The sequence below is a fragment of the Alligator mississippiensis genome, chromosome 14 (genome assembly GCF_030867095.1).
Source record: "Alligator mississippiensis isolate rAllMis1 chromosome 14, rAllMis1, whole genome shotgun sequence".
Taxonomy (NCBI): Eukaryota; Metazoa; Chordata; order Crocodylia; family Alligatoridae; genus Alligator; species Alligator mississippiensis.
Window position 1 is genome coordinate 30,625,823 of NC_081837.1, and position 537,067 is coordinate 31,162,889.

The window sequence follows — 537,067 nt, forward strand, 5'->3', positions numbered from 1 at the left end:
TGCTATTGGTACCCTCTGGCTAGATTCATTCTTAGCCAGGAACATCTCTATGTGCTGCCATCACACTTCCTGGTTGAAGTGCTGACATGCCCTGAGCATCTTATGCTACAGATAAAGTCAGAAAGAAGATCTTATGGTCTCTTTTGACCTTCAGCTTTAGGAATCCATGAATCTTAAGCACTTCAATGGGATCTTTCATATGCTTTAAGTCAGGCCTGTTGTTAAGAGCTCTGCTTGGTCAGAAGCTTTGTGAATAGAAAATGGCCAAAGAACCTGTTTGCTAACACTCTCTAGGCTGAAAGCTATGCAGGAAAGGAATTAATTCATACAAACAATAAATACAGAGAGAACAAAAGCTGTACAGGGAATGGTTAGTAACAGTGAAAGATGACTGCATATGGGGATGGGTGAGAGTTGTGTATGGGGATGGGATTGATCATTGTTACAATACACTGTCAGGCACATACTCTACTTGCCCACATGCTTCAGGTAGAGTTGAAAAAGCAATTGAATTGATGGCTTTTCTAGCACCCTGTTACAAACTGTTTGGTCCTAGGTTCTTTTTTTTTGAAGGAAATTAAATGAGCAGCTTAGCTAAGGTTTGGCACTAACCCATTTATTGCTTTGTGAACTAATGGGGAAACGAGGGGCAGTCACCAGTTTGCAATAAAAAGGAGCTAATATTACACATACAAAACAGCAAGGGATTTTATGGCTGGTTTCAATTAAAATTAGCACACGGTGCCTGTCTCCTGGGGCGTGTCACACCCCAGACACCAGGCACGTTTGTAATGGCTTAGGCCCTGTTCTGGGGAAATAAGGCTGATGCTGACTGTGCTAAATGAGCCCAGTGCCTCCGTGACCCTCCCCCAGGGAGGCAAGGACATGGCCTCCTGATGTGCCACTGGCCTCTGCCTGGCTGTGCAAGTGGTGCTCATACACTGCATGCAGCCTTAGGGGTTATACTACCTTGTGCACCACGTGTAACCCCACAAACACACCTCAGTCGCCCTGCTTTGAGCCACTGCTGCCCTGGGAGAAACATGGTCCTCTCCACGTGTAGGAGACCCAGTGGATGGCTGAACTCTCCTTCCACCACGATGGTTATTGATGGTTCTGAGGGACGGCATCCTGAGCAGCAGTGGCTGCAGCTCCATCTCGGTGTCAGGCCTGATCCACAAAGGAGTGCCATGCCTGGAGAACTACAGCCATTGCCCGGAACAAGGCAGCACTCCTATCCGTCATTGTTCAGAGCAGCTTAGACCTCAAGGAGAGATTAATAAGGGATCCCCTGAGCTCCCAGCTCACGTCTCCCATCCAGAACCTTGCTTTGTGTGCTCTGCATGGCCGGGATGCCTTCGGTAGGTTTCTTGTAGTGCTCACCTCCAGGCAGGGGCAGGAGGGCATTGAGGTGGTGGGGTTAATTAGGATCAGCCACAGGGGGCCTCAGTCACAGCAGCAAACTTCATGGTTTGGGCTGGGAATCAGTCACACAGGAGAGACTTGGGAAAGGCCAAACTACGTATCTGCTATGCTCACCTGGCCTCCCATAGGGTAGGATCTGAGTGACTCAGCCTCCACTAGAGGTTTACTCTCACACAACCATGGGAGATGCAGCATCCCTTCTGCACAGAGGAGCACAGAGAGGAAGTCTCTGCTTCACATCCTGTGGAGAGGCTGCAGCAGGGCCACAAAGGAAACTGGGGTAGGTGAGTGGTAGTTGACTTGATGCTCCACCCAGCTAGAGGCCTTCTCTCTCCAGCTTCAACCTCATGCACCAGACTCTTCATGGTGCTACAGACAAAGGGACACATCTATATCTGGAGCCACCAGGGTAACTTTGCTGCAGTCAATGCAGCCACATCAGTTTACATCAACTCAGCATCTAGCCTCATGGGTTTTTAACCCAGGCTCCAGCTGGTGCTGGATCAGCTGCTGCAAGGCCCTTCCCTTGACTGCATGCCATGGCAGAGCTCTCAGGCCACCAAACACAGCTGTGAACATATCTGGTGTGATCTGGTCACAGACTGTCTCTCATCTGAGCTGGTCACAGTGTCTTTCCTCTCTGTTTAGAGACTCCAGTGCAAACACCCATGACTACTGCTTCACAGGGCTTGTGCCTCAGAGCCAATCCCACTCCTGCTGAGGCAGCAGCAGGACACAGATGGGAACCGGGTCATAACTCCAAGCCTTTGCAAAATGCCTCTTGCAGTGATCATGGGTCAGTGAGAGTGTGGGAAATGTGACTGCTGCTGCTGCCAAGATGCTGACTTGATCCTATCATCCCAAGGCCAGGCAGCAACCCCTTCCAGCACTGCTGGAAGCCTGAATATACTGGGGATAAATGCTGCTAACTGGATTTGTCACCCCGATCACATCTGGAGATGTGCCCTCTGCTGGGCAGTGACCCTTCCAGCTGCTTCTTATGTTGCGCCTGGGTCAGCTGTCCAGTCATCCCAGCTCACTGAGATTCAGGGGTGCACAGAGGGCTCTCACATGGCTTTGAGCTCACTAGAGTGATACACTGTGTGGGATCTTCTACTTCTCAGGTGCTGCCAGCACCCCACCCACAGCTGCACCCAGGGCACAGCTAAGAGAGAAAGAGACTGGTCCGTCAGAGTGAGGGGATATCTGTAGAACTGGTCAGATGATGACAACAGAGAGAGAAAGCAGATTAAGAGACCCAGGGAAATGGCTGGAAGATGTTGCAATGCCACTGCCTCTGCATGCAGTTGTGAGGTTTCTGTCCAGGCAGGACCACTCGCCATCAGTGCTTCCACCCAGGTCCAGGTCTGGCCCTGGGGACTGCAGCTCACAGGTTCCTTCCAGTGACAACCAGGTGAGGGAGTGCCTGTGGTGTGAGTGGTGCCTCCTGGTGGTGTCTCTCAGGCCAGAGAACTACAGGAGGAGGTGGCGAGGCCCCAAAGCATCCTCTGTCATGAGGAGTTCATCGATTTGATGCTGGAGGAGACCTCTGGGACTGTGAAAGAAGAACTGTCAGATGCAGGGCTAGAGAAGAGAGAGGACATGGACACCAAAGAGAGTGGAAGCTGGAGGCTTGTGACTTCTGACAGCAAGCAGAGATCTTCATCTCCATTTGTAGTGGTTTGTCTGGAGAACAGATACACAGCCCTAGCAGCAGAAAGGGAGGATCACTTTCCATTGGTGGAGGATGACAGGCCAGGCCTCACCAAGGTGGGAAGAACTGAGACAACTGCCACCAAGAAGAAGTGATGGATGGTGATGGTTGGAGACTCCCTTCTGCAGGGGACAGAAGGAGCCATCTGCCGACCTGACCTGTCTTGGGAGGTCTGCTGCTTGCCTGGGGCCTGGATCTGAGATGTTGCGGAGGGACTACCAAGGCTCATCTGGCTGTCTGACTACTGCCCCATGCTGCTCATCCATGTGGGCACCAGTGATACTGTCAGGGGAGACCCTGAGCATATCAAAATGATTATAGATCTCTGGGTGCAAGGGTGAGGGGGACTGGGGCTCAGGTTGTGTTCTTGTCAATCCTTCCAATCAAGGGAAAGGGTCCAGGCAGGAGCAGGTGCATCCTGCAGATCAATACCTGGCTGCGCAAGTGGTGTCTCCAGCAGGGCTTTGGCTTCTTCAACCATGGGATGTTCTTCCAAGAAGAAGGATTGCTGGGAAGAGATGGGATCCACCTGATGAAGAGAGGGAAGAGCACCTTTGCAGACAGGAGCTTTAAATTAGGTTTGCCAGGGAGTGGAGGCCAAAGCCCTGAGGTAAGTGGGGAAGCAGGTGACCTGGAGGAAGACCAAGCAGGAGGGGGCAACAGGGGAGGTGCTCTCATACTTCCTGAGAAATCAGGGCACTCAGCTAGTTACCTCAGGTGCCTGTACACAAATGCACAGAGCCTGGGAAACAAGCAGGAAGAATTAGAAGTCGTTGCACGGGTCATGGCACTATGACACGATTGGAAGAACAGACTTGGTGGGAGCTCGCATGACTGGAGCAGTATCATGGATGGGTACAAACTGTTCAGGAAGGACAGGCAGGGGAGAAGAGGAGGAGTTGCACTTTATGGAAAAGAGCCATACTATTACTCAGGGCTTCAGTATGAAACTGGAGACAGGCCTGTTGAGAGTCTCTGGGTTAGGGTCAGAGGGGAAAATAACAAGGGTGATGTCGTGGTGGTGGTCTGCTATCAACCACCAGACCAGGAGGAAGTGGTGGATGAGGCTTTTTTCAAACAGCTAGTGGAAATTTCCCAATCACAGGCCCTGGTTCTCATGGGGGACTTCATTTTCCTTGACATCTGCTGGGAAGTCAAGACAGCAGTGTGCAGGCAATCCAGGAAGATTTTGGAGAGTGTTGGGCACAACTTCCTGGTGCAAGTATTGGAGAGACCAGCTAGGGGCCATGTTCTTGATCTGCTGCTCACAAACAGGGAAGAATTTGTGGGAAATTTAGTAGTGGATGGCAACTTGGGCAACAGTGACAATGAGATGATTGAGTTCAGGATCCTGAGAAAAGGAAGGATGGAGAGCAGTGGAGTAAGGACCACGGACTTCAGAAATGCAGACTTTGACTCGCTCAGGGAACTCATGGACAGGATCCTCTGGGAAGCCAGAGTGAGGGGGAGAGGAGTCCAGGAATGCTGGTTGTATTTTAAAAAAGCCTTACTGAGAGTGCAGGAACAAACCATCCCCATGTGCAGGAAGACAAGCAAGTATGGCAGAAGACCAGCTTGACTTAGCAGGGAACTCTTCAGCAAATTAAATCACAAAAAGAAGCTTATAAGAAGTGGAAACTTGCACAATTAAACTAGGGAAGCGTACAAGAGCGTTGCTTGGGCATGCAGGGATGAAGTCAGGAAGGCCAAAGTGTAATTAGAGTTGCAGCTAGCAAGGGATGTGAAGGGTAACAAGAAGGGTTTCTACAAGTATGTCAGTATCAAGAGGAGGATCAGGGAAAGTGTGGGTCCCTTACTGAAGAGGGGAGGCAACCTTGTGACAGAGGATGCAGAAAAGGCTGAAGTGCTCAATGACTTTTTTCGCCTCTGTCTTCACAGGCCAGGTCAGCTTCTAGACTACTACGGTGGGCAGCACAGTTTGGGGAGAAGGTGAGCAGCCGTCAGTGGTGAAAGAACAGGTTAGGGATTACTTAGAAAAGCTGGATGTGTACAACTCCATGGGGCACACCCAAGGGTGTTGAGGGAGTTGGCTGATGTGATTGCAGAGCCATTGTCTATCATCTTTGAAAACTCATGGTGATCAGGAGAGGTCCCAAATGATTGGGAGAGGGCAAACACGTGCCCATATTTAAGAAAGGGATAAAGGAGGATCCAGGGAACTACAGATCAGTCAGCCTTGCCTCAGTCCCTGGAAAAATTATGGAGCAGATCCTCAAGGAATCCATTTCTAAGCACTTGGAGAAGGTGATTAGGAACAGTCAGCATTGATTCACCAAGGGCAAGTCACAGCTGACCAGCCTGATTGCCTTCTGTGAGATGACTGGCTCTGTGGCTGTGGAGACACCACTGGATGTAGTATACCTTGATTTTAGCAAGATTTTTGATAAGGTCTCCTACAGCATTCCCCCAGGCAAGCTAAGAAAATACAGGCTGGATAAAAGGACTGTAAGGTGGATAGAAAACTGGCTGGAGCATTGGGCTCAGAGAGGAGTACTAAGCAATGTCTCGATGTCTAGTTGGCAGCCAATATCAAGTGGAGTGCCCCAGGGGTTGGTCCTGGGGCTGGTTTTGTGCAATATCTTCATCAACAACTTGGAAGATGGCATCAAGTGCACCCTCAGCAAGTCTGTAGGTGTCACCAAGCTGGGGGAAGTAGTAGATACACTGGAGGGTAGGGCTAGGATTCAGAGCGACCTTGACAAATTGTAGGATTGGGCCAAAAGGGATCTCATGAGGTTCAACAAGGACAAGTGCAAAGTCCTGCACTTAGGATGGAATAATCCCATGCACCAGCACAGGCTGGGGCTGACTGGCCGGGCAGCAGCTCTGCAGAAAAGGACCCGAGGGTTACAGTGAACAGTAAGCTGAATATGAGCCAACAGCATGCCCTTTTTGCCAAGAAGGCTAACAACATACTGGGCTGTATTGGTAGGTGTGTTGCCAGTAGGTCAAAAGAAGTGATTATTCCCCACTGTTCAGAACTGGTGAGGCCACATCTGGAGTACTGTGTCCAGTTTTGGCCCCCCACTACAGAAAGGATGTGGACAAATTGGAGAGTCCAGTGCAGGGCAACAAAAATGGTAAGAGGGTTGGGGGACATGACATAAGGAAAAACTGAGGGAACTGGGTTTATTTAGTCCAGAGAAGAGAAGACTGGAAGGGGACTTAATAACAGCCTTCAACTACCTGAAGGGTGGTTCCAAAGAGGATGGAGATGGACTGTTCTCAGCAGCAGCAGATGCCAGAACAAGGAGCAATGATCTCAAGTTGCAGCAAGGGAAGTTTAGGTTAGATATTAAGAAGAATTTTTTCACAAGGAGGGTAATAAAACACTGGAAGAGGTTACCCAAAATGGTGGTGGAATTTCTATCATTGAAGCTTTTCAAAACCCGACTAGACAAGTTTTGGTTGGGATGATCTATTTGGGGATAGTCCTGCTTTGAGCAGGGGGTTGGACTAGATGATTTCCTGACATCTCCTCCAACCCTAACTTCCTATGATTCTAACACAATGACTCCCCATGGCCTGAGAGGCTTGGTACTAAGCTTCCTTCCTCTCCGAGCCATAATAACTTTCTCCAGAGCATGTGTTTTGTTAAACATCCCACAAAGCCAAGCCTCACTCTTTGGGTTGAAGGAGCCTGGCCCAGAGGACAGTTCTGGCCTTGAATGCACAGGACGCTCTGGAGGTGGGAAACAAGGAAGAAAACTACCAGAACTTTGAGCCCAGGATGAAGATAGGAAAACCACAGTAGCTCAGGCTGGGCTCCTTCCAGCTCAGTCCCACAGACCTCCCCAGCTCCCTGCAAAATCTCTCAACTTCTTGGTGGGTTCTGGTAAGACCCCAGGGCAAAGCAAACCCTCTCCAGGAGCTCCAGTGTGGGTGACAGGCCAAGTGCTGCTGAATCACATCTGCATTTGGCTCCTTGTGTGCTGTCCTGGCCATGGCCAAGAGGAAAAAAAAAAGGGAAAGAAACAAATCAAGCACTGTATCCTGCCCCTTAAGGCGATAGCCTCTCCCCAGTGGTCCCTTGGTCATCTCAGCCAACATTCAGAGTCATGGTCAAAGCTAGGCCTCAGCCTGGTCCAATAAAATTGCAGCCCAACAAAAAATGGAGTGTAGTGGTTAGAGGACTAGATTGGCATATGGGAGATCAGAGTTCAAATTCTTGCTCTGCTGCAGATGTCTGTGTTACTTTGGATAAGCCCCTTCCTGGGCCTTGGCCTCAGGGCCCACCAGTCTGGACAGTGGGGATGCCAGCACTTCCCTACCCACAGGGGTGCTGCAAGGATCAATGCTCTTAAGATTAGGAGGAGCTCAAATATTATGCAAGCAGGGGGCATGCAAGTGTCCACCAGAGCCAGTGACTTCCTTGATCTCCCACTGCGTACATGTCCCATCACTAGCACAAGGGGCCTTTTGGCACCAGCAATCACAGTAGTGATGGTTTATTCCTGTCCTAGGGCCAAGACTTGGCTACTACAGACCTTCCCTTAGCAAATTGCTTTGCAAGGAGTATAATCCTCTTAGTGAGCAAGGCTGTGCACTGCTCAGCTTCCCTCCCGGCTCCCTGGGCAGTGCATAGTCCTATTATCCAGATACTTTCTGCCCCTGATGCTGTGTGGGCACATCTTCATAGATTCATAGATGTTAGGGTCGGAAGGGACCTCAACAGATCATCGAGTCCCACCCCCTGCATAAGCAGGAAAGAGTGCTGGGTCTAGATGACCCCAGCTAGATACTCATCTAACCTCCTCTTGAAGACCCCCAGGGTAGGGGAGAGCACCACCTTCCTCGGGAGCCCGTTCCAGACCTTGGCCACTCAAACTGTGAAGAAGTTCTTCCTAATGTCCAATCTAAATCTGCTCTCTGCTAGCTTGTGGCCATTGTTTCTTGTAACCCCCAGGGGCGCCTTGGTGAATAAATACTCACCAATTCCCTTCTGTGCCCCTGTGATGAACTTATAGGCAGCCACAAGGTCGCCTCTCAACCTTCTCTTGCAGAGGCTGAAAAGGTCCAGTTTCTCTAGTCTCTCCTCGTAGGGCTTGGTCTGCAAGCCCTTGACCATACGAGTTGCCCTTCTCTGGACCCTCTCCAGGTTATCTGCATCCTTCTTGAAGTGTGGCGCCCAGAATTGCACGCAGTACTCCAACTGCGGTCTGACCAGCGCCTGATAGAGGGGAAGTATCACCTCCCTGGACCTATTCATCATGCATCTGCTGATGCACGATAAAGTGCCATTGGCTTTTCTGATGGCTTCGTCACACTGCCGGCTCATGTTCATCTTGGAGTCCACTAGGACTCCAAGATCCCTTTCCACCTCAGTGCCACCCAGCAGGTCATTCCCTAGGCTGTAGGTGTGCTGGACATTTTTCCTCCCTAGGTGCAGCACTTTGCATTTCTCCTTGTTGAACTGCATCCTGTTGTTTTCTGCCCACTTGTCCAACCTGTCCAGGTCTGCCTGCAGCTGTTCCCTGCCCTCCGGCGTGTCCACCTCTCCCCATAGCTTCCTCAGGTCGCATGTGCATCTGCTGGCCCACAATGAAAGTGTGATTGTGATCATGGTTGCAGCCTTCCTCATAGGTAATCTTTCCTGAGGTTACAGTAAAACCCAAAGCTGTGCTGTGATGTGATAGGCATGCCCCACCCCAACCCCATGATCTGCTGGCCCATGGGCTGCATCCCTAGATAGTGTGAGTGCCATCCACCCTGCTCTGAAGGACCTAGTAAATCACACTTCAGTTTTGCACACCAGGTGTTCCCAAGTTCTCAGCACCTTCCACATGCCCTTGCTCAGGTATACAAGTGGGACTTGATACCTTTTGAAAATCTGTCCCCTCTCTGTGCAAGGGAACTTAGTGAGGCATGGGCCTGACCTGATGCCCTGTCAAATGCGGCAGCCCCAAGCATTCAGAAATCTGGAGTCAGACCTCCCCAGACCACAAGGTGAGGTTTGACATTATGAGACTGAACAGGAACTTGGTCTTGGATTCTTGGTCTTCTGCGTTTGGAGCCTTTAGGGTCATGTGGAGATCACCTCTTCCAGCTCTGTGCAAACCTAGGAGCTGGAAACACCTTCCTCTTTCAAGTGAAGGCAGAGATTCTCACCTGTTCACTGGACTCTAGGAGCTGGAGATTTAGGAAGAACCCCCAATATCGTGGAGATTTACAGGTTGACCGCACTGTGTTAGAGCCTGGGGTTTTGGTACTGCGGTTTAGCAAGGTGGTTGCATGACCAGAATGGGTCCTTTTAGCCTGCAACGTCTGTGAACCGATGAGCACTCTCTTTCAGTTCCGAGATCTGAGGAGGAAGGTCTGGGGAGAAGCAAACAAGGAGGATCTGAGACGTGATAAACAAGGACGGACGCTTGCCTGAGGAGAAAGGACATTTTGTAACTTAGCAGCGTTGGGACACTGTATTAGAACAACATTTCCAGGCTCTTGTGAAAAATTATGGATGCATCTCAGAGCTGGGCTGGTTCCAAATGTGTTAGGTCAGGGAGCCACCTGCTGGTGCAGAGCTGCAGCATGTCTTACCTAGCAAAGACTAAGGACATTGGAGTTCAGATTTGAGGGAAAGGCCCACAAATATGTCCTGGTGCAAACACACACACACACATACATAGCCCCCCCCAATACTAGGCACAAGACATGGCTGCAGAAGGATCAACTGGAGATCTCTTCCTCACACATATGTACAGCACCATGTTGGACACAAAGACAGAGCTGCAGAAGAATAGGTTGGAGATCATACATGTATCCAGCACTGGACACAAGGCGTAGCCACACAGGGGCTACCCGGAGATACTGCAGTCATGTTTGATTTTCTGCAAATGCATTTTCAAGGTTCAAGGCTTGAGTATGAATGATTCATAGGAATAAAAGAGTGAGCCCTGCAGGCCTGCACAGCAAAGCTGGATTTTAACCTTTTGCCAGCGGTGCGGGAAGTGTAGAAGACATTGGGGATGGGAGCATTGATGAGAGGGGGCTGAAGTTAGTACCAGGATGTGAGTGACTGGAACTGGGGGCCAACTGGGGATCAGGGTTACCAGACTGGAGGGTTGTAACAGAGCCAGGGTTGGAGTGGGCAAACAGAAGCCAGGAGCAAGCCGAGTCAGGAGCCAAAGAAGTAGGAGGCAAATGAAGTCCAGGAGTGAGGCAAGAGGGCAAGAACTAAGCAGTCATCAGAAAAGTCTAGGAGCAGGAAGAACCATGTTGGCCACACGATGTGTGTCCTGCTCCCTGGTCTTACTGAGGCAAGGTGGCTGGTCTGATGTCATGTACTGGCCATTTAGGTCCCAGGGAATTGGCAGTGGTGGAGGTCTTAGATGTGCCCCATCCAACTTATGGGACCAGCCATGACAGAGGTACATGGGGGTAGGTTATGGTGTGGGTCAAGCTAGGGCCCTGGGTTTGAGGCTGCAGGCCTGACCCATCAGGGCAAGGGCAGATAGAACATGCCCATCTCGGTCTCTGCAGTGGATAAAATCATCATGGGCTTGCCTCAGAGCAGGATGAACAAAGCCATGGCTGCTCCAAGGGTCTTTCTGAAGCTCAAACAGGAAGCAACAGGTGCTGGCAATGGGTCTGGTTCAGTTAAAGTGAGAGCAAGTGGCTCATGGATAAGCAAGTCAAAACACCAGCATCAAGGTCAGGTGGCAGAGGTGGGTGAGGGGTGTTGTGCCCAGTGTTCCCTGCCAACCTGCATGACTGGAGTAGCTCTGCTGCTTCAAGCGGCCAGTTAGGAGGTGGCGGAAGAAAGAGCCATAGGGAGGCTGAAGTCTGCCTGATGCTGGTGAAAGCACAGCTGAGGAGTGCATCCCTCAGGGACTGGAGATAAGGCAGGATGCTGGTTAGAATGCAGGCTGGGTCACTAAACCTCAGCAGATCCTCCCTTGGAGGGGATCCGATAGCCCGGGGCAGAGGTCAGCAGCCTACAGCCCATGGGCCATAGCTGTTCACCAAGCTATTTCATCCAGCCCAAGAAGCTTAGATATTTGCAGTGCTCTGGCAGCAGGGAGCTTTTATGGTGGGTTGTACACACTGCAGCAGTAACAGCAGGGAGAAGAGGTGATGATGGCTGGCTCAGAAGACCTTGTCTGCCTCAAACCCGGCTGCATTCATTTCAGCCACCACCCCTAGAAGTTTGTTGACCCTTTGCCTAGGGGGAATGGTGACAATTTCCACATTGGGTTTAATACAAGTCTGTGAGCACAGGTCTGTTGGCACGTACGTGTGTGCAGGTACCTGCAAGCAATATAGAAAGGGGTGAAGTCTACAAGGCAGTGACACTTATGGCTAGGCACCCAACACACAGCACTTGGGTCAGGGGCCAGGCACCCAACACCCAGCACTTGCCCATAGCAGCTGCTAAGGTTAACAGGCACAGCTAGTTTTTGCTTTCACACTTTGGGACACCTAGGGTCTGAGGACTGCTCTCGCATCCACCTGATCCATCCTCCTGAGGGCAGTGCGTGGCTAGCACACCGCAGCAGTGATTCCTAGCAGCAATGGGTGGGCTAGGCTCGGTGTGGTGAGCTGGAGGACCCAACCTCTGCTTTCCAGGTGGCAAGGCCCCCTGGAGCTATTCCTCCATAGAGGCCCGGGCCAATGGGGTGCAGAACTCCCGTCCTCCCTTCCTCCAGCAAGTCAGCTCCTCCCTGAGCTCCTGCTGACACAGGCTCAGCCAACTGCTTTTCCCAGGAGGGAGACAAGTTCAGTGCAGTGCTCACAAACAGAGCACTGTCAGATCTCACGAGGCAGAGCAAGTGAGCAAAGCAACTGGGGCTGGGAGACAAAGAGCTGAATTCCCCAGACATCAGAGACAGATCAATTGGAAGGAAGTGCCCAGAATGCCCCTAAATAGTCGTTATAGTCAGAGTATTCAGTCACTGGGAGCACAGGCAGTAGGGCAGGCCAAGCCAATGCCAGATTACCTGCCTGCAGCAGACAAGAGGCTGCTGTATATCACAGCCATAAGCCATTGCTGCTTACAGGGACAATGCAGCGAGAGGAACCCTGGAATCCTGTGTCAGGGGCTGGGGCAGCAGGCAGGTTAAGTTGCCCCCAGCTAGTCCTGGTTACCTGCCTGGGCCTGGCTTCCAGGGGCTTAACTACTCGTAGTTATATGCATGGGAATAAGCAGCAGCCTTTTCAGTTCCCAGCAGGCAGCGCAGTGGGACAGATATGTCTTTGGCTGTCCTTGGCCTTCTGAGGCCTTGCTTTTAGTTTCCCTAATTCCTAACTGTTCATTTCTTTTTTCCTCAGGTCCTGGTTCCTGCCTGTTCCCAGGGTCCTCTGCTTGTTGGTTCCTAATTTCCTACTCCTTGGGTCCATGAGCATCGGGCTGGGAAATGTTGAGGCCACTTAGAATTAATGTGCTAGTGCCTGGCTGGGAGATGGGGAGAGGAAAAAAAAAGCTTTCTGCATGGGGGGCGAGGGAGGGAACAAAAAGAGAGAGTGAGGATGGATGGATGGAGGAGAGGTGGGTTGTGCAATAGGAAAAGTAAAGGCCACTGTTATCCAGTGCAACTAAAACCACACAGCTACACAACACCCCCTCCAAGCCAGCCAGACATTTTGCCTCCTTCAGCACTGGAGTTGTGGGATCAGAGCTGTGGTTCCTTTTGCTCTGGCTCTAAGTGGGATCAAAGAAAACTGACCTTTGTACTACATCAAATGAACTGATTAATATGTTTGGCAAGAAAATGCACAGGTGAGGGGAATGGGAGATCTGACGGGGACTTGACACAGTCCCACAGCAGTGACCGGTGATAAAAGAAGCTGCCTCCTCTTTGAAATCATCTGATGCCTTGTGATTTGACTGACGAGTGTTTAAGTGTACAGGGCAGCAGTGCTTGGTAGTAGAGGGAAGTTACTCAGCAGCATAACATTTAGACATAAGAAAAGAGCTTTTTAGTTTCCCCAGATACACAAATCCATCAGTCGAGGACTGCATCACGATGGGACTGAATGAGATGCAGAGTGCTGCAGAAAGACATCTCCCCAGCATGCTGCAGACTGAAACAAGGCAACAGTCCATCTGCCTGGTGCCTTCAGCATCAGAGAAGAGAGGAATTTCATGTTCCATGCTGCTCAACACCCATGTCCTATGTCAAGCATACAGCCCATGGGAGCTATTGTGGCTGAACGACCCTCCGAACCAGATTTGCCCCACAAGGCTTGTTGCCAAAGTCAAGTGAAGTGAAGGACCGGGGTAGGAGAACAGGGCCTGAAGAGAAGGAGGAAGCTGAATGGCAGCATGCAGGGAGGCCTAGGCACAAGACAGTCATGGGTAGAAAGGGGTAGGAGCAGGGTGACCTTATTTATGTCTCTAGTCACAAAATAGGGCACTCCACTTTGCCCAGGACAGGCACTTCAACCAGGACTGTCCTGTGAAAACAGGCACCATAAGCTCAGCTAAGAGCAGGAGTGTAAAAAGCTGAACTATTACCACTTGGGTTTTCTAAGGCAGGGTTGGAGAAGGCAGAACCAGATTCTGCTTCTCCCCCCAATGTGAGCCTGTGAGAAGTATGGAAACAGGCAAGGAAACAGCAGGGGCAAGGAGGCAATAGCTTGGATCCCCTCTTTCCTGCCAGCTTCTTCCTTTGTGGAAATGCTAGTAGGAAGTCACTTCTCCCTATCGCAGGGCAAGAAAATTGAGGTGCAGGAGGGGGCAGCTCTGGAGAGGGGTGGAGGGATTGGGATAATGAAGTTTATTCACAGATTCATAGATGTTAGGGGATGGAAGGGACCTTACAAGATCATCGGGTCCAGGCCCCCTGCACTTGGTCAGATGACCCCAGCAAGGTGGGTGTCAAGACGCTGTTTGAAGATCACTGGGGTTGGTGATTGTACCACTGGGGGTGGTGGGGTCTGTTCCAGACCTTCAGCACTTGAATTGTAAAGAAGTTTTTCCTTATGTCCAGTCTGAAGTGATCTTCAAGCAGTGTGTGTCCATTGTTTCTTGTCTTCCACTGATGTACACCCCTAATATACTTATAGGCTGCCACCAGGTCCCCTCTAAGTCTTCTCTTCTCCAGGCTAAACAGTCCCAAGTCTAAATGCAGAACGAAATGCAGTACTCCAGCTGCAGTCTCACCAAGACTGAGCAGAGCAGGAGGATGACATCCTTAGTCTTCCTTGAGATGCATCAGTAGATGCATGCTAGTGTTTTATTCACTCTGCCAGCTACAGCATCACATTGGTGGCTCATGTTCATTCTGTGGTCTGTCACAACTCCCAGGTCTTGTTCAGTTGTGGTGCTGGCAAGTGTAGCAATGCTGAGCCTGTAAGTGTGTTGTGGATTATTTCTCCCCAGATGGAGCACTTGACATTTCTCCTTGTTAAACATCATCAGGTTATGATCCGCCCACCTCGCAAGTCTGTCCAGAACAGCCTGTAGCCCTAGCCTGTTCTAGAGCATGACCGCACTCCCCCATAATTTGGTGTTGTCTGAGAACTTTGCCAGTATGCTTTTAATACCCGAATCCAAATAATTGATGAACACGTTGCAAAGCACTGGTCCAAGCAATGAACCCTGAGCAATGCCACTGTTCACCTTCTGCCATATTGACTCAGTTCCGTCTATTAATACTTTCTGGGTCTTACCTCGGAGCTAGTTACCTAGTCACTGGACCATAAAGTAGCTGAGGCTGCATTTTCCCAATTTTACCATGAGGACATCAGGGGAGACGAATTTCAAAAAGGCCTTTGACTTAAAGTATATGACCGGTACCCCAGGGCTCGGTCCTCGGGCCCGCACTGTTTAACATCTTCATCAGCGACTTGGATGAGGGGGTGGAAAGCATGCTGTCCAAGTTTGCTGATGACACTAAGATGTGGGGTGAAGTGGACACACTTGAAGGGAGAGAGAGGCTGCAACTAGATTTAGACAGACTACAAAAGTGGGCAGATGAGAATAGGATGGGGTTTAGTGTAGACAAATGCAGGGTGCTGCACCTTGGGAGAAGGAATCCACAGCATACATGCAGGCTGGGGAGTTCCCTTCTTGAAAGCACAGAGGCGGAAAGGGATCTCGGAGTCATTATTGACTCCAAGATGAACATGAGCCGCCAATGCCAGACCGCAGCCAGCAAGGCCAGCCATACCTTGTCATGCATCCAAAGGTGCATCTCAAGCCAGTCCAGAGAGGCGATACTCCCCCTCTATGCGACTTTATTCAGGCTGCAGTTGGAGTACTGCGTCCAGTACTGGGCGCCGCACTTCAAAAGGGATGTGGCCAGCCTGGAGAGGGTTCAGAGGAGGGCCACCCGCTTGGTGAGAGGGCAGCAGGACAGGCCCTACGAGGAGAGACTGAAGGACCTGAACCTGTTCAGCCTCAGCAAGAGGAGGCTGAGGGGGGACCTGGTGGCTGCCTACAAGCTCATCAGGGGGGATCAACAGCAAATAAGCAGAGCTCTTTTCTCCCTAGCACTATCTGGGGTGATGAGGAACAATGGTCATAAGCTGATGGAGAATAGGTTTAGGTTGGAGATCAGAAGGCAATATTTTACAGTTAGGGTGGCCAAAATCTGGAACCAACTTCCCAGGGAAGTGGTCCTCGCCCCTACCTTGGGCAAAATCAAGAGGAGGTTGGATGATCACCTGTCTGGGGTCTTGTGAACCCAGCATTCATTCCTGCCTGTGACAGGGGGTCAGGCTAGATGATCTGTTCAGGTCCTTCCTGACCCTAGCTACTATGAAACCATGACATCAACCTCATTTCCCTTATCCAGGTGGCAAGTTACCTGATCGTAGAAGGAAGTGAGGTTGGTCGGTCATGACCTGCCCACAACGAAGCCACAGTGGCTGTCCATTGGAATACTGCCTTCAGTTAGCCTATCAATAACGGTTTCTTTGATCATTTTTTCCAGGATTTTACCAAGGAGTGAGGTCAAACTGATTGGCGTATAATTCCCTGGGTCCTCCTTTCTTGAAGATAGGCACCATATTGGCCCCCTTCCAGTCTTCTGGGACCCCTCCTGAGTCCCACAAGTCTTCAAATAGCTTTGCCATAGGTCATGAGATGATGTCGGCCAATTCTTTCAGCACTCTTGGGTGTAGTTCATCTGGTTCTGCTGGCTTGTAGATATCCAGCCTCTCTAGATGTTCCCCCACAAGATCTTCGCCAACTATGGGAGGGTGATCACCCTCACCTTGATCATCTTGTATCCTGTCAAGCAGGCTAATACCCTTGGACTGGTGGAATAACAACACAAAGTATTTGTTTAGGAGTTCAGTTTTCTCCTGAGTGTCCCATTTCATTCATCAGGGGCCCTATGCTTCCCTTATTTTTTTTTCTGACTTCCTACATATCTAAAGGAGGATTTTTTGTTGCCCTTGATTCCAGTTGCCAATTTGTATTCAGTTTCTGCCTTTGCTTTCCTAATCTGTTCCCTACAGGTGTGAGCTATTGCCGAGTACTCTTCTTTGGTGGTAATTTCTGCACTTGTATCCCTTATAAGTTCCTTTTCAATATCAGGAGGTCCATGACTTCCCTATTGAGCCAAGGGGGTCTCCCAGTCCTTTTGCTGCCTTTCTTATGAAAAGGAATGGACTTCCTTTGTACTCCTAGGATCACTTCCCTGAGGAATGACCACTCTTCTTGTACTCCTCCATTGGACCATGGTCCTGCAGAGCCTCGCCAACCAATCTCCTAAGCTTGTGGAAATCAGCTTTTCTAAAAATCAAGGATTTCTACCCTACTGACTGATTTCCCTGTCTTATGGTGGATGGAGAAAGTCATCATCTCATGGTCATTGTCACCTAGTTCCCCTTTGATCCTCAGGTTGCTCACTAGATGGCCACTTCGCCCAGAATCAAGTCTAGGAGTGCTTTACTCCTGCTCAGCCCATATACTTTGAGTCAGATAAAGCTCTTCAATGCAAGTGAGGAAGTTCTTAAATAAGTTATGCTTGGAACTGAATAATGGGCAAATGGAGATGGGGCATTTGCTGAAGCCTCACAAGAGTTTCCCAATTTGGGCGCAGATGGAAGAAGGAACTGGAAAAGTGTGTGGGGGGGGGGGCTGCGGGGCAAGAGGATGCTCCAGAAGGCAAGAGAAGAGAACTGCAGGGAGTGGAGAGGGAATGTTTGTCACTGGGAGTTTCTGGGAAGAAGCAGCAAAGAGCAGGAGTGATAGTCTAACTGGGAACAGGGCATTTCCGGGGCAATCCAAGGGAACAATGGGAGGAGACGGAGAAGAAAGCTAGGAGGATGGGATAAACAAGAGGAACTTCCCCAAAACACTGGGGAAGTAAACTGAAGCAATCACTTTAGATTAAATCTCAAGAAAAGTCTCCTTACTGGGTAGGCTGAGAGGCAGTGGAGCAGGCAGCCCAGGGTAGCTGTAGAACACCCTTCACTAGAGGTTTCCAAGTAGAGGCGGGATGAATATTTGACATGGATGAGTTAGGAAGAGCACATCTTGTATCCAGGAAGAGGTTAGACAAGATGACCCTTGAGGTCCCTACCAAACCTTGAATTCTGTTAGTGAAGTAGGTTTAATCTCCATTGATTTGGTTATGGCAGGATGACAAGGACTGCAGCTCTAGCAACATGTCTGGCAAGCATAGTGCAAAGAAGCTGCCAGTGTCAGTGGTCACTGACTACAGACAGGTTAGGAGCAGATGTCTAAGGGCTTGGGAATAGGTGGCTTTGACTCTATTGAGGGACTGGCAAATTGTTATTGCAAGAAACCTATTTGAAAATACTGGAAAATTCTGTGTGGCAGCATTATGGCCCACAGACCAGATCACATGAGAACACAAATAGAGTAGTTTTATTATTTTTTTCTTATAAGATGCCAAAACCTATTATGGAGTTTCCCAACTCATGAAGATTATCTGCCCAGCGAGGGCAATGGGGATAAATTTTGTTAAAAAAAGGAATAGCATCTAGAATTGTGATTATGTACTGGAGCGAGAAGAACAACTGACCAGATGAATCTATTAGAAGAGCTGAACCCTTATCTAGTTACAGCTAAAGTCTTGATTTTTGGATGTAACTTTAATTTTAAATGGAAGAAAAAGGCAAAGAGGCTAAAATATTGCAGCAGCCAGCCAGCCAGGCATGCTTGGAAGATGAAACAGCAGCCCCCAGGGCAGGAGGCAAAATTTAGGAAAGAATGGGCACATCTACATGTTGCCTATGTCACCATAGCGACGTGCTATGGCAACGTAGCAATTGGCAGCAACTTCGCTGTAGTGGTGCACTCTCTTGTTTTAGCACGATGCTCTGGCAAAGCAGCAGTGAAAACTTACCATGTGCCATGCACTAAAGCAAGGCTCAGTAACAACATCACCGTAGGGTGATGTATAGACGCGCCCAATATAACCTTCCTTAGAGCAGGCTGGGGAGCAAGGCTAGATCAGTACATGAAAGGGAGGGGCATCTTGTAGGTTCAAGTCCCTTTCCAGTTGGAGTTACTTTGATTGTGACATTAGAAACTATTTTGGGTCCAGCACTCAGGAAATTAAATCCCAAATTGTTAGAGGGAAGGAATGAGACCAAGCAGGCAATGGGATTTCTGACAGATCTTACACATCCTGAAATGACAGCAGATGCGTGTCCCACTCAGGAAACAAAAGGGGACAGGATATTAAGGCTTTCTTTTTAGCTTGATCAAGTCTGCTGAGGGGGGAATGGGGGGGGCAGGAAAGAGGCAATGCAATCAGCTGCAAAACTGGAGGCAAGTGCTGGCTAGTTTGTATGCAAGAGTAAATGGGAGAAATTAAACCTTTGTTTTCCACAGAGAGAAATTAAAGGCAGTAGTTTATCATAGTGTACTCCCTGGAGAAAGGAAGATGGGGTGAGAGTTAAAGTATCTGGGTCCAAGAAAGGCAGGAGGTTGGCTGTGGAATAGGGAGGCCAATATGGTGGTACCTTTAGGTAATGGGAAACATAGGTGCCAAGTGGCCCAAGGGCCCTGGCCCCCCTTGGGAAGAGGCAGTCCCAAAATGAGAACATCATGTCCTGGTCCCAGGCTGTGCGACTCCAGGACAGAATTTGTTCTGGATTCCCAGTACCATGCAAGGATCTGGGTTTTCCATTCAGAGGAAAGATGCGGGAAACGGCTGGTTTCCCCTTGCAGGCTGGCAGAGTTCCAGCCTGTAAGGGGCTGCGGGGAGCAGGACACGGGGGTGGGGGCTCCCACATGCATGTGCACATGCACATGGCCTGGAATACAGCCCCAGGCAGAGGTGGATGGCAGCTCCTCCAGCTGCTTGCAGGTAAATCTATGGGGTGGGGAAGATCAAGGCTCCCATGGTAATGGAGGGAGTGGGGCAAGGGCTGGGCCTGGGTGTACTTCCCAGCCAAGGCAGTGCATCAGGACTGGGGTGGGGAGTGGAACAGAGCCACAGGTGCCTCATCCAGGGGATGGTGTGGGGGGACAGCTCCTTGCTACTGTAAGCTTTCCTGGGGAGAGGGGTATGGGGGAGCACATGCCCCCCAGATTTGTTCATGGATTGGGGTGGATGTGGGCTGTCCACTGCGAGTTCAGGGCTCCCTGCTCTGCTGCTCTCCCCCCAGGAGCCCCACACTGGCTGCACCACCTTGGCAAGGTGCCCCCTGCCTTCTCAGCAGCAACAAGGGTGGCAGTGCAGAGTTGTGTCTCCTGCTGCTGCCAGCCGGGCACCTTGCCATGGCAGCAGGGTGGGGAACCCCAAGCCAGCAATCGGCAGTTTGCATCTGGCCCTGTCCCCCATGAGCTCTGCTCAACTCTGCTCCAAGCTGTGCTGTGGGGGTCGGTGGGGGGGCCTTAATCTTAGGCCCCTTCAGTAAAAGCAAGTCAGTGCCTATGGTAGGAAGAGAAAAACATTGGAGTCTCTCATGTCTCTCAACATGGGAGAAGAGTCTTAAAAACAAACTGTGAAGATCTGTGCAGCTATTTCAAGCATACACAGACCTTTTTACAAATCACAGGGAGAATGAGACAAAAGAGTTGGAGGGAGAGATAGGAGAAAGATAGATTGGTTTAGTATAATGTTATCAGAGAGAGGTAGCCAGTAGTGTTAGTCTGAAGTCAGGCCAAAGGCAAGGTAGACATGCACCTTATGGACTAACTGAATCAGAGATGCATAAGCTTTCATGAGCCACAGCTCACTTCATGAGATGCTACCATTGTTAAACTTGCCTGTGGTGACTTCAAAGCAAAAGGAGTTGATGGCACCTGTTACGGTCAGAGGTGGAAGAGCCAACAGCATCTCCAGAGGGGTATCCCCCTAACAGCTTTCCAACAGACCTGTACCAGGCCTTCCCTTGTAGTGTTTACTGAGATCTTAGCAGCCTTGTTCAATCAGATGTTAAGTCTAGGAAAGGCACTGGGGTCTTAATCAAGGGGCTATTAATAGCGACAGCCAAAATGAGATTTCACAAGAGCCTTGGGGTGGAGTTTGACCCAGAATTGACCAGACAGAGGGTGTGGGAAAAGACTGAGACCAAGGTCAAACAGACTGGGACTATGGAAAATGTGTCACCTGTCAATTGGGGGGGAGGGGGGTATAGGCACATGGCAGTCATGAGTGGTGTTGCTACCAATGCTTCTGTACACTGCACTGGGTCTTCCTTCCCTCAGAGCAAGTCATCCATAGCATCTAAAGAGCCACGTGCGTCTTCTTCTGGGGCTCTAGATGGGAGAAGGTTGTGAGGACCACACTGTACAAGACTAAATTAACTGGGGCCAAGGAATCCCAGATGTCCTGCTGTTACTCTGGGCCAAATACATTAGCTAGATCTGCAAATTATGGCTGGGGCAGAATCCAAAGCATCCTGCTCTGTAAGATACTTTGCAGGGCATCTGCTGTGACACTGGCAGGTGTAGACATCACCCAACTCAAGCTCATGGCTCATGGAGATGCCACATTTTCAGGTGCTTCCTAAAATGCTTCCAGATTAAATATGACCTGTGTTGGCACTAGATTTATGACCCAGATGCCTTACTCCGGGCTAACCCAAACCCTCAGACTGACCACAGCTTCTCCATTTGATAATAGGCAAATTTTTATTGATACAGTAATAGCAGATAAGAATAATGCAGCAAGGCAAACAATTCTATATCTGTCAGTCAGGGGCAGTTTTAGGAGGAGGTTGGGGGGGGGGAAAAAAACTATGGACACCCAAAAATTCATTTTAGCTACCCCTCCTAGCACTGTTGCCACCTGCCCACTTGTCTGCCCCATGTAGGTGAGCCTGCAAAGGTGCAGTGCTTCTGGTAGGAGCAGCAGCAGCCTCTTCCTGGTGTGTGTGGGGAGGGGGGCTAGGCCAGGGCTGGGCAGCAGTAGCAGCACTGGGAGGGGTGGTTATGTGGGGCAGCTAAGGAAAATTTTGGGGTGACTATAGCCCTCTCAAGCCCCCCCCCCCCAGCACCGGTCAGGACCAGCCCTATCACTGGGAACAGGCTGGCACCGTCCCTGCTACCAGTCTTAGAGCTGTCACAGAGGGAAGGTACATCAGGCCAGTATGTGACCTTTACCCTGAAGTTCTTTCTTGAATGTTCAATGTCAGCAGTCTGGAGGTCAAGGGCTGAGACCCCCTTCCCACAGGTGGGAAATGGACAGAGGGCATACCACCAGCTTATGGTGGTCTCGTATTCCCTTCTTGGGGACTCTTTGCTGCTCTGAAATCCCTCCTTTTGTATCTTTTCACCTCTGATGACTCTTCATTTCTGGGCATCATTGATTGGTCTTCCTGTAGTCATCTTACTGCCCATGTTCTATCCTGTCAGCATATTTCTTTGTTTCCCAAACCCATCACTTGCACACATCTTAATTTTGTCATTTACTGGTGTCTTAATGTGGTCTGTCCACCAAAACTGGAAATCCCAGGGACTCTACAGTTGGGCACTATGACCTAATGCCACCTTATTTCATGTTATGGTACATGTCTTCAGTTTACCAGCCTGTGTGTCTGCTGGCTTCAGACACAGTGGGCCTTGAAGGAAACTTTATCACAAACAGGCTTTTAGAAGCCAATTAAGCCTTGCCATTTCCTTGAAACATTGTTCCAATGCAGGGGTAGGCAATGTTTTTTGGCCGGAGTGCTGAAACCCCCCGCACAATGTCTACCTTGGAAGGTGCTGGAGTGCCAGCATGCCAGAAAAACAAAATGAGGGTGGGGTGTACATGGCAGAATGCACTGCATATTAGTATACTTCGTAATCATAAATGTTGCCTTTGTTGTTGTGTATTCCTTTTTTGTTGAGCATGTTGCAATGAGAGAGGGAGAGAGAGAGAAAAGAGACAAATAGGAGAAAGAGGAGAGAGAGAAAGAAATAGGAGAGTAGAGGCAGAACCAGACACACACATGCAGAACCACGTGCACAAACAGAGAACCAGAACACACCCAGAACTGACACATGCACACAAACATCCAGAACCAGGCAGAGGTGTGCACACACGGACACACAGAACCAGACAGAGGCAGACAAACACTGAACCAGATGCGCAGGAGCATGGAGCCAGGCTCCTGGGCCACTGGACAAAATCCAACCCAATGATGCCCTGGTCCTGTTAGAGCCTCTGTGCTTCCCTGGGGAGCCAGCCCCTGGGCTGCAGTGCAGTTGGCTGAGGCCCTGGCCCAGAGCCAGCCCATCACCTCAACCACCCACCGACCCAGCACAGCTAAGCCCACAAAAAGGTGCAGTGCTCCTGGCAAGAGGCAGTGCCAGCCTCATCTTGGTGGTAGGCTGGGACAGGGCTGGGCTCAGAGCAGGTGGGAGTCAGGCAGGCTCCCACCTGAAACATAAAAGCTATGCACCCTAATCTGTAACCAATATACACAAACATGTAGGCATGTTCACATCATGTGTTGCGAGCATGTTGGCATTTAGGAAACCTCCTGGAATAGATTCAAGCAAAGCTGGCAACTCAAGTTTTGACTAGTTCGTCTCCTGCTTCAGGAACGCCCTGTGGAAACCCAGGAACCCGCTCATAAACAGACACACAAATCCTTCAGTTGAGGACTGCATCATAATGGGACTGAGTAAGATGCAGGTGTACTACATAAAAAGGTGGCTGAAGATGACAGGGAGGAAATTGTGAAGATCATATGAAAGAGAAAGGACTGGAACGGACTCTTCAAAGGTGGGACCACCACTGGAGCAATGATAGAAGTGATGACAATTATAATGACGAATGAAAGGACTAGGGAAATGGGCAGGGAATTGGGAAGTGATGGAGGGAGGGCACTAAAGTGGTCCTTCACACGATTGTGACAGTTAAAGAAAATGGTGATGGGCATGTGGATGCATGGCTGTGTGGGAGCAGAGGTGTGTGGTGCAGTTATTGTAACAGGAATGATAATGGTACAACTGTAGAGGTGTGGTTTGGACTGTTGAGTGAACCATACCATACCAGTCACAAAGTGAATTTATAGAGGTCTAGATGTGTGTGTATGTGCAATATATATAACAGTCAGACAGTTCACCAGGCACCATGCACCAACCAAGCACCCTCTCAACTTCAGTTCGCTTGACCCACAAGGTCCCTGGTTCTAGCAGGGTCTTCACCCCAGTTCCTGGGCCCCTGGCCCTACCTCTGCTCCAGCCCTTACCTGGTCCAAACCCTTTCATGGCTCTAGTTGGGCTTCACCTGATTTTTAGGCATGGAGGGGCTCCCCCCACCAGGACTTAAACTCCAAAGGTAAACAACAGGAACACATAGCACTTACTTTTCTGATATTCAGCTGAGCTCCTCTCTCTAACAAGGTCAGGGCCAGTGAGAGCCTCTCTAGCCCTAGAATCAGGCTTACATGGACCCTTCTCTTTCCTCTTCTAGGCAGGTGACCTGGCCCTCTGGCAACAGGACCCAGATGCTGCTACTCATCTGAATCAGCAGCCTCACATGCCCCTGTTTGTAGGCTGAGCCTTGTGGCCCCTTTTCCTGGGCTGCTTGCAGGTGCTGCTCCTTTGTAGCTAGGCTCCCTGCAAGTTGCACTGGCTCTCTTCCAGTTCTGGGGTTGCTCATCTACCTAATTATGGGCAGCTGGCATCTTGCAGCTTTTTTTCCCTGTAAGCTGCACTCCTCCAGCCTGCTTCCTGCCCCTACTTTTACTTCTTTCCAGTAGCAGGCGTAGGGATCTCCCACCACAGGTGTGTCTCCCTTCCTTAGATCTCTCTTAACAACCCTTGAAGCAGGAGGACAGTGTCATCCTTTGCCCCCTGATTTACCTGTGGCAGGCTAGGATGCTTTGGTGTCTTTGGGCATTATGCCTGGAGTTGTGCTGACAGAGTTGATTGTGTAACAGAGATAGGTTAGGCAAGGATGGCTTGGATAGGGGTAATCCTGATTCAAACTGGGGGTTGGACTAGATGACCCCTGGAGGTCCCTTCCAGCCCTTCTTCTCTATGATTTTGTGAAATCAATAGGATTTAGGCCTCAGAATCTTAACTAAATCTTTGTAACTCCTCACCCACCCATCCTTCATTTCAGCTGGTGCTGCTAAGAGCTGATTCCTCTGGAGAAACTAGCCCCATGTTTTCACTAATGGGAGGTTAATCTGCCTGACTTCCTGAGGGCTGTGCACATGGGGGTTTCTTCGCTAGGACTCCTGCTTTCAGGCTGTGGCTGTGCCACATTTCAGTTTGCTATCTTCTCCTTCTGGGGCCCTTACCACCCCATGTCAGAAAGAGCAGAGATTGATTTCTGTATCAACATGCATCCCCCAGAGGGTCAAATACAGTTAAGAAGCCAAAATCAGTATTTAGCTTGGGGTCGATGAAATATTGCTGATACCAGAAAGCCAGCAGAGTTCATTCCTTAACGAGCTCACTGACAATTTCCTGCGTGAACATTATGGGTGGTGTTCAGCCAGCTCCAACATAGGGCATATAATGCTACGCACATTCCTAGTCACATGCCGCTGCACTTCAGTCCCATCTTGGTGCACAAGCCTCTCTGGACCTGATGTTCTCAGTACAGGGCCAGAAAAACTACCATTTGTGACCTGTGCAGCAAATCAGGAGGCCCTTGTTTGCCTTGAGATCTTATTAGTTAACTGTCCCAGACAGCCTGATTGATGTAAAGGCCTGTAAGTGAACAGATCCAACCAATTCATTGTGTTACTTTTCAGTCGTGTGACATACAAAGGTTGTGTCTGATACCATGTGTGAAGGAAATGATTTCCTGTCTTCTCCAAGGACTGGCATGTTTCGTGACTATTTGCTAAAGCCTTGACAGCCTCAGAGAAAAGGGGATATGGACACATCCCAGGATACTGCTGCTGATGGTAGAGTCCCAGGGCTAACCAAGCATGGTCTAAGACACGCAGAGGATCTCTAGGGATTACTCCATATTACGCTGAAGCACCATTTCACACAGGAGCCAGGTGACCAGCTAAACAGGTGTAGAATCACACCACAAGGAATTAACAGAATTTGTGTAGAGACACCTTGTCTCCGCTCAGTCCTGTGTAAGCAGATAGCAAGGCTGGTGGGTGGGGATGATTTTGTGACAAAACACTACGATTTACTCCAGACCCACGGCCACACTAACTTCCTGCTTGTCTGTGGGATGACAGCCTAGATAACACAGGCAAAATGAATACCTTCCATTAGCCCTAGCAGTACTAGGGCTTACAAAAGCAACCTAGCCATCAAGATACTAGCAACCTGCACATGTAGCACATGGCTATGACCTCTCACATGTTCATGATGAGCCCAGTGGGTCATACACAGCTCAGCTGGAAAAGGCAATGATGAACAAAAATGCAGGGAAATGACTAACATAAAAATGGGGTGTTGCTGGATATTACCAGAAAGCATCCTTTAACCATACAGATACAAGAAATACATAAGGCCCCCTCCATAGTCATGACATTGCTAGGCCTTAGTCGTGTAGTTATGTTGTTTAGTTAATATAATGCAACAACCCCTTTGCCTATTCAACTGCTACCCACTAGGGCTGTGTGAAATTTCGCCAGCCGTTTCGTTTTGACACTGTTTCGACCAATTTTGAGGTCGAAACAGCAAAATTGAAACAAAACAAAAGCCCTCGAAACAAAACGAGGCTGGTATAAACGTTTCAAAAGTTGAAACGTTTTGACCACAGGCTGGGGATGGGAAGTCAGCCCACCTGGGCTGACTTCCCATCCCCAGCACAAGATCCAGTAGGGGCAGCCAGGCAGCCCAGCTGGGCTGCTTTCCCGACCCCCGTGCTAGATCACCTTGCTGTTTCAAAGGAACAGAATGGAACAGCTGTTTCGGCTCAAAATGAAATGCGAGACAAAACACTGTTATATCGAACCTTCGAAACTCAAGGCAAAATGGAACAGTGCCGTTTTGCACAGCCCTACTACCCACCTCTAGCTGGCATGTTGTAGCTACTTAAACTATGACAGCAACAGTTGGACTAGAAAACCCAGAACTGCTTGTGCTGAACATAACAGTCCCTTCCTCCTCTGCTAAGTAAAATGGCTTTTGAGTGGTGGCATCACAGGGCCTAGCTAGAATGATTTGATTTTCTTTTTCTGGAAAAAGGGCTTTGAAAGTTATAGAAAAACATTCCAAAAGTTCACTTGGGTTCACAAATTTGCATTTTCCCTTGACCAAAAGCTTATGGAAATTTTGTTGAGAGAGAGATGGGTGCGATTTTCACTTCTGAAGGCAAATATTTTAACCAAAAACTGATCACATATATTTTAAAATTAAAAGTTTTCAAAAGCAAACAATTCCATTTGTTTTCATTAAAAGATTTAAAATAGCGAAAAAATGACACCCACAAAAATATGGTTGTTTTTTTTTAGAAATTTCATGCAAAAAAAATAAATTGGCATTTTTCTCTCAGCACTATCTAGCTACCAGCAGACATCCCAAAATGAAATAGATATCCTGTGCCATGATGTGTCCTGGCACAGCTGATCTGCTTCGCTGGGCGAAGCAGGCGTCACCTCATTGTCCTGCAGGGTTGGGCTCAGTACATGCATGTCCTGTGAATTCCCTGCAGGGTGTGCAGGATTGGGATCCTGAAACCCTGGGAGTGGCTGGGGTGCCCGTGGTGGCTGGAGAGCATGAATTACTCTGGGCTGCCCATGCTCTCCTGCCTTAAAAGAAACAGCCGTCCACCACAAAACAGTGGCACAAAGTAATACTACTTTTGTTGTGGCCACAAATTTGGGCGCTTGCGGTGCAACAAAAGACACGGATGTCTGTTTGCTTTCATTTTGTGCCACCATAATACATTTTTATGGTGGCACAGAGGCCATGTCTGTTTGTAGCTGCCATGACACAGAGCTGGACAGATGGGTCTATACCCTGTAGAGGGATGTGTGCACACACATATACACACATGACCATGTGTATGCACACTGTTACAGCACAAAATTAATTAGCAAGCAAGTCAGAAGTCAGAGCTGCTTTTTTGATTAACACGTGGTCGGAGGCGCTTGACGGCAGCTCCAGGCTTTCCAGAACACACAGGACCAACAAACAAACAGTACAGGAGATAACTTTATTGAAATTCCAACGGTGTTAGACAGACGACCCTCAGAGACATGCCGTTTGGTGCGGGCAGCTTGGACAACCAGAGATGAGTTGGTGCAGGGTTGTACTTTACCTGGTGCCTACTATTGTTATTATTATTAAAACCTTTTTCTGGCTTCTGTTTTATGCTTTTTATTATTTTTAAACATAAGTAAAAATGATTCATCTTGGAAAGAGTCCAGATCACGTTCATTTCCCATGATTGTTCCCGCAGCTATGTACAATGTCTGATTCATGGTTTTGTTTTGTCTACATCAGGTATAAAATGGAGCAAGTTTACAAAGAATCTTTTTGAGAAGAAAGGGAGGAAGCAAAGAAAGACAGGAGAGAGCAGTAGAAATTGGGACCAAAATCTCAAGAGAAATTTAAAAAGTGCTATAAAACCCCTCAGAAGGAATACCATGCAGTTAAGAAACACAGAACCCAGTCAGTTACACAGCTCATCTAAAACAGGAATTCATCCATTTCAGCTTTCATTTAATAAAAAAAAGTGGTTTGCATTTAATAGAAAAAAGCTAAAATCATCAGGTTTGGGCCACCAGTCAGCAGTAGCTAATGGGCCAAAGAGAGGTGAGACTTTGGAAGGAATCCCAGATCCAGCCCCTGACCTGGTGTCCCCAAGCCAAGGCCCTTGGTGGGGAGCACAAGAAAGGGTCAATCAACATCTTTGGCAGGGGTGGTGGGGAGGGGATGTTGGGTTTGCCAATGGTTGGATGAGTTAGTGCAATTGTCAGCTTTCCACCAGCCTCGCTCTGGCATTCTGTGGTTTCGTAGCACCAGGACTCCTCAAGGAGCCACAAGGATACAGGCAGCTTCTCCCTTTGGATTTCTCATGAACGGATGGGTGAGATTCCCACAATCCCCAGGTTTTTTTGCACAGCAGGGGTTGAAATTAGGATAGTTCCAAAGCCTCACCTGGCCTAGTTCTCTTTCCCTGCCCAGCCCTTCTTGGCAACCATGGGCAAAGCTCCAGCAGTGCCCACATGCACCTACTTATCCTGGCTGAAGAGCTAGCTAGGAAAATATCACTAGTACTGTGGCCTCCCCAACCCAGAGCCTCTCCTCACTGAGGCCTATCATATACAGTGGCAAGATGTGTCCACTTCCCTCTCATTCAGCCCTACGTATATCAGCAGTGTCTCCCTCCAGTCCGATCCCTACTCTCATCCCCAGGCACAAAGCAGAAGTATTTTCACGGACCTAGGAAAGTAGGGTCAGACAGGACATCCTGGGTCATTAAGTCCAGGCCCCTCGGGCACAGGCTTGTATAATCCTGCAGTGTGTCGTAGAATCTGGATTCCCCTCTCACTCGTCCCAGTGTAAATCAGGAGAATCCACTGAAGTCACTGGGGCTGCACTGGTCAAACAGGTGTGAAGGGGCCCGCACTCACACCCATGCTAAGGCCCAGAAGCTCTGCTCTGCCGGTGCTTGTTGCCCTGTCACATTTTGCCCCTTGGAGAGTTTGCTCAGGTTAGTCCCCTGAGCCATGGGAAGTGATGTTTGCTCTCCTTTGCAGTGGCCAGATGGGGCTTGAGCCAGGACAGCACCTCAGAATAGCAGGCCCATGGTGGCTGACCTTCATCTAGGGCTGATAGGAACCACAGCTGGGTTTCTTTTCCCTGGTGAGCTCTCAGGGGTAGGGGCTCTCACTAGCCAAGGTTGGGTCGGTAAACTGGAGCCAACCAGGGCTGGCAAACTGGAGCCAAGGGGACATGACTGCAATGTAGAGTGGGGCAAACCCTGTGTCAGAACAACTTGGGGAGACTCCATGGAGCAGCACAGCTGTGTCCCAGCTGGGCATCTGGCTTAGAGATATGCTGTGGGGAGAGGTGACGTCCTGCAGAACTGTAATAATAGTGCTCCAAGGTTCTCCCAGAAATGCCATGGCCCTACGGAGACCTCATGCCCAATACACCAGGCTGCTTAGCACCAATGAATCGATCAGCTGTGCACTGGCATGAACAAGCTCACATCTGTAAAGGTGAATAAGGACTGGGCCCAAACTGCAGGGCTCACCTCCCATCTCTTGCACCCGGTCACACATAGTGCCAGTGCCCTTGACATCTGGGTAAGAGGGAGGGAAACCAGACCCAGGGCAGTAACACCAGATGTGTGCCTGGGGGAGGGATGGGGCAGGATACAGCCCACAGAGTCCATTCCACTGCTCCGTTCACCTTGCTGTTCTCCAGCCCAGTTCAGTCAGAGTCTCCTTGCACTTGGTGCTTTGCCACCTACCGTGGCCAACCAGGTCTTGTCCATTCAGTGACAGTTAATTAAGACAACTGAGCTCTCAGATGAGCAAAGGATGAAGAGCAGAAATGAGTCCTTTGGGAAGTTCTCACTAGGTGACTAATGTCTGGGGAGATGGGGGTGAAAGCAGGCTCCTTGTGGGGAGGGGTCTTAATTGCAACCTTGGACAAAAGCATTATTCCTTGGGTTTGTGGTGCCAGTTACATAATGCTTTTTCCTGGCCAGTTTCACCTGGTTTCTTTGCTTCAGATCTCTGAGCCTTTTGACCCAGTCCAAAGCCATTTTCCAGGCAGGCAGGCAGGCAAGCAGGCAGGCAGAGCCCCTAAACTGGGAAGGATTTATCACATCTCCTGGGCCCAAAGCATAGGGTGCCTACAGGAAATGCAAAGTCTCAGCCCTTGAGCGGACAGCCCAGGCCTGCAGTGTCTGAAAGTGCCCGGGCAGCTCTCCCCAGTAGCATGCCAGTGTGAAGCCAAAGAGGGACAAAGGGAGCTGGGCTGAGGCAATGGGGAATCCAGCCTTCCCTTGCCATAGGGCAAGAGGATCTAGGACTCCAGGTGCCTCTAGAGTCTCAGCCCTGGTTAGTTCAGCATGGCCAAGTAGGTATCTTGGATCATTTGGCTGGTCCCATGAAACTGGAGTGTCCCCTCCCCTCACAAATGGCCTCCCTGTAACATCTCAGGGTGATGCCCTGAGGAGGGGTGGAAAGGGCAGGGGTGTGCCCAGCTGGAGGTCTGAATGGAAGGCAGATGGTGGAGAGGGCATGGGGCAGGGCTTGAGTCTGGGAGGTTTTGATTCTGCCCCAACTTCCTGCCCATCCTTTGTGCCTGGGTTACAGAAACAAAGCCGCTGCTCCAAGGGCACTTGGGCAGGGCACTGAATTGGAAGGAAGCCACTGCTGATGTAAGGGAGGATGGTTAAGGGAGACTAAGAGCATTTGATGCCCAGATCCAGTTCAATGGGAGTCAGGTGATTCATGCTCTTACCTACCCTTTAAACTCCCAGCCTTGGTTTCTTAGCAGTGGGAGCTTTGCCCCCTGAGCCATCTAGCTTGGGGAGCAACAGTCTTAGCATCTAGCCACTGTGACCCTGCCTCCCCCTTCCCTGTGCTGCCCCATTCGTCCCAGGGCCACTTTGCCATGTGGCTGGGCTGTGCTCCATGGAGGATGTGGGCTTCCCCCTGCCTGCAGCACTGGCAGTACCAGTGGAGCAGGCTTGGAACAAATGAGGAGCAGCCCATGCAAGAGGGTGAGAGGGGATGGAGGGGTGTTACCGTGTCCTGGCTGGGCAGGGTGTCTGTCCCCCTCCCCTTGCTACTGACCTATAGCAACTGCTGGGCAGGTGTCTCTTACAATCAGGAAAATAAGTCAGCACAGCACAGTTACTCACATACAGTACAAAAAGGGACAGACACTGGGGCTGGGCCCCGTCCAACTCACTCCGTCATTCGGTTACAGATCTATTTACAGCATGTCCTTAGCCTACAGAGAACAGAAGAAAAGGCAAACCAGAAACGCCAGCGTCCAGTCCAGCGCGGGGAAAGCCCTGTGCAAATCACCTGGGTCGTCTGGAGCCAGGAGCTCAGCGGGGATGGGGATACAAAGCAAACCAATAAAAGACAGGGCAGCAGGGAGCAGGGCTGGCCCTGAGGCAAGTGTGGATGGGGAAGTTGCCTCCAGTGTACATGGCAGGGTCCCTACCTGATGGTTTGGCTGGTTTAATGCATTTCTCCTTGGCCCTGGGTCTCCAGGAGCAGAAATACCACCCGCTAGGGTTTGGATGGCAGTCCCTCCGTACCTGTGCACCTCAGTTCCAGAGGCTGGTCTAGGCCCATCTTAGGTTTGGGTTTGGGAAACCATTCTTGGCCTTGAGTGCCTGGTCACTCCAGCCCAGGCAGAGCCATCAAGAACAGCCAGTAGAGCTGTGTATGGGTCAGGAAGCCCCAGCACACAGGATGCACGAAAATGCCAGATAGCGACATGTGATGCCTCCCTGCCAGACCTGCCTTCTGGGCTGCAGGGGGACAGGGCTAGAGTGCTTGCGCCCAAGTGAGTGCTGCGCTGGGACATGCACATGAAGCTCATTAGCATGGACCTCCAGCACGGTGCCAGCTGGGCTGCCCAGCACTGCACATTTACATGCTTTCTCTCTACTGCCAGGATGGGAGATGCTGGATTGTGGATTCTCTACATAGTCACCATCACCAGTGCCTGGCTAGTTAGATCCCCCATGAGGAGCTTGATCTGCTTTGTTGTGGCTCCTACCCCAACCCCATGGTGTTCTGGCCCCTGACCACGTGGAATGGAGCAAACCCCAGGGCTACTTTTCTCCCTGAAGCTCAAGGGGTGCCATAGCACCAGCAGCTGCCCTGGGTCAAAAAGGGTGGTGCTACCAAAGCTAATTCCAGTCATCTACAGTATCCAGCAGCAGCAGCCCCCAGCTGGTCACGGTGTAACCCTCCTTCTCCATACATCTTCCTGACAGCCCATCGCATCCTGCACCACTGCTACTCAGACAGGCTGGGCTGTCCAGGTGCTGGTAAATCAGATCACTCCTGTAAAATCCCACGTGGATTTGACAGAGCTGTGAGCCTGGGGTGGACATGAGAAGACTGGAACCCCTTCCCCTTTGTCTGAACCCTTCCTTCCCCCAGTAGCACTATAAGGTGCCAGGAACTGGGTAGGACCTCATCCACCAGGAGCTGGGACTGAAAACGCATGGGCTGACCCATAGGACAGGTCAATGCTACGTGAGTGTGCCGTGCTCCTGACCTGACTTCCTCCCCAAGCTCCATCAGTGCTCCCAGCTCCAGTCTGCAGACTGCCATGTTCCCCATTCCTGAAAAGCCTCAAGTCTTCATTTCTGCCCCCAGCTTTGCTCATGCCCTTAATCCCAGCCCACAGCCTGCTTCAATTCCAGTCCTGGGCTTTCCCCTGGCCACAGTGCTGCCTTCAGCCCCAACCCACAGCTTCCTGCGATCCCAGGCCAGGGCTCCTCGCGCACAGCTCTGCCAGTGTCCCCAAGTCCTCCACTTCAGGCCTCCGGCTCCACACTCCTCATCCCCACTCTGGCAGCCCAAGTTCCTGTTCTGCTCTGGGACACTAGAGGCTTTGACTCTTGTGCTTGGTGTCAGGGATAGCCTGTTTTATAGCCACACAGTGGGACATGCACAACCTAGTGCTGTATACATGTCCCAAGGAGTGACAACTGCATTAGCAATGACATCTGGTGATGATAGTGCTGCCAGACACATGCTATTTATCATGTCTGTACAGAAGATTTGATGCTTGCACACTATATGACAGACAATGGTCAATGTGGCTATATTGCGCAGTAATGCACAAAGAGCCACGTGAATTGGAAAGAAAATTTCAGCATCTGAGCAGCTTTCCACCTTTGGGTGCCTTAAACTGTGTGGGCTCAGGCCTGTTCCACACACAACTGTGCTTCTACAGGTGAATATGTCACAGCAGACAACAATGACACCAAGGTGGAGTTTGACCAATGCAGTAATGGTGTCAGGGGTACTGATGAGTGTAATGGTTGTAACATTCACCATTTACGGCAATATGATCATATCTGAGGGATGAGAACAGCCCTGACGCTTGCATAGACTGAAATATTTGCAGTGCATGATACAGTGATATTGAGGTTCCAGTAGGATGTGTCTGTTTTTCAAATCTGCCACACTAATGTGGAGGGGGAGAGTAACGCAAGCTAGAAATTAAGGCCTAAAATTTCAGGTTGAAAAGTGACAGGTCCTCAACACCTTTAAAGCCCAGACCCCTGAAATAGCATCTGCCTTCCCTAATCTGTTTGCACATGCGCCTGGGACCACAGCACAGTTAAGCTGAAGCAGAGCAGTTCCACTTGGCAGAGGGTCCTGGGGGGTCAGTTTGCCATCTTGGAGCTGCCTCTGCTCAGCTCAGCATGCTGCAGAGGGGCGAGCTGAGGCATGCGGTGCTTCAGTGCGGGAGCTACCTGCATCTACATGTACATACTATCCTATGGCAGAGTTAATTAGTTTATTTCAGCCTAATAGCACAGCAGATATAGATGCTGACATTTTACTATGGAGTTAATTAGTCAGCTCTGCAGTAAACATCTTGTGTAGACGTACCCACTGAGCGTAAGTACTGGGAAAAGGGACTTGACCTTGCAGCTGGGCTGGCCCCAACTTTTCCAGAAAAATGCCCAGTTTTTCTTAGGTTGTAAATTATTCTAGGCAGAGCTTGCATCTCTATCTGCCTTTGTCTAGCACCCAGCTTCCAGGAGCCCGAATCCGAGCAGAGGCTGCAGGCACTGCCAAAATAATAGTACCACGAAGAGGACTGAGAGGAGAGCAGCTCCCATGAGAACGGGGCAAGGGGGATTCACATTCTGAGGGAGTATTATGAGAACTAAATAGTAATACCTTTGCTTAGAAAGATGGAGGCCATTCTACTTGCAAATACTGGGATGGCATCAACGCCAGGGAGTTTGGACTGGGCCACTGGAGGCTTGGCAAAGGCAGATCTTTCAACAGTGAGCTCTGCTAGTGTGTGGTCTAGGGAAGGGCAGACAGAGTCTTCACTAGAGACAGTTGAGACCCATAATACATTGCCCACAGAACAGGACCTGCAGATGGGACCATATGGATGTTCCCCATCTCTGTTCAAACTGGCTCTAGACATGTCATTAAGAGCCTCTGGTATAATCTCTCCATTGTCAATGCTTCATTCCTGCTGTCAGGTCCTCAGTTGGCATGACTGGCCACAGTAAGTCCAATACAGTGGTGTTGTGCCAATGGCTTTCCCCTGAGATCCAAGCCCATCATCTCAATGGATCTGACTGAGGCAAATGGTATCCAAAAATAGTTAGAGCTAAATCCAGAGTCAATCACCTGGGGTTCACTTGCATTAAACCAGCCAATGACCCTTCTTCCCCAGTCACACCTACCCCCCTGCCCAGTGGCATAGGCAGAGTCCAGTGTTGGCTACATCGCTGAGACGTAGGTATTTATGGTTACACACGCGCACACGCACACAGAGAAATGAGCACCGCAAAGTTGCACGTGTCACCAATGGGGATGTCTTGACAGGGACAGGACTGAGCTGCGTGCCTGCCATTGAGAGGTATCATGAACACACTGGAGCGGGAAACCCACCCCAGCACAGCAGCTGTGGGTGGGATATTGCACCGGGCCAGATTCTCCTTACAACAAAAGGCCTCTGGTATTAGCTGTAAGGGCTCTGATAGCAGCAGGGACAGAGACTTCTGTGCCCAGGCCCTGGTCAGAACTGGCAGCCTCTGAGTGACAGAGAAGCAAGAATGCCATGTCCTGCATGCTGAGATAGCACTCGGTAGAGAAAGGCAGGATGGGCTTTGTGGCATTATCTCCAAGCAACAGCCAATAAGAAAGATGGAAACACCTCCTTCCTGAGCACTGGAGTAGTGAAGGAGCCAGGGATCTTGGGGACACGTTGACCTCGCAGATGCCTCTTGCTCTGGGGAGAGCCAGGTTCCAGCCCAACTCCCCAGTGCAGTGTACTAGCTTGTGCAATGAGTGTCTCCCAGCAGATTTCTCCTTCACTCCCCAGTGCAGAGCTGGCCATTGTCAGCCAGGAGCTTCCTGCTGTGATGTTGGAGGACATGGACCCCAGGGTGGTGTGCATGGACAGGTGCCTCAGGAGTCCCTGTAACAGCAGACAGTGCCTATTCTCCTAAGCCCGACCCCTTAACCACTCTGCTCTATTGCCAAAGTGGAATTGGTTTCAGCATTAGTGTCATTTCTACTTAACAGGCTTCAAGATGGAAAGCTATGGTCAGAGCTACTGCCGTTCCTTGCACCTGTCCAGGCTTCCCTACCAGATGCTCTTCGCCTCCTCCTTCAGTGTGGCAGTAAGGTCTGTGAGCTGAGAGTCAGAGCTGCAGGCCCCATGGAGCTGCAGGTATTAAGACAGGCTAAACCTTGCAGGTCTGGCTGTGGATGGCACAAGGGGAACGAGTTCTATCTACATGATGCTGTGGGTGTCCGTGATCCCTCAAGGGATCATCCCGTTTCCAGCTCTCTCCCCATGAAGTGTGACCTAGGCTCTGGGCTCCTACAGGCCCTGTAACCAGACTAAGCCAATTTGGTAATGAAGGGTCATGAGAGCCAGATCACAGACAGCAGCAACATCAGAACCTAGCAGAACATGGCCAGGGTGGCTGAGAAGAGGCAAGGAACGTGCTCCTGTGACCAGGAACCATGCAGCCCCAAGGGGCGTTCAGCAGCCATGTGCTTAGGGAAGATGGCGAGGCTTGGTCTACCCTACACCACTCTTTGGGCAAAAGGAGTTCCCAGGAGGTGACCAAGTCCAACCTGGACCCAGCCCAGCACTCCATTGGGGATGGGCAGGGGGCACAGACACTGTTCAGCTTCCAGGAGAGAAGCACCAGCCGCTGGCTGAGCTCCTCATTCAATGGGACATGAGTGAGTGACAGCAGGCACAGGATAAGCTCAACAGAGAAGAGATAAAAATGCACCGCATGCTCCCTGGGGCATGCTCATGTCAACTCTTGTTCACTGCTAACGGGCTTGGGATTGGGCCTCGTGCACACCCCCACTATTCCACATGGTATGGCCACAGACAATATGCACCAGGTTGCTGGGCTGGCCCTGTGAGCAGTGCTGCACCCTCACACCTGCTCCATGCGACGGAGGTATTAAGGCAACTTTGCAGCACCATGACTGCTCCCCTCTTTTCACAACAAGCTCTTGTTTGTACAGATGCATAATTTCATTTCAAGGTCTTTTCTCAGTCTAGCAGCTTGCAGGGAGAGCAGCACAGACTCCATCCACTGGGCAAAGCAGGACAGCTTCTTTGGTAGGGTTCCCACTCCCTATCAGTTTCTGGGCTGGAGAATGCAAGGTCTGTTTGTGGCTTTCTCAGGTAAGTCCTGAGCTGAGGAACAGAGCTGGGGCAGCAGCAGACGCTGCTCTACTTGTGGGCCCATTAGCTAGTGATCCCTTATCTAGATCAGTGGTTCTCAACCTTTTTTCTACCAGGACCCATTTGTAAACATTGATGGCCAGTCCCAACCCAGTGCCCCTCACTCCCAACCCACTGCCCCCAGGCCCCAGCCCCCCAGTGCCTGGGGCAGGAGGTGGGTGTGTGGGGCAGTGCAGCACAGGCTGGTCTGGGTGTTGGGCACCACTGTCTTTGCTACTCTCCCTACCTCAGCCAGCCTAGGATGGGCATGGAGAACAGAAGCCATCAGACATACTAGGTTAGCAGGTGGTCATCAACATGCTTGGCCTCTCACTTGGTCTTTGAGATACCAGGAATGCTGATGCACTGGTGACCAACAACGGAGCAATGGTGATGGTGTCTCCTAGTCCCCCTCATCCAGCCCCTGCCCACAGGAACCTTGTGCTTTAGAGGAGTGATGTGAAGCCTGGTAGGGAGAGAGGCACCTGCCTGGCCTGTTGTGCTTCCCTGTGTTTGCTGTGCTGCCCATCAAAGCCAAGGTAGGTCTCATGCAAGCTGTAAGAACCCATGAGGTGGGTTCAGTGACTGGAGATTGTCCAGTGAGCACCAGTTTTGTTACAGAGGTGACTGCGATGGAGGAGCCAACAGCTATGGAAACAAATGGTTTAAAAGGAACAAAACCAAAGCAACAGACATGATGAAAGGCTAACGCCTCAGGCCACAGCCTCAGGGGCATGGGGCAGAGGCGGGGAGAAAAAAACCAGAACCAAAGAGGGACAAAGGGAGACCTTAACTTGGCCAAAATAAAAGGCAGGGGGTAGGGGGGATTAAAGAACCAAAGCAGGGTTTATTGGGATGTCCTGGTTGAAATGGCGGCCATGCAGATTAAATATGGAACGCACAGAGACGGAGCGGAGAGTCCTCTTCCTTGCAGGCCTTCACATGTGCTGCACCGGGCCGGGCGGCTGGTGGGAGACATGTTGGGAGCTGGTGGCAGCACCTTTGCCTGTCGGGTCTCTCTGCCAGGCGACTTGGACACGTTCACCAGGACTTTGTTCTTCAATTTGCTCCCCCCCACCCCGTTTCTGTTTGTTTTATTATAAAAAAACAGATCTCTTGTTCTGCAACCACATGCTCCTCCCTGCCCCTGGGCCACCCCAGGCGGGGGCCCCACCATGCAGGGTCCTTCTTGCAGAAGAGGTTGCCTGGTGCTGGGGGGGTCTGGTCTGACTGCATCCTTCCCTCCCCACCCCCAAAGACCAGGAGTTTGCAATAGAGACAGAAAAACCAAGAAAAGAAACCAGGATTCGCCTACCACCAGAGTCAGGATGGGAGGCAGGAGCCTTGCGCTCTCCCGGGGTGAGCCCAGCTGCCCCAGTGCCTAAGGGGAAGTCCCCGAGTGCTGCTTCCCCTCTGCTGTCCAGCCCCGGGTTGCACGTTCCAGGGATACCAAAGGAAAAGAAAAACAACCCCGTGGGAGCAGTGGCTGCCAACAGCAACGCCCTCCCCTTCCCAGTCCGGCACGGCCCAGGGGCCTCACAGAGTCGACTGCAGGTTGGGATCCACCATGGTCTCTCGGTCTGGAGACTCGATGTAGTTGGCTGCTTCCTGGAGCTTCAGCAGCATGGCCATCTGTGCAGGGGAGAGGGCACAGATTGGTGAGGGGCTCTGATGGCAGGAGATGCCCAGTGCCCCTCACTCCTGACCCAGAGCCCCCAGCTAGACCCATCCTGCCCCCGATCCCCAGCCCTGCCAAGGTCCTGCTCTCCTGACATGTAGGCAGGCCCAAATTCAGGATCCTCCCCAGCCCCATGAAGAAGCCACACAAAGCTGTTCCAAGCTAGGCCCCAAATCATGAGACCCCCCTAGATGAGTAGCTATGTTGGGATTTCCTGGGCCTAACAGATTCCAGCAGCATTGCAGACAGGAAGCAACAGGGCATGTGCCTTTGTGGCTTCAGTGTGCCACAGCTGCAAACCCAAAGGCGCTGACTCCTCCAAAGTGTTTGCTCTGTGCCTTTGAAACCCAACTCTTGTCCAGCCTCGCTGCCAGGAGCCAAGAGAGACTAGCATCCCAACATCACCAGCATTGAGCCAGTGTTGCTGCATGAGCTGAGAGGGAGGGACTTCTGTCCCAAGTGTTTAAAATTCTTTGCCTCAAATGAGTACTGAGGAAACTAAACAACTGGGCAGAAGCTGCCTGGATTAGTCTCTGAGTCTGTGGCCCTGGGTCCTCCCAGGAGACCTCCAGCCATGCCAGGTTGGCAATTCTTCATAATGAAATATGACAGAAAGAAAATAGCCTGTCAGCTCAGAGCCATTCCAGGCTGGCCTTGTCCATCCCAGAGATTCAGACCTTTCTCATTTATGCCTCTTCCACCTTGGGAAACAGACCTGTGAGGAGGGCTCTTTCATGAGGATCATCTGAGGCCCATAGTGGCTCCCTGACCTTTCCGGTGGCAGCAGGATCACCAGCTGGCTGCCCTCAAAGCTAAGGGTGCCATGGAAGCCAGGACATGGGCTGATCTGCTGCTCAATGCAACAGCCCAGCCTCCTGCCACTTTGTGGTCACTTCAATCCCTGCTCTTTGCCAGACCTATCCATCACTGTACAAGATTGCTCTACCTTTCTTCCTTGGTGAGCCTTTCTGGTTGGTTTCCCTTCACCAGAACTAGGGAGACTGTGAGCAAGGCTTGCATATGCATGTGTGCATACATCGTAGATGATGTGCCAAGAGATCTGTGCACACAGGGCCAGTCCAGCCAGCCACTGGGTTAGCACTAGACTCTGCTTGCTCTCTGGCTTGTAGGGTTTCCAATCTATTTCCAGGCCCATGGAAGATGAGCAAAGGGATTCAGCACTTGGATGGTACAATTTTCACAGCATATGAAAAGAAGAAGTCAAAGTGGTGCTGACCCCTGGCCATCTTACCAGAGCTGAGCTGTCAGCTGGCCAGCACATGATGGGGTGCAATTAAACTGCCCCTCCATCATTGATGTGGTTTCAAGGACTTGAGCCCACTGGGTCACTCCTTGGAGGGCATTTGTGCCACTGTGTGCAGACACCTGGGAAGGACAGACTACGCTCCCCACCACCCTGCCAGTACCTCTGGCAGCCCAGACCTCTCTCCATAACTCCCGTGAGTGCCCTGGCCCACGCTGCACACATGAAGTGAGGCCTGGGCAAAGCAGGGATTTCTGGGTTCATTAGGAAGTTTGAAATTTAAAAAAATGTTTAAAAGAAACCCAGAAATGGCTTCCACAGCTCCAAAGGCAGAACAAAAAATAAATCTCCAGTTGATAGAAATGTTTTGTTCACAGAAAGTTGAAATAGCTGATTTTGATTCTGAGTTTAATTTTTCTTTTCGTTCTTAAACATGAAATTGAAGGACATGTTGATGTGTGAAGTCATCAGAGCGCTGAGCATTGAGAACACCAGAGCTGTCTGCCTCACATTTGCTATAATTCTTTGCCGAATGTTTTCCAACCAAAAATTTAGAAAAACCAGCACATCCAGGGCATGTTTCTGTGTTGCCAAACCTGTGCTTTTTACTGAGAAAATGTTGGGGTGGAAAATTTTGCCCAGACCTTCTCTCCAGTTTCACAGCAACCCACCTCCCTGTCTCTGGCTCCCTCCCCTCCACAGTCTCACAAGTCCTGGCCCCCCACACACTCATGCTTCCCCCTGAGAGTGGACCATACCAAGGGGTCAGAGTCCAAGGAGCTGGGCGTGGTGTCTTTGACGGACCGCTCCTCTGGGGGGGAGACTGTGCTGTGGGGCCCGATGGTGGGAGGGGGCAGGTGGTACAGCTTCGACTGGTCCTGCTGCGCTGATGGCCAGGGCAGGGTGTCCCGGACCCACTCCACAGGGTCCTCCCAGGCTGCCTTTTGGCCATGGACCTAAAGAAGGAGACAGAGAGAGGGTGAAGAGCAGGTTCTCCCCTGCTGGTGGTGCTCTGGGTTCAATATTCATGGTACTCTGGACCTGTGGGACCAATGCCTGGGCTAGGGCAGGAAAGAAGGGGACACCATCTAACACCCAGCTCTGCTAGCGTCCCTCAAGCCCAGCTCATGGCTTCCCACTATCCCAGCCCTGCTCCTGCCTGCCCCCATGCCTCTGCCCATGCTCCTCAATCCCAGCACATAGCTCCATGCTCTCTCAGCCCTAGGCTCCTCATTCACCCCAGCTTTGCTGCGGGCTTCCACTGCCTCCCTTCCCAGACTGCTTTGCTGCTGATCAGGCTGTCTGGATGCCCTTGCCTAGGAGGCAGTGTTGGCTTTGCAGACATGAGAACTGCTCTGATCAGATATCCCCCCACCAGACAACGTATGAACTGGGCTGCAACATGTTGCTCTGTTTAGCCCATGCTGGGCAAGAGGAGGTTCTGGTTAGTGTTGGGGTGGGGGTACCTTGAGCCCGTCTTTTGCCCCCTCCTGCAGGTAGGGGATGATAGAGTTATTCCATAGGTCGATAAACCAGGTCCGGAAATCTTCAATCCCAATGGGGCAGGACAGGAAGAAGCAGGGGCCTGCAGAAGGGGATGGACAAGGACAAGCCTGTGAGCAGGGCAGAGGTATGGATCCACTAGGTCCATGCAGCTCACCAGGAATAGCAGGCACTTCCCCACCCCGCTGGTATACTCCAGCTGCCTTCAGTTTTCTCAGAGGAGCCAGCTCAGCAGCAAAAGGATGATGGGTCCCACCACAGCCTTGACTTGCCCCAGCAGGAATACCAGCTTGGTAAATCTGTTTCCCTCAGAGGCACTGACTGGCCTCACTTGTAGTCTTGGTCCCAGCTGCAGCCAGGGCCAGCACAGCTGCAGGGCTGTTTTTTCCTGATTCTTGCTGGTCTCTGAGCAAGAAGGCTGAGCACCCTGGCCAGTCTGTCCCTATAGAGGCCACTGCTTCACACAGCAGTGTGGGTCACAGGAGTTGTTGGGGAGGGAATGAGGAGACACTAGTTGCCAGCACTGCAGGCAGGAAGCTCCCCAAGAGCACAGGCAGGGTTTTCCACACCCAGGCCATGTCAACACAGGCTCCCCAGCTTGGGAGTGCAGCTGAGAAGCACATCGCACCCCTTTGCTCTTGCTTGCTTGGCATGCAGCCTGGAAATCAGACCCTCTTCCCAATGCAGCTAGCTGGGAGCAGCCCTGGGTGCCACCCAAGAGCCATGTGTGAGCCACAGAGCCTGAGCTGTACACCCAGGGTGCCTCTAAAGGCTGTGCTGCTCATTTCTGGGTGTGCTGAGTCGGGGGGAGGGTGAGCTGTGCTCCGCAGCGGCCCCAGACTCAGCAGGGAACCAGAGCAGACAGGGCTCCATGGCTTTGCTAACCCTAGGGGGAACTCCTGGGAAATGCAGCCATGTCAGGTGCGGCACTGCAGTGGGGAAGCAGCTGCTGGGGAACGGGACACAGCATGTGGCAGCACAACTTCCACTTGGAGCTGTGCAATACTTGGGACATGGCATCTGTGCAAACCTGCCCAGATGCTGAGGCTGTCTCCCTGGCCCAGCATTCAGAGTGAGCTGGCTGCCCCTGGCTGTGCTAAAGGCTTCCCAAGGCTTATGGCTACAACAAACCCTCTACCTACCGATCAGAAATACTTCAGCCTATGACTGATGGTAACAGTGGTTTTCAGCCAGTTTCCATGGAGAATGCTACATACAACTTCGTGACCAGTTACGGGCTCTGACCAAGCAGAGCTGGTGCTAGGAGTGGTAGTGGAGCTCCTCCTCCAGGAAAAGAGTTAAAAGCTCCTACTGGAGCAGAGCTGGCATCATCCCCACCAGCAGGACAGCGATGCCCTCATCCAACCCAGGGGAATTCTTTGCGGGCTGGGACTCCCAGAGGCTCTGCCACCTCTGAGCTGCAGGACTTTAGGCTGAATCCAAGGAGTGCAAGGGGCTGCTTTGCCCTTCATACTGAGGGGGCTGCCAAGGAGTTTATCAGGCCTCAGACAGGACAGAGCATTTAGTTCTGGCTCCTCCCCTTTTGGAGGGGGAGGCAGGGACCAGCACCAAGGCAGCTGCCTGCAGGGACAGACCCTGGATGAGCCCCCCAGGTAGCTGCGTGCCCTGCTGCACCATACCAATGAGGAAGTCCGAGGTGCTGTGCTTCTCCAGGAAGGTATGCAGGTGATACCAGAGCTTGGGCACCCAGTCCAGCACACGCAGCAGCTCCTCCTTGTTGGCGTTGATGTCTGTGTCTGACTCGAGCAGCTTCCGACGCAAGTAACGCACCAAGAAGCCGTTGGCCGGTTCCACGTTGTTTGAGAAGGTCAGCATCCTGGGGGAGGGCAGAGCTCAGGGCTGTACCTCCAGGCAGGAGTCACAACCCTCTTCCCCAACACCCTGCTCATGCTGCCGGCTCCCCTGTGTATCCCCCGTCAGGCACTCAGCCTAGGCACTACCCCCAGCTGCCCTGGCACCACCACAGCTCCCCATGGCAGGAGCCTCAGCACCCCCTGCATTCCTCTAGCATCAGTCTCAGCATCTGCTGCACCCTATCCCCCAGGGCATCACCCACTGGGTTCCTTCATTAATGACACCCCCAGTTCAGGCTCTATGGGCTTCTGACCTGAGATGTCCTCCACATGCCCACTCCTCTAGTGCTTGCTGTTCCCCTCAGGGGTCAACAGGGTTTTTCCTTCTGGATCAGCAAGAGGAGGTCTAGATCCTCTTCCCAATTCAGCTCCCTCCTCACACTCCCCTACACACGTTCCTCACTGCTGGCCAAGAGTGTGAAAGGGAGTTCAATTCCTGGCAACAGGGAGGGAAAACTCCCACCGCCATGTCTGGGCAGTGCTGATGGGGTGACCCACAGTCTGTGATGCTCTGCTGGGGGAGCTAGTCAAGATGGACCACAGCAGGACAGCCTGGAGGCCCACATTATCTGTACCTGAAGCTGAGGTGGAGGCCATGGTTTGGGGTCATCTTGACAGGCTGGTTGGTTGTCCCAATGATGTAGGGGCTAGGAGAGAGACACAGAGGTTGCCATTGAGACTCAGTGCTCTCTGCAGCTGGCAGTGCTCCCCAGCCTCACTCATGGGGCCACAGGGATGCTTCTGAATTCAGATCCCAGGTCCAGGGCAGAGGGAGGAGGTGGGGGCATGGCTGGCCCCTGCCTTGTGGGTTAATGTCATCAGGGGGTTGCCATGAGAAGGGGCAGTCTCTCCAGGCAAGAGAAAAATGGCCTGCTGCCTCTCTGCAAGTGTAGAGTGGAGGGATCTAGCAGGCAACTCCCAGGCCAGACAAGTGTGGGCAAGTGGAGCAGGCCCCCATGAAACTTGGGAGGGGAATGCTGGGAACTGGGCTCATCTCCATGGTCCCATGTTTGTGTCCTTTTCCCTGGCTGGGGACTGGACTGTCAGGGTTTGACCTGGGGCTTCCTCCCATGAAGACTCTAGGGGCACCACAGCCCCTTTTCTAGGAGATGACTCCAACCTCATCAAGCCTCATTGCTGGCCCTGTGAGAAGGGCAGGCTCAGAGAAGGGCCTGCCCAATGGGCCAACTTAACTGGTAGCTCTGGGAGTCCAGTGCCAGGAGCAAGCCCACCCCTGCTGCTTGGGCAGCCGAGGAAGCCCCCACAGCCTGGGGCAGCCTGCACAACGTGGGCATAGCACTTAGTGGCAGGGGTGGTCCAAGACCCAGAGAGGTGTCCAGGGGGAGCTGCAGCCATGGAACATGCATGCCCCCACTGGGCAGTGGTGCTGCCAAGCACACTGAGATCCTGAAGCGCTCATGCTTAGGCCCCAGCCTGGCCCCTCCACCTGCTCCCTGCTCTCCTGCCAGCAGCCCCAGGTATCGCACTCCCTTCCTGGCCTCTCTGTATCAGAAGGGAGAACGTGGGATGGGAGGGCCCTGTGAAAATTGCAGGTTCAGTCCATTCCCATCCGGGGCTGATGTAATCCTGCAGCCATGCTGGTGAGTGCAGGTAGCCTACCTTCTCTGTGACCACATGGCACTTTACCCTTTGGGCTGCTTGGGGGGCAACAGTCCCTTCTCCCAGAGCCCTTGCACATCTTGACCTTTGAAGCAATGATGCAGGGGCCCAAAGGGAGTTTTGCAGCTGAGCCCTGAAGCAACTGGGGCTGGGCTCTTGTTACAGCATACCAGGGATGGTCAGGGTGTGTCCGCCCCCAAGGAGCAGCACCCAACACTTGCACCTGCTGGAGAGGATCCTGGTGCTGGGCAGAGGCCACTGGGAACTCTTGTGAGGCACAGGCAATGACTGGCAATGGGTCCAAGGCTTAGATTCCTTGGGTGTTGCATGGCCATGATGCAGGGGCGGGGCTCTCTCACCATTTGTGGTACTTGCAGGTGAGTGCCCCATTCACTAGTTCACTGATGGATCCAGCCTCGCTGAGGTCATCGAGGAGGATGACCAGTGGCACATCCCCAATCCCTGTCTCTCGGTCGATTTGATTGGCCAGGTTGGAGAGATACAGCTGTAGATCCTGAAATGAAACAGTGTGGGTAAGTGGAGAGTAAGTGCCCATCACAGCAGGGGGACAGGAGTTTCAGGACAGAGCTCCATGTATAGGGAGGCCAGGCCTGGGTTGGCACAGGACTGCAGGTTAGCACTGTGGGGCCCAGTAGAGTTGTGTTTATGAGGGTACCACAGGGTTGGGGGAGCAGGGAACTGTGGGTTGGAATGAGAGGCAACAGCAGTGGGTGATGGGGCTCAGACCCCAGAGCTAGAGCAGCAGTGGGGGAGAGCATAGGGCTGGGCTAGCAGGGGTGGGTGTGTAGGATGAGGACTCCAGCAGGCCCCCACCTTGCAGGACTGCTGGTGCATGTTGAAGGTGCTGACAATGCCCTCGGTGACCTCCCGGGCTGAGCGCTCCACCAGGTACTCGGCCAGCCGGTTGGTCAGGTAGGTCTTGCCCGTGCCACTGGGCCCCGAGAGGATGAGGCGCCGATGCTTGAGCAGAAGGCTGATGTAGTGCTGCATCATGGGTTTGGGGATGAGTGTCTCAAACACCAGGCTGTCCACACACTTCTCCTTCAGGCCTGTTGGGGCCAGCAGGCAATGTCAGTGCCCTGGGCCTCAGCCCTCCCTGTGCTTCCCCCTGCAGCCTAGCCAGGGCCCTCCCACTCTCCAGCACTGAGGCCCCACCCCAGGTCCTCTCTTGTCCTGGTTCCCTTTCAGCCCCCCATGAACCAAAACCTTTCCTTGCAGGGCTGCAGCCACCCCCTCTCAGAACAGGGAGGCTGATCCTGAAGTACCTCTCCCACAGGCTGAAACCCAACCTCCCTACAAGGAGAGCTTCTGGGCCTGGCCAGCCTGGCATCACCTCATTCCTGTATCAGGGGCTGGTCCTGGGGGAAGGCAAGTTGCATGCAGAAAAGGAGGTGGGTCTCCCTTACCCAGCCCAGCAACCCAGTGAGCCCCAGGCCCAGAACTACCCTGCAGTACTTCTGCTCTCCCCTAGACCCAAGCTGGGCATTATCCCTGGACTCTGCTGGGAGAGAAGTGGCCAGCACACCCCAAATCCTGGCCAGGTGCCCTGGGAGTGCTGTACTGGCCTTTGAGCGTCACAGCAATGCTGGTCACACCACGTCGACAGGGAGGCAGCTCTGGGGGCTCCATGTCCAGGACCCGCTTCACATGGCTGATGCTGTAGCTGTGCACAGACTCAGTGCTGAGCCCCAGGGTGGAGGCAGGGTCCATCTTGGTGATGTACTCCTGTGTGGAGGTGAAGGAGTCACTACTCAGCTTCCTTAGGGTCCTTACCACTCAGCCCAGCCTGGCCCCTCGGACTGATGGCAGCCGGGCTCTAGGTCAGTCCCCAAGGGCAGGTACTTCCAACAGCATGGGGAGACCCAACTGCGACAAGTGGGAGTCTCCTGTGGGCCTGGGTGACCTGCTTGTCCTTAGCTCCTGCTCCCAGGGGGCAATGGTGAGGGGCAAGGCACATGGCTGCCCTGCCAGCGACTTGCACTAGTCCCGTCTTCCACTGTCAGGGAAGGAAACCTATGATGAGCTGCTTGGGCACCAGAGTCCATGGCTTAGGCAGGTACATGTGGCTGGGCTCAGGCAGACTCTGGGAGAACATCTGCTACCATCTGTTGAGAACAGGCACCAGACTGGATGTTGTTTTCTGGCCTGGGTGACACAGGCACCCAAACTGGACAGGCAGAACCACCCTTCTAGTCTCGACATACAGGAATCCTCACATAGACAAAGTCTTTCTCCCAGGTGAGCACTTACCCTCTGGCCCCCAACTGGGCACCACCTCCATCTTTTCTCCACCCACCTATCCCAGTACCATGGCCTGGGCACTGGCCTTTCCTCCACCCACTAAGCACCAACTTCTCTCTTTTTCTGTCTGTCTGGCCACCCTTCCCTCCATCCCACAGTCATTCAGTGAGGTCTGACTCTGATCCTCCACCCCACTCCAAGCCTGTGGAGAGAAGTCCACAGCAAGACCAGGAGTCTGGTCTGGCAGAGCTTGGATTCTGAAGGGTTCGGTTCCAACCCACCCTGCAGAGACGAGGCTAGGTGAAGTACCAGGGGGTGTATAGGGAGTGGCTGTGTGGCACTGCTGAAGTAAAAGCCACAGGCCACAGCTTGTCTTATGTTTACCAGGGACTGCAAAGCCCCCGGGCACAACTGACCCAGGTTCCACAAATTACCCTGCGTACCTTAAAGACTTGGCAGACGGCCTCATCCAACACCTTCCAGTCGACCTTCCCGCTCACCTTGCTGCAGCCCAGGAAGAATTCCTGCTGTTTCAGGTCCTGGAAGCCAAAAGACAAGGAGTGAGTGTGGTCTGGAAACCCCCATGCCCAGCCCCCACAGCAGCCACAGGGCTGCCCTCTGCCCCATGACCAGGCCCGGGACTTACTCTTGCTGCATCTTACCCCCTTGATGATGTGCTGGGGTGGCATCCGCACCACAATGCGCAGTGTCATCTCATCCTTCTGGGTGCAGGCGCTGACAGCGTCCATCGGTGACAGGTCTGGAAGGGAGCAGCAGTTATGCAGAGGCATGCCATTCAGCCCTACCCTGCCCCAGCCCAAGCCCCAGCACTGAATCTGGCCATGCAGCTGGGTGGCTACCAAGGCCTTTATCCAGAGCCTGCTGTGGCCATCTCTGACATGTTCTGACCCCTGCTGCCTCTCAGCCCTGCTTCCTGGCTGCCAGCAGTCTGTTAGGGTAGATCCTTGGAGCTGAGCCCAAAGCAGGAGGTCCCAGCTTCCCTGGGGCTGCCTGAAGTCAAGATGTTCTATCCCACAGGCCCTTTTCTTGACCTCAAATCCTGTTTGGTTGATTCCTCCTCCTCCCACCCCCTGCAGCCTTGCAGGCACAAGAGATCAGTGCCAGCTCTTTGCCACAATGGGCAGGGGGGTAGAGCACTTGGAGCCAGGCTCTATCTTGGAAAGAGCTTCTACCCCATCAACAGGGCAGAGGCCCCTTCCCGAAGCACCAGCTCTGCTCTCTCCTGGTACCTGTATCTGCCAAGCTGGGGCTGAAGGAGTGACCAAGGGTGAGGCCCAAGGAGCGCTGCGGGGATGAGGAGGCCGACATACTTGTGACATGTCCTGGGATGGAGCCTGGCACCGATGAGGGCCCTGGAGCCACCTTGAGCCGGTCGTTTTCAGCCTTCAGGAGATCCACCTCCAGCTGTGGAGAGAGCAGGGTTGAGAGACCAGAGATGGGCAGCCCAAAGGGGTCTTTTCTGCGAGCCAAGGGCTGGGGCCAGGCAGCAGAACCCGCTGCCCTGGAGCCTCTCACACCCACAGTGCCCCAGCACCCTCCTGGCTTCCTGAACACAGGGACAGCAGCTCCTGGCTGAGCTTGCAGGGGTCCAGCTTCCTGCCTATCACTTTGTGATGTAAAGGCACATCTGCATGCTCTGCTGTGCTGCTGGCAGAGCCCAGCCACAATGATCATTGGGGCACAAGGGCCAGGCCCTACCCTCAAACTGCACCCACAACTTATTCTGCCCCTTCACACCCAGGGGACAATGCCCAGCCCTCTGCACCCATGTAACCTGCTGTGGATATGTCTAACCAGGGAGGGGGCTGGAAATGGCAAGTGTGGCAGACAGTCCCCAGGAATGGCCATGAATCAGTGAGCTGGGCCTATGTGGCACTGGGCCCTAGGGGCTCTCCTGGGTGGTGCCAGCACTTCTGGGGGACCATGCCTCACCTGCATGTTGTGCATGGTCTCACGGAGCTGCTCTAGCTGGTGCGCAGAGTTCAGAGCCTCCAGCCGGATATCTGTCAGCTTCATCTCCTTCTCCCACAGCTCAGAGCGCAGCTCTGACACCTCCTTCTTCTCTGGCTCCCCCTCCACGTGAGGCTGGAAGAGCCTGTATTGGGGAGATGCCCAGAGAGGCCTGGTCAGAACAAGACAGGGGATAACCACAGTGGGGGCTCTGAGGTCCCACATCCTTTACACTGCCATCCACAGTGCCAATGTGACACCACAGAGCTCCCCACTTCCTGAGGAGGGAAGGATCCTGGGGGCAGCTGCCTGGTACCCCTGGCTCTGCACTGTTTGTTCCCTGGGCTGGCTCTGAAGATGGGCAACCCCAATTTCCACCCAGCAGCTGCGGAAGATCTGAGCAGTGCTCTGCCCTCTCATTGCAGCCAGCCTGCATTCTGACACGCTGATTCAGGCAAAGTGAAGGAGCCAGGGGTCTTCTGGTGAGAGAGGACAGGGCTTGGCACAGACTGGGGTAAGTCAGGTGTACCTGGCAAGTCTCGAAGCCAGGTCCCTAGGTGGGTTAAAGGGCCACAGTTGCCATGCACAAGTTATGTGCACCTGCAAACCCAACCCCGGGGCGAAGGCTGTGCTTACTCGGCAGTGTCGATGCCCACAGATGATGAGGTGGAGGACTTGATAGAGGGTGAGGCTGTCTCTGTGGAGCCATGCTGCAGCTTTGGAGAGGATGGGGCTGAGGAGTCGGGGGTGGCTATCTCCTCGATGTCAGAGTAGGACGAGGCAGACTTTGGGCCCTTCTTGATGCTGAAGGCCTTGTTGAATGAGCTCCTTAGCTGCAGAAGACAAGGGAGATGCCAGGAAGAGTTAAAACCAAATCACCCCAGCTCAGGCACCAGACAAACACCCTTTCACTTGCCCCAGGGTCCAGCCACACATCATGTCTCAGGTCTGCAGCTCAACTGGGGTGAGACAGCTCCTGTCCTGGCTACTCCTAGGCTTCCCTGTTAAGGAATCCAGGGGCACACCTAGGTGTACAGGGGTTCGGCAGTGCAGACAACCGTGGGTGCGTTCCAGGTGCACCCATGCCAGCCTAGCATTGCTCAGTGCCCAAATCATCATGGTGTTACCCACAGGGGTCTGGCACCCTTGCACTTGGCACCAGTTTTGCTCCCAGCAGAAGAATATGAGCAGGAGTTCATGGCATCTCAGCTCACTGACACCATGACTGGAGTCTCCTGGATGTCCACACACAACTACTCAGCCACCCAGGAGTCCTGTGCAAGGAAGCAGGGCTGCTCAGGCAGCACTGGTGCTTGAGGTCCAGGCCCTGGGGTACAGCCAGCTCTGTTGCGATTCTACTGGCATCTGGCAGGTCACCCCAGGGGCTGAACATGGCCTGATGTAATGTGCCCTCATTTGAGAAGAGGGGACTGCAATGTAAGGGCACACAGCAATTTGACCCTGCCTCCAGGGCCCTTGCCTTGCTGTCAGAGAGGAGGACAAGGCAGAACAGCAGCCTGAGAGCTCTCGGTTCTGGTGAGATCTCTCTCCTGTGTGGCAGCAGCTTCAGCTCCCTGCCTGCCCTGCCTGGGAGGTGGGCACAGTGTCATGCCTGCTCTGATGGATCTCCTGTCAGGGGAGGCAGTGCTAGGAAGCATGCTGGCTCAGTTTGAAATGGCTGTGGCCAGTTGGTCTAGGTCAGTGGCTCTGTAGCCTAGCTGGTGGTGCAGCTGGATCACGCCATCACACAGTTTGTCAGAGGCACATTTCATTTTAAGAGGGATGAGGTGGGCTGTCTTGTTCTGTCAAGCCCACCTAGCCAGCCTATGGCAACTAATCCATTTGCAGGGCAGGAAGAGTGCCTCGCTGGGGCACTGTCTAAGCCATTCTTCCAGGCCAGGTGCAGCTGGTGGGGGGCTGGCCCAAGGAAAGTACTGTGAGGCTGAATCCTGCGCTAGTTTATGGTGGCTGAAGGCCCATGTGGTGCTAAAGAACAGCCCCTGTGTATTGTTGTGTGCTGAAGCCACTACCTCACAGGAAATCAGTGACCCAGGCCCTGGCATTATGTCCTGGACTGAGCATGCAACATGCATGCACGCACGCACACATAAGGGGGATGGATGGGGCAGGACACAAGACACTGGCCAACAGGCACGGGGGCTGAGGGAGGGCAGGTGCTATGATGGGCAGAGATGACACTGAGAGTGGGGGATGTCACCTGCCTCACTTGTTGGGCCACTCTGGCCCTGTTCACAGTGCTCCTGCCCAGTAGTTTTCATGCCATAGGGCAGAGGACTACCAATGAGCATGGGATATCAAACCTGCCTAGTAGGTCACTGAGGGCATTGCCTGATGTTACATCACAATAATGTGTTTCCTTCTGCTTTCCCACAGCTGGCAACATCCAGCTGCCTCTGATCAATCAGGCCTTGCCTTGAGCTTTGGTGCATTTGTGGAGAGATACAAACAATACCGCACATCACTACAAACTAAGAGGTGGATTAATAACTTTGAACTCAGCTAATAAGGAGGCTATTGCTTGGCTTTGCGGATTTGCATTTGCTGAATAAATAAATAAGGCGCTTTAGACTTGAATTTGTTCCTTCTGGACTCATGACCGAATGGCCACAAAGAGGACAGAAGCAGGCCCATGAGGCTGGGTACTAATCCCACTTGTCATCAAGCCCGCAAGGATGTCTAGGCCTGGAAGGCAGAGCTGATTTGAGAAGTGGGGAGGGGGAAGGCAAGTTGCCCCCCACAGAATGCTGCCTTTTCAGTGCAATATGAAAAGTTGAAACATCAGATTGTGCAAAGAGGCTGTGAGGCCTCCTGGGAGCCGCAGCTCAAGCACTTCAGGCTTCTGCTCTCTGTGAGCAGGATTCCCCAGGCAGATGCCATCCCCCAAGATGTACCACTCCTCTCATGAGGGAAAGGAAGGCTGGACACTTGCAGTCATGTGGCTGTGGGGCATCCTGGAGGCTTCAACTTTAGTAGTGTTTAATATTAAAATATACCTGCTCCTAATTCATCTTGCAGGAACAGGGAAAGCCCTGGAAGGACTGAACATGCAACATGCTCCCTTCGTGAGAAAGGACACATGCCCTCCCTGCTGGCGCCAGGCCCCTTGCTAACCTGGGCATTTGGATTTTATCTTCCCTTCAAGCCTGAGTGTGCTGCCTCCAGGGAATCTGGGCTTTGAGGCCTTTGAGAGCTTTTTACATCACCTAAAAATGGTCCCAGACCTTTGAGAGCACTTTCAACGGGAGGCAGAAGCACACAGCACTGCTTGAGATCAACACTCTTCTCTACAGAGCAAGGGCATAGGCGCAGAGAGGGCGGCATGGCTGTCATGCAGTCAGGGTGGGAGCCACCTTGCTCTAAGCAAGGTTTCCCACGTTGCTCTAAGCATGAGAGGATCTCACAGTACTGCCTGTGAAATCTAGTGAAAATGAAGTTTCTTACCAGTAACTGTTCTCCAAGCTGTACTACTACCCATTCTTTGAGCTGTGCTATCAACATGCACATTCACGTGTGGGTGTGTCTGATATCCCTGGGCTCTGACCAGAGATGTTTGCTTTGGCAGTAATAGGAGAACAGGAGACCATGGTTGAGCTCTACATCTCCTTGTGCCCCCCATGCCAAGGGGACAAAAGGAAGCATGTGCATCTTGTTCTTCAGCATCCCCTCAACTACAGAGTCCTTTATAAAGCTGATGATGAGGAAGAGGAGAAGGAGGGTGGGAATCTAGTGTGTATGTAGACAACATGTTTCAAAGAACTTGAGTTACTGACAAGCAACTTCATTTGCTCCTTCAACAAACTGTCCACATGCACATTTTCACTGGTCAGTGACTCCAGAGCAGTGCTCACGTACCTGGAGGTGGGTCTTCAGTTCTCTCTAGGAAAAGAGCGAGGAACAGCTGTTCTCCAAAGAGCAGTATCTTCCCTACGAGCTTCTGCAATGGCTCGGTGAAGGTATGAACAGAACTCCAGTGGCTGCCCTGAAGGTACCACCTATAAAAACACTGCCCAGGGATGCTGTGGAAGTACCCTGGGCTCCGGCAGAGCCTTATTGACCTTGATATGGCAGGTCCACTTTGGTGCTCTCTTAGTATAGTTTTATACAGCCCAAGATCCAAGTTGACAACCTCTGGTTGATACTGCTGTGCCTTGGATCTCTCAGTAACATATACTAAGAGCAACAGAAACTCTTTGAATAGGTGGTCCTTTGGAGGTAGGAAGTGAAAACTCCCATCATTCAGTGACTGCAGGGATTCCTCTGCTTGTGAGTAATGGGGCTTCAGGAAGAAGGTTGGCAAGTTAATTTGCTATCCCTAGTGACAGACCCTGGGGACCTTGGGCAGGAATTCTGGGTGCATCTTTAAGGTCCTCTTATTTGGGAAGAAGGTGGTTTAGGGGGATTTGCCATGAAGGCGGAGTCTCACCCACCCTCCCTACTGATATGACTGTTACCAGAAAGACTCTCCTCATGGAAAGACATAGGAGTGAATGCAACGCCCAGCACTGTGAGAACCAAACTCAGGTCTCGGAGCAGAGCTGGATCCCTCACTTGGGAAAGACTCCAGACAGGCCCCAATGGATTCTGAAGTCTATAAATGAGGCAATACTTGCCAATCATGGCAGGTGAAAGGCCAAGGTAACTGTCACAAATGTCAGGGAGGAAGAGCTATTTGGAACCCCCTGCATGGGACTCTGTATGTGCCTTCTTGGTAGTGGGGCAGCAAGATGCAGGGGTTTGGTGTATGGTCTTGTCTGGTAAGGCCAATCTTGTGGGCCTTGTTTGGAGCAGTAAGTCTATCCAGCAGTACGACTTCTCCCTCTGGGGAAATCTTCAGGGTGTTTGCAACATTTTGCGAGTTCTGGAAATTCTCACTGTCCTCTGTGGGTCACAACACTGGCTGAACCAAGGTTTTAGCTGAGAGGAGGGCTTGCTTTTTTGCAGTGAAGACTGACTGTTTATGGTATCTTAGGGAGAAACAGAAGAGCTCCCAGTACGGCTATGGATGATGAATGTCCCTCTGGCAGTTGGAAATCCCAAGTCCAGACAGATTATGCAGGCATCTGCAGGCTACCGTGCTGAAATGTGAGGAGTCTGCACACTGCTCTGGGTGTTGTTTTTCTTTCACAAGTGTCAAAAGGACGGTGGCAGGGAGGTGGGGGTAAACTGATGCCAAGGAAGATTCTGACTGGCACTCCAAAAAGAGGAGGGCCAGTGCTAAGCCTGGCAAGAGTGGCCCTTGAGTCTGGTGCTGGAGAGAGTGACAGCATGGAAATGCACATGAAGCTAGGTCAGGCTGGATGCAGGCTGGTATGGCACGAGAACAATACTGCGCACAGAGCTGGTAGGGCGACCTGTGAATTCTTGGGTTCAAGTGCTGCCAGTATCTCTGGTGAGTGCATTGGCCTCTCAGCGGGCAAGGACACACAGGAATTCCTTCTCTCAACCAGCCCTGAGTGGGACTGCTCCCTTTGTCTCATCCATCCAGATCCATGGGCATCAGTGCTGGATGGCAGTAACATGGAGCTTCTACCATCATGAGCATCTGAGGCTGAAGGGAAAGAAAGTGGTTCTGGGGTCAGAGCTCCCAGGTCTTTACATGCCTCACCCATCACCTGTCCAAAGTAAGAAGTCTTGGAAGTCTTATCTCCCTCACGAGATGAGGGAGATAAGACCCTCATATACATATATACCAATATACATCAACCCTTGATGAGGGTTGATGTATATTGCTCACTTTATGTCAGTGAGCAATATACATCAACCCTCATCAAGACAGAATCCAAGGTTGAGGAAGTAGAAGGATTGTGGGTTAGGCTACATGGGGGGCAAGGAGAAAGGGATTTGGTGGTAGGGGTCTGCTACAGACCCCCACACCAAGGGGAAGAAATAGATGCGGGGCTCCTGAGGCAACTCTCGGAGACCATAAAAGCTAAAGAGGCGGTAGTCATGGGGGACCTAAACTACCCAGACATCTGCTGGGAGACGCAGACAGCAAGGTCCCATCGCTCACGCAGGTTTCTAACCTGTATACAGGACCTCCACCTGACACAGGAGGTGCATGGTCCCACTAGGGGGAATGCCATACTGGATCTGGTATTGGCAACAGGAGATGACATGATAGGGGACCTCCAGATCGGTAGCCATTTGGGAGACGGGGATCACCTTATAATAGAATTCAACATAAGATGGCGAGTGGGTAAGGTAACTAGTAGGGTGAAAGTGCTAGACTTTAGGAAAGCTGATCTCAATGCACTCAGGCGATTAGTCAAGGACGCACTGCAGAGTAGGAGTTTTGAAGGGATGGGAGACCAAGAAGGGTGGCTGTGCCTAAAGGAAACGATCCTTCGGGCACAAAGCAAGACAATCCCCGAGCGAGGCAAAAGAGGGAAAGGGGCCAGGAGGCTTCCATTGCTGACCAGAGAAATCCAGGGCAGCCTAAGGGCCAAAAGGGGAGCACATAAAAAGTGGAAACAGGGTGAGATCACTAAAGATGAATATACCTCCTCTGCTCGTGCTTGTAGGGAGGCAGTTAGGCGGGCCAAAGCTACCATGGAGCTGAGGATGGCAACCCAAGTAAAAGACAACAAGAAATTGTTTTTTAGATATATTGGGAGTAAAAGGAAGGCCCAGGGAGGAATAGGACCACTGCTAAATGGGCAGAAACAATTGGTGACAGACAGGGGGGACAAGGCTGAACTTCTCAACGAGTTCTTTGCCTCAGTGTTCCTAAGTGAGGGGCACGACAAGTCTCTCACTGGGGATGTAGAGAGGCAGCAGCAAGGCGCCAGACTTCCATACGTAGATCCTGAGGTGGTGCAGAGTCACTTGGAAGAACTGGATGCCTTTAAATCGGCAGGCCCGGATGGGCTCCATCCGAGGGTGCTGAAGGCACTGGCCGACATCATTGCAGAGCCACTGGCGGGAATATTTGAACGCTCGTGGCACACGGGCCAAGTCCCGGAGGACTGGAAAAGGGCTAACGTGGTCCCTATTTTCAAAACAGGGAGGAAGGAAGACCCGGGCAACTATAGGCCAGTCAGTCTCACCTCCATCCTTGGTAAAGTCTTTGAAAAAATTATCAAGGCTCACATTTGTGAGAGCCCGGCAGGGCAAATTATGCTGAGGGGAAACCAGCATGGGTTTGTGGCGGGCAGATCATGCCTGACCAACCTAGTCTCTTTCTATGACCAGGTTACGAAATGCCTGGACACAGGAGGAGGGGTGGATGTCGTATACTTAGACTTCAGGAAGGCCTTCGATACGGTATCCCACCCCATACTGGCGAACAAGTTAAGAGGCTGTGATGTGGATGACTGCACAGTCCGGTGGGTGGCGAATTGGCTAGAGGGTCGCACCCAAAGAGTCGTGGTAGATGGGTCGGTCTCAACCTGGAAGGGTGTGGGCAGTGGGGTCCCGCAGGGCTCGGTCCTCGGACCGATACTCTTTAATGTCTTCATCAGCGACTTGGATGAGGGAGTCAAATGTATTCTGTCCAAGTTTGCAGATGACACAAAGCTATGGGGAGAAGTGGACACGCCGGAGGGCAGGGAACAGCTGCAGGCAGACCTGGACAGGTTGGACAAGTGGGCAGAAAACAACAGGATGCAGTTCAACAAGGAGAAATGCAAAGTGCTGCACCTAGGGAGGAAAAATGTCCAGCACACCTACAGCCTAGGGAATGACCTGCTGGGTGGCACAGAGGTGGAAAGGGATCTTGGAGTCCTAGTGGACTCCAAGATGAACATGAGCCGGCAGTGTGACGAAGCCATCAGAAAAGCCAATGGCACGTTATTGTGCATCAGCAGATGCATGACGAACAGGTCCAAGGAGGTGATACTTCCCCTCTATCGGGCACTGATCAGACCGCAGTTGGAGTACTGCGTGCAATTCTGGGCGCCACACTTCAAAAAGGATGCGGATAACCTGGAGAGGGTCCAGAGAAGGGCAACTCGTATGGTCAAGGGCCTGCAGACCAAGCCCTACGAGGAGAGACTAGAGAAACTGGACCTTTTCAGCCTCCGCAAGAGAAGGTTGAGAGGCGACCTTGTGGCTGCCTATAAGTTCATCACGGGGGCACAGAAGGGAATTGGTGAGTATTTATTCACCAAGGCGCCCCCGGGGGTTACAAGAAACAATGGCCACAAGCTAACAGAGAGCAGATTTAGATTGGACATTAGGAAGAACTTCTTCACAGTTTGAGTGGCCAAGGTCTGGAACGGGCTCCCAAGGGAGGTGGTGCTCTCCCCTACCCTGGGGGTCTTCAAGAGGAGGTTAGATGAGTATCTAGCTGGGGTCATCTAGACCCAGCACTCTTTCCTGCTTATGCAGGGGGTCGGACTCGATGATCTATTGAGGTCCCTTCCGACCCTAACATCTATGAATCTATGAATCTATGAGAAGCCTTTGCCTGAAGACTACATGTCTTTGGCAATATAAAGAGGAGGAAATTTTTCTCTCTTAGCCTCTGCTGGGATATTTGCCTCTAGATCTTGATTGAAACCTTATGGCATTGAAGCAGCTAGCCTGCTTCCAGGGCCAAGGGATGTGTAGTGCTGAGCTAAGGCCCTGGACCAGACACTGAACCAAGTGTCTTGCCAGAGGAATACAGCTGAAGCTTATTTTCTGTCTTTTCTGGTCCTTGGCTTGAAGAATTGGCAGACAGAACTGCTGGGGATACAGGCCTCCCATGGACAGAAGTGGTATTGGCTGTTGGATCCTGGGATCAGACCATCACATGAAGGGCAAGGCCAGAAGCTGAAGGAGTTGGCAGTTCTGAGCAAGGCTGTTGATCCAAGAAAAAAATACCTCCTTACCTCCACTGCAGGAGTGCAATAAAGGGATAGAAAGGAGAAAGTGGTACATTTGACCCAAGGTGAATGGGTGAATGAACAAGAAGTATCAGTGAAGCCACAAAATACTGGCATTGTCTCAAAAAGTAAGAGAGAGGGCTCTCGTACTGGGCATTGGGGCCATGCCACAGGCAAAGGACTGCAGGCTCTGCCTGGAAGAAAATAACTCTCAAACATTCTAGCTGGGGGTGGCAAAGGTGTTAGAAGAGCACAAGAAAGGAGAGAAGGGAAAATTACAGGGTTGATGTGCTACCCGAGGCTCAAAACTATATGGAAGAAGAAGTTCCATCTCTAGCCAGGTGGTTCAGAGGAACTGAGGAACAGGGAGTGGGTGCCATCCACTATATGCTTAGTGAAGGATGCAGGAGCAGGTGGGATGAAGGCACACTTTACAGGTCCTGCTAAGGCAAACTGTTCCAGTCAGGGCACAGGGCAAGGAACACACCCACCAGTGAGAATATGTGTGTATACAGTCGCTCAAACGAGAATGAAGAGCTTACTGAGCTTCCTTCCTCTGAACTGCTCTGTGTGCACTGTGGTTTCAGGGTGGGAAGGCCAGTCGTCTGGAAGCAACAGCTGATGGTCAGAGTACCAGCATAGCCAGCACCAGCCCAGTCTGCAGTCCTAAGGGTCATAACACTCAGGCTCCAGTGGGCTTGGCCAGCCCTTTTGGGCATCACTCTTTTTGGCAAAAGAGGAGCACTGGAAAATGGCCTGTGTTACTAGACACCCCACCTGACAAGTGTATGACTGGACCACTCAGCCTGAGCTGCAGCGCAGCCCAGGCCAGAACACTTCAGGTAGAGATGTCTGCATGAAACCTCTTGCACTGGAACATCTCTCTGATATGATCTTTGAACACCAGCCATCTGGAGGAAGATGTGTCAGCGACCAGAACCTGGGCACTCCGAGCAGCGCTGGTCATTTCTGACAATGCAGGCCCTGGTGCCTCACTCCCCTTGGTGAGAGCCTGATAGAGTTGAGTGCCGAAAAGTTGGCTTTAATGCTAGCCAGACCATAAGGAAGCAGTGCCCTGGCACCAGCGCAGCAGGTGGCCCAGATGGTACCACGGATGGACCATGCTCCAAGGGAGGTTAGCACCAGTGTAATGGATGGGATGATTAGTTCTGTACGTGCTGTCCCACAGGAAATGGAGTGATTGTCATGGACAGGGGAGCATAACACGGGAGACGGGGAGGGAGCAGTATACGACTTACCTCATATACCTGGAAAAAAAAGGTTGAGGTCAGCATTGGGGGAGGAAAAAAAACAGAGCAAGACTTAATCACATGTTCAGCTCTGAGACCTGCCTGCACTGAGCTGCTGGGGACCTGGGTCAGTGCTTGGCTAGGAAGTCTCCTCAGCTTGGCCTGCAGCTGCCCCTCAGCCTGAGCTGGGACCTTGTCTGGGCTGGGAATGGAGGGCGACCATCCCATTGAGCCCTAGAGTGCTAGTGCAAGGGTGGGGCCATCAGACTAGTCCCTACTCTGTCTGGCTAGGGCTAATGCTTGTGGTGGGGAAGATGGTGGAGGCCCATTCACGAATGGTACTGGGTTGGAGAGCTCCTAGAGAGGGCTGGAGAAGGCTAAGCTCCACACCTGGCCAGTGAATTCGGCTTCTGCCAGAAGCCAATACCAGAACAGCTCTGCCAAAGGAACTCCTCATGTATGCTCCCACAGGGCAGACAGCATTTCCAGGAATCCCAGAGTAACTGCCTTGTGGGAGATGTGCTAAGGGTACTGCCCCAAGCTGCATGGGCATCATCTGCTGCAAGAGCACAGCAGTACCCCTGGCCAGGTCCTGCCTGGATTTCCCCATGCTTTCATTCCAGGCCCCACCCAACCTACCCAGCTCTTCTTCTTCTTCTTCTTGGCATCAGCGTCCTTCCCACTGCCGATGCTGGAGTGGCTGGTGATGCTGTTGAGGCTGGAGATGCTGTCTGAGGAGTTCTGCCTCTTGATGCGTAGCTCTGGGGTCCCAGGGAGGAAAACGGGAGAGACTCAGAACCTCCTCATTATAAGCAGCCCGATGTATCAGTTCTCATGCCCTGTGCCCACATCCCTCCTATCTCCTGCTCACCCCCAGTGCCAAGAATGCAAGAGCTTTGTTTTCTGGAGCCCCACCCTCTGCAGCAGCCCTCCTGGAAATGTCTGTACTCTTCTCTCACCTCACCTAGTACTCTGAGGCTCCCATCCTGTTGTAGAGGTTGTCTTCCCTAAATCTGTGGCTTTGGAGACCCTTTGGCACCATCTGACAGTCCTTTAGCCTCATAGGGGGCCTTTCTATTGGTATGACTCTGAACCAATGGCAGTGAACAACTCTCCGCTCACTCCAGGCTCTGTGCAGATTTTGGATGTAAGCATCACACCAGATCAGCACCAAACATGTGTGCTAACGCTGAAAACACCTGCGCCCTTGGAATGACTGTGACTCTGCAGCATGAGGCTGCAGCAAAGTGCTGGCAGCTTCAGCAGACTGCAGTGGTGACACAGTCCCACACTGACAAGGTTTGAACCTGGATTTTCAGGTGGTGGCCTGGGCAGTGAATTTATGTTAATCCTCTGAGTGCCTGCCTGGGATGAACAGGCTGCTGTTGCTACAGCACTGGGCAAGCTGAGATTGGGCAAGGGAGCTGTTTTCACTGTAGGGAATGGCAGACTCTGGAGGGGTCTCTCTCAACCCCAGCCACTGTTGTTCTATTCAGTTAGAGTCCACACTGCATGTCCTCCAAGCCTTGGAAAAGACACTCGGGCAGATCGCATCATGCACAGACCCCCGTGAGAGCAACACAGGCTGCATGGGCTGCAGAGGGCAGCGGAGAGGCAGGGCTGAGCAGGAGCTGGCTCATGGTGGTCCTGGCTGGGCTGGCTTTCACAGAGTTATTTGCTTGGCAGAGAGCACTCCACCATCCTCTACCCTGGAGAAGCTGTAAGCATTGCCCTGAAAGGGTGCCTTCATCCTCTCAGCACGTCCCAAGGATCCCCCTACTCCCCTTCCTGTAAGGAATACATTAAAGGCCTTTGCATAAATGCCTCCATTAAAGGGATTGAAACAAACTTTGGGAAACCTCATAAAGAGACAGGCTTGCAAGGCCGAGTCCATGTTTTTGCTGATGTAAACAAGAAAGAACTGACTTAAGTGTTTGACCATAGTAACACAAAGCAAGCAATTGAAACCCATTACCATAAGGAATAGCACTCACTGTCAGAAACCTAACTAATACCATCTGAGACCACCCTAGTTAAACAGTTGTTAAGTATTTATCATAAATTTTTCACTTAGCTAGGGAGGTGGTCTTCATGATGAACCCCTTTCATTAACATATACCCAGTCAGGCTGTAGATAGATGCAAGTCATTAATGTTTGTGTATCTATGACTGTAAACCTGGGGAGAAGAGGTGAATCAGGGACCTGAGCTGCTGGAAAAACTGAACAAGAGCTGAGTTCCTGGTGTCTGGCCTACACCCATCCTCCCAGGCGTGAGTACGTTTTTGTATTTCCATTGCCTTATCTGAATGCTAGTTACAGTTATGTTTAGCTTTCCAATAAAATGACTCTCTTGAGAAGAGACAGGTGTGCTTTCTCTTTATTCCACGACCTGTCCACCAAAGTAAGCTTTCTTTGTCCCAATTTGGAGATAGAGGACTTTCCTTCACTTTCCAGACCAGGGAAAGAGGTGTGTCCTACCCAGGCAAGGACCCCAGGGACTCTGGATGACATGCCTGTGCTGGTCCCTGGGCACTAGAAACATGGCCCACTGCCACACCTCACCTTTGGGTGTGACATCAGTCCCACTCAGAGCTCCCTGGATTACAGCTTGGGCCTCTGAGTTCTTCTTCTTCAGGAAGTCAATGGTCTCTCGCAGGTCCAGCAGCTCTGTGTCCTGAGGAGAAGCCGGGAGGATATGTCTGTGCCCCTCAGTAGGGGCACCCACCCCACCTACACTCACACCCCAGTGCCCTAGCATGTGCTACCCCCCTGCCACTGCAAATGCCCACTGCTGTGAGATGAGGACTACTGGTTTCCAGGGTCTTGGTAGCCATAGGTCTCTGGGGATGCCCAGAAGGACAAGACTTCCAGTACTGGCCAGAAGACCTCTCCAGTATTCCCTTGGTACCATGCCCCACTAGCTTGCTACAGATTGGTGAAGAGGAGGGGAAGGGCAGGCTCAGCAGCATGAGGATCTGAGGGGGGGTGGCTCTGCAGGACCCAGCCTAGGCTCAGACACCATTGTGGAAGGAGGCAGCTGCCTCTGCAGCCCAGGTCACTTCCCCAGAACAGGTTCCCACTGCTTGGTGCCCGCACTCTGCTCCAGCACCCACAGCCGGCTGTAGTGGACAGGCTTAGCCACCCAGTTGAGATCCTTCAGCTCTACTGGGGAGCTGAGACCTGTGGTCTGGCTCAACGAGGCTCCTAACTGGCATGGTCTTGGCACCACCAGCCCCTGCACTCTTCCTTTCTGTGCGCACCTTCTCCTCCGCGGTCTCAGCCAGATGTCGCAGGCGGGATGTCATGTTCACCAGGCTCTGCTCAAAAGCTGCCACCAGGTTAGCCTGGAAGGCAAGGAGAGGTGACTCAGTGCCCAGGGACTGAGGAGCTCAGCTCATTGAGCCCAGTGCCAGGCAGGTCCAGGAGTCTGCCAGCTTACATGGGGGTGGTATCTCCAGGCTGGGCTGGTTGCTTGGAGCAGTGGCTGCTAGGCTGCAAGTGTCCTGCAGTGGGGAGGGCTGTGTCCCATCCCCCAGGCCACCCAGCAGGCTGAGGGATAGAGCCTTGTAGCAAAGGTACCATGACCAGGGTTAGCACCCAGGGAAGGGGCCTGGAAAAGGCAAGCAGGATAGAGTGTATGGCTCTTAGTGGCCCTGGGGGGAGGGATTCCTAAGGCTACATATGGCTGGGTAGCTCCAAAGCCATTCTGGGTACGGGGCCCAGATTGTGTTGACATAGGACAGATAGAGCCAAGCTGCAGATGAGAGCAGCCACTGCTGGAGGTCAAGGGCCACACACTGGGTCAAGTCACTCACTGAGGGGGCAGGACAGCCCCCATGCCACTGCTTCCTGCTGGTCACTGCTGGGCACCAAGAGGTGACTAGCAAGTGTTTTTGTGCTGCTCAGTGCCCAGGGTTTTGCTCCTGCTGTCAAGAGCAAACAGACTGGACAGCTCAGTGCAGACACTACGCTGCACACTGGAGCAGGCAGGGGGAGTATGCTGGCTGGGAGCTGATGGTCCGATTGGGATGGAAGGGACAGACTGAGATGTGGACAGACCCCAGGACAGGCTGAGGCATGTGGACTGGAACTGCTTCTGATGTCGCAGGACTCACGTTGGCTGACAGCTGAGATGTCAAGGTGGCTACCTTCTCCTGAGACGACTCCAGCTCCCGGCGCAGCTTGCGGATTTGCTACAGGAGAGAGCAGGAGGGAAGGGTCAGGTGGGGACAGGTGGGCAGCCCCTGCAGGGCCAGGAGCAGCTGGCAGTGCAGGAGGAGGAGTGGGGGGCTCTCCGTACCTCGGACTGCATCCTTTCCTCAGCCTGGCAGAGCGCGGCGCAGCAGGAAGAGACAGAGGCAAGCAGTTAGGAAGGAGGGGAGATGAGGCATGGGCAGGCTGAGGTTGGGGGCAGAGACATGCACAGCACTCACCCCAGCTCCAATGCCCTGTGCACCCGGCCCCCAAGAGCCTCCCCTGCTGTTGAAGTGCTGCTCCCCCCGGGCACATGCACCAGACAGGATAAAGCCCCACAACCCAGACATGCACAGAGTAGGCACATCCTGGCTCAGCCAGGCAGGAGCACAGGGGCAGCTCTTACTGAGGAGTAAGTGGAGGAAGCGCTGGACGCCAGGGACAGCACGGATCCATGAACTGCAAGAGAACACACACACCTGAGTCAAGGCACGTCTCCCCCAGGCCCTTGCAAAGGGCAGGATGCGGCAGATACAGGCTGGCTGCCAGGGCAGGGTCTATGGGGGTACGGCAGGGGAAGCATGGGCAGGTAGATCTCTGGTGGGTAGAGTGCGTGGCAGAGCCCTGAAGACCGCATCTGGCTCCTGTGTAGCTGCCTACATCTGGCAGCTGCCCTGGGAGGTGATGCAGCCTGCCTCTGGTATTGCCCAGTCACAAGCTTGGAGAGCCAAAGGGATGATCCAGAGCACAGCCTGCCCCCAGGACTTGAGTATCATTGCACCCATTTGGCAGATGGGGAAACAGAGGCACAGCACATGGGAAGGAATGGCTGCAGGTAGCTCAGAGCTGGAGGCAAAGCTGAAGACAGTCCCTGGGGCTTGGCACCTACACTGTGCCCTCTGTGCAGCTCCACTTCCCTGCAGACCAAGCCCACAGACATCTGTGCCCCTGTCCACCCAAACTCCCCGTCCTGGGCCCAGTGCCTTGCCCTGCCTGTTGCAGTCTGCCAGCGCCTGCTGTCAGCCTGGACTCAGAACCGCAGGCCAGCCTCGGTTCTTGGCTCTGAATCAGCTTCTCTGCTCCCTCTCCTCCCTGACTCCTCTTCAGAAGGACCGCAGAGACTGAGCTCTCAGAGAGGGCTGGAGCCGACAGATTTTCAGCAGGAGGCTGTGAACACAGGTGGGGCCCAGGGCCTTGCTCTCTCAGTCTGTGGCCTGGTCAGCCTGTCTCCTACTGGTGCCCACAGGGATCCCCCTCACTCATCCTGAAGCCCCTGTGGTGGAAAGGATCTGCCTGGCCGTATTAGCCCATTCTTGTCACAGCCCTCGTCCATGGTAGGAGGCCTGTGAATGGAACACACTGGGGTTGGGATGAGAAGCACCCGCCTGCCATTGCTGCTGCCACCGGGATGAGCAGGGCCATGGAGGGGAGGGCAGGGAGTCGTGCAACCTCTCACTGCACCAGGGCATTGGGGCGGAGAAGCCTGTCCCCATGGCTGGAGCAGGATTGCGGCAGAATCTCACCATCGTCCACAGGGTCCCGGAAGGAGCCCGAGCGGATCATCCCCTTGGGTCTGTCTGCCAGGGAGAGGGTGCTGCCCATTTGGGAGGTGCTGTACAGCTCGAAGGTGGAGTCGTGGGTGGGGATGCTGTTGGAGCGGGTGATCCGCGGAGTGGTGGCAGCGGTGGGACTCACTGGAAGGAGAAGGCGGGTGGGGGGAGGAGAGGCGGGGTCAGAAACGTGCTGGTTCCCATGAGCCTTGCCTAGGGGAGCTGAGTGGCAGGAAGCATGGGGTGGGGAGGAGCCAGAGCTCAGCCGGAGCCAGGGAGACAGGGAGGGGGAAGGAAGGAAGCTACACATAGGATGTCACTGGGCTGGAGACTCAGCTTGGCCAAGTCATCAGGAATCTAGTGAAGCTGCTCAGGCTGCACTGACTGCACCTGCCCCTCCCCCAGTGCTGGCCCACTGGTTGTAGTGGACAGCGCCTCCTGGAAACAACAGATTAATGCTCAAAGCTACCTGTCCTGGTGTAAATCAGGAGTAACTCTGCAGGGCTCAATTCCACTCTCCACCCCCATGTATGACAGGAGTAAACCGCCTAGGCCTGGCCTGCACACTTGTGTCAATCTGGACCAGTTCTACCCACATGCCCATGGAGCAACGGGGTGGAGTCCTGGGCCCAGGCTTGCTGAGCGTGCAACAACCCAGGCTCATGCGCCTGCTGACAGCTTGCCTGTGCTGGCTCTGCCCAGAGCTGCTGAATGGAGCCTACACCAAAGCCAGGTTTGCCCGGCAAGACACCCAAGGGCCCATGAGCCTCCAGGCAACATGGGGTTAATGTTGTAACTTGCTGCAGGGGCTGGAAGCTGCTTTAAGGGTCAGACTCCTGCTCCCCCTGTGAGCAGCACTGACCTGTGCTTCTCCAGGGCTATTTGTCCAGGGGCTGCCCAGACAGGGAGCCGCAGGCAATAATGCAACCAACCATCCTACATTCTTTGGGACAGTCTCAAACTTAGAAGCTGTGTCTTGGGGTCTCCAAGGACTTTCTGAAACAGGACTTTGTCCCAAATTTGAAAACCCAGCCGCAGGCAGATTTTTGCTGCGTGCAGAGGGGGCGCAGCTGGACACTTCCCAAATCCATGTGAGCAGGGCTGTCCGGCTTCTGGTTTGGGAGGCAGCCGTAGGATAGCTGTGCCCATGTGGTGCTAGGCCCAGGCTTATTGTATCTGAATAGGGCAATGAGACTTCCAGTGCAGGAGGTGGCTGTGTCTCAGCACAGCTCTCCAGCCTGCCTGCTGCATGGTGCCCTGACCCCAGCAGGAACCAGAACAAACCAGTCTTGGCTGCAGAGATCTCTGGCCTGACCCAACACTGGGGAGGGTGAGGAGAAGGAGACTGACCGATATTGGTGAGAGGGCCTTTCCCGACCAGCGAAATGGAGGGGGCAGGAGGCGAGGGCAGGTCTGACTGGTTGTCCGATTCCGGGAGCCCTCCAATGCTGTGTGAGTGTCGCCTTTCCTTGGCTTCCTCTTGGGATGGGATCTGGTACCTGGTGGAGCCAAGGGAGAGATCAGCCATGGTAAACTATCCACTCATGTCCCGGGGCAGTGCTCCCTCCACTCAGCCGCAAGGCTCTGCATGGGACCTGGAGATTGGAGCAGGCTTCTGGCCGCAGCATGAAGGATACTGAGATACTGACTCCAGCACCAGGACACAGGGCATGTGGGAAGCTGGCTGCAGGGCTGCTGCGGCAGCTGCACCTCTGGAGGTCCCACCCAGCTACTCTGGGTGTCAATGGGAGCTGGTGCCCTGCTGCTACAGGCAAAACATCCTCCATTTGCTCTGATCATCCTGGGCAACCAAGCTGCGAGTCCCCTGTTTGTGACAGAGGCTGGAGGCCAGAAGGTTGGTCCCAACAGCCAAAGATGGGGAGGCTGGTGGGATTCATTTCCCTGGTCTTCCCCTGACGCCCTATGTGACCTTGGGCAATTCACTTAGCCCCTAGGCCTCAGCCCTTCATCAGGGAAGCAGTTAGTTCTTCCCCCTTTATGCCTGCCAGGGTGTTGTACAGTTGCCTGGGGAGAGCTTTTACCCCAGCCCTTTCTTGGGCAGTATTTTCTGGTCTTGGTCTGTACTTGGAGAGCAAAAGCAATATGAGTCACTGTTGGCTCTGTGGGCTGTTTATGCCCATCTGAGGGCAGACAGGAACAGTCCTAGGGACATGTCCACCTAGGGACACATCAGCAGCCCATCTGGGGGCCAAGGGTTGCACTACAGGGCTCATCCAGTGCACAGGTACAGGACATGGGGAGAAGGCACTAAGTCAGCCCCCAGGGGCAGAGCTGGACCTTGCCCGTACCATTCTCCTGGGGATGCAGAATAACCTGACTGGAAGCCCTGGGAGGGGTGGGAGGGCAATCTACTCTGAGAGAGATACAGGGCTGATGTACTGTGCCTCCCAGCAGTGAGGGAAGGAGGCTCTGGCAACATGGCCCTGACCTCTCCAGCTCTGGGATCATGGCCCCTGCATCCCCACAGTTGCCCAGTCCCTTTAGGAGGTGCCTGTGCCTGCCCATCCTTTGGCCATACCTGTCCAGATGTGCAATCCTGGGGCTCCCACTCCAGCTCAGCTCACTGCTTTCCTCCTCTGCGCTCGTGGGTGGGGCCATGGCTGGGGCAGGGGTGGTGGTGCTGCCCCCGGAGAAGGCACTGGGCAGGCTCATCGGCATCTGCAGGGACTCCATGCTGCGGTGCAAGCCAGAGAGTTTGGGGTACATCCTGCCCTCCTTGGGGACAGCAAAACCACTCATGAACTCCAGGCCCTGGGAGAAGCTGGCCGAATTGATATTGAGGATGGGGGCAGGGCTGGGGGTGAAGCAAGGTGCAAGGTGCCCGGCTGCTGGGTGCAGGTCCTGCAGCTTGCTGGCATGAGGCTGGTGCAGGTCGCTGGAGGAGGGCAGGTCCAGGCTGTTGGAGTTGACCTTGTCCAAGTTGGCTAGAGAAGGGGGCTTCACGTAGCTCTTGGCAGCTGCCCTGTGGGGACACAAAATTGCATGAAATTGGCCCCCAAGGCCAACCCGCACGCCACCTGAGCTGTTCAAGGGCTCTTGTGAGCTAAGCAGCCCAGAGCAGTGCCTGGCCTGGTTGAGGGCTCCCTGCCCTAGGCAGTGGGGCAATGCAGGGAGTATCCCTGGCTCCTACCTGAGAGGGGTGGGTGGTAGCTCAGCCACCTTGGTGGCAGGCGAGTGGCCAGCCTGGGCTTTGGGGGTGCTCTCAGGGGAGCCAATACTCTTCAGGGAGACACACTCTGAATCTAGTGCAACAGCCTTGGCTTTGGCCTTTTCCTTCTCTCGGTCCGTCTGGTTCACCGGGGCTGGTGTGCTCCGGCCTGTGCCGATCTTGGAGGGCTCCTTCAGGCGTGACACTGAGATGCCTCCTTGCTTGGTGCTGAGGAGGCTGGGGTCAATGCTGCTGCTTACAGGCCGGTTCCCACCACGCCCGCCCGTCACGCTCATGGAGCTGGACTTGGCTGGCCGTGGCAGGCTTCGGTACTGGATGTTGGAGCGGGCCCCAGGGGCCAGGAAGCCAGGCTCGCCAGCATTGGAGACATCCAGGCTGGTTTTCCTCCCATTGACTGGCTTGACAGGGATGCCAGAGCTCTTCTGGATCTTGCCGAGTGTGGCTGAGCCCCCAGCCTGCATCACTGTAGCAGTGCCGGTGGTGGGAGCTGGCTTCTTGTAGCCGAAGGAGCCAGCAGTGGAGGGGCGGGTAAGACCTGAGGGAGGCTTCTTGGCATCTCCAATGCGGTCCCGACCAGCATCAGAGGAAGAGCGCTGCAGGCCCGTGTTCTTCACAGACAGTTTGCTCTTGTCCGTGGCTTTGCCCTCAGGTTTGCCTGCAAGAGCCAAGAAAGGGGAATAAAGTGCTGGGAGCCAGAGAGTGTCCCAGCCTCACAGGCCAGTGGGGGCTGGACCTCTGGGCACAGAACAGGCTCACTTGCCCCAGAGGCTCTGCTGTATCTGGGGAGCTCTGGTCTGCCAAAAGCCTGACACCCTCAGGAAGGGCCAGGGCCTGTGCTCCACGCAACAAGGATGACTGACACCTCTGGCCCCTTTGCAGCACTTCTCCGCTGCAGATCCCCCAAAGTGGTAAAGGAGGATCAGATCAGATGGGAACCTGAGGTACAGGGAGGCAGAGAACCTGCCCTCAGTCACCCAGCAAATACAGGCAGGTGCCAAGAGCCAGGCCCAGATCTTGTGAAGGCTTTGGCTAGGAGGCCCTGCTGGAGCTGGATACACCATGGGAATCGGGGCCAGGCTTCTGAGCAGAAAAAGTTCAAAACACCATGGGCCCTTAGCCCTGCAGCTGAGCTGGAGAAGTGTGTGGCCAGACCAGGAGTAGGGTGGGGGTTTGCAAGCAGCTCTCATACAAGAGCTGACATGGGCCCAGCTCTGTTCTGTGGTTCATGCCAGCTCCCACCTGAAGTTTGTGATCATAGGTGGGACCGTGCTGGTGGCTTCCTGCATGGACAATTCCCCACTGGGTACCAGACCTTGGAAGGATGAGCAGCAGGGGATACAGGAGGCTTTGCTATGCTCTACCATAGCAGGAAGTCATCACGACTTGACCCCCCCTCCAACCCCTGGTATCACTGTCACTGAAGAAATCAGAGGGCTGGGTGCTGCACCCATTACTGCCCACTTCCAGGGCTGTACCTGTGAGGCATGCATGCCCCACACAGCCTGCCTCTGTTAGGGTCTTGCCCAGTCACCTCCCCCCTCCCCTGCGCCAGGACCCAAACCCCAGCTCTGAGCGAAGAGCATCAGGACCTGGGCAAAACAGCAGCTGCTGTGCCCATCCCTGTGTCCGCCACCAGGGGGAGCCCTGCGCTCACGGACAAGGTCCATTCTCTTGCACAGTGCCAGACCCTGCCTGCTGCTGCTGCTGGTGATGCCAACACCCCCTGCGGGTCCTCAGGGTCGTGCTGGGTGGTTAGAAGCCCTCCAGACATCAGAAGCAAAAAAAGGCAGGGGCAGGACATCCCCCACCCCCGGGGAGCCACCCATAGCTTCTTCGACAGCCGCTCCGCCTCTCACCTGCCACTTTGAGAGTGCTCTGAGCTGTGTGGGTGATGGGGGAGGTCACTGCCACTGGGGGAGTCTTGCCCTTTTTCAGGGACCCTGGTGGGCCCAAGCTGACAGGCTTCTTCAGCTCGCCCCCCTTGGCTGGGACCTCGTCGCAGCTCTCCGAGCGCTCCCGCCGCCACTTGGAGGATCCGTGCTCCATCTTGAGGCTCCCGCTGTCGTAGTCTAGCTTCTTGTGGCCCTTGTCGTCGGTGTCGCCGTACCAGCCCAGTCCGCTCTCTGCCAGTGACCGCTTCTCCGAGTCCGTGCGCAGCTGTGGGGACACACAGGGGTGACTGGATGCTCCCCCCCTTCCTCCCTGAGGAAGCTACCAGCCCTTGACATGGTAGCAGTAGCCTGGGAGGACACATGTGCCTGTCCCTTTAGCCCACGGGACTGTCCCTTGGCAGCACTGCCAGGGGATGGTGTAAAGGGCAGGGATGTCTGGTCTCAGTGCCCAGTGTCAGCCTGACTCGCTGTGTGTCCTTGGGCAGCCACTGATCTGTACCATGCCTCATCTGTAATGTGGGAGGAGGTGACGTATCCTAGATCACCCAGGAAGTCCTTGGCACAGCCAGGAACAGAACCCAAGTGCCTTAACCACCAACCTCCTGCACAACCTGGACTGGACCAGGTACAGCACAGCTTTTTGCACACACGGGCTGGCCTGAAAGCTTCACTGGAAAGTAGACCAGACTCCTCCTCAGCAGGTGGGGTGCCAGAGGTTCTAGGCTGACCAGCACCTGGTGGGGATCAGCAGACACCAGACGTCCCAGCCCCTGCTGCTCCCACACGTGATGAGGCCCCCTCAGTCAGCTCGGTCCCACCCAGCTCATGCCAGCTCCCATGCAACCAGCCCGCTCCCCTTTCATCAGGCCATGGGCTACACCTTCCAGGGCTGCCAGCGCTGCCTCCTTTGCAAGCCCTGAACAATCCTGTGTGTGTGTGCATGTGAAGCAAGCACATACCGCTATGGCAGAGTTCCTCCGGGACCCTGTGGGGGTGGACGGGAGGGAGTTGAGCGAGGAGCTGGCATTGAACTCTTCCGAGCTAAGGTTGTCAGAGGCATCGCTGAGGCCGCTGCTGATGGAGCTGCTCTCATCCCAGCTGGAAGGAGAGGAGGAGGAGAGAGGGAGTCAGACCTCAAGCACTGTCAGGCCACAAACACAAACACAAACACACACACACACACACGCAGGTACGCATCTGGCTGGGATCAGCACTGTAGACTCTCTCCCTCAAGAGCTCCCCCCCGAGAGCATGCAATGATCTTGCAATCAATGGGCATTTCCCTTAGGAAGAGGATGAAATCCCAACTTGGGTCCTGGCTTGCAAATCACTCCAGCCCCTGGCAGTTCCTGCCTGGCTGGCACCCAATAGCATAACCTGTGGAGGGTGAGTGGTACACCGACCCTGGGAGCCCACTTGGAGGGGATACCAGAGCGGCAGTTTCCCAGAGAGTCTACAGTATTGCAGTAGAAGCAGCCCTGTGCCGCAGCTGGGCAGCCCACACCATGCCAGCAGTAGCCAGGGACTTTGAGTCCCGGGTACAGGCAACACTGACTGCTTTTGTCCTTCGGCATCCCCCCTCCCTCCAGTGTTTTGCTCAGGTCACAAAACGTACCAGTTGCACCACTGCTGGCAGCCAAGGGAACCTAGAGCCTAATTCTCGGGCCAGGCCAAATCTGGAGGCATGCCCTGCACCTCAGGTCCAGCTCTCTTAACAGAGCAGAGGAAGCAAAGAGCAAGCTGTTGGAGTTCACTGGCCGCACCTGGCTGGCTGATCCAAGGCCCAGAGCTGCCTGCTGCTTCTTAGGAAGAGCAGCCAACCCTCCGTTGCTCTGCAAATGCACATCCTCCCAGGGGGCCATGCACTCCAGCAGGAATCTGCCCCTTCCTGCGCAGGTCCCAGGGGTTTCGGGGTGGATGGGAGGCGGAGGGGGGGCATGTTCTTAGCAAGGTGTTGCCTCTGCAGGCCTGATGGGCTTTAAACCTGGCTGCAGCTCCAGAAGGCCCTGGCTGGCAGGAGGATGCCTAAGCTCTGGGAGGTTCCCATGTAAGGGCTTCGGAGCCAGGGGTGGATGCCCACATGGGGAGGAGCCTGATCCTGCAGGGGAGGGTGACTTGGAGCATTGTGGGGCAGTGCTGAGCCCTGACCCCACTGTATCATAGGACTAGGCTCCAAACACACTCATCCAGAGGACAGCAAATGCTTGCCAGCTGCTCAAGGATTAGCACTGGTTGCTGCAGCCTTGGACAACTGGGAAGGGGCTTTAGGCATTTGAGGCCAAAGAGACGCTCAGGTCTCAAGCAGTGTGGGGCTTGGGTGTGGGAGAATAGACCCACTCTACTGGGGGTTCAAGACAGATGGGAGGCATCCCCCAGGCCCTGGGGGCTGGGACAGCATGTGGATCCCTGTGGTGGGGCCAGCAACTCTTTCTAGCAGCAATGAATCTAAGCATGCTGGGTCAAACACAGTGCGGGTGACAGGGTCAAACTGGAGTAATTCCTCTGACACCATGCCACTTACCCGCTGCCAGCAACACTACCCCTGAAAGAGGGAAAGAGGAAGGTGTAGGTGTGAGTGTAGGGGCAGGATTTCAGTGCGGACTTTATATTTCAGACTGTGGGTTCCTCTCTCCCCGTGCACACCACACACACAGACACACACTGGCTGGATGGAGCCAGGACAATTAGCCCTCACCTCCCTCTGCCCAGCAGGTCAGGTCTGAGCTGCCCCCAGCTGGGGAAGACTTATACCCCCTGGGGAAAGGAGCTGGCTCCAGCAGTGAGCCTGTCACTGCAGCCTACCCATAGGCTCCCCGCACCCGGGAGTTCAGCTGCATGGCTGTTTGCATTGCTCAGAGCACACCCTTCCCAGAGCCGCACGAGACCACAGAGTCCAAGAACCCCCGCAGATGCCAGCCATGGCCACAAAGCCAAGCAGTAACAATGTCCCAGCCGAAGTGCATGGCCCCATTTGACATGGTGCTCCAGGCTACGTGGCAACAGCCAGGTCTGGACCAGAGGGGCACTGACAACTCCAGCTTTCCCGAGCTGATCTTAAAGCTCTTGACAGGCAGGATCCTCATTCCCACCCTACAGAAGGGCAAACTGGGAAGGGGCGATTTGTCCCAGCTCACTCACTGGGCCTGAACTAAGGCCAGGGGCAGAACCAGGTCTGCTGACACCCAGTCTAGTGAGCTGTCCATTAGCCACATTGTCCTTCTCACTGGAATTAGACCCAGGAGTCCTGGCTACCAGTGCACTAGGTCATACTACCCTTAGGTCTCCTCATAAGACTAAAGGGAGGGGAATGGTTACCAGTGATCCCAGCACTGCAGAAAGCTGTTTGCCTGTAGTCAGCCCTGAACCCTGCAGTAACGTGGCAGACACGCAGAGCCCAGCTGATGCAGGAGCAGAGTGGGTGTGGAACGGCCGAACAGCCAAACGGCCAACCCCGAACCCTTGCGACCCTTGCCTCTGTGGGGCTAAATCTTGAAGCAAGGCCCCTATCTGCAGTATTGCACATGGGGTAGTTGCCCACCTGTACAAAACAGTGCCCCCTGGTCCGTTGAAGTACTCAGGTTCTGCTCCGGTGCTTCAGAAGAAGTCCAGTTTCCCCAGGATGGCTGGAGGAGGAGCTGGGAAACTAGCCTGAAGCACTGCTCCCCCTGACTCCCCTGGCTGCAGGCCAGTACAAGATCTGGGCCATTAGGAACTGGGCCTGGACCACAGTGGCGAGGCAGGCAGCATGTGCACGACAGATGCACTGGGGCTGGACGCTTCCAGGATGAGCTGCTTGATTCCCAGGCCTGCTCAGAACGGTGGAAGGAAGCCCATCTCAGCTGACCCCAGCCATGCCTGAGCTGGGTGGAGGGGAGGGGAGCCTCCACAACAAGAGGGCATCTTCCACTGCAGCTGCCCACTCCCCCGGGGCCCTTGTTCCTCCCTCATGGCCCCCCTGTGTGCACAGGCCTGACCACAACCCAATGTCCCTGTCTCTTTATCAACCCCTCCCACGGCAGCCCTGCCCCACGTTGGTTTGACCTCTACACTGAACCCTGCAAGCTTGGCCCTAGGGCCCGTTCTGGCAGTGCCCGTACTCCCACCTCCGCTGTGTCGAGGATGCAGTGGGGGCACATGCTGCCCTGGGAACTCCCTCCGTCCTCGTTCTGACCATCAGCTTCTGTGAGGTCAGGCCCAACCCTGATGCGTCTCAAGACAACCAGAGCCCTGCTCACACCAGGAAGGGCTCAAGAGGCCAGGCTGCACCAGGGTGGCACTGAGGGGATTGGGAAGTTAGCCCTTCTAGCAAGTCTGCTTGGGACGGCTGTGCTCACATGGAGTGTGCTGAGCTCATTTCCCGGTGCAGAGGCTGAATGAACATGGGGGCCACCGGGGAATTTCCTTTATGCCTGATTTTGCAACAGAGCAGGACTTTGCAGAGCCAGGGCAGGGCAGGGGCAGGCTGGAACACATAAGCCACCCCACCCAGCTCAGCACCAGCTGCCCCAACTCCCCACTACACTCATACTCTTGCTGCAGCCCAGTGCTCTTTCCTGATTGCTGCTTGCCAGCTCCACTGTACTCTGCACAAACAATGGCAGCACTGTTTGGGGCCTCCTGGCCTGTCACCCATGGACAACACTTAGTCTTCTCATCCTTTGGGGCTGCACTAGCTTAGACACCAGCATGAGCAGCCTCTCCTCAAACACGCACATGTGCACACTTGCCTGGGAACATGCGTACACATGGGACATGAGCATACGCTGGCTGTGCATGGGGATCTTCAGCAATCAAAGGCTGAGGCACTGTCCTGCTGTATTCAAACATGCTGCACTGGAAGGGGCCCAGGCACCTTGCCTTCTCAGAGTCCCACAACTGGCACATGGCAGAAAATGTGCCTCACTGCTGCACAGAGGAGTCTGTGGATGGGTACCCTCATTCAGTATCCTCTGGACTGCTTGCTGAAGCCCAGGCCCAGCCACTGATCAGCCTGGCAGGCCCTGAGCAGAGCAGTGAGCAGCAGCAGGGAGTGGATGACAGCATGCGAGGGTAGGGCAGAACAGCCATGCTACATGTACCTGCTTGGCTGGCCACTGATGCTCTGTGCTAGAGGCTGTCTGGCCAGCGGTGCTGAGCTCAAGGGCGCTGAGCTCTGCAGAATCCAACCAGCTGTGGCCTGTGGGTGGCCAAGCTCCTTGGAAGTGCAGCTCCAAGTAGGAAAGGTCTGTAAAAGACAGGTGCCCCCTCAATGTCCCTGACCCTGAAGTTTCCCCCAGCTTCAAATGCTGACTGGCCTGGAAGACCTTCTGCATGCCAGCTGGCTCCCCTGAATGTAGGTCTCAAGCCCACCTGCTTCTGCAGAGCAGCCATGGGGCCTGAGGGAGCCCTAGCTCTACCCGGGCTGTATGTGGCTGGAAGCCACAGCGAACCCAGTGCTGTATTCCTGCCTGGCAGTTCCCTCCTGAGGGCCAGGCTCTTTGCTGGCCTGGCTGGGCTGGGCAGGAGGCAGGTAGTAGGTTGGGGTGTATGTCAGCAGCCCTCCCCCCCCCCCCCCCCCCCCTTGCAGGCTCAGCAGACCATGTGCAATCCCATCTCCAAGGCTGTCACTCAGCCCTCAGCCGGAGAAGGGAGAAGCAGGGCTTACTCGGGTGGCAGCTGTGTCTACCCCGAAGGCCCATCTTGCCCTCAATAGGGGAGCCATGTGCCTGAGGGGTTTCGCCGCAGACAAGCAGAGCCCCCTTTCCGGTCACTGGCTCAGTAGGTCAATGCAGCCCCCACAGGCCTAAGCCTAGGCAGGGTCTGGGGGCAGAGGAAGGGAGAGGGCAAGGAGCAGTGTGAGAGGCGGGAGGAGACACAGTATGCTCCATACCCAGTGCTCCAGCAGTCTGAGTCTGGATACAGCAGCCTTCCCTGCCAGAGCCCCCCAAACCTATGTGGGCCCAAGGAGCTCGGCTCACAGCCCTAGGCCAGCACTGGACTCTAGTCATCATGCACCCGCAAGAGGCAGCATGATGCCATTATTTATCCCTTTGTACGGATGGAGACAGAAACAAGGAGACTTGCTCATGATCACGCAGGGAGTCAGTGGCAAAGGCCAGAACTGACTCCAGGCTGCTCAGTGGCATTCTGGTGCCTGAGGCCCTGAGAGAGCCCTTCACTCAGGCAAGTCTCATCCCCGTTTCAGAGCAGAGACTCAAGGTCACCCATTAAATCAGCATCAGGGCTGGGAACAGATCCCAGGCTTCCTAGTGCCCTGTGCTGCACTGCTGCCCCCTCCCCCAGCCACTTCATTGCAGTCCTGGGGGATCCCCAAAGCAGGACATGGCACGAAGAGGGCCTGCTGGGGATCACTGCGGTTCTCAGGCTCTCTGCTGCCTCCTTTCCTGACACTGAGCAGCCAGGCATGCCTGCCTGCCGCTGGCTGAGTGCAGACCCAGGTACACCAGCCTGAGCATGGCCAGCAGCTCATGCAAGCCATGGGAGTCAGACTGCACCAGAGGCAGGTCCTCATGCAAAGGCTATTGAGGGAACTGAAACAGGACCAGTGATTTGTATATAGGCAAGAGATGGAGAGCGGGTGAGCCTAGGGGCCTCTGGCTAGTGTGTGTAGGGTTTGAGGGGGAAGAAGCAGCAGAAGCAATCTGATGTCTCTGTCCAGTTTTGCTCAGTGCGAGAGGACAGCAGGTACCAGCCACATTCCTCCACACAGGACAGTGTGACACTCCCTGACCATGGGGAAGTGCCCAGCTCTGCCTTCAGCCCCCTCTAGCAGGCCAGCCCCAGCCCCAAGTGTCGGGCAGCAGCTCCCAGTGGCTTGGGCTCCCCATGTTGCTTCCCTTGGCTGATAGGAGGACTAGTCCTCAGCACCCCTGCACCCCCATCATGAGTACCAGCTCTTGTGAGTGGCAGCAGTCTAGGGCAGAGGTGTCAAACATATGGCCTGTGGGCTGGGTCTGTGGAGCCATATGCTCCAGCCTTGAGTTGCTGGACTGACTCCATATTGCAGCCCTGGTGCCACCCTGCACACAACACAGGCTCTGTCCAGAGTGCACCCTGCATACAATGCCCTTTTGGGACCCACCATGCACATTGACTCCAGGGCCAGTGGAGATCAACCCATGCCAGAGGCAGCACACAAGGTGGGTCTGGTGAGGTGCTGCCAGTCCAGCCCTTTATGCCACGCGCAGCACATGCTAGCTCTGGGGCTCACTGTGCACACAGCATGGGGAAAGGGGGGCTGGTATGGGACTTACACTACCCACAGTACATGGGCTAGACCCAGTGCTGCACAGCACAGGGAGTCTGGGGTACAGGCTGTTTGCAGTACTTCAGCCCAGCCCCCTGTGCTGCTCGCAGTGCTGGACCCAGCCCCCGCACCGTGGGCAGTGCATGCCCTGTGCTGTCCCCACATACTGCATGCACAGCAAGGCACAGCAGGGCCCTCTATGCACAGCAAGGCTGCATGCTGAGTGCAGTATACAGGCTGGACCTGATGCCCTGGGTGCTGCACAGTGGCTCAGTCCCAGTCCAGTCCACAGACAGGCCCAGCAACCCTCATGCAGCCTCATGCATCTACATGTGCAATTAATGTGACTGAATGTATTTTAGCCCAAATTGAGCAGGTGTAAACTAATCCTGATGCCGTCTACACGTGCATTGAAGTGAAATAATTTACTACACTGCTGGATACCATTTGTATCTGATAGGAATATTTGGTAGCGCAGTAAATTAGTCTACTGCACCCTAATTGCTGTGCATATGTAGATGGTGACGCTTAACTGTACAGCAACATTTGCGATCCATCTGACTGTGTAGGCGACTGTGGCATTGATGCCTACACAGTCAGATGGATCGCAAATTGGCTGAGGGGCCGCCCCCAGAGAGTGGTGGTGGATGGGTCATATTTGACCTGGAGGGATGTGGGCAGTGGGGTCCTGCAGGGCTCGGTCCTCGGGCCCGCACTGTTCAATTTTTTTATTAGTGGTTTGGACGAGGGGGTGAAAAGCACCTTGTTCAAATTCGCAGATGACACCAAGATTTGGGGCGAGGCAGGCACGCTAGAAGAGAGGGACAGGATACAACTGGACCTGAACAGGTTACAGGGGTGGGTGAATGAGAATAGGATGGGATTCAATACTGATAAGTGCAGGGTGCTGCACCTGGGCAGTAAGAACCAGCAGCATACCTACAGGCTGGGGAACTCCCTTTTCGAAAGCACAGTGGCTGAAAGGGATCTTGGAGCTGCTATCGATTCCAAAATGAACATGGGCCGCCAATGTGAGGGCATGGTCAGTAAGGCTAACTACACCTTGTCATGCATCCACAGATGTATCACGAGCAGGTCCAAGGAGGTGATCCTCCCCCTCTACGTGACATTGGTCAGGCCGCAGTTGGAGTACTGCGTCCAGTTCTGGGCGCCGCACTTCAGGAGGGATGTGGACAGCATGGAGAGGGTCCAGAGGAGGGCCACTCGCATGATCCAAGGACAGCAGGGCAGACCCTATGAGGAGAGGCTACGGGACCTAAACCTGTTAGCCTTCACAAGAGAAGGCTGAGAGGGGACCTGGTGGTGGCCATCTATAAACTTACCAGGGAGGACCAGCAGGCAATGGGAGAGACCCTGTTCCCCCGAGCACCTCCTGGAGTAACAACAAATAATGACCATAAGTTGATTGAGAGTAGGTTCAGGCTGGACATTAGAAGGCACTACTTCACAGTCAGGGCAGCTAGGATCTGGAACCAACTTCCAAGGGAAGTGGTGCTGGCTCCTACCTTGGGGGTCTTTAAGAGGAGGCTCGATAATTACCTAGCTGGGGCCATATGACCCCAGCATTCACTCCTGCCCAGGGCAGGGGGTCGGACTTGATGATCTACTTAGGTCCCTTCCGACCCTACATCTATGAATCTATGAAATTAGTCTACTGTGCAGTAAAGTGTCTCGTGTAGACGCCCACTGTCTAGGGCCTAAGATCCCGCCTGCAGCAGTTCTGGGTCCATCCAGCAGAGGGCAGCTGTGCTCACGTTTGCCCCCTCATTAGGGCAGCAGGGAGGCTCAGGTGACCTCCCCCAGCTCCTCCAAGCTGAGCACCACCAGCCCTGTCAGTGTTTGCACAGGCACCTGCCAAGGCCTCCCAGGAGCTACGTAGCTGAACCGTGGCTGATGCCTTCTCCTGCCCAGTCATAGGGGGCCATGATACCCAGGGTGAAAACTAGGGCCCTGCCTGTGATCAACAAGAGCTCCTGGAGAAGTGGTTGCAGTCCTGCTAGCATAAGGCAGGGCATGATGCTGCCTGCAGGCTAAGTCTGCTCCCAAATCCCCCCAGCACCTACATACCTTGGAGGCTCTAGCCTAGGTGACAGCATGGGAGTGGAGAGCACGCTGGTGGAAGGGGCTCCACCAGTGAGCCCTCAGTGTCAGCAGTGCTTATAATGAAGGAGCAGCCGCTGCCCAAGGGGAAAGCCATCCATGGGTCTATGGAGTAGTCCCCACTGCTGGCTAGGCTAAATGGCTGGAAGGCTCTTCAAGGTCATTCGGCCCTCCCAAGGATAACAGTAACTCTGAGACACAGCACACTCATCTCCTGCCGGGCCAGCGCCGAGAGAATGTGTCCTCATGCCCAGTGCTGGCGGGTGGATGAAAAGAGGGACTGTGAGGCGGCCAGGGCGGCTGAACACTGCGCTGTTTGTGTCAGCGCCGGCAGCCGCTGCAGCACGTGGAGCGGGAAAGGCCCCAACACTAACAAGGCGGCTTGGAGCCCAGCAAGGGCCCTCCTGCGTGCTCGGCGGGTCAGGAGGAAGGAGAGACGGACGGATGGGGCGGGAGGGGAAGGGAGATGAGAGGTGGGTGGACAGAACAAGGAGCGCAGTGTCGCCCTACCCAGAACCCTGCCAGCCGCTGGAAACAGGAAGACGGGGCAGGCTGCAACCTCTGGGCCTGATCCTGCAAGGTGCTGGGAAACCCACAGCTCCCTCCAGCCTTCGGGGAAGTAGGGTGTGCTCTGCACTTGGTAGGATCAAGCCCTTTCTGCCCTGTTCATGCTGGTGCCAAGTTACACTGTGCTATATCCCCCTCTAGCGGGTGCTCTGCCAAAGCCCACTGCAGCCCCCAGGGACAAGGCAGCTCCTTGGGGGGCAGAGGTGGATCTGAAGGTCTTGGGCCAAACTGCTGCTGAGCCAAAAGCAGGTCAGTGCCAGCCCATACTCCCTGGGGACAGGAGCGCCAGGCCATGACACATCAGAGCAGGCTTCCCGCAGTGGGACTCCGGACTCCAGACCGCAGCCTCTGTATTGCATCCCACACACATGGGGCAAGAATCAGAAGCCAGTGCACCTCCTCCCTGCAGATCATGCTCAGACACTCACTGAGGCTGCTACCGCTGCGCACAGCACTGCTGCAGTGCTGGGGTTTCCAGTCACTGTTTCAGCAGCCTGGTGCTCGCTAGTGCTCTCTACAGCAAGTGCACAGTACTAGCCCTCAAAAGCAATCCCAACAGCAGTGTGCAGGGCCCAGTGCACATCCCCTTCTCGTACAGCTTAGTGCACAGAAGCCAGCCTGGGTGAATTAGACCTGCAACAAAGGACAAGCACTCTGAGGCCATGCACCTGAGCACCCCTAAGGCCTGCAGTGGAGAGGTAAAAGAGGTCTCTTAGCCAGACTCCAACCTCACAGTGCTGAGCAGGGGGTTCATATGTCTCTGAGTGGCCAGAGAGCCACCAGAGCCTTTGTGCCCCCTGTGGGGAGCTGCACAGGGCATGGCTGTGGCTACGTGTGCCCAGAGCACCCAGGAGGTCTCCCCTGAAGCCATGGCTCCTACCACTTTGCTGTCCCCTATGGGCAAGATGCTGCCCCCTTCTCTGCCAGCTCCATCCCATCACCTGTGAACTTTCCCGCAGGCGGCATCATACCCCAGTGCTCTTCCCTCGTGGGTCCCCTACGCTGGCATTCCTGTACACTGCTCTCCATGTCTCAGTCTCGGGGGGGGGGGGGGGCTCTCCCCATGGCTCTTGCCTCTAGGTATAGCGCACTCGCCACCTGTAACCCCATCAGACCCAGCCCTGCCTGGGCTCCTGTCCCAGCTGCTGCAAGGGCCATTTGCTAGAAGAGGTGATGACCCTACTTCTTCCCAGAGACTGGAGCCATGCGCAGCATGTGCCATGTCAGCACAAGGGGCTGCACTTCATTAAGGGCTGCAGGAGTTTCACTTGGCCCCTGGCCACTAATAGCTGAGGTTTGGGTTTAAACTGGGGCTAAACCTTTGCTTTGATGCCTCTGAACACAGTAAGGTGAAGGGGGACTGGTCACAGTGCCGAGCAGCAAGTGTTAGTCGGAGGCCGTGCAGGATGTTTGCGATGCTCCATGGGGAGGGATGCTGGCGGGCAGGAGGGGGTGGCGAGGCGCTGGAGTTCAGGAGGGGAAGCAAGAGCTCCAGAGCCACAGATGTAGGGACCACGTGCTCCGAACTGCAAAACCGACATTCCTCTCCAAGTTAAAGCACTCGGTATGGGACCCTCCCCCCACACTCCCCTGCTCCCAGCCTCCCCCTTAGCCTCAGAGCCACTCCAGCGAGGGGGAGGCAGCTGTCTGCCTCATTACATGTCTGTGGTTTGGAAGAGCTCCGCTCCGGGCGAGCTGGCCTGGTCTGGTCAGCAAGTCAGCAGCAGAGAAGATGAACCCTATGGAAAGAAGGGTTTGTGGCAAAGGGGAAGCTGCATTTCTGAGCAATGACTGCCAAGGATTAATTGGTAGGGGCAGGAAGAAACTGGTGGAGAAACACTGGAGTCACAGGGGGACCAGACTGAGTGGCCTGCAAATGACAGTGAACACCAAGGGCCTTGGGGTGCTCTCCACAGGCCTTTGGCTTTGGGGAGCAGGGTAATGGTGATCCGAGTCTTCCCCATCAGTTGCCTTCTACCAGCAAGATTCCCAGTGTGAGCAATACCTAGACGCTGCACAGCCCCTGGACTGAAGCAGGGCATGAGAGGCGCCAGGTTTGGGGCAGCCCCTTTGCACTAGTGGAAAGGCCTGCCCCACCCAGGACATGGCCCAGGGCAGGGGTGGTACGTGCACACAGAGGAACCGGGGAGGCTTTTGGGTTAGGGTGTCTCTCCCCTGCAGGCCCCAGGATAGTGGGGATGCAACCTGGAGCAGGAATTCCCCTTCCACACTGAACACATGGCCAGCAGGAGTGGGCCAGATGGTGGAACGGCCCATTCACCACGATTTCTGCAAACAGAGTCAGCACAATTGCTTGGTTGTGATTGGTGACCGCTTTACTCTCCTCATGCATTCCCGCCAGGGAGCTGTGAAGATATCTGGGCACTCTGACAGCGTCACAAATCTGAGCCCAAATGACCCATGACAAGAGCCTGCTCTACACTACGGAGCCATGGCAGCCTCCCTGCAGTAAGGAAAAGATTACTCCCCCTCACTGACAGGGCTGGGCTTGGCAGATGCCTTTTGTAGAAGTCTTGTCAGCTTAGCTGTAAAGCGGTAAAATGACGGTGACAGAAAACCCATCTGGCACCTACAGTGCATTTCCATAGGGAGGGCTCTGCCTATGCAGCTGCAGTGACAGCCGCCCTGTAAAGTAGACAAGGCCCTTGCTCATGCCGGGACCTGGGAGATCTGGGTTTTATTCCTGACTCTGCCACTTGCCTGCTTGTTGTCCTTGAGCCAGTCACTCCCTCTCCCTGTGCCCATCAGTAACTGGGTGGTAATGCTCTCACTCTCCTTCGAGATGTACTAGTCAGAAGTGGGGCTAGGTGGTTTTAGTTCTACAGGAGCAGCACGCCTTGTCTCTCTAGCTACAACTGCGTAGCACCAACCCTGCTCTATGATTGAGGCTCCTGGGTGTCACTGCATTACAAGTAGTTAATACCAGCAACAGATACTGTTCCATGAAGTAAAGCTCATCACCCACCCCAGAGTGGTTTTCTCTGAAAAAATCATCGGGCTGGCAGCAGGGGTAGCCCTTCTCCTGTCTAGCTAGTGAAGAACATCCACCTGCTGCCACGTGCTCATTTCCCCATTGACTTACAGGGGACCGATGCAAGGATCGGGGGGAACTGGGTTTGCCTTTTTGCTTCTGCATGGTGGCTTCAAAACTGAGGTCTTGTCTGCCTTGAAATAATTTATGATGAGAAGAAAGCTAGTGATATTATGACCTTACAGAAGCCGTAAGTGATGATAGGTGAGCTCCTTCCTATAAGGGCAGGGCATTTTAGTTGGAGGGTAGGCAACTCTTCAGCTGAAATCCTTTCCGTACCTGAAGCCAGTGGCAACTGCACTGACTTCAGCAGGGTTGAGATTCTCATCTTGAGGTTTTTGCTTTCTCTTGTCATTAAGTAACTACAACAGCTAAAGAGCCCGAGGGCCATCGCTGAGAGGAACAGCGCAAAGTTACAGGAACACGTAGGCCAACTGCCCAGGCTGAGACACAGCTAAGGAACATTATAAAGGGAGTCAGTCACAGCTGAAGACTGGAAAGTGAGAGCCTCCATTACGTATGCCTGGAGGGTGCCCAAGCATGTCCAGGGCATACCAGTATGGATATGCTTTTCAGACCTCCTTTATACATCATTTACAAATTAAAAAACCAATCAGTGCCAGCTCACTAGAATTAGGATTAATGGAATGGAAAAAAAAAGAGTGAAACCAAAGGCTAGAGAAGAAGGAAGGTGCCCAGTAGGGAGGTCCCAGGGCACAGCATCTGCAGGCAGGAACTAAAACCTCCTCCGGGCAGGAGCTTAAAGCTGGAATTGGGAATGACCTGGTAAGGGCTGCTTTCTAGGCACCACAGAATAAGCACAGAGGCCTCAACAGACATACTGAACAGCTGGGATAGGCTTGTTAGGTGGGGAGGGAGCAGTGGGGCTGGTGGCCATCCTCCGTCTGAGTAGCAGGGAGCCCTTCCCCTGGCCTCACATGACGTCCCCTCCACCCCCAGGTTTCCTAGCTTTTCGCTTTGTGGGGAGACATCCGCTCCGTTTTGTGTGATGTAATCAGGACAATAATGTTCCGTGCACTAAGTGAATCCAGACGGCTGGGGGTTAGAGCCTCTTCTGCAGACCCCGAGCTGTCTCTCGGCTCAGCCTCAAATCTTCTCGGCACCAAGGCACCGCAGACTGGACGGGCAGCTCCAAGGGTCTGAGAAGCAACCCCCGCCCTCAAAGGGCCTCAAGGGCCATGGCTCATGGTGGGAGGGCAGACACTATGTGGGACTGATCAGGAGTAACGGGTGAGGCTTGGGCTGAGCCAAACAGCACACCCCTCCCATCACAGCAGAGGAGGCAATGCTGCGCAGGAAAAAACCAACCAACCCTGAGGGACAATGAGAAGTACTTGGGAGGAGGTCACCAGGCCACTCGCCTGTCCTGCTGCCCTGGAACCAAGGGCACTGGAGAGTGGAGGGTGATGGGCCAAGCAGGGGCATGCCACCCACTGGGGCAGCACCGGGCTGCAGAGTGGGGCACCACTGGGCCCCAGCTAGCAGGCCAAGTTGTCCACAAATCAGGACCTTGCCCTTCCCATAAACCAACCCCAACAGGGTCTTCCTCTGACGGCTCACCAAGTGCTCTCTGCTGGAGCTGCTGTTCTTACTGTGGGCCCGAGCACCTGGTTCAGTTGGCAGGTTTTCTCCTGGCAAGGCAAAGTGCCCAGGGTCCCTCCTCCTGTGGCTACTGACGCCATCCGCCTGCCCTGCTGCTGAATGCAGTCTCCAGCAGCACAAGCTTCGCAGCTCAGCAAGCACTGGGACCCCCTGCCCAGCATGGCCTATGGGGGCAGAGGAGCTGCAGCTGCAGCAGCGCCCTGAACAGAGCCCAGGCTGCGATCTCGCTCTGGGGCAGAGGGGAGGCCCGTTTCCGAGTCCTGTTCCCTCCTCTCACTGCATTAGTTGTCAGGGTGGAGACACAGAGGAAAAACACTCCTCAGGCATGGCTTCATTATGGCTAATTAGGACCAATCATGCAGGAGGCGCTAGCTGGGCTGGTTGCCATGCTCTGGGCTTTCTTCTGTTATAGCCCCTTGCCCCCCAGTGGCTCTTCTTACAGGGACAGGACAGAAGTCCTCCAGAGAACAGAGTGGAGGCCGCTGTCCCCTTCCAGGGGCTGGGGGCTCCAGAGATCGCACTGCTCCCTGTGGGATCAGGCAATGTGTTGGGGGGAACCCAGCTAGGGCAGCAGAGCAGACAGACTGTGTGTCCCTGCACAGTTTAAACCTCACCGCTAGACAGAGTGCTGCTGTGCTGGGCACGCTTTCCTCCTCCTACACCTCATCCCAGGACTTCAGGTCCTAGTCCTAGAAACCTGTCTGAATCTTGCTGGGTAAAGCTGCTCCACACCCCCCAGCCTGTGCACACGGTCCTCCCAGTGTAGCCTGAGAAGCCTGTATTGCAGCTGCCTGCAGCTGGCTGGCATCAGGAAGGTCCCTGGCATGGCAGGCAGAGGGCTGTGGATGAAGCCATTAGGACTGAACCCAGGACTCCCTTCAGCAGGCCACAGGGTGGAGGTGAGGGGCTGGCTCAGGTTGCTGATGCGCCAGGCCCTGCGGCTCTGCTGTAACATGCAGGTCTGTCAGATAGCTCCTACAATGCAGCTCTTACCATCTGGTGCCCGACTAAGGGGAACGTATTACAGGCTGGCTGGGCTGCACCGGCCTGGCCATGCCCTGGGGTGAGGGGCATGTGATAGACATATGTGAGGGGCTGGGGCACCTGAGGAAAATGCAATGTTTCAATGATCCTCCCCTACAAGACAGTTAAACTGGGGAGGGAGAAGGGGTAGACAAATAATGTTAATGGAGAAATGAAAGATAGCTACAATAGCCGGAGCCAATGCTGTCATGCCTGGACCGCCCCCGCTTCCCCAACCTGTCCCCAGCACATCCTCTTACTCTGGTCCTGTTCTCACCAACATACAGCTGTTGATACCCTTCAGTCCTGATCTCCAGCCCCCCTGGGGGGCCCGGGCTCCCCACATACAGCTCTGCTGGTGCCCTCAGTTTTGGTTTACAGCCCCATATATGCATAAATGCCTGCACACTTCTACTGGCATCTGCAGGCACAATCCTCCACATCCACCAGTGTCTACAGGAGCTGCACATCACCCGTGTGCAAAACCACCCCCTCAGTCTGCGTGCACACAGGCTGACACCTCCACATGACCCAGAGGGGCTATCCTAGAGCACACCAGCCTTTGTCCTGCCCAGAGCACACGCACATTTCTGACAGTAGCAAGCCAGCGCCGAGCCAGGCAGAGGCCCCGTGGGGATGCAGCAGTCGGGATCAGAAACACGCTTCATGGGAGGAAAAATGCAAATCCCAACCATGCAGTCAAAGCGCTTAAAGAGTGAATTGATAAACGAGGCCATGCTTTGTGCCACTGCCAGCACCTCCACCCGGGGGGACTTGGCAGGGATCAAAGGAGTGAAAGAACCCAGTATATAGAGTTTGGCTGGGCAGCAGGCAGGGGCAGGGGACAGGGGACAGTGCCTGCCTGGGCAGATCTGCAGGGTGGGGAGAGCCGGAGCCCAAGGGCCGTCGTGGAGAGGAACAGCATGAAGTTACAGGAACATGCAGACTGACTGACCAGGCTGAGGGACAGGCTGCAGAAGCAAAGCCAGTAACAGAGCTTGGAGCCCTGGCATAATATTATGCCCCAACTCATCCATCCAGCCTTTGGAAGCCCAACCCCAGCATCTGCCTTTGCAACCCAAGCCCCTGGCATCTGATTCCCCGAACCCCTACCCCCACCATATCCCTGTCTGCTGGCACCTGGTCCCTGTGCTCCAATTCCCATCAGCACCTGCCTCGTATGTCCCACCCACATCACACCTCAGCCCTAGGCCCCCTCCTTTTAAAGCCACCCAGGACAACCACAAAGTGCTACAGCCCGCACCCAACTGCCAGGGCATTGGCTCCCTCCCATCAGCTGGCACCCTATGAATTTCAGGTGAAGCTTGAGAGAGAAGCTGAATACCACAGGGAGAAAACAGAACAGAAGCTGGATGTCCACACACCAAGGCAGCATTGGCATAGTCATGGAGCTACAAACTCTGGCACGGAGGCTGTACTCTCACTGGATGCGTCTACACACAAAAGGAAGTACTAAATAAATGTGCAGTAGTCTGCCCTACTGCGCATTAGCATTATTGCATGCTTTTCTGTGACAGTTAATGCACAGTAGACTAATACTACTGGGCGTCAGCATAATAAGACAGGTTTTGCGGTGATGCTGTAATATGCAGTCAATCAGTCTACTGAACACTAAGCGTCTCATGTAGATGCGCCCACTGTGTAGCTGCCTGGCTAGAATGGCATTGCCCAGGCATACACATAACTTGGCTGAGTCCCAAAACTTTATTACAGAAAAAAAGATCCAAAACAAGTGAGTGTTTGATCCAGAAAGAACATCCCCTGATGGCTTTATCCATAAAGCCTGGGAGAGAACATTTGCCTAGGGAATGGGAGGCCCAGGTTGTAGCCCTCCAAGGGGGTTTGAACCTGTATTGCCCGCTTCCTAGCAAAGGCCGTGGGCTAAACATCTCTCTCCAGCCCAATCTTGAAAATGGCCCCCTAGATGGCTGAGGTGAAAGATCTATGGGGCAGGAAGAGAAAAGCAAGGTAGAGGGAGTATGGCTCAGTGAGATTGATGGTGCCCTGGAAGGAAGCTAGGTGTGAGTTCCAATCTGGGCTCTCTATCCCCCCAGGGACAATAATGCAGAGGTATAGAGCTGGCCTTGCCCATCTATGGAGGCTGAGATGACACCACCAAAGCCAGACCTGTTCTGTATGGTTTCAGCTGTGTGGCTCCTAACCGACCTGGTAAGAGAGGGGCTTCCTTTGGGGAGGTGGGACATCAGGAAGACAGGAGGGAGCGTGGTGGACTCCTATCCATCCTAAAGTTGAACAAGAGCTGGCAGGATGATCCTGGCAGGAGGCTCCTGAAGAACAGGGACCTAGAAGCTGATTGGGATTGCTAGGGCACAAAGCCAATGGCTGCCCTCTCAGTACCCTTGGCACTAACTCTGGTGAGGCTTCTTATTCTGGATTGACCCCTGTGAAGCATGGAGAAGGACTTGGCCTGCCCTGCACTGTTAGGATTACCTTGACTGCATGGCCCTGCACTCCTTGCTGCAAGTCTCCCACCCCTGTCAGTAGCTCCAGCCTTAGAGAAGCCTGCACAGAGCACTCCTTGGCATGGTGGTGGTGGGTGATGGCAGTGCCCTGAACAGGAAGGCTTTGGGATTATATTGAAGGCTGGACCCCAGCAGAGACAAGGTTCAGACCTGTGGGGACATCAAGATCTTTTGATGAAGCAGCTATAAACTCCTTCCAGTGTGTGGGGTCCACCCATCGTTAGTAAACACCGCAGTCCCCAGCTGTTCTCAGCTCTTCTATCCTGCCAGCAGAATCAGCCCAGCTGCAAGGAAGGACACAAACAAAAACTCTGTGGGACCCAAGACAGGGAACTGAAAGTGGGAAGAGGCAGCCCCAGGAAACAGCAGCGTTCACATGCAGTGTCCCTAATGGGCAGCCATGATGGAGGGGATGGGCAATCTATAAGGATGTGTCTAGTGCAGGGGTGGGCAAAACGTGGCCTGGGGGCTGGATGTGGCTTGCCAGGCCATTTTATCCAGCCCATGGGGCCCCTAAAAATGTAGAAAATTCATATTTATCTGCCCCTGGCTGCCTAACATGCGGCCCTCAATGGCTTGCCAAAACTCAGTAAGTGGCCCTCTGCCCAAAATAATTGCCCACCCCTGATCTAGTGGCCTTAGCAGAGCAGTGGAAGTCAGGGCACCAGGGTTCACTTTTGTCAGCCTTGGGTCGGCGTCTCCCTCTGGGAACAACAGCTCCCCTCCAAGGGGCTCAGATAGTCTCCAAAAGCCCTGGGATGAAAGGTGCTTGGAAAATGAAAGGCCTTATAACAGACATGCACTATCCTGACATCCCAGGACCCTGTTCAAAGGCAGGCAGGAGCACTGCATACAGCGCATGCAGTGAATAGGACCATTAAGTTCATGGTGATGCCAAGGAGATCCTGTCATGAGCACTGTCCCAGGACAAGAGACCGTAGCCCACCACAAGACTATCCTGGCTCTCTCCCACCACTCCTCTGAACCACAGTTTAGTTAACTGAGCAGAGCAGGCAAATATGTACGTGCTGAAACACCCTAGTAGCTCCTCCAGCATTTCACTGCAGCCCCCCAAGGGTTTTAAAAGGACCCTTTCAGATGGAGCCTGTGCTACAACAACCAGGGGCTTAGCCTCCATCTGCCAAAGCCCACCTTAGGTAGGAGCCTACCACAGCCACCAGCTACTCCTGTAGCCCAGGTAGCAGCAGCTCAGCTCTGTAGTGCTGAAGGCTGCCCAGATCCAGCCTCAAGGGCAAGGTGTTGCTGTACAAGGCTGCAGCAGGACTTGGTTGCATATGATCTCCTCTTCAGAGGAGTGAGCTTTCTTAGCACAGGGACCAGTATCTGTGCTGAGTGGCTGCTATTCAAACACTGTCAGAAGGGCATGGTTCAATGGTGAGCAGAGGCAGACTGTATATGTGGGAGATTTTTGGCTTTGGCTCCCCCTTGGCCTTACAAGGCACCACTTCAGAGAGACGTGGTGCTAAGCACTGTTATTCTCACTTCCCAAGCAGGCTGGTCTTATCAATGGATGCTGCTGCTGACAGTGCCAGGATCCCTCCTCAACCATTACTGCAGTGCCAGAGCCCCTCACCCTGCCACTCCAACCTTGTCCTCGCTACCAGTGTGAGATCCTTCTGCTACTTCTCCATGGAGAACTACCTCCAGCTATGAAAAGTGTTCATAATGGCTGTGACATGCCAGCAATTGCCCCACAGTAAATGCAAACCTCTAAGCAAGTAGCAGGCCCCCCCAGAAGCAGGCTAGAATCCCCCTCTGCCCCTGGCCTTCCCCTCCTGGGTTTCCCCATTAGCAGGGTGGCTGGGCAACCCCAAGGAGTGCCCTACTCATCTGTACCTAACCACAGTCCCATGGACTGGTGGACAGGCAGCACCTTTTGGGGGAAATCCTGCAGGGGAGGGGCGCTCAATATGGTTAACTCCATAGGGAGAGCCCTCACAGTCACTTCCCAAGCAACTGAAGACAGGAACTGAGACTTGAGCTTGTACACTGAAGTAGTGAGGGAAGTGCTCCAACATGGGAGAAAAGGGAAGATCGGGAGGCAGAAATCCCCTCCCCTGTTCCCCTGGGCAGGCAATACCCAGCGTGGGCTCCCCCACCCAATGCCGGCAGACTCCTGCTCTGACCTGCAACCGCAGCCACTCCATGCACAACCCAGCCTGTGTCCCAGTCCTCCCTCTGTCTCACCCTAGTCCTGAGGTCCATACACAACTTTGTTGGGATCCCTCAAGCCTGACCTGAAGCCCCCATCTACTATCCTAATCTAGCCCAGCTCTGGGTGCCGCAGACACAGATCTGCTAGCATCTCTCATCTGATACATCCCCTGCTGCCCAGAGCTCCACACATTGCTGTACTGGGAGCTCTAGCGGAGAAGATGGCACCTTGCCAATTTGGAAAACATGTCGTTTTGGCAAAAAGAATGCCAACCAGTAGCACTTCTCTCCTCTCAGGGCCATCCCACAATAAGTCCAGGGGCCCAGTCCTGCACTGGGCATTAGGATGGGCCCAAACACCCCAAGGTGTGGCCAATTGCACCCTCAAACCCTTTTTCCCCTTTTCCCTTGACTTTTCAGACTGGAGTCCAGGGTCTCCCAATAAGCAGGAACAGGGCCAGGCTGCTGAAGAGGCCCCTGGTAGTGCACCAAAGCTGCATGGGGGAAGCACAGAAACAAAATCCATCTTAGAGCGCATGAGGATGAAAGCAGAACCAGCTGCACAGCTTGCAGCCAAGGCTGCATTTGTAGGACATGGTTAAGGGGTAGAGGCAAAAGCAGGGATGGGCAAAATGCAGCCTGAGGGCCGGATGCAGACCGCCAGGCCATTCTATCTGGCCTGCAGGGGCCCTAAAAATTCAGAAAATTAATATTAATCTGTCCTGGACTCTCTGTCATGGGCTAATCTGTCATGCAGCCCTTGATGGCTTGCCAAAACTCAGTAAGCGGCCCTCTGCCCAAAATAATTGCTTGCCCCTGGGCTAAAGCCTAGTCTTGCAGGGTCTATAGATTAGGTGAGGGGGCCACTGGCAGAGTAGCGTGAGGGGTAAACAGGGCTGGGAGAGGAGAAAGTTGTAGGTTAAGACCGGGGCACCAGCAGAACTGTGTGTATGAGGAGCCAAGGGCAAGAACAGCAGAGATTCTAGATCAGGACTGAGGAGCAGGGACAGATGTGCTTCCAAGGAGTCCACGGCTGAAGTGCCAGGGGACTCTGGAGCAGATATGAGGAACATTAGCAGGGCAAGCGATTGAGTGTAAGACCCCAACCTGCCCGACTGCAGAGCTGTCCCTGTGCCATTGCCCAGAAAGGCCCCATCCCAAGGAACAGTTTGGCTGTGCTGCAGCTGCTGCCTCCAAATCAATGAATTTGTAGAAGCACTCGGATGCATGCCAGGCAGAGCAGCTGGTGAGCTGGGAATCCCCAGGGAGTGCTGCTGGAGGGCACAGCTCCCTCCAGAGCAAGAGAAGCACAGTTGCACCCCTCTACCTCGAGCTAGGACAATACCCATGGAGGAAGAAAAAACAAGGTGGGGGTGGCGGAAGGGGAGGAAATATAGGGGAATCTAACTTTGCCCATGGGTGCCTGTGGCAAGGCACGAGTCAGCTGGGACTTCAGGACTGTGAGGGATGTTCAGTGAGGCTGGGCATTGTAGGAATCGCTGCACACATGCTGGAGAACGAGTGCTGCATAGTGGGTAGATCAAGGATGCTCCCCTCCCCGCACATGCTGACACCACACTGGCCAGGAAACTTCTCTTCTCAGCTCTGCGATGCAGTCTTGGGCCAGTCACTTTGTTTTTATAGCCCTGTCTCCCCAAAGCAAGATAAGATAACAATACTGAAACCCTGGAAAGCAGCTCAGGACAGACAGCACATGCTAGACAAGTGACTCATCACTGTTTATTATTATTAGGCACACAACCCAGTCCTGACCCCCAGGGCAACCCACATGAGCACAGCCTGCAGGCTTCTGTCCCCCTCTAGCGAGTAGGAAGAATCTATTACTGCTCCCAGCTAAAGGAGCTTCTGTAGCACACGCAGTGGTGGCTCAGCTATTTAGTACTTAAAGTCTGGGCTCAAACTCTTTTGCGGCCCTGACATTGAGGAAAGAAGGGCAGGTCCCCTGAGCCCAGCCCTTGTCCTAGAAAAGTCAGTAGCCAGACTGGAGGCAGCATTCCCTCTAAGCTGCGTGGCACGCGCAGCCACACTCATGCTACACTGCTAACTTAGAGGGAACACCAACTCTAGAGGAGGTTGTAAAGAGAAATATAGGCAACACACTGGGCCCCTGGTCTTGGCCAGTTACAGGAAAGGTTGGTTTTTTTTTTTAAATTGTGTCTGGGGCACAATTAGTCAAATTCGTTCTGAATTCCATTCGCTGAGCACAGCTCCACCATTCTGGTCCACATGGTGCTACCAGCAGGAGGTATCTTACCTCCAGACTCTTCAGACTGGGGCTTCAGATACTCTCAAATCCATGGCAGGCATCCTATGTGCAAGCCCCAGGCCTGGAGATCTTGAGGTTCAAACGCCCTCAAGTATTGCTTGCCCTTAGCCAAAAAGCCAACGGAACAAGCTAGAGAGAAGTCCCGCATCTGTGTAAAAATAGGGTGTAGCCAAGATCCTCCCATCGGGATGATGCAGTAGACTCTCATAGGGGTGCCTGCCTGCAGTGCAATGAAGAAATCTTCACCCTTAACTACACAGCCATTCAAGGTCAGGAAGAAGGGTATCTCCCTTTCCAGGTATAGCAAAACTACAGGACCGATGCTACCTTCCACCTGGTGGTGATCATGGGCATGTCCCCTGCTAGGTACATACAGGAACAACCTTCAGACACATCTCTGCCTCAAGGAACAAGTGGGGCTGGTGACTGCTGGGGAAAGCAGACCTTGACCCTGGTTTTTGGGAAAGGGCATCCTGAGCCTCAACTGGATAGCCGGGCTGTCCAACTTCCAAGCCATACACTTCATGGATGACACGGACGTGGGCCACGTGCTGCAAGGGCCAAAGCACTGGTCCCTGAGCTGTGCAGACCCCCTGCTCACTGCAGACACCTCTACATGCACTGTGTGGCCCTGGACTCAGCCTCTGCTGCCTGGACTGTGTAGCACTGTCTCACCCCCCAGCGGGGCAGGAATAGGCAGTCGGAGGTGGGAGGGGGAGCTGAGAGCAACAAGGGGAGCAACAGCCCAGGAGGACCCGGGGGCTGCAACTCAACGTCTCATTAGCAGCACGCGGCCACAGGCTGCCAGTTGGACAGCCCTGCCCTTGCTGTTCTCCACCTCACCAGCAACCCAACCCTGCGCTGCCTGGGCCTCCTGCGATGAACCTAGCTGTGCCGGCAGCACGCTGTGCCAGAAATACACAGCAGCTCGAATACAAGAGCCACAAGCCCTGGAGAGCCGGCACAGACTCGCCTGGCAGGAGGGGCTGTTTGTTGCTTACCTCAGCCCCCCGGAGGGGGATGGCACGGCTCTCTCAGCAGCCCAGACCCGTCCCAGCTGCAGACCTGCCTCTGCGCACCCCTTTCCTCTGACTCGCGCGTGCCAGTATTGCCTCTGGCCAGGGACTCGCCGAGTGCACCCTGGCCAGAGCTGGACCCATATCTCTTGGGCAAAGGGCTGGGACTCCTCTTCAAGCTAAAGACCTGGGTCTGGCCAGACTTCCTCTTTGCTCATGTGCAGAGTCGGTGGCTGGTGTCTTTTCCCCCCAACTTCCTCATGCAGGCGCCTGCTTCCCCTTCTCAGCTGGGTCCCGAGCAGACCATCTAGCCGGCTGCTAGACAAGCAGGGAAGGCAGGGCGGATCTGCACCTTGCAGACTAACCAAGGTTTACGTCTCCCGGAGAAACCAGAGCTAGGCAACCTCGGCTGCTGGCTTCAGAGGCTCTCCCCATGCCAGGCACCATTTCCAGGCCCTTCCCGGGCTCCTGGGGGATCCGGCACTGCTGCAGGGGAGGCGGTGCCCGCTCCGGAGGGCAGGGCTGTGGGGGCTCCGCGCCCCCCCGCCCGGGACTAGCAGCGGGTCCCGAGGCGGAGCGGGAAGAGCGCGGCCGAAGGAGCAGCACAAAGCCGCGTCCGGCCCCGCTCCGTGCGGCACCCGCCGCCAGCGCCCGCGGCTCCCCCGCTTTGTTCCGCCCGCGGCGCCCCGCTCCCGCTCCCGCTCCCGCACCCCGGCGCGGCCCTACCTGCGGGCGAAGTGCGCGGGGCGGAGCGGGCGGGCGCGCGGCAGCGGCGCGTGCAGCATGGTGCCCGCCCGGCGGGGACACGGCGGCGGCGGCGGCCGCGGCTCGGCGGAGCTCAGCACATGAAGGGGGGCGGCCCCGGTCCGGCCCGGCCCCCTGTCAGCTGCCTTCAAAGCCACCGCCCCCCGGCCGGGACCTGCCTCCAGCACCGCGCAGGGATCGCAGACAAAGGCTGCGGCTCGGCTCGGCTCTGCTCGGCCCCCCCTGCCCGCCCGCGCGCTGCACCTCCCCGGGCCGCCTTTGTTCAGCACGGGGCAAGGGGCACGGCACCACGGGGTACGGGGCACGGAGACAGCCGACAACCCAAACCAGCCCAACCCCGCAAGGCCCCTCCCTCCCTCCGGCTTTTAAATCAAAGCGGCCCAGTGCATTGGCTGCGGGGCGGGGCGCGGAGCGGGCGGGGCGGGGCGGGGCGGCCTGGACCCGGGTCTGCCCTGCCCGGCGCTTTGGGAAGGGCAATGCCCAGCGCTTGGGCACCTGCCGTCCCTGGAGCCTCCCGGCCCCAGAGCCCGTGGGGCTGCCCCAGCGCACAGACACTCTGCCCATGAAGACGCAGTGCGAGCCCCAGGCTGTAGTGGGGGGTAAAACCTGCGCCCCATGCTGGCCAGGCTTCAGTCTGATCATCACAGCCAGGTTAGGTCTCCCCACCTATGCTGGCTGCTTCACACGTGGGGTACATGGGAATCCTGAGGGCCTCGATTTCCTGAAATGCATAAAACCATCCACATGTCCATCATCTCAGCCCCCACACAGCAAAAATAAAAGTCCGCACCTATGGCACCAAGGCTGCAGGACTCTGAACAGTGCTGTACACAGAGGCTCTTCTCTGCTGTTTGGTGTTTATACCCTTAGGCAAGCACTGGCCGTGCTGTAGCAACACGTGCGTTGGTGTTTCTAAACTAGAGTTGCCTTGAACTGCATTGGAAACTGGTGGCTTCCAGCCCCCCCAGCCCAGGACAATCCCTTCAAGAGCATGGGACAAAGCTGTGCAGTGATTATGAGCCAGAAGAAGCAACCAGAGAAATCAAAGAGGGAGAAATCACTGCCAGTCCCCACAGACAAAGGGAGAATTGGGGGCACAGACTGTGACAGGGGTTGAACAGTACAAAGCTGCAAGCGCCTGAGCTCTAGGGGAGCCAGGTTCCTCCACTAGCTTTGCCTGGCTATCTATAATAAAAAGAAAGGCCTGACTCAGCTGTTCCATCGGTATCCATGAAAAGCCTCCCTCAAGCAAAAAGGGGCCTCTATGCACCTTGATTTCTGTCTTGTCCTATGCAGGCACTCCCCTGGAGCTGTGGCCCATAGGAGATTTTTGTGCTCCACACCAGGACAGCAACGGTTAATTGCACGGTTAGCAAAGCCCTTGCAAGCCTTGCACAAGGGCTCCCCAGGGGCTCAGAAATAAAGTAATTCCTTCCTCATGTTTTCCTCTGCCTCAGCCGCAGTCTCGCAGCTTCCTCCGAAATGAGCAGCAATAAGACTCCCACCCAGGTCTGGGCTTTGTTTATTCCTGGGTCCAGTGAAGCAGTAAAACAGGAAAGACCAGGACAGGGCTCCTACTGTCAGCTTGGAAGAGAGAGCCCCAGCTCCGGCAGGACTCACTTGCCTGCTAGTGTGGGTGGGTGTGTAAGTGTGGGGGATGCATGTGCATGTGTGCATACAAGTGTATGTCACAGGCAAGGGCGTGGCATGCTGGCACACATGCATTCCTGTGTGCATTGAGGATGCATACAAGTGGCCAGGCCTGTAGCTACATGCATATATGTATGTGCTGGGATGTGGGTACGTACACATGGATGTACAAGCCGGTATGTGAGTGCATTCATTGTCACTGCAGATGTCGCTCTGACAGCTCTGAGCACAAGCCTGTGATCCCCTGGTACTGTACACGTAGCAGCAGTGCAAGCTTCCCCCTATGCTGCCCTACAAATGTGCTTCTTTTCTGATTGCGAGAGTCCTCCATGGCTGCCCTGCGCTGAGACTGCTGTAGAGGAGGCCAGTGAGTTCGGAAACCTGGCCTCTTCTTCCCTGTGCTCAGCCCCACTAAGCTGAGCAATGACTTACAGGATGGTAACAGCTTTCGATCTCAGGAACCAGCTGGCACCCTTAGGCAGTGGCTTCCTAGCCCTTCACCCTGTGAGCCATCCAGTCCTCTCAGCACTCAGCTTCTCTGTGTGGGTGTGAGGGAACCGTGCACAGGCTCTGCATCCCCTTGTATGGGAATGCTAATACAATCAATAACCCAGCCTCTGCAGAGGTGGAATATTGCAGATGCCTGACAGTCCTTGTTTTCACTGATCAGACCTGCTTCCTATTGATTCAGCATCCTAGAATCATAGAAAATTAGGGCTGGAAGGGACCTCAGGAGGTCATCAGCATCTTGGTGACAGGCTTTCTCCCGGCATGTATGTCCAATCCTTTCTCTTGGATGGGGCCTTCAACTTCACAATGCAGTCAGCACAGAATGGTGCTGGGGGTTGCTCTTCTAGTGGACACAAGGCTGCTGCATGCTTATACAGGGGCTATAGAGATGCTGGACATTCCCTCCACAGGACATTAATGCAGCCTGCTGCTAGGCAGCATGGACCTAAGTGGGACACAAGCCTGAGACTCAGGAGACCTGGCTTCTTTTCTGGTCTCTGCCACTGCCATGCTGGTTGATGTATGGGGCGCCACTCCCCCGCAATCTCTGCTTTGTCAAGCAAGCATATGCAACAGGTCTTGGGCTTCTGAGGTTTATCCCACAAGCCCATTCTTAATGGCAGATCATTCTCAAGAGCCAGATCATTCACCACAGGCCACATGGAAATCCTGTTTCCTTAATGCGACATGATCCCTCTGAGGATCTCCACTCATCACTCCACACACAGCTCCTGGGACAGTAGGTGCCTCTGTAAATGTGGAGCTTAGAGGTGCTAGAGAACTACAACTTCTGACCCATTTACCCCCAGCCTCCTACTTCCTAGGCTTTTGTTAATTTTTATTGTATCTTATATTTCTATGGTGCCTGCCATGCTAAAGGGCCATACGGAGCTCTCATACATGTAGATCTCCCTAAGTGGTAGCATACAAGGACTTATCTGGTAGCTGTTTTACATGACAGAAGATCCCCAAGTCCTGGGTTCTGGTTCCTTGTAGTGAAATGCAGCTCTCTCTGGGGTGGAGCGCGGAAGATGTTTCACAGTGCATGATAATGTACAAGGATTCAAACAACAGGGTTTGTGCCATTCCTTGTGGAAAGCTGTTTCACAGTGCAATCCTTCTACTAGTACGTGTGCCCCCACTCCTCATATAGGCACTCTACTGAGACATCTCATATGTACAAAGTACTAGATCAGTGAGATGCCTTCCTGTTTGCAGAGATACCACCCAGCTACTGCACATGCTAGATGTGCATGACCTGGAGTCTGTCAGGCATCAACTTCCCAGAGATTACTCTGCAAAAGGACTCCATTCCTCTGCTTGACCCCTGGAACTGCATCATTCTCCTCATGCAATAATATATGGTTCCTTCCAGTCACCTCCCCTCCTGCTGGCAGGCTGCCCCACCACAGCCAGCTCAGTGAAGGTGAAGTGAGGAAAGCTAAAATAAAGACTTAACATTGCCAAGACCTTAATGAGAATGTTTTGGAACTAGGAGGCCAATGTGGAGCATTGGCAGTGTCCTATCTGTGGAAGGGAGTCCCTAGATATCAGCTGGCATGGCTAGCTGCATCCTCCAGTGGTTTGCACTGTGAACTCCTTCAGACAAGCTACAGTGCTGAGTGGGCAGAGGGCCCCATGCTGCCAACCATATCATTTTGTTCTTGGCCTGCACAAGAGTATCAGCATGAGCTAAACTGAGATAGGAACAGACAAACAGAAAAGGGAGACCCTTCCCTGGTAGGATAGAAGGTGCGACTAGACCTCAGTGCCAGTTTGCATGCACAGGAGCCTGACCTTGCTGTCCTTGCTTGTCCCATTTGGTAATGCAGGAGGCTTTTGCAGCACCCCCTGCCACTGCCACACAGCAGAGTTCATGGATTAGCTTATTTGGCCTCCTGGGCAACGCATGCCAGGCCGTGTGGGAGCACATTCATCACAAGGATCTGCGCAAAGATCACAAGGACCTGAACTGGCTCATAGCCCACCGAGCTCTACCAGTGAGGGCCTGGAGACACAGAGGGGAAACACAGTTGGGGAGACTGTCGCCCAACTGCCACGGGGCCACCAAGACGATCGACCATGTCCTCTGGCTCTGCACCTGTGCCAAGGAAGTATGGAAAAGGGTGAAGCAGCTGTGCGAAGTGGTGACCGTCGTCAGCCAGCTAACCAGTGAAGCGGCGCTGTATGGGCACCTCGCCAAACACCAGGGAAGCCCGTTGCCCTGTTTCGACCAGTTTGCGTTCTGCATCAGGAGCGCCTTGTGGAAGGCCAGGAACCTACTGTTGTATGGGCACATGGACGTAGAGGTAGTGGGCTGCATGAGAATGGCTCTGAGCGAACTCCGGACTTACTACCAGAAATTGGTGGCAGAGGACAGAGAAGACGTGGCCAATGTCACCTGGCACAGAGGCATGTGGTTGCATGTGATCATATGATCATCCAACCCCCCACCCCAAGTGGAAAGGGGGACCAAGGCAGTGAAGAAGAGGAAGAGACAAGCAGAACAGAGGGCAGTGACAACAGCAGCGGGTCCTCCAGCAGGAGTGACAATGACGGAGAGGACACTTGAACTGAGTATGTGACCCTACAAGTGGGGCAGGGGTGGAAAGGAAGTGTGGCCTGGTCTGAGGGACCAGGATGGACTTAGTTGTTCTGTGTGTGTTGCATGCGATGCGGATATTGTAACAGGTCCGGGTGACCAGCAGGACATATATTTTTACAAAAAAAAAAATTTGGCCTCTTGAAGACTCAGATCAAGCATAGTAGCTTCTTAACCTGGCAGGGGAAATACCATGTATATGTGTCCAAGAAGGCAGTTTTTCTGAACTGCTTTGCAGGAGAACTGCTCTTCTGACGTGGTTCAGTACTTACCAAGGTGCAGCAGCTTTAAGCCCAGTTTATAGAAATGGGAGTCTCCTCCCTTGCTTGCTCCAAGGGCCTTATGGCTAAGGGCAAGCAAAACTTGGGGGCATCCGAACCCCAGGCCTCCAGGCTTGGGCTTGCAAATAGGATGCCTGCCAAAGGTTTTGGAAACATCTGAAGCCCCAGGTGTGGGTGGAGGATGTTTGCCAGTGGTAGGGCCACTTATGGTTCTGGACTCTTGGATTTGGAATTAGTTTGGGCTAATTTGGCCTCAGATACTAATTATATATACAAAAAAAAATCCCATGACAGCAATAGCTAGTCCCACTGTGAAGGCATACTGTGTCTGGTGCTCCAGAGACAGCACATAAGTGAAAGAGCCAGTTCTCTGGCCAGAGCCCTTTTTACTGGTTCACAAGGTCTCTCACTGCAATGCCAACCAGACCATCCTCCTCACTGGCAGTCCTGGCTGCTCTGTCCCCACCACAGGCAGTGGCACTGAAGGAAATGGATCTGACAACTCCTTTACTGTAGTCCAGGCAAATATGCTGAGCCACTGAAGGGCCCAGCTGGGAGGGAAGAGATAAATGACCCTGAGCATCCAGTCTGAAAAGGCTGCAGCTCACCCCGGAGGAATTCCAGCCACACAATCAATTATTCACTCTGCCCCCGTGCCACTCTACTCCGGTGCAAGGAGCTGAGCCCATTGTCCACTGGCTCCACAAACCCTGCTCCTCCCAGGGCCCTGGCTCACCATGGCCACAGGTTATCGGGGATTCACAGAGAAACAAGATGAGGAGCACTCTGTTCACCTTAATTTGGATTCAAGGGCTGCTCATCAGCTTGCTGAAGACAAGAGGAACACAGCCAGCCCGCCACACATACACCTCCCCACTCCTGCTGTATCAATGTCATGAGAGCTTTCGACCTGTGAATCCTCAGCACATGCTCCCCTCTGGACCTCAGTCTCTCCCCTGCTTTTGTGTACATGAATTCAGGCAGCAACATGCACCCAGTGAGTAACTCAGGGTTTCTCAGAGAGTGGATGGCATGGAGAAGAGTTCAGATGTGGCAATCCAAGGTCTATCTGATGTCCTCAGGCCTATGTCTTCAATGGGCTGAAGTTTCGGTAAGTAATGAGGAGCTAATCTCCTACAGCTCACTATCCTGGCCTCCAAGGGGACAACACGTAACTACGGCCTGTAGGGGCGAAGTGTCACTATCCCTAGAGCTGCCACCTCTCTGCATCACTCAGCTGGGAGGGAAGTGGGTATAGCTGGTTGGGGTGAGCTGCACAAACACCTCTGTGTTATACTCCAGCAATGGGAAAAACAAGCAACAGAGGCAAGAAGAGAGTGTCAGAGCTCACAGGATGGCTCAGCTTAGGGGATGATGTGTATCAGTATTTCAGGACAGGCTACAAGAGAGCGTACAGAGTCCTCACCCAGATTCACAGCAGTGTAACTGGGAGCTGAATGTGGACTCCCAGGCACACATGTGGGCTCCCAGGCACACAAGTCTGTTCACACGCATATCTGTGCACACATGCTCACACACGGACAGATCCTACATTGTAACAGCCTCCCAGTGGCTGAGGCACAGTGCTATTCCCTCCATTACCTAGCTGGGCCTCAGGGAACAGGCACTGTGGATCAATGGGATTGGGGGTGCATTCTTCCATCCAGACTCTCCCCCAGGGACCGGAGTTGCTATCAAGAGCACTGGAACAAATCTCTTGGCTTGACACATTCACTGGCAAGACTGAAGGTAGCCCAACCACACCTGGGGCTTTGCTGGGAAGGAGAAAGGGATTTTAGAAGACAGAGTTTCTTCCCCCAACTTCTGGCATAGATAAAGGGGTCTGAGCTTCCTTGGTGGCTGGAAGCCAGGGTAGATTTCCACAGTCTTGTTGCTGCCAGGCAGGAATGTGACAGCTGGGGGCATATGGCATGTGCACAGTGGATGCCTGTTCTCCTTGGGCCTGGGGCAAGAAGCCTCTGCAGAGAGATTGCCTGACATTTATATGATACTGTGTGCATGTTTGTGCATATACACGTGTACAGAGATACACACATCCAGGCCTAGGAACACTTAAATCCTGCCTGGAAATAAATACAGCTTTGATATACAAGCAGCTCATTCTGGAGCATTATCAAACAGACACCTAGGGCTTATTCCACATGGCATGATCCTTCATGTATTACACAACCCTCCAAACCCTCTCCCCAGCAAAGACCACCGTGAAAGCTACATGGAGATAAGCTTCTATTCATTTCTAGAGCCTCTGAATGTCCCCTGAAAGCATCGCTGCACCTTGGAGGAGCAGTATCTTCCCCCTGATAATCTTAAATTGAGCACCAAAAAACCCAAGAAAAACTGGCGGCCCAAATCAGAGGTTGCTTTCGAAACTGAAGATTAAATCTTTTTGTGTTAATCATCTCATGGGTTGCACTGATAACGCAATTAAAGGGGCATGGCAGGGGGCAAGATTACAAAGTGCGGTGGGGGTGGGGAAGGGGGGTGGAAAGCAGGCAGAACATATGGGAGAGATGTGTCACACAGCAGGGCTGGGGGCCACAACCCAGGTGTCTGGAATCACTTTTCCACATGGCCATGCTGGCTCTCGACTCTGTGCCTTGCTTGCACCCTGTCTGTCCCCATGCAGCAGGAGAAGGCTGAATGCAGGAGCAGCACCTGAAGGGCCCAGCAGTGGGTGCTGGATGCCTCCCTGCAGCAGGCTCTGTGCGTGAGGGGATGCAGGAAGGGAAAGGGTTAAGCAAGTCTTGTTGGATTTAAAAAATGCTGCTGGGCTGGGAAGGGGCTGGAAGAAGGCTGGAGGGGCCCAGTGATTTGCTAGGGAGCTGCTAGCTCAGTGTCTGTGGGTAGGACAGGGTGGGGGAAAGGGGGGCACCAGCACCAGCCCCTGAAGCCCACCAGGACGCTGGCTCCTGCCATTGGATGAGGGACAGCCAATCAAATTCAAATCCCTGGCTCAGCTGGGCAGTGGAAGGCTGAGTTGGGGGCTGGGGCTGGTCCCAGATCCCCCCCACAAGCAGCCCCAGGACATGGGAGGGGGGTGCAGCTTCCTCTGCCCTGGCTTAGCGTGGAGGGCTCGGGTGAAAGCCTTTGACTGCAGCGCTTCAGGGTGAATCTAGATCTACCTCCTGCTTCACAGCCTCGCTGCATGGGGTGGGCCTTGAGCCCCTAAGCCATAAACTGCCCAAAGATGGAGGAGAATCACCATTAGCTGGGGAGAGCATGGGGTGCAAGACACACAGCTGTGCAGCAGTGACTCCATCCTATGGAGAGCACTGTCCACATGCAGATCTGTTTCACTGCAGAACCGTGGTGGTGAGCCTACACATCAAGGCAGACCTCTGTGCATCAATGCCACAGCTCTTGGAGATACCAGGACCCTTTGAGACATGCTGGGAGATGTCTTGGAGAGGACAGATATCTGCTGAAGGAATCACACCCTCCCACCCCCCTCCCTCTGGGCCATGGTGGAATGGGAAAATGACATTGTGCAAAAGGCAAAGCATCCAAATTTTCCCAGGAGACTGCTGCTTACTCCAGCTGAGTGTGACCCCTTTAGGTTGGAAGCCAAGGGCTGCACTGGACCTCAGGCCAGTGGTACCAGTGATAACCCAGGGAGGGACCATTACAGAGACACCCTGAGGTCTCCCTCGGGACAGGGCTGCTTTCTTGGCTGAACTGGGAAAATCTGCTCCCTTTACTCGGTGCATGTGCCCAAACCCAACACCCTGTCTGGACAGCTCTCTTGAAGGGGATGGCTTCTGTGAGGCAGGGGGCAGTGGTAGGAGGTGCATCTTTAAGTGACCTGGGATCTTTCCTCTCTGCCCATTTGTTTTTACCTGTTCCGGTGGGAAAACACTTAGCTCCATAAATGGGTGCTTGTGCGTGGTGGAAGGCCTTCCTGCTGGCTGCTGGGGGAAGGGGACAGGGGGACCTGACTCTTGCTGCTCACTGACCTACCACTTCATTTTCTTCAAGCCCTCAGAGCCAATTAAGGAATCATTTCAGGTCAGTGCTATGGCAGAATCCCACATTTCCTTCTTTTTCTCATGTATTCTCAAGACCCTGGCCTTAGCCAGCATTTCCCCCAGAAGCCTCCTTCGAGTTTGTTGGGGGTTTGTAAGCATTTAATTGATCAAAGGCATCACATCTGCAGTGCAGCCTCCAGGACTTAACAGCTGGTAGTACAGTGACTGCTCCCCCTCTCCCCAGTTTTGGGATAGCCACTCCTTTTCATGTACTGCCTGCCTGGGATGGGGAGGTCTCTGGGCTGTGCATCAGTGCCCTGGCCAGACTGCAGAGAATGACCAGTGCCAACAGCAGCCATGGACCTCAGTGGGCACCAGGCCTTGGCAAACTCCAGGATCAGGGCTGTGACCAATATGCTTGGGGGATGCAAAGAGCAGACTGGTCATCTTCTCCTGTGTGTCAGTTCTGGGACCAAGCAAAGCTCCGGGGATGCCCTCAGCTTGATGCTGAGTTGCTCTGGTATCTCACACTTAGTTCTACCACTGATACGAGGCACCTCTGCTCCTTCAACTGCCCAGACCCAAGCTGCCTGTGCAGGACAGCTTGCCCAAGATTATCGGTTGCTCTTCTGGAGGCCACAGAGCCCTAGAGATGGTCAAGAAGCAGCAGGGGATGGGCGCTATCCCCATGGGTGCAGGCAGTCTGCACAGTGCCCAGCACAACAGCTCTTACCTATTTCCAGACCTCAAAGAGCTTCACAAAGGGCTAGTGTCATGACCCTATGACAGAATGGGAACTGATGCACAGGGGAGGAAAGTCCCTCCTCTGACATCACCCAGTGGGTAGTTGTAGAGGAAGATGCAGGTTCAGGGCTCCTGACTCCCAGGAGAGGCCCAGGGCTCTAGCCACCACGTGTCATAGTTTCATAGTTGGTAGGAGCAGAAGGGACCTGAGCAGATCAAGTCCGACCCCCTGACATGGGCAGGAAAGGATGCTGGGGTCAAACGACCCCAGCTAGGTGGTTGTCTAGCCTCTTTTTGAAGACCCCCATGGTAGGGCCGAGCACCACTTCCCTTGGAAGTTGGCCCCAGCTCCTAGCCGCCGTGACTGTGAAGTAGTGCCTCCTGATATCTAGCTTGAATCTACTCTCTGTTAACTTATGGCTGTTGTTCCTTGTTACTCCCGGTAGTGCTCGGGGGAACAGGGACTCTCCCATTGCCTGCTGGTCCCCCTTGGCAAGCTTATAGGCAGCCATCAGATCCCCTCTCAGCCTTCTCTTGTGGAGGCTGAACAGGTTCAGGTCCCGTAGCCTCTCCTCATAGGGCCTACCCTGCTGCCCCCCTGATCATGTGAGCGGCCCTCCTCTGGACCCTCTCCACATTGTCCACATCCCTCCTGAAGTGCGGCGCCCAGAACTGGATGCAGTACTCCAACTGCGGCCTGACCAGTGTCCCATAGAGGGGGAGGATCACCTCCTTGGACCTGCTCGTGATGCATCTGCGGATGCATAACAAGGTGAGGTTAGCCTTCCTGACCATGTCCCCACATTGGTGGCCCATGTTCATCTTGGAATCAATAGTGACTCCAACATCCTTTTCTGCCTCTGTGCTGACAAGAAGGGAGTTCCCCAACCTGTAGGTATGCTGCTGGTTCTTCCTCCCCAGGTGCAACACTTTGCACTTGTCTGTATTGAAGGGGTGTCAGTCACCCCTTCTGATCCTCTGGGAGTCCTGGAGGCACTTGCAGTCAGCTTTGTTTCTGCCATTCCCCCTCCAAACCCCAGAGGAGTCTGCCCCAGCCTGGCCTGCTCATAGTCCTGATTCCACCCCAATGAATCCTGCCACAAAGGCCTTGGATCCCAGTTGTCCTTGAGGGAATGGCTGATTCCCTCCCCACTCAGTCCTACATCCAGCTGGATGCTGACTAACACCAAGGCCTGGATTCTCACCCCTCCTTGTGCCATTGCCCCCCACACCCTGGCTGGGCTTCATTTCTCATGGACACAAGCTGGTGGGCTAGAGCAAATTGTGTGAACTACACCCAGCTTGGAGCCTGACACCAACATCCAGATGAGCCAGCCCCAGCTGACAATGCATATATATATAAGCATTAGAGGCTTTAACCTCCCCTGCCCCAGAACAAAGTGCTTGCGCACCCAGAACAGCGTTTCAAGAAGCTCCAAACTCCCCCCCCCCCCCGGCACAAGCCTGAACTCTCCAGTGCCTGAGTTAGCTCCTCAGAGCAGCCCAAACTCCTGCCAAGTCATAAACAGCCAGGCTCTGGGAAGGCAGCACCTTCTCCTCCCTGCCTACCCTGCTCCAGCTCTGGGCTGTGGATTGCAGTAATAGCGGGGTCCGATTTCCGAGGGCAAAGCCCAGGCGCAGAGGGGAGGCACAGACAGTCCTGTAATGGGTCTTTCTGATGCTTACCCACTTGTGGCAATGACATCAGTGGCAAATTTGAACCATGTGCCCTGGCTACAATGCCAGGCAGAACTGCTTAGGTCAGCTGGGATCCAGCCCTTGTGCAGAAAGAGACCGATGTGGCTGGGAGACAGCCCAGAGGAGGAGAGGAGGAGCTAGGGCACCCTGCAGAGCTGATCAGCCCTGCCCCAGCACCCTTCACTCGCAGCAGTCAGACCCAAGAGTGAGTTGTGCTTCAGCACTCCGCACCCAGGGCTAACAAAGCATTTTTTCAAAGCTTAATAAATTAACCCCCACAGCACCCTCTTTCTATACCCAGCTACCGATGGAGAAGCTGAGGTATAGAGGTGTGGGAGGGACTTGCCCAAGGCCATGAAGCACACCAGGAGCAGAGCTAGAACTGGAAGACCTGATCCCTGCCCTCACTATTAGACCTTGCATTGCTCCCCATGTACCTCCCCACTCTTGGCCTGGTGGGCGTGTTGCCAGTGGTGTCTATGCTGTCATTCAGATGGATCATGCCACAGAGCAACCTTGCTGCACCCTACAAAGCACTGGCACAGCCTGACAAATGAGATGCTGCTACTTTAGCTCAAGCCACCCTCATGACAACACATTTGGGGGAGCCGTCTCTTGTGGGCACCATGTGCGATCCCCAACCCAGGCCAACCCAAGACAAGCACCCGAATTCTCTGCCACATTCACCGACTTCTCCAGCACCAGTAGGGTGGGGATCCCAGTGAGGCCCTTGGGCAGCGCTTCTAAACGTGGCTGTTGATATGAAGGGAGCTGGGGAGTTTTGTCAGGCCTTCCCCTGAAGCTTAGGGCTGTTACAGAGAGAGGCTAGTTGTGAAATCTAGCTCTCCCCATTCCCTTGGTGTCTGAAGCCAAGTCTTTGTTTCAGACCCTTTAGTGCTTGCAATGGGCCTACTCAGTCCTGAGCTGCCCATAGCAATAGTGGAATTTCCTGCCCATAGGTCTCAAGCTGTTTCACTACATCACTGCCCCCATCTTGCAGTGGGGGGAAAGGAGGCTTGGAGATTTGTAGGGGGTCACAAAGTAACGAAGCCAGGCCAGAATCTAGGAATCGTGGTTCCCAGCACTGTGGTCTACCCCTCCACAAAGCTGTCTCCCCATAGCAGGCTCTAATGTTTAAATTCAGACCTTTAAAGCTACTGCACCCAGAACATTGCTTTCTGTGGGGGCAGCTGTGTGGCTGGGGGGTGTTGCTGTCCTGGCTCTGGGCTGCTCCATGCTCCATGAAAGGGTCCCAAGGGAGCATCTCAGGGCTGCAAGTTTCCATCTGCACGGCAGAGCGCTCCAGCCCCGGCCAGGCCTCTCCTGATTTGCTGAGGAATTGGGCGTTAAAGCCAACGGGGCGGGTTTCCCAAATCACTTCCAGCCGGAGCGCTTGCCCTGGCCGCCCCACTGCCCTCAGTGCTGTTTACACTGGAAGAGGGCTCCCCCGCATAGAGCCACTTCTAGGAACTGTCAGACAGAGGCCCTATGGAGAAGGCACTGACAATGCCGGCATTTAGCAAAGTGCTGGCCACTCCAGCCAGCTGCCTCTTCCCTGGCACTGCCACAGAGAGCAGTTGGACCTTCACGGGCTCCCTGGACATCAGGGCTCCACAGGGCTGACTGGCTCCTGCTGCAGCAGTGCCGGACACAGCTCTGAGTGCCCAGAGGATGGGAGGGAGGAGCAGCAACCTTGGCTGCATCTGAATCTGTCCTGTAGCGGGTGCTGGGCTTGTACCCTCTATGCCATGGCAGCCTCTTTGCAGGGGCAGAGGCAATGTAAGCACCCTGCCCTCTGCCCTGGTTCTACTGGGCGATCATCACCATGGCCAGGACAGACTGCTGGGGCTGGATAGACAGCACGGTCCAGAATGCCCAGAGGGACAGAGGGCCTAGGGGTTGCAAGCAAAGGCTCAGGCCACAGTCTCATGAGCACATGGGCATCCCTTTGCTATTCACAGACCCGCTGTATGGCCTGTATACTGACCCATATCACCCCACCCCACAAACACCACACAGTCCCCATTAAACACTTGACAATCCTGTACACTCCCTGCTGCTCATTCTGCACAGCAACCCACTGTACAACCCCAAACATCATACAGCTCACTTACCAAATACCACACAAACCCCTGCTACACACCTTACACACCAACCCACCAGACATCTGTTCCCACATGTGTCGGTGATACAACCCCATAGCAACTCACAACACAGCCTCCCACACCTTCCCCATGAACACACCTACTGGGCATACCACTCCTAATACACCAACTCTCTGTACAACTCCCAACATTTCCCCACTCCTCACTCCTACACTTCGACCCACTGCAAAACCCCCACAGGTCTCCACACAGGCTTCCCCACTATGCACTGTGCATAACTCTGCACACAACACAACCCACAGATAGTTCCCCCTACCTGTGTGCAATGCAGCCACCCCACCAACCCACTACACATCCCACCCACTCCCCCTGGGACACCATCCCCAACACAGTGAACTACAACATGACCCCTCTAACCTGTGCACCATCCATCAGCCCCACATGCCTCCTTGCCACACACCCCTGCAAAGTCAACCCTGTATACACCCTCTGCACAGCTCCTTGCTACACAACCCTTCATACCTCCCAGCTTCAAAATCCTTTCCCTCCACACCTCTCATATATAACCCCCTCACATCTCACCATTGTCTAGTCCACATACACATCTTGCTGCTAGACATCCCTCCATTTACACATCCTTTAGACATCTTCTGCACAGCTTCTTGCTACACAGCTCTTCATGCCTCTTCAACACATCCCTCCACGTCTCTTCCGTACAACTCCCTTACACCTCCTCACTACGCAACCCACACAAGCTACCTGATAAGCAGTCACACACACTTCCCTGATACAAAACACACCTATGCTACACAACTTATTCCCATTCACCTCCGTGATACACATCCCACATACTCTCCTATGCCCATCCATCAGTCCCCTTCTCTCACACACAAGGGCAGCTTCCACCTGTCCCCATTACACAGACTATACTTCACTGACCTTCCTTACACACACCAATCACCCTACTACACACCGCCTGCTCCCATGCCCCCAGCCCATATGTTCTATTTACTGCAGAGCTCTCTTGCACACCCATGAATCCATGTGCACACTAGACACCTCCATTCATACCCATCCATTGCAAGCTCCCATATATGCAAGCACCCATCCATATATACATGTATCTTTATTAAACCTCCCATCACAACCACCCACCATACAACCATGCTAGCACACACACACACACATGCTTCCCCACTCCTGCCCCTACACAGATACACTAACAAGCAGGTTCCACACATTTGCCCATCCACAACCTCCCCTTACACAGCAGCACATTCAAATGCACACTAACCACCCCCCAACACACACACATCCTGCATCCTCTCTCCTCTCTCCCACAGGCAGCCTAGCAGAACTCCCTGCTGCCCGGTAGCCTTTGGCTTTCCATGGGGCTGAGGGAATCCCTCCAGTGACGGTCCTTGATTTCCTCTCTCCTGGCCAGGCTGACATAAAAGTGACTTGAGAACTGCTCCTTGCCCTCTCACTCCATGAAGGCATCAAGCCATGGGCAACACATGGAGCAAGCAGCACCAGAGCCAGCCCTGGTGTGAAGAGTTGATCCCAAGAGCCTGGATTCCTTTACTCTGACCCAAACAGCTTTCTCCAGTACAGGGGGTGGGGGAAAGGGCCAGCTGGCCCCAGGCCAGCACAGTTGGCCACAGCTGTTCTCCCAGGGACAAATGTATAGAGGGAATATCTCTTTGGCCTTGGGGATCATGGTGGGGAGTGGCTCAGGGCTGCCATGTGACTATGCCCCCCCTGAGCAGCAACGAGCACCTTTAGCTAGGGATCAGAGGTCAGTGGGGACAGCCTTGCCTGTCCAAGTCCTGCTCCTCCCCTCGCTTACACTGGGGGAACTCCAGCAAGATCAGCAGGGTTACTCCAGATTTACATCAGAGAGAGGGGAAGCAGGGCCTGGGAAGTTACTCCTGATCTATGCCAGAGTGAGAGAGAGGGGATCAGACCCCTGCCCAGGAAGAGGAGATAGAGACTGCTCTCATCTGAGAGAAGACATTAAAATCAGGGACAGAATAAGAGAACAGAATGCTTTATAAGGCAACCAGAGTATCACCATCAAACAGAAACCTCTCAGACAACAGCCCAGCTCAGGTCCTAGGTGGGCCCCTGCTAGGACCTGGCTGCTGCTGCTTCCCCCTCCCATAGCAGCCTGGCTGCAGCATGGTGTAGCATGGCACAGTGTGGGCAAACTGAACCATGGCCATAGGTTGCTGGCCCCTGCCATGCACCATTTCCCAGCCTAGCTTTGTTTGCTAAACTCCTGGCCAAACAGTAAGGTCTTACATTGCTACTGAAAGACACCCAGGTTTAGGCTCTAAAGGCACTTCCTGCCTTGATTTGTCCCAGCCTGGCTCTCTGCATCCTATTCCTCCACACCTCACCCGCCCCACAGAGACTCTGTGTAGACAGTGACAGCTCCAGGCAGGCTGTGTGGGGAAGGAAGGGGGCTCCTAGCTAATCCCTGCTGCATATTACAGAGCAGTAAATATTTATACAATAACAAAATATCCCTGGACATCCTTCCTGATGACCTGCAGCCTTTGCAGCTGCGTGGAAAACCGGGCCAGCCCTCGGCACACACATAAGCATGAACATACATGAGCACACACAGACACATGGTCATGTCTTAGTGGCCAAGTCCTCTTCCTTGGGTCCTCTGGGCTTCAGAGCAGTCAGCAAAAGTGGTGATGACCTCAGACTTCCTGTGGGAGGTCCTACGTGGGCTCAGCCCTGATGTGGGGGACTGAGCCTGGCTGGCCAGTGCTGGGCAGTCAGAAGGAGAAGGGATGGTGGGAGCTACTGAGCCAACTGTGCCCCCGACCAGGAGATACTGGGACAAGGTAGGGAGCACTCTCCCCATTGTGCGTAATGGAGCTCAGCCAAGCAGCTGCTCTGACCTTCGGGTTGCATTTTCCTGAAACAAGGCCACTGGGAATAGTGAGCCAGACAGGCTCTGGGCAGGCTGCTGGGATGCGTCAGGCCTGGCCAGCTCAGTGTGGGGTTGCACTTTCACAGTCAAATTTATGAACATACAGGAAGGAGAGGGCCACATCATCCTACCCACCACCCCATCACCTGGCAGCAAAGAAACAAGTGTCTGTCTACGGGTAACAACAGTCCCTACAGATGCCTCCAAATCTTGGCACAGCATGAATATAGCCTTACCTGGAAATACTAGCAGCTGCCATTGCAGGACACTTGGACCTATCATCAAGCACAGAACTTGTCACTGTCCAAAGGTGTGATAAACACTTTCCAGGAAGAAGCAACAAACTGCTTCTGTGTAATGATCATCAGAGATAAGAGAAGCCACTACCCAAGGTTTCTTCCAGGCTGCAGGGCAAGGCTTGCTCATAAGCTAAGCCATGTGGGTTGATGGGTTTACTACAGACAGATGATTTACTAGGGTGAGGGATGGCTTGTGTGTGTGAAAGAGGCAGAATGCCAACAGCCAGGAGAGAAGCAGCTCTGCTACATGTGACTCTATTCAAATACCGGTGTTCCACCTATCCCTAAATCCTTTCTGTCATGCTCTTAGTCCAGGACAGCTTCTGGCCTTACAGGCACACACTCCTTCCGTGGTTGTCTACTGCTTGATCATCATCATACCTGGTAATGTTTCGATGGGAGTTGTCTAGCCTCAGCCAATCTCAAACCACTGGATTGTTCCCAGAGTCCCCAGGCCCCTCCCAGCAATCCTGAGGTTTGCAGACTCCTGGGGAGTTCCCTCAGGCTGATGCCTTTCCTGTTGTCTGTGGTCTCCTGCACCCCATGGTGAGCAGCACTTGCTGGGCCTTGAGGCTAACTGGGGATCTCTGTATTAGCAACACCAACAGGGCAGAATTAATGCCCCCCAGGAATGATCCAGACTGAAGCAGTAGCCACGATGCTGTCTGTGGGTTGGATGGAGCTGGGGGTCACAGGCACCCTCACTGCCATTGGATGTATGGCTAGTCTTCTTCACCTTTGCTGGGACCACTGAGCTGGGCACTGCCCTCTCCATGCCTGCACCTTCTGAGGGAACCCTAGGGCTGCTGCTGTGGTCCCATTTCCCCCTAGCAGGAGAGGATGTAGCCCATGGGCTGGCTGTGATCTGCTAGTGGGGTTCTCCACTGGGGTAATGTAACTTCTATCCAAACAAATCAGGAGGACATCCTAAATACAAGACATACAAGGACTTCTGGCCCATCCATGTACTGGCATATGAGAGCAGGGAACTCGAGTCACAGATGAGCTTTGCTCAGCCTAGAGGGAAGTCAAGTGATGAGCACAGCACTTCCCCACCCATACACCCAGGCCTGCGGGCTAAGTTCTGGAAAGCTGCTCCCGGGACTGTGCAACCTTCCTTCTCTCCACGCCTACACACAACGTGTGCACGTACACACACCAAGGCTTTCCAGGACCCCAGTGCACTGGTGAATCATACAGCACTCCCATGTTTAGTCAGAGCCTGCCAGCAGGCAGTGCCTCACAAACCACAACAGAGGCAGGAGCCAGGAGCTGCTCCTACATGCCATGGCCCTGCCTTCTCCCTACCCTGCCAGCTAGGGTCTCTGTTTGCTGGAGGCACAGGCTCCCTGTCCTCCCTCCTGCCCACTGCTTTGCTGGCTGGGTCCTGGTGGGTGGGCAGACAGCACAAAGACTGCTTACCACCTAGCAGGCTGTGAGGCCCTGAGCTCATACATCCCCCTGGAGCAGGGGTGTGCAAAATGCGGCCCGGGGGCCGGATGAGGCCTGCTAGGCCATTCTATCCAGCCCGCAGGGCCCCTAAAAAATTTAGAAAATTAATATTAATCTGCCCTGGGCTGCCTGTCATGCAGCCCTCGATGGCTTGCTGAAACTCAGTAAGCGGCCCTCTGCCCAAAATAATTGCCCGGCCCAGCTCCATGCTCCACAAGCTTGGGAGCTCCAAGATCAAATCTGGCCTTGCTATGGCCCTGATCACGCACTCACTGGGCAAAAAGGAATACCTCCATCACTCAGCTTTCATTCATGCAGAATGGGTCGTGTGTGCTGCTTCCACAGGGGGTGAATGGAAGGCCAGCTTCTCCTTCCAAGCAGCAGGCAGCTGGGAGGTTACACACTATTCATGTCCCTCCCTGCCCTTGGGGAAGCAGCTCCTAATTGGGGCATGTTTGATCTCAGCAAGGCCCAAGGGTTGCTGTTCTTGCATCAGTAAGTGCACACTCTGGGCACACTTAGGGGTAGGGGCATGGGGGACATGGCCATGACCAGCCGTGTAGTGGGGGTAGCTGCTGTTCCCTTTCCCTTGATCCCTCCCAGCTTCAGTCTCCTACCTCTACTGGCTCACACGGAAACTCCATTGGTGTATATCCTTCATCCCATGCATCCCAAGTCATAAAGGGTCCCCAAACCATGGCTTTGGGAGCACAGGAGGGGCTCTGGGGAACAGGATGGTAGGAGGCCATTCTCCAGCACTTACAAGCATCAATCCAGGGCTCAGGCAGAGCCTCCTTGGGTGTGCAGTGCCCAACTTCCCCATTCAGGGGTGTCCTCCTGACCTAGCTCCTTGGCTGAAGCAGAGCTTCAGTGGTGCCCAGGTCACATACTGGCTGTTCTGCACAGGGCTGGATTCCAACCCTGCACTCATGTGATGGGCAGGACGCAGTGCTACAAGCCACCTTCATGCCCTGGTACTGGGCTTGGCACATGCCTGTCCAGCCTCAGGCACAGTGCAGAACAGCCCTGCCTCCACCCCTGCAATGGCAGGCACTAAGGAGGCTTCTCCCTGTGCCAGGAGGCCGGCGGCATCCCTGTGCAGGGTGTGGAGAGGAGAATTCTTCCCAGAGCAGAAGCGAGGTTGATCTGGCCCGTCTGCCACTGCAGCTGCAGTCTCAAGGGGTCGGAACAGGGCGGAGAAGCCCGGCCAGTCTTTCTTTGCAAGACCAGACACTGATCTAAACTGTTGTGGGGGGCCCTGACCAAACAGGCTGCCTTTCAGGTGCACGAAGGACTTAATTGCTCCACAGGATGCAGGCACAAGAAGCCAAGATGAGCAAACTGTTTGGCGAGACCAGGCTTCGCAGCAGCGGGGGAAGGAAGCTGAGCAAGATGCAGATTCCCAGCCCCTCCGCCCATCTCCAGTAGCAAGCCCAGGGCTGGAAACTGGAGGAGTCTGTGTCAACAGAGCGGAGTGGAGATAGATCAGGGCAAACGGGAATGACTCACAGTAGAAGCCAGTGCCCCAGTTCTGCAAGGGGATGTCAGTCAGCAGCGAGATGTGGGAGTGTCTGTCTGTCCATCCAGCGTGGGCTGGGAATTGCTCCCTGATGGAGGAGGAGCAGCTTGCAGGAGCAGCAACTCCAAGGACTCAGCAGATCCAGCTAGATGGCTGTTTCCCAAACTTCTGATGCCTGAGGCACGTTTTTCTTCAAGATTAAAATGGGTGGCACACTTCACTCATGGCAGAGACTACTCAGAAGGCTACTCGTTTAGTCAGCTCCTGTTGAAAGGAGACACGTGCCAGCAGCGATCTGCCAGCATCCTGACCAACCACATTCTCCGCCTGGGCATTTTTGGCCAGAAGCATGAGCCTGCGAGGAATGGTCCTGTATAGAGCCCAAGCAGTCCTGGAATTGGAGCACCAGGATACGGAGAATGAAAGGAGCTCCCTAAGAGTGACCAGGAGAGGATGAGAGACACATGGATGAAAGGCAGGGAAGCCCCATACTCAAGGCCTGGACAAGAGGATAGGAAAGGGGCTGGAGGCAACACGCCTGAGCGACTATGTGTGAGCAAAAAAGAGGACAACTCACATGACACGAGATCTTTTCCGCTCCCAGCCTCTCTCCATCACTTTTCAAGTCTGTACCTAAGGGCACGTTGTGCTGCTACATCACACTGTGAGGAGGAGCGAGAGCTGGGGAATTCTTCCTGCTGCCTTTCAAGTCAATGGCAGCATAAACCCTGGCTGCGCTGGGAGGAGGATGGGGCCATGCTACCTGGTCTTCACATATCGAGTGCCTGTCAGGAAAGCAGGAGATCTGCAGCCATCACCAAAGCACCACAAACACCTCTGGGGCAGGGAGGAAAGTTAGTTTATAAGCTTTGCAGCACTGAGCCAAACACCAAGTTTCCCTTTGCTGGAAAGAGCGACACAGCACAGTTTGTTTTTTCTTCTGACCTGGGACAAAAATTAACATTTTTTACCATTCACTGACAAATTCCTGAAAAAATTAGTCTCGGAAAAAGGTCCTTTTAGCATCTCAAAATATGTTTCAATGTTCATGTTATTGCATGCTTTTTCAGACATTATTTTTACATTATTTCATGACATTAGGAGGAGGGCACACTATATATAGTTGGACTAGTCTAGTCTAGTCTATTATTTTTAAAATCACTTGAGGCATCTGCTACTTAGCACTGACTGAAACATTCTCTATGCCTTACAGTGAAAGTTTGACACTTCCTAAGCATTTAGACTATTGCGTTATATAGTATTCTGCACTACTCCAAATGACATGAAATAATGCAAAGAGAATAAAAATAATATAAGCATGAAAAAATGCATTAAATAAAATTAAAAGAAAAGAAATACTTACATTCCCAAAAGTCTATTTTTTTCATTTCTGCATAATTTTCCTTAGATAATTTTTGTGGGAATTGATATGATTTAGTCAAAAATTCAGTTTCCTCCAAGCAGCCTGCTCAGAAGACAAAGACTTTTTCCACAGACACTTCCCTGAGCAGCTGTAGCAGTCGGTGCTCACATGGCCTATTACAGGCCCCTTCTCTGGGCAGATGTCTGTGTGCTTCCTCACTGTAGTATGTGAAAACATCACTGGCCATGGTGTGTAGAACTTTTAGCCCCGGACAGATACAGAAGCATCATGTCCCCATTTTAGAGGTGTGTCAGATTGACTCTCCAATGAATCTCTCCAACAGGCTGTACTGGCAGGAACTCCTGTGCAGTGTAGCATCCAGCTGCCAGGGGCTCTAATACCCATCCCCGCCAGCCACATGGGTGACCTACGCAAGGCAGCTGCCCTCCAAAAGCCTCCTAGCAGCACTCAGCAGTGACCTGGAAAGGGCAAACACGTGCGTCTTATCTGCATCATAACCTCATTCAAGCAATAGCTGGAGAAGCTCTCCTGTGTTTAGCACTAGAAATTCATGTTTTACCTACCCTGCTTTCTCTGAAAGACTACAGGTTTCTCTGCAGAGCCAGCAGGGTTAGGTCATCACATATCCAGCCCTGTGAAACCTCATTTGTTGAAAAAAACCCTGTAGATTTCTTTCAACCTGTTAAAAATGCTTTGCATTTGGCTTGCTTGTGTCACTGCCTATTTAGTTCAAAGGCCTGAAAAACACTTGGGAAAGAGGTCCTTTGTGTTAACAAGTCAACACCTTGATCCCTTCAGTTACCCAGGAAGAGCTTTCATCCCACAATCCTTCTTCCTCTTGGAGAAACTCAGAGAAAAATATAGAAGAGCAGACTAGGTGGTCCTGAAACAAGCCCTTGAATAAATGCAACACTTAGCGGCATCGTTATTTTCTTGCTCCTGCCTCTCAAGGCTGCTCAGCCTCTGTTTCCCCTGTTGGGGTTCTGCTCCTTGCCTGGTTTGTCCATGCTTTGTCCCCCAGAAACAGGGCACTCCTGATCTCTGTGGCACCTGCCTCTCTTGATGGCGAACAATCCCAGAATCACAGGACTCAAGAAATCATTGCCCTCCTGCAGCACCCCATTCTGCCACACACAGGGAAAGCCAAACTGCCCTGTACTCTGCAGTGCTGGTCCACAGCCTCAGAGCTCTGTCTCCTGCCACTAGACAGTAGAGCTTGACTCCAGAGCTGTGTGCGCGACTGAGCTGGGTGTACCATGAGCAGAATGAGAAATCAGAAAATGAAGTGTGCCCTTGGTCACACAACGGGCACACTTAGAATCATAGAAAATGAGGGTTGGGAGGGACCTCAGGTCATCTAGTCCAACCCTCTGCTCAAAGCAGGACCATCCCCAACTAGATCATCCCAGCCAAGTCTTTGTCTAACTGGGTCTTAAAAACCTCCAAGGATGGAGATTGCACCACCTCTTTGGGTAACCTGTTCCAGTGTTTTACTACCCTCCTAGTGAGAAAATTCTTTCTAATATCTAACCTAAAATTCCCTTGCTGCTACTTGTGACCATAGCTGCTTGTTCTGTCATCTGCCACCACTGAGAACAACCTAGCTCCATCATCTTCTGATCTCCCCTTCAGGTAGCTGAAGGCTGCTATTAAATCCCCCCTCAGTTTCTCTTCTCCAGACTAAATAAGCGCAGTTCTCTCAGCTTCTCCTCATTAGTCATGTTCCTCAGCTGCCTCACCGTTTTCATTGCCCTCCACTGGACTTCTTTTCTTTGACTCTAAAAAATGAATTAAATGTGGGTAAACTGTAAAATGAAAGTGTCACCATTAAGCGTTCAATCATTTTCCACTTCTTTTAGGTTTTTTTGGCCAAGACCATCCAGCCTGCTCTCCTGGTGTGCTGGTGACAGCAAGTTGTCTCCAATATTTCAACGGGAACTGGCACTTGCAGCTGCAGTGTGCATTGGCAGTTTACCCAAGAGTAAGGACTTTAGGGCCAAAACCTCAGGCTCACAACCATGAACCCCAGCACACTCAGTGTGGGCCCTTCTCCCACTGAGCTATGCAGGGTGAGCTCTGGGCTGCCCGCTGTGTGCGCCGCTTCCAAGTGAATCCTTCTAAATGAGGGTCCTGCCAGTTCTATGTAGACTCAAGGATCTAGGGGTACTGGAGACCCTTCCTGAAGAGCTGAAGGCAAAGGCCTAGTTGGGACTAAAGTGGGAAGAAAATGCTAAATTATGGGCTACACCTAGCTGTAACAGAGCACTCTGTCCACCTCTCTGATGACCCTTCAGACAAGACAACCCCCACAGGATCTCCCCCACACCTCAGTCATGGCCTGCTCACAGACTTGGGCTGCCCCATACACAGGTCCTTGAATCCTCTCCATTCCCCTGAGCACCTACTTTGATTTCAAACCCCCTACCCCCCCATCTCTCCTTCCAGCTCGGCTAGCGCACCTCCTCCCTGGCCAGTCCTGTTCCTCACCCCCAGTTCTATAGCTGCTCCTCTATTCCGACCTGAAACCAGCACTGCTATTTGGGGTCTGCCCAAATGCCCATTTCCTAGGGGTAGATGTTTCCCAGGCAGGTGCTGCAGGGACAGAACAGCAGGCAGACTGGACGCAAGGCATTGCACGAGGATCCCTCCGCACAGCACAATGTGAGGCTTGCTGAAAGCCGTGTCCCTGGTTGTGAGCAAACACAGACCCCACTGCAGCAGCGACCCTCTGAATCCCCTCCTAGAATGCATTCAGTGGTCCACAGGCCCTCTGGGGGTGTCAGGACCCGACACATTGACTTGCCCTAGGGCTGGCAATGTTTCTTTCTGCCTTCCCTTCCCCCTGCTGAAGTGTGAGTGGAGATGCTCACGGTTGAAGGGACAGAGTGACAGTATCAGTGAGGGCAGCTGGGGGAGGCTCTAAGGCAGCCAACACAAACATTTCAGGGTATTCCTGGAGACAGTTCCTCTGGATGCATCAGGTTGCACTAATATCAGCTTGACATGGAGCACAGTGGTTGTACTCCAGCTAAGGCTGGTATAGAGGTCCATGTTTATAGAGACACAGTGAACCACAGGCAGCCATGCCCCTGATCCCACCACTGCCCTCTACGGTTTAGGACATGAGCAGAAGGGAAACCATGGTAGGTCTGTTCTAGCCTGCTTTTTTCCAGGGCAGGGCAGCTTCAGGCTTTGCACCAAAGCCCACCAGGTTGTACCAGGAGAAAGAATATTTGGCATGTAAACAGCACCTGAAGCCAGCACTATCTTTCCACTCTAGGTGGGTATGGCACCTCGTGCTGGTGGGCTGTGTTCTTTGTCTCAGACCCCTAGCCGCTACAGCAATAATAGATAGCTACTTCTCAATATTTCCTTTTATGCAGGTATCTCAAAACATTCGGTTAAATTATCATCCTCCCTGGGAAGCATGCAGATAGGCTCTGTATGCACCACAAGCCATTCCCAGCCATGCGCTGCCGCAGGATGTTTCTAGCATTCACCTCCTTGCAGGTCAGCCATACAGAGGCCTGGAGGAATCATAATGAACCAAACTGCATAGGCAAATGATGCCTCTTGATTGGGTGGAGCTGATTTCTTTGATGAGCAATCATATAGCACATGCAAATCTCTGCTAGCTGACTGGTTCAGAGATTACCCACAGATCTCTCCTTGCCTTTCTAAACTCATCTCTTCCTTTGGAATGTCTTTTCCCAAAGGAAAAGGCATTACCAATGGCAAGGCTGCAGCCTGCATCACGGAGAGATTGCTCTGATGGAACCACCCTGAATGAAGTGCAGCTATAGTCGTCAGGATTCAACTAACCTTGTGATTTATGATTTTGAAAGGTCACTACACTGATGTTGGAGCTTGTGACTCTTAATGTTCCTCTCAAAAGAACCAGTGTCTGCCCTCTGCTCCCATCTAGATGGGGAAACTGCATGATAAAGAGCTGAAAGTCAACAGCATGGCAACAGTAATGTCTTTTTTCTGCTGCAGAAAAGCTGCAGCACCTACATTCAGCTCCCCCCTTTGAACCAATACCTTCCTGAAAGACAACCAGTACAGGAGCTGGGATAGGGCCTATGGGTCCAGACTGCAGGTCCCTTACCCAAACCATTCAACTACCCATCCAGAGACCATGAGACAACTGCTGTGTCACAGCTCTGCCAATTAAGCTGCCAGTGCCTTTCCTTCTGGAGCACTTGTGAGTGCCTGGAGGAGGTGGGGGGATAGTGTGTGTCCCAATCAAAGAGGTCAGGGCTAGGCTGGTCCTGAGGAAGCCCTGTGCTATTTGATGGCTGGGCAGCAGTAGGGATCACCCTGGACTCAGAAGCAAGGATCCAGTCTTTGCTGGAAAATCTGGGAAAGGCAGACACAATACTTGGGTGTGACATGGGTCCTTGACAAGTGGGAAATCCACAGCCTGTTTTGTGCAGGTAAGCAGAGGCCATTGCCAGCTGAGGGGTTCTTCTAGACCCTCTGTACATCCATCGGCTGTGCAGTGGGCCCAGCAGCAGCAGCCTGGCTGTGCTGCCATGGAAACTGCTCTGTGCCTTTCCTGAAGCATCATTCTCTGCTTAAACATCTGCAAAAGACAGGGCTGCTTCCCAGACTTCCCCAGCACTGCCTGCCTGGCCGGGGAACAAGCCCCCCGGACCTGGGTTCCTGGCTCCACAAAGCTCCAATCCCAGGGGCACTTGGATTCAGGTCCCACTGTGCTGGAAGAAGAAAGATATAAATGCCCAGGACAAGTCTCCCCCCTCCAACTGAACGCTGTGCAGCACTTTCGAGACTTGTCTGGAGGCAGGTGAGCCTCTGACCCCTCGGGCCTTGTGCCACAGCCTGCCAGAGCATGGGAGCTCTCCATCCCTGGCGCCTTCTGCTGTGAGGCACACCAACCATCACTGGCACAGCCAGCCAGCTGCCTACCCTGTGGGGGTGCATCCAAGAAAGCAGGGGAAAACCAGGAATGACTGGGAAGAAAAGGACAAGATCCCCTGCAAAAGGTGGTGAGAACTGGTAGCTCATCTCCCCAGACAGGGCTTTAGCTCCTTGCCCAGCACCCACTCACCCCAAGGAGAGGGGCAGTCACAAAGGAGTAGCAGGTCCCAGCCACAGAGTCAGTGTATGCCCGGCCCTACTCTGAGTCTTCTTCCAAATGGATGTGCCCACGAGGGGGTAGGCATGGTTTTTGCACTGTGGTGAGTGGCAGGGGAATCCAGAGCTGATAAAGTCCATCCCCACAATAGCTCCCTGGTGCCCCGTAACCAGGACAGTGGTGAGTGCGGTTAGAGACTTGCTAACAATCTCCTTGCCGCGTGAGTGATAAATGCTCTGAAAGGTCCCCAGGGTGCCTCTGTCTCTCGGCAATCTCAGTTGCCAACACACAGGATACCGCCATGTGTGAGCTGTCCTTGTGAAGCACACTAGGCTGGGCTCTTCATAGGGGCCTGTGAGCATCACTTATAGGCTCTCCAGTTACCCCAAAAGGCACCAGTCTTGTGCAAGCAATATGGCAATGATGCAGACATCCCAGAGCTGCTCAATCCACTATTGCTGATGAGTGGCATTTGCCTGGGAACAACACTACATCACTGAGCTGCATTCTCCCCCAGGTGGGCAGCTTCTGCCCATACAAATCATTAACAACCCTGTGGAGGGTAGGCCCAGCATCGGCACCCCACTGCTGCAACCTTGAGAAGTTTCGGTTCCACATAAGTCCCAGAGTATGTGCGTGCTCACACATGTGCATGCCAACTCACATGTCCACTCCCAGCCAGGGACTTTCTTAGTTCATCATCACTGCTCACAGTAAAAATACGCTCAAGTTGATTTAGGATTACTGACTCTGAAAAGCAAGACACTTCACTGGCTCTTTTGCAAACATCTTCTGAAATACACAAGGCCACAGACTTCCCAGGAGAGTGAAATATATCTTTATGGCCATTCTGCCTCCCTCTGAGTGCATGCCTGCGTGTGCATGCACACATGCACGCACACATACACACCCCCTGTATTCACACAGACACACATGCAGGAAGTATGCACAAACACATGAACAGGCACCATCCATACAATCCCATACAGGCACCAAGCTTCAACAACTCCACAAAACCATGCACACATTCCCTGACACTCATCCACACATACATGCTTCTGCACACTGAGAAACCCTGGGCACTTCCACACCTGCAATCACACACATGGGCATGCATACGATCCTACTGATACACTTCCCTAGCCTATCATACAGAGAGGTGCTAGTGCCAGTACCCATGACCTGAGTTAGTGAGGTTTAAATGGTAGCATTCAGAGCTTGCTCCCATTGCTTGTGGCCAATGCTGCTCTCCAAATAAGGTGCCAAGATGAATTAACCCAGCAAGCACTGGGGCATGCTGTGATCAAAGACAGTGGGAGCACTCATTTAAGGCTTCAGCAAGGGATGTGAGGGGAGGTGTGAGAGATAAGAGTTCATCTGCTTGCCCCTGGTTTAACACTAATAGCTCTGCACCAGCTGTGTCCTACTGCCCCATAAAGCTGCCTCACTACAAAGGGCCTCGCCTCCTAATGCAGGAGCAACCCAGTCTGGGGTAACTAATGGCACCATTTAGAGTGCTCTGCTGCTCCATTACTGCCAGGGGCCTGGCTCGGGCAGCGACGGCATCCTACTGATTCTAGGTCAGAGTATGCTAGTGGGGAATTAAAGGCAGGACTGTGAATCTGACTGTGTTCATGTAACCCCCATGCTTGTGTAGCACAGGCAAGACCTCCCCACCCTACCCCTGAGCAGAGGGAACTCTGTGGACCATGGGAGATGGTATGGGTCCTGGTACAGCCTAGACACTGCTTCTCACCCTGGGGTCTGTGAGGCCATGGCCAGAGGTATGGGGAGCAGAGCAGGCCCTGGGCTCCTTCTCAGTGTTTCAGAGGAGATTTGGTGCCAAGGATGCTTGTGAGTAGCTTTGGGGCCTGCCTGTGGTCACTTGAGGCCACATGGGGAAAGGAACTGGAAAGGAAGCCATTGCTAGGGCAGGGACTGCATGGCATGCAGAAGTATCTGTATCTTAAGTAAAGCAGCTGCTCTGTCAATATTTCATCAAGGATGCAGCCTAGATGGAGTCTGGATTAGCAGCAACAAGGAATATAGTCTCAACCCTCTGAGGAGCCTGCACTCCCAGAACAGGGCTGGCATCACTCAGACTCTGTGCCCTGGAAAGTGAGACAGCAAATATGGGAGGGGACTTTTGTCTTAGGATGCATCGAACCAATTGCAGATCATAAGAACATAAGCAGTGTCCGACTGGGTCAGACAAATGGTCCATCACCCCAGTATCCAGCAAAGGTGGATGCCATAGGTATAGAGGAAGTGCACTGAACTGGATTTCTCTGGAGTGGTCTAGTCCCCATTCAATACCCTCTCTGGAATCCACCATTTGTTGGGTTAGAGAGGAAACACCTCCAAGCATTCTGCTCAATAGCCACTAACAGACCTCTCATTCATTAGTTTATCCACTCCCTCTTTTGAACCTGGACACATTACCTGCTTCTACCACAGCAGGGGCTGGTCAAGAGTGCAAGTGCCCCCATGTTCAATAGCGGAGGCTAATCCGTGGGGGTCACTGTTGTGCTTCCCACTGACAGGTCTTCAAGTGATCACAAAGGCGGTAGGGAAATGGAAGCACAGAGGGCAAGTATTAAAATCCCTGGTATTGAAAAACCTACAAGAGGCCCCCAGAATGGCCAGGACCCCAGGATATGATGCAGCAGAGGTCAGGCTGCCTGCTGGCCACAACGAAGGGAGTGCATCAGAGCAGAGCAAAGCATTGCAGTGGGGAGGGGCTTATGAGCACAAAGATGCCAAGGGCAAACCACCCTCTGCTTGCCCCAGCACTCCCAAAGGCAGCATGCATGCAGGCAGGTCTGACAGCCCTCCCCCCAAACCACAGAGCCAGACCCGCAGCGAGGAGGAGGGGTCGCACGAGCCTCGGCCATGCAGGGCTTCAGGCTGCTTCTCCCTGACAGCTCAGTGTTTGGTAGGAGTAGGAGGAAATTAATCCCCTCTGTCTGGGTGCTTTACATAAAGGAGAGAGCTGGACCCAGAGTCCAACAGCAAAGCAGCATGGAGGGTGGCAACAGCCAGCAATCTGGGACAGGTGGCATCCGCCTTTCCCCATGGAAGTTCATTTCCCTTGGCTGCGAAACCCCCTGGCTGCTCCACGAATCTGCCCCAGCCATCTAAAAACCTTATAGGGTTGCTTGAGCTCCTGTGGGTGACTTGGGACTGAGCTGGCATTCAGCACCTCTTACAGGACTGCTCCCTGGAGCAAAACTGATCCCTGCGCTTCTGTACTATGGCTTCCAGCCTCCCAGCCCCAAGGCTCTGTGTGCACGAAATGCTTGTGCTGCATGGCCCTGTACCAATCAGGCCTCAGCATCTATCCCACCATAGCATCTGCACTCTTTTCCAGAGGCTGACCTTGGCTGCTGATGGGGATAAAGCCAAGTCCCAGTTCAGCTGCTCCTGGCACCCGCCATCCAGGAGCAAAGGAACTGGGAGGAAACTGGGCCTCCCACTATTTTGCAACCAGGAATGACTGCCTGCTCTCTGGACTTGCCAGTGAGCCCACACACAGGACCAATATAGAAAGAACTGGGCCCTTGGTCAGAGAGTTTCTGCTCTAGCACTGTGTAGCAGATCTGAGGGAGGGGGTCTTGAGTAGGGACAAGGTGGGGAGAGCAGATGCAATTTCTGCTTATGTTATTCTTTATTATTTATTCAGGTACCCAAGTCATTGGGTCCTATGGGGTTAGTCCTGATTTACATCAGTTGGGTAAAAACAGAACCAGGCTTAATGGAGTTACCCCTGATTTACTGCAGAGCCTACTGAATAATGGAGCCAGCGCTGATCTGCCCCAGCCCACTAGTAGGCCTGTACTTAGCCCAAGTCACCTGCACAGGCTCCAATTATGCTTCCTAGTGGGAGGGGAGGGTGGTCCAGGAGTCAAGGGCAGACTCCTTCTCTGGAGTGACAGTAATGATAACCCTGTCAGTACTGCAAGTGCCATTTCAATGGAGCCCCCTGAAGACACACAGGCTTTGCTTTTGACTCGGCCTCATCATCAATAATTAGCCAGCAGCTGGTGCAGGGCCTCATGCCTGTGCTCAAAGCATTGAGGGCCACCGCAAGCTGCTGGCCATGTTCCCACTTCCCACTCCCCACACAGCAATCAGGACTGCAGATCAGCAGTCCATTGTGGTCAAAGACACCAGGCTGCAGCCAAGAGCACTCCAAGGGAGAGACACAGCAAGCATCAGATCAGGCTGCCTTGAACTCCCCAGGCCAAGCAGCCAGGTACTTGCTGACATCTAGGTCAGCTGAGGGCAGCCTTTGGCACAAGCACAGAGCAAGACCCAAACTGGAGCTACAACAAGACGATCGCTCCTCTGCCCTCCACCCCAAACAAGGGCAATGGGGCCAGTGAATCCAGTGCTTGAGGTCAACTGGTACTGCAGGAGGGCCCGGCTCAGACACGTGCACGGCAGCCCCCTTGCCAGGGCGGCTCTGCCACCAGTGGCTGCAGCAGTCTGGTGGCATATACCAAAGCAGAGCAGAGCTAGCCACAGCCCCTCCTCTCCCCACAGCCTGCTCCCCTGCTTTTATGCCTCCCATGACACTTGTCTGTCTGAGCCAAAAAGAAAGGGATGAGGGTGTTAAAGGGACTGGGCTCCTCCAGTGGGAGGAGGTTGAAGGTATGTGAGACAAGAGAAACAAAGGGGACTCATGGTCCCATACATGGGGCTGAGTCCCTGCATGACCCCCAGCCATGCGGGCGATCTCCAGACACCGCGAAGAGCTGACGTGACTAGGAGCATCCCGCAGCAGAGCTCACACAGCAGTGAAACAGGCCAAGTACCTCTCCAGGATCTGGGACAAATCAAATACCAGAGTTATTTATTTTCTCATGCACTGAAACAGGAAACCTCCAATGTGTGGAAATCCTGGCCCCTGGCCAGAGTCAGGGGGAGGGAAGGGGACTAGATTTTTGTTGAACAAGAAACCCTGAGGCAGCATCTCGATAGCTCGCTGGGATCAGCATGGGAAGGGCTGCTTTTTAAAATAAAACAACACAAGCCTCAAACCCAAGAACACCCACCCCTCCGTCCCCCTCAGACTGCCACACTCACAGCAGCTTGGCACTGGAAGGCAGCAGGCTTGCGCAGCCTGGGAGCCTGTGTGCAGGGGGTGTGCTTGCAGACAATCTGCTCTTGCCCAGGCCAGGAGCTGAGGGGCCTCCCTCCTACTGGGGATCCTGGAAGAGGCTAAACAATACTGACTGTCCTAACAGCCCCTGGAATCTGAGAGAGCTCTGCTCCTCCCAGGACCGAACCTCCAGCTCCTCCCTGCATCTCCCTTCAGCTGCCCTGCAACATCTCACTTCCCTGCAGCAGGGACTCCGATCGCTTGGCCCTGCTACTTCAACACCCTAGTGCCAGTAACACCTGGATGAGTGTGACCTTCTCCCATGGGATACAACACAATCTGGGGACTCAGGGGTCAGGACTCGCACATCTGCAGACTTCCACTGGGAAGCCACAAGGCAGTACGGGGCTTCCTCTGCTGCCAGAGCATTTTAGGCCCCCAGAGATGCCTTGCCCCATGAAGGAGGCGCAGGGTGTTTTTGCATTTCTAATGATTCCAGGGATACATGGAAAATGCATGACATAATACCTCAGCCCCAGAATTTCCACTCCTCCCCAGCCACAAGGCACAAACAAGGCCAAATGCTCTTGTCGCCGGAAGCACAGAGCTGAGCTGCATCACAGATCCCAGTCCACTGCTGTCCTAGGGAATGAGGCAATGAAGCACTGCAGGATCAGGCCCCATGCTCTCCCTGCCAGGGGACCATGAGCACAACGTGCATGGACTGGCTGGGCAGCAGCAAGAAGGACTTGGGGGCACTTGATGGGAATCACTGGACACCACCCTCTCACACACTTCTGGACACAGCTGGGGGCCGGCAACCCCTTGTTACACAGCATGCTCCTCCTCATCCCTGGGGTGACCCAGCACAGCTGTCACCAGCAGGGCTCCTCCAATACAGCTGATGTTGCCAACAGGGACTAACCATGAAGGAAGGAGGTACCAAAGACGCCTTGGTTGGAGTTCCCGCAGTCCTGGGCCCCTGGCTGTGCAGCTCAGCCCCAGCTGCTTCCCAGGTGTCCATTTATAGCCCTTCCTCACCTGTGGGCATAGGGAAGGGGAGCTCAGGTGGAGTCACCAGAGGCCCGCTAGTCCCCTGCATCTTATCACTCTGATCCCATGCCCAAGGAACTGGCTGGACCTTGCAACCATGTCCTTCTGATTGCCACAGTGCGCCTGCCCATGCCATATGCCTGCTGCACTCTGGGTGGGGCAGCCAATGTATCCCAGAGCATGTCCTTAGAGTTGAAGGGCCAGGCCCTCAGTGGATGTAAATCAAGAGACCTCTACTGCAGTCAGTGGGGCTCTGCTGATTTCTGGGGACATGGCCAGAGCTCTGGACCCTTGTAGGAACAGGCACCAGGCATTCCCATGTGCTCCTTTCTCCCTTTCACCATAGTGGAGGGAGCCAACACAAAGCCAGACTACCAGATGCCTCCCAGCACGCCAATGGCCCTCTGCCCTCTCTCCCCTGTCCTTTGTTACACTGCCCTTCAGGCTCCCACAGCCCCACAGCTTAACAGTGTGGGTTGGGTGTCGGGGCCAGATCTAGAACCATTATAGTTTCTGAAACCAGGATTAAATGTGTTGGTCCCTAAGTGCCCGGCCTGCCAGACAAACATCCCTTTCAGAAAAAACCCCAGCAGCCTGCATTCACCTCAGATGTGCTGCACTTCCAGCAAGACACCAGCAACGTTCCCTCTAAGCTGCGCGGCACGCGTGGCCATGCAGGCACGCTCATGCCATGCTGCCAGGTGCGCCTACGCGGCCGCGCACACCACACAGCTTAGAGGGAACGCTGGGCACCAGGACTGCAAAGGATGCTGACACTTTGCATCTTGATGGCTTTAGAGGCCACCAGATGCTAAACAATACTAGCCACAGACCCCATCATCCATCAGAAATGCACAGGGGAAGGCTACTGAGGTCTTCCATGCATTCACATTACCTCTCTTGGTATAAACATGACCATTTGGCTTAGGTCAGACTAGGGAAAGCTTTTATTTGCTTGCTAAAACCCTGATCAGGCCAGAAATGGCTGACTCCAGACTGCCTGCCTCCAGGTGCTGGCAGCCAGCATTGGTACTCACCCTGTGGTGATGTCATCATCCTCCGTCAGGGTCTTCCCCATCAGGTCGCTGTCGCTCATGTACCCGGACTTCAGATCCACATCGTCAGTGTCCAATGATTCGACAAGCTCCAGCCGGGAGATGTGGCTCAGCTTACTGGGGCTGCGCATGGGCATGGTGTGGGAGTAGTGTGCACGCTCCCCATGCATGTACCAACTGGGAGTGCCCTCTGAGCGGCAGCTCCCACCCACAGAGGGTGCATCTCCAGCCTGCAGGCGAGGGCTGGATTGCCCATAGCGCCAGGACAGTGGGGAGGAGCGGTTGGACAGGCTGGACACACTCCTGGGGTTCGCCTCATCACTGTCATAGCAGGTCATTTCCAGGGAGCTGCAGGGAAGACAGAGGAGAGATTAGGGGCATGTGGCCCAAGGACAGTAAATGCAAGGCAGCAGTCCCAGCCCTGGGTCCCATGTTGCTATCGTTCAGGCACCAGAGGCTGCAGGTGCTCTGCATTTTGAAGATAAGACTGCTTGGCTTTGGGATTTATGGCCCAAGGCCACACAGCAAGTTTGGGGCACAGCCATGATGGTGAATTACTAACCTAGAGGGCTGGGCCACTGTTTTAACCGTAATCCCTTTCTTCCTCCTATCTGACTCCTTCACTTTATTCCCACCACTCCTGCTGCCCCTTCACCGTCCTCATTTGTGTCACCCCCTCCTTCCAGGGGCTCTGTACAGAACAGGAACAGAGCCATGCACTCTGCTCCCAGGCCTATCCCAGGATCTACTGTGCCAAAGAGCAGTGCTGCAGCAGCAGCAGGGACATGGCTCCCAAGGCGGGTCTCCATGCCTTTTCTGTGCACTCAGCGCATTTTGTCCCTGTGACCCTTGCCTGCATTTGCTTACAGGGGAGTCAGACCTGGGGAGCTGCAGGGAAGCATAAGTGTGGGCCTGGAAGAGCATAGCTGCCCCACAGAGAAAGTGGGAGCAGCATCCTGGTCCTACTCACACTCCCATTCCAAGCCCTTCCCTTCACCTTCTGTAAAGTAGCCACTAGATGTGAAATGCAAAGCAGTCATGGAAAGCAGGGGGTTGGGAGATCTGGCTAGAGGCAGAGCAGGGTGGGGCAGGGCTGGGCACAGCAGCCCAGCGGAGATGGTTTTGATCATTGTGTTGAAACACAAGAGCTGTCTTGTTAAGCTGGAATTAAATGTAGGCTTTGGAGCCCTGCATGTCAGGCTCAAAGCCGCCAACAGCTCCTGAGCCATCCGCCAGGGGGCGATTTCTCTGGACATCACACATTTCCCCAGGAAGAGCTTCATGAAACCTGGCATCAGCAAGCTACCCCCACCTGGGGATGCAGAGAGCCACAGCCCAAGCTGGTAACCTGCACGCTCACGTCCCACTGCCTCTGTTTGGGCCTGACCATCCTGATCATGGGGAGACTGTAGGCTTGCAAATGGGCTGCCCCATTGTTACAATACCTGAACCTGGGAGCGTGGCAGAGAGGACAAGGAGGAGAGAGTGCAGCTGGGATGGAGGGCAGCAGAAGGGCTCTGCATGGAGACCCTAAGGCAGGGGTAGCAGAGGCTGCAAGTTGGGACTGTGCTCCAGTCTCACCCTCTCCCATCCCCCTTTTTAGACCCAGGAGTCACCTGGAGGATCCCAGATGCCTCACCCAGACACCTGCAGGCAGGGAATACACACCCAGCATTGACCCAGACATGAGTTTCATTGTCTGCTTTGCTGACTCATCAGAGCACAAAAGGAAATGGACAAAAGGGAGATCATCTCGAAATCCAGAGGCATTCATAAGGCTGGGGTGACCTCAGCCAGGATTTGATATGCACACTCGCTGCGGAGAGTTCCTCTCTGCACACCTCTTCTGTGCATGCAAACCTTGCATGCATTCAGCTCCCCTTTGCTGTGTGCCTGGTTCATCCAGTCTCCATGCCTGTTCCCTGACCTCATGGGTCTGGTGTGGGAGGCATGTGAACGCCTGGAGTGGCTCAGCCTGCTCCCACTGGGTTTCTGTATACTTGGGCCACGATCTCACAAACTCTCTTCCAGCCAGTCCCTTGTAGGTTGGTCTCACTCGCCCAACTGCAAGTGCTGGCATCTTCACAGCCAGTGTGCCATAAGGAATACATGCGCCCAGACCTGCAGGGAGCTGTTGCTCTGGAACTGCAAGCCAAACATTAAGCAAAGCAGACAGGCTGGAGGGGAGCCCTGCCCTTGCTTGCTGGGTCCCCTCCTGCCGTGACTCATCATGGGTGGAGCTCAGCTGGCAGCACTCACCCTTCCGAGTGTGGTCTCCGTGATGTGCAGTAATACTCTGACAATGCTGGACAGGCCCAGCCCCAGGCACCCCTGAGGAGCTAGGGCATGGGAGGGCACTGCCCTGTGCCCAGTAGGCAATAGCGTCACTGTGGCATTCAGATATGCTCTCTCTTCAGGGATTATCTAGGCTGATGCACATGCAAATCACTACAGAAGCCTGGCCAGGGCACTGGCACCTCTCTGTGCCTCTGGGCACCACTGCAGGGTTCTCAGCATTTCCCTGGGGTTTTCACATTTCCTGAGGGCCAGGGTAGGATTGGCAGAGATGCTTAAGGGAGCTGCCCCATGAAAAGAGTAGCCCCTTCGGCAAGCCCAGGGAGACTTCAGGAGCCTGAGCATGTGCCAGCTGCTTGACAGCAGGGTACAGGACACTCCCAAGGCCCTGCAGAAGGTACCTTGGGTGCAGTTCTCCTCTCATCTACACACATTGCACAAGGAAGGCAGGGTCCCCCAGGCAGGCAGGTCTCAGTGAGGGCCTCACACAGCCAGACCAAGCCCTGATCCTGCTCTCAGACAGCCCATGTAGAGCCCAGAGTGCTGCAGTCACATGGACAGGCTGGGATGCCTTGCTCCCCAAGCAGGATGGCACATTCATCACCAGCCACAACATTCAGTAATGGGTGCAGTGAATGCCTGGCAGCACCTAGTGCTGGGAGCCAGGCTTGGAAGGTGCACTGAGACCCACATGTAACCCAGCTCCCTGGCCAAGCACAGGGGAAAGAGAGAAGCTCTGGACATGGTCTTCTCAGGCATCTCCGCATTAATTCCCATGGTTATCAAATGCCAGTGCCAGTGGGCCAAAGCTCTGAGCTGCTCTGGGCACAATTCTGAACAGCTTTTGTGTGTGTAGCACTGAGGAGCCCCAGCCAGGACCTGGAGCCCATGGTGTGAGGGCCTGTGCAGCTCCTGGCTCTGGCCCCAGGGTGTCGACAGCCTAAGACAAGAGACCACGGGTGAGGACACAATGCCATGGCAGGGGGTGGCTGGGAGTTTGAGTCATGCAAGGGCGGGTGTTCCCTGATGTCACCCCAAAACTGCTCCTGGGGAGCACCTGTAATGCAAACCTGTGACAGCAATGTAACACACACATGCAGGGCACATGTCACCTGCCCACTAATGGCAGGTCCACTCATTGGATTACAATCTACTACTGCCAGCATCTAATAGAATTACTCCTTCAGCTGAAGCAGTTGAGATCCCAGCCACAGACCCATGTCCAAACCCTGCTCTTGACCCAGGATGGGGTTGCTGTAGAGGTGAAGGGAGCTCCATGAGAGGACCTAGCTTGATACAGCAGCCCTGGGCAGGGGTCTCTGGCCTATGCTGTGCAGGGGATCAGACTGGGTGGTCGCAGTCCTAATATCTTAGATTGATCTGAACTGCAAGCTTGCCTTCAGTGGCCATCCACCCCCACCCCCAAGTCCCTCAGTGCAGACTGCCACAGACTGCTCTGGGAGGAAAGGGCAGTTCAGCACCTGTCCTGGGAGGCACCGGCTGGCAGCAGATTTAGTGACCTACAGGAAGTGGGATCGATTCACTAGTGCCTGGCAGCAGTGCAGCACCTTCCCCTCAGCTGTCCCACCCTTCCCGAGGCCTGCTTGCTCTCCTCTCCCTGTGTGGCAGAGGGGCCACTGGGGCATGGCCCTGCAGTGGCAGCACTGAGTGACAGATGGTCAGCCCTGTGCTGAGCTGAGCTTGCAGGAGATTTTGGCAGGTAGGTAATCCTCCACCTACCTATCCCTCATACTGCTGCTCTGAGGCTGGGCTGGGTTAGGCTGAGAGCCTGTCAGAGGCCTCCAAGCCATCACGGCAGGAGGCTTGAGCTGAACTCCCACCTGCCAAAATACCTGGGGGGCTGTCCATGTGCTGCAGGGGGTGGGGAGCCTGGCCACTGGCATCCCTGCCCCAGCCAGCCCTTGGCTCCCTGCTCTCTGTGATCCAGCTGTCTGCCTGGCCCAATTATTGGTTTCTCTGGCACTGCCGCTGACTCCATGCACTCATTGCTGGCACTGAGCTCACCCTATCCTTATCCATGCTCTCACCCCTCCCACCCAGTGGGACTGGCCCCCTTGCTGGTGGTGTGCTCTGCCTTGTCCCACCCTCTTAGGCTGGCTGAACACCTCCAAGTGTCTGTGGCTTCCCCCTGAGCAGATCCCCACCCCCAGCACTGAGGCCAGGAGAAGCTGCTGTCACTGCATTAGCTCATCTGGGCCACAGAGCCCGGGAGGGGAAAATGTTACTCAAGACAGACAGGGCTGCCAGCTCCCTGCTCAGAGCAGAGAAGTGAGCGAGGGGCACCTGCTGGAGCTGCTCTGCTCTGCTGCTGCTGCTGCAGGTCTGGAGCTCTGTTTGAGGAGACACTGAGCTCAGCCTGGCAGCTTCAGGCCCTGCTGGCTCCAGGGGAGCCACTCCACAAGGGCCATAGCCTGCTGCTGCCAGGTAGAGTGGGGGTGCCTAGCATCTGGCAGCATGGGAGAGGGGCTGCACACTTCACACTAGGGAAAGTGGTCTAGCCACTCCCAGGAGTTCAGAAGGGCTCTAGGGAGCAGATATGTCTATGGCCAACCCCAGATAGTCCATGGGGGGAGTTATAGCTAGGGAAGCCCCTATTCCCATCCCACACTACCAGCTGGTTTGATAGACCATAGGGGATCAGGAATGCTTTTCCTTCTGGGACAAGGGCAGGGCAGGGAGCCCCTGAACAGCTCACTACTGAAGCAGACCCCGACAGAGGGGTTTGGGAAGGGAGGTGCAGAAGCCACAGGGTCTGATGTGCTGCTGTGACGGCAGCCCCATTGGTATCACAAGGAGAGGATGAGTTAGGTGTCTCTGGGAGCTGTTCTCTCCCCGAAGACAGCTCTGGGCAATGATGGCAGCTGCTGGCCTCTGCTCCCCACTCTCCAAGGAATGGTCCCTGGCAGAGGGGATGGAGCTGAGACCCTACTACACCCAAAGCCAAGACCATGCCTGCGCTCCCGACGGGGCTGCAGCTGTGGGTTGGGCCCAGCAGGCCATGGTGCTTGCTGGGCTGTGCTTGCCTGCCCTGGCAAGTAGGGCAGTACAGACACTCCTGCAGGCCTCCTGTTATGCCAGGGAGCTATTTTGTGCCCTCTGGCACCACCAGGTAGGTGCAGGACCCATAGGGGCCGCGAGTGAGCTTCTGGGGATGCCCCCATGGCTGAGCCTGGGTTCCCACAGGGCAAGCATCAGTGATACTGGTGCTGGAGTAGGGCTGTTCAGTGGAGACCCAAAGCAGGGTCCCCTACTCTAGTGCCCCCCAGGAGGATGTCCTTATCTGCAGCTGTCACTGCTAAGGAGTTGCCTTGCTCCACCTGGCCTGTCACCACCCCCTGGTGGACACCTCCCTCATTGCAGGCTGGCTGCTTGCAGGCACAGAAGGGGCTGCTTCTTCCTCCCTTGTGGCTCTGCAGCACAGGGGGCAGGCAGGACTGCCTCAGTGCTCCTGAGCTCAGCCAGCGGGGCAGCAGCAGTCCAGCAGGCCACAGGCTGTGGCCAGGATTCATCCATGTGAGCAATGCCTGTTCACAGCCCAGCATGGTGGGAGAGGACCTGCCAGGCCTGCAGGTCCACAGGTATGAGTGCAGGGCCTTGCCGACAGTGTTGTCCTGGGATCAGGGCATGGGGTTTGTGCAGGGACAGCTCGATTCTACCCCAGTGCTGCTGCTAGCCTGCTGCATGCCCTTGGCCTAGCCAGTCCCCACCGTGCCTTGGTTGCCCCTTGCACTGCATGCCTGGTTAGGCTGTGAGCTCCTCCAGGCATGGAGCATCTTTGGCCTTGCCTGGATCCATGTTTGCTCTGCTTTAACTAAAAGGGCTTGGAAAGCCTTTCTAGGTGCTGAGGTGATGCTTTATCGACAGCACAAACCTGATGCTGGTCCTGTGGGGATGCTCTGATCTGGGGGCAAAAGCAGTTCTTTGCAGCATAGCTGAGAGCAGCTAGGAACACATTTACGTTAAACTGGAATGCCTGACTCTGATATTGATGCCAGAGTGTCGGCCCAGGGGTTATCTCAGCCAGCTGCATTGAACCCCCCTCATGTCTGCGTGGGGACAGGGCCTCTGGGAGCCTGTTCATGGCCACAGCAGGTTGAGACAAGCAATGCAGCACACCTTCCGCCAGCCAAGGGCCTGCTGCATCTCACCAGGCATCGTGCAGCTGCTCTGACTGGGACCTTTGGGTGCTATTGTGGCTCCTCTTATCATGCAACATGATTCAGACTTTCTTGTGACTGGTGCAAGGGGCAGAGATCAGAGAGAAAGCAAAGCAGGAGAGATTAACTGGACATCTGGGGGGATTAGGAGTGTAGGGGAGGGATGGCATCTTGCTGAGTCAGAGAAGCAGAGCTCGCTGTGCCATGCTGAGAAGCCTCCGAGCCTCAGGGCACAGTCAGTCCCTGAGTATAGAGGGAGCACGGCTGCCCACAAAGGTACAGAGACACCTCCCCTGGCCCCACAGCACAGCCAGCAGAGGATTTGCTTTTGGGGAATAGATGAATCCCATGAGCCTGGCAGGGTGGGGGGAGAAGTGGGGGATGGGCCTCACCTGTGAGACACCTGGGAGCCTCTCAGGCTGGACATGGTCTCCTCCAGGTTCTGCCGAAGGTCCAGCACATTCTGCACCGTTCTCTTCCTCTGGGACTCAGGGTCTGTGAAGAGAGGGAAGGACAGGCTTGAGAGACAACCAGAGGAAGGAGCAGCACAGACCCCTGCTCCCACCTGCCCACATTGGGTAGTCAAATGCCAACTCCCTGTGCTAGCTGCCCATGACAGAGCTTGTTGTGCGACATGCCCAGTCCTCCATCTTGTGCCAACCTTGTGCCTACATGCCCCCTTCCCCATGCCCCGATGTGCCTTCCCCATGTAGCCCCTTCTGTGCACTACTCATCTGGACAGCCCCCTGCTGTTTTGCACTCATGGAAGGACTGGCTCCTTGCTGTGGCTCCTATGGAAGCAGAGGCCCTTGCCATAACCCGTCCCAGCCCTTGCAGACAGGATGCAAGCACAGCCATCCTGTCTTGTGCTGGCCTGTACTGAGTGGAGTTGGTGTGTAGCTCCTTGGGCATCTGGACACACCCTGCCCTGGGCGGGTTGTTGCTAAGGTCCCCAAGGTGGTATGGGTAGGAAAAGCCCAAGGCCAAAACTGGTGAGGCCTGTCTGCCTTCCCACTTCTACCTGGGGATGGGGAAAGCAGAGGGGCAACCCTGGCCTGGGAGCTCTCTAGGCCCAGCAGCCTTTCAGGCCTTGCTGAATGCAAGCTGCTAGTCCCAGGCTGGTGAACATTGCACCAACTCCTACCTTGCTGCCTGCAATAAGAACGTGTCATGTCACTGAACAGACAGCCACCAGCCAGGCTGCAAAGGTCCCTCTTTATGATCACACAGAGCATCCCATCCCGAAGCTGCTGGACACAGACAGACCCTGGTCTGGTGGCAGGGGAGGCTGTGCAGTCTCATGCTGCCCCTAAGGGCCCCACTGAGTCCTGAGGAAGTGCCCACCATCCTCAGTTAACATGTGGTCCAGATCCTGTGTCACAACAGGCCAGGTTGCCCCAGGCTCAGAGCCCAGGTACCCCTTCTGTCCCAAGCAGCTCAGTGCCAGGTTCCCACTGTCACTTGTAGGCTCCCAACCAGGGACACTCAGTATCAGAGCCCGGACCCCTCTCCACTGAACCAGGGGAGTTACTACAGCTGGAGACAGCAATAGCAGGCTACTCTGCACAGGAGACAATCCAGCGGCGTGGGACATGCAGGATGCTGCAGCACCCAGCTATGTCAGTGGCTGTGCAGAGAGAGAGGCAGAAAAGCAGCAAAAACAAATTCCACCCCTGCGGGCAGTGGCATGGGGCTGCACAGCCTGCAGGATGAGGCTCAGAAGCCCCAGCAGGGCCACCCAACTGCTAGGTGCTGCTAGGTCCTAAACTGGGGCCACAAGGGCAATTTCAGCCCTTCCCCACCCAGCTAGCACAGGAGGGGACCTGCACAGCAGGGGTGGCAGGGTGTCACAAGTTCAGCAAGATGGCTTATTTCTTGGTTCTGCTGGAAAAGATGACTGTGGGGGCAGAGCAGGGCGGCCACTGCAGCTCACTGGTGTCCCAGGCTAGGCCCTACCAGAAAGCTCACTGTCTCTCACTTGGCACTGGCACTCACCTGCCCAGGCAGCAGCCTCTATCCTTCCAGAGGTCCAGCTCCCCCTGGCAGAGGGGAGCCACTCGTTCTCTGCCCCACTCCACTCTGACTGCAGCTCTGCTTCAGCAGCAAGCATCACTTAGTGCCACAGCCCTGCCAGTGAGTGCAAGGGGCACCAACTAAGGGAGGGGTCATTGCTGCAGCAGCTGCCAAGGAAATGATGGGGCAGGCAGCCAATGGGTGTGAGCCGTGACAGCTGGTATGCACAGCGGCAGGTACACACAATTCAAGGGATTTGGGAGCCTGCCATTGCATGCAGGAATTCAGAGTGCTGGCACTGTCCGGAGCCCCCCTGCATACCTACAGGAGCAGAGATGCCTGACCAGATCTCTGCTTTGAAGGATCGCAAGGACCAGGCACGTGCTGGTCATGTCCCCCTGCTGTGAACCAGGGGAAACCCTCTGCGGGGTCAGCAAAGCCATCCTGGGTAAATCAGCTGGTTTGCTGCAACAGGGTTTGACACGGTCATCATTAACAGGTCCTGGCAGGGCTGCCACAAGCCTAGAGGAAAGGGTGTTCTTGCTTCAGAACCACCTTGGCTCTAAAGCCAGGATCCAGGGCCTGGCTACACTATGGAATCAGGGCCACATCATCCCATGACAGGTCTATAAAATACTGACATGTGCAATCAAGACCCAGACATCACTGGCCCAGGTGTGCTAAGTGTGTATGTCAGAGCAGTGTTTGGTCCTCACAGGAAAACCCTCTGGGCTGGACTTACCCACAGAGGGGCAGCATGGACAGGGGCTCCCTGAGACCACTGCCAGGAGCTCTATGCCCTTCCCCTCTACTGGACAAGGCAGTCTAGGTCATGCACTTGGCTTTGCATTAGATGCAACAACATCTGTCTTTATTAGGCATCCATATGCCTCAGCTCTGACCTGACTCCAGAGATCAGCTCCAGCAACTGCTCATGCGCAGCACCATTGGGCAGCTGCATACTTTGGGGCCAGCACTGCCCTGGGATCCTTTCCCTAATGAGTCAGGTAACATTAGACCTTGAAGCTGCCTCCCTACAGACTGCTGGGACTTTCCATTCCCCAGGGACATTGCCAGGCCCTCTGTCCTGGGCACAGCCTGGCTGGTCTGCCTGTCCGACAGACCATGGCTGGGCCTGGCCCATCCCTTGCAGGCTCATGCCGCACTCCCAGCTGTGCCCCTCAGCAAGTGCTCAGCACGGGCAGATGTGGCGTCTGCAGTGTGCCTCATTCTCAAAGAAAGCATGTGCCACCCCCAACCCCCAGAGCTTAAACAGCCATGATGCCAGCCCTTTGATCCACAATTTCCAGCCTTTTCAGTTGGGGCTGCTTTTTTCTCATTCAAATGCAGCTACAATTTGTAGGGCGGGGTGGTGGGAGGATATAATTTTGGCTTCTTTTAATGTAATGTGGCAACCAACACTTTTGCAGTTGCCATGGCAGTGCATAGGCGCCGCACGTAAACAGCAGTACCCAGAATGCAATGAAGCAGCTACACTGGGAGGCGGACGGGGTCCCTCACACCCAGTCTCCACTACTAAATAATCCTGGAGATGCCAAGGGAGCAGCAGCACACACAGAGGAATCCATGTGCAACCCACGCCCCTGCAAAAGTACACCAAAAAATATGCATGCACCATTGAAACAAAGCTTGCAGACAGCAACACACCCCCACAAGGAAACACAAAGAGATGCACAAGCAGCCAGCACAAGGCACATGGAGAGGAACACCCAGCCAGCCACATACACGCGTGGAGAGATGCACACACTGCTCCCTTACCAAATCTGCAGAGTGATTCTCACACTGCTGGTACCCAAAACATCCTCCTCACCAAAGAACCCATGGACTGCATTTCTTCCTATGTGACAGTGTCTCATTGAAAGCTGATGTTCAGCTCATATTTCCACCATGGCCTGTAAATCCCATGCTGACTCACTGCTTTTCCCTCTGCCTTCCCACAGGTCTTACAAGCAAGAGTAAGATCTGTGGATCCTAGTTGGTGCCCTGAGTTTGGCTGCACTGAAATGGCTGCTGCTGGGTTTAGCCCAGGCTGCCAGGCAATCCAAAGCTCTTTGGAGGCTGAAATGTCCTTGTCATTAGTTCCCATTCATTGATTTTTGTCTCATTTGCAAGATTTCCCAGCACTGATTTTCTGCTCCCTCCCAGAGCGCTGACAAAGATATTGGCAAGCTGGCTTTTCATTTTCATCAGCCCCGCTAGGTTAACTCACCAAAAAAATGACTTGACACCCTGTGCTGGAATTTAGCAGTGGGAGTTACAGTCCGGGCAGGACTCCAGGCTGTTGCCTGAATTGCTAAAATCCAGCTGAAAGATGTGAACCCATGGTCTGACCAGGCTGGGCGGTAAGATGAAATGCTGCCATGTGCTAAGAGCCTGGTGGAGGCACAGTGGTGGCCTTTAACAGGTGTTCAACTGGGTGAGTTAAAACCTAGTTCAAGCAGGGCTTAAAACAAAGCTAATGATAGGACCTGCCTCCCAGGGTCTGGTCTGTAGCAGCCTAAGAAGGACAGCGCAGAATCCAGTCCCCTGAGCCCTCCCCACTGTGGACCGGGAGCACCAAGCTCCCCGAGCCACCTGGGGTCTACCTTAAACCCTTTCGGATAAGGGGGAAGGTGCGCAAGAAACAGGGACACTTCAGAGGGAAACTGTGGGTACCAGTAGCTGTGTGCATCTATTACAGCCCTGTCAGCCCTCCATAAATACAGTTTAATAATTAACTGGTAATTAAATCCCATGCACTAAGTGTCTGAATAAATCTTAATTATGGCCCATGCATATTTAAGGACCTTAATCAACGGTGCTGCTAGGCAGAAAGGGGTCTGACTCAACCCTGCCCCGCAGACCACTGCCGGGGGAGGTGAGATCTATCACCTGGATCCCTGCTGAGAAAAGGGATAAACAGTGATAAAAAAGCTGCAATTAAGGAGCCTCAGCAGAGCTGTGTGTGTGTGCAGGGGGTCCAGGCCTGGGACAGGAGGGTCAGGGGTTAGGAGAGGAAGGGTTAGCACAGCTGTGTGTAAGTGTGACAGTGGGTCCCTGGGCTGCAGGTCAGGGCAAAGGGGCATTGTCTGAGTGGGATGTGGGGAGCGTTGGCCTGGAGTAGCTGAGGGCTGTGGGGCAGGACTAAGGGGAAGCAGCAGAGCTGGGCAAAGGTGCTTGCATGGCACTTTACAGTATGTGGCCAGATGTACAGAGAAGCACTTCCAGAGGCGAGGGGATGGGAAGCTGCCAGGAGCTGAAGCCATTCCCTGGGGCTGGTGGACAGGATGGTAAAGCCATTAGGAAGGGCGGAGGCCTGAGCCAGCCTGCTCCTGGCACCTCTGGCTGCCAATCCCCTCCCCACCTTGGACAGCCCTGGCCCAGACACATCTGCTGCTCTCTGCATCATGCCACAAGATGGCGCTGGCAGACCTCGCCGGGTATTGCTGCAAGGCCCCCATGGAGCTGTGGAGCAGAACACCTCTGTCCAGTCTGGAGAGGCTTTGGGATCTGGAGCGGGGCTGGTTAGTGCTTCACTGGGAGAGCATCTGCTGTGGCTGCTGTATACAGTTCAGCCCTGCCACCCCGTTCCCCTGCACCTGCAAATCGGGTTATGCCAGGTCCAGGTCCTGTGTGTCACCTGCCCAGCATCTCCTGTTTCTGCACGTGCCTCTTGCAAGCATGCAGTCCTTGCGCTGAGAGTCTTACCTGGCCTGCTGCACAGGGCTCCTGCTCTTCTCAGTGCTTCTTCACCAGCCCCCCTCTGCATGGACCCAGGCTTGGTTCTGGGGCCCTCAGCACAAGCCACCCTGCATCACACTACCCCAGGAAGCCTGAGGGCCATACTGCCAAGAGGTGGCAGAGCCTCCTGACAAAAGGCATGAGCTGACGTTGTGGCAGAAATCCAATCAGAACTCTTGGTAGAGGTGATATCTTTTATTAGACCAAGTGGATATTTGCAAAAAAAGAGTCTTTATTTGCAAGCTTTGAGGCACATGCATCCTCCTTCAGGCATAGGAAAGTGCAAAAATTGTAAGATTTCTCCCAGGTGGAAATGAAAATTCATATTTCACGGGAGAGATGAAAGATGATGTAAAATGTCCTGGTTGGAAAAGTTCATTTTGTGCAAATTAGGCTCAGATAAAAGTTAGAGCAGTCTATTTACTTCAAAGTTGTCTGATGGCAAGCAGGACGTTGAATTATACTTCCTTCTGGTTCTGATGTTTCATATTTCACAGGACGATGGGTGGTGGAAGTCCCTCCTGGGCAAGGAATTTGCATACTCAAAGAGCCCAGAGCTGCCTCAACACAAGATAAATTCCTTGCCCAGGAGAGCCTTCCACCACCCGTCCCCCTGTGAAATACGAAACATCGCACAATACAACATCTTGGTTGTCATCAGACAACTCTGAGGTAAACAGACTGCTCTAACTTTTATCTGAGCCTAATTTGCACAAAATGAACTTTTCCAACCAGGACGTTTTACATCATCTTTCATTTCTCCTGTGAAATATGAATTTTCATTTCTACCTGGGAGAAATCTTACAATCTTTGCACTCTCCCATGCCCGAAGAAGGGTGTGTGCGCCTGAAAGTTTGCAAATAAAGATTTTTTTTTTGCAGATATCTAGTTAGTCTAATAAAAGATATCACCTCTACCAAGACTTCTGATTCCTTTTGCCTGTAGACCAGCACAGCTATAAACTGTATCCCTGGCAGAAATCCGCATACTAAAGGGCCCTTCTGACAAGCTGATCAGCATCCACCCTTGAGAAGATGCTCTGGAAGCTGCTGTAGAGGAGCTGGCATTGAGGGGAGGGCTACAGTGCTCTGCCCCTCAGAGCCAAGCAAGCCCCACCCATGGGAGCAGCCTCGGCTGGCACTGCTTGTACATGACACAAGCAGCAGAAATCCTGGGCTTGTGCTGGGGAGGCTGGGGCCTGCTCCGGGACACGTGGTCCTGCCCTTCCCAGGGTGGGAAGCAGAGCCACTGGGGGCAGCATGCTCCATGCTTTGCACAGGCAGCACTTTTTTTTTTTTTTGCAAAAATATTTATTTCTGTGTGTGTCTCTCTCTATATATATATAACTCCACCTCCAACACTCTGCCAAGTGGCCCCTGTGGTTCACTTGGCAACTCAATGTACACTAAAACCCTGTTACACAGTTTGCACCGTGCAACTGCGTGCCCATCTTTATACCTGTACCCCCAACCACTGCCCTCCTCAGAGGGTCTACTGAAAAAGTCGATGCCAGACCCCTCTCCACCAAATGAGGTCTGCCATTTCTTTCCCGTTGTGCTCTGCATGGGCAGCAAGGAAGGAGGCAGGCGTGAGAGCTGACCTTTCCCAGCCATACCTGGGAAGCTGCTGGAGCCCCAGCCTTTGGGCTCCTGCCAGGCAGAGCGCAGCAGCCAGCCCCACACACCTGGTGGGCCTTTCACCATCCAGCACTCCTTGCTGGCATCTCCCAAATGCCAATCACTCCATGCTCCAGCTAATGACCTAGACCCCCTCCCCCCCTTTATTTAAAGTCGTTTCCATCAGAAACAATGCCCAGGCACTTCGCACTGACACCTCGCAGGCTCCCAGGCAGTGGGTTGCTACAGCAACCACACATGCAGATGAGCAGTGGGAGCTGTGCTGAGCAGGTGTCACCTGCCCTCCTCTGGAAACCCGGCTGCACCCTCATGGGTGAGCTACAGCACCCTGCCCCCAAATCCAGGCAAACCCAGCCTGCCCAGGGTCAAATAACATGCCACAGGCTGGTGTAAATTTAGAGACAAGAGGAACTGTAATAGCCTGACAGACAGACAGAGGTGGGTTTGGTGGGTGTACAGCTTCTGTAAGAGAGACTGTCTTAGTGATGCTCTGAGCTGCAGTGTGCCAGTACCTGATGTGTAGGCTCCTTCAAGTAGCTTGGCCAACACAGCATGGTCCTGATGTTCACTCCTTTACTGCTGCTATCCCAGCCTGGGCTCTCCCTACAAAGCTCCACTGCTGCCCTTTCCTGCCAACCTGCCACCCCCTGCTAATCTAGCCCTGGGCCTTCACAGCTCTCCAAAGCAGTCACCCAGTCCCAGCCTGATCCACAAGTCTGCCAATGCACCTATGTGCCCCCTCCAACTCCCCTGTTCTGGGTGCCTACCCCCACACAGCTCTCCCCATCCTGACCTATGACCCCATTGTTATCTCAGTCCTGGGTTTTTACATGCCCGTGCAGAGGTCTGGCATCACTTCTTATTTCTGACCCACAGCCCCTGCTCCCTGTGCCTTGATGCTTTAACACCTTCCCAAGAAGCACAACCAACAGAGAAAGGCCTTGAACGGGGGAGATGATACAATGACAACACATGGAGGGTCAGGTGGGGGGAGTCCCAAGCCTTTTCTGGCATAACACAAGGCCTCCTCCACAGAAGGCAGGTAGGAGAGCAACCCCTTGAGCTACTAACACTCCTTTTGCAAGCATGGTGGTAACAGAGATCCCTGCTCCTAAAGCACCTCTGAACTGCTGGTGCGGTGGGCAATGTAGTGACAGTCGCCAGCATCTATCCCAGCCATGAGAGGGGTTTGTTCTCATGCTGAAGGACTATCTTACAGATATGTCACAAGCCAGGATGCAGGGCACCTCGGGTCCCTTCCCTGCCCTGACACAAGCCCCTACCCTGAGTGACTCTGGGCAGGGTGCTCAGACTCACTGTAACAGCTCCTCAGCTGCCAAATGGGACCATTTGCCTTCCTTTGCCTGTCAGTGCTCTTCTAGGGGCTGTCTATCACCATGTACTTGTACAGCACCTAGTGCAGTGGGGCCCTGGTCTGGGTTACAAAGAACAATCACACCCCTTTCTGCTGGCTCTTGCTCAGGACTGGGGTCCTCAGGGGCACTGCATTAGCTAGGGAGAGGGGGTGACCCCCGGCTCTGTGGGGGAGGGAAGTCAGGGGGAGTCAGCAGTGCTGTGTGGCTTGGGGATGAGCACTGTGGGTAGGCAGCAGCAGGGACAGTTTTCTCTGATGGAAAACCCGGGTGGGGGGGTCAGTGAGACCTGCCAGGCCGGGTGTGGGAATGGAGGTCGTGTGTGCTGGGCTCTGGTGCTGATTGATTCGGCAAGCCCCATGCTGCCAGTTGCTGCACAGCTGCTCAGAGCCAAGATCCCCAGTGCTCAGGGGCAGTGCTGGGCCAGACTCTGCAGCCCCTGGGGCATGGTGCTGGGATTGGGTTTCACCCCACCTCCTGCTGCAACACATGCTGCTTAGACGCCAGGCCCCCACCCCTGGCAGGGGAGGTGCTGGCTGCTGGGAGACTCCATGCCCTCCCCAGCCCCTCATATAGAAGCCCAGTGGCCAGAGGCAAGGCCTAGCCATGCAAGCAAGAGAAGTCCTGGCTGGCTGACCTGAGGGGCTGTCCAACCCTGACACATTGAGCTCTCTGCCCCTGGGGTCCCGCACATGGGCCCTGGACTCATTTCCTGCTACCAGATGTGTGGGCCCCTCTGCCAGCAGAGCTCTCAGGGCCTGTGTCTAAGAGCACAGTTCTAAGGGTCCAGCAAGGGCATCTGGACTCACTCACAATCCCAACCAGGGCACTCCCCCACCATGGGGCTTCTGCCCAGCTCCCCTGGTGCTGCACACTTCAGCTGTGGGGACACATTTCTGAGGGTCACAGCTGTCACATCATTCAGAGCAGTGGGCATAGAGCTCAGGTCATCCTGCTCCAACCCATGGCCCTGCCAGTGGATCTCAGGGAGAGCCCCTTCCAGCTCTGGCTGTGCCGGCCCTGGATCCAAGTGCCTGGTCCCTGACATTATGGGCACCATTCTAGACTGAATGACCCTGAGCTTGGATTCAGTCAGGACAGCTCCCCAGCCTCCGGCAGGCCTGGAGAGGGGGTCATTTCTCAGGGGTTGCTGCCAGCACGCACCATGCATCCTGCATCAGAAAAGTGCATTATGTACATTCCTGCAGGAAATCCATGAAGTTCACAGGCATCAGCTTCCTCAGCCCAGCTGCTGGTTACTGCAAGCTGCCAAGGAAAGCAGCCTTTCCCAGCAGCTGGTCACTGTGCAATTACTGGCCCCTCTGAGCTGAGGGGCATGGAGCTATATAAATCCCTCCCCACCCCCACAAAGAGCATGGACTGCCTGAGTCACCCAGCTGGGAAAAGGAGGTAGGGGGTGAACTTGTGCAGATCCATTCACTTCCCTTGACCCCTGCCCTTTTGCACTGCTTGGTGATTCTTAGTTAATGCCTCAAAGGCCATTTGCACATGCATGTGAGTGTACGTCTTGTGCTCATCACAGCCCATGGGTAGCAGCAGTGCAAGGCGTCTGTGTGGGTGCACACATAAGATTACCATTTCTGGGGCTCTGAGCCTGGATTCTGAAGAGTACCAGTCTTAGTCTAAATCCCAGAGTTTAGCCTGGGGAAAGGGAGGAATGTTGTTCTGAGCTCACCTCTGCAGGCTGTGTGGTGCTGGGGGTTAGCAGAATGCTCTGGCCTCCTTTCCTTTTCCCTGCTACTATGATACATGGACCTGGGGCCATTTCCTGGGCACGAAGAGGCTTCTGCTTGAATCTGAAAACCCAGCTCAGTCGTGGAGCCAGCTCTGCTGTGGACCAGGCTGACAGCATCACAGCCTGGGATTGTCACCCTTGCCTCTTCCTTTCTGACTTATTCTGCATTTCTGTTAGCGTGGAGGCTCCTTGCCCTGGGAAACACCCCCTGGGCAACTGATAATGGGCTGTCGCTCTCCTGCCTGCCCAGATTTCCATCACATTCCTGCTGACAGCGGAGCATGGCTCTACGAAGCCCTCCCCCAGTCCCGCTCTATGGGACTAGTTCGCAGGGAGAGACAGCACAGCCCCTGCATGATTCATGGGTCTTGGGATGTGGCAGCCAGTCTCTGAGTGCTATGCAGAAAGCCAGGGAGACCTTTGGGCCAGCTGCCAGACCTCCCATGTTCTGGATTATTGGGCTGTTCCACATCCTCCTCTGAATCTCTGTGTTGACATCTACCTGTGCATCCCTAGGTTCACCTCTCTCTCTCTATGGCCCTGGGATTTTTAACTCAGTGACTAGTTATTCTTCTGTTGAAGTGCACTGTTCCTGGATTAAGCTAAGCTCTGGAGGCAGAAAGCATCCGTCACTGTACCAGAGCAGAGTGTGTGGGTTCAGTGGATTTGCTTTTCCCAGTTTGTTTCTTATAAGGAAGGAAATATAAGCAGTGAATGCATATGTTACTGGAATTAGATCCTATGGATAAATAACATGCAAGACATTGAGTCTATCTACATGAGCAATTAAGGTGATGTGATAAACTCCAGAGTACTTTCAGCCAGAGTACACTGCTCCTGGGCACAGAGTCTACATGTGTACCAGGGACAGCAGCACTTTGAGCCAGGGCAGAGCAGGCTCAGGCTTGTAACACACTCAGGAGCTAGACCCCGGGCTTCAGGTGGCAGCGTCAGGTGGCGTAGGGACTGACTGGGGCACAAGGGTACAGAACCTGCGGACCCATGTGGCTAGGTGGCAGGCAGTCCCCAGACTTCAGCACCCCCGTGCCCCAGCCATCCCCTGTCACTGTCTACACATGCATTTGTCCGCCATAAGATAATATTCTCCCCAACAAAGTTAATTAATTTACTGCATCTTAATACTGGCACACATGTAGATGGTAATGCTTTACTGTGAAGCTAATTAGTCAACTCTGCAGTAAAGCACGTGCAGTAAAGTCTACTGAACCACAGGCCAGTGCTAGATTTTATCACTGGACTGCAAGGAAGCCCTGCAGGAGTCTCAGTACTCTGGCATTTTCCTGGTCGCTACCTGCCTACAGTTTTTCCCCAGACTAAGTTTTATCTTGAATGGAAGAATTCTTTATCCATCTCCCAGCGCAAACAAGTAGGTAAGCCTTATAAGCCCCATTTCATGTGTGAGGAAACTAAAGAACCAAGGAGTCCTGACTCCTGCTCTTGCCTGTTGTAGCCGCTGGATTCAATGCTTGTGGAGTTTGGACTACAACCCATGCATGCTCAGTTCTGTAGTCTGACCCTACACAGCAATCCCTCTCCTGCAGTTGATACAGTGTCAAGGATGCCTGTCTGCTGGGCTAGTAGCCACTGTTTTGCTTTGAGGCTGCTAGCAGGAGTGGAAGGGGTTAATGAAAAGAGCCAGTAAGCCCCTGCGCATCCCACAGTACCAGTCCTTTGCTCTGAGCCCCGGTGATGGTATCCTTGCATCCATCATCCATCACATGTGGCAGAACGCTGACACCACTTTGCACCCCCATTCCCAGGCCAGCTGCATCCCTGCTTTCCATCACCATGTCTCACTGCCCCTGTCTGAACTCTCAGCATTGTCATGGAAACGCTACAGTACCTTCACTGAGCACAAGGCAAGGAGGTCACGGCAGCATCAGTGTAACCAAGATGCCGATGGATTGGGGTTAGGCATGAGCAGGGTATTGTTTCCTGAGACAAGAAAATCAAGCAGGAGGCAAGAGATAACTGCAGAGGGACAAGGTGGTTAGAGCACAGACCAACTTCATGGCACCAAGAGCTAGTCCAAGACATAGAGGGAGTTAATGGGAGTCTTTGCATGGCCTTCAGCCACCTTTGGATCAAGCCCCAAATACAGGCACAGAACTGGAGTAATCAGGGGGTAGGGCTCCATCCCACTTCCACCCCTGGGTCCCCACTGCATCCCACTATGAAGCTAAGGTAAGGACTTCAGAATAACAGTTCAAGGAATAACAAGATAAGAAACCCAGCACAACTCAGGACAGCTCATTTCAAAGTGGCATGCTCCTAGCACCATCTACAGCAAGATAGATGCAGGGCCTGCAGGGTGGAATGCAGATATTGGAACGGGTATATGTGCCCATATGGATTCATGGGTGTTCTTGCACATGACTGCTTGTATGCGTTTGTCATGCGTGTGCCTGTGTTTACATCACATGGGTACTCACAGGTGTGAAGACAAGTGGCATACATGAATGTGTGTGCAGTAGGGCTGTGTGAAGCTTCAGGTGGTGATTCAATTCGGAAGAGATTTGGCCCGATTTGGTTGCCAAATCTCGGAATCTGAATCAAATCTGGGGACCAATTAAAAGGTCCGAATCAATTCAAAATTCTCCGAATCTTTGGAAAAGATGGAGCCCTTTGGGATGGAGCCCTTTGGAAAAGATATGGAGAGCTTTGATGATTTGGGCAGTCCCCGGTGACTGCAGCAGGGAGCTGCAGCTGGACTCCGAGCTGGTAAGTACTAGGGGAGGGGGAGGGGGGTCTAGGGGAGGGGGGGAGGGGACCATGGGGGGAGGGCCCTGCCAGCACCCCATGACCCCTCCACTCCCCTGGCCCTGCCACGGCTGCCCCAGGCCGGCCCCAGCTCAGTACTTTAAAAAAAAGCCCTGGTGCTCACCGGGTGCTGCCGGGGGGGTGGGGGGAATCCCTGCTGCTCCCCACTGCCCCACGCTGCATGGGGGGCTCTGCCATGAGCCCCCTGACCCCCCCTTCACTCCCCCAGCCCCACCATGGGTGCCCCAGCTGCCCAGTTCCAGCCCTTTAAGAAAAGAAGACCAAGACAAGCTCCGGGACTCACCGCTCCTGCAGCGGCCTCAGGGCTTTGGGGGGCTCATGCAGAGCCCCCCACGTGGTGTAGGGCAACGGGGGGCAGTGGGGATCATCCCCCACTGGCAGGAGCAGTGAGTTTGGGGTTATTTTTTCCTTAAAGGGCTGGAGCTGGCCCAGGCAGGGAACCCGTGGGGGGGCTGGGGGAGGGAGAGGGGGTCAGGGGGCTCATGGCAGAGCCCCCCATGCAGCATGGGGCAGTGGGGGGTAGCAGGGATTTTCCCCCCACCCAGCAGCACCTGGTGAGCTGGGGCTTTTTTTTTTTAACAAATACCAGGAGCTGGGACAGGCGGGGCAGCCATTGCCAGGCTGGCAGAGTGGGAGGGGGATGGGCCTGCCTGATTCGGAAATTCGGCCAAATCGAATCGGGACAGTGATTCGAATCACCAAATCGAATCGTTGTCCCCTGAATCTGCCAAATCTGAATCTGAAATGAATACTAGCCATTTCACACAGACCTAGTATGCAGCAGTGACACTCAAATGTGCAAGCATGTGGAAGTGTGTATTAGCACACAGGCTCATGAAGGCAATAATAACAACTCCAGATATATGTGTGCACCTATGCATGTATGTACATGTGTACATGCATGCATATGCCTATATGTGTGCAATGGTGGAATCTGATATGTGTGCATGTGCACACGAGTATTTTTGTAAGGGTTCCATTAGTTTGTGTCTTTGTGTGCAAAAGTGCCCCTGCTTGTGCAGATATGCGTGTGGCAGTGACACTGAAATGCTGGCGCTCACATCCTACCTGCCTACACCTGTGCATGCATCTGTGCGGGGGATGCACCTGCGGCTCTCACCTGGCTGAGGGTGTCTCCACGTGTGTTTGTTTTACCCCACTCAGACTGATCAGGCAGTTTCCTGTTCCAGACACAAATCAAGCTTGGCAGTGACTCCCGGTGACCCAGAAAAGCTTTATTGGTGAGCAGGAATTTGCTATGAAAGTCCCTGCTGTATGTCTAAGTCATTACAATGGGGTCCTATTATACAGTAGCAGGGATGATCTTTCCTAGCTAGTGAAATATTTTCTAACCGGTTGCTCAATTCCTTCCAGCGTACCAAAAAATAAATAAATAAAATACTAATAAACTCTGCAATACAAGGCAATAACCCAGGTAATAAAACTCCTCCTGGCCCAGTGGAGAATCCTGACTCCATAAATCCTCGAACAGATACACACATCCCAGTAAACTGCTGGCTCGCCCAGTTATTCCAGCCGCGTTTATGAATGAATCAGAGCCATATTTCAAACTGCCAGGAGCAGGAGGCAGAGTGCTGAGCAGGGCTTTCCCCGATGCACACCCACAAATGCCCCAGAAACACACGGCTGAATCCACGCTGGGAGCTGCTCTGCCAAGTAACTGCTGTGAGGTTTGGCTGCTTGCAGCCTGAGGCTCCCAGTTCTTTCCTCCCCCGTGTTTTACTAATTTCCAGTCTGTTTGCCCAAAGCAGCTTCTGAAATATCTTCCCTCCGCCTGTACCCTCCCTTGGTCCTTGCTGTCTCCAGAGCTGCTGTAATGTCATCCCAATGAAGCCAGCTGGGATGAGCTGGGCCCTCCTCTCGGAAGGGATCTACCCTGCCACCAGCTCTTACTGCAGGGGCCTAATCAGGGCAGGGTGGAGAAGAGGCAATCACAGCCACTTTAAAGGGTAAGGTGTCCTGATTACAAGGCAAAGCACTGGTCTCAGTGGATATCAGAACTGGGAATGGCCACTGTGCAGTGAGCAAGGGCAAGGACATTGCTGGATTTCACTGGAAGAGACTTGGCAGTGGTCCCCCAGATGCTTCTGTCCAAAGCACTGTGGCCTGGTGAGTCTGCAATGCCCTGGGGCCTGGGTCTCCCACCAGTTCCTTGTCACCTGCCCCAAGCCTGAGTGAGCCTGCAGTCCCTTCTCTTCATTGAATCCCAGCAGCTTGCGTGAAGTTTTCAGCCTTTGCTTATCGTCAAGCTGCCCCAGTCCAGCCACTCCCAGCTGTGCTGCTCATTCTCATCTCCTTCTCTGCCCATCACTCCCACGGGACCCACTACTTCTCACCCTGCTCCTCTCAGCTATATCCACATCTGGATTTTGCCCTTTCAGTCTTGCCTTCTGCATCTGCCCCTCCAGCCCCTTACACTGCTGCTGCCTTTCTCCTGCCTGCTTCCCCTAAACTGAACACATCAGAACCACAGGCAGCTACAGGGAGGGGGTGGCGAGGGACAGCTGCCAGCGACCTGTCACTCTTGTCTTTCTGTCACGTAGGGAGGGAGAAGTGGACTGTCCAAGAGCACTGCATGGGGCTTTGAACTGTCACTTGGTGCTGATGAGGGTGTCACTGACCCAGCACCCAGGGCAGCTCCTCAGCAGTGCGAATGAGTGATGTCCCACTATAGTCAGTCTCTAGCTAGCAAGCAAAGAGCCAGCTCGGTGCAAACTGCCAGGCCAGGTCAGTCAGTCTACCTTCTACACAGCACCAATTAAATAAGTTCTCCCAGGACCACTGCATCCCCCAGGTCTGCCAGAAGACACCATTCCCTACTTGTCTGCGCTGGCTCATACTGCCCCACTGGTTTCTGCCTGGCTCATCTGAGCAGGAGCTCTACATGGGGAGCCAGACTCCAGGGAGTGGGATTTATTCTGGGCCTGCCAAACTGTTACAGAGCTGAGTCCTCACCTGTGAGAGCCCCTGAGTAACAGACCTTGTCTGCCGGCAGCTGACTCCTGCACTCAATAATGGAGGAAATCAATGAGAAGGCAACAGGGTTTCTCCAGCAGAATGCTTCTCCAGCAGTGACAGCAGGAGACACAACCCCCCACCATACTGCTTTCTCCTATGGAGAGGGTCAAGCTATAGACATTGGCAAAAGGCAGGTTGTTAATAGGACCTGTGTTTGTGAAGAGGGGTGGGTCTGCACCTCCCACAGGGCTTTATCCAGGGCTCATAAACCAACCCCAGGGCTCAGTGCAGGTGTTTATGTGCTAGGTCATAAACCCACAGGTGATACTGCTTCAGGGACAGCCTCCATACATACCCCCACTCTCCACAAGAACAGAACTCATTATCCAAGGAACATGAGAAGCATGAACAGATAGATCAGCAATGGCCACAGGCAAGCACATGCAGAGGTGAAGCAAGGGGCTGTACGTTCAGAGCCAGACAGCTCACCCACTAGGTCAGAGATTCTCAAACTGGGTGCTGCAGCACCCCAGGGGGCTGTGAGATCCTTTCAATGATGCTGCAGTGTATTGTGCAATATCAGCATTGCTGGGTGCGCAAACACTTAGATGATTCACAAGATAAACCCAGAGATTTCAAATAGGAATCCAGAGTGTCTAAAACATTCCAGCCTGTTGTGGGCTTTCTGAGATCTTTGCAACAGAAGAATTGCTCTAGCATTTTCCAAGGGGTGCCTAGTCTAATAAAGGGTGCCTTGAGTCTAGGGAGGGGTGCCCTAAGTCTCCACAAGTTGAGAACCACTGTTCTATGGCTTGATGCCTGATAGGAAAGTGCAGCTGCTCATACACATGCAGTGCTATACCTGGTAGAAAACCAGTCCTTCCAGACCCCTGCAGGCTTGTAGCTTTGACTTGGAGCATGGAACTGGATTACCAGTGCCCTCACACTGCTAACACAGAGCCTTTCCAATGAGAATGAAATGTCTTTATTGCGCTTCTTGCTGGAACTGATGGAACTGAATCCTACTCTAACGCAAGCTCCTGCCTGACCAAGATGGGGAATGGCAGCAACTTGCAAATATTGTCCCTGTGGTTTAATTAATTCTTCCTTCCCCCTCAACAGCTAAGGAGCAGAATTAATGATCAACAGAGACCATTTAGGGAAATTTTAAATATCCGCCGCATATTTGTTTTAAGGGATGTCCTCAAGTCTCGTTTGGGCTGCACTCATGCTGAAACAAAGTGCAGGCTGTGACCCCATGTTGTCTCTATGTGTAAGTGACCACAGGGTGCACATGGCTTTGAGGAGTTCCTATGATGCTGCATTGGCATGGTCACGTGTCTTGGGCCTCTTCCTGCCCTGCAAGACAGCCTGGCCAGACTCTGAGCTGTCTTGAGATTGCCATGGTGCTCCAGCCAGTGATGGGGTTGCACGAGGGCAGCCCACCCAGTTCTTGGCCAGAAGGCATCTTCCCTCTGCGATACATTCAGTCTTAATGTAAGGCAGACTGGCATGCAGTGTCACCTCCAAACTGCAACCCTCAGATGCTGGTTGGCTCACAGGGCTGAAGATGGGCTGCAAAGCTTTTCAACTCTTGTGTCCTCATATCCAGTGGTGCAGAGGGGACATTGCTGCTCATGTACTTGTGTGATAGGAGTTGGGGGTGTGGGTGGTTTACAGAATGACCTGTGTAGTGCATAGAAATTGGCCAGTATTCCTTTAAATAGGTCGGAAGCCCTCTAGCAGAGCTCACTGTCTTCTATGGCAGAAACCACCAGGAGCTTCCAGAGAAGGAATACAGGAAGGCTGGTAGGCCTGCTCTGTCTGCACATTATCAGCAGGCAGTTAATTTGGATCCTGGGCAGCTTCCACATATTCACAGTGCTCGAGGGAACAAAGGCACAACACCCAGCCACAGACCTACCAAGAGCAGCCCTGGCACAAAGATGCTTCTAAAGGCATTCCCGCATCCCTGCGTTCTCTCATGTTCTGCTGATCTGAGCCCTGCCCCTCCTGAGGCATGGTTCCAAGTAAGGCTCGTGTGCCCACATTGCTGTGCCAGCTGCCAGCCCTAGGACTGGCACCTGGGCAGTCAGGGCCACTCTGCATCTTGGCCACTAGGCCAATGCCTTTCTCCTAGCTGCAGGGTTGAGGCTGAGTCCCATACATACTGCTTCAGACCTAGGTTCTCTGCCTTGGACAGCTACAACAGCAAGCTGGGGTGAAGGCTCCCTGAGTTCATTGCCCCTGGATGGCACGGCAGAGGACACAGACACACTCACCAGGCATGGCAGATTCATTTGCACTTTCTCTGGCTCTAATCTGCCTTGAGTCCCATGAGTCTGCCTGCAACCTCTGCACACGCCTCCAGTCTGCTGTGGGCTGGCCAGTGTATCGCCTTCCTCCTCCCCACACTGTACTGACTTTTGTCTTTCCCCAGCAGCCCCCCTCAGCCAGTCTTGCTTCCCCAGATGGACACAGATGGAGAGGGGAGGGGCTGTTAGCCCTGATGGGGATTTAAAGGGTATTATTGCCACTTGCTAGGTTAACTCTTTGCTACCTGGCTTATCATTAGCTACAGCATTTAAAGCTTATCTACCCTTAGAAATGTGCCCAAAGAGCTATTCTGGATTATTCCAAAACAGCTCATGCAGGTCCTGTATGGGCAGACACAATCCACAATACAGGCATCCGTGTGGGGCTGCACTGTAATAATCACTCTAGAATAGCTCTTTAGGTGAAGTTCCAAGTGCCAACTAGCCCAGCTTAATTTGTCTTTGGGTAATGGTGGTGTTTAGAAACCACAGTGACGTACAGATACTGCAGAAACACCACAGAGTGGATCAACAGATAGATATGTGCATACTTCAGTGGGAGGAGGAGGTAGATAGATAGCAAGTTACAGAGCCCTGCAATGAGGGGCTAAAAGTTACCATTTGGATCAGTCCCTAGATCTTGTGTATTCTGCACTAACACATTCATTAAAGAAAATTGATTAGCTCTGTTAGTCTGAAATGAGGCAGAAGGCAGGGCACTGGCAGCTTACAGACTAACTAAATCAGAAAGGCATGAGGTTTGGTAAGCAACAGCTTGCCTTGTCAAGTGCTATGCCATAGCAACTGATGAAGTATGTTGTTGCTTAAGAAAGCTTATGCCTCTCTGATTTAGTTGCCCTGTAAGGCCACATTCACACATGCAGGCACATGCAGTTTGTGGGGCCACAAACTTCTTTGTGGCACCACAAACTGCGTGCCTCGCATGTTAAACCGTGTGTCATGCTGCTAATTTGCAGTGCTGTGGCAAAATTTGCTACCGGGATTTCCTGGTAGCAAGAAAAAGCCCTGCTAAAAAAAAAGCAAGGCAAAGCACAGGAAAGTAGTGTGCGCCCAAACAAACATGGAGACAGAGGAGCAAGCAGCCCTGGCCCCCTGTCTCTACATGTGTCAGCATGGGACCTCCGCTTTAGAGCCTCTGTGCTGAAACACATGGAGATGGAGGAGCCCTACTCCCCCATTTCCTCTGCCATTCCTTAGCTGGCTAGGGCGCAGGGTGCCTCAGCATGGGGGCTGCCTGCGGGCTTGCCCTGCACCGAGGCACCCTGTGCCCCAGCCAGCCCTCCATGCACCACATGAAGCTTGGCTGGGGAGCTGGGTACAGGCAGTTTGCTCGAAGGGGGACAAATTGTCCCTCAATAAAGCGCACATGCAGTGCCACAAATTTGTGCCGCTATTTGTGCTCCTGTAAGTGCACACCCCTGCTGGTCTGGATGCAGTCTAAGGTGCCAGTCTGCCCTATGTATATTAGAGACAGAGAGCAGGGCCGGGAAACTGTGATCAGAACCCTATTCTGCAAAAGGATCTAAAGTATTTGTCAACTTCAGTCAAATGGGACCTTGGGCATGAGAGTGCAATGACCTGAGAGCAGCTCTCTTAGCTGCCCTGAGGATGAAGTTTACTGTACTTCCCTCCAGTCCACACTAGGTATTCCCTTGCCAATTACTAAACCAAGAGATGCAGCTTATAGAGAGACCCCAGCCAGAAAAAGCAGAACTACTGCTGTCAATACCCTGCTGTTACTTGTGCTGAAGGAAGCAATCCCCACCCCCTTGGCTGGTTAAGAGGAACCAATTGGGCACCTCAGCTGAAAGGTGATTAGATAAATGGGATCATGGTGGGCAGGAGACAGTAGTCAGCCCCAAGGACTAGCAGGGAGACATTTCAGAGTTAACAGGGCCTCTTGTTAAGCAAAGGCAAAAATACAGAACTCAGGACAATCGGCTTCAGTGCCCTCCCCCCTTTCTGGGAATAGAGTGAGTGAAGATGAATGGGGAGGGCACAGAGTTACTCTTTGCTTTATTCATACATGCCCCTTTGACAGTGCTATACTCTGGCTCCAACCTGGCATTGGCTGCAGGGACAGATCCTTTAGCTGCAAACACAAGTCTCCATGAGAACCACAACAGCTGAAACAGCTGAGAATGAAAGGGCTTTCCCCAGGGACCATCTATGTGCCTCCTTGGCAATGGTAATGTCATTGCCAGGGTGGTCTATGGACCAGCCAAGAGGGAGCAGTCTTGTTCGGAGTAACCTCTCAACCTACACAGGACCAAGTGCTCCAGTGTCTGTCATGCTGGAGGTGCTTTAAGTCATGGCTCAGGAGGGCCAAGCTGCAGAATTAGTAGTGGCTGCAGCAGTGACAGGCCGTGACTTTAGCCACATCAGCACTTCCTGGGCAACTGCTGCTACCAAGTCATGTGAATCTTTCATAATAATAGGGAAGAGCTGAGAGACCTGAAACTTGAACCCAATGTGGTTTAAGTGAGCCAAGCTTCTAAAAGGGCTTCAAACTTTCTCAGGCTAGAATGTCTATAAATCTAGTTAATTGGGTTTCTCACACAGAGACTCCTAAGAGACCCTCTTTGAGCTGTACTAGAGAGAGCTTTGTCCCATTTCTGAGAGCCCTTTCAGATTCTCCCACCCTCTCGTCAGAGCATGGCTGGGTCTTCATGGGCTACTACACGCAGCTCAAGACTGCTCCACTGGGGCCCCCAAAATCAGTGGCCACTTTTAAAAATGCTGGCTTTCAGCCAGTCATGTTCCTTCCCTGTGTCTTAGTTTACCCATTTGTGGGAGTGGGCTCAAAGATACATCCCATATGCACTGTGAGGTTACTTCTTTACTGCTTGCAAATCCACTTCAGATACTGAGGTCCTCTGCTACTGCGGAGTGGTAAACCTTGTCCAGCCTCTGACTGTGACATGACCTCGCACCCTGTCAACTTGGGACCCTTATCTACTTTCCACTTCTACAGCCTCAATCATTCTTCCAACCAGCCATGTGTAACACACACACAGAGCAGCACGGGCACACTTATTAAATTGCCCTTCCAAAAACACTCCCCTGTCCCCACTGCTCTATTAGATAGTGAACCGCACCTGATAAATGCTACTTTGGTCACTTAACTCCCTAACTGAAGGTGCCCAGGTGGGATGATGATGAGGAAAATATAAGAACCTCATGGGAGTAGAAATCTGTATGTCACCACAAGATGACATGACCCAGCACAGGACACAAATCTATGTATCCATCCATGCTGACACAGGGGATAGGCGGGTCTAGGTGATGAGTGTATTAAACTGGGAGTCATTGCAACTGGCAGGCAGGAGACATGACCTCTGTTCCCAGCTTGGCCACTGACTTGCTATGTGCGACTTCAGTAAAGTTGTGTCATTGCTCTGTGCCTCAGTTTCCCCCTTGATACTTTCCTTCCCCATAGAGCACTGTGGAGTCCATAGCCCTCTCTAACAGCTAAGTGCCGTCAATCTAACCTACCTACTTTAGGCTGTAATAGAGCCACATCCTTCCCCAAGGTGTACAGGCACATCCTGGGGCAGCACTGCGCAAAGGAACTGCTTTGTTCTAGGACAGGCTATTCCATGAATGACACAACCCTGTATGTATGCATGCATAACTACCCATTGCTCCATATTGATCCTGCACGTTTAAAGGGAAAACTGCAAGTAGAGACTGAGCCACAGGGAAAAAAAAAAGGGCCAGCAGCCAGAGTGTAGAGGTAGTTGCCTTCCAGAGGCTCCCGAGTGCCTGCAGTAATGGTCTTGAGTTCCCAAGTGGCCAGAGTGTGCTGGGTCCTCCTTGCCTGGGTCCCACAGAATACAGAGATTGGATATTGCGGAAACTCAGAATTCCAGATGGCCCTTTTTTTTGGTTTTTGGTCTCGTTTCCAAGACAACAAGACTTGCTGTCATCTGCTAGTTGCCATGGCAATTTCACCTGATCCTGTTTCAGCAGTGCAGTGGAAGATAAAGCCAGACGGATCTCTCTGCTACCATGGAGTTGCTGGCTGCGCACATTCAAAGTTACTGGGAAAGCAGAGATAAATGGGGCTTTATATGATGCGGGCAATGGGCTGACTTGAAGGCTCAGAGAAGTGAACTGCAGGTTCCTGCAGCATACATCAGCCCTTCAATTACCTGCATCATTGCCCTCCAGATATGTGGTGTATCTATGCACAAGCCATGTGATCCATGCTTGCAGGCATCAGGTTATCTGGCCAGGTGGAGGGTACTCCATGCCAGCACTTTGTGCTTTGAGTGCAACCTCTGGAAGGCTGCTTTGCACACAGGCAAGGTCCACAGTTACTGTATGACATGCTGGCCAGAGGAACTCAGTCTGGTTCCTGGGGGGGGTGTGGGAATGTCATCAACATGACCACTGCAATAGGCACTGACTGGCCCCCTTTGGTGTCATGGCCATTTATCATTCGATTTTCATGAATGCCTAACAGCATGAGTGCCCCATTACACTAGGTGTTGAGAAGACAGTGAAGACATCTCTGCTCTGAAGAGCTCACACTCTAAACCGGGGTGGCCAACCTGTGGCAGGGGTGCCACAAGAGACACAGGCAGCCTCTGTGTGTGGCACGTAGCAGACTGGGAAGGGCACAGGCAGCATAATGGCAGATAGGACAGGGAGCAGAAAGCAGAGCATCAGATCAGGCAGGGTACACAGAAAAGGGAGCAGAAAGCAGAGCAGCAGGGTGGGTAAGAAAAAGGGATCAAAGGGACACTTGGGGAGGGTGCAGGGGTAATTGGTGGGAAAGGGATATTGCATGCAAGCAGCTGGCAGCATCTGAATGGCCAGGACTAATGGCAATGGAAAGTAAGTGCTGATCTTTGCCCAACACTGGCCAGGACAGTGCAGTAGAGAGATGCTGGCAATGTCTCCTTTCTCCGCTGTACATAGGGGTGGATCCAGAGGGGGTGCAGTGGTGTATTTGCACCCACCTTTTTCCTGGTCCACCCAAACTTTAAAACCTACTGCTGGGGAGAGGCAGTGCTGAGAGTCAACTGACTTTGTGGCTCATTGTCATCTTCCTGATTCAGGCTAATCTCTATCTACTCCATAAGTGTTAATGACCTTCTGTCCTTTTTAATAGTCCTGATGTTCCACTATTCCAACTTTTTTCTTCTGCAATTTTGCATTCCTGGCAACATCTCTCTTGTATTTCACAGCCCTGCAGACTGTTTTTAGCTCTAGCTAAAAAACCTAACTCAGGCATGGTAATATTAACTCAGGTGTAGAAATGACTAACAGTGAAGTATTGCAGGCACTGTTAAAATGCCAAGGCAGCTAGATTTTGTTTTATGAATCTGAGTAAAATATGTACATTTAACTGGAATGACTACAGGAATAATGCGGCAATATCTTTTGACTATTTTGACTATTTTTGCCTGGTTTATTGTATTTTTAAACATTATATGATGTAGCAAATGAGTGCACACTCCAATACTTATACTTGTTTTTGTTTCGATCTTAAACTGCCTAGCATATTAGTAAAGTATTTACTTTCTCTTTAACTGGAGCAAAATATGTGTTGTGTTATATGTGATGATGTGCCACACCATCTGCATTCCCCTTTTCAAAATCCATGGCTGTACCCACTCCAGGTACAGCCAACTCCACTATCTAGGTATCTCGCTGGCTCTGCTACCATAATATTTGAGCACCTCATATTCCTTACCATGGTTTCCCTCACACACCCATGTGAGGCAGGACTCTCATCCCTATTGCACAGATGGGGAACTGAGGCATGGACAAGTTAAGTAACTTGCCCAAGGTCACATAGGGAACCTGTGAGCAGCATCTGAGCAAGGGCTATTGTTCTAACTACAGGGACAGGCTTCCTCATGATAGGCTGTTGGCTTAGATCAATAAAAGCAATACATTTGATATCCAAAGGATGGCAGGGAGACATCAGGACAGCAGCTGCAGCTTAGACCCATAGAGCCTCCTCATAGGACAATGACACCTCTCTTGAGCTTTCACCACCGTCTCTGGTGTCTAGTCCCCAGGCAAGATTTCAAGTCATTCTCACTCTGATCCAGTAGATACCCAGCCAAGCTCTCCGGGCATTGCTGACTGCCGTATGCAAGCTGAAAAAGAGAGGTCCACTCCACTCACCAACTGAACAGTCCCCAAGGTTTCAGAGTGGTCAGTTATAAGAAACATGGATATTAGGTAGACAGACAGACCTACTAAGAACCCTAAAAACCCACCCATCTTCTACATATGGCTCTCACCATTACTCTGTCCTGGATGCCAGAGTCCCATGACCTAGCCATCTAGGTCAGGCAGAAATGCAGAGTAGGTGGCTTTTTCTGGTATGGTTCTGCTTTGGTATAGGAGAGGAAAGATGATGCAATGAGTGTTACGACGCTGTGCCTCACCAACCCTAGTTCATTCCAAGAGCCTACGGTCAGGCTTTTACCTGAAGTTGGCAAGACATATCACACCCAAAACTCATGGTGCCGCTTCTCAGAGTAGATCCACGTTTCCCTTTGCTGTTCATGAAATGCAAGGTGAACTGAGCTGTTGTGAAAATGAGGGTATTCCCATAGACAGGAGCTAGGCAGGGACACAGGGCCACTGCTAAAGCTGTTTGTGAAGCCAAAGCTCTGCAGAGCTAACCTTTCAAACCTTTTAATGGTTTTTTAAATGATATACACAATTCTGGCTCGAGAGGGATTGTGACAAAGGATACTTGTTTAGAACTAGTTGGTCAGTCATTATGCCACCAACCTTTCAATGCCCTCTTTATTCACAAGGGTTCTCTAAATAGTTTATATGAACACATCTCAATCCATGGAGAGTTTATGCACTTTCCACTTCAGCTGTTCTCTGTCCACAGTTTGTGGTTTGTGATTGTTCCTCCCTGACACATGAGCAAAACCCTGCTTGGTTGGTTGAGATGGCATTTTCAAAAGTGTCTAAATCCCTCACTCCAATGACCCAGTTTGGATGAGAATTCAGCTCCACATTCCCTGCTTCAGCTCTGTTGAAAATCCTACTAACGGCCTTTCTGCATCTTTAGACACCTCAGTGCCTTTGTAAATCTGGACCATGCAGAATAAAGGCCTCTTCTCCTTGTGCATAATTACTGGTGCTAAGATTCACAATACTCTAGGGATTCATAGACATTTCCACTCATGCCAGGCAGGCACCTGAATACTCACAGGTAATTACTAGCATGACCCAAATCATTCCTGAGGACTGAAATCAACGGTACACACAAATAAGGGCTTTTTTACAATCCAGATAGCTCTGTTTGCCAGCATGACTTTGGATTTCCTTTTCTGGTGCACTGTCCTCTTCATTTTGTTTGCACCCTGGGGTTAAAGAATCACTTTAACAGGTTATTTCTTGTGATGGAGCACAGCTATCAACGTATTTAGCTGTGTTGAGAGCTGATCTCCTACTGCTTTCCTGACAGCACAGCGAATAGAAAGAAGCAGAACTGCACTAACAATGCCTGCTTTGTAGTACATCCTCGTAGCTGGAGCAATGTCTGAGCCCAGAGGGAAGGCTGCACCCAAGCTATGTTTCTGTGTGAATCTTTTAGCATGTGTGCTGTCTTCCCTACACTGTCCCCAGGCTGGCTTGGAAGACAAGCACTGACACTTGGGTTCTGCTTTGTGTTTGCTTTGGAAGAAGGAGTTAGAGCACAGAGATTGGACTCAGGAGACTTGGACTCTATTCCCTGCTTTGTCACTGCTTGGCCAAACTTCTTTGCTTTTCTCCATGCCTCTGCTTCTCCTTTGTAACAGGTGGTTAAAGTGACCTCCTGAGCACAGCAATAGGGAAACTGAATTCATGGGTGCTGGTATAGTACTTGGGATCCTCTTTGGATCTGGGGCACTTCTCTGTACATATGCCATACATGTGTACATGAGCAGAATAGGGATTTAGCCAATGAGATTGAGTGGTCCCGCTTTTCAAAGTGCTCCCCACTCCACATGTCATTACTCAAAGGTTTGCCACTCCCCTGGCAGCATGCTTAGTGGGCTGTACCCTTAGGAGGGATGGATATACTTTCCTGAAGCCCTAGATCCCTGACTGCCACTGCCCTCTCTGCAGGTCAGGATTGGGGCACACTGTCAGGCCTGTGAGATGAGGGGCAACAAACAGGTTTCCACAAGATGCACAGAAAGGCAACTTGAGTCAATTAAGGCACCTGATGTTCTGTCCTAGCTTTGTTAGTCAAGAAAGTATGAATCCTTTTGCTTTTGTACTAGCCCCAGATCCCATATGCACTGAACGGGAATAGCTGGAGCAATGGAGAGCCTGCTTTTTTCCATGCCTATTACTACCACCATGCCTCAGCCTAGGCCCCAAGAGATCCCATTTGCAGGAGAGGTAGGTCAGTCTCACAGCTCACTCACTCCTTGTCCTCTCCACTGATAATGCTGTGGGGAGAGGGGGCTAGGATAAATCAACTGAGGCACCTCCCCAAGACTCATTGCATGATGCAGCTCTGCCTTGTATCATCCCCACCAGCCTGGGCTTGAAATATATGAGGAACCTGGTGCACCCATCTTCCACTAGTATGTGGAGCCACTGCCTTCGCCTGCATATGGAAGCAGAGCACAGACCCAGCCTTGGCACCACTTTATACATGTTCCTTTGGTTTTGCCGAGAACTTAGCTCTAAGCAAAAACTGAGTTGTTAAGCAGAGCCAATTTCCCTGCTCCCAGCCAGAATACAGGCATTCTTGGGGAAGCTTTATATTCATACAGAGAAACAAACAACTCACATTTGCTTTTTAACTGTTGGAATTGCACCCACTGGGATGAACTGAACAAGGAGCCTTTTGTCAGGTTTTCCCAGTGACTGAGAGCTTTGTGTAGAGAAATGCGTTGCAAACACAATTATCCGTGGCCTCAGCTGGGCTCTGGGGCTCTGACAGACACTCAGTCCATCACCAAAGCTGTCAGAGATCACGTATGCATTTTCAGTTAGATTGCAAAATGTCTTCCCTTGCCTCTCCCCAATCACACAAAAGGCAGAGTTTTCCTGTACAGAATCCCTTTCATCCCAAAGCACTTTAAAACTGATACTAAGTCATTCACTGAAATGCAGCTGCTTCTGGGGTGGAAAGTGGCAGCTGTTTCAGCAGCCAATTGCAATGCTACTGAATGACTTAAGAGAGGAAATTGAAACTGCAGGGGAACTTAAGGAGGCAGACTTGATTGCTGAGGTTGGATTTTGGCTGGAAACCAGGGTTAACAGCTTGCTTTTTTGTGAAAAGCATCTCTAATGACCATAGTTTTCAAGACTTCAGGTTTACATCTCAAACACTAAGGAAGCTTTTGAAATTGGACCAGGCGGATCCGAACAACACAGGGCCATTTGGCCTGATACCGACTCAAAGGCAGAACTTTCCCTTTCCAGATCACTCAAACTCATCCTAGAGAAGTGCATCTTGGAGATCTCCACTCCAGTTATGAACCATACCCAGCCCTGCTTAGCTGATCACAGCTGACAGCAGCGCTACTCAAGATGGCATAGCTACAGGCACTCTGCTTGCGTAGCTGATGCTTCCAGGAAAGATGGTAACTAATGCCAAATACAATAGCATTGCTTGCAATATGGACACATGTCAATTAGGAGCTGAACCAAGACTGAACAAACTCGTTGCATGGAAGCCACATCAGTCAAAAGCTTGGAGAAAACACTCCTTTTCTTTCTGCATTTCTCTTTGTCGGGGTTCAAGAGACCAGGATCTTCAGCGCTGACATTTGAGGCTGGGTGTTTGGAAGGGTCCAGCTGCCATTGTCGCTGCGTCACTGCCTGGGTTTCAGTAAGGTGTGCTGGCTGCTTTGGGCACCGAGCTCTTCTGGCAAGCCAACCTCATTGTGGGTACCAGCCTCTTGGGTATCTGGCCCTGGCCTCTTTGGGAATTGTGAGTGAAACCACAGTCCCACTGGAGTCAATGGGAGCTTCAGAACTGCCTTCACCAGGCCACAATTTCACCTTGTCTCTAGCAGAACAGTGGCACGTAGCCCTCCAGGATAGCCAGTATGCCCATTTACACCCTAGTCCTGCAGTTGGCTCTATCCAGGGCAGGGGTCTCCCTACATAGAATGAATGGCAAGATAAGGGGCTGCGGGCAGCAAGCTTAGTGGCATGACCCTGCTGGCACTGGGGAATAATCCCCTCTTAGATCAATTCAAGATCTGTTTGTCGATTCTACAGCAGCCACCTCCTGTGGAGAGCGGGGGATACATGAGACTATTTTTATTTCCATCTGGGAGATCTTTTCTCTCCAAAGCTTACTGCAATGATGCTAATTCTTGAGCTGTGTGATTAATTGATGTCAGTCTTGCTTTGGGGCTGATGGCTCCATCTCACCCGGGAGCGCAGACGACCAAGGGAACATGTTTGGACACATGTTGTTAGATCTGCATGGAACTGACATTCTCACAATGCCCACAAAATAAGAGCTATTAATGTCAGAGGCACTGGAAAGGGGCAAGGGAGCCTCTGAGCATGACCTTCACCCTGTGTATGTGCTTCCTGAACCAGCTTCTGTCAGCGTTTGCCCCAGCTGTTGGTGGGATTTATCTCTCTGCTAACAACCTCCTTGTGCAATTGTACCGAGATGGACAGTTATGGATCACAGGGCTGGTGGCACTGAAGGGATCCCATGCATCCAACGTTGCCAGGGCTCTTGCTTTCCTCAGAAGTGTCTCAGAGTAGCAGCCTACATCTTCATAAGAGGCGTACATCAGGACCTGGGAGAAACCTGTTCACCAGAGCTCCCCAAGGGATAACAAGGTCTAACAGCCATAAACTCCAGGAAAGCTGATTTAGACTAGACTGGAGAAAAAAGTTCTTTACAGTGTGTGTATCCAGGGTCTGCAACAAACTCCCCCCCCCCACCCCTTCCAGAGGTGGTACAAGCACCTACTCTGGACTCTTCAAAAAACAGCTGGATTTATTTCTTGCTGGGGTCACTTGATCCCAGCTGACTTCCCGCCTATGGCGAAGGGCTGGACCCAATGATCTCATGAAGTCGCTTCAAGCCCCTAATGTCTATGAAATCTATGAAATCTATGCCAGAAATGAAAGCAGGGGTGACAAGAGCACTGCCAACGTCCCACCACTACAATGTCAAGGAAGTAGTTAGTCAGCATGTGCTGAGAGGATCTTAGGAGGAAGACTGTGCCCTGTGCTATAAGGACAAACCCTATCAGAAGTCTTCCCAATGTGACACAAGGAAAAATTATTTCCTGATCCCCAATTTAGACATCAAACTGATCCTGAACAGACAGCAAGAATCTCTAGACAGGAGTCCCTAGGTTTTCTAAATACCAGCAGGTGTACCAGTGAGTCCAGTTAAAAAAAAAAGGAGAAAAACCAATCTTAGTTGTGGCCAACATTTCAATGCCTCAGAGGAAGGGGGAGGAAATTAAACCCCAGAAGCCCATAGCCTCCTTCCTGACCCCAGTCAGGCAATGCCTTGAAGTATGGGATTTCTATTACTGTGCCACACTGCAAAGGAGTTCCTTCTATATGCCAGCCTGGGGACTGTGATCCCACCATCACACACACTGATTTTTGCGCCAGACCAATGTCTCCATAGATTTACTGAGTGCAGTCTTAAAGTGATTCAGGGTCTTTGCTCCACTGCTCGTCTCAGAAGAACATGTGGGCTCAGAAGAAAGAGAGAGCCGCCATCGCAGAGCAAATGACACCACCCACGATCCAGGTGAATGCAACCCCCTGTCCCCAGACAACCCCGCGCCCCTAGTCATCCCGCTGGCAAACAGCACAGCCCCATGCCCCTCCTCCTCTTTCTCCTGGGAAGTGATACAGGGCAAAGCTGAGGGCAAACCAGCCACCTCTCCACACTAATGCCCAACCAGAGGGAGCAACACAAGCGGGGAATGCCAGCAAACGGACATCAGGGAAAAGTGTCCCAGCGAGCTTAGGACCAGACTTCCAACCCACAGGGCCAGATCTCCTAGTGACAGCAACAAAACCTTCTTTGCCAGTAACTCCCCTGGTTTCCCCAGTCATCCTGGATTGACACTAGCATGAGGAAGAGCTTGGCTTTAGAAGCATATATAGCTCTTGCTGAATGCACAGGGAGTCCTTATACCTTGATCCCATACAGAATTTGGCCCCTACTATGTGCACACTTTATCCACAGTGGATGAACAAAAAAAACTCCAGCCCAAGATGTCCTCAGCACTGTCCTGGGTGATTTTTTTCTGCGAGATTGAAGAGTCTGCAAATGGTGTAGGGGCATGGTCCCTCTCACATGTAGGAGGCTCATGCATACCTCCTTCTCTGTGTGCAAGGGCTGCTCTAGGGAAGTTACAGAGCAGGGTCTGCTGTGCAGCAACCTGGAGTCAAGAGGTGTGTGTGGCCATGCCAGGGACCCTGATGTCCTGCTGGTAAGCCACAGGACAAGAGCAGAGCTGAATCCTGAAATAGGATGGGTTTGGGCATCCCACCCTCTCAGTGTGATGGCTGTATCTCCTTGATCCCAATATCCACAGAGTCCCAACACCAGGCTCCCTGCTAACAGGAGGCCCCTGTCCCCCGATACCAGGTGCCCAGGACTCCACCCCTATGAAGCCTGTTTGCTGACCTTGTGGGTCTGCCCTTCTGTGATACCATCCGAGACATTTTCCTCCTGTCCAGACATATCTTGTGCCCTTGGCTCCAGCCATCAGTCCTCTCCCCAGCTTGATATATGTCACTATTATCTGTGCTAAGCTTGGTTTCTCTTCTGTGAACCTGTCCTCATGATATTCAATTAAATTGCAAGTTTCCAAGCGTGCCCTGTCCTGCCTCTGACAAGTTTCCATTTCCAGGGGCCCTCCATACCACTGCAGCTGTATTTGCAAAACCACAACAGTCTTCCCTAGGGAATTCTCTAGATACAAGTGCTATGGGACCTTGGGTCCACCTGTCTCAGGTTGCAATAAAGCCTTTACTCCCTGCAGAGGTGGTTTTCAAACTGCTTGGGGCTGGATTTGGGTTTATTTTAATGGGATCTAGGTTGCTCCCTGCACCGTCTTCTGCTTCCCACAGGAAGTGTCTATTTGTAGCCTATGGGCTGATTTCCCCAGCTGCCATGAATCCAGTGTGTCCAGGCTAAGCACAGTGGAGTTGCCCCTATTGTCACCTGCTGAAAATGTCGCCCTTTGAGTGCACTGACAACTTACAGTTTTCATGGGCTCCACGCAGCTTGTAAGGGGCTCATTTCTTCTCTGGGGAGGCCATGGGGATGTAGAACCTCCTTTTTGCTGACATGCATCTCCACCCATCCGTCTACAGTGACTCAAAATGCTTTCCCTTCTAACTCTCAAGTGTCTCGGTTGTTGATCTGTTGAATCTATTATTGTGATTTTATTTTAATTGCTGTGCAATGCCTGAAGCACCCTTAGCAGGGGGAAAGGGACGAGAATGAATAAATTGTCTATTATTAGCATTGTCATTTTCCCATTGGGAACAGAGAGGCAACAGCTCAGTTGCATTTTTCAGGAGCGCGTAGTCTTCTGCTTTGACAGTGCATTGCCCCTGTGACTTTTCCCTCACTCCTCCTCCTCTTCACTATCTCACTCTTCAGACACTTGGAATAGGTTTTATTTAGAGCTGTTTAAAATTTTTCCATCAAAACTGTCGTTCAACAGAAATTTGAGGCTTTGACTAGATTCAATATTTTGTGAGAAATGCCTGCTTGCACTTAGTAAATTGCATTTTTTTCACAGAAAAACTGCACACCCCAAACCAGAGATAGGTGTTTGGCTTTTTCACTGCATTGCTCAGGGGAACCGTGGGTTGGCTTCCTCATGTCCAGCTCCTCTTCTGTGGATTGGGCTTTTCAGCAAGATTTCATCTCCCATGACACACCATGGCCAAGCACTCCTATGAGAGGCCAAACTCAGTGGAGTCTCCTTCTCAGAGTCTAGCAAAATAAGAAGCCCCTCTCAGGGTAGATGGATTTCCAGCGTAACACATTAGTGTTATCCAGGTGTAGGAGATCTCCTCGGACAGATGGGAAGAAGATGCAACAATGAAAGGTTGACACAACCACTTGGACCCAAGACCCAGAATCAAGGGATGCCTTTGACCCAGGTTGGCATGTCAGGGGGTCCCAGCTTAAGCAGCTCCACTGATCTCACCAAGAAGGTGGTGGGTCCCTCATATGCTGAGCCAGCTCACAGCAGGCCAGGGTCACCGGTGAAGTGCCAGCTCAGCAGGCTCTCTGTGGGAAGCGCTGCTAGGGCAGCAGGCTGTAAAGCCAGCTGAGACAGGAGTTAACAGTGTCATTTTTTATGCCAATCACTAGCGAAAGCCTCCAGCTCCAGGAAATCTCTGTGCCATGACAAGTCTCTCGTGATGCTGGTCTGGTGATGGGTATTAGGGTCCCACAATGAGAGCAGGGCTTCCAACAGCCTTGTCCCCTCGGCCTGGTACTGGACACCATGCCACAGTCTGCTCCTGCCTGACCTAGCAGGAAAAACACAGGGGAAGGCAGCAGAGCTTCACTTGCATGCTGCTGGCCTGGAAGTTGGAGGGCTCACAGGAACTTCCCACTCACAATTCTGGGACCCAATAGGTCATTTTACAGAGATTGATTTTGCAATGCAATAGGCTTGGCATTTACATACTAGGCAGCCATGATCGGCACACAGTGTAAATGTCACCACTCTGGAAAGGACATAACTGTGGGCAGGCGGCCACTGAACCCACAGAGCTTGGGACTTTGACGGCCAGCAGAATAGGGAGGTCGTGGTGCTGGAAATCTGCAAACTTCCAGCTGTTCCCACAGCCCCTCAGGGAGCTCCATGAGTACTTGGAAGTGGCTGGAGTGAGCCATCTTTCCGCTAAAACCTGTGAGGGGCCTGCAGAGTACTCTCCCCTATAAGCTGCTTCCTCAGTTTCCCTTTAAGTGCCTGACTGGGTCTGCAGCCTCCCATGCTGCTTGTGGTCTCCCCTCCTATAGGATCTGCACGCATGGGGGGGCTGTCAAGGCCAGTATTTTCAAGGGCATGTTCCAAATGCTTGCAAATGTGCATATCATATCCACCAGGCTTTTCTACAATGATCCTACACTGATGTGCACAAGGGGATATTCGCACCTGATTTACATAGGGCATTCTCCAAACACACGGTATGATGAGGATATGAGGCATGTGCCAGCATCTGAGCACATGGCTACTAGGAGAGAGTCTTGTCCCCTCTGCATGCACTGAAGAACCTGCCAGCTGGCTAGAGAGTCAGCGTGCAGGGCACCAGCACAATCAGCAGGCTGAGGCACGTAGGACTCAGTCAGGTCCGATCAGTAAGCGAGCTGTGAAGCACCCCTGAAGAACCCAACTGGGATCAGAGACCCCTTCTGATATGTACTCTACATCCGCTGGGGAGAGATGGACTCTGCTCCAAAGATCTTATGATCTACAGAGACAAGACAAAGAGAAGGATCATTACCCCATTTTACAGATGGGGGGCCCAAGGTACACAGAGGCCCACCTGCCAGCTTACAGTCACATAGGGAGTCTGTAGCAGAAGCAGGGATTGAGGCTGATCTCCTGGCTCCCGCTCCAGTGCTCCCATCACAGAACACCCTCTGTGTACGTGGCATATTCACACTCCCTGTGCTCTTCATCACTGGGCAGCTGAATGAGTTTTGGAGAAAATCCTGCTGGAGCTGTCTGGTCTGTACTGCCAAGGGTAGGAGGGCTCTGATGAATAACCAGTTCAGCTCCATTTGGTGGTATTTAAAAATTAATCTGTGACAGATTTATGAAGGGGTGTGCAATCACATTCATTTCTTGAATGCAATGGCCTAACAGAAGCAAAAGGAGATGCTTTTTAGCCATCATCTCCCCTGTCACTAGCCAATCAGCTGTCTTTTTAAAACAATTATTACAAAAGGCTGGGCACACCTGCCTGAATGGGTTGCTACCACAGTGCGAGTGTGCATCACCACAGCAACAACTTGCATTGTTATAGCACCTTCCACCTGAGGATCTCAAAGAGGCATCATGCCCATCAAGGCAAGAGTTTTTGTGGGTGATATTTTTCATTGGACCAACTGCAAGGTTAGGATAAATTTAGACAACTTTTCAGGTATCACAGTACCTTTCCTTGGGCCTCAGAGAGAGAAGCAGGCATAGCAAAGCTAAATAGCAGATGGAAAAAAGGCTTGCATAAAAGGTAAATAAAATGAGGATATAGGAGAAATTATCAGGTGGTTAACAGACAGAGAGATGTAGTGAAGACCTGATAAGTGGAGAGAGCAAGATAGTTCAGGAGGGTTGTAACCAGCTGTGAGATGCTGAGATTAACAAGTAACAGATAGATTATAATAACCGACCACCAAATCATTGCCTGTGATAAGCCCCTGGTTCTTAGTTCCAATAGGCTAATGAATTTTTGTTCCCAGGCTCATCTTTTGAAAATGTTTTGTAAATCTCCCTTAAGCTCAAGAAGTGTGGGGTCAAACAGCGAATGATTATTCTGTGAAAAGTGTCTCCTACCCATGTTCTGGTGTCTCTGTCCTTTATTGTTTTTCAGTGATCATTCATTCTGGAGCATGGTTTTTGTCTGGTTTCACCCACAGTTACCACCAGGGCCTTTGGTGCACTGGATGAAATATGCCATGTTCTGGGATAGACGTATATGATCATGGATTCTGCTCACTTTATTGTGGAGTTGTGGCAGTAGAGATGAATTGACAGGTCTTGAATTTATTGCTGAGGCAAGGCTGGGTTTCATTAGGTGCCTGTTGATCAGTAGGGAGTTTCTTGTGCTTCTGGGAAAGGTCGGTGGGCTTTCTGAAGCCCAAAAACAGGGTGTGGGGCTGGGGATTGGGAATATTTCTCTCAAGGTCTAGTCCTTTTCAAATATAAACTATAATTACATGGTAACCCTTCCTATCAGTTTTTGTGTTGGATAATAGGTCACAACCAAGGGTGTGCAGTCAGTAGGGTATTCTTCTTGCATTATATACAGTAGGCTGCTGCAGGGTATTTGGGTGGCCCTTGGAAAGATGCAGTTTATTTCTCTGCTTGTGTGTCCTTGCCGGATAAAGGCACTTTTCAGTGTAGGGAGGTGGGTGCTATGAGCATTCTCAGAGCACATGTAGTCGTATCTGATGGCTTGACGGCAGATCGCTGCTTTTGTTTAGTATGTTTGGGATGACTGCTGGCTTTGTGCATGGCCGGCAGAGATATTTTATATAGCGAATCACACCCATTGGACAGATGGCAAAACCGAGGAACCAGGAAGAGAGAGGATTTTCCCAAGGTGATATAGAGACACAGCTGAAAGTAGAGCCCAGGCCCCCCAACTCTTAGCGCTGGGTGTTAGTGACAGGTAGTTAAACAAAAGACACTTTTTTTTTTCTTTTGCAAAATCTCTCTCTCTTTTTCTTTCCCTACCCCCCCCCCCCCCCACACACACATTTTATACTGTTTTGTTCTGGGGTTTGGGGGGTTTTTGGTAACATTCTCCATCAATATTTTGCAATTTAGGAAGTTCTGAGCAGGCCTTTAGCCAGTTGAGAAATACTCAGCCTTCTGTTACTGAACTCTGGTCCCTATGGTGTGTGTGTGCTGGACTTGTGACTGTGATGCTTTGGAATGTGTCTTTGCCTCTGGAGTCTTTCAAGACATCATTATACAGTTGGAAATTATAGAGGGGCCAAGTGCGGAAGCTGGGTTTATAGGAGCACAGGCTGTTCTTCAGTCAAACAGCCCCACATGAGATGCTTGTGCATCTACGGCTGCTAACACACTAACGGCCTTTGAGCAGAACATTTTATTGACACGCTGTGACAGGCCAGTGGCTGTAGACCCCCAGGGCACATCAGCTGAGGGATGGAAACATCAGATTTCCCAAGCATTCAAATGTTAAAAAGGGTAATTGCTACAGAAAAAGTCCCTCCTCCTCCCCCCTCCTCCCAAGCCTAGCTGACCTCAGGGTATTGGGAGAACCATCTAAGTGTGTTAAAAACTTGCTGACTTATATGTTTCCATCTGAATGTCTTGAGACCTCTCTCGGCTGAGGGTGATGACTCCCTTCTCTGTCAAGAAAGCCAAGTTCATAGCTGTACACAAATCACAGCCTTTCTGCCCCCTTCCTGCATTTAGGACATGATCCACTGAGGTCACTGAGAGATCTTCATGTTGCTGAAATTAATGTTAGTTGGATTGGCTTTTATGTAGTAGAACCCCCATTAGGTACTTATACACACGATCTATGCACAACAGCAGATGGCCTTGCAAAGAATCCATCAGGCAATTTTTCTCATCAGTAGGAAACACAGTTGTAATGATTTTGAGATCCACTAATATAACTTGTTCCTGGGGGTTAGTGTTCAAGCAGTGGTGATGCAGAAGGTTCAAATATAAATGAACAACAATTGGAAGCAATACAGTATCTTGGGCAAGAAACTCAGCAAACAGTCATTCAAACAGGAAAGTCATCTGTCTGGCTAGAAATAGACGTTGCCAAATGAAGTGAATCAGTTGCGCTAGGATGTGTCCCGGCACAGCTGATCCACTTCACCAAGCGAAACACGTATCACTCAATGTCCCCTCCACTGATTTTGCAGGACAACAGGTGATGTGGTCCCTGCTTCCGGACAGTGCCCCCGGCAATCTTCAGGGCACATCTCTGGAAGTTGGGAAACCCAGCTTTCCCTGCTTGACGTGTCCCAGAGATCTCAGGGGTGCGTCTCTGGAAGTGGGCACAGCTAGGCAGGTGCTCCCATGGCCTGAGGGGCCCAATTCTGTGCAGGGATTTCTGGAGCATGGAGGCATGAGCCCCTCAAATCTTAAAAATGCCTGCTCAGGGTGGTTGGAGAGTGTAGGCATCTCTAGGCTACCCATACTCTCTTGCAATAAAGCAAACAGATGTTTGCCGCAAAGACGTGGCACAAATTATTACCACTTTTTGGTGCAGCCACACATTTGGGCATTCATCGGGTGACAAAGGTTTATGGCAGCACAGAGATGACAAAAGGTGATGTCTGTTTCCACCCTTTGTGATTACTTTCTAGTAGCAAACACACATAGCCACAGAAAGATTCTCATTATATATAGCAGGAAATACACAAGAAAAGCAGATTCAAAACCAGTATATGTGAGTGCTCACACTAGGATCCTTATTCACACGGAGAACAAAATAATACAATGTAACATACATGCCCAAAACTCATCAAGACAGCCCCAATTCTGAATATGAAATATTTTCAATAAACTGCTTTCAAATGTACTGTTCTGACTAATGAATCCCTTTGAGAACTTTGTATGTGTTTGTAGACAATTCACAAAAAAATCTAAGTTCATTGCAAAATTACTATAAAAGGTTTGCTCTGCTCTAAGGCAAATTATAAGATCTGCTGAAAAATCTCTCTGCCCCATAAATTTTAGGAACACCAGATGTAAAATAGATATAAGAAGCAGTGTTTAACATTCAGCTGACCTGTGGAAATCACCGCTACAGGAAATCAGTCACAACATAAACTTAGCAGGGCAAGACTTATATGACTCATAAGAGCAGCATCTCCCTTACATTGATGATCCTAGTTAAACCCTTTTGCTTCAATGTACAAACCACCACATGAGGATAGAAGTTCCTGTCCCCATGAAATCAGTCAGTACATTATTACTGATTTGTCCTGCAATTGTACTTACAAACCCCCTTGTAAGGAGCACTGTTCCTGCGTGTGAGGGACAGCTCCTAAACAAAGAACCAGCATATTAAACAGACAAAGAATGGGGAAGAGGTTTAGGCACAAAGTGGCTTTGCCCAGGGTCACACTGAGGACCAGAGTCAGAAATACAGAAGCCATGTGTCCAGCATCCCCATCCAGTGCCCTGCGTATTAGACCACATTACTGCCCTTAGTGCTGCTTAACAGCACCAGCTGGAGCTGGCCACTGTCAGACATAGGATAGTGATCTATATGGCCCCTGCCCCATCTGCTCCGGCAGTCCTTGTGTTTCTGCAACCCCTCTCTTCAGATACTAATGCAACGGTAAGTACCTCCCATCACAGGTATGGCTCAGCTTCGGAGTTAAAATAGGCCTTAACCCCAATGATCAGGTGAAAACTGACTCTGGATCCCACTCCATCTTTCCTAAAGTCTAGGGAGATCAGGTCTAGACTCTGAACCATTATGCCAGTAGGGCTGTTTCATGCAGGGCTAGAGAAAGCTCAGAGCTTTCCTGGAGTCTTGGAGGATATTTGGCTCCTGGCTTTGGCATAGGACAAATCTCCATTTTCTATGCCACATGGTGAAACCCTTTCTAATCCCCACCACCGCAAAAATCATATGGGATTTGAGTAGTGTTGAGGTGATGCTGTTTTCAGGGTGGTCCAGGAGATACGTGAAAGGCAAGAATTCTTGTTGGTTTTATCCTTTATTGGACCAACTGTAGGGCTGGTGTAGACATAGGCAAGCTTTCAGGTATCACAACTCCCTTCCTTAGGTCTCAGGGGTTTGACAATACTCATAAATATCTAATTGCTGTGTTGATGTGTCTATTGCAGACAGAAGACACAGATTTTAGTGGCAATCCCAGCTCTTTGGCCCTGCTTCAAAGCCTTTATTTTACTGCTTTGAAGAATTTTTGCATCAGGAATAAGAGAAATGATATTATAGAACAATGCCCTTGCATGCACTGCTAGCTGTAAATTCTGTTAATAAAACAGGGCAAGCCACTTTCAATCAATAGGAGCTTGGCAGCCTTACCTGGAAATGGACTTCACTAATATTTGAAAGCCTAAGTAGCTTTCGCAGTTCACTTCCCCTCCTTCCTTCGTTCTTGCTTTTGCTTTTCTCTTTCTAGGCATTTTGATCCTCCTGATTTCAGAGAAGTGAACCTGGGAGGAGTGGAATGAAGAGCAGAGCCCAAAAGAAGGGGATTTGAGGTAAGTTCATGTGCATTTTGCACGCACACAAGTCAAGGACTTTTCTATATACTGCATCAAAGTACCGCTAATAGCACAGTCTTAGTATCACAAAGTTTGGCCTCATCCAGGACCAAACCACGACGGAGAAGCATGCCAAAGGCCTGGGGAATAATGAGTTCTGCTCTGTATTATCTCAGTGCAAATCCAAAGTAACTCTCCTTATATCAACTGAAGTAGTCTGCAAGTACAGTAGCGTGACAGCACATTTTCTAGAGACAGTCAAAGATAGATTTTTCCCCTCACCCAAACTGAAAGATAGATAGATACTAGAGCTGAATCTGTCTACTCCTGTGTCTTTCTCTATTTGGTCATCTAGAGAGTTTAGTTATCTCCTTCTACACATGTGCTTAATTACTACAGCTAAGAATAATATCAGGGGAATGAACTGGATGACCCAGGAAGTCCTTTTCGGTCATATGCCCATATAAATTTTTCAACCCAAAATTGTTCTGTTGTGCAAAGGGGGTTTTATTAACAATTACATTTTTAATGTGAAAAGGGTATTTTCCACAAAAAAATCCCACTTTTTATGAAATATTATTATTTGACTAAATGTTTCAAATTTTCATGGGAAATTCTGAAACAAAGCAGCAAAATTACACTCCATTTAATTTGAGATTGAAATTTATTTTTTTTAAACTGATTTTTTTTTCTTATTTTCCAACTTTCACTTCTTTTCTGTTTCTGTTGATCCTTTTTCCATTCTATAATATTTAAAATGTTCCAACTTTGGGACAAAAAAATCAGAGAAGCAAAAGGGAAAATAAAACTTTGACAAAGTTGAAAGAACGATAAAAAACCACAAAGGTTCCATCGCAACTTCTGCAAAGTTGGGCAAGTTTTAGAATATGAGAATGGGAAAAATGAGAGAATAATAGAAGAAGAAAGAACCAAATATTTTGAAAAGTTTGGGGCTTTTGAAAATGAATTAAAATAGACATTTTAACACAATTTCAATTCAAATTGAATTTAAGTTTCAAAACACAGCAATATAAAAATGTCTTTTCCCTATGCAATATTTCCTGCAAACATTCTCTAATGGAAATATTTCATTATACATTTTTCTCGTGAAAATGCCAGTTTCTTAGTCACCTCCATGGATCACTCTGGCAAGTCAGTTCCTTTCTGGAATATGAGCACATTTCTGTAACAGTAAAAATCTGTTTTACTTCCTTTTCGTGCATGCCAGATCCGGCCAAGGCACCAGAATGTGGTATAATGGGCTTTGACACCAATTGACAGGTCCATACATTTTAAGGCCAGAAGAAACCATCAAATCCCTGGCCTCACCTCTTGCACAGTACAGCCACAGAATTTCACTTCATTACACTCAAGTTAAGCTCATTAACTTAATTGTTGGCTAAAGCAGATCTTTGACAAAGGCACTCAGCCTTGCTTGACCTGACAACAAGAGATGGAGAATCTAGCACTTTCCCTGGCTCGTTGTAAAATCATCCCAGAGTCCAATGTAGGGCACTTTCTCCTTTGGTTCTGACCACGGATTGTGGCTGTTGTTGAGGGGTGAACTGATAACGTCAGGTGCATCACATAGCAACAACTTTCTTGCTAATGAACAAGGTGCCACAATGTCACAAACTCTCATCATTTTGTGACCCATCTTCCAGGCCTTCCTATACAAGACATAACAAGATGACTTATCTCCCAAAAGAAGGAAGACCAGGCTGACAGAGACATGTCCAGGCATTAGAGGCACTGCACATGCTGTCCTTTGGATGAGAGGACCTACTGCTTGGCCACACGTTAAAGATCGCCAGGCTCCAGTATGCTGTGTGCAAGAGCCGTAAGCATTCACAGTGGCAACATTCCAACATGGACAATTATACTGAGCTGAAAGCAGCATTTCCCACACTGTTGATACTGGGGGCAGACTTTTTTTCTGATTAAAACTGGCAGCACACTTTGCTCTTACACCTGAAAAGATATAATGTGTAAGACTTACTGCAATGGGGCCTCTACTCCATTACTGAAGAGGAGAGACCCAGGGAGCAATCAGCTGGCTGCAGGACTTCTGAAGGCAGCCTCTCCACTTTACTTAAGATCGAAGTGCAGCAGGAGAGACAGTGGGGTAGGAAAGAGGGGAGAACACAGCTGTCCTCAGGGACTGTCTCGCTATGCTTATGCAGCAGTGCCCAACCTTTTGGTCCTGCAGGCTGGATGAATAATGCCAGGTCAGTCTGTGGGCCTGATCCCACCACTGGGGCCAGTGCAGACAAGACTCAATCCCACCATGTGGAGCTTGGAAATTTGGTGGCAGGGGAGCAGGCACCCTCACCACCAAATTCCCAGACCTGTGGGGAGCCCTTGGAGCCCAGAAGACATGGCTTCATGGGCCAGATCTGATATTGATAACGTATCATTTTTTGTGGCATGCTTCTGCTGCTCACAGCACACTAGCATGCTGCAGCTGCACACCTTTTGGAAATCACTGACTTATAGGCTATGCTTGGGGATGGGATGCAGTCGTATGTACATACAGCTTGTAAACAAAACAGTTTCCACTGCAAACGCTTTAGGACTGGATGAAAGGCAATATGTGGAAATGAAAGATGACTATCATTATCTCTGTGGAAACATCATATCACACCAAATATCACTTCCTTCCTTTTTTCCCCCCTTCAAATGTACAAATTCTGGCACCCTGCATCTCCTGGCTTTGCCTCAGCAGGGTGGCTCCAAAATACAGGCGCCTGATTTCTAAAGCTGTTGTCTGGGATGTACTATTGAGCAGCAAAACATGGAAGATTTAGGAGGCAAAATGGAATCTCTTGCACTAAAAATGGAAGCTGGCAACCTAATGCTGACTTGTCTTTGAAACTGTGACTTTATTCCCCACAGAAGGACCTGGAGTCTTAGCAACAAAATAAAATCAACCCTGCTGCTCCCCTACACTTAATGACTGGTAAATTTAGAACAAATTAAAGGAAATGTTGCTTCACACAGTGTCACTGACCTGTGGAATTCACTGCTGCAGGGGGTCACCAAGTGACGATTTGAAAAGCAGCTAGAAAATGTTATGACCACTAACAGTGTTTGCCATTAAACATGTTAAGAGGGGAGCAGAAGGTTGGGCAAGCTGATTTCCACATCCATCTCTGAATCTGAGCTCTGAGCCTGACTCCCTCCCACTCACAGGCTATTATTTTTATTTGCAAATATTCAGACAGCTTCTGACAGAGCAGAAGCATTTCCAAGAGCCCCAAAAGGTTTTGCTCGTTTGGGTACAATTGATTATTTGCCTGGACATTCAGAATGGAAAACCGACTATTTTCTATTCACTATTCCCTGCTTCATAAAAGCTCAATTTGGGAGCAGAAATGATGCCATGTAACTTAGGTCTGTAGGCATACAGCATGAATGATAGAGCATAAACAGCCAAAGAGTACACTTCATTAATTCCCCCGGAACTAACAATTTCTTAACTGAAGCATTTGGCAAAACCCCCCCAAAGCAAATAGCAGGAAATCAAAATGCACTTGTAAATGAGCTACTAAACCCCAAAAGGAACCAGCTCTGTAACAGATATTGTTTGGAACCACGCATGTCAACCTCGAAGTCTGCCATTATATTTGCAGGTGGTACCAAGGATGTGACAAAATGCTGTTTGAGACCACCAGTCGTACAAACAGGGAAGAGCAAAGACCAGCAATTGGCCTAGATGCAATATTCTCTGGAAACAAAATAGTCAGTTCTTGGTGGAATGAACACAGTACTTAATGGCATACAACAACTGTATGTGGAGCTTCAGACAGCCACTGCCCACGCAGCCAAACCAAAGGGGGAAAGAAACTTACAGAACTAGAATTTGGCCAAGACAGTAGGGTTAACACTCTTCCTTGTATGAAAAGTCCTGCGGTCTCTGTTGAGGCCATGAGCCATGGGGAACATGTTTTTACTCTTTGGATAGTAAGGCAAATGTAGTTCTGCTCTCCAACCCAGGAGACTGCTGCCTGCTGTACTGGTTTGGAGCTCACTCCTGGACTGAGCCTGCATGCGCGCTGCTTGTGAGAAACGGCTTGTGAGAAGGCAATTCTTGGTCACTTTACAAGCTCTCTTTATATTGCGCCACCTCACGCACACAGGGCCAGCACTGGCCTCCTGCAGGCAGCTTTCACAGCACCACACATGGCTGCGACACACAAGGATTTTATTGCTTTTTTCAAAGAATAGTCTCTCTCTGAGAAAGGCTCAGCACAGGAACCACCAATTGTGCCCATGTATCCAGATGCTTGGAAAACTGCCCGATCCCTCTACATTCAGGACTCCTCCAAAGCCATTTCTGAGTAAAATAACCTGCACAGGAAGACTCACTGGGACTCTAAGACAGTGGCGCGACTACTTGCAGACCAAGGAACGCTTTTCTTCCAATAGCCAAGGCCTCACTCTCACCTCACTATACTCTAATAAGAGACGAAGACAGGAAACCAAAAGGTTACCAGTAAATGCCAATACAGCAAGATCCAATTAACGCCAAACTTTCCATTTGCAGCTGCATGAATCCCAGTGAGACTCCGGCTCTGGAGCTAGGCTGACTCCTCAAGAATTGGCATGTGACTTTTTTCCAGCTAATGGCAGGTAACAATAAGGATTCTAGGACTCGCTTTCTTTCTTTCTTTCTCTCTGCTGGGGGGTAGGGGGAAGGAAAATAAGGTTGATTATTTCCCTTGAGTCTTGGTTTTTGCCTTTGCTTTGCAAGGTGTGCCAATATCTCTGAGCATTCACGCTGCCAGTTCTGGGAAGGGGGGGGGGGAAGCATTGTCTCCCGTTCATCATAATCCTATTATCTAACCTTTTCTTAATGGAGCTGTCTGGGCTTTCCTCACAAACAGCCAAGACACAAAAACTGAAGCCAAGAAAACCAGCCCCATCTTGCAGACTGTGCTTCACAGTCCATCACTAAGGAAGGACATTCACAACCAAGCCCTGTAAGCAAACAGTTATGGCAGGTTCAGCCTCATCTGAGAGTCCTCCTATTTTTGAACCTCCCTGCACTGGACACGCATGGTAGGAAGTGTTGACCAAGTTCTTCAGCACCGAGGAGGAGACCTCTGCATTGCACCAGGCTGAGATGGGTGGACAGGAGCATGAGGGGACAAGAGGCCTCTCTCCAAGAATGACAGCAGAAGAGACAATGATGACAGACAACAGGTTGCCACCTCAGAGGCATCCGCATGTGGGCTGAGAGTGACTGATCTGAAGCACTCTTGAGCTAGTAACTTTGTTTGCTGTACATCATCACCTATGACTATTAACACCACTGTTGCCCAGTGGCATGAGAGAAGAGGGCTTTCCCCTTTGCAGAGCAAAGAAAATCCTCCTGGGGGAATCTGCTTTGCCCTGCTTGAACTACATGCCAGTCCAATAAACACAGACCACAATCATACTGTTCCAAGGGCAAAGCCAAGGTTCCCAAATAATCTGGACAGATATCCTTTGACCCTATAAAACAGCCTTCAGTAATGTCACTCGCTTTGCCTCCATGACAAAGAAGGGAGAGAACCCTGCAGCTTCCCGACCAGGAATGTCCACAAGAGTTAGCCGCCATCCATCCACTTACATGCCTGGCTAAGCCAGGAAATATAATGCCAGTAAGAAACAAAGTGAATTAAAAATGCCATGACAGTTCCTAATGCTTCCACCTGAAAGGCTCATTTAAAAGGATAGGTTTCCACATTGTGGATCTTGGCGTCTGAACTGCAGACTCCTTCACCTTGATTCACAAAGCAGAATAAATGGGCAAGTGGCCTGCTGTCAGTCCCAGACATGTCACGCTACCAGCTGGGTTGTGAAATGGAGGGGAGGGGGTTGGGGCTGAGATGAAACTCCTAGCCAACTGGAAGAACCTGGGTTGAGACTGGCTGTCCTCCAGCAGCATCCTTGAAAGAAAGTATGGAAAATAGCAGGTCAGAGAGCCTGCCCTTCTCTCAACCGGCACAAGAGTGTTCCTCGGAGAGTATGTTGCAGGATCCAAACAGAACTAAGCATTTCTGCCACTTTCCTAAGATTAAAAGAAGGTCCATACTAAAGAAGTGGCACATCACCACTTAAAATGCACTATGCATCGCCTTAAAATGCACTGTCATAAAGCACTACCATTGTCCTCTCTAGAAAACACTAGGGGATGTCACCTGCTTGCGTTGGAGATTTGAGGGAGCTGTGTCCAAGCCACCATCACTAGCAGTATTCTAGCCAAATGACTCTGAGTTCATCAAAACAGGCTGTAGCAACAAGCGGATTAATGAAAACACTATGATGGAAGTCCTGTTTGCTGGGAGCGAATCTGGCACACAGCCAAAACATACCATGCACCATTATGCAAGGCGTGTGAGAGCATCATGATGTGCACAGACAAAGGGCATATGATTATAAGAACTGCCTAATCAGTGAGTTATTCTCAGCGTTCAGATAGTTGAACACTTACACATCTAAAAATAGCTAGTGATGGATCCATACCTGCACCTTAGCTTTCAGTGTGATCCATGACTGTTATCTGAGTCAGGAAACTCACTCTGCTCAGAGCAGAGATTGAGACCTATGCCTGTACCTGGGGCATGCCAGCCCCATACAATCCCCAAAGAAGGATTTTTCAAAAGTGTTCAGCAGTAACTTAACTTGCCAAGTCAATAGGTGCAGTGTTAGGCCAAAGCTGATGATTTCCGAGATCCATCTGAATGACCTTGTGGGTGCTTTGTGCCTGGCTGCTGTAAGGCTAAGTGGTTGATAGAATACACCAGTAATGCCTGGAATGGTATGCGAAGGACCTTTTGCTGCTTCATTGTAGCATATTGCACTTGCTTATTATCAAATATAGCAATAAGATGATGTTATATCATTGCACAACAGTGCACATTACAACAAGGGAACCAGTGGTAGGTAGGGCTGGAATTTGGAAATATCTTTGGGTGAAAACCTGAGATGCCTTGTAGTTTCGGAGTGTCTAGGTTTGGTACTCTAATCTGGATCCATTAAAAACAAATGCTTGAGCCATAAAATTTGCATCTAAATCCCCGATACGTATCCTTCTGTGAAGGCCGCCAATTCCTAGGGTAACCAGCGCTTGGAAAAGATGTCTTCTTTAAAGGTCAGAAGGGTCTGATCAAAGCCCTGCTTTTCATGCAGGGGTGGGCAAAATGCGGCCCGTGGGCCGGATGTGGCCCACCAGGACAATCTATCTGGCCTGCAGGGCCCCTAAAAAATTTAGAAAATTAATATTAATCTTTCCTGGGCTGCCTGTCATGCAGCCCCTGATGGCTTGCCAAAACTCAGTAAGTGGTCCTCCGCCCAAAATAATTGTCTACCACTGCTCTAGTGACAGGTGCATCTCAGAAAGCAAGGAAGCTCAATTATGAGAAACACCCAGACAACCTGTTAGCTGAATCCCTTGAGATCATGAAACCCTGTCCATCCTGTGAGCATCAGATTACTCGAGATTCCTAAAACTTCTTTAAGGAATTCTGGTGTTTGCTTTTCTTGTCCAAGGTGGAGTCAGGACACATAGAGGCTGCAGCAAAATGGAAATTATGAAGACGTTGGGAGGGGAATCCTCTAAAGTTTTCCAGCTAATGAAAAGTTTGGTTCTGGTTTGGAGCAGGTCACTTCTCTTCACAAGCTAGTTTTTTTTTTCCTAATAAGAATACACCACCACAATACAGAAGTTTCATTAGATGCTGGGACAACTACATGAACCCTGGTGTTCATATTGGATCATGAAGCAATTACCACATGCCACTACTCTAGGTTAGAGGGTGGGACAGAATTGCACAAACCAGCATTTTCAGCACTTTCAGGAGTCATAGTTTCACTGCAGTGGAGCAATTTGAAAGTGAACCTTTAAGCCAGGTACATGCAGCATTTTCTATGACACTGAGCAGGAGACCAGGCTTTTGTTCCTTCAGCCTAATGTGGCCAACCAGCCAACAATCTTAGAAGACTTAAAACCAGCCTTCTGGTTGTAAGGGCTGCTTCACCAGGTGCGGGAATTGAACTAACTAATTGAAGAAGCAGCATTGTTCTGTGATGTCCACAGAGGCAGGAAATTCCACGTTCTGATCCTGGCTTCGTAGTTAATTCCTTCATTAACCTCGGGCAACACCTGCTTACGTGCCTCATTTTCCTGTTCTGTGGAATGGCAGAATCCTACTCACTTGCACTGCTGTGAAGATTGATTAGTGTGCTGGAGGCTACCCCTTTGGCAGGCATGCTACAAATCAGCCCTGCACCCCCCCCCCCCCATACCTCTACCCAATCTGTTGCTCTGCTTTCTGTTCCCTGCTCTGTTTTCTGCTTCCTGCCTCACCTTCTCTTCTGCTGCCTGTCCCCTTCCTGATCTGTTGCATGCTACACACAGAGGCCAGCCATGCCACATGTGGCACTTGTGGTGGATTAGCAAATGTTTGTACAGCAATGCGAAATGTAAGACATGTGTAAGCTGGAAGAAATGCAAGTGTTTAGATCACCCGCCTACAACTCAGGACACCAGGCTTCAATTACTGGCTATGCCACAGACTCTACATGTGAATTTGGGGAGGGGCTTAGGCCAGTTTCTTAAAGGTTTTTAGATGGTTTTACAAAAATGCTTCACACCTACTTTAAACCCTTGAGTACTATGGCGATGACAGACACACATGTACCTAGGGTAGACAAAAAGTGATGTAAGCAGTAAATACTGTTATCGCTGTATGTACTGTGGGGGTAAACAAGGCTTATCATGTACTCCCTGGTGTTTGTGTGCATGTGGCTTTTCTTTAGAACAATGTGTTGGCATTAACAAATGCACCTACATGCTGTGGATCTATCCCTCAATAAATGAACATGCATAGATGTCTGTGCTCTATATATACACAAAGCTCAAATCTTTTCTTGAGTATGTGCGTCTTCCTGTGTCTCTCAGTGGGTGTATGTCGGGCCTATGTGCATCAAAGCATTTGCCCTTATTTGCATGTGCATGTCTGTGCACCATCTCAAAGTAGCCCGCATGCTGCACTGATGTCTTGCAGCTGGAGCTCAAGGCTCTCAAGGAGTTTCTCCCTGTGGGCCACAGCAGTTGCTGGGCTGTGCACTCAGCTGTCATGGCTAAACACCCCATCCTGTGACAATGCTACAAGAAGTTTTTCAATAAGCCAGTGCTCTGAGCTAGCAGGAACTGAACTCTGGCACTTCCTTCCAGTGGGAGATGAGTCTTAGCTCTTTCTCCTGAATTAATACAAAATATATAACTGTCTCAATGGGGCAAGACACAAAAAGATGCCAGAAATGAGAGTGACGACTGAGGGAAACACACTTTGAAAGGAACAGATGAGAAAAGAGAAGAGTAATATGAGGGACTGATCACCGCTGCTCGGCAGTGTCACTCCCACTTTGCCACAAACATATCCACTGTTGCACTGCCTCCTTGCAGCGCTGCAATGCAGCATCCCCTGCTTTCCCATCTCCCCGCTGATCCCCAGCTCAAAGCTGCAATGCAGCATTAGAGGAGTGCCCCGGCTTGTCCCTCAGGCCCTGTGCTCCCCTCCACTGCTCAGCCCCACCCAGGGACACTAGAAGAGCTCCCCAGCTCCACCCATGCTCTGTCCCAGATCAGCCCAGCTCCACACTCCTAGAGCTCACTAGCCTTTCCCCTCCTTATTGGAAGCAATCATTTCACTGCAGTGAGGCACCCCTCCCCAGATTAGTGGCTTTACTCCCTCAGAGGAGGAGGCAGCTCTAAAAAACAGGATGGTGCAGGAGAGCTGAATTTAAATCAGCTCACCCCACGTGCACTGCTCTGGGTGAAGCAACCTGGTGACATGCAAAGGGACCGGCTAGCTTTAGGAGCATTCCCTTTTGGCTCAGTGCAGCCTCCTAAAGAGCCTGTGGCACGTTCTCACCCAGGACTAAAGAGGGGCCTTGGGGAATGATGTGGCTGAGTGACCCTTTGCTGTGGTGACCATCCTGTTGGGAAGTCAGAGGGAACGTGATTCTGGTATGCACAGACACGTGTCACTATTGTACCACCACCATAGATAAATGCCTGCTGTTGCTGTACTGCCACATATACCCCTGCTACTACTGCTGCACCCATGTCACACAAGCCAATCATATACTGTGGTGTATGCTATACCACCACCACACACATGCACAACACTACTGTACCACTGCCGCCTGTACACACTTACCCTTATACCATGACACTCATGCCTAGCATTGGTATATCACCACCACATACATCTGTATTACTCCTGTACCACCGGCACACACGTACCTGACCTTGCTGTGCCAGCATCACACACACATGCCTGCCATCAGTGTACAACCACCAAACACACACAGGACACTACAGATACACACCCCCAACATTACTGTACCATCACCATGCACACACAGCATTGTTGGGACACAACCTAGGGCCTCCTGCTCTAAAATTACTTGAGCTGAAGACAGCTTTCCCCTTGGTGAGTAAATCTGGGGTTTGTATCTTCTGTGTATCTGCTAGGCACTGGAACTCAAGACCTTTTTCCTCCAACAAACTACCCTCATCCCTCACTCTATTGAAGGAGCAGCTCTATCAGACTCCAGATGGAGGCACTTGTCATAGGAAATAGCCATCACTAATGGCTGGCTCCTTTAAAGGTTACACACCTTAAAGGATGTAACATGCAGCATGGCACTGACCTGGAACGAATCCCCCAAGGTAAAGCAGGTACAAATGCCAGCTGAGTACTTCTGCTAGAGGCTGTGATGAGAACAGGGCTGAAAGAGACACAGTGGTAAGTTTTCATGCTGCACCATGAAGTATGAAGCTAACTGGGACATCAAAGGAGTGCTAACTCAACTGCACATGACAGGGGCAATGGTAAGAAAGGGGACACATGCTGGAGGTGATGCTCCTGGCACACTGGCAACATGGCTGTTACATAAAGAAGTGCAAAGCAAAGGCCAGGAGACAAAGAATTGTGAGAAGATGCTGCAAAATGAGCCAGAGGCTCTGCTTAAAGTGCAATGCACAAAGCCAAAAAGTCCTAGAAAGACATGGCGTGTGGGGCAGACGCTGCTGGGGGCACATCTCACAGCCTACGGGTTCTTGGAACTGCATCACCAAGCTCAAAGTTCTGGCTGGGCACCGCTGTTGGGCTGCATCATGCAACAGTGGCCCCAAACTAGCCTCCCTGCTCAGTCTCCCAGGCACTAACTTTCACCCTCAGTGGAAAAGACACTTCAGAATGTCTCTTTTGCTGCTTCCTTTTCTGGGTCACGGTGCTGACAGTGATGGTAGATCTGGCTTAAAAGACTCTAGGGAGCAGATGGCTGAAATGTTTCATTCAAAATATCCTTTCTGGAAATAAATGGGTTTTGATCAAAATGGAATATCCAGGAAAATGTCAGATTGCAATGAAATGTATCTGGTTTCATTGAAACAAAGGAAAGTGCAAAAAATGTCTGGTTTTTGGTAAACAAAATCCAAACATTTTTGTCTGGAAAATGCTCAGGTTTGGGGTTTTCACTTTTTGTGCTGAAGAGTTTTTGAAGTTTGAGCTTTGGTTTGCGCTTTGAGTTTTGAACTTTGATGTTCAGTGTTTGGTTTGCATGTTTTAGAGTGTCTCTTCCCCCATGTGCTGTGATACCTGGGCGGTGGTACTAGACACTTCTCCATGGCTCCCACTAGAATGGAGGACGGGGAAACCTACCAACTTGCATCAGGACTCTTGCCTTTTGCTGCAAGGGGATTCTGAAACCACCTCCTTTGAGGAGGCTGCATCTCAGGAAAGGAGTGGTAACACAGTACTTCCAGGCTCAAGGGGAAGCCCTGACATGACAATGAGATCCTTTTCTTCTCTTTCCCCCTGCCCTATGCCCCAAATTCAGAAGCTCTGCTTCAGATTTTACTGCCAGTAGGAAATAAATTCCCAACCCTAACAATCTTATCACAGACGCTCCATAACGCAGGGGACTTATGAGCAGAATATCATTAACATAATAGTGATATCAGTACGGCAGTGGCATTGCTTTACGAGGCAATAATATGCTCCCTATGTGGCAGAGAGCTACTCAACCTTCGGCCTCCTCGTGTGTGTGCAGTGGGGAGCTGGGTTATTGCCTCGTAAAGCAGCTCTGTAGCCCCATTATCACTTCATGAAACACTTGGCAATATCGAAGGTAAAAGGTGGATGTCCCCATTTGTCACATGGCCACGTGGCTGGTAGGCATGTGAGATGGGCAGCAGGCCAGGAGAGGGGAGAGCACATCACTGTTTTGGGAAGGGGAGCTTGATGTAGGGACACCTCCTCCTCCTCAAGTGGGATCCTCTCAAGGTGGAACTTATCAAGTGCCAGCCAACAGTTTATCTACAGCTGTAAGCAACAGGTTTATATTTAGTGAAGGAATCAGGTATGATGGCACCACCTTGCAAGTCCACCATTTTGTCTAGCAGCCCTTTCCAGACCCTTAGCAGCTTGGCTCCTCCTCACCCCAGCCTCTTGGCTTCCTGCTTGGAAAGCCTGGCTCGTTTTCACTAGCACACGGCTTCTACTCCAGCCCTCAGCAACTGGGCACCCTCTGCCCAGCCAGCCAGCCTACCTAAGGAATGCCAGCGCTCAGATACGCACCAAGCTTGGGAGCTATTGCTGGCTAGAGCACAGCCGGTGGAAACCTGAGATGTACCCATCAGGCACAGAAGTAGACTTTGGTACCTAAGTGCCGTTCTATTCCACCCTGCTTGGGATCTTGGATCTTGAACAGGGTGGCACAGAATCACACTTAGACATCTACATCCACTGATATATCCTATAGGTGGAATAGCATCTGGTCCCAAGGGCTCTCTCCCCTCCTGCATTAGTGAGGAGAGGAAAGTTTCATGCTGAGCTATCATCCACCTGTCTGGGAAGCCTTTTCAGGCAATACAACTTTGAACAGGCAAACATGGAGAATGGCTTTGTAGACAGCCTGCACCTTGGAGGCAGGGTTCTTGGGCTCCTATTCTGACCTCCTGCATGACCCACTCTATGTCTCTGTTTCATCACCTGTGAAACAGAAAACAATACTAGCTGTGCATACTGGGTTCAACTTTGACACCCCATGGAGCAGAGCTGACAGCTCTGGTGGGAACACTGCTGATGAAAGGCCTGCATGAGGACACAGATCTCAACCCACACATGATACAGTGGAAGCCCACCCACTGCTAGAGCGCTACGTGAAGTATAACATGCTTTCCCTGCCGCAGTTGATTGCTGCTGAGACGGGGGTATGTCCCTTTCTAACTCACTGGTGAGGCCAGCATTAGAGAACATAAGAACTACCATTTAGTGGCTCAGACGATAGATCCATCTTGCCCAGTAATCCGTGTCACACAGTGGAAGAGAGTGGATACTGAAAGGGAGAGTGAACTGGGTATGACAGCAGTTTTTTTCCATTGTTCCTCTCTCATTTGCAACTGCCATCATTTAAGGTCTAGAAAGAATGGACTGCAGTTGTACCTGGCCATGGCACAGGGGCATAAGACCAAATGGGAGTTATGCACCTAAATATCCTAAATAATTGGGCACTTGTGCCTTGATCCTATATACCTCCATGTAGCAACCACACCCAGTCCTGCCCATTGTTCTCATGCAAATACCAAAAACTCAGTTGCTCAGTCAATATTTGGGGCAGGCAATACCCCGAGCCATATGCTTGAATGCACAAATCTTTGCACTCGGAATAGAAAAATACCTGTGGACTCGCAGCCTAGGGAGCTCTGGGTAAGTGTTGACTTTTCCATAGCAATTACTGTAAATTCTCGCACATGCTTCCTCTATTAACCACCCCCTGACCCCCATAGAGCACCAATACTTGCAAATGGAGCACATATTCAGACACACACCTTGCACTCTGGCCTCTGCACACTTACACATACACATACAGAGGAAAGCAGCTTCAAGCATTCTAAATTGGGTTCTCCAACCACACTGGGCACATGACCTCCATGCCTTGTCATTCTGTGCCCTAATGTCAGTGCAGCTAGCAAACTCAGTTCCTGTCAAGCTTTGATGAGAAACCTCAGTCTCTAGTTGACATGAAAGATATAATTTTGATGTTGGAAATAGTCTCTGCAGAACATATGTGGTTGCTGTGTCCTAATGACCTTGCCCAACTTGCATAGGTTTGTCCCCACTTTATGGAGATGGCCTAGTTTGGGCAGGCTATATACAAAGACTTTGGTGTCATTCAGTGGATGATACACCATAGCAATGAGATGCTAAGAAGCAGCATTTGGTCACTGCCCTGTATTTTGACCATATACTAATCTAAAGGCTTGTATGTGCTCCTGGCACAAGAAACATGCAGCAGAGATAAGAACTAAGGCAGCAGCAAGTAAAGGCACCTAGGAGTCTTTTTGCAGATGGCTTACATGGAACGCATAGCTTAGAGTGGGTGACCAGACAGAGATCTGAGCACAAGCCAATAGTTCATAGCCAACAAGTTCTGTTAGGACCAGAAGCTAGTATAACCAGCCACCTTCCTGTTCAAGATCAAGTGAGTGGATGGTTCTTATCAAAACCACCCCATACCTGATGTTACCTGACAGTCATGGTAAAAAGTGTGAAAATGGAATGCAGAAGTGGGATTCTCCTTGTATGCAATGAGGTGGTTCCTTAGGCCCTACTGAACAGTGGGGGATCCCACCCTCCCATGTCAGACTCACTCAGGAGCTTCATTCTTCAATGCCCTCAATATTGCCCAATTCAAAAGCTCTAGATACACTCTTTGCCTGGTTTGATTAAACAGGATGCTGTCCAGCTCTGGACTTGTTCCAGGATCCATAGAAATGGCCACTTCTGGGGAAGAGCCAGGCTGGTGGAAGCTATCCAGGACAACACCTGACACTTAATGAGGGTATTGCCAGGATACTGAAATGACTAAAAGGACCAGATTCAAAAGACTGAATGTCCGTGTTCATTCATGGGTCATGTACACCCATTTCAGGTTTGGCCGTTGCTGCATATTGGGAAATAATGCAACAATAATAGTAGCACTTAGCTGATATATTACTTCTCACAATGGTAAATCTCTGCATGCTATCTGTATCCTCTTTGCACAGATGGGCAAAATGAGACAGACAGAAGAGAAAGGATGTACCACCTGTCAAACAGGGCCAGATTTTACTCCCTTTATTTAGGTGCCTCAGCATGATCCTGTTCTACTCTGCCTGAATCTCTGAAAAAAGAAACAAAAAACTGCAGGTGAGCCCCCACACCTAAGTGAGTTCCCTTGCTACTTTTTGTGACTCAATCTTAATGCTGAGATGAAGGAGCGTTACAAAAGTAGGTGCATTACTGTTTTTTTCAGAGACCTGAACAAGCTGGAATAGGATCACCCTTAGGTGTCCAATAGGTGGAATGAGGTCTGGCCCATAGTGTCTCTGCAAAAAAGCCAGAAATGAATCCATATCTCAACTCCCAGCCAGCATCCTAGCTGCTAAGCTAACTCCATTTAAGTTCTCCTCTTGAACGGCCTCAGAAACAATTCTGACTTAAGAGGATTAAAGCTAGATCACAACAAAGTGAAGGGCAATGCTTCCATGGAACTGAGCGAGGACAAGGACTTATTCTACAACAATCTGAAATTAAAGTAAATGTTACTTATTTAATCTGTTCTCTCTTTTCCTGTTAGAGCCTCCATTTCCCTGAGCTATCACACCCATTCAGCATTAGACAGCCAGCTTCCTGGTTACAAGGTGACACCCTTCAGAACCAGCAGAATCAGCAACTTCCCAAGATTTAGGGACTGCTTGCAACAAAAGTGCAGGAAATAATAGAGGGGCTAGTTGGAACATGACACAGCTCCTAGTAGGCAGCTGTCCAGAAGGCATTCCTAGAGCAAGCAGAGTAAAGAGATGCTCCAGCCTCTAGCACACATTTCCATGCTTGGTTGAAAATTTATTTCCATCTTCCAGACAAAGGTTCCATGTGCAGGCTTCATCCCTATGGCACCATGACAGCAGCAGGTCTCCAAGGCTTCATTAACAGTCCAGTGGCTAAAGCACTGGATGGAAAGGCACCTTCAAAACTGCCCATCTTTTCTAAGCTGTGCAAGACCATTCAGATTCCAGCAGTTGCCATCATAAGTCTATCCTGGGTGGTGCAGGGTCCGGTTTCCAATGCTGACCTGATTAAGATGCAAGAATTCCTCTGATGGATGATGAGGAAATCACTTCCTTCCAGAGGAGATGTTTCCTCTTTGGTCCAAGCATATGCCCTGCAGCAGGAGCACAGGGATCCCACAGGCATGTTTATAGCAAGCAGCATCACTGCAGATCCCAGTTTTGTTATCCCTGTAAAGGTCTATACCTTTTGGCATCCTGCTAAGTTCTTTGCTTCAGTGTTAACTTGTGACAGATTGATATCACTGTACACTGTGTACGGTATCACTGTAAACATCACTGTGTACTGGAGGTCATATCTCAAACACACCTTTAGGCTGACATGAAGAACAATGGTAATCACTGTACATTCAGCTGCGGGTGCAGAGCCTGGGGCCTGCAAGTCCATGGAGTGAGGGCAGGGCAGATGTGGCAACCCTGCTGCTTCGACCTCATTTGGTTGGGATTGCTTTTCATCCCTCCCTTCTAGCTGCCTGCCTCCTCACCAACTTCACTGTGCTGGGCTCATACAGTGCACGGATGCATAATCCCATCTCCTAGCCAGGGATGAGACGGGCATGTACCAAATGCCCCCCTTACCACAACTTCAGTGAGCTTATGTTGCAGTGTCCTGCGGTTACAGGGAATCTCTGGTGCATAGAGAGGATTCCCATGGCTTCGCGTAGCATGGAGGACTGCAATACTGAAAGTGGCTTCAGTGAACAAGCATCCCCCATTGCAAGGCCCTTACTTAGAAGCAGCTTCTATACTTGCTTGGTCTCTCCAAGTTCCTCCTGAAGTCCCTACCAGATGGGCTGTGTTCATTTTCTCTCCTCAGTTGTTGTTGTGAAATGCCAAACACCTGCTGTACCCCAGATGCCAAGGGAAGGTCTCAAGACAGAGGCTTGCTGGAGTAGGACAGGAGCAGCACGCTCCTTGGGATGAAGCATGGTGCACACCTGCTGGCCAGCTTGTGGCCACTGCAGACAGCCCTTTGCTGTCTGCCTCTAAGCCTCGACTGTACCTGCCCTTCTGTCACAGCACTCTGGAGGACACTGCAGAGCAGTCTGGCCTTTCTATGTGCAAGTGACAGGGAACAGAGCAGCAGCAGGCTCAGGCCTAGTGTAGGTGAGATGCTTTGGGCTATTGCTGACTAACTGCTGCTGGAGAAAGGTTGGACAGATACTGTGAACAGTACACTGGACTGGGTCCCTCCCAGCTGCTTAATTCCCACCCACAAAGCTGATTCTGCAGTGCCCCACCACCACTCTAATCTACATCCACTTAGACCTGGGGGGACTTCAGAGACATGTCCATCCCAGGGGACGTGGCCACATCTCTAGGCATGTCACCAACTCAAAACACACAAGTTGGAAGGAAGGGCATCAAACTGACAGTATTAAATTGATGCTTCTTTTTAAAAAGAAATAAATTGTGTCTTGGGCCAAATCAGCCAAATCGGTTCTGAATTCTATCAACTGAGCAGAGCTCAATTGTTCAAGTCTGTGTAGTGTTACTGGCAGGTGTCCTCCCTCCCAGACTCTTCAGCCTAAGGCTTCAGATACTCCCAACTCCATGGCAGGCATCCTACGTGCAAGCCCCAAGCCTAGAGACCTAGGAGTTCAGATGCCCCCAAGTCTCACTTGCCCCTAGCCAAAAGGCCAAAGGAGTAAGCTAGAGGGAAAGCCCAAGAGCAATCTCCCATTGCCATAAATTGTGTGACTGAGATCCTTGGTGTTATAGAGGGTAGATACCTGTTTATTGCACTGCAGGCAGATCCCCCTGCAAGAGTCTACATCAAACCCACATCTCTGAAGAACCAGAGATGTACCTGCCAGCTGGACTGGTGGCTCAGCAAAAAGGGAGCTTGGTCCCTAGTCAGCAAGGGCTTTTCTTAAAGGGTGACACAGGCAAATAGAGATCAAACCTAGCAAGCCTGGAGGGAAAGCTCTGATCACAGAGTAGATGGAGCAGTCCCCAGCTGGATTGAGAGAATAAACTTCAGGTTCACCAGTTTGATTTAGAACCAAGAGATGGACCAAAAGCACAAGCTATGGGGGAAAAGAAAGTGATTGGAAACACACCAACATGCCCTGCCCTGCACAATCCTCCACATGCTGCCGCCTGCCCCCTTAAGATGGAGACCACCCATCTCAAAGGCAACCTCCCTGCTCTTTGTCCCAAAGGGCCCTTCCTTTGATCATCTGTGCAGGAGAGGAGAGACCTGAGGGTAACTCCTTGCCCTGCCTCATCAAAACCTCCCCCTGGCTTATAATCAACCCAAATAGAGACTCTGCTGCAGCCTCCAAGGGCCCCTTTAATTCTCATTCAACTTCATTCACTCCTCCCTCTCCTGCCCCATGGAAAACAGTGTCTTGCAGCAAGTCACACCAGTCATCTGATTTCAGACCCAGTAAGCCGAAGTGGGAGGCAGGTTCCAGAGCAAGATCCCTCATGAAACGATTCCTGCTGCTCTACCCTTCTGGGTCCATGTGAAGGAAGAACCAAAGCTATATCAATAGTGTGCCCTGATAACCCCAGGCCCAAGAGACTGCAGTGCAACCTAGATATTCCCAAGCCAGCTCGTAACTAGCTACCTTGGGTACCAGCAGCAAGTTTGCCATGGCAGCACAGGGCTCAGCACTTGCTAAATTTAACCTGCTTCTCTAGTGGGTTTTGCTATGTGCAAAGAGTTCTGCATTGAGGCTACATTGCTGCTGGATAGCTAGTTTAAAGCTAGTGGGGAAATACACACTAGGGCACAATTCTCAAGCAGGGTATTGTGGCACCATGGAGCGCCTTGAGATCCTTTCAAGGGTGTTATGTTATATTAACACTGTTAGGCAGACAAACATGATTCACAAGATAAATCCAGAGACTTCAAATAGGAATCCATAATGTTATAAGCAGTTGGACCTGTTGTGACCTGACTTCTTTGCAACAGAAAAATTGCTCTATTATTTTTCTGTATTGAAAAAACAAGTGAAAAGTAAGAACTGGCATTTTCAGAGGGGTGCCTCAAACCTAAAAAAGAACCACTGATGTACACTATACAACATTGCGCTGTTTTGACTACAGTGCAGGCATAAACTTAATGGAAGTTGAGGAATTTCAGCACCTATTTGGATCATGCTGACAGTGTGGACCTAGTAAAAATCCAGACGGATGTTACATTTTAGAGATAATCCTGCAATTCAGGGGCAAAGTTGGCTCCTGCGTTTGCAGTGGTCCGAGAATAAGACACGTTTAACCCCAAGACTCTGGTCCTTCTGTAAGGCTGGAGGGACCCAGACTACTTTATAAAAAGGGAATGGGCCCAGAGTTTAGCATCTCAGATCACTTTGCTACCTTTGATGAAACCTGGTGCACTGTTGTGCAAAGAACAAACACAGCTGTACTGCATTTACTGACTACACCAGGTGCAAAGATCAAACACATCAGCCTGGCAAGACTTGCACAGGTTTCCAGTGCCATACCACCCCTGTGGGCTAAAATGGTTAGCACAAGTCCTGCAGTGGTTCTTCCAGAGGAACTAAGAAGCAAGCACCTTCCCGCCCCCCTCCCTGCCTGGTCTGAAACTGCAAAGGAGCCAAACTTGCATTTGTACATATAAGAAGTGGGCAATCTCCCATTAGCAACCAGCATGGTCATCTCATTGGTCACCTGAGGTCAGCTTGGAGTCAGTCTGGAAGGAAAACTCTGATCACAAGGTGGATGGGACAGTACCCAACTAGACTGGAAGAACAAGTCTTCAAGAAGCTATGAAGCGCGCCAGTCTGGTTTAGAACGAAGAGACTGACCAAATAAACAAGCTTGGGGGAAAAATCCAATAGAACCTGCAATTCCTCTGACCAGAAGCAGTTGAGAACAGCTGGCAATGATGTCTATCTTCATCCTGCTGACCTAGTTACTTGAGCTCCCTGCCCTGGCCTTCCTGCTCTGGGGAGGAAGCTGGAGATGCTGATTAATGAAGGAAGAACAAGCCCCAATCCAGTTTTCCTCCCCACTGCACCTAGTGCCTTTGCATAGTGTATGTCACTCCTGTTGCACAAAGCTAGGCATGTCAGAGCCCTAGGTCGAGACGATAGGTGGCCTGTGACTCCAGCAAGCTGGTTTCAGTTGTTTTCTTCTTTTATTTTTTTAAATTTTGTGTCTCAGGCTAAATCAGACAAATCAGTTCCAAATTCCATCGACTGAACAGAGCTCAATCATTCAAGTCCACGTGGCGCTACCACCGACAACTATCCTCCCTCTCCGACTCTTCAGCCTGGGCCTTCAGATTCTCCCACATCCTATATGCAAGCCCCAAGCCTTGAAATTCAGATGTCCCCAAGTCTCACTTGCCCGTAGCCAAAAGACAATAGGAGCAAGCTAGAGGGAAAGCCGAGGAGCAATACCCCAGTAGACTCTTGAAGAGGGGGCCTGCCTGCCGTGCAATGGACAGGTCTGCCAAAGACTCCTTGTGTGACCTTGAACCAGTCACTTAGCACCAGATTTCTAATCTGTTAAAGCACCCAAAGATGCAGATAACCACCTGCCATGTTTTCAAAACCTGGACTTAAGCAGAATTACAACTGATTTCACAGTCCCCATCTCTCTGCATATTTAGGTGACTAATTCATGTATCTTTGAAAATCTGGCCTTTAATCTCTGTATCTCAGTTCCCCTCTATAAAATGGGTGATAAGCCCACTCAGCCTTCTAAGGGTGTGGGATGCTAAATTTGGTAGATGCAGAGATGCTAGAGCACTATGTTAATGGAAGCAGAAGGACCTAGGATTGCTCAGTACAATGGCCCATATCATGCATAGACCTGTGCTGCTGTTCTTGTTTTACTGATAAGGCCCAGGGAGTGGAGGTGACATTCTCAAAGTCAGAGGGAGTAGCATGCAACTGTATATAGCAGCCTGTCCTGACTTCCAAACCCATGCCTTATTCACCAGACTACCTGCCTCTCAAGTGGCAGAGGAAGTCCTAGCTGCTTCCCACTGCCACCTCGGCTCCTCCTGGCAGATGGCTCCCTTCCAAGCTGCAACTCCTGGGTTTACACGGAGTAGAGACAGGAATGGATCTGGGCTTTTTGAGCAAAGTCAAAGTCAGGGTCAAGCACCCAGAATGTGAAGAGCATCTTTGAGGATGGCCTGACCTCTCCCACAGACCAGGCTAAAATCAATAATGCATCAGGCAGGGGGAAGAGTCTTTGGATTTTTTGCAGTGCGTTTGTTAAAGGCCAAAGACATGTGTAACATCTGTGTTTAAAGTGAGACCTTGGCTCCCACCCAGCCTTGCCTCCTTCCCTATATAATCTTGTCTTGTCCTAAGCTTAGCAGGGGGGATCAGTATGGAAGAAATAAACAGGAGCCCCTGCGCTTTCCCTGATCTGTAGAACTGAGCCAAACCCTCTGTGTATGATGTTTGTATGTCCATAGAAAAGGGCCAAAATGCTGAGTGAAAACAGGATTCCTTATAAGATCCCCTGCTCCAGTTTGCAGTCCCTGGGTGCTGGTAGCTAAACAGGTTCCAGACTACAAGACCTTATGGCCCCACCCATGTGGCCATAAGGCTGGATTCGTGAGAAGTGAGCTTACCCTCAAGCATGGGATATCATCAGATTGAAGAAAGGGTGCAGTTTAGTGGTCAGAGAAAAGCATGGTTAATTGAAACTTCTGGGATCTATTTCTACTTGCTGTTCTGCATGCAGCCTTGGCTCTGTGCCACATGCTTCCCTGCTGCACAATTAGGAGCCTGACGCTTACCTGTCTTGTGAAGTTTAATGCTTGCCATAGGCTTTGGGCCCCTCAGAAGCAAGGTGTTATAAAAGTGCAAATGTATGGAGAAGAATATGCTGGACCGGGTGGAAATCCATACCCAAACATGCTGAGCATGGTAAAAACACACCATATACGTTTTCTTTAGTATAATTCCAAGCCAGATGCCCAGCTGGGGTAAGTCCATTGAGGCCAAGCAAGCCCAGTGATCTACCCAGCTGCAGACCTGACCAACAGCCTTTCTTTCCGGCTGTTTCTGCTAAGGATATCCTGTGACCTTCCCTCCTTGCTCTAATGCAGGACCAGTGGGGTTACAAGCACAGACCATTCGCCTCCAACATCTGTGCAAGCAGCTCCTTCAAATGCTCCAGGAAACTAAACACACGGGGGCCACTAACACTTTTTTCCGGAGCCAGTCCGTAATCCTGCCTTTTGCAAGGTGACTAGGATGTGGAGCATGGTGTCAGCAGAGCATCTGTGGCCCAGCTGAGCAGGGTGGGGGTGGGGATCGAGTTTCACGCTGCCTTTCATTTGGGTCCGGGGCTGTGCATCTGACAAACCCTCTAAGGCTATGATTTACGTCCTCTCCTGAACTGGGGGACGCAGGCAGCGTGCAGTTTCTCAGCCAAGATGGGGACGTGGAAATCTTTCCAGGGCTGCAAGGAAACGGGATATTCTAAGCGTAGCCTCAAAACGCAAGCCAGCGAAGGAGCCACCCGCCCCTCCCCCAGCCACACGGAGCCCAGCCAAGGCTCTAGTCCTTCGGTATTTCATTCTTTATGAAATATGTGTGTGACCAGCGCGTGCGCTTGGGAGCAGAGGTTTAGCTGGTCTGTCAGGGCTGGGCAATGAGTGCTGGGCATTGCCTGCCTCCCCCTGAGCCGCTTTTCAAATTCGCCTTGCTCCCGAGCTGCACGCTCCAGTGCCCCGCTCCTCCAGCTTGGCCCAAGGCCCTCAGACCTAATCTGTACCCCCAACCTCCGTAGGCCAGCCCAGGGCTCCCCTTCCACAGGTAGGCCAATGTGCTCCCGTCCTGATCCGCAGCCTCCTCTGCTTTTCCACTCCTGGCCCCCAAACAAAGAGCTCTGCCGGTCGGTGCCTTTCGCCCATTGTGCCCCGGGCTCGGCCCATCCCCTCCACTCTGACCCTGCTTTCCTAACCACAGCCGCGGCAACCTACGCAAAGGGCCGTGCCACAGATGGAGGCTGGCAGCGCAGCCCCCGCCCCCGGTTCCCACAGAGCAGCGCCAGCCCATGCCCACGTCCCCTGCGGAGCGCAGCCACCTCTCCCTCCCGCCTGGAGGCTTTGCCCAGGGCTACCACATCCCGGTGGGGGGGAGACTACAGCGGGCAAGCAGCCTGGGAGCGGGTGACACCCATGCCGGGCAGCGGGGCTGGCAGGGGCTCACTGCCCCCTACCACTACAGCACCTGCGCCAGGATGCCCCGGGCGGGGGGACAGAGGCACTCACCCAGCATCTGGCTGAAGAGCAGCTGCTCCAGGTCGCCCAGCACGGTCACCACGAGCTCGGGGTCCACCTTGAGGTAGGGCTTCTCGTCGGGCGCCTTCCCCGCCGCGGGCGCCGCCTTGCCCTGGGCGCGCGCCTTGCTGGACAGGATCTCGTCGTCCGACTTGCTGTCGTCGGCGCCGCCGGCCTCGGGCGCCTTGCTCAGCGGCTTCACCTCAGCGTAGGGCCCGCGCGGGATGCGGCTGGGCTTGCCCGCGCCCGACGGCAGCGGCGCCAGCGGGGGCTTGGCGGCGCCGGGCGCCAGCTTGGGCTGGAAGAGCGAGTGCTCGGAGCGGGACAGGCTGCGGGACATGGCGGGCGCGTCCTTGGCCCGCGGGCCGCCGCCGCCGCGCCCGCCGCCCCGCGCCGCCTTGGCCATGTCGTCGCTCCAGCGCGGCTCGCAGAGCTGCAGCTTCTTCTCGCTGTCGGTCAGGAAGGCCAGGTTGGTGAGCGACTTCTGCTTGCGCAGGTTGGAGCCGGGCGCGGCGCCGCCCGCCTTGAACACGCGCAGCTCGCCGGGCTTGGGCGCGCCGGGCGCCGCGGGCCGCTTGGCCATGCCGGCCCGGGGCTCGGCCCTGCGCCCGCCGCCGCCGCGCGGCTCCTCCTCGCCCAGCTCCACGTCCAGCGGGCTCTTGGCGGCGGTGCCCAGCATCCCGCCCGCGGCGGCACCATGGACAGTCCCGGCGGCTGCGCGCGGGCGGGGACAGAGAGAGAAGAGAGACGCGTGAGCCGCCGCCGCTCTCCGCCCGCCCGCTCGCTTGTCCGTCCGCCCGCCTGCCACAAAAAGGGCCCCGCTCCCGGCGGAGGGAGGGGGGAGAGGAGGGGCGGGGGGCGGCTCCGGCCCGCCCCCGCCTTGCAAAGCGGCTGCGCCGCCGCCGCCCGCAGCCCCCGGGACGCGCCGGCAACGCGGCTCCGCGCCCCCCGCCAGCCGCCGAGGGACCTGCCGCGGGCAGACGCAGCGCCCGGGGCTCCGGCTGCCCCCCTCGGCCTTCCCCGTGTGGGAAGCGGGTTTGGCAGCTCAGCGGGACAACGGGCACCTGGGGGGGGGTGGTACCCAGGAAACCTGCATGCCAGGTTGAAAAAGATAGCACTGGGACTGAGCAGAAGCCGAGCGGTCCCCGAGGGCAGAGGGGCAGGGTGGTCAGTGCGGTTACTCGCAGATGCCGCGGAGAAGCCGAGCTGGCCGGTCCCGAGGAGAAGCGCAGCAGCCCGTGGCAGCGAGGCGGAGGGCAAAGCAGGACCGTCCCCCAGCGCAAAGGAGCCGCGGGTGTTTCCTGCAGAAGCCGGGCAGAAGGCAGAGGCCGAGGCCAGGAACAGGAAGCGGAGGCTGAAGCGGAGGCTTGTTGGAGCACACGCGGTCATGCAGGCCGGAGTCGCTGTGGGGATGGGCTCTGGCCATCCACGCCAACCTCCAGACCGAGCTCGGATAGCGTGAAGCAGGGCTGTTAGCTTTGCACGGACAGACAATGAGTTGGGGCCTTTGCGACATCCAGCTCCTTGCAGCATCTAGTCACGGCAGTGACCTGCTCCGCTCCCCAGGCTCTGTCCTGAGGAGTCGCTGCTCTCTTGGCTTGGCAAGAGACAACCGTTTAGGAAAGAATATCTTACCAGGGGCTGAGAGACCCTCAAGCACTCAGGCCTGGCTATGTGAGGAACTATGGTTCTCTAAGCACTCAGGCCTGGCTATGCTGCTTCAGGGACATGGCATGATTTGTCCTTGCGATGGGTACAGGCATCCTCAGTTCCCATGGAGTGGGTGAGTGGGAATGGAGGGGGCCTACCCCCACAGAAAGGCTCAACATGTTGTTGGCTTCAGCCCACCACAGAGTTTGTGCCTCTTGCAGCGTCTCTCCCTTAATGCTGAGTAGCATTGTGGGTGCCACTGCTTCCTGGTAAATCCCAAATGCAAAGCACTGCACTGTGGGATGAAGCATCAAGGACTGTCTGAGTTGATGCAGCATGCTCATGGCATCTGTCTGTCTAGGTATCGCCATAGTCCCTCCCACATTGCTGCCAAATCTGATGGGGCCTTAGATGTCCCCCTTAGATGGGCCGTGAAGGCAGGCTCAGCTCTCCTGGTGCCACATCTGCCACCTTTCTATTATCAGTTTTGGTCAGGTGTGCAGAGCTAGCTGTTGTGCCATGATCTCTACCCAGCAGGTCTGAGCCCTCTCAAGGTCTACGCACTGAGTCCTTCATGTGTGACTGAAGCCTAGACATGAATGCCACCACTGGAAGAAGCCAGCTCATCAAAGCACAGCATTACCAGATGCTTCCTGGGTACCTTGTATGGCCCAGCAGCCCTCTGACAAGGCAAGCTGCAAAACAACATATCTGTATGGCTCATGGGGAACTGAAGTGTGGACCTCAGGAACAGTATGGATGAGATGATTCTGATATATATGGACCTGAAATGTCTGCTTTGGCCTTGCCGCTTTCTACAGCACAGTGTTTTAACACAAGAACTCTTCAGGGGTATGCAATGGAGAAAGCAGATCTGCCAAGCTCCTGCTTAGCAGAGCAGCATGATGTGCGCTATTTACCTAGAGCCTAGAGCAACAACCAACAGGTGTTCTTTCAGAGTTGGGGCTGGGCTTCCCAACTGGGGAATTTGGGAGCAAAGTTTGTTTACCTCAACCTAGGAAAAGTCAGATGGAGATTCTCCCTAGGGATTCTGCTAAACCAAGGCCAAGCCTGTGACTTCACCCAGCCCCTACTTCAGTCGTAGCTTCCATGCAAACAGCAAATATTCTGTCTCTCTGTGCCCAGAATACACAGAGAGGGCCCAAGCTCCAAGGTGAAGCTGCCCTACAGCAACATTGAAACTAATTCCTATCCTGGCCCATCCCTAGTGTCTTGCATCTGGGAATCTCAAATAATTTTGCAGACATCCCCAAATTATCCTCCCTGTCCCACTGCTGCAGAGCTGAGGAGTGCTATGCCCCTCTGTAGAATGCAAAAGGAGATTAAGCAACTTTCCGTCATTATGGAGTCAGTGGGCATGCCTACATGTGCATTTATGCTGGCTTAAATTTACTGGGCAATAAGCAGGACTAGGCCAGTGTCTATACATGCACATGTTAAAGCGCATTTAGTCCCAAGTCAGTCCACACACACAGTGTTACTGCGCAGTAAGGCATCTACACATGTCTTACAGTGCAGTAACTAATCAGGCATAAATCTGAGACCTGCATGATGCAGGTATCATATTTACACTCAAATTGGCGTAAGTTGCATATTACTGCACAGTATGGGCATGCGCGTGTAGACATGTGCCTGTACTGCGCAATAATTTTGGTTACTACACAGTAAATCTGCACATGTAGAAGTGCTCAGTGAGTTGGGAATAGTACCCAGGGGTTCTGCCTGCTCTAACCACTCGACCACATAATTTGGTGTGCAGTTGGCTGGCCTCATTACTTCACAGGACACACCTAAAATGCCCACATACAGCTGCCAGCACCTTCAGATATATTCTGGGCCAAACATGGAGCTGATCCAAAGTTCCTTGAAGTCAATGGAAAGACTCCAGTTGGCTTAGGTTCGTATCTCTATGACTGGGTTCTGAGAGTTTTAAGTGCAGTGGTGGCACATCTGGGAATGACAGCAAGACTCTGGCATTGTTTCATTGGCTACAGGCTAGGAAAAGAAAGTAGCCACCCTACTTGCAAAATTCTGGCAGCCCTTGCTGCCCCTGGGGACAGAGGGTCTGTGTGAATTGTTCTGAACATCAGTACTTCATCTCTATTATTTCAAGGAAAAAAGAGGGAGTGGGCTCTGGTTATCATCATTTTTTGTTAATTATCCTTCCCTAGGGAGGGGGGAATTAATTCTATCTGGTGACCTCACACAGGATTCCATGGCAACCGACAGAATATATTACATTAGGGCACATTACTATGCTATAGAGATAAGGGGAAGGAGGAGACTTGGAAAGCAGAGAAAGTCCTTCCGACATACTAGAGCTCCTCGGGACATGATCTTTCAGGCCTTTAATGGGCAAAACACCCAGTTACTAGAAGATCAGGCTCTTAGCCACTAAAAATCATAGGAGAGGGGACCCAGGTGACCTCCTGGGAAATCGGTGTTTTCCAAGACGCAGTTTTTCCCAATGACTGGAGCTGCCTGTTCTTCAGCATGGGGTGATCCTATTTACTTATCTCCCTCACCAGTGTGGTGTAAGGGTGAGATAGCTGGCCAAGCAACAGTGCTAGCTTGATGTATGCCTGGGCTTTTCCAGCAGGACTGGTAAACCATCCCAGAGAGATCCCATAAGACGTGTGTGTGTAAGGCAAAGAGGTCAGGCAGAGTTGTCACCCTTGTTGCTGTTTTCTGAGCTGATTCTGCGTCAGGCATCTGGGCTGGCTGCTTGTTTTGCATGAGATTTTCAAAGTTACCTTCAGAGTTTGGGTGCCCAGTTCCCATTCATATTGGGCACCCATATTGCCTACACAGCATAGCACATCCTAGTCCTAATGGATGGCAAATCAGGTGCATTGATCATGCTTAGATATCTGCAGTAACCACTGAATAAAGGGATAGACACGAAGAAATAAATAATCAATGCTAAAATACTGTAAAGAAAGAGCGATAGAGAAGGTTAATGCCAGAAACCTGTCAAGGGGGCTTTCTATTCCTTCTAGGCCAGCCACTAATCCAGCCCTGAAGATTTGAATCCCAGAGTAGGTCTATATTACTACTGTACAGCAGGCTGATTTGCCCCTCCCCAATCCATACAACCTTCTCCATGGCTCAGCAAACAGCAGAGGCAGCATTTTGGGAGGTTTTATGTGCTGGACAGTTGATTACTTTGTCAAACTAGACTGCAGTATAGTTACCAGCACATCATTTGGGAAGGCCATCAATAATTCACACTACACTCCAACAAATAAGGCAAGTCCATGCTGTGATGCTTTTGCCTAACTTTCCTCAGGTTTGCTTGCTCCCATGTCAATACACTAGAACTCAGTAAGCCAGTGGACCTCAGTCATTTGCAATCAGGGTGAAGTGTTCATATTACCAGCTTTATGCATCTCTCTTCTTTTGGGCACCCATTTGGGGCACCCCAAAATTTAGGTTTCTGAAATCAGAGGCTGTGTTTCAAAATTTGGCTGCACAATTAATCCAACAGTCTTTATCTCCTCCTGCCCTTTATGTTTCCTGACATTCAGCAGTAAGAACACCATCAAGACCCATTCTCCAATGAGGTTTATCATAAGGGAACATGCTACAAAAATCAGATGTCTTAACAGGACTTTTACTGTAACTTTGACTGACTTCCATCTCTTTAAATAATCATTTCATCTAGAGAAGCTTCAGACATTCCCTAAACCAACCTCTCCCTCTTCTCCACTCTCTCTTTATATATTCCCTGCACATCCCTTGAGTATCCCACCATCCTCCACTGCAGAGCCAGCTCCTTGCTGCCTTGGCAACGGCCTCCCCAGGATCAGTCAATAAGACAACCCCCCCATATATATATATATATATATATATAGGTATAGGTAGATGGATAGAAAGACAGATGGAAAGAAAGAAAATATCAGAGAGGTCTGGTGCATTTATAAAACCAATTTGCAAAGGGGAATTTTTGTTTGGTCTAATTATTCCTCTAAGAAATAAGGTAAGTGGATACCCCCTCCCCCTTTGAAACCGCCCACTGCATCACCAGCAGCACAGAGCCTGCGAAATACAACGAGCTGGAAGAAATGCCTGTGAATGGTTCATTGAAGAATGGCTTTGTAAACGTGGAATCAACCATCAGACTGGAAGGGGGTGAAAGACGCCAACAGAATATAGCACATAGTGGCTGTGTTCCAGGTGGCGGAAGGGTTTAATGATCTAAGGATCTTCTTCCAGTGACTCTCCTGACGCTCAGATATAACATTTTTCCATGCAGAGGGCATTTGCAGGGAAGCCTGTTCACTGTGCCTCCCGTAAGCCTAAATCCTGTGCTCTCTCTCTCAGGTCTCCTTAGAAATGGGTCATTCCCAGAGCTCAAAGAAAAACTAGAAAGAGGAAAAAATAAGACAGAGGAGAGGGAATGATGCCCAGTGCTTGAACATGCATAATAGACTGCTGGAACCCAATCAAGTCATTAGAGGAGGAAAGATAATGTTGCTGTATTCTTCTTCCCAATTTACAGCAGAGCGGGGGACCAACTGGGGGAGGGGTCAGAGCTTGGCTCTAGGCTCCAGGCAGGATGTGACCTGCTCTAAGGCACTTCTCCCTCTTCCAGGAAAGTGTTGGAAGTAATGTAGTGCATGCCAGTTGGAATCTATGGGAGTGGGGCACCTAGTCTGCTTGGGTTCTTTGACAGGCCCACAAGATTCCTTTCAATGCGTTTAGGTGTCTCAGTGCCTTTGCAAATCTGGAACTAAATCCCTTGTGAAAATAGGATTCATGCTCCCAAGTCACTTAGTGCTCTGGAAAATGTCACCCTTTTGCTCAGGCCAGTATCCAAGTGCAGGACAGGGCCACTGCCAATCCTGATGTCTTTCCTTCCTCTTCAGAGGCAGATGCGTGCTCACACATGGAAGTCCCTCCCAGACAGCCTCCTCCATGATAGAAGCCAGTGGGGTTCATGTGTGCTGTGTCTGTAAGTCAACTGCCTTCGGCCAATTGCCCCCCAGACCCTTTTTGCACTATGCAGAGTGACTAACACCAGTTGGCTACAAGAGCAACTGACCCTGTGAGTGTGAATGAATGCATGTATGCAAGCTGGCAGTGGAGGAAGTGCATCAGTGACAACCACTACCATGCACAGCTCAGGTCAGCTGCACTCACTACCATGATGTGTTTCTGCCATACATACCTCTCCCACCTCCCCCCTTGCCAGTGCCAGCCGTACTCATGCAAACCTTGTGATATGGCTTCAGTTCTCAGAAGCACTGAAAAGCCAAGGGGGAACTGAGCTGTTGGCCATAGGGAATGCCTTGCTGGCCTCTGACCTTTTCAGCACTGTAGGGACTCAGTAGGGCTAGCAAACATACCCCAAGATCTTTGGTGTAGCGGGTAGGGATTGTGGAGGGAATGATCACTCTAGCTCCCATGGGCTGTGGCCCCATGGCAGCACTAAATCAAAATTCGGGGAGGTTCACCAGTGCAGAGATCTTGCCGTGGGAAAGAAACAATCAGCTGTTGCTGTGGGGAGCTGAATCTTTCCTGGGCCTGTTTCTGGCAACGGATCTGAGGGCCTATTTTCACTGTAAGTACCAGAGCTGAGCCTGGCTCCAATGGCATTTGACACAAATCCCAGCTCAGAAGGGCTGCCAGCAATACCTGCTCCATGGGCAGAGATTGATCTATGTTAAGTGCTTGAGGATGGGGATGGACTGATTCTGGGGAGCCAAGCGTCCCAGTGTCCACAGGAGAAGAGTCCCAAATCCATCTGTAGTGCTTGACCTGCCAGGGAGCAGTGGGGAGGATTCCTCCAGGCAAGATGGTGGAATCCACTCCCCTCCCATGTAGCTGCTTGGATAAAGCTCCAGGCCTCCCCATGTCAGAGCTGTACTCCTGGTCCAGCCTCACCACTCGGCTGGGTGGGATAATGTTTCACCCTAGGGACTATGAAGCTGGGAGGATCCCGTTCCCAGCCAGATGCCGTCATTTTCACAGACTCGGTGCATTAAGTACCAGGTTCACACCTGGAAATAGGCTGCAGCTGGCAGAGCTGAGGGTGACCCCGGGTTTCCATTTTCCCAGGCAAGCTAAGGCCTGGGAACAGCTGGCCCCACCTGGCACTACCATTTGCCTTACACAGGCTCCCCACCTCACTCAGCCATAAGGAGCACCAGTCTGGCTCTAGCACACAAGCAGAGGCCTTCCAAGGGTATGCTGCAGCTGAGGAGTAGTCACTTCCCCTATCACCTCTAGCTAAGCAGTGCTGGGGAAGTTCATTTACTAGATGGGAGACATGCATCAGGATGGGAGACACCCTGAAAACTAAAGGTTTGTAGAGCCAAGGATGCTCTGAAAACTCTCTTCAGCAGAGCACTATGGGGCACTCTTCTCTTTGGGGAGCTCCCATTTTGAAAAGACATGACTCTGAGATCATTGCAGCCCTTATACCACAAAGCGTGATCCCAACCTCGCAACCTGATTATAAGTTAGGCAGTCATGTTCCAACAACTTGTTTTTTTCTCTGTGGTTGCAGTAAGATACTCACTCCTAAACTACTGGGACTGCTTTTGTGTGAGCTGTTAACAAATGGCTGTGGTCATTGCCTCATTCAGTGCTCACCTTGCAAACCCTGCATGTCCACAGCAGATCCAGTCCTGAAGTCATCAAGAGCCTTTCTGTTTTTATACTTCCTATTACAACCACACCCTGGGGACCTGGCTGAGGGCCTCTTTGTACCATGCACAGCACAGAGAAAGTGAGACAGTCCTTGTCCCAAACAGCTGATAGGGCACATGGACATGAGAGAGAAAGGTTGGGAGGAGCAACTGAGGAACCCAAAGGCTCTTTCAGATGATGCCTTAAAACCTCTAGCTCTATGAATTCAGACATGACTGGATGAAAATCTCTGCCCAGGGGATGCATCAGGTTAAAGGATTAAAGGATCTCAGTGGTCTTCACCGGCATTAAAACCAAAGAGTTTGTCTTACGTGACTCTTCAAGGTAGTGTAAGAGTGATGTAGCCGTGATGGTCCAGAAATTATACAAGAGGAAAGGATTTCTTAGCACTTGCCAATCACCTCCACTAGGCACTTGCTGTGTTTAGCTTTCTATAATTGGAGATGTAAGGAAGAACATCTTACATTGCAAAGCTTGTCTAACTTTATCCCAACTACAGAGTTGCTCCATAAAAGATATCACCCTAAGGAATCCTAGACTCATGGCTATTCAAGACTCTTTATCACTGTGCAGAAGAACTGACTAAACCATCCCCTCTTGAAGTGTGTGCAGTGAATTGGCTGCATGAAGAAGAAGGTCCTACTCTCTTCAAAGCCAAGGGTAAACGTCTTGCTGTTGTCAACAGTACAGGATTAGGCTCTTGGCCTGTAAAGCACAGTGGGACATCAACTTGGGTTTTAGTAGAGAAATTACAGAATGGGGGAAAGACAGCAATCCTGAGAGTGGTCCAGCTCTCTGTTGCCCTCCTGCCACAGACTGAAACCAGGGCATGGAGGGGCCTAGCCCAAGGTAGCAGAATAAGGCAGTGGCCTCGGCTGTGGCTAAATCAGCATGAGAACTACATTCCCAACACAGGTGCCGAAAGCTGCAGAGGCACAAAGCCCTGTTGTGGAAGGAGCCCTTAGTTCCTCCGGGCCTCAGTTCCCCACCTGTAACGTGGGGATCATGGGGCAAGGCCGGATGGCAAGGCACTTCCATACACTGGTTAGGGGGCCAGCGAAGTGCAAAGTTCACAAAGCCACAGCTGTGCTGTCCTCTAGCTCCCTGTTGGAGAACACAGGACACCCTACCTCCTCTGATGGTTACACCATCATGGTGCCTGAGGCTTGTCTCTCCCAGGGGATGCCCACACAGCTGCTGCAGGTATGGCTGCAGCCTGGAAAGTCTTGACCACACTGGCTTTAACCTTGCTTGGACAGGGAATCTCCACAGGGAAGAGATGTCAGTGTGGGCTGTACAAGCCTGCCAGGAGCCCAGGGTATGCGCTTTGTTCACCAGCCTGTGACAAACTTTGCCCTGCCACAGCTTTGCTGGGACTGACACCTGAGCTAATTGCATCTGCAGACTGCAGTGTAGATGTGCCATATGCAGAGGGGCTAGATCAGCTTCACAGGCCCTACATCAATACAGAATCTATGTGTCTTGAGTTAGCATGGTGCTTCTGAGGAGCTTGTTCTGTGAGGTTCCTCTAGGAAACCCAGCTGGAGCCTGCAATTGGCTTTTCCCACATTGCAACCTCCTCCCATCCTATGATTATGAATTGTTCCTTTGATCCAACCAACTGGTCCAGAAACAGCTGCCCTGTTCATGGGGCCATCTTCCCCCCAAAGGCATTATGCCATCATTGTTCAGCTGATCAGGCCATTTTGCTGACTAGCAGATCAGCATCTGCACATGTCAGATCCTAGTCACATGTGTCTCCCTCTTCTCTGTGCCAACAGTAACTTGAGGAGTAAGAGCACATGGTGCCAGAACTGTGTCAGAACTGTGTCAGTGCACAGTGCTTGCTCCATGTGACAGCAGCCATCATACCCATGGTACTGAGACAGCACCCAGGACCCACAGTGCATCCACACCAGTGCCCAGATCCCAAATGATGCTAAACATTAGCAATTACCCATTCAAACTGCTGGGAGTTGTGGATTTAGTCCCACCAAATCAGGAATCATCCATGCAAGTGTTAAATGCAGCCATCTCTGGGGTGGGAGATAACAGCAGCTTGACAAAGCACGTGAGGACTATGCAATCCTTTCAAGGCAAAAAATTGCCAAGTGACATCATAGGGGGATACAAGGAAGCCAGACTTCCAGGCTGGAATTTAGTTGGGCCACTGGAATTAAAAGAGACTATACAGCCACCCAGTCCTGCTCCTCCCATCACAAGATGAGAGAGAGAAAGGCAGGGGAGAGGGGGACAGAGATCAGTGTGGATTTGTAGGATCTTATTCATCTCAGCTATGAATGCTGAATCTGATAGCTTGCTCTCCCATCCCAGGACTTACTGATACACAGCCAGTGAGAGTTTGGCCTTAGTACCAACTTTAGGATTTGTGATAAAGCCAGATGTAGACAGGGGGGTGAGCTTCTTAGGGCTGGCTTAAGGGAAATGTACCCGCATTGAAACAGGAGTAATTCTCTGTAGTTAATCTCCGACTCAGTGGTGTCTGGGCTGTATCTGCTGAGCGGATCACTACCTCCCCACTCCCTTCCCCAGGGGGTCTGGGCACGCAGGCGAATTATAGTGGAATCCCTTGAATGGGGGCCGTAATCCTTTTACTATGCGTGCGAGGTCCTGTCTTTTCTCTAGCCTCTGGTGTGCATTTGCATTCAGAGGCTGAACACGGCTAATTTGGACTCAGAATAACAACATGACTTCCGTGAGCTGCTCCAAGATGCCCCTCTAGCCAGCCAGTGTGCTGGAGAGAACAGCTGCTCTCTGCTCCAGCCTCTGTGTGTACTGTCCTAGCTGGCTGGAATGTCTGCCTGGCATGGTGAGGGGGAGGTGGAAGAGCACAGCGCTTTTTGGGGCACCTCCCCAGACAGCATAATTTAGAGCAGCCCTTAGGGACTGTTTTTGGTCCTGATTGGTTCCAGGACCAGGGGAATTGAAAGGGGGCTTCCATGTGCCTTCTCCCGTTCTGCGCATCCTTCTTCTCACCCAAGAATCCAACTTTTTGTGCATGGGCAGGAGACCTGACTCTGAGCAGCCATCTCATGGATGGATGCAACATGGTGCTGAGGGGGAAATTTACTTGCCTGCAATGATTGGCTCCATGTGAGTCTTGGTGTAGACTCAGATGTTAGCCAGGGCTGGTAGAGCTGCCCGAGTCCCTGGCCCAGGCCCCTGAGCCTCAGCACACACATACGGTACAGCGCTGATCATCCACTCCACCAGGGAGGAGCACACAAGCCCAGCAGATCCTTTCTCTTTTCTGGGCACCAGCGGAGCTTCTGCTTTTGGTGCAAAGTGCTAGGGGCACTGCCATGGCTCAGGGCAGAACTGGGACCCACCCAGGAAGGCCCTCAGCCCCTGCTGCCTCAAGCCCAGCTTCTCTAAAGCCTTTCATTATGGCTTCCAGAGCTGAGAAGCCCAGCCTGTCCCTTGCCTCCTCTAGCCGGGATGGTTCTTGCTCCTGGAGCATAGGACACTGCTAAGAACAAAGCTTTCAGAGAGCTTTATCTGGGGGCAGCCCTCTATCACCCTATGGGAACCTGGTACGTGGGCCTGTGAAGTGGCCTGCCCAAGGACGCACCCTGCTTCAGCAGGAGTCAGGGATTGATCCCTATTCTCCTGAATCTCAGCTCTGCAGCAGCTCTGCCCTGCTTGGCTTCTAGTGGCAGATTAAGTGAGTGCTGAGATCTCCTCCAAGCCCCCAGGCTGCTCCTCCCAGGGTCAGCTGGTCTTGATATCCTCATTGCATTGGAGCAGGAAGCAGGTTCTGAGACAGACCAGTCAGCAGAGAGGTAAACACCCAGTCCACAGTGCGGGGCAATGAGTGACCACTGTGTAGCCAAGCCAGCGGGTAGCCAGGCACTGTGCTCAGAGTGAAGGGCTGATACTAACCATTGCACAGCACCTTTCTTTCCATTGACTTCCATGGGAATGGAGGGCACCCAGTGACTGCTGAAACTTTAAAACCATCATCTCTGCATTTATAGGGCAAGATTCTTGGGAAACAGCCACATCTGGGGAGGGAGACTGTTGCTCTTGAGTGTTACCTTGTTAATGGCCAGGACACAAACCCAGGGCCAGGGTGTGTACTAGGCCCCTACTATGCGTAGTTGGTGGAGAGCTCACGGCCATACTCCCACAGGTTGTCTATGCTGCAGTGGTTGCAAACTGCAAAACCCATCTAAAAAGCTGGTGGACACCTGGGCCAGTTAGGCCATGCTGAGCTCTGGACTACTGCAGCTACTCCGGCAGTTTCAGAGCGAGCTGGATCAGGGATGTCTGCAGAACTTCAGTACAACAGTATAGACCTATTTGAGGGAAACACCAGGAATCTCCTGGAATAGCCTAGACTCGGTTACACTATCTGATGAATTCGACTGAGGTCAGAGACCCTTTGTTTTCAATACAGAAGCAGTTGGGTAGTCCGGCCAACCACAGGCAGGCAGACAGATACAGAGAGAGCTCTGATAGACTCCTGGTAGAAGAATCAGTACAAATATTCAACACATTCTGGACAGAACACTTCTTACTGACTGACGGGAGGTTTTCTAGCTCTCAGCCACTGCTCTGCTCCTTTACCAAGGGTCAAACAGACACAGTACACCTCAGCAATACTGTGCCTCCAGGGCCAGCTTCCAAATGCTCACCACTAAGTCAGGGAAGATTTCCAGACTTGCGTAGCAGCTCATATCTGAGGCAGCTTCCAGAGTGACACCAATGATCAGATTTTCACTGGAGCTCAGCACCCTGTGCCTTTAGCCCAAATAAAGCCTGATGGTTTATTTCAGTGCCAAAATAGGAGCAATTTACTGACAATTTGTTCCCACGTAGCCTGACTGCCTTCACTCAACTATTTTTATTTGCCCACCACTTGTCCCTGCCAAGCTCTGCACCTAGCCACCCTGTCCCCACATCCCCAAAGAAACAAAAGATCTTCAGCATGCCTGGCTGGGTTGAAGGGGTGTCGCACACTCATCCAATGTTCTCTTTCCATCTAAACCAAGGGAACTCCAGTTCAGAGCCTCTGCTGAGTATTATGATACCACTTTGCCAGGGAGGAAAAGAGGCCTCCCAGCAGGCAAGTCGCAGTCCACTGAGGGTTTCATAGATTCATAGATGTTAAGGTCGGAAGGGACCTCAATAGATCATCGAGTCCGACCCCCTGCATAAGCAGGAAAGAGTGCTGGGTCTAGATGACCCCAGCTAGATACTCATCTAACCTCCTCTTGAAGACCCCCAGGGTAGGGGAGAGCATCACCTCCCTTGGGAGCCCGTTCCAGACCTTGGCCACTCGAACTGTGAAGAAGTTCTTCCTAATGTCCAATCTAAATCTGCTCTCTGTTAGCTTGTGGCCATTGTTTCTTGTAACCCCCGGGGGCGCCTTGGTGAATAAATACTCATCAATTCCCTTCTGTGCCCCCGTGATGAACTTAAAGGCAGCCACAAGGTTGCCTCTCAACCTTCTCTTGCGGAGGCTGAAAAGGTCCAGTTTCTCTAGTCTCTCCTCATAGGGCTTGGTCTGCAGGCCCTTGACCATACGAGTGGCCCTTCTCTGGACCTTCTCCAGGTTATCCGCATCCTTCTTGAAGTGTGGCGCCCAGAATTGCACGCAGTGCTCCAACTGCGGTCTGACCAGCGCCCGATAGAGGGGAAGTATCACCTCCCTGGACCTATTCGTCATGCATCTGCTGATGCACGATAACTTGCCATTGGCTTTTCTGATGGCTTCGTCACACTGCCGGCTCATGTTCATCTTGGAGTCCACTAGGACTCCAAGATCCCTTTCCACCTCTGTGCCACCCAGCAGGTCATTCCCTAGGCTGTAGGTGTGCTGGACATTTTTCCTCCCTAGGTGCAGCACTTTGCATTTCTCCTTGTTGAACTGCATCCTGTTGTTTTCTGCCCACTTGTCCAACCTATCCAGGTCTGCCTGCAGCTGTTCCCTGCCCTCCGGCATGTCCACTTCTCCCCATAGCTTTGTGTCATCTGAAAACTTGGACAGAGTACATTTGACTCCCTCATCCAAGTCACTGATGAAGACATTAAAGAGTATCGGTCCAAGGACCGAGCCCTGCGGGACCCCACTGGCCACACCCTTCCAGGTCGAGACCGACCCATCCACCACGACTCTCTGGGTGCGGCCCTCTAGCCAATTCGCCACCCACCGGACTGTGCAGTCATCCACATCACAGCCTCTTAACTTGTTCACCAGTATGGGGTGGGATACCTTATCGAAGGCCTTCCTGAAGTCTAAGTATACGACATCCACCCCTCCTCCTGTGTCCAGGCGTTTCGTAACCTGGTCATAGAAAGAGACTAGGTTGGTCAGGCACGATCTGCCCACCACAAACCCGTGCTGGTTTCCCCTCAGCATAATCTGCCCTGCCGGGCTCTCACAAATGTGAGCCTTGATAATTTTTTCAAAGACTTTACCAAGGATGGAGGTGAGACTGACTGGCCTATAGTTGCCCGGGTCCTCCTTCCTCCCCTTTTTGAAAATGGGGACCACGTTAGCCCTTTTCCAGTCCTCCGGGACTTGGCCCGTGCGCCACGAGCATTCGAATATTCCTGCCAGTGGCTCTGCAATGATGTCGGCCAGTGCCTTCAGCACCCTCGGATGGAGCCCATCCGGGCCTGCCGACTTAAAGGCATCCAGTTCTTCCAAGTGACTCTGCACCACCTCAGGATCTACGCATGGAAGTCTGGCGCCTTGCTGCTGCCTCTCTACAACCCCAGTGAGAGACTTGTCGTGCCCCTCGCTTAGGAACACTGAGGCAAAGAACTCGTTGAGGAGTTCAGCCTTGTCCCCCCTGTCCGTCACCAATTGTTTCTGCCCATTTAGCAGGGGTCCTATTCCTTCCTGGGCCTTCCTTTTACTCCCAATATATCTAAAAAACAATTTTTTGTTTTTTGTTTCAGGCTAATGCCTTGCACCCAGTGAGAGGCTGGTCACATTGGTTGATCCTTCTCTAGGCATAGCCAAAGTCCAAGGCTGCAGGCTCCTTTGGGAAGGCATGTCTGTACAATGCTCAGCACAATGAGCCCTGACTAGGGTCCTGAAGTGTGTTGCATTAGAGAGAGCTCACAATAATCATGTGGTACCATTGTCCCAGTCTGATACCAGTGATGCCCTTTGCTCAGTGGCAGTACAGTTCCAGGGCCTTACAGGACAGATTCCCACTGGCAAGGAAATCTGGGTATATTTGACGTGTAACTGGCTTTATTCACATATGAATATCAGTTCTGGAGCAGAGGAGGTCAAACAGCTTGCACCTAATCCCTTCTTCCATGAATCTCAGTACAACAGTAGTGGCCAGGCCCCCAGAAACAATCCTGCCTCACTTCTATCCCCACCCCACCCACTTTGGGGTGCCTCCTCCTTGATGCTAGAGCTCCCCTGCTTCTTCCATTAGGAGCTTGACTCTCTGTAGCCCAGCACCTTGCACTTCCTTCACTCCAGTGCAGAGCCACCTTTTAAACCCATTCTGCACTGCCACAAGGCAGGAGGGGGCATGTCTAGAACCTATGCAGGTCCCAATGGTACAGTTGGGCTCACTTCACCCTCCCTGCCAGCCTCCCTGCCCCTAGAGCTCAGGACTCCATAAAAACCACACCAGTGCCTGACTCAGTCCAGAACAAATGTCCAGCTGAACCCAGCTGGGCACCAAGTGTGGCCCATGGGCATCCCATTCACCATGGGCTCACTACCGGCCTCCTGTACCTCGCAGACTGAGTCAGTAGGGGCAGGCAGGCAATGGCTTCTAGTCAGCAACCTCATTTGGAGCTAATTACACAGCATCTCGATCCTTCTTCCTCACTCTGCCCTGCCCACACCTCTGCCAGTGCAAACACTTCACCACCACTGGAGTGATTCCAAATTTGCACCAGGCATCACTGAAGGCAGGATCTGGCCCCATCAGCTACTGGTTAGTTATCATAAAATGCAGCCTGCAAATAGACACTTCATGCCCATTCCGGAGCACCACCCCCATCACAGCCTGTGGCAAGGCTGCTTGCTCGAGGCAGTGTCCCCTCCACTCCCAACCCACAGAGGTGTAAATCCTGGATTGACTTACTCAAGCCTTGGAAGTGGGGTTCAGGCTCCTCTGCAGGGCTGGTCTGTGGGTGCTCCTCTGGGGAGGGCTCGCTTCTTTCCCTGTCCCCCTGTAGCCTGGAAGGCAGAGCAAGGTGTTAAGGTCTGTGGGGCTCAGGGCCAACTCTGCAGGAAGCTGTCATGGGCAGCAGACACCGGGTCCCAAGGTCCGTGGCAGTAACAGTGACTGGGGAAACAACGGGATCTGGGCCCCACAGGCAGATGGGACCTTGCTGAAACCAGCAGCTCCTGGTTGCTGGTGGCGAGGCTGCTTGTTCTGCCTGGGAGGCAGGACACGGCTGTGGAAGCAGAAATGAGATCTTTGGCCCATTCTGTTCTAGCAACATGCCCACCTGGCCCTTCTCAGAGTAGCATCAAGCCCTCAGGCATGGAGGCTCTCTCCAGGCACACCCCTGCTGTACAGTGGGAGGAGGTGCCATGCTGGGAGGAAGCAGCTACCTCTGGCAGGAGGATGTTTTGGTGGCTCTGACCTCCCACAGCACAATCCCCTCCTTTGGGAAGCATCCCCTGGAGTCAGTCTCCACCTGGAACCCTCCAGGCAAGGACTTGTGGTGGATCTGGGGAACACTGCACCCCTTTGGTTACACTGCGTCTCTGTCCCTGCAGGTCCTTGCTGGGCTGGTGGCTGGGAGCAGAAGTGTGTCACCTTGAGAACAGCTATTCAAGGTTTCCTGCCCATCATCCTCACCCGGGTTCAGCAGAAAAGCACCTTTCCCATGGTTGGCCAGCACAGCTCACAGATAGGGGCAGGGAGCGGCCTGTACTGGACAAGCGCTGGACTGGCCAAGGATTGGGGTATTTTATGCACTGGATTCTCATGGCATGGCATTTTAGGGGCTAACAATCTGGGAGCCAGGAGCCAGGGGAGATGCCTGGGGCCTAGACTTGCTGCTTCACTCACTAACCCCAGCTAGGTGCCAGTGTAACTGTCCTCAGTCTAGTTAGGCTACTCCTCCTTGACAGAGGAGGGCAAAAGGGACACTGGGCCTTTTCTTTACAGCAGGGGGAGAGCCCAGGGAGACAGGCCAAAGGAGCTGCTTCTGGGGTGAGCATGTTTGGCCTAAGTCAGCTCAGACCAGATGCAAATCCTGCCTTTCTGCCCCATTGCTACCTCCTGTCAGGGGTGGTGCATGGCTGCTGGCATCACCATCATGGGGCATCATCAAGCTGCCAAAACTCTTCATCCTAATGTCTTGTCTAGGGGATCCCATTATGCCTTGGGAACATCCTGTCCCTTAGTCCAGGTGGATGAAGATGAGTGGGGTCCTCAGTGCACCATGGACACAGGCTCCATGGCTCTGGCCCTGGGGCCACATTGTTAAGCTTGTTTCTTGCATTCATGAAGGCTAGAAACTCTAAATATGCCAGCAGAGTGGCATATGCATTCCCCTGTCCTCGGCTGGACAGAGCCTGTAGCAGGGCCCTTGAGTCCTGGTTCCCTGGTCTGAGAGAGAGGGGCAGCATATAACAGAGCACTGAGCTGTGAAGTCTGCAAGGGACCCAGCTGTTAAATACTCAGTGTTGCTCAATCCCATAGAACAAGCTCTAATACAAAGTCCCCTGGGGATTATTCCAGCTGCCTGTTCTGGGCACTGCTGCCAGCTGCCCCTGGGGCCCCATGGGACCCACCTCTCTGGGAGCTCCTGTGGGACGAAGGTCAGTGCATGGCTCCAGAGAGCTGGGCTGGCAGCCCCACGGCTGTCAGGGGAGAAGGTCCAGGACAGCCATGTTCTCCTTTCTAGCATGTTTCTCCTGGCTGGCAGGGAGGGCCAAGCCAATAGTGCCTTAGGCCCTGAAGGCTACTCCAGACCCATCTTTTTTGAAAACCCTATGGCTGGGATGGGCTGACACTCTGGGGTCTGCTCATGCCACCCACACCAGTGGAAGGACATAGGCCTCAGTGGGGTTGGTGGCTTCCCTCCTGGCTCCTGTGTGGTCCATGGCGGAGGCTCTGCCTGGGGCAAAAGCTATCAGCATAGCACAGAGCCGGGCAATGGCTCAGGGAGCTGATGGCAGTGAACCATTGCGTGCAAGAGTCTGTGGCCTGCTGAAACCCTAGGGCTTGGGCAAAGAAAAACAGGGAAGAACAGCAGGGGCAGGCCCTGCCGCATGCCCAGCATGTGCTGAGTGAGCACAGGGGACTCACCGGTAGTGGAAGGGCGCCACAGTAGCGGTGACAGGGTGACTCTGCTGTGAGGCTGTGGAGAAGCTGATGGCCCCAGAGTGTAATGCTGGCCCCTTATTCTGTGCCAAGCTGCTGTTGTCCAAGGAGCTCACAGGGGGCCTGTCCTCCCTTGCACAGGGCTTGGGCACCCCACTGCCTTTCCAGGTCACTTCTGATGCCCACTGGCCCTTCAGGGGGCAACTCTGCGGCCTCTTAGCACTGAGTGTGTCCTGGGGCCCAGGCAGCCCACTCTCACTGTGCAGGCTGAAGCGGGAGGGGCTCTTCCCTTGCAGCTGAGGTGTCTTGGGCAGTTCAGCAGGGCCACTGGGTCTCCCCAAGCCCTTCTTGGTGTTGTGGCTGCTAGGCACCTCCCCAGCCTTTGAGCTGTCCTTGTCTCTCTCTGTTCCTTGCACTTGCGACTTCCTAGGCACCCCAGAAGCTCTCAGTGTCACCTTCTGCACCCCTGGGGAGCTGCTGCTTGAGGGTGACGTGACCTGGTTGAGGTTAGACTCAGCATCAGGTCCTTTGCACTCGGGTGGCTCTGCCTTGTCAGGGCCAGCCCCTGAGCTCACGGAGGCTTTGGCAGCACTTTTCTGCTTGGGGCCTTTGGAGGCTGGGGTGGTAATGTTGGTTGGTGCCTTTCCTGGCCATGGTGGTGAAGCCCGTGGGGAGGGGGCAGTGCCCAGGCTGCTCTGCCGTGAGGGTAGCCTGGGTGATGCTGCCATGGCATGCAGCTTGCTCTGGGACATGGTGCGAGGCACTGGAATGGCGGAGGCATAGTGGCTTCGGCCGGTCGGGTTCACGTTGGCCGTCCCATTCATCATCGGCGAGGCGGGTTCAAGGGCTAGCGACCTGGAGAGAGGAGAGGAGAGCAGAGCAAGTTAAGTCTGGGCTCAGCAGGGGCAGTGCCTGTTCAGAGGTTTCTGGTTGGAGGGTCCTGCCCCTCCACCCGGCATATTTCCACTCGCCTCCGCTCACCTGGGGGTCAGGAAGGGAGTTTCCCCCATGATCAGATTGGTAAGGACTGTGCAGGTTTTTGCCTTCCTCTGTACTGGGGGGGCATGACCCGCTACCCAGGACCACTTGAGTGTATAACAACAACCTCCTATGGAAGCGGGCATTGGCTGCCGTGGTTCACTTGTGGCAGGTTAGGTGTGTTGTTGCAGGGTTCATGGTAGTTTTACTAAGATGTTAGATTGTAGATTTGTATGGGATGGTTTGGATGAGGATGATCCTGCCTCAGGCAGCGGGTTGGACTGGATGATCTATGGGGGGGTCCCTTCTAGCCCTGCTTCTCTATGATTTCTATGATAGCCCTGGGCTGCTTATGGTGGATGTCAGGGGATAGCAGGGCTCTCCTGACAGCAGGTCCCCCAGACCGAGGTACCAGAGCAAATGCTTTGGGTTATGCCCAGGGGGCTCCTGGTTCTCAGCTCTTGTGGCTTGTGTAAGAGGCTAGCACCCTCCAGCTTACTCCTCTGGAGGGGTTGAGTCCTCATTCAGTCCCTCCTGCCATGGCTATATGTCCCCTGCTCTGCTATCAGCCAGGAGCTAGGGGAGATGCTTGGGGAGCCATGACAGCAGAGGAGCCACGGGGTTGGTATAGATTGCAGCAGATGAGAGACATGGGCAGCACACTCCCTGGAGAGACTCAGGAGACCCAGTCACTGTCCCTCCAGGCAGGGGTATCCCAAGAGGTATCCCAAGAGGGATGTCCATGCTGCCAGCCTGGCAGAGACCCTGGGGGCTGAGGGTGTCTGCTCCGCTCTCACAGTGCTCTCTGGAGCAGTACTCTCCTGAATGTCCATATATTGTCTGATTCAGGCTCCAGCACCTCAGTGCCCTCTGAGCCAGGTAGTAGGCCATTGTCAGCTGGGTCCCCTGCTGCCTCTCTGGCTGGAGCTGCTCTGTCGTGACATAAACGGTCACTGTGGAGGCCTGGAAGTGAGGATGCTTCTCTGGGAGGGGTGACTTATAGGTCCTTGCTCCGACCCCCAACAAACGAAAAGCGCTGAGGGGTTGAGATCCCAACCCTCACTTAGCAGCAGGCCCTTGACCTGGAGAGGGCTCTGAAGAAAACCCAACCTTGCCATCGACCTTCATGGTGACGGGGACACCTGGGCTGGTGCTGCATCTTAATGCTCAGGCCCCCTCCCTGCTACTCTGTTAGTAGCACCCTATGAGTTGGGGAAACAACACCTCAGGCCAGGGGCCAGCACCTTGCTACACAATGGCCATTTCCCTGGTTTCCTGCTTGTCCTCTCCCTGCTTGGTGTGTTGGTTCAAACCCCAGCTGCCCTGCTACTTGAACCACGTCTCAAAGAGATCCCCTCTGCCCCAGTGGCCCCTTCTAGCTGACGGGAAAGGATGAAACGCAGCTGCACCAAGCATGTCCCTGTCTGAGCCCCGGTGGCCTGGAGGAATGTCTTTCATATACCAGAGTGGAAAGGCAGATGAAACGGCTTCAAGAATTCAATTTCCATTAAAAAGCCACCCTGAATCCATATCGCTGACCCCAGCAGTTTAGTCATATTACAGGAAATTGAGGTCAGGCCCTGTGCTGAGGTTCAAAGCAGTAGCGGCTCTGAAGAGCCCTCACGCAAGGCTCTCCCTGTCTGAATGGCACTGTAAACACTCCGCCGAGCTAGGTGAGTGATCTCGGAGCCAGTTCAAACCCACTCTCCCCAGCTGCACAACTTCCTATGGATCCCGCAGCCCTTCCGCCCAGCTCCTCCATCACTGCATCACCTCTTCCTGGGATTTGTTGTCCCTCCTTGCAGTGCCTGGGGACATGGTCTGTGTGACAGACTCTGCATCACACAACAGCATGTTACAGCACGCATGGGCAACCGCAGTACTGTGACTGCTGAGAAAAGCTCAGATGGACACTGGGTCGATCGCAGCAAATAGGGAGGCTCATCTCCCTTTGCAGGCTCTGGAAGGATTGTAGTGAGACCAGATTTGCAAGTCAGAGGGCCAAACCTTGCTTGGTTGCTGTATGGTCAGGGCTGCATGCACATACCCACTCAGGGCAGTTGACTCTGATGGGAATGGTATATGTGATGCCTCCCCAAGGACTGCCTCTACTTTGTGTCTATACAGCCTGGCACAGGGGGATCCTGGGAATTGAACTCCGGGCACTCTGGTCATGCCTGTAATAAATAATGACAGCCATAATAGTGGTGTCCAGGAGTGCTCAGAGATCCCAGGTGAGACAGGATGAGTATCACAAGCCAGTGTCAGGGGCTGGGCCTTTCTCCTGCTATGATTGCCAATATGGTGACACCTGCAGCTGGGCAAGTGGTGCCGCTTTAGCACAACGCTTCAGTGGGGGCCTAATATGTTAAACAGGTGAGTAGACCCATCGGTGTCATGGTGGTTGCTGGGGTGCTTTCACAACAGGCTGGCTCAGGGTCTGGGCCAGGGGTATGCTCCCTGGGGGCTGTGTCTGCTCTTAGCATCAGCTCTGCTCTGGGGTTCAATACCAGTATTCTAACTTCTTAGACTTATTTGCATTTCAGGCTGAATTCACCTAAGGTCATAGCTTCCTGTAATTCACCTAAGGTCACAGCTGGCCTTAAATGCCTGGGTTGTCCAGCCCCTGCGATCTGTATGTGGTGCCCAGGAGGGGAGGTGACTCCCTTGTGACAGGAGCTCCAACTGGGGGGAGAATTATGCAAAACAAGAACTGATCTGCAAACAAACCAATTCAGATTGCCGCTGTCGTCTTAGTGTGAAGAATCCTCAAAGGCCTCCTGAAACCCCTACAGCAGGGGTTTTCAACCATTTTGGGTCAGTGTACCCCCAGTGGCTGGACACAGAGCAGTGTACCCTTGATGGCTGAATGGCGGGTGGGGGCAGGGGGGTTGCAAGTGGCTGGATGCCGAGTGGGGTGGGTAAGCGTGGCTGAATGTGGAGTGGCGGCAGCTGCCAAGTGCAACCTTCCCCCGCATCCAGGCGGGCAGGTGGCACCTGCTCAGGATGGTGCGTGGCAGTGCTGCATCCCCACCCGCGCGTGCATACCCCTAGGGCCTTCTCAAGTGCCTCCAGGGGTACGTGTACCCCTGGTTAACAACCCCTGCCCTACAGGACCAGAATGCAGCTGCCCATTTCCACAGCGGTACTACTCGTGTGGGGCAGGTCTTCAAGAGGTCCTGCCCAGCTGGGAATCAGGCTACTTGTCATGGTGCCTACACAAGAGCTGAGGTCCTGGGAAATTCTGTCCCTGCCACCTGTTTTACCAGTGACCCATCATACGGGCTTTGAGCTCCAGCCACCTGACCCCATGCGATCCAGGCATTGTCCTGAGTGCAGTGTTGGGGGGTTAGGCTCTTGTGGCTAGGTCCCATGTGTTTTACAGATCATGGACCCAGCATGAACTTCCCCAGCTCCTGTCTTCATGTTCATTTAACTGATTTGGACTCCCAGAGAGTGCTGACCTAGGGAATCTTTCCAGCCTAATTATCCAAGAGGAATTCTCCCACCCTAGTTATGCCAGGTGCAGATGCTCCTTTTCCAAAACAGGCTTACCTTTCTCCACAGTCCTTTATATCACTTTCCACTTGACAAACTCTACCCTGCAATCAGGCACTCTCCTGGGATGAGCACCCACAGGGAGCATTACCATCAGACAAGCCCTGAGACTCGCATCAGCTCACACACTCACACCCCACGTGTCAGCTCCACTCTGGGTCCTCTGAGGACAAAGGAATCTAAGGCCTGTCCATGTTCGGGGTGGCTTCATTCATTTGGTTCAGTGGGGCAACAAGTATTGGCACCAGTGGAAGATCCAGCTCCGTTACTGCACCCACAGATTTGTAACTGGTATAAGGCTCTCTCCTTCTAGTCTTCCCCAGCAAACAAGACTGTGTTGTATATACCCAGCAGCTCTTTCACAAGACACCCTTGTGTCCCTACATTGCTGTCTGCCATGCTGAGTAGCTATGGGTATGTCAGTGGCATTCTGGGAGAATCCATACTGCTGTCTAGAGCAACCCCCAGCAAGGGACATGCCCCAAGGACACATGCGTGTGGCAACCCCAGCGGTACAGAGTGGTACATCCTGGTATGTTCTGCTGCAGAGAGAGCGGAGAACAAGGACTCCACAGCCTGGTTACATCTCAAAGCAAAGGGGCCATAAACAAGTCCAAGGAAGAACCTGGGTGGCAGACTAGGCCCCTAACAAGGGCAATGCATAGTGAGAGTCATGGACCCACGAGAGTGTTACACAAGTAAGGGGAACACACTGTGTTTGGAGCCAGCTCATCACTAGCTGATTGTAGCACAGAGGGCCTGCGTAAGCATGAGCAGATAGAAGAGGTCAGAGCAGGTCACTCCCTCCTTAATGATGGTGATGCAGGGGGGACAGCTGGGTCAAGGCAGATGTCCTCCCCCACAGACAAGGCAAGGCCAAGTCAGTCAGTCCATGTGGGAGGGGCAAATGTGAACTGGCTCCACTGTCCCCAGTGGCACAGGGAGTGACAGGAGACGGCTGAGAGCAGAGCAAGGCCTCCCCCTGCCCAGCACTGTGGAGCTGGCCCTGCTACTGGCTGCTGTGCCCAGCTCACTCATGGTGCTGAGGTCAGCTGGGCACTGGGGGGGGAAAGTGCATGATGTGCCCATGTGTAGAGGGGTTGGGAGGCCCTAGGCATTGAGTTTCAAGTTGCTTTTTTGCTCCATATTAATGTGCTGGATCCTGTTAGTAAATGAGCAAAAGCAGAGGACAGGCAGCTTTTCTGACCCATGACGTGGACCTGCCTTGGGGCAGGGATGAACTAGGTAATCTCCCAAGATGCCTTCCAGCCCCACTTCCTAGGATTCTGTGCCCAGTGGGGACTGTGCCCACAGCTGATCCCTTTGCTCAACATCTTTTGAACAGCCACTGCTGCTACTTCACAGGGCTGCCCTTCTCCTTGCTGTGCCCTAGATGGGTTTCACACTGGCTCTGGCAGAGCCCAGCAGAGGGGCAGGATGCATGCTCTCCCTTCTGGCCGGGCAGAGTGGGCAGGATGGGCTTGGAGCTGCGTGTGATGATGCAAGACCCATGCACATACAGGGAGGGGGATGACTCCAGTTGGCTTGGAAGAGTTCAGCTGGGTTTCTGTAAATAAGAAAGGGTCCCGAGAAGAGCCCAAGTGCTTTGTGCTTCTCATGGGCAGGCACCACCCAAACAGCACAGGGACTGCTTCCCTCATAGCAATGCACCTGCTGCTGGGCTGGACCTCCAGCCAGCCCTACATATTCCCCACTTGCCTCTGCTCTGACTTGCTCTGAGGGGCATAAGTGAAAGCAGCTGTGCAATGGTTGTGGAGATCTGGGCTGTATCCACACGGCTTGCTCCCCTCAGGCAGTGTCTGGTGTGCCAACCATAACTAAAGAGGAGAACATCTTTCATCATGGGCTGGCCTGGAGCAGCTGCCCCTGAGTTGCAGAGAGTTTGAGGCCAGAAGGGACCACTGGGAAACCTAATCTGACCTGGTGCATTGCACAGGCCATGATAGCTCTCCCGCTTACCACCATCCTGAACCCAGGGACTTGTGCTGGACTGCAGTTTCAGTTGTTTGGCTGAAGACTCTCCCAGAAAGAGGCATCCACCTTTGTCTGAAGGCATCAAAGCACATCTGCGCCATACGCAGGGGTACCGTTGCAAGATGCACCCTGCCCCCTTGCTCCCACTGCCTCTGAAGGCAGGCAAAGGAGTCACTTTTGTGTCACCTGAAGCAGTTTCAATAAAGATGTCCGGGACAGAGAGCCTGGGAACAGGGCTGGGCCTGCACTCAGCAGCCCTCCATGGCAGCAGCACTGCCGTGTTTTGAGGACGTGCTGTGTGGAGTGGTAGTCAGGGGTGGGAGTGCTTCGTAGCAGTGGTCCAGGTATGGCAGAAAGGAAATGAGAATATATCTCATGAACTGGTGGGTCCATTGCTTCCACTGGTGCAACAGGTCCCAAGTTGGGGGGGGTTGGGGGGGTGGGGAAATGCCCCACAAACAGTACTGGGCCCTCCATTGACAATCAAATGTTACAAGAACAGCTCATGCTGCTCCATAAGAAATGCTGTGGGTCAATCCAAAAAGTCAGGAGTGTCCAAAAGATGCGGAGCCTGCTCCAGGGGCGGTCACTCTACCTGATAGAACGTGCACCTTATTGTAACAGGAATGTGTCTGGCTTCAGCTCTCAGCCAGTGCTTCATGACTTTTGCCAATAGATTAAAGAGCACTTTAGGACCTGATATTTTCTAGTCATGAAGGTCTTTACACACCACAACTACATCTCTGCTCAGCACTATGCTAGACAGATGGAGCTCTGTCAGTCTCCCTAGAAGGTATATTTTCCAGTTCCTGAAACTCTTCTATGACTCCCTCCTGCACTCTACTTTCTCTCTATCCTTTTTAAAACAAGTACACCAAACCTGTATGCAGTATCCCAAGATTATCTCACCAATCTGGCACTCAAGAGTTGAAATCAAGGGCCTACCCCTACCCATAACCCTCCCCCCTCCCCCCCCATTAATACTCCTTCACGACCAAATGACTGCCTCCATCCTATGCGGTAGCTCTACTATGGAGCCCTTTGCCATTCGAACTGGAGTCAAGCAGGGCTGCATGATCACACCAATTCTGTTTTCCACCTTTCTTGTGGTCATCAAGATGCTCACCCATGACCATCTGCCACATGGCATCAGCACTGACTGCAGGCTGGATGGGAACCTTTTCGATCTCTCCCACCTCCGTGCCAAAACCAAAGTTACTTTGGCCTCAATTGTGGAACTTCAGTATGCTGATGATCGTGCTGTTGTTGCAGGTATGGAGGAGGACCTATGAATGGTCCTTAACTGCTGCTTTCAAACATATCAGTGCCTGGGACTGACCCTTAACATCAGAAAAGCAACGGTTCTTCACCAGCCTGCTCCAGGCCAATCAACTCTCCTAGCAAAGGTCTTCATTGACGAGAATACTGAACACTTTGCAGACCTTAGCAGCCATCTTTCAAAGAAGGCCAACATCAACAAGGGGATCCAGTATAAGACCTGTTATGCCAGCTCTGCCTTCAGAAGACTGAATCATTGTGTGTTCAATGATCACAAATCAGGATTCAAACAAAGCTTCTACTATATAAGGCTGTGGTAATCCCAACTTTTCTCTATGGCTGTGAAGCCTGGGAGACCTACAGGGACCACCTGAAAAGCCTGGAATGCCACCACCAGCACTACCTCTGGAAGATCCTTGGCATAAAATGGGAGGATCATGGCACAAATGCCAGTGAACTCACTGATGCTAACACCACCAGCATGGAAGCGTTGATTATTCAACATCAGCTGCAGCGGATAGGGCACTGTGTGTGCACGTCTGATGTACATATACCAAAGCAATTGCTATGCTCCCAACTCAGCCAAGGACAAAGGGCATGCGGGGGCCAGACAAAATGCTACAAGGACACCCTCAAGGTGAACATTAACAAGTATGGCATTGACAACACAAATTGGGAAAAACTAGCCCAGGGCAGGGCTACATGGTGACACCTTGTGACAGAAGGTACATCTTACCCTGGAGACAGAAAAATGACAGAAATGGAAGGAAAGGAAACAAGACTGAGAAATCTGTGGTCAGACCCCACCTTTAACCACCACCTGTGGGGTCTGCCAGACAGTCTGCGGCTCTAGGATTGGCCCATCTTAGCCAGCAGTGGATTCATTTACAACCCTGCACTTGACCTGTCAGTGATCATCCTCAATCATGAGGGATTGCCAACAATGACGATGGCTGATACTTCCAGGGCTCACATCAACCTCATTTGCCATAGCATCATCCTGGGAGCTGCTTCTTGTCATCTCTGACTCCTAGCTCCTTTTCAGACACAGGTTTCTGGCAACAACCTCCCATTTTCCCAAAGGAATAACTTTGACCAGTGGTTGAGGGCCAGGATGACCCAGCTGGGATCAGAGCCATACAGGCAGGAAAGTGGGCACTGGGACCTGACCATCATTGCCCTGCCTTTCCCTGAAGCCTCCTACTGCTGAATGTCACTAAAGCCCCATATCTGGAGGCCAGATCCAATGGCTCTGCACTGCCGCCTCCCAACTTCGGCTGTATTACAGTCCATTGTACCACAAGATCCAGAGAGCTTTGCCCTGGATCTTGTCTGGGTGTAGGCAGCCCTGCAGTATAAATAGATCCTGCTGGGCCCAGTCCTGATTTCTAGTAAGTCCCCTGGCGAGGTCTGCTCCACACTGACGCTGCCTCCTCCAGCATGTGAAGGAGGGGCAGGCTGGCTGTGCTGAGTCTGGGCGTCTATCTCATCTCCCCATCACATATCATTTCCTGGTCTGAGCAGCACAAGGCAGGTCCCCAAGGGCTGAGATAATGCTCTCCCTCTAGCAGGCTGACTGGGAAACTCTCCCCTGCTGAGGAGTCTCTCTTGTTGTGTCTAACTCCAGCCTGGGACACATGTGCAGGGAGCGCTCACTTGCCCTGGGAACCCGCTCGGATTACAAAGCCCGTGGAGTGGCTGGGATGCCTGCCAGCCCGCCTGGCTTACACCGATGCTGCTCAGCCACAAAACCTCTGCTGCCCGCTTCTGGGTTTTCTCCCAGGGATGGTGGGTGGGTGCCAGCAGGCAAGGTGTGCATGTGACTCCTAGGCTGCACATTTGCTTAGGGAGCCATGGTACTGGGGCATCATTCAGCTAGGGCCAGGGTGGCTCAAACCTGCCTCCCTGCCATGTGGACCACTGGGCCGGGAGCAAAACTTCTGTTCCACGCCGGCCTGAAGTAGCAGTTGGCAGCAGAAGCAACTTGGAGCAATGTGGAGCACATGCCCCCCTCCACAGCCTGGCTGCCCCAAGATGTAGCAGCTAATAACCCCTGAACCTGCCAAGCCATCCACACTGCAGCATTGCAGGGCAGGGTGAGAGCCAGTGGGCAGAACTGGCTCCTTAGGGATGGGCCTGGGTTCACAGGGGGCAGCATTGACAGGCCTAAGTGCCATTCTGGAGCCCCCGGAAGGGCGAGACCCCTGTCGCCACGGCCAGGGGGTGCACTGTGTAGTTACATGAGAACAGGATCAGCCCCAAGGAGCTGACACTCAAGAGACAAGACAAAGCAGCCCAGAGGGGGCCGTGACCTGCTTCAGGTAACATTTGCCCCAGCAGCTCTGGCCCAGACTCCAGGGCCCTACATGCTGGACCATGCCTGTGGTGGTATAAGCCAGTGCAGGGGAGTGTGCCAGGCCCCCTGGACAGAAATCGCAGCAGGCCAGCTCTGGGCTCATGCCACACGGGTATGCATGGCCCCTCAAGGGGCAGGACAGGAGCTAAGAGAATTTCTAGGCACAAATTGTGTTGTGCTCAGCCAAGGGCCTGGACTTACAATGCAGCAGCTGTTCTTACACTTGACACCATGAAATTCAGCAATCCTTGCAGATGGAGATCCAGGAGCATTAGCCCCTATCTACCAATGGGGAAACTGAGGCACCGAACAGGGTAGCCACAATAAGTCACACTAAGCTACTCATCCCCTCTTTGCTGAGTTCAGTGGGAGCAGGAGGCAGCGAATGGCAGTGACATCCTGGTAGCCCCATGCCCACCACCCACACATGGTGCACTGGCACAGCACAGAGCTAGCTGCACTGCCTGGAAAGAAGAGATTTATTTCAAAGAAGGCCCCAGTGCTTGAGGGCAGAGGATGAGCCCATGCCTACTGTGTTCCCAAAGCTCCTGCCTCTCCTGTTAGGAGACAGTCGTAAAGCACTAGGAAGTGGGGGGCTGAGGTAGGGTATAGTGCTGCCAGGGCTGGATTAACACATAGACAAATTAGGGAGATGCCTAGGGCCCTAAGTGAAGAAGGGGCTCAGTTGTGCTTATTTTACATGTTATAATTATTGAGTGAAAAAAGTAGTGGGCCATGAGTTTGTTTGCCTAAGGCCCACTAAAGTGTTAATTCTGCCCTGAGTGCAGCCAGCTAGACAGCCCCTCTCTGTCCTCCCCTCCCATGGGCCTGAGACCCCACAGTCGTCCAGCCAATGCTGGGAACCTGAAAGCCTGACACCTCCTTACCACCCAGTGTAAACCAGTGGCACACCAACCTCAATCCCTGCTGTTGCACAGGGCGCTGAGCCATCAGGCACCTCACTGATTTAGTGCCTCCTGCCACACGCAGCAGGCCCTTAGCCTTTCATCTTCCATCCCCCTTCCCAGCCCATTCTGATCATCTATCAGAAGTGCCTAGATGGCAATCACAGCCCTACCTGTCTTCATGCCTGCATGTGAATTTATCATCATCATCACTATTACTAATAATAATGATAATGACAATAATATTAACAATACCTTTTCTTGTAACATATTAAACTGTTTACTTTGTATTAATAAACCTAAAATTACTGAAAATATTGTTCCTTTCTAACATGACTTAAAAGACTTAACATTAGGCTATGACAAACTATAGAACTATGATGCTTTTCTAAGCAATAAAAAAGTTGGAGCACCACTGGTTTAGAGAACTCCTGAGAGCTTGGCCCACTTCTCTCCAGCCTGTTATAGAAGAGCTGGGTACTGGCCTGCAACGGAGCCTACCTCCTTTGTGTCATCTCCCCTGAGAGCTGTGGATAGGAAGTGGCTTTTAGCATCTGCACATGGCTGGTCCACGCGGCAACTTGCAAGAAGCTGGGAGGGGGAGTGCAGGATGCGGAAGGAAGAGTTTGGAGGAGGCCCCAGGAAGTCGGTCTGTGAGCTCCTGGCTGGAATGCTTGCTGCAGTTGCAGCAGCGCTGCACATTGCTCGCGAGCTAAAAGGCCAGTTTCATTTTAGAACCATCGAGTCCTCCCGTATCGTTTCCCGTAAGTCCAGATAGCTTAATCTGTAGAGGTTTAGGTGCTTCATTTGGGGGTCCAAGTTTCTCCCACTAGGTTTTAAACCCTAGAACAGCACTATGAGGCTGTGCTAGCTGGGTTCTCTAGCAGGGCACACCTTTAAAGTCAGGTCGGATGTTTAGCTGAAAGACTGGTGCTAGTGTAGCCAGGGATGCATGCTGGGAAGATGACTTGCGCTGGCCAGGAGGGCAGAGGCACTGGTCCCAGTTGTCTCTCCAGGCTGATGAATGATCCAGCAAGCAATACAGGGAAAGTCCCCTGATTTCCTTTTTTGGCTCCTGACTATTGTTGCATCTCTGGTTGGGAGCTAAGGCAAGAGGGGGAGAGGAAACAATTGGCCACACAGGGCTGCACCGCAAGTTCAGTAGGAGGCATTTCCCATTACTTGTGCACAGTATAAGCCCATTTTCCCAAGCCACAGAGTTGCAGAATGGTTTTGCAAAAGAGACACAAAGCTGGAACAAAGGATTGATGCTGGGGGATGGGGGCAGCCACAGCCTTGCTCTGTGCCTCAGCTTCCCCATTTATAAAATAGAGTGAATCATCCCTGCTTTGCCTGGGTTAGGTGAGGAGACACCTGTGACCACTTCTGAGCAGCTCTGATACTGCAGTGGTGAGCATCAGCATGGAATGAAACAAGGGAAAAGCAGACTGTACTGTGATGGACGGTCATTGTCAGCTTCCCAGGCGGCTGCATCACTAGCCAATGCACTGGTTGCTCTAAGGACTGCAGCCCCTTGCAGCAACATTTCCTGCCTTACCGCTCTCTCCTACAGAGCTGCCTGCACTGCAGCCCCTTCTCTCTGCATTGCAACCTCCATGGCGAGAGCTTCCTGCAGGCCAGCATGTCCTGCATTGCAGCCCCTGGCACTCAGCTCCTGTCAGCCAAACTTCCTGCATTGCAGCCCTAGGCTAAGCGCATGCTGCCTACAGCCAGCAGGCACATTCAAGCGGAGTAGGAGAGGGGGTTTGACTCACCAGAGCCTGGGGCCAGGCAGCCTCCTCTCACACGCTCAGAGCTCCTTGTGTTTCGGATGCACAGGAATGCAAAAGCCAGGAGTGCAAATCCCATTTCTCACCAGATGTTTGCTGAGTAAAACCCCCTCCAGAGCACACGGACTCCAGCGCTGCCTGGCGAGCAATGAAAGCAGGGCAGGGAGTTGGATGCTCTCGGGGCTGCCAAGCTAATTCACCTTGCTAACCCATCCGATGCAGCCCTGCGGGCCTGTCACACTTCTGCTCTCATTTGCAGGTCCTTCAATAGGTCCCTACGAGCCAGGACTGTTTTTAGTTCTCTGCCCTCCTTATCACTATTCCCCCTGCTTCATTCCTTCCCCTCCCGGCCCGTTCTCACAGCTGCTGTCTTGGCTCTCTGCACTGGCTCCATCTGGCAGGGCGGGGAGAGCTAGTTGCTCGGGAGGAAGCCAGTGGGAACGCTCGGAGTCCCTGGCACTCGGAGAACGTTGCTCCAGCTACTTCATTTCCCCAGATGCTCTTGCTTCATGTGGGCAGATCCAGAAAGTTTCCATGGAGGGGGAGCGCTCTAGAAGCATGAGAATGGCACTGACTTACTGCAACTCCATGTTTGTATTGCTTAACTGCCCTGTGCCTCAGTTCCACCCCCTCCTCCATGTATAACAAATCCACGTGCTACAGACACGGACTGTGGTTAAGTCAAAGGTGTGCGCAAAGCCAGGACTATAACCCTGCACCTGCTACAATACCCCAGCCTTCCCCACTTGAGTGACAGGAAATCTCCCTTGGGTGGCAGCAGTATACATTGCTTATCTTGTTGCTGGGGGGCTAGTCAATGAGGGGCCACCCCTGCTATATGAGCTGGAGCACTGCTCAAAGGGATTAGGGGGTGCCCTAGAAGAGTGTTTTAGCAGCAGCACTGAAGGGGAACATGGCATGTGAAGTTTGGGAGGGTCCACAGAGGGCTGGAGCATCTGCCAGGCTGAGCACCAGCCCTGAAAGGCCCTTCTGGTAACAGCTCTAGGTGCAGCCTACATCTTCCGGTCATAGGTGGGAGTGCTCAGGCCAGGAGTGAGGGGGCAGCATGCACAGCCCCCAGCACTGAGATCTGTCCCTGCCATCTCTGTTCCCCCACATGGCAAGGACGCAGGATGGCAGTTGTGGAGCAGTGCAGAGGGGTGGGAAGGGCAGGCCTGCTGCTGCCTCTCAGTGTCAAGCAGCTTTGGGGAACAAGGAAGGTGCCATCTACCTTTAGGTGCTGCCTACATCTTCTCCCACCCAAGTTCCAGGCTGGGAGAGCAACCCCCTGCCCTGCAGCTGCTGGTCCTGTGTGATGCAGACTGGAGGCCAGAGCGATTGTGCACACAGGGTTTCCAAAGGGCTGCACCTTTCCCAGCCCTCTCTACAGGGGCTGTTCTGCACCAAGCGCAGACACTTCCTGGGAAGCCCTACAGGCAGGTCCAGGTGGGTTTTGATTGTACTGGAACCAATTTTCCAGTCTCCCTTTCGACCAGCCCTCCTGGGGGACAGCACTCAATATTGACCTCAATACCCCTTATGCAGCTGTGTTATGACGCCTCACTAGATGGCTGAGCTCAGGGACTCATCCCCCTAGGGTGAGTCTCTGCATAAGCCCTCATGTGCCCCAGAGAGCACCTTGTGCTGGTGCAGCAGAACCACCTCCTTCCCTAGAGACTCAGCAGATGTGAGGGCAGCAGTGGTGCCCAGGGCTGCACAGCCTGCATCACAGGGCCATGGTACATGCTGGCACCAGCTTGGCGTAGCCCAAGGGAGCAGGCAGGATCTTTGGTGATTGTCATTTCACATGGCACCCCACAGGACAGCAGTGCTGCCAGCTACGGCAGGACTCCAGCAGGACAACAGCAGTCTGGCCATGACAGCCCAGCCCCCTTACGAATCTGAGCCCTGCTGCTGGGGATGTCACAATGCTGTACTGTGCGTGGGATCAGCGCAAGCCCACACACACTGTAAGCTCCTTGGTGTCACCCGCTGTTCGCTCAGCAGGGGCCACACTCCCAGCTCTGTCCTGCAGGGACAGCTGCCGCCACAATGGAAAAGAGCCCTTGTTGGGGTGGGTGCCAGCAGCTGCCTCCATTTAGAAGCTAGACTGCCTGTATGTGCTGGGAGCAGCCTGGGCCTTGCAGAGTTCAGGCCTCCTGGCAACCACAATCTCAGTGCCCTGCCCCAGCCCCTGGCTGTTGTGGACAGAGCTGCAGCAGCAGGGTTCAGTGGCTCCTCCATAACGCACACTGGTGCAAACCAAAGCTCTGCCTGGCCTGGATTTCAAAAACGGTACAAGTCGCATGTCTCTGGCCACACCCCTGGCCTGGTACCTCCCTTTCCACATGCACATGCCCATGCACATGCACATGCACCCTGCCCTGATCCCAGCCCTGACTTGAGAACAGCTTCCCCACCAGGCACAACACTTGCTATGCAGAGAAGGGTAAGATGATTGCATCCTGGGCCTTACAAGGCTTGCTAGGTCATAGAGTTGGCACTTCCTGGAAGGCACGTGTCCCTTCTGCCAGGCAAGCCAGCTTCCCTGCTTAGCCCAAGGCAGAACTGAGAGAAGCAGGCAGAACTGCACATCTGTGTAACCTCCACAGCAGGGCATCTTATGTACATAATCCCATGTAGACATCTCCCATCATATGCACAAGGTGCCTGGAAGGGCTAGATTCCTCTTTGGCACCAGCAAGCTCCTGCTCTCCTGCATTTGGTTTCTGCCATTTGAAGCGGGGCCAGCTCTCTGCATCTACCTTAGCTTTGCAATACTAAAGGTCCTTGTAAGGGGGACCCCTACCCCTGTTATTGGAAGAAAGCAGAGCAGGATAGAGTCTGCAAAGCAAACACAGCTTGAAGGGAGCCTTGCTACAAGGGACAGTGGATGCTAGTGGCACAGTTAAATAGGCTACAGGTCCCAGACTGCAAGCAGCAGGCAGCAGGGTGCTGGGCTACTGATTAGGGAGCTAGCAGCACCCGAGCCCTGTTAACAGTCAGCTGGGTCAGGTGACCAGAAGGGGAGAAGAAAGGGGCCATATAAACCTGAGCCTGGGGCTGGAGGCTTAGACCTTCAAAAGGGGAAGGAGCCTTGTAAAGATAAGGGGTTTGCTGTCCTGTAGTCAAGTCTGGGGGGGTTGCTGACTGAAGGGCTAGGTGTGGCTATAAAGGATGGTTGGAGGCCATGGTAGGGTGTCTTGAAAAGGCAGTCCATGCTTTGGCCTCTGCAAGGGGCAGAGACACTGGGAGAAGGGAAGAGGAGCAATTGTGCAGGGGCCCATGGGCTGATAAGCTGATGCAAAGATGGAGCTAGGGAGCCCAGTGGATAGCGAGGAGGGAGGAAGGATCTGTGTATTGAGGTAACCTAGGTCCTATGCTTGCTATGCAGAGCAGTGCTACATGGACTGCATGCTCAGGCCTGGTTTGCAATCCCCCAGCCTGAAATACAGACCCAGGTACCACAGCTTGGGAACTGCACAGACCCTTGGGTGGAAGGGGGCTGTAATCTTCCTCTACAGGCAGCCTAGCAGGGTGTTTCATCTTTCAAGAGCACAGCAGGCCAGAGGAGTACAAATCCCAGGCCATGCCCCATGGTGTCCATGGGCTTTTCATTTTACCAGGCAGCATTCAGCTAAATTAACATGAAATCTGTTTTCAATGGCCCTCATGTGCTAAATCACTTGACCGGCAGGGCTTTCAGAAGGACTCATGCTTACACACTGAGTCATGGAAGAAAGGTCCTATTTATCGGACAAGATCTAAGTGCTCTTGAGCATTGTCAGAGCTGATTTTACTGCCAGCCATGCGCCACAAAGGTCCTTTCAGAGTAATGTTAATGAGGGGCCAGGGGTTCCAATTCAAACACACCTTGACTCACTCGGACCTGGGCTTGGAAATGATTGAGTCTCTTTCCCTTTTCCATATCGGCTGCCTGGGCCTCTGTTTGGGTTCAGGCTGTGACCTGGGCCAGCACCAAGAAGCAACAAGTCAGTTATACCCTCGGCGTCTGGTGCAAGCAGAGGCACTGGCTGTCCTGTCCACTGGAGATCAGGCTGTGGGCAACTAGTGGCCTTTCAGGACAGGAGATTTCCTGCTAACCTCCTTGCACTTGGGAATGGCCAAGCAGTGGGGGAGAACAACCTCCCTGCCTAGAGAGAACCCAGACACCTGGCAGTGGAAAGGACAAATCTGCCAGCTGAGAGCAGGCTTGATGTTGCCCCTGTGGCACCCGGCTACTCTGAGTGATGGCCCCATAATAAATGGCTTGAGAGTGGCTGAGACAGCACTAAGATTCCCCACTCATGGCTGCTGTGTTGACATTGTGCAGCTGAGGGGTGAGATCAGTTATGTAGGGGACTGCAGCAAAGCTAAGACTGGTCCTGTAGTAGCCCAGGTTAAGGGCACAGCACAGTGCCAAGGCACCAAAGTGGATTCAGTCTACCCTGCAGTGATCCAGTAGCTGAGATTTCCCCCATTGTAGCCTGATAAGGGTCCCCCTGGGTGACACAGCTGGGGCCAAGAGCAGATGTGCAAGGGGAAAGATAGTGGGCAGATGCCTGCAGGACAGTGGTGCAGCTTGCTCCTGGCTCAGAGACTGCAAAGGGGACACTGCTGTTCCAGACTGTGGCAGGACTGGGGAAGAGGAGGCAGCCTGGCTAGCTGGGCTCAGGCTGGGAGGCCAAAGGGAAGCTGTTTGGGTGCCACCTTAGACCAGGGGCTGCTCTGGATTCTGAGCACTGTGCCCATTCCCCAGAGCTGCTTGGCACTGAGAGGCAGCAGCACGCCTGCACTTCCCACCTCTCTACATTACTGCAGTGCACTGTTCCACAACTGCCATCCTGTGCCTGTGCCATGTTGGGGAACAGAGATGGCAGAGACAGGTCTCAGTGCTTGGGGCTGCCCCATCCTCTGCTCCTTCGCTCCTGTTCTGAGCATTCCCACCTAGGACCAGATCTACCCCAGACAATGCAGCATGCTTAGTAGTTGACAGTGCCTGGGGGAAGCCCAAAAATTGGTGGTCATACTCTCCCCTGCCACTCCAGGACACAGCACTGTCCCCAAAGCGGGCTGAACCATCTGGGAGGGTCCAAAGTTCTCCTCTCATTTAACCCAACAGCCTTTCCATTTCATGCAACCTGCTAGGCAGGCAGAAAAGCTCAACTTAGGACACTTGTGGAGCTCGAGCACAAAGTTCATCCAGCACTGTGAGTTCACTGACAATCGATCCAGCATCAGCCTCAGCCCCAGCTTGGTGACAGCAGCAAGTCACCGCCTGAGCTCCCAATAGGGACAAGAAGCTTCAGAGGCCCAAGGTGAGGCCCTGCTCTCCAGAGGTGCTGAGCACCTGTGCTCTGCAGACCCACCCATGTTGTTCTTGCTTCATTTTATGCCTCAAAACCACCTGCTGCTTTTGCAAATGCTGGTGCAGGAAAGGAGTTTGGCTCTAGTTGGCCTTAATCTGGCTCCAGACTGGCTCTGTGGCCTTACTCTGCCTTGCCAGTGCCAGGTCAGATGCTGGGCTCTGGCTGGCTGTTTCCTTTCACCAGCACCACTTCAAATGTGAAGACTGGGCTTACTAAAGGCAGCACTGAGATCCATGGCTATTGCCCTCTGTCTCTAAATGTCAGGTTTCAGCCAGGGAAGGGGCCTCTTTGGTACATGCACACAGCTTGCAATCCCATTACCCCTGCAGCAGGGATGGGTAAGTGTGCACTTACACTTAGCAAGCACAGGGGGCTGCACACTGCCTGGGAACGTATGTAGACATGCTTGCAGCTTTGCACAATTCCTAGGAAGAGCAGGGGGAGAGTGGCTGCCCTGGGTGACTAGAGAACTCACCCAGAGGGAAGGAGATCTGGTTTGTAATCCCCCTTCACTCCAAAAGGGCTTGAATCTCTGTCTCTCCAAGTTCTTGGTACAGTGATTGAATGATCACATCACAGGGCAGGCAATACCTGAGCCCTCTACAGTGCTCCTTTTGAGGAGGAACCACTTCAACTTGCATTTACAAGTCCCTGGATAAAGAACAGTGCATCAGGAATCTTCTGCCCCATTGGGAAGGAAGGGTCCAGGGCAAAACCCAGAGCCTGCTCTCATCTAGAGACCAGGCATCTGATTGAACTTCATGGCCTCAGGCTTACTTGTGTCATCTTGGCCTCCAGCTTCTCCCTCTCTTGACTGTCCAGGGGACCAGCTTTAAAAGCAAAGCTGGAGAGAGGCCCCTGGATGATGCCTACTTTGCAGTTGGGTGGTTAGAGCACTGAACAGGGATAACAGGCTCAATTCTTCTCTAGATAAAGGAGGACTAGAACCCAGACCACCTGGTGCCGAGGCCAAATTACTCGACTACCAGGGATAAAAATAAAAGCACCCTCCCACACACACACACACACATCTTTGGTGTCTACCACCCATTACTCATGGCTTTCTGTGCAGCTACATTTTCATCACTTGTATGTCCATTGTGGGTGCATATATGTGCCTACTGCACATGTTCAGTTTTTGTACACATGCCTACATGTCTATATTGCAGGGGTGTTAGAATCTTAAACTGCATGAGTGTCAAAAATGACACCTTCATGACTGGATCCCTGCCACTCAGGTACTCAAAGGGCAACAGAATTCCACCCTGTGAGTCCTCCTAGTGGAAGCAGAATTAGGCTAATGCTGGATTCTCTTGGAAATCCCTGTCCACTCCTGCCCGGTGATTGCTGTAGGTAGGGAACTAGCCAGAATAAGAGCAAACACCCAGCTTGCTGACAGTCCCTTCCCCCAAGCATACACCTATGGGTCCATGTCCCAAGAGGCAATGTGAACAAAGCATGCCCAAAAGAATGTCTTTCTGTAAGACACTGATGCTAGGAGAGGCTGAGTGTCTTGCAGCCTGTTCTGTGGAAGGGCTTACCTCTACCTAGTGCTTTGCTGCATGGTTTATACCGTTTGCAAAAAGCAGCTCCAAGTTTCTGTTTTGCCAGTACTGACACTGATCACATCTCCATTAACAAGGACATATGCCTCCTTCATGCCAAAGACAAAAAGGGAGATGTGCAAGCGAGAAACAGCCACGCTATGCCCATAGGACTTCAGGTGCTTAAGTGCACCTTGGGCCTCTGAACCTCGCCGGTAAACACATGGTATGTATCCAATCAGGAGGGACTGCTGGGAAATGAATAGGCAACAGCTAATAGCAGTGTGCTTACAACTATCAAGAGATAATAGCAGTGCAGTGAGACTCCTTGTATCCTGGAGACCCCAGATGTGTATAGCAAGCCACCTGATGGGCTGGGTCTGACTAGAGAGGGGGGCAGCTCCCATCAATTTCAGATGGGATCTAAGGTCCTCCCCAGCTTTTCAAAACAGCAGTCTTCATGCTGCTTTGCAGGTAGCAGAAGAAAGTGTGCGTGTGCGCATGCAAAAGCTGCCTCCCTGCAGAGAGAAGGTTTGCAGGGAGCTCCTGGCCTCCCGGGTGCTGCCAGAGGCAGTCACTGCTGGTGCTGAATGGACAGCTCCTCTGGGCATTGTCAACATTACAACGGGGCTGAGATCTTCGATTGCCCAAGGGACTTGAGTGCCAAATTCCTGTCCGTTCAGCTCTCAGCCTGCATTTAAGATTAGTCCCACCCCTGTGTCACTGCCAGCACCTGGGACAATGTCATGTGAATGCATTTTTAAAAATTCAGGTCATTTCCCCCCTGAGGCCGGAGCTTGGCTCTAGGTGTTAGCTGTGTTCCCCACTGAGACGGGTTTAGACTGGCCTGCTCCAAGGCAGTTTCATGTTCATTCAGGACAGCCCAAGGAGCCCTAAGGCTGCAGGGAAAGGAAGTGTTAGGACACCTAACACTACAATAGCATGTCCAGGAGTGCTGGTGTTGGGAAAATTGCTCCTTTCTCTTCTCCAAACACCCTCCTACTTTTAGGCAACCTAAACGTACGGGTTTGATACAGTCACTGTCTCCACACAAGCATTCATTGGGAAGTCTGGAGATGCTGATTTTAAAATGCATTATTATTAGCTTGATCCTGCAGACACAATTTAGAGTATTATTGGCACTTGTAAGGGAAGATTCCCAGGAGAAAGATTGGCAAGGCTGGGTCCGTTGTATTCAGTCTTGGTAGATGACACACAGGGAAGTTTTCTCTGGCTGTGACCAAGTAGGACCTGCAGCACAGGTGACATTTTAAGGCTCCATATCTCAGTGGGTGACATTAAGCAAGAGCAACAGAGGTGGGAGTGGGTGCAACTGCTCTGAATCACCAGTATCTATCTTATTTAGAAGCATTAAAACTGGAAATGAGCCCAAAGCAGGTGACACTGGAAACTCCACTGAACACAGTGGGCTGATCCAGGTCCTGCAGCAAGACTCACATTGCCTCTAGCATCAACAGTATGGGGATCACTCTGGACACTCTATTTCCCCCTGCTTTATTATGAAGTCAGCACACAGCACATGCTGCTTTTCAGGGGAACCAAGCTAGCTTGGTTTTGCAGGGCTTAATGTATGCTGCATTAGGTGTTCCTCTCCCTCCCCCACCCTGCAAAGGGAAGGAGCAGAGGAATTGACAGCACTAATCTGAACCATGCTAATAAGAGTAGCTGGCAGGAGCAGGGGGTCTGTGCGCATGGTGGGCAGAGTGTAAGGGCATAGCACAGAGGCAATGACACATGGGCTAGTCACCAAAAGTGGGTCACACTGATGCACAGGGCTACATATTAACAATCTGCATAATTCTCCCCTCCCCTGGGTGGCATCATATTGTCCAGCCAAGGCAACAGTCATGGTGCACAATCCCAGACACAGCTAATGCCTTTGGGATCTGACAAGCCTTGGCCCAACAAACTTATGGCGGGTCTTGGACTTTCCCATGTGACTCTTGGAAGGGGTGAGAATGCCACTGGTGACCTGACTGTGAGAAAGAGGGTCCCTAGTGCCCAAGCAACCACCCTGGAATAGTGGTCCTGAGCACAGAAATATAGCAATAGAAGATGCATATGCTGACCTGTATCACACTGCCCATCCCTGCCCTGAATAACCTCTAGGATCTATCTTTTAGAGGCAATAAAGCAGGTCAGTCCAGATCCACAGAGCTTCATGAATAGATTAATCACACAAGGGAGACTGGGGCTGGCACAATTACCCTGTCCACACTGCATCCTTCACGAATCCCCACTGCGTTGTCCTGGGTTCTGATTTACACTGAACTCAGAGATCATGAAAGAAGCTGTGACCCACCATTACTCAGCACTGGAGCATCTTCAGTGACAGGAGGAGGTACAAAACCAGAGAAAACTCTGGGCTGGGTCCCCCTTCCCCTCCCTCTGTTGTAAATCAGAGGTATTGCCACTGGGCTTCCCTCAAGGCTCACCTACAAGAAGCAGCTCCTGTTCAGGAAGCTCATGGGTGAGTTTACAATTGCACTTGCTGCTCTACACTGATGCCTAGGTAGGCGCTGCTGGCTAGATCCTGTCTCACTGCAAGGGCATTGAGGTGGCCCTTCCTCAACCTGCCTGCATTCATGATTTGGGTGTCTCAGTCAGTAAGCACAGTCCTACTTCACCCTGCACAATGAGCTGAACCTTGCTGAGAAGCCACATCTCTGAGTTTGCCCTTGATATCCAAGCTGGCCCCCTACACATACTCAGAACTGCTCTACAGTGGCCATGCAACTGTCTAACTTCATTGTTGCTCCACTGCAATCCACTTTCATCCAAAGTTTCACAGAATTCCCCTGAAACTTGTAGGCAGTTAGAAACCAGGAGTAGTGACCGCTTGACACAAGCGGATGGTGCTGGTATAGCCCAAGTCCTGGGGATATTGCTGGTATAACCCAGGTCCTGGGGATTTAATGGCTAAGGCATTTGCCCAGGACATGGTGACCCAGATCCTAGCACCACCTGAGCTTGAGAGGACTTCAGCCCAGACCTCCTACAGCCCAGGACCACAGGCAGGGCAGAGCTTAGAGCACCCTCCAACTGGCCTGTTGGAAGTGGGCCACTGGGCAGCCCGTAAGAACAGGAAGAGAACAAGCAAGGAGGGCCTGATGCTATGGCTTGGGAGGAGGGCCTTGCCCTGCCCTGGCAGAGAGGGAATCTTGTGTTCTGGCCCTTTTATGAAGGTGGTTTCTACATTTTCTCCAGAGTTGGGCTCAGTGCTTGATGGGAAGCCACCAGCAAGCGTCTGCCAGCTGAGAGCAGGCTTGATGTTGCCCCTGTGGCACCCGGCTACTCTGAGTGATGGCCCCATAATAAATGGCTTGAGAGTGGCTGAGACAGCATTAAGATTCCCCACTCATGGCTGCTGTGTTGACATTGTGCAGCTGGGGGGTGAGATCAGTTCTGTAGGGGACTGCAGCAAAGCTAAGACTGGTCCTGTAGTAGCCCAGGTTAAGGGCACAACACAGCACCATGGCACCAAAGTGGATTCAGTCTGCCCTGCAGTGATCCAGTAGCTGGGATTTCCCCCATTGTAGCCTGGGAAGGTCCTCCTTGAGTGACACAGCTGGGGCCAAGAGCAAATGTGCAAGGGGAAAGATGGTGGGCAGATGCCTGCAGGACAGTGGTGCAGCTTGCTCCTGGCTCAGAGACTGCAAAGGGGACACTGCTGTTCTGGCCTGTGGCAGGGCTGGGGAAGAGGAGGCAGCCTGGCAAGCTGGGCTCGGGCAGGGAGGCCAAAGGGAGACCAGGGGCTGCTCTGGATCCAGAGCACCTTGCCCATTCCCGAGAGCTGCTTAGCACTAAGAGGCAGGGATAGAGTCCATGCCCTGACTTTTCATCTTCACAGCACATCTAATACATGTGAATGTGTAAGCGTTTGACATAGCAATCTGGGAGAATCCCTGGATGAATGGCTCCCTGTGTATGCAGGGCACTGTACCTGATGACTTTGATCAAGAAACTTCAACCCTGGGTTTCTTGAGTATGAGAAAACAACTATGACACATTCAAAATCACTGACAGCTTTTTGGCTGAAAACAAGTTGATGCTGGACAGTGATGTAAAAAGTGAAATCAAGGAACACTTGCTGGTGCTAAAATCTCAGCTTGCCAGTACATTCTTGAACTGGGCAATGAGAACAAGTGGAGCAGACTGCAACTCTAGGTCCTGTCTAATAGCTGAAGAAGAAGAGCAATTATTTGAGTTATCCTGTGATGGGGGACTGAAACTTGAATTCAAGCAGGAACCTCTTACCCAATACTGGTTGAAAATAAAAAAAACAGTGGCCTGATCTGACAACTTAAAGTCTTCTGGTGCTGTCACCACCATGTACTGAGGTTTTCAGCTTCAGTTTCAATAAAAATGAAATACTGAAACAAATTGGATGCTGAAGGAGATCTAAGACTGAAACTGTCATTTATCTTACCAAACTTTCACATGCTTTCTGCCAAGATGCAAGCTCAGCCATCTCATTAGAACTGACAAAATTGTGAGTTCACAAAATTGTATTACTGTTATTGCTGTTGTTGGTATTTTTTTAACACAACAGTTTGTCAATAATTATCTACTTATGTTCACTATATACCTACAATAGATTTCCAAAGGGGTACGTCCCTGCATTCAAAATTTTTTAGGGGTCCACAAATGAAGAAAGGTTGAAAACTACTGGCCTAGATTCTTTATCCCATAGCTCCTGGGGAAAAACCTTCTCTGGGAACCTCCTGATCAAGACACACCATAGAAGGACACACAGTTCTCATCTGGGTTTCCTGCACGGGTCAGGGCCTCACTATCTCCCACCTCCTGGGCATCAAATGTCACACTGCATGTAATCTCCCTGGTCTTAACCCACCCCTGCTGTAAGTTTATTGACAACAGTGGGTGAATCATAGAAAGAAGGACCAGAAGGGACCTATAAGATCATCAAGTCCAGTCCCCTGCCATGGGCAGGAGGTAATTGGGCTGAAATGGGTATTTGTCCAGTCTCCTCTTAAAGACCGCCAGATATGGCAACTGCACCACCTCTGCTGGAAGTGTGTTCCAGATTCTAGTTACCTGTACAAAAAAGAAGTTTTTCCTTATGTCTAGTTGAAACTTTTCCTTGACTAGCTTGTGTCCATTGGTCTGTGTCTTCCCGGGTGGGGGGCGGGGGGCTGTGCTTTTCTAAAAAGTTGTTCACCTAGGTTCTGGTATTCTTCCTCGACATATTTGTAGGCGGCTATCAAGTTGCCTCGCAACCTTCTTTTGCTCAGGCTGAACAGTCCCAGATCTCAAAGTCTTTCCTCATAGGGCCTGTCTCCCAGGCCCTTGATTAGGTGGGTAGCCCTTCTCTGCACCCTTTCGAGTCGCTGGCACACAAAGGTAAGAAGTCTGGTGACCTCAACTTCCCTCTGCCCACGCCGCTCTCTGTAATGCTGGTATCTCAGTGGAATTGGCCCAGTGAAGGTTGGCATAGATCTGCTGGTGGCCAGATTGCCAGAGCTCAGCTTACAGACAACAAAAGGATGCAGGCATATGGTCCTCATAGCAATGCTGCAAGTGGGACTGCCACCCCTTCTTGGCAAGAGCCCACAGAAGCCCAGACAAGTCCAGGAAAGCTGCAAAGTGGATGGGGGAGGGGGCAGGAGCTGCATATTTATAGAGTGAATCAATAACAATCCACTTTTTTTCTCATTCTAACTCACAAAGGCACCTCTCCAGCCTGTGCACAATGAATCACTGACCCCTCCTCCCCCATTACTGCATTGGGTGACACAAATTGCAGACCCTCACTGGACATTTGGTAAATACCCACTTTGAGCAAATCATCCCCTGGATTCAAAGTTTTCTGCTACCTGGAAGCCGTTCCATGAGGAAGTAGGCACAGATCGCAGTGATTCCACAGGAGGGGATTCCACAGCAACGAGCCTGCATGGGGTGAAATCTGCTTGCCAGGCGGAGAGCGAGGCTGAGGGAGCAGCTCTGCTTGCTGCTCGGGTGCTGTATCACCTGCCGCCTGGAGAGTGAAAGCCAATTTGCCGAGCTAAGCAGGTTTCACATTTGACCCAGATACTCAGCCCCACCTTCTACCTCACTTGGTTCCTTTTCAATTAGCTAAAAAGGGAAGTGATTTAATGCTAATGAAAACAAATTAACAACTGTCCCATGAATCACAGAGTCCTGGGGCTGTGTCAGTGCAGGATGGAACCACGGGAAAGCATGGAGGTAAAAATGACACGTCAGGATGTGATCAAAGCTGGTGCAGGGTCTGGCGGGGGTGCTCTGCCTGCCCAGAGAGCTGCCCTGCTCAGTGCCTGGGCCTAGGATGCCATTGCCCTGCACCTGCTCTGTCATTTATACTGGTGCAAAACTGGTCTACATCAGCAGGAGCAAGGCGATGGGAACCCATCTATGGCCTGGAAACAAGCCCCAGGGGCAGAAATCTGCTTTTGCTAGGACTTGACCCGGAGACCCCAGCTCAAGCCCCTGAGCTCACGGACAGTACTTCTACTAGTGCCCAGTGCCCATGTCCCCAGCTCCCAGTTAGTGTGCTGCTCCCAGCAGCTGGAGCTGATGCCTGCAGTGGACAGACAGGACTCCAGAGCACCTGCTTCCCAGCCTGTTCTCATACCCCCACCAAGTCAGCCAGCAGTCTCCTGCCCATGCCCTCCCATGGCCACTTGTGAAAGGTCGTTGCTCATGAAGCCCAACCCCCCAGAATACGTTCTGTTTCCTCTATGACAGGTTTGGTTTGAATGTTTCTTATGCCAGCACTTCCCCAAGCTGGGTGGGGCAGGCACACCCCTAGAACAGAGCCAGCAACCCGCTGCTGCAGCATGGTCCTATGAACCGAGTGCCCAGTGGGCATGAGCAGAGCAACATAACTGCTCCACTGCCCAGGGAACCTCCCTGAATTGCAAAGCCCTGTCATGCTCAGCACGATGAAGGGCTTGGCTTGCAGAGATAGATTCCAAAGGCCAACTCCAGGCAATTACTGTGCACCAAGCTGTCCATCACATGGGTGCCAAGCCATTGGGGCTCAGCAGTCCTGCTACCTTTGCCAAGAAACCTACAGCCTTCCCTCATCAATTCCCTAGTTCTTAAAGAGACCAAGGCATCAAACTCAGCACCTTCCCTTGCGGCAGCACCAGGATGTAGACTGCAGGAGAGTGCTCAGGCCACACGGTGGCAGGAGCAGCTGATGGTCAAGAAAACGCATGTTTCAGGCCAGGTTCAGTCACTGCCCACACCTCCCCCACGCCCAGCAGAAGCCATGCGGGGGTGAGGGGCCCGAGGCATGAGAACCGGGTGCTGGGTGCATGGCCAGGGGAAACACTTAGTGCGCATTGTAACTCCCCCTGGTTGTAGTGAAAGAAGTTATAATTTAGAGACGCTCCCTTATTTAGAAGACTACAGAAGTTGGGAATAGGGAGATGGTTCCTCACTTAGGTTAGTCTGTTACAGACAGACAGAGGGTCTGCAGAGGGTGCCTACTGCTCCACAATCAAGTTCAGCATTCAGTGCTTTTCATTCACATATGACAGTGTTTAGTGAGCCTGGTGATCATTACCCTTCTTATGAAGTTTATGGAGAAGGGAAGAGTGACAGGGAGCAGAGCATCACGTAAAGCAGCCCTGAAGCTGCTTTAACTTCTGTTCAGGGCCCAGGATACAGGGATTATACAGGTGGGTTGAAGTCCCTTCCTCCCACCCCACTTGCTCCTGACACAGGGACAACTATTGTCAGTCCAGCCCTATGGCTGTCCTCCAGTTAGAGAAATGGCAGCTGCTACAGAGACATTTTTGTTCTTTGTTGCACTCTGGTTTGAATAAAACCCCAGAGAATCCCCTGCACACAGGGAACAGAATCCCCTCGCATTGTCCCTGACAGTCCAGCTTGGACTGAGCTGCTTAGCTCAGCACTACCTGCTGCTCTTTTTGCTGACCAGCCCCGACTCTAAGCTACTTTGGCCCTGCTGGATGCTTAGCTGGTCAGGCTCCAGGCACCAGCAGGTGGATGGATGCCAAGGAACTTGTGCTGCTGCAAACTGCTTTCCTGTAGGCTTTAAAATCTAAGGGCAGGAGTTGTCTCTCATGGACGGAGCAGCCAACACACACTGCTAACCGCTCAGAGTCAAAAGCTTTCTACATCCTGCTCCAGGCATTGTAACGAGCTGAGGCATTCAGGGACACAACCCAAAGGGAACATGCCAGGTGGATCTGGGGACATGCTTGGAGAAGTGGGGTGAGAGAGAGAACCAACGTCCTGTCTGGAGCACATGGGGGTGGAGCCAGCAGGATTATGACAGGGGATGAAACCCAGATCCATGTCTGAAAGGAGCACGGGGCAGTGCAGGCATCAGCATCTGAAGTCACATGAGCTGCAAACCCTGATCTTTCCCATTCCCCCACCCCAGCTGTGCACTCACTGCAGTCCTACTCCTGAGGTAGCTGCACACAAACAGTGCCTTGGAGCCCAGGGACATCACCAATGCCAAGCAACAGTGACTCAGTCCCTCTCCACCCCCCAAATCATGAGATCGGCTTATTAACCATGCAATTGAGCAATGGTCAATGGTGAGTCTGTTAAATCGCCTCCTGGGGCCAAAGCGCTTAGGGATCACGTTCTCCAGCTTTCTCCACAACCACATGGAACAAAACCATACTTATTTTCCCAAGTGAAAGCTCAGATTGTCACCTATCAGCTGACTCCAGGAACTGGGTCTTGAAGGAAAGCATCACACACAATTAGCCCATTTCTGCTCTTGGAAACTCCCTTTGTTGCTCATGTGTCACATATAAGAAGGGCTTGAACGGTTTTATTTAGAAAGCAACTTCCCTTTCTGGTTCACTTGAAGAAGAGACTTTGAGAAGTCCTGAGATTTCTGGGACTCATCCTCCCTGGTTCTGCAGAAGGCCTGCTTTGAGCCCAGAGAAGTGGATCAGGAAGGGACGCTGAGAAGATCCTCTCTCCCCTCTCTTGCACATGCTGCCCTGTAACACTTGTGGATACTAGTAACACAAAACCTGCTCCCAGTTCTGCTGCTGCCCAGCACTATGCCTGTTGAAGTTAATGGGAGCTACATACAGGATGGGAATTTGCATTAGTACAAACACTAGCACAGAGAAATGGCTGGGGGTAGGTCATGGCCAGGGCACACTCTAGGACACACACATGGCCTGGGTGCAGGGCAGGGCATACCCAGAGCACATTTCAACACAAGCACATTGCATGCTGCATCAGTCCCTACCTAGTTCTCCTGTCAGCCATGAGCTCTCGCAGGAAAGGCTGAGAGAGAAAACCTCATCTATTAGTATCAGAGACCAGCTGGTTAAAATGAAACCAGGCCTCCCCAGAACAGGCTAGTGGAGCCCTGGGGGTGCATCACAATGGGAAAGGCAGGTCTGCACCTCAATGCCAGGCCCTTCCTCAGCTCAGCTTCCTACCTCAAGCTTGACAGCAGGGCTGATCTGTGAAGGGAGCGCTTGGCCAGGATCGAGGCTTGGCATTAGGCCTGTATGAAACGGCTAGCATTTGCTTTGGATTTGGCCGATTTGAGGAACAGTGATTCGATTAGGTGATTCGAATCACTGTCCTGAAATGATTCGCCTGAATCTGATTTGGAGATTTGGCTGCTGCCAAATCTCTGAAACTCCAAATCAGGCAGGCCCATCCCCTGCCCACTCTCCCAGCCCAGCAATGGCTGTCCCGCCCGTCCCAGCTCCTGGCACTTCGAAAAAAAAAAAGCCCCAGATCACCAGGTGGTGCCAGGTGGGGGGGCAATCCCCGCTGCCCCCCACTTCCCCACGCTGTGTGGGGGGGCTCTGCATGAGCCCCCTATCCCAGCCCCCCCCATGGCTGCCCCACCTGCCCCAGCTCCAGCCCTTTAAGAAAAAAAGCCCCCAAACCCTGGGCTCACCAGTTCCTGCCCAGTGGGGGGTGATCCCTGCTGCCCCTCACTACATGGGGGGCTCTTCTACGAGCCCCCCGAAGCCCCAAGGCCGCTGCAGGAGCAGTGAGTCCCAGGGTTTTTCTATTTTTTTTTTTAAAGGGCTGGAGCTGTGGCGAGCGGGGCAGCCATGGGGGGGCGGCTCGTGCCCCCCACTTCCCCCCATGCAGTGTAGGGAAGTGGGGGGCAGTGGGGATTGCCCCCCTGCTCAGCACCTGGTGAGTGGGGCTTTTTTTTAAATCACTGGGTGCTGGGGTGGGGTGGGAGGCAGCCATGGTGGGGGGCTGGGGGAGCAGATGCAGGTTGGGGGGGCTAGGGGAGCAGGCAGGGGATGGGGCCTGGCAGGGCCCCCCCATGTTCCCCTCCCCCGCCCCTAGTACTTACCAGATCCAAGTCCAGCTGCAGCTCCCTGCTGCAGCCACCGGGGACTGCCCAAATCAAAGCTGTCCAAATCTTTGCCAAAGATTTGGAGAGCTTTGAATCGATTCGGTCCTTTTTATTGGTCCCCTGATTCAGTTCGGATTCAGAGATTTGGCCACTGAATCGGGCCAAATCTCCTCCAAACCAAATCACTACCCAAAACTACACACTGCCCTACTTGGCATCACCCTACCACTCAGGGAGAGAAAAAATTGGTGTTGATTCAAACCCCCACACCGCAAGGGTCAGGGCTTTGCTTCCGTCTGCAGCTCCAGCCCATTAATATGAGCCTCACATCAAGGCTGAAAAACCAAGCCCTGGCCAGAAACCAAGCCCCAGCTTTCCAGCCCCATGGCCAACCACTCAGGGACAAATCCTCCTTTCTGCTACCCTGCCTTCACCCAGAGTAACCCCAGGGGAGCCAATGTGGTTACACCAGCAGAACGGAGAGCAGGCTCCAGCCCTGCGCTGGGGCTGGCCTAGGCTGTATGCAGAACACAGGCACCCTGGCCTCCCTCCAGCTCCCCCATCACCCCAGGAAGGACGATAAAGAAAGAGCTGTTGTTACACAAGGGACATAAAACTTCTCTAAAAGAAACAGAAGCAAGCAGGACAGAAAGGAGCCTTGAAAAGAGAACAAGCTTCTGATTCAGCCCTGGCTTAGGCTCCGCTGCTCTTAGCAATGCTAAGTACCCTCCAGGCCCCACCCCATGCCCTGCTCCGGGAAGCCCGGGGCTTACATAGGATCCTGGGCACAAGGGGAGTGGACAATGCATTTCCAGGCCGCTCTTCTGCTGCTCTCTTTGAAGGTAGCCTCTGTAAAGGCACTAGGACAAGGGGTCTTGTGTCCTAGTTAAAAGCACAGTCCTGAGACAGAATTGCAGGCCTGGCAAGTAGGTAACTGTTATGACTACGGTGTTAGAGCAAGGTCTACCAGTCCCATTAAGCCTGGCCCCATGTGCTGTCCAGACACCTGATCAGACAACTCCTGCCTCAAAGAGCTGCCACTCTTAGCAGACAAGGCAAAGAGTGGGAAGGGAAACTGAGACCCAGAGGGGGTCAGACTTACACAAGGTCACATCATGGCAGAAGAGGAAGAGAACCCCAGCATCCCGGCTCCTAGCACCATGCATTAATGAATATACAGTGCTCCCTCACTGGGGCTGGAGCGGTGATGGTCCCTCATCTGTCCTAACCACTAGACCATGCTCTCACACAGCCTCCAAAATCCTGGCTCCTCCTGTGTTTATCTCCTACAGACACTGCCCCTGCCAGGACACACGCAGCCCTCCAGCCTACTGGCATCTGACATACAACCTCTGTGCCTAAGGGCACATGGGAAGGGGGAGGCAGGCAGAGCCTGTGGCACTGGCAGTGGAGCAGGGACCCTGTACCCCCTCAGCCGCTCAGCACCCTGAACCACCAGGCTTCCTCCTTGCCAGCGCCTGGTGCCTCTCAGCACAGATACCCTCACACAGGGGGGCAGGAAGTGAACCTGTTGCCTGGCAACACAACACTGCAGGCTTTTGATAGGCTGCTTCAGTCTATGGCTGGTGATAACAGGAGATGCTCTCTGACAAAAAGAGGGGAATGGAGATGGAGGGAGGTGTAATGGCTGGGTGGTGGGGAATGCAAAAAGATATGCATACATTGAGGCACGGAGGATGTGCATAGCCACCCAGATTGCCAGGAGCAAACTGGATCTCCACAGCAGAATACTCAGTGCCCAGCTAAGCTGCACTCTCCAGTCAACCAGCTGTGGAGAGACTAGGATCATTAGGCAGGGAGATGCCAGGACAGTCCTTGCAGAGGGGACTGTCACACTTGCCCTGGGCCCAGCGCCCATTTAGGACTCGGGTCTGGTTTGGTGATTCATGGTGTGTTTGGTATTCGCCTGTAAGACCCCAGTCCCCACCCAGATCCTGTGGAGGTGGCACTGTACAAACCACAGTCTGCGGCTGCAGCAGGGCAGCCTTCCACATGCTGACTGGGTAGAGTGCCAGATGTGGAAGCAAGGGTCATTACAGCGCAAGGATGCATCTGCTAAAAAGGTCAGGAGGCCAGGTAAGAGGCACCTTGACCGGGCAGAACATTCCTCCATTCAGCTGCTGCCCTAAGGTCTGAGAGCTATAGTTACCTGTACTTTAATGACCACTCCCTCACCTAATGACAGTACTTGGAAAAAGCAAAGCTCTCTAAGCCTTATTCTGCATTTTGCTGCTAGGGCTAAAACCCAGGGTATCACCACACTGAGTTCCCTGGGGATGCTTCTGCTTGACTTCCAGCTGTGTGGTGATCCATCTGCTCATTGGCAGGGGCTGTTCCTATCAAACCTGCAGCTCAGTGATATCTCACAGCACAAGTTAACTTTGCTGCCTGGGATGTCTGAGATTGGGTTGGAGTGGAGCCAACAGCATCACCTCTACCAAGTGAGCTAATGGAGCCCTGGCATTATTGGCCCTACGTAGCCTTGCTTCGGCCTACATGATAAGGAGAAAGCTAAAAGGGTACAGTGCTCAAAAAAGATAAATGATAATCAATAAACAACAGTAGCTCTCAGTAATCATAGCACTAATATCCTCTTTGCTGGCTTTTCACCATCATGCAGTGATTTCATAACATACTTAACCCCCTTTAATAAAGCTCCGCTTCACCGCTTGATTTAGTGTACCGATTAAACGCCTTCAGCAGCCTCACTGAATATGCTGGACCACATTGCACAAGCACCAAAGAATTTGCCATGATAACACTGGCTCCGCTTAAGTGGTACTCAGACTAGAATATGGGTGCAGGAACACCCGCAGAGCTTCCCCCTCTACATCAAGATGTTGGGACTGCAGTGTCCTGGAAATACAGGATAGCTGCAGCTCTGCACTGGGGACATTAGCAGTGCTGCTCAGGAAGGTCAGGACATGAACAGCAGAAGGTCTGCAGGGGGGAAATGAGAGCCATTGGCACAGTTGGGGGAACCCAGGGTTGGGATAACAGGGGCTGCAGGCCAGGACTGAGGGGCAAGGCAGAGCTGTGCAGGAACCTGGGCTGCAGGTCAGGACCGAAGAGTGTTGCGTAGCACAGCCTGCACGGCCCCCTGGCAATACATGTTTCTAGCCAGTGATACAGATCCTTCTCCCAGGACTGGGGCCTAGGATGAAGTGATAGTGGGTGTGCCATATAGTCTGTCTTCTCACCGAGGGTGCTTCCCTTCCCCAAAGCTTTCCTTCCCCTGCTTTCACTGCATTACAAATGCCTGAAAATGTGACCTGAGTGCAGGTGACTCACCCAGCAGGCAGCTGGGGTCAGAGCTGGGACAGTCTCAGCTAGTAACTCTGAGAGGGGTGAATTGGCTTGCCCATGCATGAGCGGTGACCTACTAACGTCAGTGCACATGCCAGTGCTATGAACTATTTTACTGCTGTCCCACTACAGCCCTGGGCATGCCAGTAGCAAATACGGAGGGAGAGGTGGTGCAGCTACTGATGGCATGTAGCAGCAGCTAATGAGCACACAAGCACATGGTCCATCAGGGGGAGGTGAAGAAGGCCAGGGTGAACAGGTAAGACTACAAAATCAGCTGTAAGATTTTGAATATGATGGTAATAAATAATAAACAACTCAGCCCGAAAGCACCAGCCACTATGATGATTTCTGTTACCGAAGAGCCTAAGGACTCCAGACAGCATCAACCTCCATGATATCACAGCAAGACATGGTCTCTGCCCCAAAGAGATGTCAGCCCCAAGACCTCAAAATGCCTGAGAAGCAACAACTACTTCAGTCAGTCCATGAGAGCATCTTTGCAGGAATCCCTACACCCACCTCCAAGGGGGGACATGGAAAATGGAAAATACCAGGCCCAAGGTAAAGTGCCGTAGAACATCAGGAGCAGTTAGTCAGAGATGCCAGCTCCTCTAGAAAGCCTGGGGATTGTACCTGACCACAGGACCTTGGTTTTATGATGCATGTAGGCTGTACCAGTTCTCTACAGATCCAAATGGAAAGGAACCAACACCACAAGCCTCCTTGTCAAGGACTGAACTAGCCCACCTCAGCTGACTTACCCAGACACAACCACAGCGCAGGGGCTCCACCCACACCGAGTGTGCCTGCCCTCAGTCCTCACTGCCCCCCAGAAGAGACTAAATCAGGGGCAGGCAATTATTTCGGGCGGAGGGCCGCTTACTGAGTTTTGACAAGCATTGAGGGCCACATGACAGGCAGCCAGGGGCAGATAAATATTAATTTTCTTAATTTTCAGGGGGCCTTGCAGACCGGATAGAACGGCCTGGCGGGCTACATCCGGCCCCTGGGCCACATTTTGCACACCCCTGGACTAAATGCATCTCTCAGAACTAGGCAGACAAGGTTCGCTGAGCAGGTGTACTATCTTTTATTAGACCAACTGAGTAGTTGGAAAAAAGTTCTTGGCAAGCTTTCGGGTACAGTCACCCTTTTTCAGGCATGGGGACTCTCTGCTGTTCTGAGACTCCAAGGAATCAGAGACCCTAAAAGTGTGGCAGGATGTCAGTGAGAAGGTAAATTGGTAGAGATTAGAAAGGCAAAAGGTAAAGCAGAGAGGGGAGGGGGAATAGAGGGGGGGAGAAGAAAACAAAAAAGACCAGTAGTGTTTCCCTTTGGCCTTTCTCCTCCATCCCCTGCTTTTTTCCCCCTCCCTCCCCTGCTTTACCTTTTGTTTTTCCAGTCTTTACCTATTTATTTTCACTGACATCCTCTCTCACTTCATGCTTCTCTCATTTCTGTTTTGCTGATCTCCAACTATTTCCTTTTTCACAGACAGCCTCTTTTCCACCCTGTATTCTATCTCTGTAATGTCTCCCTTTAGCCTTTCCCCCTGCTCTCTTCCTCCTCCCCTCTCTACTTTACCTCTAGTATTTCTAATCTCTCCCTATTTACCTTCTCACTGACATCCTGCCACACTTTTAGCATCTCTCATTCCTTGGAGTCTCAGACCAGCAGAGGCTCCCCATGCCTGAAGAAGGGTGGCTGCACCCAAAACCTGCTAAGAACTTTTCCCCCCACAACTACTCAGTTGGTTTAATAAAAGATAGCACATCTACCCTTGCTTGCCTATGTCGTACCATCAACACAGCTACAACCAAAAACCTCTCTCAGAACTAGGATTTTGTGAGTCTGTTGCAGCAAGAGTTAAGCCTGTAGCTCTGGGGAACTTTGCAATCCTCTACAACCCGACCCTTCTAGATACCAGGGGACAGTACTGAAGGCAGATCCTAGTGGATATAGTGAGGCAGGGACCCAGCTCGTCCTCTGGTGCTACTGCCTCCTAGTCCACTCCCATAGCAGCTTTCCCTTGCTGTAGCACAGGGCTCCTCCCGACTGTAGTAGCAATGCCCGAGCCTCTACAAAACAGAGCCACATGCTTACAGAGCGTGTCACCCACATCCCTCCCTGGCAGCTGCCAGACTCGCATGCTGAGCAAAATACAAGTGCACAGGTAGCTTGGGAGCCGCTCGCAGACATGACAGAAGTGAGCCACCTCCCAGACGCCAGCGAACAGGGCCAGAAGCAGCCCCGCAGGCCCTTCTCGGGCCTCGCCCTGCGGCACAGGGGTCCCGGGAACGCAGACAAGGGGAAGGGTGCAAGCCTGGCTCCTGGGGCCCAGGCGCGGTGGGGCTCAGCGCTGAGGGCAGGGGCATGGGATGGGATGTGAGCCTCTGTCCATCCGCTGCCCTCTCGGCTCTGCCCGTCCCCGCCCCGCAGCTGGGGCTGGCCGGGGGGCGCAGGGCAGGGCAGGGCAGGGTCCGGCCGGGCCGGGCCGGGCCGGGGGCGCTCGCTCACCTCTGCCGGGCCGGGCCGGGCCGCAGCGGCTGCTCGGGGCGGGGGCGGGCCGGGAGTCTCCGTGTCCGCCCCGCCCCCGGGGCCGCCCCGCCCCCGGGCCGGTGTGCTGGGCGCGCGCTGGAGTTTGCACAGCCCGGGGGGCCTTTCCAGAGGTGAAGTGTCCCCTCCCGGCCTGCACGCGCGTGCACACGGGCGCACACGTACACACGCACACATGCACATGTGCACGCACACATACGTGTATATGCGCAGGCGTGCACACGTGCACGCACATACGCGCACATGTGCATGCACACACACAGACATGCACACGTGCACAAACATGCATGTACACACATGCGTGTACACATGTACACATGCACACTTGTGCACACATACACGTGCACACGTGCACATGTGCAGGCACACGTGCACACGCACACATGTGTACACATATGCACGGACACATGCACATGTGCACACATACACACGTGCACATGAACATATGCACACGTGCACACATGTGCACACGTACATGCACACACACATGCAGACATGCACACACATGCAGACGTGCATACACATGCACATGCAAATATGCACACATGTGCCTACACAAAGATGCATGCAAACATGCACACGCAGAGACGCACACATACCCCCACCCCGCCCTGCAATGGGAGGTGGGGAAGCAGGTGCCTAGCAGCAGTCAGGGAGGGGGCCAGCCCCAGAAAAGCCAGTGGGAATGTGACTGTGTCAGGAGCAGCAGACACCCCCCCCCCCCCCGAGCCGGCTCAGGTGGTTTTTTAAGCACATTTAATGTGCCCAGAGGGACGTGCAGTGCCCACAACTGCAGGCCGGCCTGTCTCGACTCCGGGGTCTGAGGCCAGCTCCACCCCTGGCCTGCTGTGTGATCTTGGGCAAGTTACCACCTCTGTGCCTCAGTTTTCCCCATGGTTGAAGTATCACTCAGATGCCCATGGGGAGGCATGGGGTTGCCCCTATTCCAAAAAGCACCAGCTCTTAAGAAAGCTGTGATACTGCTCAGATTTGGGAAGGTCAAGGCAGCTTCAAGTGCACCCCCCTGCCCCCTTGGCATATGTATGCCACCTTGATGGGAAGCAAGGAACTCTGCTACAGCTGTGCCCTGAGCAGGCCAGGTATGTGTGCCAGTGAAGTGCCCCTATGGCAGTGCCAGGGTGAGCTGTGCTGCAGGTAGCACTGACCCGGCTGGGGATGGCAAGCTTTGGAGTGGTGGCTCCTATCAGTGCTGCCTGGCTCTGTGCTGTTTGCCAGCCTCCACGTGCTTGCCTGCAATGCAGCGAGGGCTGTCAGCTGGGACAGCAGCACTGCACCACAGCTTAACCAAGATGGGAAGGGGATGCTGCATCCCTCTGACATGGCCAGGGAGTCACTAGAGGCAGCAACTTGGGGTTAATCAGGACTGCACTAGTCTGCAGGGACATGCTGGGGGGTCAGTGGCAGCTGCCTGTATGCAGTGGCTGGGCTCATGGTGCACCTGAGAGTTAGGGCCTATCTGCCACCACAACGCCAGCAAAGGAGCCTCTTGCAGGCTACTGCAATGCCCAGCTGCTCCTCTGACCACAGGTGGAGACATAGTGTGAGGCAGTGCTGCCGGTCCCATGTGGTCTGCAAGATGCTCTGGTTGCACTCATTCCCCATTTGCTTCCCAGACTGGGTCTGCCCCAGCCCCTTCATCTTGAAGGACTTGGCAGGCTGGGGACTATGATTTGCTCTGCTCATTGTGGGATTTGGCTTGGAAATTAGCATGCACGCCTCTGCCCTACTGCCACGTGCTGTGGCAGGGGAGCTTGCTGTTATGTCTCATCCTAAAGTTGGCTAAGGTGTGGGCGGAGGTGTGGGTGGTCCAGAGAAGCCATCGCCTCCTGCTGAGTCTGCAGCCACTTCCAGCCACTTGGACTGGGCTGGAAGAGACTCCAGCATCACTGGATGCCCAAGCAGCCTTTTGCACTTTTGAGCATTGCAATGCCTGTGGGGGCCCAGCAGGCTTTGGGGGCGGGGGGGAGGGGAGGTTAGGGAGTGAATCTGGTCCCACCTGGCAGGCAGTGGGAAGAACTCCGGTTCTGGCTGGGAAGGAATATCCTCACGTCCCTGCCCTCACACTGCATGTGGCAACCTGGGAAGAGTGGTGGCCAGCCCCTGTACCTGGGCACTACTGATGCACCAGGCTGTGTGCCTCTACTGCAGGCTGGCTTTCAGCAGCCAGATTGTGGGCTGGCTGCCCAGCAGAGAACACTAATCCCTGACATTAATCCCCTGTACAACAGGCTCAGGTCCCATCTCTATCCACCTCCTGCTGCTACCGAGTCCTGCCCTGTCTTTGCCCCTTTCTCCAACACTGTGGATGGGGCTGTAGGATAGAAACACCGAGCTGGGTAACATCAGGCCTGCCTGGGGGCTGCAGAACCGGTACAATCATGGCTTATCCTAATGCACTGGAGAGCCTGGGTCTGGGTATGCCATTGTGGGGGATGTGTATGTGTGGGGAGAGGAGTGTGATTGGAGTGGGGGATGGGTGAGAGGGGGGAGGTTTCAGTGTGCGAGTGCAGTGTGGGTGGGTAAGCAGAGGAGCACACGTACATAGCTAGAGGGTGAGCATGCTGGGGGCAGGCATTGGAAGAGGGGGAGGCAAGCAAGCCCCAGTAGTGGGTGAGGAAATGGCTACAGGATAATGTGGAGCTGCAGCTCCTGGCATCAAGGGACAGGGCTCTGCAGGGTTCTGCCTGCAGGAAGGATCTGCCGATGGTCTGCAAGGAGTACTCTGGGGTTGGAGCATCCCCTCAGCTGGTCACGCAGCCCAGCAGGGCAGGGGCAGCACCACGGCTGGGCACACATAGCGAGAAGGAGGGTCTCTGTGGGGTTCTGGCTATGGGCCCAGTCACTTGGACAGCTGCCAGGTCTAAACAGGGGACAGGAACAGCCCCACAGGCTTAGTGGTGACATCCATTGCCCAGCATCTCTGCCAGAACCACCCCAGGGTCTTCTCCAGCCCTCACTCTGCTGGAGCTCAAGGGAGCAGAGAACCCATGGGCCCATGTCCCCGGGGTGACATGTCAGGGTCCTGGGCTGCTTTTCAGGAGGTGTCTCTGCTGGACAGCTCCCCGGTGGCAGAGCAGCGGCAAGCAGGAGCGCTGACACCATCCCTGCCTCGCTGGCTGGTGACTGGCAGGGGTGCCTGCATGGGCGATGTCCCTCTTCACTGCTTACACCCACGTCCCTCCTACAGGGGCAGATAGCAGCTTTTTAGCTCTGGGAGTAGGGGGCTTTGGCTCTGGAGCAGGGACCAAGCAGTGGGGCAGTGCTTGGGGCACAGCTGGCACTCAGGGCACCGGGGGTCTTCTATTTCTGATGACCATGGGATCACTCCATTCTGTTTGGTGACTCATGTCCCTTTCCAGCCGCATTCCCACGGGAGCACTGCACTAGCACCTGCCTGCAATGTGCTCCCTGTGGGGATCCAGCTCTGCTGCTGAGCAGCTCTGCACCCTGGAGCAAGCTCCTCGCCTCCCTCTCCTGCATACTGTACCTTGATGCTCTACTTGAAGTTGCATAACAGACCAGAATGAGGGGGCAGAGATTTAAATAGGGAGAGATTCAGGGCCAGATACTGAGTGCACTGGAGCAAGTACAAAGACTCTCACCTGTTCCAGTGGGCTGTACGCATACAAGGAAATGAATGGTTGTCAGTGTACCCAGAGAGACTGGCAAATATGTGGGCTGGGACAGGGGAGCCAGGCAGGCTGCAAGGGGAGATGGCATATTGGGTGCCTCTGGTGTGTGTGCAAGTGAGCTCCCAGTGCTAAGGTTTGGATTGGCAGGGGACCGTAAATTCCTAGGTGTCTGAGTCCCATTGGATTTGGATGGGACACAAGTTCCTATATCCTTTGGGCTCCTTAGAAAAGTCCTAAGGAACCCACATCTTCCCTGTAGCCCTTCCCTCCTCCCAGCTGCATGGCTCTTGACAGAGCAGAAGTAGCTCTCCTCTGTAGACTGGGAACCCGAGGTGCTCAGGGAAGGAGTCCACAGCCCCAGCAGAGCTAGGAGTAGAAACCAAGTCTTGAATCCCCCGTTGCTGGTCCAGCCCCAGCACCCTGAGGAGACTCCAGCCATAAGCATGCAGCAGGGAGCATGTCCCATGTGGCAGAGCTGCAAGCATGAAGAGATGCTTTTGGGAGCCGCTGCCCAGTACACTGGCCATGTTTTTCATGGAGTAAGTTTTAGGAAAAACACAAATGAAGGTTTCCAAACATGCCCGGGCAGCAGTTCCATTGCTGAATGGAGGCACAAGGGCAGTTTAGTCCCTCTCCTCTGCTCTAAGGCTGGAGCGAATGGAAACTGTGGTCAATCAGACATCTCCTCACTAGGAACTGCCCCAAGACCCTAATCTCACTCTGGACAGGTCTCCAAGAAGGGGGCGGTTTCATTATTACACACTTGGCTTGGACCCAGAGCAGTGGCTCCCAGGAGACAGACTCCAGCCCCATTCCCAGGATCACGGTGAAGGCAAGCTCAAGCTGGGCTCTAGTGTCTTGGGCAACCCCTCTCCTCCTGCCTGGCACCAGCATAACAGACCTGGCAGCCCTTGCATGGGCTCCCAGGCCAATTTGCATTCTGGCCTTCTAGACCATGTAAAATGTGGTGCTGGAGATGTGGGCTCTATATCCCGCTCTGAAAATGCCTCTCTCTAAGACCCTGGTTCAGTCACTCAGGCCTGTGTTTCTGAAGTGTCTTGTGCTAGGGTACTTCACACAGGATGCTCAACCTGAATCACCCTAGCCCTGATTTTCTGACGTGGTGGGAGTTCATCACCTTCAGAAGCCCCTGTCCCCACCACACCCCTTGCTGAAGCTACCACTGATCCTGCTGTTCCCACTGGTCCCACTGCTGTCCCTGCCACAGTCACCATTGTCCCTGCCATCATCCTGGGCCAGATCCAGGCTGCAGAGGAACCCCATGATCTGGATCCAACCTGAGGCACAGGGTGAGTTTGTCCCCCTACATTACACAGGGTCTGGGTGCCTGGTTTGGGACACATAGGGGTTCAGCGTCATGCCCTAAATGGAGCAGTACCTAAAGCCTGTGAAGGCCTAGGCCTTAGGGCCTAAAATGAATTAAATGGAATAGAAATGAATTAAAGAGGGCTAAAATAAAGGCATCTTCATTCTGATTAAGACTGCCCACGGCAGGGTTCAGTGTGATTTTGCAAGCCCACTCTAAAGCCCTCTCTTTGTTATTTTGAATGAACTGCCCTGCGTCCCACATAGACATGCCCCAAAGCGACAGCCACATCAAGCTCCCATGGACTAAGGGAAGGGTGACTGTGCAGCCTGTCAGGTACCCTGCAACAAAGGCCCTTGTGCCTGTTCTGACTCTGCAGTGCAAGCGAGGAAGCACTGCCCATTTTCATCCCCTGCTATGCTTGATAGACACCAAAAGGAGGAGCATGCTGGTGATCCTACACCCCTTTGGTTTCTTTGGACACTTTCCAGCCAGCCCCACTGCTGAGATATCATGCATACCACTGCACTGCTCAGTTCAACAGGATCTCAGCACATTCCCAGGTGGGATCCCTTTCTTACTCTGTGTGCCTGACCTAAAGCCCATTCAGATCAGTGGAGAAGGTTCTGTTGACTGTGGATCTGGTCCTTGGGCTTTAGTTCAAGTATCAGTCATGCCATTACCCCAGGTCCAAGAGTCACTGCTTAAAAGAGACTCCAGAGGCAGGACATAAACAAATCTGGAAAGCGTAGCTTGCCTGGGTGACATTTGGATAAACTTTTGTTCAGGACAATGTCTCAGAAGTTTACTGAGTCATTTGTTTATCCCCGTGCTCCTGCCATATTGCTTAACCCCAGCATCTGGCCAGGGAATGCTGGCTCAGCCCCACAAAGGAGAAGCAAACACCATTAAGTTATTTGCTTCAGAGCTTTTGAGCAATAGCAGATGTCTGGATTTATGGCCCTGGATTAGGCTCTTCAGGTTCAACAACGTGATTACGGAAATAGACCTCCCAGTCCTACAGCTTCAGACCGTGGAAATGGGAAGGACCAAATGGCTGATATATGCTTTTGGCTTTGGCAGATGTACAGCATGAGAGACAGATGTGGTCTGGACAGCTGTTAAATGCATGATTTCCAAAGACACATGCTTATGCTAGTGGGCGTGTAGGCAGGCACACAGAATGGTAATACACGTGTGGGAAACTCCAGCCACACCCCCTGCATCATTGTAGCACCCCCTTGAATGAATGCCCCGTCATGACTTAGTACCCCATGGTATTAGCTGTTGTTCTTGCCCCAAAGAGTTCGGAACCTACTAGCATTGAACAGATTTCTTTGCCACCTTATACCATGCCATCTTATAGCATGGCTTCTGTTTCTGCTGGGATTCATCTCTGCATGCCAGCTTTACAAGCAGTTTTAGACATCTGATTATTCCAGAAAAAGGCTGGTTAGGAAAGCAGTGTCTTCTTCCCCCCAAAATAGCTCTAGTTCCATCCATCACTACCCGCCTGTAGTGAAATGGTAAGTGGGTAAGTGTGGCACAAGCCCCAGATGCTGTCTAAGAAGAAGGTGCATGAATAGAGATAGGGAGGTGCCTCACCCTCCTGTCCCCCATCCTCCTCTTCAGCACCTCTGGCTCTGGCAGTGGCATGTGCTGCAGGAGTGGCCAGAGGCTCTCCATTGCAGGGGGAGCTGTAAATGAATTGTATTGCCACTGCAACCCAGTGTTTGTCGGCTGCTCCACACGGCAGCTGAAAAAGGAGGGGATGTTCCCCCCTGCAGCAGTGAACCTCAGGCCACAGCTCCTACACTGCTATCATGACTCTACCCTCCCTACTGCTAGAGCCAGAGCAGCGAAGGTGCAGGGTGTGGGGAGGGTAGGACAGGAGGGGAGAAGGAGCAGCACACAATACTGCTCGGGGTGAAGTCCTGGCCAGTTATGCCTCTGCCACCCACTCCAGCAGGTGACCACTCCTTGGGATGCAGGATGGGCAACATTCAGACTTGGACTTGTGTCAAGTGGAAAGTCCAGTATCTCACACTGCAGCAGATTACCAATGAGTTCTGTATTTCACCAGGAAGGAGAAAAGCTGAACCATTCAGTGGGATGCACAATGCTTACTTTGAGCTCTGGAAGCTCCAGAAAAAGCATCCCCCAAGCCATGGCTGTATGACTTGAGGCAGCCCCAGGAAGAGGGATTCAAGCAGGCCCTGCATGCAGTAGCTCCAGAACCAGAAGCACTACAGGTGCACCAATGCTATGCTATGCCCTTGACAATCTCTCCTGAGTGGCAGTCACAACCCAAGTTTAGAGTTTTACACTTTTCTTTCAAGGTTTCCAAAATACTTGGGTGCTAACTTTCATACATCTCTGAGGTCTGCAGAGATGACCCCTGGTTACTAAGGACACATCAGTGCTACATTTCAGCACCTGGTAGTCCCGTACTGGGTATTCTGTGCTTGCTTTTTGCATGCTTCTTCCCAAACTGGAAACAGTGCAGCCCCCTTGGTATACAGAAGACCATTACTCTTAGTTCAGGAGGTAGCGTATATGGAGCAAGCGCAGTACAGCACTGCCTGGCACTGCAACTGATTGACTTAGACACACGTTAGGCAGCTTACTTTCTAGGCAGCAGGAAGGCAGGAATACCTGCACTGTAGCAGGTATTACTGCTCCTGGAACATTTCTGAAATAGTGTGTCTGACATACGTGGCAACCCCAGAACATGGGGTGGCATAAAGGACTTCTTGCTGGTATGAATTGCAACTGCATGGTGGTAAAGCCATGCATACGTGAAGTAGCCACCCCAAAATGGTACCTGTGCACCTTTGCTCCATTGCCAGGCATTCCTCTTTTCTATGGTAATAGCAACATTGAGTGAGGCAAGCTCTGAGCTCAGGAAGCACTGACCACCAGGCTGCTCCTGTAGCTTTAGCACTGCCTCCCAGCCCCACCCTGCTTTGGGTGCATTACAGTCACTGCTGGTCCTTGGGAAGAAGGATGCTCTTGTTTTTAAGGTTCTGGACATGGACTCTAGGAGTGTGAGGTCAGGTCCTGCTTCTGGCTTCCTGTGTGACCTTTGGCAAATCCCCATATCCTTCTGGATCTCAGTTCCAATGTGTAAAATGATGATAAGAGACATCCTCTGTCGGCCTGGGGTATTTGGATTGTCAACAATTGGGGCAGGAACAGTCTCTCACTACAGAGGGGGCCCTTGGGCACCAATCTACAACATATGACTAATCATAATGATTGCTCACTGCATCACAAACAATACACAACAGCATCTGATTTCTCCTACAACCTCAGGCATGCGTATACGAGCCTTGCACTGTTCCCTGGATAGAGGCACTAATCCCATTTTCCTAGCAGTTCCAGACACTGGCTCAAAGCCAAATCCTGGATCCTGTTGGGTGCTTGTGACTCCCCTGGACTCTAATAGCAATGGCAGGTTCTTAGCACCACTAGAAAGTTGGTCCTTAAAGTTTTAGCCTCCAATTCATGAAGATCCAGCTGCAGGCTAGGGAATCTTACAAAGCTAGCTCTCCTGTCTGAGAACTCAAATGATGCTTGACACCCACACGTACAAAGAGGATGATTTTTCCTCTGAACAACAGTTATCATAGCAGTAATGTCCCAGAGAGGTGCATGACCAGAGTTGTATTTACATCTAGTTAATGTCTTCTTGTTTGACAATACCTACTACATGGCAGAGTAGTATTCTGTACTTCCTACATGGTCTATTTTCATGCTGCCTAAATACAGCTAAACCATTACTTTCTCTGAGTATTCAATGTATTTTCTTTTATTACAGTATAATTTAGTGCATTAGAATTTGTGTAATGTGTTTATTGCCAATATCAAATTTAGCAATTTAATTCTAATTGAAGAAGTGCAATTGGAAATAGATTCCCCCCTCAATAATACTTAGCACTTGTATAATTATCAAGTATTAGTATTAATAATGCTGTGCTTATATCATTTCCCATCCAATGATCTTAGTCACATCTGGTTTACCAGTGAACTACTTAGCACTAGCTAGAATTGTATCTGATATTGTTCCAGTTAATCAACTCTCATTACCACGCACAATCATCAGGCTCAGTTATTTTCTCCTTCTTTGAAAAGACCCAAGCTGCACAAATGTCTGTATTTTGGAAAAGAAAGGGAAAGGACATTCATGTTGAATTTTGCAGTGCCCTCCTGGAAGCTGATCCCCACAAGGTCTGGTCTGACCCAAGGCATTGGGGAATGGGACTAGATGACCTCTCAAGGTCTCTTCCAGGCCTACTTCTCTATTCTATGATTGCCCAGCTTACATAAGACATCATTTTTTGGTAGTTTGGAGCCCTGGGAGCAGGATTGTCAAGTCTCAAGAATCTCTTCTGATTTCCCCGCCCAGCCATGCCTCACAACTGGCAGACAGCAGCACCCACCACCAAGCTCCCCTGCTGCCATCAGCACCTTTTTTGTTAAGACTCAGTGCTACCTGAGCACAGCTCAGCTGTGCTGTTCTTCCTCCTCCCCTCCCGTGCTGTCCACTCCCTCCCCAGCCCCATGCTCTTCACTGCTCCCCCCAGCTCTATGCACCCTTCCTTCTCCCTTCCCCAGTCCTTTCTTGTTTCATAACTAACAGTAACTAACAGTGACTAACCTTCCCGAAGGCATTCGCTGCCAGCCCCAAGTCCGCTGACAAGCCTGCAGCAGCCCAGACAGCCCAGACACCCTTGGGGCTGATCTCTCACTGGAATGCACTTTTCTCCGGAGAATGAACGGCTCGGCCCACAGCCTTGCAGCAGCGTGGCCCTGAACTTGGAGGAGTGCCTGGAGGGAGCGTGACAGCATGATGTTGGGAGCTCCAGGCAGACCATGCAGTGCAGTGACCTTGCACAGGAAGCCTCGCATCTGTTATGCAGTGAGGCTGGTGTTGTCTTGGGAAGCAGAAGGCTCTGACCCCTCATGTCAGAGCCATAAATTTGGCCTTGTGGCTGCCTCCCCCATCACAAAACTGCTGAGGTTCTGAAAAGCCAGGAAACTGAGCAAAGAAAGAGCCTGACCAACCCAAACTTCAGGGACCACAGAACAGGAGGGCCAGGGGGAAAGGAAAGTGTATTAATTATTGTTTATCCCTGGGCAGAGGCAGCTTCAGCTGTCAGCCAGCATTCCCTTGAATTTGAAACTACACATCTCAGCAGCCTCCAGCTTGGTCCTGCAAGGCTCTGGGGATTTTCATCGTGGAAGAGCCAGGCATGCGACAGTGAGGACAGGACAGTTGGGAGGAAATTACATAGCAGCCTAAATAGACCTGACTTACAGAGCCGATAAGACCATCCATTGCTTCTGCCATGTCTGAACGCCTTCATGACTCACCATCCCCCCACTCTCAGACTCAAGGCAAGCCCTGGAAGGAGACCTGCACAGGAACCTGGAGCCCGCAGGACAGTGCTGACAGAATCAATTTTTACAAAGTTTCCATAGGTGGGATAGAAAGCTCTGCAGAGCCAGCAGCCTTGTTGGCAGCACTCCTGCAGCTGCCTTTGCCTGGGCAGAGGGGGTAGAGCTCAGTCAGAGTGGTAGGCCTGGTGAGGAGCGAACAGAAGCCATTGCAGCCTGATGGTGCAGTGTGAAAGGAGCAGGGATCCTTCCTGGCATCCCTCCTAGGCTGGTGTCCACATCACATTCTGCATTAGCCAGGACCCTGGATGATGCTCTCAGAAGATTCAGTGAACTATACTTACCCTATAAAACTGGTGGGTCTCCAGGGAGCATTATCTCCATTCTAGAGATAGATTAATGGAGGCAGCGAGGGGCAGTAATGTGGCCAAGATCTCATAGTGAGGTAACAGAAGAACTGGGAAAAGAGTCATGTTTCCTTGGCTTCCACTCTAGTGTCCTATGTCCTGGATCATCTCTGCCCTTGGCAGGCTTGCTAAAGGCTAAGATACCCCTGTACGTAAGTGCAGTGGAAAGTTTACCCGGCCACTGCATGTGCTGCTTCAGCTCTGTGGCCTGTACTCCCCCTTCACCATGGGAATCCTGGAAAATAATACTGAGCCAAAAGGAATCAACCTTACAAATAGAAGGGAAGGATCGTGAGAAATGCTTGGATGCATTAACTTTGTTCTTGGATGTGTTCACAGCACTGACAAGCCCATTATTACATAGATACTGCATCCAATTCTGGTGTCCACACTTTGAAAAAGATGTTGAAGCATTGGAAAGAGTTCAGAGAAGAGCTACAAGAGTGATTTGTGGTCTGGAAAGCAGGCCTTTTAAGGAGAGACTGGAGGATTCAGCCTAAGAGACTGCTAACTTGAGAAGTTGTTTGATCACACTGTACACGACCTTGAATAGACAAAGCACTTTCACTGGGATCATCTGCATTACAGCAGCGTAAGAAAGTAGCAGGCAGTTGACACCTCCCCAAACCAGGGTCATGTTGCCCAATTCAATGGAAAAATCACAGAATCTTTTAAAAATAGGGCTGGAAGAGACCTGGGAAGCCATCTTGTCCAATTCCATGCTCAAGGCAGGAATATCCCTACTTCAACTATCTCTTCTAATTACCTCCAGTCAGAAGAAACTACACTGGTTTGGTCCATCCACATCCATTCTGGTGCAGCCATTTGCTAAAGGCAGACAGGCTTATCAGCTTCACCATGGCCTAGCAGCAAGCAGCAGCTGTAGCCGGTGACTGTGAGCTGCCCTGCCCAGTTCCTATTCGGCTAGAATTTGCATCTGTGCGCAAGACCAATGTAAATTATATGGGCCGTGCATTAGTCTGTTTGGGGCTACAGTAACCATCCAGATGCTACCTGCTGCTCCAGGGATCTTTGATTCAGCAGACAAAGAGGAACAAGATCCAGCAGCTCGAAGCAGAAGCTCAAATTGGAGAGAAGTTGGCTGCTTTTCCTGAGAATGGCAGCTTCTCCCCTAGCTGCCCCAAATGTCCCTCTCAAAGCTGTTCCCTTGCTCAAACCCCGGCCAGAGCAGGCTCAACCAGTGCTTCTTCTTTCCCATGTTTCTCCCCTGTAACCTGGGTCCTGCCTGGACCTCCCCTCCTTTCAGCACGAGGGGAGGGCAGAGTGGTCATCACTCCCTGACAATTGTTTGCAGCCCCCTGGGCTGAGACCCTCTATAGGCCATGGGATCTGAACAGCCTGAACATCTACAGCCAACTGAGCACAGCGACCCAGGCGGTCCCACCTAAACCCCCTTTGCTGCTCAGCACCCTACTCTTTTCTGACCAGAAATTGGGCTTTCAACTGGAAAAACACAGGGCAACCCACTCTGCAGAGGCAGGTGGAGAAGGTTGCTGCATCCCCTCCCTCCATAACACTTGGGCCTGTTTTCCCCATGGAGGTGAGGTTTAAGGCTGGGCTCAAGCCAAAGATAATGCACCAGCCCACCCATGGCAAAGCTAGCTGGAAGGAAATGCTCTCTCAGCCCCTTCCACACTAGGGAATACTCCTAGTTCTAGATGTCCTCATGGGTGGACTCCCTGGGGCGAACAGCCTTGTGTCATATCCCTAGTGATCTCCTGAGAGTCCCAGGCACCTCACAGAAATATCCCCTCTCCCTGAAGAGCACACCAGACTCTCACTCTTCCAGCAGAGCACCCAGGTCCTTTCCTGACCTCTGCTTGCACCACATTGCCTTTATCACCTCTTTGGAGTAAGCAGCCAGCCAGGGCTTCCATCAGTGCTGGCCACATCCCTCCTCTTCATCCTCACTCAAGCCAGCCCAGTAAGACCCATCTCCTTTCTGCATCCCCAGTTGCCCTGTCACATGGTGGGCCCCCAGCATACTTCAGAGCCCTCTTGAATTAGCTGTTACATGGTGCTGCCAGGTGTCTCCAGTACAGCTCCTGGGAAGGCTTTATGGGCAGGACTAAGACCTGGGTGTGGCGTTCTGTGGCTCCCCTGGAGGCAGCTGTGTGAGCTCTACTTTCACCTGAGCAGGGGAGACCAAGGCAGAGATTTTAAGCCTAAGAAATCCGACCAAGGGCTTTGCAACCAGCCCCTGGTTGCACATATGAGACCTGGCTTCCAGAGGCTCCCAGCCACGTATTTTTGGACCCTCTTCCTTTCCTCCGGCCATATTATTCCTCCGTTCTACCTTCACCCTCCCCAGCCTGACCCTAAGGCTCTTGTTTCATGCCACAAATGCCCATAGAAAAACCTTGCCCCAGGGCCCCACAATGCAAAGTTGAGCTCAGCCTGCAGAGGGTGGGTACACAGGGGCGCAAGTGTATTTATTGTACCAGGTTCATGGTTTCTTAATGTGGTTTAAGGTGTGTGATGGAAAGTTTATGCTAGATGATGTGTGTGTGTGTGTGTGTGTGTGTGTGTGTGTGTGTGTGTATATAAAACAATGCCCCCCGCAAAACAAAACACCTCAGTGCTCTGGCCACTCTCCCTTCCTGTGGGCTGCTCGACTACTACCTGGCCTCACTTGTCCTGACATCTATTTAGCGGTAGGAGGCTGCAATCACGTGAGCCCACCTCCCCTATGCGTGTGTCTCTTCTGCGCAGCTGCCTTCCTGAATCTCAATTAAGTGAATTTTGGAAACTTTCACTGAAAGCATCACCTGCTTTTCTGTATTATCTAAGCCCCAGTGATTCTAATGGTAATTGCTTCTGTGGGAGAGATCTTAGGGCAGAGCGGCTGATCTATTCCTCCCAGTTCTCCCTAGAATATACCTCTATGCAAGATAAGGACTAAGCTGAATTCAGGCCTAATCTGTTTCTAACTCTGGGTTGCTTCTCCCATATGACTCCCAACCTTCCCCAGCCTCCCCTTAAGCTCAGTCCCCACGATCTGCCCCAGTGCCTTGAAGGAAACCTGAGTCCCTGACTTCCCAGCACCTTGCCTAGTCAGCTACTGCCAAGCAGAGTGAAAGGGAAGCCAGAAATGAGGCCCTGGCACTGTACACTTGCTTTGCACAGGTGTAAATGGCTGTTCAGCGGGAGGGGTGGCAGGCAGCAGACCTTTCCTTTTAAGTGCCCTTCTGGATCAGGCTGGCCCTAGACACCAGCAGTGCACCGTGCTCTGTCTCATGAATTATGGGAACTGCCTGTTATGCAGAATCAGTGACCATGCCAAGGTATAGATTCTGAACTGTTTTACCCCAGAGCGACTTCCCTGACTACTGGCTTTGATTTATGCCAGAAAGGAGAACCACCACGCCCAATACATCCTGCTTTCTAAGTCAGGACCTCATGGACCTCACCTTTCCAAACGTGTATAATCGTAAGAGATGAGATCCTGAAGTCACATTATTGTGATATTCCTCTTACTTTCTTTACCCTCAGTTCAGATCAGATCTGGCCATTCTCTTCTGAACCATTAGAGATGAAGCTAGGACTGTATTGTGCTGAAGACCTTGCAATCCCATCTTGAAAACAGGTTGCAGAATTCATGCCCCAGCAACACCTAGCTCTACAAGCCCTCTCAACCCAGCCCCATCCATCAGTACCCAAACCCCTGAGCACCAACACCAACTAGCTATATCCCACTCCTACAAATCTTGGTTATCCAGCAGTCTCCAGCAGGCCCAGGACTGGCATTTACAGCAGGTCTCATTTTGAGCTGGTGAAAGAGGAAGGGGGCAGCTACATGCTGTTTTCTATGTTTGTAGCAAAGAAGAGTGACGTATGGCCCAGCCACTGCTTCTGGTCCCTTGCTCAGCTCCTTCATGGCTCCCAGTTTGCTCTCCCCTACAGTCTACACCAGTCATATCTCTTTTTTGCTTTCACTTCAGTTGCTGGGGTCTCTTGTGTGGCCAAGGTTAACTGCCCAGCTGTCTAGAGTACTTAGGTCTCTGGGTTGTCACTATGTCACCCTCCTAATCCCATCGTGGCCATTTGAAGCTCCAAAGAAGCAGCAGACATCAAAGCATTAGAGACCAGTGATTCCACCTGCAAATTAGCCACTTCACTTCAAGAGTCAGACCTTGGACTCTGAGCCTCCGAGTTCAGACATTCCCACAAGGTGGGAAAGCTTGAATCTAAAACGTCAGGGTCACTTTCAGGGACATCCATAAAAAAAGCCCTCCAGCAGCTCAAGAGTTAAATGGCAGCACGTAAGATCACGCGCTTCCCATTTCCACTTCCAGCAGGCTGCGGGCACAGACAATGAACACAGCTGGGGCGCACTCCGCCCGCCCGCCTGCCTCCGTGTAACACAAAACCTGCTGTCTCTTCCCTGGTGAATGAAGCGATCAGGACGATTACTCCCTGCGCTCTGGAAGAATGACGCTATTGAGTGCAGCATGGAAACCTCCAGCACCTCAGGGCATTAGCACAAACAGAGAGGGTATACCAAGTGCTGAATGAACAAGGCACAAGGCACCCGCTGCAGGCTGGCAGGAGTGGCTGGCTGCATTGGGGCCGATGCCTGGGTAGCTGTTGGCTCCAGTGCTGGTCATTAAGCTGGTTACTCAGTAAATCAATATTGTTTTGCTTCTTTGGCACAGCCTTCCCCGCCCCTTCTCCTGCCCTGCATGAGGCCAGCACTCTGTCTGATCCCAGATCCTGCCTCTGGTTGTGGGCAATGCCACAAAACAGCTGAAACCTAAGCAACTGGGCTGTTCTCCTCCTCTCTGTAGGGGACCGAATCAATCACAAACTGGATCCCAGCAGCTCCAAGCAGTGCCAGAGCTCTTGACTTGGTGCTGGTCTGCTGCTGACCATTGGGATGGTGCCCCATCCCAACCCAGGCACCTCCATGCCTGGGACATGGGCGGCCTACCCATCACTGAGAGGCCACAGTCAGCAAACAGCTGCCTTCGTGCCTCTCCCTGGGGGTGGCTCCAGACTGATATTCACAGGGACTGAGCTTGGTCCAGACTCTGTCCCCTTTAGGCCATGCTGCTGCATGCCATGAGTGGGCAGTCAGGGTATGTGGGGCACTGGCATGCCTTCCTGCTCTGCGTCCTGTCCCACATCACTGTGTGGAGGAGCTGGTCTACACGGCACACCTCGATGGGATTGCCTTTGTACCCCAGCTCTGCCTGCCTGCACAGCTCAGGCTCTGCTCCCAACCCCAGTCAGTCCTTATTCCCAAAGCCAGGCTCCTAAACCCATGCCTTTTCATTCCTGGCCCCTCTCACTCCAAACCCCATCTGTTCTCACACTCCTGATTCCACGCAGCCCCCAACTTCTTTGGCTGCCATGGCCCAGGAAAGGCTGATCCTGCTTGTTCCTAACTGGTGCTGTCAGGCACCAATTGATCTATAGTGTATTGCCATGTTTGGCAAACCGTCGGCTATATTCCTCCCTAGGGGAAAAGGGTGTCAAGAGACCTCTGAGATTCAGGCTGCACTGCAGTCAGCTGCAATCCTGTGTCTTCTCTAGTCTGTCCTGCCCCACTTTACAGCTGTGGCACATGGAGTCGTGGCTCCCGTGATACCTTCCTCTGTGGCATGGTGCAAACTGAAGTGCTCTCCAAAGGACACTCAAGCCAGATGCCTGAGGCAAGGCAGGTATGGCGGCCAGATGTTTGGCTCTCAGAGCAGGGGGATGTCTTTAATCAGGCTATCCCTTGGCTGGACTTCAAAGCCACCAGATGCACAGACAGCTCAGACAGAGTCTCGGAGGCTGGCCAGCAAATCGCTGAATGCTGCCAAGCTGCCTCCACTGCACACGGTGTTATTCTTGCTGTCCTGCCACAGAGACACGGGACATGCAGCTCTGTCCAGTCAAAGCTGGTTCTTAGGGGTGAGCAGCCAGGGCAGTTGCTGGGGCCCCAGGCCATGGGGATCCCACTAGGAAATGCTAATGCAAGTCACCAATGTGCAGGTGGAAGAAGGGGAGAGCCCACACCTTAACTTCTTCCTGGGGCCTCCATTGACCTAATGCCAGCTCTGCTGCCAAGGTCTGCTGAGGCCTCTTCTGTTGGAAGGGCACGGTATGGAAACTAGAAGATGGATGAAGAACCTGGGGCAAAAGAAAATGACAGGAAGTCCCAGGCACAGATGGGGGAAGAGGAAAGCCATGAGTCAGGGGAACCCGGCAGTAACTGTGGCCAAGCCAAGCCACCCAGCTCTGCATCACCTGCCTCACATGGCATGGCCAGCTGGTGAATGCCCATAAGGACCCTGTGCTGATGGTATTCACTAGGAACTCCCTCACATGGACTATCCAGTGCATCATTCTGCATCGGGAAGAAGGAGAAAAGCATGGTCAGCCATGTGATGCCTCTGAGAGGGCTGCCATGTCACCCACGCTGAGCAGAAGCACAGTTCCCTACAGGCTTCAGGTTGGTGGGAGGGATGGTACCCTTGACGGACTGGACCACTGTGTCAGGCACAGTAGCAGAGCATATCCATAGCTCAGAAGTGGAAGGCGTGTTTCTAGAAAGGAAGGACCAGGGGTCTCCTTCTGGCTCCCTGAGCAGGTTGCTGTCTGAACCTGCAGAAGGGAGGTCCCTTGGACTCCAAGTGAGCGTGCAGGATACAGAAATGCACACACACACTTAGCAAGAACTGCTCCTGCAAGTCCTGCACAATAAGGAGGGAAGGGTCATGTGAGCTGCTGGGCACCCTGCATGCACAGCCTGCACCCCAAGATCCTCAGCTGCTAGTGCCTGTAAAGGCCTGCACAGCACTTCCCCCCCTCAGTAATACAACTGACCTGGAGCACATTTCCTTGAGATCCCAAAGGCTGGAGACTAGCTCTGCTGCAGGGGAGGACACAGATGCTTAGTGAGGGGAGGAGACTTAGAGCAAATCAGCAGGACACCCAAGCTGAGAACTCGGGTGTCCTGGCCAGGAGTCGGCTGCTTTGGCATGCTGCATGCTCAGCATCCTGCCTTTGCACTAACAGCCGATCCAGCCTGCTAATGGCCTCACACCCAAACATTGATTGTCATTTTCCATCCCTTTAATGTCAGCTCATTCGTTAGAACTCAGTCTTTGAAACGAAGGCTCAATATAACTTTACAATTGACTCTTTGCCTTTGTATTGGGCAGGATGAAAGCCCCTTCTCTCTCATTACTGTTCAGTAGGCGCAGGTGATGGAAACGACAAGTGAGCTGTATATAGCTCACCTTGGCGTCCTTTTCAAACCTTGTTTGACTGTGAGACATGTGAATGTAGGTCTCTCCCTAAGAATAACAACGTGTTATCTGAATGCATGTTAATTATTAACAGAGCAGCTGGAGAGAAAGCACAAGGCTGGCTCCTGGGTGTTTGTTAGGCAGGATTTACATTATTCTCTTCCTCATAGTCCATTATGTTTATGGTGTGTATTTTGTCACTGCTGGCCAAGCGGGTGGCTGTTGTCACTACCCTTATATCACTGGACACTTTAACCCAGTGGTTCTCAACCTTGGTAGACTCAGGGCACTCCTTGTTAAACTCGAGGCCCCATCAGAAAATGCCAGCTCTTTGTTTTCACTCACTTTGTGACTGCAGAAAAACAGTAAAGAAATTCTTCTATTGTAAGGAACTCAGAAAGGCCACAACAGGTCAGAGTATTTTTAAGACTCTGGATTCCTGTTTGAAATCTCTGGGTTTACCTTGTAAATCATGTTTGCTCACCAATCAGTGCTAATATTGAGGGGCACCCCACAACACCCCTGAAAAGATCTCAAGGCGCCCCAGGTATTACAGTACCCTGGTTGAGACCACTGCTGTAAAGCAAACCCCATTCCAGACAGAAAACCAAGGAAGCTGCTTTCCCCAAAGGTGGTGTCCTGGCCTGCAGCAGGGCCAAGCTGCCCTGGAGTATACTTGCTTGCACCTTAAAGCACAGGCAATTGGCTATGTTTAGGGTTGCAGTAGGTGCCTAATGGTGATGGATAATGCAATCATGTTCTAGGCTGGCAAAAGAGTTCTTGTCTGTGTGACATTCTCACTTGGGCCATCAGCAAGGTTGCAACCCCAGGCCTGTCAGAGCAAAGGGCGGGAGTGCCTACCTCTGGCTGAAGAGACACTTTCCTTAGCTGGCAGGCGTGGTAGACTATTAGCTTTGCATGCCTGCCAGCTGCTAGAAAGGGACAAAGGTGCATTGCTGCTGCTCAGTATCATCTCCTTGTTCTCAAGGGCTGGCCAGAGCTATAGTGTTAGTAAGAGCAACTCCCTGCTCCGTTAGGGCTGAAGTGAGTTCCAGGGACAGCAGAGGTGTCCACTGGAACAGACACCTGAATGAAAGGTTCTTAGGAAAGTAGGGCTGGAAGGGACCTCACAAGGTTATCTAGTCCAGCTCCTTGCTCAAGATCATCTGAGATCATCCCTGATTAAGTCATCCCAGTCAAGTGTCTGTTCAGCTTGCTCTTGAAATTTCCTGGGATGGAGATTTCACAACTTCTCTAGATGCTTGTTCCAATGCTTGACCATGCTCATTGTCAGAAAGTTCCTCCTAATCTCCTGCCTAAACTTTAAAGATTTTAATTTAAGATAACATTGCTCATCTTCCTTTGAGTGGAATGGAAAATATGCATGAGAGATGACTGAGAGCCATGGGGGGCCGTCCAGGGTATGATGTCACGTCCTCAATAAGGACCGGAAGGCACCAGGCAGGACCCCCCAGTCCTGCTGACACAACCAGCTTCCTCAGTGTAGGGAAAAGCCACCTGCAGCAGGATGCAGAAATGCTGCTTCCTGCAGCTCCATTGGCTTTGGTTTTCCCAGCTCCCTCAGGCGGGTGGCAGCTGGTATGTCACACACGTTGTTTCTTACCTTCCAAACTCCCCGGTTTCAAGAGCTACTGCACAACTGGCTTTGGGGTGGCATTGCCCAAGGAAAACAAACCCTGGGCTTTGTGCACCTGGCTAAACCACAGCAAAGCTTTCTCGGCAAAGAGCTGCCATGGATTGAAGTGAATCCACCCCACCTGCAGTGAGAGCCAGGCCTTTTTTGCACACTGTGTAAATAACTCTAGCATCACTACCCTCAGCCCTGCCTGTGCACTTCCAAGGCTGCCATTACCCTTCCTTTGCTGCCCGCTGCTGGTGCCCACGAACCACCATGCTGCTTTTCATGGGAAAAGGACTGGCCCCTGCTGCTGACAAACACTTATTACAGGGCCCTGTAAACAGGCTGGCAGCTGCTCTGTGAGACGCAATCTGAACAACTGCCTTGATCTTTTATTGCTGCAGTAAATCTTCCCTTTCCCTTTGATGGGAGGAAGGCGTTTTACCAAATCCGCTAAACATGCTGTAAAATAGATCTTGCATCGACCCCGGTCATCCTGCCAGCAGCTGTCAGAGCCAAGAGGCATGGACAGGACATGCCCAGGACTAGGATCGAGCAAGGAACCTGCATCCTCCCTCAGCGGTTCAGAGGAAGGTGGCTTTTCCCCTCCTACCTCCATATGGAGCAGGGATCAGTCCTCCCCTGTTCTCCTCTTGCTCAGGATCAGGTGCAATCTGCACTGGAGAGGTGGGCACATTCCTGCTTGGCAGAGGCAGGAACTTGTGTCAGCTAAGCAACAGCCCCTTGCTTAAAAGAGCAAGTCCCTAGGGTGACAGGGAGTTGCTGCCTCCTACTGAGCCCCCAGAGTGGACTGTCCATTTCTCCCTGTAAGAAGGACAGTGTTTAGAGTGGGTTGGGAGCCCTGGAAGTCCCCCTAGAAAGTGGCTGGAGAAGCAGGCAGCATCAGCCTTTTACTGGCTTTGGTTCAGTTTGGGTGAAGATCTGGGCTGCTCCTGCTTTGCTCCTAGCCTGTTCACCCACCCTAAGAGGAAAATCCAAGGTAGGGGTCTGTGCCCTCCTGCCACAGACTCAGAACCCAGAGGAGGGATTTTGGTCCCATCCTGGAATAGACCTTGGTGTCTGCATCTCCAACACATCACTGAACCCGAGGGAGAATTCGCAGCCAAGCCTTTGAAACATACTGAGATGTGGCAGCTTCGTGATAAGCTGTCAAGGCCTGTTTCTGAGCTGTGATTACCTGTGGCTGGAAGCCACCATCACCCACACAGAGCTGCACACAGGCTGGCTTCTCCTAGGGCACATTTGAGAATAGATATGTGGGTGCATGCCACCCCCCCACTTCTGTTTCTCCTAGCCTTGACTATGGGGTTGGGTCCAAAGCAGCCCTGCTCCCCACCTTCCCCTGCAGCCTCCCCACCCCTCTGGCCCTGTTGGCTGCAGAACTGCTTATGCAGACAGCTGAGAGGTTTTTTGGAGAGGAATGAGGCTGGGGTTTTTCTCAGCCCTGTCCTAGGAGGCATCTGTGATGCTCTCAGCCCTATGTCTTGCAATCTCAGAACACCCCTTTAACCCAGCAGGATACCAGCACCCTTAGCTCACAGGAGGCAGCAGGTGACCATGCTCCTTGTTTCATCCCTGGGTCACCATGCCAGCCCTTTCAGCTGACAAAGGTCAGGCCTGGCTCCTGCTGCTGTGGGATCCCAAAGCAGAGAGTGTCTACACTTCTCTGTCTGCAGTCACCATGCAGCTACCAAGGAGATGCTCTCTCAGCACTGTCAGGATAATCTACTTGGGACTGGGTTCCTTGTGCCCATATGGCAGAGGAATCAGGCTGCCAGGTCATTCCACAGCACGACTAATTATTTCCAAAGTGCCTGAAAATAGCAGCCGAGTTTCTCAGGGGAAGGGAAGGGGTATGTCACAAAGATTCACTCTGAAGCTAATATACTGGCATGCTTCCCCCACTGACAAACCTAACGTGTCAGCCCACAAGTGCAGCCTTCCAAGGGTTCTTCCTGTGTTTACTATCCCAGCTGGAGCATCAGAGCTGCTGCAATGCATAGTAGGCACAGGCCCATGCGTGCCGAGAGCAGAGCTTTGCCCTACTATCTGCCAGAGATGTCTCTGTTGGCACATCTGTTAGTGAGCTGCAGGAAGAGGGCTGTGCCTCTGGCTTTTCAGGCAAGGCTGTGTATTATACAGTCCCTTTGTCTGCTCCTTGCAGCCTACATTTATTACAATGTCCTGATGTCTAAAACCACCCTTCTTCCTGGAGCAGGAGTGAGGTGTGTGCACGACCTTCCTTGGAAAGGTGTGTGAGAGCTACAGAGACCTCCAGTCCACTGTGGAAGGGGGGCAGGTTTACGTGGCACAAACAAGGAGCAATGCAGCTATCAGAAAAGGCCAATCTGTGCAAATGGAAAAGCTTACGTGTCACAGGCTTTCCATGCAGAGGCCTCCTGGGCTAGGGATATAAGTTATACATAAAACAGTTTAACTGATCGGAAACTGGTTTAAACCCGTACAGAAACTCAGTATGCATAAACCAGTTTCAAAATGGCTGAAATTGGTTTAAGATAAACCTGTAGTATCAGACTTAACTGATTTGGGTCAAACCAGTTTATGAAACTTCTGTCCCAGACCCCTTCCTGGTTCAAATTAAATAATAGTCCCCCAGCGTCCCAGGATGCTTTGTAGCCCTGGGTTGGATTGTGCTGTTTGCTCTAGAGAGCAGGGCTGGTCCCACCCCTCTGCTCCCTAGCTGGAGCAGTGAGAACTGGCTTAAGGGCGGGGGAGCAAGCCCAGCTGGAGATGCAGTCCACTCTATCCCCCCTCCCCCATGGCAAACCCCAGCTGGGGGCTGGGGCCAGGGAGGGGGGTTAAACACACCTTCCCCTGCTCAAACTTACTGCCGGCTGCAACTGTTGGCTACAAATCCCAGAGGCACCTGGAAGCGGGAAGAGGAAGTGATGTGATGAGCAACCCTTCAGAGTCCTGCTGCTGTGATTCTGGACTGCAAATCCCAGACTTGGGGGGGGCAGCAGGAGGAGGAATTGAACACACAGCCAGAGAGCCATGCTCTAGCGCCCTCTGGCTTCTGGCCTGAGCCACTGCAGGCATGTGGCTGCATTTCCCAAAGTAAATGTCTGTTCATTCTGTTTCAATTTAATATGTGCAGTTTAGACTAACTTGCGAAGACTGAATTGATTCAGTCTTGGGCTCTTTGACTGTCTGTACCTAGCCCTAAAGCACTTTATAACACTGGCTATAGAGGAACTGTGCTATTCACCCCCAAGCACAGCCACGCTTGGAGAGAGAGAGAGCACAGCAACAATGCACAACACTTGGGGACAGGAAGTGAGGAACAGATGCCAGGACTGCCAGTCCTATCACAGAAGGAATGGAGGCAGGTGCAAGGTAATTAGCTGGGTGTTTGTAACGTGCCCTTCACTCCTCGTGAGACAAGCTAATCCAGGTGGACGGGTCCAGGCATGCAGGATAATACACCAATCTGCCGCGAAAGTGCCATTGAGTAATCTTTGATAGACATGAGTGAGCACAGGAACTCCTGTGTCACTCCTACCATGCACAGCCCTGCCAGCCACTGAACAAGCTGCCTGTGGCACTGCAGACAAGAGTGCCATTAGCATGCCCTCCAAGAGGTTCCCAAGTACAGCATGATTGAGACAGGAATGCCCAGGACCATGTTTTACAAAGAAAGGTGAAAACTTGGAGAGAAGACAGGAAAAGGGCACAAAAGTGACTGGAGGCCTGGAGAAAAGGCCTGGCAATTAAAGATGGGAGGAACTCACCTTGTTCAGCTTCTTAGGCTGGGAGGTGATGATTACAGTGTATAAGGATCCTCCTGGGGAGAGACCACTGGGCACATAAAGGCTTCTTCATCTCCCAGAGAAAGGCAGAGTATGACCCAAGGCTTGGGGGCTGCTGCCGGACAGATTCACAACAGAAACCAGACACAAACGCTGTGACAAGAAGGGTGAGTAACCCCTGGGTCCAGGTCCCTAGCAAAGCAATGAATCCTCCCTCCTTGGCATCTGCAAATCCAAATGGGAGGCTTTTCCAGAAGATATTTCAGTCAAAATCTGCAGTCAGTGCAGAGCTCCAGGGAGAGAGTGCAGGGACTGTCCTATATAGGAGACCACATACAAGGAGGTCCACAAAACCTTTGAATCTATGCAGATGGCTCCTGCCCAGTCACAGGCTCACCCTGAGCTGGCTCAGTTACTTAATAGGTACCCAGCACAAATTAAAAGTACTCCAGAAATTAAAACAGCCTGAGACCTCGGTTTTGCCCCTGCTCCCTGTGCAGACTCTTCCTTTCCAGAATGGCCGCAGGAAGGAGTTCAGTCCAGGCTGCCCTGTCAGGGCCGTTTACATGTATAGGCGCAATCTGAAAGCCACTCACACACAGTCCGTGGGAGGGGAATCATCTCTGCTCCCTGGAAATGACTCAGCTCCGTTGTGGCCATAGCCTGGGAATGCAGAGGAACAACCCAGGTCAAGAATGCTGGCGCTGACCGAGCCCAGATAGTGCCGACCAGGCAGGGAGCCTGCCCGGCCGCCCACAACTGAGGGGCCCAGCTCCAGAGGAAGCAAAGGGTGAAAGGTCAGATATGTTGCCCCCTGGAAAGCACCGGGAGCCATTTGGTATCTGTGGCAGGGCAGGCTGCATGTCCTGGGCAACAGCTCCGGCTAAAATCAGTGGCCTGGCTGCTCTCCCAAAGGAGAGGTACAATTAGCAAATTACTTCTAATGTGCACCCTCGCAGCACCAGCAAAGCCAGCACTGGGCCTGCGTGCCCCACTCATGTGCCTCTCTGTCTGCCAGTAGCAGTTCCTCTCTCTCACTTCACATCTGCATTCGGACTGTGCCAAGGTATTGCAGGCCTCCTTCTGGCACACACGGTGTTGCCCACCTGACCTGTCCCTCTCCCTAGCTTGTTTCGCCCTTCTGTTCCCCATAACTCGTCTCTCTAAGGTGTAGCCCTGATGATTATTTGCATAATGAGTCGGTGGAGACGTGTATTTACAGTATGTGCACTCAGAACAGCTTGAGCTGAGGAGGATTGGCAAATAAAGATGCTGAGCGGCACGTGGGCTGTCAGCTACTGGGCACGGCTTGGCAAGCTCCCCCTGCCTGTACTCACACGCAAGTCAACGACAACTCAAGGATTCCCAGCCTGAGCCTGATGACAAGGCAGGTTCCCCCTCCACCTTTCCTTTTTCAGGAGTATCCCTGAGCCCTGTGGGGATGTGTTGTTACTTTAAGGGACTTGCCCTACATCACACACACGTGCCTCAACCACTCCACTACATCCCACAAACATCCAGAGCCAGGGAGGCAAAGCGGGTTAGCTCAAGCCAGCTAATGCATTCTCAGTGCAAATCTAAATGCTCCAGAGATGTTTGATCCAGGGTGCATATGTCTGCACCTTGACCCAGAATCAGCACAGGGGACTTCGTTTGGCAGGGCCAGAAGGTGTTAATTAGACCAGGCTGGCCAGCCCCCTCCAGGCTCATAGTCTAGACTAGCCTGCATGTGCTAAGTGGGGAGGTGAGGCCCAGCCATACCCTAGGAAGCCTCCAGCACAGGGCTGAGCTATTTGTGAATTGCACCCTGGGGTTTCCACTTACACTGAAAATAACCTGCTCTCTTAACTATTTGATCAAGCCTGTGAATAAACAGGGGCCCCACAACCCAAACACCCCCTTCCCTGGGGACCACTTTCCCACCACTGATTGCTTTTCCACCTGCCGCTAGCAGGAAAGGGAAGGGCTGGGAGGGTGGGACAATGCTTTCCCAGCTGTCACCTGATAACAGATCCTAATCAAGCCACGGGGACTCCCTAGTGGCCTTGATGAGGGGGATCTCACAGGCTTGCCAACACAAAGGGCCAGATGCTGTCACTTATCCTGCTGCCTTTCCTTTGTCAGGACAGGAGGTGGGAAGCCTGCTCAGGTGCATGGAGTCTGCAGACTTCGTTAGCTGTGGCTTACAGTTACCAGGTCCCAGGCAGGAGCTGGTTCCTGCTGACACAGAAGGAGCACAGGCCCCTGGAGGCAGAAAGCAAAGCCAGGACTACTTCCCTTCTGCCAAGGAGCCCTGGCATCAGTGTACCCTGACAGCTACTCCCAGCCAGGCCCCTTTGCAGCCTGACCTCTCAGGGGTGGGTGGGCAGGGTGTCTCCATAAATGCCTTGCCCAGCCAGCCAGGAGGGCTTCCAGCTCATGATGGGCTCACCAAGGGAAATGGATCAGAGCACTGGGTACATGGAGAGTCGTGGGAGCAGTGAGCTGTGTGGGGATGTCACATCTAGCAATGACAGCCACTCACTCAGCTCTGCTCAGCTGGACCAGCCATACCTGGAGGGTCGAATCTTCTCTCCCAACATCCGGCAGGGTCTTTCTTGGAGTAAGGCACACTGGTTTGAACAAAATATGGACTGGCACAGGCTTCAGTCACAAATTTAGCCCTAGCCCCTGCTCCCACCCACCATCCCCTCCTTTCCACTGTGGTTTAAATTCTTCCTGGCTGCTCTGCCCTAACCCTGCTGCCTTAACATCACCAGCAAGGCACGCACAGGTGCCAGTGGAATCAATGCCAGGCCTTTGTCTGGAAGCTAAGGAGCCCCAAATCTTCCATGCAAAGGACCATACCTGGGGACTTTCCAGCCTGCTCAAGGAAAAAGGAGCTGTCACCTCATCCAAGCCTGGAGACTCCCAGCAGGATTCCTGGAACCTGGAATTCCTGCCTGTGTCCTGCTCACTGGCTACATTTCTGCCTGCGTGTGGCTAGGAGTTAAGGCTGCAAGGGCACAGGACCTGCATCCAGGACCTGCCAGGAAGGAGGGCAGGACATGAAAGCTGGAGACAAATCCTGGGAGGACAGGCCTCACAGAAACAACTCCTACATGTCCTGGGGAGCTGCAAGCCCTGCATCATGGGGGTGGGTTTTGTTCCCAGCTTGCTACCAGTGCCTGTGTCCAGGCACCACAGTGATGGGCTCCAAATAATGCAGGAGAAACCAGCTGGGGGAACAGGTTACAAATTAAACCACTTCACTACTCCGCTGTTGTCTCTTTGTTCAGCAGGGCTGACCCACAATATATGCCTGGCTTTGGGGAGCGCATCCAGGAGCAGACAGGATGTGCTCACTCTGCTGTCCTGGCCAGGGCTGCCCTTTGCACCTCCACAGAAGTGCTGGCAGCTGCAGCCTGGCTCCGAACCCTTCACTACACTGCAAGGGATGCAGAGGACACTGTCCTGCAGCTGGCTCTATCTCTGGCCCAGACAGATCTCTGGCCCCAGGCACTGCAGGCTGCACTGTCACCAGGGGAAGGTGGGTAGAGGAGAGGGGAAGGGCTAGCCTTGGCTTTCAGTGAAGCACCAGCTCCTTCTGCTGACTGAAGGGGGAACTGCTGGGAAATGCAAACAAAGGCTTGGCTGGTTCCGAGCCCACCCTCTTTAATATCATTCCCTAATGAATGCAAATAGAGCGTGGGAGCTGCCATTGCACAGGCAGCTCTGCTGGACTCATTCCCTCCAACGCCCCCGTTGGTGCTGTGCAACCGGCTGCCTCCTGCGGGGGGATGGGAGATGCAGAGCTGGATGAATCAGGGAACAGAAAAATCTGCTGGCAGGGCCCTGGAGAGGTCACTTCTAGCCCAGCCCCCTGCTCGAGCCAGATCATCCCTATCCAAAGTGTCCTAGACAAGAGGTTATCAAACCTGTTGTAAAAACATCAGGAAGAGCCCTCGCACGGCTGCCAGGCACAATGCCCAGAATATCACAAACACCCTAACTTGCCCCAGGAAAGCAGGGGGACGAGGGCACTGCCGATGTCCTGCTGCTGTAAGGGCCCAGGGACCACTGCATTGACCCATAAAGGGAGACATGTCAGGCCTCAGGCGTGTCACCTGTAGATCCCTTTTCAGTGTCAGGCAGCACTTCCCAGCACCTTGGCCCTGAGCACTCTGCCTGGGCACCAGGGGACTCCTCTGGCTATACCTAATGTGCACCCCAGTGAAATGAATGTCAGGCCTCTTGGCTGCAGACAGACAGTAAACCCCAAGCTGCACCCCCTGCCCCAGAGCGTTCCCAGAACGGGTGACTCCATTGTGCTCTGCTCTCGCCTCCCAAGCATGGAGCTGTACTAGGCCTAGGGATAGCCTCCCTGAGAGAAGGGCTGGGAGCCCGGCCTCAGGATGGTTAAAACCAGGAATAGCAAGACCCTAGGAGAGTCTCCAACTCAAAGTCCTGGAGAAGGGCTGGACTGAGAACTTGCCGCTTTCCCATTGCCAATGGCTGCAGGGAGCACCCGAGCATGGCACTGAGAGTTCAGAGTGCCCGGCTGCCAAAAACAGAGCGGCTCCTGTCGGTTCCTGGGATGGGTATCCCCAGCCGGTGCACTCAGCACCCCCACCCTTCCCCAAATCTGGGATACAAGGTTACACTCCTATTTACACTGAGCAGTTCAGGGGGGAGCCTTGATGCCCTACCACTAACACAGGATACATTAGCATTTATGTTCTAGCTTCACTGCTCTCTGCCAGTGGCTTCAGTGGGAGTGGAACTGGTGTACACTGGACTTAGTGGGTGTCTGGATTTATTACCACCCTGGCACCCTGATCAGTCACAAGCAGCATGGTCCTGGACAGGACCATGGGGGAGAAGGGGCAGGCCTGTGCTGTCCATCTCTACCGCACTGGCTGTGGCTCCTGGCCCAGAAAGACCTCACATCACAGCTCAAGTTCCAGATACGATGTGCTTCCCACAGCAGGGAGAGCGGGGACGGAGCGCACCCCAGTGGTCACAATGTGGTCTCAGGCCTAGGAGCAGCCCTGAGAGATTTTAGCCGGCACTGGCCATCACCAGTGAGAGCTGCAGCTGAACAGGGCTTGTCTGACCTGAGGTGCTCTCACATGCTGCTGGTCCTGCTTTTACCTAGCCTTCTGCATAGCTGGGTCCCCGAGCAGGAGGGGGCCTCATGTCCTCTAGCAGTTGCTCCCTACTTCTCCCTTTACAGCTCCATGTGGCCTGACACTCACAGCTCCCAACTGTGGCCGGAAACACCTTTTTCCTGTCCCCTGGGCCGCAGCATGGGCTTCTGAGCAGGAAAAACCCTGTGTATCTGCAGGTTATTTTTAACCGGTCACTCAGTGTGCGGCCTGCTCTGACACACCCAGGCAGGACTTGCTGGCTCAGTTTAAAGCTGCTTTTGTCATGGATGGCTGGCATTTCCCGGCCCAGTTGGGACAGCCCTGCCCCAGCTTGCAGGGCAGCGCCCTCACAGCATGCTGGACAAGGTAAGGTGGGTGCGCAGGGGTACAAATCTGTGATGTCTGCCCGAGCCGGATCTGCTGCCTGTGTCCAACACCTGGACAGCAGCTGGAGTGTTTTCACCCCTGGGTCATGCCTGAGTGTGTAGGGATGTGTGGAAATGGATCAATGTGGGGATGGATCAGTGTGGGGATGGATCAATTTTCAGGCCCTGATTCCTCCTTAGGCCTTTCCATGTGCCATCTGCCTCCTGTCCCCGCTCCTGTCTCTATTCTCTGTCTCCTCCTGCTCTGATCCTGATTCCCCCCTTCCTCTGCCCCACACTCCCTGACACCCTGCCCTGAAAGCAGTTTGCAGAAAGCTGGAGGCTTCCTATGATGGAGCCTCCAGGGCCAGGCTGAGTGGCTTAATGAGGCAGACAGACCTCGGAAGGCAGCTCTTCTTTCAGTGCAATATGATCCTTTGCTTGTTCTGCCCTGCTCTGGCAACATCTGTCCATTTGGGTTCAGTGTCTGGAGGAGCCTGCTGGGTACTGCCAGCCCAGGGGCCTGGGAGCTGCACACCTTAGTGGTCTCCTAAGTCATGTGGCTTGCAGGGGAATGATGATCACATGCTCTCCTGGCTGGGTCATCCTTGAAGGGGCAGGCTGGGGACCAGCCAGGACTGCCCCCTGCACCCAACCAGCAACAAGCAAGCAACCTATCCCTTCAAATCCCAAGGTGGGGAGCTTAGTATTTAGCCTGGTGTGTTCACTGCTGTACCAGCTTCCACCAAGCTGCATGGCAGGCACGGTGCTTCTTTGTCCCAGAACATACAGCCATAATGTTCTTCCCTGCAGAGCTGCTAGGGATTCGGCCAAGGTAACACAGCACTGGGGTCCTGGTTCCCAGGATGAACGTGGCGCTGTGGCCCCTGGTGCTGTGAGAAGCCTCAAAATGCCCTGCACTGCTTACAGTGCAGAAATGCCCCAGTCTCAAGGGCAAGCCACCAGCCAGAAGTTGGAGCGGTCTCCAAGAGGACTGTACAAGCACTTTCCCTAGCCCTGCTGTAGCCGTGGGCTGTGCTTGGCCTGGCCTTTGTAGTCGCTGTGAAGAAACTGGCCACCCACACTTTCAGGCTGTGTCTCCTAGCCATCTCTGCACAGTTCTGAAGCCTCCCAGGCACAGAGATAGCATTGCAAGTGACCGGTGACCAACCTCTGTCTGTCCTCACTCTGGCCTCAGTCATGTCCCCATCTCTGCCCATCCTGCTGGGCTGGTCACCCCTGGGCAGGGACTGCCTGGATCAACCACTGAGATGCCCCATGCGGGCACATATGCTGCCCAACTTCAGTAAGAAAAAAGTATTTTAAGCCATGCAGAACTGACCTGGGGACTCCCTGCCACCAAATACCACTCAGGCCAGGACCCATGTGGATATCACAGGGGAACTGGCCAGTCACACAGGTAATGAGAACAGGGCTTGCCGCAGGTGAGAACCCCCTACTTGAAGGCATGGAGGTTGGAAAAAACTCCCTCTGGGCTGGGAGTTGCACCCTTCTCTGAAGTGTCTGAAGTGGCTACTGTTGCAGCCAGGCCTCATACTGAGCTAGAGAGGCCCCTGGTCTGACCTGGGCAGGCTGCGCCTGTGTTCTGGTTGGACCCAATAGCTAGTACAGTTTACCAAGTGCCACACATCAGAATAAAGGCCAGGCTGGCCCAGAGAGGCCGCTGGCTCAGATGGTACATGTGGCACCAGCATATGGCCCATTGTATTCTAAGACAGCACTGACCACATGGCGCACAGGCAACAGCGTAACTCCTGACCCTTTCACGCACAGGAGATGGAGGGGCTTGTCTGTAGGTGACCTGGTGAGGCTGGGTCTGTGCCAGGAACAGGACCTGTTCTCACCACTGCCAGGCCTAGGCATTGGCTATGTGCCCGGCTTTCCTTCTCCGTGACACACGGTCTAACACCTTCCTGTGGGTCCCCCGGTATGGCAGGACATAACTGACATGTGCCACAGGTCCCAAGCAGCACCGCAGGAGGGCAGTGGCAGCTGCTGAGTAGCCTGGTTAGCCCAGAGCTCTTCCCATCAAGCCTGGGGGCTTTGAGGGTCTCAGATCTTGCCAGGAGGAGCCGTGACACTTGCTCAGCAGGGCAAGTGTCCTGTGGCCCCAGCTGGCACCATGCCCTTAGACATTCACCCAGCTGTGCCCAGCCAGACATCAGGCTCCTGGTTGCTTTCGCCTTGGCTGAGGGAAATCTGGGGCACTTTGTTGCTTATAAGTTATCCCTTTGGCTGCTCTTTCCTTGGCTGTGACTTTGTGCCAGCTGCCTGCCCCCACTCTCTCATGTCTCCTGCAGAGACCCTCTCTTGCTGGCTCCCACCTCTCTAGCAAGGACACTTGAGCCTTCTCTGGGGACCTGTAACTCCTCACCAGCACTAAGGATTTCACCCTAGTAAAGCCTTGCTCAGCCCCAAAGACTATCCCTACTGTCCCCATTTAACAGACAGGGAAACTGAGGCAAAAGAAGAGGGAGAGACTCAATCAGTAGAGAACGGCATACTGCAGCTGTCCTGCTGCCAAGCTCACTGTCACACATACAGCCCTATCTGCACTTCCCCAGGGCAGCCACCTGACAGGCCCTTGCCCCAGGTAGGCAGCTTGTAAACTCAGGTACTTTGTCACCAACACTACAGCTGATTCTACCCACGGCAGGACAGTCATGATCCATAGGTAGTAGCTGAATTTTCTGAGCCACAGAAAGCTGCTCCCCAGCCAGAGAAGCTCAGCACACCCCATCCTAGATTTCCTAGCATTTTCTGCACAGACAGATGAGGAAACTGAAGCACAGTGTGGGATGAAGGCTAGCGGGACCCTGGCCAGAAGGGCTCAGCCAGGGATGCTGCTGTCTGCAAATTGCTCAGGCCTATAGTGGGGACAAGGGAGGGCTGAGCAGCTCCTTACCCACTCAGAGGGCTCTGCGGTCAGCTCTACTCTCATCCCACTCAGTGCATCCAGTTACTCAGCCTGGTGTTCCCATAAATGACTCAGCTCAGCCCAGCACTGAAACCTGAGATGGCCATTCCCACTGCCCCCAGGAGCCTAGGCTGCTGAGTCAGATGACATCATCATCTGACATCATCATCAGGGTGACACACAGAGCACCTGGGATTCCCTGCAGAGGGGGGGTGGGGAACGATCTTTAGCCTCCATATCCAGCTCTACCATGGGGCACTAATACAGGCAAGCCTGGACACAAGCACTGGTGTGTGCAGAGCCCATGAGTGGCCTTTACTGCATCCCACCATCCTCCCAGCTCTCCACCCAGGAGTGGGAGGCACTCAGGAGACCTGGCCCCAGGTCCCAGCTCTGCCCTGGGTGGTACTGGGCAGGTGCTGGGTACTGGGTGGTACTGGGCCCATACTGGGCCCATACTGGGTGGTACTGGGCCCATACTGGGCAGGTACTGGGTACTGGGTGGTACTGGGCCCATACCATGGGATGCAGCCATACATGGGCCAGGCAGCTGGCTGCCCTGCAGAGCCCCTGGCACCCAAAGGGGCTTTACTTTCTACATGACCATGCTGTTTGCAGGAAGGGCGTCAGACAGCACTCATCTGGGCAGCTTACGGCCCTTGCCCATCTGCAGCATCTCTCAGACATGTGGCTTCATCAAACCCACAGCAACCAGTCACTCACACTGGGATTCAGGGGAGAAACAGAACCAAGCAGGAGGAAGTTCCCTTGGGCTGAAATGGGCCATTTCTACACCTGTCATTTTTCAGTTCCAGGTGGCAGGTTGCTTGGAGGCGTCTTGCTGTGCCCAGTGACAGTTCGACTGCACCCCAGCACAGCACAGCTGTTTGAAAAGGCCAAACCAACACAAAACGCTGCAAATGACTTAAGCAATGGTTTGGATGGTCTTTGGGCATTTCCAACTGTTCCATTTCTAATGCAGAGCAAAGACCAATTCTGAAAACCCAAACGCTCCCCTGTTTGACCTGTCCTCTGTTTGGCTCAACAAGGTGCTGCTCTGTGCAGTCACACAAGCCACAGCAGATAGCTTCCCTGGCCCAGGGCTCAGTCATGGTCTCCTTTTCCCTAACCCCAGAACCTCCCACCATGCTCAGGAGGAGCCTGGGGCTTCTCCTACCTTCAGAAAGGCTGCCTTCTTCCCTGCAGTCTCTATTCCAAAGACCACTGGTCCAAATATCAGCAAACCTGAGGGGAGAAGCCCAAAGCCAGAGCAGCAGCAGGTCCTGAAAGGGGTCCATGGGGTGCCAGAAGCTCCCTTTGTTTCCAGCTGCTAAGCGGTGTTAAAAGCAGCTTTCCCCTCCTGCTCCTTCTCTTCCTTGCCATAAGCATTAGCTGTAGCTGCCTGGATGAGCGCAGGGAGGGGGAGGAACAGACTGTACCAGACAGAGGGCAGTGTCCTAGCCAGTAACATCTGGAGCTATGTGATGAGCCAAATGGGGCAGAAGTGGGACTGGTCAAGTGTCTGCGTAGGCAGCAAAGGGCACTGCTGGGGGCTGAGCAGAGCTGGTGCCCTGGGATGGCTCTCAGGAAGCAACCATACTTGCCACCCATGATTTCAGGACACTTGGCAACCCCAAATGAGCACCCAGCCCCTTCCTACCCCCAGCCTCTCTGTGGGGCAGATGGGATAGTGAGGCACAGGCAGGCACGAGCTCATGTTCTCAGAAGCGGCTGCTAATTTTAGGCACCTCTGTTTTTGAGTAGATGAGCCCTTATGGGTGGCGGGATGGACTGGGAGCTGGGGCGTGGGCTCCATGTTGGGAGAGCCGAGTCTGTTCTGGAGGGAGTTGGTGGGAGAGGGGAGGGTCAGTGCCTCTTTGCTCTTCACTTCCTCTTCTTGCTCTCTGTCTTGCTTATTTGGAAAGTTCTCTGGGCAAAGGCTGTCTCACTATCCCTACAGTGCAATGGGCTCTGCTTCCCCATGGGCTCTCACATGGCACTGGTGACCAAATAACTGAATGTTTGAGCTTAGGTGACGAGACCAAGGTCATAGGGAAAAAGGCAGGCTCCAGGAGTCCAGCCTCCTGCGTGCCGCGCTGCCTGCCAGATGGATCAGTGCCAGCCCAGCCCTGCTCTGCTCTGCTCTGCTCCGCTCTGCTCTGGAGCAGGGTCTGGGGCCTGGGAACACGGCTGTTGATTTCAGCTCTTGGGCCCCATGGTGTGAAGAGCCCCCTGCCCTAGTGCTGCGGTGCCCAGCCCGGTTCCCAGTACAGCACTGCCTGTAAGGGCTTACTCCACATCCTGCCACGAGGCTCCAACAATACAGCCCACCGGAAACATGCAACGAGGGGAAACCCACAGCAGGCTGGGCTGTCAAGTAGGTGCAATGGGCCTCAGCACCATGAGAGAGGAGAGAGAGGGAGAAGGCCCCATGGCACCGGGCTGGGAGCTGGGGAAGTTTCTCACTGCTCAGTTCCTGTCTCATGCCTCCTCGATGGCTGCCGATCCGCACGCCATGGACGCAGCACAAGCCACCAACAAGGTCGTGTGCCCTTGCCCCTCCTAGGGAAGGTGATCGACAGGTACCTGGCCAGGGCTGGGAGAGGACAGCTGGGTGGGCACCCATGCTGGTGCCAAAGGCAAGCAAGTCCCGCTCTGCCTTGGGGCACTGGGCTGTCCAGGGGGGGCAGGCTGGCTATGCTAGGGTCAACTGGACACCAGGGCACAGACAGAGCTGGTTTGGGTGGCCCACTGCCCCTCAGGATTTACAGCAGCAGCCAGCCCCCTGCAGGCAGCCCCCTCTGTGACGCATTACCTGGCCATACCTTGCCTCTCAGGAAGGGTGGAATAGCCCAGACCAAGCCTGACAGGGAGGCATCACACACGCACCTCTCTTCCCCGTTACCTCTGGGCATCTGGCCAGACGGCCGGGTTCCCCTGGCTCTGTCAACAGCCCAGCAAGATCCCCCTGCCAGCTTCGCTGAGCCACGAGCCGGGAAACCAAGACACATCGCCCCTGGCTTTAACGGCAGCCAGTGCCGGGGGACTCACCGTGCGACACCCCCGTCACCTCCTCATCCTCACGCAGCCTGAGAGCACGGCTCATCCCGATGGGGCCTGTGGCTCCCTCCGAAAGTTCCTGGTGTGCTCCCCGTCTTGGAGCCGGAGGCCGCGGGAGGAAGCCCGCACTGCTGCTCGCAGCCTCCCGCTCCAGCTGGTGACGGAGGCAACTGCCGGCTTTCACTTCACAATGGGAAAGGCAGCATCCTGAACAAAGTGCCTGTCCCCTGGGACTGTCGGCAGGGAGGGGGGAATCACGTGGGCCGCGCCCCTCAGGCACACGCCAGCTCTTTATGCTGCTGGCGGAGGGGAGGGTGCCAAGGAAGCTGTTGTGACGCCACACACACACACACACACACACACATACACACACGCACACACGCTCGCTGTCTCGCGGACACACTGGCGGACACACGCCGCACGCTGGCTGCCGTGCACACGCACACGCAGGCACAGTCTCCCACGCCCACAGAGGGTTTCTGGGGCTCTCGCAGTGCCAGCTTACCCCCCACGTGGGTGGAGGCCTCCTGCTCTTTGCCAGACGCTCTCACTGCACAGCTATCTGCTAACTCTTTCTTTGCCAGTCCTGACTCCTGAGAGAGCTGTCTCTGCCGAGCCGGTGCTCCAGGATCTGCCTGAAGCAGGCAGGAAATTTCTCCGTTGCTGGCTTCCTTCAGTTAACGGCTACCCCGCCAATTGTCTTTCAGGGCAGGGCGTGTGGCCTCTTTAACTGAGCCAGGGGCTAGAGGAGCTGTGACCTGCTGGACTACATTTCCGTCCCAGGGAGCGTGACCTAGTGCTCAGAGCAGGGCTCTGGCAGTGATGGGGTGGGGGAGGCTGGTGCTTAGGGCAGCGGGGCCAGGAGGTAGGATGGTAGGGAGAACTTCCTGCTGCTGTCACTGATTTACTCAGTGCCCTTGGTTAAGTCCCTTCCGCGTGGGCTGCTGGCTCTGGACATCCAGACTCACGTGTGGGACCCCAAGGCCGCAGGAGATTTGAATGAGGCAATCAGTTTGGAAGTGCTTTCTGAAATTTGCTCCGTCTCCCCTACACGTCACCGAAGCATGTGCAAAACACAGTGTCGCCAACCCTGCCCGTCTGGGCTTTGGCTCCCTCTGCGCTCTCTCCCACACAGCCCCAACCTGGGCAGGGGTGCCGTTGTGCCAGGCACTGGCCAACCTACAGGACGAGATAGTGGCTGCCCTGACAAGCAGGCAGTCTAGGGCAAAACTCAGTGAGGTAGGAGGTACAACTGAGACATGGCAAACTCATCTCATGTGGCACTGTCCAAGGATTTGCTCTGTGGGCAAAGCCCTGAATCCCTGGTAAATGGGGCTACAGTTGAACTGGTGCCTGCAAAGCAGCGGCTGCAAAGCTCAGAGCAGCTAGTCCCTGCCAGCATGAACGTGACACCTTCGGGAACACAGCCTGCTTTCTGGAAAGCTGTTTATTAACTCCAGGCCTGCCCTCCGCCCAGCTGGCACAGGCAGCGCCTGCAGCGCACTCTGCTCTGTTGCGCTCCCCAGCACGCTCGCCAGGCCCACACCCTGGTCTTAAAGGCACAGCTCCTGACAATCCAGATCCAAGGGGGAAAAATGCAGCAGGCTGAGCCCCACAGCTGAACAGGCCACGAAACACCATGCTCTGCAACACAGAAACCTGCCAGTGACGCCCATGCACTTCCTGCCAGCCCCTGTGGGCCAAGCACAATGGGGCCTTACGTGCAATGCGCTGACATCTCTTTGTGCCTGCCTGGGATATTGTAATTGTGGTGGACCCTGTGGCTGATCCATCCCAAGCTCCCCAGGAGTGTTCCTGGCACCGATAGGCACAGGCCTCTGGAGTCTGGTGAAAACTGGAAAACTAGAAAAACCTAGTTTCTGTTATGATCCAGCCCCAGGAGTGCCCCCAGCGGCTCAGGGAGAGGGCTTATGTAGCCACCCCCAGCTGCTGCTCTTGCATATCACAGACAGCATCTCGCTGTGCTGCTCCCCATTCACAGGATGCACAGCTCAGCCCACAGAAGTCCTGAAGTGTGGGACTCTCTGGTGTGAGTGACAGCCAAGAAAGCCAAGCCAGGAGCTCCGTGATGAGGAAATCCCAGAATTCAGGCCCTCCTGCCTCTGCACCAGGGATCATTAAGTTATATGATCACTTGCTAGTTTTGCACAGCTCCCTGTCCCCCATGCACAGGAGAGACTGAATTGAGGCAGTGCTGTGAGGGAGGCTGTAGGGCTCCTCTTCTCCACCCTTATCTTCCTCCTCTTCCCTCCATGCAGGGAGAGACCATCCCATTCCCTGCTCCCAACCCCACCAAGAGGGGCTCCTCTTTGGCTCCCTCCTAGGACCATTGGCTCCTCTTTGGTGCCAGCGAGGGAGTGTGAGCACAGACTGCCCTGAAGCACTGCCAGCCCTTGCCAGCCAGGAAATGCAGGGCTGCCCCTCCACCGAACTTCAACTCATCACGGGTCAGCCTGCAGACAGGTGCGCCCCTGGTCCAGCCTGCACAGCCCTCCTGTACCATCCCTGCTGCTGTTCCCATCTGTAAGGGATCAGTGCTGGTGTCAGATGGTGGTCGGACACACCACTGCCAAGTGTTCCTGCCCTGGGGCAGCTGGCAAGAGGATTTGCCATGTGTGAGATCCCAGGCTTGTTGCTAGGAGAGGGCCACTCAGCCACCGGCCCTAGAACTGCTGAGGCCCGAGGTCTGCTGCGTCCTTTGGTACGTGCTGCCTGTTCAAGGTAGCCCGTGTGCTCTGGTCTCAGCCTCACCTCAGGATACAACCCTGTGGCCTGGCAATCACAGCACTGTATTGCAGAGCAAGGAGCTGACCTTGCTGCACAGGGATCCTTGGGGGAGGAGGGTGATACACGCTCCTAGCACCCAGCCCTGGGGGAATACTCAGCCCCTGTGAGCCCAGCTGGGTGCTGCAGTAGCTCTTAGGAGTCTCCGAGGAGGGGAACTGGCCATCTCCAGGACCAGAATGGACTGAAGGTCTCTTCATTTTGGTCCAGCCCATGCCCACTGCCATGGTACCAGGTATGATGGGCCAAATCCAGTTTCCTTTGCCTGCTGCTTCCTTGCTCTCCCTCCTCCACCAGAGCTCAGCTAATGGGAAGGAAACTGGAGGGCTGCAGGAGTCAGCGCAGGGAGTGTGGTCTGGTCCTCTTTGGCCAGAGGGAGCAGGAAACCTGTTGGAAAGGCTGATCCTGGTGGTAGTGAGCCATGAAGCAGGACATGGGGGGCAGTCAGGGGCTTGGGGAGGGGGCATACACACAGAGTCCTGATCTGGCTTTGCAAACAGGTCTTCTGGCAGAGACCTGGGCACATAGTGTGTTTGGATCCGCTTGTGTGCATGTACATGTACGCCTAGAAGTGTGGCTCTGTTTGAGTGCTTCCATGTACATGTGTGTATGTGTTATGTATATATGCATGGTTTACGTGTGTGCATATTCTGTATATGTGTGCATGTGTGTGCACGTGTGTGCACATGCATATGCACCCACGCATACATAGTCACATGAGTGTGGGCTGCTGTGTCCCTCTGACAATCCCTGTTGCAATCAGCTGAGCTGAGCGGAGGCTGAGTGCTGGGGCCTTGTCCTGCTGAGTCACGCAGTGATGGTGAGTCATGGAAAGAGTACGAGGCCTGAGCAAGCGCTCCTTTGTGCCGAGCTGCAGGCCAAGGCCAGACAGCTCTAGCAGGGAATCTGACAGTGCCCATTGCTTGCTTTTGGGCATTAGCCCCGGTCTCATATCTCCCCAGGGTCCTCTAGCTAAAACAAAGTCCTGCTCTTGGCCAGGCAGCTAATCTGAGGAGATCTGAGCAGAAGTTTCCTCCCTCCTGCTTTCAGGGAGGATTTATGGCTCCGATCGGTGCAGGATAGATCTCAGGATGGGTCTGAGTTTGTTCCCCACTCTGGCAGCAACAGTATTAACACACTGAGATGCACAAAACTGTCCTGCCTTCCCTGACCAGGGGACCTGCTGCACAACGCCTTCCCCAGGGTGCTCTCCCTCCTGAAACCCCTCCTCGGTACCACTGGTCCCCATGTGAGTGAGGTGACAGGCATGAGGAATCCTGGGAGCCAAGGCCAGTGTGACCTCCTGTGTGACCTTATGCATCTTCTCTCTCTCCCAAGGCTTCCAAGGGGTTAGAGGTCAGTGCTGCAACCTGCCCCTATCCAAAAAGGGCCAGCCCTAGGGTCAGTCATTCCCATACCCTTCCCCCACTACTGCTAGTCAGGAATGATACCCTCCACCCTAGTAGGAGCCTTCTGTGGAGCTGATCTCACTGGGCACTTGACAGTGCTGAAAAGGAGAGTTTTCTCCTGCCTTGGCTGGACTCCAAATCACAGCAGTGCGTGGTAATAGGAAAGGGATGCCTGGCATAGAAACCACATTGTTGGGGTGCTGTCCACTGTGTGCCTAGGGGAAGCCACACAGCTGATGATGTATCTGTTGACCTTTGTAGCCCCTGCAGGACCCCTGGCCTGAGGGTCTCCTGCCTTTCTCATAATGGAAAACGTCCCCAGATTCTCTTGGTCCTTGCAAAGGATGTGGTTAAAAGGAGAACAAAAAGCTCAGTGCTGCTTTAAGAAGGCCGTTTCCTCCCGGAAGGCTGACACATGTGGTGGTGCTCTGGGAGGAAGGCTATTCACACTCACATGGGTCCCAGAGCTGCCCTTTCACCCTCCACGCTGAGAACACAAGGGCCCTTTTGTGTAAGAGCACTAGGCATCCATATGGTTCCCTGCTGGCACTGGTCAATATGGGGTTGTTGTGTGACTTGAATGCTGGGAGAGCCACTCGCATGGAGACCTGAGGCTAATCGCATGTCTGCTCCAGTGAGCATGACCATGGCAGGGCCAGTGCTGAGATAGTTAAAAACCTGCTTAGCAGAACCCAGGGCACAAATCTAAGGGCACCCAATTGCCTGGGATGTCCTGGGACACAATTGCAGACTCTCCAATCCAGGATTTACCTGCTGCTTATGTCCATTTAGTCTGGAAAAGATGAGACTGAGGGTGGATCTGATGATAGTCTTCAAATACTTGAACGGCCAGTATAGAGAGGATGGAAATGGGCTTTTCTCAATGCCCATACAGGACAGGATTAAGAGCAATGGCCTCAAGCTGCCCATAGAGGACAGGACTAAGAGCAATGGCCTCAAGCTGCAGCACAGGAAATTTAGTTTGGAGATTGGGAGGAACTTTCTGACTGTGAGTGCGGTCAAGCACTGGAACATGCTACCTAGAGAAATTGTTAAAAATTGGACATTTTCAAAAGTGAGTTAGACAGGTTCTTGGCTGGGATGATTTAGTCAGGGGTGATCCTGTCTTGAGCAGGGAGCTGGACTAGATGACTTAGCGAGGTCCCTTCCAGCACTACTTTCCTAAGATCCTATTGGCTAGAAAAGGCTATGCCAAGGAGTTGCCCAACCTCTAACTTCAGTTGAAATGAGATCAAACAAGCATATATGTTCTGAGTGGGGCAGGGGCTGCTCTGTGCTCAGCAGAATTGGCTTGGAGGGGAGCACCAGGCCTATCCATGATCTGGACCTCAGGCTGGATAGAATGGCCATCTGGGCTGGGTATTGACTGCTTCCCCTCCAGCTCAGATTGCCTCCTGGGGCCACACCACACCACACCATGGGGTCAAGCTAGTCAAAAACAAAGAGAAACATTTCACAAGCAGTCTCAAAACCTTTCAGGAGCTCCTGTATTCTGGGATAGAAACAGCCCCAGAATTGACCTTTGTTTGTTCCATGGTATAATTTTACTGAATTTTTACCAAATCCTTTTTTATTGTCCATTTTCTGAGACTTCGTTTTGAGGTGAAAACATGAAAAATCTGGTAAACAATTTTAATAAAAATGTTAGGAAAACATTGTGGGAAACCCTGGTAAACAGCAGAGGACGAAACCCTATTTTGCATGAAAAATCCAGAGCCACTGCAAGCGTGGATTTTAGCAAATGGGTGGAGGCTTCCTGTGCACTGAGCTGAGACACCTGGGCCAGCCTCATGCCCTAGCACCTTGTGTGGGCATGGCCAATAGCTAAAGAGCTGAAAAGAGGGCTTCTCTGATGGAGTGGGCACTGTGAATGAGTCTGAGTTCTCTACTGCTGGGTCAGGTCCAGCTCAGTGGAGGTTTGGTACTTCCACCTCAGTAGGACTTGCCCATTGCTCATGGGAGCTGGGCAGGGGGAGCAGTTTCCTTAATCTACCCAGAGCACAAAATACCCGATGAAGCTGAATGGGCTCATCAGTGTGTGTAGAAACAGGGGAGCAGCAGATACTTTTTTTTTTCGATTTCATAGACATTAGGGCTGGAAGGGACCTCATGAGATCATCTGATCCAGCCCCCTGCCAGAGGTAGGAAGTCAGCTGGGGTCAGATGGCCCCAGCAAGATAATCATCCAAACGCATTTTGAACGTGTCCAGAGTAGGTGCTTGCACCACTTCTGGGTGGTGGTGGTGGAGTCTATTCCAGACTCTGGAGTCTCAGATAGTAAAGAAATTCTTCCTTATGTTCAGTCTAAAATGGTTTTCCAGCAGTTTGTGACCGTTGGACCTTGTTTTCCCTAGGGGAGCCCTGGGGAACAGATGCTCTCCCAGATCCTGGTGTACACCCCTTATGTACTTATAGGCTGCCACCAAGTCACCCCTGAGCCTACGCTTTTCCAAGCTGAAGAGTCCTGTGCCTCTCAACCTCTCCTCATAAAGCACGCTCTCTTGCCCTCTTATCCTGTGCATGTGTGGCTCTCCTCTGGACTCTCTCAAGCTTCTCCACATGTTTAAAAGTGTGGTGCCCAGAACTGGATGCAATACTCCAGCTGCGGCCTCACCAAGGCCGAATAAAGTGGGGAAATGATATCTTCAGTCTTGTTTGAGATGCATTGGTAGATGTAAGCCAGGGTTTTATTTGCTTTGCCAGCTGTGGCATTGCATTGGTGGTTCATATTCATCTTGCGGTCAATCATGACCCCCAAGACTCTTTTGGACATAGTGCTAGTGAGTGAAACACTGCCGAGCCTATAGGTATAATGTGGGGTTCTCTATGTTGAAGGTCATCAGGTTTATATCTGCCCACCTTGCAAGCCTATCCAGGTTAGCCTGTATCCCCAGTCTATCTTCCAGTGTAACTACGCTTCCCCATAGTTTGGTGTCAGGGTCATAGTTGATGGAGGGTAGGTCGTGCGGGTAGGTCATGCTTGACCAATCTCATTTCCTTCTACGACCAGGTGACCTATCACCCGGACAAGGGAGAGGAGATTGATGTCATATATCTTGACTTCAAAAAAGCCTTCGATCTGGTATCCCATGATCACCTCTTAGCAAAACTGGCCAACTGCGGCCTCTGGTCCACCATGATCTACTGGCTGGGGAATTGGCTCCATGGTCAGACCCAGAGGGTGGTGGTTGACATAAGTCAATCATTGTGGTGCCTTGTGACCAGTGGGGTCCCCCAAGGCTCTGTCCTTGGACTTGTACTGTTCAACATGATTAATGATGTGGACATTGGAGTCAGAAGCGGACTGGCCAAGTTCGCTGATGATACCAAACTCTGGGGTAAAGCATCCACACCTGAGGACAGGAGGGTGATCCAGGCTGACCTTGACAGGCTCAGAAAATGGGCAGATGAGAACCTGATGGTGTTTAACACTGAAAAATGCAAGGTTCTCCTTGGGAGGAAAAACCTGCAGCATCCTTATAGGCTCAGCAGTGCTACGCTGGTTAGCACTACAGATGAAAGAGACTTGGGGGTCATGATTGACCACAAGATGAACATGAGCCTTCATTGTGACGCTGCTGCTAGTAAAGCGAGCAAACGCTGGCTTGCATCCATAGATGCTTCTCAAGTAAATCCCGGGATGTCATTCGCCCCCTGTACTCGGCCTTGGCAAGGCTGCAGCTGGAGTACTGTGTCCAGTTTTGGGCTCCACAATTCAAAAAGGATGTGGAGAAGCTTGAGAGAGTACAGAGGAGAGCCACGTGCATGATCAGGAAAACAGACCTTACGATGACAGGCTGAGAGCTATGGGACTCTTCAGCCTGGAAAAGCGCAGGCTCAGGGGGGATCTGGTGGCCACCTATAAGTTTATCAGGGGTCCTCACCAGGATCTGGGGGAACAATTGTTCACCAGAGCACCCCAAGGGATGACAAGGTTGAATGGTTATAAACTCCAGCAAGACCGTTTCAGGCTGGACATAAGGACATAATTTCTCCTTTCAACAAGGAGAAATGCAAAGTGCTGCACCTAGGGAGGAAAAGTGTCCAGCATACCTACTGCCTAGGAAATGACCTGCTTGGTGGAATGGAAGCAGAAAGGGATCTTGGAGTCCTAGTGGACTCCAAGATGAACATGAGCCGGCAGTGTGACGAAGCCATCAGAAAAGCTAATGGCATTTTATCGTGCATCAGCAGATGCATGACGAATAGGTCCAAGGAGGTGATACTTCCCCTCTATCAGGCGCTGGTCAGACCGCAGATGGAGTACTGCGAGCAGTTCAGGGCGCCACACTTCAAGAGGGATGTGGATAACCTGGAGAGGGTCCAGAGAAGGGCCACTTGTATGGTTAAGGGCTTGCAGGCCAGGCCCTATGAGGAGAGACTGGGGCACCTGGACCTCTTCAGCCTCCTCAAGACAAGGTTGAGAGGTGACCTTGTGGCTGCCTATAAGTTCAGCACGGGGGCACAGAAGGGAATTGGTGAGGTTTTATTCACCAAGGCGCCCCCGGGGGTTACAAGAAACAATGGCCACAAGCTAGCAGAGAGCAAATTTAGACTGGACATTAGGAAGAACTTCTTCACAGTTCGAGTGGCCAAGGTCTGGAACGGGCTCCCAAGGGAGGTGGTGCTCTCCCCTACCCTGGGGGTCTTCAAGAGGAGGTTAGATAAGCATCTAGCTGGGGTCATCTGAACCCAGCACTCTTTCCTGCCTATGCAGGGGGTCAGACTCGATGACCTATTGAGGTCCCTTCCGACCCTAACATCTATGAATCTATAAGGAAGAATTCTTTACTGTCCGAGCACCCAAGGTCTGGAATAGCCTGCTGCCGGAGGTGGTTCAAGCACCCACATTGAACGCCTTCAAGAGAAATTTGGATGCTTATCTTGCTGGGATCCTATGACCCCACCTGACTTCCTGCCCCTTGGGCAGGGGGCTGGACTCAATGATCTTATAGTTTCATAGTAGCTAGGGTCAGGAGGGACCTGAACAGATTATCTAGCCTGACCCCCTGCCACAGGCAGGAATGAATGCTGGGTTCACAAGACCCCAGACAGGTGATCATCCAACCTCCTCTTGAATTTGCCCAAGGTAGGGGCGAGGACCACTTCCCTGGGAAGTTGGTTCCAGATTTTGGCCACCCTAACTGTAAAATATTGTCTTCTGATCTCTAGCCTAAACCTATTCTCCATCAGCTTATTACCATTGCTCCTTGTCACTCCAGGTGGTGCTGGGGAGAAAAGGGCTCTACCTATTTGCTGTTGATCTCCCCTGATGAGTTTGTAGGCAGCCACCAGGTTCCCCCTCAGCCTCCTCTTGCTGAAGCTGAACACGTTCAGGTCCCTCAGTCTCTCCTCATAGGGCCTGTCCTGCTGCCCTCTCACCAAGCGGGTGGCCCTCCTCTAGACCCTCTCCAGGCTGGTCACATCCTTTTTAAAGTGCGGTGCCCAGTACTGGATGCAGTACTCCAACTGCGGCCTGACCAAAGTCGCATAGAGGGGGAGTATCACCTCTCTGGACCGGCTTGAGATGCACCTTTGGATGCATGACAAGGTATGGCTGGCCTTGCTGGCTGCAGTCTGGCATGGGCGGCTCCTGTTCATCTTGGAGTCAATAATGACTCCAAGATCCCTTTTCACCTCTGTGCTTTCAAGAGGGAAACTCCCCAGCCTGTACGTATGCTGTGGATTCCTTCTCCCAAGGTGCAGCACCCTGCATTTATCTATGTTGAACCCCAACCTATTCTTATCTGCCTGCTGTTGTAGTCTGTCTAAATCTAGTTGCAGCCTCTCTCTCCCTTCAAGTGTGTCCACCTCGCCCCACATCTTAGTGTCATCAGCAAACTTGGACAACGTGCTTTCCACTCCCTCGTCCAAGTCGCTGATGAAGATGTTAAACAGTGCGGGTCTGAGGACCAAGCCCTGGGGTACCCCACTGCTCACATCTCGCCAGGTTGAGTATAACCCTTCCACCATTACTCTCTGGGTGGGCCCCATCAGCCAGTTTTTTACCCATCCAACTGTGTAGGCATCAATGCCACAGTCACTTAATTTATTGATGAGGATGGGGTGAGAGACAGTGTCTAGAAAGACTACGTCCACAGTGACACCATCATCCAAGGATTTAGTTACTTGGTCATAAAAGGCAATCAGGTTGGTCTGGCAGGACCTGCCTTTGATGAACCCATGCTGGTTGCCCCTAAGCATGATCTCCCCTGCAGGCCCCCCACAGATGTGCTCCTTGATGATTCTTTCCAAGATCTTCCCGTGCACCAAGGTGAGGCTTACAGGCCTGTAGTTACTTGGGTCCTCCTTCCTACCTTTCTTGAAAATTGGGACTACATTAGCCAGTTTCCAATCCTTCGGCACGTGGCCAGATGACCACGAATGCTCATACAGCTGGGCCAAGGGCTCCGCGATGACCCCTGCCAGCTCCCTCAACACCCTTGGGTGGAGGGCATCTGGACTTGCAGATTTAAAAATCTCCAGCCCTTCCAGAAGATCCCTAACTACATCTGTGCTGACTGAAATCCTGACAGAGCTATCCCCAAGATAGTCCCTACCTCTGGTAGGTGGGATGTCCTGGTCTCTGTTCAAGAAAACAGAGGCAAAGAAACTGTTAAAAATATCAGCTTTCTTGTCTGGCGTAGCCACAAGATTACCGTTTGCATCTTACAGGGCTGGCATCTACATTGGCTGGCGCCCTCTTCTTGCTCCCAAAGTACTTGAAAAAGGACTTTTTGTTGTCCTTAATTCTGGACGCTAGCCTGAGTTGCATCTCTGCCTTGGCCTTCCTAATAGCCCTCCAAGGTCCCTTCCAGCCCTAATGAAAGAAAAAGAAAAAAGAAAGAAATAAAAGAAAAAGGTGTGCCCTCACAAGGTTGTTATTAAATGCTGGCATATGGTCACCCATACCCTCCTAGTCCTGTATCCTGTCAGGCAGGGTGATCCCCTTGGGCTGGTGAAAAACCGACACAAAGTAATCATTGAGATTAGCTTTTTCCTGGGTGTTGGTTTTCTGCCCCATTTGATTCAGCAGGGGTCCAATGTTGCCCTTATTTTTCTTGCAACTTCCTACGTATTTGAAGAAGGACTTTTTATTGCTCTTGATTCCCAGTAATATCCCCTTCACCACGTTCTCCCTGTATTCTAACCCAGAGGGTTTCAAGTCGCCCTCCTTGGGTGCCTATGTCAGCTAGTAGGGAAGTATACTGCTCCTTGGTATAGAGAGATGCACCCCCACCCTTCCTCCCAGCTCAATCCCTCCAGTACAAGGTATAGCCATCTATACCTGTGGTCATGAACACCACGTGCCCCCAGAGACTGGGGGGGCATGGCGACCGCCTGCAAGCAACAGCGGTGGTGTTGGCAGCTCCCGCAGGTGGCCACAGTGGAGTCAGTGGTGGCGACTGCTGCCCGGCATTCGGTGACCACCTACAGACGCTGCCGACAGTGTTGGCAGCAGCCAGCAGCGATCAGGGACTGCCAGCAAACGCTGCTGGTGGTGTTGTGGGGAGCAAGCAGTGACTGTCTGCAGGTGCCACAGTGTCCTTGGCACTTTTTGCACGGGGTGCACCACCAAGCTCAGGGCATGCACGTGCACCTGCGTGTACCCCCTACGCGTCACCAATGACTGCGATCCAGTCAAAGGCGGAGTCTCTTTTCTTGGGCTTGTTCTGATGGCTGTTGGCCTGTCCCCCAGCAATCTTAGTTTAAAGCTCCGTTGAGTAGGTCACCCAAGCTAGTTGAAAAGAGCTTCTTTCCCGTTGGGGTAAGGTGGAGGCTGTCTCTTCCCAGCAGATGCTGCCTGTCTCCCTGGGGTACAGGCTGTGATGGAAGAAGCCGAAAACTTCACAGTGGCACCAACACCTCAATCTTCTGTTTACTTCTTCAACACATCTCTTCCTCCTGTGCCTGTGGCCCATAACTGGGAGGATTGAGGAGAAAACCAGCTGTGCCCCCAACCCTCTCATGCCAGCCCCCAGAGCCCTGTAGTCACCCATGACCTGGCTGGGATTGCTCCGAGCTGTTATTTGTAGCCACATGGATGAAGAACATAGGGTAGTGTTCAGAGGGCTGTATCCGTTTCGGGAACCTCTTAGCTACATCCCAGATATGGGCCCCTGGGAGACAGCAGACCTCATGGGCTAGGGGGTCGGGGCAGCAGATCCCTCTGAAGAGGGAGTATCCCACCACAACCACTCTATGTCTCTTCTTTGCTGGTCGCCTTCCTTCCTCAAGTGCTGCAGCCGGCAACTCAGCTGGTTCTGCTGATGTTGCTGTGAGGGGTTTGTATCTGTTGTGAGGTTCCAAAGAGCTCCATTCCTCTTTGCTTAGACCTAATGTGGGGATCTCAGACTAAAAAAAAAAGGGCAAGAGACCTAAAGTGGAGCAGGCATGTATCTTCAGCCCCACCAGTGCTCTCTGTGTAACAGGAGCTGCACGTGCTTCTCCCCCAGGAGCTCCAAATGCTTTGTGGGCATCTGTGGTTCTGACCTTGTAAGCCCTGGTTGCTCAAGAGGAATCACTACTCTCATTTTACAGATAGAGAAACGGAAGTAGAGAAAGAAGGGACAAACTCTCAGTCCCACAGATGGTCAGTACCAATGCTTGGCGCAGAACTCAGAAGCTTATATGCCCAGCCTGTGCTCTGACCGCCAAACCCACTCCCTTTCTGTAGCCGGAGTGGATATAAGGTTGATAATCATGAACCAGGTGAGAGCTGCGTAGGGTCAGTGCATCAACGTGAAGTGGGGGAACAGGGTTTTCCAAGTAGGAAGGTAAGTTTCCTATGATCCTAATGTAGGACTCCATGCCATTAGCTCATGGTAAGTCCTGGGCCCTCTACCAGCTCCTTCCAAGAAACTGCTCCCTTTATCTCTCTCTGTGGCTCTAAAAAGCAAGCAGGTGCTAGGAGCAAGATGTGGTGCTACACTGACACCTTCTGGCTGCAGCATCCCCCTTGCAGTGAAAATCTGGGAATGGAGAGAAGTGTATTGGAAAACCTGGTGAAGGGTTTATGGTTGCCTGCAGGGCTGGGCTGAAAGCTGCTGCCTGGGGATGGCTTGAAGGAGAGGGGCCTGTGCTCTGGGAATCTCCTGACAAACCTGGGGAGGTGGGGCACGGGGTGAATACTCCTTTCAGCTGGAAGTGGGATCCCTCACCTGGCCCCCTGGTGTAATCACCCACTGAGAAACCAGCCTTGCAATGGAGACTGAGCCTCCTTTTCCTGCCCAGCCTGGCTCCCTGAGTGCTCCTGGGAACAGAGAGGGTGAGAGAGAGTGGGAAAGAACCTGCCCCAGAGAGGCACAGGGGACTGAAGTCCAAGCAGCACAGGGCAGACCCTGAGAGCTGTGCACAGAGGGATTCAGGGGGATGCTCAGGCTATGACTACAGAAGTTCTGGGTGCAGACAACAGGCACCACTGCCCAGCAGCCAGACTTCAAGCACACCTGGGCTCTGCATGGCACCACTCAGTGGCTGGGCTGTTACAGCATGACATGCACCTTGGGTAGGCACTAGCCACTGATAGGACCGCAATGACTAGGTGAGGACTTCGGGGTGTTTCCACATGCCTTCAGCTGGCTGCTGATAGTAGCAGACCCCTTGTTCCACTTGGAAGAGGCATTTCATTTCAGTGGCAAAAAGCGCAGCTCTCCTGGTGCCATTAGCTGCTACAGAGCTTGAAGCATGAATGTGCTTAGCGCTGCCTGGGCTCAAGGCTCAGCCCCCAAGAGTCCCAGACTCACCCTCACCTCACTGCACCTTTAGGGAGACAGCTGGGCAGAATGGGGAGGAGCAAGGTTTCCTTGGTATGTGCCTATACCCCTCCCCAGCTGTTGTGTGCTATGGCATGGGGCAAAGAAGAGAGGTTGCAGAGACTGCTTCTACCATTGCCTCCACTCCAAGATACAATGAGACTGGATGTCTGTCCAGTACAATGGCACTATAGTGTACATATGGTTGTTCGCTGTTGTAGTAAATGAGCAGTTCTGCTACTGCCACTAGCTTTTGTCACACAACCTCTAGACAAGTCAGCACCAGTTGAGCAGATCAGACTGTTCAGGAATGGAATACCCAGGGGGGCTCAGGTCAGGAGACAGGGGCAGCTTCAGAGCAGATGGGACACAGGGATAAAGGCTGGGGGAGCTCTCATCTAGGATTGAGGGGCCCCAGAGGACTGGGCTAGCAGAGTGCTGCAGGTGTGGCAAGAGCTAGTGGGATGATTCACACAAAGGGTGAACGTCTCCCTGGGTCAGGGGGCTCAGCTGGAGCAGGGCTAGGCACTAGCTTTGTTGACACTGCTTGCAGATGAGCTTCTTTCCATGCCTTATTAACCTCTCTGGTCAAGTGCCTTCAACTGCTGGGGAAGTGAGATGGGAACCAAGCTCAGAGCAGCCGGGAGAGAGGCACAAGGACAGATGACTTCCCATCGGGCTCATGTCGGGACATTAATCCACTGGGAAGAATCCTATTAATGCACAAACACTGATTCTAATGGCAGGCACGAACGGAGAGGAGGAATATGAGGAAGCATTTGACTCCCAGTTGATAACTGAAGCTGGTGGAGTGCTGGGGTTCTGGAAAGGGCTGGACACTTTCCCATTGCTCTTTCAGTCCTGCTGCTGGCCTGTCTGTTGGAAGAAAGGTCACGGCCTTGAGCTGCCCAAGGTGACACAGTCCAACTCAGTCTGTTCCATGGAATTGTTTTTAAGTGTTGCAAAACAACCCAACAAACAGAGATAAGGAGCCCAGCAAGACTGAGTGAAGAGACCTGGGCTAAGGAGCAGAGGTATAACTAACAGGTTTTGCACACTGAGAAACCACAACCCTGCACCATAGGGGGCAGGGAGCAACAGGGAATGGGGGGCGAAGGGGCAGGGGAAGCTAATCTTATATTTTCTGAGAGTAAGAGAGCAGGGATGCTGCTACTAATTGGCACTGCAAAGACCCCTGGCAAGGGGCTATTCCAGCACTAAGTCGGTGCTGGGATTGGTGCCCTGCTTGCTCACCCCTTGTTATGCTACTGCTAAGAAGTCTCCAAGCCTCTGAAGCCATGGGCTAGTACGGCAACAACGTGAAAGCCTCTAGAAAAGGAGACAATGTTTAGGTTTAGGACTGGAAATACATTTCAGCTGGTGAATATCAGCAAGAGGGTGCTGCTCCCCCTGCTTGGCCACTGCCTGGGAACAGGAGAGAGCAAGCTTCATCAGTGTGGATGTCACCTTTATTGCTGGATGGGAACCCAGGTCCAGCATGATCCCATTGGCTCTTCTGAACCCTTGTTGGTTCCAGGATAGCTCCCAGGTAACATAACTCACACACTTGCTTTTAGCCCCATAGACACTGCTCCCTCCTGAGGACTCTGTTCTGAGCCACACATGGACAGAGTCCAATAGCTCTCCTAAAGAAATATTCCATATCTGCAACCCCAAAAACAGAAACTGGGCCACCTACTTTCCTCTCCTCCTCTTTGGAGCTTCTCTTCCACTTCTTTCATTCCACCAGTCCCCCTGGTAGGAGAGAAAGCTCTCCTTTATGGGGAGCTTCTTGGTGCTAGATGGCTACAGTCCTTTCAGATCCCTGCTCCTGCCTGTGGCCTGTGCGGTAACAAAATGCACCTGGAACGTAATACACAGGTAAACTTCTTACTTGTGAGCATATTTATAACCCCAATGAGATCCAGTTAAGCAGCTGAAGAAGTATTTGTGGGATCAGGGGTCAGGCCTACATTTTATATAGGCATAAAGCTATAACTGCCCATTACAGGAGTGAAAAGACCCAGTGCTCTCAGGCAAGGCTGCGGCATCCAACTGTGGCTCCAAATGGAGACATTTTATTGCAATGAGACCTAGAACACTACAGTACTAAAAACGTACTAAGTGTGATACAAAAAGGTCAAATACACTTCACAGAGCCAATCTGCAAAATGTTATTTTTACAGCCTCATCTGGAGTGACATGCAACTGTTATCTTCACTTGGAGAGGAGTAACAGACAGTATGAATACACCCAGGGCTCCCTATCAAAGGATTTCATAACCAAGGGGGGGACTGAGAAAAACTGCAGGAAATCACAGCATCATGTTTGCTATTTCTCCAGAGCAACCAATAAAGAGCAGACAGTAGCTACTGGGAGAGGATAATTTAGAACTCATTCATTTAAAACTCTAATTTAGTTTCACCTTGTAGGACTTGGCTTCTATTGAGCTAAGTACGCAGCAGAATTTTTGTGAAACTGATGCTTAGAAAAGGAATACTCGCCCCTATAATTCTGCTTCTCTGAAGATGCCATCTTTTTTTTTTTTGCAAAAATAGTTATTTATATATAACTCCACCTCCAACACTCTGCCAAGTGGCCCCTGTGGTTCACTTGGCAGCTCGAGGCACACTAAAAACCCGTTATACAGTTCACACTGCGTATCCGTGAGCCCACACACCCATCTCCATACCTGTACCTCTACCCACTGCCCTCCTTAGAGGCCTGCTCCTGAAAGTCTATGCTAGACCCCTCTCCACCAGATGAGGTCCGCCAGTTCTTTCCCATCCTCTTGACTTCCTGTAGTGCCAGTCCATTTCACTTAGTCCCATTTTCATACAGTCCTTGACTGTGGGGTCTGAGTGTCTGTTTATGAGCAGATCCCTAGCTTTCCACAGTGCAGATCTGAAGCAGAATATGAACTGCTCAAAGTGAACTGTTGGGGTCCCTTGCTGTCTGGTCAGGTGTCTGTAAAGAAGAACCATTTCCCTAATCAGGTTTCTGAAACCTATCACCACCAGGAGCAGCGCATGGACTTTCTTCCACACCTCTCTGGCATATAGGCAGTCCCAAAAGAGGTGGTCGCTCGCTTCTGCTTGCCAGTGGCAGGTCTGTCTCGGGCAGCTCAATGGACCTCTCTGCCTTGCACTGTTTTTCCTTGCCTGTATGGGGAGTGCCTGGTGGGGCTGCCTCCCAGTTTAGGTCTTCTGCAGGTCCTTGTGGAAAGATTCACTCCCACGCTGCCTGGCAGCTGTCACCAGGGGAGGATAAGGGACAGAGACTGGTGGAGGAGGGGATGCTGGAGGAGATCAACATGACACTCTGCACCTTCCAGAACAGTAAGGCTTGCCCAAAGAGCCTATGTTGCTTTCTGGGACCAGGTTGGCCTGGACTTGCTGGAGGTATATAGGGAGTGCTTGCGAGAGGGCCACCTGGGAGCGGGGATGGAGGAAGGCCTCATAACCCTTTTGTACAAGAAGGGAGAGAGACAGGACTTGAAAAACTGGCACTCAGTTACACTCCTGAACTTTGATTACAAACTAATGGCCAGTCTTGGCCAAGCATTTTAAGTCTGTTATAGGTGCAGTGATCCATGAGGACCAGGTGTGTGCAATGCTAAGGCAACAGATCCCTGTTCCCTGATGCAGCTGCGTGACATGCTACAGTACCAGCAGGAGAGGGGCAGAACGTCACCATGCTGAACCTCAACTTGAAGAAGGCCTATGACTGGGTATCCCATCACTTGAGACTCTGGAAAAGATGGGAACCTCCGCAACCTTTGTTACCTGAATAAAGGCACTGTACACCAACGTGAGCAGCAGTGTCCTGGTGAACAGGTCCCTAACAGCCCTGATTGCAGTAGAACTGAGCGTCAGGCAGGGCTGCCCGCTGACCCCGATCGTGTTTATTTGTGTAATGGAACCACTAGCACAATGACTCGGACAGGACCCCTGATCAGTGGCATGAAGATCCCCAGGAAGAACGGGGAAGAAAAGAAAGTCCTCCTGTACATGGGTGACCTGAACATCATATACAGGGACAGAGGTTCTCTGAAGATGCCATCACACAGTTCTCACTTGGGAGTTTTACAGAGAAGTAGGGCTGGCAGGGATCTGCAGAGGCCACCTAGTCCAACCCCCACATAGTGTACTGCAAGCAGAGTGCCTTGCCTGAGACTTCTTCAGGCAGGCTTTTGCTTCCTAAGCACTCCTCAGGCAACCCACAGCAATAAAAGGAGTTCTTAAACCAACAAAACAAGCAAACAAAATCTTGTCATCCTGTCCTGGACACCGGAAGGGGTCCCCTGTAACTCTGGCCTTCTTACAGCAGCCGCCACCCTGTTCAGTTCACAGCTGTTCCCCCACAGTTGCTGCTTGCAGCTCTGCTTTCAAAAGTTTTTGACTCCCAGGGGGCCACTTAGTAGCCTTCTCACAGCTGCTGCCACTCAGCAGGGCTGGCCGACCCCTCTTAAAGGGACAAGCCACTCTGTTACATGCATCCTAACAAAAGATTGGAAGAGCACCTTCAGCTCAGCGGTCTTAGTCTGAGGACAGAGAGTGTCAACTGGGGGTACATGTACCCCTGGGGGTACTTGAGAAGGCCGTAGGGGGTACGCGCGGGCAGGCAGGGATGGAGCACCACCACGCACGATCCCGCGCTGCTACGCAGGCACTGCCTACCTAGCCGGACGTGGGGAGCAGGGGAAGCTCACACGCGATGGCTGCAGCCACTCCGCATCTGGCCGCACACCACCCTCTTCTCCCCTTCCCCCCCAGCGTCCAGCTGCCAGGGGTACATGGACCCAAAAAGGTTGAAAACCCCAGTTGTACGGAAGCAACAGTAAAGATATAGCATGAGTCTGACACTACAGTTACCACCTTGAGCCATATGTGCGCTGCCCCAGTCTCTCCCGTCACTTTGATGGACTAAGATTGATTTAATCCCTAAAGTGGAGGTTTACCAGGTGCTAGGAATTGAAAAAATATTCCCCTCTGGGGCTTCTTGGATCCTGGCAGATTACGGCTCTGAGGCTATGTTCTTTACACAAGTACCAGGCTAAGGGTGCATAGTGTGGAGAGGCCAGAACATGGTTAACAAGCTTCTGCCAAGTTTCTAAGTTCAAGTTTTTTTGTTTTTGTTTTTCTTTTGTTTGTTTTTTTCCACTTTTTGGGGTTTGTTGTTTGTTTTTTTTAATTTGTATCTGAGGCCATATTAGCCTAAACTAATTCCAAATCCCAGAGTCCAGAACTGTAAGCGCCCCTACTCCTGGCAAACATCCTCCACCCACACCTGGGGCTTCAGATATTTCCAAAACCTTTGGCAGGCATCCTACGTACAGGCCCAAGCCCAGAGGCTTGGGGTCTGGATGCCCCTGAGTTTTTCTTGCTGTTAGCTATAAGGCCCTTGGAGCAAGCAAGGGAGGAGACTTTAAGTCTAGAAACTGGGCTTAAAGCCACTGCACTTTGGCAGGTACCGAACCACACCAGAAGAGCAGTTCTCCTGGGGAGCGGTTCAGGAAAACTGCCTTTTTGGACACAGATACAAGTTTCCCTCACTTTATGCTGTAAATGCATCCCTGGAAAACGGCGCATAACTTGAATTCGCAGAAAGGGGACCCACTTTACAACGTAACAAATAGGGATACGTTCCAAGACCTTGATTGTACTGACCCCCAGACCCATTTCTACTACCTTCACAAGACAATTTTGGTACTCGCCAACAGCAGAGAGGGGTAGGAGATAAGCTATGAGACACTTAGCCATAACGGGCATGACAACCACAGAAACACGTTGCAGACAACGAGCGAGGAGCACAGATTTTTTTTGTGGTAAAAATATATGTCTCTCTCTATCTACACTACTAGTATCACACCACAAAAGGAAAAACCTCTCCCGTTACAAAAACAGCACCCGTACACAGGCCTGCTTGTCCCCTGAACTTGTTACAATATCCGCATTGTGCGCAACACGCACAAAATGGAATAACGGCCGCAAATTGATTGAGAGCAGGTTCAGGCTTGATATCAGGCGGCATTACTTTCTGGTTAGGGCTGCCAGGGTCTGGAACGGGCTCCCAAGGGAGGTGGTGCTCTCCCCTACCCTGGGGGTCTTCAAGAGGAGGTTGGATAGATATCTCTTTGGGGTGATATGATCCTGCCCAGGGCAGGGGGTTGGACTTGATGATCTGTTCAGGTCCCCTCTGACCCTAGAAACTACGCAAACAACTAAGTCCATCCCGGTCCCCCCGACCAGGCCACACTTCCTTCCCGCGCAGCACAGACTCTGTTCTGGCCCGCGCCGCACAAAGCAGCAGCACTTCCCCCACACCCATTGCATCAGGGTGAATTTATCTCGCCTAGGACGAATTTGGGGTCTAAAAAGGGGTCATCCCATAACAGCGAATGGGCACAAACAGACGAGGGAACCCGTGTCCAGAGCGGGAAAGCAGGTGCACGCTATGAAACACACGTGGCATCCTCTCCAGTCCTACTAGCACTGCGAACAAAGCATGCAGCACATCGTAACCTGCCAGGGTAAGACTTGGCGAGTGGTTACATCCCTGAGTCAAGCAGCAGCGGCCCCCCCCAGCCCAGAGCACAGCTCCGCGAGGCTCCCGCCGGCCGCGGGAAGCAGCCCGCCCCGGGTGCGGACAGGGCTGAGGCAGCAGCGCGCATCCCCGCCCCGGCCCGCCGAGCCAATGGCAGCTCCGCGCCTCCTCCCCGCGGCCCGGCCCTTCCCCTTCCTCTTTCCCTTCCCTTCCCCTGGCCGGCTGCGATGGCGATGGAGGAGGCGGCGGCGGCGGCGGGCGGGCGGCGGCTGCAGGACGTGGCGTCCGCCTGCAGCGCCGACAGCTTCGAGCTGCTGCACCTGCACCTGGCGCTGCGCGCCGCCTTCGCGCCGCCGGGCCCGGGCCGCCTGGAGGGCTGCGCCCGGCTGGAGCTGCGCTGCGCGCGGGACGGCGCCGCCGAGGTGGTGCTGGACGCGCACCCCAGCCTGGCCGTGCGCGGCGCGGCGCTGGCGCGGGACGGCCGCCCCGACCTGCAGCCGCTGCGCGTCCAGAGCCGCCCCTTCGCCCGCTACGGCTCCGCGCTGCACCTCGCCCTGCCCGAGCCGCTGCGCGCCGGCGAGCGCCTGGCGCTGGAGGTGTCCTACAGCACGGGCGACGGGCCGGGGGTGAGCGCCCTTGGCCCTCCCCTCCCCTTCCTCCCTCCTCCGCCTCTGCCCTGGCAAATGCTGGCCTTCGGGCAGGAGGTCTGCTAACCCACAGGGCTGCATCCTCAGAGCAGGGAGAAGCAGGAGAGCGGGGTCCTGTCCTGTCCTGTGCTGTGCCCCCTCCTTCTCCCTGCCTCCCATCTGGGCTCAGTTTCCGGTGCTTCAGCAAAACCCGGGGCATCCGAACCCCGTGCCTCCGGACTCGGGCCTGCACGGAGGATGCTTGCCAAAGGATTTGGGAACATCTCAAGCCCTAGGTGCGGGCGGAGGATGTTTGCTGGTAATAGGGCCACTTATTCATAGATTCCACAGACCAGGGGTGGGCAAGATGCCAGTCCATCCGGCCCGCAGGGCCCCTAAAAAAATGTATAAAATTAATATTGATCTGCCCCCGGCTGCCTGTCATGCGGGCTTTGATGGCTTGGCAAAACTCAGTAAGTGGCCCTTCACCCGGAATAATTGCCCGCCCCTGTCATAGATGTTAGGGCTGGAAGGGACCTCGAAGATCATCAAGTCCAGCCCCCTGCCCCCAGGGCGGGAAGTCAGCTAGGGTCAAAGGATCCCAGGGGATCCTTATGGTGCTGGACTTCTGGGTTTGGAGTTAGTTTGGGCTGATTGGGCCTTGGATACAAATTATATTAAAAAAAAATAAATCTCCCTATCTTACCCCTGAGCCTTCCTGTCAGATGAGGCAGCCTCAGCGTGGAGTGTGGGTAGGACTCGGCTGACTGCCTTTCCTGCCCTGTGCAGAAGTCCTAGTTTGTAGCAAAAGGCAGGGATCGGGGACAGGCCCAACTGGCCTGGAACTGAATGGCGTGAGCATCATGTTGCGCCAAGCGGAGCCTGTTACCTTCTTGGTTGGGATCGTTGGAAAGCTTTCTGCTTCCAGCCTTCTTCTGGGGAATTGAGTCTCTGGATATTTCATAAGGACGTTTGAGTCACCATCTTTGCCATGGGCAGAGAAGCAGGTCACTGTTATTATCTGCTTCCAGAAAGCGAGGCCTGCTCGTTGATAATTGCTCTGTTCCTTGCTGTGTTAAGTAATGCAAATCAGTGCTAGACTCCAATCTGTCAAGAGTCAAAATGTAAGCATCTCCTTTGCTTTGCAGAACAAGTCTACTTTGTCAGATCTCTTAGCTCGGCCCCTCCCTGCCCAACACACTCCTGTTTCAGTAGTTAAAGGAAGGTCTTCAAAGTTTTCATGAAAGAAGAGCTAATAATAATTAAGCTGTAGAGCCACCGTAACAGACTAAAGAGGTGGACTATAAAAGCATAGCAGCTGGGCATGGTGATCTGGCTGGAATGAAAGGAATCAGTCCAACCTGTGCTTCTTTGTGGAGGTTCAGTGGTCACTGCTAACTTGGTTGCTTTTTTGGCACATGATGTTTTTATCCCATCAGACCCTAGGTATTGATGTTCTGAGGCAGTCGTCCTGCAAAGTTAGTCCTTTGTGTCCAACCTGGACAAAACCTGAAGGGGTTGCACAGCCCTGAGCCACTGAGCAGTTGGTCTCTGAGGAAACTTAGGCAAGCTTTTGAGATTATTTCCTGCTCTCACCTCACTTGTGCCAGCCTCTTAGATTCAGGCCAAGATTGCGAGCTTGCCTGGGCCAGACTCTGATCTCTGTTCCACAGTCCCATATTGGCACTGTTATTCTAGCTGTATGCTGGAAAACATGGAATCAAAGCCCAGCTCAAAATAACTTCCCTTGCTAGAAGTTGTGCTTGTTTGGTTTGCTGAAGTGTTTGGTGCACCTGCTTTCCCACTCTGGAAATGGTTTGCCAGAATAGATATATAGTCCCACCAACCAACTTGTCCCTTGGCAAACATTTCTAGTGGAGGCATCACATTCCCTCCTGGACAAAATCAGCTGTACCTTGCTGGAATGAGCACATTTAAGCTGGGGTGCTTATCTGCATCAGTCAGTGGTATGCATTTCCTGTCTCTTTTCCCCCATACTCTTGTTATTGCCCTGCTGGGCCAGGGTTGCACTAGGGAAAAGTTTTTCCTGATGAAGTTGTTAGTTACTAGCTGTAAGTGGCACATCCATTAAGGAGTGACCTGTATATAGAGATAGCTGTACTGGAAAGCACTCCTTTGTAGATAAGATACACCCAGGGGAAAGCTTGATCAGATTGGAGTTTATCACCACAGGGAAAATGATATCTGGAAACATAGTAGTAGAGAAATACCAGTGCAGTTGTGCTGCTATAACTCTCCATGTGCACGTTTATTCTAGAATAAAATGGCTTTAAGCTGGTATAATTACTCCTTTTTGGTAATCGCATCATTTGCTTTGAAGACAACTCCCTGAATAGGCCAAGAGCTGAACATAACTGGATGTTCTGTGGCTGGCCACAAGCATGTTTCTTTTTTTGAAGAGGATGTGCTGCATTTTTGTTCACCGTGCTAGTACAATTTGAGAGGATGCCCCGTTTGTTTCATAGTGAGGCCTACCTTGTGGTTTTGGTCGATGCTTCTGACTTCTATCCCTGCTGTCTCGTTTGATTTCACTGACCCTCCTTCTCCTTATGCCTGCTGCTGCAGATATCCTGGCTGGATTCTTTCCAAACAACTCAGAAGGAGAAGCCTTTCCTTTATACTTCTGGCTTTCCTGTGCTCAACAGGTCCTTTTTCCCTGGCTTTCACACTCCAGCCACAAAGAGCAGCTATTCTGCAAGGATCCAGGTAAAGTTTCCCATCCCTCACATAAAGCTGTCTCTTGTTTCTCATCAGGTTTGTTGGCTCACTCCCGAGCAGACAGCAGGGAAGCAGAAGCCCTATATGTACACTCAAGGCCAGGCCGTCCTGAATAGATCCTTTTTCCCTGGCTTTGACACCCCTGCAGTTAAAAGTACATATTCAGCCACAATAAAGGTAAGCGATGCCCTTAGGAAGATATAAGGGCACAAATGAGATCATCTGTATAAACCTCATATAGGGCTAAACATTCACCACAGGTGCGTCAGTCCATAAATGTTCAAGGGAGAGTTGTTCGCAAGCTGTTTGAAGAGAACTAACTTTATTGAAATACATTCTGGGAAGCACTGAAACGTTTGTCTGTCACATCCAGTACCAAGGGCATTGCAAAAGTTCGGTTCTTGCAGAGTTTCCAGAAGGATTGGGGCCAGTATTTCTCAATGTGGGTTTTTCACTGTGTCATGCTGTTCCCACTCTTTCTGTGACAAATAATCCCACTTTTAACTTTGCATCATTCTTGAAGGATGCTCTGCCAAAAATACTCTTCAGTACCACCACCACCAAGACAGGTCATGGACAGTATTTTTGTTTATCTTTTAATGAGAACTAGAGAGAGCCCGGGACGTTTTTATTTTGAAAGGAAAAAAGCATTTTTCTCTTTGATATTTTTTTTAACCTTTTAGAAACCCAAATGTCAAATCTGATGACTTTTGCTTTTGCTGCGTGACCTGTGGGTTGGAATGGATTTGGAGTGTGTAGAGCTGAATTTTGAACAATAATTCAAATTATTGATTGGTAACTGAAACTAAGTTAGCATTAACATACCTCTGTCTTTTTTCCCCTCGTGATAATATGAGTGCCTCTCAGATCCTATAAAATGCAGTGAACTCTTATTAATTTGCATTCCAAGGGGAATGCAAATAATGCCAAGTTATCCTGTAGTGGCAAATTATCAGGAATTGAAAACTGGGGGGAGCTGTTAGGGAACAGGAAAAACAGTGAGTTAAATTATAGTGCAAATTATCCCATAGGCAAATTAACTTGAGTTGACTATAGAGGCATCTTGCTTTCTCCAGGCATTTAGAGAAATAGTTTTGTTGGCTTATAGGGGGTTTTGTGTTTGCATGTGAAGAATTATGAAGTGCCTAGTGCAATCTCTGGACAACTGTGGACTGCTGAACGTGGCCTCACAGACTACTGCAGCTTGGGATCTGCTGCTATAAGGTCTTACACTACTCAAGACCTGACTTTTTAGTGGAAAGAACATCCAAAAAAATGGCCTTTCTGGCTCTTGATTGCAACGTAAAAAATTAAATGGCATAAATTGTGTATTTTTTTTTCAGGCTACATACAAAAGTTGGCTTCATGACAGCAGGCTTGTTGCAGACTCTGCTACCTGTGCTGTTGTCCTGCATTGCTTTTTCTGTGTCCCATCATGAGCCCCTTCAAGCAGAGACTCTCTTGCTTTGTTTCATGAATTTTCAATTATTTGGATGCCCCAGGGCAGCAATTATACAAGTACAAGCCAGTATGGTACATGGCTTGAGTGTACAATTAATGTTCTTTACCATCCCCAGTGAGTACATGTTGCATCCATATCGGGCAACCTGAATGGCCAAAAGTGAAGTTGGCATGGTGGGCCTAGCAGCATGCAGTGTTTCGGTACAAAACCTTGATAGATGAACAGTGCCAGTTGAGGCACCAGTTGGAAGCCATTGGTTTCAATTTCCAGATTGTTAACAAAGTAAAAAACTCAACATACTCATGAAACCTAAGTGATCACTACCAATAGCAGGGACTTTTGCATTTAATGAGAGATCTTGCTTATAAAGAGAGGTGAGAAAAGGAAGGGTGGGTTTGCAATGGAACTATACTACGCACCTTTCCCACTTCTGCCCTAGACTTCTTTTGTAATCTTGGGCACGTCACTTCTGTTACATGAGGATAGGGTTTCTTTCTCTCCCACTTTGTGTTGTCTTCATACTGAGGCCTCTGGGGCAGGAGTCTCTCTGTGCACATACAGCACCTGGCACATTGTGCCCATTCTGAATTGGGACCCTTAAGTACTACTCTTTTATATAGATAGGAACAAATATTCACGTGATGGTGATGCAGACAGTGATGTGAGCACACCACTGTACTTCCAAACAACTCTCTTTATACACTCCTGAGAATATGAGATTATGACTGAAAAGCTCAGCTTTGTCAAAGCTGTGGTTTCTGCAGTGTTTTTGCAGGAGAAAGAGGCCCTTCAGGGTTTTTTTGGCTTTTTTTTAAATAAACGGAAAAATATTGCCTATATTTTCCTGCTTGGATAACTCCAAATCAGCCACCTGGAGCTGTTGTAAACTTGCTGGCACTGACCAGGAAGGAGAGCTTTCTGCAGCTCTTGTCCTCCTGGCAGGATCTGTTGGTGCAGCTGGCTTAGGCCTAGTCTGTACCAAACTGTTTGGCTGGTAGAAGTCCAGTGCTGCTGGCAAAACACCGAATGCATCCACTCCCAGAGCTCCTCTGTGGTGGCAGATATGCCCTTCTCTGGGCAGTTATAGCACTTCTGTGTGGTAGGGTAGGTTTGCTGCTGTCACCGGGCTGTCAAAGACACGTGTAGGCACTCCTGTGCCTTTGGCTGTCACGGTCTCTTCAGCAGCTGGTGCCTCCCCAGGGTGCGCGTCACACTTGGGCAGCTTCACTGCTGAGTGGAGCCACACAGTGCCACCAATGCACATAGATGTGCACGTGCTCTGGATGCTTGGCAGGGGTGGCTGCCGGCTGCTAACAAAACTTCTGTCGTACTGTGATACTGGCCTCTTCCAGAGGAGAGTGGGAGTTAGCTCAGAGCCAAGAAGTGTGAGCTTTTCTTCTTGACAGACTGTTGTTCTGAGTTTTATGGTGGAAGAACCCTGCACAGCATACTTGCTATTCAGGAGGGAGTGTTACTTTGCTCAGTCATAAGGTGAAGCAGTCAGAGCAAGAGAGATGATAGGATCATCTCTAAGAACCTGCTGTGTAGTGTTCGTGTCTTAGCTCCCTTCTTGTTACAATGTCTTGTGACCCTGGCTCTGCAATGGCCAGGGTTAAATTGCATAAAAGCACCAACCTGAGTTTCTGAGGCACAGAACAGCTGCAAGCCCAGTTGCAGCTATTGGGAGCCATGTGTCCTCGGCCCCTCCAGAGGATCAGGATGCTGGTTCTTAGAGCTGTAGTGTGTCCCTGCAGCAGGCTATGATCCAAGTTTCAGGCCTGCATGTTCAGTGAAGAGCCAGGCTACAAAGGGTTATCTCCATGTTAGGTTATTTCCATATTATAACATAGTGGCCTACCAAGGTAAGGCTTGTGACCTGGATAGAACTGAGCACTCTCTAGTTCCTTGCCTTTTTCAGTCTTCTTTGAAATGCTTCACTTTTGACTTTAGTTTGCAGGCAGCTGCTGCTTTTGCCTCTCCCGGTCTGTCAGGAGAAATCTGTGTGCTTTTCGTACGTTGTCAGGCTGTGATGCCTGAGAAACCTCTAGAACAGCAGGGTTGAGTATGGCTCAGAAATACTTGTTGCAGTAAACCATAAGTTAATTGAAATCTAGCTATTAACCTAATCTGTCCCCCAATCTACTGGAGCCTGTTTATGGGTGTCTCTTTTGCCAGGTCCCTGAGGGCTTCACAGCTATGATGAGCGCTACGACCTGGGAGAAGCAGGAGAAAGACAACACATTCATCTTCAAGATGTCCCAGCCAATTCCCTCCTACTTGATTGCTTTGGTTATTGGTGACATTGTTTCTGCTGAAGTTGGTCCAAGGTAAGAGGCTGTGTTCTTTAGTCAGGGGATTTAGGCTTCCAGCTGTGCAGCAAGGGCTATTGTCTTGGTTGTAGTTTATGGGAGAAGGGCTTGCCTGCTCAGAGTATATCACTAGAAACAGAGAAACCTCCCTTAGGCTCTCAGGCTGCATCCAGACATGCAGGGGCATGCACTTGAAGTGGGACAAATTGCTGCAGTGCACTCCCCTGCATGTGCACTTCATTTCAGGACAAACTGTCCTGCAATGGTCAGCTCCTTCAAGCTCTTGGCCAGCTCTTGAGCCAGGGAGAGCTGCAGGCTGGGGCCTGCACCGGTGCTGGCTCCAGCAGTCTTACCTGGTGGCCTGGAGCAGCAGGGGCACAGGTCGGGTGGCACAGAGGTCTGGCTGGCAGCTAGACAATTGCTCTGGATGGCCTGGCCTGTGTATATTAGTGTAATGCAGGCGCAACAAGCCTTTTTTTTTTGGGGGGGGGGGATTGCTACCAGGAAATCCAACAAAAGTTCGGTGGGAGATGTCACAATGCCAGAAACAAAGAACAGTAGTATGTATTTTTACACTTCCTTATGTGTGTATACATGGCTTTCACAATGAAGCTTATTGCATGGTTACAGTGACATTATGGTCTTTCTCCCATGCAAAGGGGCTCTTTGTTGTGAGGTAGAAAGTATTCAAAGTCACATGGAGGCATTGCACCCCTGAGTATTATTGTCTAGTTCCCTGTGTTACTTTGAATACATCCCCCCAAACTAATCTACCCAGAGGGCTCTTCAAACTGTTACTGTTGAATCCTTGACAGGTCACAAGATAGTGCCTACCTGCTTCAGACAAATACACTGCTATTTTTTTTCTTTCCCCAAGTTGTCTTACTTTGTTCATAGATTTATCTCAGTGCCCAGCAGCCATTATAAAGGCAACAAAATGTTAGGGTTTTTTAAGAAGGGAAGTGTAAACAAAATGGGAAGTATCATGATGCCCCTTTATAAATTTATGATGCATCTACACGTTGAATTTTGTCCCCAATTCTGGTCTGCACACCTCAAAAAGGATATAAAAGAACTAGAGAAGGGCCAGAGAAGGACAACAGGGATGATTAGTGGTATGGAAGGGCTTCCATATGAGGAGAGACTAAAGAGATTAGGCCTGTTCAGTTTGGAAAAGTGATGCTTGAGGGGGGACACGATAAGGGTTTACAAAATAGTAAATAAATCCCTGTTTAGTATCTCAAACAATAGCTGGGGTCATTACATGAAATGAGTAGACAGCAAGTTGAATAAAAAATATTTTTTTATGCAGCCTATCATTAAAATGTGGAATTCATTGCCACAAGATGGGGTTTCACCACAAATAGACAGTTTAACCAGCTTCAAAAAGTGATTGGACACATTCTTGGAGGAAGGGTGCATTAGAAGGTTTTGAACGCAGGAGTTAAGGGTACAGTCTCTGAATCAGAACTTCCTAGACCTTAAATGTGCAAGTGGGAGAGGAACAGGGGAAAACCCTGGTCATACCCTGTTCACTCTCCCTTTCAGCATCCACTCTCTGCCACTGTATGAGACTGAAGACTGGGCAAGATGGACCACGGGCCTGGCCTAGTAAATGCCAGTTCTTATTTTCTTATTCATGGATCTTAAGGCCAGAAAGGACAATGAGATCATTTGATCTGACTTCAGACCTTGTTTGCTTGTTACTAAAGATCGAGAGTGCCCACGGGTGATAAATATCACGTTAGCTTCATTGATTGCCTGACTTTTGTTTTTCTTTGGAACGGTGCTGTTATCAACCGGCAGAGGGCTAAGGTAAAAGTCCATTAACAGTTTAAACACTCCAATTCTACATGCTCAGCAAAATGCATTCCCTCCTATAGTAGCAAACTGCTGAGTTGTAATATCTATGGGACTGTGTAGGTGTGCAGCGGAAAGGGGCACTGAGGCCAGCACTCTGGAGAAGATGAATGTTCTCCATGGGTCAGTAGCCTAGCGAGTGATGGGGCAAGGCCTCTTCAGAGGTATGTTTCATTTGGAATTGGAAGCTGTCCTTAATGCACCAGAAGGTGATAGAGGAACCCCCTGTGCATCAGCAAGGTTGGAAGGCACGATGCCAGAGTGCCGAAGGGACTGCAGAGCATAGCTACTCTGAAGCTTGTATGCATATACCTTCATTAACTTTTAACAAGCTAATTTGGTTACTGCTAATAGTGTAGCTGCAGTGACACAGAGCTCAACATGAGCTTCAAAATCCGCAAGCAGTTAACTCTCCCTGAATTCCATGTACCGCGACTGCACTGCTAACAGGGCCCAGCTGGGTAGTTTGAAGCTGGCTTAGATCAGTCTACACAGCCTGTGGTCACTGCATACTCAAGGTCCCAAGCTGCTTAGCACTGATGAAGTTTGCTGTAGGTCTCTAAACAGTGACTGTCACAGAGAGTAAAAAGGTGCTAGCAAGGAATCTCCTCTTTTTCAAAGTGTGTGTGCGGGGGGGAAGAGGACTGGACTCAATGCTCTAGAAGCCCCTTCCTTACACACCTTTTCCGAAGGGTTTTTGGAGACCTTGACATCACATGAAAGGTTTTAAAGGGTCCTTTTGCATTTTTGGAAACTCCCTTCCATGGATCACATGCATTTGGTATGGCTAAAATGTGGAGGATACAATTTGCACAGAGAATTCTAATAGCTGTGCGCCGCGGCAACATGAATCCCATTAAAGGACTAGAGTCAACTTAGAATCATAGAAAATTAGGATTGGAAAGGACCTCAGGAGGTCATCTAGTCCAACCCCCTGCTCAAAGCAGGATCATCCCCAACTAGATCATCCCAGCCAGGGCTTTGTTGAGCTGGACCTTAAAAACCTCCAAGGATGGAGCTTCCACCACCTCTCTGGGTAACCTGTTCCAGTGATTCACCACCCTCCTAGTGAGAGAGTTTTTCCTAATATCTAACTTAAACCTCCCTTGCTGTAACTTGAGACCATTGCTCCTTGTCATCTGTCACCACTGAGAACAATCTAGATGCAAGGAACTTGACCCATCCCTTTTCATGTAAAAGTCATGTGCATAGAACTGGTAACAGGATCTCAGTAGCTGGCACCTTATAAGCATCCCATTTCCTCTTGGTGTTTTGTTACTTCACCTTGTATATCTAGCACCACTTCTGTAGAGTGAGGATCACTGTTTCATTGATCTCTCTGGAAAAGAAGGTGTTTACTAACATGCAAGGGACTGAGCAGAAGGAAGTTTGCACAGTTAAAGGGTATGAAGTGAGGAAGAGGGTGGGCCAGAGCCAGTGCTGGTTTTTAGGTGCCTCTTGACTGGCACTGGCTGTCCTAATGAGTGCACCATGCAGCAGTTCATGACATAGGCAGTGCCTGTCTGTGCTCCAGAGCCCCTGTCACTACAACTCTGCCAGCAGAGCTGGCCACTGGAGACACGGTGATTGCAAAAAAAAATTCTGCCAGTTATCATTTCACCCCCTGTTCCCTGAATGGCATCATCTGCACTGACGGAAGCCCTCTTCTGTCAGCCTAGCTGTGTCTATACCTTGTTCAGCCAGAACAGCTACCTTACATAAGGTGTTGACACTGCTGTGCTAGCAGAATGATGTAGCATGTGCCTGGTCATCACCTTGGCCTTTCAGTCTGAACTGAGCCTCTCCTCATATCTGTTGTGTTCAGGGCTCTTTCTTTGCTCTCCGTAGGAGCCATGTCTGGGCTGAGCCATGTCTGATTGAGGCAGCTAAGAAGGAGTATGACGGCGTGATTGAAGAGTTCCTGGTGGTTGGGGAGAAGCTATTTGGACCATATGTTTGGGGCAGGTAGGCTCACCTGGCCAGAAGTCACCAGGATGCCTTGATATATCTGGGGCTGTTTCCAGTGTCATGTTTGGCCAGCATGCATCAGGGCTGGGGAGGGAGAGTTGTTCAGGGTCTCCCAACAGGAAGGAGATGGCTCCTTACTGACCTCTTAGCATTTCTTTGATAGGTACGACATTCTGTTCATGCCGCCGTCGTTCCCCTTTGGTGGGATGGAGAACCCCTGCATCACCTTCGTGACCCCCTGCCTGTTGGCTGGAGACCGCTCCCTGGTGGATGTCATCATCCACGAAATCTCCCACAGCTGGTTTGGCAACTTGGTCACCAATGCCAACTGGGGGGAGTTCTGGCTGAATGAGGGCTTCACCATGTACGCGCAGAGAAGGATCTCCACTGTGGTGTTTGGTGAGCACCCTGCCCCGACCAAAGGCAGCAATGCTCTGGGCTGCCACTTGATTTTTGTAGGAAGAACCCTGCCCCACAGGGGCCCGCTGACTTCACTACTTCTCAGTGCAGATAGGGGGGTGACTGCACGTGTGACTGCAGAGTTGCATCTGAATTTGCCAGCTCAGTGCTATTCTAGCTCCTACACCCTCTAAAAAGCAATAGAATTGTTTAAGTGCCTTCTTAATGGAGACACGCTAAGAGGAAGGGTGGGCAGAGTGTTAACCTTCTTGTTTTCAGATACTTTTTCCCCTTTTATTCTGTATACTTCTGTATACTTAAAAGTTTCAGTCTCATCTGCCTTTAGGCACCAGAGAATGGACATAGTGACAAAACCCAGACAACCAGGAAGTGAAACCCACTGAGATGGGAACCAACATATTTTTAATTCAGACAGTTTAAAACTGTTGGATTAACGTCACTCAAATGCCATGTGAGCCCCTGGAAGAAAAATTCTCTATAATGAAGCTTCATCTGCTTTTAATCAGGGGCCAGGCATTTGGTGAGTGCATATCTGGAGACCTGCTGCAAGCCAGCTGCCAAAGCCAGGGCAGAGCAGGCTTCGCATTCACTTTTACAGTGTGAACCCTGGCTTATGAATCTGAAATAATTAAGAGTAGCTCTGCACAGACACCCTTGCTCCTACCTTTACAGTCTTCTTTGAAGAAAAGCAGCCGTGCTGCCCGAGGACAAGGCCATAGCCCTGTCAGCTGTGGCTTCATGTGTGAATGGAGCACATGACTTGTAAGCACTTCCCCAAACGCTGGTTTCAGAGCATGCTGCAGCCTTAGTGGGGGAGTTCACCCTATTTGCTGTGTTCTCAGTGTAATGCAATAGGCAGGGTCTGTAGGTCAGCATTTGGGGTTATTTGTTTAGAGATTTTAAATGTTGTTGCAGCCAGGCTGGTCCATGGAATATGCAAGCAGAGTTTGTTTAGTAATGTCTTTTATTGGCCCAGTAGTCTAGTTGGGAGAGATGTCAGACAGCTGTCGGGTACAAAATCCAGACCTGAGGAATGGCTTTTTTGTGCCTGGAAGCTTATCTAGCATCTCTCCCAGCTATAGAATTGATCCAATAAAAGATATTCCCAAATAGTTCTTGCTGCTGGTGGTAATACTAAAGGCAGCCTTGAAGAGGTGAGGAGAGCTGCATTCCCAAGAGAGAGGCTGTGCAGAGCTTGTTCTTGAGTTTTAGCCTCTGAGCCTGAAACAGCAGGGCAGAACTCCCCAAGGGACCAGATTCTGTTCTAGCTACTGGATATTTAAGTGGATTCAGACACTTAAGTGCGATTTTTGTCCCACCCTGCTCAAGTTCTGTAAATTCATGAATGCTTCTCCTTTTTGTGGGTGTAGGTTGTAACTGCTGGTCTAAGGATGTAACACACCATCATCATACATTTAAAATTGAGGCATGTAAAGCAGTGAAGAGGAGGACCCACCACTGTTTGCATTAACAGTTTTTCAGGGACTCAGGCAGTGCTGAATAGAACAACACTTAGGTGCCTGTATCCACTTACATGCCTAATAGATGAAGCAGACTCTGGCTCTTGCTTTACAGCTTCTCTACCTCTTGTGAGTAAGCAAGAGCCATGCCCCTACCATGCTTCATCTCCCTGCATTATTTTTCCTTCCTCTTGCCTCAGAGGTAGCATCATGTCTGCTCTGATACCAGTGATCCCCTTACTTTCCTTGTAGTCTGTGAAGCAGAGATAAGTGATCCCCTTACTTTCCTTGTAGTCTGTGAAGCAGAGATAACTGATAGAGAAAAGTAATAGGATGGTTTGGACTGGATGGCTGCACACTGCATTAGTACCAAGTGCTTGTCTGTTTGTCTTTGCATCAGGTGCTGCCTATACTTGCCTAGAAGCAACAACGGGAAGGGCCTTGCTACGACAGCACATGGATAACACTGGAGAAGATCACCCATTAAACAAGCTTAGAGTGAAGATTGAACCAGGTCTGTGACAGCACTGGGTCTTCCAGTACCTTGACAGCACTGGAGAGGGTGGACATATGGGTGCTGTACTCATGGCTAGTATGTTTAACCCAGATAATAGCTTGGAATCCAATTTTGTCTCAATAGTAATGGTTGAGAACATAGTACATGAGTATGTGTTGGGACTATATTGCTGCCCTGTGAATTGGGTACTGTGTGGGGCTATTGTGCATCAGTATTTTCTAGTCCTCTTGCTGTTGTTTAGCCCAGGGATGCTCCACCCCCAGTTCAGGGAACAAGATCTGAACCATGGAGCCATGTCATCCCTCTCACTTGGCTTCCCAAGGGTTCAGAAATTGTCAGTGGGTGAGCAGTGACAGTGTTAATTCCTGCTCCATGCTGCCAAATTTCCAGACCCATAAGGACCCTGGCAGGCTGGATAGCATGGTGCCATGTGCTAGACTGGGGGAGAGCCTGATTGGTAGAGGGACATGGGGCCAACCCCATGAGGGATCCAGCCTATAGACTGGCCCCACAGCCCTCATCTAGGTCAGATGGCTGAAAGGTTGAGCATCACTGGTTTAGCATGAAAGCCCTAATTAGCGATAATAGTATTTATAGAGAGCTACAGGTGGCATCAAACACTCAGTATCTTTGCCAGCAATTTCAAAGGAACAGGCTGGGCATCGAAGGGTCAGCATTTCAAGTCAGGCAGTTAAATGCAGGTCTGGAGGGCTTTAAAAGTGAGCAGTAATGTTTGGGTGCTGGCACTGCCCTCAGAGATGCCTGAATTTTTGGAGGCATGCGAGCAGAAACCCTCTCTCCAAATGCCCACCTCTGTGTATTTGACTTTATTAGAACGAAGCTTTCTGTAGCCACAAGGACCTTCGTGCTAACTGCCTTGCGGCTGCCAAGTGCTTCATCACAGGCAGCTGCCGACTGTGTCATTAGCAAGCTGAGCTTTAATAACTCCAAGATCAATATTTCATGCACCTGCAAAAGAGCATGCCAGCTTTCACAAAGCAATGAAGTGTCTGCAGGGTCTGAGGTTAGGAAGCTTTGCCATCTTGGAGCTCCAAGTAAAGCAGCAGCGCTTCTTAATGTTTGGAACCAAGATCCCTTTTGTATTTCACTCTGATCATGTGGGTTTAATCTTCTTCTGATTTCTGCTTCCTGTTTTCTTCCCCATGCCCCCTCCATGTTTTTTTAATATAACTATGAGATGCTAAGCCTTATTGTGCACCATGTCAGAGTGCAGTCAGGTTGTACCTCCCAAACAAAGAAATCAGATCTCATAATTTCATAGACGTTAGGTTCAGAAGGGGCCTATTAGATCATCGCGTCTGACTTCTGCAGATTGTAGTTGGATGAAAGACAGTGAATGAGCAGGGGGAAACCACAGTTCACAGCACTGTCTATGTGTCTTCATGTGTCTAACAAAATGATCAGGATTGGAAATAGGGTAGATCAGGATGGTCATTGACCACTGCTGCCTGCTCCTCACTTCTGGCTTTTGGTGTCAAATGCTGGAAGTCACAAAGCAGCTGGGGTCATCAGTTCTTTTGAGCAGTGCTCTGTGTGTTAAAGCTTGCACCTCTGTTGTGTTCTTGAATGCCAGGCGTCGACCCTGATGACACCTACAATGAAACCCCCTACGAGAAGGGATACTGTTTCGTGTCCTACCTGGCGCACCTCGTGGGAGATCAGAGCAAATTTGATACCTTCTTGCAGGTACCACATGCTGGCTGAGTTTCTGTCAGTGGCAGCGCTGTGCAGGGTTGTAGAGCGCCTGGGAGCAGGCCAGCACACTTCCAACATGCTGTTAGCAAGGTTCCCTCTATTGTTGCTGGTGCATGGTGGACAGCATCACAGGCTCTTGGTACTTACAAAGTCTAGAAATGGCACTACACTCCCCCAGACAAAACCTGTTCCTTCTGCCTTGGAGAAGGACCCTCCTGTTACATGGGGATCCCCAAATAGATCATAATTCCTGGCAGTGGACCGCTAGTAACATTCAGGTTACTCCAGCACTCCAAGCAAACTGTGGGTGACATCTCAATGAGTTGTGCAAGCCATGTTTGAAAAAAGCTACAGTGTGAAGTTGCAGGTGCGCAGAGCTAATAGGAGGTGGAGCCCATGGCTAGGAGTGTTCCAGCATTGGTGCGCCATCCCTCTGGGCACACTCTGTATGTGGTGTTGCCCGTGAGCTTCAGCTGGCTGGCTCTGAACATCCAGTGAACACAGGGCCAGGTCAGCAGGCAATGGGGAATTACTGCTAAAGGCACCAGGGCCCAGGCTGTGTGAGTTTGCTTTTCTGCCATGCATCCTCACAACTTACAGACTGCCTTACAGTCCAGGCTTACAGGTCAGTGATTAAGGTGAGGGGATCTTGTTATTGTAATCTTAACTTGGGGCTAGGAGCAGGGGATGAGTCTGCTAGGATTCCAGCTCTGACAGTGACTGCTCTAGGACACATGGCAAGGCCTTTTGGGCTGATTTATTTGTGTCTGTGGAAGTGGGAGAAGAGCCTAGCCCCACCTGGGGATGTAGTGCCCAGGTAGCTGATGCCTGTGCAATGCTCAAGCATCAGTCATGAAGATATAGAGCCAAGGGAAAGATTTTGGAGGCAGAATGGGGTACAGGCAGGAGCCAGTGGCAGAGCATAAAGGGCCAGGAGTAGAGAAGAGCCTGCATATGAAGAAACAGAAGAAGGAGAAACCAAAGATGTTGGTTATCAAGCAGGCTATAGTGCACTGGTCTAGCCGCAGCTCCCTGGCAGAGAACTGTGGGGGTGGACATGACAGCTGACTAGGCCACACTGAGCCTCATATGGGTGCTGCTGCCTGCCTTGGGTCCACTTGCAGGGCCCCTGGAGCCGAAGAAGCTGCAGAGCACACGCACTGCCTGCAGTGGTTGAACGCCCTTATCCCCAGCCAAGTGCCCTGCAGTCACAGCTGCCAGCACATGGGGTGGGGGTTGGGGGAAATACCGGGTTTCCAAGCCAACCAGCTGCAGCAGGATGGGAAGCTGCTGGTGATCTTCACACCTTCCAACCCCACTGCTCCCACCTTGGGTCCAGGGCAAAGACTCCCTTTGTTGAGTATGCCCTGAAGCCCCAACCAAAAGCCGTGCAGTGCAAGCAGAGAGGAGCTGGAACTGACCACACACTGGGAGCAGGGGGACACAGGCTTGGAGGTAAATCCTTGAGTCCCGTGGGCCAAGCCAGCCCTGTGCATGTGAGTCTGCATGCAGTGTCGCTCTGACCACTCTTCCCCACAGGCCTACGTGAACCAGTTCAAGTTCCAGAGCATCATGGCTGATGATGCCCTAAACTTCTTCCTGGAGTACTTCCCAGACCTGAAGAAGAAAGGCGTGGACTCCATCCCAGGTCAGCACTGGCACCCCAGGCTGCAGGGCAGGGAGGGGCATCCTGGCTCATTGAGTTTGCTGATGGGCTCTGTCAAGTCTCGTGTCTCCTGCCCTGTGCAGGGGGGCATTTTTTGCTCCTAGTGCTTCTGTCCAGGCAGACAGCAGCAAACCTCAGAATAGGGCTCACTTGCCGCAGCTTGTTCAGGTCTGCCCTGCTCCAGGGCTTGGCCTTTCCCAACCGGCACAGCAGCACTGGCTGAGCTGGCTAGCCAGCCTCCTTCTCCCAGGATCATTTTTATATAGAATAGTACATTTCTGTGCTCCAGATTACAAAGAAACCTTGGGACTGGGCGTGGAGTGTCACTGAGGTGGAGCTGTCTGCCTGCTTCAGCAGAAGACCAAGTCCTGGGGGGGGGGCAACAGACGTGCCACAAATTATGCCCTGTGCCCTCCCCGAGTACCAGTCTGATCTCCTTCCTCTGCTCCCTGCCCTGCCCTGGTGCTCTGCTTTCTGCTTCCTACCTTATCTTCCGTGGGTGGCCTGTGCCTTCCCTGATCTGCTGTGTACCACACACAGAGGCTATCCATGCTGCTTGTGGCACCCGTGCTGCATGTTGGCCACCCCTGACTTACACATGTAGCCCTGAGAGGTCCTTGTGGTCCCATTTGACTGTGACTGACTGAACTTGACCGACTAAGCTTGGCTCCTAGGCATGTCTCCCTTCCCTTACCACTGATGACATCAAGTTCCTACTATTGGCCTGTTGGGCTGCCTGGTGCACACTAACTATTTGCTCTTGCATCCAGTGCTGCATGCTCACCTGCTGCATCTTAGGCTTCCTCCACAGGTGGCTCAGCCCAGACTCAATCTTCACAGTTCCTCTTTCCTGAGTAGCTCTGGGGCAATTAAGGTGAGCAGTACCCAAGCTCTTAGCTGCCTGGTGCTCCATAGCGTGTGCAGAGCCCACCAAAGTCATCAGGGATGCATGTGCCTGAAGCCAGCATCCGGCCTGTGGTGTCTTTTGTTATGGGGAGGGGGTAGGGAGCTGAGCATGTTGGGCTCCATCGAAGCGTTGTTTGTAAGCTCAGCACTGAGCCATCGTCGCCATGTGGCAAAATTGCACAGCCTTATTGGTGCCAACCTATGGAGCAGACTTGTGCTCTAGGGCCAGAGCTTGGAATTAGATCTCTTGATTGCTGGTTCCTGCTGGCTTTGCTGCTTGGTGGTCCCTCAGGGCCCTGATGGAGGGCTGAGTCCTGCTCTGTTGGACTGGGTTCTTTATTCTGGAAGTTGGCATCCAGTCTGGAGTCCAAAACCTGACCCTGCTGCTTCTCTCCTTCCCTGCACAGGCTTTGAGTTTGATCGTTGGCTGAACACCCCCGGCTGGCCCCCATACCTTCCTGACCTCTCACCCGGAGATGTGCTGATGAAGCCAGCAGAGGACCTGGCAGAACTGTGGGCAGCCAGCAGCTTGGACATGGAGGCAGTTAAGGCTGTGGACATCTCTGCCTGGAAGACATATCAGCTGGTACACTTCCTGGATAAAGTCTTGCAGAAATCACCTTTGCCGGATGGTAAGAACATGTGACCTCTGAGCAGGGCATGTGTCAGGTCCAGCCAGGGGGAGTTGGGTGGAGGAAGGCAGGGACCTCAGTCATCTGGTCTTATATTAAGCCCACTTGTTCTGTGTACTAGCCCCAGCTGGATGCTTACCAGTGTTTCCCAGGCTAGCCATGGAGGTGGGGTGTGTGCTCAGCACTGTGCTTCTGGTCTCCTGCAGCAAGGATACATGAGGGGAGGGCATGTGCTGCTGCAGTTCAGCTGATCTGTGCCACAGTGGAAATCTAGTGGCTGGTCTTTGCTTTTGGGAGGCCTCTGTCTGTACAGTAACCAAGTGGGGTGGGCTAAGGCCTCACTTCCTGGCCAGGATCCTTGAACACAAGTCTGCATGGGCTGCTGTACCTGCCAGCACCACCCTTTCCTCACCACTGCCTGTAGGCCCCTTCCCATGATGTGAATGGGGAATGCCAGGTGCTGCCCAGTTCTTCAACCCTGTTGATCTCAGCCTTGCATCGTGCATGCATAGATGCCCTTTGGCTTGCCCTGTAGTAGCATTGTGCAGTTGACATGCTGCAGGTACCCCAATTGGCAAGGGGTTGAAATCACATGACTCCCCAAAATGCAACATAGAGCCCAAATCATTGCTCAGAGCCCTGTTCAGCCTGTGGAACAGCCTCTGTGCCCTGTAACTCAGTTTTGCTCATCATTTAACTGAAGGTTTCTTGCCAGACTTGGACCATGACAGTCTGCCCTTCAGGGTAGAGTCACTACAGCCTGCAGAATGTGTGTTGCTTTGGCACAGAGGGATTGTACTGGAACCACTGGCTGCCAGGAGCTGGAGAATGACCATTGCTGCTTTTTTGTCTCTGATCAGAGTCCTGGGCTGTTAATGGCAAAGAATATGGAGGAAATGCTTCTTCTGTGTGTGTTGGGGCTGTGCTATATTAAATTGCCACCCAAAGCAAAGGGAGGGTGCACAGAATTGGGCTCTGTTGCCATAGCTTTGCTGAATATGTCTTGCACCCAAGCCACGTCAGGGCTTATGTGACAACTAGCAGTGCTTCCAGCTTGTTCTGGCTGCCACGTCCCCATGGCACCCCTGGGGACTTGGGCCCTTAGGTCCCATGCGCCTGAGCTCTGCAGCACTGACGAACAACTCCTTCCCCAGGGAATGTGGACCAGCTGAGCGAGAAGTACCCAAAGATCTCCCAGGCACAGAATGCTGAGCTGCGCCTCCGCTGGTGCCAGATCGTCCTCAAGAACAACCATGAGGCCGAGTATGGAAAAGTCAAGGACTTTCTGCACAGCCAGGTTTGTGATGCCATGTGGCTCACTCCATGGGACCAGGAGGCTCTGGTGAGGGGTGCAGCGGGTGGTGACAGCAGAACACTGCCCTTCGCCTGGGCTTGGCTGCCTGTGCCTTATGTTAGGCAGACACCAAAGTACTTCACTCAATCCAGTCCTGCCTGGGGGATGGAAAATGCTTAAAGTTTAAAGCAGGCACTGAAACATCCTGTTGAGTCAAGGCCAGAAAAGGAAACCGGTTGTGTGAGGGCCAGAGTAGCTGGCAGTGCAGCTGTGCAGCGTGGACGAGACCAGGGGGCAGCTGGAATTCAGCGCTGCACTTCCTCGCCCTGTGCAGCAGGGTGTTTGAACAATAATCCCCATGAGCAGGGGCTTCCACGGCCATGTGTGCTGTGCCCCCAAGTGCTGCCTGCTCCCCACTCCTCCAGGCCTGCACCACAGCTCTCATGATCAGGCTTAGCCAAGGGGCTCTGCCCCCGTGTAGACGCTGTTTGTTCCTCTGCTCTCCCCGGCTGGCTGTTAGCGCTATCACCAACTGTTGAATGGGAAAAGCTGACTCAACCAGAGTGTGCATATGCACACATGCTCAGCCCGTGTAGGTAGTTTTGGTCATCTGTAGCCTGCATGGCCAAGGCTCAGCCCCAGGGATTTCAGTCCAAAGTGGGGCTAGTGGGAGGAGCTGGGGGTATGTTAAAGCACAGGAAATGGGGAGCTGTTCTGAGGAGCGGCTGCTCCTCTGAGGGCTGTACCAGCACCCTGGGGGCTCTGCAGCAGAGTGGACTGGACTTTATTTGCCATTTGTACTTGCAGGGGAAGCAGAAGTACACCCTCCCCCTCTACCGGTCCATGTGGAGCGGCTCTGAGTCGGCCCGGGTGCTGGCCACGGAGACCTTCTCAGCCACGGCTCCGCAGCTTCATGTGAATGTCCAGAACTACGTCAAGAAGATCCTGGGCCTGGAGCCTGCTGGCAGCTAGGGGCTCACTTCTGAGGGGCCTGGGCAGCGAGGCCTGTGGTCTCTGCATTGGCTCCGCTCCATTCACACTGAGGGTCCAGAGCCTCCGTGTTGGTGCGAAGTCTGTTCCACAGCTGGTGCTGATTCTGTGGCTTGATGCGCAGACTTGGCTTATTAAATACTTTGTAATTTGTATCTGTCCTCTTTCTCCTTCAGGTCTCTGGGGACTCCATCTTCATGTGAAAAATAAACCCTGAATGCTCAGACTTCAGCCTGGGCTGGCTGGGCACCGGATCCCAGCCCACGCAGTCTGCAATGATCTGGCATCGAGGGGCTTGTATAAGATGCCGGCAGTTTTTTTCCAGCCTGTGACCAAGTCTTGGTGGGCATGCTCACTATTTGGAGCTTAAGGCTGTGACCTGGAAGGGCCTTGTTGGTCTTGGCTGTGCAGTCACAGCCGTGGCTGCTGCCGGGCATTGATGTTGTTGATGGGCCCCATGCATGCCTGAGCCTTGCTCAGGGTGTGCAAGCCTGTCACATCTGAGCAGAGTTTGGGCTGTGGGAGAAAGAGCTATAGCACAGGCCATGTGCACCTTTGCCAGCCCGGAGCCCCAGTGCTGTCTGAGCAGCTGCTGCACTGGGGAGGGAAGGAGGGTTTCTCTCTTCTACTGGAGGAGAGGGGAGATGTAAATACAGTGCCTCCTCAGGCAGGGTCCTTCTGCCTCTTCACCAGCTGGGCTGGGCCCCAGCTTATGCAGCCCCTGCCCTGCTGCTCTGGCCTGGCATCTTGTATCTGCTGATGAGGCTGAGGCACTTGCCTTCCAGTGGCACAGTGTCTGACCTATGCCCCAAAGCCAGGCCATTGGACTCCCTTGCCTGTGTGGTGAAGACAGTGCCAAGCTTTGAGCCTCTGAAAGCTGGCTGGAGCTCTGGGCAGCAGCAGGGGGTCTTACTGCCTTTCTGCAGGGAGAGCGGGGGAGCAGAATTGTTTCTCAGGGTGGGTTTATCGCTCCTGTCTGGGCATTGGCTCTTGGCCAGGGCTGCTTCTTTGTGCTGGAGGTGCCTGCCCAGCGTTTTGCTTTCCTTTGGCCATGCCCTGAGGGGGCATGGCCAAAGTTGTCAGAGGGGAGCAAGGCCTGTGCCAGGGCTGTCTGGTTTGGAGACGTGTACTGGTTTGCAGGGGAAGATGGGTGTGTGCAGGGTGGAGTGATCTGCAGGGGGAAGGACTGGCGGTGGGCTGAACTTCCTGCCCGGGCTGAGTCATAGGCTCTGTCCATGCACCACTGACAAAGCCAGGAGGAGTCTATCGCTGCAGCGGTGCAAATCATTTAGTGACACAAGCCCCAGTCCTCTCCTGCCTGCTCCCCTCACCCAGAAGCAAGCAGCCTGGATACAGTTTCTGTGCTGGTCCAGATTGGTATGGTCCCCTCTTGTCCTGCTTCATGGATTTACGGCTGGTTCTCTGGCTGGGCACCAAACACTCCTTGCGCTCTGGGCAGAGATGCCCCAGCTCTCAGTGAAGCAAAATGGAGCATGTGGCTACATCCAGATGAGCAGGGGCGTGTGGTTTATGGTGCCACGAACTTTTTTTGTGGCACCACAAACTGTACACAGTGGACATTAAAACATGCATGTGGTGGCAAAATTTGCTACTGAGGTTTTCCAGTAGCAAAAAAAAAGTTCTAGGAAAAAAAAGAGGCACAACGCACACAAAACAAGCCTGCACCAGCAAAATTGGAGGCTGGGCCATCCAGAGCATTGCTCTGGCTTTCCGCCAGGCCTCTATGCTGCCCCTGCTGCTCCCTCATGCCACCAGCCCACCTGGTAAGACTGCCAGCTCTCCCTGGCTGAAGATCTGGGAGGGGCTGGGCAAAGGCAGTTTGCCAGGTGTGGGATATCTTGTCCTGCAACAAGCTGCATGTGCAGCGGCATGAACTGATGTAATTTGTGCTGCTGCAAGGACACGCCCCTCCTCCTCTGGACGTGGCCTGTGTGTGCTCACCGCTTGCATTGGGCTGATTTTAGCACAACTCTGGGGCCACTCAGCTCAGTGAGTCTCCTGGGTTGCTGCAAATGCCCCTGCCACCCTGTGGCTCTGGTCCCATCAGGCCATGGGCTGATGGAGCTGAGGGCAGTGGGCTGGGGCTGGCTGGGAGTGACCATAGCCTACAGCACTTGCCTGTCTAGTTGGGATGTTGTCTGCAGCCGCTGGTGTCAGCACTGCTAGAAAGGATGCAGGATTCATGGGTTCTTCTGGGCTCTGCGATGGCCTCTCTGGGTGGGTCACTTCTCTATACCCCTGCTTTAGTTTCCCTGCCTGCAACAGGATGTTGATAATACTGACCTGTTCTACTAGGTGCTGAAATCCAGGAGAGGTCCCTGCATTCAGGGTATTACTATGAATATATCTTTAATATCCCTGCCATACCCACCCCTAGCCCTGCATTAACATAGCTGCCCTACCTGTGCTAGGGCTTCTGGTTGAGCCATGCCTCCAGCAGGTCTAATTTTGACCTAGCTGAGGCCCTGGGGCCACCCCGGTACGCTGGTACCATAAGGGTCTGTGCATTCAGGCCAGTACCCTCCCCCAAGCTTTGCTGCTGGGCCTGGGGGTGCCAGTTCCCTCCACACACAGCCCTGGGCTCCCTTACTGCAGACAGCTGAGGGGTTTGGGTGCCTGAATTGCTCTGTGCATCTTAGCAGCAATTTGTTCTGGTAAAACCAACACTCACTGTACATGCAGACAAGAAGATGTAGATGTAGAGCACCCCATAGTGACCACATCCCCCCACCCCTTACTGGGAGACAACCACCCTGCTGGTCAAGCAGCTGGGTTTACCCAGATCCCCTGCATGGATTTCAGTGCAAGGGCCTGAGTGTTGCCCAGGGGTGCTGAGGGTGACCTGAGCCTCAATGTGGGCTCCCACCCTCCCTGCTAGGTTGTGCCCAGCTGGCCCTGCTCCTCTCAGCTGTGCACACAGGGGCAGGGCTGGTTTCCCTGACAGCTTTACTCTGCTTTCTGTTCTTGCTCTGATCTGGTGTAGGGACGAGTTGGACAGGTCCGGGCACCTGAGCACTGGGAAATTCCAGGAGCTTGTCTCGGTTGACGCAGCCTGTTTCCTCTCCTCGGGTCTCACAATTCAAACAAGAGGCAGGGCCGTGGCTGCTTGCCCTTGGCGCTGGCTCTGGGGCAGGAGGGCGTGTAGCTGATACTGTCTCAACCCTAGCAGCCCCCAAACTGGTAGTGGTAGTAGGCTGTTACCCTGGATGTGAGGCAGATGCTGAAGGGGACGTTGCAAGCTCTATACCAACATGTCGCTCCGAACACCTCGAGTTGCCAGGCCGCCCCTACCATGAAGGGGGTTGTCACTGCTGCCCTCCGGCAGATCTCTCCAGCCTATCCTGTCCCACTGCTTGGCCTGTCTCCAGGTTTTCATCATCCTGGAGCCCCAGTGTCTGTGGCAAACAGCAGAGCCAAGCCCTCCTCCTAGCTCAGCCCCCTGGGAAAGCCCTGAGTGCCCAGCCCAGCCTAGGGTTAGTCTATGGAGCGGTGGTGGTCATGGCACTAGGGGGATGTGGACTTTTTGCTGGCTTGTATTCTGGGTCACATCAGGAGTGCAGGGGAGAGCGCCGGTGGCATGGGTCACTGCACTCTGCTTGGAGCTGGAAATTCCCGTGTCTTCTGGCAGTTGCAGCAGAGACCAGGCCCCTAAGCACCTGGCTTCAGGCTGGGGACCTTCTCATTCACAGGCCAAGTTAGTCTCCAGTGAGCTCCAGAGCTATCATGTGAGGTCACAATCATGGAAAGCAGGCCCTGCACCCTCCTGCCCTTCAGTGAAGGAGAAGTGCTGTGCTAAGAGGCTCTCTGCATGCTGGAGGGGACAGTAACACCTCCACGTGTTGTAGGAAGAGCCACTTGCTGCAAGCAGCCAGGCTGCCAAGCCAGGCAAGGGATGCTGCCATGTAGAAAGAGCCGGGCATCTCAGAGCAGTGAAGCATCAGCCATAGATAGGCAGGGGCTGTGGGGCAAGCCTGGCCCTGTTTGTGGTACATTCAGGAGACTGGGTGGTACTGCAGGCAGGTTCCCACTGGCCCGGGCTGCCCACTTCGGGATAAGCTCCTGGCTGGCAGCAAGGCAGAGAGCCTGGTGAACCCAGGTGTTATTACAAGCTGGGAAGATGGGGAAACTGGGCATCTCAAGGGCTGTAGGTTTGGCATTGTAGCCAGAGCCCATTGGAGAAAGGAAAGACACAGCCAGGGCCAGAGGTGGGACCAGGAGCTTGAAGTAGAGTTGGAAAGCAGAGGAAACCAGGAGGGGCCTCAAAGATGATGACAGAGCCCGGCTGGGCCAAGCCATTTCCTGGGCAGTCCCTTGGAGTGCCCTCTGTGGGGCCATCACCATCTGGGCTGTGTGCACAGACAGCTGATGGATCTGTGCTGAGACGAGGAACCTGCAGCACCACTGGTCACCTCGGGGCATGGAGTTGGCCCTCTGCGCACAGGGCCCAGCACTTCTGTGCAGGGGCAGCTGAGGCATTCACGCAAGAGGTTCCCAGTGTGATGGCAGCACCTGGCATGCTGAGATGGTCGTGTCCTTGGGGAACCAGTTCCTTTCAATGTCCCTGCAGTGACCTGGGTTTGAAGAATTGGAATTTACCCCAAAGGGAAAACAACACAGCTGGAGTTAGCAGTGGCCTGTAAAACTACAGCCCCCGAGAGATGAAAAAAGCAGTGTCCTTCCCTAGCAGAGCGCTTCCCTGTGCCCAGCTGGAGGAGGAGGGAGGCAGATGCAGAGAAGCCCTGCCACAGCTAGCAGAAGCAGCCACATGCTGGAGGAGATCCATGGACTCCTCTGAGGACTCAGACCTATGCCCAGGTGATGGAAAAAGAGGCAGGCAAGCAGATGTAGCTCCTGGTGCTGTCTGAAGGAAAGAGCAATTGGCTTGGGGAGCTCTGGGAATGGGCGTGTTTCCATTGCTGGAGGCTCTGGGGAGTCAGGGCTGGTCTAAAAGGTGTGGAGCAGCTGGGCTGTGCAGTCCCTTTCCTATGGAGCATTCACAGAGAGAGCCTGGGCCCCAGCAGTGTGGCAAGGGCAAGGGCAAGGGCAGAGGTAGTGCTGGAGCCCATCCAGACCAAGAAAAGCCTTACGGCACGTGGGCCTGGCATGCTAGGACCTGAACGTGTGTATGTGCACGTGTGCGTACGTGCACCGGCCTGCGACACGCATTCCAGGCAGCCAGGAGGCCATGGCGAGGGGCGTGCCCAGCAGCGTGATGCAGATGTGCCCACCTGATGCAGTGACTTTCAGTGTGCACAGGCCTGGCTCTCCCCTTTCCTCCCCTCCCAGACGACAGCCCACTCCGTTCCATGCTCCTGGGCCTCCCTGCTCCCAGCTGTTCCTGGGGAGAAGAGCACGCAGGAGTAGGAAAGGTCTCCAACACTCACAGAGGCGCTGAGCCAGCCTTGGTCCTGATAGCACAGAGGGATGTGGGTGAGCCCCACAGGTGGCCAGAGGGTGGGAGCCAGCAGCTGCCTGGTACACGAGTGGGGAGTGTTCCCATGAACACTGCTCAGCCGAGTGGCAGGCGGGAAACCCCGCCAGTCCAATCTGAAGCAGTGGCTCAGCCCATCAACCTCCCCTCTGTCAGGGACACTGTGTCCCAGCCCCAGGTTTCCACCCTCTCTGGGCCTCGCCCCATGCCTCTGGGTATAGCAAACACCTCCCCGCCCTGGTCACCAGAAGGATGTTCTCGAGGTCAAAGTTCTTGGAAGGCCTCAACATTGCCCACCCTGCAGCCCTGCCCTGCTGGGTCATGCACATACAGTGCTGCTGGTGATGCGGCACGCAGCACCAAGCAGCCTGTGCAAACACAGTGGTTCCAGGGAAGGATGCCAGGCCAGGGTCCCAGGACCCACCCCCCCACTCGTGAAGCCCAGCTCTGCCAAAAAGCCTGAGCCAGCAAGTGTTTTGCACTGCACCTTAGTCATGGCAAGCTCGTCCTTGACAGACTGAGAGTCTGCAAGGGAAAGGCCAGTCCTAGAGGCAGTGAGCTCCAGGCTGGCTGGGCTGAGGGTGGTAATCCAGGCTGAGCATCTCCAGGTTTGACACCTCTTGTGATTGTAGCCCAAAGCTCCTCATGTCTGGGGGTTCCCCCAACACTGCTCCTGGACCTGGCTTTGGAGTATCTGTTCATTTCCAGCTCTTGTAGTTACAGATAAAAGCTAGAAAACCTGACTGCACTGTGGCCAGAACATGTGCAGCACCCAGGAGCCAAAAGCAGGGAAGGTGCATGAATTGAGGCCCTGCCTTGGTGGTGCTCAGTAGAGTTAATACAGCAGACCTGGGGGGTGGGCTCTGGGAAGGGAAGTGCACCTGGATGCTAGTGCCTGGTGGAGGGTGCGTGCGGATGACCTGTCCTCCGAACACGTGGCAGCTGGGCTGGGCCCTGGCACTGATCTGTGCTTATAGATAGGGGATGGGGCTGTTAAATCATCCACTGTTCGCTGCCCTTCTACTCCAGGAGCCAAAGTCTCTCCCAGGGATCTTCCCATCAGTGCTGGCTTGCTGCTCCACCCAGCTGATCATATACCCAAGCCTGATGGAGTACACTGGGCTCAGACCAGAAGCCAGTGGAGTTTAGCTCTGGGGGCACTGTCCAGGGCCTGCCTGTTTCCCAGCTGGCCACACACTTGGCATTGTGGCAGGGCTGCCAGGGCCAGGCACACCGTGCATTTCAGAGCCAGTTGAACCTGTCTCCGCTACCCTCTGCCCAGAGCTCCTAGTTCTGAGCGTGCTCCCTGGTTCCTTGCAGTCGTGTTGCTTCCCAGCCTCCCACCTCTTCACCCCTGTCCACAGGTTGGCTCAGCAGCAGCAGTGCCACATCAGGAAGGCACTGAGCCATGGTGGGCAGAAGCCCAGCAAGCTCAGGGACCAGGGAGCTCATCTGAGATCTCTGCCCACTCGCTCCCAGGTCCTCTGGTAGAGTGCCCTGCAGCCAGCATGGAGCCTCAAAGCCTGTGCCCTTAGGTTCAGTGAGCTGCAGGCCATGCAGGGAGGTGTCTAGCTGGCACAGGGGCTGTCCGCTAGCTCCTCAGCTGTTGACTCCTATAGCCCACCCTTGCTCTATTTCCAATGTGCAAGATTTGTAAAAGAGAGTGAGGGGAATGTACTGCAGTGAGCTGGTAGTGTGACCAGCTGGGGAGACAGGCATGCAGGTGGCATGTCATCTTGACACCCTGCCTGCACGATCCCCGTGTGCAGGCGTGACTGCTGCTTCACACTGGGCCCATGCAGACAAGCCTTAGCTGCCAAATCAAATCTCCAGACCAGGCTGCTGGTTCGCTGAGTTGGAGTGGGGCGCCAGAGGGCGCTCAGAGCCTGCTTTGGCCAGTGGCACCTGTTCGGGTGCAGATGTGAGTGGGTGAGACTGTGCTGCATGGGCAGCCTCTGCTTGGCTAGCTGCTGCTCCCGCTCCCTGGTTCCCACCTGGCAGGGCCACGTTTTGATTAGACTGCTGGTCCCTGATCACCCTGGGACACAGGGGACTTCTTCCCCACCCTCTCTGGTGTGTAGGCAAGCTAATCCCAGGCTCCCTCCCTGAGCCTGGACTTGCTCAGCATGCAGGCTGCCGTGCCTTGTTGTGTCTGCCGCCCACTGGCCTAAAGGGAGGCCTGTGGGCCCTGAGCTGCATCAGCAGGAGACCCAAACTCAGGGTGCTTGGCCTGGCCCAGAAGAGTTCCCCCCAATACACAGCAAAACTGCCTGGTTCTGCCCTGTCTGGGGCCACCCCTGCTCAGGGGTGAGGGTGAGCATCTTTGGAGGCTTCAACTCCATGCTGCCTCCCTTTGGCATCCTGATATTTGGACTGAACAGACTTCCTGCCTTCCCCAGTGTGTGGTGTAGGGCTGTTTGCCATCATTAAGTAGCTGCTATCTTCCATTCCAGAGAAGGCTGCATTTTAGTGGTGGACAAAAACCAGGGGACAAGTTCACAACTTACTTTCACACTGCAGGCTGGAAGGGCAAAAGGGCCTTCAACAGCTGGGGCCCCACCATGGGCTGAAAAGGCTGGGAGTCAAGGCCCAGCTAAGCTGCAGATTCAGACAAGTGACTAGGAAGCTTGTTGCATCCCCCAGAGCTGAGAAGGTACCCGGGGCACACACAACAAGACAGCAATCAAGTTTCCCAGGGTTCACAGCACCTCAGAGGACACAATACTGCTGGTGCCTGGGTATGGAGATGGCTCCATGCACCCAAAGGCCCAGTGCCCAGAAAGAAAAAAGCACAGCATCCTCCCATACCATATCCCATCCTCCATACCACAGACTATTGTTGAGGAATGAAGTCAGGCTGGGTAATTAGTCTGCTTGACCTGCTGCTTCTTGGATGGCATGATGGCCCCAGCTTGCCTCAAGGCAGTGGCTGTAGCCCCAGCCAGGGTGACTTCCCTAGGGTGAATGGTGAATGACCTGGGACCCAGCCACCCAGGGTCACGGGCTGCACCGGGGTCCCAGAACAGCAGTGGACTCTCTCAGGCTGCAAAACCCTGTATGCACATGCCTGCATGTGTGTGCCTGTGGGGGTGCGAGGATGGTAGCATAGGCAGCAATCCATGCCAGGCCAGGGTTCAGAGGCTGGGTGAAGACAGGAGGCATCTCAGGCTGTTAGTCTGGGATCCAGGGAGAAACACAGTTGACACAACCACACACAAATTGCTACACATGCACATACACAGGGAGCTTTGAAGACCACCAGCCTCAGCAAAGAACCCCCTGTATAACCATTCCTGTGCAGCCCCGTGTGTGTGTGCATGTGCATGTGGTCACATCCAGACAGCCTCTGCAGTGCTTGTGAAATGGAGGGGAAAGAACTGGCACAAGGGAATCTGCCCCGGCCAGATCCGGAAAAAAACACACACACCCGTACCATAGCAGCAGTAAAACCGCTTGCCTCATTGCCAGACAACCCTGGCTGGCCCCACGCTGCAGGCTTATCCATACTGCTCACACTCCACTCCCGCCCTTGGGACCCAGCAAAACTCTAGGCCCAGGAGAAGGCAACTTTGGACCCATCTCCTAGCCCCTTTGTACCAGCTCCTTGCCAGTGGGGCTCACCCGACTGGAAGAGACGGGCTGGTGTGAGACAGGAGACGCAGGACCCTGGTTGATGGTCTAGTGGGGTCACACCTGCCCTGTGACTGAGGACTATTTTTATGTGGTCCCTTAAAACAAGGGCTGGACTGCTCCTAAACCCTGGATCCAAAATGTCCTGGGGATCTGAGGCTCTCAGCTTTGGGGGTGGGGGCTGGAGCTCCCCTTTTCAGAGGGGTTCGTGCAGGTCAGTCTGCATGTAGGTGGCACACTTTCCCCTGCTGGATAATGAGAGGGCTGGTGAGCAGGCAGGTAGCCACTGGCACAGCCCACGCAGGAGGAGGCTGGTCCCCTGCTCTTGTGAGCAAACACACTTGACATTCGAAGGCAGAAAAACACTGTGGGTGAAACTGGGGCCAGGCTGGGCAGCAGCTCTGACAATCATTAAACTGGCCAGCCCAGATTTCCCGGCAAGGCGGCCGTAGTCTGGGGCCAAGTGGTGCATACTATGCAAATCACCTGGAGCTGGGAGCATGAATGCTCCAGCTAGGAATTCCCCTAGAGCTGGGCGGATCGTGTTACTGCCACCCAGGCTATAAAAGGTGGAGCCGTGGGGAGTGGCCACCTTCAGAGCTGGGCTCTGCACTCACGGATGAGGAGTGAGTAGGAAGCAGAGGTGTGCTGGCAGCTCCCCGTGCTGCTCTGTGGATTAGCTGCTGTTGCTGGGATCCTCATCGCAGAAGGTACCAAAGCCACTCTGGGCTCAGCGGGGCCTTCCCCTGTGTGCTGTGCTGGACTAGGCTGCACCTGCCCTCCTGCCTCCGCCTTACTGGGGCATCCCCCTGGGCACCTGCTGTGGGCCTTGGGAGTGGAAGCATCTGTACAAAGTCCCTTCCTTGGAGCTACCGTGGGGCTGGCAGGTGAATACCAGCCTCCTCTTTCTTGCCAGCATCACGCAGGCAGTGGACAGATCCTAGTGAGGGCAGCTTTTGGTATGGCTTGTGGGGCTGGCATGGAGGAAGGAGCTGGGAGTGCCAGGGTCCTCTTGTTGTTTCTTGTCACAGAGCAGGAAGCAGGGCAAGCTGGGCACCACCGGGCTGCTTGGGGCTGCGAAAGCCTGGGGAGATGGGGCCGTGGGTGTTTGGGAACTCTGCTTTTCATGCAGCATCTTCCCTGGAGGAGAGTCCAAACCATTTGAGTCTTGGCAAATTCCCACTTGATCCTTGGCTGGATCCACTCTGGGCATGACCTTTTCAGCATCTGATGAAGTGAGCTCAGACTCACGAAAGCTCATATATCTCTGAGCTAGTGTATAAAGTACATCTCCACCCTGTCTTCTGCCTGACTTCAGGCTAGCAGGGTGAACAACCTCTCTCTGCTCATGGACATGCCATGAGAGATAGCTTCAGACTGGCACTAAGACGAACTGCTTACCGAAAGGGTTAAGTCTGCTGGAAGGCAGCTGCCGCCTAAGGGGAAGTTTGTACCAGCACAATGTGTTATTGCCTTCTTATTCCTCTTTATTTATATTGCTCTTGCCTCTGGAACAGAGCTTCATCAGGCAGTGCCTGGAGAACAGGACACTACAAAGGTCCTAGAGGGACATCGCTTTTCAGGGGCGGGGAGGTCATCATGGCAGGCTGCAAGCTGGGCCCTGATCCTGGCTGTGCCATTTCAGGAACCAGGGAGTGCACTGAAGAGGGAGGGTGCAGGGAAGAGGGAAGTCCGTGTTGCAGGTGGTGGTAGCCACTCTGTGAACTGGCTCAGCTCATTCAGGCTGCTTTGGTCTCTTGGCAGAGGGCTCTATGGCAGGATCCTGTGAAATCAGCAATATCTTCTCCAACTACATCAGTGCCATGTACCAGCCAGAGGAAGTGCAGCTGCCCCTGGACCTGCTCACACACCTCGGGGAGGAGAACAGCTTGGGGCTGAGTGTGGCCAGCAGCCAGCTGCCTGTTGAAACTGCAGGTGGGGGCCTATGGGGATTGCCATCCGTGCTGGCAGACTTGGGAGGCCGCGGGCGGGAAGGGAGGGATCTCTCCTGGAGTGAAAGGGAGGCAGTTACCTTATGATTAGCACGCAGGCTGGAGTTCTGGTGTCACCTCAGCCCTGACTTTCTGTATGATCTGGGATGTGTCCCTGTGCCTCAGTTTCCCCTCTGTAAGATAGGGGTCATTATACTTGCCATGGCCACCTGGCAGGAGTAGTAAGGTGCAAACTGTTCATGCCTGTGAAGCTCCGTGCGGAGCTCGGAGGGTAGAGGGCAAAGCATTACAGTGCCCTGGTCCATTTTGGGAAGCTGGCGGGGCAGGTTGCAATGTCCATCTGACTGCTTCTCAGGCAGCAGGGTGGGGGCTCCTCTCAGGGTAAGAGGCCAGGCCAGGCAAGCCAGTGGCCAGCTGGAGCAAGGGGACTACTGGAGTGCCCTTTAGGAAGAGGCTGGTCCCCCTCTGAGGGCTGGGTCCAGCCTTGATCATCCCCATGTTGTGCCAGGGGGTCCTGCTGAGTGGGTCCACCCACGGGGTCATGGAGAAATGTCCACATGAGGGATCATACTGAGACAAACCACTCTGGAGGCTTCCCCAGACAACCATGACCTGCCCTTGGTCTCCTGCATCCGAGATCCCCATTGAGGAGGGGGGGAGCAGCAGGCAGCATGGAGAGAGGGACCCTGGTAGGCACCACAGTGCAAAGTCTTATCACCACCTGCGACATTGGGGTGCTGTGTGGGGTGGGGGGGGGCAGAGTATGCGGGGCTGGGAAGCTGCTGTTCCTGACACACCTCACCTGTGGTAGGGTGCGAGAGCGACCTGAGATAAGGGAGCAGGTGGCTGGCATAGCCATCCACCCAGCAATGACTAAGCAAGATAAAGCCATGATGTTCTGGGCTGGGCTGGCTAGCCCTGCCCCGGGGACTCAGAGCCAAGGTGCGCCGAGAGCCCCTCCCGGACAGGCACCTGCCCTGCTAGCCCCACTGAGCGCTATCCCTGAACCACTGCCCTGTTCCCTGCAGATAAGCCGACGTGGTTCAGTGAGCTCCCGCACCTCTGGAGCAAGGCCCAGGTGCTGGAATGGATCAGCTACCACGTGGAGAAGAACAAGTACGACGCCAGCGCCATCGACTTCTCTTGCTGCAACATGGACGGCCTGACGCTCTGCCACTGCACGCAGGAGCAGCTGCGCAACATCTTTGGGCCCTTGGGGGATGAGCTGTATAATCGCCTCCATGAGATCAGTGAGTGCTGTGATCTGGCCTAGGCTGGGCAGGGCCGTGGGGAGGGGGAGATCAGTGAATGCTGCAACTGTTCCAGGCTGAGAAAGGCTTTGGGGAGGAGGGAAGTGGGCTCTTGCTCCCAAGGCAACCCCCCCCTCCTGTTAGCATGGGAGGTTTGGATAGGGCAAAGTGGCACTTGGTGGGATTTGCACCACAGCAACACATGCTCACTCAGGCCCCTGGGAGTGGGAAGCTTTAGTCAGGAGAGCCCACAGGCATCTATGGGATCCACTGAGAGAAGGGGGAGAGCACAGGGCTGACACTGCAGCATGTGTACTTCCCCACTATACAGGCCGAGCACATCTAATCCCAGCCCTGCTTCCTTCCAAAGACTTGGCCTCAGATGAACTGGGCTGGATCATTGACCTGCTGGAGAAAGACAGCGTGGCTGTTGCCCAGGAGACCTTCCTTGACTCCAACCCCCTAGGTGAGAGAGCACCCTGGCATTGCACTGTCCATGTGGCCACATACATGAGTTTGAACAGGGCTGACCCTTTCCCTCCATTGTACCTAGATCTGGGAAACTCGTGCTCGCAGGAGTCCCTGGAGGAGATGAAGTCCGCAAACCCTTTCCATCAGGCAGACTTGGGCTACCTGCTCGGCACCATGTCTCCAGGAAGCTCTGACATTTCAGGTAAACTCTACTGCTCGTGCTCAGCATTATGGCCTGCTTGGCCTTTGGCCCAGGTGTGGCACATGCCAGCCCCGTGTGCAGAGCGGAGTGGTGTGCTTCTTGTATGCCCCTCTTCCCTTCTCAGAGACAAAGCAGCCCTGTGTCATTGTTCAGTGAAAGCCTGGCCCTGCCACGCTTGGAACAGCTCATGATGCTTGGCAGGAGTGGTCCCCAGGTGCCCCATGAGGCCCAGCCCCTGCCCCCTTGCTGATGGATCTGGTCAGGCGATGGCTGGAGCTGCTTTCTGCTGCAGAGAAGTATTTGCTGGATAGACATGCCTGGAAATCCAACCCCTCTCCCTTTGCCTTCCAGGGACCGTGATGTCTCACAGCCCCAACTCCCAGGACTCCGGTGGAAGTGACCTAGATATTGACCCTACAGAAGGAAAGTTGTTCTCCCCTGATGGTGAGTTGCTGCTTTCCCACCTGGAGGGGAATTAGTTGAACTTATTAACGAGTTTATCAATGGGTGCTTCATGCTTTCCAGAGATTTGATTGCCATAACAACAGTATGGGCACGCCAACCTAGCCAGGGCTCAAACCAAGATAGGAAAGGTGTCATCCTACTGGGCAGTGGTGATGTGTAGGGGGTGTAGCCTGTGCACCCCCTGAGAGAGCTGGTGCACTCTCTGTCAGGCCACACTCCCTGTTTTGCTGGCGGGCAGGGGGGCAGGCGGGAGCACCAGTGGCTGCGGGACTTCTGGAAGTGGTGTGGCCGCTTTTTGGTGAGTGAGATTGGCCGCTGGGGGATACTCCCCACCATGGTTGCTGACTCAAGAGGCACCCATGCTCCTGGGAACAGTTTGGTCTTTGGTTCCCTGGGCTGTGGATGATGGCAGGAGAGCTGGTAGTGCACTGGAGAGGCCTGCTTTAACTATCTGTGGCAGTGGGGGTCAGCCACCAGAGACCCCAAAGCCTTGGCAGCAGGGTGTGCCTCTGCAGCGCTCAATAGGGTGGGGCTATCAGTGCCCTGCGCCCAGACACATTAACCAAGAGGAAGGGTGGGCATAAGCAGCCAGGAAGAAATTTAGGCTGCAAATGAGAAGGTGGGGTCTGGACGAGAAGCTAGGCTGGAGCAGGGAAGGTTGGGAGCAGCCCCCAGCCATGGGTTGCAGAGTCAGCAGCTTGTAAAAGGGAGCGTGATAAATAAGTTCTGCAAGGGATCATGTGGCGTGATGCTTGTGTTCCTGTTGGACTGTGCCAGGGCACATGGGGAGCACTGGACATCGGAGATGTGGGAGGTGCCCTGTACAGCTGAGCAGCAGCCACCTGTGAGATGTGGCCCCATTCCCCGAGCCTGAGGAAGGAGCCCAAGCACAGGGCACCATAACACTTCTTCCCCTCGGTTTCTGCTTGTAAGGAAAGAGGAACCAGGGCCTGAGGCTGCTCAACTCCCATAGTGAGGACTGTGATACAGACACCTGGACAGGTCAAATAACACGTTCTACCTCCTCCTGTGCAGGTGGCTTTGCTGACCATAAGAAAGGGGAAATGAAGCATGGCAAGCGGAAAAGGGGAAGGCCCCGGAAACTCAGCAAGGAGAACCGAGACTGCCTGGAGACTAGGAAGAGCAAGCACTGTACGTGAGGGGCTGGCTGGGCTTCATTAGGGGGTGTGCTGGGCTGGGGGGTCCCTCAATATGCCCTGTCTCGTTCACATGGTGAAGTGAATGGTGGAAGCAGGACAGGTGGCCAGTCTATGCTGGGATAGCTGGGAGAAAGATTGGGGACCCATTGTCTATGGAGCTCCAGTACCTTGCACAGTGGAGCCCTGTGCTTTCCAGCTGGGGGGCTGATAGCCAGGGCTAGTGGGCCCGGTCACCTCTCCCGGGCACAGCCTGAGGAGGTGGCTGGGCTTCAAGGGAGTGCCAGCAGGCTGTGGAGGAAGAGACATCTCCTCCCTCTGGTTCTGGGACAAGAAATGTTTGGTCCTGCAACCCTGGTCCCCGCATCACTCCAAGCCGCTATGCCCCCGCCTCACCCCACAGGATGTGATGGGGGTAATGCAGCACCTTTGTAAACTGTGCTGGGGGGTGGGATCATCAGTAGGGCTCAGCCCCTGGCTTGGATGGGATGGGAGATGACCCTGAGCAAGCCCTCCCCAGCCACTCTTCCCAGGCAGCAGTTACTGGGATCTGCTCCTGCTGGACTGTGTGGGCAGGGCACTCCTAGCACAGCCTGCAGCTCATGTCTGCTGCAGGTCTCAGCCCAGGCCTGCAGCCTCCTCTCCTGGGGTTGGGGTGGTGAGATTGCAGCTGCTGCCTTTCCTGCATCGGCTTTTCCATTGCAGCTCCAAGAGGGACCCACCTGTGGGAGTTTATCCGCGACATCCTGATCCACCCGGAGCTGAACGAGGGGCTGATGAAATGGGAGGACCGGCGCGAGGGGGTCTTCAAGTTTCTCCGCTCAGAGGCTGTAGCCCAGCTCTGGGGACAGAAGAAGAAGAACAGCAGCATGACCTATGAGAAGCTGAGCCGGGCCATGAGGTGAGCACCCTAGGGATGCCCTGGGGACATGGGACAGGGAATGGAGCCTGAGCCAAGCCCCATGGCTAAACAGGCTGTAGGCCCGTGAAAAGCTCTGTGCCTTGCAAACTTCCCCAGACTCCTGACCCTAGCCTAGTGCTTCACACCCAGCTTTCCCATAGGGAGTGGCTTCTCTCCCCTCCCTGTGACTCCTGCTACCCACAGCTCCTGGCTCTGCCCCTCCCAGAGAGGTGCTGGCCTCTGCACTAGCATATCTGGTTGACTTGCACAGAGTCCTGATCTCAACCCCTTCCTTTCAGGTATTACTACAAGCGGGAAATCCTGGAAAGAGTTGATGGAAGGAGGCTGGTGTACAAGTTTGGGAAGAACTCCAGTGGCTGGAAGGAGGAAGAAGTGTTGAACAGGAGTAAAGAGCTATAGGAGCCTTACATGAACTCAGGCATTGCCCTCTCGGCCCAGGGGCAAGACCCAAAGCATAATGCACTGAACCCAACCCTTGCACCAGAGACTTGGCCAGATGTTGGAACCCAAAGCTGCCGTTGTGTGCAGCGTGTTAGACTCCAGCCCCTTCCTAGGGGCAATGGTGTGTGTGCTGGTTCTTTGCCAGTGCCTCTGTATCGAAAGCTGATATTTTGGCTGAAGTAGGTTATTGTAAACCATTATTTCTGTTGTTAACATGTTGGACTCTATTCTCCAAGTGGACTTACAGTGACCTGCACTCTCTTGAAGCATGTCTGAAGCTCGCAGAGTGGAAGCACACAGTGCTATTTGCAGTGATCAGATTCCAGGGAGCCATATATAGGATGGTCCAAAACAGAACATAGCAGGGATTCCTGGCTACCACTGCAGTGGTGGCCCAGGAAACTGGATCTGCCACTCTGCCACTGGGGAAGCTGGCCTGCCACCTCACCTGTTACTGAGTTGGAATGAAGAGAACCAGCTCAGATCCCTGGGGCCTTGCAGAGCCTTCCCTTTCCACTACATGCTTTGCCAGCTGTGCTGCTGGTCCCACAGGTGATGGACAAGTAGCATCTGCCCTGCAGCTGTTGTGGGAATGGCTGTGTTCTGCATTCACAGGCAGATGCTCAGCCTGGCTGATTGGCTCCTACAGCATAAGTGACTGTGGGCTCAAAGCGAGTCCAAAAGAACCATGAATTTTAAGTGGCTCCAAAGGGACCATGGTGAGGAACAGGGCACTAAGCAGCATCTCAGTTCTGGTATCCAGGGAGTGCACATCCATGAGCCAATATACCATCAACCATCTCTCTGATATCTCTTCTCCCACCACATGCGGTGTCCTTTCCCCAAGAGTGGGTTGTCTCCTGCTTCTAATTTATGTAATATAAACAGAGAATATATAATGTATATAAAAATCTATTTTTTCATAAATAAGGTTGTTCCTGTGTGATTGTGAGTGTCCTAGAAGCACTTGGCATTTGGAAAGCAATGATTGTAGCTAATTTTCAGCTGGACTGAAATTATGTTATCGTGGCATCAGTGAGCTGTATGTAGATCATGGCAGCAGTATGCTGGTCCCACAGAGGGCTCTGGGCCATGTGTGAGGTTTTCTCCTTTTTTAGTAATAAACATATCAGAAATAAATCATTGCTTTTTTAACTGTGTGTAATTAGTTTTGGTCATAATTGTTGCTTCTGCAATAAAGGGGTTGAGGGCCCAACCTGGGGAGGAACCAACCTCTATCTTTCCATATGCTCTGCAGCCATCTCTCCTGCCTGGAGGTCAGAGTCCTCAGTCCTACTGGTACTGGCTCCCCCAGAAGAGGCTCCAGGATTTCTGTCAGTAGGAAGAGATGAGCTGAGTCTCTTCCTAGCATAATAGGGGCCAAGGATGGTGAACTGGGCCTTCTTCCAGACTTCAGATGCCAGCTCAGCTGTACAGGCATGTCTGTAAGCTATTTACATTGATTTCAAACTACTTGAACTAGTAACAAGACAGATACAAAGAAAAATGCTATTTGCTGATAATAATGCAACCAGGCACTTCAGCATCTCTGCCCATTCCAAGTAGGCAGACAGGGACACACACTGCAAAGACTTTTTTTGTTTTTTTGAAAAATGTATTTCTATATTTTTTATATATATATATATATATATATATATATATATATATATATATATATATATATATACACACACACACACACACACCATCTGGCATACACTTTACATCACACACCTTAAACCACATTAAGAAACCACGCACCCATTACAATAAACACACCCACTCCCCTGCGCCCCCGCACACCACCAACCTGCTGCCCTTCCCTAACCCAATCACAGTCCTTTAGTCTAAGCCCTGACTGGGGTTTACATTCTCAGTTCATTCAGCATCCTTTTCCCTGTTGATGTAGCTGTCACTTCTGCTGCTGCTGATCCTGTTGTTGTCTTCCGTGCTGTCTCCGGGTCCAGTTGCATCATTGTCCTCTCCGTTCCCCCTGTCCACTTCCCCTCCCAGGGGGGTGTTTTTGAGCAGCCTGAGCCAAGTGTCCCTTTTCCAGGTGGAGTTGACTGCATCTTCTCCATTCTCTCCCACTGCTTTCTGGTTGTAGGGCTGGCGTTCACTCAGGAACATTTTAACACAGTCTGTTTCCTCGAGCTCAGCGTGTCTGTACATCAGGAGGTTCCTGCATTGCCACAGGGTGCTCCTGACACAGGACACAAACTGGTCAAAGCGGGTTGTGGGGGTCCCTGTTGTTTATTCAGGTGTCCGTACAGTGCCGCCTCCCTTGTCATCAGCCTAACCCCTGTCACCTCTTTGCGGAGCCGGCTTACCTTCTTCCACACTCCTTTGGCATCGGGGCAGAACCACAGGAGGTGGTCGATGGTCTCGCTTTCATCTTGGCAGCTTTCCCTGGGGCAGCTGGGGCTAGTCCTTCTTCCCTCTCTGTATCCCCACACCCTCACTGGGAGTGCACGGTGCGTTATTAGGCAGTTCACATCTCTGTGGTCCTCTGGTAGGTCCTTGTGGAAGATCCGGTCCCAGATGGCTTGGAAGTCATCTTCAGGGAGCAGCCCCATGGTCGATAGCCTGTCTGTGTCTGGCTGCCTTCTGTATCTTCCTGCGGTTGGTCATAGTCGCCAGCCTTTCCTTCTGTAGACTGTACTCGCTCCAGAACTCATTCAGCACACTAGAACCAGGGGTGCTCCACGGTGCACCATCTCTGTTTGGCTCTGTTTGGCTGGAGCGTATAGTCCCCATGGTCTCAGGAGGCGACCTGCAAAATACTTGACAAGATAGGCTGTTTTGGTCACTGGCCCAATTGCCAGCTTGCAGATCTGGCTTGTGTACCATGCCCGCAGGAACAGGTGGGGCACAGTCCCCCTGCAGTGCTGCGCCTGCTACAGCTCTGGCAAAGATTCTGACTGATGGGGTGAATCTCTGCCCTGGCTACTGCTCATGTGTGCCCATGAGTGGCTTGATTTCTTTCAAGAGGCCACAGGGGAGACAGAATCTCTGTGCCCATTGATGAGGAGTCAGCCCCATGAGCTCTGCGTGGGGCCAGATCCTTTCCCACCTATTGAGCATCTATGTACACTTAGGTGTCTAAGTGTGATACTACATCGCATTTGGCTCAAGTCCTGAAAATCTATTCATGTATCTGGTTTTGTAACACACTGTCATCTTACTCTTTGAGCCTGAGGCACACAAAGCAGCAAGAAAGAGAAGGATTCACTTCTCTCTTGTATTAAGTGTTTTTCAGGGACCTGAGAAGGGTGGAATAGAATGGCATTGAGGGAGGTAATTTTCTTTCCCTTTGTACATTTAAATGGCAGCTTTTTAGCTTTGAGTGCCAAAAATACCCCTTACATACATGTAATAGCTGTATTACCCCTGCACTGTGGGTACATAATAGGTGCATGTACACTGAGCTAGCTCAGTAGGCCAGGCACTGGCCACACACGTGCCTGCTGTGGACAGATACTGGCATCTATGACACAAAAGTGTCAGCAAATAGAAACCCATGACTAACAGGTCTTTAACTCCAATGGCAGCAGCAGCTCCTCTCATGTTTTGGCTCAGTAGCCTAGTGCTTAGGGCACTCTCTCAACAGCCAGAGACCCTGGTTCCAGGTCCCTTTGTTCAGAGGAGGTTTGGAGCTGCATCTCTGACTGCCTAGCATAGTGCTCCAAACACTTTTCTACAAGCTAGGAAGACCCAGAGTCTTCTCTGGTTTTGCTTTTGAATCTGGCTCCCTGGGTAACCAAGAAAAGAGAGCATGTGGGACAAGGAGAAAAAGAGAAATGCCTTAGAAAGGAGCAGACCTTAGGTTTTAGCCTGGATCTGTGTTCCAGGGGGCAGAACTTCCCTAGTGCTTTCCATCCATTTTATCTAGGACCCATCCAACACAAGGGACAGTGGCTCAACTTCCAAAGACTGTCCCAACTATGCAGTGGCTAGGGCTAAACCATGGGAGCTTCTGCCACACTCTCTTTTTTTCTTGGACTTGCATGCAGGTCTGTGTGTACCCAGGCTATGGGCATGTGTGCACACGCAGCCAATGTAGTGTATTGCATTGTATTGTATTGCAATGCAGTACAGCCAATACTTAACCTGGCAGGGGAGACACCATGATGATGGTGTTGGTCCAGGTGGCTTTACCGTATCTGGAAGGGGAGATCCCCTTCTTCTCAGCTTTGAATGCCTTGGTGTAGTTGAGGGTGGAGACCTGTCCATTGCACTACAGGCAGCACCCCAACAAGAGTCTACTATAGCCTCCCAATTGAAGAATCTTAGCTATACAATTTATGGTGATGGGGAATTGCTCTTGGGATTTCCCTCTTGCTTGCTTCTATGGTCTTTTGACTAAGGGCAAGTGAGACGAGGGGGCATCTGAACCCTAAAGCCTCTGGGTTTGCACGTAGGATACCTGGCCTGCCATGGATTTGGCAGTATCTGAAGCCCAAGACTGATAAGTCCAGGAGGTAGGATACTTGCTGGTGGTAGCACTCCACAGACCTGAACAACTGAGCTTTGCTTGGCTGATGAAATTTGGAGCTGATTTGGGTAATTTGGCCTGAGAAACAAAATTAAAAGAACGCCCCACAGCAAATGCAGTGTATGCACATAGGCTCACATGCCCAAAGTATAAAGCAAGAATCAAACAAAGATGGCCAGGTAGACAGCTAGAAAGCCACTCTTTAGACATGGGAATGGAATTCCACCGAGTCCACTTATGTGCCTAATGGGTGGAACAGAATCTGGCCCTAGAGCCATGGCCCCAAGGGGAGCCCAGTGGGGACACCAGTCATAAATGACAGGTGCTCTTTCCAAACAGCTGCACCATCTCCTTTGCGGCTTCTCATAGTGACTAACTTAGTGCATGGACACAGTACAGAAAAGAACAATGGCTCTCCTCCTTCCCAGTTTGGCACTGGTTTATCAGCTGGCTCTCCAGCCAGGAAGGAACAGCCCAGTGGCTGCAGTGAGGACAGAGGAAAGGGGAAGGACGGTGACTCAGGAGAGTGCTGTGCCACCGAATAGCCCAGCGGTGGCTTCCTTCCAGAGGAGAGGTGGGTGGATCCCTCTCCATCTGACTCAGGTGAGCATCACCTTGCATGCTCTTCTTGGAGGTTGGAAGTTGGGAAGAGGCAGAAGCAGACCGGCTGGCTGGTGATAAGGGGTGGGGGCCATGTCGCTAACATGAGCTGAACAAATGGAGCTCCCAGCACCTCTCCTCCAGCAGCAGGGATTTCAGACATCTATCAGCCCTTGCACCGGGCTCTTTCTTGAGTTCTCCTTATCTATCAGTGCCCTTTCTGGAGTGCGGGCATCAGGGATGGGCACAGAGACACAGTAACCAACCAGTCTCCTCTGAGCCATACCTAGAGGCAATGCCTACTTAATGCTGCCTGGTTTATGGTCCCACGAGACCTTCACAACCACCTCGTACTTGGAGCTTAGGCTTAGCTGGTTTCCACCCTGGTGTCCCAGCCCCTTCCAGAGTCCCTGCTTTGCAGCCCTCCATCCTGCATAGATGGAAGTGCCTGTTGGATCGTCTCAGTTATGCACCTGATGGAAAATGCTCTGATCCCAGGACTTGCTTCACATGGCTGCAGTGGGAACAAGAGCTAGAGCTTCTTGCTGAAGCATCTCCTTGGACTCTGTTGAGGCAAATGACAGCTCCTTGCCCTTGGTAGTTGGTGGGGGTGGGGGTGCAGCAGGCAAGGAGCATGGCTGCTGCTTGCTGTGTGTAGGGGGAAGGGCTCTGGCAGGAGGCAGGGCCCCAACCTGACTGCTTTCCATCCTTACTCCTCAGCCAAGGGCAGTTGCTGCTGCGCCCTGGCTATGGGGGAAGGGACTAGGCTGCTATCCTAAGTGTACAAGCATGTACTGGCTGCAGGATGATACTAGATCTCTGTGATCACAGCCTTCCTGAAAGCTTGATGAAGAAGGCCTGGTCATCTGGTTGCAACACCCACTGGAAAAGAGCTCTCCATATGAGCAGACTCAAGTTGCTCTTCAACAAAAGAATGGCTGAGGAACAATGCTGGCCTTCATGCATGTGTGGGAAAGGGGGTGGTTCACTTACAATTGCCATGGAAGACATCTGATAGACTCTTATCAAGCCTGCTGTACCAATGTGCTTTTAAGGCTTCTGTATCCCAGATGTTCCCTATAGCTTGGTGAGTTTATGGACAGCACCAAGGGCCCCTGTGCACAAGATACCAGGAACTGCCACAGGTTTTGCTCACCGAAGATATCCAGTTGTTGGCTTCTTTACTCTTCATCCCAACAGGCATGCAACCATACCAGTCCCTCTTGCAATTAATTGTGACGTGGGCTCTGGACATGGCTACTACTCTACGGAAGGCAATCATACTGCAGGTTCCAGGAGCTGGGCTGAGCTGCCTGTTGCTCCTTTGTCCTCCGCAGAGCTCAGCTACCCCTAAACTTTAGATACTACAGGGTTCCCCATGATCTCTACCTTTGTCACTGTAATATTTATATCTAGGCTAAAGAGCCAGCCGCAAGCTAAGCAGTCTCTCTCCATGTAATTGCTTTGGATTGCAACTTCAGCCTCTGCTGCACAGTTCACATATCTGCAGGAGAGGCACAACCAGCACATGATGGGGCTCCTCTCAGCTTGATCTAGGGGTGTGCAAGAGACATCATAATTTAGTAGCAGAAAATAGATCATAGGGTACAGAACCATCCCCAGGTCTCTGAAGCCCAGACACTCACTTGGTGCAAACGCTGCAGCCAGCACTGCCATGCTATTGTGCTGTGAGAAAGAGACCCAGGAGCATATGCTTTAATACCACCCCCTGAGAAGTGTTTCCCCTCCCATAGCATGGGTGCCACTGCCATTTGGGAGGGATTGTTAATGACACCCAGGGCTGGGGAGGTTCTGCACTTTCAGGAGCGGTGTCTGCCCCAGCCCAGGAGACAGCACAGGCTCATGTTCCCGTTGCTGGAGACCCAGTTGTCTACACTGAGAAGAATAGGCCGGGAAGTGGATTGCCCTTTCATAGCACTAGGCCAGATTCCAAAACATCTGCTTGTCCCAGATCAGAGATAAAAGCCCAAATCCCAGCATTTTTCACAGCCTGAAGTTAATAAAAAATGCATTTAGAGTAAAGGAAAACTTGTTTGCTCTACAACTCCACAGCAGCCCTTTTCCGAGCCAACCTTTGGCTCATGTGATAATGTTTGCTGCCAAGCAAGTTGCTTCACACTGGGTGTGTCCACATGTTAATTAGTGTGCTTTTGCCACTGCACATTAAATTTAGAACCTCTAATATGAGGTACTAACTAAATGCACATTAGGCTGCTCTAATGTGCAGTAATGAAAGTGCGCACTTTTTTAGTGACACCTAATGCTCAGTAGCCTAATTTTACTGTGCACTAGTGTATTAGCACCGTTTTTGCCATGGTGCTGTAATGCACAGTAAAATAGGCTACTGTGCATTAAAGCGCACATGTAGACATGCGCACTGGGTGCATTTACACATGCAAATAATGCAATTCAATATACTCCAGCTCAATTTGAGCCAGACTAAACTAATCCCAACATACCATCTACACTTGCATTTAAGTGTAGTAATTTACTGGGGGGTAGGATAGCACCTGTGTCTGATGGGACTATCCTACACTGGAGTAAATGAATATACTGCACACTAATTGCAGCGCACATATAGACAGTGACACTTTACTGCTCATTAAATTAGTCTAATGCACAGTAAAACACACACGTAGGCATGCCCACTGAGGAACTGCAGCTTTCCCTCTGACGATGCAGAATAGCCGGCTTGCACACTGGAAACATTCCTCCCCGCTTTCATTTTTTAAAATGAAAAACCCATTGGCAATGACGTGCTGTCACAGGAGGTTTCAGTGCAGATGCACAGGTGATTTCTGGCAAGAACGGTTGGTTGAAAACTCTCCGACCAGCTGGAATTCTGCGTCCCAGACCAAGGCAGGCCTGTGCCCAAGCAGCTGCTCCTTTCTGGACACCCACATGCATCATGGGCTCAGCAGTAGTGGTAGGACTTCCCAGCATTTGGTGTCTTCCTGCCAAGGAAGCAGACACTGGCCAGCATGCAAAGATCATGGCAACAGTTCCCCAACCCACTGGCCCCCTGGGCCTTTCACTCTAGCCCTAACTGAACATTGGGCCCGGACTTCAGGTGTGGCATATTTAATTCATGGGTGCCTGTAGACATGCGGGGACGCTGCTGCTACAGCGTGTCAGAGCAGACTCAATTAATTGAGTCTGCTGGAGCATGCCAATTAGTGTGCTTCAGCAGCCTCTAGGTCTCATGTATTCAGTGCCCTTGCATTTCAAAATTGCAGTGGGAGCACTTTAACTAAAGCTCATTGAACGAGCTTTAGCTATAAAAGCTCATTGAATGAGCTTTCATGGGACACTGAATACATGAGATGCTGCAGGTGCTTTAATGAGAGCGGCTCTTGGAGAAATGCTTTGATCACCTCTGTTTGGATCTGTCAAGGTGTGAACTCCAACTCACCCATCTCAAGCTGAACGGCCTGGGAGGCCCACTGTTACCTTCCACAAAGGGGATCATGGGGCCATGCTGCGCAGACCAGGACAAAGCACTGCATGCTGGGTCACGTACTCTCCACGCATGATGCCTCAGGAAAGCTGCTGCTGAGGCTGTTGCCAAAGATGGCAAATCAGAACTCAGGGAGATGTGGGATTTTGGACAATTATAAAGACAGGTTTACTGATTTCTGAGGGTGCCAGCAGGGTATGCTCAGCTCCAGTTACAAGCTTTCTTTCTCCAGAACTATGCAGACGGGGCTGTTCTTCGTTTCCAGTGGAATCGGAGATTGTCATCTAATCACCTGACTCCAGGAGCTGAGTCTTTAGAAGAAGACACAAGTTAGCCCCAGACTCAGGGTAAACTGTGGAAGCTGGGAACACTGAGTCACCTGTCTTGCCTGAAAGATGAAGCAGGCCCTGAGGTGCCTGGGGAAGTGCCAATGTGATTCTCTGGCTGGGTGAAGTCTGTGCACCCCAGGCTCCATAGCAGCGGGTGTCAGTGCCTGCAGGGGTGTGAGCTGGGAGTCATTCCAGTGTTTGTGTAAGGGAACCAGCCCATTGCTGACCAGTCACTTGATTCTCAGAGACCATGTTTTCCAAGCCAATGTTTCTTGGCTCCTGTGAATGGATCCTAGTCCAGGTGTCTGTGGGCCCTCCAGGATCTGGAGACAGAGCTCTGCAGAAACAAGCAGGCTGGTGGTTGAGAAGGGCTGCTGTGCTGGGATCCTCCAGCCCTGTGGCAGCTCAGCACAAGAGCATGTCTATGGTAACTGCCAAAAATATCAGGTCGACAGCGACAAGGACTGGGAATGAACTGAGAAGGGAAACCCCAAATCAGGGCTGAGACTAAGAGGCTGCATTTGGATTAGGGAAAGGCAGAGGGTGGGTGCGCGTGGGCGAGGGGAGCGGGTGCAGTTATTGTAACGGGTACATGGGCTTATTAAGGTGGTTTGGAAAAGAAAAGGTGCAATGGAAGTGTATGACAGAGGATGTATATAGATATACACCTAAATCTATTTATCTAGATAAATAGATATATTTTAATAATAATTAAAAAAAAACTGCCAAAAAGCTCAGATCTGTCCAGAGACCAAGGAGGCCCAGGGACCTGACCTGGGTACTGCAAGGGGAAGGGTAATGTACCAGTGGTACTAGTGATGGTAGCAGGGGGCTTCTATTCAGGGAGGCACAAATTCAGGCCTGGGTGCTCCGATGGTGCCAAGGGGAGGGTAGTCACAGCATGAAGCCAACAACAATATTGCCTCTTGTTCTCTCTGCATAGCTGAAGCATGAGGTAAGAGAGCCCATGGGTGTCAAACAGAGTCCAGGAGCCCGCTGCAGCACAGAGTGGGTGAGGTGTTTATCCTCCGTCAATAGATAACCCTGGCAGATTGGCAGGCAGGGAGTAGCGGCTTGTCACGCATTCGGCTGCCCTGGCAAGCTTGGCTTGTTTACCGAGGCAGTTTCATTTCTTTGCCGCTATGGATTGTATTACCTAACAGGCCTAAGACAATGTTTAACCAGCTCTGGCAGCAGCACCCAAGCTGTCTGTCTCGCCTTGCCTCACCCCAACGTTCCCGCCGCAAGCCCAACCTCCGTGACCTGCTGAGCAGCAGAGCGGGTCCTGCCAGGGCAGGGCAGGGCAGGGTGGTAGATTGGGGAGCTGGTTTAGGAGCTGTTATGGAGGCGGCGTGGGGGTGGTGGGGGACTTTTCAGTCCATTCCCCCAGCTGCAGTTGTCTTTTTCCCAAGGCCAGAAGGCATGAGGGGGAACAGCTTACTGTGCGAGGGTGGGTGGTGGATAGCAGAAGCAGCAATCCTCCGTGCAGTTCCACGTGGCTGCTCCCCACCGTGCTCAACCAGGATAGAAAGCCCCAGGGGATGAGGGGGTGGCAGCAGGGGCTTGTGGGACCAGTGGCGCAGAGACAGCAGGGTTGGCAGGGCATGGTGGTTGTGGGGATTGGTTCACAGATCTCAGGACCAGTTGGTGGCAGGTAGCAGCAGTGTCCCAGCACCAGTCCAGGCATGCCGAGGTGCTTGTGGTGGTAGAAGGGAGAATCACCGGAGCAATGTCCCGTCCTATCTAGCTTCCCCCAAATGGCAAAAATGTCAGGGAGGGGGCTCACCCAAAGGCCCTCCATTCACTCACAGCCTTGGGGCCTCTACAGACTCCTCAATGCTATTGGTGCCCTAATAGCTATGGCTGCAAAAAAGGGCCCTCCTACCTGCAACTAGCTAGAAGACTCTGCTCTGTCCTACCGGACCCGACCTGATCATGACAGGCCAGGCACTCATGACTTGCATACTCTGCTACTCTGGGGTAAAGCCACCACACACCTGAATGTGTTTACACAGGGACTAAATGCAGCCACCCATCCTCAGTGGCAGAATGCCATGCACGTCAGCCTGAGGCACCAGCTCCCCATCCAGCATAGAGCCCTTGTCTAGTCTCCACCCTGATACTTAAGGCCTAAACTGGAAGGGGCCCCGACCCAGTCTCCCCCAGTAGCTATGATTCATGGGAGCAGTGGCCTGATGCCAGGAGAGTCGTGGGTGCAGAATACAGAATCTCCCCAGGTAACAGATCTAGACTGCACAACTCCCTGACACCGGAGGTGTGAGATACAAGCTACAAGCAGCAAAACTCATTTATTCCACTGGGCTCTCTCTCAAGAAATACCTTCTTACTGCCACACAGCCTTAAATGGATACAGACTAGCACAGGTACTCACACACATGCATACACAAACACAGCTGTCTCATCACTTTGCTCCCAGTATGCCAGCAAATTAAAAGTTATGGATATTACTGGCCATTTTCAGGTGCCTGGCTACTCTGGTTGTTTCATACATTTAGAAAGAGATACAAATTAAGGGACAATATTTTCCAGTCGGAAGACATAATGGCTCAGTCCAGGTCCTGTGCACATGTGTCCAGTGCCTATGTTCTGTGCAGCACTACTGATCACATGCAGTCTGTCTGCTCCCACTGTTCCGGTACAAGGCACCCATGAAAACATCTTGATTGTGCTTTGAATTTATTATTAAAATGGATTCTCAGATTTTATCTTTTTTTAACCATCCCCCCTAGACAGACTGAGCCCTAGAGGCAGCTCCATGCCTGGCTAGGACTGTTCAGGCCCAGCAAGGGAGAAGTTGCTGAGAAAGGGGTGGGAGAAAGTGTGTTTTATCCAAAACCTGCCCCCTACTCAGGTGGGAAGCTGTGGGCCTAACTCCCAGGCCAAAAATAGCTCTAGGGCAAAACCATACCCACCTGGGTTCCTCCCACATCAAGTCATTTTCATCTATCGGCAAGGTTTCACAACACAACGTCTTGATGCTGGCAGTCAGTAGGGTGGGATGTTCTTCCATATCCCAAAACCTTGTCTTCACAGTTGGCTTGGGTTGGTAAAAGACAACAGGTTGATGTGGTGCATCATTTCCAAAGCCCAAGCATTTAAAGGTGCTGAGAGGATGGTGAAGGCTTCCATAACCCTGATATTGCCAGTGAACAGACACCCACTAGACTAGTTCCCATTTCTCAGACTGCACAGGAGCAGTTAGAACAGCTCTAGGTGCTTTTGCATAACCCAGGCCACAGCTTTTTAAAACTCAAATAAGGGAAAAGTAGGACACCTGGGGTAGCTCTGCAGGGCACAATATCTTACCCTTCATCTGAACCTCTTCTAACTTCCACTGCACTCTCCATCCCTGCCTGATGGGAGTCACCCTTCTCCAAGAATGGTGGCTCATAGGGGGAGTCAAACACCTGCTTGTATTGCAGACCTGAGGGGCTAAATTCAGACCTGCTGGGTCAGCAGCTGCACCTGCTTGGTATCCAGGGAGTGTGCTGCTCAAACCTCATCTGCCTGTGGCCTGGAGAATGGGTGAGGAGACATGCTGGAGCCTGGGGTTATTCAGGAGGTCTCCAGTGACAGAGACCAGGAACCATTTGAATGGACTGACAAGTGATAATGACCCTTAGCAGAATTGGGCATCCCAGAAGGGAGGGAGGAAGGACTGATGGAAACCAAAATCACATGTACATGGGAGCCAGGGGACCATACTGAGTGGGCCTCATCGTGCTGGCAGAGCACATGCAGATGAGGACTGTTTCTACCAGCTGTCCCTTCCCACCTGACTCCCCCTTTCCCAAACTTCACTTCTCTGTGTCCTCAAGCCCTCCCTGGTCTTTCTTTTCCCCAAACTTCCCTAGGTTTATTAGTGCAATGGTGAGTTCCCATTGAGTTAATTAGGAACAGGACTGGACCCTAACGTGGGATGAACTGGAGAAGCATCATGTGCCTGTCAGAGATTATGTGCAGGGCCAGAGTCTCTCTTTCAACCCTTGTGTTTCATCCCAGCACCATAGGAGGAAGCCAGAACTGGCAGAACCTAGCTTCCTGCAGAGCATTCCCGTGGCACAGGGGTGTCGGAGCAGGTGATCAGTCCTGAGTGGAGGTAGGGTGGACCCAGCAGACCCCAGAATGCAGCGCGCCGAGGCAGCTGATTCCAGTGGTGCTGACCTGGATGCATACACTGAAAAATTTTCTAAAACAAAAATGGGGCTGCATTGAAAACAACTAGTTTTTATGGGAAAATATCATTTTCTTTGACATTTTTGAATGGGAAATTTCTAGATAAAACATTTTTTTTTTACTTGTTTTCAACTGATATCTGCATATTGGTTTTTGAAAATATTCCTTCTTCAAAATCTCAGATGCCTGCACGCCTTTCTTGTTTCTTCCTCCTTTGTGCTCTCTTAAGAGCAGGGAGGCAGGCTAGCTGAAGGCAGAGCAGGCTCACAATTGTACCTTTGCAACTGCAACTTTCAAAAATAGCTGGAGACATTTAGAAAGAGTCATTGACTTTCATTTTCCATTTGCTGCTCTGGAGCTTTTCCACAGTTGGAGATGCTTTGAACATTACATTGTGGAAAAAAAGCAAGACAAAGTGAGGCAACATGAGGTCTATGAGTGCTCCCAGCTCTGCTATTCTGGCTGGAGCTCTGGCACAGCTCTTTATCTGGACCATGAACCTTACACCAGTTCAGGGTCCTTGCTTTTGGCTGACCCAGAATTGTAGAGATAAGTGCAAGAGGGGTTTGTGATGTGTGTGAAAAACCAACTACCCGGGAAACTATAGGCCAGTTAGTCTCACCGCTATCCTTGGGAAAACTCTGGAAAAAAGCATTAAGGATCACATTTGTGGGAGCCCAGCAGGGGAAATCAGCATGGATTCACTGCAGATAGATCCTGCCTGACTAACCTTGTTTCTTTCTTATGACCAGGTCACAAAATGCCTAGACACAGGAGTCGAGGTAGATGCCATCTACCTAGACTTTAAGAAGGCCTTCGATACGGTATCTCGTTCTGTTCTTGTAAATAAACTGACAGGCTGTGATGTAGATGATTACACAGTCAGGTGGGTAGCAAATTGGCTTGGGGTCACACCAAGAGAGTGGTGGTGGATGGGTCGATATCTACTTGGAAAGATGTGGGCAGTGGAGTCCTGCAAAGCTCGGTCCTTGAACCAGTGCTATTCGATGTCTTCATCAGTGACTTGGACAGGCGTGTGGAGAGCACCCTTTCCAAGTTTGCTGATGATACCAAATGATGGGGCAAAGTTAACACATCAGAGGGTAGGGAACGGATCCAGGTGGATCTGGACAGGTTGGAAAAATGGGCAGAATGAAATAGGATGCAGTTCAACAAAGACAAGTGCAAAGTACAGCACCTGGGCAAAAAGACCCACACTTACAGACTGGGGGAGGACCTTCTCAGCAGCACAGCAGCAGAAAGGGATCTTGGAGTCATAGCTGACTCCAAGATGAACATGAGTCGTCAATGTGGCGAAGTGATCAACAAGGCTAACTGCATTTTATCATGCATTAGCAGATGCATGACAAACAGGTCCAGGGAAGTGATGCTTCCCCTCTATGTGGCACTGGTCAGGCCGCGGTTGGAGTACTGCGTCCAGTTTTGGGCGCCGCACTTCAAGAGGGATGCGGAGAATCTTGAGAGGGTTCAGAGGAGGCCGTTCGTATGGTCCGAAACCTGCAGGCAAGGCCCCATGAGGAGAGACTGAGGGACCTAGATCTCTTCAGTCTTCGCAAGAGAAGGCTAAGAGGTGATCTTGTGGCTGCCTATACATTTATCAGGGGAGGGCAGCAGGGAATAGGAGATGTGCTATTTACTAGGGCAGCCCCTGGAGTAACTAGGAACAGTGGCCACAAAGTGACAGAGAGCAGATTTAGGTTGGACATTAGGAAGAACTTCTTCACAGTAAGGGTTGCCAGAATCTGGAATGGGCTCCCAAGGGAGGTGATGCTCTCCCCTACCTTGGGGGTCTTCAAGAGGAGACTGGACAGGCACCTGGCTGGGGTCATCTGACCCCAGTGGTCTTTCCTGCCTAGGGCAGGGGGTTGGACTCGGTGACCTACTGAGACCCCTTCCAACTCTAACATCTATGAATCTATGAATGCTGCCCACAAACCAGCCCAAACTCATTCCAGGCACCTGGACATCATCAGAAAAAACAAAACAAGACAAATGTGGCCAAATTTTATGATACAAAATGAGACTGAAGATATATAGCATCTGATTCAAGACATGAGAACTCCCTGGGTTGGGCTTACAGTTCTTGATACCCATGCAAAGGGGGCGTGTGGGAAACTACCAGGCAAAGCCAACACACCTCAAGGCCTGGACAATGAGGAATGAGACCCCAGAAAGGTGGCCTATTAAACCTCTTTGTACAGGGGCAAATGACAGGCAAGAGGCATGAAGAAAGGGATCAAAGCCTCCTTACAAATGTCCAACTTGGCTTGCCCTGGACTTCCAGCACAGCTCTAAACTGAACTAAGATTCCCAAGGGTATGGTAGGAGGGGACTAGGCCAGGTGCAGGATACAAGCAGGAAGCCCAAAGCATCTCTTTGAGGGCCTTTAGGAATACTTTTTCTCCCTGGGATTCTCACTTTCAGCACTGAAACAGATTTGGGTTCCAAAGTGCTGGCTTAGGCACCTATTCACTTCTTGGCTGTCATCTCCAGGCCAGCTGGGAAGAATCTTCCATTGACTTCCCTGGAAGTCTTTGGAAAACCAGGGCCCTAAAGGATTTCAGTTTACAGTATTAAGCATCCATATTTGCTTTGTCTCTTTGTGACAAAAGAGAAGGTGATTGAACCCACAAGGACTCCCTCCATAGGTCTACACCAGGGGTTGGCAACATTTTTGGGCAGAATGCCAAAAACACTCACAACCTTGACTTGTAAGAAGTTGGCATGCCAGGGGCAGATGGAGGGGGAGCCACAAGGGGCCTGATCCTTGTTGTGGCAGTGCAGCCCAGGCCCCTTCCCTGCTGTCCGCCCCAAGGCACATGTGCCAAGCAAAATGCTTTTGCATGCCACGCTCTGGCACATATGCTGGGGGTTGCCTACCCCTGGTCTACACCATGTCCCCAGTATGTTCCAGCAGGGACACACCCAAATATGCCCTGCACACCTCTCTACACACCATGTCCAGAAGGGCACTGCTTGTGGGACATCACCCAAAGCTGCTCTCAAGCATGCCCAAGACCTAGGTATGTTTGGCATGTCCAGAGCTGGAGTTAGGTATGCTTGGGAGTGTCCCTGCTGGGTATGGCATGAATATGGTGTAAATTTAAACTCATCCACCAAGAGTTGCATTATATGAAGCAGAAAAAGCACTGCTGAAATTGTATTATACAGGGAGGGGTTGGCATGGCATGGCACCCACAGGGAGGGGTTGGCATGGCATGGCACCCACAACTATTTTACAGTTGTACTGTGGCCATGCCTAGATGCTGGCAGGGTTACCAGCTTTGCTCCCCCATCTGCAGATATCCCCATCACTTACTAACACTGTCCCTAGCACAGAACCCCCCAGGCACAACTGAGCTGCTAAAGAAGCTGTTTTTCCCGTTGCCAGCAGTCACAATGGCTGCCTTGGTAACTAAGTGATGCCAAGCTCTGCCCAACATACCAACAATGCCTTTGCTAATTACATGGCGAACATAATAAACCTCGAGGGGTGTTTCTCCTCACAAAGAGATCAAGCCACTTCCAGTAATTTGTCTATTATAACCACTGGTTGTTTAGTTGTTCAACAAGTCTGCAGCCATTTACTCCACTGAATAAGAGGAAACCATAGTGATAGAAGATGGGAACTAGTCAGCAGGAAGCAAGGAATCATAGCACACAGAATGGAGAATGGGTAGTACCGACAGAGAATGGTGCAGACAGTACCCAGCAGAGCACGGCCTGAGGCCACTTAGCCTGCTGGCCATTTAGCATTTGATGGCTGGTCCTTGCTTGCCCAATTTCTTCCCTAGTGAGTAGCAGTGGTGCTAGAGTTTGAAGTTAAAAAACTCATGTCAGAACCCCAAAATGTCACAAGATCAGCCCCCAAACCATGAGACTTATATAAAAAGAGTCCACGCTTTTTGGTCCAGCATCACTCCCACAGAGCATGTGCGCGATGGTCAGGCTGGCCAGCTGTCTGAAACCTCTATGGTGAAGTGATTTTGCCCCCTGCTACAGAAGCTGTCATGCCACTAACCCCCAAATTCATCCTCCTTCCAGCTCCCTGCATCAGCTCTGCCCTTCGCTTAACCTCAACCCTCAGCTCCTGGGGTTCTTCAGTCCCCCTCCAGCCCTAGAGGTATGGATGCAGCAGTGTCCCCTTCTGCATCTTCCAGGTCTTGGAGGCAGTTCCAGGCGTTCTTCTTTTTGCAGGGCAGATGTGGAGGAACAGAGGAATTTCCCACAGTACAATGGAGGGGGTGGGGGAGTTTGGGGAGGTGTTTAGGAACAGGATAGACAAGCACAGAGACTTTATGTATACCCCCGCAGCAGACAGGCTGACTTCATGGACTGTTCTGCACTCTCTGTGACCCAGAAGGGTCATAGCTAGGTGCAGGCCCCAAGCCTTTCTGCACAGTGGAGCTGCAAAAAGGCCTAGGTACTACTTTTACCCTTGATGGATTTTTATATATATATAAAAATAAATAAATATATAAATATTATTATAGTATATATATATTTTTTTTTATTTTTTTTTTCCAAAAAAAAAAAATCTGCAAGATTTTCTTGGGCACTGAGTGGTGCATAGGCCTCACACTGGCCTTCCCCACTGACTGGTAGCAGGCTCTGCGATATGGCTGGCTATAGTGTTCCTTAAAGTTAAGCTCTAACCTAATTCGAACTGTAATGTGACTCAGAACCCGCACCTCTTTATTTGGGCTGACTGGGAATTTTTTAATTAAATGATTTTTTGTTAGGAAGTGCCAGTTTGTTTAAACAAAAGCTGCCTGATTCAGCACAGGGACTTGAACACATGCTTCTGGGATTTGCTGGTTGCCACATGGGGCAAGGAAGGAAGTTTACTTCTATTGGGCGCGTCTACACAAGATGCTACGTTGCCACAGTAATGAGCTACGGTAACGTAACTTGTCACTATGGTGGCATAGCATCAGTGGGCATGGACCGTGCGTGGTGTTGCTGTTTCTGTGCAGTAGCTCATTGCTACTACACAGTAGGGTCAGAAATGATCTGTGCAGTGCTGCAATTGTGCAGTACCAGTGGTTTCTGTGCAGGAACCACTTTGCAATCAGGCACATGTGTAGATCCACCCACTGTTGCTACAGGTGTGAGGGTTTTTGTTACCTTCTTTGAAAGTATTGGCTGCAGCCAAGGCTGGGGTGCTGATGGCTGTGCCAGTGTGCCTGCTGGGTCTTGCTGCTTGGCTCAGAGTTAGACTGATCACCACACCTGGGATTAGGAAGGAGTTTTATCCCATGGTCAGATTGGAGTGGACTGTGGGGTGTTCTGCCTTCCTCTGTAGCCGGGGGCATGGCCCTCTTCCTTGGATCTCTCATGTGTTTAACCACTCTTACAGCAGTGAGACACTGACAGTGCCCTTGTCCCCCTGCTTTACCTGTGGTAGGTTAGGGTGTTCTCCTGGTCTTTGGGCTATGTGCCTTGTAATTTGGTGACAGAGTTGTTGTGTAGTTTTAGGAATAGTTTAGACAAGCACTTGTATAGGATGGTTTGGGTACAGATGATCCGGCCTTGGGCAGGGGCTTGGAGGTCACTTCCAGCCCTACTTCTCTGTGATTCTCAGTCTCACAGCAAATGTGTACAGCTTGTCCACTAGGCGATGGTCTAACTGGGGACACACACACACACACACACACATCCTCTCCTTTAGTCTTAGGTTTTTCCCAAAAAATGTTGCAAGGTCTGAGGTTTGTCCCAGCACAGAATGAAACCAAATGCTGACACCTCAATAAGGTTCATGCACTGGAATGCTTGTTTTCCAGCCAGCCCTACCCCTTATTTTCCATTAAGCGCTGATGATATGCTTGGCACCGTAGCAGCTATCAAACAAATGACAGTGTGCCCCACAGAGCTTGGCAGGTGAGAGGGAGGGCAGGCAGGGCGTGCTGAGCAATCTGAGAGCAGGAGAATTGAGAAAGGTCCAGGGCTTTTTTTAGACTACAGTTCACTTCACTGCCAGAACGACAACCCTCTGAACAGAATCACTGACTGGGTGACCTCACAGAAGTCACAAAAGACACTTGAAACCATCAGCTCCAGCCTTTATCAGAGAAAATGGAAGTCCAGGCTTTCCTCAAGGCTGTGACTGTTAACAGACCCGTCTTCCTGAAAAGCTATAGACTTGGAAAACAACCAGGGTCCCCTCTATCATGTGGAATCAGGGGGTCTGTGGAAACAGAGCACTGTATTATTTAACAGATCAATGCTGTCTGTCTTCACTATATGAAGATGCTTTGCAAGTTCAGCAAAAACTTAATCATTCCTTTCTTCACCAGGAAGGCTCTGATCGATTCATTTTTCCTCGGGGGGTCCCCATACAACCATTGTCCTGAAATACATTTGTACAAATCGACAGCTGTGAACTCAGGCTCAGGGCCTCACTCCTGCCTAAGCCCACCTGGGATCCAGAAACTAGGCAAAGAGGTGCCTAAGTCCCCTGAGGGGTGCGACCTAGAAGCACGCTCAGAGTAGAGCTGACACACACCACAGTATCAGGCCCCTAACCAAATGCAGTCACTTTATTTTTTTGAAACATGGACAGAGGAGAAGGTGCCATCTGCCTTCTGTATAATAGCCTAGTGGTTAGTGCTTCTTACCCAGGTACAAAGGAAACCTGGGTTCTTGGTTTTAACATCCTAAGAGGATTCAAATCCACTTCCTCCCCTTCTGTGCCCATGGAAAATGCCATATCCCCAGGCTAGAAGCAGGTAAAAGCACAGAAACAGTCCTGGAAGCAAGCAGGTAAAAGCAGTCCTGGATGCAAGGAGCAAACCCTCTCTCCTGTCTGACAAGTGCAGGGTAAGCCTCTCCCTCCTCTCCCCCCACGCAGCCCAGTGAATCCTGCACAGTGGCCCAGGTTCAAGACGATGGAAGGGGGGGGGGGGGTCCCACCCCGGATTCCAGGTGTTTTACAGCTGTGTGATTGCAACAATCTTGAGTGATGTGGGACTTGTGGGTTTGATCCCCTCAGGCTGAGGTGGGGCATGGAGCCTGTGCTTCCCATTCCCTGGGCAAGTGCCTAACCCGTAGCTTGTTATATCAAACATCACCACCCCTGCCCATGCTCTGAAGAGTGAGAAAAGAGCCTTGCTCCATGCTTTCAAATGGTGTTGTACTGAAAGGTGAGCTCTAGGCTTTGGATCCTGAGGGCCTGACTGCAGCCCTGACCCACTTACCTCATCTCCTGAAAAGAGCAGGAACTCAGCCGTGCCCTGTGCTTAGCATTTCCCAGTGGCTGGCTCCTGGCGGCTCCCCACTCAGCACGCTCACTGTTTTGCATCCTGTCCCATGGTGTCTAATCTTCCCCAGGCTCCCTATCTTCTCTAGATGTTGTTCACCTAAATATTAGGTGCTTTGCACCTAGTCTCTTATTGGATCTTGCCCTAAGTGACTAACTCAAGATTGCAATGGGAACTGGCAGCTCAGCCAGGAGTCAAACCCTAGCTCCTTCAACACCAGCCTAGTGGCTCATCCCCTTGCTCATTCTTCATTGCCTCTCAGGACCTTTGCCAAAGCTTTCTTAGCCTTCAGTCTTGCAGGAAGGCTGTGCTTTCACACACACAGTGTGCTTGGCTTTGGCCAGGCAGGAAAGCCTTGGTGAGCAGACCTGCCTATTATTTTTGAATTCCTCTTACTGGGCCTCATTCTGTCCTGTTTTACTACAGAGTAATTCTGACTGAGCCCATAGTCCCTGAGCCAATTTTGTGCCCTTAAAGCTGGAACCAAGGCACTGTCAATCCTAATCCCTTTGCTAATTTTTTTTTAAATACTTTTTTCAGGTTCCAAGCCAAATCAACTCCAAATCTGTGAGTCAGTCCAGAACCATAAGTGGCCCTACTATCCTCTACCCCCGGCAGGGGCTTCAGATATTTCCAAAGTCTTTAGGCAGGGGCAAAAAGCAGAGTGCTCAGAGGCGCAAAATCTTTATTCAAAAAAAAAATAAAAAAATCTGAGATTTTTTCCAAACTCAACAATGGTTCATTTCAGGTTACGGTGAAGTTAAACTAGTTCTAACCCCTGCCATCACTAAGTGACATTCTGGCTGTTGGCAGGTCTATAGGAATTTGCAAGGCTGTCTCTCAAATGCCTTTACCTAATTTCTGCTTCAGGGCCTTCAGGTAGACAAGTCTGAACCTGACCTTGGTGCACTGGAAAGGGTGTTTCCTGGGGAAGGATCTTCCCACTCTGGGTCTTGCTAAAATGAGCCAGGATTATCATAAATATGTAACAAAAACACTCAAATTGCTGCAGTTACATAAGAGACATCTTGCTGATAAATGAGAGTCCAGGAAGAATAGACATGAACCAAAAACCCCACATGAAAATGTGGAGATCACACCAGCCCTGCAACACAAGCAGGTGCTTTCTGAGGTAGCAATTACAGAGCATTACATAACTGTTCATTGTGAGGGTTGGGTTCAGGCAGAATTCGAACCAAGATCCAGCTGTCATGGGCCCATTTGTCAGTGGTGCCAAAATACAGCAGGTTTGGTGCTCTGCCCATTCCAGTTATTAGTCAAACTGCTCCAAGAGCAACCTTCCCAGAATCCGAGTTGTCAGAAGGACTTAGAGGTTGTTGAATCTCCATCCTTGGAGGCTTTTAAGGCCTGGCCTGACAAAGCCCTGCCTGGAATGACCTAGTTGGGGATGGCCGTGAGCAGGGGTTGGACTAGCTGACCTCTTGAGGTCCCTTCCACACTTACTTTTCTATGACTTCATGGGGCTCCCATTACATAGGATCCAGGACCTTGATTCACAGAGGGGGAAAGTGAACCATGTACTGGCATACATATCTCTGCTAGCACAGGTAGCAATGGCAAGGAAGATGTTAGGGTGTGGGCTTTCCCTGGAGAGTTGTACTTTGGTCACTAGCACATCTAAAGCCTATGCCACCCTGTTTTCATGGCTATTGCAACCCATGCTAGGAAGAGCTAGCATCAGTACATTAGCACATGCTTCACACCTTCATTGTCCAGGAGACATGGCCTTTGCCATCAAACTGCCATTTTTGGCACCTCAATCCAAAATGTAGAATTTCAAACACTTTCTGAGCTGCCTCTTAGCCTTGGAGACATTTATCTACACTCCCCAGATGCCTCAGCTTCCACCAGTCAAGGGCCATAGATGCCTAAATATCTGTTCCTGGGCATACCCAGAAGTCTCACCGCAGCCAGGTCTCCTGACACGTAGTTCACGGCCAAGTCCTGTGGATCCCCAAACTGCCAGTAAGTGTCCCCCAATCTCTCACCAGCAGGACCAGATCCAACAGGTTTGCTCTGAGAAAGGGCTCTTACCCAGTCACTTGTGGTCAGAACATCCCTGCTGTGTTTCCTGGGAGTCCGCTCGCCTCTATGGCTTGTGGTTTTGTGGGGTTGGTTTCTCTTAGTCTCTCCCTGTAATAGTTTCATTTTGGATAAAATACTGCAGAGCAGGGACCACAACCCATGCTGCTGTCCCACAGGGTACCCTGAAGTTTGGTGGTAAGTGTACTGCCCTTAAGGCAGTGGGGGGATTTGACCACAGGGGCCCCAAGCTAGTGGATGAGATGGGGATCACTGCTACCTGCTGCCGGTTGTACCTGGTTAGAAAGGACAGGCATCCTAACTCCAGCAGAGGATTCATAGCCACAAACCTTGAATACCGGGAAGCGTCTCCCTGTCAGGGGTGTAACTGGCCAGTTCTGCACCCTTGGTGGTGGTGCACAGTGCAGGGGCAGGGGCCTGAGGTTTGCTACTGCAGCAGGATGTCACCTCCTTTTTTTGCTAGTGACATGTGTCAAGTGGCCATTTAAACACCAATTTTCAGTGGCAAAAAAAGAAAGTGGCATCTCTCCCTGCAGCAGCAAACCTCCAGCCTTGATCTTATAGCATGTGCTGCTGCTCTGCCCTTCTTGCTGCAGAAGCTGGCGTTTCTACAGCAGAAGTGGGCAAAATATGTCCCGTGGGCCAGATCTGATCTGCCAAGGGATTTTATTCAGCCTGCAGTGGGTCCCTCGGTCCCACCTGGCTGAGGCATGGGGGCAGCTTGGGCCACGGCGCGCGTGGCCAGTCTCACTGCTGCCAGGTGCACAGCAGGGCTGGGGCAACGTGGCAGCTGGACTCACTTCCCAGCAGCCTGGGACCCATCCTGACACCCCTCATGTGGGTCCTGGCCAGTCTCCATGGGACCCTGGGATCACAGGGCAGTGTCAACACAGGGCTGGGGCCTGGGGCAGAGCCACGATCTGCTCCCCACGCACCACTACCCATGGACCCTGCACTGTCACCGCTCTACCGCCCCATGAACCCAACCCCTGCCCCTGCCCACCCCTCCCACTCTTGGATGCCATTCCCCCATCCCAGCTGCCCAGCCCAGTGCAGAACAGGCCCACTTAGGGAGTTTTGCTGAGCTGTTGGGGGTGGGGGAGAGCTGACCCAGCCCAGGTCAGTTCACCAAAACTCCCTAAGTGGCCCTTGAGCCCAAATAATTGCCCACCCCTGCTTTACAGGGAAGGTGCAGGGGGAGGAGGGGAAAGGCAGATGGGAGGGTGAGGTACTTCTGGCTCCACTCCAGTACCAACCCCCTTAGGCAGAGCCCAGAGCTCACACCCTGCTTTCCCATCCACTGCTATGCTCCTGCTCCCTGTAGCCTAGAGTCAGGTGCCTAAACTCTGGAGGGGAGCAAGGGGCTTCCCTCTGCTCAGCATTTGCTACTTGCTAGTCTGGGAAGCCCCCTGTTCAGCGTGGTGGGTGCTGCATGGCTCATTCTGAGATGTTGAGCTCTCCCCATGCACGGTGTAGGGCAGGGGCATCCAATTTTGGGGTGTACCTCTCCACCCCACCCACAAGGTGGAGGCTGGAAGCAGAAGCCAGAGGAGGGAGGGGAGCCAGTGGTCAGGGGAAGGGCACCCAGACCAGAGCCCACAGGCTGGGAATGAACACCCCAAATGAATCCCTCAGGTTGCTAAGCCTGTGAGCTGCAAGTTGAACAGCCCTGTGGTTGGGAATCTGGGTGTCTAATTGATGGCTACAGCCACTATTCAATGGCAAGGCTCCTAAAAGTTAAGTGTCTTACTACCTCAGGCATATACAGCCTTGAATGCAAGTAGGAGATTACTATTTACCCCGCTGTGCGTATGGGAACTGAGGTTCAGAGAAGCTAAGAGACTTGCCCAAGGCTACCCAGGAAGGCTGTGGCAGAACAAGGAATTAACCCTTGGTCTCTCAAGTCCTAAGCTAGTGTCTTGAGCACCAGACAAGCAGCCAGTCCCAGGGGCCATGCACTAGAGGGACATTGTGGGGCAGGGAGAGGCTATTTTGTAATTTGTCTCCTATTTAGCAGAAGGAGAGGGGCTGGGACCCTCACTGGTAGGCTGATGGCCAAGTGCTCTCTCCCTAGACCTGGTTTCCTAGGGAGATCCATTTTCCATCCACTTATCTAACTCCAGCAGTTCCTTCCAGGGACTGGTCTGCACCACTGAGCTCAATGCCAAAGCTGCAGAAGAGCCTCCAGGGCAGGACTTCCAACCAGGCCCCACAAAGGAAAGTAGATTTGCTCGCAGCAGAGCGCAGGCTACATTTTACTGTCACTGTTTCTAAAGCACCAGCTACCACTCACTACCCCTGGCAACCTTCTCACTGACTCCAGACTGGATGTAGCCTAGCATGGCTTGGTGTCCAGTAGTCACTTCAATGGTGTTCTGTTTCTGGAACCAGGAAGGAAATGGTGCCTCGCTCATGAAACGCACTGGGAATTTGGCCTGGTTGTCAGCCTCTGTCCTAGGACAACACTGGCAAAGCAAAACCATACAGATGCTTTTGGGTGGCCTCAGGTCCCAGATCCTAGAGACAAGGAGCTTTTCCCAATGACGGCAGCACCTGACTTCTCTCTACCTCGAGACTCCCACCACACAGGTCCCTGGGCACGGGCAGTGTTCACATCAGCTGAGACTCTGCAGTTGTGTAGGCAGGTCCCTTCAAAGGGCTTAGCAGTGATTCTTTCTGCTTAATCTATTGCTGTCTGAGAGGCAGGTGGATGGAAGATGCATCTCATGAACCACAGCCCCAGGACCCTGTCTGTACTTAGAGGGACTCTTACAAACCAGCTGTGGCCTCCCCAGACTGAACTCCTTGTTCCACCTGCTTGCCACTGGCCATCAGGGCTAAAGAGGGGGTTGGTGTACAGTGGAGGCACGCTCCACTTCCGTGTCTTCCTAGGACACGGGACACCCACAGCAGAGTGGGACCTGGCAGACACTCTGAGCGCTAACTTCCTCCACGGGGCTGGGACAGTACCTAGGCAGGGTTTCTTCTCGAGGTGAGGAAGGCAGCCAGGAACAGGTATGCTGTAATGACAGTTCAGGGTTTCTTATCAAAGGGCTCTGTAGTGCCAGGAACTCAGGTTAATCTGCCTGGGGCAGAGGCACTGCGATGCCCGATACTTTCCCACCAGTTCAGTAATAAAGGTCTAATTACCTCGGGGTGAATTTAACTGCCCCCACCCCACTGCCTATGCCTCCCTGTGTAGGCACTTGCTGCACTGACAGGGTGATGCAGGAGTCAGGGCTGGGAGGTTGCACAGCCTGGTTTCTCTATGCCCCCAGCCAGCCCCTTTGCTGCCTGGCACTACTGCATTATGCATGCACTGAGGTAGCCCACCCTCTTAGTCCGACTCCCTGCTGGCAGCTCATAGCCTTGACTGTATTTGTCCTCACTTCCACACCTCCCCAAGGGGAAGGGCAGTGTCTTTATCTCACTCTGCAGGTGGGGAATTGAGGAAAAAGGATTTGCCCAAGGTCACATTGGGTGTCTCTGGACCACAAGGGAACTGAACCCAGGTCTAGGCCAGTGCCCTGCCCCTAAATTCCTCCTGCATAGCCAAGCCCTGGTTCCAGCTGTTCTTGCTGGGCTGAAGCAGCCCTTTCTGCACTGATTTGGAAGCAGGTGCTGCTTTTCTAGTAGTCTTGGATCTTCAGCGCTCCAGCCAAGAGGCTGGCTGGGTGCTGAACCTCAGCTGCCAGAAAGGCAAGTTTCTGCTGGTGTAAAGGAAGCACAGCACAAAAGAGGCACCAAGGGAGAGAGCCTGCTCCAGTACTCTCTGTGTCTCTCCCATCCTGTCACTAGGGCTCATTCCCCATCCTAGCAAGGCAATTGTGGAGGGCAGTCTGAGGGATGCTATGCTATGGGTGCTGCTGTCCGAGCAACTCTAGCCCCTGAGCTCTCCCTGCAGAGTGGGGCCTTGTGAGGAGCCCCAGGTAACACAATAGCCTCCCCTCATAGTCCCTGAGCCAGTAACAATGCTAACAATGCTCAGCTTTGCTGTGTGATCCATCTTGACTGGGAAAAGGAAACCTAAAGACTTTGTTGCTGCTGGGCTGGTCCTGCAAGAGCCTGAGGGCTGGCAGTCAGCCATGGGGCTCTCACCCTGAGCCACAGAGCCTGCTGCCAGGACCCCGAGGGGAAGTCACAAGGCCTCGCCAACTGAAAGCATATAGGCCAATGCAACCCAACAGAGTGGTGCAAGGTGGGGGCGAGGGGCAGTAGCCTGGCACATGCTTGTGGGAGTGCCCAGGATGGGTATGGACTGTGCTGTCAAACACAGGTGCCTGGGGTGTGATGGGTGAGAACAGTCAGATCTGGCATTCGCCGAGAAAGGGATCCAGAGATCTCCCAGCTTCTCGTCTCCTATCTTCTACATTAGCACTGAGGCAACTCCTGGCTTTGAGGGCTCCTCACAGGGCCTTATGTTTGCACATCACAACCAGAAAGTCACTGTCCCTGGGAGCTTAGAGGTCTCTAGGCCCTGCCATGCACAGGGCTCATGCAAGGCTGGAGGAGCTGCAGCCAGCCTGGGCATGGAGTGGGAAGGCAAGGGCTTGGTTGGAGTGAGGGTTGAAGAGCATGTTTCCATGGCCTCCCTCCTGCCCTAGGAATGAGTGTTGCAGGACCAGGCTCTGACTCAGGAGAGCCTGAGAGTGGTGCTGGAGGTGGTGCTCAGGTCTGGTCTAAACCAGGGTGCTCAACCCTCAGCCTGTGGGCCAGATCCAGCCTGCAGAACTATGTCATTTGGCCCATGGTGCTTCCCACAGGTCTGAAAATGTGCCAGTGGGGGAGTGGTAGCAGATTTAATTACCTCTCCCTTGATGCCAAATTTCTGGATCTGTGGGAAGCCCTGCAGGCACACAGGGTGGTCCTGCATGCTACATCAGGTGCGTTGGCGATGTGAAGCAGGATCCAGGTGCACAAGACCTGATCCAGGTGGTACAAGATGGGATCCTTGTGGCATGAGGTGTGATAGGGGTGTGTGAGTCCCAACCCCATGTGCTTACTCCACAAAGTCTGGCCCGCTGACTGATCCCACACCATGCATCCAGCAAAGGGCCAAAAGATTGCACACCACTGCTATAAGCCATCAACTCTGTCTAACTGCTGTTCTCCAGTGCATCCTGTAGGTGAGCAGGGAGGCCTGTTTGAGATAACCGAAGGCTGGGAGCAGCTGCTCCCTCCATCCTACAAAAAATGCTAGACACTGAGATCAGCCCCAGTGTGTGCTGCAACAGACCCCTGGATGGCCTGGGGGTGAGCTGGAAACAGTCTTTGCACGCTACGTGTGAGCTGGCAACCTGCCTGCTACTGGCCAGAGCTTCTGTAGGCTAAGTGGGGAGGCACCAGCCCCTCTTGGTTGGGTATGAGCTGCAGGCCCATGTTCCAGGGCCCTTGGGTACAGTCTGATATGGCCTGTGCTGATCTGAGCCTGCGACTGTCCTTTCATAGATTTGGGGGTGGAGGAGGGGGCAGAAAGGACGCTGCAGATCATCAGGTCCAGCCTCCTCACTCTAGGCATGAAGACAACCGTGGTTAGGTGACCCCAGCAAGGTCTTAACTCAGAAAAGGCAAAAACAAGAGGCTCAGTGCACCTGTAAAGCAAAATCTTGCTGCCTTTGTTTGCTGCCAGAGACCCAGCCCTTTCTGCTGTGGTCACATCCTCTCTTACTGTAAGTGACAGCGCAATGAGGCTCTGGCAGCGGGCCAGACACACCTTTCTGACAGGTAGAGTGGAGGCGCTGGCCTGGATGCTGGCAAAACAGTGACAAAGGCCCTCAAGGAGCTGCAGTATGACAGCCAGCATCTCCAAGCAGGGCAGCTCTGTGGCTGAGAGCAGTGGCCATTCACCCAGCTGCCATCACACTGCTCCTGTCTGATCCCAGAGAGACTGGCATAAGCCCAGCTGCTTCCCCCAGTACAGGCCTGTCCAGAAGCAGTACACACAGTCCAGGGAATATTGTACCTCCTGGTTCTCCTTACACAGGCACACACGTTCACATTTACATGCAGGATCCAAGGTACACCCATCACTGTGGTTTATGGAGGGGGAACATTAAAAGGCATGTTGACCCTCCCCTCCCTGCCACCCAGTTCCTGATGACAGTCAATGGGAATTGGGCACCTCACTGCCCTTTCATCCCCTGAGAGCATCACTCAAGGTGGCCAGTTGTTCCCTAGTATCCCCAAAGCCAAAAGGGCAGTCCCTTCCCTTCTTTTGTCATCTCATCCACCTCTCTGAAACCTTACAAAAGTCTTGTGCTACGAAACAAGAGGCATCTACCCTACCACTGCTTCAGAAGCCTCCTGTCTCTACAACTTCTCAGCCCTGTGAAGGGGCTCGGACAAGGAGTCTGTGCCTTTTCTCCTCTGAAGGTGGGAAAGCTCTTCATGGACATCAACAAACCACTTTCAGGGGATAGGAGGTGGCTTCACTGAAATGCACCCCTTCTGGGGTGGAAAGTGTCAGCTTTTTAAGACCTGAGGGCAATGCACCACAGCACCTTAGTAGGGCACCATTAGGAAGTGTCCTGTATCTAAATAAAATTGTGGGGATGGGGGGTGGGACGGGACACGACAGGCAGCATGGTGTGATTATGCTCTCTGGATCCCAGCCCAGGGCAAGCCCCAGGAAACCAGCTCTATTCTGCTGTGTAGTGCAACAGGAAGCCTGAGGAAGTGTAAGGTGCAGCCTTATTGAGGGGCATTCACCCATCTCCGCTGCAAAAGTCCCTTCTCAGTGCTCACAGGCTGTCCTGTAGGAGTACATTTCTGTCTGATCCCTGCGCTAACCTCTCAGAGAGGGGCTGTCCATAGCTGCCAAACACTGGCCCCAGCCCTGGGCAGGGAGTGGAGAGGTGCTTGCTACTGGCCTTGGCTTTCAAGCTTGTTTTCCAGCAGTATTAGAGATAAGCCAGGGAGTTGGGGAAGGAGGGACACAAGCCAGCTCAGAGCAGTGGGGGAGCTCCCCCAGCCCCAGAGCACTCTTGGCCAGGAGACATGAACCTACTCCTCCATGCCTACGGGTTAGGTGCAGACACTCAAAAAGCCTGAGGCTGAATCAATTCAGCCTTTGCTGGTTAGTCTAAAATGCACAGATTAAATTAAAACAGAACTGAACACACATTTATTTACCTTTGATTGAGGAAATGCAGTCACATGCCTGCAATGGTTCGGGCCAGAAGCCGGGGGACGCTACAGTACAGCTCTTTGGCTGTGTGTTCACTTCCTCTTCCTCCTGCTCTGGGATTTGCAGTCCAGGATTACAACAGCAGGACTCTGCAGGTTGCTCATCACTTCTTTTACCTGCTTCCAGGTGCCTCTGGGAAGAGTAGTCCACAGTTGCTGCCAGCAGTAAGTTTGAATGGGGGAAGGGGTGTTTAACCCCCATCCCTGGCCCCCAGGCCCTAGCTGGGGTTTGTCTGGGAGGAGGCAGTCCCCGCTGTAGACTGGGCTGCATCACCAGCCAGGCTTGCCCCCCACCCCCTTTTCAGCCAGCCCTCACTGATCCAGCTAGGGAGCAGAGGGGCAGGGCCAGCCCTGCTCTCAGGCAGACAGTGGAGCCCACCCCAGGGTTGCAAAATGCTGGGGGACTCTGATTCAGCTTGAATCAGGAAAGAGTCTGGGACAGAAGTGTCATAAACTGGTTTGACCCAAATCAGTTAAGTCTGATACTACATTTAACCAGGTTTATATTAAACCAGTTTCAGCCATTTTGAGATTTGGCAATATGTTATTTGGCAGATTGAGGCCCCAGTGGTGAGGGAAGGAGTGGGGCTGGGGCAGGCACTGCCCACCTGGGGTGGTGTGGGGCATGGTATGGAGCCACAGCTCGTATGGGGGGGGGCAGGAAGGGGGGTGGTGGCTCCTGCCGCTGTGCACACCCCGGGAGGGCACGGGGTGGGAGAGGCATGTGCCCCTGGATCTGCATGCGGAGCAGGTGGAGGTGGCACTGGGAAGGGGAGTTGGGGGGCTGCAGCCACCCCAAAATTCACTGTAGCCCCCCTCCCAATGCTGCTCCCATGTGCCCCAAGCACAGCTTGGCCTAGCCTGGGAGGAGCCTGGTGCCAACCCCACCCCAGCCCACAATGGCAGCCTGCCCTCGTGCAGATCAGGGGACATATGCCCCTCATGTCCTCTCGGGGCATGCACAGTGGCAGTAGCCACCCCCACCCCATACCCCTCCAGACGAGCTGAGGCTCTGTCCCATGCCCCACCCCACCCCACTCCAGCTAGGCAGCACCTGCCCCAGCCCCAGGGCCAGCCCCACTCCCTCCCTCACCACAGGGGTCTCAATCTGCCCCCCCCATGCCCCTTCCCTCTCCCACAACAGACTTACCAGCTGGACTCTGCTCTCCACGCTGTGGGGCTGCAAAATGGAATCGGATCAGTATCGGCTGCTATGGCTCATTGAAAACTGGCCATTGGTATTGGCCCAAAATCTCTCTATTGGTGTATCCCTACCAATGGGCCAAAGGGACAGAACAGGTAAAAAGTAAAGAAACATCAACACTGGTAACATACACTCAGCATCTTAACTCCACCCCCCCAAAGGCACTTCTGTAGGTGTCCCCAAACAAGCCTTTGGTCCCTAGAGCAGTGCTTCCCAAACTTTTCCTCAGCATGACTCCATTTTTTATCCCATTTCTTCAGCATGGCCTCTCACTCCCAACCTGCAGCCCCCTCACCCCCTCCAGGTGCCCCTCGCTTCCCACCCACAGCCCCTTGCTCCATATCCACAGCCCGCCATCTCCCCAGCCCTGCTGATGCTCCTCACTCTTGACTTGCAGCCCCCTGCCCCACCCCCCCAGCCCTGCTGGCAGGGGCACCCAAATGCCAGGGCTATGGAACCAAGGCCAGGGCTTGCAGACACCTGCCCCCCGCCCAGCAGTGCCAGAGCCTGCTGCTGTAGCTGGAGCAGAGTGTGGAGCCCATTTCCGGCCCCCTTTGCTTCCTCCCCCTATGGATGGCACAGCTGGAGCAGAGCCTGTGGGCAGGGTGGGGGGGATGCCATGCTGGCTGTTCACTGTAGGCTCAGGGCTCCCTGCCCTGCTGGCCTCACTCCGGGGCCCCTGTGGCAGAGCAGGGCAGGGAGACTTGGTGCCACTGCCGGGAGCTGCACATCAGCTGCGCTACCATGATGAGGTGTCCCCTGCCTGCCCAGCAGCAGCAGTGGCACGGAGTTGTGTCTCCCGCTGCTGCCAAGCAGGCAGGGGTCACCTCGCCATGGTGGAGTGGCTGGCGTGGGGCTCCCGGCAGCGGCACCAAGACTCCTCACCCTGTTCTGCCACAGAGGTCCCGGGGGGAGGGCAGCAAGGCAGGGAGCCCCATGCACCCCTGCCCCATGCACAAATCTGGGGGGTACATGGACCTACATGCCTCCTTCCCTGGGAGTGCACAACCCCATTTTTTATTTTTGGGACCCCAAATGGGGTTGCGACCCCAAGATGGGGAACCACTGCCCTAGCGTGCTCAAACAGCAGCCTGCAGCTGCCCCCAAGTCTGAGTCCAGCTCCTTCAGTCTGCAGTCGTGGTTAACGAGCCAGTGAGATCTCCAGCTCCACTGTGCACCCCTCTGCATAGGGCTGATCAGGGTGCAGGTGCCCGCTGCTCTCTCTTCCCCTAGCTCCAGCCTTAAGCTTTCTGTTCCTTTTCCCTTGCCTCTTAGTTGGCCAAACCATGGGCTGCCTCACTCAGTTTCTCCATCTACCATCAACTTCTCACGTACCAAGGTTTAGCCAGCATTACACAAGGCAGCCAACTTCTGCATACTAAACCTCAGGACACAGTCCCAGAGGGTCTACAGCTTTTGCAGCCATATGGCTGAGGGCAGGCGAAACTTGGGGGCATCCGAACCCCAAGCCTCCGGGCTTGGGTCTGCACGTAGGATGCCTGCCAAAAGACTTTGGAAATATCTGAAGCCCCTGGTGGGGGTGGAGGATTTTGTCGGTTGTAGGGCCACGTATGGTTCTGGACTGACTCATGGATTTGGACTTGATTTGGCTTGGAACACAAAAAATTTCTTTAAAAAAAAAAATTCGAGCCCTCTCTAGAGTGCCGCATCTGGAAGGTGTCTGATCAGCACAGGAAGTTGCATAGTGTAGCTACCTTAGTGTAGTCCTGAGAGTAGGGAGAACTGCTAAAACCCTTGGGCCAAGGCTGCAGAAGAATGGCTGTCCTGTTTCTGGTACAGCTAATGGCTTCCTAGCTGAGCTGATTAGCCTGCATGAGGCATCTCAGCAGGATGCTGCCTGGCTGAAGGGGAAGAGGGGGGAGGAGTTGTCCATATTTAGGGAAAAACTCTCTCTTCAGGGATTCTTTGGGGAAAAAGTCACAAAATTTGGGACCATCCCAGAACATTCAGGTTGGCTGGTCAACTAGATCCTGAAGGGCATTGAGTAAAATACCTTTCACTTCAGTCCCCCAGGGCACAATTTATTTTCACATGATTTGGTCACGCAAATGACTCCTATGCACTTCCCAGTCATCTGTCTTGTGCTACATTCGCAGGTACAAGAAAACAGTGGAGGCATGAGTAGGATCTCTCAGATAAGAGCAGAGGGTCTGGCCAGGTTTCAAGGGGAGGACTGAGCATGAGGAGATTGTGGAAATTTAGTCCTGAGCACTTTACAGATGCTATGACTAACTGCTGCTGGCTGTTACACCCAGGGAGACCTTGCTTGTGACTTGAGGGGCTAGTGCCACTGGTAGTAAGTTCACACCCTTGTTAAACCTCACAATGCCAAGAAGCAAACATTATCCTCATTTTACAGAGGTAAAGGCTGAGGCAGAACATGGGAGGGTCCTGGTCTGGACACAGCACTAGAGGAGGACTCTGAGTCAGGGCCAGGAATGGAGACTGGTTCCCAGAGACCTTGCATGCCTTTACCACTCCATGCTGTCCCTTGGCTGGCTCTGATGAGCTGATGAGTTTCACTGCGGTAACTCTTCAAGGTGAATGCCAGGTGCTTAGTCATTTGGGAATAAAAGAGGAGGAGATGGAACAGGTTGTGCAAGGTCTGCCTGGCCTAGGGCAAAACAGGAGAGCATGGGTGGGGGGAGGTGACTGGCAGGGAACAGCCAGAGCTGAGCTGCTCAGGGGATGTGGTGGGTTTGGGGAAGTGATGGGGGAGGGCTGCCAGCTGGGCTGGATGGGAGTCTGCTCCCATCACAGAGGAAGCTGGACCCCAGCTGTAGCCGCAGCAGGGGGTCCCTGCCTTGGCCACAGACTGGGAGCCAAGGGTGGGCAAGGATGTGCCAGACCCTGTTGGAACTGGTAGGGTCAGGGGCACTGGGTGGGATTCCCTGGGCAGGGCTGGCTGCAAAGATGGGAAAACATCCAAACAGAACTGGTTCATTTCAACTTTTTCAAAAGAAAACAGTTCCCTGTTTTAAGTCAGGGCCCATGGGCTGGATCTGACCCACAGAGGTGGGCCTCTATTTGAAGACTGGATCACCCACCTCCACTGGGGCTCATCACAGCAGCAGTGTTAATCTCCAGTTTCAAAATGGCTCTGGAAACTGGGGAATGAATGCCACTCCCCTTGCTCCCTCTTACCCACCCTGCCACTGAAATCAGGGATTTTCATAATCCCTGGGGACTGAAACTGGTGGCATGTGGGGGGCACGTGGTGGTGGTGGGGAAGCAATCAGCGGTGGACATTAACTCCCTGGGTTCAGAGTTGCACTGAAATACCAGCTCTGGGAGTCACAGGGATAACACTGCCATTGCTCCCACCGAATCATTTGGCCCATGGGAAGCTCCGCTGGATCCAGTGAGTTTGATCCCTGTGGTTTAAATAAAGTTTCTTTGGGAAGAGTTTTAAGGCAGCGTTTGGGCACAGTGTCCCTTTAAGAGGGAACAGTCAGTGAGGTGATCGAGCCCAGCTGTGGGGCATTTGGACTGTCCCACTAGGGGATTTAATAAGCTCCCAGAAGAGTAAATGGAAGAGAAAGGAAGCCAGCTGTAAGCTGAAGAGCTTGCTGCATGGAGGGGCAAGGCTGTGTGTTATGAGAGGACTCCTTAGGGAGCAAACCAGACTGCAGAAGCTGGCAGGCTCAGCACCCAGTTCATATATTTGTTTCTCAGATTGCAATGTTTAGTAACCCAAGAATGAAACCAAGCATTTCCAGTGACCCCAAGAAGGGCTTTTTCCAACCTTCAGATGGAAATGTCCATTGCTCACAAAAGCCTGGAAGAGGAGTTGGGAATGGGAGCAGGCTGTGAAGGGATCCTGAGCATCCCAGGCTGGCCAGGTGCCTACCTGATGGGTGGCTCTGCCCCCTGCTTCTGCCCAGGCCAGGCATCTCTTCTCCTTCCTGATCAAGAGAGCTGAGATATGATGTTTTTGGCTTCCTCAGTTTGCTCTGAATGAAGTGCTTCCCCCCCAGTGGGGCTGCTTCTAGAGACCAGCGGGGCATGCAGGACTAAGTAGGCAGTGTTTGGGGCACATGAGAGGCCCAACAGAATGGGGGTCTTAACCCCAGGACCCCTCAACATTGCTCACAGCCACAAGGAAAGCAGAGTGTGATGCTGCCCACTAACGTGAGTGCCTGGGAGGCCTGAGAGCTGGGGATTACAGAGCTAGAGCATGGTGCCTTCTGTCTTTGGCCCCATCTTCCGAAACAGCCTGAATATCCGGTCCAGGCAGAGCCAGGGCAGGCTCTGAGCACCAGGGTGCCAATCCAGGTGTGGGAGGGGATGGGAGGGGTTGGCCTGAGTTGTTGGCTTCAGCCAAAGGCAGGCTCAGCAGAGGGGTGAGAGCACATGCTCTTCCCTGGCTCAGGAGATGTGGGTGGAGGGAAAGCAGAGGCCTGTGTGGGTCTGGTGTAAGAGGCATTATGAGTCCTGAGAGGGTGTCAAGGAGGTAAATGTAAGAAGTCTTTCTCTGGCAGTCCAGGAGCTGCTAAGGAGCCTAACTTTTCCCCTCCCCATTACCCCTAAGGCTGCAAGGTTGAGGACTGGGCTAGGACAGAGAAGTGAGACAGGCAGTGCCTGTGGCAGGGGCAGTGCTTGGGAGGGATAGCCTGGTGTGGGGGCCAGTGCTCTGCTATGCCAGGAGGCTACAGCATCTGGCTGGATTCACTGGCCAGGCCTAGGTTCTGCCTCCTCCTACCTCACCCCCACCACTCCAGGTGGGAGAGCGGCTGGATTGTGCCTGATGCCTCTGACAGGCACTGGACTCCCTGCTCCCCACCAACACCCATACGCACACGCACATTTGTACACACATGCATGCTTATATGCACAGACATGTACTGATTCCATCTATACACTTACATATGCTCATGCTGACACATCCCTTACCACATGCATCTCCAAACATACACACTTACACCCTCAGACACATCCCTGTGTGCATGTGCGTGCGCACACACACTCTTACTGGGCTCCATTGCTCTCTGGCCCTCATCATTTCCAGTCTTGCTTCCTTTCCTGTCTCTTCATGTGCCAGTTGAGGGACTCTTCCTGGAATTGAGGGCACTGAGTGCTCCCTCCTTGCCTTGGGCTTCAGTGGTGGGTAAGAGAGGGTCTCTGTAGTGGATGGAGGGTGTCTGTGACTGCTCTGCAGGGTGATTTTCACCTGCTGGTGCAGACAAGCTCAAAACTCTTCTCGTGTCCACAGAAAGTAGCCAGGGAAGTGTGTCGGGGAGGGGGGGAGAGAGGGGGAAGGGAGAGAAGGAGGTGGGTTACTGTGCCCCAGTGCCTGAGGACTGCACGGGATTAGAGACCAGTTACCATAACCCCACTCGCAATGCCCTTCTGGGCAGCTTGCTGCTTTGGGCCTTGCCAGGGAACATCATAGGCCAGGTGGCTCTGAGGATTGGATAGGTCAGGCACTGGTAATGGGCAAAGTGGGGTGGTGCCAGCAAACAGCGTGCCTGTCTACATGTGATGCTTACTGTGCATTAGCCTAATAACACTGAAGTAGCGTGGTGGTTAAAAACAGTGCTAATAGCCTACTGTGCAGTGTTATTAGGCTAATGCGCAGTAAGCGTCACAGAATAACTGTGCACCAGCACTACTGCTTAGTAACTCTAGTTACTGTGCATTTAGTTATCACTTCATTAAGCAAGTACTAAACTACATACACAGTAACTAAAGCATGATAATGAATGTGTAGATGTGCCCAGTTCAGCACTCTACCTAGACTCCTCATGGCCCCAGGCGAACTTTTAGTATTGGCCCCCCTTTGCCAGAGATAATAATAATTATTATTATTATTTTCACCATTTTTGGGCCCCCTTTCTGTCCAGGCCCTGAGCGGCCACCCACTTTGCCCATGTCTGTGTTTGGCCCTGGTCCAGTCAGCAAGACACATTGTGTGCTGAGTTCACCTGAGGAGCTGGTACTGCGCACTCTCAGTAAGGAAATGGGCTGGCCTCTGCCAAGCCAGGCCCTGGGGGATACACAATCCCGGTGCTATGGAGGGTGCTTCCAGAACATCTGAGCCCAGAGCCACAGCGCATGTTGAAGACAAACAGTCTGCAGGTGCCAGCATGCTTAGCTGGAGCCTCTCATGCAGAGCCTGGGCGAGCTCACAGAATGCCTGCTGGGGGAGGAGAGACAGGCAGCTCTTCTTGGGTGAACACTGCACCCCGGCAGCCTCTTCTACAAGTCCATAGAGCCACCCTTGCCATGGCTGCCACTGCAGGACCATAGTGCCTGCCATGCCTCCTGGCTTCTAGTCCCCATCCCAGGCACAGACCTTCCCCATCCTGTCTGAGCCGGCTACGGGAGAGATCCACCTGCAGGCTGGAACCTCAGTTGCTGCTTTAGAGGGTCAAATGTAACCTGAGCTTTGTTTGTGTTGTGGGAGGTGCAGAGGTCTGTGTGTGTGTGGGGGTGGTGGTACTGTACATACGTGTGGGCCGGAGCCCAAGGCATGGAGCTGGGCTGGAGACGTCACAGCAGGCAGAGGCGTGGCAGCACTAGGCACTCATTTTGTAAATAGACCTCGGGTCATGAACTAAATAAACTGCAACTGCGAGTGACTTAAGGTTCTGCCTGCCTTCATGAAGCTCCCCAAAGAGACAAGGGGGAGCAGCCGTTCAGGTCTCCCACAAGAGCTGAGTCAAGAATTTTTATGGCAACACTGTGTTTTTAATCAGAAAATCCCAGTGTGTTGAGCCTGGAGGGTTTTGTTTCAAACATCTTGGTTTCAACAAGCTTTTCCCATCACCATACTGAGGGCCCTGACAGCCTGCCCCAGGGACCAGGCGCCTCAGAAGCTCAGGTGCCCCCAGCCTTGGGCTTCTGGGGTCCACATTTCCCAGACAGCTGGCTATGCTAGAGCTTTTGCTATGGAGTGGCAAGCCTGGAAGCCATGCAAGCCCATCTGTAAATGGGCTCAGCCCATTCCCACTGCTGCAGCAGGATCTGGGAAATTCTGCACCCCCAGCTGGAGCTGGCACTGGGAGAGATTCCTGGTGCCTTGTAGGAGCCTGGAAGATTTGGGAAGGGCCTCTGTGTTTCTGGGATTGTCTGCCCCAAGCCACAGATCCTGAAAGCCTCCCTCTGCTCCCTGCCATTGACACTCTTGTCAATTTCAGGGCTGCCTTAGCCTGGCCTGAAACTGACAAGAGCGTCAATTTCACTTAGCAGGCCCTGATCCGGCTGCCTGTTCCATTTCAGATCGGTGCTGAGCAGCCCTGGAGTTCCTGAAGCAGAATTCCTGGTTCACAGGGAATTGTACAAAATGCAAGTTTCAGGTCCAGTTTGAATAAAACACAAGCTGCAGAATATCCGACTTCTTTCCCAAATGCTAAGAGCCCGGCTTTCCACAGAGCATCTGTTGTCACCCCTTTCTGGTTTCAGCCTTTGGCCCTGCTTTGGTTAAAGTCCTTCAGCAAGCAGACTCGGGTACTAAAATCAGATCATGTAGCAAAGCTGTTTCTTAAAGCTGAAGCTCTGATAAACTGAGCGTGTCAGGGCACTGCTGGCACCTTGCTCTATAAAAGACCGTCTCACCAAAATCCTGTACCCACCCTCAGGAGAGAGCAGGCTCTTGGAAAGAAAATGGGGGAATGTTAGATATTTCAAATGCCACCCACCACTTATTGCCACAGGACATTTGGATTGGGCTCTACTTTGCTGCTTATCCCTTGTACTCATCCCCACATGGGGAATTCCAGCCTTGCAGACCTGGGTTTGGTATGTTACAGGCCCTGGGGCTTTGCTGCTTAAACTGCTGACTCATGGTGTGACCTTGAACAGGTCACCTCATCTCTTCATGTCTTTGAACTTGGTATGAAAAGGCATTAGCGCACTTCAATGCTGCCCATAAGTGGAATTTCCCCAGGGACTAGGTATGCATTCCTCCCATTCCCACATCAGCCAGTGCCTCTAGGCCCTGGGATTCCAAAGGCAAAATGCCAGCCAGCCAAAGATGACCTGATCCTGGTGGATCTAACAGGCTGGGCACTGGCCAACATCCTGACTCAGGCAAAGCCCTGGAGGCTTGTGTGGTGAGGAGGTTCTGACAGCACAGAGGAGGAGCCCAGCACCGCACACTGGCTCCATTGTTACTGGTAGAAGCAGCTGAGGGCCAGGCTTCTGGTAGTTATTTAAGGACATCCACATTCAGTATTTTTTGCAAAGGGAAAATCTGCAGCTGGGTCTCCAGTGGCCAGCAGCTCCATGCCCTTTCCCAGGCCTCCAGCCTTGGCAGCTGGACTAGATCAAGGGCCTGGTACAGGAAGAGCTCAAGCCTTGCACACCCCAGCTAGCTACCAAGCCTTCAGCTTATGGGTGGGGGCAGCCTGTGACCCAAGTGCCACAATGTGTGTTGTGCCTCTGTGTGTGACATGCAGCTGATGGGGGAGCGAAGAGGAAGCACAGCTGTAGATACGCCAGGGAGCAGAAAGCAGAGCAGGCAGAAGAAGGGGACTAGAGTAGCACTCAGGGAGAGTGCAGGACTAATTTGTGGGACATGTGCCAAAAATGTTGGTCCCCCCACTGCTTTAACCCAACCCTCATTTACCTGAACCAATCAGTCCCCTTTAGGCCAGGTGTGAACCTGCAAACTCCTGCAGGTCAGAGGATAACAACCAGGTATCAACTAACACCTGCCAAGGTAAAATCCCTAATGCCTGAGCCAGTCAGTGCCTGGTGCCTTTTGCTGAGGTCTAGTGGAGGTGCTGCCGGAGCAAGCCAAGCTGAAGCACAGTGAATGCCCACCATATGCCTGAAGGGTCCATGCAGCCCAGGTGCTGCCCCTTCAGCCAGCCCCTAAACCATTGTAGGACACAAAGCCTGGCAGGGAACACCCAGGCCAGCAAGTCCAGTCCTGGCATTCACAGGCAACCCTGTATCCTGCTCCAGCCCTCAGGCACCACAAGGCAAATCACTTAAGCAGTGGGTCACAGCACCCCACAATGTTTCCCAGGCTAAGAGCAGGGGATATGAGGGCACTCCGATGTCAGGAACACTTGCTTCCTACAGAGCATAACCCAGTAGCCCTTACTCCTTTCCCAGCTTTCGGGATCCTCTAGGTCTGAGTCCAACCTGCATCATGGCTACAAGACAAGATTAGGTTTGATCCTCTGGGAGGCAGGTAAGCTACCAGTGATGTACCGTGGATCTCTGGCGCCCAGGGGCCAATGCTTGAATTTGCCCCCCCCCCCAGTCCTTCTTGTACCAATACTTAAAGTCACGTTGCATGATAAGAACTCTGAAGGGCCTGGCTGACGCAGCCCCCAGGCTGGCACCTGGGGCCATGGCCCCCTCCCACCCCCATGTCGGTCCACCACTGCAAGCTTCTCACCTATCCAGAGGCTCTCAGGGGCACCCTCAGGCTCTCTCAGCTGCTGCTCCTGACTTAATGTACATGAGACCAGCCAGGGCTGCAGCAGCTCTACTGTGCACCCTATGCTACGTGCTCTACCACTGCACAGGCTTGTGTCTGGAGACAGAAAATGGGTGAAGGCTTCTGTGAGTCAGTGTGAGCAAGATGAGGTTGGGAGAAACACATACAGATTGTGTTGGCTGCCTTATCTGAAAGGCTTGGCTGCCTTGGCCACTCTGGGTGACAAGCCTGGTGGATTTTTACCCACTTCAGGACACCCAAGTAGCAGCTGGACTCTACCTTTTGGACCAAATCTTCAGTGCCCAAGTCTGGGCCCAGGTGCCTTGGTTACAGGAGCTGGTAGTGAGGCCCTTTGCTCAGCACCAGCTGACTTAACCATGGTAGTAGTAACTTGAATTGTGAGGGGTTTGGGTAGGTTTTGCTTGGGGCCCTGTCTGGCAGTGATGGGTGGTTTTTGTTCAGATTGTCCATGTGCAGTGGTTCGAATAGTAGAACAAGCTGACATCAAACCTGACTATTGAGTATCAAAGTTTCAGAGCTCCCCAGACTCCTACCACATTCACTGTGGGCACATCTACATGAGACATTTTACTGCACAGTAAACTAATCTACTGTGCAGTAAAACCTCCCTGTCTACCCATGCCTGGCATTTACTGCTCCGGAATGCCATAAATTAGTTTATTGTACAGTTAATCTAGTGCTTGTAATTGCTCCTGGTCAGCCACACCAGCAGGGAGCCACAGGGGAAGGAGGCAGTTCTTTCTCCCTAGTCCTGGGTTGCAGTGAGGACTAGAACCAGGATCTAGAACCCAGATGTCCCTCTCCATTCCTCTGAAGTTATCTTAGATGGTGTGTTTCTTCCTCTTACCTCCAAGCATCCCAAGTCCTGTCAGATCAGAAGCCCCGGGTTACACTCCAGTCCAGACCCTACTCTTCAGCCAGCAGGAATGATAGCTTCCTGCCAGCATTGCACCTCCCACATTGTGAGTCCTGATCCAGCTCCACTGAGTCAGGAGCTGACATGGGGCCAGCGTGTTCAGATAAGAGAAAACAGTCAGGAAACAAGTGAGATGTAGCTTTGGAAGCAGGCTCAGGATTGATGGCAGGGTAATGTGCCGGGGTGGGAGAGAGTACTGTCCTGTGGGCCGCTGCCTCCCCCCAGGCTTGGGGGCTGGGTGGCAGAGCCTTGTGGGTTTAGGCTGTCTGGGATCTTGTGGCTAGGAGCAGGTGTTTTCCATTCAATCAGAGCTCAATCCAAGGAGCCTGCTGGAGGTGCCATCCTGGGTCTCTGGTTATTCCCCCATCGCTGCTGCTCCTGGGATCCCTCCTCAGCACAGTCACAGCCAGGTGTCATGTACTGTAAAATGACCTTGCCTGTGTGTCCCAGAGAGAGCTGTGCTAGCGGCAACGCCCAGCAGAAAGTGAGTAACCCAGGGTCATGGTGTGATAACACCCTGGCAATCGTTCCAGGAGACTGTTATTGTCACTGACAGCCCCGCTGGCAGGAGGTTCAGTAGTGATGCCAATAGGCACCCATGCCCTGGCAACACGCATGTGCACACATGCTGACATGCACACACATGAATACACGTGCTCATGCAAACACCCTTTTGCACATGCATACAAATTTACACATACACACACACTCTCATGTGAAGAGAAAGTTTTGCCCCACCACTATGTGCAGGGCAGGAGAGCGGAGCCATGCAGGAAATATGCTTCTAGTCGAGCTACTCCAGAGCCCTGCATGGGAGTGAGTCTGGTACAGGGAAAAGTGTGGTCTGGATAGCCTGACCAGCAAGCAGGCTCTGCAGCTGCTCTAGGGGCTCAGAGGATTGCCTCTCTTGATGCCATCAGCTTGGGCAGGGCTTGGTGGAGTATTCACCCCACATTTTTAGCTGTGCTACAGCAGCTAGCACCTCATGTCCCTGACCCTACCAGCCATGCCAGGGCTCCCCAGGCACAGCACAAAGGTCACCTTTAAGAACCAAAGAGATGTAGTTAGTTGTGGTAATCTGAAGTCAGATTTGTACTTTATAGACTGACCAAACTGTGGTTGTGTGTATGTGTGTGTATTATACCTTGACTTAAACAAGGCTTTTGACTCTGTCTCCTACAACCTTCTCACTTACAAGCTAAGGAAATACAGACTTGATGAAAGTAGTGTACAGTGGATACATAACTGGTTGGATCATCATGCTCAGTGAGTAGTCTTCAAAGTTCAATGGCTCAATATTTAGTAGGAAGAGGTATCAAGTGGGGTTCCTCAGGGGTCTGTCCTGGGTCTGGTATTGTTCAACATCTTCATTAATGATTTGGGTGATGGCACACTTAGCGAATTTGTGGATGATACCAAGTTGGGTGGAATTGCAGACACTCTGGAGGGTGGGCAAGGATGTAGAGTGACCTGAATAGACTGGAAATATGGTCCACAGTCAATGAGATGAGATTCAGCCAGGACAAGTGCAAAGTCCTGCACTTGAGACAGAATAACCACATGCACAAATACAGATTGGGGGATGACTGGCTGGGCTGCAGTGCTGTAGAGAAAGACCTGGGGGTTACAGTGAACCATAAGCTGAATATGATCCAACAATGTGTTCTGGTTACAAAAAAGGCCAGAGCATGCTGGGTTGTATTAACAGGAGTGTCACTAGCAAATCAAGGGAAGTAATTCTTCTGCTCTGTTCAGCACTGTGTCAATGCCTCACTTGGGATACTGTGTTCAGTTTTGGGCCCACTGTTTAAAAAAGATGCACACAGTTTGGAAAGACCAGCACAAATGATCAGGGGCCTGGGAGACAGTCTTATGAAGAAAGGCTGAAAGAATTAGGGCTATTTAGCCTGGAGAAGAGAAGACTGAGGGGGGAGTTGAACAGTCTTTGAATACCTGAAGGGTGATTATAGAGAGGATGGAGATGGGCTTTTCTCTTTGGCCATAGGGGACAGGACTAGCAATGGACTCAAGCTGCAGGAAGGGAAATTTAGGTTGGAGATTTGAATGAACTTTCTGACTTTGAGGGTGGTCAGGTGCCGGAGCAGGCTGCCTAGAGACGTGGGGAATCTTGATGCTTGGAAACTTTCAAGAGCAGGTTGGGCAGACACTTGGCTGGGATGCATTGAGGATGATCCTGCCTTGAGCAGGGGACTGGACTAAATGACTTTATGAGTTCCTTTCCAGCCCTACTTTTCTGTGATCATAGGATCTTATGATACCAAAAGTTTTGTAACCTGAGGCTCACTTCATCACATGCTGTGAAAGGACTTTAAGAACCAAGCTGTTATGGTAAATGGTTTTGAACTGGAAGCCCTTACACCCTGAGGTGAAACTCTGCATTGCTTCAGATGCTCAGACAGCATATCAAGTACCTGAGAGGCCTGCCTGAGTCATAATCTGGGGGAGATCACTGTGATGGGCAAGAAAGGCCCCTGCCTCGTGCTGGGTAGCATGGGGAATTTTACACCCAGTGCTACCCAGCAAACTTGTCCTGTACAACAAAGGAATAAAAACTATTTATCCACCCTCATTATGCTGCTGTTTACCTACCTGTTGACCCATTGATCTATCAATGGATCTATTGCACTTCTAAGGGTCCCTCAACTGTGTTATTAAAGCACAGAACAAAGCAGATGAGATCTTTCTGGCTATTGAATATTGTGGATCCCCTAGTCTCCCCAAGAGGTTTCATCTCTTTCCCAAGCATGAAGTGTGCTGTTTTTATGGGTGGACATTTCTCTGAGTTTGCTAATGGTGAGGAAGCTTCAGCCCTAGGCAAGTCATCCACCTCCTCCAAAAGACTTGTTCTGTAGTCAAGCACACCCCAGTGAGAAGGCTTTGGTGATGACCTACACATCCCAGTGTGGTTCTTCCATTGCTCCGGTTGTGCAGTTCCCTCTTGGTCTGGGACAGAACAGACTTGCTGGATCATGAAAGCCAATCATAAGTATGTTAGGAACTGATGAGGAGGACAGATTGGTCATTAATTTACCAACCTGTCCTAGAATATCCCTGGCTTCGGGCAAGAGGGTGACATTTGAGACACATTGCCAGGTCTATGTGGGTGAGGCAGGTCAAGACTAGCCAGGGGCCACCACCAGTCAGGGCTGACTAGACACAGCAAAATTTCCAGCTGAGTGGTAGGCCAGCTGCATCGGGGCCATCTCCAGGGATCCGATGCTGTGGTGATGCATTTCAATGGATCTAATGAGCTGCTGGCTAGGGCATGATGAACCCAGGGAGAGGGAACATTGCATGCTGCCTTTTGCCTGCTTGCAGTGCTTAAAGGTGTAAATTTGGTCTTTGCTGGCATAGCACTTGGTGGGCCCTTCTTTTGTCATGGGAGGAAGCTCTGTAATCATCACTCACACCTGTACAAAGCTCCTGGGCAGGCCTGAATGGTTGGGGCCATCAGGGACTCTTAAATGTCCCAGGCTGCTGATTGTAGAAGGGTCCCTGGTAAAAAGATAGATCCTGCTCTGTTGGGGAAGTGCCTACACCAGGCCTCCAGATACCTGGCAGGGGAGATACCACCATGAGGAGGGTTTTGGTTCAGGTGGTTTTACTTACCTGGTAGGAGAGACTTGGTGTAGTTAGAGGGTGGAGACCTGCCCATGCACTGCAGGCAGTCCCCTGTAAATGCCTCCAAATGTGGGCATCTCGGCTACACAATTTATAATGATGGGGGACCTCTCTTGGGTTTTTCCTTTAACTTGTTCCTTCGGACTTTTGGCTCCTGGCAAGGGAGACTAGCGGGTATCTGCACTCCAAGGCCTCTGGGCTTGGGGCTTGCACTTAGGATGCCTGCCACGGATGTGGGAGTATCTGAAGCCCCAGGCTGAGGAGTCTGCAAGGGAGGATGCTTGCTGGTGGCAGCTCCAGGCAGACTTGAATGATTGAACTCTGCTCATTTGATAGAATTTGGAACTGATTTGGCCTGTGACACGAAACAAGCCCCGTGGTGCTTCCCACCTCAGCAGTTTTTCAGGCCCTGAAGTCTCTTGGCCTTGATGAGACTTGAATTTTTATTGCTAAAAAAAAAAGGAGGGGGAATGCAGAGCTTTTGGTAATGATCCCTTTAGCTCTATGGGGCTGATGCGAGCATGCCTCCCTCCACCATGGGACTGAGCTCCACACATAACCCGCTCACACCAGCTGTTTCCATTCCAAAACACCAGCGGAGGAGGAGAAGCACAACAGCACAGTGCTTACACGTCTGACTGAGGATGGGGGAACCCAGGGCTCAGTGCTCGGCTCTGCCTGAGGAAGTTCAGAGCCCCCTCTCCTGGTAGGGGCGGGGGGGGGGGGGGGGGGGGGCTGACCACCAGGCTTCTGGTTAGTTGAGAGACTGAAGGAGGGACATTTTCCAGTGCTGCTTTTGAGGCTACGCACTTGGGAAAAAGGAATGGAAAGTTCATGGGGACTGAGAGCAAGCAGGAGGGAGCACAGCGCTGTAGCATCATGGTCAGAGCTCTCCTTCAGGGTGGAGGGATAGCTGAGGTCTGGCCCCTGCATGTGTATTTGATGTTAAATATTCATTGCATAAATACATAAGCAGTCCTTGGAATATAGTCCTGTTCTGACCTCCTACCACAGCGCACCCAGGAGAGTACCCCAACCAGGACACTCTACAGACATGCTCCCTCTTATGTGCTCCCTCTCTGGCCCAGTGAGTCTGAGCTCTTTACTGTATGGGGGCTTACCTGGCAGGGGAGATGCCATGATGATGGTGTTGGTCCAGGTGGTTTTACTGCAGCTGGTACATGTGATGGGACATGGGGGGAGCCCTGCAGACTGAGCCCCTTCCTCCCCCCAGTGGGAAGCCTGCAGACTAAATCTATAAAGGAGATGCTCCAGTGTGGCCAAAGGCTGGATTCAGCCCTGACTGGGCTCAGTCCAACCTAAGGCCTATGTATGACCAAATGTTAAGGGGTCCATGGAGGTGCCATAGCCCCATTCTAGGCTTCTACATGGGAGATTTTCTCCACCCCCAGGCAGCCGCTCCTGGGAAGAGGGGTCGGGGGACCTCTTTGAAGCTTCAGGCCTGTTTCTCCTGGGGGTCAGAGCAAGAAACCCACTGTTGCCTTCACTCTCCATCAGTCGGCCTGAGCACTGAACACTGGCTTTCTCTCTCCATTCAGGGCACTCTCCTCCTGTGCAGGGATCGGGGTGTTGGCAGGTGTCTGGGCTAGGCCTGCTTTAGGACCAAGCAGAGGAGCTGGGTGCCCGGTGCAGCCTGCCTCAGCAGAGCCGTTTCGTTAACAAACATCCACAGTGCTGTTAGTTCAGAGGGGGAGAGCTGAGCAAACAGCATCTTCCCAGGCAGCTGTAAATAATCAACCGAAGCTCTCCACTAATCTCAGTTTACAAGGGAGTTCCCTCCAGCAAACAAGGGCACTGGGCCTGTGGAGCTCAGCTGCCACCTCATCACTGGCCTAGGTGCTGGCATGTCTGGCAGATTTGTAGCGGTCAGTCTTGGACCCTCTGAGCCTCTTGACGTCAGCCAGGGAGGGGGTAGTCTCCCCGCTGAGCAAACATTTCCAGTTTCCCAGGAGAGGGCTGGAGGCGGCGGGCAGGGAGCCCGTGACATTAAGTAAGTAGCAAAGGGCAGTGTGCACCTTGGCTCTGACATTGTGTGACAGGGACTTGGAAATAATGAATGATGGGCAGACAAGCCTGCAGCTGCTCGGAGAGTCACACTGAGGGGCCAAGCCAGATTCCCCTTCCCCTGCTAGGAGCTGCTCTTCCTTTTCACTGCTGCTAGGTCAGAAAGGAGACTGAATTGAGATGCGATGGGCTCCATATTGCCAGACACACTAGTCCTGACACTGGCTGTCCAGTGATGCTGGCCCAGGAGGTTTGTGATGCTGGCCACCACCTCGGGGGCAGAGTTTGTCTGGCCAGGCTTCATAGCTGTCCCAGCTACAAATATAGGAGTAAGACCTCTGTGCACAAGGGACCATGTGAACAAATATTAGCACAAGGAGAAGTAGCTAGCTAGAGCTGGGAGACAGCTCAGGTCAGCTCTATCCCATTGCCAAAGGTTTCCATGGGGAAGCAATGGGGGATAGCTGGGACCATGGGAAGATCTAGGATTTGAAAAGGGGAGGGCAGGTGGTGTGATGCATCATCACATACAACATAATACAAGTTTTTCTCCAGTTAAAGTCGATGCTTCAAGTGGAGACTTCATAGATTTCATAGATGTTAGGGCTGCAAGGGACCTCGGAAGATCATCGAGTCCAGCCCCCCACCTGAGGGGCAGGAAGTCTACTGGGGTCAAAGGATCCCAGCAAGATAAGTGTCCAAATGTTTCTTAAAAGAGTCCAGAGTAGGTGCCTGCACCCTCTCTGGGGGGAGCCTATTCCAGGCCTTGGGGGCTCGGGCAGTAAAGAAGTTTTTCGTTATGTCCAGCCTAAAATGTTCTTGGAGGAGTTTGTGACCGTTGGACCTTGTCATCCCTTGGGGGGCTCTGGTGAACAGGTGTTTCCCCAGATCCTGATGTACACCCCTTATATACTTATAGGCTGCCACCAAGTCATCCCCGAGCCTGCACTTTTCCAGGCTGAAGAGTCCCATGGCTCTCAGCCTCTCCTCATAAGGCTTTCTCTTGCCCTTGGATCATGCGCAAGGCTCTCCTCCAGACTCTCTCAAGCTTCTCCACTCTCTCAAGTGGACTTGATGCTTTAATAATATGCTGGGGGCCCAGTACCATATTATTTAGTTTAAGATCAACACAAAACCAAACACCACTTTATTTGGATGTGTACTAATTTACTAGATTATATATTAAGTTAAAAAAACACAACAAACTAGACAAAATAGTCAAAGATATGGCTTTATTAGTCCCGTAGCCACTACAGTTAAATGTACATCTCTTTCTCAGATTCATAAAATAAAGTCTAGCTTCCTGGAGCATCTTGATAGTGTATCCCAACACTTCACCGTCAGTCATTTGTGATGCCACATCTGGAGTACTGTGTCCAGTTTTGGGCCCCTCCACTATAGAAAGGATGTGGACAAGTTGGAGTCCAGCGAAGGACAACAAAAATGGTTCAGGGGCTGGGGCACATGACTTCTGAGGAGAAGCTGAGGGAACTGGGTTTAGTTAGTCTGGAGAAAGGAAGACTGAGAGGGGATTGAATAGCAGCCTTCAACTGCCTGAAGGAAGGTTCTCCAAAGAGGATGAAGATAGACCAGGGGTGGGTAATTATTTCAGGCGGAGGGCCGCTTACCCAGTTTTAGCAAGCTGCCGGGGGCCACATGGGTAGACCTGCCTCTTGACAGGTGCCCCGCTCCCTGATCACCATCTTGGGACCAATGTCTCAGGGCCAGCGCTGGTGGGGCCCAGAGCGGGGCGCAGGCTGGCAGGGGTCTGTGGAACTGGGTTGGGCTGCACGAGAGGGGGGAGCTGGCCCGGCTTCATAGAGCCCCTGCCAGCTGGGACCCTGTACCCCTGCTGCCCTGCTCTGGGCCCTGCCAGCACTGGCCCCAGGACAACGGTGTGGGCCCCGTGCTCCTGCTCACTCCCAGTGCCCCACAGCCCCATGGTACAGGCTGGGGGTAGCATGCAGCCCTGACTCCCTGCTCCCTGGCAGGGAACAAGCTGGTGCTGAGTGCGGGAGAAAAACAGCCTCTCCCCCATCCCGTGGTTAGCGCTCCCTGCTGCATCTGCGTGGGGCTGTCCTGAGCACACACAGGCAGCCCCACACGGGCTGTGAGTGGCTGCAACGCAGGGTGCTGGCCACGGGGCGGGCAAGGGGCCTTTTTTCCCCCATGCTCAGCACCAGCTTGTAACCCACCCCCCTCTGCCACCGCTGCCTCTGGGCTGCCCAGTACACAAGCTCCAGGCGGGTAGCAGCAGCAAACACTGCCCAGCGTGGCAGCTGCTGCCGCCGCCCCGATGGGCGAGCCCAGAGCCAGCGTGGGGCCCAGGCTGGCAGTGGGGGCAGGTTACAAGCCGGTGCTGAGCACGGGAAAAGCAGCCCCTCACCCGCCCTGTGCCTGTCGCCTCGCACTGCAGCCGGTCACAGCCCATGTGGGGCTGCCTGTGCCTGCTCAGGACAACCCCGTGTGGGCTGCGAGTGGCTGCAGCATGGGGCACCAGCCACGGGGCAGGGGAGGGGCTGCTTTTCCCTGGGCTCCTCCCCTGCCCTCCTCCTCCACCCCTTACCTGAGGTTCTGGTGCCACCGGAGCAGCCACATGGCCCCAGGCCAGAAGCCCCTGCTGGGGCTTCCAGCTGGTGGGGTGAGGCCAGGTGAGCCCTCTTGTTGCAGGCACCCACCAGGCTTCCCCTGGGTCCTACTGACTCTGGTCATTTTTGACAGGAACCAAAGACAGATAAATATTAATTTTCTAAATTTTTTAGGGGCCCTGCGGGCCAGAAAGAATGGCCTCGCAGGCCATATCCAGCCCATGGGCTGTATTTTGCCCACCCCTGAGCTAGACTGTTCTCAGTGGTGGCAGATGACAGAACAAGGAGCAATGGTTTGAAGTTGCAGCAAGCCTTAGGTTGGATATTAGGAAAAACCTTCTCACTAGGAGGGTAGTAAAACACTGGCACAGGTTACTCAGACGTGGAGCAGTCTCCATCCTTGAAGGTTTTTATTAAGGCCTGGCTTGACAAAGCCTTGGCTGGAATGATCTAGTTGGGGATGGTCCTGCTTTGAGCAGGGGGTTGGACTACGTGACCTCCTAAGGTCCTTTCCAACCCTCATTTTCTATAATTCTATGATTTGCAAACCTGAGTTAATGTTCACCTGAGTTAATATTACCACACCTGAGTTAAGGCTTTTAGCGAGAACTAAAAATAGTCGGCAGGGCTGTGAAATACAAGAGACATCTTACTAGGGATGGCTAACAGGCAGCAAAATTGAAAAAGAAAGTTTTATTAATGGAACATCAGGACTTTTAAATAGGAAAGAGCGTCATTAATGCCTGTGGAGCAAAGAGAGATTAGCAGGGTAGACTATACCGAGCCATGAAGTCAGCTGACTCCCTCAGCACTGCCTGAATAGAAATGCTGCTGTCCCTCCCAGGCAGTTGATTTTAAAGCTTGTATAGAGCAGGAATTTTTTTTAAAAAGGGGGTGCAGTTACATCACTGCACGGCCACTGGATCCCCCCCTGCCAGGGACCATCACTTTCTAATGGGGCAAATCCCTATGGCTGCCCAGAAAGAGTTGCCTGATAACAACATGGGTATTTAGCAAGAGTTGGTCTTTGGATCTCTGGGAACTGGGTCTTTTTAGGGACCCTCCAAAATCATGTGCTCATCTTGGAAATCTGGACCCATTTATTGATTCTATTAATCTCTATCAAAGTGCTTAAACTCAAAGCATAGAATTGCAGAAATATAGGGCTTTTAGGGCAGTAGCATAATATGGGGTAAGTGAGCAGGACACATGTCCCAGGTACTGCCTAAGAGGAGGGGAGCCAGAAGGTCTGGGAGGAGGGGCCTTACCCTGGGGCTACTGCTTGCTTTCCTGCTGCCTGCCTCTATGATGTGCATTGTGGGCACAGACCGTGGGTCTCATGGAGGGCAAGGATTTTGGGAAGCTTTGTACTATAGAGCAGCAGCATGAATGATGCGTGCCGCCTGAAGCTGGTGGGGTGGCACGGCGACCACCTGCAGGCAGCAGTGGCGACAAGCAGAGAGCTCCCATAGGCAGCCACAGTGCTGTTGGATGGGAAGCGCCGGCCACTGGGTGGCAACCACCTGCAGATGCCACCAGTGGTGTTGGCAGTGGAGTGGGGTGGCAAGCGGTGACAGCCCGCAGGTGCCGCCGGCAGTGTCAGCAGCGCTTCTTTCCACTTCTTTCCACACTATGCCCCTGTGGCAGGGCCCTCACGAGATCATCTACTCCAGTGTTTCTCAACCAGTGGGTCACGATCCAAAAGCGGGTCACAAGAATATATACAAAAAGGTGGTGAGCAAACTTTAAAAATGGATCAACACACTTTAAAAATGAATTCTCCTTTAAAGGAAAAAAACATGGGAAACCACAGCTTTTCCCTTGCAGGCTGGCAGAGTTCCAGCCTGCCAGGGGCTGCTTGGGTTTGCTTGGCACCCCCCATACCTCCCCCCGCATACTGGGAAGCTGGGCCTGGGGGGTTGTGGGCAGTAGATCAGGAGTGTGGGGCACTGGGTCGGGACTGGACATGGGTGTTTACAAATGGGTTCTGGTCCAAAAAAGGTTGAGAACCACTGATTTCTAGTCCAGCTCCCGCTGAAGGCAGGATCATCCCTGCCTGAAGAACCATACACTGTGACCTAGGCACATTTACCTTCATCTCTTGATCTTTCCAGCCCCACATTCCCACTTTGAATTGCTGTCTCCTTTACTTCTGGTGTTATCATAATGTCCTGCAGGTGTGGCAACTTGGGTGACACTGTCAGGAAAAAGGGCTCGGTGAGCCCATGAATCTTGATAATAAATAATATCAAATCACTTTAATTAGAGCACTGGGATCTATGTTAATATCCAGATCACTGAGTCCCACAACCAGAGCTGAGTGATGATGGCCTCACTCCTGATGCCTGGTACCTCTGTGCTGCTGAAGCACTTGTTGTACATGAAAAGACCCATTTTTTTAGTCCGTTAGGGGACACATTTCATCAGTCCCATCCTGATCTGGCAGCATTTTATTCCCATGCTGCAATTGTTTGCCATGCCTGTAAGCCACTGCTCACGTCACAGCCCATGGGACCATCAGCCTCCTAGTAGTCCATGTAGCACCATGGGTTTGCCCTGGTGGGAGATGTGTACCTTGGGCAAGTGGCCAAGCTGAAGTGAGCCTGATTGCTCCAGAGCAGTTGTATTTGCAAAGCCACATTAAAGGGAACATAGCATAAAGCTGTCAGATAACCACAGTGTTCACAGGCTGCTATCTGTATGTATTTGGGTATATTTGCAGATAACGCTGCCTCAGTTTGAAGTCCATAGGGATAAACATCAAAGGAAAACTCAGGGAGGGAAGCCTGCGACTGGGATAACTCTCAGGACACCTGCCACAGGTATGAGGGTGACTGCAGATGAGAGGACCAGTGCAGATCTGCGTGCGGGGCTCTGAGGAGCAGGGTCTCAGGCTGCATAAGCTTGGGACTTGGGTGATTTTTGCTCCGGAGGCTGTACAGCTCCAGCTAGCTCAGCCCAGGCTGGCTGTGCGGTCACAAGGGGAGCAAGAACACAAACTGGGACTAAACTTGATCAAGGGGTGTTTGTCAGCACTGTTAAGTGGTCATCCTTAATGCTGCCTTGTGGCTGGGGAGACAGAGAAACCAGGGGTGTCCCCTCTGAGTTTCCTGACCCTACTTCTGTCCCACATAAGCCCTAAAGCCAAAATGGTTGAGGGGCTCTTGGTGGGTGTTAAGCTGTTATGGGACTCTGGTTATCAGTGCCACTCTGGGAACAGCTTGGTGCAGTGCTCCCAGCAGATGTTTGTGCTGGCCTCTGCAGAAGGGAAGTGTTAGCTGGGATCCTATTCAAGTCAAAGGTCAAATATCCAGTGACTTCCGCATTATCAGCTGAAGTGCTCCATGCTCCAGCCTACTAAACTGCCAGCAGGGCAACCAGCAGTGTGACTGCCTTCGCTGGCACTGTCTCCCGAGTAGAAAGGGGTATGGTAGCCTCATGCTCATGCCCATTAATCCATGTCAAAAAATAGGTAGCCTGCTCCATAGGAGCACATGATTCGGATAGTGAGGTGGGGGTGCTTTAGGTAAGAACATAGCGGTATTAGCAGAGCTGTGTGTGTGGGTCCCAACACTGGGATAGCAGGGGGCTGTGAGGTGCGATTGAAGGGCATCAAGAGGGGTCTGGGTAGAGACCAAGCCTTGGATAGCAGGGGGCGCAGCTGTGTTTATGGGGCCTCCCTAATGCTGTAGAGGCTGCTGCCAGTGGGGTGTTTGTTGAGTTATACATAAAGTATGGGGAGAAAGGGAAGGGAATACCTTAATCCATGGGTCTAGTAGGAACTGGAAGTGCTCCAGGTTGTAAAGTCCTTGGGGCAGGGACATAGAATTGGGAAAGAAAAGAGGATGGAGAGACAGGGGAGAGTAAGAAGTGCCGTGGCAAGCCCTCCAGTCCTACTGGAGTCAAAGGGATCACACAGAAACCGAAGGGGTCAGTGCATGGAAACTCTTTTCCAAGCTGTCTCCACCGGCCTCTTCCCAGTTCCCTGCCCCTATCCCACCTTCCCCACAGAGCGTCTCTTTGTCTGTAGCCATCACAACAGGTCTGATGATATCCCTGACCCTTTGCCGCTGGACCCTGTATTAGCATGCAGCTCATTCCTCCACATAAGGGCCCTAGAGGACAAGGTTATGAGAATAATTACAGGGTTGTCCCTTTTATTACAGGCCTCTATAAAGGGATTGGGGATCAGGCCCTGGGAGGCCTTTGATCTCGGGCTTTGTAACACTATAGCTCTGACTCCCGACCAGTCCTGCATGGCCCTGTCACCACACATATCAGCTCTGTCTGGCACAATGGCCCCTTATGCAGCTGGCTCGTGTGGGAGCTTCCCTGGTGTCACGTGTGCTGGCTGTGGCATGGGGTGGGGGGCTGGATCAGAGTTCAAGTCAGTGGGTAAATAAAGCTCTTTCCCTGTGGAGTGGCATGAGCCGTCAGGACCGAGCAGCTGCAGGTCTCGTGCAAATCGCATGGGGCAGAGCGAGGGGTGCAGCACACACAGGCAGGCAAGCTCCCATGTGTCAGCGCTCCCTGAGAGCAGACTGGGTGGGGGAGGCATGGCCAGATGTGGTGGGGTCTTGGCCAGAACCTACCCAACCTCCACCAGGGTAGTCTGTGCCCGGGGTGGTGTGTGGAGGGGAGAGCATTGGGGTCCCATCAGCAGGTGCGACAAGACTTGGCAGAGAGGAATTGTCCCTAGCCCTGCCCATCATGGTGATCTGCTCACCCATAGGGGAGCTGGTGAGGACCAGGTTGCTTCTGCGCCAGCTGGTGAGGACCAGGCTTACTTCTGCTCAGTTTCTGAGCTTGGCAGTCGCAGATGTGGGGCCTGGACAAGTGGCTGAGGACTCAAAAGCTTTGAAGCCTGGACTTCCTGCTAGAATCTAGCAGGACACCAGGCATGAGCAGAATATCATCAAAATAGACCCGTTTCCACAGAGCATTTCAGCATCAACAAGTCAGCCTTTCCCATGGGCCATCAGCACTGCTCAATATAGCTATGATCAAATCACCAGCTCTTCAGGTGTCACCATGAGGCATGCTTTCCTACCCGTCAGTCATCCCTATGGCTCTAATCCATCCTTCTCGCATGGCTGTGTCACCTGGAAACTTACTCAGCAAGAATGCCCTGTTTTTTCCCCATGTTACTGATGAAACCGTTGAACAGTAATGGGGTGTGAACTGGCCTCCACAGGACCCTCCTAGAAACACGGCTTTTCCATGATGAGTCTTTTAGACTGTCATCCTGAGACTAGCCAATCAGCCAGCGATCAATTTATTCAGTGTATATCAGCCCAACCTGTGGCTAGACATACTATCAAGTTTGTTAACGCCTGCTTTTAATGAAGTTATGGTCATTGGGATGAATTACATTACCCTCTTTTAATTCTTTATTAACCAAGACAAAAACCAGCCACTGGGGTAGTCTGAGCTGAGGAGGCCACAGACTGCTCTTCAGCTGCCCATGTTAGTGAGAGGTTACTGGGCCTGTCACATAGATACTATGGTAATAGCCCCCAGTGCAGACAGCCAGATAGAGAAGTGGGTGCATGGTAATAAATGGGTCATTAATAGAAGCCCAGAAGCCTCAGCCTTCTGCTGTGTTTGAGTCCTGAGTGATGCTCTTTGCCCCTCACCTTGGCTCAGACCTGTCACTGGGTACCTGAGGTTTTTACACCTGAAAGCTTGCTAAAAAATGTTTTTCCCCAACTATGTATGTTGGTCTAATAAAAGATATCAAATTCACCCATTTAACCTTGTCTGCCTGACGTAAGAGGACACCTTTATGTTTTGCAAGTCAAATAATGCCATGCCGGCCTGGTTGTCAGGCGGAGCGGGCCTGGGGGACATAGTTAGCTCCTAGTCTGAAGTCAAGGGGAAGGCAGGGTAGATTTGCACCTTATAAACTAACCAAAGTAGATATATATATATAGCACAAGATCTCATGGGCTGAAGCTCACGTCATCAGATGCTGTCAGAGGAGGCCTGGACTAGGAGAAGGCAGGGCCACTGATTTGCCAGTGAAATTCCCTGTGGAGAGGAGCTGTAGCTAGCAGCCAGCTGCTGCATCCTCCTTTTCCTCCTCAGCTATGCATGCTCCCTTTGCTGCAGGCCCCTTGTAAAGCCTTGCCACAGCTGCCTGGGCTCCCCGACTGCCAGCTCTGCCCCTTGCCCAGGATTTTTCATTGACCACAGGAAACCAAAGGGTGGGTAGCGTGAAAAACTGGTCTGGCACAATACCCCTGGACTGGATCCTACTTTCTTCCCCTTCCACAGGGGCGCAACACAGGGCGGCAGGAGGTGGGTAGCTTCAGCAACCAGCCCAGCTTGCTGTGCTCCAGGAGTGCTAACTCCACACACACAAGGCCTGTGTGATTGCAGGAGCTAATGAGAGCACTGGAAGCCTCTCTCCCTGCCAAGCCTGGTGTGTGTGCGCGCCTGTGCATACCTCACATAGCTTGCCACCCACATCAGCAGCAGAGCTAACCCTTTGCCACTTACCAAGGGAGCAAGATCAGCTCCATCCCAGGTGATCTGCCCTCACTTGCCCATGGACACTGATCCAGGGCCTGGCCCCATGGAGCCCAGGACTGCCAAGCAAAAGCACTTGCCTGAGGGATTCAACCAAGCTGCGCTGGGGCAGGTGAATGGCTTTTTATCATGGAAAGGGAAAGCTGGCTATACTGCCAAGCAGTGTAAAAGGAGGTGCCATGAGCAAGGCTGGCATCATTTCTGCCTCTGTGTCAGAGCAGGAAGTAGGCACCTGGCAGTTAGTAAAGACTGTGGAAGCAGATAAACCTGGAGACTAGGACTGGGTTTCAGCACTGGGAGCCATGCAGGGGGCCAGCCTAAGGGAGAGCTCTGGTCAGTGGTGGCCATAGGGTTGTCATTTGGAGCCCCTTAAAGGTATGCACTCAAGTAAATACTAACCTACCACAGTTGTATCGTGGATCTTTTTAATATTCTTTAGATTAGATTAGATTAGATTAGATTAGATTAGATTAGATTAGATTAGATAAAGGCAAGTGTTAACATGCAAATAGAACCACTTTCTTGCAAAAACTTCATCCCCCTCCCTAAAAGTTTGGGCCCCCTAAAGTGTGGGGCCCCAGGCAGTCTCCCAGTTTGCCCTCCCTTACGGCCGCTACTGCTCCAGCCCAGGGGGGTCTGCACTTTAGCAAGCAGGGCAGGGCCCAACATCACTGCAGATGTCTGCACTGCCCCGCTGCAGCTGTGGGGGAGCCCTCCCAGACAGGCAGACATCAGGACTCCTGCCTGCCACCTGCACTACCTCCCTGCACTCTCCAGTCTTGCTGGCATCCTGGCCAGACATGGGCTGGTATCAGACATTCACTTGGGGCAACACCCATTCAGAGCCCAGGCCAGACTGACCTGACAAGCATCTGGCTCCCAAAGCTGCTATGTGCTGAGGCAGATAAGTAGTCTGGCAAGGGTAGCATGGGGATGAAATGCCCTCAGCAGGACCATGGGGCGTGGAGCAACACAGAAGGCGACAGCAGCCTGAGCCAGCTTCTATGGGACCTCTGCATCCCAGGAAAGCTACAGTATGCATCACTGGCCACCTGCCCTCTAGCCCCCACCTGCCAATCTCATTCTTGCCCCTGTGCTAGGGACTATGATGGCGGGGGCTAATGCAAGGTGATTGTGCCAGCCTTAATCTGCTCCTATGCTCAGGGTATCCCCTGGAAACCAGGGAGCCTTCACTCTGCTGGAACAGCACAGTGGGGCTAGAAGCCAGCCTAATACCCATTCAGGATGAGATACAAAGAATATGTACATATATGCACTCTGCTCTGGCTATGCACCTACTTCTAGGCATGTGTGTGTACGTGCTTCAGCCCTGTGTGCTTTGTGCATTTACAGATGCAAATGTGTCTGCATACTCGTGCTGGTATGCATGTGTTAGGGGAAGCATGTCACACAGTTTGTGCACGTCTCTCCGCATTTTGTTTCTAGGTCACACACTCCAGCAAAAATGCCCATGATCGGAGCAGATCAGGGGGAAGGGTAACACATTCATACAGTGCTTCAGCAGGGGTTCTTACCAGCGTTCTCCAGGCTGGGCTAAGGAGCTGATGAGTGTGGCTCCCTGCCAGAGCCCGACATGCTCAGTGAGCTCACCCGCTGATCGACCCGGTCCTGCTGGACTTCAGCATACACACTGTGGCCTCTGAGCTCCTTGGGCACACTGAGCTCTGGTAGGAGCCACACAAATCAGCCTGTGAGCTCAGAGAGCTAACCGGGTACATGGAGCACAGCTGAAGGGGTATGACTGCCCCCCTCCCCTCTGGGATCTGCCTATGTTGATGAGTATAAATGTGTGCAGAAGGGAAAGCAGAGAGTGAGTGTGGGTGTGAGAGACTGTATCTGTGGCTGTGTGAGGGGCCATGTGGGGCATGAGCTGGCATGTAGGTGAGCATGGGTCCTTGCACGTGCATGTGTATGCCTGTGTGTGTGTGCTTCCCAAAGTGGCAGAGGGATGCTTGCAGTCCTCCACCATTCACAGCAGCCCTTGTGACAGGTGGCAGGCTGGGCTGTTCTTCCACCTATCCCATAGTCCCCATCTAGCACCATCCCCTCTGCACTATGGGGGGCAAGAGACAGCGAGGAAGACAGCAACAGGATCAGCAGCAGTGGAAGTGACAGTGACAGCGACAAGGACAGTGAAGGAACTGAGAATGTAAACCCCAAATTGAGGCTTGGACTAAGGGACTGTGATTGGGTTAAGGAAGGGCAGCGGGTGGGTGCATGGGGGCACAGGGGAGTGTTTATTGTAATGGGTGTGTGGTTTCTTTATGTCTTTTAAGGTGTGTGATGGAAAGTTTTATGCTGGATGGTGTGTGTGTGTGTGTGTGTGTGTATCCCAAAAAACTGCCCAGATGCCTCTGGCAAAAACAAATGTGGAGGCTGGCTGAGGGATGAGTGTAGGTGAGCATGGGTCCATACCTTCCTTGGAGGGCAAGGCAGAGCTGGTCAGTGTTGCAGGTGGATGGCTGCAGTGAGCTCAGCCACTCAGTGTCCTTGCGGATGGGCAGCCTGGATCGCGTGGCAGCCACAGGGTTATGAACTGTATCTTTGAGCTGCTCCATCTCCTAGTGCCCAGCTTTTCTGTGCTACTCCAGGTTCCCTAGCAGGTTATGGCTGGAGCCTTCTGTGCATTGACAGGATCTGGGCAGAAGCATTTCCCATTTCTCATTCACAAAGTCTGTCTGTTGATAACAATTTCAGAGAAAACTGTTAACCCACTGGTGGGGAAACTGAGGCCTGGAGCATTTTGGTAACTTGCCCAAGGACATACAGACCACAACAGAGCTGAGACTGAAACCCAGGGTCCTGCACTGCCTATTATATCACAGGCCTCATTGCCGCAGTGTCCAAGCCCCTCTCAATCTCCACTGTATATAACCCCAAAGCACTTGCACAAGTTGAGCAGTGCCTTAGCCCCCTATTACAGATAAGCCCTGATGCCTTGGTGCCCAAGGTGACCCAGGGAGCCAGTGGCAGAGTAGGAAACTGAAACCAGGTCTCCAGCCAGCACCTATCCACTGCACCCCACACTTCCCAAAGCCAGGTGCAGCATAGGAGAGGAAGGCGTCTCTGTCAGGATGAGGGACGATTGTATGTGAGGCCCTGCAGAGGCCCTCAAGAGGTTTGGGCCCAATTCCTTTCTCTGCCACAGACTCTAGGGGTGGCCTTGTAGAAGTCACTTGATGTCTTTGTAAAATAGGTTTCATGAACTTCCCCACCTCCCAGGGCGACGTGAGGATGAGTAGTACGATGCCCATGCAGAACTCAGAGTAGAAGTGATGGGGCCATGTAGGTGTAGAAAGCAAGGACCCCGGGGTAGGAGCGTTCCTGACAGGGATGTCCTAGGCTCATTGCTCAGGTGTCAGTGCAGGAGGGTGAGAGTTACCCACTACCGCCTTTGGAATGACTCCAGGCGGGCACTGGGCATTTGAGATCCCTTGTGCCTCGAAGATGGCAGGCCGTGGCTCCTCAGGCTGGCTGGAGCATTGTGGTGGTTTTGCAGGTGACTAATAGTGAGTGAGCAGGTGACAGGGCTGGTGCAGGTCCCACAGGGCAGAACAAGACGATAAGAGCAGGCCTTGGGAGATGACACCAATGGGGAATTACAGGGACTGGGAAATGAATCAGGTAGAAACCTTTGCCCTGCTGCTGCAACTAGGACTTGGCCACGAGGCAGTTCATTTCCGAGACAAGAACCAGGCATGGTTTGAGAGAGCCGCAGAGGAGAGGAGCCAGAGGGGACTCCTTGAAGGGACCCCCATGGAGGAAGGACAACTCAAGGAGAGCCCTGCTCGCAGGGAAGCACTAAAGCATCTGGAGATAGAAAGCCCCTTCCCAGGGCAGGGTCCAACCTCACTGCCCACTGGCAGGGCACCTGTCCTGAGCTATCTTCTCCCAAGTGAAGGCCACATGGACAGAGACCCTGCCACCCCAGAGATCACACTGCTTGTCCTCAGCTCTCATGATTTTATCATGAGTCTCTCAGTTGGTACTTCCCACGTAACCCCAGCTCCCAGGGCCCGTGTAGACTGGGAGGGATTCAGCTTTCTGCTCCAGCAGTGGATATGGCAGGAAAGAAAACATGGTTTCTATTGGTGCAGCCCCAGGTGAGAAATAGAGCTCGCAGGATCATCAGAAACAATCTCAGCATTTCAGGGGGAGACTGCCCTGGTCTGAGACCCTGTCATAGCACTCCTGCCCCAGAGATCTCACCATTCCCCACACACAGACATGGTCTGCAAAAGACGCTCTTCATCCAATAAGTTCCTGGCACCAAAAAGTGGAGAGGAAGCTTGAAAGCAAACTGGAGGGGTCATCACTAATGCTGGCTGGAGATGTTGCCATTCAAATAGTTTTTCAAGGGAAAAAATGCCAAGTTCATAGAAATCAAAGCATGGAAAAACATAAAATCAGTGAGATTCCTTTCAGATATGAGTACAGCCAGCCCCTGCTCCTAGCATCAAAGCTGTGAGCCATGTGCAACCCGCAAGAGAAGGGGAGTTTTCCCATTGAGCCAGAGGTGCCAACTTTGGTTTTTGCTGGTGGGTATTTTTTTGTGGTGGGGGTGAGAGGAACAAGCCTCGTGCATGCCCAGAAGAGGCAGGGTGTTACTTCAACCTAGCTCACTCAACATCTGGAAAGATTGGGCACTTCCATGCGGCTTTTTTGGTGCTTTTATCTAATAGCTGACTGAATCAGCTATTAGATAAAAGCTCCAGCAAGACCCTCTGAAGTGCCCGTCTTTCCAGACACTGCAGAGCAGGTCGAAGTAATGCGCTGCTTCTTCCACCAAAGCACGGTTTTGGGGTTTGTTTGGGTTTTTTTTAATATCTGAAAGCAGCCGCCAAGATCTAACATGCAGAACCAAAACAGCCATGGCTCATGGGCTCTGAGGATCTGCTATTTTTTTTTGGTGGAGTCAGCACCTCTGTATTTAGCCCCAAGCAGAATTCCTCTTTTTTGTTACTGGGCAACCTGGAAACAGCCCAAGAGACACTGGGAGCAAACAACAGAGGCCTAAAGAAGTCCCGTGGTTGAGCTGTGGTGGATGTGCCCAGCCTGGCATGGAGAGACCCATGCAGACTTCAGCAGACTCCGGCAGAGTCCTGCACTGGCTATGCTATCACAGGCCTCATTTCCTGGGGTGTCCATGCCGCTCACAGTCTCCCCTGTACATAATCCCAGAGCACTTGCAGAAGTCAGACAGAACCTTAGCCCCGTCTCACAAGTGAGCACTGAAGCCTGGGTGCACGAAGTGACCCAGGGAAGCAGTGGCAGTACAGGTGCCAACTCTGACCAAAGCTCATCTGGGAGATTTTTTTCCCCAACACGATGTAATGTTATTAATTGCACTGTTCACCCTGTTCACAATATCAGTTTCCTGGATTGCTTTCAGTAGTCACCGGGAAATCAATGCCAATTCTGGTGGACTCCCGGCCAGTCCCGGCGGGTTGGCAACCCTAATTGTCAGAGTAGGGAATTCCCAGTAACTAAACCCAGTCCCTCCGTGGAGAAGCTGCGCTGCTGCAAAGACTGAGTAGCACCTGCCTGGGCTCTTCTGCTTAAAAAACACGAGGGTTTCTGAGGCTGACGTACTCTTCCTCCCTGAGAAAAACACCATGAGTCATCCTCCCTCTGTCTCAGCAGCAGCTGAGTGCATCTGAGGGAGGGATGGGGAAACTGGTATGATGGGAGGGGCAGAGACTTGCCTATGGCCACACATAGTATCCGTGTTAGTCCCAGGACTACGATGCGTGGGCTCCTGTCTCTGATGCTGCACATTGGCTGTAGCAGCTCTGAGCAGGAGGCTTGAGGGAGCTGGCAGCCCCTCCCAGCTGGCTCCCACTCTGGTTGTGGTAGCTGGGGTAGCGCTGCAGGGAGAAGTGAGGGCAAGCCATGCTGGCGGTGCCAGGACACTAGGATGCAAGTGTCTCTAATGCAAGAGGGCTGTCAGTGCTGACTCAGCCACTCTGGGACACTTAGGAGGTGAGGTTCAGGCCTTGCCAAACCCAGCCTTGTGCAATGTGTTTACTGGGAATGGCCCCAAGAACAGGTACCTTTCACCTGGCTGGACAGAGCCCAGCTGCCAGCTCAGCCCTCTCCACTCATGGGCCAGAGCTGGCCTGCTTCTCCAGAGACCTCATCTCACTCCTGCACTGCCATGGGGCACTGACAGGATCTGTGGCCTAGCACAGGAGTTCCCAAACTGTGGCATGCATACTCCTGGGGCTTCGCAAGACATCTCTTGGGGGGGGTACGCAAGAGAATTTGTGTCATGGGAGATTTAATTTTCATTATAATAATAATTGGCATTTAATGGGGTTAAAATATGAAGTAGGGATACACGGGCAGCTGGTAAATCTGGAAGGGGATAAGCAATAAGAAAAAGTTTGGGACTCTCTGGCCTAGCAGATGCCGTGCCACTCTGGAAAGCAGTAACCTGCAATCCTGGCTCTGCCACCAGCTTGCTGCATCATTTTGGATGAGTCACTTCCCCCAGTTTCCCCATCTGTAGAAGGGGGTATTATATAACAGATACATGTCCCTGCTGAGACTGGGGCACCAGGGCAACTGAGTCACGGGGGACAGAGAGACAGATTTTCACCACAGCTCAGGATCCAGCGCTCTGAGCTCAGCTGAAAACTTGGCTCCCAAACTGCTGACATCCACCAAAAACACGACTCCAGAACACATGAGGAGTGGGTGAAGACTGAGGGTTGGGCCTTTTGAGCACTTCTCAATCCTGCTTTATCAGTGTATCCCAGGAACCAGGGCACTGGTACAGGCACCATTAACGCACCTCTAATCCTGATGGCCGTGGGAACCAGGGGCTGCCCAACAAGAACAAGAGTGGCAGGACAAAGCCGTCAGGGGCTTGGACCCTGAAATGGACCCAGAAGCCCGAGTGCCCTCCCTGGCCCCTGTCCCCCATAACATTTTCCAAGGAAGCTGGAACTGCCACTGCAGCCTGCGAGGAGCTCGGTCCCAAGGGTGTCAGGCATGTTTTATGGACACTGCCAGAGTAGACCCCGCAGGGACTTTGGCAGAGGATGTCCAGTTCCTGGATGCTAAATAGGTGAGGGGGAGGTAGGCAAAGGGCTGACTGGCCTTATTGAGACTGAAGAACCTCCAAGCTTTCGCCTGGGAAGAATCACTGCTGCTGGGGAACGTTATTGTAAAAAAGTGAGGTGCCCAGGGTGCCAGGCACCAGCTCAGCAGAGCATTCAGAACGATGAGCTAGGACACCGATGCCTATGCTCTGTGTGTGTCCTCAGTGCCGTAGCAATGACATTTGGTGCCAGGGGCAAAGCCCACAGAGGCAGCCCACCCTCACCCCATGCACAGATCCAGGGGCACATGATGCACACTTGCCTGGGAGTGCACACAGCAGCAGGAGCCACACTCCCCCTGTCCTCACGTACCTCCCAAACAAGCTGCTCACGGCTCCATCCTGTGCCCCACCCTGGCTGGGCACTGGGCACTGCCTCTTGGTGCCCCTTTGCTTCAGCACCCAGAGCCATTGCTCCCTCCCACCACCCTTGCTACAGCACTGTGTGTCCCACTCCAGGTGCCCGAGTCCGTTTCTGGATCTGGGTCAGATTCCAGCTGGAGTTTGGCACCTAAATAAATACCTCTGGGTGACAGGCCCAGCATCACACAAGGAATCTGGGCAGAGCAGCAAATTAACCCAGCTCTTCCAAGACTAGACAGGTGTCCTGACCCCTGGGCCACCCTTCCTCTTTAGCAACAACCTCACCTGCCCAGTAAATCATCCTTAGAGTGATGAATTTACAGTCTTATGCACATGGAATCATTCTTATAAATGTTTGCCTAGGTGGCAGCTCCACCCTTCCTGGCGTTAAAAAGCCCTGAGCCAGACTTGTTCCCCCCTCGGCATCAGTCATGTGCCCACAAAGGGACAGTTCTGAAATTCCTCACCAAGGAAACTCAAAAAAAATTGTTTGGGGGCACTTGTCACATTTTCACTTAACTTTTGGCTTTTTATTCTGTCATGGTCTATCATAAATTGGGATAGAAAACAAAGCACTGGAAATGACAAGTTCTTTCAGAAGACGACATTAAAATGTTGAGCTTTGATAAAGTCAAGATGGGGCATTTCCACCTTGTCTGAACTTTGCTGTTGTGCGGAGAGGGGATTTGTTTTTAAACCAATTTCCATTAAAATCGCCTCGGTTCTGCAAAGTGTTTCCATTTGACGGGACTGTGTTTTCTCATGAAAGATGTTTCCATCAAGGTTTCTCCAACCTGCTTGGATCAGGGGAGAACCGACTGTGTTGTAGGTTAAGCATCCTAGCAGTGCTGGGTCTTATCCTGTACATTAGATCTCATCACAGTCACTGACTGTAACACTGTCCATGCCTTGAGTCTGCTGCTGAGTCAGAATCACTGCCAAAGAGATCCATTGCCGCAAAACTACTAGTCTTCAAACTGACACCAGCCAACTGAAGATGCAGAAAGATGCAGACTATTCAATGAAGAGGTTGTGAAAACAAGTTTACCTAACAACTCAGCTACTGAAGCTTGGGAAAGCTTAAAATCTGACATGTACAATGCAGAAAGAAAATACAAGAAAAATGCAGGCTGGTTTGAAGAGCACTCTGAAACCCTTCTACCACGGGTTGAGAACAAAAGGACGGTGCTAACCATCTACAAGAAATCTCTCAACACCACAATCCTGGACATTTTGAGAAAGGCTCGAAAAGAAATGCAAAAGGAGGCTAGGAGGTGTGCCCAAGATTTTTGGCTGAACCTCTGTGACACTATTCAAAAAGCAGCTGACGCTGGGGATAGACGTGGAATGTAGAAAGGCATCAAATGAGCATTTGGTTCAGTCAAGAAGAAAACAGCTCACCTGAAAGACTTCAATGGAAATGTCATCACTGATAAACAAAAATGACTCAAGTGCTGGATTGAACACTATGGCCTTCTGTTCTGCAGTGAGACTGAAATCAGGCACAAAGAGCTTGAAGGATTGAAGTGATATTTTGGTTATCGTTATAGTTTGAAGTTATAATGGATCTGGACAACAAGCCTACATTAGAAGATTTGCAGAAAGCCATAAAATCAATATCTGGGCAGACAAGGTCTTTGGGTAAATCTGATATCTTGTATTAGCCCAACTAAAATAGTTGCAAATATTCTTCTTTGCAAGCTTTTTGGGTACAAACATCTAGCAATGACTGTTTGCCTGCTGAAAGCTACAAGTGTACCAATGGCCAATTACTACAACAGCTCCATGAAGGTATACCGCTGTGTTGGAAAGAGGAAGCGGTACCTCAAGCTTTCCGAGATGCTCGGTTTGTACAATTATATAAAAACAAGGGGGATAGAAGCGACTATGACGACTCTAGAGGTATCTCCCACTTGAAGGTCATCAGAAAAATTGTCACTTGCATCATGCTTCCTGGACTGCAGTCTGTCTAGGTGAAAGAATCTGTCCTGAAAGTCAATGCAGTTTTCGCTCAGGACACTCCACCATTGATATGATCTTTTCAGTCAAATAACTGCAAGAGAAGTGCAGAGAAAAATGAATACCACTGTACATAGATAGCCTTCATCCATCTGACAAAGTCAACACACAGGGCCTTTTTACTGTTCTGAAGAAACTGAGTTGTCCCCCCTTGAATTGTTGGATATCATTACATCAAGGTATGAAGGCAACTGTAAGGCATGAAAACAAAGAATCGAATGCCTTTGACATCAACAACAGGGTGAAACAGGGGTGTGTTTTAGCTCTCATGCTCCTTAACTTCTACTTTTCATTCCTGCTTCTTCATGCATTCAAGAATAGTAACGATGGCATTTATTTTAGAACCAGACTAGATGGAGGCTTGTTCAACATTGCAAAGTTTAGAGCAAAAACCAAGGTAAAAGAGCTGGTTTTGAGAAATGTCCTACTTGTGGATGACATGGCCTTGGTTGCCCACAGTGAATTTTGCCTGCAAAATCTCTTGGGCAAATTTTCTGCATCATGGAAAAGCTTTGTGCTGACAACTAGTCTCAAGAAGACTGCAATCATGCACCAAGGGATGGAAGAACCAGTGCCTGACATCACTTTGGAGGGTAAATCTCTTGGTGTCGTTGACAGCTTTACCTACTTGGGTTCTGCGATCAGCGGAACTTGACCTTCAGACTGAACTGACTAACAGAATTGGAAAAGAAACTACGAATTTCAGGCTATTAAAGAAATGTGCAAGGAACAATAGCAAACTGTCAGCTAAGGTGAAGGTATGAATCTATGAGACTTGTGTGCTGTCATCCCTGCTTTATACATCAGAAATGTGGACTACATGTGCTAGAGACATCAGATTGAACAGCTTCCACATGAGATTCCTGCATAAGATCATGAAAAGAAAGTGAGAGGACAAAATGCCAAACAGAGAGGTGCTGGCGCATACAGGATTGACACACTTAGAAACCACCATAAAAAAGAGGAGGTTGTGATGGCTCAGCTGTGTCAGGAGAGTGGGAGAAGACCGTATCCTCAAGAATATTTTGTACAGAGAGATTCGAGATGGCTCTATAAAGTGGGACACCCTTTATGGCCGTACAACAACATGTGCAAAAATTATATGAAGTTGTTCAACATCAATGTAGAAAGCTGGGAGGAGTGCACAGAATCCCATCCAATCTCGAGGTAACATCTGGCATTGGGTGCAGCTCAGCATGATCCAGAGGATGGAAGCAAAGTGAGAATGAAGGAAGCAGCATGCTGTAAATTTGGACTCGAACTCAACTAGCACATGGATCTTTGAAACTTGTAACAAGTTGAGTCACCCTTGAATTGGGCTTGTCAGCCACGAGAGGACATCAAGCACTTGACTGGACCTCTTACATGTACACCATGATCCATAGGACTGATGGCTGCGCACCCTACTCTAAGTGCTGGGATATTGTAGTCTTACAGGGAAAGATCCCTGGACCTACATGTAGTTCAAGGAAGTGGAGGCAATGGCAACCACTAGTCTAAATTGATATAAGCCCCTACAGACAACAAGTGCAGCCTGAACAGAAGCATTACGCCTGGCTGAAAAATTTCCACTTGAACATTATTCCATCAGAAAATGCCATTTCATTAAAAGGGCATTTTTTGGCAAGATCATGTGGATTTTGAAAAAAGAGTCCAAACAAAGCATTTTGATCTTGCGGCAGTACTATTGGAGAGCAATATTTTCATCTTCCCTGTGGAAGTTTCTTCCATTTCATATTGTAATTTAAACACTGGTTGAAACCCAAAGGAAATGTTTCAAGGAACAGAATGTGACTTGGAAAAAAAAAATGTCTTCCACTGATGACTTTGATATTTGCTATTTTCAAGCCTAAATTTGGGAACTGATTTTCCTGCAAAATGGAAATTCCCATCCTGCCCCCACCCCCACTCTGCACATCCCCATTTAGGACAGGTCTTTCCAGAGTGCGCACACATAACCAGCCCTATCCATGCAATCCTGTTTACTGGGAAGCAGCCAGTGAGTGATTCATGAGAGTGCCTTGTGCCAATTGTTGAGAAAGGGACGGTATCATTTAATTGTCCCTTCAGTTTTTATTGCCACCTCCCTTGATTGCAAAACTAGATTTGTGCTGTTGCTGTTCTGAGCAGACAAGAGCTCATGTTACAGGTAACAGGTTGGCACTGGCACTATCACTCTGTCTGGCACAGCAGTCCTGGGGAAGGTTGCAGTGTCTACCTGCAGTGTCCTTCCCATGTCCTACCCACTGGCAGGAGAAACACCCAGCCCTGGCTGCCTCCAGCGAGGGAGATTTGCTGCCTTCCTCCTTCCCCAGAGGTCCCAACCACTCAGGAGCCTTTGCTGGACTTGTCTGTTAGAGGAGGCAGGACCAGTTTCTCTTGGTTGCGTGACAGTTGAAGGTGCAAGGCAGCCCGCTGTGTTTGTCTGCTGAGTGCCTTATCTCCCCTGAAGGCTTCAGTAACTTTTATACATGATCAGATGTTGGTGAAAAGCAGCATCTGGAACTGCTGCATCAATCAGGTGGTGGGATGTACAACTGCCATGGAAGAGGAGGAACAAGGGATGCTACCGCCAGGCAAAGCAGCAAGGTGGCTTTGATGCTGAGTGCCCACCTTGGCTGTTCCTTGACTCTTATCGCTACATTTACATCTGTATTTGCATTGACCCAAGCACATGCAAACCCAACAAAAGACATTCCTGCCTCAAGAGTGTTTTTACTATAACTGGGTGACCTTGATGGTACATTGTTAGTGGGGAGGTTCCTTCATCCTCTGAGATACTGATTTGTCTGGTTCCCCATCACCAGCACCAGGCAACACTGGCCACCCTATGGAAAATTCAGAGCCCATGCGTCTGCAGCCATGGGGAAGATCACCAACTGGTACAAATCTATGAAGTACCTCTGGAGTCAGCAGATCACTGGCTGGAAAAGCTCTTTCTGGAGTTAATAGTCCCAGCTGGTGTCAGTTTGTGCAGCTCTGTCACAGTCAATATGGTTTCACTGACCTATGCTAGCAGATGATGTGGCTCAGTCTTGGTAGTAGTGTGCACTGAAGTGATCAAGCCCCTACTTGGGTCCTCCCGCAGTGATGTTTGCAAATTGTGAGGACCTCTACTATAAGAGGCCTGGCTAGAGACACCATCAAGTGTCCCTGGCCTTAGTATAGCCCTGTTATTAAAAGGCAAAGTATTTCCCAGAGGCAGTGGTGTCAGACAGTGTCCTCTTTCTAGCAGCATCTCCACCTAGCTTAAGGCTCAAATGTTCACAGTGTGCGCTCAGACTGCCATGCAAGGCAGGATTTCCAGGACTGTACTCCCAGTCTAAGGCTCTCATCCCATGACTGCCCAGCCTCCCCTCCATATCCAGCATCTTGACCACTATGCCGGGGAGACAAATGAAGCAGATCCTGTTCAGAGCTTCACATATGCCTCTCTGCACAGTGCCATTTCTTCATGGTGCAGTTGGGCACCTGCAGGGTTTTGAACACACAGCTTTTAACGGCAGGTTTATCTCCGCACAGCCACTCCTCTGACAAGAGTGAGAGGGAATCTTGCCCTTGTACTCAAAGAAGGGATGGTCAGGGCACAAGATGAGGGTTATCTTCTTCGATTGCACTCTGAAAACCAGACCTGAGAGCTGGGAGCCACCTGTGCTAATTCTGTGCTTCTCGTTGTGACAGAGATCTGGACCTAGAGTCCAAAACTGGCAACCTCTATGCATGTTAAAATCACTAAAAGCAATTGGACTCAGCACCTCCCACACAGAACCACAGCCAGGAGCTGGGGCCTGATCTCATGAAGTCACAGAATCATAGAAAATTAGGTTGGAAGGGACCTCAGCAGGTCATCTAGTCCAACCCCCACTCAAAGCAGATGCATCCCCAACTATATCATCCCAGTCAAGGCTTTATCTACACAGGTATCAAAAACCTCAGAGCCACTTATCCTGTTGATATCCATGAGGCTGAGATTGGGCTGTAAATAATCTCCCCTGTCTATCGCTTCCAGCCTTATTCTCAGTTATGCTTCTCATTAAATTTTCTGCCCCTCCCCTGCCTACTCCCCCTCAACCCAAATGTGTCTAGACCTGTTGAGTGCAAATCCCGTTGGCCTGGCTATGGTTTCTGACGTGTGCAGTCTCCTTCTGGAATAAACACATTCCTTCAGCATGTTTATTCAGTATCAGGGATTTAGAACAAAGTTTCGCTTTATCTAATGCGTGTATTTTGATGAAAGTACCTGGACACCCAGAATACATAATTTATTCCTGTGGTAACCAGAAATACCTTCTATGGGGAATAGCCTAACATATCTCTCAAGCTCTCTTTCTATCTGTCTCTGTCTGATTCAACCACTTTGTATCATAAAAATGCCGATACTTACATTACAACAGTGCCCTATCAGTATTGGTGTACCAAAGAAAACCTAATACAGGAGGTTAGCCCAGAGAATTACCTTTTTGGTCTCGACTCGTTCATCTCTGGACAACAAACTGCTGTCTCTACTGGGCCTTACCAATGATTAGAGTAATACTTTGCTCTTCTAAATGTTAACACTCCCCCATCTTATGACCTCAAGCCCACTACAGAAAAGGGGAAGGCTTGCTGTCTCCATTACAGAATGGACAAAGTTACGTGGTAATTCAGTAGCAGAACGTGCCTTACTCTCCATGAAGAAATGCTCCCTACCCAGTTGTTCCTTCAGCCATGGAAACTCCAGGCTCAGACACATGGTGTGCAGAGGTGTAAACAGCCTTTCCACCAGTGTAGGCAAGGGCCAGACACATGACATACAGCTTTATGCTGATGAATCCAGCTTAATTTGAATGTACTTGGATCCAGCATAGAATCACCCCAGGAAAAATAAGAGGTAAAGCTACATTAGGATAAGTTACATCAGTATAAGTGTTGTGTGTCCAGAATGATTCTGAGGTAGCCATACGCTGTAGGCAAAAGACATGCTCCTCTGCTGCCTATTGGTGAAGTACTACACTACTGCCTGCTGTGAGGGCCTTGGACACTTAGGACATATTTTATTTAGATCATAATAAGCATTACTATGAATTAGAACTTGTCCTACCAGTAATGCTGACTGTGATTTGGACAGGGCTGGTGCCAGCTGTGCAGTCGACAAACGGCTGTTTGTCAGTCCCAGCCCCAGCGCTGCACCAGAAGCTTGAACCAGAAGCTGCTTGCTTGTGTTATCTCCATGGAGCGGTCTCCTGATACCAGAGCACATGCTACTTAATATGATCTGGAGATGCACCTTCTGCAAAAAAGACTAACTTTGCTAGGATACGGTCATACTTAACACATGTTTTACTGCTTGAACCTGCAGGTGCTGATGTTCTAAGTACTTTTAACATGTCCCAAGTATAACATGCGACAAGGCTTGAGAAATTTCCTTGGCCATCTGTCTACTCAGGACCCCAATTCTATCTCTTTCGTTCACTTGAGTGTACAAAAATAAAGTAAATGACACTTTTATAAATATGGCAGATGTCCAGGCCCATAGTAAAGCAACTATTGCCTCTTGATAGTCCCCTAAGTACTGATGGAAACTGTCCTAAATGAAGAAGACTCTGTATCTTTCCATTGTATTGTCATGTTGATAGGCAGGCTAATGCCGTTTTCCAGCTGCACAAGGGACCATTTTTTCCATGCTGTCACTATATTACCCTCTATTTCCCTTGTGCTGTAGGTGCATAAGCATCTACATAGCTACTGTGTGTGCTCAATAGGTACACTGGCCAGACAGCTATGAGGCTATATACATATGCCCAATGGATACATATAGCCAGAAAAAAAACCATGAGCTTGGGCCTGGGGGGAGCAGGAAGAGGGTGATCAAGGGGCAACCAGGCAGCATGGAGAGCAGCTCCCGCAGCTTCCTCCTGGTAGTCTATGGGGGCCGCGGGGGGGTTGGAGGGAAAAGGGGCACAGACTACACATGGGGGTGGCAGGAAGGTCATGTGCCCCCTGAGATTTCTGTGACAACAGCACATGCGGGGCTGCAGCTGGGTCAGACCAGCTCTGGGCAGGAGCCAGCAGGTAGGACTCAGTGTGAAAGGGAGCTCTGCATCACTATGGCTGCCAAGGTGAGACGCCCCTTGCCCACCCAACAGCAGTGGAAGCACAACTCCATGCTACCGCTGCCGCTGCCACTGCCATGCCTCACCACGGCAGCGCGGTGCTCCCTCCCACACCAGGTCCCCCTCCAATGAGCAGCGTTGAGTCAGTCACTTCGCACGGCTCCCCAAAAATAGAATGAACCCGCTTCTGCCTCCCAGGACATGATGGCCTTCATCCTGGACAGACATTAACCATGGAGAAGAGTCATTTTGCACCAGGGATCACTGTCTAGTAACCCTCACACTAAAGCGACGTTGGCAGAAAAATGCTTGCTGGCCCACCTGTGTCTTTGCTTGGGCCTCCTCAAGGGCACAGCTATAGCAGCAGGGGCTCTGCAGAGCAGGCAAGCCCCTGTCTCCGGCTGCTGAGCTTCCAGCTGCACTTCTGAGCTGAGCTGCTCGGTTATTTCAAACAGGTGACATCATGGCACTGTCTACACCAGCCTGCCACGGCTACCAGGTCATCCGGCAGCAAAGAGCAGCCATGGCTTCTGAGTCAGTAGAGTATGAGTGTAGCAGTGAGCTCCCGGGGCCTCCGCACCACTTCTTGTGGTTCCGCTAGAGCACGAAGTGCACCCCGGAGGCTCCAGCTGCTCAAGGGACTGCAGGAGCTTGCTCAGGGGCGGGATGCCCACATACTTTCCAGCTGGATGCCGCACATTGATGTTGGATGCAGCAGAGGTGGAGGGACTCTGCCTTTCGAGTAGTGGGATCTGTTGCCATGAGGGGCCATGAGGGCACATGCAGGACCTGGAGGTTGACAGACTGGGTCTCACAGGGATGTGGTGGGAGGGCCTCTCACTATCTAGCAGCTCTTGGAGTGCAGGAGACTGCATAGAGATCTCAGGTGCTGTTTGAAAGCAAATCAGTGTTCACATCCAGGGAAAGGACTCCCTCCTACTCTTCTTTGAGACACTCTCAAGAATTTTAAGCCGCTCATGATTTTGGTGCCATCTTCACCTGACTCATGATTTGGAGCTGGTCCAGCCTGGCTGCAGTCCCTTGCCTTCCCCACACACCCACTCCCTTTCTCACACTCGGGGTTGGGGGGAAGAGTGGGTCAGGAATGAGGGGCACCAGCAGGGCTAGGAGGCTGTAGGTTGGGAGTAAGGGGCAGCAGCAGGACCAGGGGGCTGTGGAATGAGAGTGAGAGGCACCGGCAGGGCTGTGGGGCTGTGGCTTGAGAGTGAGGAGCAGTGGCATGGGCAGGGACAGGGCACCAGCATATCAGGGCTGCTCAGTGCCACAAAGCAGCTGCAGGGGGGACAGCCACAGCTGGCCCCGCATCCTGGTGAGCTTAGAGGACGGGGGGAGCGCTGATTTTCCATGATAACAAACCCCAAATCAAACACCAACTTTTATAGGTGTTTAGAATTTATTTTATTATTCTGATTGCGGCACTGGTAGGCTTCCAAATGGTTTTACAATTATAAATATGTCAATAAAACATTGTGTTCAACTCATACCTATATATACAGTGGTGTTTCATTTTAATCATGGAAAAACACAGATTTGGGGCTTTTAATCAGAGAATTCGGGATTTTTTTATTCAAAGAATTTGTGATTTTTAAACAGAGAAACCCAGGATCCCTGGTAATCAGGTACAGCCAACATGGAGTCATAAAGAGCAAATCATGCCTGACAAACCTGATTTCCTTCTTTGACAAGGTGACTGGCTCTGTCGATTTGAGGGATTGCCATGGATGTGATATACCATAATTTTAACATGGCTTTTGACACTGTCTCCCATGACATTCTTATTAGTAAGCTAAGGAAATACAGTCTAAATTAAACAACTGTATGGTAGATATATAAGCAGTTGGATCATTGCGCTCAAAGAGAAGTCATCAATGGCTAGATGACTAATTGGGAGGACATATCAAATGGGGTATCCCATGGGTTTATCCTGGGTCTGGTATTATTTAACATTTTAGGAAATCTGACGATGGCACCAAGCTGGGTGGAGTTGCAAACACTCTGGAGGGCAGCATTATTCTGTAAGCCCCAGATTCTCCTCTGGCTTAAAGTGCAGCAAAAGAAATTTAGGTTGGATAATAAAAAGAACTTTCTCACTATGAGGATGGTTATGCATTTGAACAGGCTACCCAGAGAGGTTATGGACACTTTATTCTTGGAAATTTTTAAGAGGCGGTTAGACAAATGCTTGGCTGGGATGATCCTGCCTTGAGTAGAGGGTTTGATTACACTGAGGGGGGATCCAGTCCGTTTTCTCTATGAGTTTATGTTTTAACTCCAACAGCTGACAAGTTAGGGCACCTGCCTAAGAAACAGGATTCTAGCCCTCACCCCTTGCTGAGAAAGGATTTGATCCTGTATCTCTCTCACTTAAAATACTGCTCTGACCATCCTGCCAAATGCTAGGAATTATCAAGTCCTTTCTCCAGTTCTCTTGAAACTAGCCTGTTGGCACCTCATCAGAAAGCCTGGAAATACATCACAGCATAGGACATTCTCTTTAGTCTCACACAGCTTCCAGCACTGCTTTGGAGAGCATGTCTCTGCTCATTACCTACTCCACAGACACAGAGGGTCATCAAAGCTGGTGATGGAAAGGAGAAGGATGATAATGATGCCCATAACAAGTCAGGCTCAAAGCAAGACTGTAAGAGAGCTCAAGGTTCATTCTTCAAGGTGCTGGGTTATGGCCAAGTGGTCAGGAAGGAATTTTTCTTCTTAGAGGAGTTATTAGGGAGCGGTTGGCTGTCTTGGTGGGTTTTTATTTTTTAACACCATGACATTGAGACCTCCTCTAAGGTGGGTAAGATGAGCTGATGTTCACAACACTAATGGCCAAGGCATTCTCTTGCCTAATTTCTCACACGGCTATGTTAGTGAGGATGCAGGCAGAGTTGCCCCTGCAGACATCTCCATGCAAACCCGCCATGACCCAACTGAACTGAGGACAATGTATGTCTCTCTGTAAGCACAAGGGGTGGTTGGGGAGGCCCCTGGGGAGTGACAGCCCCAGCACCTGGGTGCTGAGGGGAGCTGCAGGGATCAGTGCTCATTTTCTGCATTTCGAACCTCAGATATTCACTTCCTAACAGAGGTCTTCTAGATTTCACAGACATCTATGAAGTCTCTCAGCCGGGCCAGGCTCTGGACCCTGAGCTACCCCTACTCCCAACTGATTTGCTTTCTTGTGGGCTTGTTAAACTTCAACTAATCAGGCTTTGCCTGTTTCATAAATTGTGAATGTTAAGATTTGTTTCTGATTGGCGCAAATGAAGAACACATCAGCTTCCTGGACCAATTGGAATGAAACATCTTTTTATGAATGGCTGCCATTTGTGAGGACTTAGTCTTGGAGAAAGCAGTCTGCTGATTGGGTACTCAGGCCTCACTCCTTGCTCCGTTTCAATCGAGGGTGACATTTCAGATCAGATTAGAGCAGTCCCTTAAAACGTCAGGCAAATTGAGTAGCTGTGCACACTATTTCACAAGCACCAGTCCTGCCTTGCGAACATTTTGTTCAGAGCCACTCTTTGAAAGGCTCACCCACCAGTAGCCACCTCCCTTGGTTAGATCTAAATTTAACTTGGGCAGGATTTTCAAGATCCAGCCCCTGCAGTACAAACACAGATCATGCCACTGTGTGCATGAAGCAGGCCAGGTGCCGTGATCCCCCTCCGCTGCCCATTTCAGTGATGTCAGCCTCTGAAAAGATAGCCTGGGGGTTAGAGCAAGGTGCCTCACCTAGATTGGGAAGACACAGGGCATAATCCAGCACCGTGTGCTCAGACACTTCCTATAAGGCAATCAATGCAGTACACTGTCTCAGTGCCTCTAGGGAAAGATCCAGTCATTCTATAGCCAAGGCGGGGGGTGAAGTATGGCTCGTGGGCTGCATCCAGTCTGCCAGACCAGGTCAGCACTCCTCTCCCTCTCCCTGCCTGCAGCAGCTCACCAAAACTCTAGCCCAAATCATTTCCCATCCCTGCAATAGCCTATTCCTTGCTGTTGAGTGACAGCCCCTCCTTAGAACAACAGTCTCCAGCGCTGGAGTCTCAGATGCAAGTCTACTGTTGACTGAGGTGTGAGCAATACACTCAGCACCCCCACTGCTGAAGAGCGCAGCAGCTCCTGCCTCTGGCAGCTGTGGAATTCCTTATTAGCCAGTATGTGGGTCATCTCCCACATTAGGGTACCAGTTAGTGGGAATCCAAACCGGGCATCACTCTGACTGCTGTCCCAGGGTCAGACTCCGACCCATCTGTACCAGTGTACCTTGACTCTCCTGATCTAATCTACAGCTTCTGAGCTAACCCCAGTGCCTGTGAAAACAAAGCAAAGCGGGTGGAAAATTACACCTGGCTGCAGTCCCGAGATTCTTAGACAGTATCTCTGATTTGCTAAGAACTGAATAAGCAGGAACAGACCATCAGTGGGGCAAAGCCTTGGCTGGGTTAGGAAGCACTTGAGGGGCATGTACTCCACCAAGCACCGAACAAAGTCCAGGGTAAACCCAAGCCAAGTGGAACGAGGGGGGAGATTGCTCCCTGATGTCATGCACATTCCTGTTTTGCAACCTCGTGGCTTGTGCATTGCTCAGGGCATTGAGTCAGCCACCTCAAAAAGCTCCCCAAAAATAGAATGAACCCGCTTCTGCCTCCCAGTACATGATGGCCCTTATTCTGGACAGACACTAGCCATGGAGAAGAGTCATTTTGCACCAGGAATCCTACGCAGAATCTGTCAGCTGACTCACAGGAGCCCAGTCCCAGAGTGCAATTTGCTAGCTGCACTGGTCCTAGTGACCTGAGCTTGAATGCAGTGGAGACAGTCCAGCGTGGGGGGGCATGGGCAGAAGGACTGAGAAAGGAAGTCCCATGTCCCCTGTGTTGTCTGTCCCCTCCATGCTCCTGGGACCCTGAAGGTCAGAATATATATGCAGGGCAAGATAGCGACGTGTGCTGGAGCAGTCAGGGTGGTCCCTGGCACAAATGCACTGCGCCTGTGCACTGGTTGCACTGCTGCTATCCAGTGCTCCTACAAAGGAACTGTGTGCAGGGGAGGCGAAACGCAGGAGAGAGACCTGGGTGAACAGGGAGAGAGCAGCCCCTTGTTCTCTGCAGAAAGCAAAAGGGAGCTCTCTTCCCACCCCTGTGACACAGGGACATTGGACCCTCCCCTACCCTTGGCCTGAGCCTGTACCCCTGGCTGCTCTTGCATTCTCCAGCCATAGCCCGAGCCCCCAGTTGTCTTTTCACCCTCTATGCTGTGCCCACCCTCTGGGGTACCCTCCCCAAGCCCCAGACAGAGCTTATGCCCTTACCCAACCCCAGGCTGATCCCCCTCTGCATTGATAGATCTTATGCAACCTGCATTTCTCCTCATTCCCACATGCCCCCTGCAGCACCACCTCTCCCACAGGTGCCGAGTATGTGGAGGCCTGAGGGTACTGGTCCCACGTTGGGAAGAGGGTAGGGTGACCACTCATCCCTAATTGCATGGGCCGCAGGACAGTCCCGGATTGGGAACATCAAGTCCTGGTCCCAGGCTGCATGACTCTGGGACAGCGTTTGTCCCAAATTGCCAGTATTGTGCAGGGATCCAGGTTTTCCTTTCACCATGGAAAAACCTGGGAAATAGCAGGTTTCCCTTTGCAAGCTGAAGAGTTCCAGCCTGCAAGGGGCTGCAGGGAGCGGGATGCAGGGGGCGCCAGGTACATGTGTGCGTGCACACACATGCACATGGACAGGAATACAGCCCTAGGCAGCAGTGGAGAACAGCTCCCCCATAGGTAAGTCTGTGGAGTGGGGTGCAGGGGCAGATTGAGGCCTCCAAGGTGAGGGAGGGAGTGGGGCAGGGGCTGGGCCTGGGGCCTCTGCCCAGCCAGGCCAGGGGCTGGGGCCAGGAGCAGGGCAAAGCTATGGGCATCTCATCTTGGGGGCAAATGGTGGGGGGTGGCTCCCTGCCACTGTGTACACTCCTGGAGATGGGGACATGGGGACTCGTGCTCCCCAGATTTCTGCACAGGGTGGAGGTGGAGGCGGGCTGCCCTTTGTGGCCTCCAGGCTCCTTGCCCTGCTGCCCTCCCCCCAGGAGCCCTGAGCCAGCTGTGCCACCATGAAGAGCAGGCAGCACCAGGTGCAGTGTGTTGTGCTTCCCACTGCTGCCAAGCTGGTAGGGGGCACTTTGCCGTGGCAGTACGGCTGGCATGGATCTCCTGGGGAGAAGGCAGCTGGGCAGGGAGCCCCGAGCCCAAAGTGGACAGCCCGCATCTGCCCCCACGTGCCCGTGGTTTCCACTCGGCTCTGCTCGTGCCATTGGGGGACCCCCCACAGCCTGGCACCCCTGCCTAAGTCCCTAGGGAGCATTCCTGCTCCTCTCCTGTGGGCGCTGGAGGTGTCAGGAACTATGCGGTGAGTCAGCTGGCAGGGATGTGGGGGGGCATGGAGCCAGGGAGGGACCTATCCTACAGGTGCCAGGCTCCTGGGGGCAGAGGGACATGGCACTGCAAAGCTGGGCTCAGAAGCTTGAGAGTGATGCATTTCCCCACCTCTCCCTGCTGACAAGCACCCCTTTTTCCTTCAGGGAGGCCTGGGTGGCCCACACAGCCTCTGGCACCACTACCCTCTGCACATCTCCATCCTCCCTCTTCTCTACCCAAGAGAAAGAATAGAGGAAGGACCTCTCTCCCTTCCCCAGATGCACCTGCTCCTTGCAGTCATCCACGTTCCACTGGCCAGGGGGTTGTGGGCGTGGGCTGGCTCACAGACAGGGTGAGCTCTCTGCACCTTGGCGGCAAGGCAGGTGACTTCCATGCTCATCAGCCAGACACTGTGGCAGATTCACTTTGCCTTGGTCACACATGGGCAACTGGTGCCTCCCAAATCTGGTGGGGCACCAGATCTCCAATGGGTCCCCCAGTGGCCAATCACTGACTGGGGGGGAAGGGGGGGGATCAGTTTCTGAGCAAGTTTTGCAGCTAGCATTTCCAAGGTGGGTGCACAGCTGATCTCAAGGGGTGCACATGCACTCATGTGCACCCCCTATGCGTTGCCAATGCCTTGGTGCATGCAGCAACACAGCTGGTCTCTCTGCCCAGGTGAGCCAGCATCAGAGGCCTCTAGTACACTGGTGCTCAATCTTTGGCCTGAAAGCTGGATCTGGCCTGCAGAGCCACGTTATCTGGCTCACAGGGCTCCCCATGGGTCTGGAAATTTGGCAGTGGGGGAATGGTGGCAGCATTTATTGCTCCCAGAGCTATGGCAATTAATGCTGCCACTGTTCCCTGCCAAATTTCTGGGCCTGTGGGAAGCCACACAGGCAGATGATGTGGCCTGGCATGTGGGGTCAGTCTGCAGCCAGATCTGGTCCAGTCTCCATGGCCAGAACTAGCATACTCTGGGTCTCACCTACAGACAGACCCCACATGCTGACCCCACTCTGGATCTGGCCTGCAGAATGTCTCTGCATCACTCTTTAGGCTGATGGGGCTGAATGGGTTGAGCTCCCCTGCCCTAACATTAGAGATGGGACAGAGTGACCAGCAAGCTGACAACACTGGTCTTGGTATCTGTCATTGTGGTACTTAGCATATCTCCAGCACTTTGCAAAGGCACACAAAGGTCCTGCTTCTTTGGCATCAGTCCAGATTTTCCCCATGGTTCTAGGATTTTTGTATGACCCTGACCCGCAGTGACTCTCCAGAGGCAGGACAGCCCACTGGGCCTGCACATCCGCTTGACTTTAACACTGTAGTTATAATTATAAAGTCACACCCCAAAAATCCCTTGTGAACAGTTATTCCAGAATGAGTGCCCTTTTTTAGTCAGCCTATACTGCTTCCATATGATCCCCATATGGGCAAGCCCCTGCATGCAGGCAAGTGCAAGTATCTGAAGGCCAAAGCGTGGGCTAGCTGAAGGCAGAGGGAGATTGAGCACAAAAGCAATGAGAACATTGTGTCTAGCCCCTGTAAAAAAGCCAGGGGCAAAACTCAACTGTGCACTCTAGCAAAAAGACTTGGTTAGCCGTGGGCAGGGCTGGGGCTGGCATCTCAGGTCATAAGTGCCTCAAGCCAGGCATCTAAACCCAAGACCTGATGCTCTGAACAGCCCTGCACTGAGAGTTCCCGCTGACTCAGCAGGAAACAGGACCCAGGCATTCACGGCTCCTAATGAGGCTTGCCCTGCCTGGCTCTGGACTGCTTCATCTGCGCACTAAGCAGAGCTGTGCACATCATTGACTGGCTCGGTTTGGTTTGCCTTGGTTTGCCAACAGTCCTGCAAACGGGAGGAAGCTGTTGTGCCAGGTCAACCTGAAATGACCTGGCAACTGCGTTTGCTGAAATGAAATGAAATGAAATTGTCAATGAAGCAAAAACCAAGGAAAATCACTTTGGGTGGAATAAACTGTCTTGTTCTGGATTCCAGTGGGGTCTGTTCAGGGATTTTTCTTTTCTTTTTAATTAAATTGAAGACCATTTCTAAACAAAAAAATAATTTGCAATCAAAGTACCAAAAGGTTTCAGTCTGGCACTGTCTGAAGGAGAGTTCTTGGCATCCTTGCTTTGACATCCTCAGTGTGGAGGGCACTGTGATGAGACTGTGGCATGGTCCAGGAGTAGACAAACTGCGTGTTGTGCTTGGAAATGGTTTTGATGAAAAAGTTTGCTGTCCTCTGAGATGAGAGCTTTAGGAACTGGAGCACTCTTGAGATCAAGGGAGCAGACTTAAGCCATCTCCTGTGCTCTGGGAGAAGGGGAGATGTTCCAGCTCAGACACAGGCCTCTGTTCCAGCACAGCAGCATTTTACCTCTGCATCATCTTTCCTTTGAACCCAGCAGCTGGCTCCCACGCCTGTTTGTACCACGCAAAGCTAGAGGGAGCGGCTCAGCAGAGCCTGGCCTTGCTCCTGGCTGGCTGGCAGCCTGCTTCCTCTGCTGACCCGAGGTCAGGGATTGTTTCATAATTGCCCAGATACCTGCAAGTAGCAACCAGCGTGCTAAGATGATCCTGGTATGGGCTAGCTGTGCCCAGGCTTTGCCAGCTTTTCCATGCCCACATGGCATGCCAGGCATTTGGTCTGTAAGGGGCATCCAGGAAACCCCACTGCACCTCCTATCTGCCCTGGCCCTGCTAGCTCAGTGCCCCCTCCAGCTGCTCTGTGCCTGATCACAAAGCGGATTCATTGCCACATTTCCACTGCCCATGGTACCATTCCAGTGCTTCCCTCCCATCATATTTGGGGTCAGACAGCTGGGTCCTCCTCCACCATCCAACTGTCCCACACGAGACATTTTCCTGCATTAGACTAATCTAATGTGCAGTGAATCATCGCTGTCTACACGTGTGCAGCAATTACTGCACAGCATATTAGTCTAGTGCACCATTTCTAGTAACTGTAGTTACAGGTACTAGAAAAATGGTGCATTAACTAATGCACCATACTGCACATGTAGACGCTGACCAGGAACAAATTGGTCCCAACCAGCCTAGGCAGCAGGGGACTACAGGGGGCAGGGAGAGCTGTCCCTGCTCAGCAGGACATTACCTTCCAGCCACATGAAGGTCAGACCTGTCCTAATCTCCATGTGGCTGGGGGAGCTGCCCAGGTGCTGGGCAGCTGCCTGCACAAAAAATTCAGGTGCATTAATTGCACATGTAGATGTGCCCTCTATATTCACCCTTCAGGTATTTGAAGATTTATCAGATCCATGCTCAGTCCTCTCTTCTCTGCACTAAATAATCCTAGTTCTTTCAGTCTTTTCCTCATATGTCTTGTTTCCCAGGCCCCTAATCATTTTTGTTGCCCTGCACTGGACTCTCTCCAAACTGTCTACATCCTTCTTGAAGTATCTTTTTTATTATTAAAATTTAATTTCCAGGGCCAAATCAGTTCTGAATTAAATTCCAAATTTTGACTGAACAGAGCTCAGTTGTTCGAGTCTGTGTGGCACTACCACCGGCTGGTATGCTACTTCCCACTCTCATCAGTGTGGGACTTCAGATGCTCCCAAATCCATGTCAGGTATCTTATGTGCAAGTCCCAAACCCAGAGGCCTTGGAGTTCAGATGCCCCCTAGTCTCACTTGCCCCTAGCCAGGGTGTGGGGCCCCAAACTGGACCCAGTACTTTAGGTGAGGCCTCACCAGTTCTTTGGCACCTCCTGTGTAAAGTGCACCTGGGAAGCAACATTGAGCCCCCATAGAGGTCACAGAAGGTCTGGAGTTCTTACTTGGAAGTTTTTCCATTTGGGATTTCGGAGAAAAGGGACTGCAATTTCAGAACTGATTGGGGCAGAGTCATTTGGAAAGGGCTGCACACACAATGAATGTGGCAGCAGGTGGCACGTCTGGTCCTATACTTCTGTAGGTTCATCGAACCCCGGCAGCTCTTTCTGCTGTCACCTGAGTGCTGGCCACCAGAACATGGACCACGGCCAGTCTGAAAGGTCCAGCTTATTCAGAAGCTGTGTTCCAATCTCCAGGGTCCCCAGACCATATACACGTGGCAGCAGGCTGGCCAAGCTGCAAAAACACCAAGTCCTAATGGTGCCTTTCCTCCGTGGTGACATGCTCACGGCAGCTCTGTGTTCACTACGCGGTTGTTATTCTCTGCTGGGCTGTGCACTGTTTTCTTCCTATTCTTTGTTTACAGTTAACTTAATAACAAAGTCCTGCCTTAATCAGAACTTATCAAGGCCTATTTTTCAGAGAGAAGATATGGGTCCTGGCAATCCTGAAGTGGCCCTGGCTCCTTTCCATGGTCCTCAGCATTTTCTGCCTAGTCTGGTCAGGTTGTTCTCCTTTACCTCTCTCTTTCAACTCTGGCAGGGGTGTTTAGGATACCTTACTTAAGAGTTTCACAGAAGTTTAGGGCTGGAAGGGACCTTGTGAGATCATCGGGTCCAGCCTCCTTGCTCTGGGCAGAAAAGACTGCTGGGATCAAATAACCCCAGCAAGGTGTGCATCCAATTCTGAACTTGAATCTTAAATGCAATCCTTTTTATATTGAAAAAAGCTATTATTTGGCTGTAAAAATCCTGAAAGTAATATAAATGGAGGCACAGTAACCTTTAGCCTTTCTGCTGGTTAGTACAGAGATAAAGTTATATATGTTGCCAGAAAAGAATAAGATATTATGCTCAAAAAAGCCTAATTGCTTTCCTTCCCCTGATATTAGTCCTAATACTAGGGATAGTGTTGCTTGTTGGGCACTTGGCTACCCCTCCCTTTAGTAAGTGAGCTACCTGGTATACCAGTGGGAGAGAGTCACACAAGATCTTCATGCATTCACATAGCACCTAGTGCAGTGGGGCACAACCTGGCACCAGCCTTTAAGTGCTGACACAAGCTGAGTGTGAAATGAGTGTCATCATAAGGCAGCATCCAAGGGGTGCTCCAGCTGCCAACGTCAGCCCTGAGTCAGGTGTGTGCTGGTGGCAGCTCCTAGGCATCCCTGGCTGGGCTGGGTTGAAGACCATCTTGGAGGCAGAATGTCCTGCCACTCTCTGTGCTAGAATGAAGAGCCGAGTCCATTGCCCAGAGCTCTCCCTCCAACCCTAACCCATTGTACACCCCAATGCCTCAAACAAAAGAGTCCAGATCCTTGCAGGTATATAAGCACCTAATCTCTGCAGGCTTTGATGATTTTAAAGCGACTGAGCTTTAGCCGCTCAGAACCCAGATTTCACGTCCTTCAAATGAATAGAATACCCCAGCCCGGACTTCATGCCAGGTGCCATGTCAGGATCATAGCAAACAGGCTGGGGAGCTTCCAGGGTTATTAGAGAAACAGCAGCCCTGTTGCATGGTTCCAGTGCAGCCCACCCTACCCTTCAGGAACAGGAAGCAAGATGGCAAGGGCTCCAGTCTGGCCAGATTGAGCCTGCCCTCACCCAAGCCTCACCAGGGAGGACACCAAGAGATCTCTGATTCTGCAGAAGAGAAGGTGCAAAGGAAACAAGTTCACCTCACCGTTGCTACTCACACAAACTGACTGCTCAGGCAAAAGGACCTTGGCCCTAGCATCTACAGCTGTTGCCAGTGGGTGGGGTACTTTCTGGTTGTCTAATGTTACCTCTGAGTGGCACCTCAACAGTTTCCCAGCAGCCATGAGTAATCAGAAAGAAAGATCACGCACAGCTGTGCTGCCACCTTGTCCTTCCATCTGACATGCTTGGCTGCTGAGGACTAGGGGATTAGTACTACACTTAAGTTACTGCTCCCTGGTTCATATCCGTCACATCCTGATGGCCACATCCAGGCATGGGACAGCATCCCTTACTGGCAGCAGGCAGTTCGGTGACTCACAGGGTGCATCTACACATGCAATTAATGTGCCTGAATTTTCTCCACAGAAAATTCAGGCTCATTAAAGTGTACCTCTGTGCATATCTACACTTTATTTTTTGGATTAATATATATCTCTATATGTAGATATATCTATATAGATCTCTCTCTCTCATATATATATTTGGAAAGGTTATATGTATCTGCACTCCTAGTATTACACCACCCACACTCCCATGCACCCATACAAAGACCTGCTGGCCATCTGAAACCATTACAATATCCACATCCACGCACCACACACACAGAAATACTGGTCCCTCAGACCAGGCAACCCCTTCCCTCCTTGGTGTAGGTGCAGAGCCAGAGGACGTGGTCAATCGTATCGGTGGCCCCGTGGCAGGTGGGCCACGGGTAGCTGGGTCTCCCCAACTGCCCCTCTCTATGCCTCCGGGCCCTCAATGGCAGGGCTCAGCGGGCTATGAGCCAGTTCAGGTCCTTGTGATCTTTGTGCAGGTCTTTGTAGTCAATGCACTCCCACATGGACCTGTTTCTGGATGACACGTGCCAGGCCACGGGCAATGCTCCGGCTTCAGAAGGAAATTGTGCCTGACAGGAGCAGCCCAGTCCAGGGCTGCTCCTGCCCTGTTCTGCTTTGCCCTGCTGCCACAGCCAGGTGAGCTCCAGGCTCTGCTGGGTGCCAGCCCCTAGCTGCCCTGGTAGGGTGAGGGGTGGGGAGCTGTCTTGGTTCAGCAGGCAGCTCCCTACTAGCTGCAGAGAGGTTGGGCTGGGCCTGAGCCCCGGGGTGCAGGGGGAGCTGGCCTGGCTCGGTGGGCAGCTTCCTGCCAGCGCTGCGCAGACTGAAACCTGTTTCAGTCTTCACAGGGCAGGGAGAGCAGTCCCAGCTGCCAAGCTGCTGCCTCCCAGCCATCTGGAGATCACAACCCCTCCCAATCTCCATGGGGCTGGGAGGCAGCTGCCTGGCAGCCAAGACAACTCTCCCAGCCATGTGGAGATTGGGACGATCCTGATCAACACGGGGCTCTCCCTGCTGCCTAAGCTGACCTGGAGCAATTTGTTCCCAGTCAGCATACACACATGCGCATCAGTGCATTAGTTTAATGCACCGATTTCTAGTACCTGCATCTACAGGCACTAGAAAACAGCACATTAGATTAATCTACTGTGCAGTAATTGCTGCACACATGTAAATAGTGATGCTTTATTGCACATTAGATTAGTCTAATATGAAGCAAAGCATCTCATGTAGATGCATCCACAGTCTGTGGGAGGCTCTTTTGACCTGGATCAAGGGAAAAACCATCTTCCTGCTTGCTAGCTCTTACAGGGGCCCAAAGGCAAGGTGCACCCACCCTCTTTATTCTAGTGTTGAGGAATCCTGGGTTTTCTGTGCCCTGTTGAACTGGCTATGCAGGCAGCTGTCCCAAGCAGTGACACCTGTGCTAATCAACACACCCCTGGAGGATGAGTCAAAGATGGGGCAGGGCAGAAGAAAATATTTATCTAGTAGTGCAGCCTCAGATAGAGCCTGTGGTGTCCTAGAGTACTCCAGAGTGTTCAGCCACCAGGATTTGTGGCTCCCATATCCTGTGCTGACAGACACATTGGAAATACAGGGAGGGCTGGGACTGAAAGTGTTTGCACCTTGTGTTGGAGGGACACAATGGAAGAGCACTTACTTGTGACGGAGGCTGCTTCCCATGATTCAGGCCATTGAGGATGGAAAATTGGAGGTGGGCAGGTGTGATAGAAGACCCACCTCACTCCATTGTGTGCCACTGACTATGGAAGCTAGTGTGCTTTACCCATGCTTGCATGATGGGCTGATTGGCTTGGGATGGGCCTTTGACCTCATTTTTGGCACCTGATTTTCAAATAACGTACACTAAGTGGAGCCAGGTGGAAGGAGACTAGGACTGAGAGACTGAGGTTCCAATTCTGACCTGCTGGAGGACTGCTTCTCTCATAGCTTCAGTGTCTACAGGAGAATAATGGTACCTAAATCTTTTGTCAAGCACTTTGAGATCCACTGGCATCAACAGGCGGAGATCTTTTGAACATCTGTCCCCTCTTGTGGTTCCTGAACCACGTTGGAACTGCCAGAAGTATGACACTAGATTACGGGGAAAGTTTACACCAGGTGCATCTTCACATGTGCTTTAATGCACGTTAGCTTATTAAAGTGTCACTAAAAACATGCTATTTAGTTAATGCGCATTAAAATAGGTTAATGTGCATTAAACGTCACTTAAAACTGCGCTCTTTAGTTAATGCGCATTAAGACAGGCTGATGTGCATTTTCCTAGTACTTCGCATGTAGACACTCCCGGTCTATGTCCAAACTGAGCAGCTTTCCTCATCTCTGCCGTGGGCCCACAGGTGACCTGGTTCAGGACACGGCAGAACAGTAGGGTTCTGAACGTGGAGCCTTTGGCTTCACTCTGGCAGGGGCATCTATCTCATGAGTAGTGGGGTGGGAGCCAGACCCCAGCCCCAGCCTCTCGTAATGCCTTGCAAGTCTCAAAGGCAACACCACAGCAATGGGGATGTGGCCTCCTGAAAAGCTGTTGTGAACACACATGAACTCTGCATGTTCTTGATGATAAGACATGGAACCTGGGAACTGCACCCTGGAGTCTGCCCCTGATTATGGGCTGAAGCTGATGCTTCAGAGCAAGGTGAATGGAGACCTGAGCTCTCCAACTCATGGGCCAGACTCCTGACCCTCAACCATGTGCAGGCACAAATATAGCAATGCCCCTCTAAAACTGTGATGGCCCCTGCACCTCACTGCAGCTCCCCCAACCTCCCTGCCCCAGACTGCTCTGCCATGGCTTGGGGAACATGGAGAATAAGATTCATTGGGGCCCTGGGCCCGGGGCCCCCCTCCTACTGCTCAGGGGCCCCTCAACCCTTGTCCTGCCCCCTAGCTGTGGGCTCTGTCCCCCAGCCAGTGCTACAGGAGCAGCAGCTGGAGGACACATTAGCCAGCACCAGGGCTGTGGAGCTGCTGCCCGCTGGGTACACGTGGCATGGACCAATCTCCAGGGCGGCCCCTTGCCCCAACACAGCTCAGTCTGGCTGTGGCGGCACCCAGGAAATTGTACCCGGCAGCCACAGCCTGCCACATCATGCATGCCCAGCTTGGCTTGGCCGCCCGTTTCGTCTGCTCTGAGGCTGGGGCCCCTGGGCCCAGGCCCAGCTGGTCTGTGCGTTAATCCACCTAGGCATGTGATTGTCCTCACATGTTTCATCAGAGGGCACAGCCGACTGTGTGGATCTCTGGAAGGGTGGGTCTAGCTCGGAGGTTTAGTGAGCTCATTCTGTGTCTGGGCAAGGGGGGCAGGGCATGCTGACTACTGTAAAGGGTGGAGGTAAATCTTTCCTTTCTGTACTCCTTGCACGCTGGAGGCAGCTTTTGCTGCTGGTGCTGCTGCCGTAGCGGTGTCACTTCTGGTGGCAGGAGCCCTGTGGCGTGGGCTCTCTGGGAGGCATTCCTGGTACCCCGTTCACTGCCCCCACCCCAGACATGTTCTTGGGTGCTGTGACGAATACTTTCCAGGGAGAGCTGCATGGGACTTGGGACTCTTCAGTCTGGAGAAGAGAAGGCTCAGGGGGGACTTGGTGGCAGCCTACAATGATATAAGAGGCATACATCAGGACCTAGGAAAACAGCTATTCACCAGAGCTCCCCAAGGGATAACAAGGTCTAATGGCCATAAACTCCAGGAAGGCCGATTTAGACTAGACATAAGAAAAAAGTTCTTTACGGTGCATGTGTCCAGGGTCTGGAACAAATTCCCTGCAGAGGTGGTGCAAGCACCTACTCTGGACTCTTTCAAAAAACATGTGGATGTATTTCTTGCTGGGGTCACTTGATCCCAGCTGACTTCCCTCCTATGGTGGGGGGGCTGGAGTCGATGATCTCACGAGGTTCCTTCCAGCCCCTAATGTCTATGAAATCTATGAAATCTATGGCTGCACCATTCTTCTCACCCCCAGATACACTGCTGGATGCAAAGCTGTGCTGCCCAGCTCCTATGGCCAGGCAGGGCAGAGCTGCTGCTACCATGGCAGACACTCAGCAGGGGTGGATCCTAGTGATCCCTTGTAGTCAGTGTCCAGGGCTGATGCTCTGCTTACCCCCAAGGGCCACTTGTGCAGGAGCGCTGAGAAGGTAAAGCCAGCTGCTGTGGGATCCACATCTGTATAGGGTAGCAGAAGCTCAGGGCCAGTATTTTGGGACCTCTAGATGGGTGAGGCTGGCTGTGTGGAGGCATCTCGAGAGGAGTGTTGGCATTCAGGGTCTCCCAGGGAGCAGGGCCTGCTGTGTGGTGACTCCAGAATGGGGGAGTCCAGCTGTGTGGTTTGAGAGGATGGGACCAGCATTTTAGGGGCACTGAGAAGGCCCAGCTGGTTTGGAGGGGGTGATGGGGTGCTACAGATTGGTGGGAGGGGGTGCTACAAGATCATCCAAGGGCCATCTGCATGGGCCATCTGCATGGTCTCTGAAGGGTGGGGTCAGCTATGCTGGGTGGGAAGGGGACAGTGCAAGAGCCTTGACTCATTTGCATGCCTTCATGCAGGGAATTTCCCCCGTTTTCCCATCAGCAGGAGCTGCACCTTGGTTCAGTAACCTTTACCCCCCGGGGTTGGGAGTGCCCAGGCCCATGGCAGGTGCATAACGTCATCAAGGCGTGCCTTTTCTCTGCTGGCAGGTGTGTGGCAACCCCTGTATGCCCAGTGCAGTTTTACACGGCGCTTCCCAGCCCTGCACCCATGCCTCTGAGCTGCTTCGTGTCCGGGTGCACGCGCGTGTATGTGGAGGGGAAGCAGGCACCTGACCTACTGACCAGAGCAGGGGAGGAGGGTTGAGTATCAGACAATGGAGCACAGCGCCCCCAACACAGACAGCCTCTACCTGAAACACCCCACCCTCTGCAGGCAGCACAGGCAGGTTTGCTTGCTTCCACAGCCCCTTCTCTTCTGCTTGTACTGGAGCAGGTGGCTCCCAGCACTGGGTAGCAGCAGAGTCATAGTAGAAGAGATTGCACGTGTCCTCTTTGCTTCTCAGCATCCCCTCCAAGCATCACTTGGAGGCACCTGCCACTTGGCTCCCAAAGCCAGCACAGCTCAGCTGCGGTTTCCCAGCCTGCCCAGCTCCTCCATCAGCGAGAGACTCTGTTGCATGTGCCAGCTCTCTGTCCAAAGAGGCTTTATTTTTGTCTGCAAAGATTAAGGGAAATCTACTCTGCTGCTATTTGCTTGACAAGAGTAAAACAAAGCTCTCAGCGGAGAGAGCAGCCTGTTGCAGTCTCAGCTCACCTCTTCATAGCACCTGTGACCGTGACATCCCCACCCCCCGACAGCCCTCCATCGGAAGCCACTGGACTTGAGAGTTGTTTTGCAGCGTTTGATTGCAGCCCAACCCTTGCCAAACAGAAAAGGCTCCCAGAGCAAACAGCAGGGTCATTGCTTTCTCCAGCACTGTAAACAAAGAGACAGCTCCTGAGAGGCAGCCCAGGCAATGAATGGCATTTTAGGGCATGGCCAACCTCACAACAAGGGCTTCTGCTCCGCACCCTGCAGGACTGAGCCCAGCACTCTTTTCTCAATGGGGAGGTCAAGAGGGAGGCTGGAGTCCACCTCTGATTGCTCCCTCCCGTTGGGAAGAAGGCGTCCAGCTAGAATGGGAAGTGACTGTACCAAGCTGATGTGGCTTGGGGTGTGAGCTTGCATCGGTGCCGGTGTCCTGGCTTGAGTCACAAGGCAGTGAAGTTACGCTGTCGCCTAATGTCCTACCGGTCTTTAGTGTGTGTGGCTGCTGAAAAAACGATGCACAGCTTGCTGTCTGGAGGGGACTTTTTGCCAGGAAAGCAGTTGCAGATGTAGACCAGATTGCCTGCTGTTTGTGATACCCCTCTGTTTCTGGGCTGTGGCTTTTGTGTGAACCCAAATTTGCTATACTACACCCAGACCCTATATAATTGACTTTTTCTCCGCTGGGAAATCAGCCTTCAAAGCTTCAACACCTATATCTGTCTGGCAGGGAAGCAACAGCATTACAGTACCCACAATCTGCCTCACCTTGGTTCCTTGGCTTAGGAAGCTGGGCAAAAAGGGGGACTTGTATAAGACTGGCGGGGCATGTAGTTGTTCTGCTGAGCAACTCTATCACTTAAAAAACCCCAATCCCTTCATTCCTACTTGGAAGAAAAAGCCAAAATATTCTGGAAATTGAAAACTCCAAAACCTTTTGATTTGTGGGTTGTGAAAATGTTTAACGTAAGCTGTATATATTAGATGTAGCTCATGTATTAAATATATACAAAGCTAATACATTAAGGTTTAAAATTTCTTCAAAATCACCATGTTCCAGAACGAGCTGACTTCAACAAAACACTATTTTTTGACAGCAAATTTTTCCTTTGAAACCTTTCCAACAGCTAGTGACTTTCTAAATGACTCCTTTATGCCTTACTCCCTCTGCTGACAAAGCTAGGCCACTGCGAGCAAAAATATACTGACAGTCTTGGAAGTCTGATTTCTAAATGTTAAAATCTTTTCAGAGAAGCACACTTGTTAACTTGGGATTAAAACTTCCCACTTTATGATTAAATGACATTCCTGCTTTATGACATTCTTTTGGACATGTTTTAAAATAAGATTAAGTTACAATGTTCATTCAAAAAGCAAATCCCAAGCCCTGCCTCTTTCCCTTTGTCATAGTCTAGTGTTTCTTTGCCTGGCAGAATGAAATGTAGGGCTGGAAGGGATCTCGTGGGTGAACAGGAAGCCACCGCACATGTTCTCTTTCCTCTGACCGATCCAGCTCCATCTTCAAACGGGCTAGTTTCCCCGCAACTCTGGCTCTGGAAGGCTGTTCTGGCCTTCACTGCCCCCATGGCTACAAACCTAATGCTAACCTAAATGGCTTCATGGGCTGCTTATACCCACATGTTCTTACCTAGGCCTTGTCCTTTAATTTAAAGAGCTTTTCTTCCTTTCTTGATGTTAACCCATGATTATCATGGACTATGGGCATATATTATCTACTCTCAGCCTTCAGTTTTTTAAGACTAAACAAGTTAGTTTCCTCTTGTAAGACAGGCTCTCCTTTATCCTGATGGCTATTCTTTGTCCCTGGTCCAGCTTGAATTCATCTTTCATGAACATCATAGTATCATAGTAGCTAAGGTTGGAAGGGACCTAAGCAGATCATCAAGTCCGACCCTTCCTTGGGCAGGAACGGATGCTGCGGTCATACAACCCCAGCAAGGTGTTCATCCAGCCTCCTCTTAAAGACCCCCAGAGTAGCAGTGAGCACCACTTCCCTTGAAAGTTGGTTCCAGGTCCTAGCTGCCCTAACCATAAAGTAATGCCTCCCGATGTCTAGCCTGAACCTGCTCTCTATCAACCTGGGTGACCTGCGCTCCAAATGAGGTCTCTCCAGTGCCTTGTACAATGGCAGCCCTACTTCCCTACCTCTACTGGAAATACTTTGCTTAATATATTTACGACTTTGGTAGCTTAGGGGTTCTGTGATCATCTAGTGGACCTAGGCTCTCCTCCTCCACTCTCATAGCCAGATGATGAGCTCCCAGTTAATAGCAAAAGTTCTAATTAATTCCTCAGGGCCAGGTCCAAGTCGGCTATTTAGTTACCCAAATGAGGATGTAGGTAGGACTCAGTCATCTAAGTTCCAAAAAGTGATCCAAAATGACCCTGTTCCTGCATCCACAACACACATTCGGTGCTTGATGTTGTTTGGTGTCTCTCTTAGGGACTGCAAAGTTAATTAGGTACCAGCACTTGGGAGCCATGCATGCTCTGAAACGAACTGAACCTTCACCTAAGCTTCACTGTGATCCAGATAGGGGCTGGGAAAGTGCATGCACTCTGCCTGTCCTTGAAGAGGTCTGCTCCATTAAGCATCCTCAGAGTACACCTAGCTTATACCAACAGCACTGAATGCAGCACACCTTCTGCACAATAAACTAGTGGTTAGACTGGGGTGGGCAAAATGCAGCCCGTGGGCCAGATGCGGCCTGCCGGGCCATTCTATCTGGCCCGTGGGACCCCTAAAAATTTAGAAAATTAATAGTTACCTGCCCCTGGTTGCCTGTCAGGTGGCCCTCGATGGCTTGCCAAAACTCAGTAAGCGGCCCTCCACCTGAAATAATTGTCCACCCCTGGGTTAGAGGACTCACCTAGTGAATGGGATACCTGAGTTCTAGGCCTGGGGGGATGTAAAACTGTTTCCAAAGAGTGACTGAAACACCTGGCTAAAGGGTAGTCCCTGGACACTCCCTGCCTCTCCTGTTGATGGTTGGGCCACTGGCCAGACAAGAATACCACAAGAGGAGCAAGCAGGAGGGAACCCAATTCTGTAGCCCAGTGATGTAGATTAAGTTCTGGATTTCAATTCCCCAGGACTGTTCATGCATTTCATATGATACAGTCACTGGATGCAAAGCAGACAACCAGGGACCAGAGGCCATATTATCCCCCAACTCTCAGCTGACTGCTCTCGGTACCAGACTACAGAGTCAGGCTTAGTCTTGTTTGTTCTTGTTCTCTCTTTGGCCTCATGACTCTTGCATTCTTAGCGAGTCTGTGCTGGGCAAACCCACAAGCTCCTGCAAAGAGATGTCGGCCCATTTGTGTTGTTGCTGTTGAATGGTAAAGTCACCACAAAATGAAGCTCCCGAAGAAATGATTTACTAAATTGGTTTAGCTGAGTGGAGAGGGCGGGGGTTAAAAATGTCAAAATATTTCATATGAACATTTTTTAAACCAAACATTTCCTCCTGAAAATGCACAGGTACTTGTATCATGCATCAGCATCCCCACACTTCAGAATGGCAGAAGGACATTTTAACTAAAGCTCAAACAAGCCCCTGTCGTCATATTGAAGCATGGGGACGCTGATACATGAAATGCAAAGGCTGGCTGGGCCACACTAACCAGAATGCTACAGCAGACTCGATTAACTGAGACTAAGAAACCTCCATGGGTTAATCGAGTCTGTTCGATGCAGCGCAATTGCAGCAAGTCAAAGCCACATCCTGGCATGTCTACAGACACCTGAAGTAGCCAGGGGAAGTCTATAAACTATGAAACAGAAGAAAAATGTCTGAGGAAGCTGGAGCCCAGATCCCAGTTTGTACAGTAAGACCTCCATAGATGTCTGTGAAAGCACCACAGCTAGATACTGCAAACAAAACGTGGTTCTTAAATTTGCATGGCTAACCCTAATTACATAACTCGGGTTAAAACCAGTGAAGACTAGGTTAGCAACTCAAGTTCAACTACAGCTCCCAACACACTAGAACTCAAGCCACTAACCTGACTTAAACCCGAAGTACCTTATCTTCACTGGTATTTCAACCTAATCTAGTCTACCTAAATTATGAATACGTCTTTGCAATGAAGAGACAGGCTGGCCCTAAGATGGAAAACCAAGAGGCAGAGCATGAAGGAGCTGAGGGGGCGAATGGACCAGAATGTAGGGTGAAATGACAGCCAAAGAATCCCCTTCACTAACTTGGGACACTGCCTGTGGGCTGTGGCCTAGCAGAGCCGTTATCTCTAGCAGACTGGAAGGGGCCACAGGCAAGTTGGGCTAGAACATTTGGCTCCATCTTATTAGGAAGCCAGAGGCAATATTTGCCTTTGCTGTGGTTGGTACTGAGGAAGCTTGTATCAATGGGGGCTGAGGAGGTGTAGCTGGGTGTGTGGCTGTGGGGGAGCAAGGGGCAGAATCATGCACCACGTCTCTGTGGTACCGTTCACTCTCAGCACAGGACTTGGCTATGACCCTAAGTGCAAGCCCCTCCAAAGAGGTCTTTGTGGAGGCCATTGGGCCAAGCTGGTCACTCATGGGCTAGCTGGGATCAGAGCTCCCACACGCTGAGCAACATGGATAGATACTAAGTGACACCCTGCCCTGCACATTGCCAGCTGAGCAAGGTCTTCCCCACACTGACCAGCGTCGATCATCTGCTAGCGTCCACAGGGAGTACCCTAGGTCAGTTGGCATCTTGGCCACCACCACTTTCTTCCAATTCAGGGCCCAATCTAGCCCTGGGTATTCAGAACACCCCTGCATGGTCCTTGGTGTCTGGCAGGGCTTCTTTTCACTTGTCTCTCTCCATAGAAAGGTAACCCATGGCAGCTTCTCTGCTGTCTCAGCCTGTCTCCCCTGAAGGACTAAGGACAGTGGCATCTGGCTACTGATGAGAGACAAGGGGTCATTGCAGAAGCAAGCCACAAAAATGCAGGCTTTGCTCCCCAGGGGCCTGAAACGACGGGCCTCTGTTAATTACAGACCATGTTAAATATGCCCAGACCATTTACTCCCTGCACTGGTATCGGAGGAGATTCCATTACAGACAAGCAGATAAGCCTTCATTCCCAGAGGCACCGCAACCTCCTCTGCTCAGGGACACTCCCTGCCACACGTCTGCACTGCCAGGGGCTCAAACAGCTCTGCATTCAGTGGGAGATGAGCCTGGGCGATGATCCCCCCTGCTTCCAACCCTTGCTGAAGTAATAGGAGGACATGTTCAGAGGACTTTCGGGTCCGTCTTTAATGAGCAGGGTGAGGAAGAGATTTGGGCCAAATCAAATGTGCTCCAAGTGGCAGGGTCCACACTGTTCAGGGAACGATTTGTTTCAGTGGTGACAATCCCACCATAATGAGACACTCCACATGTTGCACCCTCAGGTCTCCATAGCCATTATCAGTGTGCCATAGGTTGGGATCAAAGGGCAGAACCTGATGTCATGGAGAGCGTGAGGGAAGGCAGGGAAGAGATCATGACAGATCTTACATTGAAATCTTCCCTATTATATCAGCCTGAAGGGAGCAAGTTAAAGATTTTTAAAGCTACAGGACTGAATAACTTGGACCAGAGAGCATTAAAAAAATTGTCTCTAATTCATGGCTGTGGCACTTGAAATACTAGGGCAGTTCCAGAGGACTGGAAAAAGTTTTAGTTGCACCAATATTAAAAAAAATATGGGATGGTCTAGGTAATTATTGACTAGTTAGATTATAATCCAGGGTAAAATAATAGGGAGGTTGGTGTAGGGTGGAGTCAGTGAAGAATTAAAAGGTGGCAGCATTATTAATGCAAGTCAACATGGTTTTCTTGTCCAATCAACTCAGTGTCACTTGAAGATGAGATGACAAGTTCAGTTGATAAAAATAATGCCTAAGATGATATACTTGGATGTCCATAAGACATTTGAGTTAGTGTGAGTGGTAAAAGAGAGGATGATGCAAAGTCAGTGCCACATGCATAAATGGATAAAAAAATTGAACTAGTCTCCAAGCATAGTTGTAAGCAGGAAACTAGTGTCATCCAGACAAGGGTACCTGTAAGTGGGTCCTGCAGACACCTGGTCCTGAACTGCAATGAGGCAGTGTGCTCTGGGAGAAAAGGGACACTGGCTGGGAAGCCTAGAGACCTGTGTGCTGTGTCCAGCCCTGATGTGGCATGTGACTAAGGGCAAGTCCCTTCCACTTTGCCTGCCTCAGTTTCCCCACTGTAAAATAGAAATGAGTGTTGTTAGCACTCCCCAATTAAAGAAGCCTGCCCTAGGGAGAGGAGCTCAGCCAGCCAGGGTCTTACTGGGGAGGAAGGAGGCACAGATACATGTTGGCCTGAGAAATGGACTCTGGGTCCAAGTAGGACTATCCTTAAGGCAGTGGCAGCTAGAAAGGAAGGTCTTCTCACCAGCCCTTGGGGAGGAGGTGTGGGTGAGAACAAGGGTCAGCAGCACTGGTGATCTGTCACGTGTCTATCAGTCACTGAAAGCCTTGCACTGTTTCCTAGGAAGCACCAAGCGGGCACATGAGCTCCTAGCAAAGGGCAGGGTATTGATTTGGGTGTGTTGAGAACAGCTGATCAAACAACCCAGGCTGCTTCACCAAGGAGCCTTTTTCTTTAAACAAACAACCTTTGGGCTTTTGGGCCAAGCAGCTTAACAGTGGCATTTTTTTTTAAATAAAATTTCTTTTCCAGAAACAAATCAGTTCCAAATTAAGCTCCAAATTCAAGTCAAGTCTGTGCGGTGCTATCACCGGCAAGTGTCCTCCCTCCCACTCTTCAGCCTGGGGCTTCAGATACTCCCACATCCATGGCAGACATCCTACGTGCAAGCCTCAAGCACAGAGTTTTTGGAGTTCAGATGCCCCCTAGTCTCACTTGCCCCTAGCCAAAAGGCCAAAGGAGCAAGCTGGAGGGAAAGTCCAAGAGCAATCCCTGAATTGCAATAAATTCGGTCACTGAGATCCTCCTATTCGGAGGCATTTGCAGATTCTTGTAGGGGTCAGCCTGCCTGCAGTGCGATGGGCAGACCTTCACTCTATAACTACACTTCAGTCATTCAAGACTGAAAAGATGGTATCTCCCCTGCACCAACTGGTCAGGATGAACAGGCATCATGGCTCTATGCAAGCTTAGCGCTTTCAATTACATCCATCATCTGAAAGGGCTGAGCAGGTTGGAAGGACATGGCATGCAAAGAGTTAACATTCAGCATCAGTAGCTGGAAAGGAGGTGACTACCAAAGGGCTTATTATTGCTGCCAGAAGGGATATCAGCAGGAGGCCTCCCAGTTCCAGCACGAGGATGTGGCTGGGAAAAACTCACCACATAAGGTTTTAATAGCCCTCGTGCCAGGGCTCCAGAAAATTTCAGTGAAGCATCTCCATTCAGAATTGGCACTCTTCAGGGAGAAGGGTGTGCGTGTGCCCCGCAAGCACTGAGCCTTCAGGGGGTGGAAACAGCCTGGTACATGGTGCAACAGGGAGGGCTATGTGCTTGGTCTGCAGGGCGCTGTGGAGGTTTCATGCCAGTGCCAAAGCCCCTCTGTGCCAACACAAAGGGCCCACAGCATTAGCTTGTAGCTGTGTTTGGAGCGGGAGGGCTTGTGATTTCAGTTCTGGCACCAGGCTTCTTCAAATTAATATCTAGACAAGGACACAACCCTGTTTGCATTTGCCATGCCCCTTTTCTGCCTCACTCCCTTAGCATACTTCTGAGAACAACAGGGCTTTCAAAGAGCTTGCAAAGGGCAAATAGGCACGTGCCCTTTTTTTCTCTCCTGTCTGATGGAGAGGCCTCCCCCCCAGTGGTTGGTGAAAACAAAGGAAGCTGTTTTCCTCGGCTTTTTGATGTGTCCCTTCTGGTCTCACCATGGACTCTTCCAGGGTACATGACTGGAGAAGTGTTGTAATGATGATGTTACAGAACTGAACAGGGGGAGAAAAGGGGTGAAGGGCTTTGATCAGAGAGCTGGCACCTATCTAGCTTCAGTTCCCAGTGCACAGATGCATCTGTGCACATCTGGAATCTTTTCTTTACAACCACAGGCACTAAACTGAATCTCTTTTCAGGAGTGCTTAGGGAGGAGCAAACATGGGAAGCTCCTTGGGAGCCCCACCTCTATGTACTGATATAGGTCCCATTTCATTGTACATTATTGCTCTTCCGTTTAATTAATTCTGAAGCTCAAAATGCAGCACCAGTGACAAGTTCAAGCCACCGATCCTGGTCTGATTCCCTTGCTAATGCCTCAGAGACCCTGCCCTAAAGGGGGAGGCTGAGTCTGAAGTTGATTCCAGTAGAAGTCAGGCACCAAATATCTTTGAATCCAGGCAGACCAAAGCTAGAAGGGGAGAATGCTTCCCTAAAGTTTGTCATAGCATAGCACTGGAGACAGAATGTGGGTCTGGTATGTCCCCTCTAAAGCTCTCAGCATCAGACCATGTGGCCCTGATCATTTGTACTGCTGCGCAGCAGAAAAGTGCCCCTGCCCTCTGTGGACCACCGCAGCACAGCTACATCCAGCCTGCTGCTCAATGCTGAGGGCAGCTCGGGAGGGAAGCTGCCCTGAGAAGATTAATAGGCCAACTGGGAACAGAATATCTCTCCTGTGCCAGTGCAGCCCTGCATGCTGCAAGCCAGGTATCTTGTGGCTGGAGCTCTGCCTGTAGGTACTGCCTGTGAGGGCTCTGGAAAGATGCTGCCCTGATGGGAAGTCACTTGGCCCTTCCTGTATGCAAGAGAACTATTCCCAGCACCAGAAAGCTTGGCTTTTTTTTTGCTTTTTTTTTTTAATTAAAGAAATTTTTTGTGTTCCAAGCCGAATCAAGTCCAAATCCATGAGTTAGTCCAGAACCATAAGTGGCTGTACAACCAGCAAACATCCTCCACCCCCACCAGGGGCTTAACATATTTCCAAAGTCTTTTGGCAAGCATCCCACGTGCAGGCACAAGCCCGGAGGCTTGGGGTTCAGATGCTCCCAAGCTTCGCCTGCCCTCAGCCATAGGGTCGCAGGAGCAAGCTAGGAAGGAGCCTCCCATTTCCATAAAGTGGGCTTTGAGCTCCAGCACCTTGGCGGGTACTAGACCACATCAGAAGAACAGTTATCCCCAGGAGCACTTAAGGAAAACTGCCTTCATGAACCCAGATACACAGTGTTTCCTCTGCTAGGTACAAGCTACAAACTTGGCCTGTGCAGGCATGCTCCTGAAATAGGGCAGATCAGCTAAGATGGGCAAGCAGTGTGCATGGGTTAAAGTGTGCTGACCCTGTGTGGATGCTCCTACTCTCCAGTAAAGTGGGGGTAGCCAAGCAGCTTTAGTATCTCACAGGAAGGCCCTGCACCCACCCGCCCTTGGCCATTCCAACCGGTTTGGCAGGACTGCCAGGAAGACAGTGGAGCAATTGGTTTACATAACAAATAAAACAAGACGTTGTCTGCAGGGGGCACTTGCCAATCAGTGTGGCTGAACCTGCCATAGCATCCCTGTGTGGGGTGGGGTGGCTGGCACAGCGGGAAACAGCAGCAGGCAGATCTCCAGCCCTGCATCATCCATCCCAGGAGCATGGGCAAGGTGGGAGTATGCAGCACTGCCTCCCCCCTCTCACCCATTCTCCTGTTAATCCTGTTTATTAAATGTGGACAGGAGCTCATTAGATCAAGGCTTGTCTCTTGCTCTGCAGATATACAGCACCTGGCACAATAGAGTCTGGGCCAATTTAGGGCCTCCTGGCACAAGTGAAGTATAAAGAGCCGTCATCTAATGCCTGGCAGCAGAAAGTGGTCTGAATCTCTAATTGCAAAGCCAAGCTGTTCCCTGATCTGCAGGCTTCTCCCCCCTGCTGTCAGAGAGAGAGTCTAGACCCTGCGAGTCGATTCTCAGTCCCCCCTGGTGTCATGTGAAAGAACAGGTCACTTGGGCCCTGCAGCAACATCACCTTCGGAGCTGCTCGGAAGCAGTGGGGAGGACAATCCAGGGAGGCCTTACGGGACTGTGCTCTGGAGGGCAGAGGCGTCACAGCCAAGCTGTTCCCTTTCCACAAAGGCTTGAAGTCTGGGCAAAAATATCCCCAGGCAGCACCGAGAAACCAGTTGCTGTCATCAGAAGCCCCTGAGGTCATTGGTAGCAGCTGCATTGCGGGGAATGATGGATACTTCAAAGTGGAAGATGTGCTGTGCTCCCTCCAGACGGTGTTGTGCAACGTGGCAAGACACTGGGCATGGGAGCAAGGTCAGAGGGCAGCTCCAGGGTGGCGGGAGCCAGGCCATTGCTGCTGGAAACGGGTCTGACAGATCAGACCAAGAACAGATGAATCTGAGGAGCAGCAGTGAGTGCTGGGGGGGAGGAGAGCTTCACCTTCTGCCCATCACTGTGAGCAGCCTGGCAATACACAGGCCAGGGTGACCTCAGGCAGCAACCAACCCTGAGCCTATGTCCCTCTTGGGGATAATATAGACTCCGTGACTCCCCTGCTGGCAACCAGCTGAGCAGTATCTATTGCAGGGATGGGCCAAATGCAGCCCGCAGGCTGGATGCAGCCCCCCCAGACCATTCTATCTGGCCCACGGGGCCCCTAAAAATTTAGAAAATTAGTATTTATCTGCCCCTGGCTGTCTGTCATGTGGCCCCTGATGTCTTGTCAAAACTGAGTAAGTGGCCCTCTGCCCGAAATAGCTGCCCCCCCCGATCTATTGAGTGCACTCATTTTGCCCTTGGATGCTAGGGTGCCCAACAGCTCTCTGCACACCTTCACATCTGTAGGGCTCTCCACAGCACACCAGGCTCCCCTCAAGCCTGAAGCCAACCCATGCCTCTGCATATTTCTCTGGAGCTCCTTAGGGGGCAAACTTAAGAAAGTTTGAGATTCACCTTGTCCTTTGCACTAAGCCCCTAAAATTAAATCTAATTCCTCTGTTTTTGACTACAAGTAGCTTCAGTTGGGATATCCATGCCCCTTCCACACCTGCTGTGGGATTGACCATAGACATGTCTGAGCAGCAGAGAAGCTCAGAAAACAAAGTGCCCGAGAGCTTGGAGGGGACGCACACCAGCAGAAAGGCCAAAGGACTGAGGAACACACCGCAAAGGGCATGGAGTCCAGTACATTTGCCCAGCACCCTCACAATTAAATAAAGTGACTTCAACTACAAGTGTGAGAAAGTGCTACCTGATGGGCAGGTACAGCATATATTGTAAAAAAAGTAAAATTATGCATGCATTGGCAGATTCAACAAAAAATAACTGAACATTCACACATGCTGCATAGTGTCTCTGAGAAAGATGAATCTGCGAGCACCGACACTATGGAAGATCATGCAAGAAGCTGCCCAAGGACTGCTACCCAGCACTGTGAAGATACAGCCCTTGTCAACTGAGTCATGCAGGAGCGCTCAGCACCTTGCACTTTGCTTTTCAGTTATCCTGATTGTTTCTAATAAGTTAACGTTTAATTCTTGCCAGTTGTGGCTGCCAGTTGTTTATTGCCATGCTATAAAATGGTGTTTTGCAAAGACCATTCTTTATTGACTGGCCCTACAAGTCAGAGATGTCCCAGCTGGCATTTGTACCAGGTTCAGAGCAGTTGTTTAAAGATCACCAATAATAAAAGGTGCTCTCCTGCAGTCACACGGCACAGCAACAGGCCCTTGGACCTCCCCTGTGCTCTGGCTGCTCAGAGTCTCTCTCCACCTCTCTACTCACATTCTGCCTCCTCTTTGTTTCACAAATGTATTTTACAACACCCGCTGGCAGCTTATAGGGGTCTGGCTCAGTCAGACAGCAGCATCCTCTCAGTCTGCCAAGCACAGCCACACATCATTCATCCTGTGTCTGCTCAGGAGTAGCCTGACTCCTTCCTTGCTGATGTCCAAGTCCTTGGCGTATGGCTCCATGAGCCAGGAAAGCAAGGAGGGGCAAAAATCAGGACTGGCATTGCAATACCGCCAATGTGAAGGGGCAGCTGGGATAGGATATCCCTGCCTGCGTCTTATGGAAAAGACTTGCAGTTGAAGCCCTAAAGAAATGAGCAGCCTGTTCACATTAGTGACTCTGCCCCTTGATCCAGAAGAGTCCTAGGAAAGGACCTCTTCCTGTTAACTTAGAGGCTGGGGAGGTGCAGGACTGGCCTCCTGTCTATCACCCAGCACAACTTGAGTGCAGCAAGACCATGCTGCCATCATCACAGATTTTCCAACACCAGGCAGCCTAGTGCAACAGGCAGCAAGGGGCCTCCTCAGCCATTGCATCCAGTCCCCTTTATTCACAGACAGTTGTTGTTAACCCATGGAGTCCCCAGAATGGCCCATTTAAACCCAGCATCTCCCTTCACAGCAGTGGCCTCTCCCATGGGGAGGCAAGCGGGTGGGTTGGATGATGAGAGGACTCCTGACCTGGCTCTGTGCACCCAGATCCTCCAGCCCCTTCATCCATTCCAGCATCCCCCTTTTAATAAGCACCTAGGGCTTGTACTCCAGTCCTCCACCCTTAGTTACACTAGTGCCAGTTTCCCAACTGCGCCAGCAGCTCCCATTCTGGTATCTGTCCTGGGGGGGCTGCACTGAGCTTAGCAGACAGCTCTGAAAATGAGGCCTTGGGTAGCCACTTGCAAACATCCCAAATCCACATCACAAGCCAGTCCCCCATTGGCTCCATGGGCTCAGAGCCCCATTTTCACCACATGCAGCTGGTCAGCGAACACATGTAACGCCAGGGAACTTCCAGGCAACTACCCGCATCACCCCCTCCCCAGCTCTTGCAGTTTCACAGCTGAGCAAGTGGCAATGGCAGTGGCTGGAGTGCTCCAAGCACAGGAGAATCGCGTGCCCTGTCTCTAAACCAGACACAAGAAAAACATGACTCCATGCAGGAGTCACATCTGCGGGGCACACTGCAGAGAAATCTGAAGCAGCACCAGGAATGGAGGGGACTTGATAAGTCTGGAAGAGTCTGTTTTGTGATACAACAAAGGGAAATCTGGGAGCTGGACCCTGAGCACAGGGCTGGGGAGCCCCAGTGAAGTGGGACACTGAGCACTGGGAGAGAGGGCACCAAGAGTTTGCCTACGCCACAGCGGGGTGGGCCTCAGCAGTGAGGGATGCAAGCATGCCCTGCCCATTGATGCCTGCTGACATGCCAAAGCTTGGGTATTCTCCAGGTCATCCCTGCACGTGCGCGTGCGCGCACACACACACACACACACACACACACACACACACACACACACACACACGACACTAAGGGCTTATGAGGAGCCCTGGAGGCATAACCCCCACCCTCTTCACCAGTGTGCTTCCAGGTTTGGGGTACACTTGTGGGCATAGGCAAAGAGGTCATAAGGAGAATCCCAAGGCACCTACTTATGGTTAGCATGGCTCGCTCTGGCATGGCTGTTGCCCGAGAAAAATCAAGCATCAGACAGGCCTGGGCACCCACACACTCAGTGACTAGTGAACACTGAGATCCAGGAGCCATGCGGGGAGGCAAAGGAGGCCGAGTGTGGCGGTGGAGGGGTGAGTATGGTGTTTGGAGGAGGAACATGTTGGGGGGTGAGTGTGGCATGCAGAGTGGGTTGGAAGTGAAGTTTCTGTAGGATGTGGGACACGGTTGGGTTATGGGGACTGCTGTGAGGAGAGGGGAGTGAGCCATGCAACTAGTCACCCCTCCTCTGTAGGAGCCCCTGGCTCTGTGCCCCGGACCCTGAAGATAAGTGAGCAGGGATCAGACTAGCTGACGGCTGCCATCTAGTGGCTTTTGCATCCTTACCAGCAGGTGCTGAGCAAACAGCTGTGTGTTGGGCAGGGCCTGTCCCTGTGGGCTTCAGGTAGGGTAGACTGAGCCCCCAGGGAAAGGGGTAGATGAGGGCAGTGAGTCTGAGCACACCTGCCATGGCTCATAGCCAAACCCAAGTCCCCCAGATCCCGGGGCACACTGCAGCCCTCCCCATCCCACTGCACCTCCTGTTCTTTGCTCCCATGGTGCCATCACTGCTTTAGGGTTACCATATTTCCAGTTTCAACAAAAAAGGGCAGTGGGGGGGCAGGTAATATGATTGGGGGAAGCAGTGTTACGTCTTTGCCCTGCCCCTCACTCCCAAGCCACAGTCCTCCCAGCTCTGCTGCTGTCCCTTACTCTGGACCCACAGTACCCCACCCCCCAGACCACGCTGGTGCCCCTCACTCCAAACCTGCAGCACCCCCATTCCTGCCCTCACTCCTCACGCACAGCCTCCTGGCACTGTCTGTGTCCTGCACTACCAACCCACAGTCCCCCGCCCTCCCAGTGCCCGGCACTCCCAAACCACAATCCCTCCCCCCGCAGCCCTGCCAGTGCCCCTCACTCTCAACCCGCAGCCCCCTGCTTCCTCCAGCCCTGCAGCATCTCCCTGCTGCTCTGTCCCTGCAAGCACAGGCACCAGCCCCAGTGCTGCCAGCCTGGCCATGAAGCTCCCTGCTGCCCCCGAAGGGCTCCCTGGTCCTATTCCTCCACTGGAGCAGCAGGCACTTCCCCTGCCTCGCTGCAGCCCAAGTGCCTGGACAGCTTCCCCCAGCGTGGACAGGTACTTCCTCCCCTCACACACCCATCCCCTCCACATCCCCCTTCCACCTGCCACCCTCCAACAGTCCCCAAGCCCTGGCCGTCCAACCCTTGGCTCCCAAGGACTTACCTGCATGCAGCTGCTGGGGCTGCTCCCATAACCCTGCCTGGCTGCATGCTTGCCACATGTGTGTGCACGTGCACATGCACATGGTGCCTCCTGCCTGCAATTGTCCTCCCCACTCTCCCTCCAGCCTCAAACAGCAACTTTCTAGGGCAAGTGGGAAATGCCAGGAAAAACTCTGATGCTGAGCAGAGCAAAATCCTGGACATTTGTTGATAGTTTAAAAAAAGCAAACAAAACACCCGGACGGAGATGGGAGTACTCAAAAAGAAGACATGTCCGGGAAAAGAGGACACGTCCAGGATATATGGTACCCCTACACTGCTTTATAGAGAGTCTCCGCAATGAATGGGGTTGACTTGTTGTCTGTGCTGATACCAGGGTCCTATGATGGGTTGACTTGATGCCAAGTTCCTACTTAAGCCCCCAGGTCCTGGAGTCAACAGAAGTAACATACCTGAGCAGAGCCCTAGAGGGTGGGAAACAGAAGCCAAAATAAACCCTACATTTGCTATTTTTCTAGAAGTCTCACAATTCAAGGGGAGGGGGAGAAAAGCCAAGTCCTGATCCTGATGGAGCTGGAGAGACTACTGCTAGCATTCACAGAGCAGGTAAACACAAGCAACTTTAGCTCCTGTTCTGTACCCAGGTGTTGAAAAGTGTTTGCACATGCATGTGCTAAGCAGCTGCTCCCAAGCTAAGCCATATTCCCCCTCGCTCCCCTCCCCTACAGAGCAGGAGCTGCCCCAAGCCCTGGGAGAGGAGCAGAGAGTCCTGTCTCTTGCCCACTTGACTCACCCTACCTGGAGTGGACGGCTGCTGGACCTTTCTCCTTCCTTCACTCAGACATGGCAAATCTCAGCTCCTTCTTGGGCTATTTCTTAACTGCTGGGAGGCTTCTTTCAGTGTTGCACCAGGTAATGCAGTGAGATGGCTGTACTCTGCTCTGAGCAATGGCTGTTTGCTAAGTCAGGAGCAGGCAGAAATGCATCTTCAGCCCTGAGCTCTCAGGTGAGGAGGATCACTGCATCAGCACCAAGGCTGAGTTCTGCTTGAGGGGCTTCCTGGCAGGAAACCTGGAGTCTCCATCCAGTCCCTTGCAGGCAGGAGGGGAGCTGCTGCGATGGGACCTCAGCACCATCCCCTGGTTCCCAATGTGGAAAATCCTCTGTACATCCCTCCCCTATGCATCCTGCTGCCCTTGTCTCTGCAGAGAGCCTGTTCACTGCCCCCTGAGGGAAGTCCCCATGGTGAGGGGATCTCAGCGCTCATGGCAGCTGGGGGAGGCCTGGATAGTGTGACTCCAGAAGATCCACGGTTAGGAGCTGAAACTGGTACAGGAACGAATAGATTTTGTGTGGATAGCTCTGGCCGGTTGTGGAATGGCCCTGCCTCTGTATCACTCCTGGTCCCTTCCCAGATGTAAGGCAGTGATGTGAATTGGAGCACCCGCTAGAAGGCTGGACAGTGCTCTAGCGGGTGCCTGGGCTGTGGCCTGGGGTGCTAGTTAGCAGGAAACATAGGGTCAGGCATACATTGCTCAGAGTCCTAAGTAAGTCTGTTTTCTTCTGGCACCTACAGGTCCAGAGTGCAACCTGCAGAGCACGCTCAGACAGAAAGCACAAAGCAAGTGTAGTGGGTTCAGATAGAAATCAACCTGTAAGTGCTCTGATTGCCTTTACCCAGCGGTGAAGGGGCCATTTAGCCCTTTCTGGTGCCAAAATGACACCTGTGGCAATATTGCAACAAATTTAAGTAGGAATTCCCAAAGCAGCCCTCTGGGTGTTAGGACCCCATTTTCCATTGCTGGAGCCCTCTTGGCACCTCTGAGGCTCCCAGTTGAAGTGTCTGGTCTTTAAATAAAACAGGCCAAGATACCCACCTGCAACTTCAGCCTGAACCTGCAGGAAGCTCTGTGCTCCATGAGGATCAGGCATGACCTTGTGTGTGTCCATGAAGGTGATTGTGGCCAATGGACCTTGCAGGGTGTTGCGTGTGGAGCAACGGGGTAGGTTATGCAAGTGTACAGCACCCATTAGGACAGGGCCCTGATTTTTCCTCCTGTAATGCAAATAAAAATGGTATGTCTTTTAGCCTTGTGTATTCTGGATGTACTGGGTGCACCAACCAGACAGTAACTGGATTGGACAGGTCTTGGACACAGCAGTCAGAATAGCACTTAGCTGTGCCCTCATGAGCTCACACATTTGGAAGGCATCCAGTTCAGGAAGAGTTCAGAGACTCCTTGGCTGTCACTGCTGCTCAGCCCCCACATGCCGGTGAATGAGCCGAGGCACAAAGGATGATCAGTAGCTAGCATGCAAAAGGGAGCATTGTTCAGCAAAGGGCACACAGCAACCGCGATGCCTCCAGGGGACAAGGAATCCCAGCCCCTGCCAGTTATTGTCTCTAGCATCATCTCCGACAACCTACAGAAAATGTCCATGAATCTGGCTGTCTCTGCAGAGCCAGATTTACTGCCTTGCAACAGGAAACAAGAAAAGGGCTTGATAGGCAGACAGCCCTGGTTAGCCCAAAGGGTTTATGGGCTTGCCTGTGCCACCGCTCTCCATATGGCTGGTTCCTTACATACAGCATGGTAATGACAGCACTCCCTGCAAACCTGGCACAGGGTTCCCTTCCTACAACCATGATATCACACTGTTGTTTTGCTGTGTATCCAGGCCTGAATAACAGGTTTAACTGGTTCTCCTTGCTCCCCCTTTCCTGGGCATCAGATTATTATCCCAGAGCATACTGCTCCTTGCTGCTGGCGCTCTTCTGTGTGCATGTCCTGAGGGCGCTCTGTCCTTGGCACTCTATGCAATGACTGCCCAAATTTTCCCAGCATGCACAAGAGCATGCACCTGTTAAGTTATGAAATGGGATTCAGGATTCATGTATAAAGGATCGACACGACAACTCGTTTGAGAAACGATAGAAAGGCTTTATTTGCTACAACGATTCACTATTAAATGAGCCTAAAGCAAAGCAAAGTCCAGTATATTTAGCTGTAAAAGCGATGGTATCTCACCAAAACAGGCAAAGAGTCAGTCTCAGTCTTGTCAGCTTCTCAAGGCGTGGATCCGTTCATCAGAGGATCAGGTGGGCACAGTAGCAGTTCTTGTGTTGAGCAATTTTTCACTCTTGAAGTGCACCCTGTTAGCAGCTTTAATACCCTTTAGCTCAGCATCTTCAAAGCATTCTTGTAGGTATATAAATCAAGAGAAAAACCCAAGGAATAATGAAGAGGAAAATGCTGTTAATCAAACTGTTCATTACTGGTTATCAGAAAGTCCCAATTTTCATTGAACTACCTTCCTCAGTAACAGGAGGTTCGCAGTTTCTACTGAGTTGGAACGTATCAAGAAACTGATTAACAACCGGGAAAAAACCAATGTTTCTGAAGAGATGTCCTTGGAAGATCAAGGGAACCACTGAGGCAAACAAAAGTAAATCAGGAGGAGACACCTATCAAAACCCATATGGAGCTTGTCTCTTCCTGCACATAAGCATGAGTTAATTGCAGAGAAATATTTACTATAAGAATTAATCAAGGATGGACATTTCAGTCACATATCAGAAGCATAGGAGCCTGCTTAAAATCATCAGAGGTATAGTAAGATAATCTGGAAGTGATGCCTCATTATTTCTTTTCAGAAGGCCCAGCCACAAAGTTACATCCTCTTGCATTATGCAATTGTCATCAATATTTTGTATTTTAACTTTTGTGAGTAGGCCCAGCTCAGCTTAAGCTTCGCAGTCATCAGCACCATAAGGGAGCATATGATGATAGGTTGCAAAATCCTGCTCTTTGTGACAGCGGAGAAGAGTTGGAGAGGTCGCTGTAGTATGGCTCTTGTAGCATGGACTAGAGCTGAGCCCGTGAAAAGCTCTGTTCTGCCAAGGGCCCATCCTTCTCAGGCCTCTGGCCCAGCAGAGAAGCCCAGAGGCTGCTGTTTTAAGAGCATGGGTATCCAAGACGCCTTGCATAGGTGCACAGCAATCAGAGTAGAGAGAGGGTCTGGCCAGTGGCGGGTGCTTTTGAGGAAGGGGTGCTGCAACAGCTAGCTGGGAAATTACACCCTCGCCCTGCTGGTAATCAGCTAGGAGGAAGTGCCCAGAGGGCATCCTGCAGGCCCAGGTAGTGCTCCTTTGGCCATGGGGCCCTTTGTCTCCCTCCATCTGGCATTCATTGTCTTTGTTAATATTGGGTTGCTTTACAGGTGCTGGCTTACACAGGCTGTTCTGCAGGGAGAGGCGGATGAGCAAACTTCAGACGTAATCTTTGTCATTGCTGCTGTTATCGCTTATGTAGGTAGGTGACTCCTTCCTCTTGGGCAAGGCTCCTAGTACCTGCTCTTTGTTATCTGGGCTTAGGTGACTTGACACTTGTTTGTCACAGGACTCTTGTGACATTTCTTACCAGGCTGTCTGCTCCCGGATGGATTGCTTGTTGGCTCAGTTCCTAATCCTTGGTCAGGATCTGTGTGGCAGTAACAGCAGCCATCTCTGCCCTGAAATCCACCTCTTCTGCAGTCCCTACTGCCCCCAGACAGGGCAGATCTTCCAGTCAATGCTCTTCAAAGTTCAGTGCTAGGATCCTGTGGTTCTAGACATGCAAAACTGGTGCTCAAAAGGTAAGCATCAGTTTGTCAATCTGTTTTTGGTGAAACCACAACAGCAGCCTGTGCTGCCTGGTGCTGTTCTCAAGTTGCAGTAGGAGCATGCTTAGAAGAGCAATAACATTGATAGCCTGAGATGGATGTCTCAACAGAAAGAGAGGGGTCTTCATAATCATTAATAAGCCAAACTTCCCAACCCCCCCCACAACTGGAGGAAGCAGGTACATTTATCCCCCATCCTCATTTCATAGGAGGAACTTAGCGCAGAGAAGGCCTTGACCAAAAATGCTGGTGGCAGAGCCAAGAATAATGCCCAGATCACCCGCTGCTTTGGACGCATGCTTTAATTTACCAGCTTACCCCTCCACTCCTGCAAAACTGAGGCTTTAGGTGAATGAATTCAGGAGCAGAGAGAAGAGGTGTTTTGATGTCATTCCAGGTGCTCTTGGACTTCTGGACCTGATATGAAAATCCACTGGAAAAAACAGTCCCAAGAAGCCCCTATAAATAGCTTTGATCACATCGGTCAACCATGGTAGGCTCCAAAATGGATGAATATGACGAGTTTTGATCTATGAAAATCAATGCAGCCCAGAATCCAAGGAAGTTTAAAATAATAACAGGATTATCCAGGGAAGAAATTGAGATTTTTGTATAGGGGCAGAACCATTGAATCATAGAGAAGTAGGGTTGGAAGGGACCTCCAGAGGTCCAACCCCCTGCCTGAGGCAAGAGCATCCCATTCTGAACCATCCTACACAAATTCACAATCTAACCTCTTAGTAAAACTACAGTTGATCCTGACACAACACAAGACATAACACCTAACCTGCCACAGGTAAAGCAGGAGGACCACAGCACCTAACATCCTGTTTCTGTAAAAGGTTGTTAATAAAATATACACTCAAGAGATCCCAGGTAAAGCAGAGTTTCCTCCTGCTGTAGAGGAAGGCAAAAATCCCCACCAGCCACTCCAGACCAATCTGATTATGGGGGAAACTCCCTTCTTGACCCCAAGAGAAGTAACTAGATGGATTTTTACAGGTTTTTAACACCCAGGTAGACAAAGTCTTGGCTGGGATGATCTAGTTGGGGCTGGTCTTGCTTTGAGCAGGGGGTTGGACTACATGTGACCTCCTGAGGTCCCTGCCAACCCTAATTGTCTATGATTCTTTTTAACATTTCATCACACACTAACTCCTGCTTCACCAGAGCCCCAGGCTGGGTATGAATAGCCCATCTGGGCTTTTATTACTAATAAAATGAAGGCAGGGTTTAGTGCCAAGACTTTGAATGGCTGGTTTGGTTCAATTTCCCTTTGCAATAGATCCCTGCCAATACCAAAATGTCATTTTGCCCCGGCGCGCTCTGCTGTACAATACGCTGCTCTTATCTTTGCACAGTGCCATGACACACCGGGCTCTTGTGTAACTCCAATGAAATGAAACTAAAAATAGCTCTCTCGGTTACAGGAAATCACCTGGGCAGTGTTGCACAATTTCTGAGCCCTGGCCAATTAAGAACCTCCCACAAGGGTCATCCTCAGAGGCAGGAATTTTTTTTGTGTGTAAAAATATATGTCTATATATCTATATCTATATAGATCTATATATAGAGAGAGAGATACGCTCCTAGTATCACACCACAAAAAGAATAAAACCCTCACCCATTATAAAACCACACCTGCAAACTCATGCACCCACCCATGCACCCATACAAAGGCCCACTGGCCACCCAAACCCATTACAATATCTGCATTGCACGCAACACAAAAAATGCCCCTGGCATTCCTTCTCAGATTGCCCAAGGGCAGCGCAGGGCAAAGAAGATGCCAGTGGGGTCTTGGGAAGTGGACATGGCTCTCAGGTGGCAGCTAGCCATTTTATCATCAGGCTGCTCTGCTGTGCACACACCACAGCCTTCTGGCAATGAATCTGTACACACAGCTGCTTCCAGATGCCCTCACTGTTTCCTCACTACAACTGGAAGTAAGGCTTAGCCCTATAGCATCATGCGTTTGGTGACAAACTTCAACACTGCAAACCCATGACAGGTGAATGAAGGACAGGTGAATTCGACAGGTCTGCTTGGATAGGATGAAGGAGAATGTTCCCAGCAATGGGATTACTGGCTGAAAAATGGCATTTTGAGTCCATCACAGCTTTTCGCACATTCTAGCTGAACTTGACAGTTTCAGCTGCAAAATGTGATGCCAAGTTCAAAAAAAGTTGTTCTTTTTCAAACAAAATAGGTTGTCTTCCTGCCTCAGACTGGCATTTCATTGGGAAATTTGACTACCTTAAAATTATTAGAAAACAGAAAATGAAACAGTGCATTTTGTTGAACACAAAGGGACATTTGGGGGGGTTTCCATGTTGTTGACAAGCACAGGAGACTTTTGGTTTGGGGTTGACTGGAATCAATTTTGGCTTTTAGATATTTCAGTTCAGCCACCAACTGAGCATTCAGGGCTTTGAATGGGCATTCAGGGCTTTGAATGGCTCTTCTCCCAGATCAGGGACACTTTGGCTGAGTCCCTGCAATGTGACATAACTGCTTAACTCTTCCCTGCCTCCTTCTTCATGCAAACTTAAGAAGAGGCAAGGGGTTGTGTGTCTGCTCTTGCTTCTCCTTGCTCTTTGGCTGGGCAGCATCATGTTAAAAGTAAACATGGGTTTCAATTTTTCTCTCCACAGGACAGCGCTCTTTCCATCGGGGGCTCGTGCCCTTCATTTTACAGTGACAAAAACACTGGCCCTTTGTAGTTCAAAGCTAGTCTTCAAAGGAAACTTGGACCGGGAGCTCTGTTCTGCAAACGTAGAGAGCCCTGGACAAAGAGGGGCAATGGCAGAGCTGAGAGTGGGCCCCTTTCTGACGGATGAAAGGCTGAGTCCATGGTCAAGACAGCAGCAGAAGTGGGTTTAAGTCCTGTTCCTGCTAAAAGGTCTGGAAATAGCTGAACACAGACAGCCTCTCTCCCTGACACTGAAGATTTTATACTATCTACTGCCACTAAACCCATGTTTTAGAGTTAAGCTGTGTGAGCTGCCTCTCCTCTTTCCTTTGGTGCTTTGTCAGTTTTATATGTTACCCTTCTGCCAGGCACCTGATGGCAGCAACAGGGGCTGGGTTCAAATGTACCCAGCCAAATTTCCATCTCTGGCTCAAGCCTCCACTCAGGGCCAGAAACCCGAGCAAACAGATTCTAGCTGGTTGCTCTAAAGTGAACAAACTTCCCCACACACAAGCAGTGGTAGACTAAGGGTTTATTGCAGGAAAGAGGAACCGACACACAAACCTAAAGAAAACCTCAACTGAAATCCCAAACAGTTATCAGTCTCAGTCACTGGCAAACCAGCCCAGGACAGCCAGCACTCAGCCCACTCAGTTGAGATGGGAAATGCACCCTGTGCTTCCTCTTATGCTCGCTGAAGTGGTAAGTGTTGGGTAGGTAGGTCCACACCGCCGCTGCTGCTGCTGCTGCTGGAGATCACTGCTCTGGCCACCGTCAGCAGGGATCACCACCACTTCTCTGCATGATGGGTCACTGTTCCTCTTCCCCTGGTTTTCTTTGGGTTTCCTATGCAACCCCAGCTTTTTTAGACCCTGACTTACTTTAAGAGCTGGCTCTGGGAATTTAAGCTGTTAGCTATACAGTACTTGAGTATCAGGCTTCTCCCTGAACCCAGTCTAGAGTTTTATACTCGCAAGCACGTTCCCTTCGAAGCACTGATGTGCCACAAGGCGCCTCTAGGCAATGACTGCTGTCCACAAGCTATCCTGTTCCCCACACACATGTGCTAATCCTGTGCTAAACCTGAGAGCCCAACCCACCGCACATCCCAGCATAGCTCGCAGGAAGCACTGACATTTCAGTGACCTTTGTATAACTTTCCGGTGAGCAACATTTGCGTGTCTACAAACTTCACCGCTCTGGAAGGGAGGGCAGATGGACACAAAGTCTGACCCACCTACCCTTCACCATTGCACACTTTCACCCCACGTGGTAAAAGCCAGGCCCACAAACAGTAAAAAACAGATGCAACTAGCCCCCAAACCTCCATTCGTACTAATGAGGGTAGGCAGAGAAAGAATACACAAGGTTACCATGATAGACCACAGCCATAGCAGAACTTGCATTACGTAAGTTAGGGTTATATATATAAAAGATGCCTCCCACTTTGTGCTGTGGGCCAAGGAAACAGAGCAACAGCAGGGTAACACACTGGGTGTGTCCCCACCATTTCGATAGTGCTCACAGGAAGGACAGTCCCATACAGGTCCAGCCTGAACGTGCTGGTCTGAGACACGTGGCTTGTCTCTCAGACCAGAGCTGTTCAACTGAAGAACAAAAGCAGTTAACGTTAGAGGTGCACTGATACATCGGTTCGGTATCAGACCAGCACTGATATAAGGAAAGTTCACAGTATCGGCAATCTGCTTTTTTTGGCTGATGGGGCCGATAATGTGGTCGATAAATGCCCTGTGCATGCATGCAGCTGCAGCGCAGCACGCAGGTGGCCAGGAGCACAGCCTGGCAACGTGGAGAGCAGCTGGGTCTGGCTGCTAAGTCTGTTATGACTGAAGGGGCCTGGGGGGTGCAGATCAAGGCCCCTGTGGTGAGGGAGGGAGTGGGGCTAGGTAGGGACAGGTGCTGCCCAGCCAGGGTGGGGTGTAGGACAGAGTCACAAGTAGCTCGCCAGGGGGTGGTAGAGCTCCTGCCACTGCATGCACCCCAGGAGGGCATGGGAGGGCATGTGCCCCCAGATCTGCACAGAGGGCAAGGGTGGGCTGCTGCTTCAGGCTGGGGCCAGGGGTGGTGCCAGGCTCTTCCTGGTGTGGGGGTGGGCCGGAGCTGTGCTTGGGGCAGGTGGCAGGGGGACTACGGTGAATTTTGGGGTGGCTGCAGCCCGCCCTGTAACCGACCTTCCAGTGCCACTGCCCTGAGCACAGCCTGGCCCAGCCCCACATTGGGAAGAGTCCAGTGCCACCCCGGCCCCAGCCTGCAGCGGCATTCCACCCTCACCCTGTGTGCAGATCCAGGGGTACATGCCTCCAGTGCCCTCCCAGGGTGTGCGCAACAGCGGGAGCCACCCCCGGGTGAGCCGCTCACAGCTCCATCCTGTGCTCTGTCCCAGCTGTGCAGTACCTGCCCCTGCCCCAACCCCATGAACAATGCATGCCTCCTGAGGTGGGGGTGCACAGCAACCACCTGCAGGTGGCAGTGGGGGCATGGCAGTGGTGATGGGGACTGCCCGCAGATGGCTGCAGTGACATCAGTGGCGAGAGTGGGCTGAGCGGGGACTGCCCACAAGCAGCTGTGGCAGTGTTGGCAGCAGGGTGGGCAGTGGTGACCAGCGGGTGGTGAGTGGGGACCACCCACAGCCGCTGGTGGCTGCATCGGTAGCGAGAGGTGGGTGGTGACTGCCCACAGAAGCAGGCGCTGGCCTTGGTGGCAGGCAATCTCAGGGGGGGAAGTGTCCTCCTGTGCCCCCCCTACGCATCACCTATGCCTAGCCCCACTCCCTCTCTCACCTCTGGGGCCTCAGTCTGCCCCACAAAACTCCTTCCTTTCCCCTTCCCCTACAACAGACTTACCAGCTGGATGCTGGTCTCCACTGCATATCAGCAATCAGATTGGTATCGGCCAATATGGTTCGTTCAAAATCAGCCATCGGTATCAGCCCAAAAACTCTCTATCAGTCTACCCCTAGTTAACACACAGCCTGCTGGCTGCTGCAACTGCCTCTCCCACTGCCATACAGCACGGAAGGGCCCCGGGCAGCGTGCCACCAGCACTGACTGAAGAGTAGGAAGGGAGATCCTAGGGACCCACTCCCAGGGTGTGTCTACACATGCAAATGCTGCAGGGTGGGTTTACTCTAGAGTAAATTGCTCCCAGTCTCCAGCGAGCTGCCTGCTGCTGGGGTGGGCTCTGCCACCAGAGTCTGGGCAGGGACAAAACCCCTCTGCCCTGGCATCAGGGAGCTCCTGGCCCCAGCTCTGGCCCCAGCTCCTCAATCAGGGGCAGTGGACTTAGAAAGAACTGCAGAAGAGGGGCAGGTCCCAGCCCCCTGTCCCAATCCTGAGCCCACGGCTGAATGGGGGTTAGTCCCATGCCTCAACCACCAGACTGCCCTAACTGGGACAGTTCCCAGCCCCCACTCCACTATCATGACGTGGGAGCTGGGAAGCCTGCTTCACAATCGCGATCCCAGACTGCTCCCTACAGTCATGCTCCCAGTCTGTAAATACAAGTAGTAAATTTACTCCTAATTACTTACTGCACCATATGGCATGCGTAGATGGCTGGGAGCATGATAGTGGGGAACAAGCTGAGATCATGATCGTGAAACGGGGCCTGGAGAGTCTGTCCCTTGCACAGGTCTGCAATCAGGGAACAGGAGCTTGGAGGTTCCTGCTGCCAGGGCATAGCCCCTGCCAGGGGGTGCAGGGCCCGAGGCAAATCAGCCTGTGCAGGGCCCCTTTAACATTGCGCAGAGCCACGAGACCCCTGCAAAGGCTGGGCATGGCAGTGCCATAGCAATGAAATTTGGCGCCTGGGGCCAAGCAGATCCTGCATGCCCCAGGCGAGCCACTCTTCAGCAGACGTGAAACCGGCGGTGCGTGGCTGGGGGGCAAGTGGCCAGACACTTCATCCGCGGCACGGGTCTGAGCCTCCAGCTCCAGGCGGATCCCATGGGAAGGGCTGCAGCCACTCTGCCCGGCTCCGAGGGGCCCCCCAAAGCATAGGGCCTGGAGCAGTCGCCCTGATTCGCTCTACCCAAGGGACAGCTCTGCCTGCCAGGGCTCTGGTGCCCCAGCAGCAGGAAGCTCCCAGGGGCAGGGAGCAATCTCCTTCCCCATGCCGCCTGGCTGATCAGCAGCAAGTTTGCTCCTGGTCAGCCATCTGCATGTGTCACACACCACAGTAAGTAATCGGGAGTAAATCTGCTACTTGCATTTACAGGTAGCAAATTGACTTGTGATTAGAGCCAGTTACTGCATAGTAAGTATCTGCAAGTGTGACGCTTACTGAGCAGTAATTTGCTCTAATCTCAAGTAAAGCATCTCGTGTGGATGCATCCCCACAGTATCTGGCATGTGAAGTGTTATCAGGCCACAGTCTCAAACCTGGGATTTCAGGAGCTGCCACTCTTCCTGGTCTGCTGCCTCTCCAGCTGGCTGCTCAGGCTAGAGACTGGGGGCTGTAAACCTCCACCCCAGCCTAGCCAGTAGCCACCCACCCACTCCCCACCACTGGAGTGGCCAGCCAGGGTTAGCTAATACTGTCTTTCCTCTCCATATAAACCCTGACCCTGGACAGGGTTCAACCCTTACTCAGACTGCCTGCTGCCTTTGCTGGGTTTCTGTTAGTACTTACCTAGCAGGGGAGATACCACCATGAGGTAGTTTTTGGCTGAGGTGATTTTACCTACCTGGCATGGGAGATCTCCTTCTCAACTTTGAATGACTTGGTATAGTTAGGGGGTGAAGGCCTGTCCCTTGCACTGAGGGCAGGCTGACCCTTGGGAGAGTTTACAATACCTCTAAATATGAGGATCTGGGCTACACAACTTATGGTGATGGGGGATTGCTCTCAGGTTTTCCCTCTAGCTTGCTCCTTTGGCCTTTTTGGTAAAGTGAGAGGCAAGTGAGACTCGGGGACATCTGAACTCCTCTGGGCTTGGGGCTTGCATGTAGGATGCCTGCCATGGATTTGGGAGTTTGCGAAGCCCCAAGCTGAAGAGTCTTGAAGGGAGGATACTTGCTGATGGAAGTGCCACACAGATTTGAACAACTGAGCTCTGTTCAGGCAACAAAATTTGGGATTGATTTGGCTGATTTGGCCCAAGATACGATATTGCAAAAAGAAAAAAAAATCCTGCTGGACCTTTTGGCTACCTGATGTGGCTTGACCTCTGGCTGTGTGGTCTGCCGGGCCCTCTGGCTTCCTGATTTGACTTGTTCCCAGACCCAGTTCTTGGACTGACCCCCTGGCTTCCTGACCTGGCAAAGTATTGGAGTCTGCCCAACCCAGGACCATGCTGCCTATGACCTAGTATGACAGGTGTGCAGCCTGGGGTCTGCATACTGGCACCATGTGTGCCAGGCTGAAGTGGGACAGCCCTGCCTCAGGCCATTCTCAAGCATGCCAGTGTCCTCCAAAGAAACTGTGCAGGAACCCACCTGGAATGGCCTCACTGCTGCATTTCTGGGATGGGTACATGTAAGTGGGAGCAGGAAAGGGGTGCTTGACACTGTAGATGTAGTTTCCCTCTGTCTGCACTTCTTCCTTTGGGTACCCCCAGTCCTCACCTTGAGCCTGAGCTGTACCCTATTGCATAAATGGGCACAGTGCAGAAACTGGCCTTTCCCACTGCTCCTTGTTCCTGATGCAGTCTACAAGTGACAGGGTTCTTCCCAGCGGTACCTCAAATGAGCCTTCAGGGATGTATTAGGTAGCCGTGTTGGTCTGAGACAAAAAGAAATGCAAAATCTAGAATTTGTGGTTCCAAAATGATACTGTCTATTAGACCAACTAGGAAAAAGACCAGCTAGGACATTGCAAAAAAAAAAAAATCTCCTAATAAAAGGTATCATTTTGGAACCACGAGTTCTAGATTTTTGCATTTCCAATGAGCCTTAACACCTTTGATGCTAGGTCACAAGCTATGGTGAGAGAGACAGCAGCAGTGCCATCCAGTTGAATGTCTGTTCTCATTTCACTCATGCAATTAATGCTTAGACAGTGAATCCTGAGATTGAAGATTACTGTTATGCTCAGGGATTGGGGCAAACCATCCCCACCTGTCATTCTAGATAATGCAAGAAATAACCAAGTTTCTTCATGGAACAAGATGGTTAAAGAGCTCTGTGGTGGCAAAATCCTGCTCCCTGCTGTCATATGGTATAAATTTGCTGCCACCACCTGGCTGCCAGCTGAAGGCCACCCTGGGGTACTGCCACATCCCTTGAAGGATGCTATGAGACGCGAGGAAGTAAGCAGAGAACCCAGGTTCAGGCTTGTCCCTGCCTGGACAATCCCCCACCCCTACTGCCTAGCCCCTGTGTAAAGAGGCAAGCCCTATAATATATAAATTAGTTTTTGAAGTTGGGTGCCACTCAGGTCAAAGAAGTCATAAAGGGGGCTTCTTCAAGCCTAGTTCAAAAAAGGTTGCAAACCACTAGTCTGTACCTTCTGGTGGCTTTCACAAATGCTTCAGCGGCTGGTGCCTTCCCAGAGTGCACTTTGTACTCTGGCAGCATCACTCCTGAGTGGCACTAGGTTACACTTGGACATGGGACTCGTTAACTTGTGGAACTCCTTGCCAGAGGAGGTGGTAGAGGCAGGAAATGTAACCAAGGTCAGAAAGGGATTAGAGAGAGTTATGGATGGCAGGTCCATTAAGAGCCATTAAATAGTGTGGACAGACAAGGATATATCCTCTCTCACCCCTAAACCAAGAATGGCAAATGCGAGGGAGTGTATGATGGGAGATGGATTACACTAGACATGCTCTGTTCATATTCTCTCCTACAGTGCATCTACTGCTTGCCACTGTCAGGACTGGGCTAGATTGACCACTGGTCCAAACCATTATGGGACTTCTTATGTGCATGCATCCCCGTGGCCTGCAGGGGCAGCCGCCATCTCCTGGCAAAATGTTTGCCAGCGAAGACAAGTCATTACAAACAAGGCTTTTAAATCAATTCTTCTTGCTATTCATAATGACTCATTCTAATTCACAGCAAAGGGTCATGGCTACTGACAGGAATTGTCTAATATCCTAGAAGATCCCAGAAACTTTATCTGGGCAGAGGGAGCCAGGGTGGATTTGCCCTACAGATGAGGATAGGAGACTGAGAGCTCCATTTGATGCACTACCATTGCTAGGAAAACCTTGAAACACTCTCTCCCAGGTTGGGGAGGATCAATTTGGAGCCTCAGGGCAGTAATTTTCAGGGTGCTGTGGCACCTGGGGGTGCTGTGAGATCCTTTCAGGGGTGTTGCAGGTTGCCACACAATGATAACACTGTTATGTGAGCAAACATGATTCACAAAGTAAACTCGGGGATTTCGAACAGGAATCCACAGTGTTAAAGTCCTAACTTGCTGTGGTTTTTGTGAGCTCTGCACAACAAAAACATTTCTGTATTATTTTTTCATAGTAAAAAATGAATGAACTAAGAGCTGGCATTTTCTGAGGGCTGCCTTGAGCCTAACAAGGAGCCTCTTGAGTCTAGAAAGGTCGAGACCCACTGCTTTAAGGTGACATATATCTTCCTCTGTCTCTTGAACACCTTCATACCTTAAGACTGACATTTCATTTGCCTCAGCAAGCCCTGTTATGCCGCCTCAGTTGTTTCCTTGGGTTTCTGCACGTTCAGAACAGGACCCAGTCAAGAACTGGAATTTCTATTCTGCTAGAAATGTCATATCTTGTTTTTGCTCTAAATTAAGACCACCCCCCCCCCCCCCAGCAAATCAGAATGTCAGTCTTTGGGGAGAACTAATGGTCAAAAAAAAGTTTCAGCCTAGAAATTTTGAATGGACTCATTTTAACATTTCTCAGCAAAAGACATTTATTTATTCACTTGTTAGATGTATATGCCACCCTCCCCAAAACAGGCTCTGAGTGCCTTATAATAAAAACCAGAAGTGAAATGGCCTTGCCCTATACAAAATAGGTAGCTTCTAATATTAATATTGAAGACATTTTGAAAATGTCACGTGAAACTTTTGTTAATTTAACTGTCTACTTTTCCTTGAACAGTGATCCATTGCCCTGGTTCATTCAGAGGGATAAGTCTTGGCCAGTGGCCACCTCTTTCCTGGGTTACATGCATCTGTAGAGCTGCCTACACATTTAGGCTACTTTCCTGCTGCAACTAGGACCCCGGGGCCAGGTTTGTGCCGGTACTTAGACAACTGACTTCCACCAAAAGCAGATGCTTGGACCGATACTTGGACCAGTGGCTCGCTGGGGGCTTTGCTAACTTTCCCCAGGCCCTCCACTCTGCTTTTGTATTCAGATAGTTTGTAAATGGTTCCTGGTTTCTTCAGGAAGGTTGTTTGCACATGACTTGCGATCTGACAGCAGATGAAGTACTCCTTCAGTGCAACTTTGAATCAGTGCTACTAATTTAATTTTCAGCTAAGAAAGATGCAACTTGGTTTGGCCTCTCCTCTCTTGATGTATAGGCTCCAGCTCTATTACCCTTTATGCATTGGTTAATGCATTGCCTAAGCTGTGCCGTGGGTCTAGAGCACTGTGTTAGGAATTAGGCCGTTTGAACTGTTCAGGATCAGGGTGGTCCAAAGCCCAGGTACTCTGTTTCCTGGGTGAGTGACCCGGCCTTGCAACTACAACAAAGCAGTGTCTGTTGTCTCCTCCTTGGACTTGTGTTCAGGTATGTGCAAACAGAACCACAGACTGGCTCAAGCAGCACATATTCTGCTGAGCATGCACAGGAGCCACGTGCATGCTGGTGCATTCATGCTGCCTGAGTTAGTCCCAAAAGTGCCACTTGTGCTGCTGGGTAAGTGTCATTAGCTGGATAAAGGGTGACAGGATTTGGCCCAGACTGCCCCCCGCCCCCCTTCCCAGCCCTCCTCACTGTTTAATGTTTACGTGAGGATGTTTCGGTGGAAGCTTGCCACTTGAGATGGGCCCAGAGCAGTGCCAGTGGTGGTATTGGTGACAAGAGCACTAGTGTATTCTTAACATTGACGTGTTAAGAATTAGGGTCCTCACTGTGATCTCCTGCTAGTGAGCAGGGAGAAGTGTGTCCTGGAGCTGCCTGAGTACTGCAGATGGACAGAGGCCTGGGTGGGACAAGGGAAAGGCCACTCTTGCCACCTGTTGGTGAGGAAGATGGGAGAACAGCAGGGGCCAGGCTTCATGTGTATGTCAGCTATACACAGCTGGTTAAAATACTGCTAAGGCATGAACCCTGCAATGCCTTTTTTAGTAAGGAATGGACCAGAGGTCCACCCCCATGAACAGTTATGGACAGACCTGGAGAGGTGTTGCCAGCCTTTGCTCTCCCCAGGAGCACTGAAGTAGCCACGTAGCCTGTTTATCCTGGGACCTTATCCCCCACATCTGCAGTGGTGAGCTAAGCTGGACATAGATAGTACTGGATCCATCACTCCTTAAAAGCCAGACCCTTCAGGGACAGTCACTATGCTCAGCTGGGCCTCTCTCAGGAAACTACATGGCAGCCATGTGGGTGGCAAGTATGTGATGCACAGATGCAAGGTCAGTTGAACTGTGTTGCTCACTCCTCTGTGGGAACAAGCCCCAGTCTGAGCAGCCATGGCAGACAAATCTGCTTTATGAGCTCAGTCCCATGAAATACGTGCTATACATCTCTGACTTAGCTAGTCTTTAAGGTGCAAATCTATGCTGACTTCAGACTCACATGGCTAGCTACCTCTCTCTGCTTAGAGACCCCCAGACACTGTAGCCCTTTATGTGTGTCCCATAGTTGTAGGGCACAGGCTGCAGAAAGTCACCTGGCCATGAGAACAGATGGGGTTTGTGCACACACCCTGGCACCTCTGTCTTTCCCACACAGACCTGGCCTGGTCTGCAGGGAGATGATGTGGACAGAACGAGTGCCTTATGCCCAGTACATACCCACCATGGACAACCCACAGAAACAAACTGTCCACTTTTCCTTGGATCAAGTGAAGCCGCTGGCTCCTGCTAGGGTTACAATAGCCAGTGTCCAGCAAAGCTTCAGGCTCCAGATTGAGTTGACGTTGTTGAGATTATTAAGTATCTATATTAGAGCAGCACCCAGAGACACCCCCTGAGAATAAGGTGCTTGGTGCTGTATAAATGTCTAGCAATAGGCAGCTCATGCCCCAATATGTAACTGAAGAGCAGGTCAAAGTGAGAGCAGAAATAGGCATGAGTGATTTGCCAGCAGGTCAGTGGCAGAGTCAGAAGCAGAACCTAGGTCTCCTGGGTCCCAGCCCAGTGCATTGCCTGCTTTGTTTCTTACTGCTGTACAACATTTAAACCATGGTAGCACCTAAATGGCAAGCAGGTCAGGGCCTCACACAAATGTGAAGCTAATGACAGTCCCATCCCGCAGACATTATAGACATAACAGGCAGACAAGACCAGAGGTATAGCAAGCTCCTTCAGCATCCTGCGCAGAACAGCTTGGGGTTTCCATCCACCACTGGAGAGCCTGGGGAAGGAAGGGGGAGCAGAGTCTTACTTGCCCTGACTCTCAGTACTTAGGTGGCAGGTGCTACTGCTGCAGACTCCTGCTCCCCCCACAAATAGTACTGGATGTGGAGATGCATAGTAAAGACTCCCGGAGGGAGGGGGCTCCCCTTTGTGTCAGTGCCTGGGGATAGTGCCTTGCTTGTTTCCCCCTCTCCTCCCCAGCTCAATTATGCTATTAAGCAAGACAAACTAACAGCTGGGGGCACAGAAGAGGACCCAGGGATGAGACAGACAGTAGTGATGACATTAACCCCCTCCATTCCCAGACCGCTCCTCTGCACAGCCGGGAGCACTGGGCGTCCTCCAAGTGCCTTCCCATAGTGCACAACCCAACATGACTCCACAGCTATTGCAAGCGAGCCAGACACAGCGGGGTAATGCTTTGCTGGAAGGCACTCAGGCCCCTGTGACATGGACCAGGGCAGGACTTGCAGGCAAGAGCAGGGAGCCCAGGGAGCCAGCACCTTAGGCATGTGCAGTCCCTACCCCTTCTGTGAATCAGCATTTCCCTCCTGTGCCATCCTAGCCCGCTTCTTGGCTTGGCTAGGGCATGGCAATCTCCTTCTGGAGAGCTGCCCAGCCCTGGGCACTGCCAAGGTACCTGATGGTGCCGCAGCCATCTGGAAATGTGCACGGGCCTGTGGTGCAATTCTAGGGGATTTCTACCTGCCTGTTATTTGGGGCATTTGCACCGTGGCTGGGTTGTAATCAGGGTGGTGGTAACAGGCAGCAGGTTGTCTGCTTGGCCTGTGGGCTTGCAGCTTTGGGAGGTGCCCTGTGGTCCATACAGCATTCCCTGCACGGCTCACATATGCCCCACCAAGGCCCAGCCCCTGCATGAGCCCACAGGAGCTGGCCCCCCTCTCCCCTCTCTCTGGAGCAGGTCAGCTCCAGCCTGCTGATCACTGCTCTGGTGAGTTGTACTGCGGCCGCCAGAGGGCCTGGGGCTCCCACTAGGGCAGCTTGGCTGCAGAAACTGCTTTTATTTTGGCCAGAGCTCAGCAGAGAATCCAGAGCAGAGGCTGGAGCCGGGAGAGGCAGGCAGCAGCCTTCCTGCATCCCAGCCGCCCGCACTGCTCCACCAGATCCTCTCCTGGCGTGGGGCTGCCTTGCCGGGCAGGGGCTGCTGTCTCCAGGCGGTGGATCTCTCTCCCACCCGCACACAAGGAGTCATGCCTCTACTCTGGACCCTCCTGCATGTGCTGATGCTGCAGTGGACTTCAGGTGAGGAGGCCACACATGGGCATGCTGGGCTCACCTGGGAAGGCAGCACACATCCAGGGCAGGAGGATGAGACCAGCAGAAGCAGTTTGGGGCTGAACTTTCTGCTGGAGGCACCGGTGAAGGTGCAACACCCACAGGATGGACTGCAGGACACATCAGCACCAGGGGAGAGGCTGACAAGGACAAGGCTGCGCCGAGGGACGGAGGACGAGGACTCCAAGTCAGTCCAGCAATATGTGCCAGGTGTGCGGGTGGAGTTCCCCCGGCCCATCAACCCTGGCAGCCTACGGCCAACCAAGCCCCTGGTGCCCTCCAGCACAGACCCATCCAAGCACCAGGAAGGGAGCCACACCAACCCACAGGGCACAGACCCCCGGAGCAACCTTACCACAACACCGGACAAGCGGATGCAGATCCAGAACCCTCTTTACCCGGTGACTGAAAACTCATACAGTGCCTATGCCGTGATGTTCCTGTCTCTCATCGTCTTCGCAGTGGGCATCATCGGGAACCTCTCAGTCATGTGCATCGTCTGGCACAACTACTACATGAAGAGCGCCTGGAACTCCATCCTGGCCAGCCTGGCATTCTGGGACTTCCTCATCCTCTTCTTCTGCCTGCCAGTGGTCATCTTCAATGAGCTCACCAAGAAGAGGCTCCTGGGGGATATCTCCTGCCGCATTGTGCCCTTCATGGAGGTAAGGGACCAGCTGGGGCTCCATCAGACAGTGTGGGCTGTTTCCCTGTGCACTGCAGGGACCTAGTCCAAAGGCTAAGTGCCACTAAAACCCCAGGGCTCGGGAAGATTTGTTTTAGCCAGCAGCCCCAGTCGCTCCAAACACTAACCTCTCCCATTGCCATTTGCCCTCTGAGGATGGACCCCTCTCGAGTGCCACATGCCACGTATAAGATGGGGTCTGTACTTAGCATGGGGTTTGTGGGGAGACAGGGTCAGGAAAGGGGCAGAAAAAGCCTCCCTTGTTCCTGCCCTGGTATTTCCCTCACTGCATACTCCCATCCTACTCTGCCTATATGATGAGATGCAGCAGAAACCCTGAGTTCCTCAAGATGGGCAGCAAATGTTGGTAAATGTGCTGATCTCCAGAGATGCTGCATGCCCCCTCCCCCTGCCAGTTGTCCTCTAGACAGCAAGCACAAGCTGGGTCAGTGGGCACCTACATTCAGGGGCTGCACCTGTGAAAGTGCTAATGTGAAGGGCCAGAGATGGAGAGGTGGGGCCGGGGCGGTCTTGAGCTAACCCTGCCAGCCTGAGCCCCTATGGAAGCATTCACCTGTAGGCCATGCCACCCACCCAGTACTTAGCTGCAGGCCCACTACTGTTGGCAGACAGGCAGGCCAGAACAAACCCAGCTAGCTGGCACTGCAGGTGCATTTGTCTGTACTGCAAAGCAGAAAGGCAGGATGGCTCGGCGGGGAGGGGACCGGCCAGGGCCTGCACACAGCTGGGTTCCACGCTGTGTTTTGCCAGAGGCTTCTTATGTGATGACGGGTAAGCGACAGAGTGTCTCTGCATAGTCGTTTGAGCCAGACCCCAGGCAGTGCTGCCCCATGGAGCCCTGCTGACACCAGCTGTGCAATGGGCTCCTTTGATCCTGTGTCAGCCCAAGTGCTTTGGCAACGCTGCTCACCTCCCCAGAGCGCTGAAAACAGAAGGGAACAGACCCGAATGCAGAAATGCACCTGCTGCGTGTCCTCTTAAGAGGCCAGGGCTCATGTGCTGGCTGCCCTTTGAGTCCTCCTGAGGAGCTGGCACTCCCTGGGGCCTCTAGTGACTAACCCTATGTCTTGTGGAGGCGAAAGCAGCAGCCCTCACTCTTGTAGCTTTTGCTCCCTTTTTTGGCTTCCAGAACTGGCAGCTCCCCGTTCTCCATTTTACGGCACTGGCAGCAATCCCCTACCATCAGAGCGTCCATCTGCCAGCCAGGCCCTGCTCAGGTGGAGAGGGGAGGCTGGCATGGTGCCTGGATTGTTTCAGGGGACCCTAGCCCCTCTGGTCGGTGGTATTCACCTGAGTCCAATTCAGGTGTATCCCTGTATCCAAGGGCAGGGGCTGTTGCTGCCCTTGCTCCCCGGGGCTGCCTTTGCCGTCACTGGGCTGGGCAGGGGGGCTCGTGCCTCTGGTTGTTTCCAACAAATCAAGTTGAACTGCGACTGGCGACTCTCCATTCTGGCCTGCACGGGGTGCAGACAGGGGCATTGTGTTGGGTGGTTACTATGGAGAAACCTTCTTATGGCTGAAGAACTTGTTACCATGGCAAGGCTGTTAATTAGAGGCAAGGAAAACCCAGAGGAGGTTATTTGCCTCCCTCAGAAGCCATCCCACCCCAGCCCCTGCCAGCCTTGCTGCAATCACACAAGTTTAAGGTGGAGGGTTGGGCACTTGGGGTATCATCTCATATAGGCAAGGCAGGGGGCCTGGGTTTCACACAGTCTATTGGGGTCAGCAGGTCAGATCCCAGCTGGTGTAAATCAGTGTACCTCCATAGGAATTAGTGGGGCTTTGCTGAGCTTCACCAGATTCTGGCTCTGGGTTGATTTTGGACCTGCTGCAGGAGGTCTCCATGGCTTCTGGTGCTCCCATGATCGGTTATAAAGCTCTTTGTGCTCCCAGAGGTTTCCACAAAACCAGCTGTTCTGAGCTCCTCCTTTCACAGCCTCTTCCAAAGGTGCCTTAAAAAGCATTTGTGTGCTATGCCTGTCACTCTATAGTAGACTCCAGCATTTTGACGCTATGAGGATAGGCTCCTTAGCATTATCCTGGAGTGCATTGGGGGACAGATGAATGGAGGGAGCCTCAGAAGAGCCACAGGTATAGCATAGGTACTGGGCTCGATAAAAGTTCGGCTGGTAGTGGGAAGGGTCTGTGATTATCAGTTTCTCTTCCCCTCAAAAGCAATCTCTCCTGTCAATAATCAGCCTGGACAGAAAAGGAAAGTTAAGGGCATCAGCATCTTTCACTCATAGCCATGCAATGCAATTAGTGCATAGTAAATGAGGACCAAAAATTAGCATTGATCCCACCCGGACCCTTTCCCCTGCCATTATTGAATGCTGACGTCCACTTAGAGTGTACACCAGTGATTCTCAACCAGGGTGCCACGGCACCCTGGGGTGCCTTGAGGTCCTTTCAAGGGTGCCGCACATTAGCATTGTTAGGTGTGCAAACATCATTCGCAAAAAAACCCAGGTTTCAAATAGTAATCCACAGTGTCAAAAACATCCTCATTTGTTGTGGGCTTTCTAAGTTCTTTGCAACAGAAAATTATTTTTAATTATTATTATTAAAATTATTTAAAATTATTATTTTTTTTTTAGCCAAAAAAATAAGTGAAAACTAAGAGCAGGCATTTTCCAAGGGGGCCTTGAGTCTAAAGAGGTTGAGAACCACCAATGCAAATACTCTGGGGAGGCACCATGTGTACAGCACCTGGCACAAGGGGGTCTGGTATAAGGCCAGGGCTCCAAGGGGCTATTGCTATAGCACAAATAAAATAATAATAACGATAACCACGTTGACTCTGTGCCTGCTGAGGTCTGGGGGGTATTTGGAGTTTCTGCCTAGTACAATGATGTATTGCAAGGCAATGGGGAAAAGCCCAGGGAAGTGAGAGTGAATATGATCATAAATTCACCCTGTGCAAGACCCATTTGAGGCCTCTGGACTGTGCAGGGATAAACCTGGTCCTGGGCCCCACAGCAGAGGTGGCTGGGGGGGGCGAGGGAAGGAAAAGGTCACGCTGTTTCTGGTGGAGCGTGTCACATCCATGCTGGAGCCGTAGATCCTCGGAGCTGCCAGCAGCTCCGCCGTCCTTGCCAGAACTGGGGACTCCGGGCAGGAGGAGTGTGCATGGTCCAGGTGGTACCGCCAGCTGCGAGTGATTCAGCTGTACAATGGCTCTTGCTCAGGCCATTGTAGCAGCAATCTCTATGGGGGAGGTGCAGGGACAATGGGGCCTTGATGCTGCTCGGTAGCGTCACTCGGTATGGGGCCGGGGGGCGTTCTGGGATGGGCGCGACTGTGCTCGCTGCCCGCTCTCTGCAGGGACCAAACCAGTCTTGGGACCACAAACTTTGCCTTCAGCTTTGTGCTGCCCCCATGGGCCTCCCATCCCTGCCAGGGGCAGCGTCTGTCCTGAAGAGAGGGGCTTGTGCACCAGCTGGCTCCCAGGGTGTTCTCAGATGAATCCAGCACTTCGGAGGAGTTCCCAGGGGTGCAGATAGTCTGTCGGGGAAGGGGCTGTAATTAAGCATGTGGCCAGTTCTGGCCCATTTTGGGAACAGGTCATCTCAAAGGTACAATGGCTGTTGGGTTTGGGATAAAATAGGAAAGCAGGCCTAACAGGGAGCCCTTGTTACTGGTCCAATCCCTGGTTATCACAGGCACCGTGTTGGTTATCCCGAAGCTTGCCAGGGCTGGTGAGTTTTCACTGTGGGCTGGATTTGGGACAGGGTGCATTTGGAGATCAGCTTCTGTGCCATCTCTCACCCCACAGCACCCCAGAGGTTGCTTGTCTGGGTGTGTTCAATGCACGTGTCCTAGGAGCCACTCTTCCCCCACACTGGGCCCTTCCGTTGTTTTGCCCAAGCACGTGTCATGGGGAGCTCTGAAGAGCCCAGCTGAGTGGAAACTCCTAGATCTATCTCCTAGATCTATCTACAGGGGCATTAGCATAACTAATGCAGATGAGCACAGACATGGCCACTCCTGAAGATGCAACCTGCTGAGGATTGCTCTGTTTGCTCATGAAGGGTTCCTGGGAGTGGAGCTGGTCTCTGGACTAGGAGCTGTGGGCAGGGAGCAGAAGCACAGGCTGCACTGAGCAGGGACACTGGAGACCTTGGTTCAACTCCCAGATCTACCATGGACTCCCTGGATGGTGGGTGACAAAGGGGCATAGTCTCTGCCAGCAATGGCACAGCCTGGGACAGAGCCAGGCATGCTGTGGCACCTGCAGGCAGCAGTGGACATAGGTGTCACAGCCTTGCTGGGAGTGGGGTGCACCAGATAGTGCTCTGAACAGCCTGGGCAGGATCCCTAGGGACTTCCCATGGGCTGCCCAGGGGCTCATGCTGGGTGGCAGTGGCAGGAAACAGCAAAAGAGTGCACACAGTGGCCCTGTGTGTTCGGGGAAGCCCAGGGGTCGAGTGACTTTTCAGTGGCAGATTCCCCTTGTAAAACAAACCCTACCAGTAGTTCAAGGCCATGCTGAATGCCCCAGAGCAGAGCAGGGAGATGGGAAGGGGTGCATGCACCTTGCTGCTAACCTTTGCTTTCTTGGCCCCTGCTGTGTCCATGCGCTCTGAGCTCTGGGGCTGCAACCTGTGCTAGGCAGGACACTCGCAGGGGCAATGCCGCAGGGAAGTGGGGGAGCGGTCTCTCAGTGTAAAGGCCAAGAGTTCATTGAATATCAAAGCGATGGAGCAAATCCAGCTATTCTCTGAGTGTCGGAAACTCCCCTCAGGGAGGCTGGGCAGCAAAATGGAGACAGCTTTTAAAACCCACAGGATATTTGAGCTGCATGTGTGCATCCATGCATACATGTCTATGTGGATTCACATGTGTGTATATGTATGCAAGTGTGAATGCACATGCGTGTATGGGTGAACTGCCATCCAGTGTTGGCTACATGTAGGGGGGGCTTTGCTGTGGAAACATCCATAAAGCCTGGCACAGGACTAAGTAGGGGCTGCTGCTGTTTATGTTTGCTCCTCCCTGTTTCTAGCCCTTGCAGAACTTGGCATTTTCTCCCACCGACTTTGTCCTCGTCCCTTTGGCACACAGGGCTGTTTTCCTGCACTTCTCAATGCAGCGGAAATTACCAGGGGCTGATCTGGGACAACTGTGCCTTCAGCTTTAGCTTTGGCACTGGGGGAGCGGATGGCCCGGTGCTAGGGAGGCACAGAACGGGGGTACTATCTCGAGCAGAGGCTCAGGGAGGAATCTGCGGGGGTTGGGAGGCACGTGGCTGCTCACGTGTGGCCAGCACTCCTTGTTTTCAGCCCCTGCACTGTGGCAGAGGCACTTAAAGCCGGCTGCCCATGCTCCATGGAGCAGAGGGAAGCACACTCAGTTCTAAATGGGAGGGAAGGGCTGTGGGACAATCTTGCTACCCAGATGTGGGCTAGAGAGTAAGAAAGATAGAGGCCCTTGGGCTGGGACTGCACCTGCTTCGTGTGGGACCTCAAGGCAAGTCACTTTGCCTCTCTGCTTCAGTTTACTGCTTGGCAAAATAGGAGCAACAGTAGCTGCCTCCTGGCTGCAAGACTCCATGGAGTGCAGCAGAGCACTCCTGCACTTCTCTGAACTGCCTGCAGATGCAGCCGTCTCTTGGGCATGGGCACTGCACAGTTGCTCAAAATATTTGTGTACCAAGGTCCATTTCACCTCCCTGGCTTCCTCCAGCCCGAGCTTCCTGCTGCTGCACAGCACAGGTGGCTGGGGTAACTGGAGTGGGGGGTAACCGGAGCGGCTGTTTTAAAGCCACTCTGGAAGTGATTGATCATGAGAAGAGGGGTCACATTTGGGACACAAAGCCCTCAGCTGTGGCCCCCCTTAGACTCTTGGCCAGTTCTATGCTATGATGTGGTCTCTTTGCACAGCCGGGAGTTTGGTTTACAAATGCCTGTCTGTGCCAATGCAACTCCCCAATGTGTCTTGGTAAAGCTGGCCCCCCTTTTTCCATTTACTTCCACCTGCTTTCCCTGTCCCCAGGTATCTTCCCTTGGAGTCACCACCTTCAGCCTCTGTGCCTTGGGCATCGACAGGTTCCATGCAGCTACCAGCCCTCAGGCCAAGACGAGGCCCATTGAGCAGTGCCACTCCATCATCGCCAAGCTGGCAGTCATCTGGGTGGGCTCCATGACCCTGTCCACACCAGAAATCCTCCTCTGGCAGCTGACTCAGGACACATCACCAGTGTCTGGGGTGGTGACCGAGTACTGCACCATGAAGCCTTCATCGGACCTGCCTGAGTCTGTCTACTCCTTGGTCCTCACTTACCAAAATGCCAGGATGTGGTGGTACTTCGGCTGCTATTTCTGCTTGCCCATCCTCTTCACTGTGAGCTGCCAGCTGGTGACCAGAAGGATCAGCAGCAATGAGAAGAAAGCCGAGTGCCGCGGGACCAAGCACAGCCAGTGCGAGAGCCAGCTCAACTGTACCGTCATCGGGCTGACGGTGATCTACAGCCTCTGCACCATCCCTGAGAACATCTGCAACATCGTGGTAGCCTACATGTCCCCAGACATGTCCAAGCAGACCCTGGACCTGCTAAGCCTCATCAATCAGTTCTTCCTGTTCTTCAAGTGCTCCGTGACACCCGTCCTGCTCCTCTGCCTCTGCAAACCGCTGGGCCAGGCCTTCATGGATTGCTGCTGCTGCTGTTGCGAGGAGTGCAGCCAGGACACATCCTCCAGTGATGGTAGCTCCAACAGTAAGCTCAAAACGGAGATGTCCTCCTCCATGTTCTTCGACAAACCCCGGGAGTCACCCCCACCAATCACGGCCATTGGCACGCCTTGCTAAGCTCAGCCAGCCCCAGGGGAAGCAGTAGAGATTGTTCCATTGGCTTAACCCAAGACCAAATGTTGTTTTTACCTTAGTCTCAGTATGTGAACATGCACCAAGCAGCAGAGAGGAAGCAGGGGCTGCCTTTTCATGTTTGAAAGCTCGGGCCAAGCCAGGGAGATGGAAGTGCCGTTTCCAATGGATGTGGCTTCATGGGCAGCTCTCTTGCTTCTGCTGCAAGGTCACCAAGGACTTGAGCATCTTCCAGCCCTGCCTTGCTAGCTTGTGAGGTTAGTGGGGTTGCACTTCTGGGCATGGAGGCATCTTCAGTGAAGTGTTTTGGAGCGGTCCCAGCTGCAGTACATCAAGGACTAGGAGTTTCCATGGCGTCTCTTAGAGGATGTAGCAAATATTAACCTGTCTGACCTGTCCCGGGTTCTTGCTGCCCTCCTTCCTCCCCAGTGGGAGGAGGCCTCAGTGACAGTACTCCTGTGTGATGTAAGCACTCCCCATCAGAGTCCCCTCTTCCTCAATAAATCAATATAACCTAGACAGAACCAAGCTCTCCCTCAAGGCAAGTTCTTCCCTGCAGTGCCCTGGGGAGTAAGCTGGGCTCTTCTGGAGGCACATCATGGTCTCCCTGTCAGTGCTAGGCCAGCTGATTTGGACTGAGAGCCCTGCTGTCTTCCACAGTGCTCCTCTCCACTCCAGGCAGGGGGGCGGTGACTTTGGAGGTGTCAGCACCCAGACTTTTTGCATTGCCGTGAGAAATCTGGAGGTCCAGAGCACAGGCTAATAGTGCACATGACTGGCTGGGTTGGCCATTTAGATGCGTCATCAACCCACATAACTGCAGATTAAATCAAATGGAGACTGCTGGCCAGGGCATGGGTTGATGGTAGGACATCAAGAGAGGAGTGGAAGGAACCAAAGTCACCTCTCTGCTCTCACAACCTGGGGCTTGTTGGGTGCCTAAAACTTGCTCCAAGTTACACTGCAGGGGCTGTTCTCCCAGCTGGAGACTCCTGGAGTGCAAGGTGCCTCCCACTGACACCACCCCTAACATAGTCCTGGCAACTGGCGGCAGAGAGCAGAGGGTGTCGAGCAGGCCATAGCCCAGCAGGTCTGTTGTGTGGAGCGTCCCATACATCCGACGTAGTCAGCACATTTAGCTCAGGACAGATGCTCCTAATTGCAGCAGTCACATCCTCACAAGAGCCCCTTAACCCTCTGAAGCCTCCCCCCTCCCATGCGTGGTGGCCCTGGGTTTGCACGTGATTGGGCTGCTTCCCTCCCTCTTGGATATCTTGACAGCTCAGGGAGTGCTACAGCAGTTGATGGGGCAAACAAATGCAACCAGGGCAAACGGACTGCCTGTAAGCTGCCCCCGTCCCCCCCACCAGCCCCTGCTGTGCAGCAGTAGGATGGCTGGAGTCCTGCAGGGCCTGGCCTCAGACTGTGGGCTTTGGCAGGGTAAGCAGGGGGCAGGCTCTGTGCCCTGTGCTGGAGAAGCCCTTCCCTGGCTCCAGCACAAAGAGCCCTCTCTGCTGCGTGCAGCCTCCCGTGGCTCCGAAGGCTCTTGTTCAGAAGGGAAGAGCAGGCAGCAGCCGTGTGTCCCATGTGGACGTGCTTAGAGCCACATTTTGCACACTGGGCAGCCTCTCCTGAGAGGGCAGGGGTTGGCCATGGGTCAGCAGTGCCAGCCCAGGGCACTGAGTCAAGCATTTCACAAGGAATTTGGGGAGAACTGACCTGCTTTAAGTTCAAACCAACCCATCTGATCCACCTTGGCTGAGGGTGCCAACAAGGTGCTGCTCAGCTCAAGCTGTGTGACCCCCCTAGAGCCAGTGCAGCCCCAAACCCACTGCAGGAAGCTCCCCTCATCAGGCCCAGCTCCCCCTGGGCATCTGCAATGACAGGCAAGGTGACTGCTGTTGTGTTCATCAGTCCCAACCCAGCCTGGCTGGGGGAAGTGGCAGAGTCACTGTTCCCTCACTCCAGGTCCTGACACCCTCTGGCTCCTACCCAGAGCAGCTCCCCCCAGGAAAGAACACAAGTGTGTATTTTTGGGCCCCAACTCAGACTGGAAGTAGTGAAAAGTTCATCAAACCAGTGGGTGTATTTCGTGCTCCCAAGCCTACTCTTCACTTCCAACACAACAAGAGGGTGGAAACAATGACAGCAGGAGGGAGGCTATGCCTAAATGATCCAAACCAGGAGGGTCAAAATTCAGCCCACCCAAAAGACATCCAGTCCAGAGGAGGTTGCAGCTGGCAGGGTCCTCAGGAGGTCATGTCTCATCCAATCCCCTGCTTGAAGCAGAATCATCCCTAACTAAATCAACTAAAGGCCTGTCTAACCTGTTCTTAAAAACTTTTGAGAATGACCCTTACACTCAGCTCAGGCACAATGTTCAGGGTAAATCAGGGGATAAGGGCACTGCCAATATCTTGCCACTCCAAGCACAGCACACAATGCATTAAAATACTGTCAAGTGATCCAAGGAAGAGGACCAGGCCCTCATTGCAGAAGAATGCAAACCCCTCACCAATCCAGGTGGATCTAACTAGTGCTCATGCCAGTCACTGCCAGGGCCGCCCTAGGGCATTGCACTGGAGTGCTCCAGGGCACACCCTGCCTTTCCTCTCTGCAGGGGGTGCTGGGCAAATTGAGCAGCCTCCAGTGCCTAAGGACCCAAGGGAGCTTTCCAGTCCAGCCTGAGCAGAGGCCAGCAAATCTGGAGCTGTGCTGATGGAAGCAACACAGGGCCTGGACCATCAGGTGGCTGCACGTCCAGTTCTTTGGTCCAGTTTCAAACCGTTTCCCAGCTCCAGCCCACTAGTGCAGATGCTGCTCTCAGGCCACTCACATAGGGCCAATGAGGGCATCTCAGCCGTCAGGAAGCTCAGCTTGTGAACCAGGAAACACAGCAGACGAAGTGTCATAGCAGGTGCTTCCTGGGGGAAATCACACCAGGATCAGTGCATGGGCAGCAGCATCAGCAGATGCAGGGCCGTGGCGCTGGCCAAGCGCACGCTTGGCTACAGCTGTTCTGCTCCCCCAGCATCAATCCTGGATTCCTGGCCCTGTTTGCTCGGGGATGTTAAAGCCCCTTGTTCTCGCTCTTTGGATTCCACCCCCAGGACCATGAAATGCCACAGGGAGCAGGAGGCGGTTGCTAAGGGACGGCTGAAACGCGAGCAGCTCAGTGAGGGCTTTGTACAGGGAATGACACCCACCGTTTTCATTAGACCCGTTGCTATGGAGAGAAAAGCCCCAGTCTTTGTTTAGAGAAAGTAAAGACTGGGACCCCCCACCGCCCCCTCGGCAAACAGAACAGGTCCCGGGAGCAGCCGCGCTCCCCTGTGTCTCCCTAGGATACCCACCCTCCATGCCACATGTCCCTACAGGCTGGGGCAACCCTGGCATCCCGGATACCATCATCATCCCGACACACCAAGAGTGGGAGGGGGGAGAATGAGAGCCACTGCTGCTCCAGGAATGCACGTGTGGGACAGGAACAGGAAGGGAAAGGGGTGACGAGCCCATGCTAACTGCCTGAAGAGGTGAAAGAAGGGGCAGGTGCCCAGGTGAGAAGCCTGGCCCAGCACGATCGCTCTGGTGTGGTCCCATCTCAGCCTCCAGACAGTAGAGCAAGGCGTGTGGACCCTGTACAGCCTGCTCTGAGCCCCCACCTACAGTGCCCCCATTCCCTGGCAAGAACAGCCCCAGCACAAGCCAGGGGTGCAAGGAAAGTAGTAAAGGGCACATCTACCTCTAGGCTCCTGAGAGGGCCTGCTGGACCACGCAGTCCCTGCCCCCATGCCATGGCCCAGCACATGGCTCCTGAGAGAGGGGGTGAGGGCACAGACGGCTCCCCAGGCTGCTGTGTCTTGAATGCAGGACAAGGTCTGAGGGAGGGGGAGCTGCTTTCACGTGGCTCTTTCTGTGCTGGTTTGTCCTGAGCCGTGGCCAAGGGGGAACAAAGCAGGGCTTGTTCAGGATCCTGGCTGGCTGGGGAGCAGGGATACGAGGATGAGAATAGAAAGAGACAGGAGGGAAGCAGCAGCCAGCACCAGAGGCCATCAGGGCCAGGACGCCTCAAAGGGCAGCTCCCGTGTACAAACACAGCCAAACACAGCCGATAGCACAGAGCAACAGGGAGAAAGGGGGGCAAACAGCCCACTGCACTGAGGGAGGGAGGGATGAGGCACAGGAAAGCCAGAGGCAGCAAGGCTGGAGGGGGAGACAGGAGGGCAGCAAAGGCTCGCAGTCATAACTTCTAGAACAGACCCCAGCCCTCCTGAGCAAAGGGGACCTTTGCAGCCCGGCAGCCACAGTGAAGGCAGGGAGACGCCTGATGTTCTCAAGCTTGCCAGCTCTCAGGCCTCCTCGGAGACGGGAGCAGGCCTGGGAGGTCCCAGGGCTCCCCCATGCGCTCCAGTGCATAAGCCATAGCCCAGTCTCACCTCCAGAGAGCAGCCCAGCCAGAGGGAGGATTAAAACTTTGGGGGTGGGGGCTGGGAGGGGAGTAATGTGGGGCCAGGACCTGTCCAACCAGTGGGGAATGCTCTGGGAAGAGGCTGGGACTCCTGGGCTCTTTCAGGGGTCCACACATTCCCCCACGGGCTGGGAGGGGCACACGTATTAACCCGGACCTCATACGTATTGCTGAAAGGAGTGCAGCTTACAGCTCTAAGGATTATTAGCTATGAAAAAGGGATTAGGCTGTTGGCACCTGCTCCAAAATTCATCAAGATTTGTTGTTTGTCAACGGCCACAAATTGTTAGAGAGAAGGTTCAGGCTGGACATCGGGAGACATTACTTTACAGTTAGGGCTGCCAGGCTCTGGAATGGGCTCCCAAGAGCCGTGGTGCTCTCTCCTAACTTGGGGGTCTTCAAGAGGAGGCTGGACAGATATTTGGCTGGGGTGATATGACCCTGACACCTGCTCCTGCCTGGGGCAGGACATCGGATCTGATGATCTGTTTAGGTCCCTTCCGACCCCAAGTACTATGCCACTAAGATGGCAGGGCTTCCTCCCCACCATAGCTACAGGCCTGCCAAGTTGCAATGCCCTACTTCTGCTATTACACACCAGTGCTCTGACCAAGCCTGTTCCCAGTCCAGATCAGCATATGCATAGCAGAATCAGCCTGGGATCAGTTCAGGGTTCCCCCATGCTCACAGATGGCAGCAGCCTCAGCGTTTTGGCCGTGGGCAGATGCCTGCTGCTCTAGTTCTGGTTCCACAAAGCCCAAGGCCCACGGGCTGATCCCATCCCTTGCCTTTGCATGCACTTGGCCAGTGTAGCACTGCTGCCTGTACAGAACAGACAACACCATGGGGAAAGGAGCACCAAAGTGGAAGCAACCCAGCCAAAAGACTGCCTTAAGGCAATTTATAAAGCCCATCTCCTTCTCTGCACTGGGGGAGCAGACCAGGCCAGGCTTATAGGGGAAAGCCCAGCTTATGGCTGGAAAGGAGGCAGGTGTCACATGGCACAAATAGGCAGAACCACCATGCAAAAAAAGAGCCTTCTCATTTGAAGTCAGCAAATGGCAACAAGCACTTCTCATCCCCTAGAGAGCCACCACTGAGCACAGCAGGGACAGGGAGCTGGAGAGAGAGGGTTTCCCAATGGCACAGACCAAGGGCAAGAGTGAGAAAGGGGAACAGCAACCCTTCTTGAATGCCAGCCAGGGGTTGCGGTCAGCCAACAGGAACACCAAAGCTGCCTTTCCAGAAGTGGTGGTTTAACCCCGTGCGCATTTCTCCCCAGATCTGCAGCAGGGTGGCTCTCCCAACCAAACACCCTTTTCTTCCCCACATGCAAAAGTGAAGTGTGTGTATGAAACAGACACTGCCACACCGAGGAGCAAGCCCATAACACAGGACCAAGAGGATAGGTTTGGAAGAAGATGGAGCAGAACCCGGAAGCTCTGTCCAGGGGCAGATCCAGGGGCATGGAGTGGTGCACTCCCTTGATTTCTGCTCCTCCCAGATTTAAAACAGCTGCCTGGCAGTGTCAGAAGCATTTGGTCAGACAGTGCTGATGGAGTCAATTGACTCCATGGCTCATTATAATCTACCTGATCCCTTCCGACTCACCCAAGGTGTTAACAACCTTCTCTTTTTAATGGTCTTGATGTTCCACCGATCAGGCTATCCTTTTCTCTCCAATTCTGCTATTAGCTGCTCCTGGTAACAAAGGTCCTATTTCGCAGTCCCGCAGACTGCTTTCAACTCATTCCAATCAAGTTGCGTTTTTGCTTCAATTTTAATATAGTCCTAGGCCCCTAGCATATTAGTAAAGCTTCTAGTTTATTTTTAGCTGGAGAAAAATGTGTGGCTTTAAATGTGATGATGCACCTCACCATCTGCACGTCCCTTTTCAAAAACTCTAGATCTGCCCATGGCTCTGTCCATGGGGAGAGAAAGTACCCACCATTCAGACAGCAACTTCCTGAGAGCTCTGACATTTCAATTTTTGGGTTGTCTTGCCTTCCTGTTCAGGAGCTTTGGCAATAGGCAACTGCCTGAGAGCCCTGATACAGTAGTGACAGCTGGAAAGCCCTTTTTGAGAGGGAGTAACCACTTCCTGAACCCATGCCCCACAGCAGTACCAAGGGTTGGAGACATGTAAGTGAGACAGCAGCAAACACCCCCAGCACAAAATTGTTAATTTATTATTAGGAGGCAAAAAAAAAAAAAAAAAAAAAATTATACAGTTACAAGAATCATTTCCCAACAGAGGGCAAGTATGAGCCAAAAATATATCTTAAAAAAGGAATAATATGACGACACTTTACAGTTCATTAAATAAAAAATGGAAATATCTCCTTGTGCAATTCTGCAAAAACAAGAACAGAAGAGAAGAACAATGAAGTCTGAGAGCCCCCAGTGGGGCCAGCTCCGTGCAGGGTGGGATGGGGTTGAGAAGGGACCCTGCAGACTCTCACAAGGCTGCCAGCTGCTCTGAAGACATAACTGCCTCTTAGCTAACATACTGGATAGAGAGGGATATAACTGCATCTAGATAACAGCCATCTGCCCTTGGCTGGAAAGAGGTTAAGAGTGCACAAAAATCTCGCTGTCCCCACACTTTGCTCCCTGGTCTGCCAAGTCACCTGCAGTCTCAGGGATAGCAGACACCAGCAGAGCACAGAAGTCAGGTGGACTGCAAGGCCTGGTGCTAGGATGCCTTTCCCCTCCTGCCACTCCCATCCTTGCCACTAGCTGTACAGCAGGACAACTAGCAAGGCTCTGAGCCTGTGCAAGAGACCCAGCCACTCACACACAGTAACACATGACACAGACAGGGACAACCACCTGGCAGCCCTTCCATTCTGCTGAGACAGACCTGCCTGCCCCTTTCCACCGAAGCACTAGAAGGGAAGAGGTAAGACACCCCTCTGGAAATGCCCATGTCCAGTGATCCTGCATCTATCCCACGGTCATGCAAGCCAGACACAAGCCAATTCCTTCTTAGTCCATGGGATGTCCTCCAAGGTGCCACCACTGAAGACCCCCACAGGAAGAACCCTCATCTGCGGGGAACCATAACTAGGCACTCTTCTGTAGTTTCTAGGGCCCTCCGGAGCAGCATTACTGCCATGAGTCTCCCACCTTGCTCCACAGGGGCTCCTAAGCCCCTGAAGAGACACCATTGCCCCAAAAACAGGGGAAATCCTCACTAGCATCCAATCCCAGGGGAACCACAGGAAACCAGAGAACCATATGACAGTGGCACAGGGAGCATGCCTATGAAGAGACTGCCCTGCCAGAACCTGGAGCAAGACCATCACTCCCAGACTGCAGGCACACACGAGAAGCCTGAAGATCCCAAGGCTGCCAGGCTTCAGCAAGAAAGTCCTATATAATAGCTTGGGAGCAAAGAAAGGGGTAGCCATGCTGTTAGAGCAAAGAGTCCTTGTGCAGCTTTTGCTGAACAGTCTTGGTTGGCTGCAAAACAGAGACCAAGCCACTGACTGCCCAAGATGTGGGTGCATGTCCTATGGCAACACACTCACAGCTGAACTTTAACACAGGGGACTGCAGAGGACTCGGGGGCATGGAGGCAGGGAGCTGGCAGTTGGAGGTGGGTAGAAAGGGTGCTCAGTTTTGTTATCCTGTACTAAACAAGCACCTTAGTATAGTTCCAGTCCTAAAGTAATTTAAACTGTTGTTAGCCCTCTTTAGTGGAATGTGCTTTGGTGCTGAGCCAGTGGCTGGCTGTTGCATAAAGTCCATGGGACCTCTTCACAATGACCCATACAGGACCTGGGCAGGGCATGCTCAGCCAGCCACAGGTCACTCCACAGCTCAGGACACAGCAGGGATTCTCTGTGCATAAATCACAGTACCTCGGGTGCCAAGTTCACGCTGACCCCTCCATGTCAGACTGCAAGTTCCTCCCGGGCAGTTTCTATGGACCTAAAAGTGATTTGCCCCTGCCCCCAAATCCCAGCCTGCAGCAGCCCAGGGAAGAGAGGAGCACAGGAGAACAACACCTAAACCAGGAGAGCAGACTACAAAGACTTCAGGGGCTTGTGTAACAGACTGGGGTGAAGAGGGAGGCAGGGAGTTTACCCCACCAGTTAGTGACCAGTCCCCTTGTGACCCTGTAGCTGGAGGTGAAATGCTGGGGAATGAAGCAGAGGGGTGGGCTCTACAGATGGGAACAGCACTGACTCACCCAAGTCAGATCAGACTGCTGACCTCAAACAGAACAATGTCTCCCCCAGCCTCTCACAAATCACCCACTTCACTCAGGGCAGTACCCGAAGAAGGGCTCAATCCATCACAAGAGACAGGGTGGGCATGCAGCAGGCAGGCAGCAAGAGCTCCAGACACTCACTGGGGAGTGGAGATACTGGACGAGCCCCATGGGCCTGAGAGGGAAGAAAGCAGCCTCCCCAGGAGTCTGCCTGCTGCATGGCCCAGCCCCACTCTGCCTAGGGGCCAGGCTCAGCTGCTAGCCCTTGCCTGGCCATACTACTCTTCTTCACTTTCCAATACTGCCTCTGGTGCTCAACCTGCCTTCAAGGAGGTGGGGGAGGGCTCCCCAGCACTTCTACAGGTCACAGGGCCTAGTTTAGTAATAGCGTAATCGCTTAAATTAAAAAATTAAAATATATATACATATATATATATACTGTATACACATTGACAACAACAGAACAGTGCCAAAAATGGGAGGGGAGAGACAGAGAGGAAGAAGGGAGGAGGGAGAGAGATTTCAAAGTCAGACAGTTTCTTTACAATAAAAACAAGAGCTCCATCTCAGCAGGAGAGGAGCCTGGGGTCCCCTAAAAATACCCATCTAGAGAGAGAGCTGGAGAGAGGAACAGAGAAAGCAGGGAACAGGGAGAATGGGAGGGGGATTTGGGCTTGTACAATGGCATCTTCCCAATCCAAGATGTGGTCCAAGGGCTCTCAGCTCCTCCTGGACTTCGAGTGCTGAATAAGCCACTGTAGGGTAATGTCTGCAAAGGCAATGCACACCGTTACCAGCTACCAAGGAGCAGGAACTCCCCTCAAACAGTCTCTCTTTTGTGGGACTCTAGCCCTAGGCAGAGGCTTCCTTTTTAAGGGGCATCAGAGTTTCTTACCTGCTGTATTTCAGTCTGCAGTTCCTGGTGGTGTCCTCCATACCCCAGGAGGCCTGTTACCCTCACCCATAAGGAACCTACCTGCCTGCCTTCCCACCCATTGCTGCCCAGAACCTGTTTTAGACTGGAGAGGGCAGGTTGCTTTACATGAAAACTAGAAAATCATGACAGGACTGAAATGAGGCAGAAGCCAGAAGCCGAGATGATGGAAGACTACGAGAGGGGCTCGGGCATTTCCCATCTGAACCCTGACTGACCAGCAAGGAAGAGAAATAGATCCCACCACAAACACTCCCTAAAGCCCAGGGCGGTACTTACCAATGTTATCCTTTTCTTTGCAGGAGATGGAATAGCAACAAATCTCTCGGTCTTGGATGGCAGACAGGTTCCTGTGAGGAGAGCGAGTCATTATTGTCTGCCTCCATTCGGTCCATGTTTGTCTGGCTGAATGGCTCACAGGGAGCAGCTCTATTGGGGGCAGCTTGAGGGGGCTGAGAGGAGAAAGAGAAGTTCCCCTTAACCCCCCTTCGGAGCACCCCACTCTAATCATCTAACGCTGCTGGCAAAGAAAAGGGCTGGAAAGCCTTTCTGGTGACACTGAAAGAGGCAAAAGGAAAACTAATGACATCCTGACGATTGAAACAGACTCCCTAAAAATAAGCCACTAGCCAGGCTGTGCATTAGAGGAGGCGCAAAGCTGTAACCTTGCTGCATAATCTAAAATGTATCATGTCTTTTCTACCTTGGTTTTGCTAACTGTAAAAGTGTGACAGCAGTGATCTACCTTTAGCTGGGGCTACACACACACACACACACACACACACGATCCTCTGTCCAACTTAGGCACCAGAAATACCAAGTAGGCCACAGCTGGAGTACCGCGTCCAGTTTTGGGCACCGCGTTTCAGGAGGGATGTGGATGGCCTGGAGAGGGTTCAGAGGAGGGCCACTTGTCTGGTTAAAGGCCTACAGAAAAAACCCTACGTGGACCAATTGGGAGACCTGGACCTGTTCATCCTCTGCAAGAGGAGGCGGAGGTGATCTAGTGGCTGCCTACAAATTCATCGGGGGGGGGGGGGGGGTTAGCAAGAAATAGGGGATATGATGTTTACCAGGGCGCCCGTTGGGGTAACTAGAAATAATGGCCACAAACTGAAAGAGAGCAAATTCAGACGGGACATCAGGAAAAAATTCTTTACAGTGAGGGGTGCCAAAATATGGACTACACTCCCAAGGGAGGTGGTGCTGTCCCCTTCCTTGGTGGTATTTAAGAAGAGATTGGACAAACACCTGGCTGGGGTCATCTGACCCCAGCACTCTTTCCTGCCCATGGCAGGGGGTCAGACTCGATGATCTAATGGGTCCCTTCCGACCAAAACATCTATGAAACTATAGCAGCCCTCACAGAAAGGGAGTGAGCCACAGCCCTCTATCCAGCCCCACCAAAACAGTGTAGCCTCCACGGGCAGTTTGCTTTGAGCCAGAGCGGTTATATTATGCTCCGGTGTGGGAGATGCAGACAAAGGGACTTGGTTTTGCCTACAAGACCACTGGGCTGCAGGACCCGGGCTCCAGTGTTCAATTCAACTGTACAAATCTAAGAGATTATGCACTCAAGCGAGACTAAAGCTGTGATCCTGGTGCCACCATGTGGCCTTGGCTGCAAAAATGCTAAGCAAAATCATTTATTTCGCCCCTGTGTGGCACTGTTCAGTCAAGGACTTCACAGCTCCTTACAGACAGGGAGATGAGGCTCATTTTATAGCAAGGACTTTGCCTACAGTCACTCACTAAGGGCTAGATTCTATCCCACCTAATAGAAGTTAAATGGACTTAGACCAAGTGCACTTCTATTCCAACCTATTCTAGTCACTGAAAATCCATTTATGCATCTACTTTGGTAACACTGCACCATCACCTAACTGCTAAGACAGAGTCACATAACCAGCAAGGAGGAGGAAGACCCACCCACTTTTTGCATTAGTTATTTTTCAAGGACTCAAATAGGGTGGACTAGAATTGCACTTTGGTGACTAAGTCCAGTTTGCACCATACAGGTGGAACAGGATTTGGCCCTCAGTGAACAACAGACCTGAGGATGGAATCTGGGGCCTATCGCTCACCAAGGAAAGCCGAGATGAAAAATGAAATTGTCACGTAAGAGCCAAGAACCCACTGCCCAGAAGCAAACCTGGGCACAATGGAAATTTACCCAAATAGCCACCTCAGCTAGTTGCTGCCTGGGATGCCTTGCCATTAGTGCCAGTATCTCTTCCCAACCCAGTGCCTCCTGCCTGACCCCTCCAGCAAGGCAAAACCTCTGTTACCATGGCATCGAGTATAGCAGGACTTCAGGATCAAGGCTGGGGGGACCTTGAAACAGCTCTGTCTCTTGTAATTAAGGGATCATGGAGAGGAATAATGAAAAAATGTTCATTTCTTTAGCTTCTCAGCCCCAGATCCTTCCAGGCACTGGCAAATACAAGGGTATTTAATTTACTGAACAAGATCTTGTCCTGCTGCACTGTGAGAGTATCCCTGGGGTGTCAATGAACACTTATAACCCTGTTCACTATTTCTGGGAGGTCATCACAGAGCAGCTTCAGAGATGGCTCACCCACCCTGGACCATCCCAGCAGTGAATTATCAGTAGGTGACAGAAATTGATTTTTATTTTTCAATAATTTTGATGGAAAACATCAATGTTTATTTTTAAGCATTTCCTTAGATTTTTATCTATTTACATTTTCAGGATTGTGTGAAATTAGGGGTGTGGGGGGCAGACAATTTATTAATGACAATATACTATTACTATAGTGCAGTGTAACTGCCCGCCATGATGAATGTAACTACTGTACTGTAGACTGCCACCAGCTGAGCAGCAGAGCTGCCATTAGTCCCAACTCCACTCACCCTGTCACTTCCTCCTCCTCTGCTTTCAGTCCCCTGGGGTTTCTGGGAGTTGCAGTCCCAACTACAGTCAGCACAGTTCGGTAAGACTGCTCCCCCCTGTTGTCACACACTCCATCAGCCCTCATTTTTCTTATGTCCCCCTTCTATAAATTTTGATTGCTAATGATGGAAGTGCTGGTCTGCGAGTGTGAAATGAAAATTGATGTTTACCAATAAAAACTGAATCCTGCCAAGCCTAGTCATCAGGAACTGACTAGGGGCAGAGACGGACATAATATCTCAAGTGTTTCAAAGTGCAGCTGTCATGCCTAGTCTGAAGAGCTTCAAAATTGCCACAGCTGAATGCAGTAGCGTGCTCTCCAGCCAGAGGGTGTAACAGGGATCTGTAGCTTTGCACTGTGGGGAGTGGAGCTGGTATCAGTGATCATTCTCCTATCCACCCTGCCCGCCTCCGCTCCCAAGAAGCACCCCCTGCTGGGAGACCAGACACAGGGAAAGTACAAAGGGATTGAGGGCTGGGGACTAGTAATCCCATTTTAGAGGGAGGAAGGCCCTTTGGAAGAGTAGTGGCAAATTGGACAAGACAGCACTCACTGATGCAATGCCTCATTCTTCTCCTGCCTTGCCCCACGGAGGAATGCCAAAGCATTCTTATGTGGCAGGTTCCTACGTGGTAGGTGCCCCTGTTGGACCTTGCAGTGGGTCTATGTAACCTAAAGTACTTCTAAATAATGCCCGTTTCCTGTATGCTCATTTCTGGAGGGCTTCAAAGGGCATGTAGAACCATAGTCTGCTATATGAACTAACTCACACCTTACACCTGTCTGCACCTGAGGGTTTGGGGAAAGCACCTCTCGAGTCTCACTATCCAATGGCAATAGTGTTACGGCTGCAGAGGGATTAGGGGGTGAGGAATGGGGCACAGAAGCCACTGCCAAAGGAGCACTGGGAGGGATGGTTTCAAGGAAAGGAAGCAGCAGCAAGGGGACATTCTGTGGACTAGGGCATGCCCTATGAGAGTTTATGCACTATAGTGGGAGAGCTAACTGATGTGGCTCTGTGCTGGCTTGTTCTGCTCAGGACTCCAGCACCCTGAGAGAAGAACCTGCAATCCCATTCTACTCCTTCCTTAGCATTACCTGTAACAGAGCCCCAAGAATCCTACTCTTTCACTTGCAAGGAGGTGCTGCATCTCCCAAGCAATGTACAAGCAGATCATGCTACAGCAGTTCCACAGCCTCGGAGAGGCACAGGCTGACAAAGTGACAATGCCCACAGCATCAAAACCGGGAGCAGCAGCAGCACCCCAGTACTTACATCTTCTCAATAAGCTCTTTCTCATCCAAGGCACCTGGGAGATCTCGCTTGTTTCCAAGTACTAGAACCTGCAGGAGAGAAGAGACAGTGTCTGAATTCTCAACCTAACACCCACATAAAGCCAGCTTGGAATTTCTTCAAAGGTTTCTGAGAGGGGAGTCTAACATACTTTGGCTGAACTTTAGCGAAATACCCATTCATTGCTGTCACAGACACTCCACTGTTGTAAGGAATCAGGAGCCCCAAACCATTCAATCCTAACTTACAGGGAGTCTCACACCTGCCTGCTGAACTCAGCTCCACTTTAAGTAGTCCCACTGTAGAAGATGCGCTAGGGACGTTCCTGGGGAGACTGGCCATAGCATTCCCTACATCCCAGCTGCTTTCTCTGTGGCTGCTGGCAACTGAAAACAGCTTAGGGAGCTACTTCCACCCCCTGCAGCAAGGAAACATTCTAGGGGTTGCCATGATCAGAGGGCTGCTCAGGAGCTGCTTAGGTTGGAGGGAAGAGAAGTCAGGGCGGGTAGTTTCCATCTGTTTTTAGAAGGCCCCTCCAACAGAAGCCCCACTTCTACCACTGGTAGAGGTTGATCAAGTGGGCAAGGGAGAAAGAGCTCTACCTCTGCCCCTCTGCTACTAAAATGGAATTAAAAGCCCCTGTTGCTCTTGGCAGCCACCAGCCAGTTACGGGGGCGCTAAGACAGAAGGTCATGGAGGAGGTGAATGTCTGATCTTTTGCTCTGACAGTGTCAGGTCATAACTATTTAAAGAATTCCAGAAATTCCCTGATAAAACAGAGCATGAAGGTGGAGATTGGGAGGCAAGCACATATCCAGGGTTCAAAAGTATATTACATTTTGAGAACTCCACTCCCAAGCTTTAGCAAACTAGGAAGTAATGGGTTAAAGCTGAATTTCTCAAAGCCACAACCTACACATAAGGACAAACACAACCTTAATCCTGCCCTAGCGAGACAGTCCACGATGCTCCTGGGGGCAGACGTGACCAAGAATTACACTGCACATGAATGGTGAGCAGTGAGGAGCAGCAGCAGCAGCAGAAAGGAGGTTATGCTTCTTGCTGTTTATTATATACAGATCCAAAGTACCAGGTTTATGTTCTATCAGTGTGGACAAGAGAGGACATTTTCAAAAGTGCTTGACATAAATTTCTAAGGGGAACAGAAGGTAAGAGTACAACAGATTCTTCACTAATACCACCTGCACTCTTATCACATAGATCTGGCCAAAATTAAACACGGCGAACACTTGAGAGTATCCCATTTTAAGTCTTTTTCTAGCATAAGGTTGGTGGCTCATAAGTTATTCATGAAGAAAGCAACACTGTGCTCCTCTGCACATTTTACCTTCTGTGTTACTGTCCAGAGTCCAACTGCATAATTTTTTTAAGCTTAAAGAATAAAAGTCTACTTGTTAGTCAGAGAGCTGAAAGCCAATGAAAGAAAGCTGTAAAGCAGTTAAAAAATGGTGGTTTGCCCCAGCGACTGACTTCAAAATCCTGAAAGGCACAAACATGTCTTTGAGCACATGTATGAAGAATAATACTAGACAATACTTTCTGCTTCCCTCTGAGAACTGCCATTTAACAAAAGCATAGTTTATGCTGTGGATATTCTCCAAATGCGAGTCGGAGCCTTCTTTAAGCAAGACCTCCTTACCTCAGCATTTACTGGTGTTTTTTCACCTTTTCAGCTTTTTTTTTAAAAGTACATGTTCTTGAAAGATAATGCACAGCTATGTGCCTGAGAGCCTTCTGTGTAGGAGGAGACACTTAATTTGATTTAAAATAAAAGCTCAGAATTTGCTGAATGCAGCAAAAATGCAGAAATTCTCTAGCACAGCAGAACATGTGACATTCTCCTGCACAGAATGAGGCACATTTTGGTGTGTGTTTGTTGCAGAGATGTCCCCCCGCCCCTTGGTTGTTCTGAAGTTTTCATCCTGGTCTTTAGGTGCAGCTATTTGCAATCTGTCTCATGCAAAAACAGTCCCAGAGGCAGCCTCTTCACACTACCGGCTCAGTGAAATAGCTTACTATTACATCACAAAGGAAATGTAAGTTTTCTATGGAAAATGCTCTTCAAAACTATAAACCTAATTCTGGAACTGCTCAGGCAAGTGTTTCACTCAGTCACTTTTATAAGTGATATAAAAAGTTGGGAAGGCTTCCTCAGAAGCACCCCCTCTTCCAGCCCAGCCCCAGTCTGGAAAGCATCATTTTGCATAGATACTTACACAAATAGGTAAGTGTAAATGGGCAGAGTGGAGAAGAGGGATTTGTTTTGCCCCGTTTGTTACCAAGCAACCACTGGAAAGGTAACCCCTCCAAACACCAGCCCTGATGCCCAGGGACAAGGGAGCAGCCTAGAAGAATCTGCCTGCCACCCCAAATTGGAGCTTGCTTACAGGGATGCCCTGGAGCTGTGGCTTGTCGAGCAGGTTGTGAAGTTCATTCTTTGAGGCCTCAATCTTCTCCTGGTCTGCAGCATCCACCATGTATCTGGAATGGAAAGGGAGAATTATTACCAAATCTGCGGCACTGGAAAGAAGTCAGGTGGTGTATGCCACCTGATGGCCTGGGAACAACATGAAAAGATCCCACCAGCCACACCTCCGTTCGAAGACACTCTTTTACCAAAGGCACAGTAAGGTCTAAAGGGCCATCTACCCTAACTCAGCCCCACAGCGCTCCTGTGGGACACTCCAGCATCACAGCATTCACGAGCCACATGGTACCTTGAGGTAGGTAAAAAAACATTTAAAGCTGTGTCTATGTCTGAATCCCCGAATCTTTCTGAATCTCTACGAATTGATTCGGAGGCTTCTGATTCGATTCAGAGAGATTAAAGGGTCTCCTGATTTGATTCAGAGATTTGGCCACCGAACTGGGCCAAATCTCCACTGAACAGGGACCAAAGCTTTACACAGCCCTAGGGCAAATAATACCCCAGCATGCATCAATCGATGCATCTCCAGCAAAACCAAGGAGGTGATTCTTCTGCTCTGCTCAGCACTGGTGAGACTGCAGCTGGAGTGCTGCATCCAGTTCTGGGCACTACACTTTAACAAGGATGTGGACAAGCTTGAGAGAGTCCAAAGAAGAGCCACCCATATGATCAGAGTCTATGAACAGAGGGAAGCCACATGAGGAAAAGCTGAGGGATCTGGGACTCTTCAGTCTGAAGAAAAGAAGGCTGAGAGAGGACCTGGTAGCAGTTTACTACTACACTAGGAGAGTACATCAGGGGCTCGGTGAGCAACTGTTCACCAGGGCACCCGAGAGGAAAACTAAGAGTAATGGCCACAAACTCCTGGAAGACTGATTCAGGCTCAACATTAGGAAAATCTTCACAGTCAGGGTGTCCAGCCTGGAATAAGCTCCCTCCAGAGGTGGTGTAATCACCTACACTGGCAATCTTCAAGAGGAGACTGGACGGGCACCTTGCGGGGGGTCACCTGACCCCCAGTTATCTTTCCTGCTTGGTGTAGGGGGCTGGACCTGATGATCTTCCAAGGTCCCATCCAGCCAAATTATGAATCCTTCTGCGTACCTGGGGAATTGGTCTTCTGGGATCAAAACTTGCATGACTGATAAGACCTTTAGAGTAAGATATAATGGAAAATCGCTGGGCAAGATGAATTATTTTGATGCCTGGTTTTATTACACAAGCAGAGGAAAATCAGGTAAATAAGGATACTGCAATGGATAAAGGAGGATGGGGAAAATAAGAAGAAAAGAAGCTGAAACAGCAGCAAGGCAAGTAAAGGTGGGTCATGAAAGGACAGTGCCTAATCCAGCTAGGGAACTGGGTACCATCACTAAAAATAACTGAAAAGTCTGTATGCTGACTTAAGAAATCAGGAAGGCAAAGTACCAGAACTTGAATTACTGGTCCAGGATGTGACACTGGGTATTATAAAGTAAGAGAAACATGGTGGATAGCAATGACAACTGGAACATATGCACCATTCAGGAAAAACAGAAATAAGTATTAAGATGGTGGGGTAGTACAGCATTTTAATGGTATAATGCTCTGTTAAGAAATAAGCAAGGATAGCATAAATAGAATACAACTGGTTTGGATCAAAATCGCTTTGGGAAAGGATGTTAGAACATTATGTTAGAGAACAATACTACCAGTATTTGTGTCAGGAGAAAGGAACTTCCCAGACAGACTGGAAAACAAATGGTACTAAATAATGACAGGGCTCAGCTATTCCAACAGACTCTTTTGCCAGACAGCTAATGAACCAGGGAAAGCTGATGCTATTTTAGGCCGATTTTGGTAAATAGCAGAAACATTATAGAATGGCTGGTTGTAGAACATCGTGCTGAACTGCGAGACAGCAACTTGATCCACTTTATATATAATAGAAGGATAAACGAAAGTACATACGCAACTAAAGTTCTTGATTTATAAATGGCAAATTTTAATAAACAGAAAGATTATAGTTAGTAATCTTAACTGGACTGAGCTGCTCAGGGGCTTGGACACGAACTTGGAATTGCTTTACATTAAAAATGCAAAAACTCCCTGGAACCTGGAGTACCTGCACCCCAAATGAAATTAAAACACATGGAGGGAACGGCTGCATGCCCAACTGGACAATCACCTCCAAAACCAATACTGGGATTAAGAATAAGCAGACAGCCAACAAAAAGTCGAAAAAGGAATGATGAAAGAAAACCATTTGAGATCAAGAAGTTTAGGGATAAAGTTGAAACCTTCAGAATGATATTTAAACAAAAAGGCAAAAGAGAATGAGAATAAAAGAAGTGGTGTTGCTATGCAGAAGATGTAGAGAAACTGAAGATATAGTCCCAAAATTAAATGAATGCTTTGCCTCATTTTCCAGAAAGATCATGACAACTGTCACTGCTGCAGGGAGAGGTGGCTATCAGGACTGAGAGTAAGGAAGTGGTAGAGCTCAAGGGAGGGGACTGGATAATCTCAGTCTCAAAATTTTGAAGGAACCAGTTCATGAATTTAGAGGTCCCTGTAACAACTGCAGAATGCCAACACCAGACTATGGTATAATCTCAGTGGAATACAAAGCTTTAGTGTAAATTCAGAAAGAATAATGAAATAAACATAAATGGAAGATGGGGTAAAATGCACGTGGGTTTGCCAAAGACGGATCATGCCAGAGTAGAGTAGGAGTAAAGTAGGCCAGAAACCCAACTCCTCTTAAAACAGTTTGCACATTTTATGAGTGAGTTTATACAACTAGGTTGACTGCAACAGTTGGAGACAGAGCTCTGATCCCGGAGATCTTGCCAGCCCTGTTTTCCAATGGGAGACACTAGATTTCAGAGCTAGACACCAATGCTGGTGTGTTCAGAAACCAGCACCCTCATGGGTACTGCTTCATGTCACCTGACTCCTTATGCAAAGGAAACTTGGAGCAAATCTTCCCTTCAGTGAACCCAGGTTATCACCATTCAGATTACTCTAGCCCAGGTTTGAGTAGCCATACTGCAGAGCCCTTCTTGAGTTACTGTATAATTCTTCCCCAGTGCATTGTGGGATTTCCTGTCTATTCTTGCAGGCATGCAAGGAATTGTGAGAAGATACTGGAGGACCATCACCACAAGCAATTTAGCTTGCATTTGTAGTGCCCAGTGGGAGGGTTCAGGACCCAAACTTCAACTCCTGGTCCTAGTCAGAATGTTGCTAAAATCTAATACTTAACTGAAGAAAGGTGTTTAATGGAGAAGGGGATTATGGGCAATAACCAGTGAAAACCCAGACTAACCACACAATGAAAGGTGTACAGTTCACTGCATGAAGCTGTTTTGGTGCCAGTGTCACTGTAACCAAAAAGCTAGTGAGGGTAGGGAACAAGCACATGGGGTGTTGTTTTGCTTCCGAAATAAAGTATTATTGCTCTTTTCAATTCATATAAGCACTTTGATACTGCTTGTTAAGAGTGCCCATGGCCTCTTAGAATATTCTGACCTAACAGTAGAAGCAGGAAAGGAGCACAGAGAACTCCACAGTCCAGCTAGCATCCAAACAACTGCCTGCTGAAGCAGATTAAGAAGAACACCAGAGAACCCAGAGCATCCAGGGAGCAGAAAGCCAGGAAAAGGGTGACCGAGTGCTAAACACTGCCAGGCTGGCTCAGCCACATCTCCAGAATGATGTAACTCCAGAGTGGGGGCCTGCTACTCAGAACACACTGTTCCAGGCATCTGTGAACTTCTCCCTGGGGACAGACAGCTACAGCATTCCTACCAGGCACAGGGTAGTCATAAAGAGAAGGAGGGGTGGTGTCTGAGCAGCCTTCAGTGTTAACCCCAGGTACAGGGCACTGCAGTGCTTTAGCCTACAAACTGCAAGAGTGCTGACAACCAAAGGGAAGGCTCCAACTCGAGGAGGACTGGCAGACTACCAGAGCCGGCCTTGAGCAAAAGCATTTCAGGTTCCTGCTGTATTTTGCTTGTCCAGAAGCAGTAAGTGGTTTAATAAAACGTGCAGGCTACAGATATCTTGACAAATGACTAGGCTATGCATCTCCTCAAATCCTTATGCTGCTCACTTTGCCAGTCAACTTTACCTCTGCATTATATGGACTCAGCCAATGCCGTTAGTTCTGGCTTTCATCCAGGGCCCAGTATCGACCATAATATCGGAAGACCAAGGAAACTCCTTTTCATCAGACTGGGATGAAGTAGACAGAGCTGAATGTCACCAGCATTTCAGGATGCCGTAACTCACGTCAAGAGTGTAGGTTGTAGCCGTGTTGGTCTAAGGACACATGCAGACAAGGTTCTTTGGGTGAATCTGATATCTTTCATTAGACCAACTTAAATAGTTGGAAAAAAAATTACCAGCCCAAACTCTGGCTTCTTTACTTTTCATTCCATCCAGGAAGAGCACACACCAACTGCAGAAACTTCCTCAGCCCGACAAAGGGTTTTTAAACCTGAAAGCTTGCTTAGAATTTTTTTCCCCAACTATTTAAGTTGGCCTAATAAAAGATATCAGATTCACCCAAAGAACCGTAACTCATGTCAATGCATTCTTCCAAACCTCACCTAAATGGGGAACAGACTTGAAATTTGTGGTCCTGGGGAATGAAAATTAGGCAAATCTGTCTCACCGACTGGTAGGGTAATTTCATTTCCGATTATAATGCAGTCAAAAATGAGATTCTCAAATGTTTTTGTTACAATTCTGTGAAGAATTCTTGATCGGCAGCTTCCTGACAAGTAGTCTGCACAATCTGAAATCAAACTCCAGAAGCCACTCTGACTGGACCCACGTATGTGCTCTAATTTGGGGTGCCTGAATTTTTGAAGCTGAAAAGAAAACTGAGGCACTCAAAAATCAAGACACATTTAAACAAGTGAAGACCATGGTAAATGTCTTCACCAGCTGCATGAACATAGCTCACACTCAGGTTTGCAGGACAAATATTTGCCATTGCAAGCATGTGACTTGCTCACTATAGCCATTCTGCTACACTTGTTTGGATAGTTATTTGATTTTTCAGTAATCTATGCCCCCAAAGCAACACAAAAGCAGAAACACAAGGGGGGGCAGACCCCGGCAAAGGCAAATGTTCACATCTACAATGTATCCTAGAAAAAGGCTTTTCTTTAAAACACACCCCAAGATCTGCCACTTATGAACTCTGGGGAATAAAAGCAACTGCCCATAGTAGCCCCAAGATCACCATCAGCAGGGATGTCAAAAACCTGGCCCCTTATCTGACCCCTGGCACTGTTCCTGGGTCTCATAGTTGACCCACATGGCTCACACCAGACTGGTCTTGCATACATAACCTGGGATGCATGCAGCACCTACTTCAGGAGGCATGCCATATCCACTCTGGGATGCATGCCACACAGCGCCAGCTCTGAATCCATGTTGCAGGTGGTACTCCAGCGTGCATCCTGGATTGCCAGGATGGATGCCACATGCGGTGTGACCAGACTTTGGAACAGACTCCCAGTGGGGGTGGTGCAGGCACCTACCCTGGAGATTTTCAAAAGAAGACTGGACACACACCGTGCTGGGGTTATTTGACCCCAGCAGTCTTTCCTGCTCTGAGCAGGGGGGCTGGACCTGATGATCTCACGAAGTCCCTTCCAGCTCTAAACTTCTGTGAATCTGCGGTGCAGTCCTGGGGTGGCAGGGGAGGGTGCCACATGCAGTACACGTCATGTGCCAATCAGTCTGGGACATGTTCGCCGCACAACTGGAACAGGTGATATGGGAGCTGGCTCTGGCATGTGGCAAAAAGGGAGAGTGGGGGAGGGTTAGATGAGTCTGACTTTCCTGACCTACAGAAATAAGTTAAGTCGGTTCTGCCCACCTTCAGAAACCCCTTCAAATGAGTGACAAAGGGAAGTACTAAACAGAACTCTAAGGTCTAGTCACATCAGCAAGGGCAACAGAGGGTCAGTTCAGAATGCAGGAGCCTGTCAATGCCAGCGGGGAGCTATTATCCTAGACAACATCAAGCCAAATAATCACTCTATTAACTCAGGCTCATAGGCCAGTGGGAACATGAAGTAAGGGACAAGCGAACCGCTCCCCCTCAGTTGTATCCCGAGTTGTGTGAGCTAAGCAGATCCATTCACAATATTGTAGGGGGGGCTCCACTGTGCCCAGTGTTGGCACAGAACTGACATTCATGACGTATGTGGCTATCAGAAAATGCAAGCAGCTGTGACATGTGGGTCTCTGTGTGTATGTGACTCAGAGCAGACAGCCAGGCTACAAGCAGGGATCTTAATTAAAATATTAACATCATGTTTACTAGTCGTTCATAAACAGGGGGAGTAACTGGAAGAAAGTTGGAGGGTAAATCTCAACAATGACACCTATGGGACTGCTGCACATACCAAGACACTTGCCTGATGCAACACTGAAAGAGGATTTCTACCCCCCTTGCTGTGGAGACCGCTGGCCAATGCCACTCCATGGCAAGAGAGACTCATCCCGTAAGATTATGCTTATCCTCTGCAATTAATCTTGTTTTTGTCAGTTTATCAATTAACTTCTCACATTGGCTGGAATTACCCAAGGGTCTGCTTAAATTATTTTTCACCCTTCCCACCTTGCTCAAAATTTAATACCAGGAGCCCTCAACATTTCACAAGAGGAAGACAGCAAAACTGCAAGTTACTCACACGATGGCACTGACTCCTCGGCAGTATCGCTCCCACATGCTACGAAAACGAGGCTGACCACCAATGTCCCAGAGCTGCAGAAGGAAGAGGAAAGTAAGACCTTACCCGTACCCCCATAAGCATCCTCCCAGACAACCACACACCTTGCTTTTTGTTCCACATGCTCCCATGACTCCCTCCACCACCAGGTATTTCCCTTTTCACATTCTGCCACAAAGCATTCTCCCATCTTTAGCAAGCGGCTGTTTTACTCTTCCAGTTGCACCAGCAAGCCCAAACCACGTAGGATGCCCTTATTCCTTGAGAACATCAGCTGTTTGTACTTCTGACCACCCAGTTAGGATCTTTACTAATACTGTACCTGCACTTCATTAGTGGAAATAATGCTGGGTTTGCTCCTTCATGTGCACTCACACAAAATGTCCTCCAAGTTAACAAGTCCTTCCTGAAAGGGCTAGGGTCTAAGGCCCAGATAACAGCTTGAAAGGCCCCCAAGAACCTGCCACGTGTCTTCCTCTGCACTCACTAAGCTGATGCTAGAGGAATTTCTTCCCACTGAAGCTTTCATGCATTTCAAGCACTCTATTTTGGGCTCAGAAGTGTAATCTGCAGCAAACCAAAGACACGGTCTGCACTAGATTTTGTGGAACGAAAGAGTATCAGGAGGCCCTTCAAACCCCAAATTATTTTCTAGTTTGCCAAACCAAGTACTCGTGGGCAGCACTGGATGGGATACAAATGTGCACTCTCAGAGACAAAACTCTAAAGATCACAGACAGTAACTCCTATGAATGGCACCCCCATTAACAGAGTATCCTATAAGCCTTACCCTTCCCTGCACAGCAAGGTAACTTTCCTTCCTGTGTCCTGGACAAATTTAACTCCCTCTGCTAATCTGGTGAGACATCAAGAGCATGGTGAAGGCCATCAGGCAATTCAGTGGCTGTGCGACTTGGCCAGCAGTTTTTTACTGCTTAAGTAACCTTCAATCCCAACATACTGGCACCTCTGTAGGATGCTGGTAGCAATTTAGAAGACCAGACTTTCCAGACTAAGCTGTTGTTGAGGTTGGTCTATTTTTAAGTCTGCCTACACACTAGACAATATTACCAGCATCTTTTTAACCTACTGCAAAACAGCACACTGATCTCAATACTTCTCACTCTCCCCTAGTCTAACCACCCCCACAGCAGAAGCACAGCTTGTGTCTTACCTTTATGGTAACATTTCCCTTGGTGATCTTCCTCATATTGAAGCCCACTGTTGGGATCATGTCTTCATTGAACTGTCCCGACTGCAAAAAAAGCAAACCACACTGAAGTCAGCTGCATTAGCACTAGAGAGCTTGGAAACACCTAGTACAGCATGAGGTATCCATGCTTCCCAGACTGTGGTTGAGCAAAACTTCAGTTATTCAGCCCTAGCCGGAGGTGATCTAGATGTCCTGTAAGCACCATCCTAGAATATGCCCCAAGCGTTCCATCCTGCTCAAGCACATACCAGGTTGTGCTTAATGCCAGCAGCAGAAAAGGGGGCAAACCAGAACCAGTCACCCTGCATGCAACAAATACACCCCAGCACCTTGGAACAGAACACAGCAGTCTGTCTCATATGGGTAGCTGTCCTCATGATAGGGCAGGGGCATTGCTGCCCTTGTGAACTAATTTGCCACTGTAGTGCTAGCTATGCATTGAAAGGAGACACTGACTCTGAAGCCCAGTAAGGAGTATTCGAATACCACCACTCTTCCCAATTCATCACGGACTAAAGCAGATGAGAACGGAGAGGTGCAGGTCTTCACAAAATGACTTCTCACCTACTCTGAATGATTGTTAATATAAGGGAGGCTTGCATAATATAGTAAGTATGCCTGGTTCCTACTGAGTGCTTCTCAACTACAGAACTCAAAAGCACTCCAAACAGGGGGGTTAGGGTCACTGTATTCATTATATATGTGTGGAAACTGAGGCACAGGAAAGCAAGCAACTCATCCAATATTAGCCAACAAAACTATGGGAAGACCAGGATTTGAACCTAGTGTTGTGTCCACTGAGCCATAACACCCTTGGAAGAGAGCCCAGAGAGCTCCACTGATTTTTTTCCAATATGACCTTTGCCTCATGGTCTGGCTAAATGACAAGGTCTATAAACATTTGAAAAGGTTCCTAAGATTACATCATGCCCTTTTACTGTTTCTGGCAAAGCAGACTGGAAAGCATAGGTCTGAGTTGTATTGGGCCGGTGCTGAACTAACTCTTCTCAAGGAACTGACCCTGCAGTCCCAAACTGCCCTGCAGATCTGCTCTAAAAAAGTTTCCCTGATTCAGAGGTCACCAAACAAAGCCTATTAATAGGCTTGCAGTAATCAATGCTACTTTTGTTGACCACAGCCAAGTGCACAAGTTGGGCTGCAGGCTAAATGCTACAGTTTGGGGCTGAGCCACCACTGCAAGACTACCTTTGTCCTTGCCAGTGCAGCAGTGACCCCAGGACACACTGACCAGCATTTCTCAACCAGTGTGCCCCCCACCCCCCCGGCTCTGCGTCCACCCGCTCCCTCCCCTGTCACGTTTGACCAGCGTACCATGGGATGGAAAAAGTTTGGAAATGCTGCCTTAGCATTTGATGAGGTAAGCTGCTGCTTATGAAAGCTTATGCATCTTTGACTTAGTCTATAATGTGAAAATCTACCCTGCCTTCTGCCTGACTTCAGACTAACATAGCTAACTACCTCTCTGATCAGCCATATGCCAGGTGCCCTTCAGCTGCAAGCACAGCCCTGGCCACGCTCCCTAATATTTGTCTATAAAGAGCAGCCCTGAACACAGTAAGCTGCTGTCTCCATCATGGCTGTTACCTCTCTCAGTTCACATGTGTGGATCCCCATGTGTCTGGTCTGCTCTCTAGGGGTGGATCCATTCTGGTGAGCAAGTTGAGGGATGGGATTAATCCAGGTTGCCTGAAAAAGATGTGGGGGAGTCTCTCTAGCCAAGACCCTGAAACCAAGCGCACGACTGGAAAAAATTTTCTATCACTAAGGTACCTGAGGCTGATCTGGGAAGCTCAGGGACAGTGCCATGGTTGCAGAGCCATCTCTAGTGACTCCCACCAGGTGTGAAGGAGTGCTAGGGTTTGCATCAGAGATAGGTCCTTTGTGGCTGTGGGCTCCATCTTTCATATCAGCTACCTACTAGTCAGAAGCTGGTAGGTCTGAAATTCTAGATCCCGCAGCTGTTAAGGAGGAGGAGGAGCTGTCCATCTCTTCTGACCCCGTAGTCACCAGTCACCTGTGGGGATGGGCGCACAAGGACCAAACCTTTCTGCTACTCCTCTCCTGGGTGAGAGATTTCTTTTCTCTCCCTGCAAGCCTCAGTTCTCTCTATTTGACTTTCATATTGAAAACTCCTAGGTCTGACTCTACTTCTGCTCAGAGATTTGTGAAGCAGGAGAAAAATGGAACTGACAAACATTATCAGCAGTTTCAATGCTGCCCTTAAAATTGTGAATAGCAGAACTGAAACTAGGTTAGTTTTATCAAAGCCACTGCTTGGTAAAATTATGAGCAAGCAGCAGCAGGGGTCCCGAAGCCCTCCCCTCATGGACTCAAGAAGCCATCACTGCATAGGTCACATGTGGAACATTATCTTCACCACCATATGGGCTAAGAGCGTTTATTTTTAATGAAAGCTTATGTTCTGCTGAAATTCACTGGTCTGCTCCACTCGCTCCAAAGGCATTTACAGAGAATGCTCCGCTCTATCAAATGGATTTTCCATGCCCTGGGAGGCGGTTTGAAATGAGGTATATCAACACAGCAGTCTGCAAACATGGGACTCGGCTTCGCAAAGCACTGCTAGTCAGACCTGTGCTCCCTTACCAGGGCTGCGTGAAATAGGAACCTTTTCTATCTCCAAACGTATTAAGCATGGCTTTAGACAGGGTTAATGCTTCACCTTAATTAAGCACTGATATTTGAGTCCAAAAATTAAAGAGTAGTCACAAATTCCTATTGCTCAAATCTGCCTAATTTACAGAGCTGCTCAGCAGTCATGATGGCAGGTGCTGGCCAGCCCTAGTCAACCTACCTTGTCTCAAGCTGAATGCCTAAAACCAGAGGCAAGGCCAAGAAATATAGCTTTGTTTTTGGGGATGTCTCCCCCTGTCAGACTCAGGCACTCTCCACTCCTACTGAGTTGAAGGCTTTGTGTCACAGCCGCTATCTTTAGTTTCAGGTAGCACAGGATAAGAAAGCTCTTAAATTCCATTAACACTGCTTCTTCCCATGGCCAAACAGCTTGACAAAGACTGGGTAGATCTGCATGTTTCAGACTAATTATAGGCAACATTTTTTAATGATGGATTGGATTTGGGACTATACCTGCATGATGCATTCCACACCTCTCAAGTCTTGAATATACTAGGTCTCCAGTGCAAAAGGACAGGCGCAAAGCACCAGATCAAGCCCTCCTTGTCCATTTTCTTCAGGGAGTCTCCTATCTTGTCAAGTGTCTGCTGCTGCATTAAGGCAGAAACAAGGCAGAGACTCCACTTAAACTGCTCTTTATTCTTTAATAAGCACTGTTTGCTCACTTGTCTTTGGCAGCAAGTCTACAGAGAGTTTGCAGTCCAACAGCACTTCCATACCACAGCTGGGTGAGGTAAAGATACAGAGAGATCGATCAGAGAAATCTGATCCCCCATCATACTTTCTGTTCTCTCTTGCCCCGTGCCTCTGTTGGGGACACTTACTTGTGCTGCCTTATTTGTCCAGTTCTGTTGCTTTAATAACAGCGGGTACTGAGCCCCTTGAAAGTGCTCTACAGCCACGCCCTGACAGAAGTGCATGGCTGCAGAGTGTTTTAAAAGCGCCTGATCACGCAACAAATTAAACCTCATGTAATGAGCATTCTGATGAAGGTGCTCCAAAGCAGAGCGCTTTCATTAACTTCCATCTGTCCCTGCGCACGATGCGATTAGGGCTGGGCTGATGCAGCCCAGCCTCACTCCACAGTGCTGTCTCCAGGATGGGAGGGGCACAAGAGCGGGGAGGGAGCTCTAGGCTGGGTTTGCCCAGCCTGCACTTGCAGGGCACTGAAGTAGGGCAGAGGTGGGTTGGTCCCCCCCCCATCCCACCCTGCAGACAGCACTAGAGATGGGAGGGAGGAAGGCAGGGTTAGGGGAGAGGCTGCAGACAGGCAGCTCCTCCTGGATCGGCTCCAAAGTGGAACTTGATTCCCTCCTCCCTCCCCAACCCAACAGCAAATGTTGGGGGGTGGGGGGTGTCGCTGTAACTCATGGTACTCTCTGTTAAGCACCATGAGTTACAGTGCAGAGTTGCACATCTGTCAGCCCCTTAGCTGAAATATAAACACACCGGATACTCTATGGAAGAGGGTTAAAAAAAAAAATGTTGAGGCTGTAGGGTTTAGTCTGCTATTCATGGGACAAAAGCCTTCCCAATCTGCCTGAATGTACCCTAGCCTTGACACCACTGAACGACTGATTTTTGGGATGAAGGCGAGTTCAGTCTCCATGGCCCATTTAATCCATAGTCTCTGATGAGACTGCCAGTAAGAAAACCAGCTGACTGACACACTAACAAAGGGAAAACATCAAAAAAATAACATTTTTTCAGTTGCAACGGACTGTACTACTTGTACAAGTAGTGGCAAAAAGGAAACAATATCCTAACCTGGATTCTAGCTACGACTCGCTAATCCTACACTTCCCCCCCGAAGCAGAGTGCCAAGGGAATTGATGGACATTTCAAGGTTTCGTCTCATATGCACATCTTAAAACACAGCAGAATCAAATGAGGTTTACGCCCTAAACACAGCAGAATCAAATGAGGTTTACGCCCTGTTTTGCTTTTTTACACCATGTTAAGTGCTACAAGTCCCCAAGGTTTTGTTCCCTGGGGGGTGGGGGGCAGGTTTGTTTCTTTCTGGCATTAGGATTCAAGTCTCATAAGTCCCCATTACCTTAAAACTATGGGGAAATAATGGCAATAATGCATCACATGTAACAAGCAAGGGAAACCTAAGTAAATGAAAATGGAAAAGATTTTTGTTAGATTCAAACTAATGTCCAAGAGCTAGAAAGAAGGATCTCTTTTACATCTCAGTTAAGCCAGAGAAAGGTATCACAGAGATTAGTTCTGCAAGGAGATTTGAATGGGGAAGAGAGAGAAACATGAACAAACAGGAAAGAAGATTTTACATAGTCTCAATATTACTAAGGTGAAAAAAAAAATCTTGAAAGCCCCACATCTTTCAACCCACCTTTTAAGAGAAAAAACAACTGAAAAAGCAGAGCTATATTCCTATATTTCTCCCTCAGCTCAAGAATGGGGCTTGGGCTGTGCTCTGGGAAGAATGCTGTACTGCTTAACAACCGGCTGCAGAAATGTCGTGAGCTCATAAAAATGAACATGTCTAGCAGACAAGTGCCCCACCATCATGATATTCCTGTGATTTATGATCTTAAAGTTATCACTTTTTCCTAGTTTTAATCTGAATGTGGAGGTTTTATAAGGTCTGCAGCCTCTAACTCGTATATAGCACTGAACCCGACTGCCAGCAAAGAGAATTTATGTAACTCAGATCAGAACAGTTTAGTGCCTTTAGCCATCAGGTTTTACTTCTAAATACAGCAAATCTTCTGGGTCTTTAAACCTCCTTGCAAGGTTTCTTCCATTTCCTCTTTTATATTTTAAATGCAAACTCTGGTTTCCATGAAAACTTGGAATCACAACCACATGGATGCCAGAGGTAGAGAGAGACCACCTAAATATGAACCCATCTGCAGAGCAGGGGGCGAGAATCCTGTGGAAACAGTCCACGGAAAACAGACATGCGTCAACATCTCCTGGTCTCAGCAAGCATTCAACCCATCTACAGAACTTGCTGCAAAGATGCTACTGGACTCAATCTGGCTCGATACAATGGTGTGAACACGGCCAACCTGAGTCAGATATGGTCCAAGGCTAAGCCCACCTCACAATGACACTGCCAGGTTTTGGCTGTGTCTTCTACAAGACCATGGGAAAGTTCTTCCCTATAGCAATGTAATATATGTGGTATTGCTGCAGCTCTGGCCCTGGAGGCAAGGCCCCTTTTGGAGGCTATCAAGACTTCCTCTTAAAAGATGATGTCTCCCACAAGGAAGCAGAACTGCCCTGGGATCAGGGTAGACTAAAGGCCAGCCAGCAAAGTGTGGGCCAGGCCTGAGACCTATACACAAAGGTGTTAATTCTTATGGGGGGGAAGCAGTGCTCTCCTGAACAACGATGGGAGATGGGGTGGCCGTCCCCAAAAGAGGAGTGGCCAGAAGCACACCGACTCCCCAGTCCTCATGGGACAAGGGGCAAAACTGAGTGGGCAAGATGTAGGTGTATGTAAAATGCCAGATTAGAGTAGTGCAGAGGAGGCTATGAAATTCCCTTATTGCCCATCTTCCTCTTCTTCTGAGCTCTCCTTTTTTGGAAACTACTAGCCTGTTTCCATAAAGCAGCACATCTGCTGGGACTGTGAGCATTATTCTTACTAACCAAGTACTCTGTTAGAGCTTTGACAAAGAACTGAAATTTTTAAACATGGTTTTGTTTGGAAATGACTGTCAGATAATGGCTCTGGTCCCTCTGGCAGCAACTGCAGCAGGACTGCGAAAGATTGGGTGTGCACTGATGAGGAGCATACCCCAAATCCGTCAGTATTACCCACCTTCATTGCAGGGGAGGTCCCCCCTAAACCAAAACAAGAAATAGTTGTGCCAGAAATTTCCTGGGTTCTTGCCTCTGCATTCTCCTACCTTACTGGTACCACCCTACATGGCTCCTGACCCCCCACACGTTTGGCTGCGGACCCCAAGCAGCTTAGCAAACTGCTGCTCCACACTTAAAACCGAGCTTCTGAGCACTCGTGGTTGCTAAAGAGTCCAAGGCGCCACTAGCTAGATCAGGGGAATTAACTCTGGTGCCGAGGGCAAAGTCCAGCTGCAGTTATTACATCGCACTGTCTGCCAGCATACGTTACCCTTGTTGTTTGTCCTGGTAACCTCATTTTTTTTTCCTAACGTGCTGCAATGCTTATATCAGACACTGCTCTTCACCCTGAAGATGAGAGCATCTGAATACTGGAGAGAGCAGCCCTTGTGTGCAATCTACCTGTGAACCACAAGCATTACTTCTCAGTTAGTGAGCATGGGGGACAGACTGTGCACCCTGTTAATCAGAGGGGAAAGTAGGTATTGTAAGTGGAGTGGCTGGATATTAAAGGGAAGCTGCTTGAGAAAGAGGGTCTGGCGTGAACTACATGTAGAGGACAAAGGCAGACAAGGTCAAATCCAATATCTTTTATTAGACCAACTCAAATAGTTGGAAAAATTCTTCTTTGCAAGCTTTCAGGTAAAAATATCCTTTGCCAGGCAGAGGAAGGTCTGCAATTGGTCTGTGCGCTTCCTGGATGGAGTAGTAAAGAAGCCAGAGGCCAGCACGTATGCAAGAAAGCCAGTCAGTTAAAATGTAAATTGAGGTAGTCACTAGGTGACAGACAGGTTGGGGGGGGGGGGGGGGGGGGTCAAACAGGCTGCCCAAAAAGCCTATTTCATTGCCCTGAACAAACAAGTTACGGCAGGCTAGCAGTGGTTTGAGTTAATAAACATCTAAGCACAAATTGGACATTACCTGCAGCCTGGAAATTTAATTTTCACTCATAATACTTGTATTTCACTTCTCAACACAACCAGAATTCATTTTCTTTGACTATTTCTGAAGTCTACATGCTTGTTTATAAGCCAGTGCCCCAACTCATCTTTAAATATCACTGACTCTCAAAGGGAAGAGTCCTTCCATGGGAAGCAGCAGCTTGAGTACCCATGCATTCATTGAGTCCAAAACCAGGCAGGCAAAAGCAAACCTGGAAGGTACATCAGTGTTTTATCAGTCTCCTTTTCAAGATTTTGAGAGCTGCAGTCTTGACTTTAGTGTTGATGCCAGAAATCTAATACCTTCAAAACCAGGTCCTGGCACTGACAACACACTCTCACCAACCAACAATGGTAGGAAGAGCTCACAGGATGGCCTCTTTTGGAGCTTCATGAAACTTTACAGGTGGAAGGACAGTTTTGTAGTTAAAGCACTGGTGACCCTCTGGCTCTGCCAGACTCGCTGTCTCTCCATGGACAAGCTGCTTAGCACCATGTCCAGGCAGGTATTTATGTGCCTATGTCACACTGTAGGTGGAACTTGGGTACCCAAATTCCCAAGTCAGTGATCCACAAAAGTAAAGTGATCCAAGTTAAGTGACCCACAAAAACTGTCTAATGCCTAAACACTTAGGAGACAGAGTCCACAGACTCCTAAAATTTTTGGCAAAACTTAGGCATTTTAAGTTCACTTAACTGCACATGTTCAGAACTGTCACTATCTTGGCCAAGCCAAATGTTTAGATGACTTGCTTTTTAGGATTAAAAGACTGAACATCCCTGAGCCAAAGCTCCCAGAGGGGCCTGATCCAGTATGTGTGCACAGCTCACACATCACCTATGCTACCACCAGTGTTCAGCACTGACAGACAAGCTTGCTCAGGAGCACAGCTGAGGGTTGGCATGGCACCCTCTGCACAACAGGCTAGCGCAGGCATTAGCTACCTTGTGCCATCACAGGTTGCTGCTTGTGATTCAGCCACTTCCATGAGCCATGCCCCCCTCCCCCAGAGAGCTACAGATGCTGTGAAGGAAACAGATTGAAAAAGAAAAAGGCAGGCATGAGGACTCTGGGGGTGCCGCCTCTGTTGCTGTGGCTAGAGCATGCTGCTAACCAGACACAGTGTCTTTACAGTCTGGATCCGGCCCATGGGCTGTTGGTTGCTGACCCATGGCATAATTAATTAGCCAGGAGGCAGGGTACCTGGATTGTGCCTTCAAAGAAAGGGGGGGAAAAAGTAACCCGCACACTGTCATGGTGAAGGCAGCTGTCCAGTCCTGAGAGACTTACAAATTCTACATCCTTCTGAGGCTTCTTTCATCTCTGCACTCCTAGAGTTTATAATCTTAGCGAGGGACCATGCCAATTTTATAAAGTGAAGTTTTAAGAAACTAAGCAGAATGAATAGCCCCAAAGTTATTAGATTTAACTTGCCATGAAAGCTGCAACCTCCATCCTCCATTCCACTCTTGGTATCCCATGAGACTGTCAGCTAAAAGGCTGCTTATGGCCAATTATGGGGCTGGTAATGGTATGGACACCTGCTCCCTAGGAAATGGACTAAAAGCAAATGCATTTAAAACAAAGGTCACCAGCTGGTAATTTTAAAATCTGAGATGACCCAAGCTAGTTTCAAACAAAGAGAAAGACTCCATGTATCCCATCATCATTTGCCTCTGTCATCCAATCCCCAATGCTGATATATTACTGACTCTGATCTTCTCTCCATCTCCCTCCATTACACTGTAAAAAAGCAGAGTGAAATTCCTGAAGCAAATCTGCTCTTAAATTGTAATACAAAAGCAGCACAGAAATTATAAATGATATCAATCTTCACACCCTCTCACTTTTAACCCATTTTGTTAGCTCAGCATGCAAACTCTTGGGGGCAGGGAATCTATAGCATCTCTAAAGCTCAGTGCAAGCTCACAGTACTATATACATGATTTTTATTTGTTTTTGAATTTTCCTGAAGATTTCAGAGAAGTGGGAGAAAAGTGAAAACTTCTGGGTTCATGGGACAATGCAGATAAATAGCATTCTTAGAACAAATTGGTTTTGAGCATCATTTGACCTTGAAGTACAATCTGAAAATCACTGATTATATGAAAGTGGTACCAATTCTCCCAACAGATCTACTACCCTTAGACATTCAGCATCAGAGCTGCATCCAGTTAACGAACAACAGGCATTTTCTTTTTTAGGAACATAGAATATAACTTAATTATGTTCATCCTGATTGTATTTCTTCTGTATTTGTGAGGTCAAGCCAGGCTTGACAGATACCCATCACATTCATTTCAATCTGAACTGTGCATATATAACACCTGCAATGAGATAAAATGTTTTCCATAGAAAGAGTGATCTTTATAATACTGTTGCCCTATTGTGCAAGTTTACATTTTATGCAATGAAGTAATGAGATGGGGGTGTGAGAAAGCCACCTAAATATAAATAGACTCCTGAAAGGATCTGCTTAGCTAAATTTTGAGAAAATAAGTTTGCAACCACAGTCTTTAGAAGTACTGCTTTGTGACAAGTAGGGAGATCTTAACTAACTATGACCACCCTGGGGCTTCTACAGCTACGCAGCACCAAGTCTAGAGATCTAAGAGACCAGCCTGGGTGGAAACTAAGAAATTGGAAGAAAGGAAGGAAAAAAAAAAATACACCATGCCAAATGCTGTATATCCATTTACTCTTCAGAGTAAGGGGACCCAAAAATATGGCCCCCAGTGCTGTCTCAATCTGAGCAGACCTACATGGGACATAGCATGCTTCAGACCAGCCACAGACAGGGCTTGGGGCATGTGCTGCTGGAATGGTTGCAACATGGGGTGCAGTCTGGCTGGGGGCATGTAGTGCAGATCCCAGGCCAGCTAGAGCAGGTGTTGTGCTGCACACAACGCCCACACATTAGCCACGCTGCACTGAATGTGGCACCTGCTCCAACCAGGTAAGGACCCACCCTGAATGTAGCGCCTATGAGCACCACGTGCAGCAGGTGTTCTGGCAGGTCTATGATCTGTGCTACATAGCCCTAGGTAGATTGTGCCCCATGCAGCGCACTTTCCAGGCACGCACACTGCAGGCCCCAGGCCAGTTGAAGCAGGTGCTGGATCTGGTACACTGAGGAAGAAAGGGATGGGAAGAGGTCCGCTGGCCTGATCTGGCCCGTTGATAGGCCCCATGCCACTCATCCAGCCCACAGAGCTGTAGGCTTTGAGCACAGACAAGCTTATTGAGTGAAGTGCTTTCCTTCGGTTCCTGCAAGCATCTGCAGCAAGGAACCTATCCCTTGCATATCCCAACCCTAGCAGGTAGAATGAACAAAGCGTTGTTTCAAAGTCTACGAAGAAGCTAAATACCTTTTATACCAGGGGCTCTCAACCTTTTTCTTCTTGAGGGCCCCCCCCCCGCCCAGCATGCTATAAAAACTCCACGGCCCACCTGTGCCACAGCAGCTAGGCTTCCCAGCCCCACCTGCATGGCCCTGGATGCAGCAGGCAGGGCTTGGCAGCAGGGAGCCCCAGGGCCCCATTCACCTGGGCCGTGGCAGCACAGAGACTCGCCCACCCACCCGCAGCGCCACCTGCAGATGGAGGCCATGGGGCCGGTAAGGGTGGGTCCGCATGTGCCTCCATGCCTTCCTCAGGACTCGCCTCAGCCCCAGGGCTGCCAAGGTAGCTCCTCCCCACGCTGGGCTGGGTGGGCACCCCAAAACCTACTCATAGCCCCCCTTCAGGCTTCAGTACATTTCTAGATACACATACAGAATTTCATACTGGCTCCATTGCATTGATGTAAATATACCTGTGCCAATGTCCACATTGCAGACTCAATCTTCACAGACAGTGCTCTATCATGAGTTTATAGACAGGCAGTTCCAGCACCAATTCTGCTGCTCACTAAGATGCATGACGAAATTAAGAAAACTGTTAGTTTCTCTACCGCTATTCCATACAAAAACCACATCAATTTTGTGCTGCTGATCAGGAAAACCCCACAGAAAACAGAAGCAGCAGCAGCAGCCACTGAAGACAATCCAAGAGGGACAAAGAAAAGGTAGAAAACCAGTAGCAAAGTGCTCTTTCAGAAGCATTCAGGGAGCTGGGAAGTCGAATACAAGTGCTGGATGACACTCATTTTTAAGACTCCTAGCACATTGAGGATTATATGAAGTCTCAAAGCAGAGTCCAGGTGCATCACACAAACTGCTGGAAGATGGACTGGAATTTAATGGGGGGGCCTTGGCTCTGGATTTGATTAGCAAATACCCAATCTTCACCTTTCATAGCAATCACCAGTAAAGATAAGGAAATCTTTTGAGCCCTGACCACATTATTGCTCCACAAATTTTACTATAGGTGAATGCCTACAATTAGAACAATGGAAAGCGTTTGGGGAAGTTGGGTTCTGGGGAAGCTGAAGTTGGGTTCTGGGGAAGCTGATGTGAGAAATAGATTCAGTTTTGTGGTGTCAGATGTACCAGATGACGAGCAGCTTTATCTTCACCACATACATCTGACACCCCCAACATGAGGGCCCGCTGCACGGATCAGATAACTGATGGACAGAGAAAAGCATGCTGAAGTGGTACCAGAGCAAAACAGGCAATGTTTGTGGGAGGAGTAAGGTAGAGTCCACAGCACTTCCCTTTGGTTGAAGGCACACACCTCACAATCAGTCAATTAAGTTCGAAGTCTAGTATCCTTGGATTTCTCACTGATGCTCAGATCTCACAAAGCATTCAGGAGTATTGCTTTCTGCGATCTCCAGTTGGCTGAAAGACACTGTCCAACCCATACAAAGGAAGACCTGATCTCAGTTATTCATCTCTCAACTGGATTGCAGCAAGAGGTAATGGTGGTTGTAAGGCTTCAGAAGTAGGAAGTTCCAACTAACGGACAACATTGCAAGATGGCCCCTCAGTAGGCTATCATAAGCACATCAAATCTATTCTTCATACTGACTTCCCACAGAATAATGAATCCAGTTCAACTTGTAGGTCCTAAGTTTCAAATGTTCAGTGTCTTGGGCCAAGATATTAAAAAAAAAAAAAAAAAAAAAAAAAAAAAATCACCTAAAGCTCATGGGTGAAGATAACTGTGGTCAACAAGTCTGCACAAGGAAACTCTCTAAAAATAAAGCTTGTCTACATGTAGAGGGAACTATCTTAGGGCTAGTTCCTTCTACAGTCTGGGACTAAGGCACATCAACACATCTCACTAACTTCTGCTCCAAGCATGGGGCAATTGTTTGACTGGTCCTCTCAAATACATCACAATAGCCTTCACCCCCCTCCCAAAGATACTCCACTCTGGGTGTGTCTACACGTGAATTAACTCTGGCTTAAATTTACTGCACAAATCACTACGCAGTAAGTAGGAATAGGCTGGCATCTACACATGCAGGTGTTAAGGTGCATTAACACTGGATATGGTCTGTCTTGCTACTAAAGTTAGTCCCAAGTCAATCACATACACAGTTTTACTCCACAGTAAGGCGCCTATGTGTGTGTTACTGAGCAGTAACTAATCAGGTATAAATTTGATACCTGCATCATGCAGGTATCAAATTTATGCCCACATCACTGCAATGCACTATATTTACTGCACAGTATGGGCATACACGTGTAGACACATGCCTTTACTGCATAGTAATTTAGGTTACTAAGTAGTAAATGTGCACATGTAAACATGCCCTCTACGTGCTTCTCCCTGTGAAACGATGAACAAAACATAGTAACAGATATTTAATTCAGTATTGGTAGTTCTTAATCCATTACTACACAACATGCTCACACTATGGTTATGGACATGGAATAAGAATCCTTGTAGAACTGAGCAGTATCTTTCTACACCCAGACAGTATCAGAACAGGCTTGGGAATTAAGACCTTAAAGAAGGCAGAGCTGATGCTTCCTGAGACTAAGCTGCCTGCAAAGCATTAACATATTTTTTATAGTAATGCATGTGAACTACAGTATTCTCACACCATCATTTAAATCTCCACTTTGATCCAAAGGAGAACTCCCACATGAAAGAGGAAAGCCCCTTCAAGATCTACAAGAAAAACCAACAAATGCAACTGATGACAGAGCCCAGGCCATTTTATATGTTCCACCAGTGGAACGCCACAGAAACAATAACTGTTATGGATTCACAGGCAGAAACACTAGGCGATTCTCTGGCTCCCCTGAAGGTAGGTGGGAGAAGGTTGTGTGGGATGCTCTGGGAGTGACTGTTAGAGGGTAGCTGGACATTGGGCTCCTTGTGAGGAGAGGGGACTGGAGGTTCCCCATGGAGGGGGCTGGCTGTGACCAAGGGGAGGCTGACCCTGGGAGATGGGGGCTACATGGGAGTCTGAATGAAGGTTAGGAGTCTGTCAATTGTGTTTTACTATACTCTTGTCAAAGCATTTGATCACTTTTTCTTTCTTATACTATTTGTTCTTCCTTGCAATAAAGCCTTTTGTTTTTCTGTTACTTTACCAAAGGGCCTGTGGTAAATCAGGATTTGTGGACAAATTAATAACCTGAGCACATGCATTCAGCAGAGCCATGGACAAGAAGACTACACTTACAGAAACCCATGTTGCATCTCTAGGGGCACTCTAACAAAGCCCTAGGGCATCACAATAGCCCAAAACATCAAGACCTACAAATATCATAGCAGCATTTGCAACCGTTATTCTAGTGCTCTCTTTATAACGGATGAATGTGAAGAATTTAACAATTCAAAACAGGCATTTTTTTCCACTTTTTTCAAAACATTCTCCCAGTGCAATCACTGTATGAAACAAAAGGATAGCAAACTATAATTTTTGCCCTCAATTACAGGTGAACAAGAAGTAAAAGTCCCCACAAACACAAGCCACAGAGAAAGTAAAATGAATATATTCAACTGCCAGCACTGGTAGTCTCACGTAACATTACGCACCTTTCGCAGGAGCTAAAATTGTAGTTAGTGCTGCAAGTAAACACTCACTGCATGTTTCATTTGTTCATAATCTTCCAGTTTCAGCCCAAAGGGGAAGTCTGGGAATGACCCATTTGGCTGATGAACCATTCAAGTAGGGAAATACATACTTAGAAAAGATGCAGAGACAACATTTTTTAACATAGGAGCCTGAAGTTGGGCTCATTAGGCATCTAAATAAAGGCACCTTTTGTAAGTTGCTATGCATGCAACTGTTCCCACAGGAACAGGGTGGGAGTGAAATGGGAAGAAAGTCTTTACATGCGAGTGCTGCAGCAAGGTTTGCTCCCATCACAACACAGCAAATACTAACCAGGTAGGAATTACACTGCCTTCTGTTGGGGAAGCTCAGCTTGGAGGCAGTGTCTCTATTCCTGAAAGCTGCTGAGCTGCTTACCAGCAAAGTTGACAGAGGTAGTGTTCAAATGATCAACTGAAAGCTAAAGTGACCAAGTGACTCAGCATCCTCCTGGCTTTCATTCCTGTACTCACAAGGGTGCCTTGGAAGGTCACAACTTGTATGAAGCTTATTCCTCCCTGGCCCAATTTTCAGAACTGCTAAACACTTGCAGCTCCTGCCAATGTCCAGTGGCGATGTAGGTGCTTAGCACTTTGGAAAAGCCGGAACTGTGGCAAACAACTCAGCTTTGTAAGTATTTCTGAAGAGAACAAAAGCGTCTATGTAGTAGGCTTTATCTGTGGAGAGTTGATATGGATTGAACACACTCCCAAATTTCTATCGCGCTTCCTAAACCCAAGCTTCAGAAGACCACACCCATGCCACTTCTCTTGCAACACATCTCCCAGCAGAAGGAGCAGTAGAAGTAATAACCCTTGGTCAAGTTTGCTTTGTTGATCCTGCTAAAGATGAAGGGGAGGTTGTAGAAGCCAAACAGGCCACAGTGCTCTGGTCCTGCAAGTCAAGAGTAGCAAAACAATACTTTGCCTTCCTACTCTTCTCTCTTCCATCTGCTTAAAACAGAAACTATCCCTTTGGTGTACACTGCATTACTCCAGCAAGCACGCCTGGATAAAGAGTCAGCTACACGGTACTACTGTGCTAAGGCAGTGATACAGGCTAGAAGAGGCTTTACAAGAAGGAAACCAAGAAATAAAAGACAGAAGTAAATTTCATTGGTATCAAAGCAGCAATTCTGTAATTCATTCACTAACCAAATCACTAGAAGGTGGTAACTGTTCTTAAAAGGAAAACATCTATTCCTTATGACCTGGATTCTTTGTTTGAAAAGGGGGAGGGTGAAATCACAAACCCACCCAACTAGAAGTGATTTTATTATTCACCCCTCCTCCAAAGCAAATGCTGATTTAAAAGATTGCTTCCATGCGTAGTTGGCTAGCTATCTCACCAGTTACAAGGTTCTTCCAGTGTGGTATTTCAGGTTAGTATACACAGGAAAGACCAGCCCCACAAAAGGCAGTACTATGCCATAACCATAACTTGCCAAACACTACCAGAAGAACACTTTGGAACAGTTTTCTAAAATGGGTATTAATAGACTGCAGCATACTTCTCGCTGTACTGGGTAAAAAGATCTAAGAAAAACCATGCCAGTAAAACCACAAGACTCATACAGTAAGGCAGCTTAAATAACTGTTCCTGAAAATGATTTGACTTGTGATGTGCCTGAGTAAGCAGGCTAGAACTGTTTAACAGTTTTGGATCATTTCAATCCCTGACATGCAGAGGCCAGTATATCACTGGTATTATTCAATCAGTACAGATTCCTATACCTTTCCTTTGGGAGTGTCTCAGATACTCCTGTCACCAAGACGTTACTTGGGCTAAGCTGTCACTGGGAAGAGGTACGTGAAATTCCGTAGACAAGGCTCTGTGATTTTCATCTTGATGTAGCTAACTGAAGTCAAGTCTATTCTCCCCCACCCCACACTTGTAAGTTACTTGAACTGGCTACATACCCGGATACATCACAGGGTCTTGCCTTCACATCAGGATTTTCTCCAGCAAGACTCATCTCAATGGAAAACATGCAAATTTTCTACTGTGCATTTGTAACGTAAGAATCTCACTTGATCTTAGTTTGACGAAGGCATAGAAGGAATGTTTCATTGGTAGTATTGACTCCAGTTTTGTGTACTCTCTCTGGGAGAGCACTACATAATGGTTTGAAACTTGGCATGAAAAGTCACACACCTAAGGGAAACAGTCTACAATGGTTTTCAACCTTTTGTTCATTTGCAGACCCCTAAACAATTCCAAATGGAGATGCAGACCCCCTCGAACTGTAAGTGAAAAGCTTCACATATTTTTGATTGATCAGTCATCTTTTGCAGACCCCTTAAACATAGTCTGTGAACCCCAGGTTGAAAACTGCTGGTCCAGATAGTCGGAAAGTTTATAGTAAAAACCTGCCACCCTGCAAGATGAAAAATGTACTGACAGGTATTAGTGACCCTCAACAGCCATCATTTTCAGTTCTAAAGCCAACCCCACTCCACTCCACACCAAGTATTTACTAGACTCCAGCCCTGTACCTACAGCCATTTGGTTCCTAGAACCAGTGAGTACACGTAGAGCTAGTTCCTTCAGTGACAGCAACCTTCCTCCTTGGATTTATGTACATGTTTTTTTTCTGTCCTTCACAGCTGCTACTGTTTGCATTTGTAGCAGGCTTGGGCAGTACCTGGTGTTCTGGGACCACTTGAAGCCATTGAATTCTCTTTTGTTCCACGTTGATTTCTTTCTCCATTTGGGAGCAGCAGAGAAGGCTTAAAAAAGCAAGAAGTCAACAGCAAAAAAAAACAGATTTAAGCCCTAGGCTTAGGTAAGTTTCAGCATGCGCTCTCTCACTTTACAAGAATTATAGTTTTGCTTTAATGTAACTTGTATATATTCAACATAATCCAGAGAATCAGAAAAATGGAGAACCAAGCAGGGAAAGAGCCAGGCTCTTGAGAGAGAGAGCAGGTCATGAGAGAATCTAACCCCGAGACTGAAGGCTGCAAATCCACGTGTTTTCTTAATAGACAAGTGTGACCAGCTTCCTCTGCATCCTCTGTTTCTCTGTATTGCCAAATCACAGCTTGTCATCACATAATTGTCTACTCCAGCAACTCAAGACATGAGGAGTCCAGTCCAAAGAAGCTCTCAATGTAGTTGCATCTTCACCCACTTGCCTAAGTAGCATATATTTTCCCTTGGAGTGGGGGTGGAGGCAGATGGGGACAGACATTGAGGGAAAGGAGCAGCAAACGTTGGGACTAAGGGACTTTAGCAGCTGCTTCTGTCCCCTAAAATGCACTGCAAGGAGGATTCCACAAAGGAAAAGGGAGGGAACTGGGGCCTAAATCCAGCCTGCCACATCCTGATGGTGCTCTCATGGATTCTCTGAAATTGATGCTGCATTTTAGCTCTGTCCAAGATTGCAGCTATGAAATGTTTGCACTCTTTTCTGGAATGTAAAAAAAAAGTTATAATGTTTTAGTTAAGGGAAACTGATAAAGCAGAAGAAATTCTAGCAGCACCAGTGAGACGTTCCCCTCTATGGGGAACTAGAGCTGCCTTCTCCAGGTGTCCCTAAAGCCCAAGAAAAGCAGTGGGGAGGAGGCAGTTGGTCAGCAAATATGAATTACAAAATAAAAACAAATCGGATTATCCTACTCTAGAAACACTTAAAGAGATTAGTCTTGGGAGCCTCAATCATGCCTGTGTCTAGGTGCATCTGCTTCTCTTGAGGAAGGGCACTTGATGTCCAAAACCTTGCCCAACAGCTGTTCCAAGTATACAATCGATCCCATAAAAGATATCACCAAAAATCCTTGCCTCTCCACCATTCTCATTCAAAGATACAATCTGAGATTCATTTTGCAAATTGTATTATGTATTCTTTGGATTCAATTTGAGATCTAGTCTAGAACAACTGCATTTAGACATTCCTGTCTTGATCCATGTGTAGGGTTACACAAGGCATCCAAATGATGGTCTTTGGAAGATCAGATTCAGGAGCGCTAGGATTTATTAACCCACCTCAGAACATGGAGGTATATAATCAAGTGATAAGAGCAGAGAGACTGGGGCTCAGGAAATCTGGCTTCTATTTGCATTCTGCCACTGCCTCAGTGGGAAGCTTTGGTCAAGTCATTTGAACACGATTTAAACATCCTTGGTATAATAGGAATAGACGTGTCGCAAGAAGCTGGAAAAAACTAATCAGCTGATGTTTGCAAGGGTCAAACTGGATGGGCTCACCGCAGCGTGGTATAGCTGCTTCCCTGGGGGCTCCTTCTTCTGCTTAAGCTTTCTTTTGCAAAGATCACCAGCCTTCAGGACTGTGAAAATAAGCCTGAAAATGGGAAGTGGTGCAGAGTCTGATGCATCTGCTGACAACATGAAACAACAGCTCAGAGGTATGCCTTGCCCAACCAATTTCAAAGTTGGGGGTTGATTCTGACACCTAATTATGTTAAGTATCAACACTTACTTACTTGCTATTAAATAATACAAGAGAGGTGACTTACAAGTGGAATCTTTTCTTGGTGCCAGAATAGTAAGGATAGAGTTTGAATTCTGAGATCTTGGCATAGTTGTGCACAATTAATCTGACCAAATACAGCAAAAGACAAGAAGAGATTTATGCCTCAATCCATGAGTAATTTACAAAAAAACACTCACTAATCATGAGGGGCAACCACAGCACAGTGGCATGACTCTGAAAAGGGCTTCTAGCAGTAAGAGTAGGTAACTCACCACCCACGAAGCAGACAGTCTGTTTTAATAAAACGTAGGGGTGCACTGATAAAAACAATTTTGGCTGATACCGATGGCCATATCCAGCCATACCTGCCAATCTGATTGCCAATATGCAGCCTGGCAGCATAGAGAGCAGCCGCCCGTAAGTCTGTTAGCGGGAAGTGGCACTTGTGGGGGGGCAGATCAAGGCCCCCCACAGTGGGGGAGGGAAAGGGGCAGGGGCAGGGCCTGAGGCTGCCCAGCCAGGGAGGGGCAGGGTGTGGGATGGAGCTGCAGGAAGCTCATCAGGGGGTTGTGGGAGGCTGGGGAGGGAGGGAGGGCAGCTCCCTGCTGCTATGCGCACACCTGGGGGAGGCATGGGGCACATGTGCACCCCGGATTTGTGCGTGAGGCAAAGGTGGGCTTGCCTGCTGCGGGCTTGGGGCCAGGGGCTGCACCAGCTTCTTCCTGGTGGGGGGGGCTGTGCTGTGGGCAGGCAGCAGAGGTGCCCCCATAGCTCTACTTCCCAATGCAGATGCAGCCCCGGCCCAGCCCTCCTGCCAGATGCTACTCTCCAAGTCACTGGGCTACATTCCAGGCCACGTGCATGCTGCAGCTGCACACATGCACGTGTCCTTTATGGGTGACATTATCGGCTAAGCTGGCCAAAAAAAGCCGATTATGTCAATTTTCCTTTTACCGGTGCCAGTCTGATATAGGACGATATATCGATGCACTGCTAATAAAACTAAATAGTCACACATCTGTCCCTAGACCAATGATGCTGGCCCTGGGGGTAAAAACTCCATTTTCCAGGTGTTGAAGATCTAACTCGTGCCATGCTTCTGTTTCGGTGCTTTTTGTACAAAAACTGCTAGAACCTAATAAACTGAATAATTCTAGGGAGACTGTAACTGCATTAGTAAGAGTCAATTTAGGAAAGGAAAACAGAACAAAGTAAAACTGTCCAAAAAATAAAAGGCAGCATATTAAAAAAATATTATTATATTTTTACTGGATGTCCCCCTTAAAGGATCTGCTAAAACAGATTGAAAATCTTCCCAAACCTCAACTGAAATTACCGTTAAAACTTTAACAAATAAATCTATAATCGTGTGCTATGCATTCAAGTATTTTAAACAACCTAAAGAAAAATTACATTCCTTTACAAACACGTTTCACTTGCATCTTTGATACCAAACACAGCTTTCTAATGGTCTGCGGGAAATCTTCCAAAGAGCAGTGAGGGAAAAAAGTCAATTTCTAATGAAAACTAAACAGAGTGTAGCTTATAAAACCTTTTGGACCTTCTCTTTACGTACTGCTTTGAAATTTATCTCCTCAGAGCTAGGAAAGGAAAGCACTGGCCTGCCAAAGAATACAAACTAAATCTGAAGACAGAATCTCACTCCAGACAGGAATCTTGCCGGAACCCAACACAACAGCATTAACTGAGCAAATCTTGCTCTCTGTACTGAACAACTGAACAGTGACCCTTTCGTGTGTCTGCTGGCTGGAAGCGATCACCATTTTTGCGGTGCCATAAGAGAATATGCAAGGTTCTGAAATCAGGCAAGTTAAAATTGTGCAGGAAAGGCACGCACACAGCAGATGCACAGCAACTAAAATCATAGGCTGTTTCTTCTGTTAAATCCCATTAGATTTCTTTTACCTTTTATTTGTGCAGTTTGGATTGTAAGAGATTTTAGTGAAATAAGGGGAAGTCAGACAAACTGTCCATGATACAGAATTTAAAATAATTCTCAAAAACTGAACACCAGCAATTTTGTTCCAAATGCTCTTGTTACACCAACTCCAAACAGCAAGACCTAGAAATTTCAGATGTGATTTATTTAAGTCTTTAACACCTCATGCAAATGACTCTTTGTAAAAAGGTCAGGGACTTATTTTTAGCAGATATCTGCTATGAAGATCAGAATTTCTGAGTAACAGTTCAAGCCGCTGTGTAAACATTATCTGCATAGCAGACTTCAGAAATTCTGCTGGTCTGTATCTGGACTGGATGAACTTGAGATCAGCTGACTGAACTACACTGCTGCAAAGCACATTGTAAGTTTCACCATCAAAGAAGACAGTCCTGCATGGAAACAGTTTACAACTTGCTTAAACTCATCATGGAGTATTCGATTTAAATGCTACTATAATTACCGGAGAGTGCTTTTTCTTATGTCTGTCATAGCAATACATATATAATCATAGGCCACATTCAGACATGCAGGGGTGTGAGGTTTGTAGCACCACAAACTGCACGTGGCGAACATTAAAATGTGCCCCACGCTGCAAATTTGCAGAGTGTGGCCAAAATCTGCGACTGGGATTTCCTGGTAGCAACCCCCACCCCAGCGAAAAAAGCTGTGCAATGCACGCACAACAAGCATGTGCTGGCACACACAAAGGCCAGGCCATCCGAAACAACACTCTGGCTGCTGGCAAGGCTTCTGTGCTGCCTGACCTGTGCCCCTGCTGCTCCAGGCCACCAGGTAACTGTTGGGGGCAGCACTGGTGCCTCCAGCTCTCCCTGGCTGAAGAGCCGGGAGCAGCTGGACAAAGGCAGTTTGTCCCACAACAAAGCGCACGTGCAGGGGCGTACACTGTAGCAATTGGTACCGCTGCAAGCACACGTCCCTGCATGTCTGGATGCAGCCATAAAGTGCAACTTCCTCCAAGTTCTCTGGCATGCAGATATACTTCCTATGCAACAAAATCTAAGAAAACTCCCAAATAAAGCCTGCTGATTTGAATTTACCACACCATACTACCAAATTATTCCCACATGATCTTATTGCACCATGTGCCGTGCAAACAAATTAAAATTAAAATTTCCACACAGGAGAATTTAGAATTTGATAAAACTGCCAGATCAAGATCCCCATGGTGAGGGAGGGAATGGGGCTGGGGCAGGGGCAGTTAGGGCTGCCAGGCTCTGGAATGGTGGTGCTTTCTCCTACCTTGGGGGTCTTCAAGAGGATGCTGGACAGATATTTGGCTGGGGTGATATGATCCCGGCACCCGTCGGGGCAGGGGGTCAGACCTGATGATCTGTCTAGGTCCCTTCCGACCCTGAGTACTATGATACTATGAGATATAAAAGGTGAAACAAATAGGAAAAAGCCTGGTGCAGAAAGGTAGAATGGCCAGGCTAGAAGAACAAAGACTTTTTCTTTTTTAATATGGCTCATCTCAACCCTTACTACATACAGCATGCTAACACAGGCGGTAGATAAAAAAATACAGATGTCATTCATGGAGTGAAGGCTCCCCGTGTCAGCCTACCTTCACATTTCTGTTCCATTCACAACTTTAACTGTTATTACAGATTTTGGTCTGAAAGCTGTTTTCCTTGCAAGTTAAACGACTGACAATACCTTACCCTATGCCATCTTCACCATATTGACATCCCTTTTTCTGGTTACCAGTTCCAATCTAACCCAGGAGCTGCTACTAAGTTTTTCACCTGCTGGGGACAGAAAAATAATTAAAGGACCTTGCCAGACTCAGTGTATTCCCCACTTCTCCAGTCCATGTAAGCGAACCATGTCGTTCTTGGAAATTAGGTTTCAATTACAATGGCCACTCTAGACCCTCTTGCTTTCTGACAGCTATCTTGCTGGCATGACCTCATTAGAGAGAAGCAAACCCTTAATGGATTGAGCCATTTTCTATCTGGCTTTACAGCAGAACTTTTCAATTTTCTAAGCCAGCAAGTGAACATAAAGACATTTGTCAATAAATACACTATACTCAAAAGCAACATTTCCCCCTTTAGTTATCTGCTTTTTAAAGCTAAGTTTCTCATGCCAAACTTATGCCAAACCTCCAAAACCTGAGCTGAGGAGGAAGGGGAAGAAGAGGGCAAATCTGGACCTTGCTACTTGTTCTGGTGGAACATGAAAACTCCAATTCTAGGAGGCAAAAAGTGTTTTATTTTTTATCCTTTAAAGTTGACATACAAAGGGAAGAAAAAAGTCTGGCACCTCTTTTTTTTTTTCTTTGCTCATTATGTGTAAAATCAGCCTGAAAACAGGTCATCCCCTTTCCCAAAACAGTCTTCTGCTTGTTAAAAATTCTAGGTCTTCTTGTCTGACTTGCTTTTCTGGAAGACTATGGACAACTAGTTGGATGATGTCAGATACCAAAAGAGAATCCTGACTAATTGAAATTGAAGTTGTTAGACCTTGAGCTTTAAAAAACTGGTTTACATTTACTAGAAAAGGAACTCTTTAATTTAAATACAAATTCTAGACTAGTGTGATTTGCTGCTGTTAATTACAATTAACACCCAAGAACCTATAATAATACAAAAGGTTCAGTGGCAGCAGCTAGAACATATCCGCTTCAACAACAGGGGAGAGGGTTTAAAAAAAAAAAAATTAAATGGGAAAATGTAATACTACAAAATTGGCAGGAGACTCAGGAACAAGAACAGCACAGTAACTATTTTTACTTCACTGAAGACCTGACCATTTCAAGTGACAGCATCCCTTTGAACTCAACTATGCGATTAACAGTTTGTAGAAGGATTATGTTAGACTCTACACCCAAATTCCCCTCCGGTAAGCGCTGAGAGCACACTTAAAACAGATGTGTCAGCCAACAAAACTGAGAAAATAAGAGCTGGCATTCCTGATTATGCCAAAACAAGCAGAAAACAACGGTTTTTTTGGAGCCTTCTTTATGTACCACAGCACAAGATGGGCTTGGTTACAGCGTTCTGTTTCTGCATTGCCAGTACCTAGGGAGACCCCCTCCCTGTAAGATGGCTGCCAAAGAGCAGGAGGCTCCAAGTGCTTTTATAATTCCTGCAGGGGCTTTCTGAACAGTGTACTGAGCAGAATTAACAAATTAGCAGACTTGCTTTTGAACCAAGTAAATTCCCTGTTCTTCAGACTCTCTCACCTGGGCTTTGCTGGTGCCAGGACTGTCCTTCAGGAATTAACACTGCTTTGCCTATATTGAAAGCTTCAAATGCTGAAGGTAACTGTCTTAGGAAAGCACGTGACACAGAAAATAAGAGCAGCAACTGGCTGGGGCAGTCTGGTGGCAACGCAAAGGATCCAAATCTGCATTCAGACTCTCAGCCTAGGTAAGTAGGGGTCTGAGACTGTGGCAGCAAAAAAAAAAAAAAAAAAAAAAGCCAGGCCTCTAGGAGGATGGAGACTCCAGTGCTAGCGTTCGCTTTTCCTGACCCAGGTACTAGTGTTGGCTTTGCAAGAAGACGTATTCTCACGACAAATCACTGTAGCCATTTGTCATCTTGAGAAAAACTGATAAAAGGAAGAAAAACACATATAATCAAGTTGTTCTTTCCATAATAAAACACTGGGGAACTTGAAGACAGCCTGGACCCTCCTACCAAAACGCTCTAGTACACATGTGCGCTTTTGATGACAACTGCATTAAGGCAACATTCCCATTACTGACCTTTTAAGCAGCCAAGGCTTTCAAAACCTGCTTGGTTTCCTACCAGCCTCTCGACTAAGAAAGGGTCGCAGGGGGCAGCCCAGCAGATTGAACAGCACTGTCTGGGAGCTCCTGCTTAGAGGAACAGGCAGCAGCACCCTGCAACTAAATGGCCACAAATAAACAGCTAAACTGCCTTGTAAAAAAATGGCATGAAAATTTTACACCAGGTGAAGATGTAACGTTAAGAATATATTAGAAGCCAACAAACTCTGTTTCAGAGAGATAGTTTATCAGAGCCTAACATATCTCCGGGGCTCAGGGACCTGGACTCCCAAATGCCTGCTGTCACACCCATGAATGGGGCCGGACTGACGACCACATCTTACTGTTCATCCAGTGACACTAAGCCCTTGCTCTTCGCTCCCGTGACTTGAACAAGACACAGAAAGGTGCGACTCGACAACAGCAGGTAGAAGAGCCCGGCTCTTCACTTTCACTCGGAAAATAACGCAGCCACCACTGTCTGACAAAGACCTCAGAAAGACGACGGGGTCAGGACGTCGTTGCCATTACGATCTCCTGTTTGAAACCTCTGGGTTTATCTTGTCGGTCTCGCTCACCTAGCCGTGCTACCGTCGCTCATCATCGTTAAAAGGATGCCAGGGCCCTGCTCTAGACGCTAAAAAGGCGCTCAGGCTCTTGGACGACTACGGGCCCATTGTAGAGGTCTCCCGATTTAAGACGCCTCCAGCCAGCAGGAGACGAGCGCCCCGGGGGCCGGACTTGAGCCGTAGGAGCCTCCGGATCCCTTTAGTGAGGGTCCGGGCCAGCGAGACCCTCACCCCGCTGTCCGCCCCTCCTAGCACTGCCCCCTTGGTGCACGCAGCTTTTTGGTTTCGTGGAGGCCTCAAGGCCACACCCAGCCCAACGGGGAGGCAGCCAGGGAGGGGGGCAGGCAGCTCCGGGGGACACCAGGCGCTCGCCGCGACAGCCGGAGCCCATGACAAAGCATCTCTCCCCGCGAAGCCTACACATGCCTCCATCTTGTCCGACTGCGGGGGGAGGGGGGGGTTGCTATGGCTCCAGCCCCTGCGCACAGTGGGGGACGAGGGGGGGGGTCCCAAAACACCCCGGGGGGCACCTGCGGCCTCGCTCACCGCGATGACGTTGACGAAGGTGGTCTTGCCCGAGTACTGCAGCCCCACCAGCGTCAGCTCCATCTCCTCCTTCCAGAACAGCGCGCGGAACCAGTCCAGCAGCTTGTTGAACAGCGCCAACATCCTGCCCGCCCGAGCCGGGCCCCGCCGCCGATCCTGTCCGCCCGCCGCTCGCTCCGGCTCCGGATCCGGATCCGGCCCCGGCCCCGACCCAGACCCCGGCTGCGGCTGCGGCTGTGGATCCGGCTCGCGCTAGCGCTGGGCGGTGTCTGTGCTCCGCCCCGCCCCGCCCGACCGCCCGCGCGCCGCCGCCCCCTGTCGTCTCGGAGGACGCGCTGCAGCGCCCTGCCCCACCCCGGGGTCGGCCCCGCCCCCGGCCCCGCCCGCTCCGCTGGTGGGGCGGCGCTCGTGGAGCGCAGTCCGAAACCCGACACCGTTATTAGGGCGTCGAAACAGTGAAATTCGAAACAAAACACTGTTCTGTTCAAACCTCGAAACTCAAGTCTAAACAGACTGGTGCCGTTTTGTACAGCCCGAGCCTTTATGTCCTCTGTTTTCTCTTGAAGGGACGGGCAGCGGTGCTCTGTGACTGAATGGCCACAAATGAACTGCTGCTGCAAAACCGGACGCCTTCGTGTCCTCAATTTTTCTCTTCAAGAGCCCCTGGTGCCTGGCACCCCCTTTTCATGAGGACCTTCCTCTTCCTTCTCGCTCCAGCTTCACGCTTGGCTACACCTCATGCCTGCCCCCACATATAAATTACCCCACAACTAGGGTGGCCATCATAGAGGACAGTCCGGCTGTCCTCCATTGATATGAAACCAGATACCTTTATGTGTTCTATTTTTTCTCCTGAAGAGAAAAATAAAGGGCATAAAGCTGTCGGGTTTCGTATCAATAGAGGACAGAGTAGCAGAAAACCAGAATGTCCTCTATGATGGTCACCCTACCCACAATGAGCCCTGATCCTTTATTCCTGCCTGACACCACGACGGCTACGTTTCATAGGGTGTAAGGGGCCGAAGGGGACCTTGGAAGATCATCGGGTCCAGTCGCCTGCACCAGGCAGGAAAGACAACTGGGGCCAGGTAGCCCCAGCAAGGTGACTGTCCAGTCTCCTCTTGAAGATTGCCAGTGTAGGCGATTGCACCACCTCTGGAGGGAGCGTATCCCACAGTCTGGACACCCTGACTGTGAAGGAGTTTTTCCTAATGTTGAGCCAGAATCGATCTTCCAGGAGTTTGTGGCCATTGCTCCTGGTTTTCCCCTCATGTGCCCTGGTGAATAGTTGCTCACCGAGCCCTTGATGTATTCCCCTAGTGTAGCTGCTACCAGGTCCCCTCTCAGCCTTCTTTTCTTCAGGCTGAAGAGTCCCAGATCCCTCAGCCTTTTCTCGTATAGCTTGCCATGTAAGGCTCTGATCAAAGGGGTGGCTCTTTGGACTCTCTCAAGCTTGTCCACGTCCTTGTTAAAGTGCGGTGCCCAGAACTGGACGCAGTACTCCAGCTGCGGTCTCACCAGTGCTGAGTAGAGCAGAAGAATCACCTCCTTGGTTTTGCTGGAGATGCACAGTAACATCAGAAGGCCAGAGGCTGATAACGTTCACACTGTAACACTCTTGGGGAAATCAGGAGGCAAGTTTGCCTGACTGATAGAGTAGGATTGAAAGTCCAGGTAGAGGGGCGTTGTTTGCTGAGCGGGACTTGTGAGGAAAGGCAAGGTAATGTGCACAGGGAAAAATAACCTGAGTTTAACCTGGGTTTATACATACACATTGCTGGGCTGTGAACACGCTGTTACGACTCAGAGAAGAGACCTTGGAGTCGCTGTAGATCGTTCTCTGAAAGCATCAGCTCAATGTGCAGTGGTAACCGAGAAAGCTAATAAAATGTTGAGCATCAATAAGAAGGGACTGGAAAACAAAACAAAAACCACACCATTGCACAAATTCATGGTGCGACCGTACTGCGTACAGTTGTGGTCTCCACATCTCAAAAAGGAGGTGGTAGATCTAGAAAAGGTCCTGAGAAGGGCAGGATGGCTAGAGGTATGGAGCAGTTGCCATACTGAGAAGTACTAAAAAAGACTATAACTATACAGTTCAGAAAAGAGAAGACTGAGAGGGGATATATTAGAAGTTGATGATGAAGGGAGGGGTGGATGTGTAGCAGAAAGCCCCCCTTTCCTCTTGCCTGCATTTGCTCTCCCCTCTTTGGATATGTTTCTCTTTTTCTACCTTTTCTTCCTTCCCCTCTCTTTCACTTGAAGATAAGGAATTGTGTTTTAAAATTTGTGTGTGTGCATTTTGTATCTCCCCTTGTAGTTTGGTATTTTTATCTAATTGTGTGCCATGGCATTTGTAGATTATATTTTATACTCCTCACCTTTCAACTTTCAACTAAATGTGTTTTAGTAACTTATACATTGTAACAATGTTAACAAGGGCAGGAATCAAACTGTCCTTCTCTGTATCAGGCTGGCCCCTGAAAGAGCGAGTGAATCAGTGATTGAATGTGTAACACTGTAGCAGCACACAGCAATTAACACCTGGAAGCTGCAGATCAGTCAACGGAAGAACTCAATAGAAGACAATGTAACAACCGGGAAATCTCTAAACGTCACTGATCAAGGGCTAGAAGCCCTGGCCTGAGTTAATCAACGCTGAGGACCAACTTTTGGGCTGTGTATCTCCAGATCAACCGCTCCCAGAGCCCTATTCAAAATTCATCAACAGACTCCCAAACCTGCATGTACATGCGGGCGACCCCTGGGGCTGACAGGTGCCATCCAGTAGCCACCGAAGGGGGGAAGTCCCACAAGGGTCAATGACCCCTGGATTGGGCAAACCTGAAAACTGGGGAGTCACCAAAGTCTGCCAGGGACAGATAAAAGGCAGTGAAAAGTGACCCTCAGGGGCGCCCTCTTGATCTCCAACTCGACCAGACCTGTCCAGCCAGAAGGACCAGCCAGCGACCCCCTTCTGGAAGATAATACCACGCTGAAAGAAGCCTCAACAACAGACTCCAGCACTTGTAGGATAGGTATACCTGACTCTGTAGCCTGCTACTGTGTGTGTGTATGTGTGTGCATGTGTGTGTGGGGGGGGACCAGCCCCGAGGTTTATGATTACTGTGTTTCAATCCGCCTAATAAACTAGAATTTTAAGGATCCCGAGTTGGACATTTGTAGCCAACAGATGAAGTGAAGAGGCAATTGTTATTCACCAAATCCCAGAACACTATAAGGGGCACCCACTGAAATTAGCAGAAGACCGATTTAAAAGTAAGAAGAGAAAGTACTCTTTTACCCAGTGTGTAGTCAACTTGTAGAACTCGTTCCCACAGATGGTTGAAGAGGCAGATAGTACAGCCAGGTTCAAAAAAGGGCTAGACAAATTCAGGGATCATAGATCTATTAATTCTTATTATTAAACAGGACAGTAAGAGACCTCTCTTCTAAACCACTGGTTTTCAACCTGTGATCCGCGGACCCTTGGGAGTCTGCGGGCTATGTCTAAGGGGTCTGTGAAAGATGACTGTGATCAATCAAAAGTATGTAAATACTCGTGCTTACAATGTAAAGGGGTCTGCACCTCCATTCAAAATGTTTTAAGGTTCGCAAATGAAAAAAGGATGAAAACCACTGCTCTAAGCCAATGGTGGTGGATGCCAGGGAGGGTAATAAACAGGAGACAGATCACTCTAGATACATACTGTTCAGTATCCTCCCTATGGACTACTGCCACTGTCAGAGACAGGACACCGGACCATTGGTCCAACACAGTGTGGCACTTCTTATGCACTTCTTAGGAACAGCTGAGGAATCGATCATGATGGGGAATGTGACCACAAGAGTACAGGAGAGGAAAAAACACAGGTCTCTACCACATAGGACCATTATTTGGAGAATATCTGAAGCCTTTGACAAATGGCCTATATAGAAGAAACTAGCCATTTCTCTGGGTCCTTGTTTCTTTGGGTGCTTGTAGACGTGTGGGACGCTTGCTCCGATGCACGGTGATTACAGTGCATTGGAGCAGACTTGATTAACTGAGTCAGGTAGAGCGGCTAATTAGCATTTTCCACTTATGTTGGGCAAGTCACTTCTCTGTACTCCCCCCCCACGCCCCCTCCCCCCCAGGTGTGTGTACTTACCATTAAAAGCAAAGTTTTATTGCTTTAAGATCTATGGATAAAAACTAGACCCATGTGGCACAACAAGAACTTAGATCCAGATTGTTAGAAGTAACTAGTGAATTTCTGTGCACAACTTGAGACCCTTGAGGCCTGATTTTAATTAAGGAGTTAAAAAAAATGTATGTCTTCATAAGGTATCAAGCTGAGCACCTAACAACTACAGTACCCATCATCATAAGTCCCTTTTGGAAATCTGAGCCAGGCATTCATTTCTCTTCTATACTGATGTGGCTTGCTAAATTGCTCCGGTTGTCCTGTTCAGTGACTGATTACAGTCTCTCTTCTGTACTTCACAAAGGTCTTGTAGGCCACAAGCTCGTGTTGAATGCTTTGAGAACTTTTACTGCAAGTCGCGGAGAAGTTCAAACTATCATTTTTTAGCTATCACATGTCTCACATAGGCTGGATTCAAGCCAATCCCTGAGAAGCAAGAGGCCTTCCTACGCTGTATTCTTAGTCCACATATATGGAAGATGGGAAGGAAATAGTTGAGCAGAACCTTATTTAATACTATAGAAAAACCTTAAATGCCAGAGCAGCTAATAGTTCCATACCTATCATTCCCAGGGATTTTTATTTTAAACTGACCACTGCAAATAAAGATCTCATTTGTATTAATTATGGTATTCAGATTATGAAAATCCTAAACCACAGCTAGTATCTCATAGTCCAAGACATGATTTTTGACCTGGGGCTGGTGTTTTTAATTTAGGATGAAAAAGCGGAAGATTCTTGTTCTGCTTGTTGTGGTTGTGAACCCAAATCCTTATGCTATGTTATACATAGCAGCAAAGCTAGCTGCCTGCCTGAAAGACAAGTGATACTAAGTGAAGATAAAGAAACTAAGTCATCATTGTATTTGTATCACAGCAGATTCCATAGAGTCAGCCTACTATAGCTAAGGTTGCAAAACAGTTTCCATTCAGTATGAAGCAGTCTTTGTTTTCTGAGACAGCAACCATTTTATTTTCAAAGTTGCTGCAAACTGTTAAAGAAAAAAACTCTGTAGTCTTGCCTGGAAACTTTAAACAGGCAATTTTCAATTTAATGTATAGGGTTGTTCTTTGTGAATACACAATTCTAACTCCTTCTTTACATATTATGCAAAAAAGAGTCAAATTTTACCATTTATCATTTCTTCCTGAAAATTAACATTTTTAGAAGGAGCGAGCGAAACCTTTTCAGACATCTTAATTGCTCTCATCCAGCTCAGGGACCGTTTCCGTAACAAACTTTGGACTTTCTACCCCAAATTATTGCAATCTTGGGACAATTTAACAATCTTGGTAATCTCTGTTTAAGCATTAAAAGGGTATCTTATCTCTTCCCCAGCCCCTCACCCTTTACCTTTGAACTCTGCCTCGTTGTTTTAGTTTTTGCTTCACCTTTCAAAAGCATTTCCAGGTAGAGGCCAGATCTGAAAATGTTCCTCCTGGAAGGTGAAAACTTGATGAAGTTATAAGCCAGAGGTGTCAAACCTACAGCCCGTGGCCTGGATCTGGCCTACAGAGCAGAGTCAGATGGCCCACAGCCTTGATGGGAGACCTTCCCCCAGCAGCAGCCAAGTATCTGGGTGAAACCTGTGGTTCTGGAGCCCCAGCAGCACCTCAGCTTGTTCCCACGGTGTCAGCCAGGAACCCAGGATACCGAGTTTCTGCCCACAGTGTTCCTGGGGCTCATGCTGCTGTTCTGACCTGGGTGCTTGGCAACTAAGCCAGGGACAGCTGTGGTGCCAGAGCTTCAGCAGTACCATGGAAAGAATCCCAGCACTGTGGCTTGCTCCTATGACAGCAGCCAAGTGTCCGGGATGCCGGGTCTCTTTCCACTGGGTCTGGGAGTGGCTGGAGTGGGTGCTGCATGCTTTGGATCCAGCATGGCGGGGTCTCTAGTCTGTGCTGATGCTGCACTATTCATCCAGTGCACAGGGCCAGATGAGTTTGAAACCCCTGTTATAAGCAAAGGGAAAAAGGCCTTTTGAAATAATACTTGTGAAACCTTAACTGCTGGAGTTGTTATACAATTCAGCTGTAGACTTTTTATCCTTACTTTCCCAGAAGGGGTTACAGCTGTCTCTCTCACTCTCTCTGCACATTTCTCCCTGGTTATACTAGTTCATTCCTGTGCACCATCCATCCCCTTTGTGTAGTTAGTCTATTTTCCTTTCCCTTGCAATGCTCTCATAACTTCTCATTTCCAGCATCTTTATAACCCCTCTTGCTGCAGGTTCTCCCTATCCCTGCCACCCCCACAAAAAATGGAAAAGAAAAGCTCTGGCTGAACCCACATAAGTTCCTTGTGTTCCAGTTGACCTGGGACCTTTGGTTTTCAAAACCACACTTTTCCTTTGCTACACCAGCATAACCTAAACCAGGACCACCCAACTTCCAGGCAGCTGGGTGCCTGTACACTACACAGATTGCAGACCCCAGGGCTGCACACTGCTGCAGGCAGGCACAACCCCCTGGTTCCTCACAGTTGCATGGGCTGTGTAGTGCCCTGTCCACCACACTTATAGCTGAGGCAGCCCAGGTTCCCCCTCTCAGAAGTAGCCCAGGTTCCCCCACCTCTCAGCCGTGTGCACCACCCACCAGTAGTGCACACAGCTCAGCTCCCTTTTGTACAAACAAAGCTCAGCATTCCAACTCCCTCCCAGCTGCCAGAGCAGGAACAACTTGGGAGCTGTCATTTGGACAGCCCTGGCCTAAACCATCTCAGAGTACATATACCTGCCATACTTAAGTGCCATTTACAGATTCACGAGCTAGGTTGGGTTCCAAAAGCAGAAAAGCTGCACCACCCTTCCCCAAGGTAAAAAGCCCTACTGAGAAGCTGAGTACAGTAGCTTAGATCAGTGGTTCTCAGCCATGATGGGGCACCACTGGGAAAGAGGAGATAGGTTCTTCCCAGCTGTGTCCGGGGGGGGAGGTGCTGCAGCCACCCCAGAATTCATCTAGCCTCCTCAAACCCCTCTCTCAGTACTGCTGCCGCCCACCCTGAGCGCAGCCTAGCCCAGCCCCTGCCAGGAAGAACCCAGCATCAGCCCCAGCCCACAGCGGCAGCCTGCCCTGCCCCATGCACAGATCTGGGGGTACCCCCCCATGCCCTCCTGGGGTGCACATGCGGAGTCACCCCCCACATGTCTCAGTCCCGTAACCTGCCCTGGCTGTGCAGCCCCAGCCCCACTCCTTCCCCCACTACTGGGCCAGCCTACCCTGCCCTGCTCAGCTCCATGCACAGATCCGGGGGCACCCCCCATGCCCTCCTGGGTGCACATAGCTGTGGGAGTCGCCCCCCACATGTCTCAGTCCTGCACCCTGACCTGGCTGTGCAGCCCCAGCCCCAGCCCCACTCCCTCCCCCACTACTGGGCCAGCCTACCCTGCCCTGCTCAGCTCCATGCACAGATCCGGGGGCACCCCCCCATGCCCTCCTGGGTGCACATAGCTGCGGGAGTCGCCCCCCACATGTCTCAGTCCTGCACCCTGCCCTGGCTGTGCAGCCCCAGCCCCAGCCCCAGCCCCACTCCCTCCCCCACTACTGGGCCAGCCTACCCTGCCCTGCTCAGCTCCATGCACAGATCCGGGGGCACCCCCCCATGCCCTCCTGGGTGCACATAGCTGCGGGAGTCGCCCCCCGCATGTCTCAGTCCTGCACCCTGCCCTGGCTGTGCAGCCCCAGCCCCAGCCCCAGCCCCACTCCCTCCCCCACTACTGGGCCAGCCTACCCTGCCCTGCTCAGCTCCATGCACAGATCCAGGGGCACCTCCCCCCATGCCCTCCTGGGGTGCACATAGCTGTGGGAGTCACCCCCCGCATGTCTCAGTCCTGCACCCTGCCCTGGCTGGGCAGCCCCAGCCCCAGCCCCACTCTCTCCTCCACTACTGGGAGCAGCTGCCCTGCTCAGCTCCATGCACAGATCCAGGGGCACATGCCCCCCATGCCCTCCTAGGGTGCATGCAGTAGTGGGAGCCTCCCCCTCCTCCCCACGCACCCTGGATGAGCTGCAGCTCTGTCCTATGCTCTGCCCTGCCCGACCCTAGCTGTGCAGCCACAGCCCCAGCCCCAGCCCCAGCCCCACTCCTTCCCTCACTGCAGGGGCCTCGATCTGCCCTGCCCCCTCCCCTCCTTAAAAACAAGAAAAAATATATAAAGGGGTACATGAGCAGCAACTTTGAGAGAGAAGCAGTATACTTGTTAAAAAGGTTGAAACCCCCTGGCCTAGAACTTAAGAGGGGCCCAATCCATTAGGTGTACCCTGTATATACCTGACCGAGGAGGAACAGCAGGCCACCCTTTGCCCGGTGATCTAATGGTTAGAGAACTTGCCCAAGTGGAGACCTGGATTCTAGGCTTTTCTTAGCCTAAGGAACCCTCATGTCTTACTGGTCAGATAAATGTCCCAGTCACTCAGTGATGGGCTGGGTTGAGGGCACCTTCTATCTCAAGAAACTCTCCTGGGAGGGAGCCTTGGATTTTGCCTGTGCAAGGGGTTGTATCTGTATGGGTCTATCCAATACACCCTTGACATTGTTTCAGTAGCAGAATCCCCCATTTTATAACAGCCATAAATTACAGGTTCACTGGTTTCCTTATCCTCCCACTCCACGTTCCCTAGTCCTCCAAATAAGAACTCCATAAAAACCACAGGGAAGGCTAGAACTGATAAGCTATTTCTAAAGTGAAAAATGCAAAGATAGGGGACAAATCTTTACTCTCTCTCCTTTTCAATTTTCTCTTACATGCCTCCCCAGAGGGCCAGTAAAAAGTGAGTTGCTTAGCAGAAGATGGGCTTTAACTTGGAACAAAATTGTACCTAAAGCCTAGGGAGAATGCTAAGATAAATGACAGCAGGTAGCTAGTTGTACCTAATAATAGCTATTACTGACACAGTCTGCAGATATGCCTTCATTAGTAGCGGTGTTACAGTACCACCTGTAGACCCTGTTGTGTTCAATGCTGAACACACACACACACCCCCTGTGAGACAGCCTATGCCTCAAAGAGTTTACTGTGTACACAGGGATGGGAACAGAGGCATGGAGCAGTGCCATGACTTATCCAAGGTCATGCAGCAGGTTAGTGGGTGAACCAGAAATAGGACCCAAATCTGACTCCAGTGCTCCAGTTGCTCAGTCTCTGTACCTCTAGGGAGAGCATGAAAGCAGGATAGAAAATAGAACCCCATTCATTACAAATGCTTTCTTTCCCTTTCTCCAACTCACTTCTTCCAGAAAGCTTAAACATTTAACGAACCTCAGTGAAGCCTAGCACATCTCTCCTTGGCAGATGAAAGGGTTTGCCAGAGGTCCAAGTGGGTCAGTAGCACAACTGGTAATAGGATAAAGGTTTACACACAGTTTTTCTCCCTAGGTCTTACAGCATGTCTTCAAACAATAGAGAGATCATTAAAAGGATCTTATTTTCTCAGATGTTAAGCTATAACTCTTCAGCAATGGAGGCCTATTCTTCTGGATTCGAATAATTTTGTACTGGGAAAAATGTTTAAAAAAAAATATTGATACAAGAAATCAAGTTGGCCTGTATTTTCTTGTGTTCTAATTGCCACTTTTTCAGATATTTGTGCTTCAGTAAAAGCTTTCTCCAGTCCTGTGGGAAAGCTACAACCTTGCTTATGACAACACACTTTTATAGAAAGGTTTTCTGTCATAGGCACAACTCAGATGTGTGTGTATTGGGGGTGGTGAGGGGTAAGGGTTCAGGGGTAAGGACACAAGCCTGGAAAGTCCAAAAGCCAGGGGTCATGGGGGAGGACCTGGTAGGGGAGCTGCAGATTTGTGGTCACCTTGTGGACAGTGACCACCAATCAATTGAATTTACCATATGGCATAGGGTGGGTAAGATAACTAGTAGGGTGAAAATGCTTGACTTTAGGAAGGCTAATTTCAGTGTGCTTAGGAGTTTAGTCAATGATGCACTGCAGGATAGGAGTATTGGCAAGATGGGAGTCCAGGAAGGGTGGTCATTCCTAAAGGAGGTGATCCTTCAGGCACAGAGAGAGACTATCCCAGTACAAGGGAAAAGGGGAAAAGGAGCCAAAAAACTTCCTTGGCTAAACTGGGAAATCCAGGGGAGGCTAAGGACAAAAAAGAAGGCATATAGGCGGTAGAAGTAGGGGGAACCTACCAAGGAGGAGTATACGTACTTGGCCCGCACTTGCAGGGAGGCAGTAGAAAGGCCAAACCAACTACAGAGCTGAGGCTGGCAACACAAATTAAAGACAACAAAAAGTATTTTTTTAGGTTTGTAGGGAGTAAAAGGAAGGTGCAGGGCAGCATAGGACCCCAACTGAACAAGGAGGAGCAATTAGTGAAAGACAGGGGTGACAAGGCTGAGCTATTCAATGAATTTTTTGCCTCAGTGTTCCTGAACAGGGCTCAAGATAAGTCTCCTAATGGGTTCTTAGATGATCATCAGAGGGACACCAGCCCACCAACTGGTGATGCTGACTTGGCACAGAGTCACTTGGTTTGGATGTGTTCGAGTTGGCAGGCCCGGATGAGCTACATCCGAGGGTACTGAGGGAATTGGCCGGTGTCATAGCAGAACCACTGGCACAACTGTCTGAGCACTCGTGGCGCTCGGGTCAGGTCCCAGAGGACTGGAAAAGGGCCAATGTGGTCCCAATTTTCAAGTAATTATAGGCCAGGCAGTCTCACCTCCATCATTGGAAGGTCTTTGAAAAGATTATGAAGAATCATATTTGTGGGAGTCCAGCAGGAAAAATAATGCAGCAGGGAAACCAGCATGGATTTGTAGCAGGTAGATCATGCCTGACCAATCTGGTTTCGTTTTATGACAGGGTCACAAAATGCTTAAACACAGGAGTAGAGGTGGATGTCGTTTTCTTGGACTTTAGCAAGGCCTTTGATACTGTATCTCATCCTATTCTTATAAATAAATTAGGAGGCTGTGATATAGATGTTTACATGGTCTGGTGGGTGGCAAATCGGCTTAGCGGTCGCACCCAGAGAGTAGTAGTAGACAGGTAAGTGTTGACCTGGAAGGATGTGGGTAGTGGGGTCCCACAGGTTTTGGTCCTTGGACCTGTACACTTCAATATCTTCTTCAGTGACTTGGATGGAGGTATGAAGTGTACTCTGTCCAAGTTTGCGAACGATACTAAATTGTGGGGTTAACTGCACACTCTGGAGGGTAGGGAACGATTGCAGGTAGACCTGGACAGGTTAGAAAAGTGGGCAGTACACAATAGGACGCAGTACAACAAGGACAAGTGCAGAGTGCTGCGCCTAGGGTGCAAACATATCCAGCACACCTACTGGCTGGGAAGTGACCGTCTCAGCAGCACAGAAGCAGAAAGGGATCTCAGAGTCATAGTGGACTCCAAGATGAACATGAGTTGTCAGAGTGATGAAATCATCAGCAAAGCTAACTGTGCTTTATCATGCATCAGCAGATGCATGACGAATAGAGCCAAGGAGGTGATACTTCCCCTCTATGCAGCATTGGTCAGGCCACAGTTGGAGTACTGCATCCAGTTTTGGGTGCCGTACTTTAAGAAGGATGTTGATAGATGTGAGAGGGTCCAGAGGAGGGCCACTCGTATGGTTAGGGGCTTGCAGAACAAGACCTATGAGGAGAGACTGAGGGACCTGGACCTCTTCAGCCTCCACAAGAGAAGGCTGGGAGATGATCTTGTGGCGACCTACAAATTGATTAGGGGGATGCAGCAAGGAATTGGAGATGCTCTGTTCACCAGGGCGCCTCTTGGGGTAACAAGGAACAATGGCCACAAACTGACAGAAAGCAGATTTAGGCTAGATATCAGGAAAAACTTCACAGTAAGGGTGGCCAAAATTTGGAATGGGTTTCCAAGGGAGGTGGTGCTCTCCCCTACCTTGGGGGTCTTTAAGAGAAGGCTGGATAGGCATCTGGCTGGGGTCATCTGACCCCAGCACTCTTTCCTGCCCAGGCGTTGGACTCAGTGATGTGTGGAGGTCCCTTCTGACCCTAACATCTATGAATCTATGAATACTACAGAATCCAACCACTAGACAGGGATGCAAGCAGGAGCTGCAGACTAGGAGCTACACCAAGAGGTTAATGCTACACAAAGATGCAGGTAGCAGCTCAGCAATGGTTGAGGCTAGGTAAAGATAGGCAGGGGCTGGAGACTAGGTACTTAAGTCACAGGAACCAGATTAGTCAACAAGGAACCAAGGGCCAGGAGTCAGACTAGGGAACTCAGAGCCAGGAATTAAGAACTAAGCATACACATCAGACACCAAAGCTGGATAAAGGAAACACCTACATTATTGCAAGCCTACAGAACACCACAAGGGCTGTTGCTTATGAGCAGCAGCCATATCCAAGCACTTCAATGGGAGCCAATTGAGGGCACTTGGGCAGTGGGCAGCCAGTTCCACTCAGGCTGGCTGGGATTTATGTCTGTCTTCCTGCAGCTCCAACTCCTGCCATCTCCCATGGCCATAAGGAGAACCTGATTATCCCCTTCGTGTAAAATAAAAGCCAACCTTAACCTTTGGCCACTGCAACCAC

General features: G+C 51.8%; 5 protein-coding genes across 14 annotated transcripts; 3 read left to right on the plus strand and 2 right to left on the minus strand.

Moving 5' to 3' along the window:
* Nucleotides 1–37,669: 37,669 nt before the first annotated feature.
* On the minus strand, nt 37,670–287,126 carry NAV1 (neuron navigator 1). Of its 7 annotated transcripts, none has more exons than XM_059717298.1 (31): nt 286,787–287,124; nt 215,815–216,684; nt 213,631–213,725; nt 197,210–197,932; nt 134,654–134,756; nt 127,771–128,136; nt 70,879–71,017; nt 69,884–70,184; nt 67,989–68,682; nt 67,377–67,820; nt 66,188–66,336; nt 64,811–64,981; nt 63,694–63,746; nt 63,394–63,417; nt 63,209–63,286; nt 62,354–62,437; nt 61,656–61,767; nt 59,732–59,853; nt 49,651–49,847; nt 48,997–49,159; nt 48,294–48,468; nt 47,706–47,803; nt 47,487–47,582; nt 46,368–46,527; nt 45,616–45,851; nt 45,141–45,295; nt 43,737–43,808; nt 42,928–43,124; nt 41,251–41,369; nt 40,543–40,740; nt 37,670–38,474 (listed from the first exon to the last, which is right to left on the minus strand). In XM_059717298.1, the coding sequence occupies exons 2-31, from the start codon at nt 216,654–216,656 to the stop codon at nt 38,379–38,381; spliced, it is 6,462 nt and encodes a 2,153-aa protein (XP_059573281.1). In that variant the 5' UTR covers nt 216,657–216,684; nt 286,787–287,124; the 3' UTR covers nt 37,670–38,378. The 7 variants fall into 7 exon arrangements, with proteins under 7 accessions (XP_059573281.1, XP_059573283.1, XP_059573284.1 ...); XM_059717300.1 differs by having other exon boundaries at nt 48,375–48,468; nt 286,787–287,122; XM_059717301.1 differs by lacking the exon at nt 64,811–64,981 and having other exon boundaries at nt 286,787–287,126.
* A 20,417-nt stretch (nt 287,127–307,543) lies between these two features.
* RNPEP (arginyl aminopeptidase) lies at nt 307,544–328,049 on the plus strand. Its single transcript, XM_019492555.2, has 11 exons — nt 307,544–307,957; nt 310,733–310,873; nt 314,334–314,485; nt 318,176–318,292; nt 318,459–318,694; nt 320,576–320,689; nt 322,287–322,399; nt 323,948–324,056; nt 325,388–325,612; nt 326,767–326,909; nt 327,714–328,049. Exons 1-11 carry the CDS (start codon nt 307,559–307,561, stop codon nt 327,876–327,878), a joined length of 1,914 nt encoding a protein of 637 aa, XP_019348100.2. The 5' UTR covers nt 307,544–307,558; the 3' UTR covers nt 327,879–328,049.
* A 9,530-nt stretch (nt 328,050–337,579) lies between these two features.
* Nucleotides 337,580–344,998, plus strand: ELF3 (E74 like ETS transcription factor 3). 3 transcript variants are annotated; one of them, XM_059717117.1, is made up of 9 exons: nt 337,580–337,688; nt 338,743–338,913; nt 339,959–340,180; nt 340,512–340,642; nt 340,730–340,853; nt 341,205–341,297; nt 342,354–342,470; nt 343,181–343,376; nt 343,676–344,998. In XM_059717117.1, the coding sequence occupies exons 2-9, from the start codon at nt 338,751–338,753 to the stop codon at nt 343,794–343,796; spliced, it is 1,167 nt and encodes a 388-aa protein (XP_059573100.1). In that variant the 5' UTR covers nt 337,580–337,688; nt 338,743–338,750; the 3' UTR covers nt 343,797–344,998. The 3 variants fall into 3 exon arrangements, with proteins under 3 accessions (XP_059573100.1, XP_059573102.1, XP_059573101.1); XM_059717119.1 differs by having other exon boundaries at nt 340,551–340,642; XM_059717118.1 differs by lacking the exon at nt 337,580–337,688 and adding an exon at nt 337,715–337,865.
* A 121,619-nt stretch (nt 344,999–466,617) lies between these two features.
* GPR37L1 (G protein-coupled receptor 37 like 1) lies at nt 466,618–474,909 on the plus strand. The gene is made up of 2 exons (XM_006266077.4): nt 466,618–467,522; nt 473,558–474,909. The coding sequence occupies exons 1-2, from the start codon at nt 466,773–466,775 to the stop codon at nt 474,368–474,370; spliced, it is 1,563 nt and encodes a 520-aa protein (XP_006266139.1). The 5' UTR covers nt 466,618–466,772; the 3' UTR covers nt 474,371–474,909.
* A 6,110-nt stretch (nt 474,910–481,019) lies between these two features.
* Nucleotides 481,020–524,590, minus strand: ARL8A (ADP ribosylation factor like GTPase 8A). 2 transcript variants are annotated; one of them, XM_006266078.4, is made up of 7 exons: nt 524,336–524,583; nt 498,576–498,656; nt 497,363–497,436; nt 490,624–490,717; nt 488,198–488,265; nt 484,286–484,356; nt 481,020–483,841 (listed from the first exon to the last, which is right to left on the minus strand). In XM_006266078.4, the coding sequence occupies exons 1-7, from the start codon at nt 524,456–524,458 to the stop codon at nt 483,792–483,794; spliced, it is 561 nt and encodes a 186-aa protein (XP_006266140.1). In that variant the 5' UTR covers nt 524,459–524,583; the 3' UTR covers nt 481,020–483,791. The 2 variants fall into 2 exon arrangements, with proteins under 2 accessions (XP_006266140.1, XP_006266141.2); XM_006266079.4 differs by lacking the exons at nt 481,020–483,841; nt 488,198–488,265 and having other exon boundaries at nt 484,291–484,356; nt 524,336–524,590.
* Between the last annotated feature and the right edge of the window lie 12,477 nt (nt 524,591–537,067).

Coding starts and splice junctions, on each gene's coding strand:
- ARL8A (XM_006266078.4), bottom strand. CDS start 524,458: ATGTTGGCGCTGTTCAACAAGCTGCTGGACTGGTTCCGCGCGCTGTTC. Junction 490,718..497,362: donor CGAGGAGTCAGTGCCATCGT/GTGAGTAACTTG, acceptor TTTCCATTCCAG/ATACATGGTGGATGCTGCAG. Junction 484,357..488,197: donor AAAGAGCTTATTGAGAAGAT/GTAAGTACTGGG, acceptor CTCTCCTCACAG/GAACCTGTCTGCCATCCAAG.
- RNPEP (XM_019492555.2), top strand. CDS start 307,559: ATGGCGATGGAGGAGGCGGCGGCGGCGGCGGGCGGGCGGCGGCTGCAG. Junction 318,695..320,575: donor GATCTCCACTGTGGTGTTTG/GTGAGCACCCTG, acceptor TCTTTGCATCAG/GTGCTGCCTATACTTGCCTA. Junction 326,910..327,713: donor AGGACTTTCTGCACAGCCAG/GTTTGTGATGCC, acceptor TTGTACTTGCAG/GGGAAGCAGAAGTACACCCT.
- NAV1 (XM_059717298.1), bottom strand. CDS start 216,656: ATGATGAATGGGACGGCCAACGTGAACCCGACCGGCCGAAGCCACTAT. Junction 64,982..66,187: donor AGGCCCTCTCACCAATATCG/GTCAGTCTCCTT, acceptor TTCTCCTTCCAG/TGAGTCCCACCGCTGCCACC. Junction 63,747..64,810: donor CCGGGACCCTGTGGACGATG/GTGAGATTCTGC, acceptor GTTCTCTTGCAG/TTCATGGATCCGTGCTGTCC.
- GPR37L1 (XM_006266077.4), top strand. CDS start 466,773: ATGCCTCTACTCTGGACCCTCCTGCATGTGCTGATGCTGCAGTGGACT. Junction 467,523..473,557: donor GCATTGTGCCCTTCATGGAG/GTAAGGGACCAG, acceptor CCCTGTCCCCAG/GTATCTTCCCTTGGAGTCAC.
- ELF3 (XM_059717117.1), top strand. CDS start 338,751: ATGGCAGGATCCTGTGAAATCAGCAATATCTTCTCCAACTACATCAGT. Junction 340,643..340,729: donor CCTTCCTTGACTCCAACCCC/CTAGGTGAGAGA, acceptor CCTCCATTGTAC/CTAGATCTGGGAAACTCGTG. Junction 340,854..341,204: donor AGGAAGCTCTGACATTTCAG/GTAAACTCTACT, acceptor TTTGCCTTCCAG/GGACCGTGATGTCTCACAGC.